The sequence below is a fragment of the Mustela putorius genome, unplaced genomic scaffold, assembly GCF_011764305.1.
Source record: "Mustela putorius furo isolate JIRA1106 unplaced genomic scaffold, ASM1176430v1.1 tig00000580_pilon_pilon_pilon, whole genome shotgun sequence".
NCBI classification, from domain to species: Eukaryota; Metazoa; Chordata; class Mammalia; order Carnivora; family Mustelidae; genus Mustela; species Mustela putorius.
This window is the reverse complement of record NW_025421423.1, coordinates 16,400,972-16,848,701: the sequence shown is the minus strand read 5'-3', so window position 1 is coordinate 16,848,701 and position 447,730 is coordinate 16,400,972. Positions and strand designations below refer to the sequence as shown.

At 48.5% G+C, this 447,730-nt stretch overlaps 3 protein-coding genes and 1 pseudogene across 24 annotated transcripts; 2 read left to right on the top strand and 2 right to left on the bottom strand.

The window, feature by feature from the left end:
* Positions 1-40,957: 40,957 nt before the first annotated feature.
* KIF12 (kinesin family member 12) lies at positions 40,958-48,839 on the top strand. 3 transcript variants are annotated; one of them, XR_006607217.1, is made up of 19 exons: positions 41,437-41,554; positions 41,626-41,691; positions 41,794-41,872; positions 42,057-42,184; positions 42,310-42,385; positions 42,755-42,889; positions 43,056-43,191; positions 44,023-44,114; positions 44,284-44,431; positions 45,111-45,229; positions 45,313-45,417; positions 45,995-46,097; positions 46,181-46,271; positions 46,479-46,565; positions 46,954-47,044; positions 47,115-47,213; positions 47,771-47,871; positions 47,966-48,186; positions 48,410-48,499. XR_006607217.1 is itself a non-coding variant. In XM_013053893.2 (19 exons), the coding sequence occupies exons 1-19, from the start codon at positions 41,529-41,531 to the stop codon at positions 48,547-48,549; spliced, it is 1,941 nt and encodes a 646-aa protein (XP_012909347.1). In that variant the 5' UTR covers positions 41,437-41,528; the 3' UTR covers positions 48,550-48,839. The 3 variants fall into 3 exon arrangements, 2 of the variants coding, with proteins under 2 accessions (XP_044937707.1, XP_012909347.1); XM_013053893.2 differs by having other exon boundaries at positions 47,966-48,084; positions 48,410-48,839; XM_045081772.1 differs by lacking the exons at positions 42,755-42,889; positions 43,056-43,191 and having other exon boundaries at positions 40,958-41,554; positions 47,966-48,084; positions 48,410-48,839.
* Positions 48,840-58,246: 9,407 nt separating this feature from the next.
* Positions 58,247-72,040, top strand: LOC101687101 (alpha-1-microglobulin/bikunin precursor). Its single transcript, XM_004747865.2, has 10 exons — positions 58,247-58,497; positions 59,710-59,852; positions 61,340-61,416; positions 62,221-62,337; positions 62,810-62,911; positions 63,825-63,871; positions 69,277-69,358; positions 70,570-70,737; positions 71,062-71,235; positions 71,921-72,040. Exons 1-10 carry the CDS (start codon positions 58,381-58,383, stop codon positions 71,950-71,952), a joined length of 1,059 nt encoding a protein of 352 aa, XP_004747922.1. The 5' UTR covers positions 58,247-58,380; the 3' UTR covers positions 71,953-72,040.
* Positions 72,041-74,893: 2,853 nt separating this feature from the next.
* ZNF618 (zinc finger protein 618) lies at positions 74,894-282,985 on the bottom strand. Of its 20 annotated transcripts, none has more exons than XM_013053888.2 (17): positions 282,731-282,985; positions 158,876-158,919; positions 140,903-141,162; positions 131,681-131,776; positions 128,336-128,413; positions 127,711-127,749; positions 122,836-122,925; positions 121,875-121,910; positions 121,705-121,782; positions 114,786-114,845; positions 114,157-114,246; positions 102,428-102,667; positions 98,757-98,840; positions 96,778-96,822; positions 95,722-95,799; positions 83,292-83,393; positions 74,894-82,675 (listed from the first exon to the last, which is right to left on the bottom strand). In XM_013053888.2, exons 3-17 carry the CDS (start codon positions 141,069-141,071, stop codon positions 81,159-81,161), a joined length of 2,802 nt encoding a protein of 933 aa, XP_012909342.1. In that variant the 5' UTR covers positions 141,072-141,162; positions 158,876-158,919; positions 282,731-282,985; the 3' UTR covers positions 74,894-81,158. The 20 variants fall into 20 exon arrangements, with proteins under 20 accessions (XP_012909342.1, XP_044937695.1, XP_044937705.1 ...); XM_045081760.1 differs by lacking the exon at positions 282,731-282,985 and adding an exon at positions 277,702-277,732; XM_045081770.1 differs by lacking the exon at positions 282,731-282,985 and adding an exon at positions 257,676-257,828.
* A 10,675-nt stretch (positions 282,986-293,660) lies between these two features.
* Positions 293,661-294,086, bottom strand: LOC123392496 (annotated as a pseudogene).
* Positions 294,087-447,730: the final 153,644 nt, after the last annotated feature.

Genomic DNA, 447,730 nt, shown 5'->3' with positions numbered 1-447,730 from the left:
CCTGGAGGCCCGCGGGGCCGGGTGCTGGGGAACCCGCAGATGACTGGGTGGCGCGTGGACCGCCCCCCACAACTCCCACACCACCGCGTGGAACTGGATTCGTAACCTCCACGCGGACGAGCCCCAGGGGGCGGCAGAAACACCCCAAAATTGCACAGAGGATGTGTATTTGAGCGTTCTGGGTGAGAGGGACCACGGGTTTTCCTCAGGTTTTCGGAAGCCCTGGAAGGTTGAGAATTGCCAGACCAAGTGCAGCTGGCGGTTTTTGAAGCTGCATACCTTGTGCTAGGCGGATCCAGCCCTTAAGGATAGTTTTTTGATACGTTGTTCATCATGGATTTTTTTTTTTTTTTTGGCATTGGTTTTGACATTTGAAAAGTATTGCGTTAAAATATTATGTATCTTGGTTAGTTAGGGGTCTTTTGGCTTCCCCTTGATTCCAAAACTCCACTTCTGAGAGCTGTTTCCGGTACCAAAATCCCAAAAGGGGTTTGCACCCTTTCTCTCCTCCTTCTAGCCAGGTGTAGCACTCTGCTAAGTGTCGCTATTTACAGCAGGTCTGCTGTCAACATTTACAGATGAGAAAGCTGAGATTCTGAAAAATTAAGTCACCCTCCTGAACTCACAAAACTGGTAGGCTGTGGAGGTGGGACTGGAACCCACGTGATCTGATTCCTGTTTACTGCAGCTGAACACAATAATCCAAACCTTAGCCTTCAAGGGGTTCCGAGCAGACCCCTGTCAGCCTCCGCAGCTTCATCGTCTGCCCCAAAGCCCCAATCTCTCCGATGCCTGGACGAGCTCTGGACAAGCTAGGATACTTCAAGGCCTGGTCCAGGCTGCTTTCTCCTGGAGGGTTCCCTCCCCACCCCACCCCACCCCCTTTGCTGCCTGTCCTTCAAGGGCAGCTCAAGCTCTCTCCCACACCCGAGTTGTAGCGCATGTCACATGGTGTTGTCATTGTCACATCCATCTCTGTGTCCCCACACCCAGCACGGAGCCTGGAACACAATAGAGGCTCAAACCATTAATAATTTAAATGAGTTTCTTTAACTCCTCCAGTGTGCAAACCCCTGTACAAAACCGAGGGAAGAGGGTCTGCCACTATGGGAGAGAAGACAAAGAACTTGGCACAGGGTCCTGCTTTCTGGGCACACACTCATTTGTAACATAGACAGAAGGCATGCTCAGTCAGCAGCTTGGGGCAGGAAAGAGAGCCTGCATGGGAGATATCAGACACCTCCATGCAATCACATCAAGATAACACAAGGAGAATGTGATAAATGCTACCAATGAATTGAATTGTCAAGCAAAGCTAAGGGATGGAGAGAAACCAGAGAATGCTCCCAGGAGGAGGTGGCCTTTGGCTCCTGAAGGGTGTGTTAAATGATCATGGAGCCATGGGGGAAGACAATTCAAGTGGAAGAGTCACCAAAAGGCCAGGAGTGTGGGAATGGATTTCAGGCAGGTTTTGAAGGGGGGGAGGGGAGGGGGAGTTGTGGAGTACAGCTCCCCCCTGTACTGTGTGGGTGATGCCCCGTGACTCACTGGCCACGAAGCCATTTCCAGGCAAGGGGATGCATTTCCTCAAAGGTCAGGGAGGGGGTCAGTGCTGAGCACCAAGGCCTTTCCAAATCTCATTTCCAAATCCAAGTATGCAATGTTAATGCCCAGGGACCCCTGTTCCTTGAAGGGCTGCTGCAAAGACCCATGGGAAACCCTGTAAAGCACATAAAGATCAATGGTATCTTCTTCCAAAGCCTCACTCTCTCCATGTGTAAACTAGATGCGTCACACACGGTCACCTGCGTGAGTCCTTGAGCTCGTGAGTGCGAGAGTGTTGTTCAACAGTAATCCAATTTGGTAGATAATTCTTGAGGGCTAACTGTGTTTGGCTAGGTTAGGAGGGAAATGAAACTCATGGTCTTCCCGGGGCTCATGGTCAGCTGGAAAGACAAGTCATGGACACTGATAGGAATTCTTGGGAAGGGATCTTGCTTCTTGTGCTGCTGCGTCACACCCAGTCTTCCCGCCAAGTAGGTTCCTGGCACCACACCAGAGACTGGGGAAACAGTTCTGCTGGAGGTTGGGTCCCAAAGACACGGAGCCATTGCCTATTCTGTGCACAGGAAGGGGCACTCACGAGCCAGCCCGAACTGAGTCATCTCTGTGGGCTAAAAGGCAATGAGATTAGGAACTGGGTGGACAGTGACTGTGAGGCCCAGGTGACATCTCGGACACAAGGTAGAAGAATAAGAATTCCTGGCCTGGTGAGGACCCAGGGGCCACATTGTGGCCCAAGCAGATCAGCCATGGACCCTGCTGTCTGAGATGCATCTGCCTTGAGACAAACTGTTCATCTGAAAAGCCTTACGGGTGGACACGTAATAGGTGCTCAGTAAACGGTCATGAATGAATCACTAGTGAAGTCTTAGCCTGCAGAACAGAGGCTGCAGGGGTGCCTGGGTGGCTCAGTCATTAAGTGTCTGCTTTTGGCTCAGGTCAGGATCTCAAGGTCCTGGGACTGAGCCCTGCATCAGGTTCCCCACTCAGAGGGAAGCCTGCTTCTCCCTCTCCCAACCCCCCATACCTCTGTTCCTTCTCTCGCTGTGTCTCTCTCTGCCAAATAAATAAATAAAATCTGAAAGAAAGAGACAGAGGCTGCACAGTGCCCAGATATTAAACCCCATTAATCTCTCCACCCAGCTTTTTCTGGGAACCCACTGTGCACCCACCCATGCTTCTTGCTCTCCAGTCGGGCTGGTGGAGGAGACCAGCAAGGAGACAGGCAGTAACTGTGGTTCAGAAAGCCTTGCCTCGAGTCATACTTGCTTCTGTGGCCTACAGAACCAGGAGGAGAACTCAGATCCCAATTTCCCCAAGGCTCTGCCCTGCAGGACACACCAGGATGGGGTTTTCTTTCTCATTTGGACCCCGCACAGCACATAGCGTAGGATGTGTGCGCACAATACATGTCGAATAAGAAAATCATGTAGAAGGGTCATTCATTCCCCGGGCACTCGGCCAATCAGGAGATGCTGACATACCTCAAGCACGGAGCAGGACACTGGTCACAGCAACTATGCGTTGTAGCCCTTGAGATGAGCAGATCCCATGGCCGTGTTGACTTCCTGTGCCTGGTACATGGGAGGTATTCCAAAAACGCTACGTGAACGTGGGGATGAATACACGAGAGTAGTTTGCCAGATTACACCTAAGAGATTAGCTTTCCAGCCACCTGTTTTCTCTCCCGCGTCACAACATTGGTCCATCAGCAAATATTTGTAGGGCACGTGCCGTGCGTGACTTTAGGTGTGCAGATGCACTGGTCCTGCTCTGCCTCACTTGGGCCTGTTTTGCCAGCAGCTGGGATAAACCGTTTCACTGGCAGGAACTGAATGAACAGCAGGCTGGAGGGAGAGGCAGCTTCCAATCCTGTCCCCTCCCTCTGCCCCCCAACCCCCAAGGCAATCCCAGGTCGGTCCCTCTCCCCCGAGGAAGTGGCTGGAGCCAATCCTGGGTGTTATCATGACCCGCCTGTCTCCCAGGGCTTGGGCTATGCCTGTGGGGCGACCTCACTCCAGCCCGGTGACTGCCAAGACCCCAAACACCATCATTCCACCAAGAGGAATGAAGGCTGAGGCCAGGGAAGCTCCTGGGCCAACATACCGGAAGGGACATCCTCTGGGCTTGTGATCCCCTGGGCAACTCAGACCATCTCTGGAGCCTTTCTTTCCCAAACTCAGTCTGACTTTATTTCCTCGGGCCTGGGCCTATAGGGGAGGCCAGGGAGATCCCCAGATTCCACTTGGCTGCGCTGATAGTGACCCACATGGGGATTCCCCAAAGAAATTCAAGCCTGGAAGAGCCCCTAGAGCTGCCTAGCCTAAACTCCTCTTTTTACAGGTGGGAAGACGGAGGCTTATAGACAGGATATGCGACTTTCTCGAGGTCGCACAGCATCGGCCCTAAGGTGAGAAGTCAGGCCTCCCACATCGATGTCTAACCATAGAGTCAAACCTATTTCCTCCTTTCATCCATTCAGCCAACCTTGAAAGAATCAGACCCATTTTCCCGAGGTGAGAGCTGTGACGAGTTAAGACCTCTGGACTCTCCCTCAGGATGTTTCTGGAGCCATTGGCTTTACCGAGCAGGCTACGAGTGACAGGCACTGGGTCACCCCCGTAGCTGAGAGTTGGGTCCCAAAGAGAGTTGGGTCATCAGCAAAGTGCTGATGAGTTCAGAGAGCTCCGGGTCTTCACTCCTGTGACATCCTCTCCCTGGAGGGGCGGCCTTCATGGCTTCCCTTTTCTCTCCGCGGCTTCCCCTCCTCCTGCCTGGTACTAGAATGCCAGGTCCCATCAGGACGTATGTATCTGCCTTATATGCACACGTAGTCCACTGGGCCTCCTCAAGGTCACGGTTGTATCTTAACTTTGTAGAATCCCCAGGGGTGTACCCAGTGCTCACCCACAGTAGGCTCTCAGTAAGTGTGGGATGAAGGAGGAGGGGAGAGAGGGAGGGTGTAGAGGCAGAGCTGCGGGCTGGTTGACCCTCCCCCCAGGACACCCCTGTGATGTGGCAGACACTGGTGGTTCGTCCATGCTAGCAGAATTCCATCTTCATCCGCCATCCAAGTAGACTCATCCCTGAGTGAAGACTGTGTCCTCCTAAGCCCCAAGGATTTAGGAGGACACAGTCCACCATGAGAGTCTCCTTCCTCTGGCCAGGGAGGGTTTGGGGTATGTATGTAAGATACAGACCAACCACTGAGACATAAGAGGACTTAGATATGCTTGGGCCTTCTGAGCAAATTTTGCTCACTTTTATAAGTAGACACACTCCGGTGATATACCCCATTTTCCTTTCTTTCTTTCTTTCTTTCTTTTTTTTTTTTTAAAGATTTTATTTATTTATGTGACAGACAGAGATCACAAGTAGGCAGAGAGACAGGCAGAGAGAGTGGGGGAAGCAGGGTCCCCACTGAGCAGAGAGCCCTATGTGGGACTCGATCCCAAGACCCCGAGATCATGACCTGAGCTGAAGGCAGAGGCTTTAACCCACTGAGCCACCCAGGCGCCTCTCCCATTTTTCTTTCTGAGCATTGTGGAGTGAGGATGTGCTGTTGGAGAGGCTGCAGTCATTTTGTCACAATGAGGTGACAATGAGGTCCCCAGCCAATGGACTGAGGATGACAGGAAAGGAACCAGGGCCTTCAAGACATCATTGAGGTGCTCAATCACTTGGGGACCCCTCCTTTCTCCAAAACGAGAGTGTCTCTCATTGGCAAGGCCCTTTTTAGCCTCTGAAAGTGTCCCAGTTGATGTAGCAGAGGAACAGGAATTCTGGTCTGTACCAGACAAACCAGGAGATGGCAATGACAATGACAGTAATAACCCCCTCCCCCCCAGACAGCCCCAAACAACTTCATTGTCTGTTTCCACACAACAGCCCCATGAGACAGGACAGATATCTACATCTCGAGTCTGGAGATGAAGAACCAGATCCCGAAAGGGAAGGGACTTGCCCAAGCTTATCCAGCAGCAAGGGCCGAACAAGGGTTACCATGTGGGGACAGAGTCAGGGGGAGGTCCCTTCACAGGCTAAGAAGTGGCCGCTAGAGCCAGCTGGGGAGGGGAATCCTCCAACCCCACCCCCCACCCTCCAAATAAATTTCAACAAGGTGAAAATTTGTCCAGTCCAACGCCCAGTTCGGTGATGTCTTCAGGCAGCACTCCAGCTATCAGGCACAGTGGAGAGACAACTGTGATGGACAGTCATCATTTCCCCCCACCAGCTAAAATTTGCACTCTAAGAGCCTAGGTGTCTCAATACTTGGTGCCCAGGCCCCGTGATGTGATATATTCCTGCTTATGTGTAGTTCCAGGGAAAGTGGGCTAATGCAACGTCTTTGGGTGCTTGTCCTTGACACAAAGAGAGGACAGAGGAGCAGCACACACAGCACTCCCCCCATCCAAAAACAATAGTTCTGTAAGGAGCTCTTTGCAAGTGTCTCCAAGGAGCATCACTCCAAAGCCCCTTTTATGATGACTATTGAGAACAACAACTCTGAAGTCAGCTAAAGCCTGATGCTATAGCTGAAATCATTCTGAAAGGAACGGTCCCACCCCCTAAGGCATCCTTTCTCCAGACCCAGCGGTCTTATTTCCTCTAACCACTGCTCATCTGGTGCCTATTTATTATCTTCCAACATCGTCTCCACCAAAAGCATTGCAGTTTTTCAGTCTCCTAACTGCTGCCAACAAAACTGAAGGGTTCAGGTTTCATCTGACCAGCACAGAGTTGAGTAGAACTCTCACCTCCCTCCATATATATTCTATGCTCTTGTTAATACAACCTGGGTGCATATTCGCTTTCTTAGCAATTATACCACAATGTTCTCACCAAGCTGATGACTATCAGGAACCTCTAAGATTTTGTCATGTGCCTCCTCTAGGGCAATAAAATTGTTTTCCTACTGAGTGGAGCCCTGGATAAGTATGGTCCATTTTTTAAGCTTATCTGAATTGTTGCTTGTTAGATATGCTTCTTTGTCTTTGATTAAGGACCTGTGACTACAGGACCTTGGCCACTAGTCATACTGATAGCCACAGTGATTCATGGTGTTGCTCTGTGCCCATGGGACTAAGGCATTTCAGTGTGATTTGTACCAAATTGTCAGCATTGTTTATGGATAACCATGAGTCTAACAATTATTCCTGATCATGGTGAGACCCCTAGAAAACTCTGCCATTGGCACTGGCTTCACAGCAAGGAGATGCCTGTGTAACCAACCAGGGATAAGAAAGCCCAGCTGAGTCTCCACTTTGAACTCCCTGGCTTTGAGGTGTTCTGTGGTTGGTCCCTGATCTGAGTGTGGAAGTGAGGCCTGATAATGTCCTTGAAAGAGAGGATGGTGGAGTTCATAGCTGGTGTCTCCAGATCCCTGCTTTGAGGCAGCCTGTGGCCAAGAAGAACATTCTTACCTTAGTGAGTTTGCTACATAACCCTGCAATGAGCTAGCTATTTGGAAGCACATACATTTTGAGTCTCGTGAATGTTCTTGAGCCATCAAACCCTGGTGAACTGCTGGCGTTCATGCAGGACCCTACTGTGGGCACAGACCTTTGCTCAGGGACGAGGGACATGGTGGCAACAGCTCTAGTAGGTCATCAGAGATGGGTAATTGACCACACTTCTGGGGACAGGCCATTTGTTCATGGAGGGCTCTTTTTCCATATTTTCTATAGTTTTTCAATTAGATTTTTATTTGGGGGCCTTGCCTTCCTAGATATCTTGGGATGGTTGTGATTTGATATGAACTTCAAGCCTGCCCAGCTCCGAAAGCTGGCTGCACACTGTGGCCGTGCTGATACCCTGGCATCCGCGTCAGAGGGCTGCCTTGTGTTAGCACTGGTGGGACCTCCTAGACTCTCTTTTCCCTTCTGTGAACTCATCTGTGAACTTAGGAGTGATTAGCATGTGCCTCCGTGGTGATGCCCTTCCTCCCAACCTCATCAGTCCTTACGAGGTGAAGTTAAAGTTAAAGTTAACATCACCTCGTTAAAGTTAAAGTCAGCTAGTCTTGGCTTGGTGCTGTCCCCAAACTCACGGGGTCTCCTGCGACATCGTGTGGCACGAGCCCCTTCCTTCTCTCTTGCTGCCCTTGCTCTGAGAAAATCCCAGTTCAAATCCCCAGCTGTGTGGTTTGGGGTATACTATTTAACCTCTTGTACCCACTTTTCTCTGTCTTTTCCACTGTGAAAACAGCAACATGCTCATCTTTGTGTTGGTACAATAAATACTATTACCCACCTCGTGCTTCTGATCTGAGAATCGAATGAACTTGTGTATGTAAAGCACTTAGGACAGTGTCTGGCACATTGTAAAAGTACAAGAAATGTAAGTTGCATTTATTACTATAATTATCTTTTTTATATTCTCAGAGAGTTTAGGTGCCAATGACTTTGCAATAAAACAGCACTCTGGAAATGAGGAGGTTATGGAACCTTGGCCCCAGGCTTTTCTTTTCCGAGCACAAAAATCGCTCTGAGAATCTTGTTTGCTTTTGATGCTCTCGCGTCCCAGCGAATGCTGTCTCATTCCGGGAAGTCACCCAGAGGCTTGGATCCATGTCCCTGTGCACAGAAGATCAGGGCAAAGGGCATCTCATGATAAACGGGTATGGTATCTCGAGTTGGGAAAGTGAGACCAGGAAATCAGGCAGCAGCCATCCCCAGCGAACATGCAGCAAGTCAGGATCCAAATCTCTTCTCCCAGGGGCACACTGGAGCGGCCCTAGTGGCTCGTGAGAGCAGATGGTTCAATTTTCAGGAAACTTGGTGTGCTGCCATTAAGCCAATAAGAATTAAATTACATAAACTTATAATTAAATAAATTATACTAAAAATAGCAGTAATAAATACTCAAAACTCATCTCTTCCTAGGTCTCCTACTACATTTTATTATTATCCATGCTCTTGAGGTTGTTTATTTCTATTTTAAGTAGATGGTGGAAGTACCGTACGATGGTGTGTTAGAAGCATCTCTCTTCCACTCAGCTTTCATTCCATCACATAAATTGAAATTGACCATGGTGCTTTGCAACAACGTGGATGGAACTAGAGGGCATTATGCGAAGCGAAATAAGTCAATCAGAGAAAGACAATTATCCTATGATCTCACTCCTATGTGGCATTCAAGAAACAAAACAGAGGAGCACAAGGGAGGGGAGGGAGAAATAAAACAAGACAAAATCAGAGAGGGAGACAAATCATAAGAGACTCTAAATCATAGCAAACAAACTGAAGTGGAGTTGGAAGGGAGGAGAATGGGCATGGGGTAAGTAGCTGATGGACATTAAGGAGGGCACTTGAGGGAATGAGCCCTGGGCGTTATATAAGACTGATGAATAATTGAACTCTACCTCTGAAAGTAATAATACACTATATGTTAATTAACTAAATTTTTAAGAAATTGGCCATGGTAGGGATATTTGGCAAATGTTATAAATATCTGGCAAATGTTCTTTTTGCTTAGAAATCCTGTTAGGAAACATTTACTAGCTCACCGCTGCTGTTTCTTGCCTGGTCTAGCAGTAGTAGGACACTGCAGAAGTAGAGACCATGACATTCCATAGATCTCCAATCCCTTCCCAGAACAGAGACCCCGATCCGGCTCAATCTCAGGACCTCCCGTGGTGCGGCAACTTTCTCTGCCGTCTTGAAACTTCCCTCTTCTGCAACATCACACATTCCAACTATACTCAGTTCCTCACAGTTCCTTAAAAACAATGCACTTTCCACCCCCCCCCCATTCCTCCAGTGCTTTGCCAACTGAGTTTCTTATTTGCAGGAACGTTCTTTCTCTTCTTTTCTAGATTCTTAGCCTACAAAATGCAGAAGGTTTCTCCTCTGGGAAACCTCTCTTGAAGGACTCTCACCCCAGTGCAGGCTGGATATAATGATGTGCTGATCATTTGTAACAACCAGCTGTACAGAAATCTGGGGGAAAGCCCTGATTTTAAGTATCTGCCAGTTACCCTGGTATTCCATTGAAATTGTTCAACCTAGGACCTGCAGTCCCGTGGGAGAAGCTGGGAAGAGATGCGTAAGCTTATAAGAGTCCAGTCCAGGATACCACTGGCTAGGTGTAATGCCTGCCTTTTCTGTCCCACACAGCCCGCACACATCTCCCAGAACATAGCGCCAAACTAGCCATATTGGAGCCCGAGGCAAAAGGAATCACTAATATGGATCTTCTCTTCATTGAAAAGTTTGATCTTTTGTTCGTCCATGCTTTTCTGGCATTAATTTTGAGTTTTAAAAAGCATCACAATACAATACTATGTATCTTGATGGCTGAGTTCTTTGGGAATTGCATTAAATTTTGTTCCCATGATGCATACTTCACTCACCTCACCCTGCTTCTGGCCCTGACCTAATAACCCCTATCACACTGCTATCATTACTGTGGACATAGATGTCTCCTCTACCAGACAATGAGCTTTGGGAACAGGAATTCACTTCTCCATTCCTAAAACTTGCATACATCAGATGCTCAGTAACTATTGTCCAGCAAAGCAGTGGATGGATAGATGGAGAGATCCATCTCTTGGTTCCTTTGCCCACAGAATAAGACAAGTGGATGAAAGGCAACTTCTGCTCTTCCCTAGGGGCAGGTTTTGAGTTTTTTTAAGTTTTCATTATTCCCACTCAATAAAGTTTAACCCTGCCCTTGACCTGGTGAGCCAGTCTTTAGGCTAGGCATTTCCACCAGAACCAATCTACAGATGCCTCCAGCCCGGGGCAGCAAGGGAAGGAAGTTGAATCTGGAAAAGCAGAGACTGAACTGGGACCAGGGGTGGGAAGTCACAGTGAGGCAGCTGTCTTAGATCCCAGGAGGGACTTTCTCTTGGTTTTGTCAGCTCTGGAGTTCCCGCCTCTGGATGCACCCCCAGAAGACTGTCATTTGGCCGGGCCAACAGAAGGATGATCCAAGCATAAATACTCCAGGATGACTTCCAGCTCTACAATTTGATGGGTCATCTGCCATCTGAGGGCACCAGGGCTTGTCCCCATGCCTAGTCCCTTCCTTACCCTAAGGACCACTGGAAAAGATATTCCAGACATACCTCCGCATTGGATCCTCAGGCATCTCACTGGGCCCCAGTCGGGGTGGAGATGGGATTTAAATGGTTCTATTTCTGTAAGATCAGCCATGGCCTTCCATTTTTTAAGACCTTCATATGTGCTGAGCCCACTGCAAAGGGCTTCACACACATTAACGCATCGATGACCCACAAACCCCCAGAGGCAGGCATCAGTCTACCCATTTTACAGATACAAAGCAGAGAGGTTGGCAACTTGCCCAAGGAGACACAACTGGTAAGTGATGGCACTGAAATTTTAACCTAGAACCATCTGATTCTAAGAGTCCATGATCTTAACCACATCCAGGCCAAAAAAAAAAGGGGGAGTTTCTAAGATAGACTGCTTTTCGCACTGGTGCTCACGAAAGTTAAAAGGTGGGAAGTAGAGCTGGGAACGGGCAGTTGTAGCCCATTTCATCTTTCTTCTGACCTGGCGTTGTTATGCTTCAGACATGCCCACCCATCCTAGAGGCCCCCAAGGCTCTCTACCCACCACCATATGCCCCCTTTCTTCCAGTCTCCAAAAAGGAGCTGTGTGTTCCCAAAGGAGGATTCTTCAGCTCAAGGACTCATGTATCCACACTTCCACGGGGCAGGAGGGGAGGAAGGGAACTGAACAAGCAGTGAGCATCTCTCATCAGGCTCCATACACACATCATCCATCCTTCCCGCCCCATGTCAAGGGGCAAGTGCTTTCCCATCTTCATCTTTAAAGGCCCATGTTGTCCAATACAGCAGTCACTGGTCACATGTGGCTCTTCGATAAATTTCAGTTCTGTAAAATTAAAGATTTGTATTCAATTCCTCAGTCACACAAGCCAAAGCTCAAGTGGTCGCGGCCACACGCAGCCGGTATCTACTGAATTGGACCGGGAGGATATAGAACATTTCCATCCTCACAGAAAGTTCTATTGGACCGCACTGCATCGAGGGAAATGGGGACTCTGAGAATGACTTCCCGAAGCCACACAGCGAGTTGTAAACAAAACTGGGATGAGACCCATATTTCTTGCTTCCCAAGCCTCTCTGCTCCCAGAGCTTGGAATATATTTGCCACCACCTGGCCCCAGAACAAGGAGGATTGTTTGCCTGGGATGGTAGGTCGGCCTGGGAAACCAAATAAGAGATCAGAAGACTGTGGGTGAATACCAAAGTGGAGAAAAGGAGCCAGCTGTGCTTGAGGATTATTTTTATCCTGCCCAGATATCCTGGGGAGCTGCCCCCTCCCCTTAAAGCTATTTTTATCTCGAGAGCTGGAATCAGAAGGCTGTCTTCCTTGGAGAGATGGAGGGATCCACGGACACATCATAATTCCAGCATCAGGACTTCCCTCTTGCTTGACAGTTTCCCAAGCTGGGCCATACCCCTTCTCTAATGCCATTCTACCAGTTTGGGAGGCCCGCCCAGTAGATGGCAAGGGTAAGCCCCGAATCATAGACACAGATAACCAAGGCCTGGATGGGCACAGTGAGCTGGGATTTTAACTTGAGCAGAGACAGGTTCCCTCCTTTGGAGTGCAGGGTGGATTTCACACAAGGGGCATCTGCTGAGTGATGAGAAAACAGCCCAAATGTGTTGCTGTTCCCCGCACAACACCGCTTGCTAGCTGAGTGGGCAAATTGTTCAGTGTCTTGGAGCATCTCTGGTCCACGATAAAGGAATTATAATCTTTTTCTTGCCTCTTCCACGGTCTTGCTGGGAATCTGGCCAGTGAGAAAGCTTTTGTTAAATTGGACAACATCCAGTGCCCAGGAACAATGATTTATTATCATTATCATCACCAGCTGCAGCAGCAGCAGCAATGAAATTTGTCACCGTGAGCAGCCTCCTTTAAGCCTCAGTTTCCCTACCTTGAAACCTGAGCAGTCTGGCCTGGAGGATGTCCATGGAGCCTTCCTTCTAGCTCCAGCTTGCCATTTCTATGACCCATTCATTCAGTCAACAAGTGTTTATTGAGTTCGAGCAGCCTGACACAGTGGGGAAATGAAGGACTGGCTTCTCCAGAAGGCTCTTTGCCCGGGCCGTGTCAGCCACATACGCAAATTTCCTTGTGTTTTCAAAAGGCAAATTATGGGAAACATGTTATTCACCCTAAAACACTCACCCCATCTTTCAGGGTAAAAAAAAAAATCCCTCCAACCCCACCAAGAACTAAGCTAACAGAGGACAGAAACCCACCCTTGTTCCTCTGGGCAACTTTCCAGAAGCTCACGTCCCTGTTGAGAAAGGGGAAACTGTATGCGGCCGAGTCTCTCTGGGCCTGCTGTAGGCCTTGTAAACAACCTGTATTTGCCCCAGCTCCCTCCATCCTGTGAGCGTAGCCATAGCCAAGGAAAAAAACAGCCCTGTTCTGTGCCTGGCTGTCCCCAGAGTGAGGAAAATTGTCCATAAATATTTTTATCTTCCTGATCACCAAGGGAGCTAAGAGGAAGGCTTTGATTCCCCAAGCCCCTGGGACCACTCCCTTCCTCTAGGGACCCCGTGGTCAAAGCTGACCTGGGTGTCCCATCTCCCACCCCCAAATTATAGGCTGCTGCCCATGCCGCCTGCCCCAAGGAGGTGGTGGGATTAGAAGCGGGACCACACTGGACACCGTGGTCCGCCCCGGGGCTGTCGGAATTGCCTCTCCCAGCCGGCTGGTTTCCTGCCAGGAGCTGGGTGGTCAAGGCGCAGGAAGGCATGGAGGGTGGGGAGAGGGTCCCAGGGCTGGGGCGGAGAGAGCCCCAGGGTTGACATCTGGATCTCGAGTGGCCTTGCTCGTCACAGGGCTCTTACCTAGGAGGCCCCGGGAGAACCGCTGACCTGGGAAGTAGTTTACAGCAAAGTAGATCCTTGGAGGTCAGAGGGCTTTCACGACCCAAAGAAAGAATGGCTAATAGTAGATTTTCAAACTCTCGGAGCCACTGAGAAAAGACATTCAGGGTCAGGAAATACGACCCAAGGGCACCCGCGTGGCTCAGTGGGTTAAAGCCTCTGCCTTTGGCTCAGGTCATGATTCCAGGGTCCTGGGATCGAGCCCCGCATCTGGCTCTCTGCTCAGCGAGGAGCCTGCTTCCCCCCACTTCCTGCCTCTCTGCCTACTTGTGATCTCTTGTCTGTCAAATAAATTAAGAAAAAGGAAATATAACCTAGAACTCCAAAAAGCATCCCACACAGAATCCTCCTTTGTCCTTCCACACTCTAAAACTCCTTGTCTCTCGGAGGAAGAATGGTACCTTTCGGAACTTTCTACAAGGGAACACCATATCAGAGAGTCCATCAGATTCCCTCAGGGTCTAAGGGTCATCCAAGTGCAAGGTTCTATGATTCTGTGGTTCTAGATCACCTGAGCCATAAAATGTTTGTGCCCCTGGCGCCAGACTTCTGATGCCTTTTCATGCCAGGGCCTGAGGCTCCAAAATCCTGGCACTGACTTTCAGCTTCGATGATTCTGTGCTTCTGAGGTTAGGATTTCTGTGATCCTGTAATTCAGTGACCTACTTCAGGACAGACAAGGACCTCACACAAGAAGGCATTCATTCCCAGCGGCGATTACATTCCCAACAGTGATGCCCTGTGGGGCGAGCTGGCCATGCCTCCGTCTGGGAAGGGCAGCGTTCTGTGGCCAGAGCCTCCTGGAGCCCAGCTTGCCTTCTGACCTTTTCCTGATCATGTATGCTCACTTGGATCCCCCTCAATCCCACGTAGACCCACCCAGTTGCTCTCGGTCCATGTCACCAGCTGTGGGCAAGGATGCTGAGGCCAGAGTGCCCGCACCCCACCTCCCCATCAGCACCCACTCCCATAGGTCAAGAGAAAGGGAGGTAGGGAATACATCTGCTCAGGCAATATGATCCCCAGGGACTCAGAAGTGGAGAAACTAGAGAAGGTGGGCTTGTCCCTGGACCCAGTGCTAACTTGATTTGTCCAGCATCAGAGTGGCCATATCTGGGAAGGTTTCTATCAGCTTCAGCCATGGCCTTCCTGCCATGGCCTTCCCATGCTGGAAATCTCATCTGTCGGAGATGTTCATTTAATATGAAGGGCTCCAGAAAGACGTGCTAGCTGGAGACAGAGGAGGGCTCCTTGGCTCCTCTCATTGTCCTACTCATTTATTCTACATGCATGAAAGTTAAATCTCAGTCCACATCTCAGGGCATAAGGAGGAGGAACTTCTTTTATTTTCTTTGAATAACCACGACCCAAGGAAAGAACAAAAGAAGAAAGAAGAAAAATCTAACATCATGTCCACTGTGTCCCCATGCTGGCAGGAAATTCAGTGTTTGTCATTACTGAGGTTCCCTTGCATCCCTGATCCACAGTTCTGGTCATGCAAAGGTCCTGGGGTCCTACGAAGAACATCACATTCTGAGAGGTCTCTCTGTCCTGCTTTCATCTGTGGCCACTCAGGTACTCATTGTCTCAAAGTGCCAGATGTCCCTTTACATCCAATGACCTGGTGTCATGATTTGGGCACATGAAGTTGAGACACCAATGTGTTGGGCGCAGACTTCCTAGAGACATGCCGGAGCATCCCTCCTGGAGCTTGATCGGTATCCCACCCCCCTGAGGACTCACTAATATCAACTTTCAGCTCCTCCTTGCCTTCAGAGGCGCTCGTCTCTTCCCTGCCTCTCTGGGACCCACAGCCTCATCCCCTCTCAAAGCACACACAGAACTTAACATCACGCAGGCCTGGCTTTCAGATCCTTCAAAACTCCAGCGACAAGAACATCTTGAGGGCCAACCGCTTCCTTGAACTGGTGATGAAGGCAGAAGCACATGGGCCACAGTGCCAATTAGTGCCTCATAAGCTCATTGTGTCACACACATTTATTTGCCCGGACCTTGCAGGATTTATTGGAGCAACAGGCTGACGGTTTGCTGACAGAGACGAGTGACACCCTGAAGGAACGGGGTACGGCTTGGGTAAGGTTGTGGGTTAGTGAGGAAGTTCCCTGTGGGAAGTTAGAGCTGCGTGTGGTATGTTGGGAAGGAGGGGGGTTCCGAAAGGAGTTCTTGGGGAGGACTCATTGGTTCAGTGCTCCCTTGGTCTGGGAAATGTCCTGAGAACCCCTGGGGAGAGAAAAGAACCACATCTTATGAGGAAGCATCTGGGAGCTGTGTAAAAATCTCCCAGCTTGGAATCTGGAGCCCTGACCTCCAGTCCTGGATCTGGCGAGACCTTGAACGAGTCTGTCCATCACCCCTCAACCACACCTTGGCTCTCCATCTGAAAATATGGGCATTACTCTTCCCCTCCCATGGGGCTGGGTCCTGAGTAGCTTGTGCTGATGACAGCGTATTTCCAAATGGGGGTCTAGAAGCATCCTTGACCTGGGTCTCCACTGAGCCTCGCCTGCCATCTTGAATACAACTGGCCAAGGGCTGCGATCTAAATGGAATCTGGTCTCAAGGGTGGTAGGGGATGGCGTGAGGCACAAGCCCATTCAAAGCGGCTGGGTCTCAGTATACACACCAGAATATTCCTCGACCCCAGGAAAAAAAGGAAATCCCACCATTTGTGACAACGTGAATGAATCTGGAAGGCATTGTGTTAAGTGAGGGAAAGACAATACTGTATTACCTCACTTATATGTAGAATCCAACCCTCAGAAGAGATTGGTGGTTGCTAGGGGGGAGGGGGGAGGGATGGTGGAAATGGGTGTAGGGGGTCAAAACGGATCACCTTCTAGCTAGAAGATGAGTAAGTTCTGGGAGGTCACGTACAGCGGGGAGACTAGTTAAAATATTCTATTTTATATTTGAAAGTTGAAAGGAGTAAATCTTAAAAGTTATCACACATACACACGCAAATTGTAGCTGTGGGAGGTGGTGAATAGGTATATATACATATAGCAAATCATGACTCTAGACCTTGAACTTACAGAATGTTAGGTGTCAAATGTATCTCTCTAAGGATGGGGAAGAAAAAAGGGACTCAGCTCCTGGCTCCTTCTTCCCCATGGCAAGGCTAGGCGGGACTCCCCCACTCTTTGCACACACACACATACAAACACACACATGCACACACGCATACATGCAACCACACGCACACAGAGCCTGGCCCCCTGGGGGAGAGTGTGCACCGCCCAGCAAGGAGGTCAGCTACAGACACTTCTTCTGCTCTGGAGTCCAGAAGACCAGCGTCAAGGTATCTTGCTCCTCTACAATCACCAGTCCCTGTTCAAGCTCCCAGCAGCCTGGCCATGCGGGGTCTGGCCCAGCTAGGGGCACTGATGGGAAAGGAGAGAGAGAGAGGAAGAGAGACGGAGAGATGGAGGGAGAAAAAGAGAGAGGCAGAATTTGAGAGATTCACGGATGGAAAGGAAACCGGAAGCAAGAGGAGAGGCACAGAGAAGCTAGAGTCATACAGAAGAAGAGAGGAAAACAGACACAGATAGAAAGGGAGCGAGACAGATGGCCCTGGGAGAAAGATGTGCTCTAAGGGGGAGAGAGGGAGAGATCGTAAGAGGAAAGCAAGACATGGGGACAGAGAAACCGAGACACGGGCAGGCAGACTGGAAGGGAAGGGAGAGAGAGGTGGACCAAGGAGAGGCAGGAGGACACAGTCACAGATCATGTGTACGCACACATCCAGGCACACGCATGTTCACAGTCATGCACACCCTGTCACACATATGGCCATGGGCACACTCAGTCACGCACACACACCCATGCACACACACAGCCACCCACACCCAGTCCCACACACACAGTCCCACGCACCAAGGTCAGGCCAGGAAAGAAGCCGGAAGACACAGGGACTGCCTCTCTAGCCAGAAGGGCCCGTCACACTCACCAGACCCCCGATGGCTCCCAGAAGCCCCTCAGAAGTCCCCAGTTCCTGCAGACCCACTATGCCCACTCAACCTCACTGCTGTGGGACTCCCCTTTACCTGCTGTGCAACCATCTCTAAGTCACGAAAGTCTCCTGGCCTGCTCCAGAGAATTGCCCTCAGAGGCCAAGGTCTGACATGTGGGTCTCCAAGGCTGCCGGGCATCCGTGCGGCCGAGCCGCTGAGCCCACCGCCTCCCGCTTCTCCTTCTGTCTCCTGCTGCCCTCACAGCCCCCTCCTCTCCTGGCTTTCTCAGTAAGCCACACACATCTGAAACTCTCTTTCTCAGGCTTTGTTTTTAGGCACCCTAGCCAAAGACACTCAGGTCTCAGCTTCAGCTCTTTCTGAAGATAAGGATAATCACAATCACTCCTGAGGTTTGTTCTGATAAGTAAATGAAAGGTGATGCGTAAATCACCTGATATTTGCCTATTGGGGCCTGCTTTGTGTGAGCCCTTCATAAATGCTTTTCTTTTTTTTTTTAAAGATTTTATTTATTTATTTGAGAGAGAGAACACAAGTGGGTTGAGGGGCAGAGGGGGAAGCAGACTCCGCGCCGGGCAGAGAGCCTGATGTGGGACTCGATTCCAGGATCCTGGGACCATGACCTGAGCTGCAGGCAGACGCTTAACCCACTGAGCCACCCAAACGCCCCTGATAAATGCTTTTTGTTATCACCAGCACCATCCTTGCTGTCACTAACACGGTCATCACCAGCACTGCCACCACAGAGGGGTGTGGGGAAGTGGAACGACAGCCCAAACAGGTCCCTCTGGCTCTGGCGGGTTCCCACCAACTTCCTGGCCCTTTATCCAACTGCCCGTAGGTCTCCCCAGCTGTCCCAGGGACACCACGAATTCAAGCCGCCCAAAACTGAACTGTCGCCTCCCTCACTCCGACTTACTCCCCCACCAGTGCTCCTCTCCCACCTCCTACCCCCACAGAGGAGAAACACTTTGTCATTTACTGATATTTCTGATGACAAGGACAGGGCCTGGAGTAGAGGGGCTACTACTCTGTGCATGTTTGCTGGATGAATGAATGAACGAAGTACGTACATGGGAAACATCGACAAGGAAGAACCTGCCCAAGAACACACCAAACACAGTAAAAAGGAACCCAAACCCAGGCCTCCTCCTCCGCCAGCCCTCCACGGGTAAAGCAGGCAGGAGGAGTGCCTGCGGGCCGGCCTGAGGCAGTGTCTGCCCCATCTCCCGCCCTCTGAGTCTCTTCCTGCCAAATGCCCAGCCTCCCAATGATGGAAATAGTGAGCAGCCCCCGCAGAGGCCCAAGGATGCTCATGGGCTCTCCTAGGAAGCTGGTGGGGGCGCTTCCAGCCACCGCGGCACGGTCTGCTGGGGCACTGAAGGTAGAGGGAGGCTCCCTGCCGAAGGGGAGGCGGCTCCTGCAGTCCCTGGGGCCGACTGCTGCTGGACCTCACCCACCAGGTTCCAGAGCTGGAGGGCTCTGGGTCACTTCCCACCACGCAGGTGGGAAGATGGAGGCCCATGGGCTCTCCAGACGTCACCCCATGGGTTGGCACAGTGCTTGGTCAACCACATGTCCTGAAGTCAGAAACAATAGGAGCTGTAGGAATATTCGCTCAGCCCCTTCTCCACCCATAGCACCGTGCTCTGGCCAAGAGAGACTTTCCTAGGTGGGGAGTTAATGACCCACGATTTTAAATACAGGAGCAAGGAGGCCTAGCCAGGCTGCACGACTCGCTCAAGGTCACACGGATTCGAGTTCAGGCTGCAGCCCCGCAGAGTTCTGGCAGCTCACAGAGTCCCCTGGGATGCCTGCCCTACTCCCTCTGGATCTGGCCCTTGCCCTGGGGGGCCAGCCCCCTCCCACCCCCCGGGCACAGGTACTCAGCTGCCACAGCTCTCACCCACCGGCCCTCAAAGCCCCTTTCATGGGCCTGCTCCACACCCCACTGGGGAGGCCAGACAAAACCGCTAGTGTTGGGATTATTTTTCTATTTCCAGATGGATCTGTTTGCTGGCTCCATCCAGGGCCTCCCATCACTGCGTGGGGGCTGGGGGCCCAGTGCCCGGTTAATATTAGGAGGCAGCAGGAAAAAAAGGCAACCCAGTGCAGCTCCTCACAGAGCTCTGGGCTCATGTACCAGGGCAGCCTCAGAGGAATATTCCTGGGGCATTTAAGGGGGCCTGGCAGTCAGGCAGGCCACGAGGAAAAAAGAATTAAAAAAAAAAAAATTTTTTTTTCAAGGAAGCTCTTAAATGGCTCATTTTGGGCTGTGGACCAGCAAGGAGTCCCAGGTAATCTGCAGGGCTGAACTAGGGACAATATTTTTAAAATTCAACCAGGCAGTCATTCATTTCACCTAGATCTTCTGAGCACCTACTATTGTCAGACTACGCATGGCACCCGGAGGAAACAAAGGTTCCTGACCCAGCCCAGGCTCTAACAGCGAGAAGGGCGTTAGATAGTCACACATGAGAACAGAAACTTACCGTGACAAAGTGCTTTGGAAAAGAAGGCCCAGATACTGATTGGCTCAGGCTTTTTATTTTTTATTTTTTTTTACCACCCAATCTAAACTAACTCCTTTTTCAAAAGAAGAAAAATCGTTCCAGAGAGGGACAGAGACTCTTGGGTACCCGGAAAGGGTACCAGAGCCAGAGCTGTACCCAACCCCCTTTGGCTGGGCCGTGGCCAAAGCCTATGGTTGTTCATGATCTTGGGGCGTTCCACAGAGATCAGGGTATAAGGGAACACAACGATCAAAGCCAAGTGTACAAGAAAGTTATCGCCAAAGCTCATTAAGTCTGTCTGTTAATGGTAACATGACTCATTACTCTTATAAGAAAATCCCAGTCCCATCCCCAACTTGGTCTCCAGCTCCCAGACTGACAATAGACGTGGACCAACCGGTGCATGGCTGGGTGGGATGCTGGCGTGGGGAGACTGAGTAACAGCCCATGGGGTCTGGGTAGCCTCCGGGGAAACTCCCGAGGGAGATGTCAGCCTACGCCCTGAAGGAGGTTGTCCAGGTTCAAAGAGCCAAAGGGTAAAAGCAGCAGGTGGGAAAGGACCCATCCTGGGGCGCGGAGCGCACGGGGGAGGAGGGCACGGAGGAGGAGACAGGGAACAACACAGGCAGAAATCAATGACTCCTTGGCAGAGGCTTGTGGGGAAACTTCTTGGCCCGGTCAGGGGCCTAGATCAGAATCCAGGGCCAAATGAGGTCTACAGATGTTGTCACACTCAGGATCCTGGCAGGAGACGGCACACGCTAACGGGGTCAATTGAGAGAGCATTTATTGCCCCAGGCCAAAAAGACTAAGTAGTTTATAAATAATGATACTACTACTACTACTGATAATAATCAAGAAGATTAGGACCAAACTTTTCAGTGGAAATGTTCTAAGCAAGGCATCCCCAGAGGAGTGGGCAGGATTCGGGGAACCAGCCAGGGCTGGAGAAGTCCTTCGGGCTGGGGACAGGGACAAACCTCTGCCATCCTAGCCTCAAGGGGCTGAGGGAGGGAACAAGTTAGCAGTGTCAGGCAGGGGACAGGGACAAATCTCTGTCATCCCAGCCTCAAGGGGCCGAGGGAGGGAACGAGTTAGCAGCATCAGGCAGGAGCCACAGCCTTTGGAAAGCAACCATTGCCAAAGCGACGGCAGGGCGGGGCAGAAAGGGAGCAAACACCCCACTCTCTCTCCCTTCCTGCCCTCCCACCAGCCGGTGCCTCCCACAGACCAAACTTATTCAGAAGTTAGGGGGCAAGGGAGCCAAGGTGGAACCGTCCAGCCTATAGAGGTCAGCTGCCTGGGGCAAAGGGCAGGACAGGGAAGGGCAGAGAGTAATGGAGGACCCAAGATGGCGGAGAGAGAAATGAGAGTAGGCCTCCGGTTTCTGCCTATGCCCCAGGCGACACCTATGGGCATCTGAGCATGTGACCCCCGAAAAGAGGAGCTCAGATGTGCCTCCCACGGCCCCTCTGACTTCTCTCTTCTCAGAAGAGAAGAGAGTCACTTGTTCAACCTGACTTGAGCCCCAGCTCTGTGTTGGGGCCCTGCTGGGGTCCCGGGGACCCAGGGATTGTCAACACAGACCTGATTTTAACCTCAGGGAGTTTCAAGTCTGATGCGGAGACATGAATTTCTGCATCGAATAAATCTCTGGGAGGCAGGGTTAAGTGCTGGGGTACAGCAACAAGCCTTGATTCTCCTGCCCTCATAGTCCATCCAGTTGGAAGGGACAGAAAACAAACAAGGAAACCCATAAATGTGGAATATGATTTTCTAAATACTGCGAGAAAAACAGAGCAGGTGATGTGGTTTGGAGATGATGAGAAAGATGGGGCCCGTTAAAGCCATTCGCCGCTCTATGAAAAACGGCTAAGACCTTCGTGGCACAGCATGGCGACCATTTCTATGTGCCGGGATCCTGTTAGGAATTTGGGCAGAGCACAGTGGGGAGAGTTTATCTCAGCTCCGTGAGATCTAGGGCCTCAGCTGGGAAGATTTAAACGACCGAGGGCGACCCAAACAGCTGGGGGCTAGAACCATCTAGAAGTATCTCCATTCACGTGCGGGAGGCGAAAGAATGACCCCCTCCCAAAGATGGCCTTGTCCTCATTCCCCCAGAACCTGTCTGTTCTGAAGGCATGGCCTTGCCTGCTAAAAGGGATTTGCAGGTGTGATTAAATTAAGGATTTTTGAAGTGATCCAGGTGGGGCCAATGTCATCACGGGAGTCTTTATAAGGGGAAACGGGAGGAAAGTCAAAGAAAAAGTTATGGCAAAGGAAGCAGGGTCGTAGGAGAGATTAGCAGATGCTACTCGGCTGGCTTTGAAGATGGAAGAAGTTCAAGGAAATGGGGGCATCACCAGCACCAGAAGGAAGGCCAGCCAGCGCCTTGATGTTCGCCCCGTTCGACATCTGTGTCACTGCAGCAAGAGGAAGCTCCTACGACATGGCTTGTGCCTCGGCTGAGGGAACTGGAAAATGGGCTCAGCCCGGAGAGCTGACGGCAGCACTCACACAGGGCCTCACGCTCCATGTGGAGCAGGCTTCCTCACAGCACAGTGGCCTCGGAGCGGCCGCACTCTCCACAGGCCTGCAGGACTCCGAGAAGGGAAAAGGCCCAGGCCCCACGGCCCCTTGAGCCAGCCTCGGAAACCCCACCGTGTTGCTTCCACACTACGCTTTTTGGTCAAGGCAGCCACAGATCTGCCCAGATACGAGGGGGAAGGGGCAGAGATGCCACCTCTTGCTAGGAGGAGGGCCAGGGAATTTGCGGCCATGTTTTAAAAATCACCACAAGACCAGTTTACATAGGGTGGCCCGGGAAGGCCCCTCTGAGGAGATAACATTTGAAGAGAGCCCCGAGGAGGTAAGGAAACAGAGCAAACCCAGGAGCAGAAAGTCCCAAGGAGAGGAAACAGAAGGGCTGAAGCCCAGAGGGGAGCCTGAGGCAGGCAGACACAGTCAGCCCCAGTCTGTGTAACAAGTGGTCAATAGGGGGTCAAGCCCTGGACCCAGACTGAGAAGGTTCCAGAAGGAAGGTGACTGGGCCTGAGATGGCCCGCGATGGAGGATTTGACAACCCTTCTCATGTAATTCCCACCTCCACGGGGGAATGAGGACTGGTCCCTGTGCTTCCCATTCTGGCCCTGCTGGCCTGGGGACCCCCCCATGGGGTCTTGGCAGATCTTGGCAAAGGCCTCTACTTTCTGGGTGTCCAGTGTGCTCTCTTTTCGTGACCCACGGCCTGCCCTTTCCTCACAGACGTCCTTTCGGTGCCTCTACTCAGTCAAGTCTTATGGAGGCCAGGACAAGTACACTTTCTCATGAGGGTAAGGAGAGCCAATGAGGAAAAGAATGGCGGAAGGGGCCCAGCAGGCCACCTTTTGGGGCCCAATCAAAGCTTTCCTCCCTTTGACCCTGCCACTGGGGAAGTGGGAGGAGCCCCAGGGCCTGCCATTCTGGTAGGAACAGGAGAAAACACATCTGGGTGCTAAGATTCCAACACGTGGCACGGGACCTGGCACGTAGAAGATGCTCAGTTAATAACCCCCAAGTCAAGGAAAGAAAGAAGAGTTTCCTCTGTGACTCACACAAAGATGATTAAAAACACAGGCTCTGCTTTCTCCAGCCTTGCTTTCCAATCTTAATTTGTACCTTTCTGAGCCTCAGCTTCCTCATCTGTAAAATGGGGATCATCGAAGCAAGTTCTGGATTAGTGGGAGAGTTAAAGAAGATGGTCTCCAGAGAGACCTGATGAAGAAGAGGAAGCTGATGAAGGTGATGGCCGAGGGCATGTCTAAGCCCCCAGCACGCACCAGGCGCAGCTTTCGAGACCCCTCTAAGAATCCGTGTGTTCTGTCCTCACAGCTCTAGGGAGCAATTCCAGATGAGGCTACGGAGGTACAGAGAGGGTAAGTAACTTGCTGAAGGTCACACAGTTGAAAAGCCGAGTAGCGTGAATTCATACCCTGAATGGCATTCTGCAGAGCCAAACACGCAGGGAGCTCTCGTTAACGGGCCAGCAGTCTGCCTGCTGGGGAACAGCCTTCTCTCCCCCACTGGGCGCTCAGCACCCTCAAGGTTGGGACCGCTGCCTCCTGGATGTCTGCCTCCCAGCTCCCAGCACGGGGCTAGGCCCATAGGTCTGTTGCCTGAGTGGGTGTGGCACCCATACTACTGTCACTCTTCATCCTGTCCTTTACTGGGACAAGAATGCTCTCGGGTCATTGAATCCTGGTGCCACCATTCATGGGCCCTGAGCCTCAGTCTCCCTGCCTGTCAGTGGGGAGAATCAGGCTGCACAATGCGAAGTAGAGCAGTCGCCGAGAGCTCAGGGGTGTTAGCCAGTCTTATCATCCTCCAGCCAGGTTTCCTAATGGTCCCCGGTTCTGCAGGCACCAGGTCACCCTCCCGGGCAAAGAAGAGTTAACCGAGCTCTTTCTAGTGACAGGCAACTTAACTCCCATCTCAGATGCAGAGGTGGACGCCATCGCAGAGGTCAGGCTGGAATGCGAGAGGGGCCCTGGCCCTGGGCCACGTGCTCTCCAGCAAAGTGGCTACCACTTCGCCCAAATTCTTTCTTCTCCTGCCTTCCAGAACAGTGGTCATAGATACTGTGAAACAAGATCGGCCTCCAGTGGGACTGGGCTTGGGAGCATGTTGGGAGCAGGTGGGCTGAAGGGGTGTGATACAACCCCTCTCAGTGTCCATCCCAGACAACACAGAATCTGCTCTTTGACTTCCCCCAGAGGCCCAGAGAGGTTAAGGTCTCAGGCTGGTATCACACAGCTTATCTGGCAGCCAACTGGACTTTCTGAACCTGGAGGTCCCTAATTCTAAAATTCTGTGACATCTCTAAGCCCAGCTCAGCCTGACGTCACTTCCTGGGGGAAGGCGGGCAGCGATGGGGGTTCCTGGAGTTTTTCACATGACTCTCAGACAGGGAGCCCGGCCAGAGCCTCCAGTGTGGGGAGGGAGGGCAGCCATCGGAAAGCAGGATCGAGTACCAGGCCCTGCTCCTTTTGCTCCCTTGGGAGGATCAGTTGCTCAGAGGAGGGGAAGAGGGCTCGGATTCCAGGGATGGAAGGCACTGGAAAGCCATTTCTCTAGTGCAGGGCAAGGGCTCTCCCTTTTGCTCTCTCCACCTTGCTTCTTGCTCTGGCCTTCTCCATCTCGTGGCTTCTGTGTCTCTGTCCCTATCTTTGCCTGCCTGGCTCTGCATCACTCTGTCTCCTTCTGTTTCTTGTTCCTTGTGTCTCTATGTCTTATCTACCTGATTCACCCCCTTTCTTCTCTTTCATCGTCTCTCCATGTGTCTTTCTGCATCCGCCTCTCCTTTGCGCTGACTCTGCATCTCTCTCTGCTGTGCAAGGCCCTGTTTCTCTCTCGTTTCTGTCTCCCTTCCTCTCCCTCCCCTTCTGCCTTCACAGTCTCCCCTCTGCCCTGCCATCCAGCTCAGGTGAGTGGAGGTAACCGACCTGGGGGAGGAGAGTGTCACAGCGGGGTTGGCCCTGGGGAGGGGAGGGCAGGGCAATGGACAAGAGGCTACTGCACCTGTCCAGGCAAGAGTCCACAGAGTCCGAGCCCCATAAGAGCTACAGGGTGAGGAGGACAGGATGACTGTGAGAAAGATGGCAAAGGAAGGGCCACGATAATGTTGTAGGGACTGGGAAAGGGCCAGACCAGGAAAATTTCCAGGAGGGGAGATGAGGAAAGTTATCTCAGCAAGAACAATTGCAAGGGGACTATTTGGGCTGAACTTTGGGCCCCTCCAGTGGAGGTGGAGTGAGGGTGGGCAAGAAGGGGCGGACACTGAGACCCAGAGTTTCAGCTGGGGCCGCCCTGGGGAGAGCCTGGAGTGCCGACCAAGAGCCTGGACTTCATTCAGCCCACAGAGTGTTGGCTTTTTATGTGAATGTGATGAAACACTGGAACTCTCCCCAGACAAATGTATATGCCCATGTAGGTGATAATACTATCTCATTGTACATTTCAGGGCGCTGAGGCTCAGAGAGGTTAAATAACTGACCTGTGATCATCCTGATAGTAACGGACAGAGCCAAGATGGCCAAGTGTGCCCAACTGCAAAACCCCAGGCTTTCTCCTATACGCCATCTCTTTCTCTTCCTGTCACCCAAAATGGCCATCAGACTGGCTGGCCTAGAAGTTCAGGAGACCCAGGAGTCTGTCCCGAAGGTTAGATGTGCAAGCCCACACCTGGCTCCCAGAGGACCCACCAGGGCTCGACAGAAGCAGCGGCTCCCTTTCCATGAGCAGAAGCACCAGAGGGGAGCATGAGATGTCCATGAACCTGGTGTCCATAGTTTTAGCTCTGCCCTTGACCATGGTCTCCTCAGCGCCCCTCCTTGGCTATGCCTCCATCTCCCTCTCTCCACCTGGGGGAGTTGGGCTCAAGGCTCCCAGATGGCCGTGCCAGCCTGAGTGCTTGCGATTCCTTGGCTGAAGGGAGAAGTCTTGGTGCCCTCTAGGCAGAAGCCTTGCCAAGCGAAGGGTTTGGCATGCCATCTTTGCCTGCTCTGTTTGAGGGTGACTGTCTTATTCCAACAAGGAGCCACCCCCAGGGTGGCCCACTCCAAATCCCAGTGACTCACTTACAGAGTGAGGGGCAGGCAGGCGGGAGATGTTTCTGTGGCTCTTGGCATCGGGCTGAGCCCACGGGCCCACGAGCCCACGCCGGGCGGGCACTTGTGTCAACCACTGGCTCCTAAAAATCGCAGGGCTGGGACAAGGTGGGACTGTAGGCAGCCCTCAGAGAGAAAGCTTGGCCTGTGTGCTCTGGGGAGGTGACCCGGGGGGACCCTGGGCCACTGCTCGGGGGCGTTAATGAGAGCTCCATCTGGTGCCATCCTCAACCAGTAGCTGACGCTGACACAGCATTTCGGCGGGGAGAGAGAGCGTGTGTGTGTTCCAAGGCTAGCAAAAGCTCAGTTTTTCCGAGCCGGAAAAATCCGTTCAAAGAAAGGAAAATTAAGGACGAGGAGCCGAAGATAGCCTGATTCATGTTTCCTCAGACTGGGCCTTCAATGGTTCACAGAAGATTATCTCCCTCGATGTGTAACTGGGGAGACCCGGGCTCAAAGAAGGTCGGGCCCCATGGGCCAGAATAGAAATGGGACCTCTCACCTCCCAGCCCAAAGGTCTGACCATTCTGCTGTCCTGCCTCCCTCCGCCAGAAGTCAGCTCTGCCGTTAGCCCCAGTGGTATGTGCACCCCGACTCTCTGACCCGGCTTTAGAGTCAAGGCCTTCCTATCTCTGAGACCACACCATTAAGAGTTATTTTTTACCAGGAGACGCTCCGGACAGGGGACCCACAGCCCTGCCTTCAGTGGGCTTATCACCCTTTCCGGAAGACAGCGCACTTTGGAAGTGGATCTAGGAAAACAATGCTTGCTTGGTATTTACAACGCACTAGGGAGACACAGACCTGTTTGAAGGGCTTTTCGTGGATTAGCTCATTTAATCCTCACAACACCCTATAAAGTACTGTCTGTGACTTATTTTACAAAAGAGGAAACCGAGGCACCCAGAGGTTAAATAACTTACCCTCAGTCACATAGCTAGAGAGTTAGGTAGAGAGGCCGTCTGGTTCTTGAGTCCACACCACAAAGGAGACATGGCATGGCAAGTGTTAGTACCTCCTCGGTGCCAGGAACTGTCTTCAGTATTGGATGGGAAGAATAGACATGGGGCTGCCCTCAAGAAACTTTTCATTCTTCCTTCATTTACTCGTCCATCCATCCATCCGTCCATCCATCCATCCATCTATCCGTCATCCATCATTTGATCAATCAACCATCCATCCATCCAACCTTCTGTCACCCATCCACTCACCCGTGCATCCATCCATCTTCCATCCATCCATTCATCCATCCATCATCTGTGTCTATTTTTACTCACTATTGTCTCCCCCATGCTCAGCACAGTACTCAGCACAAAACAAACCCTGAACCAATATTTGCTGAAAGAGTGAAGAGCTGAACACAGATTTGGACCCTAAGAGCGCTGGGTTCAAATCCATTACCCTCTGCCAGTCTTGGTGCCATGGGTAATGAACACCGCCCCAGTCACCTCACGGGATTCTTGAGAGGCCCCAGTGGTGAGCCGGCACATGCTTTGCAAACAGTTAGAGGCTGTGCAGACACAGTCGCCATCAGGCTGCTGAGCGTCTATGCAGGCGCCGAGGCCTGCCGAGCTGTGTCTCTCTCGGGTCTGGCTGGTGAGACCTGTCAGACACTTCCCCTCAGCCTGCCAAGAAGCCCAAAAAGGAAAGGAAATGGACATTTAATGAGCATCCACAATGTGCCAGGGCCTTCACACACTTTAACTCTCTCTTCTCTTTTCTTGGACAGATCAAAGAAATGGAAGCCCAGAGAGGGCCATCATTTGCCCAAGGTCGCACAGCCAGCGAGGAGCGGAGCCTAGGTTTGAACCCTGGTCTGTGAGCTCCAACGGCTGTGCTTGTGACTATACCCAACACCACCTTCCTTTAAAGGGATGCTGCCAACTTCCTCTTTCCAAATCTCTTCAAGTCCCCACTGTTCAAAGTCACACAGCAAGCTCCTGGCAGAGCCTTTTAAAAAATGTTTCCATCTAGTTTTTGCATTGATTATTTCCTTTCTGCTTTATAGGAATTTTCCCCCTTTTTTTATTTGCAAAGAAAAGCCAATGTCAATGTTCTCCCCACACATGCGTTAACCCTTGTCTGACAGGCAGATTCTGAGCAGCCATCTGGGGAGCGAGCGGAAGGTCAGCCGCTGGCCACAGCTTCCAGCAGGCCCTTTTCACAGACCCTTGCAATAGGTCACACACACGTGTGACCATGCCATCTAACGCCATCTGTGGCAAAGGCCCCTGACCCCCAATTTACCAGCTTCCTATGACCCTCCACAGAGGCCAGACTTCTAAGACCCAAGCAGAAACCACCCTTTGACGCGGAGAGCCCAGGGAACAGTCCTCCTGGAGACCCTTCCCTGTGCCACAGGCTGGGACAGAAAAAGAAATCCCATAGCCGCTGCTCCTCGGCCACCCACTAAGGGCCTGGCACAGCACTGGGCACCTCACCAACATCCTCTTGCTGAGTCTTCTCGATGGGAGGGGCTGGTCTTGATGACCCCATTTTACAATGGAAAGAGAAGGTGTGGCTCTGAGAGTGAAAGCCACCTGCCGGAGGCCACCCAACTGGCCAGGGGCAAACTGGCTCAAGGCAGGACCCTCGCTTCTAAGTCGCTTTCAGTCCAGGGCTAGAAATAAAATGGCGAATGTGACATGGACAGGTCTCCTCGGTGTGGGCGCCGTGCTCAGTCCTGGGGCCCTGCTCCAACAAGAAACCGGTGGCAGCCAGACCCAATTCTGCCGAAGACTTGCTGAGTGACCTTGAGTAGGTCGCCCTCCTTCTCGGGGCACAGAGTGTGCCCTGTGTGAAACGGGTGGGTTGATCACCTCAGGCTCTTGTGCTCTTTCTCATGTTCCCCTGGGTAACAATGTGCAAAGCAGAGCCTAGCAGCTGAGGGGAGGCTGAACTTTGGGGACCACTACTGTGTGCCTCCTCCTGCTGCAGAGACCCCATTACCAGCACCCCAAGGGGCCACATTCCCGGAGGAGTTGGGGTGCGCTGCGACGAACCGGCCCCGCAGCCTCGCTCTGCTCCTGACCCACAGCACCGAGTTGGGGGCCAAACTGAGGCATCGCAAGCCCTGGGCCAGACACCAAGGGAGGAGGGGAGGGCACCTGGCCTTCTGCACTGGTGGCGGGGACTCTCTCTGAGCCCAGCTCCTCCCTGCTGCCCCTCTCTCTGAGCAGCCCCCTGCCCCGCGCCGCGGCGCCCCCCGCCCCGCCCCAGCCCCCTCCCGCAGGCTCCTTCTGGACTCGGCTCCAGCTCCGGCAGGCCGGCCATTTATAAGGCTCCACCTCACCCCTTTAAATTCTATTTTTTCAAACCACATTCTTGAACTTGGCAGATAACGTGGCAGCCCGACAAGAGCCCTATTTACTCGGAGAGCCGTGAATGGGCCCTTTATAACAAGCTTCATTAATATTTCTACCTATTGGCCAGCTCTGCGTTTCCTCCCCCTATACAAACAGATGCTCCACACAGAAAGACTTTTCAAATGCTCTTGTTGACTTTCCCCAAACAGGGAGGGCGGCCTGGCCGGCCAGGGTATGTGAGTGTGTGTGAGTGTGTGTGCAGGGGAGGGGGCGGCCGTGGGTGTGCGCCCGCCCTGCCGGCCGGGTGCAGGAAGGAAAGAGGCCCGCTATTCACGGGCCGGGGCGGGCGGCCCGGGTGAGCTCAGGTATGCCGGGCTTCACAAAGGCACACTGAGCCCAGCCTGCTCCGTGAATTCCAGAGTCCTGGCCCAGGGAGTTGGACGTTCCCTTCTCAGCCCCTGCTGCCTAGCTGGGTGACCCTGGGCAAGTCCTTTATTCACTCTGGGCCTCCCTGGCTTTTTTGCTCATCGGGTCCACACCTCACTGCTCAAAGCATGGCCCATGCACCAGCAGCAGCAGCAGCATTCCCCCGAGAGCTGCTGAGAGGGCAGACCGGATCGACCATCCTCGAGTCTGTGTCTGGAGATTCCAGGGCTGATGCGGGAGCATGAGAAGGTTCCAGAAGCAGCCGACGTGCAGCACGTGACTCCCCCCCCCCCCCCGCTGTCCCAATCCCCCCACCCCGCCCCACTCCCCAACCATCAGAGCCGTCACAGGCCTTGCCTATCCTCGAGCAGGCAAACCAGGGCTGTGTGGCTCTGTGCTTTGTGACCCCAGACGTGGCCCATGGTGGGTGCTCAGGAAAGAAGTGAATAAACAGAAAAGTACATTGTCCGAGTCGGCAGGCTCGTGCTAATGGCAAAAATCCGTCCTCCTCGGCCTATGAGACATTGCGAGGAACAGTCCACTCCGTTGTTCAGAAGGTCACAGGGCTTCGGAAGGGAGCTCTGAATGTCCCAATGGATGGGGTGAGCCCCCTGTCCTCCAGAGACAGGCCAGCAGAAACAGGAGGACATGTGTGGACAGTTGGAGAAGGCTCTGGGTGCCTATGTGAGGGACATGCCGCTGGGCCGAGGAGGAAACTGGAGGGAGCGTGGCGTCATCACTGAGCGTGCTCACAGAGGACATGGAGGCGCCTTGGCAGCAAGGCAGGGCTGAGTTCCAACGCTGACGGTGCAGTGGGGTGCAGGCGCGAGTGCTCTCCTCTCCCTTTCATTTGTTCGTGGGATAAAGCTTTATTCTAGGTGTCAGATCCTCTGCTGGTGCTTAGGACATGATGGTCAATAAAACAGACCTTGCCCTTGACCCCAGAGGGGAGAGACACAATCAAAAAATACATTTCTAGGGACGCCTGGGTGGCTCAGTTGGTTGGACGTCTGCCTTCGGCTCAGATCATGATCCTGGAGTCCCGGGATCGAGTCCCACATTGGACTCCCAGCTCCATGGGGAGTCTGCTTCTCTCTCTGACCCTCTCCTCATTCATGCTCTCTCTCACTGTCTCTCTCTCAAGTAAATAAATAAAATCTTAAAAAAAAAATACATTTCTAAAAAACCACAAAATGCTGGAAAGGAAACAGAAGAGGGTGACAGAGAAAAGGTGTGTGTACGGGGCTGGGGGGAAACCCATTAGAGGAGTCAGAAAAAACATCATTGAAAGGTGACTTTTTGAATTGAAATCTGAAAACAGAGGAGCCAGTCATGTGAGGAGCTGAAGGAAAGGCGCTCCTGGCAGCGGGAACAGCATGTGCAAAGGTCCTGAAGCAGCAAATATTTAATGCTTTGGAAGGTCAGTGTGGCAATAGCATTCCTCGTATGAGAGGGAGAGGGGCCTGTGGGGTGGTAATTTCTACCTTGCAGATGGGGGAGGGGAGGATGGCACAAAGTAGGTGCTCGTAGCATAATGTGTTTGCTCTAACCTGAATTTCAACCTCCTGTGGCTGCTCCAAGTCCCTATCAAGAGAGCTGCCTGCTCTTTCTATCTCTCGGGAGCAGCACGGGTAGTGCCTCACTCAGCCTGGGCCATGGCCCGAACAGGGTCAGCTGAGCTGGAGGGGATTGAATGAGCTGACTGTGTGCATCTTGGCTACCTACATCATACCTTTTTGAGGAGGGGGTGGCCTGCCCTCTCCTGAGACACCCGCCCAGCTTTGGCTAGCCTAGGTGGCTTGGACAGATCCCTGATCCCCTGCCTAGCTCTCAGCAGCCAAAGACCAGACCCTTTTTGGAAGTACGTAGTCCTCTGGCCAGCCCACACCCCACTCCCTGGCCAGCCCTTAAGTACCAGGTTGGAAATAACCAATGTTCTCCACCCCTGGGGGCTGTGGGCTCGCCCACCACAGGGGCCGAGGTGGCTGGGTGGAGTGGGGCAAGAAGCCTGTCCCAGAGAGGCCTTTTGGATTCTTCCAGCTGGGAGGCCCCTTCTCTCAGGCTGTGGCTGGGGAGGGGGGATGCCAAACTGGTTCAAATCCTAGATTTGCCTCTGAGTTCTGAGGAGCCTTTCAAAAGCTATATTAGCAATTTGAGCCTCAATTTTTTTAAATCTATAGAGTTGGGGCACCTGGGTGGCTCAGTCAGTTAATCATCTCACTCTTGGTTTTGGCTCAAGTCATGATCTCACAGTCATGAGATCGAGACCTGCGTCCAGCTCTGCACTTGGGGAAGAACCTGCTTAAGATTCTCTCTCTGCCTCTCCCTCCGTCCCTCCCCTTGTCTGCGCTCTATCTCTCTCTCTCAAATAAATAAATAAAATCTTTTTTTTTTTTAATGGAGTTGATCACCCTCTCTGAGGGTTGTCGGGAGAATTAAATGAACAGTAACTGTAAAGTGTAAAGTGTAAATCACAACGCACATAGAAGAGTTCATGGTTTGGGGGAGCAGGTTCCTGTGGTATTCAAGGTCATGAAAAGACAGTTCTAGTGGCTGGCCCCAGCTCTACCACTGGATAGACCGTAGCACTTCTGAGAGCCTCAGTTTCCCCAACTGTAATCTGGGTCCTTGTCCCTGCCTCCAACGGATCCATTGTTAGGATCCAATTAACTCAAACAACATAATTATTGAGCACCTACTGTGTACATCGCTCATGGCATTATAGACATCTCGCACCGCTTAGGTCTTCTTCCCTTCTTCGACTTCGTGGAATCTTTTCCTGAGGACTCAAGACAAGCCGAGGATATAAAACCAGACAACCAGACAAAGGAGAGGGCGGAGAGTGGTCAGAGGTGGGCTCCATGGTCAGGTAGTCAGTCAAAAACCTGCTTCGGTCTCTTCCTATCCCAAGTTATTTAGCCTTTGCAAACCTCAGATTCTCCATCCATGAAACAGGGAGAATGTGACTACCGCAGAAGTCTATTGTGATGATTAAATGACACTAGTGGATAGCGACAGCTCAGTCCTTGGCCCATTGTGATTTGTAATGCCTGCTGCTATTAGAAGAATCAGCCAATACATACAGCCGTATAATAGTATAAATACCACTAGTAGCCATAGTAGTGATGGTGGGAGTAGAAGTAATAGGAGGAGTCATAGTAGAAGGACTACCAGCAGAAGTACTAGTGGTAGTAGTTAGAGGTCCTAGTACTGGTAGTTGCAGCAGGAGAATCGGTACAATTGTTGCAGTGTGGGTAAGAAGAAGTAATAGTACCAATAGTCGTGGTAGAAGTACCATGGCGTTACTAGCAGTAGAAGTACTAGTTGTACTGGTAAACAGTGATAGCAATAGTAGTAGAAGTACTAGTAGCAGACAAACTGGTAGGACAGTGGTACTAGTATTGCCCAAGAGGGCACATGTGCCAGGGCGAAGTAGGAAAGCTAGGAGAATTCAGGCCCTTTAAATGCTGGGTAGGAGGGGCACGTACCCACTCGTGGAAATGGGAAAGGAGACGGGTCCGCACAGATGGATCTGGCAAGAAGAAATGAAGGAGAGCGAAGCCCGAGAAACGGGTACGAAGCAAATCCTTCTGGTCTTGACAACAACACGACTCTGTCTCTGGGGCAGTCTTGGGGTCACAGAAGTTGCATCCCCTGCCCCCAGCTTCCCCCAGGGAGGCAGGCGCAGTGTTTGCTCCCGGGTATCCCAGAGCCCTGGACCACGCAAGGCTTGGGAACCTTGGGTCCCTTGTCTTCCTCACTTACGTACGGGGACACTGAGGCTCTAGGGGGTTGCGGGGGGGGGGCACTGTTCTCCCTGGGTAACAGAACAGGGATGGTGATGGGCACTTGGGAATGTGTTGGGAAGCTTTGAGGGTTCGGCTTATGTGGGATCCCTGGTCCATCTTCTCAGCTGCCAGAGGGGCGAGTCAGCAGCGGGGCCTGGCACCCGCCCAGGCCTTGGGAACTCAGTGTCCTTTAGGCTGATACAGTGGGTGGGGCTTCCTAGGAAGAGCCTGAAGTAGCACAAGAAGAGGGCAACAGGGCATCCTCAGGCTCTGCTCATCCAGAAGAGTGAGTAAGACAAATTCTTACCCAGGACTGTTGCCCAGACTTCCATGGAAGCTTCTGGCTTCTGGCAGTCTGAAGCATAATTCCACCAGTCTTTCTGGCCTTCAATCCTAGTAAGCAAGAACTTGCTCTTCAACTTGTTCCACCCTCAGTCTTTGGTCTTTTAAAGCCTATCTCAATGCCACCTCCTCCAGGAAGCCTTCCCAGATTCCCTGGACCTTGCTTTCTGGTCAGGATTCACTTGCCTTGCCTGTGCTCCCATGCCATTTGGTTCCAGCTGCTATGAGGGTTTCATTTAACAGGCATGCCCAGAGTGCCTACTCAGGTTCACTGATCAGTCCCTGCCCACAGAGCTTAGGGTTCTCTGAGACAGACAGATGCTGACACAATGGGTGAAGGCCATGAGGTTGGCAGGTCTAGGAGGCTGTACGTCCTCAGAGGACTCCTCGCCATCCAGGAGGGTTTCCGGATAGAGGACGCAGCCTCTGTGTTCATAACCAAATGACACTGTGGCTTGTTAGCACCTAGTTTGTGACCCAGCACATTGTAGGTGCTTTGGGCATGCTTAACTAACATTCAGATTGAATATGCAGTGGCTCACACATTGGAGAGTTCCCTGTCACCTGTGTGGAAGAAACCTGGGAGGAAGGAAAAGTCTGGAAAACTCCTAATGGAGCCCCATAAGCCTTGTGGGTAGGGCCGGTGGGCCGTTCTGCTCTGTTTGGCCTAGGAATTCTCAATGGATTCCAAGATAGAAATGAAAAGAGGGAATCTGAGGACCACAGTGACATGGCTCATTGGGAAGTTTGGTCCCAAGAGAAAGGGTATACTAGAAGAAGCTAACACAAGGTCTTTAAATGCCCATCACAACCTGAGAAATCACTATCAGTATATAGGGTCCAACACACAGGCTAGATGGAATGACTCTGGTCCTCAAGAAAAACTGAAAGCAAAGCTGTCAACCCTGCTATTCATTAGAATAATCTGGGATGGGGGGGGGGGCGCCTGGGTGGCTAAATTGTTAAGTGTCTGTCTTCAGCTCAGGTCATGATCCCAGGGTCCTGGGATCAAACCCCGTGTTGGACACCATGCTCTGCAGGAAGCCTGCTTCTCCCTCTCCCGCTCCCCCTGCTTATGTTCCCTCTCTCACCATCTCTCTCTTTCTGTCAAATAAATAAATAAAATCTTAAAAAAAAAAAAAAAAGTCTGGGGTGTTCTGAAACCACTGACACTCAGGACCCTGCGTGCAAACCAATTAATCAGAATCTCTGGGGGGTGGGGATTCTGACGCCAAGGCTGGAACTCCACTGCCTTAAAGTAGCAGTGGACATTCCCCAGGGAAGAAGGCTGGGCAGTGTGAAAGCCAATATGGGAGCTTGTTTCCACAGAGATGGTGGATCCAAGGCAAGTTGTATACTTTAAAGGTCAACTTCAGTTACGCAAGTTCAGCTTTGAGGAAGAGCTCACAAAAGGAAGCTGCAGAGAGCAGGGGAGAGAACACAGGCTCTGGAGATAGACAGATCCCCACTATACTACTTAGAGCATGTGTTGACCTTGGCAAGTTACTGAACATCCCCAAACCTCAGTTTCATCACCTGTAAAATGGGGACATTTCCAGGGCCAGTCCCAGAGGGTTGCTTTTAATTTGAATTACAAAATGAAGTAGCACAAGTATCTGGTGTTCAATAAATATTAACTCCCAATCCTCTGACCCAGAAGGTTCCAGACACAATGAGGCATTACTGTGCAACAGATGGTACCTAACACCCTTTCCCATTCTTACATATCAACGTTACTGTTTTTAGAATTAAACAGCCAGCTCATAGGTAAGTCGTTCCTGGCTGAAGCTGACTCAGGGCAAGCTGCTTACATTTTTAGGGAGGAGAGCCGAGATTCTGGGAACAGCAGAGTTTCAACAACCCTGGGTCCTTCGATTTCACAACTACCCCCTAGAGGCTCATCTTCACCAAAAGACACAGCGTGGCTTTAGGATGCTTCATCTCCTCTTGCTGGACCCTCATATCTTCATCAGACGTACAGTTATGGGTGTGCCTCTGTGCCAGGCCCCGGGCGGGGCAATGGGATGGGCCCCCTACCCTTACCGAGCTCCTTGTCTAGCGGGAAGCCAGGCATGGCTGCCAATACCCACCATACCCAGCGAGAGAAGCCATGCAAAGTTTCAGAGGAGAGGAGACAGGTGTTTAAGGGCAGAGAGTGGTGGCTGGGGGTCAGGGTGGGGAGCGTTGCCGGTAGTGTTCCTGTGACTCTCTGTACCTCGATCTAAAATCACTGTTCCTGGGGCGCCTAGGTGGCTCAGTGGGTTAAGCCTCTGCCTTCAGCTCAGGTCATGGTCTCAGGGTCCTGGGTCCGAGCCCCACATCAGGCACTCTGCTCAGCAGGGAGCCTGCTTCCCCCATCTCTCTGCCTGCCTCTCTGCCTACTTGTGATATCTGTCTGTCAAATAAATAAATAAAATCTTTAAAAAAATAAATAAAATAAAATCACTGTTCCTCACCCCACCTGTATCGCCCCCCCCCCACCTCGGTTTTCCCATCTGTAGATGGGGCAGAGGACCAGATAGAAGTAAATGCAATAATCCCTTAAGGTTCCTGCTTTGGACAATTTTGTGGAATGAGTCTCATGGCCCACATTCACGTTTTAATTAAAGATTACATCAAGCTCTGTTCGGAAAATTTCACAAGCCTTGGACCCATCTGGCTTTTCCTCCGCTGGGGGGTGGGGTTCACAAGAGGAACAAGGAGAGATGAGTGTCATGTGATAAAAGAACTTGCTTCCTCACCATCTTCTTCCTCATTTCTGTTCCACCTCCATCCTGTGCGAGGCCATCCCTGCAGGGTGTGAGCCCCAGACTGGGCTCAGCCTCCCCCCACCAGGGCCTCAGTCTCTGCACCTGACAGATGGGGACGAGCCGTCCATGAAGTGTGTTGAAACAGAGCGAAGGGCGTTGACACTTGGGTTTCCAGGGGCCAAGTGGAGCTGTACCCCACCCTCTGGGAATTCTAAATTTGTAGCAGATGGTTGGGTCCGAGAGGCCAGCTTGGCTGGGGCTCAGAGAATGTCACCCAGCTTCTGGGCACATCCGAGAGCAGCTTTGTGGCAAGAGCTGATGATCTCCATGATAAATGAGCCCTAAATGAATCCTTACATTAGGAAGTTGAGTGTTTGTGGTTAGCCTTGAAAGGAAGGGAGAGAGGGAGGCTAGGGAAGGATGCAGGGATGCACCCGGCAGCCTCTGCCCACCAGGCTCCCTTCCTCCACTAACATTTGCTGAACTCCTACTGTGTGCAGGGTCTGGTGTTGGCTCAGAGACCACAGGGATGAAGCTGACATAGTCCCTGCTGCAAACCCCCGCCCCCCCCACCACCAAAAAACAAGACACACAATCAGATGTGATCCGTCCCGTAACAGAAGAGAGCCCAGGACGCTGTGGGGACAGGGTGACTCCAGCCCAGTCTTGGGGGTAGGGGGCCCGGGAAAGGCTTTCAACAACACAGCTTGCAGGACAAGCCCACCAGGTCGAAGTGAGCACTCCTGGCAGGGGAAGAGCAGGGGCAAAGGCTTAGGAGAGTCAGGGAAGCCTCGAGAAGCTTTGGATTGGAGTGCAGGAGGCAAGGGTGGAGTGGGGTGGCGGGGAGGGGCGAGAAGAGGGATAGCCAGAGGGGTCAATAGGAGATAGAGTCCGAATGGCCTTAAGTCCCAGCCAAGGTAGCTCAGATTTTATTGTGGCCCCAGGGAGTCAGGGTAGGGCATTGTCCAGAGGGATGTCTAGGGCTCAAGAGGGAACAGGGGTGTGTGGAGGAGAGTCCCTGCTGACTCAGCCCGGCTTTCATTCACTCCCCCAGGGAGTGCTTCTTGAGGGCCTGCTCACCCGTCTCCACAGCACTAGGCTGGCTAAACCCCTCCTCAGGGCACAGGCTAGGAGAAAATGTACGTGAAGAGCCAGGCCTCACTTGACAAAACTCCTTTGTGATGAGCCCTCGGGCCACGGTGGCACGGTGCTCTGCTGCCCTCTAGTGAGGGCTGGAGCTTCACCCCTGCGGCGTCGGCCGGCTTCTACAACAGTTTCTCCGGAGACCTTCCCTCTGCCCCTCCTGGGACCACAGGAGTCTCACTGCCCCCAGGAAATAGAGGACAGGCGGGGGGGGGGGGACACAGAGGGACTCAGCCCCAGCTGTGCACAGGGGCCCAGGGATTGTGTCCTTTAACTTTCTCAAATGAATGGACAGAGATGGTGTGGGCTCCTATCACTATCACGAAGGACACTGTCATGATGATGATGGTACGGGGGCAACGGGGGCGGGGACTGCTATTTCTGCAGCTACAGGTGGTGACGGCAGAATTGGAGTGAAGGAGGTGATGGGATTACAGTGAGGATGATGAGGACAAGGAGGGAGGAAGGGACCGTGGTAGTGGGGAAAGAGGTGGTGGCTGATACCGGTGGATTTCCTTGTCCCCATCTTTGGAGCGGATACTCAATTCTCTTAGGCACACACCTCGGAAGGGGGAGTTCTGGATCACAGGATAGGCACATGTTAACTTTCCAAGATGGAGCCAAATAGTTTTCAGAACACGGTTACCTTTACTCTCCTGCCTGCCATGCGGCGATAGCGGGGCGGGGGTGGGGGGGGTTCCAGGTGCCCCACAAGCCACAGTTAGCAGTGTCTGTTTTGTTCCCTCGTGCAGCTCTCACGTTCATGGAAGCCTAGCACACAAAGAAGGCTTAATAAAAAAAAATCTGCTGAAAGAATTCACAATTTAAAGATAGCAGATGTCCTCACTTGCTGTTAGAGAGCAGAACCAGAATTTTGCTCTTGCCTGCGGACATCCAGCCATGTACATATTCTGACCCAGGTTGCCCAAGTCACAGCCCAACAGCCCGTCCCACCGCATCACACACATACCCCTTGTCTTGGCATTTTTCTCAAAAATCCCTTCCGTGTGGCTCATCTTGGTCCAGTTTGAAGAGGGACAGCAATTTGATTAAACCAGAGCACACAAAGATACAAATGAGTGGTTGTCCTTAACCCTTTTAGGGACATTTGAAGGAGCAGCCTGCTCTCTTGCTGGGTCCACGACAGAAAAACGCAAGCTGCCGTCACAGGCAGCACCTAGGCCCGCAGGCTTTCATAGCTCCGGGTTCTATTGGGATCTGCCGCTCACAGCTGCTTTCCCCTCAGACAGCCTCCCCTGTGTGCTCCTCTTTTCTCCCATTTTTTTCATCTACAAAACAGGAAAAGTAATTTTTGTCCTATCCACCTGAAGGATTAAAAAAAAAAGTAACAGATTAAGGAGCTTCACAGTTGAAAAAAATCTTAGAGATCATCTAGGGACTTTTATTATTGCTCTCAGATGATTCTTTACAACCGATGAATCCCTTTCAATTACATGGTCTCATCGAAAGCTCAGGACAACCAAGTGACATCATTCATTTCTTTTTGGAGGAAAGAAACAGGTTAAGAAAGGGGGAATGAGGGGCGCCTGAGTGGCTCAGTAGGTAAAGCCTCTGCCTTCGGCTTAGGTCATGATCCCAGGGTCTTGGGATCAAGCCCCACGTTGGGCTCTCTGCTCAGCAGGGAGCCTGCTTCCTCCAATCTCTCTCTCTGCCTGCCTCTCTGCCTACTTGTGATCTCTGTCTGTCAAATAAATAAATAAATCTTTAAAAAAAGAAAAAAAAAAAAAAAAGAAATGGGGAATGACTTGCCCAAGCGGCAGGGCTGGGAACGGTGGCTCTTTGCTCTACCTAACTCTCCCTGTAGATCTAGCTTGAAAGCACTATGACCAAAAGGTTAACCAGCTCTTGCTTGTACTCCTCCAGTGCACGGGGAGCTCACTGCCACCCAAGTTAAGCCAGTCCCTAGCTGGGCAGCTCTGATAGTTAGTTGGCTATCATTTGTGGTGGTACAGAGCACATTGCATTGGGAGGGGGAGGGGGGTGATCTTTAAAGGCTTTCATCCTATTGTGTGTCAGGGAGAGGAGAAGTTTACAGAAATATTCAGAGAATATACAGAGGCAGCCAGAATGGCAATAATAATCACAACACCTATTTGATAGTGTCACTTCCGTGTTTGTAACCCATGAATGGCTTCCTGGTTCCCTGAAGAGGGAGTCCAGACTCCTTCGTGAGCTTGGTCCAGTCTCAGTCCCCCTCTACATGTCTCACACATTTCCCCACCCCACCCAGCATTCCTGCAATGTGTTCCCTCTGAGAAGAACCTCCTCACTTCCCAGTTCCTACAGGTCTCTGAACTATGCCCCCCCAAATCCCTGCACACTAGACTGTTTTTACTTGTGTCCCGAACTAAGACTACCTGATTCCATTGCCCTGATGCCCAGCACGGAGACTGTCCCTGAACGGGTGGTTGGCCCACCCCAGCACCTACGCACATAGCTCTGCGGCTCCTCACGGCCAGACCAGGAGAGGGTTAAACAGCAGTCCTGGCCTTAGATCAATCAGCCTTGGCATTGGAAAAGCAGGTGGCCCAATGTTTAACCAGATTCTTTCTGGCCCTTTTGTAAGCTTGGCTCAGGAGCTCAATCCAGCCAGGTCTTCTGAGAGCTGAAACCTGGGCCCCTCTCGCCCCTTTAGGCGCCTCTCCCAGCCCCACTTCCTGGGTCCTAGGGTGCCAAGTAGCTGGAGCTGCCAGGGTGGGGAAGCAGGGGAGGAAGCTTTACAAAGCTGGAGGAGCTGTAGGTGGAGAGCAGGGAGGGCCTGGTCCATGCTCTGCCCAGGCCCGGGTCGAGCCCTTCCCATCCCTGCCCTCCCTATCCCCATCTGTGTACAGAGAAGGCTGGTTTGGGTAGTCCCTCCTGATAGGAAAGGGCAAGAGCAAGGGATCCCCAGACTCCAGAACCCCCTAGCTAGGGGTCCCTTTGCTGGACACTTTTTCCATCAGACGTGGGGGTGGGTAAATCTTTAACTAGCTAGCCCAGGGGAGGCTGGAGCCTTTCCGGATGGATGATTGCCTGAGAAGGGGGAAAGGGGGTGGGGGATGTAAGTTGTGTACAGCAGTCCCGGTGAGGTGGGAAAGGGCGGGTAGTGGAGGGAGAAAGAAAAGAGACTCGGGCGGAGCTAACTTCGCGTGCAAAGCGGGACATGGAGGAACGCGGGTCTCCAGACGGGTAAGCAGAGATTCTGGGAGGTTTCGAGGAGCCTCTGGGCTCAGGGATGGTAACTCCCGTTGCTGCCACAGGGACCCCGCACGGAGCCTGGAGCAGGGGCCAGAGGGGCCAGAAACGCCCATCCAGGTGGTGCTCAGGTAGGTATAGGCTGGCTGGGGAGTGCCGGGCGGGGGGCGCGAGCGAGGACAGGACCGATGGCGACAATGGGATGGACCGTCCGCCTTCCCAACGGACCCCAGGGTGCGTCCCATGAGCGCGGCCGAGTTGCGTCGAGGGGAACAGAGCGCGCTGCACTGCTCGGGGACCCGGACTCTGCAAGTGAGGAACCCTTCCCCCCTCGAGCCCCAACCCCTCCCCCACAAACCTACCTGAAGGCCCCTCCGCCCCTTTCCCGGGGCAACTTTGTCCCAAGCCCCCGCCTCCCCGGGACTTCCCCGTGAGCCCCGCTTTCCCAGGCTCCGCCCCCAGCGTGCCCCGCCCCCTCGGCCACCCCCTCCCCCAGGTGAGCCCCCCGGGCGGCGGCCCGGACGTGGCGTTCCGCTTCGGCGCGGTGCTGGACGGGGCGCGCACGCAGGAGGACGTGTTCCGGGCGTGCGGCGTGCGGCGGCTGGGCGAGCTGGCGCTGCGCGGGTGAGTGAGGCGCCGCCAGGGCCCCCGGTCCCGGCCCCCCGCGACCCGGGACCCCAGCCCACCCCCTCCCCTCCAGCCCCCAGCCCACCGCCGCCCGGGTCCAGCCGCGCCCCTGCCGCCCGCAGCTTCTCCTGCACTGTCTTCACCTTCGGCCAGACCGGCTCCGGGAAGACCTACACCCTGACCGGGCCTCCTCCGCAGGTGGGCCCGGCGCCCAGGGAGCGGGGAGGGAACGGGAGCCGCGAGGCCCTGGGGAGCCGCACGCTTCCAGGGGGAAGGGCCTTCGTGCCGCCCAACCCCATTTGCAGATGGGGAAACTGAGGACTGGAGAGGTGAAGGCGTCTGCCTCATATGGAGCCACTTTTATCCGCTTGACTTAATAGCTCTCAGTTTCTGCATCTGTATGCGGAAGTGACAGTTCTGACCGAGGGTTACTACCCTGTTCCGCGGGAACTTGGCACAGTTCCTGGCGCATAGTAGGGCAGTTCTCTACCAAGGGTAGTTCTGACTGTTGCTTTGTGTTGGGAGGAGTGTGATCCAGCCCCAGGCTCAGCTGTTTTCTGCCCCCAGGGCGAGGGTGTGCCCGTACCCCCCAACCTAACCGGCATCATACAGAGGACCTTCATCTGGCTGTTAGACCGGGTTCAGCACCTGGGCGCGCCTGTTACCCTCCGTGCCTCCTATTTGGAGATCTACAATGAGCAGGTGGGGGACTGAGATGAAGAGAGAGCCCTCAAGGAGAAGGAGGCATTTCTCTCCAAAGAGCAGGGGTGGAGGGACAGAAGCGGCTGGGGGCCTGTTGCTGGTAGAGGCTAGGGGTGGATGGAACGTGGCTCAGGGCCCCTTCCCTCACCCACCACCTTCACCTCAGGTTCGGGACCTTCTGAGTGTGGGATCTCCCCGGCCCCTCCCTGTTCGCTGGAATAAGACCCGTGGCTTCTATGTGGAGCAGCTGCGGGTGGTGGAGTTTGGGAGTCTGGGGGCCCTGATGGACCTTCTCCAAATGGGTGCGTGCTACTTCAGGGGTGCTTTGGGGTGTGGGGACGCCCATTCCTCAGCTGTTCACTGTGCACCCCGAGTCCCTGGCTGGAGCTGTGGATTGAGATGCTCCGTGTGGGAGGAAAGGGCCAGCAAACCAACAATTCAGACACAGCCCAGAAATGTTCGTTCCCCACCCCCACCCCAGGCTTGCAGAGTCTGCTGTCCAAACTCTTGGAATTCTGATGATGGGGCATGATTGGGTAGGGTGGGGTCAGGGTCATGGTTTCTCTTGTCCAAGGCCTCTGTCTTGGTCGGGCCCCATCTTTGCCCCCTGAGGAGGTCTCCCCACCTCAAGGCTCTCCCCTTCCAGTCCTTTCCCCTACATGCAGCAAACCCCATTCCTCTTCCTCTCCAGACCCCCAGGCTCTTCCAGTTTCTTAAAGGTAAATGTCATACCTCTTAGGCTAGTCTGTGACGTCCTTCTGTTCCAGCCCCATTCATTCATCAAGTATTTATGGAGCACTCACTCTGTGGCAGGCACTGGGGACTCTGGGTTCTGGCCCCAAAGTTGTGCCCAGAGCTGAGCTTTCTGTCTTAGTCTTTCTCTTTCTCCACAAGGCAATGGGAGAGATGTTCATAAAACGTGAATTTGATGGACATTCCTCTGCTCAGTATTCCCCATCTTCCTCTCCCATGTCCGTGCTAGAGACAGCCCCGGCAGCCCCTCCTTCCCCTTTCCTGCCTCCGTGCCTTTGCATGGGCTGGCCCCTCTCCCAGGATGTCCTCGCTTCTTTTCCTTTATCGGTGACCACCTGCTCCTCCTACCAGGTCCAGCTCCTGCCATTTTCCGCCTCTAGGTCTTACCCGCCGACGGAGCTCAGCTCACACCCTGAACCAGGCCTCCAGCCGAAGCCATGCCCTGCTCACGCTCTACATCAGCCGCCAAACTGTGAGTGTCCCCACGTGGGGAAGGAGCTGGCCCAGGGTCACCCAGCCAGGGTCTGCCTCTGATATAGCAAGCAACTTGGGCAGGTGCCGGAGGTAATAGTGGAAATCTTTTCGGCTTTGTGACTTTGGTGGGGACGGCCCCTCCCAAGTCTGACCCCTCTGCCTCACAGATGCCTCCAGGGGACCCTGGGGAACCCCCCGTGGCGGGGAAGCTGTGCTTTGTAGACCTGGCTGGCAGTGAGAAGGTGGCAGCCACAGGATCCCGGGGGGAGCTGATGCTTGAGGCGAACAGCATCAACCGCAGCCTGCTGGCCTTGGGTGAGACATGGGGCCAGCTGCATGGACATCCTGTGTCCTTGCCCTGAGCCTGACCCAGAGCTGTCCCAGGTGGGAGAACCAGAGGAGTGGTAGTGGGGGGGTCAAGAGCTGTGACCCACTAGCCACCCGCCTCCTCTTGGCCTTAGCGTGCTATTGACTCGTGCCTCCCCTCTTAGAACTTTACGAGTCTATAAAACTGAGGGTTTATAAAGGTACGTTTTCATTTAAGAAGTAGAAACACTCGAGTGCAGAGGCTGAACGCTCAGACATTCAGCCTGTCCCCATGTGCAGTTGGGAAGACTGAGGCTCCATGAGAGGAAGAAAGTGATCTCCTTTCCACGCCTGCCCTAGGTCACTGGGCCTTGAGGTCCCTTCCTCGGCGATGTGTGTAGGGAGATTTTCAGGGAACTCTTCTTCATTTCCTAAGCCTCTGCCGAGTGCCAGGTTCAGGAGTGGTCAGCCTCTTTGGTTGCACTGGGGATCGGGGTGGACAGGGTCATCTCTACCCTCAGGAGCCCCTGTCTGGTGGCAGAGACTGGTCTGACCAAGTAACTGGATCTCATAGGAGGAGCGATTTTCAAGTCACACAGGTCTGGGTGGAGGTCCCAGCTCTGCACATACCAGCTGGGTGGCCTTGAGGGAGGGCGGTGACCTTGCCGGCCTTGTTGTCCCCACCCAGGTCACTGCATCTCCCTGTTGCTGGACCCACAGCGGAAGCAGAGCCACATCCCCTTCCGGGACAGCAAGCTCACCAAGCTGTTGGCAGACTCGCTGGGGGGACGCGGGGTCACCCTCATGGTACCGCAGAGGAGCTGGCAGGGAGGAATGGCTCCTGAGGGAGGGGGTCCCAGAGAGGAACACTCAGAGGCAGTCCTCCCCAGGTGGCCTGCGTGTCCCCTTCAGCCCAGTGCCTTCCTGAGACACTCAGCACCCTGCGATATGCAAGCCGGGCCCAGCGGGTCACCACTCGGCCACAGGCCCCCAAGGTGAATGGAGGGAGACCCAGGTAGAGGGGAGGGCAGAGGAGATAGTTGAGGATCTGGCAGTAGTTGGAGTCCGAGTTGGTGTTATGGGAAGCCTGGAACTGAGTCAGAGTTGGGATTAGAGTCAGAGTCCTGGTCCTGATTGGGTAGGGTGGGGTCAGGGTTATGGTCAGGGTTAGGGCATGCCTAGGTGTATGGTCTGATTTGGATATGATTCAGGGTGTACCCAGGATCCCAGCTGGTACCATGATGAAATCTGAGTTGTTGAGTTGGGGTCTGACATAGTGTCTCCTTTGGGGTCAGGATCTGGGCCAAGGTTTGAACAGAAGTGAGTTTAAGATTGGACTTGGAGCAGGGTCCAGCTTAGAGCAGGCCCTCCAGGCCTCCAGTGATGGTTGCCTGACCCTTTGATGCCGTTAGCACAAGGTGCCTCCTCCAGGTGGACGTAGCCCCGGGATGCGAGGCTGGCCAGTGAAGCATGGGCTGGGTTTTAGGCTCTCCTCACCCACCCCGGGAAGCCCTTGAGCAGTGCACAACTTGGGCAGCCACAGACAGCAGCTCTGGGCCTCTTTCTCTGCAGTCACCAAAGGCAAAGCATCCCCAGCGTTTGGAGATTGAGATACTGCAGCTGCAGGAGGAGAACCGTTGCCTGCGGTCCCAGCTGGGGCAAAGAGACCCCAAGGGTATGAGTTCCCTGGAGGCAGGGGTAGGGTGAGGTTAGGGTCCAGGGCTCCTCTGGATCCAGCCATCTTCCCCTTCCCTGCAGCCTCCAGGCTCAGTGGGGCTCGGGTGGCCTGGGCCCAGCGGAACCTCTATGGGATGCTCCAGGAGTTCATGCTGGAGAATGAGAGGCTCAGGTAGGGCCTGCCTCAGCCAGGGGGACTCTGCCCCACCCCGTCCCTCTGGGCTGCTCTGCCAAGTGCACTGCTCCCTAGTCTGTGGCTACCCTGCTGTCCCCCTGCTTGCCTCCTGAGGCATGTACTCCACCGCAGAGAGGGGGGCTAGCAGATACCCCCACAGGTAGCTCTGCCTCCTGTCACCTGCCTGGGGCCTGCTCTTCCCAGGAAAGAAAAGAGCCAGCTGCAGAGTAGCCAGGCCCAGGCCCGGGACGAACAGCGCATCCTGGCCCAGCAGGTCCAGGAGCTGGAGCGGTGAGCACGGCTGCCAGCTGGGAGACAGGCCTTGGGACCCAGGGCAGGTGGGAAAGGGTGGCTCAGTGAAATGGTCAAGGGTCTGACCTCTGGACCCAGACCCCCTGGGTTTAAACTTCAGCTCTGCCACCTACTAGCTATGTGATCTTGGGTGAGTCATTTTACCTCTCCCTGCCTGGGCTTCCTCTCATATAAAATGGGGATAATACAGAGCCTTCTTTATAGGGTGGATGTAGAGTTCAGATTGAATGAGCTCATTTGTAAAGCCTTGAGCACGGCACCTGGCTTATAGTTAGTGCTCCCTGAGCGTTTGTTAAAAGGGGGGATGTGGAGGCCAGCCCGGTGTTGGTTCACAGGCTATAGGCACAGACCCCACTGTTCTCTCCAGGCGCCTCCTCAGTGCCTGCTACCATCACCAGCCGCACCCTGGCCTGGCCCCTCCTTGTCCCTGTGTGATGGTGCCAGCTCCCCCGTGCCACGTGAGTCTCTGCTTGGTGGGAGAGGGGAGGAGCAGGACCGGTGCAGAGCTTCTGACATGCCCTCTTGCAGGCCCTGCCTCCCTCCTGCTCCTGCAGCTGCTTCTGCCCCCTGTGCCGAGCACCACTGGCCCACTGGGCCTGTGCACGTGGGGAGCTCCACCTGCCCCAGGTAGGAAAGGGGGAGGCGGGGGGGGGGTTGTTGAGCAAGTGGGGATTGCTGGAGATTTGTATCCAGGGTTCGGCAGCCTGGGAGGCTCCAGAGTTCCAGGGTCCCAGGCTGGATTATGGGGTGAGGGGTCACTTTGGGCCGGTTCGCTTGCCTCCCCCTGCTCCCCATCCTACCTTCTTTCAGGATCTCACGGAGCCACTCACTTACCCATTCGTCCACTCACACGTTACTCATTTAGGTGTTCACTTACGAGTTCACTCACTCGCTCGGTCACTCTCCCCTAAGCTCCAGCTTTGTGGCAGCCCCGGTTCTAGACGCCAAGAATTCCGAAAGAGACCAGGCGTGGTTCCTGCCCTCAGGGAGCTCCTATCTCCAGAGAGGACTTTCCAAGGGCTACCTGCCACCCACAGAAAAAGGGACCAAGAGCAGTGCCTTTATGTCCCCCTGATATGCTTGCTATCCTGAGGGGGCAGGCATGGCAGAGATGGTGGTGGCACCAGGAGGATGGGGCACGTAGAGACAGGCTCACCCAGGGTCGGCTCTGGTCTTTCCTGCAGGTGTTTGGCCCTAAGGCCCCAGGCGGTGTGCCCCTGTCTGCCCAGCCCTCACCCTGGGCACCCCCAGGCAACCCTGGCTCTGCCAAGTGTCCAAGAGAGAGGTGGGCCAGCCCTGGGGCACTGGGACGGGAGAGGAGGGGACCAGGCCTGGGAACCCAAGGCTCATCTCCCACTACCCAACCCACCCCGGCCCAGGAGTCCTAGCGACTGGCCTCAGGCCCGAGTCCTGGCGGAGATGCTGCTGGAAGAGGAGGCGGTACCCTCCGCGCCCCCACTGCCTGTGGGGCCCCTGAACACCTCACCAGTGCTGAGAGGTGAAGAAGAGAGAGCGAGCGGCCCCTCGTGGGTGTATTTTTGGTGATCTTGGGCCGGAACCCACCCTGTCCAGACCTTAGTCTTCCCATCTCTGAGACAGGGTGTGTGTCGAGAGGCGATCTGTAAGATCTGTCCAGTTCCCAAACTTGGAATTCGCTTCCCGGGGCCACCTGTATGTCCAGTTGTGTGCAGGAGCCCGTGGTGTATGTTGAGGGGGAGGGGAGCCCCCTGAGGCTTCCCCAGAGGGTGATGGGACACTCATGGGTCCGGGTGGGGAGGGGCCCAAGGGAGCACAGGCCTTGAGTCTCACTGTGTGTTTCTCAGGTGGTGCTGCAGTTCCAAACCTGGCCCGGAGACTGGAGGCCCTCCGAGACCAGATTGGCAGCTCCCTGCGCCGCGGCCGGAGCCAGCCGCCCCCCAGCGAGGCTGCTGGGAGCCCCAGGCGAGTCCTCCCTCCCTGCTGAGGGCAAAGCAGAAGCCTAAGAGACTACTGCGTGACCTTGGTCTGGGCTCTGTGCTCCCAGGCTTCCGTCTCCCTATCTGTGCAGTGGGGATGGCAGCTGCCGTCCCCCTGTGCACCTGTGCCGCACGGAGGCCAGTTCCTGAGGGCTGCGGCTAGGGGCTTGTGGGCAAGTTTGGGGGAGCAGAGGGAGGGGGACACCCCAGACTGTGAGAAAGGAGAGACTGGATTTGGGAGAAGCCAGGCGGTGGGTGATGAAACAGACAAATGATTAAAGAAAGGTGTCGCTCCGGTTGTGGCGGGTCGTGTTTTGGGGGCGTCAGGCACTTCTGCGCGGAGGCAGCCCAGAGAGGGGGGCTCCCGGGGGACCCCGAGGAGGAGCCAAGGACTCTTGGTAGAGGTGCATGCCCCTTCTGATTGGGAATAATGCAGGTTGCCATCTCCTTTGTATGTGATACCGTTTTAATTGAGTGACCGCTACAGGCAGCGGGGGAGCCGAGGGGAAATCAGCGAGCGTCTCCCTGCAGGAGCATGGGGGAGACCATTCCAGCCAGCCTGTGTGCCCGCTACAGGCATGCTGGTGCTGCAGGGCTTGTGAGGTTTGAGTTCTGATGCCACACACTTGCTGGGGCCTTGGGCAGGCCTTGAACCCTCCCAGACCACTTTCTGGTGTTCAGCCGACTAGACGGGGCGGGAATGGCTCCTTGTCTGTGGAATTCGAGTGAAGGTCAGGAGGTGAAGAATGTCAGGATCCCAGTAGGGTGTAGTGGGTCTACAGTTAGGGGAAATCCAGATGTGACATGAGAAATTGGGGGTGCCAGGACCTCGTTAGAGAAGCAGCCATCAGACTATTCTAACTCTTCCATTTTGGAGTTAGAGGAACCGAGACCTGCAGGGCTCATTCCTGTCTTTGTTCGCTCATTTATTCATTCAACATTCCTGGCATCGACGCCAGCCTGGGTGGTGAACAGGACTGAGAAGGGACACACGGCTTTGCCCAGGAAGCTCACGGAGGCTGGGTGTTGAAAGACGAGATGCGTGGCTGGGCATTCAGGGTGTTCAGCCGCGGAGACTCGGTGGGAGGCCAGTGCCAGGGCGCAGAGCCCAGGACATGGGGGTCATGAGCAGCCGCCACAGGGCGCCGGGCCCAGCAGAGTGGGTTTGGTTAAGTCTGCAGCCTGAACCGTACAACGTGCAGATCTTGCCGCCTTCCGTAACCATGAGTGATCCCGGGCAGACAGCTTCACTGCTCCGAACCTGGGTCCTCTCATCGGCAGGATGGCTGCAGCAGCAGGAGCCCCTCCCTGGACCGTTGTGGGCATTAAATCTACTTGGAGATGGGAAGTAGATTTGGTGTGGCACAAGGCTTTGCTTATTGCAATTCAGCTGAAAGCAACTTTCAGTCAATATGACCATTTGGTGATGATCTGGGTTCAAAAAAAAAGTTGTTTACAAAATCCTATGGAGAGCCCACTTCGGGCCAACATTGAACAAAGCCTAAGAATCCTCACCGTCACCAAACACAGATCAGAGAAAGGGCAGAATAGAGGGAACTCAGTGATAAATGCCATGGAGCAAGATCTCGCAGGGAGGTCCATCTGCCAGGATTCTAATGGGGGGATCAGGAAAGGTCCCATGCAGGTGACGTTCACGCCCAGACCTGAAGGAGGGGAGGCGGGTGAACCTGGTTAATGCTGTCAGGTCACTTTTTTCAACTCTTTTTTTTTTTTTTTTTTTTTTCACTTTTTCACCGTGGTGCCACCTGGTTTCCAGTGGCTTGGCAGGCTTGAGCCTGGGCTCCTCCCCTCCGAAGAGCCCTTCTCTCTCTCTCTCTTATTCTCTCTCTCCCTCTTTCCCTCTCCCTCACTGTATGGGATCCCTGCTTGCTGGGAGGTCCCCAGCCCCCCAGCAGGGAAGGCCCCTGGCACCGAGCGTGAGAGCTTTCCTCAGCTGCCTTGGGAGGGTGGACAGGGACCACCCAGGGCGACCCTGGCTGTTGCTGGTTCATTTTGTGTTTGGATGAGTCCTTCTTCCGCTGGAGCCGGCCACGATTTTCCAGCTTCCTAGTTCCAGCTCAGCAAAACCCCCACTTACTTTCCCAGAGAGAGACTGAAGGAGACCAGTCTCCAGCGCCCCATGTCCTAGGCCTTGTGTCCAAACCTGGGTCAACATCCTTGCTCTGGAGCTGCCTCTGGTCCAGAATCCTAAAACTCTGGAGGAATTCCAGAGGACCCCAGTAATGCATCAAGATTCAAGTTGAGTGGTCCTTACTGAGAGCTCGAGGACTCCAGAGGGCTCTTCTGGAGCCCTGAAGGCTACATGGCTTCCCGAGGATGCTGGACTCTGGGGGCGGTTCTCCAGCCCCATGAAATAGGGTAGTCATTCTCCAGAACTGTCAAGCTTAGAAGGTCTTTGGTATATCAGAATTGGGGGAAGCTCTAGGAAATTCCGGGGCACTGTAGACATTCTTCAGAATCCCAGATCCTTAAGTGATCTCTCAGAAATTTCACGTGCTGTGAAATTGCACATAATAATTGGGAGGGATTTTCTGGACTCTCTAGCTGGGGGGTTGGGGGGATGTTTAGCGGAGCTTGGAAGGCCATCCATGAGTTTGTAGAATGCTGGCAAATCTAGAGATGAATCTAAATGTCTAGCGCCCCAGCTGAATTCTTCAGATCCTTGGGGACCTTCCCTCTTGGCCAGGGCAGGAGCGGGAGTTTGGCTGAAAGTGTTACTGTAGCTCACACACTTAAGGAAGGGCACACCTGTGGGTCCTTATTCTTCCTTTGAGGTCTCCTCTGGGCGATCAACCCCAAGATAGACGCCACTGGTGTAGACAGATGGAGTGTGCAGAACCCACCGCTGAGAACATCTCACTCCAGTCTCTGTCCACTCCGGCCGCACCCATCCCCCGTTACTTTCACCTCCCACACGTGTCCTGCCTCGGGGGTTTTTTCCCCTTTGTCTAATGACCCATTTGTCCCAGTTTATACTCAGTTTTTTTACCCAACAGATCGGTTTCAGCCCCTCTGAGGGACATTTTATGTTCTCTTAGATTCTTCTAACCATTGTGTCTTTATCGAGCTTCCTGATTCCCCTTCCTTTATTTTAATGGTGGGGCAGTGTCCAGGGGGCGTTCTTGCTCTGCAGCAAGGAGCAGCAGCCCTCGGGAGTTGTAAGCAGGTGGTGCTGTGATTAGAGGGCAGGAGCTGCAGGCGCCGGGGCCCTGGTCTCTAAGTCTGGCCTGCAGCAGACTGCCTGTGGGGGCCGCACGAGCCCTGCCCTGGCCAGCCAGCAAGGAAGACCTTGGAAAGCCGGCAGGGGCCTCGTCCACAGGCGCCTTCATGCAGCCCCCAGCTATGATCACACAGACTCTTGCTCATCACCCCTTTACCAGGTCCCTCGTGAAGGCCGGGCCTGCTCTCCTGGTGGTCAGGCTTTGGAACGTTCTGCAGATGCACCCCCTCTCCCAGCCCCCGTCTGTCCGAGCTGCAGCTGTGAGAGCCTGGGCAAGATAGTTAAGCTCTTGGAACCTCAGACTCCTTCTCTGTAAAAGTGGGGTAAGATCGGTTTATCCTGTGAGAAGCTCATTAAGTGCTCACGGAGAATAGGAGATGAGGATTGAAAGCGACTCCACATGCATTGTTGAGGGCGGAGCCTCCCCCCCCCATGCTGCATGAATGCGAATCGGTATTACTGTTTTTATTAGTAACGGACGCTCTCGGCACACACGTGCGATGTTCCTGTCCTTGCAGGAGAGGAATGGGTGTCGCCACCTGCTCCCCGGTCTTTGCACAGGCATGACCTTGTACATCACCGCTCTGCCGGGGAGGAAGGGGAGGAAGTGGCCGTGCGGCACTGCCGGCCCGTACAGAGCGCCAGGAATGAGGCCCCGCTGCTCTGCCAGGGCTCACCGAGAGAGAGTCATTTGTCTGCCTTGAGGAAGGGCCAGGGGGACTTTCCAGAAATTCTGGCTGGCCTCGAGGTTTTGGAAAAGAGCTATTTTAGTCTGTGTGAGGACATTGGGTGATATCAGCTCGGTGAGCCAAGAGTCAGGGCGGGTCCCTGGAGGTCCTGCTGTAATGGACAGATAAGACCAGGCTGCAAAGAGCAGGAAGACGCCTGTGTCCTCTGCCTGGACACAGGCTGGATTTTGGAAGCTTACTCCTTGGGGAAAACCCTTTCTTCATTGGTGCAAAGGGAGACAGAGGGCGGGCCGGGCCGCAAGCTCTGTCCCCTGGGTCTCAAGGACACTCGGCTCCAGAGTGTCGCGCTTCGTGGGCTGCTTCTCCGGGCTGAGCCCGCCTTTCCTGCAAGCAGGAAGCTACACTGACAACATTCAAGGGCACACCTCACTCTGCTCTCTGCAAGAAGCGAGAATGTGACCTGTCCATCATTTCTTTCCTCCATACCCTGTGGCCCCTCTGAATCCCATTTAACAGAGGGAAAAACTCAGATCCAGAAAGGCAAAGTCACTTAGGATCACATAGGCAGGAAGGGGGCACAGCAGTGATTGGAACCCAGATGTGTCTGGGGGCAAAATTCAACCGCATTTTCATCACTCTGCTAAGCTAAGTTTGGGGGTCCTCCTGGCCATGCCACACAGACTAATTCAAAACTGGGGACACAAGGAAATGCCACCACCAAGGAAAGTCTCTTTGCCTTTTGGACTGTCATTGAGCTTTCTGGTCTTCACTGATCATGATTTAAGCATTTGGTGTAGCAATTCCAATTTTCCAGCCTCCCTCAGCTGCATTCTAGTTGGGTGGACCTTCTTGGGGTCTAATATATTCTCCTCCACAGCTCTAAGAAAGTCCCTAGGTGTGTGTTCACTGAGCACCTACTAAGTGCCCGGCATAGTGCTAGGCTCCAGAGAGGAAGAAATGTGGCAGGTCCCATGGCATGGGCACGGAGTCTGCTTTTAGCTGGGGAAGAGAGAAGCAGGCACATGTCAGCCTGATTCCTGCAGGAAGATGACCCACTCCACTGCTCCAGGTGTCTGAAAGAACACAGCCCAAAGTGCCACTTAGGAGGGGACAGGGTCTGGGAGGTCAGCAGAGTGAGAGGCAGGTGTCAGGGAGACAGATCCGAGTTCGAATCATGATTCATTGCCTAGGTGGCCTTTGATACATGTTCGCCCGAGCTCTTAGCCTCAGTTTCCCTATCTGTAAGATAGAGTCACTATTGTAATAAAGTGATGGAGCCTTAACAGGAGGGTTCAGTAAGATGTGCTCGTGGGACACCGGCCTGGGGCCTGGCATGTTGTAGGAACTGAATCCGCCTTTGTCGTCTGGAGCAGTGGCACCCAAGTCTGGCTCACAGAGAGACTCTTCCAGGAAACTGTTTCCAAAAGGGCCCCATCTAAGCATACAGCTCTGTAGCTAGGCGGGGGGTAGGCAAGGTAGAGGCTGAATATTCTGCACTCCCCAGGAGATCTGAAGCAGTCCTGGGGCAGGGAGGGCTGGGTTCTAGCACTGATTCTCCCCCTTCTGTGGGCCTTTGCGCTAGGCCTCTGGCTCCTGGTCAGGGTGGAACCATCTGAGCAAACCTGGGTGGTCTTTCTGGAAGTTCTCTGCTGCCCTCTAGCGGACCTGGGGCGCTCTCGCCTCCCTGCAGCATAATTCCTGCATTTCTGAGCCCTTACCCGGTACCCCGAGCTGTGCTAAGTGCCTGTGAGGACACAGGTCCCCCCAGTGTGTGCACTTGGGCAGCTGCGAGGACGTCCCTCTCTGAGCTCCTATATCCCCTAGACGGGGGAGGTGAGGTCAGGGCAGGAAAAGCCTGCCCTCACGGTCACCCAGCAAATCACAAGGGCTGGGACTCAAGGCTGTAGGTGGCCTAGCTCTTTGGGATGGGTGGGGAAGAAGTAAAGCCTAGAAACAGCTGAGCAGGGAGAGGGTCGCCTCTCCTGATGCTGGTTCTGGAGTCCCGGGTGCCGCCCACCTCCAGTTTCACCATGCGTGGACAGGTCACACTCTGAGTCCGGGGGAGCTGCGCAGAGTCAGGTGTCTAGGACAGGGCCTGGGGCTGGATACCTCCTCATGAGGAAGGAAGGACCCCTCCTATCCCCTTCCACTATGAGCACAGGAAGGCCCGAATCCTGACCGTGCCCTCTGGTCTGAGTCCCACCCCATGGCCTGGATGCCCCTGTTGGTCCTTCCTTCTTCCTGGAGAACCTTGAAGGGGAGTTGCTTTCCGGCCCTTGCTTCTGCTCCCTCTTTGTGGGTCTCCCCCAATTACAAATCTGACCGACCAGTCCCTTCTGAAAACCCACCAGCATTCCCCACACACTTGAGACTCATAGCGACCTTTGGATGGGCATCACAGTCCTACCTGCTGGGCCTCGGCCCCCTCCCCAGCCTCACTCTCCACTTGTCTCCCCCACCCCCAACCCCCAGCCACTGCCTAGTTTCCACTCCGAGGTTTGGATGGTTGGTTGGTTGGCTGGTTGGCTTTTGCTTTCCAGATGGATCATTTTTTTCTCTCCATCTGCCTCCTCTATGGCTCCACTGGTGCCGTCCCTCTGTCCAGAGCACCCTGTGCTCCCTCCATGGGCCCCCTTGCCCTTTTGTCTGGTGAACTAGGTGGGTCTTCCCCTCCCCTGGCCTCTGCTCCCCTGTCACTGCAATGACCATCTGTCTTATTGTCTTCTCCTCCCCACCCTGCCCCCAACGGGGAGTGAGTTCTAGAGTCCTCCATGCACTCCATCATACCTGAAGCACCACGCACAGAGTGTGAGGTTGGTGAATGAATGAGTGAGTGAATGAGTAAGTGTGGGAGAAAGCCTGGGCCCTAGAGACAGGCTGATGTGGCCCCCAGCTCAGCCGGAAGCTGGGTAACCTTGAACGAGTCCTGTTCCCTCCCTCCGCCACCATGTGTTCATCTGAAAACGACCCACCATTCCTGCTGCGCCTCCTGCACCGGTGGGCCCCACCCCCTGCACTTGGACTGGTTCCAGAAGTGACCCCAGAGCCTCCACCCTCCCACCCCGATGGCCAGAGGGGGAAGAGGGGTCAGTATCCCCCGACCACTAATGACCTTGCATCCCACGGTCCAGGGCTGATTTTTAAAAAACAGCTCAAAGTCCAGGTGGGCTTTGGAAGGGTTTGCTCTCTCTGTTTGCTCTGGTTAATCATCTCAGGAGAGCAAACATCTCTGGAGGCAGGTGGAGAGATCAATATCCGGGCATCAGCCCTCCTCCCAGGAGAGGCCATGGGGCTGCCTCCACAGTCCTGCCCAAAAGAGGCCACTGCTTGTCTTCACCCTCATGTGCTGCAGTGTTCCCATGGGGCCAGTGGGGTGAACAACCCTGATGCTGTCGTGTGGCGTCGAGCAAGTGTCACGGGGGGCCTCTATTCCCACTGATTCGCTGGTGGTGTCTCATTCTCCTGCAGCTCGGTTTCTCCCAAGACACCCAGAGCTCATCACCAGGTAGGAGAGTGGACAGTTTACAAAGCACTCTGACCCACTGCTTCACTTGACCTCTTGGCAGACAGAACAAGGTCTGTTATCTTCAGTATAGAAATGAGGAAAGTGGCTTCAGAGCAGGAAAGGCCTCTGCAAAGTTAGTGGAAAAGAAGTCAGGGCTCCTGACTCCCAGCTCTCTGAATGCCTCATAAATCAGACTGCCTTCTTCCTGCCACCGCTAACCAAACTGTAAAAGGACAAGAAATGTTGTGAACTAGAGGGAAGGTCATTGTCCCAGAAATCTAAGCTGGGATGGTAGGTGTGATAAAGCTTGTAACATGGCTTTGAGCTTCCCAGCAGCCAAAGCAAAGAGGAAATGCTGTCAGTAGCCAAGCTCTTGGTGATGGAGCAAAGGAAACACTCACTTAGGAATAGAGACATTTGTTCCTGCTGCTGGGAGAGAGCAAAGGTATTGGGTGGCTCCTACAGAGGGATGTGACACACCATTTGCTGGTGCCACTCGGTGGAAGAGGGGAATTCCTGGATTCTCACATGAATCTGAGTTTTGCATTTGGAGCCCTCTGAAGGGGACATGCACAGCCAGAGCAGGAGGTCTTCTGTGAGTCTGGAATGTTCCATGTCAAGAACAGGGAGGACAGCGGCTCTGACGGCTGGGAAAGAGCTTTACAGGGAGGGCCTGCGGTAGCACTGGCGAGAGTTTGAGCTTTGGAGACAAACCTAAGTTTTTAAAAAATTCTCTTCGAAATTGCTTAATGTACAGTATACAGTTTCCTAAGGCTGCCGTTCACAGAGTATCATAGCTGGGTGGCTTACAACAGAAGTGCGTTCTCTCGCAGTTCTGGAAACTGGAAGTCTGACACCGGACTGTCATGGGGCCCACAGCCTCTCTGAAGTTCCTAGAAAAGAATCCTTGCGTGCCTCTTCCTAGCCCCTGATGAGTACCAGCAGTCCCTGGCGTGCCTGGACTTGCGGCTGGCTCCTACCTCCGTCCCCGTCTTCACGTGGCGGTCTTCCCTGCACGTCACTGTGTCTGTGTGTCTGCGTCTCGCTCCCCTTTCTCTTCCTAAGACACCAGGCGTTGGATGGGGGGCCCACCCTCATGCAGTGTGACTTCATCTTAGTTAGTGGCCTCTGCAGGTGAAGTCACATTAAGGTCCCAGGTGCACACGAATTTAGCGGGAGATAGTATGTTCAACCTGCTGCGAACCCATTCTCCTCTTACCACGTGCCAGACACGGCCCTCGGGCTTTGCAAAGCTTGGTGCCCACGACCTCATGATAGCGCTGTGAACCAGCAACCAGTGTCCCCGTTGACGGGTGAGGAAGCCCAGGCACTGGGAGGACACATCACTTGCCCAAGGCCAGCACGGGGTGTGGTCTAGCTCCGGAGTCCATCTTCTCTGCCGCCACCCAGTGCCGCCTGGCCGGGCAGCTCTGCTTCCCAGCAGGGAGCCCCAGCTCCCTCCCAGAGACTCAAGTACTCTGTCTTTATTTTCTATTTTTCGTTAAGATTTTATTTACTTGAGAGTGTGTGTGTGTGCATGAGTTGGGGGGAGAGGCAGAGGGAGAGGGAGAAGCAGGCTCCCTGCTGAGCAGGGAGCCCCATGTGGGGCTCTATCCCAGGATCCTGGGATCATGACCTGAGCCGAAGGCAGATGTTTAACGACTGAGGCAGCAAGGCCCCTCAAGTCCCCTGTCTTGAAAGGGGAGAAATAGCACCTACTTTCTAGGTTCTTGGAATTCAAGTCTGTGGCATGTGTCCAGTGTTGGTGTAGAGCTGGCACAGAGCAGGTGCTCAGGGAATGGAAGCTGCTGTGGAAATCATCGTCATTACTCCTGCTGTTATTTAGGCTCAGACAGGGAACTCTGGAGATAGGATGCCTGAGTTCTCGTCTGGGCTGTGCCTTTAGACCCTCCCCCCTACCAACCGCTATGGTCTCTGCTCCGTTGTTTCTTCTTTCTGAGCCTCCGTTTTCACCTGCGAGGAAGGGGCCCCATGGGGCTCACGCTGCTGGCTCCTGGAGCAGGAGGTCCAGGCCGCTGACCCGGCAGGAAAGGCAACAGGCTGCTCCTCTCCTCTCTTGGGTCTTGGGGGAGCCGGTCTGGGGCCTGAAGCCCGAGCTGGGCTGCCTCCGGCCTGGGTTGTATTTGGCCGGCGCCTTCTCTGAAACAGCCGCCCTGACCCCTTGGGACCACTGACCCCAGGCAGGACACTGCAAGGGATCGATCAGACCCGGCCTCAGGGCCCTGATTGGTTCAGGCTGAGCAGGGCAAATACCAAGGTCACCTACAAGCTCCTGGCCTCCTCCCCAGCCTCAGTTCACAACTGCCGTGGGCAGAGAGGCCTTGTGTCCTCTGTCCCCAGCCTGAGCCTGCGAGCGACTCTCAAGGCAGAAGAGCCCAGAACCATGTGGAGTCTCAGGGCTGTGTTTCTGCTGCTGACTGCCTGCCTGGCCGTGAGTGCCAGTCCCGTGGTGACACCGCCTGATGACATCCAAGTGCAAGAGAACTTTGACATCTCTCGGGTAAGGCTGGCTTCTCTGGCAGCAATGGCTTTATGGGGGGCAGCGGGGGGCAGGTCTCCTGATCTGGAACTCAGGGCTGGGTCCCTCGGGGCCCTCCTGCTCAGATCATCCGGGGTTTGCTGAAGTTATGATGCTATGCACCTGCCGTTCCGGGGGCCCCTTGTCTGACGATCTCACGATCTCACATGTGAACCTGCCCTCCGGGGCTCAGGGGGCTCCTCACCTTCCACTACAGATTACAGGCCCCCCTCCCCCCAGAAGTCTCCTGTAGCCACCTCACAGTGCTTAACTTCTGTGACTTCCTGCCCCCTGCTCCCCGCCAGCCCTTCAACTCTCGGCTGCTCCCTTCTCCCCATAGCCCGTTACCATCCTGGGTGCTCTGCCCTGCAGGCCTGGCTGTGGACAGAGATCCCGGGTGGCACAGGGCAGAAGTGGGATACTGGGGAGAAAAGAAGCAGGACAGAGATGGGGTTGGTGGGATTAAGAGGGCTGGGCAGGCGGTGTGTGCAGGAACCCCAGGACCACCTTCCAGTTCCTGCTCTATCCCCAATCACTGGGTGACCTTGAACAGGACCTCGCCCACACGGGGCTCAGTCTCCACGTCCGTATAAGGGGCTCTCAGACCCTTCTAGCTGTGGATTTTGTTTATGCTCAGAGACAAGCAGGGGTTGTGGGTGGAGGGGCATTGTTGAGGGGGGTCCTGCGGTGATCTGGGATGGTAAAGGGTTAGAGGCTCACTGACTGGTTCCCCAGGATATGAGGGCTTAGTCACCTCTCTGCTGTGTGGCCAGAAAGGGTAGCAGGATTGTCCTCAGAAAGTTCAAGGAGGGGAGATCCTTTCTAGCACGGAGCTATGGGCTGCCTGCGAGGTACTGAGCTCCCTGTCCCTGGAAGGGTGAAAGACAGTTGAAGGTGACCTTCAACCTTAGGGCTTTGGGCCTCATGCAATGGAGCTGCACAGATCTGTACCTAAGCAGAGTACGGCCCTCCACGGAGCGCGGTGGGACCCCCTCTGCTCCTTCCCCTCCTAGGCTTGCTGTAAGGAGGTCTGTCCTTCCTTGAAACTGCGTGGCCTCTGGTTAGCTCTCTGACATTACAGCTTCTCATTGAGAGGAGGGAGGGAGGGAGGGAGGAATGGGAACAGGCGTCTGGCAAATCATCTTTGCGGCCCGAGGCAAACCCAGATCCTCAGAGCTTGTGGCTGCCTCCTAGATCTACGGGAAGTGGTTTCACGTGGCCATGGGCTCCACCTGCCCATGGCTGAAGAAGTTCATGGACAGGATGTCTATGAGCACGCTGGTGCTGGGCGAGGGGGTGACAGACGCGGAGATCAGCATGACCAGCACACGTTGGCGGTGAGTGAGGGGATGGGGTGGGAGGGACAAGAGGCCAAGGCACACCTGTCACCCCCGCCTAGCTTTGGTCACCACCCTGTCCTGGAGAGTTGAGCTGTCTCCTCCCAGCGGAGACCTTGCCTCTGAGCTCCAGGTCCCTCCAGCAGGACACGCCTTTTGTACTGTCCCATCAGCACCACTGGGCCACGCCCCGATACATGCCTATTTCGGAACCTGCTGTCGATCCTTGGATGTCCCTTAGCTCAGGGCCCGTCCAGGCCCCAGGACCTGACCCTGAAACCTGGGCGGGAGGCAGGTGCTGAGACTCCTCTCTCTGCTGCCACAAGCCATTCAGTCCACCATCAGGCCCTGTCCTTTCTCTTCCTAAATCCCTTCATGCTGTCTGCCTCTCCATTCTGTACCGTCCCTGCCCTGGCCCAGGCCACCTGCCTCTCTTTCCTGGCTCTCTACAGCAGCCTGCCTACACTTCTCCCCACCTCTAATCTCAAATCTTTTACCCAGCAAACAAAAGATCTCTGGAAAACTCAAGTCTGCTTAAACCTTTCCATAGCATCCTGTGGCCCTTGGGAATAAAATTCTGATCACCTCCCAGGCCCCTCCCAGCACTCACCAGCTACTCTGTGACCCACCCAAGTAGACCTTTCTGTTCCTGGAACCTTCTACCGTTTCACCCCTGATGTTCCGTCTACTGGGAAAACCTCTCCCCATCTCCCTGGGCTAATTCCTATAGACCCTCGAAGACTCAGGTTCTATGTCACTTTGTCCAGGAAGCCCTCCCTGACTAACTTCTCCCCCCACCCCCAAGGTTCAGGTTACATGCCTTCCTTTCTGCTCTTGGAGCACCTCAGTCTTCTCCCTACATGGCACATATCGCACTGACTGCATCTGTCTCTGGCCTGCCCCTGGGCCCCACTCAGCTATAAGGTCTGTGAGCAGACAGAGTCCCTCTTGCCCGCCTCTGTATCCTCAGCAGGTAGCACAGGGCCTAGCACATAGATGTAGCTTGATAAATGTTCATAAGGTAATTAGCAGTCATTGTAACAACAGCTGGTATGTTCATAGTGCTTGCTGGAAGCTGTTTAATAGTATCCCGTTGGACCCTCACAACCGCCATGTAAGGAAGGCTTCATGAGCCCCATTTCACAGATGAGGGAACTGGGGCCAGAGGGATGTAGGGTAATAAACACGTCAAAGCACTCACTCATCACCCTCCCCTCCCCTCCCCGTGCTGATGTGCAGATTTGGGGAAGGAAGCTGATGTTTAGTGCTGGCTTTGGCAAGAGGATGGCACGGACGTCCCTTTTTTCTCTGTCCCTCTGTTCCTTTACACGTGAACTGGTCCCCTAGGACTGGTATGAGGCTTAAGACATTTGAGAGTGTTACTTTCCAAATTACAAAAAAAAGTGGAAAGGACCCTGGGGGAGAGTGGGTGTCAGGACCTCGGTCTCTCCCAGTGGTTACCTTTCTTCTGGTTTGTCCACCTCCAGGAGAGGCACCTGTGAGGAGATCTCCGGGGCTTATGAGAAAACCAGCACCAACGGAAAGTTCCTCTACCGTAAACCCAGTAAGTTGAGTAGGAGGGTTCCCCGCGGTTCTGCCCTTGGCGGAAAAGACCTCAGCACGTCTTATGCTCTGTTTCTGCGTCGGCTCTCTGCGTCCCTAAACGCCCCTCCCATGTTTCTGAGATGTTCTCTCGGCTTCCTTCTCCTTTCCTCCCTCGCTCTCTCCTCCTCTCTCGTGCACTCACGGACATCCAGGACGAAAGGGATGTGGCTGCATTCTGAGGATAGCATGAAGGTTTCGTCAGCCCTGACGGTAGGCCTCTGCAGTCAGCTGAGAAGAATTTGCTAAGCATCTACCATGTACAGTGTGCACGGGGCTGAGTGGCAGAGAGAGAGACTTGGACGTGAATTTGTTCATTCGTCCAGCAAATGGTTATCGAATATGCTGTGTTGAATAATCGCATTAGTGGTTGAACATATGAATGTTTGGGTAGATGGATGGTTAGATAAAAAGGTGAGTGAATCAAGCAGCAAGTGATTGGTCCATGAATGTAGATACGGACGGCAGGTAAGTGAGTTAGTCATCGGACAGATCAATTGATAGATTAATGGATGGAGGGAGAAAAGAGGGTAGAAAGGAAGGAAAGAAGGAAAAAGGGAAGGAAATAGATGGATTTATGGTTTGATGTATGGAGAGGATGGATGTATGGAATGACAGTGGATGAATTAATGAATATACAGAGGAGACAGACGGATAGACAGAAGGCTGGATGGATAGATGATGTGTGGGGGAACAGGTGAAGGACCTCAGGCCAGAAGAGCCTTCTGACCGCTGAGCCCTTTGGCTTCTTGCATTGCCCATGCAGAATGGAACATCACCATGGAGTCCTACGTGGTCCACACCAACTATGATGAGTATGCCATCCTTCTGACCAAGAAATTCAGCCACCGCCACGGGCCTACCATCACCGCCAAGCTCTATGGTAATGGCCTGGAGCTAGATAAGCCTGTGGGAGTAGGGGGTGGGAAGGAGGGCCATGATTTAGGGACAGTGGAGTGGGGAGGAGTTGGGAGCTTTGCTTTATCCTTCTGAGAAAACTCCAGCTGTGGGGAAGGTGGAAACATTTACTCTTCCTGGAGGAGGCAGAGCTCAGTCTTCTTCTCAGGTGGAATCCTCTTTTGGTCTTTTAAGATTCTAGGCCTAGAGAATTCCAGAGCTTTCAGGCCCTTAACCAGCGGACAGAGCCATGTGTGGGGATTTGGGGGACATGGGTGGGAGCCCTGGGAGGGACACCTCTTCCTCTTGTGGGAGCCAATCTTTCCATAGTGTTTTGAAGAGATCGCATTGGGCTGATGGTTTTCAACTTCTAAATGAAAATCCCTGTGCACCATAATCTCAGGCCTTGCCAGTCCAGGTACCCGTGGTTCTAGGCGTCTTTTCTGCTTCCACTACAGGGCGACAGCCGCATCTTCGAGAAAGCCTGCTGGAGGAGTTCCGGGAGGTCGCCTTGGGTGTGGGCATCCCCGAGGACTCCATCTTCACAATGGCTGACAAAGGTAAATGCAGCCCCAACCCCCGTCACAGTTCTGCCCCCTCCTCATCCTTCACAGCCCTCCAAGAACGTCTTCCCGTCCCCTGGGTGCTTCCCGAAACCCTCGGAGGTAAGTAGGGTTATAGTTCCCCCAGCACCCATCTTACAGAGGAGGCAGCCCGAGCCCCCGTATTTGCTCCAGGTCACACAGCATATACCCGGGAGAGCAGAGACCGGATCCAGTTCAGAGTCCCCCCTAGTGCCACCTGTTTCAGTAAGGTTATATCCAGAACCCATGGGCACGTCTTAGGAGGCAGTTCAGTGCTGGACAGGATTTCACGTGCAGCTGGAGGACTTCTGGCTACTTGTTTTCCTTATCTAAAATGGGGACTAATAATGCCTCCTTTAGACATCATCGTGAGGAGTCACCGAAATAGCATTTAAATATGGCAGTGCTGTGCCTGGTGTCTGCCAAGGGCTCAGTGGAGGTGAGCCGTTGCCGCTGGTGTCTTGGTGCCCGCGGCAGTGACGGCGCGGCCACCAGCCTGTCGCTTTGCCAGTCATGACCTTCAGCACGCCACGTGTGGGGAACCATTCTTTTTTTTTTTTTTTTTTTTTTTAAAGATTTTATTTATTTATTTGACAGAGAGAAATCACAAGTAGTCGGAGAGGCAGGCAGAGAGAGAGAGAGGGAAAGCAGGCTCCCTGCTGAGCAGAGAGCCCGATGCGGGGCTCGATCCCAGGACCCTGAGATCATGACCTGAGCCGAAGGCAGCGGCTTAACCCACTGAGCCACCCAGGTGCCCCGGGGAACCATTCTTGAAGTGGGAAGATGCCCGAGACCGGCCCCAGCTCGTGCCCGCCTGGCACACACAGTTAGCATGATGAAAGAAACAGAGTGCTCTTCTTACTCACCTCTTTCTCCCATCCTGACCTAGGTGAGTGTGTCCCCGGGGAGCAGGAACCGGAGCCCACTCCGCACACGGTGAGCACCTCTTTTTCCCACTTTGTCCCCACGCGCCTGATTCTGCTGCCCTCACTCAGGTCCTGCAGGGGTGGGTGGGTGGGGTCACTGAGAGAGGTGGAGAGAAGGCAGGGCTAGGCACAGGGCTTTGAAGTCAGACCCCTCCAGGGCTCAACCCTAGATCTACCATCTGGACCAGTTGCAGTTCCATTCCTCTTCTGTGAAATGGGGTAGTTACCCTTACCTTCCATGTGCTAGAATTCAGGGACATGTTGGAAAAGTTCTTAGCGCCGTACCGCCCACAACCAGCAGAATACTCGAGTAGGATAAAGTCAGTTGATCTCTTAAAAAAAAACTATAAACCTGAGAGCAAGCAGATTCTCAACCAGCTCACCTCTCCCTATTCTGCCTTTTGATTTTTGGGGGCTTCCTTACTCTTCTCATTTATTTTCCTGCCTTTACCATATTGATTAAGCTTTCTTCATTTTTTTCTGTGATTATTTGGAAATTATATATCCTAATTTATCCTATTGTTGTGTGTGTGTATATATAGGTATATGGGTGTGTATATTTCTATATGTAGATGTATATTTTTATGTATACATTTTCAAGGCTATGTTTCTAAGCAAATACATATCCTAAAAATATCAGAAACAGGTTTGAAAATTAAAAAAAAAATACCAGAAATTTAAAAATAAAAAAGTGTCCCTATTCCTATATAGAATTAATACTGTTAACCTATTACTTATTTGTGCCTGTATTTTTAAAGAAAAATTACCACTGATTTTATAAAAGTAACATATGCTCATTATAAAGAACTAAAACTAGAAAGTAAAAAAGTTTTAAAACTACATAAAAAAAAAAAGCCACCACCCCAAAACTACCAGCATTCCCATTATCCCAGGAATCGTGACACGCCCACATGTGGAGAGGAGGAGGATGTAAGGAATGTTAGATGGAGAGTTGCACAGATTAGGGCTTCGTGTTACTAAACGGTATTACATCAGAGATGCTGTTTCTAGGTCTTTAAAGCACTTAGTGTCATTTGAATTAAAAAAAAGTGGGTGGGCTTCTCGAACTTTCAAATAAGCGTCTGCCGCCATCTTTCCCAGGCATGGCATAGGAGTTCTGTAGTCTCCACGCTCTCTCCTAGTGAATGTAACCACTCTGCTTCTCCATGCCCGAGTCAGTGATTTCTGTCAATCTCTTCATTAGTGCCCCTTGTTCACCAAGTGGTGTTTTCACGGAGGGTTCTGGGCGTTTTAATCCCTGAATTCGTCCCTGTTTGAGAAAGCCTGCCCCTTTTCTTCACACTGAGTGGTATTTTGCTTGGGCATCAGTCTTGGGTCATGTTGCCATTTCCTCAGAACATTGTTTGCACTGCTACATTGTTCTTGAGCACTAATTATGGCTCTGGTATAGCCTGAGGCCAGTCTGGTATTTCTTCTCCTTGTAAGCAATTTGTTTCTTGTGCCCAGATGCCTGGACAGACTTTATCCTTGAAGATGGCTACATCTTTTTCTTTTCTTTCTCTCTCTGCTTCTTCTCTCTCCTTCCTTTCCTTTCCCTCCTTCCTTTTTTTTTTTTTTTTTTAAATGTAGGCTCTAAGCCCAATGTGGGGCTTGAACTCATGACCCTGAGATCAAGAGTAGCATGTTCTACTGACTGAGCCAACCAGGCGCCCTGCAGTTGGCATTCTAACTAGGATAGGTCATGGTGCTGAGCATTCCATATCGGAGGTTTCTGGGATACACTGTGTTCTCTCCATCCACAGCTTTCCGTCTTTCCATTTTTGGGGACTCTCTTCTACTAGATGGAATTCATCTTCCAGTCCCGTTTTGGGTTTTGCTACCTCGGGAACCCTTGCTCTTTCGTCCTGGAGCATCTTTTTGTCTTTCACACGTGGCAGGCATTCTTATGTTGTTTTTGCCAGCATTCACTGGGATTCTCATCTGTCTCTTGTAGGACAGTCATTCCATGTCACAGCGTCTGTTCTGTTCCTTTGGCGGTTTCTCAGTAGCTCTGAACGTATGTTGTCTTGGTTCTCAACTTGTTTATCTAGGCCCTCCCTGGGTTCTCTCTCTTCATCTTATTCTGTTATTTACCATTTTGTCTTTGAGTCTTATTTTAATAAGTACCTATTTTCGTGAAGTAATTCTGCTGCTTGAGGCCACTGAGGAATGTCCTTTGGCTTGCTGAGTTATATTCTCTCCCAAGTTGGTGTCGTAGGTGGGGTTTCCTAGATCCACACCTGTGGAAGGGAAGGGACAAAGGGAGGATTGAGCAGAAGCAGCAGAGCTGTGATGTGGTCCTGATGCCTCAGCCAGCCCTGGGAGCGTTCTAGAACTGGGAGGGCCCTTTGGAGTTGTCCCATGAGGGCCCCAAGGCGGGGGCCTTACCACCCTTACGTTGCTCAGTCTGGCGAGGAAGCACCACCTCGAGTGAGAGGGGTCCTGCTGGCTGAGGCAGGTTCCAACAGAGCTGATGGATCAGGCTGGAAATGTGACTCCATTCCTAAGGGGACATTTAGGCAGTTCATGACCAGGGCCCACCACAGCCAGGCCCTGTTTCTGGTTCAGGCTAGTTACTCCTTCATTTCAGACATGGGTCTGGATAGTCCCTGTACCATTTCTTTACCTTTTCTTCTTGCTCCTGCCTCATCAGTTTTTGCCTGTCTGTTCTGATATAATTCAGTCCTTGACCCTTTCTTTCCCCACTAAAACTGAGCCGAGTGCCCAAATGTAGTCTAAAGTCTGGGTGTTTTATGTTCCATCTACTTTACTGAAATTCAGGGAAAGGGTCAGAAGGGAGTAGTGGCAGAAGAGCTTTCCTCAGGTGCGCCATCTTGGTTGGAATACCCTTGCTTGCTTTCTCTTTTGAAGAACTTCTTAATGTCCTGTGTGGGGTTCGTTCCCCCTGGTCGGGGCAGTGACGTCCATTTGTCAACACCCCCGGTGCATCAGATCATGTAGCCCCAAAACATTCACCTAGAACGAGTCGGCCGCTGGTCTGTTTTCCCCTTTCCTTCCCAGAAGCCATCTTCACTCCTCCTCTGTCAGAAGAGGAAAAAAGATAGGGTCCCTCAGTTTCCTTCTCTCAGGATTTGGGAGTCTTAGGGAGAAGTATCAGAAATTTGATGACTTGGGAATTAGAGGGCAGAGTTAGGAACTGACCCTCCTCTTCGGCTCCAAAATACTTGATTTCTTTCCTTCATCAACAGTTTTACTTTTTGCTTTAAACTGTGCCCCTTTCCACGACTGAGTGACGCTGATGGACATGTGGAAATCGGTATTCTGAATTCACTTTTTGCTGTTAGGAATTGGAGAAGGCAACTGGAAATGAATTTTCAATTTGACATCTTAATCCAGATCCTGACGGATCTGTATTTCTTTATCAGCATCAAGAATGAAGCCGTATGGGACGCCTGGGTGGCTCAGTTGGTTAAGCAGCTGCCTTCGGCTCAGGTCATGATCCCAGTGTCCTGGGATCGAGTCCCACATCGGGCTCCTTGCTCAGCAGGGAGCCTGCTTCTCCCTCTGCCTCTGCCTGCCATTCTGTCTGCCTGTGCTTGCTCTCTCCCCGCCTCTCTCTCTGATAAATAAATAAAATTAAAAAAAAAAAAAAAAGAATGAAGCCGTAACTAGTGACTCCCCTTGCAGAAAAGAGAAATGGAACACACTTCCACTTCTTCCTTCCAGGCTTCCCACATCCCCGCCTTTGTGGATGTAATCCCAGATTGATGTTTATATTTTCCACCTTTTGAGAATTAAGTTGTATGAGCTTTGTAACAATCATTTAACCTCAACTCCCTATTTGATTGGCTTTAGTTTCTATCATCTTTTCTTTGCTATCACATCACCTGTTTTCCTGCACTTAGATTCCCTTCTCAATCAGTGGGGATTTTTTTTTTTTTTTTTAAGATTCTGAGTAATTTCTACATCTTCGTGGGGCTGAAATTCACAAATTCTACCAACTAAGCCCCCTGCCAGGTGCCCTGGGATATTTCTGGAAGTAGTTTTTTTTTCTGGATAAACACACAGGTGGAAAACTACCGGACCCTCGCATGAGTGAAATGCCTGCCTGTGTTTAGATCACATGGTCAACAGCTTGGATGAGTGCAGCATCCCGGGGTTACCTCTGCCCTCTTACAACCCTCAGAGGCTGCTTTACGGCCTGTCCCTTAATGCTGTTTACTCCAAGGGCCACTGGGCTCTCTACCCTTGTCTCTAGGGAATGTCTAGGTGGGGGCTCTTCACTCATTCTGCCTCATCTGATCCCTACTTATAATTAGCCAACTCAAGTCATCATTCAATGCAGCAAAGTTTTCTTTTGTTATTTCTATACTAACTGCCTCTCCTTCTAGAATTCCTACTATGAATTTATTTCTTAGAATCACTAACCTGCGGTGTAGTATCTCTTCTGGGTTGTTAAATTCATCAGAATCCTTTCCAGGTCCAGTAACTTTCTCCTCCTTTCATTCTGTTCATTTCCATAATGGGCAGCCCTGTGATACCGATGCGCTGTCAGCTTGAGTGTCACCGACGGTTTCAGTTTCCTCCTGGTTCCTGCCTTCGTCCTCTGTGTGGTGGAGCTACTTCTCCGGCTCTGTAGGCCCCTCCCAAGCAGCGGCGTTGTGCACAGTGCATCGTGATTTTTCCCTTTCCCTTCGTGCTCCCCAAGGCACGCCCAAGTGCAACCAGCAGGGGTCCCTAAGCACAGCCTTTACTTGTACCTTAAAAGGGGAAGGGCCGCGGTGAAGGTTAGCACAGGTGTGCTTGTTCAGAGTCCGGATGGACTCTCCCGGACTCTGGTCCGGATGGAGAGGGACCCTGGAAGGCTGCGTGCTGCTGGCTCTCGCGGCCTGGGACCCCGCCGCAGTGGGCTGTGCGCTCCTGGAGGCTCTCGCCAGCATTCGGCATCCTGCCCCGCTCTTCAGCCTCTGGCACCGCAGCTAGAGGTGTTAGGGGCAGTCTCAAGGTCCCTTCTCCATCCTCTCTATGTGGCTTTTCCTTTGCAAGGAGCTAAGGATGATGGTCTGGTCCGCCCTTCCTGCCAATCCGTCCCACCTGTTCGCCGCTGGGTAGCAATGCCCTCAGGTTTCCAGCACAGCAATGCTGCCTTTCCCTGGCAATTCAGATAGACGCCCCCCTACCCATTATTTTATTCCTTTGGACATTTCAGCCAGAATTTGGACACAGGGGTATTGTCACACTTCACAGTTCTGAGTTTCCTTTCAGACTAGAAACCTCTCTTGTGATGCCCGTTCTGGAATGGAGGTTGATGCTTCGGGGAAGACAGTCCGTTAACCAGTGTAGTCACCGTGCTCTGTCTACACCCTGATTCCCCGAGTGTTTATACACTCCAGGGGTACAGGTGAACAGTGGAGGCAAAATCCCCACAACAGCTTGTCTCCCTCTCCCCCGCAGAGAGCCCGGCGGGCTGTGCTGCCCCAGGAGGAAGAAGGATCGGGGACCGGGCAACTGGTAATGGACTTCCACAAGAAGGAAGGTAACGGCCACTCACCTCCCCACTGGCTTCTGTCACACTCCAGAGAGGAAGGGCCCGTGGGGGGCTCACCTTGCCCTCATCACCACAGTCTCTTATTTGTCTGCTGGGCAAGGACTGGAACTAGAAAAGCCGAGTCAGGCCCCCTCAGAACTCGTAGGTCCAGGAGGAGTGAGTGCCGGCCCTGTCTGCAGCACTGTGTGGCCTCCCAGCCTCGGTTTCCCCCTCTCTGTGGCTGGCACAACAGCTGGCCACGCTCTCCATCAGGGCTTTTTTTTTTAAAGATTTTATTTATTTATTTATTTGACAGACAGAGATCACAAGCAGGCAGAGATGCAGGCAGAGAGAGAGAGGAGGAAGCAGGCTCCCCACAGAGCAGAAAGCCCGATGTGGGGCTCGATCCCAGGACCCCGGGATCACGACCCGAGCCGAAGGCAGAGGCTTTAACCTACTGAGCCACCCAGGCGCCCCTCCATCAGGGCTTTTGTGGGAGCACGTTGGAGAAGGACGGGAGCACGCTGTGTGTAGCTGTGTTTGCAACGGACTCCCCACCTTGCCCCCCAAACACTGAGCCCTGCTCCACCCTGTGGGGGTACTGGGGTCACGGAAACAAACCCTCATCTTTTTGGAACTTGTGGTCCAGTAGAGGAAGACAGGCAGGGGGGAAGTCGATGGACTCAAAAGGGAAGGTTAGCTAAAGGGTTGGGGGAGCCCAGGAGGGAGGGGTCAGGGGATCAAGGAGTCCTTCCTGGATGAAAGGAAGCTTCATCCTGCTTTGTCTAGGCATCCAGGTAGGGCTCTCTGCAGGACGGCGCTTCAGGGGCCGGAGCGAGGGGAGCACAGGCACAGGGGCAGGACTTCAGAGAGAAGGTCCAGCTGGCTGGCCAGGGAGCTGGTGGATGAATGCCTCATTGGCTGCTGTTACCGCAGTCTCGGGACGGACTAGACCAACATGGGGGAGCTGGGGTGGGGTCTGGGGGCCGCTGCGGTGCAGAGCGGAATAGGCACGGACTCCGGAGTCCAGCAGACTCATCGTTTTGAATCTCAGGGCTGTGTGACCCCAGGCAAGTCACTTTATCTATCACAGCTCATTTCCTTGTCTTCCTCACAGCGCAGCGGGGAGAACTAGGCGACAGGGCGCCCGGTAAGCATCTGGCCTGGTGACAGGCACACGGAAAGTACTCAGTCCGTGCTACCATTCTGCCCCTCCCCAGACTCCTGCCAGCTGGGCCGTGCGGAAGGCCCTTGCCTGGGGATGGTCACGAGGTTTTTCTATAACGGCTCCTCCATGGCCTGCGAGACCTTCCAGTATGGCGGCTGCCTGGGCAACAAGAACAACTTCGCCTCGGAGAAGGAGTGTCTGCAGACCTGCCGGACCGTGGGTGAGCGTGGGCCCCGCGCCGCAGCGCACGCCGCAGCCCCCGGCCCGTGCTCCCAGCAGGCTACCCGCAAGGTGGATGGGGAGCAGGGTGGGGATGTGCCTGCGGTGGTTTCCCAGGACAGGTTTCCTGAGGTCACAGGAGCCATGGCCTGGGACTGGGGGATACGGGCCGGCCACTGGCTGGCGTGGGCTCCAGGTTCCCGGGGCTGGAGGGGCCCGGTGCTCTCTAGGAGCAGGTACCCTGGTTCGGGCCCTTCGCTGGGGGTCTTGAGGGTCAGCTGAGAGTCAGCGTTGCTCACACTCCGCACCTGCCCCCGCCTCGCAGCGGCCTGCAGTCTCCCCATCGTCCCCGGCCCCTGCCGAGGCTACCACGAGCTCTGGGCATTTGACGCTGCCCAGGGGAAGTGCGTCCCCTTCATCTACGGGGGCTGCCAAGGCAACGGCAACAAGTTCTACTCGGAGAAGGAGTGCAAGGAGTACTGCGGGGTCCCCGGCAATGGTAGGTGGCCCCGTGGTGGGGGGGCCCTGAGGTGCAGGTGGGGGAGCCTTGGGAGGAGGTGGGGATCTGGAGAGGCAGTTCTGGACCCTAGCAGGTGACCAGCCCACGCCCCTCCTCGGGCCTGTCGCCCATCTGTAGAATGGGGCTAAGCCCTGGGCCCTCCCCCAGCTGGGATGCTGCAGCGGGGAGGCACTGGCCAGACCCGGGCACCTGCCTGAGCCGGGTCCCAAATCTGGTGGAGCCACCTCCAGGCTGGCCACGTTGGGCGAGTGCCAGCTTGAGCCTTGGCTTTTACTTTTGTAAAGTGGGACAGAGAACCCACTTGGCCGACCTCACAGCACCTTGTGCACTTTGGACTCGGCTGATGGCAGCTGTGACCAATGCTGAGGGTGAGGCAGTGATGCCAACAGTTGTGGCATTGCGGGGGAAAAGCAACCATCTGACCCCCGTGCCTTAAAGGGCACTTAGAGTCAATGAAAAGAGGCTAAAGCCCAGACTGTTTTGCGGAATGTGCTTTGGAGATACCAAGTCGTTCCGCAAGCGGCGGTTTCTGACCCAAGCTCAGGTCCAAACCAGCCCAAGCTGCCTTCCCTCATTCACGAGGCGTCCCCATCCCCGGACCGTTCCCATCCCTGGACCCCAGGGGCTCCCCACACCTACTCCCTGAGCTTCTCTGTGTCCTCAGGGGACAAGGAGCTGCTGCATTTATTCAACTGACGGGGCCACCGGATGACAGGGAGGCTACGGGCTGCTGCGTGTCCCAGGGGCCGGGTTCAAAATAAAAACCAACCTGTAGAGTCCTGAAGTTCCATGTCGTGACTGTTCATTGTCCTCATGTGTTTAACGAGGTAGCAGGAATGGGGGAGACCAAGCTGGGGGTCGGGGGGCCGGAGTAACCCCATCTTCCCCCAGAAATGAAAAAATCTGTACTGGAAATAGAACAGTCCTTGGTATGTGAAATTGGCTCCACAAATTACGAGACCTTAATCATAGTGCTGTTTACTCCACAGTAGTACAAAATGGGACTGTTTGTTTTATTAAAGCCAGAAAAGAGGAAGAGAGAAAAACCTCTGGGTACTTACTTCTGGGAGAGGCCTAACCGGGTCATCAGCTACCCAGGGTCGAAGAGAGGACTGTGCCCTCATGTGCCCAGGCCCCGGGCTGGTCACAGCCACTGACCCACCCTGCCTGCAGCAGTCTGTGTCCTGGGGCCACCAATACTTACTCCAACGTCCTACCTTGGTCACAGCCCTGTCCCAGCACCAGCTGCCAGGGGATGAAAAGCCTCAGGCGGTTTCCCTACAAGGCTCTCAAGATCCCATCTCCTGGGAGCATCACTCTGGCCCTTTGCCCCATCAGAAGAATGTCACTGACCTTCACATGGTGTCTGGGACTGGCAAGGCACCGGAGCCAGGCCAGAAGCCCTCAGCCTGGCCTGGCTTGTCCTCCCTTGAGAAAGAAAATAGGCAGGCTGTCCATGGTGGTTTGGCCTCAGAACATGACTCCAGGAGCTTCCAACTGGGACACACAGGATTTATAAGCAATTGATTTACAAATCCCTCTTGCTGGGTCCATTTATCCAGAGCGCAGAGAGGTTTTGCAGGATAACCCCCCGGTTTTGTGTCCTCTGAAGTGGCGAGGCAAGCCGGCACACCTCTTCTCTGCAGGGTGACCCGTGTGCTGAGGGCTGGCACCTAATTCAGTCAAGGGCCCCTCTCAGGCCATTAGCCTGTTTGCTTATGACACTCCTAAGGAAGGAGGGAGGGAAGGACGGAGGATGAATCCAGAGGTTAAGCATTTGGGCACTAGAAAGCTTTGCAGCTTCCTTGGCCAGAACAGAGAGCAAGCCCCTGCTTCTCCCTAAAGTCCTAAGCTTGGAGTTTCCCAGTTCCTCCCGAGAGGACTGTCGGGAGGGGACAGTGTGCGGTCATGGCCAGGACTCTCTGGGTAGGAGTGGGTGGGGACACAGGTGACTATTCAGGGAGACGAGACAAGCTCTCCGCCTGAACAAAGGTCACCATGCCCTACGTCCATACTGTGCCTTTCGGATCAGGGCTGGCCACCTATGGTGCTCTGAAGGGGAATATTCAGAAGGGCACTGATGGACAAACGCCTCAAGCACAGACAGCAAGCCTCAGGCGGGAAGCAGCTGCAGTTGGAGACGGAATGCTAGCTTCTAAGGTATTTTTCACAGTTCTGAACTCACCATTTAAAAATGGGTCTTCCATTAAAAAAAAATCTAATGATTCTCCTGAAATACATGCCAGCAGCCGTGGGACAGCAGCCCGCAGGCCACAGGGCAGGGCTGAGGGGAGAAGGTTCCTCTGGCCGGGGGCTCCCCTGCGGTTCCCTAGCTGGCCTGTTGCCTCGTCAGGTCCCAGAGACGGACAGGCGGGGTTGAAGCACGTCTGTGCCCCGGAGTCCGGAGCCCGCGCCACTCACCCCTGCAGGCCCCAGAATCCTTCTGTTGAAGCTGCCCTGAATGAAGACTCAGCTTGGTTTTCAAGGATCCTTACCTGAAATCCTCTCTTCAAGATACTGGTCACATTTGGTACAAAATCAATGTGGCTGCTTTAGTAACAACACGTACCCCTCTTTTTAAAAACCCAGAGGCTGGCCCTTTGGCTGCATGAAGGCTCCAGGCCATGCCCTTGGCCTTCTGGGACTTCGATGTTGGGGCTTGGGGGAGGACTCTTAGAGCTACAGGAGGCTCCTGACTTGTTTCAGACGGCGTGGCAACTCCTCGATGAAACGTCAGTCAACCGCTCTGGGCCATGTCCCCGGAGTACTCGTCACAGGAAACTCCCAAAGGATGGTCCTGAGGACATGGCTCACGCCCTGTGGGAGGGGGTCCAGCTCGGCAGCCTGTTGAGATGCTCCACATGCGACCTGGTGGGATTTGTCCAGCCAATCCATGCAATATCCTCTTCGGGGACTGCACCCCACCGTCTGGTTGAGGCTGGGAGAAAGCACAACAGACTTTCGACAGCAGCACCCCTGCGCCCTTCCGGCCCACTCAGACCGCTGCTCACCTTCTGGGGCCTCCCCTCTCCTTCGACCTGCCCTCAGCTTGACTCGAAGCACGGATGTGCATGCCGGGGGGTGCGAGACTCCGGGTAAGACTGAGCTGAAGTCCACCCAGGCTGGAACCCCAGAGCTCACTGTGGAGGGCACAGATTTTTAACATGTTAAGAGCCACAGATGTCATCAGGAATCTGGCAAAGCCACACCCTTCCCTAGATGGAAGAGGATACAACACAGTCACACAGGTCACCCAAGGTTGCTGAGGACAGGGCCACCAGAGGCAAGAGGCATAGCAGTGGCCACAAGGCAAATGTGGCTGTGTCCTGGAGACACCGGACATGTAGGACACAGATTAAGTTCATCCTCCTTCCATGGGACAAGGGTCCCTAAACAAGGCCCACAGGGGCCCTAGCACTGATCTCACATGGGCTGAGCCGACTCTGGGTCTGGACCTGTCCACTCAGCTGAGGAGACGATATGCCCGACCTCACCTTGTCCCCTCAGCACAGACTCCACCCAACTCTGTCGTGCCCAGTGGTCCTGCCTCTCTCCCGTTTCTATTCCCCCGTGCCGCGATCCTCACTGGATGACATGGCCCAACGCCAAACCCAAGAAATAAGACCACACACCGCCATCGTCCTAAAGGTCGTTTTATTGTAAAACCATAAATACAACACTGACATGAAATCATTTAAGTAACTGATCCTCTCTAACCATTAAAAGGATGTCTTTTTGCCTTGGCATCAACCAACTGGGAAATAATGTTGCAAGAATTCGGGGGATGGGGGGTGAATTCTGGGCTAGGGCTTTTGGCGATTTAAGGAACCAAGTGGAACCTTCCTCTTCTTCCTGGGAATGTCCCACTTTCGGACAAGAACAGACAGGTAAAAACAGCAACATTTAAACAGCTCAGTTTTAAATTTTATTACTCTGTAAAAATCTTTTTTTTTTCCTTTTTTTTTTTTTTTTTTTTTTTCTGTTCCTTTCCTCCATTTGACATCAGAAAAAGTTTTAAACATCACGAAACTGATTTGGCTGTAAATGGAGATACGGTACCAAAACAAAGTGAAACGAAAAAACCCAAAGGACAAACAGAAAACCCTAAATAAACCCTCAAGTTTGGTCTCGGGGGTTTACAGATCACAAGAACTGTCAACTCAACCCCCATGCAACGTGACTCCTTGGAGAGCCGCCGGAGCCACACCGACGACACGGGAGACCGCAAACAACGTCTTTTGTTAATTAACACAGCAAGGGTGACACTAGGTAACTTTTTTTTTTTAAATACAGTACATGGTACACAGGGCCCCAAGAGGGCCCCTGCATGAACCCCTCGTGAAGACTGGAGCCAAGCACTGGCTGTTTATAAAAATATTGTGTTGCTACAAAAGTATAAATTAATGCTACCGGTATTAAGAAATATTAAACACATAAAACTTATAAGGATTAAGAAAAATATTCATTAATACCTGTAGAAAACTCTGGCCTAAAAAAGATATTTTTTTTGTGTTTGTTTTTTTGTAAATTTTTTTTTGTATTTTTTTTTTTAAGATGACTTGAGTTTCTTGCACTCGGAGAGAGACACAGTCAGATGTGCCTATGGTATTGCCTAGAACATCTTCAACTACTGAGAAAGGATGGGGGTTGGAGGGTGCACGCACGTGGTTACTGAGCGGGGCGTGGGCAGGAAGGGGCACCAAGGCTTTCTGAAGATTTACCTGATGTGAAAGAATCACCGACGTGAAGTTTGCAGGGGGAAAAGAAAAAGGATCAGAACACAAATGAAAAATAATTTACGCTTTTTAAAAAATATCTCTGCTTCGGGTGGTTGTACAAAATGATTTCCTGATGCTTGAGATCTGAATGGCCCCGGACGCACTGCCCAGCAGGTCCCCTCTCTCCCGGTTGGTGAGTCCCAGCCGCACACCAGTCCACGAGCTGGCTCACCACCCGAGGAACCCGGCCACCCTGGCTGGGCGGGAGGGAGGGCCCTGGGCAGGGACCGGCTGGCACCTGGGCTGTGGGAGGAGGCTTCCCTCCGGCTGGTCTCGGCCAACTGGACGTCAGGAAGCGCCACAGGGATCCCAGGCCCCTGAGGTTGTGGACAAGGCTGGGCTGTGCCCCTTTAAGGAACTTTGGTTCGAAGAGTCAAGGTGCCCAGTGGGGACGCACAGGTGGGTAGGACCCGTGGGTCCCGATGCTGACACCCGACTGCAGACCTACCCAACCCTTCTCTGGACAGGAGTTGGGTCTCAGAAGCAACACCCGTGGCGGCGGCGGGGACGTGAATACAGTGAACAGTGACCCCGGGATCTTCACCCTCATCAAAGCGGAAGGAGGTGCCTCTTCTCCCAGAAACCACAGGGCCTCCTCCGGGGAAAGGCAGGCCTCTACTGACCACGACCCTCAAACCCAAATGAGAGAGGAAGAAAAACAAAACGGCGACAACAAAATCCTCCAGAAAACCCTGAAGAGGGAACCCAGGAGGGAAACATAAGAGGAAAAACACCGTATCATTGGTTCACCATAACTGGCCTAGCAAACATGAGCCACAGTGAAGAGAGGGGCAGGCCCAGCTGGAGCTGGGGGCTGGGGCAGGGCCGGCAGGGCTGAGCCCGGAGCCCCCGCCTACCGTCTCCAGGGAACAGCCTGGGCCAGACTCCGCCTCGCCGTTCTAACCAGCAGCCTTTCCAGGAGCTCCCCGTCAGGTACATCACAGGAAAATGGGCGTTGCCACCATTCTCAAGGCCAAGGGCAAAGCTATGAACTCACCCCAGCTCAGCCGGGCAGGAGGCGGCTGCTCACCACACCACACCCCGTGTGCCTCCTCTTCCCGTCTTTGCGAGCGCGTCCATCCTGGTGACAACATCCAGGCACCGTCCCCTTCCCGGCTGTTGCTCACGGGACCTTCCTCCGCCATCCGCAACCCAGCTTCACTCCGAACCTTTCTTGGGAATGTCTGGCCCCCGAGAGTGTGCGCCGTATCCCTGATGTCTCTCCAGGTGGCCCCTCGCTGAGGAGTCTAGTCCCAGACCGGGCAGCAGCAGGTGGCCTCAGCCGAGCACAGGGGACCCCCGAAGGCCGAGGCTCAGCTTCACAGTGGAAAACACGCCTTGCCGAGTTCTTCCCTGGTGTTTCTTCAAAGTGCAGGAAATAAAAGAGGAAACTCAAGGGGAGACACTTGCTAGTTTACGAACCAGGTGTAAAAACAAAGTCCTTCCTTGGACCGTCCTCTCCTGACCAGGAAACCTTTGTACCCTTTTCCCATCAAGAGCCAAAGCCTGAACTCAAAGCCCAAGACTGTCGGGGGGCACGTGCTCGGGGATCCGGCAGCAGCTTTGCTCACGAGGCCCTTCCGTTTTGTTTTCCGGTTTCTGACCACTATCTGAGGCCTGGCTGGTGGGCCCAGGCACCGGGAGGGAGAACGGTGTTGGGACCGGAGCATCCGCGCCCGGGCCACTCCGATCGACCACGCAGGAGGCTGCAGTCCTTGGCCTGGGCTTGGTGGTGAAGCCGGTGGACATCAGATGAGCGGAGGACACCCTGCAGGATGGAGGCGTGCTCTCTCTCTGGGATCCACATGTGTCAAAACCAGACCACTTCCGTCTCGGGAATCGCATGGCTTGAGTCAAGTTGTGTCCAAGTTCAGCAGACGACCACACTGAGCTGCCAAAAACATGACTGAGATGGCCCTATTGCCTGGCCTGCCAGCAACCAACGGCCTGTGGTAGGAAGTCCCATAGTGGTCACAGAATGTGGGGAACCGAAGACAAAATCCTTCGCAAGGTCGGTGCCAGGGGAGGAGCAGGGAGACGAACTGGAAGAGTCTACCCTCAATCCTTTGGCTAAACTAGAATTTGGATAAGGTGGATATTGCTGGAAATGAGGGGCCAGTGGCTGGACCTGTGAGATCTTTGGGTTTTCCTAAGCTGTTCACTGCAGCAAGATTCGCACTACGGGAACCACATGCATGAGGCGGGAGACCGAAGGGGCACCTTGATACAGCCATTCCTGTTGGTGACATCTTTTGGGGGAAACCAGCGGCTGCAAGAGACAAAGGACTACCTGCCACCTTGTTACCGAATCCGGATGAGGCAGCCCCAGGAGACAGCTTTCAGAGCGACTAGTAGCATCTCTCCTAAACCTACAGAGCGAGCCAAGCCCAAAGGGTTGAAAGGAAGTGGGAAGTTAGAACAGAACGAGGGTGACACGTATGACTCGACACTTACAGTGTAGCTAACTAGACTTACACAGACTTTCATTCTGGAGGGCAGACAGCCTCGTGTTCTGAAGAGAATGTGGAGTGCTCTGAATGAGTCTCTGGGTTTGGTCTCTGATGGCTCTGCGAGGAAGAGAAATGTCTGGCCCGGTAATGGGGCAACACAGAACAGCTTTACTCTCAGGACGGGATGGTGGGCTCCAGGGCTCTGTTCCCACCAAACACACAAAGCTCTGATCCTCCATGTGTGGTGGGAAGTGCCAAGTCGTGGACCCTTCCGCAGCAGCCTCACAACTACCTTCTGGAACGTCCCCAAAAATCAGATCAAAAAGTTCCCTGCTGCTCCCACACTCTCTCGAGCGACACGAGGTGACTGTCCAGTGCAAATGGAGGCTCTTCTAGTGGTGTGACCCCGGCTGGAAATGTGGGGAAATGCCTAGAACTTCTCCAGGAGAGGCAACGGCACACTGGTTCCTGAGACCACCGCTTGCTGGAGCGAAGGTGTGAACGGCCTGTTGTGATGCATTTCAGTCTGTCCAAGACTTGGAGGGAAAAGCTGGGTTAGTTCTCATGAGGTGACGTGAGCAGGCCTGGCCCCCAGGGACACTGTTCTGGTCTAAGATTGATCCTAAGCCTTCTCGAGTTTTTGGACCAACTTGACTTCCCCATCTGCTCACGGACCTGGGGAGGGACCTGTTGTACAGTGCTTTTTGGAATCGAGGTATCTCACTGCTAAGTAATGCTTTATTACCAGGAAAGGAGGGAGCGGACTTGGTCAACCCTCAAGATGGTGAAACATGCCTTTGCAAAGAGCCCTCTGTGAGGGTGGTCATTCTTAGCCTGAAGCCCTCAGTGTAACCATCTATCCCACTAGCCATGGCCACTGGGGGGCCAGAGGCCACCAGCGCATTACTCGTGGGAGGGCTGGGGCGGGGGTGGAGTGTGGACCCTGACAGAACCACCTCCTGGGAGGGCAAAGGGGCCAAGCTCTTGGCACCTGGACTGAGCGTGTAGAACCTAAACTGCTCACAGAGAGAAAATCCATCTTTCACAGCCTCATGTTAAATGTGGCCTGATGCCACTGTGCCCTCCATACATCAACCGTTTGGCCACCAAGGCACCAAGCTCAACTACTGTCCTGGCAGAAGGGCCGAGGCTCATGGAGGGGGAAGGACCCCCTCCCCCAGGCCTGGGGCAATGGAACCCAGAGGAACCCCATGGGGCCCCAGGGAGGGGGGAGGGGCTGTGGGTCTGAGGTGCTTCGGAGGTGAATGTGGAGGGACTCGGGAGTCCCCGCTGAGCTGGAAGTGTCAGTGACGTGGCGAGTAGTGTAATGCACTCTGGGTACAGAAGTCAGACATTCGTGGTACCAGACACAGCAAACCGGGAGGGCGGGTCTTCCGCGTACATTCACGAGCACGCCTAAGCCACACGCTTCGCTATGGCTTCCCCCGAACCCCACGTCCGTGAAACCTGTGACTCCAGCCCCACTCCTGGTTTCCAAACAGCAACGCCAAGTTCGTGGTCTTGGCCGTTCGAATACATGAACATGGGACGGTAGAGGGAGGGCTAATAAAAACCTTAGGCTACTGAAGGTACCACTGAGATGAGCTAGTTTACAGTGTGATTGGAGGAACAAAAAGGGCAACTGAAAAAAACAAAAAAACAAAACCAAAAAACCTCCAAAACATAAGTTACAGACATTCAGTGCCTCCTAGCAGAGTCTAAAATCAAATTTGAGGGAGGGGGGGGAACAAAAAAAAGGTAAAAACTGCTAAAATGTTAGGGAAAAAAAATTGAGTGGAGACAGTATCTATACTTCTTTAAAAAATGTCTTTTTTTTTTTTCTATCTTATATTAAAAAGCAAAAAGTCAGTTTTATATTCTTAAACTCTCCTTTCCTGATTTGGGGAGATAGATAGGTGTGTTTCTAAGGCGGCTGCCCCGGGACCCACCCCCCAACACGGGGAGGAAGCTCGGCGGCAGCAGCTCAATGCCCTGAAGGTGAACGAGAACACAGTCCAGTGCAGACACTGTCCGTCTGATGCGGTTTGGAGAATCCATGGCAGAGCAGCCGGGGTGGGAGGTGGGTGGGGAAGCGGTGTGGTCAGGAGGGCCGGGGGGAGGGGGAGAGGGGCAGGAGGGAAGCCATGGGGGCAAGGACAGAGAACGTCAAGTCACTTCAGATCGCAGCTGCCTGAACATTTTACGACATCAGCCTTCTACCAGTCTGCACACCTGAACACGGAGTCTTTGCAGCCCCTCACGGAGAAAGGGTGAAGCGCCTTCCCTCTTTCCCACATAGCTTTCCTGACACACCCAGCTTAATGCACAGGCGCCCGCGAGCAGGCGTGTGTGCACGCACCAGGGTTGTGTGTGTGTGTGTGTGTGTGCACGCGTGCACGAGGCTGTGGGGAGGCTGCGCGGGCGAGCACAGCACCCCCCTCCCCCGGGCTGCACACCCGCGGCGCACGTGCTCGGACGCGTGCGCACGCCACATGCACACGCACGCTGAAAAAGCACTTAAGTTTCCAGGGGGGCGTTTATAATGAGGTCCACAGTGTTTAGAACTTAAATTCCTTTTTCTTTGCGACAGTGTTGTGTGTGTGTGTATGTGGTTTTCTTTTTCCTAACGTTTCTCTTCTCTTTCTCTTGTCTTCCTTGTCAGCGTCCCGAAGTCTTAAAGCATGTTGGATTTCAGAAACATGAGTTTGTTCATGTCTTCCGGACTGAGCAGCCGCCTCCTTTTGATCAGAAGTGCTTGCTCACACATATTTACACACCCGCTCCTGGCCCCCACGGCTGGAACCGCGAGCAGCCAGAAGGCCAGTTTGGCGAGTTTCGTGTGCTTTTGGGTCACGCACGACCAGTACTGGAAGAGATCGGGGGTGGCCTGGAAGAGGGGCTCCTGCAGGTAATCGTACACCTCGTTCTTCCCCAGCCGATCGTCCTCCTGAGCCACGGGGTGTTCGCCCGCGGTGGAGCGGGGCTTCTTGGCGGTGGGCTCAAAGTCGGCCTCCTCGGCCCAGGACTCCTTCACCTCGTTGATGAGCTCGCACACCTTGCCGATGATCTCCTCGTGCTGGTAGGGCGGCACAGGCCTCAGCTTCTGCTGCGGGTCCAGGATCATGGCCACCTTGTGTGCCGGGTGCACCTTGAAGTTCTCCTTGAGGGCCTCCAGGAAGAGGTGGCACAGCTTGCTAACGGTGCCTGCGTCGTTAGCCTTGGCCGTGAACAACTTCTCCAGCCGGACATAGGTGGGCAGCACGAGCTGCAGGGTGGGCTGGCTCTCGTTGCTCAGCTCGATGACCGCCTGCTTAACGGGTGTCAGGATGGCCGCCAGGTTGCTGAGCAGGTGCTTGTTGAGGCTCTGGATCAGGTTCATCTTCTTGGCGCGGCTGTAGAACTCGCAGATCTGCTCGTAGCGCTCGTGCACCAGCAGCAGCGAGTCGGTGACTGAGTTCCAGCAGGGCGGCGGCGAGGTCTCCTCCAGTGAGCCGAAGGTCTCCTTGGCCAGGCTCGTGGAGCCCGCCAGGTCCTCGCACACGTTGAGCAGCTCGATGACCTCATGCATGCTGCGGGCCTGCAGCGTCCGCTTGCTCAGCACACTCTGTACCACTGAGTTCAAGGCACAGGCTGAGCAGCGAAGGCACATGCCGGCCTTGGAGAAGGCCGACGCACTCACCCGGCAGTCTGTCACGTACACCGTCCTGATCTCCGACATCACGAACTCTGACAGCACGTTCTGCACCCAGTGGTGCACCAGGTCACCGCTGTCACGGATGTCCGCGCCCTTGACGCCCAGCACGTAGCTCTTGATGTGGTTGCCCTCGGCCTGGTAGGCCGTGAGGATGTAGCACGAGTCGGGGCCGACGCTCTGTGAGTGGCAGGTGACGCCGATGCCCAGGCAGGCGTTGCTGCCCAGGGCGCACGTCACCTTCACCTTCACCTGGTTGTACATGCGCGGCAGGTGCTTTAGCGCCAGTGTGTTGAAGTTGCCCAGGATCTCCGTGACCGAGAAGGCCCCATAGCGGGCACCGCTGTCCACCAGCGTCTGGGCCAGCTTCAGGAACTCCTTCCCGCTCACCACGCTCAGTGCACCCAGGTCGGCGCACATGACCCGCAGCAGGCGCTCTGCAATGTTCTGCCGCTCCTTCTCGGGGATCACGCTGTTGGGTGTCAGGCCACTGGTTATGGCTGGTGGAGGACACAAAGAGAGATGTCATTAAACCTGGCAGGACCCTCTGTCCCTAGTGCTCAAGCACCTAGTATTAGGAACTGTGAGGAGGTTTCACCTTGCACACCGTGAGCCTCAGAGGAGTAACGTTCTGGGATTGACTAGTAATGCCTGCCATGAGCACGGGAAGAGAATACAGTGGGACGTGTGCAACACACTTGCTGCACGCGTCATTCACCTAGCCTCTTGAAGCCAACTAGTCTAACTTCTTCAATATAGGAATTGCCCCTAAGAAAGGAATCTCTAAAACAAATGAGGCCACAGCATCAGCAGGAAAGAGCAGCCTACAGAAGTTGCAGACAGTGGATTCCAGTTGTGACTCTATGACTAAATACATGCGCTCTGACCACAAAAAAGTCACCTCCTCTCCCCAGGCTTCCTTCTGCCTGTGCAGTGAGATCAGAATTTCCACGGGTGAGGTCTCAGGTGTGTAAGAGCTTCAGACGTGGTCTCGCACCATCATGAGAGGCACAGGTGGTGGGATGGGGGAGCAGAGGGCACTGACCAGAGCCAGGGCCAGAGGTGCACAAGGAGGACCTCTGCGAGCCCCCAGGCTCTGGCCTGGGAGAGACCTACTGTTGTTGGCGCTATTCCTCTGGGCCTGGGGTTTCCACTTCTCTTCTACAACAGCAGGCGGCGATCGGGACTGGTTGGAGGCAATGTTGTTCTCGTTGTCCGCTGTGGGCAAAAAGGGGACAGCATGTGACCCTGAGGTGCAAGAGGCCTGCCTACTCACAAGATGAGAATGACAGCAGGGCTGGAGAAGTCCATACAAGACTTCTAGGATGCAGGCCTGGGTCCCAACCCTGGCTCCCGCTCAACCTCCGATGCTTGCAAAGCCTCAATTCTGTCACTTGGAAGAAGGAAGATGAGCACATGGGTGGGACACGTGGGCTGGAAGGACCAAGAAGAGAGAATGCAGGGAGAGACCGGAGCACGGGGCCAGAGTAACTGCCCAGTGGGTAGGAACTGCTGACCCAACTCGACCTGAGAGGCCTCATACCCACACACAACCCCATGTTCTAGCTCAGAAATGGGCGAGGGGGGCCAGGTCCAGCAAGGGACCTAAGGGACCTCACATTCTCTCACTTCTCTCAAGTGTGCTTTCTCATCTTTTCAGTTTATTGACTAAATATTTAATTAAAGGAACAAAACCCAACCAAAGCCCTATAGGATACTAAGTTCTCAACTCCTTTCCCTGTCTGAGGTGGAAAATGACGCCCAGAGACAGGAAAGGATCTGCCCCAGATCACACCAAAAAAACCAAAGGCAGGCCTGGGACAGACATCCAAGGTCCCTGATTCCTAATGCCTGCTCCATCATGTCCCTAACTTCTATTTACTTGTGCATACGCAACTGAATCAAAATGGTACATGTTGGGCGCCCTGGGGGCTCAGTGGATTGAGACTCAGACTCTTGATTTCGGCTCAGGTCATGATCTCAAGATCATGAAACTGAGCCCCGTGTCGGGCTCCATGCTGGGCATGGTGCCTGTTTAAGATTCTCTCCCTCCCCTGCCCTCTGCCCCTCCCCACCCCCAGCCCACATGGTCTCTCTCTTGCTAATAGACAGACAGACAAAATGGCACATGCCTATTTTCCTCCCTTCACTGCCGACTCCTTGCCATTTTTAAAGAATCATTTCTGAGCAGAAACGGTCTAAGTACTGTGCTTGTCATTACAAATGACCACACAGTCTTCTGTTGTAGGATCCCCCATGGGTTTCTGAACCACACACCAAGTACCTAATTTCTGGGCCGTTTCCAATAGGCACCTACTATTTCTGCTATTAACCTGCTTGCCTAATATTCTACTATCATTTCTCTGTGCTTTTATTGTGGTGGTGGGTTTCTTTCCCTGAGACATCATCTTACAGGCAGAATCACAAATGCAAGGAGATGAACAGGCCAATGACACTGGCTCAGGGTTGCCAGCATCTTCCATTATTCTCTGTTCAAGGCTTGAGGCCCTGGAAGCCAAGGCCACAATTTTCATAGCAAGGGAAGAGGCTTCCCCAGTAGCTACATGTTCAGTCCTGCAAGGGTAACGAAGAAACTCCAGGAAAACACAAAACCAAAAACATCCCCCCCAAAACACAACAAAAAAAGAAACTCCAGGATATCCACTCAAAGAAACATATTCTAATCCCTAAAAAAGGTGGCTGCACAGATTGTGATAACAAGAGAAAAGGCATAATGAAATGATCTCATCACAATTTATACATATTATTTATATTTGTATTTTGGACTTGAAAGTCAAATAACAAATAAATCCATGCACCAAAAATAGGCCGGGGGTGGTCGAGTTGGGCAGGGGACCGGGGACTTTCACTTCTACCCATGAAGCATGACCTGCCGCAGGAATGGCTCTTTCAGTTGGAAACAACTGTGAATCACAATTCCGCTGCTTTCGGACAGATAACCCAGGTTCTGATCCCAGAAAGGGGTGAAAAAATGTGGTGAGTAATACCACTGGCCCAGCTGGCCTGAAAGCGGTTCACAGGCGGCAGCATGGGGACGGGAATGGGAACAGAGCCCAGAGGTCTTGCTGATTTGAAGAGGCAGAAGCTGATGTTTAGGAAGGCCCAAGGGAGCTAATATTTACAGGGAAGTACCAGAGAAGAGGGAGTTATGTAAAGAAAGCACATGCTGGAGACCTTCAGTAGGGTTCCCTGAAGTCTGCTCAATACTCATCTGCCCAAGTACAGGGTCAAATTCCACAAGACTGGGTAAAGAATCACTAGAAAGCACCAAGTGGAGGGGACAGGGAGGAAATAATTTGTATTCCCTCAAACAGAAAGGAAAACCACAATGTGTAAGGGATTGGGTAGGGTCCCCTCATTATGGGGTAAAATTAATAACAGATTAAGGGCTGCACTAGACTTGCTCTAATACCTTTTTATTTTCCCCCTTAAGATTTTATTTATTTGAGATAGGGAATGAGTGGCAGGGGGTTGGGGGGAGAGTGTAGAGGGAGAGGGAGAAGCAGCTGCCCTGCTGAGCAGAGAGCCTGAGGCAGGGCCCAATTTCCAGGACCCTGAGATTCTGACCCGAGCCAAAGGCAGAGGCTTAAATGACTGAGCCACCCAGGCGCCCCCTTTGCCATAAGAGTAATCCTCCAAAGTATCAAGGTAGTCCGATGTTACTAACCTGTAAATCAGAACGAAGTTCAATGTTTTTTCAAAATCTAGCACCTAACATTATAAAAATTCCCAATGTCAATTATGCAGTAAAAAATCGATCAGGCATTCCAAATAGTAAGAACATACGACCTATCAACCAGGAGAAAAACCAGTCAATAGAAACAGGGCCACAAAGGACAGAGATGATGGAATTATCCAGTAAGGAGCTTACAGGGGTGTTATAAATACCATAAATGTGCTCAAAGACATGAAGGGAAACATGAACATCATCAGGAGAGAAACGGAAGATGTGAAAAACCCAAAACTAAAACTAACCAGTTCAACTGGAACTTGTAGATATAAAAATAATCTAGGGCAACAACACACCGTATGGGATAAAAGATCAGATGCCACAGAAGAAAAAAAATCGGTGGAGACAGAGCAAGAGAACCACCCAACATGAAAAACGGAAAGGGTAAAAGACTGAAGATAATGTAACGGAGCAGGGACGCTAACAGACAGGCAATTTCATATACGTGTAACTGGGGTCCCAGGAAAAGGGGGTGAAGGTAGGAAAAAATACCTGAAAAAATGGACACAATTTTTCCAAACTAGATTAAAAGTCCAAGTCCAGATTCAAAAAGCTCACTGGACTCGAGGTAGAATAAACATAAAGAAAATACCACCGAGGCACAGCATCATGACAGAATCGTTGAAAACCACTGAAAAGAAACTCGTAGAAGGAGCCAGAGAGGGAAAGAAATTACACACAAACGACAACAGACCCAGAGGCAACGGAACAAAGCATCACAGAAAGGATCAGCCTAAATTTTTTTTTCAATCAACCTAAAATTCTAAATCCAATGACAGTATCTTTCACAAATGAAGATTTCTGAGATTTAAAAATTCCAAAAAAAAAAAAAAATCAGACCTGCACTATAAGAAATATTAAAGGAATTTCTTTGGGTCTTAGCAAAAACAACATCAAATAAGAATCTAAATCTACAAAAGAAATGAAGGGTGCTGGAAACTACACATGTTGGTAAATGTATATATATTAAAAATGTTCCCTCACTTTTGAACTCTTTAAAAGATAAAGGACTACTCAACAGAAAATAGTAACAATGAACTGCAGTAATAATATGTACAGTAAACTGTAGGACAAGAATATCACAAAGAGGGAGATCTGGGTGGTTCAGTCATTGGGCATCTGCCTTTGGCTTAAGTCACGATCTCAGGGTCCTGGGATCAAGAGCCGCATCTAGCTCTCTACCCGGTGGGGAGCCTGCTTCTCCCTCTCCCCCTGCCTGCCACTCCCCATACTTGTGCTCTCTAATAAATAAGTAAGTAAAATCTTTATTTAAAAAAAAAAAAAAAGGAAAAAAGAAAAAAATAATATCACAAAGACCAGGATGGGGAAAGTGAAGATGCTGCTGAAAGTTTCTCACACAATATGGAAGGTTGGCTGATGCCACTTGACTTGACACGAAATATATATTTCAAGCCCAAATAAACTGTAATAAATAAAACAAAGAGCTGGCTTGATGAATCAGTGGAGATAAAAATGGAATCCTAAAAATATCCTCAATCCAAAATGAGGCAGAAATATGAGAGAAAGAGAAACTAAGAAATGAGCTGATTAGGAAACAAGTAGCAAGATGGCAAATTTACACCCAGTACTATTGAAATTACATTAAATATAAATGGTCTCCACATTCCAAATAAAAGCCAGAGACTGTCATACTTAGTAAAAAAAAGTTAAGACTCTACCATATGTTATCTATAAGGAACCTATTTAAATATTAAGACAGGGTAAAAGGCTGAATAAAGGCACACCATACAAATAGTAGAGAAGAAAGCTGGTGATGTTTGCGATAGCATTACAGAAAAATCAGACCTCAGGACAAGAAATATTACCAGGCATAACAAGACACCCTATACCATGACAACAGTCAAAATACCAAGAATAACATAATAATCCTAAACGTGGATATATCCAAACACATGAAGCAAAACCTGAAACAAGAAGTAGACAAATCCATAATGTACGTACCTGGGGATTTCAACTCTCCTCTTGGAGTAACTGTTAGTTAGAAATGAAGGAAAAGGACTGCACATAAATGATCGGACAGTGGATAACATTAAGCAGCCTAATACACATATAACTTGGCTCCCAGAAAAAGGAAGGAGGCAGAAATATAGTGAAAAAACTGCAACTCTTTGAATAATAAACATCACACTTCTAAAATCACAAGGACCAAAAAATATCATAAAGGAAATTAGAAAATGGTTTGAACTTAATATTAAAACATAACCTTTCAGAATTTGTGGGTTCCATCTAAAGCAGGGCATATGTATAGCATTAAATGATTACATTAAAAAAGAATAAAGGGGGGGGGCGTCTGGGTGGCTCAGTGGGTTAAAGCCTCTGCCTTCAGCTCAGGTCATGATCCCGGGGTCCTGGGATGGAGCCCTACATCGGGCTCTCTGCTCAGCAGGGAGCCTGCTTCCTCCTCTCTCTCTGCCTGTCTCTCGGCCTACTTGTGATCTCTGTCAAATGAATAAATAAAATCTTTAAAAAAAAAAAAGAATAAAGGTTTAAAATCAGTATTGTAAGCTTCCGCTACAAGAAAGATCTAAGGAGGAAGAGCAAGTTGATCCTAAAGTAAGAAGAAAGGAAATCCTATAGCTAAAAGCAGAAATGAATAAAACAGAAAATAAATACAATAGAGAAAACTAATGAAACAAAAAAGCTCATTTTTTGTAGAAATGAAGAAAAGTGATAAACCTTTAGACAAAAAGATTTTTTAAAAAAGGATACAAATTATCAGTATCAGGAATGAGAGAAGGGGACATCACTACATATGCTACAGATATTAGAGGGATTAAAAATGATGCAACTCCTTCAGTGAGGCAAACAAACAACCTAAAACATACAAAGAACCGAAGTCCACTCCAGAAGAAACAGATAGCCTAAAGTATCTATTACAAAAATTAAGTTCATATACAGGCACAAAGAAAAATCCCATATGGGTTAACTGGAGAATGTGACCAAATATTTAAGTAGTAATACAAATTCTATGCAAATTATTCCCGAAAACAGATGAGAGAAGAACATCTCTCCTTTTAGGAGACTGGCTTATTCTGATCCAAAATTAGAGAAAACCACTTCAAGAGAAGAAACCACAAACAAATATTCCTCATAAACACACATATAAACATCCTTCACCAAATATTAACAAACTAAATACAGCAATATATTAAAAAGAAAAAAAAAATCATCACTAGGTGGAATTTACCCCAGAAATATAAATTGAGGTTAAAAAAAAAAAAATCCAATCAGTGCAACTCCCTATACTAAGAGAAAATAAGAAGAAAAATGATCTCTATGGCTAGAAATACACATTAAAATGTGAGAAAATTTCAGAGGAGCCTGGTTGCTTAGTCAGGTAGGTGTCCGACTCAGTTTCAGCTAGGGTCATACACGATCTCAGGGTCATGGGATTGACTCTGTGCTCAATGGGGAGTCTGCTTGAGATTCTCTCCCCTGGGCCCACACCCACATTGTCTCTCTCTAAAAATAAGCAAGTCTTCTTAAAAATGTGACAAAATTCAATAGCTACTCTTGACACAAACTCTAAGTCAACTAGGAAGAGAAGGAAACTTCTTGGACCTGATAAAGGAAATCTAAAAACCAACCAACAAATAAAAATCTTAAGTCTTCTGACTTGATAGAAACAAAAAAGATTTTAAGGAAATACTATGAACAATAGTATTCCAACAAACCACAAAATCTGGATGAAATAAATTTTTTTCAAAGATTTTATTTATTTGTTTGACACAGAGAGACACACACAGCGAGAGAGGGAACAGAAGCAGGGGGAGTGGGAGAAGGATAAGCAGGCTTCCCACCAAGCAGGGAAGCCGGATGCTGGGCTCAATCCTGGGACCCTGGGATTGTCATATAACCTGAGGTGAAGGCAGATGCTTAATAACTGAACCACCCAGGTACCCCAAACTCTTAGAAAAACATAAACTACCAAAAACCAATTCCAGAAATAGAAAATCTGAACAGACCTATAGAAGACTGAATTAGTATTCAAAATATTTTCCACAAAAAGAAAGAAAAGCTAAGTCCAGATTCTGAGGAGTTTATTAGTGAATTCTAATGTTAAGGAACTCTTCACAAATTGTTCCCCAAAACAGAGGAGGGAACATTTCACAATCTATTTCACAAGGCGAACATTATTCTGATACCCAATCAGACAAAGAAATTACATGAAAAGAAGCTACAGGCCACTATGTCTTAGGACTATAGACACAAACATCTTCAATAAAACAGAGCAGACCAAACCCAGCTATAACAAGTAGGATTTACTCCAGGAATACAAAGTTGGTTCAATGTACAAATAAAATATATTAATCGAACACAGAACAAAAACCACATGATCATCTCAACAGATGCAGAAAAGACATCTGACAAAATCCAATACTTTTTCATGATGAAAACAATCAGCAAACCAGGTACGGGAGGGACCTTTTTCAACCTGACAAAAGGGCATCTCTGAAAAACCCACTGTTAACATCACATTTAATGGCTAAACACTGAAAACTTTCCCCCTAAGATCAGGAAAAAGACAAGAATATCCAGTCTCACCTCTTTTAATCAACGTGTATTAGTGATTCTAGCCAGGGTAAGGAGGAAAAAATAGTTAGGAATTTCAAAAAATCATCCAGATTGGAATGAAAAAAGTAAAATGATCTCTATTTGCAGGTGACATGGTTTATGGTACATGAATAATCTCATGAAACACACACACACACACGAAAAACTATTAGAACTGATAAGTAAGTTTAGCAAGGTTGCAGGGAACAAGATCAACATATATGAAAGAAATCAATTGTATTTCTTTATACTAACAAATGACCACCCCAAAAATTAAACTAAGAGAACAATTACATTTTATAACAGCATCCAAAAGAATAAAATAGTTAGGAATAAATTTACAAATGAAGTGCAGGATTTAGTACAATGAAAACTAAAAACATGGCTGGAAGAACTCAAAGGCTTCAACAAACGGAAAGATATTCCATGTTCATAGACTAGAAGATTTAATAATGTCAAAATGGCAATTCTCCCCAAATTACTCTAGATTCCACATGATCCCTGTCAAAATCCATGCTGGCTTTTTAACAAAAATTGACAAGCTAAACCTAAAATTCACGTGGAAATCCAAGAGAGGCAAAATAGCCGAGATGTTCTACAAAAAGAACAAAATTAGAGGGCTCAGACTTCCTGATTTCAAAGCTACTGCAAAGCCACATACTAATCAAGACAGTGTAGTACTAGCATGAGGACATACAGATTAATGGAACAAAATTCAAATTTTAGAAATAAACCCTCACATTTATGGACAACTGATTTTTGACAAGGGTGCAAGCAAAATTTAATGGGCAAAAGGATATTTTCAAAAAATGGTGGTAGGACCATGGATATCGCATGCAGAAGACCAAAGTAGGACCCCCTTCGCCCAATAACTCACACAAAATTAATTTGGAATACAGTCATAAATGTAAAAGCTAAAACTCTGGTTTCTTAGGCAAGATGCCAAGAGCACACATGATGAAAGAAAAAACAAATGGACTTGACCAAAATTTTAAACTTCTGTGCTTCAAAAGCCAGCATCAAGAAAGTAAAGAGACAACCCGCACTACAGGAGAAAATAATTACAAACCGTATACCTGTAGAAGTCTTATATCCAGAAGATGTAAAGAACACTTAGAATTTAACAAAAAAAGACCAAAAAAATTTAAAAATGGGCAAAGGATCTGAACAGACATTTCTACCAGGGAGATATTCAAATGGCCAGTAAGCACAAGACAAATGTTCAATGTCATTACTCGTCAGGAATATGTAAATGAAAATCATAATGAAATACCTCTTGGCACACATTGGGATGACTGTAACAAAAAATCAAATCATAGCAAGTACCTTGAACAGGTTGGAGGAATCACACCCCTCACACACTGTTCACAGGAATGGAAAAATGGTAGAAGGCCCTTGCAGAAACAATCTGGCAATTTCCACCTAAACATGAGTTATCATGTAACCCAGAATTTCCACTCCCAGGTGTACACCCAATAGTTAAAAACATATATCCACACAAAAACGCATACTTGATAGTTCACAGCAGGTGTGTTCATAATAGCCCCATACTGGAGAGAATTTAAGTAGCTATCAACTGGTGACAGGATAAACAAATTGTGGCAGGGCCAAACAATGGCGTCCCACTCCATAATAAAAAGCACTGGTTACTGATGACACAGATTCATCTCTAAAGCATGCAAAGTGAGAAAAGCCAGACACAAAAAACTAAATGCCATGTAATTCCATTTATATAAAACTCCAGTAAAAGCAAAACTAGAGCCAAGGGAAGCAGAGAGTGGCTGTCGGGGCTGGGCTTGGAGAGGGGACTAGCCACCAGGAGGCAGGAGGGAACTTCTGGATGGATGTGGTCATGTTACACATCTTGACAGCAATGGTGATCAGATGACCATCACATGTCAAAACGATCACATCGTACTCTTCAAATGGATGAATTCCATGTATGTAAAATTTTATCTTCATAAATCCAGTTTTAAATGAATGAAAAGCAGCCCATCCTGAGAGTAACAAGAGTGGGTAGCTCTGAGTAGTGAGATCATGGCTTCATTTCCTAACTTCCCCACAAGTACCCGATTTCTTTGAAGGAGTAGATATTACATTACATTTATATTACATTAAAAATGGGGAAAACATGTATTCTAGAACAGAAACCAGCAGCCGTTCTGGTTGCCTTTCTCCACCAACATAACAGTTTTGAATCGGGCTCTGCCACGGTTGTGGGCTGGGAGCTGGAGCTAGCTGCTTCAACTTTCTGGGCCTCATTCCACGCCCCCCCAACCAAAATGCTGGCGCAGGGCAAGCTGTAGGCTGATTCCCCTATCCTCTAGGACCTAGAATGGAGAGGACTCAACCCAGCAGTGGAGAATAACATCTAGTATTAGCTGGCTCAATCGACTTTTTTCTCCAGATCCCACTGATACTGCCTCTGATATGGACGAGGTACTTGGTAAATACCCGTGAAAAGGCTTGATTTATAGCTTGAGTAGAAAATAGCGTTTACTCAGTGTGGCTATTCCCTAAGTCCCACAGGTGCACATGCCCGGCCCCATCAGCAAAGGGCTGGATGAGAAGCTGGAGTCAAGGCCATCTCGTGGGGAGGGGCCACTGTAGGAAGCAGCTGTTGGGAAAAGAGGCACCTGTTGCTTTTCAGTATGAGACTATACCACGACCCTCAATATGGGACAGATGTCATTATCAGTCCCCTCACCCAGCCTGTGAGAGTGCTGACTGGCCCACTTCGTGGATGAGAAGCTTGAGGCCCAGATTGCTCAAGTGGCTCCAAGGGAAAGTCTGGGACGGTGCAAGAGCTCATATGATGCTAGATACCTTTTACAAGCTCTGCAACTTTGGGCCAGTGATTCTGTTCTGTGAGCCTCAGTTTCTTCATCTATATAATGGGGATGAGAACGTCAGCTCGTTCAGGAGATCTGATGGCACAGCCTTGTCTGACCCATAGTAACTGCTCACTAAACGTTAGCGATCGCTAGTACGATGACTCCCCAAACATACTCTGGAATGGACACCAGGGGCAAGACAAATTTTCCTACAGCACAGAAAAGAAGTTTATTAGGGGGAATTACCCTGTGCCATTCAGCAGCCTCTTAATGAGATTGGTGTTATTCGAGGCTGATCCCCCTTATCAGCGACACCGTGAACTGCACAGATCATGACGCTTAATTTTTCTCTATGGAGTCAATCCTTTAATCCCGACTCAGCCTGGCTGGGATTCAGGCTGGCTTTGCACTGGATTGCCCGTGAGGCATTCTTTGCCAGCAGTGGACCAGAACAAAGCGGCCCAAAGCTCTCCCTAGAAAACAAGACAGGAGGCCTGGGAGCCGCAAGGCTCCATAGGCACAGCCTTGATTTGCATTTTAATGGCCTCCACCCCACTGCCTGAGCACCCAGACAGACCCTCCCCTAATAGGCCTCAGCTTCCGAAGCTGGCAGGGGGGCAGGTGGAGGGTCTTGGTTTCAGAAGGGAAGTCAGCGGACATTGGACTGTGGGAGTTTCTGGTCCAAGAGGTGTGCCTGTCACTGGTTCCCAGGGGGTCAAGTCTGAATGCCTTCAGCGGGCATGTGAGGCCTTCCATGGGGAGGGATGGTTGACGGCCAAGGCAAGCAAGAGGGGTGAGGCTTGCGAAGCCTCGTGGGAGGACAGCCGGACAGGACAGATCTCCGAGATGGAGAAGGCTCAGACAGGGGGACACGTTTACTGCCCGGGGCACTCGGCCTGGCGGTACACCAGAGCTTGGAGCTCCCATGTCCTGGCTGCCACAGTGGCTCTGCTCTGATTTTAATGAGTTCGTTAGAAATAAGTAATAGCTCCCCCGACTGAAGAGCACATGACTGAGTGCCGAGGGGCCAGCACCCACACTGCACGCCGAAGAAGGGAATGGACGGACACAATGAACGAAGAGGGGACACGCTCACAGAACAGAACAGCCCCCGCCTAAATGAGGGTCCAGTCCTGCTTCCTCTGTGCAGGTCAGGCCAGCCCTAAGAGGGGCACGAGCAGTAACGGTCACCATCACAGACACAGCAGCGACCACTGCTTCTACAGGGCCCAGTGTGTCAAGGACGTTCCTCCCACTTCCAAGCATCCCCCACCTCCACCCCAGGAGGCCTTTTAGAGAGGGGTGGCAAGAATGGCTAGCTGAAGCCCCATTCCCGTTTCTCCCGAAATGTCAGGCTGTCCCTGGACAGAGGCGCTGGGCATGCTCCTCGCCCCTGGAATGTGGGCGCACAGGACCACGTGTCACTCGTGATCCAAAGTGGTATAGGAGGAAGTCTGCTGCCCTCCCGGCTGCCCCGTCTGAGACACGGAGACTGAGGAGCCACGGGGAGGACGGAGCTTCGGTCACCATGGTCAAGGCCAGCTAGCCCGGCCACCTGCGTCAGGCCGTGCTGGGACAGCAGAAGTTAGTGATTACGTGAAACCGCTGCGACTCTGGGGCTTACCCACTATCACACACAGTGGCATCCGCCTGACCAGAACAGAAACTGGACCAGAAGCGGGGTGCTGCTGCGAAAAGACCCTGAAAACGGGAGGTGTGGCTTTGAAAGCAGGATGGTAGAGGGGAGGGCGCTAATACCACATACTTGGAAGGTGGCTGCACAGCTGATGAGAAGGTCACCTAGACAGCATGCCACTAGCCAGGAGCTTGTCCCCGGTGGCTCTCATCATACTCCCTAGACTCATGGTGGGGCCGAGGACTTGCCAGCAACGCCAGCGCCAGGCCCTGTTGCAGACCTATAGACCCCAGCATCAGGGTGGGGGGCCTGGGGCACGCTCCAGTCTGAGGATGGCTGCTGTCATGTCTGGGACACTGTCACAGTGAATGTACCTCTACTCGGAGTCGGGGCTTGGGTCCAGGCTGCCCTGGCAGGATCCCTCTGTCCCGTCTGGCTCCCGCCTCAGCTCCCCGAGATCTCAAACCACACTCCCTTGCCCCCGTGAGGTCCTTCCCAGTCAGCTTCTATGGTTATGCTCGGGGGCCAGAGCCACAACCTTCAGGAAGCTTTCTTCAGCTCGTTCCCCTCTCTAACTGGGCGCCCACCACCATCTCCAGAACAGACCTCCCCTGTAGGGCCCCAGGGCTTCCTGAGGGCAGGTCCCAGGTCCTGTGCCCATTTCCTGAGAAGGCCTGGCCTCCGGGCAAACTCTGGGGGGCACCGGGCAGGAAGAGCACTTGGTACGGCCCAGACCAGGGATTCCCTTACCTGCGTGGGACTGCATATGCTCTAGCAGATTGTTGTAGAACTGGAACTGGATCCCACAGGCGCCGCAGGTGTACGGTTCTGGGGCGGGAGGGGGAGAGACGAGGCAGCTGCATTAGTGGCAGAACGACCCTGGATGCCCGGGAACCTGCTGGGGCTCTGCGCTCGGAGTTCTGGGCCTAGCCTGTCTGCCCCTGTCACTAACTGCTGAGGGAGAGGCTTGGGGGAAGGAGCAGCAACGGAGGGAGGAAGACCTGCAGATAGAGACTGTCTAGCTCAATCACACAGACATTTATTGAGTGCTTACTGTGTGCCAGGCACTGTTCTGGGCACTGGGGAGGGGAATGGGGCAACACTAACGGACCAAGTGCTGCCCTGGGACAGAGACCATGTCCCACATGCCCCACAGCCCATCCTCGGCCCAGAGGAGTGCAGACGTCCCCGCCGAAAAAACAAAGACGTGAGTGTATGAATGAAACGAAAACCAGGTGAAGAGCACAGAGGGCCGTAAAGGGAGCGGGCAGTGATCGGGAGAGCAGGGTAGGAGGTGGAGAAGGCCACAGGAAGGTGAGAGGACACAGGACAGGTGAGGACAGGGAAGACAGTGCGTGCGGGACAGAACCACGTGCGCAGGGGGACCTCCCACCTCTGTGTCCCCAGAACTCAAGTCCATGCCCAGCACAGGGGAAAGTGGAAGGACAAGGAAAGAAGGGGGTCAAAGAGGAGTAAGGAGAGACCTGGATGGGCCTGGAAGTGCTGTCCTGAGGCCGCCCCCATGAGTAGCTACGGGAAGGCCTGGGTTACTGCTAGGGCCGGGGTCGGGGGGTGGGGGGCGGGCGGTGGAAGCAGGATGCCTGTAGTCAGGCTCTGCCTTGTCCCCTGTCTGGACTTCCCCCTCCCGCCTGGGGCTGGCCCCTCCTCCTGCCTCTGCTGGCTGCCAGCTCTGCCAAGGGGTGGTCCAAGGGCAAGGGCTCTGGGGAAGTCCTGAGCAGGTGGCTGGCTGAGTTCACTCCCTGCCCTGCCTTGCCCTCTCCAGCCCCCCATGGGACCGTCACTTACTCTGTAGGAGAGGGAAAGTATTGGAAATCAGGGGACTTGCAGTTTCTGCAAAAGAGAAACAGTTTAGCTAAGTCTCTTCCCGTTCTGGTGCTCTGAGATGATTGTCATTACTTCTGTTCTCAGGAAGCAGTAAGCCACCGGGACTCTCGGAGGAGGAGGAAGAGGATCTGAGAGCCAGGCTCACATTCTGGGCTGCTGCTGGGACACCAGGCAGGGCCAGGTCACCCAGGGCCATGCCTCCAGGACACTCTCAACTCTCAGAGAGTGAGCCCACAGAGTTCGAATGAGGAAATGTCCCTGTGTAGCTGCCACTTAAGGAGAGGGAGCTGGGAGCTGCTTCTAGATCCTGGCACCGGCCAGGGGAGGGCTGTGCTGGGACAGGTTCTGCTTCTTGGCATTGTTAGGTGAGCCTCAAAGGCAAAAGGCAGCAGGCATCCCTTACAGACTGGGGACCTGGGACGATGACCGACCTCTCCTGGGCCTATTTCCTCATCCAGAAAATGAGGTTAATAAGAACACTGACACCCCACCCCTGCCCGGGGCTGTGGTAAGGATGAAAACAGGGGAGACACAGACAGCTCTGAACATAGGCCAGGCACGTAGTAAGCGCTCAATAAATGGTGGCTGCTAGCAGCAGCACGTCATGCTGTCCTCCAGGCAGCAGTGTTGGAGGACTGAGAGGCGGGGGATTCAGCCTGGCTGCTAAGGGGAGATGGTGCTCCCAGTCCTGGCTCTCCTGCTTCCTGTGTGGCCTCGGGCAAGCCACGCCGACGCTTCTGGCACTGTCTTTTGGAGACTGGGTCACATGTCTCAGAAGGTGAGCGGCTTGGGAAAGTCGGCAAGCTCTTTACAGTTTACAGGGCTACACAGACATTCTCAGCCCCCAGCACAGCCCATCTCCCTCGCTTCTCCTCAGGGCACTCCCCACGTCACCTGGTTTAGTTAAAACTACCACTGCCACCACCGCCACCAGAACACCAGCCTGCTGCCACAGGGACATGTGCGCGAACCCCACTTCACAGCGCAGGTGAGGTGAAGAGGCCACCGGCCCCAGGCACCAGCCTGGAGGTAGAGCCGACGGGGTTTACGCTTCGGCTTAAGATCAGAGCTGGAGCTCGCCATACGGGGCAGAAACATCCACATCCAAGTCTGGGCTCCCGGCTGTGTTTCATGACAGCCCCGACTGCCGGCCCCGTCTGTGCCCAGCACGGTGCCAGGCACATGCCAGCCCCTCACCTGCTGAGCTGAACTGCAGCCGCACGGAGGCGGGGAGGTACCCTACCCTAACGTGACCCCAGCACCAGAACCATTTTCCCATCTTGCCCTGGTCGTCACTGTGCAGGCCGGCTTGCTGCGCCTTTCTCAGACAGGGCCCCCCAGCGCCCTGCTAGGCTAGCAGAGCATCCGTCTGGGGAGGAGGGGCATTTGGCTGCTCCAAGGTGCTATAGGAACGCCGCCAGGGGGCACCAAAACACCACCGGGAACCTCGGCCAAAGCTCCTTCGGAGGGCAAGGGCTGACAGAGGCCTTTTGGATGGCCTGCGATTCAAAGTGGGGCCAGAACTCATGGGTCTCTGGCTCTTTGGCTATAGCCCTCTCTGCTGCCCCCTCCTTTGCCTGTCCTGGAAAGAAACTGGCTGCAATGTTTACTCTAAAAACCCAGCAGTAGCTCTCTCACTCCTCCCAGAGCCATCTGTATCTATGCTGTGGGCAATGGGGAGGGGGAGTCCCTCGTCTGGGGGGGGCGGGGGACGAACAGCAGCAGTCCCAGAGATGCCCCCTGAGGCCCAGAGGCAGGTCCCTGGAAGAAAACACCCTTCCCATGTCTGCCTGGCCCCGGCCCCCTCCTAATTCCCTGCCCGCTGCATCCTCCCAGGAACAGCATCGGGGACCATGAAGACCCCAGCCCAGAGCGCCTGCCGCCTCCCCACGTAGGAGTAGTGGACACAGCACAGGATGGTTGTCACAGGGTACACTCACCGCTAGAGTTTTGGGAACTGCTATTTGTCTCTTCAAAGTGGTTTTGTGCTTTGCCTTCTACTCTCCGACTGAAAGCGCTTTCTGCTGGGTGGGGACAGGAGAGAGGGAGAAAACACCGGTGACTAGGTTAGCACAATGAGGGCCAAAAGGAACTGGCTTCGAGGCCAGGGTACCCGGGAACTGCCTGGTCCAGGGTCTGGGAGTGCCCAGGGCTTTATGTGGGGAACCTGCACAGCGAGGGGTGCCGGGACCCCAAAACAGACCTCCAGCTCCTTGGGCTCACCTGATTTGCCTGATACCTCATCAGGCAAAAGATCCCCCCTACAGCGCCGAGGATGGGTCAAGGGGCAGGCACAGGGGGCACACGTGTGTGACCTGAATGCCCACATGAAATCCAGCTGAGTGGGTGGATGGCCAATGGACCCAGGTCTCCCATCTCTGGTTAAAGAGCCACATGTGTGACACTAAGTCATTGGGACCTGCCACCCGCTAATTCCTCAGCCAGAATCTGCTGCCACAGGCTCCACCAAGGAGCAGGGAGGGTGACAGACGGTTTTCTGGCGGTGGCTCCGGCAGAGCAGGAGGGCCAGACAGCAGATTCCAGATCTACAAGCCAAGTGGTTGCTGGGTGGCAGGGAGGGCATCCTGGAGAGATGGTGTGAGCGGGGGCAGCCGCACACCCTGAGAGCCTGAAGACCAGATGAGGTCTGCTCCGAATTCATCCGCGGGAAGGACTGGATCCTTATGGGATTCACGGCATTTCCACCTAGAGGGGGCACCTTCCTGGCGCCGTGTGAAGAGATGGGGTCCGAGCAGGAGCAAACAGACCAGTTTAGCTCCCACCCCTGCCCCCTGTGGAAGGTCCTGAGACAGAGCAATCAGAGCTTGAAGGTAGCTCTGCTTTTCCCAGTTGCTCCCGGCACAATGGGGCTGCAGCCATGCCGGGACATAAACGCTTCTGGGAGCAAGTCTGGCTGGGACAAGCAGCTGACCCAGTCGGGGAAACAACTCACACAGGGATATCAAAGGCTCTGAGAAGCTCCACCAGAAAGAGACCTGCGTGGCTGTGCAGCCTTCCCAGATACATTTAGCCACTGAGGCCCATTTTAAAAATTCCTTCGTACCCCTCAGAAATGGTGATCCCCGGAGCCCACTTTGGGAAATGCCACTGCCACCCAGCCCACCCCACATCAAAAGGACAAGTGCTCAGACCGTGGGGGCTGGGGTTCTGCACGAGGATGGGGCAATGGGAAAAGAAGCCCCAGGAAGCTCCCTCAGGCCCTGCTCCATTGCTTGGGCTCCCAAGCCCAATGACGCCTCCTGACTCCGAGGCTGTTGATGGCATCCCAAGAAGACCCACTCTTCAAAAGCTGTCTGTGAAATGCCTGGGCTGACAGCTACCCATCGGCTCACCTCAAGGTGCCATCTGTAAATCAGCAAAGAACGCCCCTCCATTCTTTGTGTGGGATTGGTGGGGAAGTGGAGGCTCTCATTTACTGAGCACCTACTATGTGGCCAGCACGGTCCGCACACCTGATGCCTGTGGTCTCCCACAGTCCTCCCGACGGTGCTGTGACAGCCACACTGTCATTCCCATTCTACAGGCAGAAAGACAGGCAAGTGGCACTGCCCAGTCCTGGAGGTGGGAGTATGCTTAACCCACCGGCTGTTAGAAAGAGAAGAGTTCGTTGCTGAGACACATGCAGTCTCCTGAAGAGGGTCTGGGGTAGTAGGGACAGGATTCCTTTCTCCATCTTATGTCCTGTACATTCCTTCAACGCTTCCCCCCAACCCCCGCCCGCGGAGGCGTTCCATGCAGCCTGGCCACCATCTCAGTACGACGCAGCACCACAGTGCTGACAGTTAGTCCCCTACTGCTCAGCGGACCATGCAGACCGGGAACAGCTACCCCCGAATCAGCACCCTGGGTCATAAAGCCAGGGGCAGTGCTCCCAGCGGAGTGCTGTGTGCAGACACGCTCGTACCCAAGGAACACGGCCTATGAGCGGGACAGGGGCAAGGACAACTTCCAGATCCGATGGGCAGGGCCCTGCTCACCCCCTGCTGTCCTCTGCCCCAGAACCCCCAGCACAAGCCTTCCAGGTCACATGGAGGCAGCCAGAGGCACGTCCCAGAGTTGGCTGGAAGCTTACTATGGGGCACTGAGGTCTGGGAAACACGAGAGACCACAAGGCCCTTGTAGGCACTTCTCTGCACAAAACGGTCAATGCACAAGCTCCCAGCCACAAGGTCATGAGTAAAAGCCAAGACTTGAAAGCCAGGATCCCTTTATTTAGTTGAGCCAGTATCTACCGTCAACGAGCCCATGATGACCCGTTTGCTTCCAAACAATGTCTGACTGCTGTTGCAAAAACACAACCAACGGCTCTTGGCTTTTCTCAGCACAGGGCCTGAAAAATCATGACCTTCAAGGCTGACGGACTACTTACTCCTCTTCTGAAAAACCTAAGCACAATAAACTCATCCTCAAATATTTTGAAGAATCAAATCTTTGTCCAAAATTGAAACACAGAAAAAAGGCAAGCCCAACCCGCACCTGGCTGTGTGGCGGGTCCAATCTACTCATTCACTAAACTGGATTCTCAGTCTCATCGCTGGTGTAGCTCTCTGCTGGCTCTAGGCCTCCCGAGGGTGAGGAAAGGCCCACAGCCCCAGAAGGACAACGTCGTCACTCTTTCTACACCCCGCACACCCCGGCAGACAGCCCAACGCTCAGCGCACCCAGAAAGGAATGAGGATTCCTGACCGTCGCCACTCAGCAGCTGCCGTGTCTCGTCAAGTCTCCCCGGGCATGGTGGTTGCTGTGTACCCTTCACTGCCGGGTCCCCACCTGCAGCCACAGATGCCGAACACACCGCAGCTGGCGTCCACTGCTTTCTTGCTGGGTTAGGGCCCACGGAGGGGCTTCACGGGCAGGCACCCCCCTTCCCAGGTAGGGGGAGGCTAAGAGAACAGAGCTCTGCTTCATGGGGAGCAACTCTTCTAGAAATGAGGTTTTAGATTTTTTTCAGGAAGACTGGGGGATGCAAACTCATGCCAAGAGGGTCCAGGCAGGTGATGTAAATGGACGAGCAGGGCTGGACGCCAGACAGACAACAGCGTGATCACAATGAGAAATGACGCCTGCCACGTGGCCACTGTGTTAGCGACGCAGGAGGGAGTGGTGAGGACCACGGAATACCGGGCAGCCTGTGCTCTCTTCAAGGTGGCTGCTGTGGCTCAGTCCCCACGCCAGCAGCTACTCTCTGGGGAAGCCGGTGCGGCACTGCCAGACCTGACTTTCCAATGTCAGCAAGAACTCAAATGTCTTATGCAAAATCTCTTAAGTCTCAAAGGCTGGCAGTTAATTTAAAAAGAAGTTTTAACTCCTTAGGCTATGACTTGGGAAAATATAGTACCCGCTTAAAAAAAAAAAAGAATTGCACATACAAACTCTCTGATGTAGGGTAAGAAAACCGAGGCTCAGAGAGGCTAGGTGGCTTGCCACGGTGAGAGCCAGCTAGAGGCACAGCTGGGACCCAGGCCTGTCCCAGAGAGCCACGGGACCTCCACTCGCTCTTGCAAGGAACAGTGACCCCAGGCACAGCTATGGCAGGTGGGAGTGGGGTGGGGAGTGGAGGAAGTGCGAGCATGACAGAGGCCATCGGTACCTGCGGTCGCCTTGCTTGCCGGAGATCCCGAGTTTGGAGTGCGGAACGTCTGGGTTTGGGTGGCTGGAGGGGTGCGGTGTAAGAGGGCGCCACATCGGACCACGGAGGCCGGAGCTTTTTTCCCCGACTGGTTCGTCTGGGTCTTCGCTGCCACGAAGCGTGGAGACGGGGAGACCTCCGGATGCGAACACTCAGAGCCCGTATCTGGATCGTCCGGTGGCTCCCACCCGGGGGCAGTACCTGAGAGGGTCATGCTCTCAGTCCCCGTGGGCCCTCGGAGCTGGCCGACTGAGTTGTCTCTTGGGCCACAGAACCCCATGCTCAAGGGTCAAAACCTCTTCTTGGTCCACAGAGGGCAAAGGTTCTCTGTCTCTCTCTTGGAGCCTAAGAAAGTCCAGGATTCTAGAACCTTCCCCAGCCTCTCCTTGAAGGTAGCCCGATCATCAACTAACACACTGACTAGCTCACTGGGAGGGCTCCCCCATAACCCTAGACCAACCCAGGCTCTCAGTGCCTAAGAACGCTGCCTATGACCTGTTGGAGCATGTGAATTAGTCAACCCAGGCAAAAAAGCATTTTCTAGAACACTGGCTCCGAAGCCTTTTCCTTCCAAGGCAGTCTGGCTCAGAAGGAAGGACAGAAAGCAGACAGCCAGGGACACACCAGGATTGCCTGGTGGTGGGGGGGAAAAGCAGAGGGGCTCCATGGAGCCCCAGGGTTTTAGGGGTAAGGGGTGCTGGAGACTTGCTGCTCTCGGGGACAGCGCGTGAAGTCTACACTGCTGCTTTCACCGAAGTCAGTGCAGTGCAGCAGTCCCCCAGTGGCACTGGGGGAAGTCTGGGTCACCATTTCCCAGACCCCCTGCTTCCCTCCCCTGAGTCCTCTGCAGAAGCCAGAGACGCTGAGAACTGGGGGCTGACACCCAGGTGGTCTCCACCTCTGGCCATCCTAGGCGGGCAGCAGTCTGACTCCTTCATGCCGCCCGGGGCCCTAGGCTGAGCCCTGAACCTGGCCGCACTCCCACGTTCAACACAGAACAGGAGCAGGGAGGCAGTGGTCTTCTAGCTCAACGGCAACTCTCCTCCCCGAAGGCGAGAAGGGGACTAGGCAGCACGGGAAGGGGCTTCGTCAGTGCTGCTGCCCCCAGCCTCTGGTGCCCATCAGTGTCCCCATCCTGGGCATCAGACAATTCACCCACTATTTTCAGAGCCAAAAAATAAAAAGGCACTTCCTGACCCTCTACCTTGGGCCATTCCTGGCAGCCACGAGCAAGCCCTGGCCTAGAGAAGCAGGAAGCAGGGCTTCGTGCGAGGCCACACAGGACCCACTCTTCAGCCCGAGACACTGAGATGAGCTCAGAGTTCTCGGCTGCCCAACGTCCTCTTGGAAGTACCCCCTTCTCCATTCACAGTGGTGGCCAGATGCCAGGAGCTGGAGGACATTCTGTTCACAGCCCTCTTAATTAAGCAAGCCCTCACCCCAGCCCACCCTGGCCCCCAAGAGGAGTTCCCAAGGCCACCATCCACAGAGGATACAGGTGTCCCTCACTGTCTCAATACCCATTCGCTGGACTCGGGCTTTCTAATAACAAACTAGAGGTCTGGGTAGGGAAGGACACTTCCCTATGTTCCCTCCCCTTCTCTCTCTCTCCCTTTCGGAGCCAAGGACCTTAGAGGCCAATCTAAAGGGTGGCTTGTCTCACCATTTCCAAATGTTTTTAGCCACAGAACCAGCTAAATACCACACTCCATGGTGTGTGTCTAGAGCTCTAGCTGAGCTCCCAACTACTTCCCTGAAGCGGAGTTTGGGGACCGAACGTGCAGCAAGATGAACCCACCTTCGGATGCCATGTCCCTGCCCCTTCCGTCTCCATGGTCTTGGCTTCTTTACTTCTCCTCTCTTGACCTTAGCTCCCCCCGACCCATACCCCTTTTGGCACACCCGGCCTCACGGGGATTCTACGAGAGCCCAAGAACACACAAACTCCCAGAAGTCCCGTGAAAGGTACATGGCTCTTCACATGTAAGCAGCTACTACTGGGACTTGGGACAGATAAGGACACCGAGACCCAGAATGTTCGGTCAGTTTGGGTCACATGGCAAGTCTGTGTCAGGATTAAGACAGAAGCTCAAGCTTGTCAAGCTACCTGCACAAGGCCGTGTGGTCCCCTGTGCCATCTACTCACACATCCCAGGAACCTGGGCACAAGGGACAGAGAATTTCTGAGCAATACACTGAGCACATGGCTTTCATTCTCAAGCCCCAGGCTCTACTCTGAAGGATGGTTTCTAGAAGGCCCTCCAGATCAAGTTCTTTTCAGGGTCTGTAATTCCTGATGTCAAAATCCTGGCCTGTGTGACAGCCTCCGCCTCCCTAATATAGGGCAGGGAGCTTGGGGACACCCATGAACCACATGATCCAGGCAATCTTCAGGCACCTGGCCTGGGACCAGCTCACCTCTTGCCTTTTCCGTTCTCTAACACCTTCTCTCTTCCAAGCCTAGCAGCTCCGCATATGTCATTCCTCTGGAACGATGTTCCCTCCAGTTTTCACCTAGGTAACTCGTGCTGGTCTGACACAGTGTCACGAGTGTGTCAGACTGGTACCCTGCCGACACCTCACTCGGTCATGGATCTTTCCAGTCTTTCAGTCGCCCCTCTCCTCCTCCCTTCCCAGAACTGATCACCACCCGTACTGACACACAGTGTGATCTTTCGAATGGGATCTCTTTCCCCATTAGTCTCAATGTTCTGGGAGGGTAGACGCCGCCAGTGAGGCCCAACCATGCACTCAGGACCTAGCACATTCCCTCACACACAGGAAGTGCTCAAGAGGTCTTGTGGGATCAGAGAACCACTGCGTGAATGGCCAAAGACGGGATGCCGGAGAGGAGACGTGAGAACCTGGCCCCTGCGTCACCCTCCCATCAGCCCCCAAGGCATATCTAGGGACAGATAACCTCTCGGACCTCAGAGAGGTATGGGAACCACTCCGCGGTCACAGAGCAGGTAGGGACAGAGCAGGATGAACTTTGCAGACTCCTAACTCCTTTCACTCAACAATCTGCTCCATCTGTGGACCTTCTCACACAGAATGTTATCAGGCTGCAATTCCTACCCAAGTTCTCACTGGGAAAGAAGAGCGAGCTTCAGACAAGACTGGCTGACAGAATACGCATGAGAGGTTTACATCTGGGAGATACTTAAAAATACGAGGGCACTGAGGTCTCTACTTTCTCTAAAGCCAAAAATTCAATAGTAGCGAAATCAATCAATCAATCAATCAGAGAATAAAAGGATTCCAGAAAAATAACCATGGGGTTACCAAGAGCACAGAGAGAGCAGGGGGTCTCCCTGAAACTCTCATGGGGCAGAGGAGGGTGGAGACCCATCCGAGGCAAAGGGGAATAGCGTGCTCAAAGGCTGGGGGTGGGACAGCGGGGGTCGTGGCGCAAGGGGAGTCCCATCTGGGAATGCCGTGTCCTGGGTTTTCATTTTAGTTAGAGAACGGGACAGCTTACTCCTCCGGCCATCCCAGAGTCCCCAGTGTAAGACTAAGCCCTCCTCCAGATGCAGCCGTAAAGCTGGACAAAATACACAGAACAGGGCAGCGCAGGGCTGTGATTCACGAGGGAAGACCTGATGTGTGATCACTCCAGTCTCTACCTGGATATCTTCCTGGACCACGGCACGGGGGTGGAGCCCAAAGAAGGCACTGCTGTTGGGCTCAATGGGGGAGGCAATGGTCAGAGTTCAGGGCTTTTGAGGGAGCTGGAATGAGCAGGACAGAATAACAAAGAGGAGGGAATTTTGAAGGGGGAAAAAAAAGAAAACCTCCAGAAATGTGCAGAGGCAACCCCTTAAAGTCTGAGACTGGACGCCAGAATGATTTGTACAGAAAAAGCCTCTGAAAAGTCTGGCAGGTAACTGCTACTGAGGGCTGTTAGCTGAGCAAGGATTCAGAAGTCTCACAAGACGAAGAGATGTCTGCGTCCCCATCTGCTGGAGAAGATGGACCTTGCTGAACACCTCGAGCATTTAGTCGGGGACCAGAAAGGTCAGGCCATAGAAGGATTACTCTAACCCTAGAATCAGAACAACTGGAAACCCACCCTAACAGTTTAAAAACAAACCACTGAAGTACAAAGCTGATCTGTAAGTTAAGTAACCATTTGCCATAACAAAATTCAATACTTTTCAAAGGAAGATAACAAAATCCAGATGCTCAACAGAACACTGCAATGTGCAGCCCAGAATGAAAAATCACTTGTGAGGCAAAGCAGGAAAATGTGACTAATAACCAAGAGAAAAATACCACTTAACAGACACGACAAGGATGATGGGCTCTGCTGACAAGGGCCTTAAAACAGCTTTCATAGATATGCTCAAAGATTTAAAGGATAATGTGAACTAAATGAAAAAAAAAAAAAAAAAGGCTATAAAAAGTAACCAAATGGAAATTACAGAGATGAAAAATAGGATAGCTGAAATGAAAAATTCACTTGACAGGTTTTTCTAATAAAAAAGATTATGGGGGCGCCTGGGTGGCTCAGTTCGTTGAAGCCTCTGTCTTCAGCTCAGATCATGATCCCAACATCCTGGGATCGAGCCCCACATCGGGCTCTCTGCTCTGCAGAGCCTGCTTCCCCTCCTCTCTCTGCCTGCCTCTCTGCCTACCTGTGATCTCTGTCAAATAAATAAATAAAATCTTTAAAAAGAAAAGAAAAGACTGCATACTAGAGAAGAACAGAACAGCAAACTTGGAAGACAAGGTACTGGAAACCATCCAAATTGAAGCTCGAAGGGAAAACAGGAGCTTCATCACCAAATGGTTTAATACATAAACAAATAAAAAGTCTCAACAGCAGAAAAAAGATTGGGTAATAAGAATATTTACAGAAATACTGACTGAAATTTTCCAAATCTGATGAGAAATATAAACACCACTGAACCACAAAACTCAATGAACTCCAAACAGGAGACACACACAAAAAATTATACATTATAATCAAACTGGTAAAAAACAGTAACACAGAGATTTAAAACCACCCAGACAAAGAAGACACATTAAATATAGAAGAGTAAGAATGATCTTTGACTTCTCATCAGAAACAACATAAACCAGAAGATAAAAGAATGTCATTTTTAAAGAGCCAAAAAAAGAAAAATTTCTCAACCTAGAATTTCATATGCAGAGAAAGTATCCATCAAAAGGACAGATAAAATAAAAACATCTTCAGTTAAGCAAATCTCTCACCAACAGACCTACAATTAAGTGTTAAAGGAAATTCTTCAAAGAATAAGGGAAAATGATAACAGATGGAATTTAGATTCATACGAAGAAAAGAAAAGGAAGTGGTAAATATGTTAGAAAATTTAAAAATTTCTTAGGTAAAAAAATAATTCACTGTTTAAAGCAAAAAGATAACTGTTGGGTTTATAACTTACATACACATAGACATATCAGAAGAGCACAAAGGACAGGAGAGTAGTAAAAGGAAATGCACTGTTATAAGGTTCTGAGATTATTGTGAGGTTTTGAATTCATCATATATTGTAACACTAAAGATGTCTATTATAAACTACAGAATAACTACTAAAGAAAAAGAGGAGGTACAGTTGGAAAGCTAACAGGAAATGTTTAAGTTCTCAGTTAATATTAAAAGACAAGACAAGAAAAAAATGAACGAGATGGGACAAACAGAAAAAACAAGACAAAATATACAAAGTACAAAAAATATGAAATACAAAATCTAACCATATCAATAAATAATATTAAATGTAAATGGATTAAACACTTCATTTAAAGGGCAGGGATTATCAGACTAGAGAAAAGAGTGAGAACCAACTATATGTACACACTTCAAATAGAAAGACACAAAGATTATAAGGAAAAGATCAAAAGAAATATACCACGTAAATACTAAGCCTAAGAAAGCCGTAGTAGCTATATTAATAACAGATAAAGCAGATTTCAGGACAAGAACTATTACCTGTTAAATAAAAAAAAAAAATTAAAAATAAAGAGATAAAGGTATTGAACAATTTTAAAGAGTCATCAAGACATAATGATCCAACGTGTATGCACCTGAAAGCAAAGTTTCAAAGTACATGAGTCAAAAACTGACAGTAATAAAGGGAGAAATAGCATATTCATAATCACGCTTGTATATTTTAACGCCTGTCTCTCAATACTTGATAGAACAAGCACATTTTTAAAAGCCTGGAAAGGAACAGAGATTTGAACATTATTAAGAAACTTCACCCAACTGACACTACACTCAGGAAATACTCTTCCCAGCTCATTCTCAGAGACCATGCAAAAGGGCATAACCACTTGGCAAACAGTTTAATGGTTTCTTAGAAGTTAAATGTCCACCTATCATGTGATCCCACTATTCCATTCCTCTAGCTGTTTACTCAAGATTAATGAAAGCAGCTGCCCATACAAGGACCTAAACACAAATGTTCAGAGCAGCTTTGTACTATAGTGCTCTAAACCAGAACCACCCAAATGTCCATCCACAAGTGAATCAAGCAAACTGGGGGGTGTCTATCCATGCAGTGGAACACTACTACTCATCAGTTAAAGGGAATGAACTGAATGAACTGAATGCAATCATGGATGAATCTTAACACAATCGTGGAGAGTAAAAGAAACCAGACCCCCCCCCCATAAACCCACACAGAAAGGGAACATATTGTAAGATACTACATATAAGGAATATTCTAGAAAATGTAAACTAATACATAGTAACAGAAAGCAGATCAGGGGCGCCTGGGTGGCTCAGTGAGTTAAAGCCTCTGCCTTCAGCTCAGGTCATGATCCCAGGGTCCTGGATCGAGCCCCACATCGGGCTCTCTGCTCAGCAGGGAGCCTGCTTCCTCCTCTCTCTCCTTCTGCTTCTCCGCCTACTTGTGATTTCTCTCTGTCAAATAAATAAATAAAATCTTTAAAAAGAAAGAAAGCAGATCGGTGTTTGCCTGGGGATGGGGAACCTGGTGAGTAAGGGATTATAAAAGAGCACAAAAAGCTTTAGGGTGCTAGATGTGTGTTATCTCAACTACAGTGATAACTTCATATACACTTATCAAACTGTACACTTTAAATATGGGCACATTACTGTAGGACAGTATGCCTCGATACTGTTTTAAAAAAACCTCACCAGAAATATTTATTTTCTTGATTATGACCATCAGTCAACAAACCACTGATATTCATGGGGCACGGCTAATTCTAGGATTGCAGCTCCCTAGCTTTGAGAAGTCAGTTTTGGGAGTGACACCAAAAACCAGGTAAAATCCTGGGGAATTTTAGATAGAAGTGATCAGAAATTGTGTTCTTAAAAGCAAATAACTCTACAAACTGCCCTAGATGCCTTTCCAAGAAAAAGGAGTTTCAAAGAAGAAAGTCACTCTCCTGGCAAAGAGGAAACATCCTAACATTTTAAGTTTCTTCAGTTCATTTCATAGTTGGGACTCTTACTGTTTTAATGTGTTTTAGTAAAGTACAGGCATGGTGATTTATTTAAGACCTATGAGAACAAGGCCCAAGTGGCTCACTCCGTTAAGTATCTGCCTTTGGCTCAGGTCATGATCCCAGGGTCCTGGGATGGAGCCCCACATCAGGCTCTTTGCTCAGCCTACTTCTCCCTCTCCCTCTGCCTGCTGTTCTTCCTGGTTGTGCTGTGTGTCAAATAAACAAAATCTTTAAAACACAAAACAAATTAAGCCATGTAATATACCACATTATCAGAATAAAAGAATCACAGAATCATTTCAATACACGGAGGAAAAAACATAAAACAGTGATTTATGACTTAAAATTTCAGTGAACCAGGAATAAAAGGTCACCTCCTCAACTGATAAAGGGCATTTATAAAAACCTACTTCAGCTACTATAATTCTTAATGATGAAAATGGTTACTCTTCATTGTGAAAAACTGAACCCTATGATTAGAAAAAAGACAGAAATACTTGATTCTTCTATTCAACATTGTACTGGAGGGTCCTAACCAGTATATTGAGATGAAAAAAATATTAAGAATAATACAGACTGGAAAGGAAGAAGTAGAGCTATCTTTATTAGTAGATGACATAAGTATGTACAAGGAAACTCCTAAGAAACTGACCAAAAAGCTATTAGGACTAGTTTACTATTAGTTACCTTAGCAAAGTTTCAGGACACAAAATCAATACACAAAAATAGTGTGTTTGTGTAACAGCAACGAGTAATTGGAAAGCTAAAAATCACAGAGAAAAAACAAAGTACTCGAGATAATTTCAAGAAATATGTACACGATCTCTGCTCTAAAAAATATAAATTATTGCTGAGAGAAAAAGGCCTGACTATATCCAGAGATAAACCATATTCATGGATTGGAATACCCAATATTATTATGACATTCTAGTCTCTCTAAATTGGCCTATGGATTCAGGGTAATCCTAAACAGAATCCCAATTGAATTTTTTATAGAAAATGGAAATTAGGAATTCCCCTAACATTTGTATGGAAGAGCAAAGTTCCTAAAATTGACAAATATTCTTTTAAAAGGACAAAGTTGAAAAACCAAGAGTACCTGAATTTAAGATTTCCTATAAAACTCCAGTAAATAAGACCATATTAGCACAAACATAAACAAACAGATTGACAGAACAGAAATAAACTCATATATACTTAAGCATGCAACTGATTTTCAACAAAGGCTGCAATGTAATGCAATGGGGAAAGGACAACTCTTTTAATAGATGATGAACAACCAGATCTCCATATGGGATAAAATGAATGAACCCCTACCTCTCACCTCTCATAAAAGTTAACTTGAAAAGATCACAGACCTAAATCCAAAGGCTAAAATTATAAAGCTTCTAAAAGATAATTAAGGAGACTGTCTTCACAATCTTGAGATAGCTAAGACATTCTGGGTAGGACCCAGTAAGTACTAACCATAGAAAAAAACTGATAAATTAGACTTTGTTAAAAAAAAAAATCTATCAAAAGATACTGTATGCCACAAAGATAAACTCGAAATGGATAAAAGACCTCAACGTGAGGCAGGAATCTATCAAAATCCTACAGGAAAACATAGGCAGTAACTTCTTCGACATCGGCCACAGCAACTTCTTTCAAGGTACATCCCCAAAGGCAAAGGAAACAAAAGCAAAAATGAACTTTTGGGACTTCACCAAGATCAAAAGCTTCTGCACAGCAAAGGAAACAGTCAACAAAATAAAGAGGCAACCCATGGAATGGGAGAAGATATTTGCAAATGACACTACAGACAACGGTCTGATATCCAAGATCTATAAAGAACTCCTGAAACTCACCACACACAAAACAGATAATCACATCAAAAAATGGGCAGAAGACATGAACAGACACTTCTCCAAAGAACACATACAAATGGCTAACAGACACATGAAAAAATGTTCATCATCACTAGTCACCAGGGAGATTCAAATCAAAACCACACTGAGATGCCACCTTATACCAGTTAAAATGGCCAAAATTAACTAGACAGGAAACGTGTGTTGGAGAGGATGTGGAGAAAGGGGAACCCTCTTACACTGTTGGTGGGAATGCAAGCTGGTGCAGCCACTTTGGAAAACAGTGTGGAGATTCCTTAAGAAACTAAAAACAGAGCTTCCCTATGACCCTGCAATTGCACTACTGGGTATTTACCCCAAAGATACAGATGTAGTGAAAAGAAGGGCCATCTGTACCCCAATGTTTATAGCAGCAATGGCCACGGTTGCCAAACTGTGGAAAGAACGAAGACGCCCTTCAGCAGACGAATGGACAAAGAAGATGTGGTCCATGTATACTATGGAGTACTATGCCTCCATCAGAAAGGATGAATACCCAACTTTTGTAGCAACATGGACGGGACTGGTGGAGATTATGCTGAGTGAAATTAAGTCAAGCAGGGAGAGTCAATTATCATATGGTTTCACTTACTTGTGGAACACAAGGAATAACATGGAGGACATTGGGAGAAGGTGAGAAGTGAGTTGGGGGAAATCAGAGGGGGAGACGAACCATGAGAGACTGTGGACTCTGAGACACAAACTGAGGGTTTTGGAGGGGAGAAGGGTGGGGGGATGGGTGAGCCTGGTGGTGGGTATTAAGGAGGGCACATACTGCATGAGCACTGGGTATGGTGCATAAACAATGAATCTTAGAACACGGAAAAGAAATAAAATTACAAAAAAAAAAAAAAAAGAATAAAGATAATGTATGAGAATCAAAGGGCATGCTGAAGACGGGAAGAAAATATTCACAGTGTATGTGTCTGGTGTAAGACCTGGATCCAGAATATATAAAGAGAGCTCTTACAACTTAATGATACAAACTCCAAACACAAGAAGGACAGAAGACTTTAGACCATTTCTAGAGTAAAATATACAATGGCCCCCATGCAGACGAAATAGTGCTCAATGGTCATCAGTCATCAAGAAAACACAAATTAACACCAAAATGACCATGTCACACTCACGGGAATAGCTAGAAATAAAGAGCTCATTACCTCCAAATGTAAGATGCTACAGCCATTGTGAAAAATAGTTCTTAAGTCTTTACAAAGTTCAACCCTCTCCCCTACGACTGAGCATTTTACTCCCTGGTGTTTATCCAAGAGAAATAAACACACACGCCCTCAAAAAGCCTCCTACAAACATAGCAGCTTCATTCTTAAGAGCCTATAACAGGAAACAACCGAAATGAACAAGCACAGGGCTAAACCAACGGTGGGCATTTTTACAAAACGGAACACTGCTCGGCAGTCAGGCAGAATGAACTGATTTATTCAACACCGTGTACGAGTCTTATAGACATTTCGCTCAGTGAAAGCAGCTAGACACAGGAGAGTACGGTTACACAACTCCAGTTGTAAGGACTTCTGTAGTCAGTGTAGGTTCTTCTAAATACTCTCTTCAGACCCAGGGTCCCCGAGCCCGAGCCCCAGGTACCACCTGAAGCCAAGCCCAGCCCCTAGTTCCGCACAGAACCCAGCGGCGTACAGACCTCCAGATCCAAAGGGCTGTTTCAGCCTCAGCAAACCAATCCTTGGTTAGATCTAGCCGAAATCTCTCATACCCTCCTAGCCCCACATTTCGGGGATCTAAGGATGGAGCCCCCTCTGACACCCAGGAGGGAAGCTGTCAAACAGGAGACTGGAAGGCTAGGATTAGAACTCTTTTCTTCCAGAAGGGTCATGAGAACTCTTTTCTTCCAGACCAAGGGAGAAGGGAGAGACTGAGGGCCAGAGACAGGATGGGGCCTGCCCAAGGTTCTACAACCCTGAGACCCAGCTGATTACAACCCAGGACTTCTGAGACTTGCCTTAGTGTCCCTTCTAGCTTTCTACCACTCCACCAGCAAGGGCAAAGAGGCAGCTGTCTTGCCTCCTTGGCCGTGGCTTAGTGGCATCACGTAGCACCGGCTCTCAGGAACCACGAAATGCAGAGGGGCTCAGAGGTGAAGACAGGACCACTGAAGGAAGCGGTTGAGTGATGCCCACCGTGAGCTGACCAAGGGCGACTCAGGCTTTCGGCTTTCCCAGCCATGCCAGCTACTACAGTTAGGTGGCCCAGGTCAGACCCGGACACCTGGGGATTGCCCCAGGGCCAAGCTCACCTTCGTGGTCACCCTCCCCTGGCAAAGCCTCCACCTTGGGGCCAGCCCACCCCTCCCCCACCACCCCCCAGTCCCCAACCAGAGAAGGTACTCACTGATGGGGGCGTGTAAGGCCACGTGCTCCTGGTAGGGTGTGTAGTACTTGTACTGCTTTCCGCAGAATTCACAGGTGTAATTGCCAGTTTCTGTCCAAGGAGAGGAAAGCGTGGGAATGGGCGCCCGGGTCCCACTGAGAAACAGCATGCTCCCTCCCCTCCAACTCCCCCTCATCCTGGGACCAACTACAATCAGGAGCACGCTGGAGTCAGACCGCCTGGGTTCAAGTCCCAGTAACTCCACGTCAAGTTGTGTGACCTTGGGCAAATCTCTTAACCTCTCTGTGCCTCAGTTTTCCTATCAGTAAATGGGGGGGTAATAATAGGACCACCTTCTAGGATTGCTGTGAGGATTAAATTTATATGTCAAGTGTTTAGAACAGTACCTGGCACACGCTGTTTCTCCAACACTCCACCCCCAGGCCCTGGTGCTCAGGAAATGTGTGGTGACCTTAGCTGACCCCCCAGTGCCAAGCGTGCATTCACCCCCTTCGCAAGTCCTAGCCTCTGCAATGGTCACGCTTGGGTCCCCTCGTCTCCAGGACCTTCCCCACCCCCAAGCACCCCCGCCCCTCCCCAGCAGGAGGGGTCACGTCTTCCTCTCGGGTCCCACCAGACTTTATCTTTACCTCTCTTTTGGCACTGCCTAACTTCTTTCTTCTTAAAAATTTCTGATGTAATATTGTTCACTGGGGGAAAATTATAAAATACTGATAAATACAAATACAAGATTTGAAGAGTAAGAGAAATTTCAATCATCCGTCACCCCCAAACAAAGAGCAGCAGCTACCCCTTGGGAGTGGAGCGTACAACCTTGCCATCCGCCCCAGGCCCCGTCTCTCTACTCCCATCTCATCTGGAGGGTGCTTCTCTCCCTGACATCATCTGTCTGGCTCCGGTGGGCCCTGAATTAGCCAGCCCTGATCCATATCCTCTTTGTAACCTGGTGTATGTAATCGACAACACTTTGTGGACATCTTGCTCAATCAATAAACATCGATCCCTACTGCATTTATTGGCTGTATGCATCCCACTGGACTCTGAAATCTGCTGAGCCAGCCTCCTACACCAGGGGATGTTTGGATTGTTTCAAAATTTCTCCCTTACCACAAAAAAAAAAAAAAAAAAAAAAAAAGCTGTGATCCGCATCCCTGTAGAAATGTCTGCCCAATTTGCTCATTATTTTTCATTATCACTGCAAAATAAGGATTATTGTGCATAATTGCTGCTCATTATTTCCCCAGGATAAATTAAGGGTAGACATTTTTAAGGCTTTTGATAACCACAGCACCAACTACGTATCAAAAGGTTGGGCTAATTTTCATCCTAATCAGAAAGATGGGCCTTATAGAAGGAACTATATGGCGCCGCTGCTTTCATTTTCCATTTGTTTGAGTTCTAAAGAAACTGACCATTTTTCATGTTTCATTAACCGGTATTTTTCCTTTTGTGACTTTCCCATTTGTGTTCACAGTCAAATGTTTCCAAAGGTATATTTACTATTTACTTTTAATTGCCAAGAACCCCACAGATGAAGGGCATCAACGATTTCATTCTACAGGTTACAAGTATTTTTTCTCAATTTTTAAAAATTCTGTGTATGGTTTCTCTCTCACAATATGGACTTAAAATTTTTTCAACAATAACTTTTATAACTGATTCATGAACACTGGACAAGATCTACTATTTGCTGTCCATAGGTTTCAAAGTTGTGAGATCAACTGTATTGTATTCCTCAAACCCGGTAGGATCCAATCTGCCCACCGGCTCCACTGAAGACTGAAGGTTGTGCTCAATCCTTCCACTCTGTCGGGCTTCCACATCTGTTTTGTATATTCAGATGCAATGTTGTCTGATGCATATAAATAAGGCTTAGGAGATCAAAATCGTTACTGCTAACTGTAGCCTTCAGAACACGATACGGTTTGTAAAACGGTGCTTCTCAAAGATGAGGTTCCTGGACCAGCATTAGCATTGTCCGACAATGAGTGAGAAATGCAAATTCTCAAGACTCAATCCAAGACATAATGAAAGAAAAGTTCTAGGACTGGGATCCAGGAATCTGTGTTTTAACAGGCCCTGTAGAAAAATCTGATGCATGGGAAAGTTTAAGAACCCCTGCTCAAGTATTTAATTATACTGTTGTATTAGCTCGCCTGACATTATTTACTAGGTTTTGATCATTTGTAAGAGCCTCCTTTCTCATTGTTTGCATGCGCCTAGAAACATTTCCCTAAATTTTCGTGGGAAAATTCATTTAAAAAAGATACATTGGTAGATGGCCAGCACAAACTGCTGAGAAAAAGGAGTCATGGCTCCAGCCTTCAAGGAGCTTACAGTCTGAAGGAGGAGACCGAAAAATCAAATATGACACAAACTTAAAACTGCAACCCCAATGGGTGTTCTTAAAGAAGACATTTATAGGGCTATGAAAATCCCAAGAGGATTCAATTTAGTTAAGGAAGCAAGAGGGAGCTCCCTGAGAAAGAGATGGGGAATTAATGAGCTAGGTCTCTAATAAACCATTATTTTAAATTAACCTGAGAACCTCTGTCCCCTAATAAAAGAGATGAGGCCATTTGGTTTTCTAGCTATAAATGACTTGGTTTTACTTCTTTTGTGTTTTCTTTCTTTCTTTCTTTCTTTTTTTTTTTTTCATGTTCCACCCTTCCGGGTGTGTTTCCTTAGTTTACAGCTGCTTGATGCATGAAATCTTTTCTCTGCCTTTCCATTATTTGCCGATATTCCATTATTTTCCAATATTCTCCTTTGTTTGTTTTACACAGCATGTAAGATACATCTATTACCGTTAAGCAGAAAATGACATTTTCAAGTCTATTATCATAAAGAAAGGTAGCTTAACTCTGTGCTTCTCCAACTTTGGCAGGTTTAAGAATTATCTAGAAAGGTGGTTACAACACAGATTGCTGGGCTTCACCCCAGAAACTCTGATTCCCAGGGCCGGGGGTGAGTCTAAGAATTTACATTTCTGATAAGCTTCCAGGAGATGGCGCTGCTGCTGCTGCTGGTCTGGGGCCCACACTATGGGAAGGACTGGTTCAACCTTCTCTACCGTATTCTTCCCCTTATTCCTTCCTTCTTGCGTGTTCTTACAAATCGTTTTTAATACTGCAGAATGATCTTTGTCTTCTGCATTCAATTTTGTGTCCAGATTCATAACACTTTAAACTTATGTCTAGGGATGGGTGGCTTAGGTGGTTAAGTGACTGCCTTCGGCTCAGGTCATGATCCTGGAGTGCCGGGATAGTCCACATCCAGCTCCCTGTTCAGCAGTGAGTCTGCTTCTTCCTCTGATCCTACCCCCTCTCTCAAGCCGTCTCTCCCTCCCTCTCTCATTCTCTCTTTCAAATAAATAAAGTTTTAAGGATATACATCTAAAAAAATAAAATAAATAAACTTATGTCTAGTTTATCTGGTTTTAACATTGACCAGAAGTCCTCCTATGCTACGAATTCATTCTTCACAACTGGGGTGTACTTGATGAATTTTTTGAAGATGGGTACATGGGGAAAATTGTCTTTTCAAGCCCTCATTTTTCCCTTTACTCATAAATTACAATCAGTCCAGATATAAAATTCTTAGGATGTAATCTACATTTCCTTTCAAAATGTATTCCAGTATCTTTTGGCATTTAGCGCTGTATGGAAGTCTGAGACAAGTCCCCCTTGGATTCATCTGTTAAAAACTGGTTTTTCTTATACCTAAATGCCTGCATACTTTTTCCTTTATATTTATAGTTTAAAGAAGTCACAAACATCTGTTGAGTTATGGGTCTTTTTATACGGAGGTAGATTATAGACCAATCATCTGTCACCCCCGACACATGGTGAACCCTTACATCAGTATAGTGGGTCTGCCTTCAGCACATTTTTCTTCTGTTGTATCTTTGGAGTATTACTTCTGTCCCACCGGTAAAATTACCTGGAACTGGCTCCCCAGGCTCCGTAGTTAGCTTGTTTTCCCCTTGTTCTCTTGCTCTGTTCAGGTTTCTCCTCCCCGTATTTAATTCCATTTCATTTAATTCCAACAGATCAACTCTGTTCCAACAGATCAACTCTGTTCCAACAGATCAATTCTGGTCTTTACTACATACCATGTAGATTTTAATTTCATTTTCTGTTTCTCTGCAGTCCTTCACCTCACTCTTTTCCCTGCCTCCTCATTTTATCCTTGCTGCTTTGTCACCGGACAACTTCAGGCTCCTCTCTCACAGGGGTCATACTACAGACTGAACCATGGCCCCCCCAAAACCCCCCAAGTCAATTGTTGATGCCCCACTTCCCCACGTGAAGGTGTCTGGACATGGTGGGTAACTGGGCTGAGATGAGGTCACGAGGGTGGGGCCCCCAGGCCTGGATTACTGCCCTTGTCACAAGAGGCCCCGGGGAGCTGGCCTGCATCGGTCTCCACCACGTGAGGGGCACAGACGGACGGGGGCCAACTCCAACTCCAAGTCAGGAAGAAGGTTCGAACCTGACCACGTTGGCACTTCGATCTTGGACTTCCAGCCTCCAGAACTATGAGGAAATAAAGCTGTTTAAGCCATCCAGTCTGGGAAGTTTGTTAGCATAGTCCAAGCAGACTGACAGAAGTCATATTTTCTTATACTCGGTTGCGGTGGTCAAACAGAATTTTCTTCTAGATTTCTGTAGTAAGTCATTTTCAGAGGTATGCTTTCCCTCCGAGTCTCCTAATTTCTGTCTTCTTAGGTGGAATTTGTAGTTTCATGCTTTGGGGTCTTTTTCTTTTCATTTAAAAAGTTTTTCAAGTTACTCTTCCTCGGCCACCTATAAAAATCGAGTAAACTACCGATGACCCAGACTTACTATTTTCAGTAGATGTGAGCAAACTGTTCTTGAGCCTCCCATTATCATGGCAGTAAGTTATCACGGCAGCCCACAGTCCCAGTTTAATTCTCAGATTTGCAGCTGGAGAGCAGGCGGACATGCAGGACCCCTATGGCCAACTGTGTTCTTCTAGAAGGATTCTTCTGCTGTCATGGCTCCAGCAGCACCAAGTACCTTGTTCAGATCACGTGGTGGTGGGAGGTGTGCTTCCCAGCACGCACTGCTTCTGGGGTTTTCCTCTTCCCAAGTCCCTTCATGGGGCTCTGTGCCTCTCATGGCTCTGCTTACTCTACACCTTGTCACTTCTGGGGTTCTGTGACCTTGGCTTTTTGAAACCCAAGACGCAGCATTCTCATCTCATGAAGCAGCTCCTGAGGTGTAACAGGAGAGGTTCACACTAGTCCAGCAATCTTGGTCCCATAATGTCTAGCTGGGGGCGTGTAGGGAGCCAAACCCAGTACCATTTTCTCAGTGCAATTCCCACCTGCGGATGGCGTGTGACCCCTCCTCCCACATCCAACTCGGCTACTGACAGAACAAGCTGCATCTAGTTCCGTTATCTTCCTGGGCAACAGGTACTACTTCTTTAAAGCCTTCCATGCACGTGTTCAGGACCAGACCCACTCCCTTGCAAATGTAACCTCATTCATTCCCCATGACCATCCTGAGAGGGGAGTTTTCTCGTTGTCAGCCCATTCTCGAGTTAAGGAAACTGTGGATTAGGAAGATTATAAAGCATGTAGGACCTCGTGTAGGTTATTAAGTGTAGGGCTGGGGCTCACGGATGGGATGCTCTGAAGCGCCCACCCTTGGCCATTTCTTGACAACATCACTCATCTGTTACACCCAGAATACAAGCCAGGGCGCTGGGCTAGTCCCTTCCTGTGTGTATCCTCCACGGGCCCTACAGAACAGAGAGATGCTCTCGTCCCCAACTTAGAGGAGTCAAAGGACACTCAAAAGGGGGATAAGGAGCTCGTCAGTGGGTGATGCCCGCATTCAAACCCAGGCCTCCTGATTCCAATTCTGTTTTCATAATTATGATGCTACGAACGGCTGGAAGGGCTGTGCTCCCCGGGGAGAATGAGGGGGACAGCTGGGGGGAAGTGCTGAGATGGCAGGTCCCCAATCTCGTTGTCCCCATCCTGTAGCTGTCCACGATCGCCCATCACAGAACAGGGCTCAATACACAGGCGGGTTTTGCCAGTTTTAATTTTTAGCAGTTTTTAGCAGTTTTAGTGTTAAGAGGTATGTTATTTTCTCCCAGAGACAGAGAACAGGCCACGAGCACAGTCAACGCAGGACAAGCGCCGCTCGAACCCTTCACGGATACTGTCCCAGCCCCAGTCCCCCAAGTGCTGAAGAGTTCGAAGAGAGCAATGAATCCCCCTCTACCATGAAGGAGGGAGAAAAAGGACCGGGGAACCCAGTCAACACCTTCGGAGGTGGGGCACGCTCTGCCCCGTGAGGAGCACCTCCAGCTTCACTGGCTTTCCTGCTCCAAAATCTCCTCGTGCATTCATTCATTGTGTGTGTACCTTTTTGCAAGCTGCCTGGAAGCTTTACTGCAATGAGCCAGAGTCCACAAAGGTCTCTTCTTGCTGTTTGGTAACTGAGAGGAGGGGGAATGCGGGTTCCTGAAGGCGACCAGACACCTCTCACTGGCTGACTCCACCTAACCCATTCTTCTAGAAACAGCCAAAAAAGACTTGTAAATCTAACCAAGATTTACCAAATGTAAGTCTGACCAAGTCCCTTCCCCACTTGGGGTAACCCTCTAGCTCATTTCCCTCAGAAGGAAGTCTAGATGCCTTCCTCTGGCGTTCAAGGCTCTCGAAGGCCCCAACTCAGAAACTGACTGGCCTTTCAACTCCCCAGAACAAAAGCTGCTTGCCTACCTTCACCCTGTGATGCAAAAGGGCTCATTCTCCACCCTGGTCCCCAACGCAGAAGCCTCCCCGCTTCCCAAGGCTGGAGAGGGGCCTACCCCACCATCCCCGGCTCCCAAGGCTCCCTGTGAAGCAGGTTATGCTCTAACTGTTGGGCACACTGCCCAACTGTCCCCTTCCTGGGCCGAGGACCCAAGGGCAGGGCCACGACTGCTCCATCCACTGCTATGTCCCCCCCACACTCCACACAGCGCACCGAAAACAGGCGGGTAGCAGGTGTGGCTCCTGCCCTCAAGGGTTTCATGGGATAAGGACAGACTATCCAGGTGGCTCCCTTGGACAGCTACACTTGCCGATGAACCCCTTCACTGGCGGATGATGACAAAAGGAGTTATTTTCCGAGCACCTCTTATGTACCAGGCACTGTGCTAATAGGTGATTTACATTCACGATCTCATTTAATCCCCCAACAAACCTTCGGGGAAATGCAGTCCTCATTGACATGTGAGGAGCCGAGGCTCAGGACGGCTAACAGACCACCAGGGCACCAAGCGTGTGTGACATTCACTGCCCTGACCTTGACCCTGTGCTATTCTGCTGCTCCTCAAAAGCTGAAGTCCTAAGACTGGCCCATTTGACAGGTGGGCAAAGTAAGGTAAAGGAAGCCAGTGGTCACTGGCCAGTAGCACTGCTGCAGGATGAGTGAGGTCACCCCCTTCCAATGGCAAGCCTCATCCCGCCCCCCTCAGCCAGCCCCCACCTAGCCCATCCCCAGAGAGAGGCCCGCATACTTGGCCCGATTTTCTGGAATGGTTCCGGGGGTTCCTCCTTCACCTCATCAGTAGCCACAACGCCTTGTTCGAAGGGGTCTGTGGGAGAACACATAGCCCTTAGCACCCTGGTAACCAGGTCCCCTGAGCCCAGCCAGGGACAGGGAGGTGGGCAGTCACCAACGACTTACCTGCCCGATTCTCGGGGGCCCCTTCCACACTAAACACTGCGCCCAGGCGGTAGGCAGCAGCCGCAGAAGGAAAGAAGGAAACAGGAGCCCTGTTAGTCCCTGTCCACAGCGGCCTCTGCCCAATGCTCCCAGCTTCTCTGGGACCCAGGAGAGGCACCATGGCCAGCATGAAAACCAGGGGCCACAGGAAGGCACAGCTCAACCAGGATGCAGCTTCTGCCTCCATTCCTTGCCCTCCCCATGGGCTGGCTGGGGACCAGCCCAGAGGAAGGCAGGCTCTCTGCCCAGCCAGTTTCTGGATCGCTGGCAGCCACTCAAGGGGCCAGGACAGGAGAAAACGAGGAAGAGACCAGTTAGGAGACAAAGAGGGGATGAGAAGAACAAGCCAGTGGCAATGGGCAGCCGGGCCTGGTTGTCACAGCCCGTGACAGGCCGGGGTGCAGGGCTGGAGAAGGAGCCCCCTCCACTCTTTCCAGGTCCAAGACCCTATTTCTGGGATTGAGATTCTAAAAATAAATTACCTAAATTTATTGTTCTAATTTCTAACTCTATAACCTAAGACACTAAAATACCATCATTCATTTTAAAAAACTGGTTTAATTTCATCAGAGCATATGACTACTCAGTATGAAATTGTAAAATGCATCTATATGAAATTGCTAAAATTCGACAAATTCTGACCTACAAAAATGGCAATTTCACTTGGACTACCCTAATCAGAATATATGGAATATGATGGGGACCTTCTCTCTCCCAGAATCCTCGAGGGTTGGTCACTTCCCTCGTGGTCTTGGCTGCTGCCTGACCTTCCTCTGGGTGGGAGCAGAGAGGGGACACCTGGGGGCTGGGAGGAGCCAGGTGAGCAGCCCTGGCGCTGGGGGGTGGGGGTGGGGAATGGGGGACGGGATGGGCGCTCCTCCTCACATGACTCTCCTCCCTCGGAGCCAGGGGCAAGACTCACCATCCACGGCGTGCAGGTCCCGGTGCTCCTGGAAACAGCTGTAGTACTTGTACTTCTTCCCACAGATGTCACACGTGTACCTGAAATTGTCTGTGGGGGATGGAAAGACACAAGCAGTTACCAGGGCTTCGGTCACATGGGATGGGGATTTGTGGGGGAGGGGGCTAGCTCATCTGCCTTAGGAACCAACATGGGACCAGCCCACACCAGCCCCAACTGGTGCCCCCTGGATAATCACACTCCTGGGAGTGTTAGGGGTTCTTTACACAAGGAGATAGGAGAGCTTGGGAACCACCTTCAACCAAGCCCCCAAACCCACTCTGTGAGAACCAAATGCCTAAGGGCCGGGCCCCATCTCCCTTCTCGAGGTTACATGAGAGTAACTGTCACTGCAGTCACTACTTCCTGGGCACTGCACGTGCAAGGGGTCAGGCCAGGCACTTCTTCTGCCTTTCCTCCATTAGTCCTTGTGACTGAGCAGTAACCCCCTGAACACACATGTAGATGCAGGGTCAGAAGGGACCCAACCCAAGCCCCACAGCCAGGAGGGCCTGTGGTAGGCAGCTTCCCAAGGACCCTGGCCTCTGGGCGTTCACACCCAACGTGATCCCTTCACTCTGAGCCTCAGCTGGGCCTAGTGACTTGCTTCTAATGAAGGGAATGCGACAAAGTGATGGGATGTCGTTTCTGAGATTCACTTACAGAAGACTGTGACTTCCATCTCGTTGCCCAGAGTGTGAGCCAGCTGGGAAAAGTGAGGTCCTCAGCCCCACAGTTTGGGAAAGACCCCGTCTAGTGACAGCCACGGGAGTGCGATAGCATCTCCTTCCCTGGCTGAGCCCTGAGAGGCGCCTCAGCCCTGACCAACACCTCCCCTGCCTCAGGAGACCCACAGCCGAAGGACCCAGAAAAACCACACCTGAGGTCTGACCACATAACCCGAGAAAACCAGCATTTGTTTACATCATTCAGTTCTCGGGAAACTTATACAGCAAGAGGTAACGAACACTGGGCCAGAGTTTGGATGATCCCAGGTCTATCCAAATTCTGAGGCCAGACTCTCTCATGGCATTGCTCTCAGCCCGCACCAGCATGGACCTCCCGTGTGTATTCCTTGGGCAGATCTAGAGATGCCCCATTCAACCCCATCTTCCTGACGAGGCCCTGCCCAGGGGGACGAAATGGCTTGCTCAAGGCTGCAGAGTGGGGTGAGGAATGACCAAGATTCAAATATTCACTTCAATCCATGCCATAGCGAAGTCAGGGCACGTGTCCTTTCTCGGTCCGCACAGGCCACCTTGCGCTCCTGACTGAGGCACCAGCCTTCCTACCCATCTTCTACTCCCCAGCACTCAAACACGGGATTTGATGGGACTACCTCCATCCCGAGGCTGCAGTGCCAGGCAATTGTACAGGAAGGTTTCTAGTCCCTGCTTAGCTGAACTTAGGGGCACAAATGACGTCAGCCTTCTCCTTGCCTCTGCCCTCTCCCTCTTCCACACTATACCTGCAGGCTCTCAACGTCCCGTCAGGTGCCAGGGCCACACAGACTAACTGGTCCAAGAGAGGCACGCAGTGTCAATACACACAGTCCTGAAGGCCTGGGGACCGGGTCCTGCCACCCCCATGCCTACCCGTGAACTAGCTGGGCAGTGGGGGGCGGGGGGAGAAGGCGGGGTTGGAGGAAGAGAGGCCTGGTCCTGCTCTGCCTCACCCACACTGTCAGCAAGTGCTGACCCCACCTCGAGATTCAGCTTCCCTTCTTCTCCCCCTTATCTGAGGGATGGGAGGGTGGTAATGAGCTGACTTCCATGGCCTCTTCCAGGCTGCCCATTCTAGGCTTCAAGCCTGGCTCCAGCTTCAATCCGGCCTAGACCATAACCACCACCTCATGCCCCATGATGTCCCATCTATACCTGAATCCTCTCTCAGCGGTGGATACCAGGGAATACAGCTGAAGAAGTCAAGGCTGTCCAGGGTCTGGCTCCGGACGGGACCCTGCCCCTGAAATGCCTCTCCCCCACTGGCCAGTGCTGGTTGCCCTCCACAGCTGCTGGGAGCACGTGTCTCACCTCTGCTCACAGAGTGCCCCCCACCACCTCCGAGAAAAAGAGAACCCCTAGCTTTCTGCCACCAAGAAGTGCCATCACCCTGCTCCTCCTTCTCAGCGGGAAGTGTTAGGGGTTCTCAGAATCCCACCCCACACCTCCTTCTCAATGTGCATGGGGACCACGTTCCTGGGCCCACCTAAGGCAGGAGTAGATTAGGACAAGAGAGTTATCCCCAGAGGAAGAAAAGCAAAATGATTTTCTGTCAATGAAACCACAACTTCTGAGCCTCCAAGAGAGCTCAGCGTCTCTAGGAACGGCACTGAGCAGCAGTCCGAGGAGATGGGCTCTGGGGTCAGGCTGCCAGACTCCAGCCTGGCTTGGCCACCAAACCAGTGTGACTAATGCTGGACATGCTCCCTAACTGCTGCACCTCGGTCATCTGCAAAATGGATAGGACGGTCCCTTCATCTCCCAGAGTTGGAATAAAGAATGAGCCAGGACAATGCCTCACAAACAACAGATAGTAGGTAGATGGCACCTAATACTGTTCTGGAAAGGGAATCAATGTAACAGCAGCAAGAGAACCGGATGTGGCGTCAACATTTATTTTCTCAGCTAAGAGATGGGTGAGTGGGTATGGGCCTCCCTTTCAGAGTACACAATTTTTCTAATAACTAAATGAAAGACTCTGGACTAGAAGGAGGGAGGCCTGGTTTCTAGGCCCACCTGAACCACTAACAAGTTGCAGGAGTTCTCTCTGGGACTCAATGCCCTCATCTGTGAAATGGGTAGGCTGGATCTGGTATTCTGGACACAATGCTTTTGGCTCCAGGACTCCATGGTCAGGCTCCTGTCATGAGGCCAGTGTGCGAGGACACCAGGCCTTCTGACCAGGCGCTGCTGGCTTGGGTCAGGGTGGGGATGCACGACTGAGAACAAAATAAAGCACAGTGGCCATGGGGAGAAAACTCCCTAGGCAGGAAGGCGAAAGTGATGGAAAGACTAAAAATACCCCCAACGAGAGTCCTCTACATCCTCTGGGAGTCAAGGAAGCCAGATAGAACACAATGGATCATTGAGGGGCTGCCCGAGAGGCCAGGGGCCCAGAATAGCCAAGGAAGAAATGATAAATAGAGAAGATCTTTAAATGTGTGGCTGACCACAGGCAAACCACGGGAGCCGGGTGAGAAGGAAGCTTCTGAAGGAGAAGGAAGCCAGGGGCCAGACTGCGGCAGGGCTCAGGTAAGAGGGGCAGGCCTACACGGCCCCCGGGCCAGGGTCCTCAGGCAGGTGTCGGGCCGGAGCCTCCGAATGTCTAGAACACAGAAGCTGAGCCTCGGCCCCACCTGCCTCTCACATGATACGGGAATCCAAGGAGAGAGTGGCTGGGAAAGGGCCTCAGAAGAAATGCTTTTTGGACCTAGTACAATTAAGGCCTTTCATTGACCCACACACGTCCTCAATCGGCTTTGTTTGGGATATGGGGAGGGGGCGTATTTATTATTTTTAAAGACCTTCTGCAGCAAGAGGAAAAGGGGTTGACAAACCACGGCCTGCCCACCCTCTGTTTTGGTGCAAAGTTTGCTTCTGTATCATCTCTATGTTCAGGGGTACATGGCAGAGCTGAGTGGTGGGGACAGAGATGTCTGGCCTGCAAAGTCTAAAATATTGACTATCTGGTCCCTACAAAAAAGTCTGCTGACCCTGAGACAGAAAGCTGTTCAGCTCCTTTGATTTTCATAAACCAGAAACACCTGTGTCACCAGTGCCCAGAAACCCCTTCCCAAGGCTAGCATGAATCACTTTCCCAATTTTGTACTTCCTGTACAGAGATCTTAGAGGAGGGGCTCTTGTGCTGGGCTCCTTTGGCTAACGGTTCTGTTTGTGTGTAATCCACGTCGCTGGGAGTAGCCGTACATCCTTCCTTTTTGCTGCTTCACGTGAGCACACCACAAGTGATTTGTCCGTTCACCGAACGCTGGGCACTTGGGTGGTTTCCAGTCTGGGGCTGTTACGAACAGTGCTGCTAAGAATAGGCGAGCTCCCGGGCAGCTGGGTGGCTCAGCTGGTTGAGCACCTGCCTTTGACTCAGGTCATGATCCTGGGATCCTGGGATTGAGCCCCACATCAGGCTCCCAGCTCCCTGCTCCATGCTCAGCAGAGTCTGCTTCTCTCTGCCCCTTCCCACTGCTAATGCTTGCACGCTCTTTAATAAAAATCTTAAAAAGAAAATATCCACTTCCCATCTTTTGGTGGACATGTGGCACACAGCTCTGTTGGGGATACACCTGCAAGTGGAAAGTCTGGGTTGTGGAGCTCAGGCTCATTGGGCGGGGAGAAGTTCCACTCCAGCTTACGCCCATCTGGCTTTTCTGAGGCCCATGGGTTTCGATCTGGGGGAGGGCAAGCAGAACCCGGTCCTCAGACGGCAAGGCCTTGTGCAGCCCAGACTGGGGAGGGGGGGCACCCAGAGAGGAGCGCCCATGGGTGCCCATGAGATAAAGACTCGAACTAGCATTTCCCAAACACCAGCACTGAGTTTGCCCGTGAGGGGCCCTGAGGAGTCTACGACAAAGTATGTTCATCTTGGCAGAACTCAAGGCTCGGGAACTCAAGAACTCGGGCCAGAGAACCCATTACTGACAAAACACCTGGTAGCTTCTGCAGGACGCGTGCCACGAACACATTTGGGAAAGGCTGCTCTGAGGTTCCATCCTCCAATGTGAAGACCCTCTGGCCCCAAAGCCTGAACCACAGCCAAGTTGTCTCCCACAGGCCCCTTAGGACAGTCCTGAGGGGGAAAGAACAAGGGGGAAATACTCACTGCCTTGGGAGGCTCCCTCCCCTGAGGTGGCTTCAGTGTCTGCATGAGAGAGAAAATGAGAAGGAAGTGAACAGACTGGACCCCCCGTGAGGCCGGTGCCAAAGAGCATGAGGGACTAGGGGGAAGACAGTGACCCCAGCACAGCGTGCCCACGACACTCTGTGCCTGTTCACAGCCCTTTCCCTGTGCACCGGCCATCAGCCCCGGACCCATTGGCTATCCTCCCTGGCACCATCTGTCCTGTCCCCTCAGCCTCTCATGTTCAGAATGGAGACAGTGCCCCAACCCCACACCCGGGGAAGCCGAGAAGAGCACACGAGAGGACATGGGAGCACCTTCCCTGCAGAGGCCACCTCCTCCAGGCAGCCCTGATGCATCCTGGGAGAAAGAAGACCCACGTGGAGCAGAAGGCTGGTGGCATGTCCTCCCAACCCCCCACCGGCCCTGTGTGCTCTCCCACATAAGGAGGCCTCTTCTCTCCACCTGGGTCTCCATCCTACGGCACACAGCGGGAGAGAACTGGAGCTCGGGGGGGGGGGGGGGGGGGGGGGGCTGCAGTCATCATCAGGCCAGGAAGGGAATGGGGAGGTGTGGCCCCCTTCTCTGCTCCCGGGACACCCCTCACCTCGGTGTGCCCGGACGTGGGTCTGGAAACAGTTGTAATACTTATACTTCTTGCCACAAATTCCACACTCATAGGATCCTGGAAAACAAGAAAGGGAGGGACAGGTCAGTAAGTGCCCAATATGTGCAACTATGAGGTCCCAGGAATGCCCCCAAGGATCACGAACTCCACGACCAGTGGGGCACCACGTCCCGTGGGCTGTATTAGCCCCGACAAGCAAACACACAGCAAGGACCAGCAGACACAGCCCCAGGCCAGAAGTCAGGAGCCCGGGGTCTAGTTCCAAGTTTCTGCCCCAACTCTCTAAGTCGCTTCCCATCTCCGGGCCTTAGTTTCCAAATCTGTGAAATGGAGAAGACAACTCTTTCTTAAACTTATTCCTTGGGAGGAAGAAGGAAATGAACCTTAAAGTGCTCTTTCAAAATAAGGAATAAATTGCCTCCAAGGAAAGAAATCAACACACACTTGAGTAACTTTTACCTCTCCTCCTTGCCGGGATGGTACAGAGATTAAGAGGACAGTCTTTGAACCAGACGATCTGATCCCTGTCCCTGTTTTGCCACTTACCAGCATCATGCCCTAGGTAATTCCCTTAGACACATTAAACCTCAGTCTGCTCATCTGTCCAATGGGGCTATAAGCACCTACCTTACAGAGTGGCCCTATACTCCTCTCAGGACGTGCCCAGCCCTATTAGAGATGTGCCCTACGGGGAGAGAACCCTTCCCCCCCACCGCAATCTACTGAGAAGCTTTCTTGTTCTCTCAGACATACAGAGACGAACAGGGTGTAACTACTTGACTCTGGTCCTCTGCTGGCCCCTTCTCCCAGGAGCTGGGACTGAAATGGCTGAGTTCCCAATAGGCATTTCAGATAGGTCAAGGCAGAGCCTACCCATACAGAGCACACACGGAAGGCCCACAGAAGGGGGTCAGGCAGAGCCCATCGGACCCAGCCCAGCAGGGGCCCTAGGAGAGGAGGCCCAGCTCATCCCTCAAAGACGCCCGCTGCCGCCGGAGGCTGGGCCGCATCCTTCCTAATAGAATGGTCAGGAAGCTTGTACCACACAGAGGCCCTGGCCCCATGCCAGGGTCAGTGCCCTAAAATGGCTGGGGCTAGGGGCCTAGGAATCTGCCTTTTACAAAAAGGTGCCTCCGTGGATTCTGAGCAGACCAGCAACCAGGTTCAGGAACCACTGATTCTAGAATAAGACGGACCCTGGCTGGGCCTCTGTTCCTGACGGGAAAAGTGGATAATGCATGAGCCCAGGGGTTCAGGGAGCGCCCGCATCACCAGCTCTTACTGCCTTTGGCCTCTCCTGGGAGCAGAGGCCTGTATACCAGGCGCAAATTCCAGGTACCAGATTAAGTCTGAGGAGCACCGAGCCTGGCGTCAGAAGGTTCACTCAGCTCTGCCACGGCCCCCAGCGGACAGCAGGCACACCCCTTTTTCCGGTCAGAGCCGCAGCGGCCTCTCCTGTAACCCAGGATGGTGACCCCTACGTCTCACGACCACGATCAGGACTAACAAGACATATCCTGTGAGCCGGCTGTCACACAGGTGGCCTCGCTGCCTTACCCCTGTGGGTCATAGAGGGGACGCTGTCATCCCAACACCAGCGTGGAACTTAGCGGCCTGTTACCCACTGGTTTTATACGTGTTACCCTTGTCTCACAGAGGAAAAAATACAAATACGGGGAGGGCAAAGATGAGACTGGGTATTTGTCTTTAGTCTACTGATCGGCACGCAATGGGGCTCAATAAATCCACGGAGTCCTGCCGTTCTACTCATCTGTCACCGAGTCATAATGACCCCGACTCCCTTCCCGTGCCTCTACCCACTCTTCAGCAGTTTTTGCCAATTCTCCTTCAACCAACTGAGAATTTGTGGAACACCTTCATCGCGCCTGGCACCGAAGCCCCAACCACGAGCAAGTCCATGCGTGATCAGCGCCCTCTGTGACAGGAAAGAGAAACAGTCCACTAGCCAAGAGGACAGGCAGGGTGACAGGGTTACAACAGTGAAGTACTGAACCTGGTGGGCACGGTGCAGGACCCTGATGTGGCCACAGCGAGGGGCCAAGGTCATGGGGGTGAACAAGCAGGAGGCCGAAGTAAAGGGCAGATGGAAGGGAAGGCATCCGGGGAAAGTGGACTCTCGCCCCAGAAGACTTGAGGCCACAACAGGTAAAACTTGGTTCAGATCTGACCTTCTTCCAGATGAAGTCTCTGTGCCCCAGTCCTGTCCCCTCTCTGGCCACAGACCTGGGCCTCAGTTTCACCCCTATCGTCAGTGACCTCAGGACTCTCAAACTGTGTAATAAGTACATGCTGCAGTGGGTCCCCCAACTTGCCCATCTACTTCATCCTGTGGATAACCAGGCCAGGTTCCTCCCAGCTTCACGGGATTTTCCCCTCAACCCACAGAGTGAGCTGAGGATCCTTGAAGCCTTGCTCCTGGATCTCAACCCACACAGAGTAACAGGGGGGTGTAGCCATCAGTCTTGTACCCTCTCCTGGCTCCCCAGGGCAGAGTGGGGGCCCCTTGCCCCATGCACAGAGTCTTAGAATCGCCTCCCAAGGTCCTGCCTGTCTCTCACTCACTCTAAGACCCAGGCTTCAGGTGCTCTGTCTGCAGAGGGGCTGGATGCTCAGGTGGCTGGGGGCTAGGGGCCACGGCCAGGGGAGAGCGCACCAGAGCGGCAGCCCACTGCGGTGGTGACAGCACACCCGCTTCAAATCCAGGCTCACCACCTAAGCAGCCATGGGTCCCAGGCTTCCTCTCTAAGCACAGGAAAATGGTACCCACCTCAAGGGGGCGCTTGTGAGCAGTAATACTGAGCACAGTACAGAGTACAAAGCAGGCACTCAGCACAGCACAGCCGCTGTCATTATCCGCATGTTCCAGAGTTCTTCAGAGCCCAACTTCCAGAACACAGTCCAGGAAAAAGAGACCCATAATGAAGCTAAGCTGGTGGGAGGCACGGTGGTCTTGGGAAGATGGGGCACAGAGGGAACTTGGGAAGATGTCCTACAGGAACCCTGTTTAACCCCAGCCCTTCCAAAACACTTGGCCACAGGACTCCTTTATATAGCCTTGGCTTGTTTCAAAGTTGCTGCCCACAGCAGGCACTGCCAGAATGGTCCTGGTGTTCTAGACTTGCCGATTTCCACAAGCCAGCATCCCTCCAATGGCCAAGTCCTCCAAGCCCCTGGCAGGCTCAGATGTGCTGCCCTCTGGCAGCAACAGGGCAGATGAGTGTGGCCCCACACAGCCCTGTCTGGCCACGCCCCACCCTCACACTGGCCCCGATCAGGTCCTCCTGTCCCTCGGCCCTCACGTACCAGATGTGTATCTCAACGCTTGGTCAAAAATCCAGGTCCCTGAATAGCGGCTTCGCACCGATCCACCGTGGGGGCTGCTTTCGGGCGCTTTTCCATCTGAATTACGTAAGAAATCAGAAAGAGCCCTTGAAGTTGGGGGTGCTGGGAGGTGCGGAAGGAGCCAGGTGAGGGGGTGCCCCACATCTCAGGAAAGCCAGTCACCTGAGCTGCTGGGGCGGGGGGCCTTGGTTTCTCCATCCACACACAGGAGGGCGACCAAAATCATACGGTCTCCTTTTTTACTGGAGAACTTGTTCTGCCCAAGGGGCAGCACACCTGCCCTGGAAGGCTGGGCTATGGCAGAAAGCAGCAGCCACAGGCCCAAATCCCCCTGAAGTTTGATGTTTTCTCTGTATTCTAGCTCGTGACATAAATAAAACAAAAATTATCCACTGTATGGCTATGACATTACTCCCCCAAAGCCTTCCAGCAAAATGACCCTATAGGGAGGCTATGCCCTGCCTGTGCTGTGGCCCCATTGTCGTCCCCCCACCCCCACCCTCGCCACCCACAGTCACTGAGTACCTCAGTGTGGTGCAGGGGGGCGCTAGCGAGCCTTCCTGGGGATGCTCAGCTTGGACAGCCCCAGGCCCCACAACTGACTCCCTGCCAGGCACACTTCCTCACTCTGCTGGGCTCCCCAGCAACCCTTGTCCTTTGTCACCACCACAGTCTAAGTGATAGGTGCTTAATGCACTTCATTTGAGTCTCCCCTGCGTCTCAGCAGAGCTGGCCTCTGAGCCAGACACACAAGCAGAAGCTAGCCAGGGGTGCAGCCCCGTGGCCAGCTCAGCTCACCCTTGTGCACCTAGCAGACAGAATGATTATCATCCCCATTTCTCAGATGAGGTAAGTAAGAGTGGCTCAGGTCAGCGGTGATCCAGCGCCTGTGTGCACATGTGTGCGCGTATGTGTGTGTGTGTGATCGCCACCCCTCTGGGAAAGACCCGAGAAGAGACAGTGCTTTTTAAAATGTGCCATGCACTGGGGGCACCCAGGTCTCGTTCCCATCCTCTATCCTCCCAGAAGTCCTGGACTGCTTGGGACAACTCCATACCCAGTTCACTGATGAGCATGAATGTTCTAGGGGCCAGGCGGTCCAGGGTGGGGGCTACTCAGCTCATGGCTGGCCGGCCTTCCGAGCTACTCTGCTGCCCCCACACCAAGTCATCACTGGATGCCAAGAGAGCTGGGGCTTCCCCCTCAGTCCCAGGGCTCCCCCTAGCACAGCAGGGCAGATGACCCCCCCCTTCGGCCCCTGCTTGCCCCACCGCGTCCAGTCCTACTGCAGGACTCCCAGAGTCCCCCATCCACTCTCACGGCTGCCTGGGGCAGCAGACAGAGCATGCCAGCACATGGCAGCCCAGCCTCTTCTCCCCAACCCCGTCACTAGTGACGCAAGAACCCACAGGCACTGAGTAACAGAACCTGTCTGGCATTTTCCGGAAGCACTTGGCAGACAACCTGGCTTAGCTCCCTCCCTAAGAGTGCGGACCGACCAAGTGAGGTCAGTTGGGACAAGGAGGGGGACTCTAGTTCCTGAGGCCAAGGAGGGAAGAAGTCAGGAAGCTAATGCAGAGAAAGCTGCCCCTGAGGGCCAGGAATGAGGGCAGCAAGCCGCAGCCCTATCATGTGCACCCAGCTAGCTCCAGGCCAGCTCACATACCTTTCTAGATACACAAAATGCAACGAGGCAGAAATCTGGAGCAGGTGAATGAGAGGAAAAACGCAAGAAGGTAGGGGTGTCAAGGAGTCCCGAAACCTCTCTTGGTTCCAGGACCCCGCAGGAACGAGGCCCAGGGCCTGCTGGCGGACAAGGGAGCCAGAGAGGTAAACCATGGACAAGTGGGTTTCCCAAGGCTCTCTGGGCTTGGACTCAGCCCAAGTATCCTTGGGACCAGGGTCTTTCAAGTAGAGTACAAATCACCTGGGGATATGTGAGCACAGGTAGTTTTAAGAGAATCAATACCTTAATCATCAACTTTCAAATATATTCTTCCCTAAAATCAATGTGCTAGGGATGCAGCAGGGGGCGGGGAGGCCCCTCTCAGCGGGCTCTCCTTCCCACGTGTCTCCTCACTGCCACCCTGATACACTACAAGCAAGACGATTCCTCACTCCCCCATCCCACCACGGTGCCCACCATGGGGGCTGCCCATCTCACGGCTCCAAGCAAAGGGGTCTAGGAGGGAACCTAGAATGGGGGCCAAAGCTAATGGCAGGGCACAAGGCCTTCTGGGAATCGGGTGATTTCCAATTCTTTACTCTCAACGAAACGGAAGATGAATCTAATGGAATTACCAGCACAGAGACCCTTAAAAACAGCGTGTGATGACATACCCCATGCGATTTTCAGCACACAACTTGGGAAGAGTTCCAAACATTGAGTGACGCTCAAAACTCCATCCATCCCTGGTTCTTTACCTATGTGATTAAGCTTTCTAAGTACTTACATATACAGAAACAAACAAACAAACAACAACAACAAAAACCAGGAGTTAAATTAATGCTGAATCTTGCCTCATTCAATAATGAGAAAATATTAATTCATAGAAACAGGAGGCAATTGAAAAAGAAATAAAGCCCCATGCATTTCATTAAGAGATGCATTTCCAATAATTTTTTTTTATGTTTACTGTTTATTCCAAATTTGTTTTTAACAAATGGACTAATACTAATACTAACTCGAGCTGGGGGGAAAAAATGTTTCAAAAAAATAGAGTTTTATGATCCTGACAAATTTTTTAGAAATTTCTATTTCAATTTATGTACATCTTGTTGTGGGAGAGGAGTGTAAAACAGTGATCAATAAAAGACTCTCAGGCATAAAAAATATATTACATTAGGATAAAATCCTGTGAGGGAAGTGGACTGGAAATATGAGTTCAAGGAGAGAAAAGGAAAGATGTAAAATTTCTGACTGTTAAAGATGAGCCGGTTCGCATGTTTTTAAAATGGATGATGGCAGATATTAAACAGCAGTGGCTCTGGATTCTCTCCGATACGTTTAAAACAGTGGTTTCACAGTTGCATTTCCAAAAATGACACTTTTTTTTTTTTACACAATACTCCAAAAATTAGATCCTTTGCGATTATTTAAACTTTGGATAAAAATGTGAATGTCAACTCGAAAATATGAAAGCATATAAAATTTCTCAGAATTCTTTTAGGACGGGATGAGCATAAAAAGTTGAAAGCCACCAGCCCGTCAGGTTCTTGGCTGTCCAGATGTGCCAACGTCCTGAGGCTCCTGCAAACACTGCTGGGAGCTGTTTTGCATTTTCTGTCTCTCCGTGTAAAAAACTTTCATACCTGTTACCTCCCTGTGCCCCCAACATGCCTCCTGGAAAGACAGGCAGACGTTCTTACACCCACCAATCTATGAAGACAGCACGGTTCAGAGAGGTTAAGGGTCCCATCTGAGACTCTGCCATGGGGCAGATGCTGGGACTCTTGGATTTACAGCCCAGGGACCCTTTCCCGTGGGGACCCTCCACCCAGGACCCCTTCCCACCCTGAACCACCCGCAGCAGAGCTAAGACGTGCCTGGGAGGGTGGCCAGAACCCCTCCTTCCCACACGGCTGCAGCAAAGGGCTGAGGGCTGGTTCTGGCAGGCTCCGGGGTGAGGCCTGCCAACCACCCACTGAAACAGGAAACTATCAGCTGGCCTGATATGGGGCAGGACCTGGCACCTCCGTTGCCCGCATTTGTCACAGACCCAAATCCACGTGGCCAGGTCTGAATGGCTGCCTGCCCTCCTACTGCTCCTTCCAGAGCTGCAACAGAGCCACTACCCCCTTTCCCTGTGCCGCCTCCCCCGGGCAGTCCTGCGGGCATGGAAACCCCTCTACCCACCGTGCTCAAAGCTCACTGCTTAAAAACACCCGTGCAGTCCTCCATCTGCTCCTTGACTCTGCCTCCTGAACCCCATCCAGTGATTTCCGGGACAGAACTCATGCCCTCCCAGGCCTGTATCTGGTTCCAGAAAGTTCCCACAGTCACACAGGTTCCTGTTACTGAGCTGAATTAACTGGTGATGCCCCTTTACCGGTTGGGGCCAGGCGAAGCACATCCACTCCTTCCCCTCCTACTCAAATGCTTCCAGTCATGACTACCTCTATCCACCCCCTCCACTGGACCCCTAGCACCGGCCCCCACCCCCACTCTGTTTCTCCCCAGGACAAAGAGCCCTTAGCTCTTCCATGGGGCTGGAAATAAGCTGGTTGGCCCACACCCCATATCTGAGGAAGGGCCCCACTGGCTGGATTGCTCCCTCTAGGGGCTCCTGCACCACTGGTCTCTAGGCACCTGCCGTTCTCCCTGGGCTCCCCTGACATGTACGCTCCCCAGAATTAAGGACCAATGTCTCACCATACAGAGACGAGCACCCACTGCTGGGTAGTACCTTCTGACCACTAAGATGGGACGCGAGCATCCTTCTCTCTCAGAACCAGGAAACGCTGCATGGACTGAACGTCCTGGCTCCTCTAAACCCAGCTTGCCCGGTCTTCACCATCTAGGACAAGAACAGCAAGTAGGTTTCCACTTGCTAATTTTCAACCCCAGCTGCCTGGCAGTGCCGTCCGGTGGACTGTGTTGAGGAGGACGCAGAGGCACTCTGCTGCTGTCCCTGGTGACCCGTCAGCGACACCGGCTGCTGAGTGTGGGCGGAGGTGGCAGCAACGGGAGCACCCTGTGTTCAACACTCCTCGTGGGGTTCTCAAAACCTTAAGTGTGGATCCAACCTCCCTCGGGGCTGCTGTGCCGAGATGCGCATGTAGCCAGCCCATCAGGTGTACACAGGCCATCGGTGACCTCACTTCCTTTCACTTCTGGTTTTATCCAACAGAGTCATCGAGTTCAAGATCATCTCAGCACTTCTGGCTCAAAACCCCTGGTTTCCCCCACACTGGCTCCAATGGTAGTGACGTTCTTTCTAAGAGCGAGAGATCGCTTTCTCAGCACAGGAACTTCTGGCAGCCGGGAAACAGCCGTCCCCACTGCAAGCCTGGCAGCCAGCCTCCTGGGCACTGATGCCCCTTGCCTCTCCCAGCCTGAGAAGCTGCCAGATGCCATCGCCCTCAGGTCCAAGTCCCGGCTCCCCCACGGGAAGTGCGCTGGGTGAGGTCTGTGCCACTGGAAACTGTCTGATGGCCGCGACAGGGCCAGCGAGGACCTGCGGATGGGGCAAGGTTCCCGCATAGCACAGCACTGAGTGACCACGAGGGACACTGTTCTAGTCAGTAACTGAGGCCGGCTCTGAGCCCTGAGTGTGGTTGGGGGAGCGGGGCACTCTGGAGGCCCTTGGGTGCACAGAACTTCATGCTTCCCCACCAAGCGGCTGGGGAACATGTTCCTTAACTCCACGCCACCCAGCCTCTGTGGCACAGGTGCATTTAAAGAGATGGCTCTAATCAGTATTCGGCCCCTGGCCAGATCCCCAGAAGTGCTTTCCCTCCTTGTTTTCCTTCCAGGTGGGACAGGGTCGCTGTGAGGTGGATAGTCCCTTCACAAAGTGGAAGAAAATGCCACTGATTCGCTCTGTGGACCACTCCGAACCACTCTTTTCCTTTCTGTTGGCCTCTGTTTGCCCCTTTATAAAATGAGGGGATAAGAGGTGTCAAACCCGTAGCAGACAGAGCCCCAATACCTATTCCCACATCTGTGGCAGACATTAATAATCGATCATGCTTAATCATGCCGCCCCTTTAGAACCTTTAACACAGAACTCCTAATAAACAGCAGCAATTACTCAGACTTGGCCCACAAGATGAAACCTACTTGCCATCTTGAGAACAGCTGAATTTGAAAGGTTCAATTCTTACATCGATTTTTATTTTAATGCTTTTCTTTTCTAGTACTGAGGCCAAGCCAGATTTCTCTGAACCTGACCCTTGACAGAAACTACACCCCCAAGGAGGAAGGTCTGCCCCAACAGATGCAAGATGAGCCTTGATAACCAACAGGGAAGGTCCAGGCCCTGCCTGCCTTCGGGGTTCCAAAACGGTGGCTCCACTCCCCCTTGCCACTGTGGCAGTAGTCCTTTTTCAATAAGGATCTACCAAAAGCAGGTTACTTAGCAATGTCACCACATACCCAAAGTCCCTGGATTCTAGGGAGGCAGCACTAGCAGGGGCTCCGGGGACGGCACAGGTTGTCCTGTTCAGATGAGACCATGGAGGCTCAATTAGAACCCACGTCCTCTGACACCTCACCCAGAGCCAACTGCTTCCCCAGCCCATTTATTCTTTCTCTACACCACCTTGGCGTATTTATTTCTTAGGCTTCAGAAAAATGCAGGAACTATTACTACTCTTCCCCCTTGAAGAGGTACTTGAAAGAGGCCCTCTCTTCCCTGGAAGAGCAATACTAATTCTACTGATAAAAGCTAGTCTTTACCAAGTACAATGCTGAGGGCTTTACAGACCTCACCTCACTGAATCTTCGCACAACCCCACGAACTGGCAGTTCTGAGAACTGAGGCACAGGGAGGTCAAGCAGCCTGCCTGACGTCCCACAGCTGTTACATCAGAGAGCCTGGATGCACTCAGAGACCGAGCTCTGAGCTCATCTCCCTTGCACAAGGCTGTTCTCTTCCATTGCCTCTTTTGATCTGCACACCCGTGAGTGGGCAGGACGGGGAGCCTCACTGAACAGAAGAGGACACTAGGGCACCGCAAAGCCAAGAACCCTGCCACTGAGCGGCCACCGAGCTGGAAACCACCATCTGTGGCCGGCAGCTGGCGCAGGGAAGACTCCCTCTGAACATTCGCTAGCATGGCTGCCCTAGGCCTTCCCCACCGAACCCCGACTGCTGGCTCCGTCCCAAAATTCAGATTCACCTGCTCTTCACTGAGCATCTCCTGGGGAGGAGGCAGAAATAGCTCCTGAGTCCAGTGAGTCTTAAAACACAACCAAGTGAGCAAGGGCACGTCCTGTCTTGAGTCAGTGGCAGATCCCTAGTGGCTAACACTGTCCTTAGACCCAGGGAACGCATACTGATGGAGGAAGGCCAGACACAGGCTCCTGAAAAGGCCCTTCTTCCCCTGGGCTTATTAGCACCGGGCTGTTACTCAAGCTCTTCACCACGTACTGCTGGGTCATCCCAGTTCCGTCACGTGGGAGGACGACATCTCCTGGCCACCTGCGGTTGGGTAGGGCCATGTGACTTATGTAGCCAGTGACAGGGAGGGGACTTGACTCAAAAAAAAAAAGGGTAAAAACCCTCTGGGCTGCAGCAGGTAATAGCCAGTATGAATCCCTCCAGAGCTTGCTTGCTTTCTGTCCCTTGGCCAACAGCATTTCACACAATGGCTGCTTTCAGCCTGGGTCCAGAGCAGAGCCCCAGATGACCTACAACGTACACGCAGTGTGACCAAGGAAGAAACCTTTGTGGTTCTGAGCTACCAAGATCTCGTTACTTTCAGCATCTGTTGTGACTGGGGCATAACCTAGCCCCATCCTGAGAGTTATGACACTGATGTCAGTACTGCCCCCTAGAAGCTGGTACCTTGCTGGACATTGTGGGGTGGAAGCAGCAAACCCCGAGACACAGATCAGACAAGTCCCGATGCACCAACCTCCATGGGCTCCTAGTCTTGTGGCAGAGGTAGGCACAGACAAGGTCCCTCTAATCTCAAACAGATCATGGGGAGTACCCAAGTGAGGGGCAAGGTAGAAACAGAACACGCTGACTAGAAGAAAGTCAAGAAGGCTTCTGGGAGGAAGTGGCACTGGAGCTGGTCTTGAAAGACGGGCTGGATCTGGGCATGCGCACATGGGCAAAGGAACTGCAGGGAGAGGACTGAGTACCAGCGAAGGGCAAGAGATGCCGTGGAAAGGCAGTGTGTGTGCTGGAAGGCAAGGTCTGAAAAGGTCATAAATAAGAAATAGGCATCAGGCTATAGGCAATCTTGATACTACGGCCTTGACCCTACACACAGTCGGGAATCCCAAGTTTATAAGCAGAGAGTGACATGGTCAATGACTTGTTTTTCCCAAGGCCCCCGGCAGCCAGAGTGGAGGTCAAGTGAGGGCAGAGAGACACGAAGGCATGGCTGTCTGCAGGATGCCACATGGCCCAGGTGGGCGGACAGAGAACAGCCAGGAAACGGAGGACGAGGCTGAGTCCTGGCAGTTGGGAAGAAGAGGCAAGAGGACTCGAGTGTGAACTTGGGGACAGAGACAGAGGGGAACCTCTACACGAGGTCCTGCATGCCACACGTGGGACATGAGCCCAGGAGTCTGGAGCAAGTGAGGGAGGGGGAGGGGGCGGCGTGTCGAAGACGGGGAGGACCGTGCGGATGGGAACAGACCCGGCAAGGCCTTGGCGCCAGGCTAAGGCCCGCAGACTTTATTTTACACACCAGGGGTTGCCAACCTGTGCCACGGAAGGACCCGGACCCCCAGATAGGTTCTGTTAGGCAGATTTCAAAAGTCAAATTAGTCGCGAACACCTAAAGCCAAAAGAATTCACATCAGATGTCGCATTTCAGGCCTGTGGCATGTCCACGGAGATCCGGCCACACAGAGCCTGTCTCCCACCTCGTTAGCGCGGCCACGGAGGACAGAGCCGCTCCATGTATGCGCTGGGCCTCACGGGCATCTGAGTCTGTGACCCTGGTAGGGGTGCAGGCAGCCTCTGAGGGGACTCCCCTAGTGGGGGAGCAAGGACTGCTACAAAGCTCGTTTCCACAGAGCTCCTCTGAGCCTGACCCAGTCCAGAAGGGGCAGGGGAAGGTGCTGGTCTGTCACCAATGTGATCCGGCCCGGGGTACCCGCTCCAAGCAGGACAGCAGTGCCGCCTTCAGGAGCCCGCGGTAAAGCCAAGGAAGAAGAAACGCAGGCGGGCGTTTAGGACAACGAGCGATGTGTCTGTGCCAGACCCACGTGGGGAGCATGGGTGCCCCCAACATGAGGGGTTCCCCACACCTATACAAAGTCCAGGCATCTGACCTGAACAAAGTCTTAAAACACAGGCTGGGCTCTGACACGTCAGGTAGAAAGAAAAGCGGTCCAGACCCGGGCTGTACAAGCCAAGGGCAAGTCTAAGGAGACTAGGTCCTTCCCTGAAGGCAGCGGGGAGCCACCAAAGGCTCTCTCAGCCAGGGAGAGGCAGGCCTCTGCTCTTCAGACTCCGACCACCCTGGTCCCAGCCCCGACCCTCTCAGGCAGGCACTCACCAAGCGTCTGCTGGTTGCGGACACCACCGATCACCACGCAGATCTCGGCGGGCACATCACCTGTCCCATCCTTGCCGACCGCCTTCTTCTCCTCCTTGGCCTCCCCCTGCCAGATCACCTCCTGGATGTAGTCATCAGGTAGCTCGGTCTTCACCTTCACCTCCGTCATCGTCCCCTGCTCGGCACTCAGCGAGGCCTCAGCCGGCGCGGGCTCTGGCCCCTCCACCTTGGTGCTCTTCTGGCTGCGCTTCAAGCGCTCCCTGGGCGAGAAGAGAGTCCGCTCAGTGTGGACCCGGAGCCAGCCCCCAGACCCACCTGGGAGCCCACTGGCCCAGGGGCTTGCAAAATGTTTAGCTACGAATCTCACCCTGAAGCACACGAGCCCCACAGCAGCCCCTCGGCGGTCTTCCTGGGAACCCACTGTGCTCGGAGGAACACAGTTTGAAAACCACTGGACTAGTATGGCTCCAATTCCACCCATTTTACAGATAACGGAAGCTGGGCTCTCCTCAAGAGAGCTTAACTCTTTTAACTGGAGTTATGAAAGGCCTACAATGGCCGCTCTGGATGGCTGGGATCAGTTCTTATCAGTGCGCATACACATCAGCTGAGAATATGGGCAAAATGCCGATTCTGGTTCAGCAGGTCTGGGGTTTTGCTTGAGAGTCTGCTTCTCTAACAAGCACACAGCCGAGGCCGGGGCTGCTCACCTTCAGTCAACACTCTGAGCATCAAGGGTTGAAGTGATGTGTGCAAGGTGCCCCGTGCCGTTCCTTCCCCTCCTTGGCAGAAGGGCTAGAGAGTTCATCCACGCTCCCCCGTTCCCGGCAGACAGACAGGCCACTACAAGCCAAAAGCCCCACTCGAACCAACACTCTGGCCTCTAGGTAGATCTTCAAATATGGGAAGACATCCTTCAGGTCATGAGCTCGGTGCAGAGGGGGACAGGACCCTGGTTACTACTGAGCCTCCTTCATGAGGGACCCACCGCGGCCCGGAACAGAGCTGGCACGTGTCCAGCCCCACACACGACACTGGGAGAAAGGCCGTGACAGGGAGCCGGGTCCCTGCCATCTCTCGAGCAGACGGTTCGGTGGGCTGCTATCCTAAGGGCCCCCTTGGCCTTTTGGCAGGGGGTTCATCATCACCACTGCCATCTCTGAGGTATAGGAGCCAAGGTGCGTGAGAAAGGGGAGACCACATCACGGTCCAGGCTGGGGGTGCCGCCCTGCACATCTAGCCCTCTCCATGGACTGCACCTTAAGGCCTAGGCTCGAGCCACGCTCAGGCAAGACCCACTAGCACACCGACTAGAGGTGCCAGGCTGGGAGGGAGGGACGCAGGTTCAGACCCTGGGTCTGCAGTGGGCTTGCTGTGGGACTCTGGACAAGACCTTGCTCTGCTCTAGGCCTCAGCAGCTCCATCCGTCACCAAGTGCTCTGCTCTAGGCCTCAGCGGCTCCATCCGTCACCAAGTGCATGAGTCTGCTCATAATCTTGGTCCCTCCCAGCTCTGAACTTGCTCTTGGGTTGGGGAATGGAAGAAAGAGAGGAGGAGGGTCCCAGCTAACGAGGAGGGAGCCAGGAGAAGGCACTGGGGAGGTGTTAGTTATGGCCTGAATTGTATTCCCCCCACCTCCGGTTCCTATGGTGAATTCTTAAGCCCCACCATGACTCTAACTGGAGACAGGGTCTTTAAGAGATAATTAAGGTTAAATAAGGTCATAAAAAGTAGAACCATAATCTGATGGACCTGTGGCCTTAGAAAAAAGGGAAGAGAGAGCTCTGGGTACCCCCCCCCCCGCCATGGGAGGGCACGGAGAGAAGGTGGCCTCACCAAAAACCCACACTGCGGGTGCCCTGATCTCACACTCCCACCCTCCAGGACCACATGACGATACATTTGTCCAAGCCACTCTGTCTGCGGTCTTCCGTGATGGCAGCCCGAGCAAATACACACGACTCAGATGGGACAGCTGGCGTGAAGCACAACCTGGGGGGAGCCAGCCAGAAGCCAGGGCTGTCCCATCAGCCACCTCCTTGCTGGGGTCACCTAAGCCGGCTGGCCTAACCTTAGAGCCCGAGTTTTTCCATCTGCAAAACGGAGCTAATGGGACTGTCAGTGAGATGTCAGCCAACGAACCGAACACGCACTACAGCAGCTGGCCTGTAACAGCTAACGAGACACGGCCATCATCGCTATTATTAATAATGACAAAGTGTTACGGCATCTTGAGCACTCAGTGGGCCCAACGATGCTTCCTCCTGACGTGTCAGCCACACTAGGGCCACCGGATGCCGTCCGACCGTTTGCCCTTCTCCGCAGCGGGAAACCTGAATCGGGATGGTTCGATCGCCTCTGGGATCACTTCTTTTACTGATTTAATAAATTCTGAAGTTCTTCCTATGGGCTGGGACTATGCTAACATACAGACTTCTTTTCAGCTTGGGAACAACTGCGGAGGAAGCCTTAGGATGATCTGTTTTACAGAAAAAGAAACGGAGGCACTGAAGAGGAGAAATAACATGGTCCAAGTCACACAAGTAGGAAGACGTGGGACCAAAATGGGATGCAGGCATCTTGGTTCTTAGCCTCGGTGCACTGCGGTTAGGGGAGAAACCTGCAGAGGGAAGCCTGCCCACCTGCTCCTGGGGCAGTCCCCATGTCTCCTACTCCTGACCTTCTGCATCCAGAACAGACTCAGAACCAAGGTGTAAGTGGGGGAGCAGGGCAAGGCAGGCCGCCTGCCTTTTCTGGCTGCTGCTTCCTCAGAGGGGGCTATCTTGAGTTAGAGCCCCCGAGCTGAGGACGAGCGCCCCCTTTGAAGGGAGCAAGACAACCCATCCCCCACTTTATAGTTGTCACAGGGCCAAAAAGCCTCAGGCTCAGTGAGGCCCCAGGAGCCACAGGACCAGTGGGTCTGAGAAGTTAACAGGGGAGAGCTATGGCTTCAGGGAAGGAAGATAATCTGCCAGCCAGCCAGCTACAGAAGGTGACATCCTGGGGGCAGGGGGGTCCTCCCCAGCACCGGAGCACCAGAGCAGAGGTGCGCGGATAGCCTGGCAAGAACGGGGCCATGATGGATTCAGATGGAAGATTCTGTGAAGGTGGATGGTTGGTCACACAGCCAATCTCAGAACTGCCGCTCTCAAGCTCTGGGTTCTTGTGCAAATGACTCCAAACTCCCTTCCACACCTCAGTCTTCATACCTCTACAGTGGGGACACAGCACCTGCCCCACAGCGCCGCGATGCAGAGACAAGCCAAGGTTTGCAAGGGACCCGGAACAGGGGACCCGTGGAGACATTTACGCACGTCAACTGTCTCACACGGTGCCAGGGAGGGAAGGATGCAGAGGACACAGGGGAAGGGCCTGCCATGGCACAGACATCACTGCAGGGGCTGTGGAGATTGTAAATCAACAGGGGTTCAGGTCCCATCATGATCGCATCCCGGCTGGTGACCCTGAATGAGCCTATTTCCACATCAGTGAAGTGGGGAGCCCCACATCCACTCAAAAGGTCTTGTGAAGTTCAACCGCAAAAATGTAGATCCAGGACCTCGTCTAGAGGGACTCAGAGCAGAGATGCTCATGACGATGGCGACTGCTAACAGTTACTGAGACTGCTGCTCCCTGACCGAGACCACGCAGACACTAACAAGGCCCTGCTAGTCCTAAGGCTTACAGGGCACGGCGTGGAACATGGGGACCCCGTCAGGGCCCGAATGCCAGCCCACAAGTCTCGGGGGCTTGGCCCTGGCTCGTCCTGACCCTGACTGCACAAAGGGTTAAGCCCCAAGGACAGAGCAAAGGCACTTCCAGAACAGCAAAGAGGCCCCCTAGAGACACAGGTCCCCTGCCTGTGCTCCCGTGACAATTGAGGTCACAAGGAGGGAAGGGAATAGAACAGACTCTCCCCCTTCTTCCCTGCCAACCTTCAGAAGCCGAGCCTGAGGTCTATGAGCACTTGCCCATCCCACCTGAACGGACTCAGTGTCCCCGCCTGCTCTCAAGGACCCCACCAGCATTATGATGTGCTGGTGGGAAGGAGGAGCTGCTAGAATCAGACAAGCTGGGCATCCATACACCCTGTGACCTTGGGCTAGGCTCCCTGAGCCTCAGTTTCCTCATCTGTTAAAGAAGGACCATGATCCCTGACAGCTTGGGGATGGGGAGATGAGCCAGGGAGCCGGGCAGGGTAGATTTCCAGGCATGGCAGCTGCCATTATGCCACTGTCACTAATTCATGGGGACGCCCCCACCTTTGGGAAGCCTTCCCAGCTTGCTCAAGGGGGAGTTAGACCCCCTTTCTGAACACCCACTGGGACCCCACACGAGACTCTTAAACTGGGAGCCACGTGTGCTATCCTGTCGCCCACAGACTCTCCTTTAAATGGGACAACACCCCCTCCCCCGCCCAGCCTTGACGGCACCAAGGACACTGGCAACTTCTCTTTTCCTGGCTTCGTGCTTTAGATTTATAAGCCTAAATGTTGCTTTTCTCGGGTGCTTTGCATTTAATTAGGTGTCCTAATAACAATGGAATCACTGAAGTACTTATATCACTTTGAATTAGTGGTGTAGCATCTTCTAACTTCTTTAAAAAAATTTTTTTTCATATATCATTTTTTAAAATAGAGCTCATTATTTTAATTATATCCATTTAAATGTACAGTGGAGCCCTTGGATATTCTCAGCACGAATCATTAGGTATATTAGTGAAAAAGCACTCAGAATCTATCTCCATGCTGACACTCCATAATCTATTCTATTTGTGTCGCTGTAAAATAGATTTATATATAGATAACTACAAAATAGTTGCTCAAGATATGCTATGAATTTTATATTTAACCTGAGTCACACTTCAACATAAAATCTAAAGTCAGGCACTAAAAAGGATATTTCTCTGTAAGTAGATATCGTCTGTGGCCACTGGTTCCTGCTCACGCCAGAATCCCAAGGGAGAAGCCAGACCCAGTGGTCCCTGCCCAAGGATTTTCCCAAGAGCACTGACCCTTCGTTAAGGCAATGGCTCTCAAAGTGTGTTCCCTGAGGGCCTAGGGGCTCCACAGCGTTGGGTCAAAAGCACTCTCGAGGCCTCAATAAAGAGGGTGGCGATGAGTGGGGCTCCAAGACCCCTGCTCCCTCTTTGATTCATAGCCTAAGGTACGTATACATGGGCTTCTATCTCCCTGTTGTGGGGTAAACAGTGCTCCCCTATTCAAGATATCCCCATGTCCTAATCCCCAGAATCTACTGGAAAAAGGCTCCTTGCAGATGTATTTAATTTCAGGATAAGATGAGAATCATGGTGAATTACCTACGTGGGCCCTAAATGCAATGGTAAGCATCCACATAAGAGACACACGGGGCCTATGACGGGCAGAACAGGGGACAAGGCACAGAAGAGGAGAAGGCAACATGACCACGGAGGCCAAGACTAGAACGACGCGCCCACAAAGCAAGGAATCCAATGGCCACGAGAAGCTGGAAGAGGCAAAGGACTGAGTCTCCCCCAGAGCCTCTGAAACAGCACAAGTTTCTGGTTGAAGCTCCCCTGGTTTATGGCAAACTGTTACAGCAGCCACTGGCCACTACTAGGCGGTGTCAGACTAGCCCTGGAGAACCAGCTCCACCGTGGTGAAGTCTGCAAGCCGCTCCCCTCTGCTTTCTTGTGCCTCCTTCTTACTCACTCCCAGTGCTGCATGTGGCCCCTCCGATGTGCCTGCACAGCCTGCCTGGGAAAGTTTCAGAAGCAAATCTCTTCTTCTGGGTTTTACCAGATGGTTCTTCAAGTGTTTCTTTTTTTTTTTTTTTTAAAGATTTAATTTATTTATTTGACAGACACAGAGATCACAAGTAGGCAGAGAGAAAGAGAGAGAGAGAGAGAGAGAGGAGGAAGCAGGCTCCCTGCTGAGCAGAGAGCCCGACACGGGACTCGATCCCAGGACCCTGGGATCATGACCTGAGCCGAAGGCAGAGGCTTTAACCCACTGAGCCACCAGGCGCCCTCTTCAAGTGTTTCGACCCTCCCCAGAGAGGCATTCACGAGAGCCCTGGAGCCAGATGCAGAAACCGAAGCCCAGCACAGGGCCCGAGCCTATTTGGTTCACTTCCACGTCCCAGGCCGAGCACCAGGCCTGGGGCACAGCAGGACCTCAGTCCACACTGGGAATGAAGGGCATGCCCAAGGTCACACAACTTCCAGAGACCAAGAACAATTTTTCTGACTGCCATCCTAGTGCCGTTCCCACGAAGCCAGACAGCCTAAGACAGTACAACCAAAATAACGCTGCCAGTGGACTTGGGGCCCAAAGACAAATGTCACTTTGGCCACGTTGGAGAAGGCAGGGGATGCCATGTGGCCAGGAGCCAGACAACTCTGTTCTGGGTGTAATTCTCCATCATTGAAGCTCTACCAACTCACAGTAGTTATGCGGGTTCTCCACACGCTGGACGCCACCTTGTTTTTGCCTGACTCAGTTTCCCCATTTGCATGACGAGTGCACTGGAGTCTAAGGCTGTGACAGAAGCCAGACCTCCCCCAGCAGGGTGTGTGCCCCTTCTTGCACAGGCTTGGGACCAGTGCCCCCATCTGTGTCCCAAGGCTCGGCCTGAGGACCACCCCACCACCTGCAAAGGCTCCGCTCACTCACCCCAGTACTTCGGCCCCCTGAAACAATGAGAAGGGTGGGTGCAAAAGCTCTAATCGCAGTGTGTAAATAATGACTCGTTAACTCCCACTAGAATAAAACTTCATTAAAAGATTCTGCTCATTAGGAATGAGGGTAAAGGAGCCTCAAGCTGAGCTTAAATACACTCTCCACAAATGCACAGATGTACAGGTTGTTAACAGAACTCACGCACACCTAAGCCAAGACCTCCGGGGCTGCGTGGACCCCGCTGCGGAGGCTGACCACTGACCCAGTCCACCAAGGCTACCCATGTGCCCACTCCTGATGACCTAAGAGCTGCAAATGACTCTTCGCTACTCACAGGTGTCAGCAGGCCCGTTCTTGGCAAGGCTTCCAAGTCCAGTGAGGTTTCTGCCTCCCCCACTGCACCAGAGCTGCTCTTCCCAAGGCCTCCCATGACCTCCATGCTCCTAGAGCCAATGGTCCCTTCTCGTCCTCGGCCACCTCGTCCTCTGTCGGCAGCCTCGGATGAACCTCCTTCTCCCCCATCAAACTCTGTGTGCCCTTTGGCTCTGTGCTCAGCTGGGGGGCCTCCTACCTCCTACCCTTCTCTGTCCCCTGCTGATTCCTCTTCGCCAATTCTTCACCCTCACACCCTGACATGCCCCAAGGATCCGTTCTAGAACCTATCTTTATCCACACTCACTCCCTAAGTGATCTCATCCAGACTTGGGCTTTTAAATATTAACAATGTGATGATGAATCCCAAATTCCGTCTCCAGCTTGGATCTGCCCCCCAACTCCAGACCTACATACGTAACTGCCGACTGGACACCTCCCCCTGGATGCCCGAGAAGCACCCATATTTAACAGGCGACAAATGAGCTACTGCTATACCCCCTCCCCCAAGTCCAGACAATCCTGACTCCCATCCCAGTGCTCCTTCGGCTATACCCTGCAATCCACGATACCACAATCAAACAACCACACACTTCTCGATTTCAGTTAGGAGCAATTCCAACCCTCCAGCTTTTCGGGCCCAGACTCTAGAACCAACCTGTCTTCCCTCTCCCTCACTCTGTACTAATGATAATGAGTCCACTAGAAAATCCTGCCGCCTCCACCTGCAACATGTGTCCAGAACCTGACGACCCCTTAGCAACCCCCGGTCCCCACTGCCCTCCCCAGCCTCCCGTCTCGTCGTCAACTACACAGCCAGTCTCCTGCATCTACCCCTGCCTGACACCCCAAAGTCAACATTCAACACGGCAGCCAGAGGGACCTAGTTAAAGCAAGCCAGGTCATGTCACCCCTGGGCCTCAAAACCCATTATGGTCCCAGACCTCACCAGAGCAGAGTCCTGACCCCCAGAGCTCCCCGGGACATGCCCCAGGAGCCCACTGCCTTCACCAACACAGCCCCTTGCAGGCCACACCAGTCTCCCTGGTGTGCCCTGAGCACAGGGGCCTGGGGCCTCTGCCCCTGCTCTTTCTCTGCCCTTCCCGGCTGCCCCCATGGTTAGTGCTCGTGCAAACATCCCCAGGCCAGCGGAGACATCCTAGCTGCTTGATCTACACCTGCACACAGCTCACCCCAGTCTTCCCCACCCCGTCTCCCCACTTGACCCGTTCTGTTCACTACTCATCCCGCACTCACCCACCCATCACCTCTTGTCCCCTTTGCCGTCTGTCTCCCCGGCTGGAACGTGAGCTCCAGGAGGACAAGGACTCTCTCTTGTCCGTCCCCTGTCACCTCCCAGTGCGGACAGCTGCACCTGACACAGGAGAAGCCATCAGCAGGTGCCTGTTCCCTGAAGGAGCCACGCAGTGAGTCTTGGAAAGGGTGGAATGAGCATGGCCTTCAGGGTGTCTCTCCCTCGCCCTCCACCCGACTCACAAAGAACGTCGATGGTTTAACCGCGTCAGTTAACGTTCAGAACCGAAGTCGGCGCGGTCCACCCCCGGGCCCTGGGCAACCACATGGCCCAGAGATGTTCAATCGGAGCCCCATTCTGAACAGAGAAGCTTATTCCACAAGGGCTGCGTTCTTATCCTACTCCTCTCCGGCAGGAACTTTCTCAAGTGTAATGCACTCTTCCATCCTCCCTCCTGAAATGCTAAAAGAGGGCAGCCGGACGATGCTCTGATCCCAAGTCTTTTTCTTCTCCCGCTCTGCTGAGATATTACTGACACGTAAAGATATGGAAGGTGCAGGTGCACAGTAATGATCTGTCCTGCAAGGGGGCACCAACTCTCAAGCATGCAGATGGGACAGGATGTTGAGCTCCCAGGGCAGCTGCTGTCTCTGACATCCACCCGGAGCCTGTGGCCTCGTCCCCACGGTTACTGGGAAAACCTCCCTGTGCCTCTAACAGGCTCCAGCTGCGAATCTGCCCTCTGATTCCACGTGGCTGAGAGCCCTTCAGCCGTGAAGACTCTATCCAATATCCGTGTATCCCTGTGTCTGGCCCCTAGCGGACAGCAGCTAACGTCTGCTGAATGACACAGACAGAGAACGACATGTCAGCGTGAAGGTGGAGGTGACTGTGGCAAGGATGCTGTCACGAGGGGAGGAGGACAAGGGCGGCTAGTCTGAGGGGCTCTGAGTGGCTGGGACAGGCTGCGGGCACAGTGCTTCACCCCAAGTCCAGGCACCGCCCCTGTTCCCAATGCCTGATAGATGCTCATTAGAAAACTGAGGATCAGAGACACAGAGTGACTTTTTCAGGGTCACACAGCTTTCCACGGACAGAACGGGATGCACCCAGATCTGCCTGACTCCATCCCCTGGGTGGATGATTCGTTTTCCCTTCTCAAAAGGAGAGATGATTAAAGAAACAAAAACACAGCACTTGTTGAATGAACAAAGTCTGGCTTATCAACAAGAAACTCCCAAGAGGTGGGGAGCATACCCCCTCGTCTCTTCCTGTATCCTCAGCATCCTGATGGAACGGGGCACGTGCCAGATACTTAACACAGTAACAGAGAAATGTAATAGAACTACGGCATGAAGGGTTCCACGTCTGCTACAGAGGAAGTCCCTCGGCTTTATGTTCCCTGTCGACCTCTAAGTCCCCTTGACGCGTTCCAAATTGGCTGCCGTGTGCAGCAGGACACACAGTCTCCTGTTTTTGGTGACAAGGACAGGAACCGTAACAGGGATGAAGGCTGTGGCTTCCACCAGCCTGGAAGGACCAGGAGAGAGAGAGAACCTACAGCGAAACCCCACTTTCCACAAACCCCAGTAACGAGGCCTGCGTCTGTCTGTATTTACTATTCCGCCCGTGTTTCAAATCTTCACACCATCACCCATGCCTTCGTAACCCTCAGAATTATCTGCACTTCCATTTGTCATGTATCCCTGATATATTTTAATAAATAGTCAAGGAGAAAAGATGAGATTAATAGATTACAACTATTAACCTATTAAACAACTCTTAACAGTCTAGAAATTCAAAATAACCTACAATGCATAAATATATCATTAGTTTGAGATAATTCCCAGGCACTTAATTTTCCTTAGTGTATATTGTCAGTCAGCCACGACGCTGGGTAATACTAGTTCAGAAAGGCAGCGTGAAGATTTAAATATTAAGACTGAATTCCCTGGTTAATTTTAACCGAAAAGAGAAAAGGCAGGAGTCTTGAGCAATGCTGTCAAGTCACAAACTCCGACATGTGGCAGGACAGGGCCCTCCGGGTAAAGCTGGGAACTTCTCTTAAGAGAATCAAGGCACAAGGAAGGCTGGCCTGGGCCGTTAGAAAGAATTACCATGAACAGCATGTTAAGGAACACGCCACCTTCGCTGGAAAGGCGGGTAGCAGTGGGGCAGTCTGAAGCCATCAGCAAGGCGCATGGTCCTTTCAACACTCACCCTGTTGAGGGGTTCCCCTCACTCCATGGTGGCAAAGCTGCAGACTCCCGTTTTCTCACCAGGACAGAACTCCCTCACCAGGTAAGGTAGGGAAGGGGAGGCCCCCGAGGGGTTCCTGCCTGTCGTCTTGCACAGATCCTCTGGGCCAGCCACAGGCTCCCATGCAGATCCCAGAGTGCAGCCAAGTCAACCAGGGGAGACTGAGGCAGCCCCCAAGCTAGTCCTCATGCTGGATGATGAAGAAAGATTCTCCTTCTGCCACTAATGCGATTTCCCACTGAGGCTGTGACTTTGCTACTATCCCCTCCAGTCCCCTCTCTGACGCCCGGCACCTCTGACCACTGTCTCTTTGGAATGAAAGATAAAGAACTTCCCGAGAAGACCACGGCGCTCCCACCATCCTGCCCACACTGACCACGAAGGCCCGGAGCTCCCCAGCTGCCGGCCTGCCAACGTGTCCCTGACCTGGTCCAGGTCTTCCCGAGGTGCTGGGGGCTGGGCTCTGCCAAGCTTCCTAAACCACCTACACCCCTTCCTCCTCACACGTAACCCCGAGAAGTTAACACGATCCGCTCAGGGCCGCTTAAGAGATTCGAGGGCAGAGATACACGTAAGGAAGGCAGCCAGCCTGGCCCCCCACACACAGAGAGGCTCCGTCAGTGTTAAGTTCTTTTCTCCTGTCCTTACCAAGCATTCGCCAAACAAAAATGTAGAAAGTCTGGTCAAACTATCAAAAACATCAGCTCTCGGGCCACGGATGGAGTACTCATAAATGAACGCAGCGGGGCAATTTTAGGGTCCCCTGAAAACAGAAGACATGGGGGGCATGGCCACCCTCCTACACCAGCAGTGACAGGAGGGGGATGAGGACACACGCTGCAGCTAAGTTCACCGCAGGATGGGCAGAAGGGAGTGATCAGGAAGGTAGGTCTGGAGCCTACGGAGGTTCTGAAACATCAGACTTTGCGTCGAAAGCTGGAGAAAGCATAAGCCAGGAGAGAAGGATCTCTTTCAGGTGCGGAGCCAGACAGAGGGGGAAGCTGTGGAAATTTCCCAAGTTGTTTTCTCAGATGAAGGGCCTCTGGCATCAACGGCCTCCAGAAGCAGCCAGGCCAGGTCACACTCGTCACCATCATCAACACTGTGCTTCCTCAGGACAAGAAGCCAAGACTTCCAGACACCGAGTGGTTAAGAACAAGGACCCAACAACATTCTCAATCTGCTCCAGAACACAGAAGGGAGACTCCTGCTAGGAGTGTGCACTGAACGGAGGTTTCCTAGGGACCGGTCACCTCCCTCCACTGGACTGCCCCAAGCTTGAGAGCCACAGTGCTATTGGGCAAAAATGATTCACCAGTTTTGATGTACATCAGTTTGCATTTCTGCGGCTGTCTCCGCAGGGCAAACCTAAGGATGTGCCTGAATTTTCCAGAATCCGCCCTATCTGCAGAATCTAGGTCTAACAGTAATAGATCAAGCAGAAAGGAAACTCTGCCCACCAAAAAAGCACTGGCCCCCACAGGGGATGAGTATATGAACCCCAGAGCCAGCCTGCGATTTATGATCTTTGTGGCCCAACTTTGCCCCAAAGTTCGATAAGCTGAGAATTCACATTTCTGGAAATCACATCCGAGCTCTAGTAACAGCAACATATACCTAGAGTCAAGATAAAGATGTGCCCTGGCTAGAATATACCCAGAATTCTTAAATAACTCTGTGCTGCTACCGTACTGGTCACTGACTACCATTGGGCCTACTGCTACTGCCGGCTTTTGTGCAAATCAAATTAATTTGTTTAGGGCTACTTTTATTTTTACTGCTGAAAACTAAAATTCTAAACAAGAAGATGTTCTTTAAAAAAATAATTCTGTAGCTGCACACACGCGGTGATCAGATTAAGAGTCCACCCATGAAAAATCTTAGCTTCAAGGACAAGACTCAGCTAGGCCCAAAGCTATTTTACTACGCGCGTGACCTTGGACAAGGCTATTGCTTGATTCCCTCTGGGGAAGAGGGGTAGTATCACAACTTCCAAGGGCCATTGTGGGGCCCAAGGGGGATCTATGCATGATCCTGCATGACATAGGAACTAGATTGTGGTCAGCCCTCCACCCCGACCCTCGTCCCTGACTCCAGTCCTTTCTACAGTGTCCAGACTCAAGAAGAACTCAATCGCCATCCCACTTCTACCTCCTCCTGGAAGGGAATCCAGCCTGGTGATGATAAAAATAAACATTTTTTGAATGCCTACTATGGGCCAGGCACTGTGAATATTACTATTATTATACTTAATCCTCACTGACAACATTATGAGAGAAGGTCTAATATCATACCCATTTTACAGATGAGGACATTGAGGTCGGGTAAGTAGCCCAATGTCATACAAGCAGGTAGTGGGTAGCCCCAGGACCTGAACCTAGGCAGTCTGGGCTCCTCAACACAGTGCTAATGAGCTATTTGGCCTTTAGTGAGGCTAGAGAAAAGGCAAGGGAGAAATCTGGGAGACGAGCCATGGAGAAGCATACATTTTTTGGATGGACACAATGCTTTGCTGAATCAGATTCCTCAGACCTGAGGAGATAACAGCCTTTCGAAAACTCACTTCCGAGCCAAACTTCTAAGGTCCTGCTTGTCCTGAACCCTTGGCAACACCTCTTCAATCCTGCCCCTTGCACAGTTTATTCACCTCCTGGCAAGTGGTATGATCCTTTTAAAACCAAATTGTACCATGCCCACCTCTGCTCAAAATCCCCAGGGGATCCCCCTATCTCATGCAGGGTAAAGGTCAAGGTCTTGAGGATAGCCTCCAAAGCTCTGTCAGTCACCTCAGCCTCCTTCCTGTAGCTCCAACACAATGTACACACTCCTGCCCCAGGGCCTTTGCACCTGTTGTTCTCTCTGCCTAGATGTGGTTGTCCCAAATGACTGCTCAGCTCAGTCCCTCCTTTCCTTCAGACCCATGTTCAAATGTCACCTTCTGGTGATGCACAAACTCCTTCTGTCACTCCCAATCCCCCACCCTCCCTTCCCCTCCACCCACCTCACAGCATTGTTTATCTTATGACATACCATCCATTTTATGTATTGATTACGTCTCCTTCACTCTTGCTAGAATATGAGCCTCTCCAGATTTCTGTTTTATTCACTGTTGTATTTCCAGCGCCCAGGTCAGATTTGTAGAATGAACCAGTGAGTTTTGGTCTTATCACTTCCCGCACCGCACCCCCAATCTGTATACTAGATCCTGATTGCTAGTTAGGCAACTGGTCCACACAACCACCAAATGAATCCCTTAACCTCTTCTATCCCTGGTTTCTTTTTTTTTTTTTTAAAGATTTTATTTATTTATTTGACAGACAGAGATCACAAGTAGGCAGAGAGGCAGGCAGAGAGAGAGGAGGAAGCAGACTCCCCACAGAGCAGAGAGCCCGATGTGGGGCTCGATCCCAGGACCCTGAGATCATGACCTGAGCCGAAGGCAGCGGCTTAACCCACTGAGCCACCCAGGCGCCCCTATCCCTGGTTTCTTTATCTCCAAAATGAGCCGGTTACTCCAGATTATCTCCAGAGCCCTATCAATTCTGACAGCCTTCAGTGGACCCCCACCCCCAAAAAAAGGGCAGAATTCTTCATTACCACAAGCCTATAGCTACATTTTCTTGATTATAAAGACTGCACTTTCTTAAAACGTTCCCCAGTTAAGCCCCACAGCCCCCACGCCTCTTAGCCTAAGTGGGGCTTGGCTGCTGTTGTGCTCCGTGATTTGCAATCTGCGCACCAAGTCAGCATTAACCTCGAGTGCTGGGATCACTGGTCCTGTAAAACAGACCTCGGCTGGGCTACAGAGAAGTAAACCAAACCACATTTGGTTGTTTTGTAGGATCAGAATCACCACCACTCCTGGTCCCCCTCAATTTAACATGAATTCCTTAGCAGTCCATGCTGTTGGTTTTGGGGCTCAGCCAGAGGCCCTCTGGAGAAGTACCAAAATTAGGTGTTCTGGGCCAAAAGACAGGCGCTGGGAAGAAAGCAGAGCCCGGCGCAACAGCCGAGGGGGCCATGGCACAGCCAGGAATGGACGCCCATGTCAGAGGACCAGGGGTCCTTCAAGGTCATTCCCAGCCAGGGCTCAGTTGACACAGCCTCACACTGACCTCAGGGAGCCTCACCCCTGTGTTTCTCCATCTAAAACGGGGACTAAATACGCCTAACATGCTAGAATGCCAGCATGTCTAAATCCCACCTGGCCAGGCCACGATCAAATTCACAACCGGCCTCAGGTTAGGCCCGCATTCAAGTTCTCCTGACGTGTGATGGGTAATTCGCTTTTCGAACTGGGTGCTGGGTCACAATACAATAACACTGTTTTGGTTTCTCAAAGATGCTCTATGACCTTTAATTATACAATCAATACAAACTCACTCGTGGCGCTCCTTCGAAGTCCCTGCCTTCCTCACAAGTCCCTGGCCCATGGCACAGCCCCGGGTCCCTCACAGACTCTTCTAACATCTTAACTGACCACTTCATCCCGAGAAGGGGGAGGGCGCAGTTGTTAAGCACAGGCACCAGAGAAATCAGACCTGGGTAGGCATCCAGGCTCCATCACACACTTCCCACTGGGGAGCCTGAGGCCCGTACATACACGTCTCTGTGCCTCAGCTTCCTCATCTGTAAAGCGGGACTAATAAGAGTACCTCCTTCACAGGGCTGTTAGAAAGACTGCATAAGTTAACAATGAACTAAATCACTTAGCTCTTACTTACTGACATGTAAGTGCTGACTGAACGGTAGTAGTCATTATTATTAGAAATTTCTTCTTTACGTCTCAAGTCACACACAACCCTAAGATTTGGGCTGGCATTGTGGCAAGAACACAGGGCTCCATCCCTGAGTGTGTGCAAGCTTGAGTAGTCAGGTGGGACAAAGAGATGGCACATGTGCCATGTTCCCCCTCCTCTGACCAGGGCAGGCATCGCTAATCTATCCCTGCACTCTTCTCACTCTGACTGTATAGCCTGTGCCTGGTAAGACTCAGTTCAGAACTTCAGGCAGCTACTACCGCTATGGAGGAACCTGCCTGCTGTCTTCCCACCTGCTGTGGGAGAAATTCTACAATAGAAAGTTAAGGACAAGGTGCATGAAAAGTCATGAGAAACAGATGGAGGTTTGTCTCTGTCCACTTCTCTAGACACTCAAGTACCTGCTGAATGACTGACTATTCAGCTTTAAATCCATTGCAGCAGGGGCCCAGTGAACACGGAGGGTGCAGTGGGAGAAGCTAGCCAGACCCTCACTCAAGCACAGCACTGGTGAGTAAAGAAAGTACCCTGCTTGGGCAGGTTTGAGGCCTGACATGTGACCCTGAACAGGGCCATCCCTCCCCCACGTGTCCAGTAAGAGGGTGGGACCAGACAAACCCCAAGGGCTCATCTAGTCCGGACATTCCAACCCAGGAAACACTTGCACTCGCTCCTAGGCTAGAGACTCCCACTGCCCCCATAGACCACAGCCTCATGCACTGCTCTTCACACAAAACTCCACAACCAGGGGCCCAGGAGAGAGACACAGGCACTGGGCAACTGCTCGCCCCATGCATCCCTGCCAGCATTCACAGGTCCCAACTTGGCAGCCCACCCCTCCTTCCCAGACTGCATCCCAGCCCTATATCACCCCCACTTCTTCCACCTCATTCAGGTAGCCATCCCATTAACTCTGAGCACTGCTAGAGGTTTCTGCCCATGGACGTGACACCCTAAGGGGAGAGGCAGCAAAAATGATACAAACATGTGGCATGAAGAGCGAGCATGAAGAACCCAGGAGGGACACAGGCCACAGGCCCTTCAAGGAGAGGCGCCGGGAAGGTTTCTCGGAGGCCAGGATGGAGTCAAGAAGGAAGATCAGAGAAAGAACATTCCAGGTAAAGGGAACAGCAGCTGCAAACGTTCTCAGGCAATGTCAGCTGAGGGCAGGGGCTGGCAAACCCCAGATTGTGTATTTATGTCTTATCTGTGTTCTTTCACACACACGGGGGGTGCAGAGGTCATCACAGAGACCTATGGCCTTCAAAGCGCAAAATATTTACTATCTAGCCCTTCACAGGTAAAGCTGCTCGACCCCTGGTTTAGAGTGTTACGTACACAGAAGGTCACAGTGGCTAAGACAGACTGAGCAAGGGGGAGACTGATGCACGAGGAGGGTGGAGGGAGCAGGCTGTGCTGGGTGGGGTGGGTTTCGATGACCTGCAGCCGGGTATCTCTGCCTCCACGCTGTGCGCCCCCAATCCATCCTGCAAAGGGTTCCCGGGTGATCTTCCCAAAACACACAGCCAAACAGGTTATTCTTTCTCAAAGACCAATGGCTCCCTGTGGTTTCCCAAAGCACGTTCCAAGGAATACTTGCTCTGCAGCTGAACTTCAGTAAGAGGGTTCCTTGGTTAAGAAAGTTTGAGAAACACGGCATTCTCATCTCGGATGCCCTCAAGCATTCACGTCAGTCCATGAAATACTAAGAAGTCCCTCTGCAAAGAAATCTGTTGACTTTGTTTAACCTACTGTCCTTCAAACTTGCTTGGCCACAAACCTTTTTTCCACCAAAATCTCTCAACATTCTGAAGAACTAGTGTTCATGGGCTACAGGGTGAATTCCCCTGCCTGGCCTCCGTGCTCTGACCCCAACTCCAGTAAGTAATCCCAGAGCCCGTTCCAGAGTTCCAGATCTCGTGTGCGTGGCCTGGAGCGCCCTCTCTGGTCTGTCCTTTGCCTTCCTATTGCCTCTGATGCCCCCAGTAAAGGTCGTCTTGCTGCTCGTGCTCTGCCCTCGCTGAGTGACAGTGGTGGGATCAGCGCTCACATTTACGGAATGCCTGTGCCACCCACCAGGGGCGGACAGCCACTCTGCAGCCCTGTCCAGAGTTCTTCCTGCCTTCTTTGGTAACGACAGCCCAGCTTTCCTTTGGAGGCTACCCCCCGCCCATCTCGTGCCAGTTCCCAGGGTGAGGACACAGCCCCCATGTGGCTCAGCAGAGTATCCCCTCCCCTTGCTGTGGGGTGACTGGTTCAGGCAGAAGAGCACAGGACCCAAGCTGGGCCAATGAATTCCAGACCAGGATAGGTCGGGCGGCTCAGGAGTTCACAACAGAGCAGGCGAGATGGGATTCAAGCCCAGTCCTTCTGCCCACTCTTCTGCTTGTCCTCTAATTTACTGCCAGCCTGAGTGCCCAAAGGCCTATCCGGGATCTAGTCATCCTTGGTGCATCATGGGTGCTCAGCGAGGGTAACAGGAGGGCTGGAAAGTGCTGCCCATAACCACACATCCTCTGGGGAGGTATGTGTACTTCTCAGCCAAGGGAGCTGGCCTGGACCCCCCCATCTCCTTCCAGGGAAGGCAAGGACCAGAGAGGTGGCTGTTGGTTGGGAAATGCGGAGAGGGAGGGGTACAACTGGAGGCAAGGGAAAGAGAGTGTACCTGCTTGCGGTGCTTTTCCTTCCGGCTGCACTGGCTCCGTCAGCCTGCAAAAGAAACCCAAAACACCTCTATCAGCCAAGGGAGGGGAGCCCAGATTGCACCCACTGCCACCCCACCAAGCTCCCCCTCAACACCAGTCTTCAGACTGGTCCAAGGGGAGAGCTGGCCCAAGCCCAGTTCCATTCTTGCAGGCTGGGAAAATCTGCCCCTAGTGGTAAGAGGGAGTCAGGACACCCCCACCCCCTCACACCACACGCCCCCCCCCCAGGCCCCGCCCCCGGAATTTGCTTGGCCCTTTAAATCTAGCAGAGCACCCATTGCCAACACAAACCCAGCAACCACAGGGCCCTGGGGACTCAGTGAAAAGTAAGTAACCAGCTAAATCTGAGATTGAATTGCACCATTTTTATTTTCATCTGGGATTTCCAATAAAACAGTAGCCGCAGATTTATTCCTACCAACCAGAGGGGGAAAATCCTATTATGTTAAAATATTCTGTTCCCCCAACCCTACTAGCAGGGAGAGACAAGAGAGTGCCGGTTCTTAATCTCTTCCACTTGGGGTTGGGGAGGGGGATGAGGAGATGTGGCTGACCCAATGAAAATTTCAGAAATCATACAATTCTGGGTCAGATGGAGAAACTGAGGCCCGGGGCCAGGAGGGAGCTGCCTAAAGTCTCAGGACAGAATGACAAACATCTGGGGTTCCTGACCTCCCTGCCCAGGCCAGTGCTGGGAGGACCTCTGCTGCAGAGGCTGAAGTAGGCCATGGACATGGAAAGAACCCACGGGTTGTAGCCACTTTCTTTGGCTTTGTTAACGCATTTATAATAATAGTAATCGCAGAATAACGCAGGTTCCAAACTCTGGCACACACGTGTTTCCAAATTCAGAATACTTCCAAGTTTAGAAAGGTAAAGTAGCACATGCGCTCTGTATTTTGCAACAACCCCGGCAGGGTCTGGGCAGCCCCCCACCAACCCCAGATTCAAGCACAGTGAAGCTCTTGCAATCAGGCCCTACAGAAGATGAACGAAGACAGAATTAGTCTCTTCCCCTTCAGGTCAAGTCCGACCACCTCACCAGTCATGAAAATTATTTTTGTTTTCGAGTTTTGTGAATTTCAGGATTGCAGATCTAAAATTGCGACAACAGCTACCTTTTGACGCAGGTTTTTGAGAAGTTACAAACTGGCAAAACCAGATGGCAGGCTTCAATTCAAACAGTCAATATGGAGAAATAAAAGAATTTCACCCAAAGAAGGCCAGATTTCAGTGAGTGAAAGCAGCACTTAGTTCCACGCGACCACAGTCAGCGAGAGCTGACAGTCCCCACCGCTCCCTCTTGCCTTATACCCAGCCCTCTGGCCTGGTTCCCTGGGGTATCCGGACTCCCTAACCTCCCCTGGGGTGCCAGTGTATGCACATTTAATGCTTCTTATTCAACCCTCGGAAAGGGTCCCCCAACACACACAAGGAAGCAAGGAGAGTCAAAGAATTTTAAGTCACTCGTCCAACATTCCACAGCTACAAGCCCAGGTCTGGGTTACTCCAGGGCCCAGCTTCCTAAGCTCTGGAGTATTTTCTCTCCCATCAACATTCAGAACAGCCAATTGGAAAATGAGGTAAACCCACAGCCCCCACTGCCCACAGGAGGGAAATGCAAAGATGAAGGACAAATAAGGGGGCAGAAATGTGAGGCCTGGGAGGGAAAAATTAATGGGATGCTGGTGTATTATTTCAGTGGCAGAAACAAGAAAGCGGAAAATGGTTTGCATATCATTTCACTGGGAGCAAAAGAACAGGATCAATTACAGCCTCCTTCCGACATCTTGCATTCCTCAAAACTTCTACGGAAAGTGAACGGGACGACGTTGTTTTAATCTTCATATCGTGAAGAGGCAGAAGTGGTTAAGGGGTGGGTGCAGATTCTGCCCCAGAGAGCTTAAAGAAAATTTTAAAATCCCAAATGATCTCTCATCTTTCCCACTCAACTCTGGGCACGTATTTCTAGCAATTTGCACATATTGTTGCGGGGTTTGGTTTTTTTTTTGGGGGGGGGGTCCTCTTCCTTCCCAGTTTCACCCAGAGTGGACTGCATGCGGACAGGGAACACGGGGCTGGGGAGAAGAAAAGATGCTCCGTCTCTGGCAGAACTAGGCACTGCCACCTATGTTTCCTTTTTATTACGTTTGCGATGCTCTGCACTCTTGCCACCAGTGGCAAGACTGAGTTTTGTTTTCCACCGATTTTTATGAAACAAAGACAAAATGCTAAAAATGTTCAAACCGTTGCCCAAAGAAACCCTTGCACAGAAACTCAGGAGAAGCCACGGGAGAAATTGAGCTGCTGGTGGGAGGAGCCTCACCTGGGCAGGTGTGATGTGCCCCGGGGGTGGGATGGCTCCCGGGGGATCCGGAGAACGATACAGGTGGGCCTGTGCACGGACAACAGGCTCAAGTGAGAGATGTCCACAACAGCATGTGTCCCCATCACAGCTCCCGTCGGTCAGGGCACATGGGCCTGGCTGGGTCCAGGCCCACCGTAGGACCAGGGACAGCCTCTCGGGCCCTCCCTGCCCCTATAGAAGCCCACAGTGCCAAGGGCACCAACCTTCAGTTGCAGGGATCAACCTTCAGTTGAAAAGATCACTGAGAAGCCAGACCAGCTCTGTCCATGTCCTCCCAACTCCTGACCACTTGAATGAAGCTGACCCTCTGACGTGGCCATTTTCCCAGCAATTTCCTATGATTCAACCTAAACCACAAACCCACCTCAACCCAGTGTAACCTGACCCGATTCCCAACTGGAACTCAAATCAAACAGCACAGGATAAAGCATCATACAGTGTTGCGTCTGGAGCCCCCAACAGTCCTGCCGTTTCCTAGCTATGGGGTTCTTGGTAAGCCACCTGCACGCTCAAGACCTCGGTCTACCCGCGTGCAAAATGGCAATAATGCCAATCCCTGGACCGATCTTCTGGGACCGACGAGGTAACTAGTGTGGACTATGCTGACTGCACCACAGATGGGCGTGAGGTGGAGCCGACCTTGCACTGCCCCAGGACTCTCCCCAGCCTGTCCTAGGGTCTGGTCTAAATCCTGGGCTGCAGGAGCAGGTCGGCATCTCACAGGTGCCCACCAGACCCCACAGCTCTGAGGCTTCTTGCAAAGGGCTGGTAGAAACAAAGTCAAATAAAGTGATACAGCCTATGCTAAGCACAGGCCAGCATAGCAACGGCTTAAGCAACAGCAACACGGCAGTGGCTTCCACTGGACCATGGGCTCCTACGGACACAGCTCTGCCTGGTTGTGTCTGTGTCTCACCAGGGGCAGGCTCCTTCCTTTCCCCGGACACAAGGTTCTCGCTGGTAAAAACTAGACGAGAAGCACGAGAGTTAAATCAGATCCTCTCCTGCTGCCTGTGGAAGTGACCCAACCTTAACCAAACCCCACTATGGCAAGTGAAATGGGGCGTGGCACAGTGGGCCCATGAGAAACCCTCCCCCCTCAAGCCTACCACGCAGGAGGAGGGGACAGGCATCCACTTCCCCAGTTCCCCGTAAGGGCATCGGTCTCCCTTTGCCAGCCCCATCCATTCCTCCTCCACCAGTTTCTCTGTAGGACCCGGGCAAAGCTATTTTTGGTTTCATTCGACCCTCCTCTTCCCTCCCAAATGAATGTTAAGTTGTTCTTTTCCATTCTCTTATTAAGGATTTTCTTGGAAAGAAAATATTATTCCAAACCCAGAAATTTTATTTCTGAATTTGTGCAAATGTAAGTTGTAGGACATTAGCTGCATTTCACATTTTGTGCAAATGGCAGAAACAGGCAATTCGTGTGCTACGGGATGGGGGCTGGCCAACGATTTCGATAAAATAAACCCTTTTTTAATTTAAATGCTAATGCACTGAATTAAAATTTAATAACTGAGGAAATTGAAAAGCCGAGCAGGAATATTGGAAATAAATCCAAGCAGAAACAGCTGAAATTAAAAATTCTAGAGAGTGGGAGGATAGCAGCTAAGCTGTCTTATATGATTACATTTTTTTTTTTCAGAATGAAGCAAAAAAAAAAAAAAAAAAAAAATCCTATCTCTCGCTGGCTCTAGGGCAGTAAATCCACAGTGCTGTGATTTATTGCTCAATTTTCCTGAGGGAAAAAGGCTTTCTTTCATGCTGAAATATTTCATAAATTTCAAGCCAGCATAAATTCTTAATTTAAAAGTTATGGAGGTCACATTTAGTGCACTGGTACGGTTCCAAAATCTTAAAGCAATAGCAGCGACCAAAAAAATAAAAAAATTTTTTAAAAAGAAAAAAAAAAAAGGGCAAAAAAAGGGGTAGAATTGGTTCTTTTTTTTTTTCTTTTTTTCATTTTGGTTTTAATTCACGAGTCGAAATTTCATTATTAAAGATCCCTCCTGGATGGATGGAACCCAAGCACATGGGGAACTGGTATGTGTTTGGAAATCTGCTGCAAAAGATGAAGAGATAAAGATTTAATTCAATTATAAAAGAGGCTTTTTTTTTTTTTTTTTAAAGCCACTTGAGGAATTTCTGGTAAAAATTTCCTCCCTTCGCTGCCTGGGAAGGGGTGAGGGTGGGGGAGGGTGGCCAATGTAATTGCTTCTCTTAGATCTCCAATCTTTTGTGCACACTGATATATTCATTTGTTATACAGCTGTTCAGCGGCGGAAAGAATGCTGGGGCGCCCATAATTCTAAGCAAATCAATCAAAAATTAATGATTTGTCATGCTTGCACAATGGAGGAAAACAGCTCCTTGGGTCCTGGCTGCCTGATCTCGAAGAATGAAATGCCTTTCTGCGATAAGAGAACCAAGCCGGAGGCTCAGCGAGGCTGAAGCGCCCCTGTGAATGTGGGTGCGCATGGTCCCCTGAGCTCCCAGAGGATGGAGGAGGGCCACCATCTTGAAGAGAACATCTCCAAGATGGTGCCTTGGCCAGTCAAGGACAGACGGAGCGAAGCACATTTCCCTAGAGGTATACTTAGGATCTGGCCTTCTCCCTCCCCCACTGCAATGCAAAAAGTGCTTCCTTTTGGGACACATCAGTGACTCCCCCAGCTCCCCAGCCAGATTTGACAGGTCTCTGTTCACTATCCCCCCACCACTCTTAACCCACCAACACCAGCACTTTTCACCAACTCTATGGGATGGGGACCACAGTGCCCCGTATGTGCCCCCAGACCATGTGCTCCTCCTGGACAAAGACCACACCCCACACATGGCTGTGACTCTAGCACCCAGCTTGGGGCCCGCACGCGGCCAATCTTCCAGTAAACAGGGTTGACTCCATTAATTATTATTTCTCGGGAAACACAGATAACGAAGTTCCTTATATGCATTATGAACTACTAAAGAGAACAATTGATCTTAGATAATCCATCACTCCTTTATTCATTCAACAAACATTCCCTGAAAAACCTACTGTACTCCGCTTTGGATGAACAGCCTCAAATCCACTGGGGGACAGTTCCAAACCCCTAACATTTACTGCTTCTTGGCTTCTCTCCAAACTCGGAAGGAAAGAGTGAATGTGAACCCACAGGAGAAGCTCCCTGTGTGCTCAAATGCCTTTCAGGTCTTCTATTCTTTCTTAAGACACGTGAATGTTATTTTCGCAAGGATCAAATGCACATTACTCCAAACTATGCCTGTGCAAGTCATACATACATATGTTTGAATATAAAAATACCATCTTATATTACCACCATGTACAACTGATCCTGTAGGAAGATGCTTAGCCTCAGCAGTGAGGGAGGCCAAGGGCACTCACCTGGAGGCCTGCAGGAGGCACTGAACCTGTGGGATGCACCTGCCAGAGCCGCGGACTCCGCCCAGAGGGTCACTCTGTCTCCTCCTCTTCACTGAGGATGGGAAAAGTAGGCCCAAACAACCGGAGCCTCATCTGCAAACCCCTTTCCTTTCCAACAGCCAGTGGATCCCCAAAACTGAACTTGAACTTTCTATCCCACTGAGGCACAAGACTCAAATTAGGGAAAGTCATTCACTCATCCCAAAAGTATTTCATGAGCTGCTTCTACACACGAGACACTGTTCTGGGCAGTTGGGCTATATTCCTGCCCTCAAAGCGATTACATTCAACTTCGGGGAGAGAGCAACATTAGGTAGAATAAATGAGTAAAATATATCCTATGCCCGAGAGTCATCAGTTCTGTGAGAGGAAGACAGAAAGGGAAGGGGGACCGGAGTGCAGGCGCAAGGTAGGAACCACAGGCTTCAATCTTTTTTTTTTTTTTTTTTAAGATTTTATTTATGTATTTGACAGAGAGAGAGAGATCACAAGCAGGCAGAGAGGCAGGCAGAGAGAGAGGAAGGGAAGCAGGCTCCCCACCGAGCAGAGAACCCGATGCGGGGCTCGATCCTAGGACACTGGGATCATGACATGAGCCAAAGGCAGAGGCTTAACCCACTGAGCCACCAGGGTGCCCCAGGCTGCAATTTTAACCAGGTGATCTGAGCAGGTGTCGTTAGGCAAACAATGGAAGGGAAGGGAAGGGAAGGGAGTTGGTGTCTGGGGGGAAGGGAATGGTCAGTGCAAAGACCCAAGGGCACGAGTGTGTGCCTGGTGTGCTCCAGGAACAGGAAGCATTTCAGGACTGAGGAGAAGGGAGGAGGTTAAGGGAGGCCACTGAAGGCCTTTGGCTCGTATCCTTAAAAGTCCATGGAAGGTTTTGGCACACCGACATAATATGACTTCCATTTTTTAAAAGATCCTGGGGCGTCTGGGTGGCTCAGTGGGTTAAAGCCTCTGCCTTCGGCTCAGGTCGTGATCCCGGGGTTCTGGGATCGAGCCCCGCATCCGGCTTTCCGTTCAGTGGGGAGCCTGCTTCCCTTCCTCTCTCTCTGCCTGTCTCTCTGCCTACCTGTGATCTCTGTCTGTCAAATAAATAAAATAAATCTTTTAAATAAATAAAAAAATTTTTTTTAAAAATAAATAAATAAATTTTTAAAAAGCGATCCTTTCTGGCTGCTCTGCAGAGAATGGACCGGGGGCAAGGGTAGAAGTAGGCAGGAGGAGGTCAATTAGGAGGTCACACTCATGGTTGGGACCAAGGGGGTGAGGAAGTGGCTTCTGACTATGCTGGAAGGTAGGACCAACAAGACCTTCTATAAACCAGATCTGGGCTGTGACAGCAGGTAAGAGTGAGGTAAGACTTGAGAAACCTTCGGCCTCCGCACCAAGAAAAAAGGACCTGTATCTTTCTGGCACATGAGAAGATAAAAGTCACTGGGACAGCACGTTCCATGGATCGTCACACCACATCAAATCCTCCCAATAACGCTGCGAAGGAGATGCTGAAGCTTACGCATCCCTCCTCGACCACAAATCAGCCAACCACCCAGAGAGGCCCACTGGCTTGCCCAAGGTCACAAAGAAGTCAGTGGCTTGACCACGGCTCACACATCTTCTCACCCAAGTCAATGGCCATTTCCTCTACACGCTTGGCCCTTGCTGCCTAGAAGACACAGTCAATCCTGGTCCCAAACAATGGAGGTGAACTTGGCCTACAGACCCACCCAGCCCCAACTCGAGCACAGGCCGCCCCTGCTCATCGATGTTCTTGGAAAAGACCTATTAAGGGTGATTCTGCCAAGGCCAAACAATAGCTTTGCACGTTACAAAAAGGATCCCACTTCCAGGAAACTAAATATATTATAAATTCCCTAATTAGACCTTGTTTCTCAGATCACCTTCGGTGATATGTCTCTAGCATGTGGTGCTTCATTTTTAATTCTGTATTTGCTTTCCACCCAAACGTGGTTACTCAAAGCCGCAGGCAGCTCAGGGGTCCCAGAGGAGGGGGTGCGTCTGACCTGGAGTCAGACATGGGTATTTCAGCGGGTCTTCATACCTTGCACAGTAGATGTGTGATTCTGAGAGGAGCCATGGGGGGACCATGCATCTCAAAAATGGTTCCTATCATTCACCCAAACACTACTTGCTAAGTGCCTACTGTGTGCTGGACACCGGAGCTGTTACTAGGAACACAACAGCAGCAAGAACAGTAGGGGAGACGGGCAGTGATTACTTAATTATTTCACGCTATCGATTTATAATTACCAACTGAGATCTGTGCTCTCAAGAGGAAGGCCTAGACTCTGCAAGCATCCTTGACAACAGGATCCAAGGAAGCTGTACGGTGAGGAAGAGTTTCCCCAAGGGAAGGATGCTAGAACAGGGCACATGGAGCTCCTGCTCCACAGAGGGGAAGGCATGGTCTGGATGCAAATGAAGCTATGAGCTGAGTGTCAGGGAGCAAAGAGAAGGGCACCATCTTGCCCAACAGCAAAGCCTGGGCCCCTGAAGCCTGCAGGGCCTCAGCCTTCTCTGAAGGCCTTTTCCTCTGGAGGAAGGGACCAGCCCACTGACAGGCCCAGGCTCTGATCTGACCCCAGATCAGAGCCCAGAGGCCAAGGAGGCCCAGACATACCATCAACTAGCCAAGTTTCCAACTGCAAGGGAAAACACAGGGAAATGACCAGTGTCTTTATTCCTCTTGGTTACAATGCCCCCCTACCCTCCCCAAGTCCCTGCTGTCAGAGATCAAGTGTCAAGACATAAATCAGGCTTCCTAGGGATGGAACCGACACCGTTCGGTCAGTTTCCCAGGCACTGCAGGTGCAGGCAGGACCTTCCCTCTTTGAGGGACAGACTGGAGCAGGACCCTAATGCTGACATCATCACCACCACCATGGTCATCACCATCTCTGTCATACTATCACAGCTGGGGATTACGGAGCACCTGCAAACCAGGCACAGGACTTGGGGCTTTCCCCCAAGGCTCCATGGGCTGTCCTGATGGCTCGTGCACCTCTTGAAGCCACCACTGGCTATAGGCTGGAGGCAGGGAGGCCAGCATGGAAGCCACCATCATGTTCCAGGAAAGAGATGCTCTAGAATGAAGGGCCGCTGGGAGCACCAAGATCACCTAAGATGGCCTGTGAGGAGTACCCGGACGGAGCCGGCATGCAGCAGTCACTCAATAAATGGCAGGTTTCCATTTGTCTGTTTCCAAACAGACAAATAACGGCAGCTGTGGGAAAACTCATCTTAGGCTGTGAGCAAACTGGTCTCCTCTGGGCACCTGGGAGACACAGAAGTGAGAGATGAAGCTACCTCCATACCCAGGGCCTGATTTGGGGCCCTGAGCAGAAGGGTGGCGTCCTGACCTCAGCCAGGAGGGATGGTGCCCTCCTCCAGGCTGCTGTGCAGGACTTGCCGCCCAGACCCCAAGCCTCGCTCTCGTCCCCAGGTGCCTGATGCCGGCACGGCTGGAGCCCAGAGACCACACATGCATCTCCAGGGTCCAGGAGAACTCCTGGGTGTTTCATGTACATAAATTCTATTCTCCCATCTGCACTGGATCACAACCGGTTCTAAGGCTGCATCCAAAATGGTGAAGCTGTTCCTGGGGTCAGGCCCCGCAACGTTATTGGTTTGGGGTGTTTTTTTAAAAAAATTTTATATTAAAAGAATTCTAACGGAGTAACAGCGCAACTATGAGGAGTTCCCTTCCACCTCTCACCCAACTTCAGGCACGGGAGAGACAAGGTCAGAATTGCGTCTACGAAAGGCCTGCTAGAGGGGGGCAACACAAAGCCGTGAAGACCAGTTAAAGGCTGATGCCAGCGTCCCAGGAGGATCAGCTGAGGCTGGACCAGCAGTCAAAACCTTTAGGCCCCAAAAATAAATCGTGAAGGCCACCAATAGCGGCACCAGTCAGGTGGGGTGTTAAGTCCTGCCACCCACGAGGGGGACCTTGGCCTCTCAGTGCACTGACCTCTCAGTGCCTCGGTTCCTTCCTCTGTAAAATGGGAGTGATGCTGGTGCCACCTCACGGGCTGCCGTGCAGATGACATGGGCTCATCAGTCACATGCCTGGGCAGAGCCTTCAGGGACACATGGTGCTGGCCTGTATGGTTCACCCAGCTTGAAGGGCCTCCAACAGAGAAAATACCAGCAACCCCAGAGCAGCCAGCATCTACTGAGCGCCTCCTGTATGCCGGCCCTGGGCTCAGGCACTGGGTATACAGCCCCAGTGAATCTCCTCGATCACCCTGGGTGGGAGGAATGGTCCCCAGTCCTGCAGTCCAGGTCCCAGAAGCTTGCAGAGTGCAGGGACCAGCTGGAAAGAGGCTCGGCCAGGCCTCCAAGCCCAACACTCTGATTCCAAGTTCACGTTCTCAAACCCTATGCCACGCTGTGGCCAAGGCCCAGCAGGGTGACCTTGGCGAGCGATTTTTCCATCTTTAAGAGTGGACACGCTCCTCTGCGTGCATGAATGCTGCTCTGTTTGTTTTCTTTCCAAAAAAGAAACGCGTCTCAGTTCTTTACAGTCACACACTTAATCTCTCAATTTACAAAAGAGCGAGTCATGTGACTGGATTCCACAAAAATTCTCTCTCCAGGTTTATGATTTTACAGAAAACTCCAGGGAAAACCGCCTGGAGCGAGTTAAAACCAGATCAGCCATAAACCATGTCCTGGTACAGCCTCACCAGGCCAAGACTCAGATTACTCATTAAATATGTGATAAATATTCGCTTCAGATCAGCAGGAAGTTGGGGGCGGGAGGGGGGAATTTTTTGCTTCACAAGGGGGAAAAAACCTATAGAGAAAGTTACAAGCTCTAAATTAGTGAAACTAGAATTGGGGGATGGGGTTTGAAAGTCACCCCCCTTAAGTATTTTGAAGTAAGGCAGTAAAGAAAAAGGCTACTCCTCAAGTCTCTTTGAGGAGATCACAGTAAAGGGCCTGGGCCTCCTGTGACACGGCCACAGTGACGCCACTGTGCCCAGACAGGGATCAGCAGCTACATCACCATTCCAGGAGACCCCTTCCTCTGACAGCTGCCACTGACAAATTCTGCCCATTCCCCCTGTCCCCTCTGTCCGCCCACCTGCCAGCGAGGCTGCTGGACAGAGAGCCTCTCAGAAACCTTCCAGCTCTGCCCTCTGCAGTCAGGCAGCCTGGGTTCAAATTCTGCCCAAAAGCAGCTCTGAAACTGGGCTCAAGAAACATCACCCGTCAGCCTCAGTTTCCCCCGATGTAAAAGAGAGGGAAAATTCCCATGGAACACTACTGCTGGGCGGATAAAAAGGTAGAAAGTCCATCCCGTGCTCAGCTAGAGCTAAACAATGCTACATGAGCCACAGATCTGGAGGAGGTCAGCGTCGTTACCCTGATGGTGGGGAGTAAAATTAATACATTAAAAAAAAAACAAAGAAACCCAAACATATTCTGATCCCTCCAGAGGGGTGTACTCGGGACAGTATCTCCCCCCAGACAATCTGGAGTTGGATGGCTGGGGTTCAAGCCTGGACTCCACCACTTCTGAGCCATGTGCCACTGGGGAAGTCACTTACCCCTAAGACTTGGTTTCTTCGTCTGTCAAATGGGGATAATGACAGTACGCAGTGCATAAGGTTGCGTAGGGGTGAATCAGTTAACATTTATAAAGCTCTCAAAACAATGCCTGGTACATAGTAAAAGCTCTATAAGTAGTTACAATTAAAATGAATTATCATTTATTGACCTTTAGCTATATAATTATCTTTCATTCAAATTCAGGCAAGTCCTGTTTTCCTGAGCCTCAGTTTCCCTACCTATCAATTGGAGGATTTTGACCTGATGGGCTCTGAGGACCCTCCTAAGTTCTGAAATTTGCTGATTCCTGTGTTTCTTCTGTCTTTGATCATGCAGTCTCACTGCCCAGACTGTGGTCTACTGAGCCGCTGGGTCCCAGGCCCTGCCCCACAAAGACTTCCCAGACCACAAAGACAACCTCCTGGAGCACCAAGAGCGTGCCTGACCACACCTAGAAACACACCACACTCTGCCTCTTTGTTCCCATCAAACTGCAACATTTCCAGGAGGGTGGTGATCTTCTTCCGGCTTCTCTCTGGATCCATAGCTCCCAGACCTATGCTGCATACAGAAGGGGCTTAATAAAGGTCAGTCAGTTGGTTTAAAACCTAAAGGAACTTGCTGCCAATACTTAGAGAACCATGGTGATTAATGGGGCCTAGAGACTCATCTAGCCCAAGAATGGCAAACAGGTTGTATTTTCAGTGCCAAGTATGATTAGTCACTAGTGGCCCCCTGGGGCAATGTGTCATTGAGAAGGATTCTGGGGCCACATCAGAGCTCAGCCAGAGAGTGCTGTGATTGATTATTGATGTCTGCGGTGAGCGCAGTGAAGCTGGGGATGGCAGCGAGCTTGCTCCCCCTGAACTACTCCAATATCCTCCCTTTAAAGAGAACCCCAGGTCTCCTGGCCCCCGAAGCACCCTCTATCCAGTCACCGCATTCTGAAAGAGGAACTGTGGCCTTTCAAAATTCAGTGTAAGGGACACGAAAGAAGACAGAAGATCAGAGACAAAAGAAATCCACAAGAAACAAAAAAACCTGCATAAACACTGGACTCACTTTGGTCTGGAAACAAGACTAATTACAGAAGGGTGAAGTAGATGCCCTAAGAAAGACTCTATTCTTTTTAAAGAAAGAAAAGTCTGGGACTCTTGCTCAAAGTAGAAATCTTACAAATTCCTATTGCAAAATAACTCCAGGTCAGCCAACCACAATCTCTATAAATATATCACCAGATCAACAGCCCAGGCAAATAGGGGGAGGGGGAGAATGACTGCATGAATTTTTTAAAAGTCAAATAGTCCCTCTTGTAGTTGGACAGGAAGGAGTTCACCCATTTTCCTGTAAAATGAGAGGCCCAGGAAAAAAAAGAAAGGTTTTAATTTCTCACACCCCAATGGGTGCCTACTGAGAAATCTACACGGCCAAATTATTTTGAAATTATTCTACAATTGTTTGCTCTGCAGGAGGAAAAAAATCTGGTATCCTGAATTCATCAGGGCAGCCATGACCTCACAACGGCTCTCATGGGACTATTCAGTGGCAGGGGGCGGTGGGGGGGGGCAGCCAAATGCTCTAATGGGCCTGATCTGGGGCAGGGGTGGGGGCAGTAATGCCCTACAGGGTCTGGACCAGGAAAAGACAAGCCAACCTAGGTACTTAAAACGGAGGCAATTTAATACAGGGATCTGAGGACACAGGTGATGAATGAGCTGAGATCAAATGGGGGACAGGAAGGCAACCAAGGAGCCTGGAAAGAAAGAAAGGGAAGAGATAGTATTACCAGAAGCTGGGGCTGTTCAGCAAGGGCTAATGGGAGTGGATCCAGAGGCTGCTTACACAGAAAACACGGCGAGAGGCAAGAAGGAGTGGGGACAAACACCCTGGGCTCATCCCTTCTTCCCACCTTCCAATCTCCCAGCTGGGCATCCTTCTGGCTCAACTACTAGAAGGCCAGAGGGCAAGGGCACCCAGGAAATGCAGGTCCTTGTCAATCAGAGCACAGCAGGGGAGCAACCGGGACAGAGCTCAGATCAGGACGCTCCAGGAGGACACAACCACGTGGTGGCAGTGTTCGGGGGTTCGCCCCCCGACCCTGCCCGCGTCTAGCTTCCCTGTAGGGGCTGCAACTTCCTGAACTGTGTCCTCTTCCACACCAGCCAGCAGTCATGGCTCAGACCTGACGGGACCCTGGAAGTCTGAGAAATGGACGTCTGGCCACCAGGTCCCAGTCTCCCAACATGTGGGATGTCTGGATGGCCTTCTTGCATACTTTTGCATCCAGCCTTTGCTCAGCATCTATAATGGACAGCAAATTCATAATATGAAGGCTACTTGTTCCCAATCCATCGGTCAGAAGACCCAAGCACCCAGGAGACACTCCAGAAGCATCTCCTGACCAGATCTGGAAGACTACATTCACAGGGAGGCTCTGCGGTACGGAAGTCTGATGCCAGCTAGCAGGCTGAGATGAAAATGCTCCTAGGGCTCCAGAACTTTCCCCCGCTTCAGGACCACTACTCCGGACTTCAGATCCACACTGAAACTTGGTGGCAATCTCTTCTGAACCATATCATAAAAGACAAGAGTGTTCCTGTCCCATGAGGACTCAACCCTACGAACTCAACCCTACAAACCTCTTGGTCCTGGCTGTGGCTACAGGCTTGGTTTCAAACTACACTGTTCAAAGAAAGGGCCCTTCCCCTTCACTGGTGGCTCTATTCCCACCTCCCCCCAGCCACAGGACCAATCTCCCTCCCCTGTTTCCTTAAAGCACTTATTGCCAGGGCCATTCAAATCATATTGATCAACCAGCTGGAACACTCAGTTGTCTTTTTATGACCTGTCTTCCAAGCCGGAGCATACATCTTCTTTGGGTAGAGGCCGTGCCTCTGGATTCCCTAGCGTCCAACGCATGGCCCAGCACATCTACATGCCATCTACATGGCATCCTTCACCAGGAAAATGGCTCAGGTTCCCAGAAGCCCAAGTCTGGGGTAAGGCAGGAATAACATGGTCTCTATCAGCGCCCCACGTTTGTTTAGCGATCGGCAGGATTTTTACACCCATTACTTCATTTAATTCTTTACAAAGCAGGAGTCATGATTTCTATTTCAGAGAAGAGGGAGCAGAGATGAAGGGACTTTGCCCAAAGTCCGTAGCTGCGGAGATTCAAACCCATGACTTCTTCCAAGACAAACAGCAAGTTTCTTCCCCCTCCTAGCTCTCGTCTCCCTTTCCAAGATTCCACATCTTGCTTCTCTTTCCTGAAGTGAATTGATTTAATGAAATCATTAAGTGATAAAAAGAGTTAATAAATGTGGAGACACTTAGAACAGTGCCTGGTACGGACTCAGAGCTGGATGTAATGGCTGCCACTGCCTTCACTGTCGTGGTCACCTCTCCATCCTCATAAAACTCAATTCAAAACGTCAGCCCACCAGAACACCAGCAGTGAGCAAAGCCCACAGCCGAAGCAACGGAATATGGAAAAAGCCCATATTTAATCCAAATGGAGAAATCAGAGAATGTCAAATGACTTAGCAGTTAAGAGAAGATATTTAAAGATAGTGTAGGATTCTCAGACATCTACCCAAAGCACGGAACTCGCCTGTACCAGACAACCACCAACACTTTATTGAAAATTAGGCCAGACTCTCCCTTCCTGACTGACATCAAGGAGAACACCTTCAGCGCACCTACAGTACTTTCTCATCGGCGCACAATCTTCCTAGCCAGAAGGCTTGAGGTACAAAGAGGAAATGAAGGCCCAGGATGGAAGTACCATGGGCAAGGCCACATGTGTCTGAAAACAATCCACAAGCCCCTTTCATGAGTATCAGACTTACTGCTCCCTCGCTGGGTCCAGGGTGGGACTCTGCAAATCATGGCGCCAAATATGTATTTTTGCTGAGCCACAGAAAGATCAACATTCCAGCTTCCAGCTCATGACCGAGCCTAAAGTCTTTGGGCCAATAAAACAAGCCAGCAGCTACCAGCCTCAGCTAAGATAGAAGATGAGAAAGCAACACTGGGTCATGTCAACTCTCCCAAACGGGGTTTTTCTACAAGAATCTCCAATGCAGCTGTGTGGCCTCAACTGCCACATCCACTGCTCCCTTCGTCTAACTGTGACTTGCCACCGTCACAACTGTGTTGCCAACTCTCATCTCCTTTGACCTAGTAATCCACTTCGGGAACAAACTCTAATATTACACAAAAGAAGGAAAGGGATTCTTGCACAAAGATGCCCGCTGCGTTATTTATAAGGAAAACTGGGAAACAATCTCCATGTGCAATGTAAAAAAGTATTCACAAGGCGATCAAAATGGGTGTCCGTGAACAGTGGCAAACTCCGTGCAAAATACTTGGGCATTAAAGTGAAATGACAAGAACAGAATCAAAACTCCCTGAGTAACTCTGTATAAGTAGACTCCCAAAAAGCACTTGCTCTGAATGGCTCAGAAAGTCTTCCTCCTTCCTGATTAGCTTTCTAGCATCACTGCTTTCGAGGGAAAACTCATCATGGTTTAACGCATGCCGCCCATCTGTAAAGGAAGGTACCGGGAAAAGGTGACTTCCTGGGATGCCTTCCTTCTCCGGAATGAAGATGTGTGACTCTGCAAAGACACCCGTTTACAGTCTGTCGTCGAGGATGAGGGCTCTTGAATAGACAGACACGGTGGCTGAACCCAGGTGTATACCCAAGCTCCACCTGGGGGCTGCCCGAGATGACCAGCAGAGTTCAAGCCTAAGACTTTTCTCTAACAAACTCTGCGGGAAGGTCTTCTTAAGCTTCCCGCCTTTTTCAGAGAGTAGACCCAGAGAGTGAGGTTTTTTATATCGTATACAGCTGCACCCACAACTCTATGACTGCTACTGTGTGCAAAGAGATAGTATTACAGGTCAGCAACTCCAGAAGTCTCGTTAAATATGTCTCAACTCCTCCAACAACCTCAATTAACGAGGAATTACTCATCTACTTTACAATGGGAGAAACAGAAAGTCCTGAGAAGTGCAGGGACTTGCTAGGGTAGGGGAGTGGATCCACCAAGCGAGAATGTTCAAGATGATCAGTCCAACCGCACAGCACCGTCTGAAATGTGAATGTAGGTCAGGTATCTTTAGTAAACCATCCTGTTTTATCCTCACCACGTAACTGTGCAGTGAAGAACACTGCCGCCATTTTTCTGGGTCCTTCCAGAGCTCCTCATACTGTTGTGATTTTACAGATAAAGAGACAGGCTCAGAGGGGTGAAGCTGCTTGACCAAAAAAATCCCCCGGCTGGAAAGCCACTGTGTCAGTACTTGAAATCAAGCTTTTCGGGCCCCCGAGTCCACACACTCACCCATCCTGCCACACCTAACTCCACGAAAAGGAAAGAAAATGAGAGAGCTATAAGGAGTCAGACTACATATCACAGTGTAAGGAAACATGTCCAGAGCCGCAGAGGTTGCCCAGAAGTGGTGGGCTCCCATGGGGAGTGTGCCATCCGAGGGTGGACAGCCACTGGTGAGTGGTTATGAGGAAAAGGATGGATGAGCTCCTGGGGAGGGCCAGATGAAAGACACGGTGCTCTCTGCCAGGAGATTCCAGTTCTAGATCCTTCTGGAAGATCCAGCCCTTCCTAACACTCCTTCAGACCAGCCCTAATAACCTCACTTTCTTTGTCCTCCATATTTAAGGGCCACCATCTTAGTGAAACGTTGCGGACCAAATATTTCATTTCCTTTATTCCCCTCTTCCTGGCTTCACAAGTGTAGTAAAAAGTTAATGAATCTATAAATTGCTCACTGGCTTAAAATGAAAAAAAACAGTTAATGGAAATTTTAATGAAAACGCCCCATCCGCATAACTGATGGCAAACCCAGGCCCAGACTGCCTGGCACTGCATGGCCCAAACCAAGGGCCATGGGGGCTTGAAAACATTTCCTGGAAGAAAGTATATCAGAATTGGAAAGGAAGAAGTAAGAGTCTCTATTTGCAGATGACGTGATTTTATATAGAGAAAATCCTGAAGACTCAACCAAAATACTATTAGCTCTGATCAATGAATTCAGTAAAGTTGCAGGATATAAAATTAACACACAAAAACCAGTATCATTTCTGTACACTCACAACAAATGTTCTGAAAAAGAAAGAAATCGATCCCATTTCTAACAGCATCAAAACCAATAAAACACTTAGGAATAAATTTAACTAAGGCAGTGAAAGATCTCTACTCTGAAAAGGACAAGACATTGATGAAAGAAATCCAAAAAGACACAAATAAATGGAAAAGCATCCTGTGTACATGGACTGGAAGAATTAATGTTAAAATGTCAATTTTACTACCAAAAGCATTCTATGGATTCGACGCAACTCCTATCAAGATTCCAAAGGACAGGGGCACCTGGGTGGCTCAATCATGAGGTGTCTGTCTTCGGCTCAGGTCATGATCCCAGGGTCCTGGGATGGAGCTCTCTGCTCAGCAGGAAGCCTGCTTCCTCCTTTCTCTCTGCCTGCCTCTCTGGCTACTTGTGATCTCTGTCCAATAAATAAAATCTTTAAAAAAAAAAAAAAGAAAGAAAGAAAGAAAAAGACTCCAAATGACATTTTTTATAAAAGTATTAAAAACTCTCTCAAATTCTACATGGAACCAAACAGGTAAAGAAATTCTGAGAAAAAAAGAACAAAAGCAGGAGGCATCAACTTCCTAATTTCGAGCTATACTATAAAGCTACAGTCATCAAAACAGTGTATTAATGGCATAAAAACAGACAAATAAACCCATGGAACAGAATTGAGAGCCCAGAAATAAACCCAAGGATGTGTGATCAACTAATATTTGACAAGGGAGCCAAGAATACCAACGACTGGAGAAAAAACAGTCTTTTCAGTAAAAGGCACCAGGATACCGATAAAAATACATGTTTATAAAAAAATAAAAAATTTTTTTAAAAAAGGCACCAGGATAAATGGATATTCACACATTAAATAATGAAACTAGACCTTTATCTTATACCATCCACAAAAATTAACTCAAAAATGGATTAGATTTAAAAGCAAGACTTAAAACCACAAAACTTCTAGAGGAAAACATACACAGGATAGGAATAAAGCCCTTTAATGGTCTTTGTAATGATTTTTTTGGTAGGAATACATAAAACACAAGCAACAAAATAAAAAATAAACAAGAAAGCTTCAAAAAAGCAAAAGAAATCACCAACAAGGTGAAAAGATAACCTACAGAATGGGGGAAAATATCCACAGAATGTGCATTGCACAAGGGGTTAATATCCAAGACATGTAAAGAACTCCTACAACTCAACAGTAAAACGTAAGTAAAAAAATAATAACAATAACCCAGTTTAAAAATGGACGAAAGACCTGAAGAGACATTTCTCCAAAGTAATAGTACAAACGGCTAAGAGGTCCACGAAAAGACTCTCAACATCACTAGTCATCAGGGAAAGGCACATTAAAACCACAGTGAGCCATCACCCCACACTGGTCAGAACAGCCACTATTGAAAAAGACATGAAAGAACAAATGCTGGAAGAGATGGAGAAAAAGGAGCCGCTGTGCACTGTTGATGCGAATATAAATTGGTACAACCCTTATGGAAAACAATATGGTAACTCACTGCAAAATTAAAACTAGAATGACCATATCATCCAGCAGTTCCACTTTCGGCCATATAGCCGAAGGAAATGAAAACACTAACTCAAAAAGGTATCCGCACCCCATGTTCACTGCAGCACTACTGACAACAGCCAAGACACAGAGACAACCTAAGCCCATCGACGGATGAATGGATCAAGAAGTTGTGGTATATGTATGCTGTGGAATCATTGGCCACAAAAAAATGAGGAAATCTTACATTTATGACAACACAGATGGACCCAGAGGATATTATGCTAAGCAGAATAATTTAGAGATTATGCGTGATTTCATTTCTAAGTGGAATGTGGAAGAAAGAAAGGAAGGAAGAAGGAAGGCAGGCAGGCGGGTGAGGCAGAAGGAAAGAAGGGGAAGAGAAGAGAAAGAACCAAACTCCTAGAAAAAGAGATCCTACTCTTGGTTACAAGAGGGGGAGGGGGAGAAGGAACTGGAGGAAGATGGCCAAAACGTCCAAACTTGCGATTATAAGGTAAAGAAATCCTAGGGATGCAATACACAGCATGAGGACTACAGCTAACACCGCTGCCTGGTATAGGAAAGTCAAGAGAATAAATCCTCAGTGTTCCCCCATCAGGAAAGAAAAAATTATTTTCCTTTTTTTCTTTTTCTCCTTACAGTGTCTGAACCCAGCTGAACCAACGGGGGTCATGATTCCACAATATGCGTCAACCAAACTCACACTGGATGTCATAAACTACACAGTGATGTGTGTCCACCGTCTTGCAGTAAAACTGGGGGGAAACGTGGAAGAAGAATAAGGTGGGGTTCCCAAGCTCATGGGCGTCTGAAAGATGAGAAAGTCTCCAGGCTTCAAAGTGGCATCGTGAGCTACACCTACCCTAAAGGAAACGTCAGCAAGTTCCATCAACGAACTGGGAAACCCCGTTTGAGAAAAAGAAAGTGGCATGGGCCCACACATGTTCTAAGGCATGAAGCCAAAAGCTCAGGGCTCCAGTCCCAAGATGGAAGAAAGTCGTGATAACTGAAAAGCCACCACAAGCCGCTGGGATTCTCAAGAGGAGTTCATCGACGTAGGGCTGCCTGAGTTCCCTTCCTCTGAAATGCTACAGTTGACAGGAGAGGGTATTGGGAAAAAGGGCCCCGGGCCATCCAGGCTCATGCACCCTCTTCAAAGTACTGCTTTGATGTGTGTTCTATGTTGGGCACTGTGTGTTCTATGTTGGGCACATTTACCCATTCTGTTTCTGATATGCCCCCTACAACACGGACTGTAACAAATATGACCATCCTCAATTTAAGCTGGTAAGGAAAAGGAGGCTCAGAGACGTCAAGGGACCACCTCAAGGTCACAGAGCAAGTCCATCCTCATCCTCACAGGTAGATTACTCAGGCAGTCTGCACTCATGAAAACTCACCCAGGCTTCCTTCAAAAGCCTCCAGAAACAGACCTTCAGCCTCCATCCAAAGCCCTCCCATCCAACAACAGCCACCTGGAGCCTATTTGGTCTAAGACACAAACCTGACCCTCTGCTTCCCCTCTTCAGACCCTTCACAGACTCCCCTCTTCCCGCCAAGGTAAAAGTCACACTCTTTCCCAACCCCCATTACCTAATGCTCCAGCCACCACAGGGCTTCTGCCCCGCTCTTCCCCTCCATACCCAGTCCCCTCCTGGAATCACTTCCACTGGGAAACTTCTTGACACCCCCAGCTGCCCCCCTCCACCTACCTCCTCCCATTCCTCCATGCAGGGTTGGAGCCCCTGGGATGCACTCTCTGCCCAATTGCCTCGCTGCTCCAACCACCCTCGGGCCTGCCTCCTTCCCCAGGCCATGGGCGGCCCCAACATGCACGGAGGCCTAGTCTCCCAGCACAGGGCCCGACCCAGAGGAGAGACCCAGGAAACCCTGAGAACAGGCAGGGTGGCAGGACACGTCTCCTTGTGGCATCCTTGTCACACAACACTCCAGGACCAGGTCCAACTCTGCCCAGCCTTCCCCAGCCTCCCCGAGGGACGATGGCCTGGACCAGCGGCCCTAACACTTGCCTCTATCACTTTTGATCTCCTGGCCCATTCGTTCTTCCCTCAGCGGCTCTACCCAGATGAACGTGGTTGAGACCAGAGTCACCACGAGGGCCAGGAGCAGCAGAGAAGGCCAGGGAGCCACACCCCGGGAACAGGAGTGCCACAGCTCAGGAGAGTGGGGACAAGCCCACGTTTGTCCTAGGGGTGGTCCTGCCAAGGGCGAAGCGAGGCAGACGCAGGGGCCAGCCCGCCAGCACCCAGGGCCCTCGAAGAACTGCATGGGGACCAGAAATACCTGGAAACTGTAACAGCTGCTTTTAGTTTCCAGAGATTTTTGAAGCCTCTTTCTCTTTGTTTTTCCCCTAAACCAGTTACAATTAGCATTGAGGGATATAATTACGTTGTTAGTCTAATTGCCTGTTTGAAGCAGGATCTACGGGGGTTTAATAGAAGATCTGAGGGGGAGGGCAGATAAAATAAAAAGTCGGGATAATCACAGAAGAGCTGTGTCACGTGACTCCCTTCCCAGGTAGAGACAAGGCCTGAACTGCGTCAGAGGCCAGGGAATTGCCTCCTGCGCCAAGTGCCTCGCCCGACGGGGCGGGGAACCGAGCTACCAGGCGGCGCGACTTCGCTGGAAATTGATTTTGGAGACGCTGACCTAATTAATCAGGAAACGATCTTAGAAAGGCCCTCGGATGTGGAGCCTTTGCACTATTATTGTCAGTGACACACATACACATGGGCGGGCAGGATCTTCCCAGGTGGAGCAGGCGTGGTAGCAGCTGCAGAGCCAGAGTCCGGCCCATCACCAGGGGAGAGTGGCTCTGTACAGGCGGAGACACAACTCAGAGGGAGGGTCCTGGGCACACAACTCAAAAGGAAGCAGCTCTGAGCTCAGGTGGAAGAGGAGCATTCTCCTCCAGGGAATGAGGATGGAGGAGAGGTAGTGAGCACCTTGGCGAGAGAAGCATTCAAGTGGGATGATCTCTTGGTGAGCATGCGGAAGAACCAGCCATGAGGAAGAACCCAATGCCTCAGAGGGGCTCTCCAAACAGCTCCTGCCTCCAGACCACAGAGACAAATGGGGTGTGGAGTGGAACTTTACTCTCCAGACCAGAGGACACCTCCTGCCTTCCAGCACTGACCCCTTGAGCTACGGGACTTCCACCCTGAAGACCCAGCCCTTATATCTCGCGGGCAATGGAAATGTTTCTTCTCTAATGGCTTTTTCCCCAAATACAGGCAGCAATTTGCAGTAACCAAAAGCTACTTCCATATGGGGAAAGCAGAGCTCCATCGGATTAAGTCCAGGAGCAAGGCAATATCATGGGCAGTTACGGCCACCATGTTGACCTTGCTGTTCCCAGGCCTTCTCCTCCACCATCCCATTCAATACAAGTGTGACATCTGATCTGGAGACCGAGGAGCCTGACTTCAAACCCAATCTCTACTACTTCAAAGTTCAGAAAACAGGCAGAGATCAACTGCCCCCAGTCCTTCAGCAGCTCCTCGTGAGGAGAAGGGGGGAAGTGGACCGCCCCCCAATATCCCCCCAGTTCCAAAATATAGAAAAGCAGCATGCTTCCCTACCAGGCTGGGAAGCACAGAGATAATAACTTCATCACACAGGAGTGACCCTGTGTACACACCTTCTGAAGCTGCTGGCCCTGGTACTATCACAATCCCAGGACTCCCATCTGCTCACCCCTGCCTGGCTGGCTCCTAGCACGATGCCTGGCCCACAGCGGACACCAAAACTATGTGGATGGATAAATGTTCCAGACTGGGCACTTAACTGGCCACTACCAGGTGGGTCTGATACAATAACGCATGTCCTTTTAGTCCAATAAGCCTGGGTCTAAAACATCTCAGCAGGGTCAGAAAAGGCAGCCTCCAGATTCCTTCCAGAACCATCCATGCCCCATGGCCACATGCCTCCTCTGATCTTACAATGAACAGCACAGCTGTGAGGCCTGGGCGCCCTCAGCAACTCTCTTAAAGGGTGAGGTGTGAGGATTTGGGCTTCCAGGCAAAGATGGACACTCTTGATGCTGTGGAGTTGGGCAGGGCCGTCTCTGCTTCCCTCCCACGCAGCTCCTTCTGACTAACTTGTGCCTAAAAGCAGAACTGTCCTATTCCGCATCTCAGTGCTGCCTTCGAGAAATGAGTTCTACTGGGTTTTCTGCATTTTCCCCATTCAGGGTTGACAATGGCCATGGAGTGTGCTTGAGGCCCTCAGTACAAAGGGAGCGAAAATTCCACTGCGCCATTTATGAGGCTGCACTGCACATATGACCCAGAGCAGAAAGACTCATTGAAATCCAATAAAGATGAGGGGCGGGGGGAGGCTCCTCTGTTCCTGGAGGCCCACAGGATCTCCTTCCACACAATCTGCTTGGCTCCGCCATCGACTGAGGGGAAAACAAGCTGCCATTCTGACGCTCTTTGTCAAGAGCAACAAGATGGCAACTAAGGGGACTTCCCGGACTCGCCCTTCTCCCCCACATTCCTCGAGGCCTTCAATTCAAAGGCCTCCAAAGACTGAGGCAGCTGTGGTTTTCTTGGGAGGGAGTAGGGGGAGTAAAAGTTTATTTATAATGAAACATAAAAATAGAGCTGAGGCACTTTTTTTCTGGTGGAGACAATAGCTGGCTGTTTTCACGTCCTAAAAGGCCCGGAGAGCACGTACCTGCGCAGAAGCCTCCATGTCAGGGCTGGTTCTGGCCACACAGAGCAGCCAGAGGCACGTAAAGGCCCAACAGCATCACCTCTCACAGCCCTGACCCTGGGCATCAGGACAGAAGCCAGAACTCGCCACTCGGTTTGTCATGTGGCCACGGGTGTTGGAAGGTTCTAGAAGGAGGCTTCGTGTCAAGTCTGTAATGGATTTAATGGATACCTCAAGGAACATGCTATCTAGGAGGGTCACCAGGAACACACCTCGACGCTATGAGTATACTCCAATAATTTGTACCACCTGAGCATTCACTCGGGGTGCAGCTGGTGCCGTCTTGCATCCCCTCACACATCCCAGTAACGCTGTGGTAAGTATTCTATACCTCCACCAACCAAAAGAAGAAACGGAGACTGACGGTGATGAAGTATCTCCTTCAGGCAGAGGAGCCCAGGTTCAAACCCAGCTCTGACTGTCAAATTACCTGAACAATCCCAACCAACCAGTGGAGAAGGAGTCCCTAAAAGGTCCCAGGACAGAGTCTTTGTCAGGAGAGCTAAATGGGGATGAGCCTGCCCCCTCCCTCCTTCCCCAAAGCCACAGTGAGCCCCTCCTCTGACCAGCGCACTCTACCCCCATGATTTGAGGGAAGAGAGCTGTGGAAAATAGTAGGCCTTCACTTGGAAGGAGAGAGAGGAGAGATGCCACCAATAATCCTCAACACAGAACCAAGACTGGAGAACCACAGGTGGCCAGGAGGAGGCGAGCCTCCCCAGATCCCCGCACAACACAATGAACGGGCTGCAGGGAAGAACAGGGTGAGGCCCATCTCTGGAAACAAGCGGCTCCTGGCCATGAATCCTGGGGTGCAAAATGGCGCCTGGGAAGGTTCCCCTGCGCAACCCACCACCGGGCTGGGCTCCCCTTGGGTTCTGTGAATAAAGGTGAGCATAAGGGTGTGAGACGCCCAGACTGCACCCAGCACGTAAGCACCCACTACACCACCCACCTGCACCCCCCACCACACCCCTGCAAGGAGTATTTTCACCCCCCACTCCAGAGAGGAGGAAATGAAGCTCACATATCCTCACTCCTTGGCCTATAATCGGTAGAGATGGAAGAGGCTCCGTCGATGATTAACATCCCCAGCCTGCCCTCACCTCCAGCCTGCCCCCCCACCTCGTGTAAGTAATTACACACTGGGTCAGGTCTACAGTCCCTCCCCGCAGGTCCCGGATCTGCAATCAGGGGAATGAAGGTGGGGCGTCTGGAAGGAGTGAAGGGCTGTCTGCCTCTGTGAACTCACAGGAAATCCCAGGACTCCCTGTTTCCTTGGAAAACAGTTTCTAGACTTGTCACCTATAAATTGCCTGAATCTTTCCTTTTTAGAAGGTTTCCCCTACTTCACTAATTGCTTTCTGCTGCCTTTTGCTCTGTAAATTTAATTAACCTGCTATGTGACCTTGGGTTAGGCAAGCCACCACCCCTCTTCAAACTCAGTTTCCTTCTCTGTAAAATGAGAGCGGGAATCTCTCGGAGCCCTGACAGCTCCACCATCCCAGGATTCCGTGACGGGGCTCGGGCTAGGCACGTGACCTTGACGTTTCTGGCTGCTTTGGCCCGGAGCTTCCCAGAGCGCCTGGACCATCCTGCTCAGAACAGCCCCCCAGCCCTGAGTCAGTGGCTAGCTCTAAGGCCTTGCCTCATCCTAGATGAAAAGACAGGACAGCCTAACTTGGCAAAGTCCCCTCTGTCCCCGATGGACCCCCCCCCACCCCAAAGCTCAAATTTGCCTCTAGCATTTCAGTGGAGCTGCCAGTCCCTGGATGTAGGAGAAACTCCAGATCAGGGGCTGGATCAAGAGCATAAGCGTGAGGCTAAAATTGTAATAATAATAACTGACATTTATATCACGCCTTTCATCCCCAAATCCCAAATTAATTAACTTTTTACGAGACATTTTTAAACTAGTGCCATTTAATAAAATTCTATTAGGAGAAGTCTTTTTTTTTTCCCCCAGCCCTATATTTTTATTAACAGCCACCAAAAATATAATTTACAGCCAACCTAAAGCCAGTCAAGAGAGAGACAGGGAGTGGCTGATTCTGCCAAGGAGAAAGCAGCAGATCTAGCACAGGCTACAGGGGCTGACCCCCTGGCCTTGCTGTTGGGGGTCTGGGCCTCTAGGGTGGGGGTGAGGGGGAGTGAGGGTATGGGGATGGTGGCTCTACAGGACTGAGTCTCAGCCCTGTACCATTCATCATCTTATATTTATTGATCATCTATATTCTGCAGCTACGATGGGAGCTGCCGTGCATAAATTGAGCAAACAAAGCACTCTGGTCTCTGTGCATTCTTGGGGTAGAGAAACATGAGACAGTATCTTAGGGTAACTAGGTAATTGTAATTGTGCTAGGTGCTAGGAGGAGAGAGAGAGAGACGCTACTCTTCCCCCCCTTACCCCCCAATAGCATCAAACAGGAAATATAATCTAGCCTAGGGCTGGGGGTGGGGGGGTACAGGAGACACCTCCCTGAACTACTGATTTTTAACTGATTTAAAAAAAAAAAAGGCTTAGTGTGATCTAGGCAAAATGTGGGGGTAGAGGCAGGCGGCAGGATCCAGGCAACGGGAACAGGATGTGTGAGCGCTCAGAGGCTGGGAAGTGTGTGGCATGTCTGAAGAAGGAAAAGAAGGTCAGTCTGGCAGCGGGGAGGGAAGACGGAAGGGTGGAATGTGGGCTCGGAGAGATGGTCAGGCCGGTGGAACCCCATCCTGAGGAGAACGGAGGGCTGAGTGAGGCTCAGGCAGAGGAAATACACGATCAAATGGGTCCTTTTAAGTAAATGGGTCACACCTGACCTGTAAACTCTTTCGTCTGTAGAATATCACCTTTTTACGTGCACCTGTCTAATACACTTGCCACCAGCCACGTGAGACCGCTGAGCATCTGAGACATGGCTAATCCAAAGAGAGATGTGCTGTGCGTGGAAATGCACACCGGGTTGGAACACATTGTGCGAAATTAAAAAAAAAAAAAGGTATGTTGGATTAACAGGAATTTTTATATTGGCTACATGTTGAAATGATAACACACTGGAGATACCGGGTTTGAAAACTTAACATTAAGTTCACCTGTTTCTTTTTACTGAGGCTCCTAGAAAAGTTCATGTCAGGTAAGTAGCTTGTATTCTACTTCTATTGGACATCTCCATGTTATGTATTTAAGAACAAAGGATTCTAAATAAAATATGTATTCCTCTACTTCGCGGGGAAGAGAAGCATTCATGGCTACTCTGGCCAGGTCAAGTCCAAGAGCATATTCTTCTGGTCCTTGCTCTGCCCTCCAACAAATCAGAAGAGGAAGGTGGAAAGGGTAGGATTTCCACATGAGATCAGAACTGTGCAAACCAGCCCCAACTATCACCATTTCATTCCCCATCCAGATTTAGTTAAGGAGGAAAGAAGGGTGGGAGGTGGGGGGGGTTAAAAGAAGAAAACCCCAAAACCCAAAAGTCTTTTGACTCCCACTCTCTGTATCACAATGAACCGAGGTCAGGAGAAGATAAGGTTCTTATCTTCCCAGAATCACCCAGACTCCTTTTCAGGATTCAGGGCCAAGCTCCCTTTCCTGACATTGACAATGACTGGGACAGTCAAGGCTAGGTTAGGGGGCCTAGGTCCCTCTTCATCCTCTCAACAGGCTTCACAAACAGGTGGCTTGGAATGTTTGTTTTTTGTTTTCTTCCTGGGGGGGGGGGGTTTAGTTCACACTATTTAAAATTTTTTTTCAATCAGTACCGTAATTTGAAACTTATGAAATTTTACATAAACTCCAGATTTAGAATTTCTCTTAAAAAAAAAAAAAAAAAAAAAAAACACAGAAGATCTGGCCACAGTGGGCCTATGTTCTAACATGTTCACAGTCAGCTGTAGCTGGATGGCACCAGCTGCTGTGAGATGGAATACAGGGGCTCCCAGTGCTGCCTCGAACAGAGCCCCACCCCGCCCAGATGCACCTGCATTCTTGCCAGAATCAAGTTGCGGAGCACATCACACGTGCTTTGGAACCTCTGTTCATGCGGTAACTGTTGTCCAGAACACCCTTCCCTCTCAGGTCCACGGTTAGCTCCTTAGCTGACACTGTTCTCCCAAACACTCCGGGTCTCCCAAGGGAGATGCGGAGTCTGCACTTACCAGAGGCTACTGCAATAATTCATGCCCATCCTGATTCCTCCACTGGACACCAAGCCGTTTGAGAGCAAGGATCACATCCAGCTTCACTCCCCTGGCCCAGCAGTGCCAGACGGAAGAGATGCTCAAGAATGTTTGCTTGGCGGGTGCCTGGGTGGCTCAGTGGATTGAGCTTCTGCTTTCGGCTCAGGTCATGGTCTCAGGGTCCTGGGATTGAGCCCTGCATTGGTCTCTCTGCTCAGCAGGGAGCCTGCTTCCCTTCCTCTCTCTCTGCCTGCCTCTCTGCCTACTTGTGATCTCCATCTGTCAAATAAATAAATAAAATATTAAAAAAAAAAAAAAAAGAATGTTTGCTTTGCAAACCACGCCAAGAGTGAAAACATATTGGAAAATCACACCCTACCCTTGCCTCCTCCCCAGCCAGATTTCTTCTAATGTTTCTAGATATGGCTGGGACCATCATCAACCTGGTGGAACCAACCTAAAACATCCCTCTAAATAAATTACACTTTCACCAATTAAGTTAGAGGCCAAAAAAGTCATTAGATGTTGAGAATTATATGGAGTCTGGAGTGACTTTGAACCCATGCAACCACGGTAAATAGCTCTTTCTGTTGAGCAAACAAGAATTTCTTGATTGCCCTTTTTGAAGTTGCCAGAGCCCTGTCTTGTTGCTATTAAAATGAAGTTTCACAATGGCCCTAAACCAGTTCTTCTCGTTTTCTTAAAAGAATGGACTGTAATTCAGCCCCAAATAAAATCTTCCATAAAACAGCAAATGCAAGGGGACCTGCCTGGTGAAGTGAGAAGCACTTCACTGTGTCAGAAAAATGGAGCACCGATTCACTGATGGCTCCACAAGCATTTCCTGAGCAGCTATCACATGTGAGACCCAGCGTGCACGGGTGAGCAGAGCCCAGGAGAGTGGCAAGAGTCACAAAGGAGACATCAGAGGGCATGCCAGATCACACATGAGGACATCTACCTCTTCAGTTACTCCATCCACACCAGCACAGGGATGCAGCCCGTTCTCCTCTTTAGCAAATGAAAGGCTTTTTGAACCCCCGGATCCTGCCTTCAACCAAGTGACATCAACCAGGAAGACAAAATACAATGGAAAAGAAGAGACTTAAGATTAAGATGTGAGAAATGATCTCCTAAGCCCACTCCTCTATGTGAGATTTTAAAAAGGTATAACTGTACCAAAAACTTATGAAGCTCCATCATCTTGAGTAGGGAGAATGAGGCTCTGAGAAGGTCCTATCTTATCTGGCCTGGACATCCCACTCAAGAGCCCATCCCTTCCTCCACCTCTGATACCTTCGAGGGTTATGGAAAGAGAAGCTCCTGTTACTGATGACTTACTCCAAGGCAGACACTGGGCGACACATTCTGCTAACTGTCTACGTCATCTCCCAAACATTTCATGTGGTAGGAGCTGTTTTCATCTGCCTCTTCCAGATGGCTTGGAGAAGGTCGACCAGCTGTCCAGCTGCTTGTGCATCCCAAGCAATCTGGTCACCATGGCCTCAGTGGATACCCAACATTGACCCAACATTCACTCATGTCATCTCTCCAGAGCCAAGAACAGAACACAAATAAAGGCTGGGGTTTTCAGAGCACAAGATCCAAGTGCTAAGGAGGCGAAATGACACAAGACATCTAGACACACCCTGATCCCATTTCCTAGCTCCAAGAACAAAGAGGAATCCTAAATGCTTCCACAGTGGGAAAAACACCGGTAGAGCAACAAGATGGTCTAAAAGCCTTACAGAACCTTACACTTACTCATCTTACTCATCTGCAGGGGCCAGAAGAACGCAAAAGCTACAAGACTCTTGAGAAATTGGGCCCTGAACCTAGAACGCAACAGCAAACCAGCCCATCATTCAAATGTGAGGAACAGCAATGACTTCTTCCCAGATAGGAACATTCTGCTGCCACCCCCCCAGCACCTTTCTGAAAGCATTATGGAAAATGAATCCCAAGAAGACCTCAGAGATTTAAAAGGGAAGAGAAAGAAATCCAACAAAACAGAAAGACATCTACAACAGGGAACACAGAGCTGTGAAGCTCCAGGAGGCTCTTAGGAAATATCCAAAAACAGAATGTGTATTTTCCTAAGCTAGAAATAAAAGTCCCTACCATATTAACCAAGAGCAGCTTATGGAGAGAGGATAAGGAATGTATACGTGCATTTAAGGGCCAAAGAATTGAGGGAGGAGGGGAAAGGGGCTTGAGGGTAATTATAAATACTAATTAATTCCTACCCAAGCTTAAATGTTTGTTAAAAATTTAAGCATAAGAAATGAGAAATAGGGTCTTGACTTCTAAATCAAAAGAAGGGGAGCAAGCAGCAGAAGAAGAATTAAAAAAAACAGAAATAAGGACATCAGCTAACCAAAGAAAACTCTGGAGATCTGACAGTAAGAAGGAAAGAACATGGAAAACCAAAAGCAAAAAAAGGTGGCAGAAAGAAGCTGAAAACTTAAGGGCGCCTGGGTGGCTCAGTGGGTTAAGCATCTGCCTTTGGCTCAGGTCATGAACCCGGGGTCCTGGGATGAGCCCCACATCAGTGAGGAGTCTGCTTCTCCCTCTCCCTCTCTGCACACCCCCACACTTGTGCTCTCACTCTCTCTCAAATTAATTATTTTTTTTAAAAAGGTTGAAACTTAAACAAGCAATTGCAATAAATATGGGTGGTATATAAATTCCCCCATTAAAAACCAGGGTATTACAAATGGGGGTGGCGGGGGGGGCACAGGGTAGGCCAGGAGCTGCAACAAAGCAGACCCACAAAGGCTAAAAGCAGAAGGAAGAAGATGCACAATGATACCAACGAGAAAGATGGGCAGTGGACACATGGGAGCTTTCTGTATTGATATGCAACTCCCCTCCTTGTGAAGTCTTAAATTATTTCAACACAAAGTTTTTATTTTCTTAAGACTGCATTTATTATTATCATTCATTCATTCATTTATGGGGTGGTTTGGGAGGGGGAGAGACAGAAGGAGAGAGAGAACCTCAAGCAGACTCCACGGTGAGCACAGAGCCTGAGGCAGGGCTCGATCCCACAATGACCCTGAGATAGTGACTGGAGCTGAAATCAAGAGTCAGATGCTTCACTCTGAGCCACCCAGGTGCCCCTCAAAACAACAAGTTTTTCAAAAAACAAGGATTCACAAAATGACACCAAGGCATAGGTCAATAAAAAGCAGAAACGGCAACAGACTAAAAAAAAAAAAAAAAAAATTACGAAGGGCAAAAAGTTTAATGGATATAAAATTCAACCCCCAAAAGGATACGCAATAATGACATTTCACATAGCCATAAAATTCATAGGGCAAAAATTGCTAAAAATACAAAGAGAAATGGAAAAAACAATTGGTTAAAACAGGAGATTGCAGCATACTTCCCCCAAAAGGATTTTAAAAAAAGGGGGAGGGGGGCAATAAAGAGTTTGAAAAACACAATCTGACAATTTGATATATTTTTATATGTACTTACAAGACAACACACATCTTTCCAAAAGTCCATGGAACAATCACAAACTGATCACGTGATCGGCCACAAAGAAAACCTCAACAATTTTTTTAAATTAGAAATTACACAGGCCATATTCTCTGACCACAAAGCAATAAAACTAAAAATTAAACAGAAAGAGCCACAAAAAGTTTAACCACTTAGAAATGTAACCCAAAGGTTATTTAGAGTAGTTTTTTTTTTTAAGAAATTAAAACAAACTGCAGGCTGTTTAAAAAATGAACAATGAAAGCACTATATAGCAAATCCCGTGGGATACTTCCAAAGCAGTAACTCAGAAAAGAAAGAAAAAAATCAAAATAAACCAAAAGCAAAAAATGAGGAAAAATAACTAGAAGCTAAAGAAACAGAAAACAAAAGACCAGATAATAAAAGCAAGAGCAAGTCCTTTGAAATTACTAATAAAACAGCCAACCCTACCCCTCCACACCCATGCGTCCAGCCAAGAAAACCAAAAATAAATTTAAAGTATTAAGAAATGAGAAGCTGGCTGTGACTACAGAATTAGAGGGAGAGATAGAGAGAAGGAGAGAGAAAGGAATACTTTATATATTTTAAATTTTCTATTTATCTATTTTTAATGCATACAAAACAAACTCATTCCCAGATAATAAAAATTACCCAAAATTGACTCAAGAAGAGATAGAAAACCTGAAGAGATCACTAATCAGATGAAAAAATTTGACTTACAAAGTTACTGGGACTATTCAAATAACTTTACTGGCAAATTCTATCAAATCCTCAATAAACTGATTACATCTATGTTTTCTAAATTGTTGGGGGGAAGGGAGCATTTCAATTCTCACTACAAAGCCAACATCTTTGTCCTATTAAAACTGGGTAAGAGGCTCCTGGGTGGCTCAGTTGGTTAAGTGTCTTCTGCCTTCAGCTCAGGTCATGATCTCCGGGTCCTGGGATCAAGCCCCACATCGGGCTCCCTGCTCGGCAGTGAGTCTGCTTGTCTCTCCCCGTCTGCTCTTTCTCTCTCTCAAATAAATAAAATCTTTTTAAAAAAATTAAAAATTAAAAATTTTTTAAAAAGGGGGAAGGATAGGGAGGCCTGGGTGGCTCAGTAGGTTAAACGCCTGCCTTTGGCTCCGGCCATGATCCCAGGGTCCTGGGACTGAGTCCCACATCAGGCTTCTCGCTCAGCGAGGATTCTGCTTCTCCCCCTGCCTGCCCTTCACCCTGCTTGTATGTACCCATGCTCGCTCTCTCTCTCTCTCTCTCTCTCTCCCTCCCTCTGACAAATAAATACAATCTTTAAAAAAAAAAAATCTAGATAAGAATCATTTAAAAGATAGAATATTGTAGATAAATTTTATTAAGTACAGATGCAAAATTCCTACATCAATGTTAGCAAATAGGAGATGGCACTAAATTACAAAAGTGATCAGCTCCAAAAATAAACATCAACCTACATCTTCTGGGCAGTGTGACACAAAAGAAAAAAATTATATAATTCACTAGGAATTTTTTAAAACCTCTGTAAAGGGTTCTCTCTCAAAACTCCTCCTCAATCTTAATAGAATGCCAGAGCTACCAACTAAAGTTAGGAATGATCAATAATGCTCAATGTCACTACCCTGTCACTCAAAACTATTCTGGAAATCCTAGTCAATGTAGCCAGAATGGAAAAAAGAAACAAGAATATAATTACTGGAAAGGAAGAGACAAACCTGCTATTCTTTGCAGATAACGATTATCTGCATAAAAAATCCAAGAGAATCAGCTGAAAAACTATTAAAAGAATTTAGCAAAGCAGTCAGAAATAGGCTGAATATTCACATCAATGGCTTTCCTACACACCGACAATAATCAGTTAAAAATATAATGGGAGGAAGAATCCCATTCCCATGAGCTACACACGTCATAAAACACCAAGAAGCAAACCTCACAGTTAAAAGGTATAGTAATTAAGACAGTAAACAGCACAGAATTAAGTAAACTGGCCAATTTAAAACAAAAAGGTGTCCAGAGGCAGACCCACATACACCTGTGCATTCAGACACTGTAAACATGTCACTTCGGATCAGGATGGACTCATTCAGTAGCAGTGCCTTGTGATGTGACGCACTGAGAAGGCCAGAGCATCACTCCTGGGTCTTCCTGCAAAACACTCTTCACCTGTATCTAGTAATAAGGGAACACCAGACAGACCCCAAATGAGGGTCGTTCTCTAAAATAACTGGCCCACACTCCAGAAAAAAGACAAAGGAAAAAAAAAGTGAAGGTCATAAAAGACAAAGACAGAAGAACTAATTCAGATGCAGAGACTAAAAGAAAAAGAACAAGTGAACGCAGCAAGTGATCGGGGTTTTCTCTGCTCAGGAAGGACGTTACTGGGACAGAGACAGGAATTAGGTCTGCAGATGAGCTCACAGTATTCATCAGTGGGAAGCTCCGGCTTCTGACCACTGTGCTCTCGTTATGTAAGCGAATGTCCTTATTTTTAGGAAATACGTTCTGAAGTATCAAGGAGTAAAGGAACAGCATACCTGCGATTTTGTCTCAAATGGTTTCGGAAAGGAATTACAAGAAAGGGCGATTTCTCTGTATCTACAACTAAGAGTGTTGCTGGGGGCAGGAAAGAGAAAGGGAATGTGGAAAATGTTATCATTTGGGGAATCAGGGTGAACGTGATACAGGAATTTCTTTGTACTGTTCTTACAACTTCTCTGTAAGCCTGAAATTATGTCAAAGTCAGTTTTTAAGAAGGAAAATATGAGTTGCAAGGTCCCTCAGGACAGTTGTGGTTTCATCCACATACAGCATTATTAGAAAATGTGTCTTAGAATTATAAACACCAAATTCTGGATTGTTGTTACCTCTGGAGAGGGGGGGAGACTGAGCCTGGAGAAGGGGGTTTCAACCCTCTGTAAAGTTTTATTAAATAAAATCAGATGTGGCAAAAAGGAATAAATACAATTTATAAATAAAGAGTCAGACACCTGGAAAAATACACAAAAATAAATGCCAGATGGATTAAATATCTAAATAGGAAAGAAAAACACTATAAAATACTAAATAAATACAAAAGAATTTTTTTAAGTAACATTAGAAGAGGTATTTCTAAGCATCTTCAGAAAACAGAAAGTAAAACAAGGACAAAAAAATACTAGTTACCAATGCGCCAAGTTCTGTTCCAAGCATTTCATATACATATTCTCTCAACTGACTCTTATTACAACCCAATGATGTAGGTTCTATTACTCCCAGTACACAGATGAGATTCAAAAAGAACCTTTAGTCACGCCCAAGACACCTCCCAGACTCCAAGCTCCACACCCATCCCCATCCTTCTATGCTACTCATGGCAGGAAGTCCCCAGTCCTCTGAAACTGCCACAGAACAGAAAATAACTCAGGAGCAGTCAGATTCTAGAAGGTTCCAGAAGATTCCTGTTTGCTCTTGCAATAACATTCACTACTCCTTTTTTAAAAAAAATCTCCATTTTTGGCACCATAGTAGACACTTATTTATTCCTCATGCCACAGTGAGGGAGCTTTGTACCTCTTTTCAAGCTGAGATAACAGCAGCTCAGCCCCCTGCCAGGGGGTGAGTTACTTGGCAGCTGGGTGTGGCAGAGCTGGGATTTGAACCCAGGGCCTGGTCTCTGACCACGGAGCTGCATCACCTTTCTACCCCTGCTCAGTATGCCAAGCTCCAGAGGCTTCCCCTGGAGAAGGGAGATCCCACTCTGTGATTTCAAATCAACAACTCCCCCCCACTCACCCCCACTCCCGGATGTTGGAAAGAACAGGCCCAACCTGTCTGGGGGGCAGCCGCTGGCCCTCCAGATACCAGTGTGCACAGACAGAGCTCCAAGTAAGCACGAATGGGATCCATTAAGCAAACATTTGTTGAGCAGCTACTATGTGCCAGGTCCTGGGGGCACAGTGGGGAGTGAGAGAAAACTTCATCTCATCCTCAAAGCGCCTGTAGTCCAGAGAACTGAATATCCAGCCACCACCGCTACGGATGAAGCCGAGGAAGATGAACTGGATAGAGGGGAAGAAGGGAGCGAAGGTGGCTGCATGGAGACCCCCCACCCTTTCTTTTTTCAGAAGCAACGGAGGCCCAGAAAAAATTATGTATGCAAACGTCACACAGTCAGGAAGTAGAGCTCACATTCAAGGTTTGCAACGCCAGTCCTGGAGCAGTGCCCCTTCTCTGGGGTAAAACAACACAAGACACAGGGTGCAGCGCTAGGGGTTTCCAGCGCTGGGTCGAGAGTAGGCGGTGTTTCTGGGAGTAACTCTCATCCCGATGCAGCCTCACGGGAGGCTGGCCAGCAGCCACTGGCTTGGCCTCCCCTGGACCTGTCTCTTGATTGGGGGTCTCCCACTTTAGCTCATAAAGCGGCACACTTAACCTTGGCCAGGAGCTCCACTCAGCGAGCTTCCTGCAGGGGCCACAGTGTAGCCTGGAAGGAAGGGTCCATCTGCTTCCACGCGGGCACTGGCCTAAAAGGTCAGAGCGGCAGCCCCGGCCAGTCTCTCCGCCCCAAAACCCACGCCACCACGCCACTTCCAAGCAAAGAGGGGAGCTGCCCATGGCCCCACACCAACCCCAGGGCCTCCAGCTGGACAGCCCGTGCTCCCCATCATCCCTGACCTGCCCACCAACCTGGCAGCCATTCATAAAATCGGGGCCCTGGGTCTGGAGTCAATGCAACCTGTGTTTGCGGAGGGCTCCTGAGCATCACTAGGTCGCCATGAGCCCCGTTCTCCTCCTCCACCGGCCACAGCTCCCTCACACAACCGTGGCCAATGTGTTTACAAAGCATAAAAGGGATACCCCAGGAATCCCCAGCCTTGCCAGGCTCCAGCCAAGGCCAAGCATGTGCTCCAGCCCAAGGTCTCCCTGCCTCCTCGTGTGCCTGGGACAGAGAGAGCTCAGGAATTCATACAATTCAGCTCGCATCACAAGCCAGCTGCCCAAAGACCGCCGCTGAACCAACGGGCCAGAAGGCCCATGACCAAAAGGAGAGATCCCCTTCCTAGTGCCGCTGGGGGGCTGTGTCCTCACACCAGCAATCCCATATGGGGGAACACATCGTCCTTCTCACTTAAGGATGGCTCTGCTCTGGTGAAAAGGACGACCAGTCTTGGGGTGTTTACCATAAACCACACCCCGGGCATAAGCGTGCACCGTGCCTTCTGTCCACCGAATCCCCGCGGTATCCCCGCGGTCAATGGAGGCGGCCAGTGCCATGGTTATGCTCACTTTTCAGACAGCAAAGAGTCACCTGTCCAATGGCAAACACCAAGGGTACAGCGGAACCTGGGGTGGGCTTCCCAGGCCTGTGGGTGTCCTCCCCACTACTAGGCCACCTCCGGAGCCTTTCTCCTCCAGCCTCCTTCGAAAATGAGAGTAGCGCAGAAGCACAAGGCCCAGGCAACCCCTTCCACCAGCCCCCCTGTGGCGTCAGCCGCAGACACCACAGGCTGAAGACTTTGGCCTCCCCCTCACCGTCCCTCCCTCCACCGTGAGGTCTTCACTTTCAGCAACAGGAACAGCTCCTGTGACCGTGGCCACTCAGTTCTTCAATCTCCTTTCTGCCAGTGGCCTTCCTGTCACCCCCCAACCCTGCCACCAGTTCCACCAGCCACTCTCCCCTAGATACCTGGACCCTGACCTCGCCAAGGACCCACCACCCTCACCATCTCAATCGTTTGAGTCCCCAGAACCCTCCACCATGCCTGCTCCAGTGGGATCTCCAACCTAGCACCCCAGCTTCCCTTCCTCTCCCACTCTCCCACCCCCAACCTACCCCAGCTAAGACCAGCCCCCATGGGCATCACTCCCAAGCTCTGCTATCCTTTTACTCCCCCGCAAAACCCCAAGTCAACTCCTTGCCTACCTTGTGCTGGAGGAACGTATGCAACCGCGCAGATTGTCTCGCTTTAAGTTTATGACCACAAACCTCAAGTGGGCCCTTAGCACAACCCAACCATTTCCCTCCTCAATCCGCTCTCCTACATGAGTATTTGAGACTCTTCCCTTTCCCCTCAAACCTCAGACAACCTGCTCTCTGCTGATGGCTACTTTCCCTGAGAAAAGAGAAGTGAAAAGAAGGAACTCACCCTCCCCCCAACATACACACCGACAGGTTACTCCGGCTGTACCAAGGAGTCCCTCTTCCTGCCAGTCACCCTGGATGAAATCTACCCCCACCTGGACCAATGCCCCACGAGGGTGCTGGGCCCCATCCCTTCTTCCCAGCCCCCTGGCAAATCCGCCTTCTCTCCCCTTCAACATCGCTTTCCCTCCTCTGCTGCATCCTTCCATGACAGGAACCGGCGACTGCGCCAGCCCAGGGCCAGGGCCCCGTCCACACCTGTCCATGCTTGAGGTCCCCTCCCGGCCCCCATTCTTTTGATTCCCCTCCACTCCACCCTTGTCCACAAATGGCATGGAAGTACCTCTCCCCTCGGTCACCAGCAACCTAACCTCTTGTTCCCAACCCCACAACTGATCTCTCCTTCCTTCCTCAAACTCCCTCTTCCTGGCTTTGAGGACCCCTTACCTCCTGGTCTCCTCCACCTTGGTCCCATCTCTTGGCTGGGTGTCCTGTCTCTTCCCCAGTCAGGGGCTTGCACTGGGATCCCTCTCACCCACGCGTGCATCCTAGGTGACCGCAGAGAGTCCCAGAGTGAAAGGCCACCATCTACTTGCTGATGATTCACCGACTTCCTGGATTTCAGCCTGGCCTCTGATAGGCCACTTGCTATCTCAGAAGCATCTTACACGCTGCGTGTGGAAAGGTTCCCGTTTCCCACCCACCCCCAGCGACCCTCGTTCCTCCCCAAGCCTCTGCCCCACCGATCTCCAGGGCTCAGCCAGCTTCTGGCCTGCAGTAGCCGCACCTCACGCCACCTTCCCCCGCACTCTCCATCCAACCCAGCAGTAGGTCCCCTGTTGGCAGTGAGGCTGACACTCACCTCACCTCTGTCCCCACCCCCACCCGCACCCCCTCTCCTCCAGCTCCCCCTGCCCTCTCCTCCCAGCCAGCATCAGCTCTCCTCTCCCCTGGAATGCCCAACCAACTTTCATTTTTCTCTTTACAGCAGCCGGGATCCTTTTAAAATTATCAATCAGCTCCTGTCAACACCCCTGTTCAAACCCTGCTAAAATCCTCCTCCCTTCATTTCATGGCGCCCTCCAAGACCCTTCCAGGATCCCGTCTGCCTCATCCCACTCTGCCCTTCACTTCCCCCATCCAGACACCCTGGCCTTTTACTCTTCCCCCAACATTCCAAGTCCATTCCCACCTCAGGGCCTTTGCTCACTGTTCCTTCCGCCTAAAATGCCGTTCCCTCTCCCCACCAAGCCTAAGTCAGGTTTCCTCACATCAGCCTATTTGTCAGTGGCCTTTCCTGATTTCCAATCTCAAAACAGCTCTCCACACCATTCCTTGTCTTTGACCACTAGATCCCAACCCTGTTTCCTTTATCTTCACGGCACTTAACATTACCTAAATTCCGTTACTTATCTAGATGCTCAGTCCCTGTGATGGCAGGGGCCTTCTCGAACTCACTACTGTATTCCCAATGCCCACAACAGTCCCTGGCCCTCAGTAGGCAATCTATAAATCAGTGTCGAAGAAATGAATCCGTAAATGAATGACTCAGTCATTATACCAACCAGCTTTCTATCTCCTAGGGACTGGAACACATCACAGCCCAACAGAAATGTTGTATGAATCCTATATATGACTTTAAATCTTTTAGTAGCCTCATTTTAAAAAGCAAATTTAATTGTATTAATGTATTTTTATTTAATACAACCCACAAAATGTTATTTCAACATCTAAATACTGAGAGAATTATCGGTGACGTATTTCACTCTTTCCTAGCAAGTCTTTGAAATCTGGTGTGTATCTTACACTTACAGGATGTCTCAATTTGGACGAGGCACAGTTCACGGGCTCAACAGCCACCTGTGGTGGGGGGGGCTACTGTAGCAGCCAGCACAGATCCAAAACGTGAATATGATCAGACCGTTCCTGAACCCGAACCGTGCCCTGACACCTCACCACTCTCAAGATACAAAGTCCCAATGATTCCCTCAGGCGTGAAAAGCCCCCACTGGCCTGCGCCGCCAAGCTCTCAACAGCCCTCTGTCCTGAGAACACCCTCAAATCTCTCACTGTGCCAACTGCTCGCCTGCCTCAGAGCCGTCTGCCTCAAAGGCTCCTTTCCTAATTATCTGAAGACCTCCTATACAATCTACAATGCCCCTTCAGCCAGCACACCTTCACTATCACCCCAAGCTTGGGAGCACCTCTGTGCTCCAAAACTGACCATCTCCCCAAAATGGGTGTTCCCCAAGGCCGGGGACCAGCTTGGGTCATCTGTGCTGAGCACACAGCAGTTGCTCTGTAATCACTTGCTGAATTAATGAGTAAAGAAAGCTCCCCTCCCCATCAGGCCATAACCCCTCCCCACTTCTGCTCACTCTCACTCTCAGTGTGTCTCCCTGCCCTTACTCACTAAACAAAGAGAGACCCGGTCCTGTTCCCAATTCTACAACTTTCCCTATTCCTTCTCAAGCCAATCATTTTCCGTGAATTTTATCCCAAGAGAGGAAAATCCCACACTTCCCCCAGGATTCCGATTTGTGGGAAATGATTAACGTGAATTACTTTGAAAAGTTTTTATTTATTTATTCATGAGAGACACACAGAGAGAGGCAGACGGAGAGGGAGAAGCAGGGTCCCCAAGGAGCAGGGAGCCCAATGCAGGGCTCAATCCCAGGACCCGGGGATCAGACCTGAGCCGAAGGCAAACGCTTAAACCGACTGAGCCACCTGTCAGAAGAGAAAGACAAGAGGTCTCACAACGAAGGCAAGGCTCAGAACCTTTTCTCTGCTTGTGGTCACCTTCTGGTCAAGCTCTGATGGGCAGAAACATACAGACCTGTTCTTGCGCCCACTAACTCACTTGACAAACACTAATGAGTATTTCTTCTTTGGGGGCAGAGCACCAGATGCTGGGAAACAGGGTGAAAACTACACCTGAGTTTGTTTTCCTAAAATGGCAATAATTTTTTGTCCATTTAAGGACCAATCTGCTGCTTTTGAACAGGCTTCAAAGAGAACGGACAAGGGGGAAGGGAAAAGACAAGGAAGGTGGAAGAAGGGAAGAGAGGGGAAGAGGAGAGGATACCCTTGAACCTACGGAGTTCACGACCCTAAGATTCGGTGCAGGTCCAAAATCATAAGCATTTTTTAAAAGATTTTATTTACTTATTTGACAGAGAGAGAGGGAGCACAAGGGGGAGCAGCAGGCAGAGGGAGAGAAGCAGGCTCCCCAAGGAGCAAAGAGCCCGATGTGGGGCTCAGATCCCAGGACCCCAAGATCATGACCTGAACCAAAAGCAGACGCTTAACTGACTGAGCCACCCAGGTGCCCTAATTATAAGCATTTTTAAAGGAATTTGCAAACAGCAGAATTGAGATAATGACTTAAGCTTACTGTAGTTTTAAATGTATAAACCTTTTTGAACAAACAAAACATGTGCAATGCTTTTCCTGCCCCTAAATGACTTAAGTGATATCTTATTTAAGAAAATAAACAAAAGATAACCCTAACATATACTTCAGTTCCTCCCCCCTCCTTCCAATTTTGTTTTCCAAAAGGAAGGCAGTTCCCCCAAGTTTTGGCTTCGGAACCTACAGAGAATGGGGAACACTGGGTGTCCTCCAAAAACAAGGCTGAATGAAGGAAACCACTGGTTTATCCCACCCACGCATGGAAGCCCCAGAAGCCAGGCCTGGTATCAGAGGAAATGCTCTTTTTAAAACACACTCATCCTGGGAAGAGAAGTCCAAGATAAACACACTCTGGGTCCCTGGTTATTCATTTGCCCTCACGTGACTGCCATTCCCACCGTTCCTACTAGGAAGCCATTTTATTATTTAACTGCATCAACAAAGACAAAGTTGGCATCTGGAACTACTCCCACAAAACACACTTAATACAAAATCACTCCCTCCTCTCTGGTGAAGCACCCACTAAGAGTGGTGGTATTCTTGGAAGAGCAGAGTGCCCTCCCCACTATACAGCTGAAGAAACTGAGGCCCAGAGAGCACAGCTCTGACCTGAAAGCAAGACGCCTGGCCCCACTTCCTTCACTCATTAATGTCTCCCTCCCACTGTTGAGAGGCACGAGTACCACACACCACAGACTGTGGCCGGCCTGGCCAGACCAACCCAAGCAGGGCCAAGCACAAAGGCGGAAGGCAGCGGGCATTAGGATATGCCCAGAACCTGGCGGGGTCCCCATCTCCTGCAGAACTGAAGGGCACCGTCAGGAGGGAAGAGACCGCCACCCCCACTCCCACCCCCTTGAGGCCTTCTAGTTTCAGCTCTCACATGCAAAGGGCACAGAAGTCACCACCCAGTCCTCACAAGAAAAGAGCTGAACTGAAAATCAACTTTTCTTTCACTGGAGAACTGAGATCACAGAGCAACCCACCTGTGAACATCAGAGAGGCCAACGCAGAGAAACAGAGCTTACCGGGGACTAGGGCAGAGAGGCTGGAGCTCGAGAGCTAGTAAGCTAGTAAAGGGTACAACTTAAACTGTCAGGGCTCAGTTGCTCGAAGTGTGGCAGGGACTAGCTGGAGAGTTCGCCATCCTGGGGTCCCAGGCTTAGGAGAGCCAACACACTTTGTGGAAAACTTAGTAGGTTTGGGCTTCTGTATGGAGGGGGGAGAGGGAAATTAACCAGTTCAAAAGAGCACAGAACTTTCTTTTCTCCAGAACAAAAGCCTGTCCTCAAGAGCCAACACTTTCTCACAGGCTTATCTGAGCTGGGGCAGAAGTAACTGGATACCAGCCCCTGGAGCTTTCCCTGTCTTACATGAAGAGGGGGAAAAGGGAAAGGCTCAGAAATGCTTCCACAAGTCACATCCCAGGGACTCAGGCCCACTGGAAAACCCTGAGATGTCATCCTAAGAATACAGACCCTATTCCTCTCCCCGATATCCTACTCACCACGCCAGAAAGCCTAGAGTCAAACCACAAGAGTGTGTTGCAACTGAGAGCTGCAGAACACAGGTTCTACTTAAGAAGGAGTTCTTAGGGAAACCCAAAGCCAACAGGAAAATGGAGGGGACAAGAGGAAGCTGGGGCCCCCCAACACCTCACAGTAGAAGCCTCACAGCCTCAGTTCCACTACCAACCTCCTGTCTGGCTCTCAACAAAAAATTATCAGGCATGCTAAAAGACAAGGGAAAACACACACACACAGTCTGTAAAGACAAAGCAAGCATCACAACCAGACTCAGGTGTGACAGATTTTGGAATAGGACTTAAAATAACTGTGATTAATATATCAAGGGCCCTAATGGAAAAATCGGACAACATGCCAGAAGAGATGGGTAGCCTACTCGAGAGACGGAAACTTTGGGGGGAGTTAAGGCTTGAAGTCAAATATGCAGCAACAGAAATGAAGAATGCTCCTGATTGGCTCCCAAGCAGACTGACCACAACTGAGGAGAGAATCACCGAGCTGGAAGACAGGGCCACAGAACTACCCAGAAATACAAAGAGATTAAAGAATAAGTGGATACGAACTTCCAGTTTCCACTTGGAAAGAGCCTGGCGGTCATCACACCCATCCTCACAACAAAAACACTGCTGGACCAATCAAAAATCAACAATCTGTGTTAGGTCCCTCAGAACTTAGGTCACAGGGCAAACTCCTGCCCCCAAAAGGGTAAAAGACAGGTGAATGAAGAGAATCACTGTGAGCTGAAGCCGCCCTAGAAGCCAGCAACTCTTTGAGAACACTTGGGGCAGTTGCTTGAGACTAAGCTTGAGAGAATAAAACCCCTGGGTGTCCAATGCTCTCTTAAATTTTACCTCTGGGAGGCTCCACAGCTTCTCAGAGTTTTAGGATGGAAGAAATATCCCTCCCTGGCTCCAGAGGACAGGGAGACAGTAAAAATTCTGAAATGTACCCAGAGTGTACGGTCTCATTCAACAAAGGCCTATCCCCATGGGAAGCTATTTACCAGAGTAGAACCAAAAAGGGGGGCGCCGGGGGGGGGGGGATTCTGAAAAACACTTATGAAGGTCACAACATCGCAGAGGCACAGGCCCAAAAAAGCACTCAGAGCTAATCATCAAATTCCAAAATGCTTCTCTGACACCAATGGCTATAGAAAATGTTAACACAGCCTAACTCCTCGTCAGATAGACAGAAAACCCTGAATGAAAACACTGATTACCTCAGTTCATATCATTAGATGTATCCCCTCTCTGGCTTTCCAATTTCAAAAACACAGAAGGCAAGCAACGTACAGTCTGAAGAAACACAACAGCATCACCACCAGACTCCAGTAGGAAAACATATTCTGGAGTTATCAAGCAAGAAACTTAAAATAACTATGATATGCTAATGGAAAAGGTGGACAAGATGCAAAAACAGACAGTAATGTAAGCAGAGGGACAGAAACTCCACAGTTAGGAAAGGTGTAATAATTATAAAAAGTATAACACACATGCCCAGTGGGAATACCAGAACGAGGAGGGAAGAAAAAAAGGAAAGGAAGAAATATCTGAAGTAATAATGGCTGAGAATGGTCCAGAATTAATGACAGACACCAAACTACAGATCCAGGAAGCTCAGAGAGCACCAAGCAGAGTAACAAAACAAAACAAAACAAAACAAAAACCCACATATATTCAAGCTGCAGAAAAATCAAAGACAAGACACCCTGAAAAAGCCAGAGAGAGGGGAGAAAAGGTTTACCTACAGAAGAACAAAGATATGAATTACAGGGCGCCTGGGTGGCTCAGTGGGTTAAGCCGCTGCCTTCGGCTCAGGTCATGATCTCAGGGTCCTGGGATCGAGTCCCGCATCGGGCTCTCTGCTTAGCGGGGAGCCTGCTTCCTTCTCTCTCTCTCTGCCTGCCTCTCAGTGTACTTGTGATTTCTCTCTGTCAAATAAATAAATGAAATCTTAAAAAAAAAAAAAAGATATGAATTACATTCGATTTCTCTTCAAAAGCCATGCAAAACAGTGGAGCAAAACATTCGAAGTATTTGAAGAAAAGGAAACATACCCGCCTGAAAATCTACATCCTCTCATGTTATCCTTCCAAAATGAATGAGAAATAAATACAAAATCTGAGGTAATTAGTTACCAGCAGAACAGCCCTGCGAGAAATGTTAAAAGTTCTTCAGAAAAGAAGGAAAATTACAGAATTTTCAGAAAGAAGGAAAACTACGTAGGTCGGAAATTCGACGTACAAAAGGAAATAAAGTGTTGGAGATAGAAATCATGAAACTAAAATGAAATCCTCTTTGTTCATCCTTAATCCACTTAATAGGTAACAGGGAATTAAAAATAATAATAGCAACAATATATGGATGATCATAGCTTATAAGCAAGTGAAATGAAGGGCAACAATGTTACAAAGGAAAGTGGGCGACTGACAATACTCTGTTACAATGTACCTGTCTAGTGTGAAGTGGTATAGTGCTACTGAAAATGGGAGTCATGGTAAATGAACATTGCAAAGCCTAGGGCAATCACTAGAAGAAATTTTGAAAGAACTGAGATGCTGGGGTGCCTGGGGGGCTCAGACAGTTAAGTGGCAGCTCTTGATTTGGGCTCAGGTCATGATCTCAGGGTCCTGGGATCGAGCCCCACATCAGGCTCCACGGTCACTGGGGAGTCTGCTTGAGATTCTCTTCCCCTCCCTCACCTCTCTTCCTGCTCACACACACTCTCTAAAATAAATAAGTAAACCTAAAAAAAAAAAAAAAAAAAAAAAAAAAAAAAAAAAGGAAGAGAGATGCTATAAGAGGGGAGAAAACAGAATCATATAAAATGCTCAGAACCAGAAAAGGCAGGAAAAAAAAGTAGCAGACAAAAAAAGAATAAGGGCAGCAAACAGAAAACAGTTCCAAATAGGAAAGATACTAATACAACTGTATCAATAACCACGTTAAATGTGAATGGTCTAAATACACCAATTAAAAGAAAGAGACTGTCAGAGTGGATTAAAGAAAAAGAACAAGATGTAACCAGATACTGGACACATTTTAAAAAATCCACTTTAAATACAAAAACACAGATATATCTGGATTAAAAGAAACATACAGAGAAAAAAAATAAACCATGCTAATACTAAGTAAAAGAAATCTAGAGTAACTGTATTCATTTCAAAGTAGAAATCATAACAAGAAAACCTGTCAGAGATAAAAGAGTGGCGTCTCATTAATGACAGAGGGGCCAATTCTCTAAGACATAACAATCTTTTATGTGCAGGCACCTAACAACACAACATCAAAGTGTGTGAGGCACAAACTGATGAACCGCAAGGAAAAACAGACGAATCCACCATCAATATCCTCTTACCAATAACTGACAGATCCAGCAAGCAGAAAATCAGTAAGGATATAGTTAAACTGAACAGCTCCATCAATCAACTGAATCAAACTGACATTTATAGAGTACTTCATCAAACAACAGCAGAATACACATTCTTCTCAAGCTCACATGGAACATTCAACCAAGATAGATCACATTCTAAGCCATAAAACACACCTTAACAAGCTTTAAAAAAAGAGAGACCATACAAAATATGCTCTCAGATCACAATAGTTTTAACTAGAAATATATAACGGGAAAATTGTGGCTAAATTTCAAACCGTTTGCTGGACGTATCACTAGAGAAATCCAAAATACTTGAAAATTAAACAACACGCTTCTAATAACACAATGATCAAAGCAGATGTCTCATGAGAGACAAAATGTTTTGAACTAAAATAAAATGAAAATAGAACTATCAAAATTGGTGGGAAGCAGTGAATGCAGTGCTTAGAGGGAATTATAACACTGAATGTATATATTAGAAAAACCAGAAATATATAAAATCAATAACCTATATATCCGCCTTAGGGAATGAGAGAAAGAAAAGCAATCAGAAGATAAGAAGTAATAAAAATCTGAGCAGAAATCAATGAAACTGCAAACTGGAAGTCAGTAAGAGGAAATTAATGAAACCAAAACTGGGTGTTTGAAAAGATCAGTAAAACTGATAAACCTCTAGCCAGGCTAACCAAGACAAAAAAAACAAAACACATATTAAAATCAGAAGTAGAGGGGCGCCTGGGTGGCTCAGTGGGTTAAGCCGCTGCCTTTGGCTCAGGTCATGATCTCAGGGTCCTGGGATCGAGTCCCACATCGGGCTCTCTGCTCAGCAGGGAGCCTGCTTCCCTCTCTCTCTCTGCCTGCCTCTCCATCTGCTTGTGATTTCTCTCTGTCAAATAAATAAATAAAATCTTAAAAAAAAAAAATCAGAAGTAGAAAAGAACCCATCACAACTTATCCCGTGGACGCCAACTGCTCCCCCTGCTTGTACTCTTTCTCTGTGTCAAATAAATAAATAAAATACTTAAAAAAAAAAAAAAAAAAAGGATAGGGCGCCTGGGTGGCTCAGTGGGTTAAGCCGCTGCCTTCGGCTCAGGTCATGATCTCAGGGTCCTGGGATCGAGTCCCGCATTGGGCTCTCTGCTCAGCAAGAAGCCTGCCTCCCCTTCTCTCTCTCTCTGCCTGCCTCTATGCCTACTTGTGATCTCTCCCTGTCAAATAAATAAATAAAATCTTTAAAAAAAAAGGGATAATGAAGGAAATGATGAACAACTTATTTGCCTTCAAATTTGGTAACTTAGAGGAAACAGACCAATTTCTTGAAAGATACAATCTCCTAAAACTCACATAAGGAGAAACAGATCATCTAAATATGCCTGTACATCTAAAAGAAACTGAAACAATCATTTAAAACCTTTCAACAATTAAAGCACCTATATAGTTGGTTCCAGCAAATTCTAATGAGCACTTAAGGACAAAATGATACAACCACCTCCAGGAAATAGAAGAAAAGAAAACACTTCCTAACTTGTTACATGAGGCCAGCATTACTCTTCAATACCAAAAACAGATAAAGACGTAAGAGAAAAGGAAAACCACAAACTAACCTCTCTCCTGAACACTGACACATAAATCATCAACAAAATATTAGTAAATCGAATCCCACAATGTATAAAAAGAAGTGTACACCATAACCAAATGGGATTTATTCCAGGCATGCAAGGCTGGCTTAACATTTGAAAATCAATGCATATAATCCATCATATCAACAGGCTGAAAAAGAAAACTCACATTACCACATCAAGATACACATTTGACAAGATCCAATACCCATTCATGATAGAAACTCTCAGGAAAGTAGGAATAAAGGGGAACTTCCTCAACTTGATAAAAGAACGTGTAGCATCCCCCTCTCTCTCTGCCTGCCTCTTTGCCTACTTGCGGTCTCTCTCTGTCAAATAAATAAATAAAAATCTTTAAAAAATGTATTATGAAAAAAAGGTACGCCTGGGTGGCTCAGTGGGTTAAGCCTCTGCCTTCGGCTCAGGTCATGATCCCAGGATCTTGGGATCGAGCCCCACATTGGGCTCTCTGCTCAGCAGGGAGCCTCCTGCTTCCTCCTCCCTCTCTGCCTGCCTCTCTGCCTACTTGTGATCTCTGTCTCCATCAAATAAATAAATAAAATCTTTATTTAAAAATTTAAAAATAGGGCACCTGGGTGGCTCAGTTGGTTAAACGTCTGCCTTCAGCTCAGGTCATGATCCTGGAATCCCAGGATCAAGTCCCATATCAGGTTCCCAGCCCCATGGGGAATCTGCTTCTCCCTCTGACCTTCTCCCCTCTCATGCTCTCTCTCTCAAATAAATAAAATCTTTATTTAAAAAATTAAAAATAAGTATTATTTTAAAAAGAATGTGTACCGAGAAAAACTACAGCTAATATCACACTTAATGGCGAGAAACTGAATGCCTTCCCCAGAATATCGGGAAAAAGGCAAGACTGTCCCCTTCTCACTACTCTTTATCAACACCGTATCAAAGTGCTAGCTAATGCATTAAGACAAGAAAATAAAAGGTGGCTAGACTGGGAAGGGAAAAATAAAACTGAATAAATACGACCATCTATGTAGAAAACCCCAAAGAATCGATAAAGAAGAAAAACTGGAATAAGTGACACTAGAAGGTTGTGGGATACAAAGTTAATATAAAACACCTAACTGAGGGGCGCCTGGGTGGCTCAGTGGGTTGGACCTCTGCCTTCGGCTCAGGTCATGATCTCAGGATCCTGGGATCAAGTCCTGCACTGGGCTCTCTGCTCAGCGGGAAGCCTGCTTCCCCCAACCCCCCACCTCTCTGCCTGCCTCTGCCTACTTGTGATCTTTCTGTCAAATAAATAAATAAAATCTTAAAAAAAAAAAAACACCTAATTGCTTTCATATATGTATCAACAATGAATAACTGGAATTTGAAATTAAAAATAAAATACCACTTATATCAGCACCAAAAAAAAGAAAAAAAAGGGACTATTTTGGTACAAATCTGACAGGATTATTTTGTATAGGCTATATGAAGGAAACTACAAAACCAATGAAAGAAATTAAAGATCTAAATAAGTGAAGGAATATTCCATTTCACGGAAGACTCAATGTTGTCAAAATTTTGATTCTTGCCAACTTGATCTATAAAATCAAGACAATCCCAATCAAAATTCCAGCAAGTTATTTTGTGATTCTCAACAAGCTGGTGCTCAAGTTTATACGGAAAGAAAAAAGACCTAGAGTAGCCAGCACAATACTGAAGAAAAACGAAGTCAATTTACACTACTGACTCTGAAACTTACTATAAAGCTAAGATCAAGACTATGGTGTTTTCAAAAGAGAAGACAAACAGATCAATAGAACAGAACAAAGAGCTCAGAAAAGGACCCATACAAATACAGTCAAGTAATCTTTGGGGAAAAGGAAATTCAACGGGGAAAGGACAGCCTTCAACAAATGGCGCTAGAATTGGGCACCCACTTGCAAAAACCCCTCTCAGGCTTAAACCTGGTTCCCCAGCATACAGCCATCAATCGCCTCAACTTTCTTTGGACAGGATGTGTTAGCTCTCCCAGCAGCTGCCAACTTAACATCCCCTCTTGACCCACCCAGCCTGTTTCACCGCCTGCTGACCTCTTTCACTACTCCTGAGTCCAGTCAAAATTCCATGACAACTTTCACTATCAACTCCTGGCCTTTCCTGAGTCTCACTCCCACGCCAGTATCTTCCCTTCTTTTGGTCTACATACACTGCATCCTGGAGGAACTGTATCTGCTTTTTGGTCTCAGATTCCTCCCTAGCAGGTGCACACAGTAGACACTCAATAAACACTTCCTAAATGAATAAGCTTCTAAGTTATATACATATCCTGTGTCTACTGAGTACTTACATCGAAACATCAATGTATCAAATATCAACACCCAGAGTGACTATCTCCAGGTGGGAAGGTTATGGGTGATCTGGGGGTTTTTATTCCTTTTTTTGCTCATCTGGACTTCCTAACTGTTCAATAGTGAACATGAATTACTTCTGATAATAAAAATAATAATAGAGGCCCAAAAAAAAAAAAAAAGGCAACAAAACACAACATAAGAAAGGTCAGGTCTGTACAAAGGAAACACCAGGAGTGATGATTCACTATATCCAGAAGGCACTTTGGGCTTTGTATAGGCTTTGTCATAAAAATCTTTTATGAGGAGTCGTCCAAAAAAGGATTTGATTTGCAGGGAACTTTTCAGGATGGTGTAAAGTTCAGAAAGTACCATTTCCCCCTACGAGAACGAAGAAACTGTTCCTTCTTCCTTCCTCCTAGCCTCTTCTCATCAAGGGAGGTCACAACATATTCCCAGTTCACGAGTTCTTAGCTCAGTGATTCCTGACCCCAACAACCTCTGGGGGTTTCACTTTCAGATGCGGGGGTTTTGGAACTCCAGAAAAAGAGCCTGTGTTCTCAGTGGCTACAACCAGGAAGGAGGCTTCAGGCAACTGGAGACAGACAGAACACTCCACCCTGACATGCAAAGAAAGGCCACGGCAACTCTCCGGGTCTCTGGGTTCTGAGCAGAACCTATGTGTGTTAACACTAACCTGATCTGATGGGTAAAGAAACAGACCAGAGAGGTGAAGTCCTTTCCCTACAGTCCCCAAGCTATTATGTAGAAGAAATAAGACTCAAGACTCCAGCCTGGTCCGACAGATGCCAAATTTTCACAAGAAGTGAAGCTTTATGTTTAAGTCACTCTTTAAAACACAAAGGCACAGAGTGCCTGATCTGTACCAGGTTCTGTGCCAAGGACGCCAATGAAAAAGCCACCGTCCCTCTGGGTTTGTATGCTGGCAAGGGAAAGCCATCACACAACCCCCAATTACCACACAGCTGACCTCTGCCGGTGCAATGGGCTGCCCAGGTAGAGTCTGTGCTCTTGGCCAGGTGGGACGCAGACATATGGTGAACTAGCCACCAGGCAACCTACAGACAGTTCCGTGGCTAGACCTTACTAATGCCACCACCAACTGTCATTGCTGTGGCTCCTCCTGGGTAACAGGCACTGCGGGTGTGCTGCACATCTCATGTTTTACTCAATCCTCATGACCACCTACAACGGGAGCTCATCTTCCCCCATTTTATGAGCAAGTTGAGACTCTGAAAACTCAGGAGCTACTTCTCTTCCAGTACCTTATAGTAGCTTCTGGTGGCACAGCAGAGAACTCCCCCAGCATGGGCTGCACCCTGAAGGACCTCATGACCCCTCGCCACCCCCCCCACACATGCATGCGCTTGCACACATACATCATGGCTACAGAGCCACCTAGCCTCCAAGGAACCTACACGGATGGCTTCTCTTGAGGTAAAATTCTCAGAGACCATGAGGTGAGCTCTGCATCACCATGGCAACGGACTGAGCGAGGCCTGTAAGAAACATAGGGACACCAAGGGCTCGGAAAGAAGAATCCAAGCATGGGAGCTCTTCTTCCAGCAGAGTCTCCATTCTGGACCCAGGAGCTGCAGAGGACCCAGGGCCCCAATGGCTCCCCACATCCAACCTGGTATCAGGGCTCTGCCCAGTCAAGATGGGACAGGACCCTGGCCACAGGCCCTTAGCACACGCACTGACTCAGATCTCAGTGAGACAGGGCGGCTGGGGTGATGGTAAGGCTCCAGCCCAGCTCTGCCACAGACTGACTTGTATACACTTCACCGGGCCCTTCCTCGCTGCAGCGTTGAACACATGGGCTCCTAGCCAGCTCTGCTCCCTGTCAGCAGAGCCAACGCAGAGCCTCAGTCTTCTGAGCAATAAAATGGAGACGATGAGAGCACCTACTTCATGGAGCTGTCCTCAGAGACATACACATACAGTATAGACAGGGCATGTCTCCTACACATTCCCGGACTTCCACCATGACAGTGCTTAGCCTACTTGCTGAACAAGTTTACCTGTTTGTTCACCTGTAAACCCCACAGGGCAGGAGACCAAGCTCAGCCCTGTGCCTAGAACATCCCCTGGTAGGCAGACAGCATTTGATAAACACTTCTTGGATACATGGATAAATGATGGAAAAGAATGCTAGAACAGGACCCTATTCTGGGCTACTGGTGACGTGGGCCGGGGGATGGGGTTGGATATGCTGAGCGCTAAACTGGGGCATCCCAGGCTGGGCAAAATGCTTGGCTCAGCTCACGGCTACAATCCCAAGCTGAGCAAACAGGCCTCCAGCAGCCACCATCAGAGACTACAGAAGGCCCTTGTCCTTGACAGGTGGTCTTCTAACACCTGTTGGAATCTCCCCACGCCCTTGCCCAAGTACCACATAGTAAGAGCTCAATAAACACAAGTTCACAGTAAGCTCACATAGCTCTCTCCCTTCCCAGTGCCTGTTCCAAGCAAATGCAGTTCCTCCTCCTGTTCCTCCCTCTTCTCCATCAGTCACGTAATCTTTGCTCCTGCCCCCCACGCAGGAGACCCCTGAGAGGTCAGTAGCTCATGTTCAGGTGTCCCCCGCAGCTCCACCCAAGTACCGTGACTTTTTTTTTTTTTTTTTAATGCGTTCACCATTTTCAGGAACCCTCAGCACTATAGAAAGGCTGTTACTCCCCTTTTTCTGTACCTCAGTTTCTTCTTTTGCAAATTGGGACAACCACACTTGCCTAGCCCGCTCTCTAGGACCACCGTGCAGAATCAGCAAGAATGCAGATGCCAATGAACCACTGAATCAAGGAGGTATCAGTGCCCTTAAGTCCCGATTAGTTAAGGATTCCACCTTGAGAAGGTTCCACCTCAAGAAGGGGCCAGTGTCATTCTCGGAGGACACCAGCATCAGCAACCCAGGAGCCAGCCAGGCCTCTATGGACTGTGAAAAGGCTACCTACCACTCGCCAAGTGTGCTCCTGGCACCAGAGTCTGCCAGAACGGATGGCAAGAGAGCCTGGCAGCCGATCTGCCTCTTCAGGGGCATGCACGCACAATTCGACTCATAAATAAAAATCTGATTATCACAGGCTTTTCCAAAGCCTATGTGACGGAGTTTTAATCTTTCATAAAGAAAAATTCATAAAATATTCAAGCGAAGCCTGCATCGGGAGACCAGAAGTGGCTCTCAGCAGCCCCCAGCCACAGACGGACCCACGGGGGCCCCAGGACCTCTGCCATCAACCACTGGAGAGCATCCTGCCCTCCACGGCTGGGGTCCAACCAAGTCGTTATCAGGAAGCGAGGCCGGTTCTGGCAGCTCCAGCTCGTTCTCCTGCCAGCCCGCTCTCCTGGATGCTCTCCACGCTCCCAGCTCTTTCAACTCTAAGAGATCGGGGATGCCCTGGGCTCCTTTTCAGACTGTCCATGCTGCAAACAGGCTGCAAGGGACAAAACGTCCCGGGACTCTCCAATCTCTAAGGTGCACAAGGAGAGGAAACAGGAAAAAGACGCTCCCCTTCTAGAGCTAATTTAGGCTCACCAGGAGACTAGTTCAAGGATAAACTTCAGCCTCCATAAGCTGGCCTAACCAATCTTCCTTTCTAGAATCCATTCACTCACTCACTCATTCACTCATCCGAAAGTATCCGCTGCAACCTTATGATGCACCGGACACTGCGAGCACTGTGACTGTAACGAAATGAGGGACACAGACAGGAACCCCTTCCCCTCCTGCATGAGTGGGGACAGGGACACTGCCAGACGAACCTGGAATATCTCGTCGAGTAGAAGAAAAACGCTCGAAAAGAATGATGGGGACTTGTCAAAAGGACAGAGAGCACTGCACAGAGGGGCTGCCACTATCCAACTCTGGGAAAATCCGAGCAGCACCATCATGGTGATGAATTACAGCCCATAAGACAAATAGCAAGGAGTCTAAACAGACGTAAGTTAAGTGAATAAATGAATAAACAGTGAAGAAAGGAGAGTTCTTTCTAGAGCAGAATTCACATTAGCAACTGTAGAAGGAATGGAAAGAGGAAATCACCATCTAGCAAACACCACAGTAATATCTACTGCAGGCAAGAACCATTCAAGGAGGGGCGCCTGGGTGGCTCAGTGGGTTAAAGCCTCTGCCTTCGGCTCCGGTCGTGATCCCAGGGTCCTGGGATCGAGTCCCGCATCAGGCTCTCTGCTCGGCGGGGAGCCTGCTTCCTCCTCCCTCTCCCTGCGCCTGCCTCTCTCCTCTCTGCCTACTTGTGATCTCTATCTGTCAAATAAAATAAATAAAATCTTTAAAAAAAAAAAAAAAAAAAAGAACCCATTCAAGGAAGCTAATACCAGCGGACAAAAGGTACGAGGAGAAGGAAGAGATCTGCACAGTTGCTGAGTCCCTCCCCACAAAATACTTACTCTTGCAAAGATAAGGGAGTAGACACCACAGAGGCACCACCTTCGCCAAGTGTCCAAAGTTACCATCACGGATGGTTAAGTCTGGTTAAGTCGCAGGAATCCACCGAGGACAGCATCCCTGCTGCTGGGCTCCCACCACCAGAAAGGCTCAGCCCTCATCAGTGATCCAACAAACATCCCCTACACACCCCCCACTGAGGGGCACTCTGCAAAATAACTAGTCTGGACTCTCGAAAGGGGCCAAAGGCATGGAGTTCTAACAATCACCAAGGATCTGTCCCAAACTGAGACCAAGGAGACAATGCAACCAAATGCAAAGTGGGACCTTGGATTGGATCCTGGGCCAGAAAAAAAAGGCCATTAGTGGGACCACTGGCAAAATCTGAATAAGGTCTGTAGATGTGTTCACAGTATTGCATTACTATTAATTTCCTGTATTCATATTAACGTCCTAGTATAATGTGGTCATGATACTACGGTTATATAAGGTGTTAAGTGGAGTCAGGGGGACATGGAAACTCTGTTATTTTTGTAAATTTTTATGTAAGTCTTTCCAAATGAAAACTTGAAAAATCTTTAAGCGCTGCCTTCACAATGTTTACATTCCTGGGAAGGGTGAGAGAAGAAAAAAGAAGTATAATTAGAAAAAAAAAAAAAAGAAGAAGGGGCGCCTGGGTGGCTGCTGCCTTCGGCTCAGGTCATGATCTCAGGGTCCTGGGATCAAGTCCCACATCGGGCTCTCTGCTCAGCAGGGAGCCTGCTTCCTCCTCTCTCTCTCTCTCTCTCTGCCTGCCTCTCTGCCGACTTGTGATCTCTCTCTGTCAAATAAACACATAAAATCTTAAAAAAAGTAAAATATATACTCTTAGATGGTAAAATACAATGGACAAAAAAAGAACAGAAAAGGAAGATGGGATTCCAAAAGGTGTAATTTTAAACAGCATGGTCAGAGAAGACTTGCTGAGAAGGACTATCCAAGTTAGGGAATGAGCAAAGATAACAATGGAGGAATGCATTCTCACAGAACAGCAAGTGCAAAGGCCCTGAGGTTGTAGTACCAGGAGTGACAAAGAACAAGAGGGCCAAAGTAAACCAGCACAGTCTCTCAACTCCAGCCCTGCTTCCAGGGGAGCCAGCCCCCTCATTCTAACCTCTCCATGGCCCCGCCCTCCTGAACAAGCCACCAGATCAGCTCCCTGAAGGTAAGGCAGAGTCACATCTTGGACAAGATGAAGCAGCACATAAACCTGAAATCTTACAGTTCAACCATCCATCCACTACTCCTTAGGAAGTAGGACATGCTGGACAGACTGCATTCCCATTTTTCTAGAATTCCAATGGCCAGCTTGTCCTCCAGAGCTGGAGCAGAGCAACGGCTTCTCTGGTGGAGCACCAGACGAAGGTGCTGGCTTGCATCAAGGGACCGGGTTGTATAGAAGACACACGTGTCACATCACGACAATCATGGTCAGCTGGGCAAGGTGCACTCACTGCGAACAGCAGTTCTCAACTCCTAGTTATCTCACCCTGGGGGCCCCTACCACCTGCACAATTCTTATTCTCCTGCTGAGATGCTGTGATACCCGTTCCTCAAATCATGTCCCTGCTTTAACCCCTCTGCACAGGATGGTTTCCAGGTGACCCTGACCCGTACACTTTACTTCTACAAGACTACACAACCGTGGACATGTCCGAATGGCAAGGAACTGCACACCAAACTCCCCGCTGGGCTTCTCTTCTATGAATTTTCTGCTGGGACCTGCTATCTCCTATCTGCAGCTGAGCTCATCGTTAGTGCCGCGAAGGAACAAGCAGCAGGGAGCGGCGGCAGAAGGACCCAGAAGCACCTAGCCCTGTCTCCATTGTCAGCCTGCTTCGTTTTCTGGACCTGGCTCGTGCCAGTGATTTTTTTTACTGCAGTCCTGTGACACGGTCATATTTTCTGCTACTAAAATTGTCCCTGGGTCATACAATGGAATCAAACTGATCAACGTTTCATGGTGCTGTTACCAAAAAAGCTTTCTGGCATCCCTGTGCCTCCCTCCAACACCACAATACACACACACGTCTGAGAATGGCCTATCTTACACGGGTACAAGAAGACAGCACTACCTCCTAAGGCCGCCATAAAGAGAAATGTGACAGATACCAAGTACCTTCGTTCACTCACTCAACAAATATTTAATAAGCATTTACTATGTCGGGCCCTTGCTGGGAGTTGAGGACACAATGATGAGTAAGAGACACGGACCATGTCCTCATGGGACTTAAAGCCTGGTCCTATTCATTTCTGTGGTTAGCAAATTCTCCACCTGGTTTTTACGGTCCACCACAGGGACACCCAGTATCTGTCTGTCCATCTGTCTAGCCAGCCATCTACATCTCTCTCTGTTCCTCGCCCTTCTCCCCCCCAAATACCCGACATCCCACCACTCCCCAAATAGTCGCTGTTCAAATAGACCACCTGCTATTTTCAGTCTTCCTCAAAAGATATTTTTAAGCATTGTGAAATATCATTTGCATATAAAACCTCTGCTAATTATAATCTTTCTACCTCTTTATTAGCGCCTGGGTTAGCCTCTCCCTTCCCCTCCCTTCTCAATGTTAACCACACCACAAGGTCACACTCCTCCTCCAGCAGGGCTCCCTGACCTCCCCTGAGCCCCATCAGTCCCCCCACCCTTTCCCCAGACACACACGTTGGCATCCCCCAAGGGAAAGGGACACTTTTCCTGAGCTCTCGGGGGCTCCTGCTCCTGCTCCATCTCGTCTCGTCTCTCTGTCAACAGCAGGTCAAGGGCAAGGACCACGCTGACGGTTTCAGAATCCTCTGCCTCCATCCAGCACAGGACAGGCAGGGCAGAAACCCCAGGTGACCCGTGGGCTGGGGCTGCAAAGCAGCCACCATCGCCCTCCTCAATGGCACCGGGGCAGGCGGCCGGCTCTGGCAGGCAGAGCCGCGGTTCTTCTTGGCACCCAATTCCAGCACCTCGCACAGACCCTGGTGTATGTAGTAGGAGCTCCATCGATAAGGGCGGGTTGTTGCTGAAACTGCTCCTCTCTCCAATTTTGCTGAACAAGGCACAGGACTTCCGCTAAGGCCAACGGAGAGGAAATGAGGGATTATACGCTAATTGTGCAACTAAACTAGAATCCTGGGGAGAATTGTTCTTAGAAAGGCAGGGGGGTGTACACACTGCAAGAGATCAGGGCCGTGCAGGTGACTCCCACTCATCACCCAGGCTGGGGGCCCGGGCTGGGAAAGTAAGGAGGCTGCTGGTTGCTGTCACCTGCCGCCGGTGGGAATCTGCCACCACCCACAGGTCCAGGTCGTCACAACAAGTGGAAGATGGGACTTTCTCCGGTGTCGTGTCCAGTGCCTGATCTCTGACGTAGCCAGCCTCTGCTCAAACATTCCTTCCCCCACTCCCCTCAGCCCATCCTGTTTACACTGGTTGTGAACAGAAAAGGTGTTTTCGTAATGAGCACCGTGTCTGTATTCCAAGAGGAGCTTTCAAAAAAAGAATTAAAAACAGAGGACTCCTTACACACCTTCACCACCCCCTCCCCACCCCGAAAGACCTTGTTTGGAAGACCTTGTTTACAAGAGCGTTTCTCTTCGCAAACCCTGCTTTGAAAAGGTCAGCTGCAGTTCACACATTCTGAAACCGGCAGCTCGGAATTACTGGGATTTTGGAGCACTCCCTGAGGCGGCTCCCAAGCCGTACCAGGGGTCCCTTGGATCTCCCCCAACCGGCTCCAAGTTCTACTACTAAAGGGCTTACCAGGGGAGGACCCCCAGGTAGGGTATATGCCCTACCTTGAGGACCTGGCTACAGAGGGCTCCTGGAAGCAAGAGAGGCTCCCGGAATTTGGCAGACCTCCCAGATCCCAGAATGAACTTGGACTTGGGTTGAAGAAACTTCGACTTTGGGGATGTAGTCGCCAACCTTGCTAAGGGACAATTTCCCCGATTTCCTTCCAGACAGGGTGTTCGCATGGCAGAAAGCAACCACGTTAAAGGGCACCACCTCTCCCCCAGGGGCACAGTCCAGCGCTCCCATCTTTTCCCCTTAGCCAGCAGGTCATTAAACAAAAGATGTGCTTAGAGAGGGAAGGAACGGCTGGTGGGGGGAGGGGGGTAAACAAATTAATCTCCCCTCTTTAAGGAGGGACTTTCCCGAGCCTGTAAAGGTCTAGTGGCCACCATGGAGGTCTCAGACGGAGTATGATCTGCTCACAGGTCCGCTGCTAAACTCAAGGCCTCGCTCCCTTCTGCCCCTCGCCCAGTGCGTGGCGCGCCCACCAAGCACGCTGCCTCAGCTGCCTTTCGACGAGAGACAAAGCGAACGAGCGTCCCTTGCAGGACAGCAAGGGACATGCCTAGGAGCCACAGCTGATTAATGACTCAAGCTGCTCTTGAACCCAGACGGGCCTACTGGCTGGGCTGAACTGGAGGCGGTATGGCGTAAGATGGGAACCCCAGCGTCCACGTGCTGAGGAGAGCCATTCCTACTAGCGTCCCCACCTGCTTCTCATCACAAACTAACGCTTACGTACCTCCGGGGACCGGGATCTCTTTCGGGTTTCACACGGCTGGATTGTGGCCAGAGAGAGAGAAGGAGTATGTATGTCTGGTGTTTTCTTTTCCAAGACTGCAATGCTGCGTGCTGCAGAGCTCAGCCCGGGGGTGCCCCTTTGTTTCAAAGACATCTGCAGGGCCGTCTGGGGGCCTCAGTCTGTTCAGTGGCTGCCCTCGGCTCGGGTCATGATCCCAGCGTCCTGGTATCGAGCCCCACATCAGGCTCCCTGCTCCGCTGGGAGCCTGCTTCTCCCTCTGCCTCTCTCTCTCTCTCTCATCTCTCATGAATAAGTAAATGAAATCTTTTTAAAAATAAAGAAAGACATCTGCAGAAGAAAACAGTCAACCACAGGACTATGGGGCCTGGCAGCCCTGAATTTGACGTCACCGGTTACCTGCAGGTAGCCGGCTCTGAGCCCGGGAGCCGTAGTACCCTCCCCTATAAAAGCAGGGGCCATCACACAGCTGCGAGGAGCTGGGTGCACGAAAAGGCACACGGCTATTACGTATCATGGGCTAAGCTCACTCCCATCTCCAGAGCTCGCACCTCCCCTTCGGCTCACCTGTCCTCACAGCTGCCTCAAGAAACTGCCCAAATGAACTTGCTGTGAAGGAAAGGCAGACACCAGTAAGGGCGTCTGCAGAACAGCTGCCCTTGACCAGAAGGGACTAGAGAATCCTAGTAACTCAGGGGCCAAAGGAGTATTCAAGAGCCAGTCCATCATTTAACTGAACAGATGGGGAAACTGAGGCCCAAGGGTACTGCGACCTGCCTCAGCAAAGGCAGCAGATTGGCAGGGGCACCGGACTGCACATCGGTCTCTCCTTTGGGGCCCCCACTCCCCGAGGTGGAGAGGGAACGAGGGGAAAACTCTAGGAAGGCAACGCAGCACCCCCAAACCTTCACCACGTTCCACTGGGTTTTTAATAGACTTTAACAATTTACTGACACCAGCGGAGCTTATGAAGTAGTTTAATTGAATTAATTAGGCAGTCAGGACTTACTCCTGAGTTCCCCCTTTGGCTCGGGGGAGGCTGTGCCAGCCGCCTGCTTAACCCCTTGCATCCTAGAAAGGCTGTCACTCGCTCTCACAACTCACTGCAGACTTCACTGCTTCATTCCTAAAGCGGCTCTCACCCCAGGGCCCACCTGTAAGCCAACCACCGAGCTCACTGGAACAATTAAACAGGGGAGGCCCCCTTGGGTGGGTGAGTGCAGGTCACGGGGGCAGCAAGGGAAGGGGATAGCAGTACCCCAGCGTGGGAACCGTCCACGGACCTGGCCCAGGCCGTGGCTCCCCTGTCCCCCGTCTCCTTATCCTCAACTTCCCTCCCCATAACGGAGAGGCTGGCTGATGTCCCTCCAAGTGTGCCCCGACCTCAGCAGCAGCAGCCGGCCCTGGAAAGGGAGTCAGAATGCAGACTCGGGGCACCACCGCAGCCACTGAATCAGGGCCGGGGGGGGGGTGTGCAGAGAGCTGTGCTCGCCCTCCAGGCACACACTACAGTAGAGAAGCAGTCTGGGTGATCCCTGAGATTCTGGGAGAAGTCGTCTGGGAAACCATCCAAAACAGGAAAACCAATTCACTGTCAAGATCCTCTTCACAGCATTATTTCTAATGAGAGAAACCAAAACTGCGAAATATCCCCTGAACGGGGGTAAACCAGAATACTGGCCTCTTCACGGAACACCACACAGCCAAAACCGCAGGGTTTACAAGACAGCTGGGAAACGCCAATCTCAGAACGTCAAGTTTTTTTTTCTTCCTTTAAGCAGGAGAGAATTCTAGCGATTGCACCTATTGGTTAAGACACACACACAGAATAATTAGAAGGAAAAGGATCAGAATGTCCTAGGGGTGAGCTAGGGATCTACAGGTAGTTTTTCTTCCTTCCTCATACTTTTCTGTATTTTCCAACTTTTCCTATAAAGAGCATTTGCTACTTTAAATAATGAAGTAAAACAAGCTGTTGCACACAAAACAAAGATTCTGTGAGAAGACACTGCTGGGAAGGCAGAAGGTGGCACAGCGACTTGAAATTCGCTCAGCATTTGGCCTGGTCCCTCCCGCCAGCCTGAGCTCTTGGCGGCTGGGACAGCAGTGGCCGTGCGCACGGTGGGTGTGAAGGGAGGGAGGACGGACAGATGGACGGAGAGAGGACAGACAGATGGACCGAGAGAAGTGGGGTCCCCATAAACCACTCTACGAAACGGCATATAATGGTAGTATTTAAGTTAAAACATAATGGTGAGAGAGAAAATAACCCTGAAGAGCCAGACTCGAGGGAAAGGAAAATTCATCTGCGCCCACGAGGATGTCCCGTCCAGCCCGGCACGCACTCCCACTTTCTCCTGTGCACCCCTGGCAAGACACGCTCATCAGGCCGGCAGAAAGCCACTGTTTCCAGAAACGTTGGAATCCCTGAAGCTGGCAATGGGGCGGCGGGTCCGCTCCAGCTGGCTCGTGGTAAGTGGCCACAGCAGGAATCGATAGTTAGAAAGCAGAGAGCAGAAGCCAGGTGAGCAAACACCAGCCGTGGACCGGAAGCTGGTTGGGCAGGACACTACCCCACTCAGCAGCCGTGATGGGGACCCACCCCCCAGCCTCTCTGGTTTGCGGCCTGGAAAGCCATCATCACACCTGTGCCCAGCAGGAAGACGACATGCCGCAAGGCAGCGCTGGGCAATCCTGGGTGGGTCTAGGACTGCCACTTAGTATGGCAGAGACAAGAGGCAGCAGGGGGGCGGTGGTAAGGTCCCCAAGCAAGCCCTTGGCAGAAAAGCACGTTACCAGCTGGAGTGTGACAGCACACAGCACCACGAGGGCACCGAGCAGCTGCCCACGGGGCTATGAGACAGCCAAGTTCACCTAGTCTCGCGAGAAGTCCATGAGCCGCTGAATGGGGGACAAGGGCTGCGGGATCACCCTGAGCCAACTGGGCATTCTCCTTCATCACCCCCACATTTTCTCCATACCTGCTATCAAGGCAGAACTAGGCCCAGGTGGGGGAACAGGGCGCACAGGGCTCCTGGCACCTGACCTCCAAGCAAGAGCCAATAAGCTCTCTACCCCGGGTTGTGGGCACCACCTGCCCAGGACATACCTCAGTGTCCTGTTCACATCACACACAGCAACATGTGAGAGGACCATCACAGCCGACTGGCTCCTTTGCCAAATGCAGGACCTCAAAGTCAGAGACCAGAGTGTCCCTGTGCTGTCACAGAGCAGCCGAGGGGCGGTGCTGCACTTCGAGCCCCACACTCCTTGACTCCTAGCCCAGCTCAGCAGGGGCCAGGCCCACTCTCAGGCGGATAAACGGCAACTGACCCACAGGCTCGCTGGGTACCATGAAATCTTACAGAAGTGGACCAGAAAAGAGAACTAACACTGGATAGTGAGTTCCCCATCCCTAGAGGAGTTCAAGCAGAGCCCAGAGAGATGACCACGTGGCAGGAATGATGCTTAAGAAACTGAAGAACAAAGCCTGCGTTTGGCGGGGAGGAAGAGAATGACTCTGACATTCCCCCCTTAATGGGATTACCTTTTGATTCTTGCCCGAAGAGGCAGGCCAGTGTCTGGTAAGATCCAGGAGAGGAGTCTCAACAAGGTCTTCAAACTTAGTTCGCCGGGGACGCCTGGGTGACTCAGCCGGTTAATCATCTGCCTTCAGCTCAGGTCATGATCCCAGGGTTCTGGGATGGAGTCCCACATCGGGCTTCCTGCTCAGCAGGGAGCCTGCTTCTCCCTCTGCCTGCCATTCCCCCTACTTGTGCTCTTTCTCTCTCTGACAAATAAATAAATAAAATCTCAAACTAGGTTCCCCTCCTCCAGCCTGCCTCTGGGGCAGCCCACGAGTGGCCAGGCAAGTGGGACCCGTTCCTTCAGGACCAACCTCCCTGTCACACAGAGGAGTCCCAGTGCCCAGGCCCACAGACATTCAAGGGCCCACAAAAATACTTTAATTTCTTCTAAAATCAGAATAAAGAAACTGAACTCTGAGGTCAGAGAAAATGTTGAACATATAATATTAATACACTCATCTTTATACCAATGCGGTCATAAGACATAATTTTTAATATTTTTTATGGAGGAAGGAGCCCACAAAGGCAAAAGTGCCTACGGCCCACAAAAGTCATAATGTGGCCCTCCCTCTCCCTGATTAGAAAAATTGCTTTTACCTATTCAATATACTGGGTTCCTATATAAGACTTCATTTATAAAAGAGTTCTTTGCCTAGGAAGATTTTTTTTTTGAAATCTCGTAGCAGGTGAAAATCATGTTTTTTCACTCCAAAGTTTTAGGGTCTTGACTTATCAACAGATGAAATGTGGTGTCCTAGTACTCAAAAGCTTTTCCAAGCCAAAAGGCTCCATTTCTCTGGCACGTCGGCACCTCCCAACTCTCATGACCAACTATGACACATCACTGGCATAACCACTGTTTCTTAGTAAAGACATGTAGGCACACTGTGAGTTAGCCTTTCTTTTCAGGCTATTTCCAAGGTACATCTTGAGACAAGGAAAGTGCCAGATGGCCCCCAAGTTCAAATGGGGACACCCCCTTTACTCTGGAAGGAGCAATTTGAATCTGAAGGAGGGAAATCCTGAAAACTGGATAAACTCATTAAACAGTCCCATCAGGAGAAAGGAGAATCCCTTAAAGAAAGACCTACCAAGGGGGGCGCCTGGGTGGCTCAGTGGTTTGGGCTGCTGCCTTCGGCTCGGGTCATGATCTCAGGGTCCTGGGATGGAGCCCCGCATTGGGCTCCCTGCTCCGCAGGAAGCCTGCTTCCCTCTCTCTCTCTCTCTCTGCCTGCCTCTCGGCCTACTTGTGATCTCTGTCTGTCAAATAAATAAATAAAATCTTTAAAAAAAAAAAAAAAAAAAGAAAAGAAAGACCTACCAAGGAAAACTCAGTTAGTTCAAGGGCGGTCCCCCAAGTGAGGCTCTCAGCAGGCGGCGTGTTGTCAGCACTGCTGGCGCAGCTGGTGGGCTTGAACTCACAACCTGCCCGTCCCCAGACTCCGAACCAGCAGGTCTGATGACGGGGACTGAACCTGCCAGCTGCCCGTTGCCAGAGGTCCTGGACCTCCCTCGGAGGAGTGTTCTCTACTAATGATGAAGATGGGCTTGGGGTGTCCCCCAGCCATGTTGCTGGGCCTTTATTTCTCAGTGCCAATGACTGGGTAAAGCATAACTTTGTGGGGCCTCTTATTCAGTAAGTGGCCTCAGAAGTGGAATGGGCACAGCATTGTGGGTTTCTCTCTTGACATGCAACACACACACACTCTCTCTCTCTCTCTCTCTCTCTCTCTCTCTCTTCTTATGCTCTCCCAGCCTTAAAACTCCCCGAGACTGCTCATCCCCACCTTTGGACTAAAGAACTGGGGCTTGGGCACTAGAAAACCAGAACCCGGTTACTCCCCCCAATCTGCTCCGTCTCAACATGGTCCGGTTCTGGGTGAGTCCATCCCTGTGGAGAGAGTGATGGGCAGGAGGCCTCACCTGCCAGAGATGATAAGAGGAAACAGCTGATGGCCAGAACCTGGGAGGACAGAATGCCACTGTGGAACCAAGGTCAAACAGGAAATATGGGCACTTCACAGGTTGCCTCTTCAGAACCCACAATCTGAGTGGTTTCAATGGGCTATCCCCAGGCCCCAACTCCAGGCAGAGTCTTAAATGACCCACATCTATCCAGTACGAAGCACACACTCTCTTGGCACCAAGACTGGCTCCGGGATGAAACTGTAACCCACGACAGGCCCATGGGAGCCTTTCCTGGGCCTTTTTGGTTGAAATCCTTAGGAAACAGGTGCTCCCTTTCCACTGGGGTCCAAAATCCGCCTGGAGATGCTGCCGCCATTTCTGCCATCACCCAGGGAGGACTTGCATTAAGTCTAAGTCAACACCAGAAAAGAGGAGCAGAGACATGGAGAGCAGTGCCGTTTCTAATAACCTCTTCGAAGTAGCTGGGTCCAGCCCTGAACTCTTCAGGAGGCAGAACAGGAAATGTCCCTTTGGGCTTAAGCAAGTTTGAGATGAGTTTCTGTCTCGTGCAGCCTAAGGGGTCGTGACTAAAATGGATGGTCTGCTATATGAACCGGCAGATTTGGTTTAAAGGCAGAAAGAATCTTCGTTTCGCTGGGAATCAGCTGTGCGATTCTGGGCGAAACACCCCACCTCTCTGTTTCCATTTCATGCCAAGCTCCCACGGGTTGTGGCAGAGAATTAAACTGTATCACAGTGACTACACATAGCACTTGGGACGATGTTATTTAGCATCCGCAGGTGCTAAACAGATGTCAGGAAAGAAAGCAGTAGCCTAACAGAAGATTCTCCCCCAGGCAACCCTGCTTGCTAAGGAAAAAATATTAGTCCTACAGGGCCCAGCCTGAGAATAGCTTGGCAGAGCAAAATGGTCATCAGAGACCCAAGTCAAAAGAGGAACAGCTAGGAGAAGCCCTTTCTTAAGAGCCATAACCCTTGGCCCGTTGCCAACTCTTTACAGCGCTCAAAGTGATTTCCTATCATCATCTACCCCCACAACCCCTGCTTATTAGAATGAGACTCTCAGAAGCACAATGGCACAGCCCTTACAAAGGCCAATTTGACAGTATCGTTAAAATGTAGGATCTCTGACCCCAAGAAGCCTCTTCCAACATGCCATCTTCCAAAAGTACCCTCATAAATGCAAAATAATATTGACGTAAGTGGCTCCTAGTGATGAAAGAGCAAGAGGGACCAGATTTACCCCCGACCTCAAACCACCAAGAAACTGGACAAAACATACAAAATAAGGATCTCCAACCACTGGGCAAGGGGCAGTGGCAAGAGACTCCTGAGAGGAAAAGCAAACAAGGCGGGTCCCACAACTGTCCCAACAGACGACCTGGAGCATGTCTAGGTGGTAGTGCAGGGAGGGGGACCCCAAGCAGACTTCAGGGGACTTCCCTTGAGTTAGGGCACGATTTAGAACTACGGAGGGTGAAGAAGCAGCAATATGGAGGGCAGAGTCAGAGAACACAGAGGTGCCCAGAGACCACACTCAAATTCTTCAGTGGCTTTCTTAGGAATCAGCACATGAGCCTAAGGAAACCACCTGATGCTGGCCAAGAATCACCAGAAACAACCCAGTAGGGCAAATCTCAGAGCTCACACAGAACTAACAGTTCACATTTCCAAGAGCCAAAGAGTTTCCAACAACAGAAACTCTTAACAATGAATGGGGAAAGATAATAACTAATGGCATCGGGCTGAATACTCAGGAGGAAAAGATTAGCTCTAGACCAGGGCCAAACAGTCAGTATTTTAGGCTCTATGGGTCACTGTGGAATGAAAGCAGTCACAGACAAGACATAAGGGAATGAGCATAGCTGTGTTCCAATAAACTTTTCTTTACCAAAACAGGTGGCAGGCCAGACTTGCCCAACGGGCTACACTGTAACAAACCCTGCTCTATTCCACAGACAATCTGTAGATTTAGCTATTCTGCTAGCAGAACAACCCCACCAAGATCTCCACAACCGAATCCCCGGCACCGGTGGGTATGTTAGGATCCAGGCAAATGGAATGAAGCTTGCTAATCAGATGACCTTGAGATGGGGAGATGATCCTGGATTACAGGGTTGGGTGCAGTGTAAGGGTCAGAACCAGAGACGAGAACCAGACAAGAAGAAGACAGAACCAGAGACAAGGCAGGAGGAGAAGGACTGTGCCCAACACTGCTGACTTTGAAGATGGAAAGAGGGAGTCACACCCCAGGGAATTCATATCACCTCTAGAAGCTAGAAAAGGAAACAGATCCTCCCCTAGAGTTTCCAGAAGGAATGCAGCCCCGCCTACACCTTGAGCCCAGTAAAATCCAATCTCCAGAATTATAAGATAATAAATTCACGTTTTTCAGCCATTATGTATGTCATTGTTGTGGCAACAATTAGGAAACAAGGATGACCGCAGTAACAGAATAAAGCACAAAAATATTTAAAGGAATACTAAAACATCCAGCACTGATCAACACAAAATTCACAGTATCTGCCACTCAAAAATTCCTATGTATAAAAGAAGCGGGAAAACACTTTAATAGGAAGAGACCCAGAAATTATATAGATGATAGACTCAAAGGACATTAAAAGAGCTATCATAAATGTACCTAAAGTCAAGAAGGGAGGAAAAACAGGAGCATGTGAGAAAGAGACACAGGCAACATATAAAAGACCCATATCAAACCACCAGAGATGAAAAATACCAATGCCTGGGATGAAGAACAGATTAGATACTGAGAAAGAAAAGACTCATGAACCTGAAGACACAGCAACAGAAACTCTTAATGAAACACAGAGAAAAAAGACAGATGAAAATAAACTGGGCTTCCATGAGCTGTGGGATGACGTCAAAAGGCCTAATATATATATGCAGCTGAAGTTCTGAAGAAAGAGGAGTGAGGGCGAGGAGAAAAGGTTATCTGAAAAATAATGGCCAAAAGTTTCTAATCTGGTGCAAACTATAAACCCACAGAACCCAGAGCTCAATGAATGCCAAGTAGAACAAACACACAAAAAAATACCACTCTCGAGCACATCACAATCAAACCGATTAAAACCAGAGATAAAAAGAACAACTAAAAAGTTGTCAGAAATTTTAAGAAGACATTAACATACAGAGGAACAAAGTAAGAATTACTGCCACCTCCTCACCAAAAACATTAAACCAGAAGACAGCAGAGCAACATCTTTAAAGTCCTGAAAGGGGGCGGGGGGAGGGGGGAGGAAGTACACACCCATCAACCCAGAATTTGAGAGGTAGCAAAAGTATTTGTCAAAAATAAAGAAGTGCAAAACCTAAAGGAATTCAGCACCAGCAGAACACCACAAGTGCTGATTCTCTGACTGTAACACCCAGAAATCTGGCAACACCCAAAATACCCAGAAGGGGACTAGTGACATAAACTAAGGAAGATCATTTTTTTGTTTTTTGTTTTTAAGATTTCCTTTATTTATGTGACAGAATGAAAGAGCACAAGCAGGGGGAAGGGCAGAGGGAGAAAGAGGCTCTCCACTGAGCAGGGAGCCCAACGCGGGGCTGGATCCCAGGACCCTGGAATCATGACCTGAGCTGAAGGCAGATGCTTAACCACTGAACCACCCAGGCGCCACACTACAGCAGATCCTTAAAATGGAACAGGGAACACTGATTAAAAACTGAAGCACGTCTACTGGGGCTAACATGAAATGCACAGCCCTATGACATCCTACTAAGTGAGCAAAGCTAAGCTGTAAAACGGTATGAATGGTTCACACTTGCGCCAGGAAGTGCGTAAGAAAAGACCTAGCACGACACACTCCACTGTCACCAGAGTGCCTATCTACTGGACCGGAGGCTTAGAGGAAGATGGGGAGCAATGCCAAGGGGCTCTCTCCATTTGGTTTTTTATACTACTTACTTCTGGGTCACCTGAATTGTTTTCAAAGACCGGCTATTCATGTGATTTCAAGTTGAAAGTACAAAGAAAAAAAAAAAAACAAAGAAAGAAAGAAAGAAAGAAAAGAAAAGAGGTCCTTAGCTGAGAATTCAAGGCAAGCCCAAGAGACAGTCAACTTCTTGGCTAAGCACTATTTATGATTTACTTAAATTTGGGGCATGAAAACATCTATTCCTTTTGCTTCTTTCAAATATCCTCGATGTCATTCTGTCTCAAATTCCACAGCAGGGTACACATCATAACAAAGGTCTCATGGAGGTCCACCTGGGGGCATGTATAAGGATGCTCGCAGCAGCTTTACTTGGGCTGCGGGACATTGAGGCCTGGTTATCCATCACTGAGAGGTGGGAGGCAAAATCCATCCAGTAACATTATGGAGCTCAAACCCTTAGAGCTGAGGGTCAAAAGTGAGCAAGAGGAAGAGATCTGGACACTATGGCACTGATGGACACTTTTTATACATGTATACAAAACAAGAGCACACGTTTTGCAAGAACACACATACACAAAAAGATGCATGTTGAATATTGGAGACAGCAGAGGAACAGAGCCAGGAGAGGAGATGGGGATAAAAATAAATAACTAAGTAAATCAAGGAGGGACTGCAATGCACCAAAGAGGACCCTGCACCTAAAACTGAGTATGTTAACTTAACCTACTGCACAGAAGATTGGAAGAGAAGGGGTTGGGGACAACAGGTGACATTGTGACCAGGTGCCGGGTGCTTTACGTGTATTAACTCATTTACACTTCACTAGTAACTCTCTCATCAGGTTCTCGGATTTCCAACATATAAAGAGGAAACAGACGGGTTTAGCAATCTGCCCTAGGTCACACAGAGAGGAAGCAGCAGAGGCAAGACTGGAATCCAGAACGGCCGCCTCCAGAGCCTAGGCTGAAGACTAGGCAGCCTCTGACTCGACCTACCCCACTTACGATGAGGTAATGGAAGCTCAGCCTTTTCTCAGAATTCAGGAAATTAGAATTAGAGTCTATATTACACCTTACCAGACCCCCTTTATGGTACACAGGAGCCACCTCGCAGCCAAGAAAACCCAGGCCAACCCCTTCCCGCTGCAGCCACGCTCAGTCCCACTGTCTTCAGACCAGCTGGGAACATGAAGAAACAACACAAAAATATCTGAAGAATGGTATCTGGAACAAAAGACACGAAAAGTTAGAGACCAAGGGAGGTGCAGGAGAGAAGACCAAACCTGCTCCCAAGTCCGCAACCCAGCCATGAAGAGACGACATGATGCCTGGCATGGGGCCCGAGAAGGTGGCATTTGTGAGCAACAAGACCCCATGAGAACCCCGTACCCCGGCTCGGCCTGCCCCTTGGCCGGGATGGGGACTCCGGCCAGGGAACGAGGGACTTTGCTGGGCCTGAGTTTCTCACGTCCCGGAAAAGCCCGTGAAGCCCTGGCACGGGCGCTGATGTATCAGCTAATGTCTCATTCAAGTTGTCAGCATTTTGTTAGAGCCAATTCAGTGGGTAATTAAGGAAAAAGTTGGGACCAGATGGGGAAGCAGATGCTAGCTCAGCCGCGAGTACAGTTCCCTGCGAGTGTCTGGGAAAGCGCTGGGCTGGCCAAGTCCGGGAGAGAAGGGCTGAAGCGACAGACCAGAGAGGAGTAGGAGAAAGGGGAGACCCATTTTAAAGATGCACAAACTGAGGCCCAGAGAGGCCAGGGGACTTGGGGCTGCTGGAAGAATGGCAGATAATGAGAATGCAAAGAAACCCAGAAGACTCGCAAAAGAGGGGGGACTCTACCGTGAGGCAGAACTGGAGACAAGGCAGGACCCCGCCAAGTGGAACAAAGGACCTCCAGAAAGAGGCGAGAGAGTTCTAGCTCGGGTCCCAGCTTCACAACAAGTGCTGAGGATGGGCATCGGAATGCCTGGGTTTGGTTCCGGACTTCCCTAGTCGCCACATGTGGGACTTACTTCACTCAGCCTCAATTTCTCCACCTGTAAAATGGGAGTAACAGTACATGCCTCACAGCTACGTTGTGAGGACTTAGTAACTTAACAAGACTCAGAACAGTGGAAGGCACAGCATCAATGTTCAAATCACAACCCCCACTACAGCTACTGCGGAGCCAATAAAACATGACCACCAGACATCCCTGGGGTGAGCGAGAAATAAACACCAACGTTTCAATGCTAAATGAGAAAGGCAGGATATAAAACTGTAGGCGCCGAGATGATCGCTGTATTACACAAAGGAAAAAAAAGACACCTAGAAAAAAGGCAACAGAGAAATGTGGACCGCCATTATAAAATGGCAAAATGATGGATTTATTTCCCCCTAATTCTCTAGATTTCAAAATTTTAATGTATGAATAACCATTTTTGTAACAGAAAGGAGGGGTTCAATACACGGAGTTTTGAATGTTGGGGAAATGCTGGAGCTTTTCCACTCGGTTCCTCATTTATAACACAAGCAGAACAGAATGAAAACGAAGACCAAAGGCAGTGGTTGGCGAATCTGACAGTGAACCCCAGACCTGCAAACGGGTGAAAGAGGAAAGTCCTATGTGGCAGAGGGTACAGGAACCACCAATGCCTCCTCTCCTCCCACTCCCAGAGACTGACTAAGGGAGTACAGAAATAGAAGGTACTATTTATATAAAAGTCTAGAGCAGGTAAACCAGTCTAATGTGAAGATAATCAGCACAGCCATGGCCTCTGGGGAAGAAGGTGGCAACTGACAGTGAACCCAAGGAAACACTGTGGGTGCTGGAAATGTTCCATGTGGCCCCTGGGGTGTGAGTTACATGCGTCCATTTATCCAAACATTCAGCTATGACTCTCCATTTTACTTATATGAGGTTTTCCTGAAACAGTTGTAATAATGTAGTAACCAGGACTCCTGGGTGGCTCATCGGGTTAATCGTCAAACCCTGGATTTCAGTACTCAGGTCATCGTCTCAAGGTCATGGGATCAAGCGCTGGGTATGTAGTCCGCTTGTCCCTCTCCCTGCTCCTCCCCCCACTCACACTCACACACTCGTGCTCTCTTTCTCTCTCTCAAATAAATAAAATCTTCAAAAAACTACCATCACCAGCACCATCACTGAATGAGCAGAGGAGGTGGAGGTCTAGGCAGTAAGGGAATGGCAACACGTTGATGGCTGCTGAAGCTAGATCACGGGATGTGGTGGGCGCTGTGCAACTGTTCACTCGGCACACTTCTGGAACTTCCCACACTTGTCCTAATAGGAGAACACAGTTATGGTGGCTTCTCAAAAAACTGAACAACGCAATCCACTGTGTGATCCAGCAATGCCACCACGCGGGATAGACCCAGAAGACCCGTTCCAAAGTGGGATCTGGCAGAGATGCTGGTAGACCCAGACTCCAAGAAGCATTATTCGTGACAACGAAGAAGGAGAAGCCGCCCAAGCGTCCACCGATGGATGAACAGATAACAAAACACACAGGTGCATACGGTGGAATGCAATATGGCCTCAGGAAGGAAGGAGATTCCATGTCCTGTGACACAGAAGAGCCCCGAAGACACTCTGCTGAGTGACATAAGCCAGCCAAAGAAAGACAGAGAACAGTATGATTCCACTCGTAGGTGCTACTTCCGGGAGTCAAGTTCACAGAGAGAAAGCAGCACAGCGGTGGCCCGGGGCCGGGGGGAGGAGGAGCTCTTCAGGGCGAGTTTCCCAGATGAACAAGTCTGCACACGGGTAGCAGAGTAATGCACGCGCACTTAACACACTTGAACCGCACATTTGACGGTGATCCATTTTATGCTATATGCTCTATTTTAACATAATTAAAAAAACTTAAAAAGGGGGTGCTTGGGTGGCTCAATGGGTTAGGCCTCTGCCTTCGGCTCGGGTCATGATATCAGGGTCCTGGGATCGACTCCCTCTCCGCTGAGCAGGGAGCCTGCTTCCCGCCACCCGCCTCTGCCTGCTTCTCTGCCTACTTGTGATCTCTGTCTGTCAAATAAATAAATAAGATCTTAAAATAAAATAAAAATTAAAAAGCATTTAAAAAAAAAAAAAAAAGAGGAGGTCCTGAAATCTAGGAGGGGATTTCACACACAGGCCACCCACCGAGGGATTTCTGCTCCAGGGGAGGGAGGGAGGACACATCGAGGGCATCACGCTGAACCCTCTCGCAGCTGCCCTCCCTGAGATGCTAACACAGAACTGGTACGATGAAAACCAAACTTGGCAGGGGACCCCGGGGGGAACGGGACCTACAGGGACTGCCATCTGTGGAACCCCAGACATCCCAGGGGTGGCTTATCTTCTTCCACTTTCTGACTCAACCCTGACCCCATCAAGAAAGACTCTGGGCACAGACCACTGGGCCCTTCACAGTGTGGCCTTACTAAACCAAATCATGGAAACCAGACTCAGAAAACCTACAGTCCCAGCCCCACCCCTCCCCAACCTCAGGGGGCTTCATCGCCCGCCCATCACTTATGATAGGTGGCCCTCCCCTTTCCTCCCAAGACCCGAGGAGGCAGCAGGTACTGGTCCCACTGTAGGGTGTACCCCATTCCATGTCATACCCCTTCCTTATTTAGAAGGAATAAATGTAGTGAAGGGGGGGGGGCGCAAATGGAACAAAACTATGTGACAAAAAAAGGGAACAAGCATCCTCCTACTCAAGATTCGGAGAAGGAACACGTTAAAAACAGTTTTACTCTAGAAAGCTAAAATAAATTTGAGACAAATTCTCCTTTGCGCTCTCAACAAAACTCAAGAAAACAAGAACAGAGTCAAATGAAGAGAAAGCTCAAGGAATTCAGGAGTGAGTGCCAGGAACCAAGTAAAGGCACGGAATCATAACCCGTACCAGGAGTGGTGACAGGCAGAACTGCCAGCGCAGAAAAGAGAGGTAAGTCGTGCAAAGGAGACACCTAAGAAGCACCTTCAAACCTCCAAAGAAAGAAAGAGAGGCTCGGGGCGCCTGGGTGGCTCAGGAGGTTAAGCAGCTGCCTTCTGGCTCAGGTCATGATCCCAGGGTCCTGGGATAGGGCGTCCTGCTCAGCGGGGAGCCTGCTTCTCCCTCTCCCTCTGCCCCTCCACCTGCTTGTGCTCTCTTTCTCAAATAAATAAATGCAATCTTTTTTAAAAAGGGGGGGGGCACAAATCAACACAAGAGATAATACATATATTGCATATATACAGATATATACGGTAACTCCCCATTCTGAAGAGAAATGACCCCAGAGGGACACATGCAATAAAAATGTTCTTATTCTTAAGAGCTTAACCTGTGGGGCGCCTGGGTGACTCAGTGGGTTAAGCGTCTGCCTTCAGCTCAGGCCATGATCTCAGGGTCCTGGGATAGAGCCCCCCAGCGGGCTGTCTGCTCATCAGGGGGCCTGCTTCCCTTCCTCTCTCTCTCTCTCTCTCTCTCTCTCTGCCTGCCTCTCTGCCTACTTGTGATCTCTGTCAAATAAATAAATAAAAATCCTTTTTAAAAAAAGTTTAATCTGTAGACAAAGTACATTCCCTACACCTTAGCAAACTAATGAAAAGGCACTAAAACCTGGACACTGCTTGGAATACCCCTTGAATTTCAAGGGGAAGAAAGAATGCTACGGACATTAAGGAAGGCCGACAGTGGGAGGACGGGGGAATCAGCCATCCCAATAAAATCTCATGTGGCCTCTGCATTACCCAGTATTAACCACCTCAGACTACAGCACATCTACAGGGTACTGAGTGATAAAATACATAACCCAAAAATGCTCTATTCATCCAAGCTGCCATTTACAGGAGAAAGCATCAAAAATACCTTCTTATATAAGTACTTAGAAAAAAGAAAACTATAATTAGATGAAAGAAGTTTAAAAAAACCACATTAGGTATTATAATAAATATAACTGGGGGTAAGCTCCATATTTCATGACAGAGACACTCAGACTCTGAGTTTTTAAATATAAAAAACTACAGGCTATCTGAAAGAAAGACAGTGATTTTTTTTTTTTTTGAAGGGCACAGAAAGGTTAAAAGTGGACAGTAAAATAAAAAGTTAAACGTAGAATTATACCAGCTAAATTCCAAAAACAGAAAACAGAAAGTGCTTTAGAAAAATCACTTACAGGTGAAATCGTGAGATGTTTTACAAAAATTAAGGAAACTACAACTGAAAGCAGGAAGCAAAGAACAGGTCAAGGAGGCCACCCCATAATAAAATGCTGGCAGGCAGGTATCTATTTCTGTTAACTACCCCAGCAATAAAATATATAAAGTAAACTAAAATGAACCAATGGTAAAACCAAAAGAAACATTATATTATTGAAAGACATTAACAGATTCTCAAATTCTTGAAATAATAAATCAAAAAAACAGTATTATTAGGGCTCTATTGGGAACCTAAAAAAATGCGATTAATGTCAATGACATACAGAACTGAGAAATACACATATAGGTAGCAACAATAAACCCCAAAGGGGAAATTGCTTATGCTGCAAGCAAATGAAACGTTTACACAAACTATTATTTTAAAAAAGGAAACCAAAACTTTCTAGGAATCACCAAGAGCAAAACTATTATTGGCAACATTCTCTCACAATAAACTAAAAATAAAAATAAAGACTAATTTTTAAAAAGGGAAACACAAAAATTTAAATTATATTTTTAAATAAATTTTATAGACTAAAGACAACATCCAAACAAAAACTATGGAATATTTAGGAGAGAAAAGAGTTACAACAATTCGCAGTAGGCTTATGGGATGTGACCAAAAATGTACTCAGAGGAAAATTCATTGATTGAACACTTTTACAACTAAACAGAGAAAAATAAAGAGCTAAGGATTCAAATTAAAAAAAAAAAATCTAAAGAAGGCAGAAAGCTCGATTTAACAAACATAATAACAATGTGGAAATGTTTTAAATAGTTAAAATTGACAAATACCTTTAAAGTATTAGGAAATGAATATAAAAATAATAAATAGGCCTGGATATTTGTATTCAACCAAAAAATAAAGAAAAACTCAATTACAAGAAAATCAGACGAGAAAAATACAACCAGAAGACATGTTTTTAAGTTATTTTCTATTTCTAAATAGGGTTCTATATTCTACATAGGGTTCAAATGCTTGATCCGTTTCTAAGAAAATATAAGTGACCAGAACTATTTTCGACAAGAGCAGAAGCCAAAATAAAACTGAAGAAAGGATCATGTGGAAAATCATCATCCCCCAAAACATAACAAGATAGAGAGTTTTAAAGGCGAGTCCTTTTAAACTTTCAAAAGATAGATAATTCCCAAGCAATATAAATCATTCCTGGCAGGGACTACAAATAAACATCTGGCACGCATGCTTCAACTCTCATTTCCTACACTCTTACAAAACACTAAATTGTTTACACATGACAGGACCTCAGAATCCTTCTCAACACAGCAATCTCAGCAGCTACTACCAACAGGTACACAGTTTACAATGTATTTACCCACCTTGTTCCAGATCACTGAAAATGATGGAAAGCCTCCCAATTTATAACCCATTGTACTAGCATAATCCCCACTTTAAAAATGACAAAAACAGCACTCTAAAAATAAAACCACAGGACAATCCTACTAAGGAATATAGACACAGAACACTGCAAAATGGATCTGAGGTGTATTAAAATAATGAAACACCATGAACAAAATGGGTTCCTTCCAGGATGGTTTAATATTAAAAAATCTATTAATACAACTTATCACATCAACAGATCAAAGTAAGAAAACCATATGGCCATCTGGGTACATAATGAAAAGGTATTTGTTTAAAATTCCTCATCCTTTTCACCTCCTCTTATTATTAAATAGTTTTACAGTGGGGGAGGGGATGATTCACACTCCTCTGCAGAAGAATTCAAACACAAAAGAGTGAAAATCACTCCTAAATCATACCACTCACTTCCATCTTGAAAAATAAAAACAAACACTGAGCAACTCAGAAAATGCTTAATGATAAAGAATATGTATCAGAAACCAAAATAAAACTTCATACTTAATCAGAAAATGCTAGAATCCTTCCCACTAAAAGAAGAAATAAGATAATACAAGAATACCTATTACCCCTATTATTCAAACTGCCCAGAAGGCCTAGTCGACATGTAAGAGAAGAACAAAAGAACAATGGCTATAAAAGAAGAAAGGAAATGAGTATTATCTCCATATGTTATCCATCTTTCTAAAAACCCAGAACACTGGAATTAAGAAGACAGTAAGTTATCCACTAACACACAACATAAAAACCAGTAGCTTTCCTATATACTTTAATTAACTAGGCAAAATACACAATAAGGGAAATTATTCCACCTACAGTCAAAAATATCAAATATCAAATGCTCAGGAATGCATTTTAAAACAAGCATCCAGAACTTGGGGTGCCTGGGTGACTCAGTGGGTTAAGCCTCTGCGTTTGGCTCAGGTCATGATCTCACGGTCCTGGGATCAAGCCCCGCATCGTGCTCTCTGCTCAGTGGGGAGCCTGCTTCCTCCTCTCTCTGCCTGCTGCTCTGCCTACTTGTGATCTCTGTCAAATAAATAAATAAAATCTTAAAAAACAAAATAAAATAAAATAAAACAAGTGTCCAGAACTTATCTGGAATACTTTACTGTGGGTCACACATGGGAACATGGGAATGAAGAAACAGACCACCTCACTGGGCAGAAAAACATAATACGGGGAGACTGTCCTTCCTACTCAATTCAATGCATACATTTAATGCAATTGCCATCACAACACCATTTTCACCTTTAAAAATGATTCTGGTGTTCATCTGGTAGAATGTGTGTGAGACTAATGAAAGTTTTGAAAAAAGATTAATGGGGAGAGATGTTTACCAAATATTATAATATTTAAAAAGCGAAATTAAGCAAAACAGGATGGTCCTGGAACGGAAGTTAACACAGAGCTGCATCTGTTGAGTCTTTCTGGGCTATAATCTGTTAAAATCTTTCTGCCTGTAAAGGATTATGTCAGGTCCACCTTCATTCAGTTACCAGAGCTTTAAGATATCTTAATATATGCACTGAGGAAAATATGGACTCAGATGCACTCATCTCTTCATTGCAGGACTAGACAGCCAACTTCTCAATTCTTTATAAACCTTCAAACCACCCAGCCACCCACGAAGCCATCAAGCTCAGGAGTAGCAAATCCGAGTGCAGTCACAACCACCCTGTCTTCCCAGTGGCAGACATCACTAATCAATCTCAGCACCTTGCCCACAATGGCCTATCCATGGAATCAATAAAGGCCATAGCTGGACTTCATAAGGAAATCCCTCCATCATCTCTCAAGTCCAATCCCTTCATTTTATGGGTGAATGAGTTTTTATCCTGTCAATTATTCATGACAATTCTGCAAGGCAGAGCAGAAATAGTTCATTATCTCATATTCTCGACAACAGTATTTCCAAGAGGGAAAAACGTCACCCCAAACTCAGCCCAAGTCTGGTTAGGGGCAGAACCTTCAACACGAGGCCTCCTGCACCCAGCCCTACCGTCCTTCCACCTTCTGTGGCCTATACCCCAAACAGACTCATTTTAAAGACATAGGACTAGTGAGCCTAAAGTTTCCATGTTCTGTTCAAGAGGGGGAAAAAAAAAAGCATTCGGATGGAACTGGCCAGTTTACCCTTACATAGGACTTACTATGTGTTAAGCACTGTGCTACGGCTTTTACTATGAACCCCACTCAGTATCACTATGGCCATTCTGATGCAGAGAGGGGCTGAGTAATTTGCCCGGAGTCAACGTGGCCTGAAAGTGGCAGATGTGGGTTTTGCAACCAGGAAGTCTGGCTACAAAGGGGACATCCTTAGCCACTTGGCTGTACTGCTTCTCAGAGCAGCAATCTAATAATGACTGTTTTTCCTAGGGGCGTCATGCAACACAGTACTCAGAAACAATGCCCCCACCATGCCCCCACCCCTGCCGGGCCTCGAACTGGGCTTTGGTAAAACTACACTGTAAGGAACATCTTCATATATAAAATATCTTTATATTTTAAAATCCTCTCCTATGGCTCAACTCCCAAAGAGAGATTGCTTCTACTAAGATTTGGGAATTTCTATTGATTTGAAAAATACAATAAACTCTTTAAAAAGTGTTGTGGATTTTTGAACTCATTTTGTTATTAAACACGAAAGAGGTTCGTGTTCCATGAAGAAAACTTAGTATATGCAAAAGAGAATAGAAAAAAACCGTAATCCTGTGTTTCTCTAAGATCATCTCCACTAACGGTTTTCTTCCCTGGGACTCCTTGGAACCCCTGAGACATCTAGTTGCTTATGGGAAGCCCACCTCCAAGTTCAGTTCCCCCATCCAGGAGCTCCCCAGGGACCTGCTTTGTGCCCTCACACCTTAAATGGGAAGTTAGAGAGATCAAAGTTCATCCCGAGGATGGGGGAGCCAGGGAGGCAGGCAGGACATTTCCGATCAGTGCCTGACCTGCTGGCAGGAGGGGTAAAGGGTCTCTAAGGTTCCACATGCTGAGGACACCTGGGAGATCCTGGCAGGAGAAACTGGAAGACCCAATGCTGGGTCTTGAAATCAATTTAATGAGTCACAGCCAGCATTTTTTTTTTTTTAAATAAAAGAGAGAATAAAAAAAGTATCAGAATACACCGCAAGTGGTTAAGCGTAAATATCATTGCCTGCTTTTGCTTTACTGAGATTGAGTCCACGTGTGTAAGACGGTGACATAAAATGTATTTCTTAGTCATGAAAGTATGATTTGCCACTGCCCAGCAGGGCACAGGCCCTCCGCAGGTCAGTCCTGTCTGGATACCAGGAGGCAAGGCGGCCACATCTGCAAAAGCACTTTGTGAAAACACTATTCTGACCTGAGGCCAGATTACCAAAGACTCGCTTTCTTCCTCTAACTTCCCCTACCTGCTATCTTTCCCTTCTAAACCCCCCACGTCCCGCACCTCCTCAGCGACGCGAGTTCTGTCTGATTAACTGAACATTCTGGTGGGCCCACATAAAGGATAACCACATTCGGGCAGAATTTTATGACTCACCAGCTCTTTGAAAGAATTAGATGTATAGTAATAAATACTCAATGCTAAAAAAAAATCACTGAAGTTCATCTTTCTTTGATGATTCATACTATTTCATTGGCCCAGAATTCTCTGCTCCCTCCCCTTCCTCCCACAGACCCATCTTTTGACCCTCAAATCCTATCAGTCCTTCAAAACCACACTCAAATACCACTTCCTCCAGAAGTTGCCCCAGATCCTCTTTACCAGGATTCATCTTTCCCTCCACTAAACCTCAGCAACCAGTCTTAGAACAATGGAAAATTTCTACAGCACCTTATATACGGCTGTGAACAGAATCCATATTGATTTATCACCTCGGCACCTATCAAGGATCGTCACCCATAATTAGGACAAATATTTAATGGCTAAATAAATTCAAAAGGTGTTTAAGATCTTGAAAGAGGAAGGATCATCATCCCAAAATGGTTTATCAGCATAAATGCAGAAAAACAAGTTATTAGAGAATTCTGGCTAGTAAAATGAGGTTAAAAATAATTTACCGAAAAATTAATGCTTGTTTAAGTAAATAATTAGCTTACTGAAATAATTAATGAAATTAACAGCTCATCTTGAGAAGGTATGCAATTATAAAAAGTCTTTTCTTTTGGGGCGCCTGGGAGGCTCAGTGGGTTAAGCCTTTGCCTTCAGCTCAGGTCATGTTCCCAGGGTCCTGGGATGGAGCCCCACATCGGCCTCTCTGCTCAGCAGGGAGCCTGCTTCCTCCTCTCTCTCTCTCTGCCTGCCTCTCCATCTACTTTCGATCTCTATCTGTCAAATAAATAAATAAATTTTTTTTTTAAAAAAGTCTTTTCTTTTATGCATACATATTCTAGGTCTCCTCATTGAACATGAACCCCTCTCAAAATAAAGTCAGTGAAACACTTTTTTAAAGAATTTACTGGGGGCACCTGGGTGACTCAGTGGGGTTAAGCCTCTGCCTTCGGCTCAGGTCATGATCTCAGGGTCCTGGAGTCAAGCCCCACATTGTGCTTGCTGTTCTGCAGGGCGCCTGCTTCCCCCTCTCTCTGCCTGCCTCTCTGCCTACTTGTAATCTCTCTCTCACTCTGTCAAATTAAGTAAATAAAATATTTTTTTAAAAAAAGAATTTACTGTATTTCTTTTTCAAAACAACAGAAGTTCTAAGGCCTGATACCAACAATTGGTCCAAAATGGGGAGGATATACGGATATGTGTCAAACTAATTTCTACCCTTGATCTGGTAATCTCTCTTCAGGAATATATCCAAAGGAGACGGCTTATCAGGAGTACCTTATTTATGAAATTGTTCATTACAGTGGAACTTTAAAAGAAAAAATTAGAACCAGCCTAAATGTGCAAAAACAGAGTATGGGTTCAATAAACCCTGTTCATTCTTTTCTGTGAATATCATGCAGCCTTTAAAAATGGCAATTAGGAAGACAAAGTAAAGATGGGGGAAGGGAAAGGCAGGAGGCAAAATTAATACATTATGATTCAAAAAATAAAAATATGCTCATAAAATAAATTGAAGGAAATACACCAAAATTTTAATATGACTATACGAGGGCTGGGATTTATTTAACAAAGTCTTTTCATTTCCTTATTTTCTGATTTCTTTATAATATCATTAGGTTCCTTTAATTATTTAAAAATTAGCTGATTAAAACAAATATTAGCATGTATCTAACTGCAACCAGGGAATAATCCGTTTAGAGATATCTGTTTTGAATAAGCCATGACGACTGCCTCCCACGCACTTTAGCATGTATGAGCACCCTCTGTTCCAGAGCATATATGGTCCCCAAGGAGAGAGATCCGGGCATCTGTGAGAACCAGCGTGTTGTTAAAGAACTCCGAAGACTCAGAAGTCGGACTCAGGCTCCAATCTCAAAGGAACAAGATCACCAATTAGCTACCACCTACAGCAAGTTATTTGACCTCACTGAACTTCGGTTTCTGTATCTACAGTGGCACTGAGGCCAGTCTGACTAAGAAAGAGAGTGCCCCGTGGAAAAAGCCCACCAGAAAGCAGCCCCTTTCTGTGAGTTTCATGTATGTAACACATATGGCACTGTACATGCTAATTACAGGTTACTTCTTAAGATACCATTCTCATGTTCAAGTTTAATCTAGAGGTGACTAAATTGAAACAGTATCATACCTGTACACCCAGGGAACAAAGAGTCCAGAAAGAGACCCAAGTACATGTATATTTAATGTAAGGTAAAGACGGCATTTCAAATCCAAGAGGAAAAGATAAGATTATTCAGTTACTGGTGTTAGAGCAAGTAGTTAGCTCTTTGCGGGGGGAAAAAAAAACAGAGCCTGATCTCTGTACTTCTCCTCTAAAGCAAATATATTCCAGACAGATAAACAATGTAAGTGCAAGAAAACAATCTGTATAAAATAACAGAAGAAATAAGGATGTTTCTTAAAATCTTTTTTTGTTTCCAGGTATTGAATCTTAGAAACAATTACAAGCACTCGCGTACCTCTCACATGGTATACAGACACTCCTCCATGTATGTTCCTAGAAAACAAACTGTTGATCTACGAGATGACATAAATGTTCAACCTTGTTTTTTCCCCACCTTGGCTAATTTTTAAGTGTTCAGTTCAGGAGTGCTAAGCAACTTCACCCGAGGTGTGCGACAGATCTCTAGAACTTTTTCATCTTGCAAAACTGAAACTCTATACCCACTGAACGACAACTCCCCATTTCCCCCTTCCCCTGGCAACCACCATTCTACTTTCTGTTTCTATGAGTTCTGACTACTTTCGATGTCTCATGTGAGTGGAATCATACAGTACTGGTCTTCTCGTGATTGGCTGACTTAGCACAGTGTCTTCAAGATTTATCCATATTTTATCATGTGACAGGATTTCCTTTTTTAAGGCTGAATAATATTCCATTTTATATACACACCACATTTTGTTTATCCATTCATCCACCAATGAAAATACAGTTACTTCCACCTCTTGACTACTGTAAATAACACTGCAATGAACACGGGTGTATAATTATCTCTTTGAGATCCTGCTTTGAATTTTTTTGGATAGATACCCGAAGCAGGATTGCCAGATCGTATGATAATTCTATTTTTAATTTTCTGAGAAACCACCATACTGTTTTCCATAGCAGCTGCAACCATAGTACCCAGGGTTCCAAATTTTCCACACCAACACTACTTTCTGGGGTTTTTTTTCTTTTTATAGTGAGTATCCTAATGGGTGTGATGTGATAGCTCATTGCAGTGTTAAACTGCATTTCTCAAATGATCAGTGATGTTGAGTATATTTCCATATGCTTGTTGGCCATATGTATATGTTCCCTGGGAAAACGTTCAAGTCCTCTGCCCATTTTTTAAAAATCAGGTTATTTGGTTTTTTGTTGTTGAATTTTAGAGGATTCTTTATATATTCCAAAAACTAACCATTTATCAGATGATTTGCAAATATTTTCTTCCACTCTGTAGACTGCCTTCTTGCTATAAATTCTTAATGTGTGACACCAAAAAAAAAAAAAAACCACATAGAATCCAAAACACAAAAATGAAAGTATTTTAAAATTTAATGCTTTAGGAGCACCTGGGTGGCTGAGTCGGTTGAGTGTCTACCTTAGGCTCAGGTCATGATCCCAGGGTCCTGGGATGGAGCCCCACATCAGGCTCTCTGTTCAGCAAAGAGCCTGCTGCTCCCCCTGCTTGTACAGGCCCGTGCATGCATGCTCTCTCTCTCTCTGCCAAATTAATTTTTTTTTTAAGTAAACATTTTATTCAACCACTTCTAAACAGCACTTTAAAAACAAAAAAAGTCTAGGATAAGAAATAGTTGGAATCTGAATAGCAAAGAGTCAGTATCTCTAAAATCCAAAGAGTTCTCAAAAAAAAAAAAAAAAAAAAAAAGGAAGAGGTAAACACCCCAAGAGAAAAACAGGCAAAACGCTTGAACAGGCAATTCACAAAAGAAGAAATGAAAGTGGCTAATACAAGTATACCAGGCAATGTTCACCCTCATTGGTTTGCCCATCACGACCTCAATGATCAAGAACAGTGGCAATACAAGGTGATGGCCACAATGTGTAACATAAGCACTTCCAATCTCTTAGCAGCAAGGTCAACTGCTATCACCAGCAGGATATGAATATGCTAGGATTCAGAAATCGGCCTTTTAGAGAGACTGATGATAAAGAGATCACCACACAAGCAAGAAACCCCCACGTGTAAAAAATATTAGAAATAACCAAAATCCAATAGGGCACTGAGTACGGGGACATATATACAGTAGAAATACAATGTAGTCAATAAAATAATAATGAGGATCTCTATTTACTGATGCAGAAAGAGATCCAGGAGTTTAAAAAGAAAAAAGAAAGCAGACGCGGAACAGCATGTAGAATATAATCCCATTTGAATAAAACTGTAATCATATATATTTAAATATGCAGAGAGATGACTTAAATAATGTTCATCAAATGTGAACAGTGGTTGTCTCTGGGTGGTAGGATTTGGGGTGATTTTTTTGAAGAACATCGTTATTTTTTTCTGTGCTGCTTTAACGTTCTTATAATGAATGTATTATTTTTATAATCGGGGTGCGGGGGACCTGTTTTCACTTGGAAGGAAAATGAAAGTGAGATTTGGCTCTTTGACAGCAATCTCACACTTAAAAATCAGAATGGAGACAATGTGGGACAGTGCAAACTGCTAAGTCCTGAGTTCGAATCCCGCCTCGGACACTAATTACCTGAATGACCCCGGGCAAGTTATTTAGCTTTGCTGTGCCCTGGTTTCCTCACCTATAAAACAGACATGATGAAAACTCTATGTCATGGAGTTATTTGGGGGATAAAAAACATTGAAGAAGTTCTCAATAATTATTAGCTTCATTCTCCTCTCTGAGCTCATCACTGAAAGCACCCTAGTTCTATCTGGCCCATATTAGGTACTCAAAACGTGTCCAGTGAGTTGAATGGGGCAGATGGATGGATGAACAGGTAATCGTAAGAACAACACACATCTGAGGGCACAAAGATTATATGGGTGAACGGGGCAGGGGGGGTAGAAAAGGTTGGGGAAGTAAATAGCTAGAGAGATGGACTGATGCGTAGATAGACGGGTATGGCAGCTTGATGACCATATCAAGATGCGTCCCCTCCTGGGGCACCTGGTGGCTCAGTGGGTTAAGCCTCTGCCTTCAGCTCAGATCATGATCCCAAGGCCCTGGGATCGAGCCCCACGTCAGGCTCTCTGCTCAGCAGGAAGCCTGCTTCTCCCTCTCTCTCTGCCTGCCTTTCTGACTACTTGTGATCTCTCTCTATCAAATAAATAAATAAAATCTTAAAAAAAAAATGCGTCCCCTCGTACATGTTGAAAGCGATGTTGCCACAACTCCACAGAGAGGCGGGGCTTATGTCTCTCCTCTTGAAATGGGGCATATCTCTGTAATGGGCTCAACCTGTAGATTGAGGTCAAAGTTATGTTACATGACTTCTGACACTAAATCATAAAAAGAGACACTGGATCTGCTTGGCTCTATCTCTCCTGGGACATGTGCCTTGGGAGACTCAAGTAACCATACAGAAGTCAGGTCTTGTATGAAGCCTCCATCCTGGAAGACCCCATGAGACAGATGGATGGATGGGTGGATCCCCAAAGAACTCCAAGTGTTCAAGTCTTTCAAACCCTAGCACCAGACAGGAGAGTGAAGACTTTAAGATGACCGTGGCCACTGAATGACCAGGATCACAGAGACCCTACATCAGGCCAACCAACTGAGCTACTACCAAATTCCTGACCCACAGAAACCATGACAGACAATAAGCAGTAGTGTATTAAAGCCACTAAGTTTGGCGGTAAGTTATCTAATAAAGATGGTAAGAGGAGTCTAAGGCTGAATGCCTGACCTCTCTATGGGGAGCCCTGGAAATCAGCAACATCTTGTGCTCAATTTCAGGTCTGGTACACTTTGTCTGTTCCAACAGCCTCCTGCTTACCCTCCTATTCCGCTACTTAGACTTCCAAAAGCCAGCCCTCTGAGCTCTGACTTGGATTAACTGCCCTCCTGCCCCTGAACAAACTAACAGAACACGCTTTCAAAGCAACCAGTCCAAGCCCTCACTGCCTAAGAAGGGAAACTGAGGCTCAAAGAGAGAAAGAAATTACCCCAGACTCTGGCTGAGTGAGAAGCAGGGCTCAGACTACAGACTGTGGTTCCTACCCTGAAGCCCCGAGTTATTTCTCCTCCAACAGCCTGTGGGCTCGACGTAACCCCGAGTTTGAGTCCTGCCTCCACTGCTTACTGCCAGTGACGGGAGTCCCATCAGGGCAGCCAGCATCACCGCAGGCCCTGGCTAGGACGTGCCAGGGCTCTTGGCTCCAAGCATACCTTACATCTGTCTGGGCATAAATTTGCATTCTGAATCCAGGAGGCCCCAGTTCCAAGTATGTCAAATGTAATTAATTACAGCAAACCTTCTGCAACTGTTTTCAAACGCAGTATTAAAGGCTCTGTGCGCATGAAACACACAAGCCACTGGCCCACGGAGGAGCACAGGGAGCTTGGGAATGCGGGCCTGGGAGGCCCAGATCTGGGCCCCACGGAATGGGGAGGGCAAGTTCCCAGAGACACCGGGGTCCCGTTCAGCCCCACAGCAAAGGGGAGGACATCCGAGGGAGCTGGATTCAAATCCTAGCCGATCACCAATGCCACAACTTGGACAAATAACTTCACCTTCCTTAACTATAAGGGTGAATGGTAAGACTCTGCAGCTCAAAGGGCTATCGTGAGCCTTGTCTCTGGCAGTCATCTGAATTTGAGGCCAACCACCCTTACCAGCTGTGTACCCTTTCACCTCTGATTCTCAAGTCCCTCATATTATAAATAAATAACCTTACTCTCCAGGGCTATTGTATTAACTGAGATAATAGATGTTAAATGATGAGTCCAGCACCTGGCATCTAAGAACCACTTAGCAAATGCACAATGATTACTGTACTTCAAGGCAGAAAAATTCTATTTAGCAAAAATCAAGTGAGATAAGTAAGAATGCTCAACTTCAGCCTTTCAACAGAAACAGATCCTGAGCAAAACAAGTTTGTAAGGTTGAATTCCCAACACGAGGCTCAAACTCCTTTCGGAACACTAAGAGCAAGAGAACTAGGCTACAAAGTTTGAGAGACCTGTCTTCAAGTCTAGCTTTGTCGTTCACTGCCCTCTCTGCCCACCCCCACGCTAGACCCCGGAGATCCAACTGGGTCTAGCTGAGACCACCCAGACCAGGCTGGAGATCAGGGGAGCTAGATGACCTTCCCCATTCCGCCAGCTCTGTCCTCTAGAGCGGTGTGCCTTCTGGGTCTTCCAGGAGCTTTACTTTCCGAATCTGTACATGGAGCAGACATGACTTAGGGAGACAATGGCCTGTGGCCACTCAGGACCCTAAATAAACAGCCCCTAATGTGACCCGGGTTTCTATACCCAAACCAGCCCTGAACTGCACTCTGATTCATAAACCCCAGATAAACCCCAAAGACTAAATAGACTGGAATTTTTTGGCAAGTGGAGAGATTGCCAGGGGTAATCTTTTAGATTTGTTTTTGCTTGTCTTGTTAGATGTACTTTCTTCCAAAGTGTTTAATTAATGTTTAGAGGAGTGGGTAAACAAAGTGGACAACAGTTTTTCTTCCTAAATTACCAACCTCTTTCTCTCTCTCTCTCTTTCTCCTAAGTTCTGTCCATTTAACCACCTACTTGTACTGATTGATGCCTACACCACTGTATCAGCCTTCTTCTCAATCCCAAACTCTGAATCTGGCATTCTTCACCAGGGACCTGATGAAGCAAGATGCTATGAGAAAGCCACTCTCCCTCTCTGGGGGGAGCACATTTTTAGAATAGCATTGTCCAGGAGAAATGTAATACAAGCCACAAAAGTAATTCCAAACTTTCGAGTAGCCACGTTATTAAAAAAAAAAAAAAAAAGAATGAAATTTATTTTAATAATTATTTTAACCCAATATATAAAAGGCTATTATTTTAACTTACAATCCATTTTTTTTAATTTCTTTTTTTTTTCCAGGTTTTATTTATTTATTTGACAGAGATCACAAGTAGGCAGAAAGGCCGGCAGAGAGAGAGGCAGAAGAAGGCTCCCTGCGGAGCAGAGAGCTCGATGTGGATGGAGCTCGATCCCAGGACCCTGAGATCATGACCTGAGCCAAAGGCAAAGGCTTAACCCACTGAGCCACCCAGATGCCCCTAACTTATAATCAATATTTTAAAAATTATTACTGAAGTCTTTTACAATCTTTTCTTTCTCTAACGACGCCTTCAAAGTCCGGTGTGGATTTTACATTTCTCAGCGAGCCCCATGTCAACAGCTCAACAGCCAAAGGTGGCAGTGGTTACCAATACACACTGGAACACACAGGCACAATCTCTCTACAAACCTTTTAGCTCTAAACTGCCCAGATCCAAAAAGATGACTAGCCTCACTACAAATTCCCCTTCTAGCAGGTAGCCCCGCCACCCAAAGTTACCCTTCCCTGGGGCCTACTTCCAGGCCAGTTTCAGTTTTCTTTCAGTTCAGTTTCACTTTCTGCTTTTCCAGCATACATTCTAAAAAACACCCACATAAACAAGCTTAAATTTTTAATTATTTTTCCTAGCTGATGAAAAAAAAAAAAAAAAAGCTTCAGCATCCAAAAAATGTCTCTATTCTCTCTGGGTAATCTTAGTGCCCACCTAGGTCCACTGAGTTCCCAAATGTCTGAACCCAAAATAAAGCAAAACGCCAACTCTCTGCAAAATTTCACCTGATAAAAATTCCCATCCTTAATTCACTACAAAAACACTGGGGCTGGTGGGAATTTGGCAGAGTGATAGAATCGCTAGCCCCTGGGGCATGCTGTCTTGGACAATAACATACCCAGGGAACTAGCCAGAACAACTCCGACTTTGAATGTTACCAGCAAACTGCCAGCCAAGGGCTTGCCCAGGGCCACTCCCCCACCTCCTCCACTTTGCAGGACTCATTTCCACCCACAGGGGTTTGGTCCCCCCCTGGATCCTGAGCCTCCCCCAGAGCAAGGGCTCACCCCTGGGAATCGAAGATTCCATCCCTGATACAGAGCTCCCTTCACTAGAAAGCGGTTTTTTTCCCCGTCTTCTATACTGACTGGGGCGCCAAGCATCACCTGACTCCATTTATTCTCTTTAGCGTATATATGAAGCCTCCTTCTGCTGTGTCAGCCAAAATATTTATATCACTTTCCTGTGAACTCAATACTGTCTTCACCTCAGCCTCCCTCCTTCCCTTTTTAAGGAAAGAAAGGAGTTGTCGCCAACATGTTTCTCTAGTTCTTTGCTGTTTATGAAGCACTTCTGAGTCCATTAACTCACATGATGCCTGCAGGAAACCATGAGGGATATACAAGTGGACTGTACTCCCACTTAGCGGATAAACAAACAGAGGCTCATTGCCCAGTGGCTCCTGGGGCTGGGCAGGTCCCGTATGTGACTGAAATGTGGGAACTGGCTGGAACAGGAAAGGGCATACCCTGTCCAATGCCTACAGATCCCAAACTTTTTAAACCATGGGCTGGCAGGTAAAATGAAACAAGCTTAGGGACCAACTTACCTCATGGAATCTGTGATTCCAAGTTTATATAATCTCCCAACAAGGCAGTTACAATTAGTGAACTAATGCTAGTTAGAAAATTCCATGTGTAAAAAAGTTAACACCTATGTAGGGCTGTCGATCTAAAAAGCATTTTCAGGGGTGCCCCTGGGTGGCTCAGTGGGTTAAGCCTCTGCCTTCGGCTCAGGTCATTATCTCAGGGTCCTGGGATCGTGCCCCACATTGGGCTCTCTGACTGGCGGGTAGCCTGTTTCCCTCTCTCTCTCTGCCTGCCTCTCTGCCTACTTATGATGTCCCACTGTCAAATAAATAAATAAAATCTTTTTCAAAAAATAAATAAAGGGGCTCCTTGGTGGCTCAGTGGGTTGAGCCACTGCCTTCGGCTCGGGTCATGATCTTGGGGTCCTGGGATAGAGCCCCGCATCAGGCTCTCTGCTCAGCAGGGAGCCTGCTTCCTCCTCTCTCTCTCTCTGCCTGCCTCTATGCCTACTTGTGATCTCTGTCAAATAAATAAATAAAATCTTTTAAAATAAATAAATAAATAAATTTTTAAGAAGCATTTTAAAAATAAATAAATGAATAAATAGGGGCACCCGGATGGCTCAGTCGATTAAGCGTCTGCCTTCAGGTTAGGTCAGGGTGCCAGGCTCCTGGAACTGAGTCCTGCATCAGGCTCCCTGCACTGGCGGGGGATGGGGGGGGAGGGTCTGCTTCTCACTCTGCCTCTCACCCAGCTCTCATGCTCTCTCTCTCAAATAAATAAAGTCCTTTTTAAAAAATAAATGAATAAATAAGCATTTTCAAATACCTCCCCTCATTTGATTCTTGTGGAGGATGATTTCTGTCCCATTTCCCAGATGCAGAAATCAGGACTCTCAGGGGCTGAAAAATTCGTCTGTAATCTTCAAAGCGTACAAACAGCCAATGTGCTGCAAACCCAGGTTATGGCCCAGGAACCCGAGTGCCCACCTTGCCCCTCTACCATGCTATTCTCTACTACACGAGTGAGTGAGGGACACTGCCCAACAGAGTGGCCCAGCCACCAGCATCTCCCCCTCTGAAATCTGATCACTCCGGGATCAGGCAAAGAAACAGGTCACCTAGCCCTGCTTTGATGACAACCCCAAGGGTATCTAATTATAACAGGGAAGGAAGGGAGGAGTCAGAATCCTCTCACTATTTCTCAAGACCAAATTAACTTTAATTTCTTTTGACACAGCGCATGTGCAAATAATAGGAAAAGCACTGGATGACGAGTTAGGAGATCTGAGGCTTGAAGTTTACCTCTACCTGGTCACTGAGGTTTGGGGCAAGGAACTCCACCTCCTGTCCTGGGGCAGGGGGACACACTAGATCAGGAATGACAAATTGGCTTCATGTCCCATGCTAAACTCAACTGACTGGTTGCACCATACTAAGAAGGACTCTGAGGGCACCGGCCAGACTCAATGGAAAAGTGCCAAGATCGATTAGCCATGTCTGACACAGGCTTGTAAATGGGGGGCAGCGGTATGTATACATTACTTACTTACCATCCCTGGTATAGGGATGATGTATAAAAAAAATGCAATGCAAGTGAAAAGCACTTTGCCCTTTACAAAACTTTCTTCTCACTATCCCTCACAACTTTTTACAAGAACCCAGTGCTGAGGGTATCATCCATTCCCACCCTCCTCATCATCCCCACTTTACTCGTAAGGAAATCCAAGGGCAGGGAAATGAAGAACTCTGATAAAGACCACAAAATGATTAAGCAGCAGAGCCGAGAGGGAAGCCAAGCCTTATCCCATCAACTTCAACTGGTTCATTCTACCCTTGAAAATGTCAAACTGGTATTCCACCATCCGTAGGACACTAAACCTCCCTCCCACCGACTTCTTACACCTTCTAGAGAAGGGGCACAGTCAAGTTATGAAACCCACCCAAAGACATGGAAGGAAAGGGGTACTAATTTAAAGTTCCAGATGCTTGTTCCCAAAGACAAGTCCTGCCTTCACTGCACAAGTGGAGAAGCCACACCGAGAGCTAAGTGAGGTAAACACGAGCAGGACTTGGAAGTCCCTCACATCACAGTCCACCCCACCAGGAACAGGACACTCTACCTCAATTCCAAGATGCCTTCAAATGCTAAACATACCATGGGTTTTATAACATCCTTTGGTGGAGAAGAAAAGAAGAGGGAATGTACTAACAGGAAACTTCTATTGTAAAACACACCCCAACTTCAGAAATAGGAGTATGTGAGGAACATGACCATCGAGGAAATAATACGGTCTCCCTCAGACTGGGATCCTGTGCTCACTGGCTGGACTGGGCCGGAAGTATTAAAAGGGACAGTGTTTTATAAAACTTACAGAAAAAAAATTAAGCAAAAAACCAGAATGTTCTCAATTTTCTCCCATAGATTTTCCTCGAATCTCTGGCTTCTGCACACCATAATCCAACCAAAGATGGTGTCTGACTGAACATCGAATCACACACAGATAAGGTGTGGCGGGTTCTCTGCAGAGAGCCCCCTGATGCCCCTGTTCCAGGACCCATGACCAAGACAACCAGTTCCCAGAGCAAACACAGGGGCCTACCCAGCCCCTTGTACCTCAAGGTTTTCCCCCATTTCCACCTCTTTAGAAACGCTGAGACCATTCACCATTCCTGCCGATCAGCCATCTGGATAATGACCCTACCAGGCCCTTCATCCAATTTAAAGAAATCGTTTATACAAGAGGAGTGAAGAGGGTAGGCAACTCTTCTAAAACTCCCCAAGATGTGTACAGTCAAAGCATGTTACCGCCATCCAAGGAGTTCCCTCTGATTGATTACACCAGCTCTAAAAAAAAAAAAAAGTGCTTAGGGCTCCCTCATAAAACAGTGCTTTTGACCGAATGGCCAAACCCAAATTGGTCACCTACTCTTCACTAGACTCAAATCTGACTGAACTGAGCTATTTCCAAAAATCAAATTAAGTCATCAAATATTTATCGAGCTGCCGCTCTGTGCCAGACCCTAGAATGAATAACCCATGCTCTCTACCCTCAAGGAACTCACAATTCAGCTGGAGAGAGAGAACGGCAATCAAGCTACTCTCATCTGTGGGCCCACAGTGTTTGGGAAGTACTTCGGGGTGGGCATGGATGAAGTCTATGGGGGGGGGGGGTCGGGGGCTGCACAGAACAGGACCTGCAGGGGGTCTTGGGATGGGGTGGGGGGAGTGTCCGGGGAGGAATAAAGGGAAGGGCCCTAGAGACAGGAGGCCCAGAGGGAACAGAACCTCAAAGGCACACAGTTCACCCGGGATGAAGATTTATCCCTTTTAAAGACTGTGCCACAGGCTTTGAAACAAATCCAGGAATATTCAGAGGACCTAGAGCATCCCTGGAATGAAAGCATTAAGCACACTTTGACAAGAAGGATGCGTAGGTCTAGGAGATGTCTCATCCTCGTCTGTTTCAGATCAACAAATAAAAAAGTGGACAGTTTCTATTGTTACCTAACTCCATCCTATTGAAGATAAGCTCCCAGGTTTCCAGAACTACCAAAACTGTGGTCCCTGCGACTCGATCTCCCCCAACAGAGACCCATAGGACACTGGGTCAAGAGGTAGCCAACAGGCCTCAATCGCCTTCTAAGAACCACCTTCCAAGGACTGGCTGGGCCTTTCCCCAGGTGCTGCTTTGTTTAATTGTAAATCAACCCATCAAGGTTGGAATTATTTACCTCCCTTTTTCCAGATAAAGAAGCTGTGGCTCCAAAACCAGGAGTGTCCTTCCAAAGTAACGCCAATGTTAACCATGCCATGGGGTTGGATTCCAAACTCTGATCTGTCTGACCTCAAATTCCGCTTTCCATTACACCAATTGGGCGGAGGTCAGAAATAGTCTACACCTCTGACCTAAGGCCCTGAGGCCTATTGGGGCAGGGGATTCTAAGGGGATCCCATGTTCAGTTCAGACATGGATCCCACTGACAGACCATCTTTCCCTCAATGTCCTCCCTCCTCTCAGATCCCAGCCCTGGCCCCTCCCACCTGCTGTCTTCTGGCATTATCAACGTTCTTCAGGCCATACTTTATTTAAAACCCACCTCTTGCACCTGCACTTCTCAACCTCAAGGGCACGCACGCTGAGACACATCCTCCTGGGGTTTCTGGCCATCATTTGTCATGTTTAACTAAAGCATCTGGCCTGATCCTGGCAGAAGACTGAAAGAAGGGGTGTGGACCACTTCAGCCAGAAGACGCTGAACGATGGAACTCTTCACCACTACAGGCTGAACCACCACAGAGCATCTAGGGCTCAGGAAGGAAGTCCCACCAACAAAACCAAGAACTTTGAAAGATGTGTCACTTAACCTACCGAGGCCACCCGTAACAACAACTAGACGGAACGCTGGTCTCTCCCTGTGCTGTCCAAGACGGAAGCCACGAGCCACATGTGGCTACCAAGCACATGAAATGTGGCTAGTCAGAAAAGACTTAATAGCTCCCAAAGAAAAAAATATAAAATATCACGTTAGCAATTCTTTGTAAGGATGAGACACTGCAAGAATGGTATGGTGTGGATATATTGTGTTAAATAAATTATATTATTAAAATTAATTCCAGGGCGCCTGGGTAGCTCAGTGGGTTAAAGCCTCTGCCTTCCACTCAGGTCATGATCTCAGGGTCCTGGGATCGAGTCCCACATCAGGATCTCTGTTCAGCAAGGAGCCTGCTTCCTCCTTTCTCTCTGCCTGCCTCTCTGCCTACTTGTGATCTTTCTCTGTCAAGTAACTAAATAAAATCTTAAAAAAAAAAAATTTTTTTTTTAATTAATTCCACCTGTTTCTTCTTACCTTCTTCAGGTGTCACCAGAAAGCTTAACATTATGTGTGTGGCTCACATCTGTGACTCAAATTCTATTTCTACCGGGCACTGCCACTCTGAGACATGGAACAGATGAGGAGACAAAGAGAAACTCGGGAGTTTTCTGGAAGCGCATACACCAAAATACAGACACTCGCAGAGTCCGACTCAAATTTAAATACAGCTCAAACACAAAGGCTGGAACTCCTGAAAAACTCCTACGGCAATGTGAAGTAAAGTGAGGAAGACAAAGTTAAGTGCGGCTGCTCGTTCTCCCACCGAGACAGGCATTCCAGGCTTCTTAGAAAATCTCCTTTCTGGCGGCCTTCACCTCCACACCTGTCTTGCCAGGGTTCTCCAAGGCCAACAAGCTGGGGTTCGTGCCCAACTACCATGCAGCTGAGACTTCTTCCCAGGGGGCCCGAAAGGCAGGCTCAGCCGGGGGGAAAAACCTTGTAGCGCAGGACACCTACTCCACAGGGTTCACGTCAAAATCAACTGGGATAATAAGTGAGAAAAGAAGAGACAAAGTGGGAAAGTGCAGGGTATTTGCAGCACATCAAGGTGGGTCATCAGTCCAGTATCTTGCCAACTCCTTATAGCATGGTTCACGGTAGGTATGTCATGCACATGGACTGGCAAATGGAAATAAAGCGCAAGTTTCATGAGACGACACTTACCTTTCAGAAGTGCTATGCCTCCGCTATTTTCGTGTCCTCCTATGTTCTAGTCCATGCTTTTTTCTTTTTCTATGCTGACCACGAGCCACTAAATTGATTTTACAGTGGTCACAATTTGCAACCTAGCCCTGGGTATGGCGAATAAGAAGTGTAGTCCTTGCTCTGTGATACACATTGCCCACCACCGCCCCCCACCTCGCCCCCAGAATCCGAGCTTCCAGATGTGACCTCAGAATCCTCCTCAACACAATGTCTACGTAGCTACAGCCAATCACTTGAAGTCAGAATCAGAGATGAAACCTATTTATTAATATCCTGACCCAAAGCTCTCAAAAACTGAGGCTCGAAAGAGTGATTTGCCCAAGGTCATACAGCAAGACCTTGGGTAAACTAGGACTCCTGTGGACCCACAAAGCTACTTCACTTAAATCACCAGGGAGGAGACACAACTGACCCCAAACCTAACAAGAGCATGGAAAAAATTTAAATTTTCACCACAACCACGAAGAGTCAGCTTATACATCTAGTAAAACATGGCAGGGGAAGTTCTTATCAACCCACCAAGGAGAAGACAGGAGGATTCTGAGGTCAGAGGTAGCAGCATGCCAAGAGCTGAGTCAAAGGTTGGGTTAGGGGGGAACTGTATGCAACAATGGAGGAGTTTTTCAGACTCTGTTTCTCAAATGAAACAAACCATTGGCTGTTTATTTTCTAGAACCAGGGAGAGGTCAGCCTTATGCTGACCAGCCATCTTTGTTGCCTTTCTTCTGCAAAGCAAGAACCCTTGTTCAAGTTCACCTCTGTGCAGGGCTGAAAGCATAAGCAAACCCTTTTACCTAGCTTGGTCCAAAGTCAAGCTATAAAGCAGGCCCTTGAAATTTCAAACCTTATTAGAAAAAAAAAAAAAAACCCTCCTTAGGCAGAAAAGCAAAACATTAAGTAATAAGAGTCTCTACTGTGAAACAGTATAAATGATCTTTCACCAAAATAACTCAGCCCATCATCAAATTACCACCCCTCAAGTCCAATTTGCCAGATTTTTTGCCCAATATTATAAGAGAGTTTGGTGAACAGACATAGGCTAATAAAAATGAGCTCATATATCCATTTCTGGTCACACTTCCATCTAAAATAGGAGGTGAGAGAGGCCAAGGCCTAGGTCGGATCTCAGTCCTGGGAGACGCCAATAGAAACAAAAGAGAACTGACCCCGCCCCCAACAGTACCATCATGCACCTCTATTTCCTTTACAACAAACATGATCAGAATAACCAATTTTTTTTTTAATGAAAGGAAAAAAACAAGTCTACAAAACAGAAATGATTTTCAATTCCTCGCAAGGGGTTCCCTTGAAACCACAGACAACACAACAAAATTTCAGCAGAATGGAATTGAAGGAATCTGAGTTGTGTGTCAGGAGACCCAGGACACACAAAGGGACGTGCTGCAATATTTTTAATTCCTTGCACCAGAAATAACCTGTTATCTACAACCCTGACTTTTTCTCGCATGCCCAGTAGGGGTGCCCACCTCCCCTTCCCCAACCCAGGGGAGAGCTCCCCTCCATCACCTGCTAACTCAGACCTGTCTCATGAGGCCTCCCAAGCCCTTGGAAATTACGAATTCTTTGACCGTCCTAGGCATTGGCCTAAATAATTCAACAGAAAAAAAATTTTTTTTAATTATGTTACTTTAAAAAAAAAAAAAAACGAAAAAAAAAAAAAAACACCTCATTCCAAATATGTCAGAATGTGGCCAGTCAGCCCTGAAGGATTTCGTTACTAAAAAAATAAAATCTCCCAAATGCAATGGTGATGATGGGAAATGTTGAACCTCTGCCATGGTCAAATATATTTCACAGAATTCGCATCCCCTCAGAAATCTGAATCCCCACAAAACAAGGGTGGGAATCCATGAACTGGGACCACCATTTTTCCCAAGACCAGCTGGTAGCTAGCGAAAGGGACAGAGGGTTTCCCATCCTAGCCCTGTGTGACCTACCATTAACCCCCACACAAGGTCCCACCAAGATCCCACCCTCTCAATACTAACAGTACTCACCCCCTCCTCTGAACAGAAAAATTAAAACTTTTTGGGGGGGTGGGTGTTTCAAAATCTCCATCAAGTTCAACCATAAACTAATTCATCACAAATAACCCTTCAGCTCTGGGTGGGTTATCTTATTTTCCTCTGTCAAATTTCAATTCAGTCAATATTTGTCCTCTAAAAATAAATTTTTTTTGTTTTCACCTTCATTTGATTTCATTTTAATCCCAAGAAACTACGTCAAATACTGTCTGCATTTGTGCTTTCATGTTCCAAAGGCAAGTACCTTTGGGTTTGGCTTTGTGTCTATTTTAATTTTTTTCCTTTAAAAAAATTAAATTTTGATGCTACAATCAGCCGAATTGGTGTTTTACCCCATTTTTTCAGCAAACTTAAGTGTTCTACTAGAGAAGATGGATAAGAATCAGAATTTTCATCTCCTCTCTGTCCTCCCTTCTTTTATCTTTCCTTCTTAAGTCAGTAAAATTTGTGTTTTTTCAATATCACAGACCCCCCCAAAATGATCAAAGCGAATGGATTTTCTTTTCCCCTATGAAAGTAATCAAATTTGTGAAAAATACCAAATGCTAATGAACTACCAACCCCACATCACAATCAAAGAGGCCTAAAACCAATCTGGATTTTTTTTAAAATAATAAATTTTTCAAATTGGAAGAGTAAGCAAGCACAGAAAAGGGAAAATTCTCTCCTACCAAGGATTCTTCAACCCTTGTCTTTATCAACTGATTCAGTTGCATGTCATAAAAAATGAGCTTCTGTGAATCCACTGTTAGTTTTTTCATAATAATGTTAATTATGCATATCTTATTTTAATGGCGGTCTCTCCTACAAATCTGTGGGCTACTCAATTTGTATAATGTAATGAATTTACATTTTTTTCATTGAATATTGCTCAAAAAAGGTTCCTGACATTTTATGGATAAAACAACAACAAAAAAAGAAATGCCTAGACCTTTCAGGAAACAAAATCAGAAAACAGTCTTAATTATCTCATCAAAACAAAAAAACGAAAAAAACAAAAAAAAAACAACACAAAACCCAACAAATGCAGGGGAAAAACACAGAATTTCACTCTAACTTTTTCAGTTTCTGTTTTTCTTTAGAACCTTGGGATTTAAATGCAGTAAAATGTATGTGCAAAATTAGAAGAAAAAAAAACTACAATTTTTGGGTGTGTCCAAAGCCAACATTTTAGGATCTATTTTCTCTTTTAAATCCTTCCCTCTTGAAAACAGAAAAACTTTAAATATTGCCAAATGGTTAAATTAGTCTTTTCTGCCCGCTGGGCTAAACAAGTTCCAAATTACAATGAAGTACAATTTCTAATTGCTTCATAAAGCCAATTCTCCAGTTTTCTCTAAACTCACAATTTCCCTTCTTTCCTCATTCCAATTAGTTTTTTTTGTCAAACTAAATGAGTTAGGAAGCCAAACTGACTTCAGTTTTAGGAGGCTTTCTGCTTTTTCCCCCTCAAAAACTGAATTCATTCAAATTCCAGCTTAATTTTCATTTACATATTATCTGGATTTGGCTTCAGAAATAAAAATTGTCTCCATGCTCCCAGAAAGATCAAAGTGAAAATTTTCACCCCAAAAAAGAAAAAAAAAGAATCCTTTCCCCCTCCACTGCCTTACAGTGCAAACTTTTGAAAAAATAAGAAATAAAAAATATTTCTTTTCAATTTTAATTTCTTTTTTTATTTACAAAATAGTATCCTCTAGGTGGCGTCGTTTTAATGGGAAAAAACTACCGTTTGAAGAAAAATTAGAAAAAAAAATTGAGAAAGGGAAATATGGCCTAAAAAAAAAAAAGATTGTTGCAAAGATGGGGGGGCCAGAGGGGAAAGATCCCCCGGGGGGTCATCAAGAACCCCGAGCGCAGAGGGGGTCAGGGGGAAATTGCAAATTTGGGGGGGAGGGGGGGAGAGCTGGAAGGGGTTGCATTTTTGCAAAATGTGAATTGTCCAAACTGAAATGGCTGCTCTGTTCTCTCGCCGCTTTGTTTTCTGGGCTCCGGTCCGAGCCCGGGGCTAGAGGGGACGCTGGGTGGGGGCCCGAAGAGACCCCCGCGTCACCCCCAGCCTCCTCACGCCCCGCGGCGCCCGGGGGGGGGCTCCCCAGACCCCGACCCCTGGGTTTGCGCCCACAAAAAGCCCGCAAACGTGCCCAGGCACTTTGCATTTTGCAAATCTTGCAATGAAGTGGCGCAGCGCCCCGGGCCCCAGCCCCCCGGGGTCCCCCGCGCGGTGCATGCCCCCGGCCCCCCGTCGTACCTGCGGAGCCGCCGCGCCGCCCGGCTGGTTCATGGGTCCGTGCGGGAGGAGGCGGCCCCGGCGCGTCCTGCTCCTCCCGGGCCGGGCTGCTGGTGCGCGCACAATGCCGCTGCCGCCGCCGCCGCCGCTGCCGCCGCCGCCGCCGCCGCCGCTCCCTCCTCCGCCCGCCCCGCTCAGGCCGGGGGGGCGGGGGCGCTGGGGGCGCGCGGGGGGGGGCACCCGGCCCTCGCCCCCACCCCCGGCCCGCACCGGCCGCCGCCGCCGCAGCCGCCGCCGAGCCGCCCCTCGGGGGGCCGCCGCCGCCCCCCGGCGCCCTGCCCGCCCCCGGGCCGGCCTCGCCGCGCGGCCCGCGAGCTCCGGGCCTCGGCCTCGGCCTCCAAGCCGCCGGCCTCCGCGCCGCACACAAAGCCGGCCGGCCCCCGGGCGCGCAGCTCCGGTCCGCCCGCCAGCCCCCGGGCCGCGGCGCCGCCGCCCCCCAAACTTTCCCGCGCCGCGCCCTGCCCTCCCCGCGCCCCCCGCGCCCGCCCCCCGCCGCCCCTCTGCCCGCCCCCAGCTCGCCAGCCCCTAGCAAAGGTCATGTTCGCAGTGGAAAAAAAGTTTGGGGAGCCGCCTCTTGGCGGAACACAAGGGGTTAATGGGAACTCTTCTGCTCCCCCCACCCACCCCCCCAAAAATCAGATTGGTTTTTTAAATAAAGTTTGAAGAGCTGGCCTTATGGAGGAATTGCGAGGCTCAGTGGGGATGTTCCTCTTGCCCCTGCCTGCCCCCTCCTCCAAAAAAAAAAAAAAAAAAAAAAACTCTAATGTCATTTAAAAATAAAAGTTTGAAGAACCAGCCCTGGGTCAGACAAGAGGGCTTAAGGGGACTCTTTTTAACCCCCCCAGTCAGATGGATTTAAAAAATAAATATTTGAGGAGCTGCTTTTATGTGAAATGCGGGATGAAGAGAGTATTTCTGTCTACCTTTGTCAACATAAAGAACAGATCTATATTAAAAACAAAAGTTTAAAGAACTGGCCCTGGGTGAGACTCTAGGGGTTAAAGGTTAAGGGGAGCTAGTCCCCCTCCCATATCCCCCAATTAATTTGATATTAAATAGAAGGAAAATTTGAGAAACTCTATGTGAAATAAATTGTGAACAAGAATATTTTTACCCAACTCTAAGTATCAGATTTTTTTTTTTTAATTGAAGGAACTCCCTCCTTATGACTTAGGAAGGTCTAACCAGGATTTTTTTTTCCCTGTCCTCACCTCCCCCCAAAATCTAATATATATAATTTTTTTTTAATTAAAAGTGTGATGGATCTTGCTAGCCAGTAACAACACAAGAAGGATTACTGGACCCATCCTATATCTCCTACAGATGACTGATTTTTTCTAGAACAAAAATGTGAAGAACTGCCCATATATGAGATGAGAGAAATCCTTCTTTACCCCTCCTAAGAGAAAAATGTAAGGGTACTTTAAAAAAAAATAAACCCACTAGAAATTAAGAATAGACAGGTATCTGCTCCCACTTTTAAAAATTTTTTTTTATTTTTTTCTAATGTTCCAAGAGTTGAATTGATAGGAGATAGGAAGAGGGTTTTTTTTTTTCCCCAGAAATTTTTTCACTGCACCCCTCAGAAAAATTATTATTTTTTAAATGTCAGGAAACTAAGGAACAATATGGGAAAATAATCTCTCTTCCTGGAGAAGGAAAATATGGGACTGGAAACGTACAAAAAAAGGCAGAGAGAATCAAGAGACGCAACTCTTCCCCAGACCAAACACACAAATAAAGTTAAGAGGAGCCTTCCAACGATTCCCTCCTCCGTAAAAGGCTGGAGTCATTAGAAATAAAAAGTGGCCATTTCCCCCTCCCAGGCAGCCTGGCAAGTGCGTCCCTGGCAGAGATCTGGCAGCCTCCGCCAAGACTGCTGTCAGGCAGGCACTAAGGGGAGCAGGTCAGCCTGTGGAGTCTGGCAGAATTGGGCTCCCACGAGCCCCCCACATATATGATGGCCAGGCAACATGCCTGTTCGCCCCTCATCCGCCATGTGGCTGAGGCCTTGTTACCCAGAGAGAGGTTCCAGGTTTGATGTCTTTCTGGCTCCATCCCTGTGTGAAGGTTTCTGTGCACCTGCCTCCGGGCTAAGACCTCTTCTCTCCCCAGTAGAGCTAAGCCTATCTTCAGGCACCAAAGTTGAAAGAAACTGGACCGGAATGACACTGAGTCTGGGTTCCTAGGGGCTCAAAACTGTAAGATACCAAAGTAAAAAAGAAAGAACCCCTGCCCTATCCATGTGGAAAACACGACCGGGTAAGTATTCACTGAGCTCGTACGGTGTGCCAGGCATGTTGTGTCTAGTAAGGCAGACACACCAGAAAGAAAAGGATTGCTTGCAGCCGCCCCCTTCAAACTTCAGGAGCTCTCGGGGAGGGCCTGTTCAAACACACAAATTTACTGGGCCCAGGCCCAGAGTTTCTGATACAGACAGGAGTAGGAACTGAGAGTTTGCATTTCTGACAAGTTCCCAGGTGATGCTGATGCTGTTGGTCTAAGGTCCACACCGTTTAAACCATTGCAAAACGGTGCCAACAGCCAAATCACAGGTCCAGAAGAAAGAGGAAGGGCTCAAACCAGGGGAGGGGGAGATGCGGGGCGGGGGGGCGGTTGTCAGCAAAGACTCCATGAGAAACACCATCCAGCCGGAAGGGTGAGGAGAATCAGAGGGCAGCCTCTCTCAAGATCAAGGATCCTTAAATCCTTGGATAGGTTTGGGGATCCATACCTAAGCAATTTTATGTCTTAAGAAAATTCATGTCTATAGGTGCATTTAGGGAGAGAAAAGCTCTGCCTTTCACCAGTTTCTCAAAAGGGTCAGTGACCCCAACCTAGAATGATCGGCAACCTAGAACAATTTCCAGGGAGAGGTGCCTGGAAAATCATCATGGGTCTTTCTCAACCTTCTCTTTCTGGAATCACTGCAAGTCGCTTCTGCAACCCTATTACCCACAGGCCACAGGTACTGGGCTTCCTCTCCCATTAGCACACTCCGACCGAGAGCCCACGGTACATTCAACACCAACTAGAAAGGCATGTCTCAGCAAGAGTCCCAGGTCTGGAGGGTCTGTCCCTTTTTCACTCTGTCCCTGCTGCACCATGAAGGGTATGCAAAGAACACAAAGACTGAGCCTATTACCTTCCTGACAAAATCCAGTTTCTAAATGAACACCCTTATTTCCCAGCCAATAGCGGAAGCCACCCAGCCACCCAGAGCTATGATCTATCCCTACTCTGGAGGTAAACAAAGGGTAGATTCACTACAATCAGGGGTCTAGGAAGATGGACGGACAGGGAGAGGAGCATGTAGTGAGATCCCAGTGGGCAAAACCCAACCCGTTCAGTGATGGAACAGGCGCTGTAATATCAGAGAAGGAATGGAATGGCTGTGGGTCACACTTACTGAAAAACAGACACATACCTGAGGTGGCCGCTTAGTCCAGTGGGACTCCAAAGGCTTACCCATCCGCTAAGGGTCCATCATTCAACTACAACCATGTGTTCATCAGTTTCTGAAAACTTCTGCCCCTGTCCAAGTCTAGTCTACTGCCTTCTGAATCAACATGCCACACTAACACCTACATACCATCATTATTAAGAGCCCAGACTGTGGAGTCAACGGCCTGATTTCTGAGCCTGGCTCTGGCCTTCCCATACCACCTGATCTGAAGAGACAACGCAGCCTCCCCTTGCCTTCAGTGCCCCGTCCTTCAAGTGGCCCTCAGTAGTACCTGCCTCACAGGGGCCCGCTGAGGATGCAATGAGAGAAGAGAAGTAAAGCTTTGAGAAGAACGCACCCCATACACATCCTCCACTGGAATCACAGAAACGTGTTTCTCACCTACCACTGAGTGACTCACTCCGTGGTGGTCCCGGGCTCCTGGCTTAACCTCTAAACCTTCGTTTCCATCTTTACAAAGTGGCGGTCCCAAAACTTACCAGTCTGATCAACACTCTTTTAGTTGTAACCAGTAGAAACAAAATCATGCTAAACTTAAAAAGGGGGGTGCGGGTGTTTTGTGACGTTGGGAGGTAGATCACCGTACCCACGGGCAGGAAATGAAATGAAGCTTCAAGAGGATTTGGAGCCAGAAACTAGAAAGTTATCAGGAATGGGGCTTGCCTTCTCTCTCCCTCTAGGCCACAGCTTTCTTTCCCTCTCTCTCTTTTTTTTCTTTTTTTATATTATTCCCTAAATGTATCTTTCTGTAGGGAGAGAGGAAGAAGTCTCTGCACTGAGTCTCCCAACTGAGCAGGGAGCCTGATGACGTGGGGCTCGATCCTTGGACTCTGGGATCATGATCTGAGCGGAAGGCAGATGCTTAACCGACTGAGCCACCGAGGCACCCCTCAGGGCCACAGGTTTCTTGACATCGCAACCCTACATCATTTTCTCTGTCTCTTTCTCCCTCCCAACCTCCCTTCTTCCCTGCCTGTCTCCAGATGCATACTCTCTGCGTCTCTGAGCACACAGTCAAAATGGCTGCCCCATAGTCCTCTAGGTGCCAACAGGTGCTGACCAAGTATCTCTGTGCTTCAGTCTCAGGGCAGAGGATGCGATTGGCCTGACTTGGCTAGACACCACCAGGAGCCAATCACCCATGACGGAAGGGAGCAGGATCACATAATCCCCATAAACTTCCAAGACCAGTCCCTGAGGGAAGGGGTGTGGTGGGTGGGCAGATCCCTTGAACACTGAGCCTCTTAGAAGATTGTGAGGATTTGCTGAGATCAGAAGTGTAATGGTGCCCAGCTCAGGGCCTGACACGCGGACACACTCAAAAGGTATGCTTCCTCCTGCTGGAGTCTGGAGACATTTGAGATAACCAGGGGTTGAGGATAGCGAGATGTTTGACAGGTGTCAAGCTTTTGTCACAGGCTGCTGAGGAAAAATAGAGACAGGAATTGTCCCCAGAAGTCACTCTTGGGTCCCAAACAGAACCTGAGGTTTGGCTAAAATTTTGTGGGTACAGTTTGGTGGAAAAGATCATTTTAGGGTGAAACAGTAGGTTCTCAAGAGTGTGAAACAGAAGGAAGGCAGGGAATTCACAAAATGGTGTCCCCTTCCCCAAGCTGAGCTTCTTTTTTTAAGCCCAAGCAATGAAGGAAGTACTCTTTTGTAACAGCCCAGCCAGGGAGACTTGGGCTCCCCGAGTCTCTACTCGATGGAAGAAAACCACACAATCCAATCTTATAAAATCTCTTAGCAATTTATCAAACAAGATGGCAGCATTTTCTTACTTGACCCACTACTTCTCTGGAGTGGGCAGAGAAGGCACAATCACCCCCATTTTAAAAAAGATGAGGAATTTGAGGCTCAAGTCCTTGTCCAAATCAGCCAGTGGCACCCAGGTCTGATTCGTGCTCCCCCTCTTGTACCCCCACTGCCCTCTGTGGAACTTTCTGATGAATGGAATCAAAATCAACAGATTCTGTAAATCATCTGGCTTTGGCCCTAGAATTTTCTGCTTTTCCTTCCTCTCATGCCTCTCCCTCCCCTCCCTTAGCTTGGGAAGATGTGGTAGCAATTTACTTCCTCAAGAGAGATCCTTGCAGGGGCGCCTGGGTGGCTCAGTGGGTTAAGCCGCTGCCTTCGGCTCAGGTCATGATCTCAGGGTCCTGGGATCGAGTCCCGCATCGGGCTCTCTGCTCAGCAGGGAGCCTGCTTCCTCCTCTCTCTCTCTCTCTGCCTGCGTCTCTGCCTACTTGTGATCGCTCTCTGTCAAATAAATAAATAAAATCTTAAAAAAAAAAAAAAAAAAAGAGAGATCCTTGCAAATCATGAAGAAGTCTCTGGGGAGGAAGGTGTCTGAGCCCTTGGCAGTAGCTCAGGGTGGTAAGTCCAGGATGAAAAACCAGAAAGGAGGACCCAGCACAGAAGACCAGGGAATCGAAAGAGAAAGATCAAGCTGATAGCCCAGACCAAAAGTCAGAATCAGGGCCAACTGTGAGTGGTCCAACTCTGGATTCAAGACCAAAAGCTCATATGCAACTACAGTGTCCACAGTGCTTCATAAGCCTGTTCCATGGAGCCTGCCATCCCATGAAACCTAAAGATAGTCTAGCATCCAAGGGAAGATCTCGCCCTGTCTCTGCAGTTACTCCTATATAGGAATCCCCACCCTATAGTCACCAGATTGTAATCTAAGCCACCATAAAAGCCTCAGTTTCTTCATCTGTAAAATGGGCACAATACGGCACAATAAGGCACCTCACATAGAACGTATTAAAGGATTATTGTTCTAGTCCTGGCCCATTTTCATTTTAACATATATAAGGAAATGCAGGCACTGGGCAGGCGGGACAGTGGAGTTACCCTCATGTGGGCAGGGTCATCCAGCCAAGAAAGGAACAAGGTCATCTTTGGAGGCACCTCCCCCAAGTCCAGGAGGTAAGCCCCTGGAGATGGCATCAATCCTGATTTTAGTTTGCTGGATTTCAGAAGTGGAGAAAGACCCAGGCCAAGCTGGTAGAAGCTGGCTCATCTCTTCTCCTAATGCCAGTTGGAGGACCCCAAGGAGGCTTTCATCTGTCCTTTCTGCTGAGCAGGGATTAGCTGACACTGTGGTATGATGTGGGGTCAGGCTCTGGATTCAGACCGCACCAGGCTCAAATCCCAGCTCGGCTCCTCTCCAGCCACATGAGCCTTAGCGTCTTACCTTCCCATCTCTGAGCCTCAGTTTCTCTAACTGCTAAATGGGAGTAACAACCGATACACCCATGTTTTCTAGGAAGATTAAACAATGAACGCCAGCACACAGTAGGTATTCTAGATGTTGGTGATGATGACTAATGACGATAAGCTCTCCATGGCTTTTATCTGCACAACTGTCCCGAAGGTGGGACGTGTTTGAAATGACAGCTCAGCCATGACGCCGTTCAACTATGCTCCTTGGGTCTCTCCATTAACAGATGAGGACAGTGAGGCACAGAAGGTCAACGGAATGTACTTTCGCCAGTAAACGGACACACGGACCTGATGTGCCTCCTGATGCGAGGCACCAAGAAGAACCAACAGTGCTTACATCGAATTCCTGCCAAAAATGCATAACCCAAATCTAATCAGGAGGAAACATCAGATAAACGCAGATTGAGGGGCATTCTACAAAACAACTGGCCTGTATTTCTCAATAATGTCAATGTTATGACAGACACAGAAAGGCTGAGGAACTGTTTCAAATTAAGGGAGACTAAAGAAATATGACAACGAAAGGCAAAGAGTGATCTGGCATTGGACCCTCGAGCAGAGTGAAAAAAAACTGTTCTAAAGGACACTGTGGGGACAACTGGTAAAACCTGAAAATGGTAGGCTATTAGATAATAGTATTTGTGTCAAATTTCTGAATTAATAAATGGCCTATGGTTGTATAATACTTCTTATACATTTATTTATTTAACGCAAGAAAATGTTCTTGCCCTGAGAAAGTACACACTTCTTTCAGTTAGGCATCTGCCTTCGGCTCGGGTCAGGATCTCAGGGTCCTGAGACTGAATTCTGCATCACGTTCCCTGCTCAGTGGGAAGTTGAAGTCTGCTTCTCCCTCTCCCTCTCCCTCTGCCCCTCCCCCCTTCTTATGTTTTTTCTTCGCTCTCTCTCTGTCTCAAATAAATAAATAAAATATATATTTTTTAAAAAAGATGTGATGTCTGCTCCTCTCAAATGGTTCAAGAAAACAAATTTTATGTCTACCCATCTATCCATCTATCTGTGTATGCCCGTATATGCTATATATCAGTCTATGAGATAAAGCATTAATATATGACTGCGTATTAATAATTAACGAACTTGGGTAAAGACAATGCAGGAGTTCTTTGTCCTATCCTTGCAACTGTTCCATAGAACTTTGAAGCTATTTCAATAAAAAATTAAGAAAAGTCATATATCTGAAATATGTGAAAAAGCCAGAAGCCTACCCTGAAATTACTTTCATCAGAATGAACTCTTTTTTCATTGTATGTTTGACAACAAAATTTCACTCATTGATCACTGCTTGGTCCACATCAAAACCTGCTGATTATTTTTTTCTAACAACATGAGTTTTCTTTTGTGACCACTATTCTTACCACATCCAATTGTCGCAGGCAAATTTTGTGATCTAAATTTTGTCAAGCAGATTTAGGGTGTCCCATCAATTTTTAGTCAATAACATTTACTGTGTGCAGAATCAATCTTTGTCAGTGCCTTCCCCCCGTTGCTTATTTCTGCTAAGTAAAAATGTTTCCAATTTTTGTGATTTTCAGTGTTATCAAAAACATTTAATTCTTCAAACAGGTTTGTGTTTTTTTTTTCTTTCTAAAATTAATTTTACCATGTGTGGTTTAGTGGGATTCTCAACCCTGACTGGGCATCTCAATCACCAGCAGGGCTTGGGAACAAGACAGGTTTCCCAGGCTCTAACCACAGCAACCCCAAGATTCTGAATCAATATGTCTGGGGTGGGACCAAGATATCTGTACTTTTTTTTTTAAGATTTTATTTATTTATTTGACAGAGAGAGAGAGAGATCACAAGTAGGCAGAGAGACAGGCAGAGAGAGGGGGAAGCAGGCTGCCTGCTGAGCAGAGAGCACAATGTGGGGCTTGATCCCAGGACCCTGAGATCATAACCCGAGCCAAAGGCAGAGGCTTACTTAACCCACTGAGCCACCCAGGTGCCCCCCGGATATCTGTATTTTTAACTGACCCCCCAAATCCCAAATTTTTAGCAGTCACTGGCCCATCACTTGGTGTGGTGCCCCACTTGCCTTGTGAGATCGGGAGTAAAATAATTAAACTCTCTGGGCCTGCCTCTGGCCGTGCTATCCTCATGGCAACAACCCACTTCCCTAACTTGACTATGAGGTTCGTGGGGGAGAGGCAACAAGCTGATGGTTTCTGAATGGCCTGCCCAGCCCATTACTTGTTAGGCTAGGCAGAGAAAATATTAACTGCATTATCGCAGGCTCAACCCAACGCTGAATATCAACATCAAGAGAAGGAACTTCTTTTTCTTATTGTGGTAAATGTATATCCCATGAAATTTACCATTTGAACCAGGTGCCAGGGTACAGCTCAGGGACGTTAAGTGCCTTCACACGGCTGAGCGACCAGCACCACTGCTCATCTCCAGAATGCTAACTCCCTTTCCCCTCTCTCCCAGCCCCACCCGCCGGGCGCCATAACCTCTATTCTACTTTCTCTGTGAACTGGACAACGTGAGTTACTTCATGTCAGTGGCATATAATGTTTGTCCTTTTGTGTCTGGCTCACTTCACTTGGTGTGATCTTCATTCATGATACAGCATGTGTCAGAATTGCATTCCATTTTTTTCTTTAAAGATTATATTTATTTATTAGGACACGAGAGAGAGAGAGAAAGTAGGAACAGGGGGACCAGCAGAGGGAGAGGAAAAAGCAGACTCCCCACTGAGCAAGAAGCCAGAAGGGAGGCTCAACCCCAGGATCCTAGGATCGTGACCTGAGCCGAAGGCAGATATTTAACCAACTGAGCCACCCAGGCACCCCAGAATGATATTCCTTTTTCCAGTTCAATAATATTCCCCTGTATGGATGTACCACTTTAACTTATCCATTTTTGCCTTTCGGTGGACATCTGGGTAGCTTCTACCTTTTGGTGATTGTGAATAATGCTGCCATGAACCTGGGTGTCCCCAGATCTGTTCAAGTCCTTGCTTTCATGTCTTCTGGATAGCTACTCAGAAGTGGAATCATTATATGGCAATTCTATGTTAATTTTTTTGAGGAACTGCCTTAATATTTTCTCAAGCAGCTGAAGAAAAAACATTTTGTAAAACTGCTTTAATAAAGGTAGAACAGGGGGGCCTGGGTGGCTCAGTCAGTTAAGTAAGTATCTGACTTGTGATTTCAGCTCAGGTCGTGATCTCAGGGTCAGAGGACCAACCTTGGGCTCTGCGCTGGGTGTGGAGCCTACTTAAGATTCTCTCTCTCTCTCTCTCTCTCTCTGCCCTTCCCCCCACTCCACTCACATTCTCTCTCTCTAAAAAATAAAAAAATAGTAAAATAATAAAGGGAGAACAATGATTAATCCTTTCTGACACTTATCCCAAGTCTACTGAAAAACAAAATTCATACATCTATCTTTAGTAACCTTGGAGCATCACGGGATGCTGATTCCCGTTTCGTTACATCTTAGACTGCTTACTTTGAAAGCCTCACCTCTGCACATCTCTCTGCATTTACCCTTTGTCATGTGACTCTGCAGTTCTTCTCACCCAAAAGGTGAAGTCTCTTTCCTCACCCCTTGAGTCTGGATGTTGACTGTTGGACCTGCTCTGGCCAACAGGATGTTAACAAATTTCATGTAAGCAGAGGCCTTAAAAGTGTTTGTGTGCCTGAGTATGTGTGTCTGCCTTCAACCATGAGAAGGTAGCTCAGGCTAGCCCTCTGCAAGAATAGGAGAGGATGGTCACCCCAGCTGACCACCTGGTGTGTGAGTCCTGAACCAGCAGTGAGCCACTCCCTGCACCCCCACCTCCCATCCAGAGTGTGAGAGAGTGCAGAGGAAATCAGCAGAATCATCCAGAGGAAAACCCCAACCTGCAGACTCATGAGTGAAATAGATGCACACGGTTTTATAACACTGAGTTTCAGGGCGGTTTGTTACACAGTAGTACTGTGGCAACAGATAACTGGTACATCTCCCCTCTGCCCTTGTCAACTGCTATGCTTCCCACATTGTCAAAGGGTGAGGAGACGACTGAGTTCACCAACTTCACAGAGCCTGCATGAGAGGCAAATGCCAGAATTGGAAGGTCTAGCATCAAAAGGCTGACTTCTCTTCCCTCTTGAAGTTTACCCCCCCCCCCAGGGCACCTGGGTGGTTCAGTGGGTTAAGCCTCTGCCTTCAGCTCAGGTCATGATCTCGGGGTCCTGGTATCAAGCCCCACATTGGGCTCTCTGATCGGTGGGGAGCCTTCTTCCCCCTCTCTCTCTGCCTGCCTCTCTGCCTACTTGTGATCGCTCTGTCAAATAAATAAATAAAAATCTTAAAAAAAAAAGGTTACCCTCCTCTAGTTTATTGGGAAAGAAAGATATGGACAGCAGTTGTTCTCCATTGCCCCTCATTCTAGTGATGGGATCTCAGTGTTCCTTGGAGAACAAGACATCTGCTCTGCTTAGTCTATGTAATCTGGGTGGAACTGCTCTATTCACCCCTGAGTACCATCAACAAATGCCTCAGGCCTATCCAATCAATGTATGCCATCCCCTTGCCCCCAATATGACTCATGAATGGTCACAGGGCAGACCAAGCTCACGAGATTCAGTTTCAAGAATATAAATGCAAAGTTTCCTTTTCCACTGAGATTACTGAGATATAGTTGAAGTCTAGAGGAGCCAGGGACTACCACGTAGAAAAAGCTTGCCTAACTTGCTAACAAAGAGAAAAGCAAAGCCCAGGGATGAGAAGAAACAGAGCCCTGATGACACAGTTAAACCCCTAGATCCAGCCATACCTGAAGCTGTGGTCCTTTGAATTTTTGGTTATGTGAGTCAATAACATTCTTGTTCTGTTTTGTTAATTTGAGTAAGGACTCTGTCCCTTGTAACTGAAAAAAATTTTTTTTCATTTCTCCTGGGTCACCTCCCTGACTGCATTTTTCCCAATCACCACAGGCTCCTCTATAGTGCTCTTAGCCCCACTGTTGTGAAGAACCACTGTGCTTGTCACCGCCGGTCACCACCTGGGACTCCAGGAAAAGTCTACCTCGTAGAGGGATATTTCTTCCAAAAAGGCTCCTTTGCCCTGACCAGCTCTGATTTATGCCTGTTGTCCCAGCATGATTACTAATAGCACTCCCTTGCACTGTTGATAGTGTCATCGTTTGGATAACAAATTATACAGTTCCTTTTAGCAAGCCACACTTCTTCTCATTGTGTCATCCCTTTACTCTCCACTGCCCCCCACATCAAGCTGGACAGGGGTTTCAGACTTTACCAAAAGGTTGAAATAATAGCACAGCAGGTACAGCAGAATCCAAAGATGGCTACAACAGTATCTCCCATCTCACATGTTCTGCTGCAACATGACCTTGCCTCTGCCCCTCAAGAGCTAGACTGATTCGCTTCCCTTTGGATTTGGGCTTGTGACTGCTTCCTCTATGAGATCGCCGTGGAAATGATGTTGAGTTACTGAAACATGGAAGGCAAAGTAGCTTCCATTTTATTCACAAGAACGCTCATCCTTGGAGCTGGGAGCCATCATGGCGGTAGTCCAACGTCCTTGGGCTGCCATGTTGTCAAGAAGCTAAGCCATACCAAGAGGCCATGTATAGCCTCTCCAGTAGACAGCATGACAGAGAGACTAGACTCAAAGATGGTACCCACCTCTTAGTATTCATACCCTTGCATCATCCCTTCCCCTTGAGTGAGAGTGAGACTTGCTCCTAATCAACAGAATACTGCCAAGGGGATGGGTTTATGGAGACGATTTTGCGACAGAAGACTATAACCTCTGTGTGGCTGGCAGGCTCTCCATATTGCGGGCTTCGAGGAAGGGAGATCCACATGGCAAGGGATGGAGGACAGCCTCCAGTCAACAGCCACTTAGTGACCTGACCCTCAGTCCAATAACCCAAAAAATACCGGGTCCTACCAACAACCTTGTGAGTGAACTTGGAAGTGGATTCTTCCCCAGGTGAGCCTTCACAGAGATGCCAGCCCTTCCTGGCAGCCTCATGAGAGACAAAAAAGCAGACTCCAGACCCACAAAAGTTGTGAGGTAATGTGTGTATGCTCCGTGCACCCTAATTTTTATTACAATAATTTGGAATGGGGGCACCCGGGTGGCTCAGTAGGTTAAGGCCTCTGCTTTCGGCTCGGGTCATGTGGGGTCCTGGGATCGAGCCCCACATCGGGCTCTCTGCTCAGCGGGGAGCCTGCTTCCTCCTCCTCTCTCTCGGCCTGCCTCTCTGCCTACTTGTGATCTCTGTCTGTCAAATAAATAAATAAATAAAATCTTTTAAAAAACAACAAAACAAAACAAAAAAAACCTCTGCCTTCGGCTCAGGTCATGATCCCAGGGTCCTGGGATCAAGCCCCGAGTTGGGCTCTCTGCTCCGCAGGGAGCCTGCTTCCTCTCCTCTCTCTCTCTGCCCGCCTCTCTGCCTACTTGTGATCTCTCTATCTCTGTCAAATAAACAAAATCTTAAAAAAAAAAAAAATAATAATAATTTGGAATGGAAATCCTTCCTGGCCTCTTAAACAATGGATAACATCATTCCTGCCTCCTTTCCTGAAATCTCACATCAGGCACTGCCCCAAACCCTAGTAAGATGAACTGATCTGGGGGCGCCTGGGTGGCTCAGTCAGTTAATCGTTTGCCTTTGGCTCAGGTCATGGTCTTGGGTTCTTGAGAACGAGCCCCGCACTGGGCTTCCTGTTGAGCAGGGAGCCTGCTTCTCTCTCTCCTGCTCCCCCTGATTGTGCTTTCTCTCTCTCTCTCTCAATAAATAAATAAAATCTTAAAAAAAAAAAAAAGTTGAACTGAGCTGAAGGTACTTGGACAATAGAGTCAATTTTTCAAAGGAAACCATTTTTTTCCAGATTTTTTGAGAGCTGTTGAGTATGCATTCAGTTCTTTAGAAGCCATTATTTGACTATATGAAATGAGAAACAGCCTTCCATGATCCAAATGTATCCTTCCTACCAAAAGACAAATGTAATCCCCAGAAGTCCCTCAGGACTCACTAGCCTGTGGGTATAAATGAGGTCACACTTTATTTATTTATTTAACAAATACTTTCCTACAGCTTGTAATGAGCTATTCTAAGCACATTTAAACCATCAGTCCTTGCAACAACTTGGTGAGGTAGGTACTATCTATTATCCACTCTGTTTTATGAGTAAACCGAGGCACAAAGAGGTTAAAGAAACTTGCCAAGGAATCCAGAGCTCCTAAGGGCATCTGGGTTTTGGACCCAGGAGTCTGACCCCAAGAGCCTATGCTTGTAGTTACTTTGCTCTCCTGATTCTCCCTGATTTGGATTCCCCACCTGCATTGCGGAAGCATTTGAAACTCCATGGTAGGGTTCCCTCCTTCCCCTAATTATCACGCTTTTTTCGAGTCCTTGGGGGTGTCACATGGGGGCTCAGCATTCCTGTGGCTACTGTTCCTGGAGGGCAAGTTTATTCTAGTTTATTCTACCAGAGATTCTACCAGAGATCCATTACCGCAGTACCCCGTTACAGATAGCCAGAAACTCGATGGCTTCAAATAATAAGCAAGAACTCAGCTCACAATGTTGGTCAATAGAAAGGTTCTTCTGATCTTGGTTGGGTGCGTTCACATGGCTGGGGGGTGGCTAGCTCATAGCCAATCTGTGTTGGCCGTGGCTGGGACAACTTGGGCCACCTGACTCTGGTCCACACATTTCTAACCCGCCAGCAGGCTAGCCCGGGGAACATTCATTTGGCAACACCAGAAGAGAAAAGCAGATAAACTCAACTGTGCAAGCACTTTTCTAGCTTCTGTTCCAAGCCCCCTGTGAGCATCCCATTGGCCAAAGCAAGTCATGCAGCTGGGTCCAGAGTTCAAGCGCGTACGGGGCTTGGACACCCCAAAGGCAAAGACCTGGGTCATTATTGCAACCAATGTGTTTCACTTAGCCTCAATTTGCTTTTTTCTCAAAAAAATGTCAGAATAAAATTAAATTTCAAAGTGAAAAACCATTTAGATAAAAGTGCCCAAGACTGCACAAATTATATGCTCTGAGAGCTGGAAAAGAAGGGAACCAAACCAGGGCCAACATGCACAAATGGTCTCTTGATGAAAGGAAAGCAGCAGCGTTCCTCTGTATCAATAGGAAATGAAACCGAGAATTCAGAACTCGGCCAGGGAGGCCCCCATTCTGGAGGCAAAGTGGCCACCAGCGGGGTACACATTGTGCAGGCCTGGTGTCCGAGTAATAATGTTAGTACAAAAGTCCCGTCGGCGCGGGCCTATGCAAAATCCACTCAGTCACTTCTTAGCATATCCATGTCTTACTTTGTTTCTCAGGCAGAAAGCTCAAATATTGGCTTGCCTGAGTGAAAATTGGCCCGGAGGCCACCCTGATTTTTTCAAGAGAGTATAAATGAATATATACTTTACTCCCATTCCTGGAAAGCAGGAGCTGTCATTTTCTGGGCTCACACACCCTACACACAGCGCGGTTATAATTCTTTCTCGGAGAGATGGAGGAGAACTGCTAGACAGCCAGACCCAATTCCAGGGTCCCTTTCTTCTATAGCAGGAGTTCACCAGAAATAGCCTCCTCTCTGAGGTGGCAAAGGTCAAGCCCTGGGGAAAAAGAGCAACGGATGTTTTTTTGGAAATATCTGAGAAGACTCAGCGGAAGCTAAAACTTAGCAAGAAGAACAGAGCAAAAGGGCCTGGAACAGTCTGCTTTTCCTTACGGAGACAACAGGACCCGGACAATGGCCTTCCAGTGGGAGAGAAATCGACGCCCATCAAGCAGGTCCCCCTTCCCAGACTGTCAGAGATGTGGGAACCTCCACACTCCTCGGACCCCTTCTTGGATATGTTGTTTGCAGTACATGGCGTGTTTTTCACACATTACTTCAGTGAATCGTAAGGAGCTATACACAACCTCATTTTCCAGAAGAGGAAATGTAGGCACAATGCTTCCCTAAGTTGCCCAAGTCACACGGAACATTGGGGTTTAGACATTCTGACTCCAGAACCAGTGCTCGTGGATATGACCCTATGAAAGTGAAAGACCCCTCCCCTAGAAAGACCCCTCCCTTAGTAGACAGATAGGATAACTAACCGCTTGTTTGCTTTTCTGTGAACCGCTGGCTTTTAGGCGTAAATTAGGTTATTAATTGCTTATTAATCGCTCTTTTGCCCTTCTGTAACCGCTTGGCTTATAGAAATAATAGAGACGCCATGATGGCATTCCTACCTTCCCCCTTCTTGTTCCCCTTTCCCCGCCTCTCTCCCGCACGCGGGCCCCCAGAACCAATCAGCTTGATCCCCCTTCCCGCCTCTCTCTTCTTCGCGCGCGCGGGTCCCCAAAGCCAATCAGCAAACTCCACGTATGCCTTTTTCAAAAGTTCTAACTGTCAACCAATCAGTTGCGCCCCACCCAAAACTTGTTTGTACCTGTCTATAAAAACCCGGCACTACCCAAGCCGGGTGTGCTCAGCTAGCAGGAGCTGCTGACCACCCGCAGGCGCAACAATAAAGAACCTCTTGCTGATTGCATCCAGTGGCAGTGTTGGATTCTTGGGTAAGGGGATCCGCGGGTCTTTCAAAAGCCCCCATTCGGGGTGCGCTTCAGATGCCATCCAGCCTTGTGCCTTCAAATTAGGAGGGACATGCACTGGGGACACAATTTCCAAGTAGTTGACACAGAGTTTTATGAAAACGCATGTCTAGATTCTCAACTGCCCTATGTTCTGTTTCCTACCACTGACCTGCTTGAGAACTGTGCTGAGGAAATACCAACCTGGTTCTCCTCCATCTTCCCTTTCGCGGCTGCCCTTCTGCCATTAGACAAAACAAAAGGGCACCCTTTACCCATCCAAATTTTCTGGTGGGGCACTGCCCTGGGAGGACCACTCTGGGTTGGGGGCTGGGAGGGAAGATTGCAAAAATCGGGGAACAGAAGTTCTCTTAACCAAGACTCCACAATCCTCCTCCCATCCGTCTCATTACAAGACAAAATTCGGTTACTATTTCCTTTCTGTGTTTAGCAATTACAGAAATTTTGATCAGCGGCATCCTAAAATTAATTCAGAAACACACTTATCAATCCATAGTAACTTAGGACTCCCGGAAACAGAAACATTTTAAAATTTCTACCTACAGACACATTTTTAAGGATTTTTTTTTTAAGTTATTTATTTGAGAGAGAGAGAGAGAGAGAGCACAAGCAGGGGGAGCAGAGGTAGAGGCAGAGGGAGAAGCAGGCTCCCCACTGAGCAGGGAGCTGGATGTGGGGCTCCATTCCAGGACCCTGGGATCATGACCTGAGACAAAGGCAGACACTAACCCACTGAGCCACCCACGGGCCCCAAACATATTTCTGATTTAGATACAATACCAAGATGATCCATATGAGACTTAGAAGCAGAAAAATACATTACATTCCCGTAAAATTCTGTAGGGAAGTGGAACAGAACAAGTGATTTAAAGGAGAAAAGGGAGCATCACAAAATTTCTAGCTGTTAAAAGTTTGTTTGTCTTGGGGCACCTGGGTGGCTCAGTTGGGGAAGCATCTGCCTTTAGTCCTGATCCCAATCTCCTGGAGTCAGCTTCTCCCTCTCCCTCTGCTGCTCCCCCTGCTGTTCTCTCTCTCTCTTTCTCTGCCAAATAAATAAATAACATCTTTAAAAAAAAAAAAAAGTTTATTTTTTAAATGGATGACGTTGGGTAGAAAATCACTATGATGCTTGAATGTCACTGGATGTATTTTTTAAAATGATGTGCCAGTTTTATTTTTAAATGCTAATATGTATAATATGCAGGACTTGGCATCCTTTACAACTCTTTAAAACAAGGAGGACAAATTTTTTATCTACATGATTATGTGCTTTTTTCCAGAACTCTTCCGGAAGTACTGGAGCAAACAGAAACAAACAATCGAAACAAATTTCCCCACCCCACAAAGTCCTTTCATTTTACCCAGCCTCTTCTTTTACAGATGAGGCATTTGCAATCCAAAGAGTAAAAAGGATTTACCCAAGGTCACAGGGCAGAACAGTACCTGAGCTTGGACCAAGAGAAAAGCTTCAGGACTCCCAATACCGCCCAGTTTACCTTATCAATGCTGATTTCCTGTGTCGTTTTACAGCCCCAGCAGGTCCCGGCATTTGAAAGCCAAGAAAGGCTGGCAAGTTAATCACTTGTCTATTTATGGAGGTGAGGGCAGGGTCAAGGGAAAGCCACAGGGCCTGGCCAAGTAGCAATGACTAGCAAAGGTGCAGAGCCATTTCCACCCTTGGGCTGAAGGGTCAAAGAGAAAGACAGTTTACCTGGACTCTGTGGGCCTGTAACTGGAGGAGAAGACTACCTAGGCCAGGAACTTGTCTTAAGTAAAGGAAAAGGATCTCCTAGCAGGGACAGAGCTGGGGGAATCAATGCAATGATCTCCATCTCCTCCATTGGTCCAATCTCGAAGAAGCCAGAGGGCAAGGGAGCTGGCTGACACATTCCTTAGAGGTCAACCTGCAGGGCCCAGAACAAAACGGAGGAGGGCGGAGAATATCCACCATGCTTAACCATTTTGAACTTGACATTTGTATTTAAACCAAAAGATTGGGTTTTTCAGTCAAGGTAAGCTGGGCCACAGTAAAGAGCTCTGGCCTCAGAAGAATCCCAAAGCCTATGTTTGTGAGGCAGGAGGAATTTTAGGGGTGTTTAGAAGGATTTTTATTTTTCATTTTGTAACTGTGATACACACAGATAGCTACTTACTTTAATACTATAATTTTTTTGGCATCTCCTTTCATTGCAAACTGATCTTTAGTTCTCTAACAATTGCCTTGTTAAATCCCCATTCATGGATGCTTTCACAGATTGCTACAGGCTCCAACTCAAACCCAGGAGTTGAGGGAGAGTCTCTGAGAAAAGTAATGTAAATGGACATTTTAAACAGAACTATATTATTAAAGATAACAATATAAATTATTAGTAGTCATCTATTAAAGACAGATTAATCCTTCTATAATTAGATTGAAAGAATGCATGCAATTGCCAGTATTCAAAATGCTATAAATTTAAATCACCTTTCTAGGCAACCTGTGGTTTTTGGCTAGAAAGAGCAGCGCCACCTAGGGGCAGGGAGCGCCAATCACCTAATGCCCTTTGACCTGTGCTTTTTCAATGAAGGAGTAAGGCCATCAAAGGGGGTGTGGTGGAGTCAAAGGCTGATAAGGGAAGTAGAGTGGGTAGTGAGGAGGGTTACCCTTACCCCAATCCTCCCCCAGACGCAGACTGTTGGGTAATGTACAAAGAAGACCCAGGTTCTAGTTCAGGTAGTTGTTGACTCATGATTTACCTTTGGTCACTATCCTTCTCTGAATCCAAGTTTTCTCGCTTGTAAATACTCATCTCCAATGGGATGCCTGGGTGGCTCAATGAGTTAAGCCTCCAATGGGATGCCTGGATGGCTAAGCCTCTACCTTTGGCTCAGATCATGATCTCAGGGTCCTGGGATCAAGCCCCGCATCAGGCTCTCTGCTCAGCGGAAAGCCTGCTTCTCCCTCTCTCTCTGCCTGCTGCTCTACCTACTTGTGATCTCTCCCTCTCTGTCAAATAAATGAATAAAATTTTTTTAAAATCTTAAGATTCATCTCCAATATTTCTTATGTGTCAATTGTCTTAGCTCTAAATCTGGAATGATAAAAACAAACTTTTTACAGGCTTGTCTTGGGCACCAAATACAGTTAATACTTGTGGGAGAAAAAAAAAACTCGGGTGCTAAACCAGCATAATGGAGGTCACATGCTGTGGTACAGAAAACACATGTTCAGGATCAGTTAACTACTATAAACTATAGCCTCAAATTTAGACATTTGGCTATGGCCACATAAGGAGATGAAGAAATATAAGTATTTGTGGAAATAATATCAGAAAACTCCAAATTTGAGGAAAATTTTAATTTAGACATCCTGGAGACAAAAAGTACCCCCCGATAGAATAAATACAAAAGACCCACACCTAGACACATCAGAGTCAGACTGGAGAAAGACAAAGACAAAGGGAACATCTTGAAAGCAGAGAGAAAAATGACTCAGCACATACAAGAAAACATCAATACTTTCAATTACCAACTTTCCACATGAAATAATGGAGACTAGAAGGACATATTAAAAGTACTGGGAAGAAAAAAAACCCTATCAACCAAGAATCCTATATTAAGTAAAACTACCCTTGAAAAGTGAAAGCTAAATAAAGACATTCTCAGATTAAAAGAAAAAATGGCTGAGAGAATTCATGGCAATTGGAGTGCCTTACCAGATACTATAAAAAATCCGTCCGGCCCAAAGGAATTGACGCCAGATGGTAATTTGAATCTACAAGAAGAAATTAAAACTATCAGAAATGAAAAATATGTAATAAGAGTTAAAAGAAGAGTATTAATTTGAAAATCTATTTTATTCTCTTAATGTTTCAAAAAGACATAAAATTATACAATTTTATAAAACAATTGTATAAATTGTATAAATTTATTATATAAAGTATAACACTACTATTATATATATAACATATATATATAACATTTATATAAAAAACAATAATAGCATAGGGGGAAAAGGAGAAATGGAGCAAGGTTTCTATATTTTGCCAAAATTAAGTTCATATTAATTTTATGTACACTATGATAAGTTGACATGCATATTATATTCCTAAAGCAACCAATAAAAAGATAACTAAAAAAATATACAGGAGTTAAAATAGCACACAGAAATATTTAATACAGGATATGAACTACAGGAGAAACAGAAAAACAAATAAGAGATCCATAGAAAACAAATTACAAAATGGCAAATGTAAATAGTCCAATCACTTCAATTAAAAGGAAGAGATTGGGGGCACCTGGGTGGCTCAGTTGGTTGAGCCTCTAACTCTCAATTTTTGACTCAGGCCGTGACCTCAGAGTCGTGGGATCAAGCCCTGAGTGGGGCTCTGCACTCAGCATGGAGTCTGCTTGGGATTCTCCATCTCCTTCTCCCTCTGCCCCTCCCCCAGCTCATGCTCTCTAAATTAATTAATTACTCTTTTAAAAGAAAGAGATCATTAGCTCATGATCCAAGCACATGCCCTCTATACGAGACATACAGATGCATAAGGCATGCACGTAGTAACCAGGAGAGAACTGGAGGGGCTATATTAATACCATAAAAGCAGACTTTAGGATAAGAAATATTACCAGGGCCAAAAAAGGACATTTCATGGCAATACAGGAAAATGTAACAGTTATATATGTACCTTGTAACACACCTCATAATACATGAAACAATACTCACAGAATTGAAAGGAAAAACAGACAGTTTAGCAACAATAGTTGGAGAATTCCAGACCATGCAAGTTCCAGACCATGCAAGTCCCAACCCATGCATTTGGGAACATTTACCCCAACCCTAGCTCCTAACCACCATGACCCGCCCCCCCACCAAACCAGTCTCCTTCCTTGCCCCTCTGAGGTTCTTTTATGTCTGCTTGGCAAGTTTCCCCAGTCTCTCCAGAAAGCCTCCAGGTGTGAGTAATAAACCTTTTGCTACCCTTGTTGGTGCCTGTGTAGCATCATCTGATTTGAATGCAATAATCCTCAACGAAATACTAGAAAAGAGAGGCGCGTGGGTGGCTCAGGCATTAAGTGTCTGCCTTTGGTTCAGGTTATAATCCCAGGGTCCTGGGATCAAGCCCTGCATTGCACTCCCTGCTCGGCGGGAAGCCTGCTTCTCCCTCTCCCACTTCCCCTGCTTGTGTTCCCTCTCTCACTGTGTCTCTCTCTCTCTGTCAAAAAAATAAATAAAATCTTAAAAAAAAAAAAAAACCAAAAAACTAGCAAAGTGAATTCAGCAGCACTATAAAAGTATTAAACACCATGACTAAATGAGTTTTATTTCAGAAATGCAAGGTTGGTTCAACACACAGATGTCAATCAATACGATGCATCTTATTAATAGAATAAAAACAAAACAAGCACAAAACCATCTCAATAGACATAGAAAAATCACTTGACAAAAATCTAACAACAGTCCACGATAAAATGCAACAAACTAGGGAAAAAGAGGCATCTGCAAAAATATCCACTGTTAACATCTTACTTAATGGTAAAAGACTTAATGCTTTATCCTTTTTTTTTTTAAAGATTTTATTTATTTATTTGACAGACAGAGGTCACAAGTAGGCAGAGAGACAAGGAAGCAGGCTCCCTGTTGAGCACAGAGCCCCATGTGGGGCTCAATCCCAAGATCCTGGGATCATAACCTGAGCTGAAGGCAGAGGCTTTAACCCACTGAGCCACCCAGGTGCCCCTTATCCTTTTTTGTTTGTTTGTTTTTAAGACTTTTTTTTATTTGACAGAGACAGAGCAAGAGAGAGAACACAAGCAAGGGGAGTGAGAGAGGGAGAAGCAAGCTCTCTGCTGAACAGGGAGCCCGACGCTGAGCTCAATCCCAGGACCCTGGGATCACGACACTTAAAGACTGAATGCTTTATCCTTAAGATCAGGAACAAGGGAAGGATATCTGCTTCCTCCCACCACTTTAGAATGGTACAGGAAGTTTCTGCCAAGTGCCATAAGGCAAAAACAACAAACAAAACCAACAGCAACGGAGAAATTGAAAAGGAAAAATGTAAAATCACAGATCACACGATCCTTTATGTGCCCAATGCCAAGGAGTTCACAAAAGAGATGTGACAGCTAAGATACAAATGGAGAAAGGTCACAGGATACAAGTTCAATGTGCAAATATTAATTATATTTCTATATACTAGCAATAAACCATCCAATTAAGTGATTCTATTCATAATGAAAAAGAATAAAATACTTAGGAATAAATAAATAATAATAAATAAATAATAAAAGGAGTGTTAGACATGGAGACTACAAACCATAAAACATTTCTGAGGGAGGGGGCGCCTGGGTGGCTTAGTGGATTAAGGTCTCTGCCTTTGGCTCAGGTCATGATCCCAGGGTCTTGGGATCGAGCCCCACATCGGGCTCTCCGCTCCACGGGGAGCCTGCTTCCTCCTCTCTCTCTGCCTGCCTCTCTGCCTACTTGTGATCTCTGTCAAATAAATAGAATATTTAAAAAAAACTTTCTGAGGGGAATTCAAGAAGAACTAAAATTGGGAAATATCCAATGCTCACGGATTGGGAAACTCAAAATTGTCATCAATTCTCCCCAAACTGATCTATAAGTCTGTTCTCTTTTTAAGGATCTTGCTGAAGCCCTTTCCTCATCTGCAAAATGGACACGATAATCCCTTCCTCATGATATGGTTGGGAGGACTATGTAAGATAATGTATGTCAAGTGATTTGTATAGTATGCAGCAAAGAACAAGAGGAGATACAAGGAGATGCATATTAAATGGGAGGAGGAAGACGGGGATATCCAGATGGCACTTCTGATGGAGGTGAGCTATTGTCAGGACTCGTCTGCATTTCTGTTTCAATTTTGGTCACAACTTTATCACAACTTTCGCTTTTGCGAAATTTTGTCAGACTATTTTCAATTCCCATTTCATGGAGCCCATAGTAATCTGTGCAACCAAGTTGAAGCTATACCAGTTGGCTCATGTCTGAGACAAAGATAGTATCCCAGGCCACTTTGGGGCTGACATCCAAGGAAACTTGCTTACTGAGGGGCTGGGCACTGAATTCTTTTGCGGGAATGTTCATTTGTTCAACAGCATCTACTGATCACCTATTATGTGCCAGAGAATGCAAACACAGCCGCGCAGAAGACATTTCCCATCACAGAGCTCACAGTCTAGAGAGAGAAAAATATCAATATAAAATATAAATATAAAGATACTCTTATGTAAAAAGAAAAAATGTAAAAGCAAACATAGCAAAGTGTGATAAGTGTCATGGAGAAACACAAAGCAGGGTGAAGATAGAGAGAAATTCGGGGTGCTGTGTTAGCCAGCAGGTGGACCAGGAAGGTCCTCTGAGGAGACAATTCATCAGAGACCAGGCAGAAGGGAGGAAACCAATTACCTTCACGGCTATTTTCATTTGTAAAAGGTAGTATTCCAGGGCGCCTGGGTGGCTCAGTGGGTTGAGCCACTGCCTTCGGCTCAGGTCATGATCTCAGGGTCCTGGGATCGAGTCCCGCGTCGGGCTCTCTGCTCGGCAGGGAGCCTGCTTCCTCCTCTCTCTCTCTGCCTGCCTCTCTGCCTACTTGTGATCTCTCTCTGTCAAATAAATAAATAAAATCTTAAAAAAAAAAAAAAAAAGGAAGTATTCCAGGTACCCTATGACCCGGCAATTCCACTACTGGGTATTTATTTACCCCAAAGATATGGATGTAATGAGAAGAAGGGGTTGGGGCACCTGGGTGGCTCAGTGGGTTAAGCCTCTGCCTTCGGCTCAGGTCATGATCTCAGGGTCCTGGGATGGAGCCCATTGTCGGGCTTTCTGCTCAGCAGGGAGCCTCTTCCCCCTCTCTCTCTGCCTCCCTCTCTGCCTACTTGTGATCTCATTCTCTGTCAAATAAATAAATAAAATCTTAAAAGAAAAGAAGGTCACATGCACCCCAGTGTTCATAGCAGCAATGTCCACAATAGCCAAACTGTGGAAGGAGCTGAGATGCCCTTCAACAGACAAATGGATAGAGAAGATGTGATCCATATACACAAAGGAATATTACTTAGCCATCAGAAAGGATGAACATGCAACTTTTTCATCAACATGGACGGGACTGGAGGAGATTATGCTGAGTGAAATAAGTCAAGCAGAGAAAGGCAATTATTATATGGTTTCACTTATTTGTGGAACATAAGGAATAGCATGGAGGAAAAGGAAGGGAAATATCAAGGCAGAGATATCAGAGAGGGAGATGAACCATGAAAGACTTATGGACTCTGGGAATCAGACTGAGGGTTTCAGAAGGCAGGAGTCTGGGAGATGGGTGAGTCCTGTGATGGGTATTAAGGAAGGTACGTACTATAGGGAGCACTGGGTCTTCTACACAAACAATGAATCATGGAACTACAGCAAAAAAACTCATGATGTACCATACAGTGACTAACATAATTTTTTTTAAAAAGGTGGTATTCCATGATCAAATAAATTTGGAGAATGCAAATTCAGCGTTCGTTGACAGTTCCCTTCCTGAGCCTTTTTCGGGGGGTTTTATGGTGCCTACTGGCCACAAACGTCTCCAGGAGGGAAATACAGTTTGCACACCTCCCCACGTTTCTGAGCATGGCCACCTCCATCCCAGAGTCTCTTGCAGAACCACTGTTCCTCAGGGCAGAGAAATGCTGGGCTGGGAACCTCAGAGGATGGGAAACAGGGATCCTTACCAGCTGGTGGTGTGGTTTCGCTGGAAGCAGGCGCTGGCATTCTAACACCCCAGCCTTCTGCGCTCTGGGTTCAGAAGCCACACGAGGGTGATGGCCGTGTTCCAGCCAAGAGGCATCTGTTTCCTGAAGAGAAGGGGAGCCTGCCTCTGCCAGCTCTTCGAGTGTGCCTGTGCAGGGTGTAGCAGCGAGAGGCAGCCGAGCTGAAGTTAGCAAATGTAAAACATGCAGCCTTAGAGACCAGCCCAGCTTCACCACCCCCTGATGGCGCAAAGACAGCTGTGTGGGCCAAACACAAGGCGAGGGAAAGAGGGGAATCCCCTCGTCTCGGAACTTCCTTTTTTTTTTTTTTTAAGACTCGCCTTTTCTTCCGAGAAAACATGTGGCCTGGGCGGAAGGAGGGACTTGGGAGTCTCGATGGCCACAGCAGGCTCCCTGGGTGACCTTCACCAAGTCACATTTCCTCTGGGCCTCAGTAGCCTTGTCGGTGGAACAAGAGGTCTCAAGGCTCCCCATGACCCAAGTCTATGGGGAATGGCAGGTAGTGGGGCAGGGGGTTTCTCAGGCAGTTCTTCAGTCTGACCAGAGTTGACACATCTAATAAATGTAATTAACCACAAGGCTAATAAGAGCAACAAGGGAAACCCCACTTCGGAGCTCAAGTCTGTGATCTTCGTATACATTATTTCACATAAAATAGAAACTGTTCTGTGAGGTATCCACTGTTATGAGCTCCAAGTTTACAGGTGAGGAAGCAGGCTCAGAGAGGGAAAGTCAGTTGCCCAAGGTCACACAGCATTTAAGTGGGTGAATTGTTATTTCATCCCCAAATCCTATGCTCTTGGAGCACTCGGTCCTAAGCCTTGGCTCACCCATCTTGCTGAGGAAGCCAGGTGGAAGGAGTAGGAGGAAGGCTGCCAGCTCTTTCTCAATCCATGCCAAAACCTCAGTCCCTCTGGCTTCTCACTAGTCACGGACACGGTTTTTGCCAGCTGTTGGTGGGCACTACTTAGGCAGAAAAAGCAGATTAGGTTAGGATGTCCCAGGCACAGAGATGAGCCTCGTTCCTTTGTGAATACTTGTTGAATGAGCGAGTGGTAATGGGAACAGGAGGCAAAATGAGATTTTATCCCAAATTTTCACAGGTTAGTAAGGGGTTTACTGCACCTGGCCAAGTGCGAGGGCCTCAGCTACAAACCAGGTATCTGCCTGGGCTAGTGGAAGGCCAAGTCTGACGGAAGAAGATTCAGGTCCAGAAGCAGTTAATACTGCGGGTGATGAATCGCTTGGCTGTGTTCCGGGCAGGGGGTCGGTGAGGATGGAAGCTGCGAGCGGTAAACTGGGCATGGCCACGTTCGCCCTTCTCAGGGACATGGTGGGACCTAAAGAGGAGTGGTGGTCAGTTGTCAGCAAAACAGACAATGGGGGCGTCTGGGTGGCTCAGTGGGTTAAGCCTCTGCCTTCGGCTCAGGTCATGGTCTCAGGGTCCTGAAACCAAGCCCTGCATCTGGCTCTCTGCTCAGCAGGGAGCCTGCCTTCCCCCACCCCCCGCCTGCTTCTCTGCCTACTTGTAATTTCTGTCAAATAAATAAAATCTTAAGAACAAAACAAACAAACAAACACCAGAAAATGGAACCAGAGAGGCCGGTGGGGGGGGGTGGGCAGCGTGGAGCCCATGCGCTCAGGAACCCATGTCTGATCCCCTTGCAGAGGGAATGGAAGCCTAGATCCGTGAGAGGAGGGCAACTCAACACACAGATCGTTCCTGACTGGGGCTTTCGAGGGAGCTTTTTCTCCAGCCCGAGAAAGACGCACATGGGCTGCAGCTCCCCAGACACCCAGACAGCCTGGCAGTCTTCTCGCATCGTCTATTGATACCGTTTATAATGGCCACGATGCAGTCTCCCAGAGCCTGGGCCAGCCCTTCGTGAGCCATCCCCTGGATTTCCCTCCACGTGGAGCTGACAGAACATGGGTTTCTGAAGTATTAAAGACCGAACTTAGTTGGGTGGCAGCCTAAGCATGATTTAAAAGAAATATTATTGGCAAAAGTCCTCCATGTCTAGTGTTAAAAAAATCAGCAAAAACGGCAAAAAAGTAAAAATCATTTTAAGCCTCCCATTAAAGCTCCTGAATCTTAGTATTTTATTGTACAGCCTGACAAATACTTTCTACACTTATAGACAATACAGATATGTAAGCAGCAAGCTTTTAAAAACAATGAAGTGGGGCGCGTGGATGGCTCAGTGGGTTAAAGCCTCTGCCTTCGGCTCAGGTCATGATCTCAGGGTCCTGGGATGGAGCCCCACATGGGGCTCTCTGCTCAGCGGGAAGCCTGCTTCCCCCTCTCTCTCTGCCTGCCTCTCTGCCTGCTTGTGATCTCTTTCTGTCAAATAAATAAATAAAATCTTAAAAAAAAATAAAAACAATGAAGTAAGATTCTATGTGCTGCCTGGTTTGGTCCATTTACAGCTGTGTCATGAACCTGTCTCTAGGTCAATAAATATGTGTTTTAACATTTTAATGATAGTATAATATTTCATTACATGGATATGCCATCCCCTTATGGTATGGTACATATGAGACAATATATGGTATATCAGAATATGCCAAACTTTTATTAAATGGAATATATATATGTGCCAATATACATATATATCAAATATATATATATGTATATATACACACACCAAACCTTTATTATGGATCATTTAGGTTGTTTCTGATATTTTCATTGACAGAGATAATATTGTAAAGAGCTTCTTGAACATTCCTTGTTATGAACCTTACTGAATATTTTTTAAATGGAATTGCCCCATCAGAATTATGAACATTTTAAGAATTCACCGAAATAGGAGCACCTGGGTGGCTCAGTGGGTTGGGCCTCTGCCTTCAGCTCAAGTCATGGTCTCAGAGTCCTGGGATCGAGCCCTGCATTGGGCTCTCTGCTTGGCGGGAAGCCTGCTTCCCCCCCATCTCTCTGCTTACTTGTGATCTCTGTCAAATAAATAAATAAAATCTTAAAAAAAAAAGAATTCACCAAAATAACTTCCAAATTCACCTCTACTCTATCCTAAACCATCGTTCTGGCTTAAATTTTCTCTTCTCCAGGGCGCCTGGGTGGCTTCAGTGGGTTAAAGCCTCTGCCTTCTGCTCAGGTCATGATTCCAGGGTCCTGGGTTTAAGCCCCATATCGGGCTCTCTGCTCAGCAGGGAGCCTGTTTCCCCCTCTCTCTCTGCCTGCCTCTCTGCCTACTTGTGATCTCTGTCAAATAAATAAATAAAATCTTAAAAAAAATTTTTTTCCCTCTTGTCCACACATTACCCGGTGGATAGCATGACTAATTTGAACTCTTGACCAGTGTGCAAGATGAAAACTGACACCTCCTTCTTATGTCAGTCTTTGATAAATCGAGTTGAGAATCTTTTCCTGTGCTTTCTGGCCACTCCTGTTTATTCGTAAATCTGCCTATAGCTGTCCACGTTTCTACTGGAATGTTCAAGTTTTCCCTATTGATCTTTGGGTCTTTATTTTGACTCTATTCGTTTTTTTTTAAAGATTTTATTTATTTATTTGACAGACAGAGATCACAAGTAGGCAGAGCACCAGGCAGAGAGAGAGGGAGAAACAGGCTCCCCACTGAGCGGAGAGCAGGATGCGGGGCTTAATCCCTGGACCTTGAGATCATGACCTGAGCCAAAGGCAGAGGCTTTAACCCACTGAGCCACCCAGGCGCCCCTCTATTCACTTTTTTAATGCAATTTTTAAATTACTGTGTGGCCAAGTCTTTTTTTTCCCTATGCTTTGAAGAGCTTTTTCTATTTCAAGATTATATAAATATTTCTCTGCATTTTTGCCTAATTGCTCTATCTCCTTGATATTTAAATCTTTGATGCTCCTGGGATTCATTTTGGTGTATGATATGACTTAGGCATCTTTTTTTTCCTCCAAAATGACTAGCCAGTTGTACCACCATTTATCAAATAACCCTCTTTTTCCTTTGAATTTGAGATATCCCCTATGGTACATCCTAAATTGGTACATACCCGAGGTGTTCTGGGGACTTTCTATTGTTTCAATAATGGACCTATTTATTCTAGTCTCAGAACTACGTTATTTTCATACAGCAATTTTTAAAAAAAGATTTCATTTATTTATTGGACAGATAGAGTGAAAGAGCACAAGCAAGGGGAGCAGCAGAGGGAGAGGGAAAACAGGTTTCTTGATGCGGGACTCGATCCCAGGACCCTGAGATCATGACCTGAGCCCAAGGCAGAGGCTTAACTGACTGAGCCACCCAGGCGCCCCGATACTGCAGATTTTTAATACACAGTCACCTTTAATCAAACAGACCCAACACTCACACACTGTTCTTCTCCTTGAGATTTTGTTTTGCTCTTCTTGCCTATTTTTTAAAAATCAAATTTAGTTCTCCATAAACACTTTAAAATAATTTTATCAAGTTCAAGATTAATAGCATTATTTTGACAGAGCTATGTTAAATACACAGATTAACTTGGGGAGCATTAACAATATTGAACCCTCTCATTTAGGATAATGATACAGCTTCTGTCATATCCTCAATCTAGTTCTAGTCTTCATATATGTTCTGCATATATTTATAAAGTTTGAATGGTCTTTGCTATAAAGGAAAAGTATATATAGGGGTATATCAATATAAATGTTGATTCACACACAAACACACAGACACAATCCCATTTTTATTTAGCAATAGATTTTTCTTAGCAAATGCGCGACGTACTCTGAATTTTTTGTTTTATTTTCTTGTCTTTCCCATGTCAGTACATCAACACCAAAGAGTGATGATTCTAACTCTCCATCTGAAATATTTATAAGTCTCAGCAGAGCTGATATTCCATACCTGGTAGTTATTGGTCTGATCTACCCATCTTTAAATTTGGAAATACTTCCCTACCAATTGGTAAGGAACGTATCCCTAACAGCAAGGTACAGAAAGCCAGTTAATGCTAGAGATTCCAATGTAACTCCATTAATTCAAGCCAATGGCTGCAGCATTGACAAGCCATGGGCAGTGGGCCTCCCATCAGAGTGACATCTGAGCCATTCATGTCGCCTTCCATGCCAGTCTGGCCAGTTTCATGGAAGGCAGCAAGGCTTCCTGGCACATTCTCTGAGAAGCACTCCGTACTTTAGAAGTGATTCTCAACCTGTGGGTTGGTGACCTCTGGAGGTCTCTGAGACCCCTTTAGGAATCTCTGAGGACAAAAACGAATGATACCAATGTATCATTTGCCTTTTCTGCTCTTTTCCCCATGAGGGTGAGTGGAGTTTTCCAGAGGCGACGTGATGTGTGATATCACAACAGATTGAACCCAGAAGCAGACCTCAGCATCCAGCTGAATTCTATTAAGCCTTACATTAAGGAGATTTGCAAAAATCTAAAACAATGGTGGTACCCTCTCACTATTTTTTTTTTCTTTTTGGAAAACAATTATTTTCATAAACTATTTTATGATAACCTTCACCAGGTTACTACTGTTATTTTTAACCAAATAAATAAAAAAAAGAAAAGTTCTCAGTTGTAAATTTTTTTTAAAGATTTTATTTATTTATTTGACAGACAGAGATCACAAGTAGGTGGAGAGGCAGGCAGAGAGAGGGGGAAGCAGGCTCCCTGCTGAGCAGAGAACCCGATGCGGGGCTTGACCACTGAGACCATGACCTGAGCTGAAAGCAGAGGCTTAACCCACTGAGCGACCCAGGCACCCCTTGGTTGTAAATTCTAATAGCATAAACATCTGATAGATACCACCCACATAAACAAAAGACCTAAGGTTGCCCTAATTTTTAACTCTGTAAAAGGATCATGAGACCAAAAGTTTGAGAACCACTTTTTTGGGAGAATTCATAATTTATTATTATGCCCAAATTATGTAATTGCCCCTCCTCTAAATATTTCAAATCTTACATTCCTCTTACAGTTAGTGTGCTATAATTCTTTGTATAACTTATCATGTTGCAGCGTTCTGATGTTTATAAACTGAAGAATAAGACATTAAAAAAGAAACCCAGAGTGAAGATATCGTAGAGTCTGGATAAGTTTCTTCATGTTCTCTTAGAATATTATAAACATGAATCTTCTGACTGTGGAAGACCAAAGAAGAAATGTTAATCATGAACCATTCCAGCAACAACTTCTTATACTAAATGGAAACCAAAACTCGGGGCATCTTTTGGTACCGCGTAAGAAACAAAGGAAAATAAAATGAAGAAGTCATATAAACGGCATGAAAACAATGCAGTTACTCCAATAAAAATAACCTGAGTGACTATAGTTAGCATGTAAATGTTGCTCAGATGACCAGCGTGCAAACGTACAGAACTAAACGTTGGAAGTGTGATATACTTTCACCAAATGGCAATTATGTTCTGTTAAAACTCATGGTTTAAATAAAGAAAAGTTTTTCTCCTTGATGAGGAAATTTGTAAGAATGTTATAAATCAGTTTTGCATAAAAAACATGGCCTATAGCAAAAACTTCTGAAAAATGTATCACAATATTGATAAAGCACATGAAAAGCATCTAGAAAATACCATCCATGTGGTTAAAACTAATTGAACATTGTCAAATATAAAATATTAAATAGAACTTTTAAAAAGAGCAATATCAATATGGGTTTACCATAACACTCTAAATTTATGAACTTGTTTGTTGCAAAATATTTATCTGCCGGTATGAGAAAACAAGTTTTTGGAAAATGTATAAATCAAGGCAGTAAAATTTCAATCATTATTGATGAAGCTTCAACTGTTTCATATAAACTAGTTTTAATAATTTACTTAAAATGTGAAATTCAAGACTTTGAAGATAATTTAATGGCTTTTGTTGATCTCACGAAGCAGGAAGGAACAACATCTGAAATAATTTATCAAAATTTATTGTTGACACATGAGAAAAATGGTTTCAATGAAAAATATTTTCATGAAAACCTTATTGGGTTTTATACAAACTGCCTATGAATAGCAAGGGACACAGCCTGCAGTTACAGCCAAAATTTAGGACAATTTCTGAATGTTTTAATTTGGCACTGTCCAAGTCACTGAATTCAATTATCCTTGAATGATGCAATAAAATACATAAAGTAAGTAAGTAATTATAAATGTTTTCTTAATTTATTACCGTACATCATGTAATGTCAGGAAAAATTTAGAATCCGTCTGAGGATTCGGGTATTGAGACCATGAAAGTTAGAATGGTTGGCCAGAATGCTAGGATTACAAAAGCGATTTGAAATTCATTTCAAGTTGATCAACTGAACAAAAATTATGACGCGAAGCTAATGGTTAACAATTCCTCTTTTTTAAAAAGAGATTTTAGGGACGCTTGGGTGGCTCAGTCAGTTAGGCTGCTGCCTTCGGCTCAGGTCACAACCCCAGGGTCCTGGAATGGAGTCCTGCACTGAGTTCCACATCCAGCTCCTTGCTTGGCAGGGAGCCTGCTTCTCTCTCTGCCTCTGCCTGCCACTCTGCCTGCTTGTGCGCACCCTCTCTCTCTATTTCTGACTGACAAATAAATAAATAAATAAAATTAAAAGAGATTTTGCTTTGAGCTAATTCATTCATTAAAATATCAATGATGTGTTTAGCTTAATAGAAAGTTTTATGAAATATAGGGGATAATTAATGCCCCCAGATTAAAACTTAATTTAAATATATAAAATCAAAGAAAAATGGAGATTTTATAGAAATAGAGTATAGTCTTTTAAACAAGGTAAAGGATTAATTCAAAGAGAAAATATATTAAATTGATAAATTATCAGAAATGTGTTTATTGTTTAACAAGTAATATTTTAACTTCATTTACCTTATTTTATTTTTCTTTAATAGATTGTGTCCTTTAATTTACTAAATTATTAATGTTGCTTTGGCCATTATTTGACCAAAAATAGTGTTTATGAAGCCCATGGATTAAAAATAAATGAAGATTAATAAATGATTTTTATAACTAAGTGCAGCATTATAGAAAACAAGTTTGTGGCTTATTTAATAATAGAAGTTAAATATATAAAATCCCAAATATTCTATAGGCAAAATAATTCAGCAGAAGCTGAGATGAGTCACAACTGTGTACAGTATTTTGGACCTTAAGAGACATGCTTTTAGGAGCACCCTGGTGGCTCAGTCGGTTAAGCACCTGCCCTTGGCTCATTTCATGATCCAGGGTCCTGGAATCAAGCCCTGCATCAGGCTCCCTGCTTAGCAAGGAGTCTACTTCTCACTCTCCCTCTGCTCCCTACCCCTGCTTGTGGTTTCTCTCACAAATAAATAAAATCTTTAAAAAAAAAAAAAAAAGACATGCTTTTAACCAAGTCAGTCACTGACTGCCAATTAATGGTAAATTGTGTAAAGAATTTGGTCCAATTCATGTGTCAGATTGTAGCTCAGAGAGAGCATCATTTAATTAAAAGGTTGTGTTTTACAACATTGCACCAATAGTTTCTAAAATTCAGCAAATGGTTTGGAAATTATTACAATTGTCTATCTTTTATTTTATTTTATTTTATTTGACAGATAGAGATCACAAGTAGGCAGAGAGGCAGGCAGAAAGAGAGAAGGAAGCAGGCTCCCCACTGAACAGAGAGCCCGATGCGGGGCTTGATCCCAGGACCCTGAGCTGAAGGCAGAGGCGTTAACCCACTGAGCCACCCAAGCGCCCCGACAATTGTCTATCTGATTAAAAAAATATTTACTTATACCCTCTATTAATTGGCAATTTTATATCTTAGTTTCCTTAGAAAGTGAAAGGGACTAAATTTTGATGTTTTTAATGAATGTGTTGGTTTATGTTACTATCTCATTGTTAAATATCTTATTTTATTTTATTTATTTTTTAAAATGTTTTATTTATTTATTTGACAGAGAGCACAAGTAGGCAGAGAGACAGACAGAGAGAGAGGAGGAAGCAGGCTCCCTGCCAAACAGAGAGCCTGATGAGGGACTCAATCCCAGGACCCTGGGACCATAACCTGAGCTGAAAGTACAGGCTTAACCCACTGAGCCACCCAGGCACCCTCATTGTTAAATATTTTGAATATCGCCCATGCTTCTGGTACAGTTTATTATCTAATCATGTTAGGAACACTTATATAATGAAGTCAAGTAACATTGATGATAGAGGACCTTGTCTTCTTTCTGATTTTAATTACAATGTTTCTAGTGCTTTGCCATTAAACATAATGCCAACATTTGATTTGATATAGGTTTAAAAAATAATTGTATAAGTATGATCTCGGATACATAAAGAGTTTAATATGGTTTTCCATCTTTGACATTAATATGATTAGTTATAATAATGACTTTTAATATCAAATTGACCTAGTCTCATAATGAGCCTATTTGGTGGTGATATTATTTTTTTAAGGTACATCTGGATCCAATTGTGCTTTTATTTTTTTTTAAGAAATTTTATATCCATAACCCGAAGCATGACTGGTTATTTGTTTTCTTTTCTACGTATGTGTATATTTTATCAGACTTGAGTTTGAAAGATCTACTGATGAAGCAAGATAGATTTAATGCCTTTTTGGTACAATTCTCTGACAACCATCTTGAATTCAGATGTGATTTGTAGTCTATGCACATTTTCTATTTCTTTTTGTATCCATTTTGGGGATACATAGTCTCATAAAATAATCTAGTTCATTCACATTTTAATTTTTGAAGCACAGAGCACTTGCTAATTTCTATGTAATATGCGCTTATAAATAACATTTTTCCTTCTAGACCTTTGATTCAAACTGCCTTATTATTCCCAATATTGTAAATTTTTGTATTGAGATAAAATTCACATATCATAAAATTCACCCTTTTTAAAATGAACCATTCACTGATTTTTAATATAGTCACAGCGTTTACAAGAATTGCTACTATGTAATTCCAGAATATTTTCATCACTGCAAAAAGAGATCTGACACCCACTAAACTGTCACTCACCATTGTCCCCTCCCCCTCAGCCCTTGGCAGCACTGATACACTTGGATTTGTCTAATCTGGACATTCGGTACAAATGGGATCACACAATATGTGGCCTTTCATGTCTGGCTTCTTTCATTCAGTGTAATATTTTCAAGATTCATCCACATCGTAAAATGTATTAGTATTTTATTCCTTTTCATGACTGAATAATATTCACCCTTGACGAGGGTTTGGGTTGTTTCCATTTTCTGGCCATTATGTATAATGCTGAACATTCATGTACAGTTTTTTTGTGTGAACGCATGTTTTCAATTCTTTTGGGCATACACTTAGAGGTGGAATTGCTGGGTTGTATGGGAACTCTATGTTTATCCTTTTGAGTAACTACCAAACTGGTTTTCAAAACAGCTTTATCATTATACATCACTTCCAGAAATGTATGAGAGTTCCAACTTCTCCACATCCTTGTTAACACTTTTTATTGTCTATTTAGGGTCATCCTGGTGGGTATGGAGCAGTAGCTCATTGTAGTTTTTATTTATAATTCCCTAAAACATGTATTCTTTGGAGAAATGCCAATTCACATCCTTTGCCTATTTGGTTATCTTCATTTGAGTTATCTGTCTTTTCATTATTATTATTATTATTATTATTATTATTTTAGTAATCTCTATACCCAGTGTGGGGCCTGAACTTACAACCAGAGACCAAAAGTTGCATGCTCCACCATGTGAACCAACTAGGTACCCTTCCTTTTTATTGTTAAGTTGTATAAGTTCTTTATATATTCTGATACAAGGCCATTATCAGATACATGATTATCATATGATTTATAAATATGTTCTTCCATCTTGTGGGTTGCCTTTTCAATTTCTCGATAGTGTCTTTCAAAACATAAAAGTTGAAGAAATTTTTGGAATATGAAAATTGATTAACCTGTTTTCTAATTAACTAACCTGTTTTCACCATCAAAACTTATGATCTTGGTCTTTCTTTCTTGCCTTTGTTCAAGGCCAAGAGAAACGCTGGCTACATTGACAACGTTAAAGTGAACTCTAGGAACGTCACCTACAGCACAACCTTTGTGATCAAATCCAGCAACCAGAACTTCATCATTTTCCTCACTAAAATTCAAACAACCATCATTGAGTACAAAGGCTGTGATTTTTTTTGCCACTCTTGGTTAGCTGGACCCTGACACATTTCCTGATGGCAGAATCTGTTTGGCTCTACCCCTATTTTTTTCCAGCACAATTCCCTTTGTATGGGAAGTGTCTTCAAAAGGGTTGGTCTTCAGGGCTATGCCCAAATTGGCTTTCTTGTACTGTTTATAATGATACTTTGATCTCATCGGTGGCCACAGAGCTTCCTGGCGGTACAAATACCTTGACACTTGCCCATCCTGCTGGAGCCATGGGCCTGAGCAAAAGATGAACTTAAATTTTGATAAAATTTATTGATTTTTTCCCCCTTTGGTTGCTTGAGATTTAGATGTTCTATCTAAGAAAATAATGCTTAATTAAAAATCACAGCTATTGAAACTTAGTTTTCTTTTTTTTTCTTTTTTTTTTTTTAAAGATTTTATTTATTTATTTGACAGAGAGAGATCACAAGTAGGCAGAGAGACAGGCAGAGAGAGAGAGGAGGAGGAAGCGGGCTTCCTGCTGAGCAGAGAGCCCGATGCGGGACTCGATCCCAGGACCCTGAGATCATGACCTGAGCCGAAGGCAGCGGCTTAACCCACTGAGCCACCCAGGTGCCCGAAACTTAGTTTTCTTCTAAGAGTTTTCTAATTTTAGTCTCTGTTTTACCTGTGATCCACTTTGTGAAGTAGATCTATATGGTACGAAGTAGGGCTCCAACTTTATTCTTATGGATGTAGACAGCCACTTATTCCTGGATAATTTATTGAAAAGACTATTTGTTCCTCATTGACGTTTCTTAGCACCCTGTGGGAAACCAGTTGACTATAGGTGTATGGGTTTATTCTGGACTCTCAATTCTATACCACTGATCTATATGTCTCTCCTGATGCCACTACCATGATGTCTTGATTACTGCAGCTTTGTCCTCAGTTTTAAAATTGGAAAGTAGGAGGCTTCCAACTTTGTTTTTCCTTTTCAAGGTTGTTTTGGCTATTCTTAGTCCCTTGTATTTTTATGTGAATTTTAGGATCAGCTCGAGAATTTCTGAAGGAAAAGAAAAAGGTAGCTGAAATCTTTTTTTTTTTTTTAAAGATTTTATTTATTTATTTGACAGAGAGAGAGATCACAAGTAGGGAGAGAGAGGAGCCCGATGCGGGGCTCGATCCCAGGACCCTGGGATCAGGGCCTGAGCCAAAGGCAGAGGCTTTAACCCACTGAGCCACCCAGGTGCCCCACCTGTAATTGTTTTTGACAAACACCTCTAGGGAAGAGATTTCTTGCGTGGGGCAAGGACAGTCCTGAACATGGACTTTTCCAAGCACTCACCTGATGGGGCAGATCATGAAAAGTGAGTGGGAATAGGCTTTAAAGTAGGTATAGTACTGCTCTGCTCCATCTTTAGCCATCAGGCTACTGGTTTTTACCCCAAAGGTAGTCTGTTAGTTTTCAAAACTAATGCAGAGCTGGAGAATCGAAGATCAGATTAAAGCAATTAAAATGCCACACAGTTTTCTGTTCTTACTGGGATTCAGCTGTTTTTCTCGAACAAACACTTCCCACATAACTGCAAGCCTTTGGTAAATTTCCAGAGTTCTGAAAAAATTGGTTCTGACCACTTTTGCCAGTTCTCTCATTATTTTTATGAAGGAGCGAATTTCTGGATGTCCTTGCCTTGACATTTTCATTGACATCACCCAAATAATGTTAATTTAGCTTTTCTTTCTTATCTCTCTCTAACCCTTGATTAGTTTTGCCAGAACTTTGTCTTATTGTTACTATTTTTTAAAACCAAATGTAGGCTTTCTTAATTCTTGGTTTCCTTTTTTTCCAATTCATCAAATTTAACCTTGTTAATTCTTTTCTCTTTCTTTAGGAAAATCCATTAAATTTCCCTTCTTTACTTCCTGAAACATTTAGTTCATTTATTTTGATTCTTCTTTGTTTCATAGTAAATAACATTAAAAGTTATGAATTATTCTCTGAGCATTACCTTAGCATCTCATAAGTTTGATACAGTGTTATCATAATTATTTTCCAGCCTGTAGTTGCAATGTTATTTTGTTTTTGACTTAAGCTTTATTTATGAGGGCATTTTTAATTTTCCAAGTGATGTTTATTTATTATTTTGCAATCCATTTCTTATTTTATTGCATTACAGTATATGAATGTATCAGTGAAATCCTACTTCTATAGGATTAATTTTTTTTTCTTGGTAACCTATGAGATCATCAATTTAAAAACTGTTCTGAGAATAATGTGTGCATAGAATATTCTATTCATTTTTCTCTCTCTCATCTGTCATAATTAAATATAATATTCAGTTCCTCTATTTCCTTCTTTGATCCATCAAAGACTGAGAATTGTTTCTTTTAAATCAATTTTATTGATTTAAACAAAAACTAATTTGTGTATAAATTACATACATTAAAATGTATTCATTTTAAGTGTACCTTTTGATTAGTGTGACCCATGCTCCAGTCAGGATAGAGAACATTTCCATCATTCCAAAAAGCTTCCTTGTGGCCTTTCCAATTCATCCTCTTCCCTCTCCCTTCAAAGTTGGTCCTAGACTGAAACTCTTCCATTTCTTGTTACCAGAAATTAGATTTGTCTCTTCAGGATTTCATATAAGAGGTCAAATAGAGATTATACTCTTTTGTGTCTGATTTCTTTGGTTGGTGTAATATTTTGAGATTTCTTCAAGTAGTTGCCAGTATCACTAGTTCATTTCTTTTTGTTGCTGAGTTGTACTTCATTGTATGGATATACCACAATTTGTTTATCCACTCACCAGTTATTGGGAATTTGGATTTTTGCCAGTTTGGGTTATTACAAATAAAGATGCTATAAATGTCTGTGTACAAGTCTTCATGTGACACATGAGTTCATTTCTCTGGGTTGTATTTTTTTTTGAAGATTTTATCCATTTATTTGACACAGATAGTGAGATAGGGAACAGAAGCAGGGAGAGTGGGAGAGGGAGAAGCAGGTTTCCCACTGAGCAGAGAGCCCAGTGTGGGACTCCATGTGGGGCTCCATCCCAGGACCCTGGGATCATGACCTGAGCCAAAGGCAGAAGCTTAACAACTGAGCCACCCAGGAGCTCCTCTCTGGGTTGTATTTTAAGTGAAGAGTTAACTGTATAAGAAACTGCTAAACTTGTTTCCATAGTGGCTATGCATTTTACATTCTCATCAGCAACATGGGAGTTTCAGTGGTTTCACATTCTCACTGATAATCAGTGTTTAAAATTTGGGCCATTAAAATGAATGTGTAGGGGCTCTCTGCTCAGCAGAGAGCCTGCTTCTCCCTCTCCCACTCCCCCTGCTTGTGTTCCCTCTCTTGCTGTGTCTCTGTCAAATAAATAAATACAATCTTAAAAAAAAAACCTTAAAAAAATGAATGCATAGTGATATCTCACTGTGGTTTTGATTTCCATTTCCCAGATGATTGATGATGTTTGTACACTGACACTTTAAACATCTTTTGTGAAATCATGTTTCAATCTTTGCTCATTTTAAAAGTTGGGTTTTTTCCCTTTTATACATGAGTTGTGAGAATTCTGTATTCTTTTTTCTTTTTTTTAAATTTTAAGTAGGCTCCACACCCCACATGTGACTTGAACTCATGACCTGAGATTAAGAGTTGCATACTCTACCAGCTGCTCCAATCAGGTGCTCCACTTTGTATATTCTTTTTAAAAATATTTTAATTTTAATTTTTATTTTATTTATTTTTTAAGATATTTTATTTACTTATTTGACAGCCAGAGATCACAAGTAGGCAGAGAGGCAGGCAGAGAGAGAGGGGGAAGCAGGCTCCCTGGTGAGCAGAGAGCCTGATGCAGGGCTCGATCCCAGGACCTTGAGATCATGACCTGAGCAGAAGGCGGAAGCTTTAACCCACTGAGCCACCCAGTTGCCCCGCTTTTTTAAAAATATTTTTTATTTTTAAAATAAAGATTTGTAAAAAATTATTTGAGAGAGATACAGAGACAGAGACAGAGAGAGCACAAGCAAGGGGAGAGGCAGAGTGAGAGGGAGAAGCAGATTCCCAGCTCAGCTGGGAGCCCAACATGGGGCTCCATCCCAGGACCTAGAGATCATGAACTTAACCGAAGGCAGATGCTTAACCCGCTGAGCCACCCAGGCTCAGTACTTTATGTACACTTTATATATTCTTTTTCTTTTTCTTTTCTAAGATTTTATTTATTTATTTGACAGACAGAGATCACAAGTAGGCAGAGAGGCAGGCAGAGAGAGGAGGAAGCCCTATGCAGGGCTCGATGCCAGGACCCTGGGATCATGACCTGAGCTGAAGGCAGAGGCTTAACCCACTGAGAGACCCAGGTGCCCCTACTTTATATATTCTTGATACAGGTTTTTTGTCTGATAGAGGTCTTGATTACCACAGCTATATGTCTTAAAATTTGATAGATTGATTCCTTCCACTTCCTTTTTCAAAATTGTTTCAGCTATTCTAGTTTCTTTGCCTGTTCAGATACATTTTTTAAAAGTCCTGTGTATATCTAGAAAATCTTATTGGGATTTTGATAGAAATTTCAAAATTTCATATCAGTTTGGGGGAGAATTGATATTATGTTGGGTCTTTCAAAACATGAACATAATATGTTTCTCCATATATTTAGATCTTCTTTTTTTTTTTTTTTTTAAGATTTTATTTATTTATCAGAGAGAGAGAGAGGGGAGAGAGGACGCTGGGATCATGACCTGAGCCGAAGGCAGCTGCTTAACCAACTGAGCCACCCAGGCGTCCCTAGATCTTCTTTCTTTCATCAGCGTTTTATAGTTTTCAGGATATAAGTCTTCTATATGTTTTGTTAGATTTACACCTAAGTATTTAATTTTGTTTTGAGCAATTGTAAGTGGCATTGTATTTTACATTTTGGTGTCCACGTGTTTACTGCTAATATTTAGAAACACAATTGACAGAGACACTCGCTTAAGTATTTGACTCTTGGTTTCAGCTCAAATTGTGATCTCAAGGTTGTGAGTTTGAGCCCCTCATCAGGCTCTGGGATCGGCGTGGAATCTGCTGGAGCTTTTCTCTTCCTCTCCCTCTGCCCCTCCTGCTTGTGTTCGCTCTGTCGCAAACAAATAAATAAATATTTAAGAAAAAAGAAATGCACTTGATTAGCATTTTTTTTTTTTAACCATAGAACCTGTGACCTCACTAAGCTCACTAATTAATTCCAGGATTTTTCTAGAGATTCCTTGGGATTTTCTACATAACCACTTTTGTCCTCTGTAACCAGGGACATTTTAATTTCCTTCTTTCTGATTGGCATCCTTTTTATTTTTTTCTTGTCTTCTCGCACTGACTAGACCTTCCAGCACTAAGTTGAATAAGATTGACATAGCAGACATCCTTCCCTTCTTCCCAGACTTAGGCAAAAAGCATTTATCGTTTCACCATCAAGTATAATGTTAGGGCGCCTGGGTGGCTCAGTGGCTTAAGCCGCTGCCTTCGGCTCAGGTCATGATCTCAGGGTCCTGGGATCGAGTCCCGCATCGGGCTCTCTGCTCCGCGGGGAGCCTGCTTCCTCTTCTCTCTCTGCCTGCCTCTCTGCCTACTTGTGATCTCTCTCTCAAATAAATAAAAATAAAAAAATCTTTAAAAAAAAAGTATAATGTTAGCAGATTTTCTTTGTAGATGTGCTCTATCAATCTGAGGAAATTCTCCTATTCCTATTTTTCTGAAAGTTTTAGTCATGGATGGGTGTCAAATTTTGTCAACTGCTTTTTCAATGTCACTTGATACGATCACATGATTTTTTTTGTTTAGTTGATCACATTGACTTTAAAATATTGCAGCAGCCTTGCATTTTTGATTAATACATTGCTAAATTCTATTTAAGAAATTGTTTGCCTAGAGCGCCTGGGTGGCTCATTGGGTTAAGACCCTGCCTTCAGCTCAGGTCATGATCCCAGGGTCCTGGCATTGAGCCTCGCTCAGCAGGGAGCCTGCTTCCCCCTCTCTCTCTGCCTGCCTCTCTGCCTACTTGTGATCTCTGTCAAATAAATAAATAAAATATTTAAAAAAAAGATATTTATTAAAAAATATTGATGAGGGATATTAGTCTCTAGTTTTCTTTCTTTCTTTCCCCCCCTTTTCTTTGGGTACTTCTTTGTCTGGTTTTAGTAGAAGAGTAAAACTATCTTCATAAAAGGCATTTGAACTGTCACCTTCCTTTCTACTTTTTGGAAGAGATTCTGTTAAATTTATGTTAAATGTTTATATGTTTGCTAGAATTCTCCCGTGAAACCCTATGGGCTTCATGATTTTTGGGGGAGGAATTCTGATTTTATTTTATTTTATTTTATTTATTTTTAAGATATTTATTTATTTGTCAGAGAGAAAGGACAAGCAGAGGGAACAGCAGAGATCATTACCTGAGCCAAAGGCAGATGCTTAACCCACTGAGCCACACAGGTGTCTTGTGAGGAATTTTTAAATTACAAATTTAATTTCTTATCATGTATAGGTGTATTCAAATTATCTATTTAATATTGGGTTGTGGTAGTTTGTATGTTTCAGAGTTTAGTCCATCCCATCTATATTTTCAAATTTATATATGTAGAGTTGTCTTTAGTATTCCCTTAAAACTCTTTTGATTTCCGCAGTCCATAGTGATTCCTCTAAACATGTCATGTTACTAAACATGACTTCTCTCTCTTTTTTGTTAGTATTGCTAGATATTTCTCAACTATATTGATCTTTTCAAAGACTGAGCTCTTTGTTCATTTATTATCTCTATTGTTTTTCATTTTAAAATTTTATTCATTTGTATTCTTATATTTATTATTTCCTTCATTCTTTTTTTTTTTTTAAGATTTATTTATCTATTTATTTGACAGAGAGAGAGAGAGATCACAAGTAGGCGGAGAGGCAGGCAGCAGAGAGCCTGATGTGGGGCTCGATCCCAGGACCCTGAGATGATGACCTGAACCGAAGGCAGAGGCTTTAACCCACTGAGCCACCCAGGTGCCCCTATTTCCTTCATTTTTGCTTTGGGTTTTCCCCCCTCTTTTGCTAGATTCTTGATGAGGGAGCTCAGATGATTGATTTAGGACCTTTCTCCCTCTCTTTCTTACCTTTTTCTCCACACCCAACGTGGAGCCCAATGTGGGCTTGAACTCATGACCTTGATATCAAGACCTGAACTGAGACTGAGTCAGATGCTTAACTGACTGAGCCACCCAGGTATTCTCCTTTCCTGTTTACTAATGTAAATGCATTTACTGTTCAAAGTTTTCCTCTCAGGACTTCCCTAGCCTTGTCTCACAAATTTTGATATATTGTATTTTTTACTTTCATTCACTTCAATGTGTTTTTTTAAAAAATTTCCTTTACAACTTCCTTTTGGACCCATGGATTATTCAGAAGTCACTCAGTGTTTTTAGTTTCCAAGATTTTGGAGATTTCCCTGTTATCGCTCTGTTATAGACTTCTAGTTTGATTCCATGTGGTTGGAGAACACACTATCATTGCAATTCTTTTAAATATGTTGATATTTCTTTTATGGCTAAAAATGTGGTCTTTCCTGCTATTTGTCCAGTAGTATTTTGTCACACTTGAAGAGAATGTGTGTTCCTCTCTTATTGGGTAGAATGTCCTATAAATACTGTCCTATTAAATACTGTTGGTGGGTGGTGGTATTAAGTTCTACATATTTGTTAATTTTCTGTCTAGCCATTCTCCCAATTATTGAGAGAGGAGTGTGGAAGTCTCCAAATGTAACTGTGGGTTTTTCTATTTCATCTTTAAGTTCTACCAGTTTTCGCTTCACATTTTGCAGCTTTGTATTTTGGTGCATACAGATTAAGGCTTATTGTGTCTTCTTTGTGGATTAATTTTTTATCATTATATATGTCTTTGTCTTAATAACTTTCATTCCTCTAAAGCTTCCTTTACTTGATATTAATATAGCTATTCATGGTTTATTTTGATTAGCATGATAGAGCTTTTCATATCTTTTTCCTTTCAACTTGTCTATATCACTAGATTTAAAAAGGTTTTCTTATAGTTTGTTCTTGTCTTTTAATCTATTGTCAATATCTATCTCTTAATTGGTATATTTAGACTGTTTACATGTAATGGGATTATGGATATATCAAGGCTTAAGTTTCCCATTTTATTTTTCCATTTTCTGCTTGTTCTGTCTTTCATACCTGTTTCCTATTTCCCATCATCTCTGAGTTTCTTGAACATTTTTAGAAATCCATCTTGGGTTATCATGTTATCTATAGTGTATTTTACCTTTGTACAGATTTTTGGTGGCTGGTGTATTAGATGTCTATAGATATTATACATATAATACATATCATATATATGTATATATCTATATCTATATATAGATATAGATATCTTATCACAATGTACTTACTTCCCTTTATGTCCTTTTATCCTCCCCTATTTATATTAATCATCATCAAATATATTTCCTCTACATGAAATTCAAGGCATATCAAACAGTGCTATAATTTTTCTTCAACCATCAAACATAATTTAGGAGATTCAACAGAAGTAGAGTCTCGTGTATTTACCCATATTTTTGTCTACTGTGTTCTTTATTCCTTCCAGATGTTCCAAGATTCCTTTGTTTATTGTTTCCTTTCTGCTTAGAGAAATTTCTTTAGCCTTTCTTTTAGGGTAAATTCTCTAGTAACAAATTTTCTTAGTTTGCCTTCATCTGAGTATGTCTTGATTTATATCCTTCATTCCTGAAGGATGTTTTCTCTGGATATAGGTAGGTCCTGAGTTGATAATTCTTTTCTTTGAACACTTGAAAAATACTGTGTCACTTCCTCTGGACTCTGTGCTTTCTGATCATAACCCCTTTGTCATCCTAATTGTTTTCCCTAGATAAAGTGTCTTCTAGGGCTTTCAAGTTGTTTTTTGTTTATTTGTTTCTTTTGTTTTTAGTTTTTTGAAATTTGACTATGAAACTCTTGGTGTGGATTTCTTTGGGTTTTGTTTAGGGGTCACTAAACAAATCTGCTATTAATCCCAACTGCAGTATGTTTTATCTAAATTATTGTAATTTTATCTCTACAATGTTGATTTGGATCATTTTTTATATCTACTGTGTCTGCAATGAACTTACTCTACCTTTTATAGCTTCTTGAATGTATGAAACACAGTTATAAAACTGTTTTAGGGTTCTTGTTTATTCATCTATATCATTTCTGGGTCAGTTTCAATTGACTGATTTTTCTCTTCTTTGTTGCTTGTATTTTTAGATTTCTTCAGATTATTAGTAATTTTTTAAAAGTTTTATTTATTTATGTTTTTTAGTAATCTCTATACCTAATATGGGGCTCAGACTCACCACCCCAGGGGAATCTCAGGCTCTTCCAAATGAATTAGCCAGAAGCCCCCATAATTGGTATTTTTTTTTTTTTTTAAATCTCAGACTTGCCTGAATTCAGTTGCCTCATGTATTCTGTTCAGTTTTCTAGATGTTTATGGCATCAGGCTTGGTCTGATTCTATTTACTCCATCATGACCAGAAATGAAAGTGTGGGTAGTATTTGTAAAGCTTCTCATTGTGAATGTCTGTTTTGTATATCACAACGTCATGTTATTTAGTGCCTAAAGTTCCTGACATCATGAGAATTTTACTTTTATCAAAGCAACTTAGTCCTATCTTATTTAAAGATTTTATTTATTTATTTGACAGACAGAGATCACAAGTAGGCAGAGAGGCAGGCAGAGAGAGAGAGAGAGGAGAGAGAGAGAGAGAGAGAAGCAGGCTTCCTGCGGAGCAGGGAGCCCGATGCGGGGCTCGATCCCAGGACCCTGAGATCATGACCCGAGCCGAAGTCAGCAGCCCAAACCACTGAGCCACCCAGGCGCCCCAGTCCTATCTTATTTAAAATTTTGGTTTGAATTTAACATTTTTTCCTTTTTAAAAAAATTTAAATGCAATTAACCAACTTTAGTTTCAGATGTAGTCTTCAATAATTTTTCAGTTGTGTATAACACCCAAAGCTCATCATATCACGTGCCCTCCTTAATGCCCATCACCCAATTAATTACCCATCCTCCCACTGATCTTCCCTCTAGCAACGCTCAGTTAGTTTCCTAGAGTTAAGAATTTAATTTTTTTTTAAATAGAAAGTATGTATACTTTATTTCACTATTTAAAAAAAATTTTATTTGTTTAAGAAAGAGAGAGAGACCACAAAAGGAGAGTAAGAGGGAGAAGCAGACTCTCCACTGAGCAGAGAGCCCTATGTGGGACTGGGACTTGATCCCAAGATCATGACTGGAATGGAAGGCAGATGCTTACCCAACTGAGCCACCCAGATGTCCAATAATTTAACTTTTGATAATAATATTGTCTCTGTCTTTTGCAGACTAACAGTTGCCTTATTTTTTTTACCCATTCTTTTACTTTAAACATTATATTTTGAGTTTGCTTTTAGAATATGATGATCTTTGTCTTTTTCCTTTTTTTTTTTAAGATTTTATTTATTTATTTATTTGACAGGCAGAGATCACAAGTAGGCAGAGAGGCAGGCAGAGAGAGAGGTGGAAGCAGGTTCCCTGCTGAGCAGAGAGTCCCGATGCAGGGTTTGATCCCAAGACCATGGGACCATGACCTGCTGGCGGAAGGCAGAGTCTGCAACCCATTGAGCCACCCAGGTGTCCCGATCAAAGTTGTCTTTTGATGGAGAAGTTCTGAACTGTTGATCTATTTATTGTGATGACTAATATATTCTTAATTCTGTCATTGTCTTTTACGTTTCTTCTTATTTTCTTTCTGTCTTTGGTTATAGTTTCATATTTTTCATTTTCTCATTTTCTCCTCCTTCAGAAGTTACATGTATTCTCTTATTTTTATTTGGTTGATCCTATTTTTAAAATTTTTGACCCCTTTCCTGCTTGTTTGACATTTGGAATTCTCACTAGGCTGTGTCTAGATATATACTCCTTTAATTAATTTTACCTGCTTTTGGTGGCTGCTTTTCTTTCAAACTCATCACCACTTACAGATTTACTCTGATGTTTTTGCCCATCTTCCTTCATTTCACTATGCTCTCAGAATTCTAGGAGGTTTTCTTTTTTTCACAGCCAATTTAAATTATTAATTCAGTTTTCTTCAATGTTTAATATGCTCTTCATTGCCCCTGCTACATTTAAAAATTCTGTAATCATGGTTTTTCATCTTTTTTTTTTAAAGATTTTTATTTATTTATTTGACAGACAGATCACAAGCAGGCAGAGAAGCAGACAGAGAAGTAGGCAGAGAGAGAGGAGGAAGCAGGCTCTCCCGGCACCCCCCAGGAGAACCTGATGCGGGGCTTGATCCCAGGACCCTGGGACCACGACCTGAGCCAAAGGCAGAGGCTCTAACCCACTGAGCCACCCATGCACCCCTCATGGTTTTTCATCTTAAGTAAAATCGTCTATCTCCAATGACTACCTGTTCATAAAAACATTTTCTAATCTCATGGAAAATATACGTTTTATACGAAAAAAATTTCCTTCTGTTTCTTGGAGTCTGCTTTATAGGGGAACATTTGTTCAGATTCTATATCTGATTTAATTCCAGGTGGAAGTAACAATTTGATGCATGTCCTTGTTTTACTTATGCTTCGGAGACGGGTCTCCAGATGGGTTTGCAGAGGAAGTTTGTTGGAGGAGCCCATTCAGTTCTTTTGATCTTAGACATGGAGAAAGAGAAATTTTACGTTTCTGAAGGTCTAGGTGGCTAGTCTGGGCATTTGAGGTACCACATGCTGTAAGTCGTAACTATTTGTAGGCAATCATTTGGTAGGGAAGCGCCTTTCTCTGTGGAACATGTCCTTTCACCCTCCCTGGATATGGGCATGGGCAGACCCATGGGTGACCCAATGGGAGGCCATTCTTGGGATTGAGATTACCTCTCCTCACTGCCTCTTGGCTCACCCTCAATGCTAATCCCTGATTCTAGGCATCTGGATGAATTCTTAGGTCCCCATGCCAGTGGGGATAGGAAAAGGATTCTACTAAAGGGCCCTATGGATCAGGGATATTCAGGGTTCAAGCAAACATATCTTGCTTTTAATATTTGAGTTCGTTGAGGGGGGCACTGGTTCTTCTCGAACTACTCTATCTATCTCGACGTAGTGTACCACATTTTAGTGTACCTCAGGGGAAAATGGGGCAAATTCAGCAGCCAAGTGCCCTGAGTATGGGCCTGGAGCAGTTCCTAAAATCTTTTGATTTGCCACTTTTGACTGTCATGTGGTCCTCCATAGCCACGATTTGCTTAGAGTTTTAGGATTTTCAAGCTTGCTCGTCTTTGTTTCTTAGATGGCTCTTTTTTTTTTTTTTTTGTCCCATCCCTCCATTCATCCATCCATCCATCGAGCCATCCATCTCATATTTACTGATCAGTTACTATGTGCCCAGTACTGTTCTGGATGCGTAAGATCCAGTGGTGGAAGAAGACAGAGTGGATCTTGCATTCTAGAGAAGCATTGTATTACATGATGTGGGAACTTTTATCTCCCTCAATCTAAGCTCATTTATATCACATTACATTAAAATATTTTTGTTTTCTAGGAATAATACAGATGTTTTGAGTGCTCTGTGAGTCTGATAGGATTTGGGAGGTAGGAAGCTCAAATCATGATTATAAAGTAAAGTATCACTTGCTTATATGAAAGAAGAAAGAGGAAAAACAGAGAAAGGGAAGGTAAGGAACTAACAGTTCATCATAGGAGTTCCTAGGGTTCTACTTCTTTCAGATAGCTCATGTGCACCATTAGATGAAATAGAAGGTCCTGGATTTGAGTGGCAACCCCATTTGTCTCTACCATCCCTCCCTTTCTCATATTCTACTCTACTATGATGTCCTCTCCATCCTTGGTATAAAGCTTTTCACGTATTACATAAAGGGCAATTAAAAAAATAAATGTATCATTCACCATCATTTATGTAATAAAAATGATACATTTTCATTTAACTTTTTAATTTAACATATCAGAATCATTTTTAAATTTTCATCGTTTTCATTTTAATGGCCATATATTATTCCATTATGTTGACTTCTCAAATTGTTTAGCTGTCCCCTGTCTTTTCTTGTACTCTTTATAGGGTTCTCCTTTGGCACTGCCACTATTCTTAAATGGTGTGATGAAAGTCTTTGAGAAGCTTTGTTCCTGAAATTTATTTCATGAGTATGAATTCCCAGAAGAAGGACAGTTAGGTCAAAAAGTATTGATGTTGTGGGGCTCTCATTAGGTATTTTAAATTACTTTTCAAAAGGGACCAGCAGTGTGGCAATTTTCCTGAAACCTCATCAACATTAGTTTGCTTTTTAAAAATCAGTTTCATACCAATTTGATAATTTAGTAGACACAACTGGAGCATATTTTATGCCTATTGATCATTTGTCTTTGTGTTTACTTTATCTTCTTTTCAGTGAATTGTTTGGTCATGTCATCTGCTCACTGATTTGCCTTTGGGGTATTCTTACATATTTTAATGTATTCTGTCTAGATGAGGTATTCTTAATCTTGGGGTCACAGAGAGCCTTAGAAAGTCCACCAGTCCCATACCAGTATACTGACCATTTAGGTGCATCTGTGTCTATGTATGTGTAGGTCTTTATGTGTCAGTGTGAATGCGTATGTGTTCCTGGAGGTCTTTGTATGTATGTGTTTGTATGCATGTCTACGTATATATGTGAAAAGCTACTAAGTTTCTTGAGATTGTCAAAAACATCAAATTTTTAATCTGAAAAGGTCTGTCTCTTTAGATTCTCAAAAATACCAAATTTTAAAAAAATAGTTAAAAACTCATTTGATAGCAGTCTTCTCCTTAATATATTCCTTTTCTTTTCCTTTTAGTTTACGTTTGCATTCAGTTAGCATTGTGATATTGCTTACTCTATCATTTTTTCCTCTTTGAATCTCTAATTTTTTCCTCTTTGAATCTCTAATCTTCTATCTTGACCCATTATTATTTCTTAGATAGAGTAAATTTACCATTGTATATTTCAGTGCGTCATATATATATATATATATATATATATATATATATATATATATAAAAAAGATTTTATTTATTTATTTGGCAGAGAGAGAGATCACAAGTAGGCAGAGAGGCAGGCAGAGAAAGAGGAGGAAGCAGGCTCCCCGCTGAGCAGAGAGCCAGATGTGGGGCTCGATCCCAGGACCCTGAGATCATGATCTGAGCCGAAGGCAGAGGCTTAACCCACTGAGCCACCCAGGCGCCCCTGGGGCTTCTACATTGATTGATCCATTTTAAATCTGGAATTTATTTTTAGGTATACATGTAAACTAAGTTCCCTGCTTGTCTACTGTCCAACTGCTTCATTCCATGGTGTTTCCTTTCCCTATCATTTTGTGACATCCTTTTTATATGCTAAATTCTCTTTCTTTTGTCATAGCCTGCATTTGGACCTTTGGCTTTATCAAGTTAATAGATATACTTTGCTCAAGTACTACTTTATTTCAGGTATTATTTATTAGTGACTTACATATTTTATAAGATTTTATTTATTTATTTTAGAGGAGGGAGGGGCAAAGGGAAAGGGAGAGAAGGGATCTTTTTTTTTTTTTTTTTTTTTTTAAGATTTTATTTGTCTGAGAGAGAGAGAGGGAAAGAGACAGAGAGAGAGCATGAGCAGCAAGGAGGGATAGAGAGAGGAGGAAGCAGGCTTCCTGCTGAGCAAGGAGCCAGACACAGGGCTTTATCTCTGGGATCATGACCTGAGCTGAAGACAGACACTTAACACACTGAGCCACCCAGGTGCCCCAGAGAGAAAGAATCTTAAGTAGGCTCCACAATCAGCACGGAGCCTGACCCATGGCTCAACTTCATGACCTGAGATCATGACCTGAGCTGAAATCAAGGGCCGGATGCTCAACCAACTGAGCCACACAGGTGCCCCTCAAAATTATTTTTAAATGCAAGTTATCAAATTCTGTAAGAAATCCTTTTGTACTATTCTGAGATTATCTTGAATCACTAAATCAGAAAATTAGAGTATTTATACTTTTTGTTGAGAAACATGAAATTTTTGTATTACTCAGATTTTCTACTATGCTTTCCAAGAAAATTTTCCAATTTTTTGTGTCTCATGTTTATGTCTGGATATTTAATTCATTATGTTTGATTATGAATTGGATCTCATTCTTTGTTTCCTGTCTTGTCTTTGTATTTAGTTAAGAAAGTTATTGATTTTTAAAATACTTATCATGTATCCAGAGCTAGCCAGTTATTGAATTTTTGTATTACTGCTAATGGTGGTTTAGATGAGAATATCAGATTTTAAAGGCTATAATTATGTCATCTGCAAATGAAGCTTTCTATCTTTCTAACAACTATTCTTAAGGTTTCTTTTTCATGTCTTATTACATCAGCCAGATTTATCAATATGATATTAAATAATAATGGGGATAGAGAGCTTATTTATTTTATTCCCTTTTCTAATAGGAAAATCTCTAATATTTTTCCATTAAAAAGGATGCTGGCTTGGTTTTAAACAGATCCTTGTCATGTTAAGGAAGTGTCATTCTATTCCTATTTTTAAGAACGTTTTGACATCTATTGAAATGCATTTTTTGGCATCCATTAGGATGAGCATATGGTTCGTATTATTTAATCTATTGATCTGATGTGTTGTATTAATAGATACCCTTGTGCTGAACTTTCTTTGCGTTGCTGGAGAAACCCTTTGCGGTTATGGTGTTTTAGTCCCTTAATGTGCTGCTGAACACTATTTGCTGGGACTGTACTCTCAAATGATATCGGATCCTGTTTCCTTTAAAAAAAATTCCGTATCACGGCCTAAAATCAGGACTGCATTTGCCTTGCAAAATGAAACAGCAGTTTTTTAGAAACATTTTTTCTATGTTAAAGAATAATTTATGTAACATGGAAATGCATTCTCCTATAAAATTTGGATAGATTTCTCTAGAGACTTTAGGGTTGGTACAAATGTCCTGTTCAGGGGTGGAGTGGGTCATTCTTTAATAAATTTCTCATTCTCTTAGAGTTTTCCTTGTTTGCTGATCTAACTTACATTTCTTGTTATAGCCATTGGATTATTTTATATTTTTGTCACCTATTGTCTGTTTGATAATTTAAAATAAATTTTTAAAAGAAATATGTACAATGTCACCCCTTGAAATTTTTAATCTGTTAGATCTGTCACTGTAATCCCTTGCTCATTTCTGATTTCATTGGGGCCTTTTATCTTGATTATCTTGTGCTAGTGGCTGGTCTATTTTATTACCTCTTTCAAATAATCAGCTTTAGGTTTTATTCACTGCTTCTCTCCTTCTTCTGTTTCTTAATTTGTTTATTCTTACTGTTATCTTTCTTTCCTGTGTACTATTGTCCTTCCAGTTCGTATTTGGTGGAGGTGGGGCAGGGAATTCTGTTTTCCAAGATCTAAAGCAGTAAGCTTAGGGCCTTTTTTTTTTTTTTTTAAATTTACAAAGCATTTAAATTGGAATTTGCCCCTAGTCCTAACCAAGTTGCTTCTCATGATCTTAACACGTCACGTTTTGGACCCCTGTCTGTCAGTCCAATGCATAATGTGGTATGAACTTAAAGCAGGCTGTGGTGTCATGGCGGGGGCGGGGGCAGGTAAGGGTTGGTGGTGATATGTGACTCAAACCCCAAATACGAATGCTTGTTGAGATTCTTTTATGTCTCCCTGAGTCCCTTCCTCATCTTGGGCTCCATGGGTGGCTGACTGTTTGTGTTCCTGTGTTTATAAAAAGAGAATCCTTTTCCAAAAAGAGAGTGATGCCGTGTAGGACACCTACTTATTAATAAAAACAGTTCCCAGGGTGCCTGGGTGGCTCAGATCCTGATCTCAAAGTCCTGGGCTCCTTGCTCAGTGGGGAGCCTGCTTCTCTCTCTGCCTGCTGTTCCCCCTGCTTGTGCTCTCTCTCTCTCTCTCTGACAAATAAATAAATAAAATCTTAAAAAAAAAAAAAAACAGTTTCCAACACCTGCACGTGTCCTTAACTGGGGGTGTACAGTTAGAATTCAGGAGGTTTGTAAATTTGAATGGGGGAAAACTATGTTTATTTTTCTTTGCTTTCACTGATTTTGTAACAGAAATACAGCATTTTGTCCCATTTGAATGTAGGCAACAAAACACAGTCACATTAGCAGGTTTTCACAGATGGTTTTCTATCACAATACAGTTGCGGGAGACACCTCGAAATATCAGTTAGGGTCATCCTTATTTCAGAATCATGTTAGCTATTAGACCTGTCGCGAGAACTGGTTATTTAATGCATTAACAAGGCAACCTATCTATTACTATTTTCCATATTTGTTCTTTTAATATGTTGAAAATGATATTTCAATATAATTGATTGTCTTTGCCATCTTAGATTTTCATCAAAAAATCATATTCACTTACGTATATATACATTCTTTCCATTTAAAAACATTATTCTGAGAGGGGATCCATGAGCTCCCCCAGACTGTCAAAGACATCAATGGCCCCCCCAAAATGGTCAAGAACTCTGCTCTGATGCCTGGTTGTGACAGGGTCTTCCTGACCTCAGTGGGATTTCAGGAGGATTCAAAGAACATTGTCAACTTTTTGAAAAGATATACCACCCAAAAGGGGAGGAGAAGGGAGTTCTTCCAAAATCTGACTTTAAAATATTGCCACTTTCATTCTTTCTTTCAAAATGAAGTGTCTGCGAGGTGCCCAGTAGAGCCAGAGTCCTTTCCCTCCTAGTGCGGGCAGGACAGCAGGCATACACAGGAATCACCTGTTCCCACCTCTGCCCCCAACCTTCCTGCTTAAGGCAGATACCTAATAACAGGGGTGACTTTTGCTTCGAATCTCTCCTTCCGTTTTAGAGGCAGGCTGTGTCTCCTCAGTTCCGTATCCTCTGCACCCTGAGCTGGGGGTGGTGCGGGGTAGGCAGTAAAGACATGGCGGTTCTGGGTCAGGAAATGGATCTAATCGATCTGCTTTCTGTCCTGTGGTTTCATAGGAAAGCCCTACCATTTGTGCCGACCTTTACAAAACTCAATCACTTACGCCATTTCGCTTGACCAACCCATTTTACAGATGAGGAAATGAAGTTTCCGAGATATTAGGTGGACTATACAAAGGGACAGCACTCATTGGTAACAATGAGTCTCTTGGTGACAGTAACTCTTACCAGCTGAAGAGTTAAACTCAGCTCTTCTGACTCCCAGTTAACGGCTTTGTGTGCTTTGCTGCAACACTTTCTGTAAATTTTAATTTTCTCTACTCATATGTGTAACGCAATGATTATGGGAATTTTTCTTCATTTTCAATATTACTCTATTCGTGTTTTAAATGGGATGCCCAAATATGCTTGAGGCTTTTCTAGGTAATGGAGATGACGCCCACCAATCTTCTGCTTTAATCCGATATGTCTCCCCTGAGCTCCAGGGAAAATCTACAGATCTGGAAAATTCTCCCTTTGATCCATCTTTGTTCATAGTCACAACCCTTCCCACTGGAACTTTTCTTTAGTGGAAAGAAAAAATAACATCACTCTTCAGGCATTTGTTCAAAAATTTTAGTTGAACACCTACTATGCACAAGACGCTCCACCTGTAATGACATATTCACTGTAGAAAAGTGTAGAAACACAGAAGACAGCCCGGATGTCCACCAGCATTAGAACGGGTATGTGAATTGTAATACAGACACAACGTTTACCACTGCCTAGCATAAAAATGCACTAACTGTAGCCACACGCAAAACAAGGACACATTTTAGAGACCTAATCTTGATTTAATGACGGCATACCCACAAAATACACACGGTATGATTCCATTTTTATGAATTTCAAAAATAGGAAAAAAACTGATTATTCTTTTGGGACGTCTGCTCCAGGAGTAGAACTATGAAAAATAAAAACAGAGAAACAAACAGCTGCCTGTCAAAAAGCAGGAATGGGGGCGCCTGGGTGGCTCAGTGGATTAAGCCTCAGCCTTCAGCTCAAGTCATGATCCCAGGGCCCTGGGATGGAGCCCCGCATGGGGCTCCCTGCTCAGCAGAGAGCCTGCTTCTTCCTCTCCCTCTGCCTGCCGCTCTGCCTACTTGTGCTATCTCTTTCAAATAAATGAATAAAATCTTAAAAAAAAAAAAAAGGCAGAAATGTTTTGTCCAGCATTGAGAGGCGTAAGGGGTGACAATGAAGGTGGCCCACTTTACAATTATTTCACCTTATTTGTATGTGTGCCTAATTTCACTAAAAAAGGGGGGGGGTGTTAAAATTTCAGTTGAGAAGGAAAAATAAAATAAAGGCCTTCCCCCACCCCCCAAAAAAAAAGAGGAGGAGGAAGGTGAGAAACGAAGGAGGAGGCAGCGGAGGGGGCGGGGAGGAAGAAGGAGGAGGAAATTCACGAGATTCTACCCCTCCCCCACCCCCCAACATTTTGGGTGTATTCTCCCTGCCAGTTTCCCCTGAGCCTATACTGTTTTCCCTAACAAAAGTGAGATCACACTGTAATAAAATTTTGATTTCTCATTTTGTTCTCTCATCAAAGATTCTGACCCTCCCTTCCCCCAGGCGCCCTACGACAGGCATAGCGCACTGGGCGGGCGCTAGATGGTGGAGCCGCCCTTCATCAAAGCAAGCGAAAGGACCCGCGCCGGACTTCCAAGTCGCTGAACTTGCTGCCGAACGACCGCCTGTGAGCGTGGGATGGGAGCCTAGGCCCCCAACATTACACCTTACAAAGCAACGCCCTTGGACCCTGTCCTGCTTTACAGATGGAGGGACAGAGGACCAGAGTGAAGTGACTCGCCCAAGGGCACGGAGCAAGCAGGTCGGGGGCACACCTGGCACCCCCTCCCCCCACTCGCTGAGCGCACCCTCCCCCCACTCCCGCGCCCGCATCTCCAGGGCGTCAGGTTGCCTCCCGGGAGCCTGAGCTGTGCAGCCACCCCTCCGGGGAGGGAGCAGGCATGGCTCCGGGCTCAGGCTCCCGGGCCGCTGCCTGCCGGGGCTCCGGGAGCAGCTGATTGCATCATCACTCACGCCTTGTCAGGTCTTATTGCTCCAACATCCCCTAAATGACAAAGTTGGATTCATTAAGTGTAAATTCAATCAAACTTGAGAGTGAGAGAGAAAATAAAAGTGACTCGGAAGAAGAGAAATGGAAGCGCTGGTAAGCGGTTGTTACTTTTGTGGGGAGAAAGGGTGGATGGCCCTGTGTTCCAGGCAGGCAGGGAGGTGTCAGGGTGGGGCTCGAACAGGTGCAAGCTCCCCCCTTCCCCCCACCCCCGCCCGCGAGCAGCGTCACCTCCCTGACCCTCCACCTTCTCATCTGTAGGTGGGGTACCTTCAGCCCAGCGAGACCGCATCCAGGCTAAAATGGCCTTGCGCGGGCTAGGGGACTTACATCATGGAAGGTAAGCGGTTCCCAGGTCCTCCCGCTGCTGAGGAAGCCAATAGCTTCACGTGGAAATGAGGGGGTGCCTGGGCAGCCTGGGGCAAAGGGCAGCAGCTACTGGATTGCAGAATACGGAGCTGGAATCCCCGTCGGATGGAAGATGAAACCCCTTTTATATCAGGCATTTGGGGTAGTAGACCCACGCACGTGTGTTTGTGGATACAAAATTGGAACAATTAATGTTAGCTGTACTATGACAGATTTATGCTAGTATTTTAAAAATTCCTTTCCTCCAAACACCCACCCACGAAAGAGATTTCATGATCTACTGAGGATGGTATTGGCCAAGGTCACCTAGCGAGCTCCAGGTGAACGGGGCTGGAGCCGGATCGCCGCAGTCAGTCCGGGGTGCCTTCCAGCACCTCTCCCTGCCCGGAATCCAGGCTGGGCTGGGTGAGTACTCATCCGAGGGAGCATCGGCTAGGAAGCAGTGGGAGGTGGCAAGTAGGGAAGTTGGACGGGACTGGAAATCGCCCAGACTCGAGCTATACATTTCGTGGCAAAGCACACAGCATTTGTACCCACTAGGAATCTGATCAATAGGGGCTGAAGGACAGATGATATTCAGAGAACACCTAGGCCTGGGGTATGATCCCGGTTCTGCCATTTCTGCACTTCTACCATATGGGCTTCGCTTTCCCCTTTCCGGACGTGTGTATGGGGTGGGGGTGTGGGGAGGTTCCATACGCTTGGAAAGCAAGGGTTAATAGGAAGTTCCTTCAGGCATCCCACGGGCCGCTTTGAAGCACTGCCACCTACCGGTAGCTCCCTCTCATTACACCCCTGAGGGCTCTACCTTGCAAGAGTAGCTCCTGAAAATGTTTGGTCTTTTCCAAAACCAACCCATGTCACGCATGTTCTCTGAATCCTCAGAGCAACCCTGTGAGAAAAGCTGGTATCCTTATATTTACCTTACAGAGGAATTTGGGGGTCAGAGAGGTTAAGTGACTCTCCCAAATACACACAGGATTTGCATAGGGATGCCCTGATTTCCCAGTTAAGTGCTTCTGCTGCCCATACTGGGTAAGGACCCCCAGGATGGTGGTGCAGGGGTGCAGATTTCTGACTGATCAGAGGGGAGGGGAGGACAGAACAGCTTATTTGGGCAATGAGTGCCAGGAAACCCTGGCTAGCCTGTCTTGCTTTGTGCACTCCAAGAACTGAGACAGAGGAGTGCTTCCAAAGCAGTATCATCTGGCTTCATTCTGTTTGAGGTGGTTTGGGATATGACAACTTCCAGGTTAATTTGGTCCATGTAGACAGATGAACTGTCCAGCTGTCCAATAAAATGGGGACACCAATAGAACTTTATCTCATGAGCTGGAGTATGAATAAAAGGGGCTAGTGTATATAAAGCGTTAGAGAGTAACTGCATGGTGACAGGCACTTAATAAATATTAAATATTTTTATAAGACTTGAGAGGAGGAGTTTCAGTTACGCTGACCTGGATTAAAATCCCAACTTTCTTACTCACTTTGCAACCTTGGGCAGTCCTCCCCATCTGGGGGCCTTCCCCATCTGGACCACCCTGCTAGGCTGTCCTCTGACTCCCGTGACCACTGGGTGGTGGCCATGTGACAGTCGAAGCCCACACTCAAGGTCAGCTGGGGGGCGGGTTTCCCTGGTGTGCAGGAGGGGTGGGCGGGTTGGGACACATCTGCTCCCTTGGCTAGAATTACGCTCTTCTATTTTTCCCCCTTGGAACTATTTTATGCAGCAAGGTCAAATGAGCAGGACTACAAATCAATTTAAACAAAAGCGCTGAGGCAGGTACCCTTGAACTCCAGTGACTTAAAATAGCCTCATCGTCATCCTTAGCCAAACCCCCAGTACCTGAGTTCACTTAGCCTGTCATCGCCAACTAATAAACCATCCCCCTCATGGAAACCGACCAGAATGAAACCTTTGAATCAAAGTGGATGTGAGGCCTGCTTGGATTAATGGAGCTGCGTTGGCCTCCCCCTATGTCCCCGGGATTGCTAGCGAGGTTGATGCATTCTTAGGGAAATGAATATCTTATTCATTAATATCAGGGAAGACCAGCCCAGCCATCTCAATAACTATCCTGGCTGTTCTGTGAGTAGCCAAGCATAGCTTGGCCTCTTTCATGGAAAGCCTCAAAGTTCTACCTTAGGAGCTGGGGTGGAATTGTTTAAAGAGGGGTGGGGGTGGGGAATGTTTTTGGGAAAGGAAAAAAAATGGACACTTCTTTCTTATTGTGGGCCTAGCCCCAGGCTCCAAGCTTTAGCTACAAGGAGTCATTTCTTCTCCACGATTACCTTGTATGGCGGATGTTTTGATACCAGCTTTTAAAATAACAGCTTTATTGAGGGCTAATTCACATACCATCTGTACTAGTCAGGGGTCTCCAGAGAAACAGAACCAATAAGATATATAGATATAAATATATATATCTATACATCTATCTATATATACACATATAACATACATATAAATGTATATTTCTAAGAGAAATATAAAAAAAAGGAGGTTTATTATAAGGAATTGGCTCCTGTGACGGTGGAGGCTAAGTCCTACAATCTGTTAGTGTAAGCTGCAGAGCCCAGAGAGCCAGCGATCGGTTCCAGTCCCATTCCGAAGGCCTGAGAACCAGGAGCACCAATGGTGTTAAGTCCCGGTTCAAGGACAGCAAGAGATGGATGTCTCAGCTCAAGTGGTCAGGTGGAGAGAGAGAGAAAATTCAGCCTTCTGCTTTTTTGTTCTATTCAGACCCTCCGTGGGTGGGATGATGCCCGTCCACATTGGGAAGGGGGGGTCTGCCTACCCCAGTCCACACACTCAAATGCTAATCCCTTCCAGAAACACCCTCATGGATACACCAGAATCATGTTTCTTTCTTTCTTTCTTTCTTTCTTTTTTTTTAAAGATTTTATTTATTTATTTGACACAGAGAGATCACAAGTAGGCAGAGAGTCAGGCAGAGAGAGAGAGAGAAGCAGGCTCGCGGCTGAGCAAAGAGCCTGATGCGGGGCTTGATCCCAGGACACTGAGATCATGACCTGAGCCAAAAGCAGTGGCTTAATCCACTGAGCCACCCAGGTGTCCCAAGAATCACATTTCTTATTACCTGGGCACCATGTGTCCTAGTCGCATGGGCACCTACAATTAACCATCCCACCATCAAGTCACCTTTCTGAAGCAGACAGGTCAGGGGCTTTAGTACAGTTACTGAGTTGTACAGCCCTCCATGTCTATATTCAGAACCTTTCAGCACCCCACAAAGAAATCCCACACCCTGGGGTGCCTGGCTGGCTCAGTTGGTTGGGCGTCAACCTTCAGCTCAGGTCATGATTGCAGGGTCCTGGGATGGACCCCCGTGTCAGACTCCCCACTCAGTGGAGAACCTGCTTCTCCCTCTCCCGCTCCCCCTGCTTATGCCAGCGTGCGCACTTGGGGGCTCTCTAATAGATAAAATAAAATAAAAAGAGAAAAAAAGAAATCCCACACCCATTGCCCCTCCCCTCAGCCCCTGGCCCACTAACCCACTCTCCGTTCACATGGAGCTATCAAATCCAGACAGTTAATATAAAGGGAATAACATTGTATGTGGCCATGAGCGATGGATTTCCTTCACTAAGCGTGATATTTTCAAAGTTCACCCATGTGGTATTGTGGGTCAGTACTTCATTCCTTTCTGTGGGTGAATAATATTCAATTGCATGGACATAACACACCTCACTTATCCATCTTTCAGGGACGGACATTTGCTCAGTGTCCACTTCCTGCCTATTATGACTAATACTGCTATAAACATTTACACATACATTTTTGTGTGGACCTCTGCTGTCAGTTCTCTTGACATTGGGAGTAGAAGTGCTCAGGGTGCGAGTTCAGGGTCATGCGGTCACTCTGTGTTTCAGTTTTGGAGAAATGCCACACTGTCTCCCCAAGGAGCCATGCCATCACCACCAGCCACGTGGGAAAGCTCCTTTTCCTTCAGACCTTCAACTAGCAACTTGCTTGCTAGTGCCCATCCTTTTTATTGTAGGGACCCTAGAGGACACGAAATCAGATCTCACTGTGCTTTTGATTTGCATTTCTCTAATGACTAATAATGTCGTTAAGCATCTCACTACATGCTCATTGGCCATTGGCATGTCCTCTTTTGGAGGATGTGTGCATTTGAGAAATGTGTATTTCAAGCCTTTTGATATCTGATTAAAAAATCCAATTTTAATTGGGTTATTTCTCTTTTTATTGTTGAACCGTAAGATTTCTTTATATATTCCCTTATCAGATACGTGATTTGCACATAGCTCATTCTCTCTGTTAACTTTCTTGATGCTGTCCTTTGAAGTACAAAAGTTTTTAATTTTGATGAAATCCAACTTATTTTCCTTTTGTCACTGATGTTTTTGATGCCGTATCTAAGAAATCATTGCCTAATCCAAGGTCATGAAGACTTACATTTATGTTTTCTTCGAAGAGCTTTAGAGTTTTAGCTCATACATTTAGATCTATGATCCGTTTTCAGTTGTTTTTGGGAAAATGTGGGAGGTAGGGGGTCCAACTTCATTTTTTCACATGTGGATAGCCAGTTGTCCCAACGCCATTTATCCAAAGACTCTGCTTGCTCCATTTCTTGTCTCAGCACCTCTGTTGAAAAATTAGTTGGCCATAGAGGTATGAATTTATTTTGCACTCTCACTTCTGTGCTATTAATTTGTATGTTTTTCCTTATGCCAGGACCACACCGTCTTGATTACTATAGCTTTGTAGAACGTTTGGACAGGGGGAAGTTGTAGTTGAAGCTGTGAGCTCTCTGATTTTTTTCTTTTTCCAGATTGTTTTGGCTATTCTGAGTTCCTTGCATCTCTATATGAGTTTTTGGGTTGGCCTGTTAATTTTTGAAGACAAGTCCTTGGAGTTTTGCTGAGATTCCATCAATTATGTAGCTCAATTGATGAATATTACCATCTTATCAATATTAAGTCTTCCATGAACACAGGATATCTACATTCGTTTAGGTCTTCTTGAATTTCTTTCAAAGATGTTTTGCAGTTTTTAGGGTATAGGTCTTGTACTTCTTTTGTTAAATGTATTTTTAAGTATTTTATTCTTTTTTAAAAAAGGTTTTATTTATCTATTTGTCAGAGAGAGAGCGCAAGCAGGGGGAGCAGCAGGCAGAGGGAGAAGCAGGTTCCCTGCAAGAAGCCCCATTTAGGACTTGATCTGAGGACCTGGGATTGTGACCAGAGCAGAAGGCAGACACTTAACCGACTAAGCCACCCAAGCGTCCTTATTTTATTCTTTTTGAAGCTATTATAAGTGAAATTATTTTCCTGATTTTCTTTTTGGATTGTTTTTTGCTAGTATACGGAAATAGAGTTGATTTTTATATATTAATCTTGTACATTAATCCTACAACATTGCTATGGACACTGTTTTACAGATGAGAAAACAGAAGACCAGATGGCATGAGTGACTGATTTAAGATGACATGTTTTTTTTTTTTAACTTCCCAATCTCGTTTTCTTTACGAAACCACTTTTCGTGGTTGCATGGAAATCCTGCTCAGTCTGTCTACTGTCAGGCTCATTCTAGCTCACCCTAGGGCTGGGCTATGGCCATCTTTTCCCATCACTGGAGAAACCCTGCTGGGGAATGAAGTCACTATAGAGGAAATCACAACTAAGAGTTGGGGTGAAACAGAGTCTTGTCATCATCATTGAGCACCTGGATCCAGCCATACCTAAAGCCAGAGCCTTTAGGTTTTTAGATACATTAACTAATTATTTTTTTTAGCTTAAGATAATTTCAGTTGGGTTTTTGTCTCATGTCATATTCTTTTGGTGAAATGAATCCTGACTTACACAGCTAGTAAAGGGCAGAGTATGGGTTTGACACCAGGCTTATATGACTCCAAAGCTGTACTCACTCCACTGCCTCTGTATTGCCTCTTCCAGACACTGAAACTGGTTGGGTGAAGATTTGAGTGGCTTCCAGGGAGAAGTGGAGCTTGCAGTAGATTAGCAACAGGGAGACTGGAGTTCAAGACCCCACCCCTGAGACATGCACGTGTGAGGAAAGGCTCAGGAAACCAGGCACCAGGACAGCTGGGGTCAAAGGCAGACCCCAAATCTGCCCACCTGTGGGGTCTTGGCCAGCCTCAGTCTCTCTGAGGTACAGTTTCTTGGGATCAGCCTTTTTCTGGTTGTTTATCAGGCCTATCTTGGGTACAAAGGCCCCAGAAGAAATTAGGACGGCTCCTGAAATGCCCCTGCCTATCACCTTATGAAATTCCCAGGGGAGCTCTGGGGGGCCCAAAGGGCAGGTGATCTTGACCATTGTATAGATGGGGAAACTGAGGCTAGACAGGGTTTGGTGACTTATTTAGAGACTCTCATCTCCTAAAAGACTGAGTAGGGCCTGGGTCTCATGTCTTTGTGTCTAATATTCTCACAGTAAACCAGGGGAGGCAGGAGTGCCTCCTTGGGATTTGCCTGGGGCCTGAGATTTCCCATAATCCAATTAATAAATTGTCCAAGATGGAGGGCCAGCTCCCAATTAGTCCTCCTCCCTCCCTGGTGCCTCTCTGAGCTTTGTGGGTAGCAACTCCCTGGAAAGAGGAGAGGGGCCCCCACCCTGCAAGCTCCCTCCTTGGGAATGAGGGGTCTAGAAATTAGCTGATTCTTGATAAGCCCTAATTATAAATTAGGTCTTATTATCTGTGGCTCCTGAAACTACGCTGGGTGAATTAAAACTCTAGGAAAAGGAATATTTCAATTAACCATATGAACTCAGGTAATTGCCTACCGAGGAAAAGCCCTTACGAACAAGTCCTAGAGCAGTTAGGAGGACATCAGAAGGGGAAGGCCGGAGCCCAGGCGTGCGTGGTCTGCGCCCGCCAGAAGAGAGGGGTGGGCCCCTCGGAGGCAGACATTTTCTAGGGACGCGTCCTGGAAATGGCAGGACCTGCAGGTGCCTCATGACCAGCGCCCGGGGCTTGGGATCAGAGGACCAGGCTAGTGGTCCTCTCTCTGCCAACTGTTGCTCTGGAGATGCTGTGCCTCCATTTTCTCACCTGCAAACGGGCAGGTCCCAGCCAGTGAGGACCACGGGAGGGGTCTGTCGGCTAGAGAGTGTAGCGCGTTCTCCAGGCATGACGGTGTGGGTGCCGTGAGATGCCATCAAAGGAGAAGAGAGAACGAGGGAGAAGGGACTGCAGGATTCTCACTGACTTCTGAAGGCAGGACGGGGTGATCTGACAAGGGCCCCTGCCTCTGTGGACCTTCATTCATTTGTTTGTGTCACCGAGGTTTCAGCCACGCTCCGCATGTGCCAGGAGGGCACCAAGCTCGGTAGCTCGGGGCACGGAGGGTGGAGGAGTCAAGTGTGTAGGGAGAGAGACGGGAAGGCAACCAGGCCAGGCGCTCAAGAACAGGGTCTGCCGGCAGCCGCCCTCCGCCAGGATATATTGGATGAGGGACCCTGACACCCACGATGACCCTGGGGCCCCTTGAACAGAACGAAGATCAGCATGAAGTCACCTGAGATTTTTTTCCCCAAACAAAGCCCTACTTTCCCTTCCGGTTTATACACACACAGCCAGGGAGCCACGGAGAGTCCTAAACTTTCTTTGGGGAGTTCCAGAAATCCCTGAAGGAGTTCCACGCCCCCTACCCCCTACATCGGCTCAAATCTGACTCCTGAGGTCTACAGGGAGAGGGAGATGCCAGTCCTGTGACAAGGTCACTCCTTGTCGTAGACACAGAAGGGACTTAATCCCCAGAGTCCTCCCCCACGCTCCTGACCACTTTCTTTAAGAAGGCACATCAGAGAAGAGACAAGTCTGAAGTTTAGAATTATGTTCGAGAAGATTCAGCATGAAGTGTATGCAGTGACTCAGAAGAGCCCGTCACATCACCAGGCCTGCAGCGATGAGTGACCAGAAAAGATCAGTGACCAGAATGGATGAGTCATCTGAGAGGAGCGCAATTGGTGGTAAATTTGGTGATAAATTCCCCTTATGACCTTCCTTGTCACTCTTGCTAAAAGAGGTTCCCATGCGGGTCCCATACACAAATCTCTGTACCTTAAAAATACGAATCCCTGCTCCAGTGTTGGAATCCCTTTTATAGCTCAGCAGTTTATAAGCTAGGCTTGAATACCACCAGCAAAGGGGGACTCACTACCTCAAAAAGTAGTTCAGTCCATTACCAGACGGTTGTCATCATAAAGTCCCTCTTTATGATGGACTGAAACCTCACTCTTGCTGCGTCGGTGGGGAAGGAGACAGGGCCAGGATTCTTGCTGGATGAAGTTAGGAAAGAAGTGAAGGAAACCTCCTTCCTCTTATTTGCTGGTGCAACCAAACATTTAATTACAAAAGCTTCTCTAAGGCAATAGATGTTAAAAATTAAGATGAATACACTCATTTTGGCCAATGGCACACACTGCTATTATTCTGAAAGTCCCAATTCATTACTGTATATTGTAACGGAACATTAACACTCGCATAACGACCTCAAGACCTGTCTTGCATGCACAATCAGTAGGCCCTGCCCCGTCTCCGTTATACCCAGGAAAGAAAGGAAGAAAACCCAGATGCCCTCAGAAAATTGCCTTTCCAATGGAAACACGAACAGACCTTTAATTACAAGAGCTCACCATGCGCAGGCTGACGCCACAGCTCAATCCCTGGGCCCAGCCCAAGGGTGTGGGGGCAGGGGAGGGAGGCAGGGGAGAAGCTGGGGGTTCTCTAGATCTCCTGATCCACCTGAACACCCTTCAGCGGCCATGTCTCTCCACCCACCAGGGGCTGCCTCAGTCTCCCTGCCCAGAGCGCCTGGGAGAGCTGGCTGAAAGTCAGGCAGACACCTAGGGACTGTTCTCCATGGACTCCACCCTTTGCCCCAGGAACATCCGGGTACCTTGGAGGCAAAGAGCAGCTCTCAAGTGGACCTTATCCTCCTCCACTTGAAAACTTTTAATGTCTCCCATCACCCTTGGGATAAAATTCCAAATCCTGATAAAGGCCCAGCGGTGGTGTGGTTGAGTCCCAGACTAGCTCTCTGGCCCCTTCCTACCACTCCGGTCTATCTTCTCTCTCTCTCTAAACTCTTCCCTGACTCAGGGCTCTTGCACATGCTGTTCCGTCCACACTGTTCCTCTCACTTCCGGACTGGTGAATTCTCCCTCCTTGGTCAGGTCTCAGCTTGAATGTTCCCCCTCAAAGGGAGAGCCAGAGTAATAGGGACATACATGACTGAGCCATGTTTCTCTCCAACCTGTTCTAAATCAAGGCCTGTTCATCGCATCAAATCAGCCATGTGGCTCGAGAGCCAAGTCTTCTCAAACAGGAATTTTCTTAAAAGCACAGAAATAGAACCTCATGCCCATCCTAATTTGTTAACATGATGAACTTGCGGACAGCCAAGAGAGGAGGTCCTCCTTCATCCCTGACCCGCGGCGCTGTGGCCAGCACAGGGACCTCTGGTCCCAGACAGGTTTTTAAAAATTTTTTTAAAGATTTTACTTATTTATTTGAGAGAGAGAGAGTGAGAGAAAGCACAAGAGGGGAGAGGGTCTGAGGAAGAAGCAGGCTCCCCGCTGAGTGGGGAGCCCAATGCAGGACTCGATCCTGGGACTCCAGGATCATGACCTGAGCCCGAAGACAGATGCTTAACTGTCACCTAGGCGCCCCCAGACAGCTTATTTTGTTTTAGGTGGGACAACGTTCTGCAACAGAAATGAGTATTTTAGCATAGTATTTCCATTTGCCGCTTGATCTTTCCCTCATTGCCGTCACCCAGGCTGGTACTGTGTGGGGTGTGACCCGTCAGTCAGTAATGACGTCAGTATCATAGGTGGCAGCAGAAGTGGTGGCTAGAAAACCCCCAAAATGTGTGCGACATGAACCAGTGGGTCCTGGGCTTCACATCCCAGGGGGAGCCTTAGAGGGCTGGATCCCCAGAACCCAGAGGGGGTCCCAGAGAGCAGGCCGGGCCTTAAATTTCTCCTCGACACCCCTGCACCCAGGCAGATATGCCAAAGATGGCCCCAAAGAAGTAGCCCCTCAAGGGCCCCCGTAGAGGGGACATGGAAGTAACTCGGTGGCCCCTGGCATGGGGCCACGGCTGAAGATGGGGCACACTTGTCTCTGTCCTGGCAGGTGTCCCTAACACCTTAACACTACATAAGGGCCTTGAACTTAGAAACAGGCTCAGAAAAAGAGGGTGTAGGGGACTGGCAGGGGTTCAAGGGAGGAATACAAAAGAGTCCGTGATACAAAAATATTAATATATATGTATTTGCTACCACATTCACTACCATATTATGATATGCATTTTATTTTATTTATTTATTTTTTACGATTTTATTTATTTATTTGACAAAGAGACACAGCCAGAGAGGGAACACAGGCAGGGGGAGTGGGAGAGGGAGAGGGAAAAGCAGGCTTCCCGCTGAGCAGGGGGTCCAGTGCAGGGCTTGATCCCAGGACCCTGGATCATGACCTGAGCCAAAGACAGACAGTTAAGGACTAAGCCACCCAGGGGCCCCTATGCTATCCATTTTCAATCCGGGGAAATGAAGGTCTGCAAGGATACGGATGCCAGCTGCCGTGTACTGGCCGGGTGCCACGGACGAGGTACTACGTAATGATCATGGGCCCGGGGTCTGCCTCTGTCCACCATAGGATTCCCCCGCCTGGCACAGTGGCCGGCATCAAATTCGTGTTGGATATGTAATAATTAAATACACAATTGAATTTCCCGTGTGCATAATTCCTGCCATCTGATTTAATTCTCCTGGGACCTCCGTGAATTCGGTGTAATCATCATCCCTCATTTTGTAGACGAGGAAACAGCACGGAAAGCTGGGACAACTTGCCCCAAGTCCCCCGGCTACGAGAAGCAAGCCTAGGATTCAGAGCTTAATTTTCCTCTGTGTGACGCCTGCTTTCAAGAAGGTGCTATGGGGGCGCCTGGGTGGCTCAGTGGGTTGAGCCGCTGCCTTCGGCTCAGGTCATGATCTCAAGGTCCTGGGATCGAGTCCCGCATCGGGCTCTCTGCTCAGCGGGGAGCCTGCTTCCCTTTCTCTCTCTGCCTGCCTCTCCGTCTACTTGTGATTTCTCTCTGTCAAATAAATAAATAAAATCTTTAAAAATAAAAAACAAAAAAGAAGGTGCTATGGACGTGTTGGGCTCAGCACAAACACCACGTCCTCTGAGAAGCCTTCTTTGATTCTCGCCCTGATCACATGTGTCATGGCCCCCTCTTTGGATCTCCTAAGGCTGACACCGCCTTGCCATCCTTCATGCCTGTGTCCAGGGTAGTCTCTCCAAGGCTGATCTGTTTATCTCTGCCCCTGAGTGCTCTGCAAAAGTTTGCTGGATGATGGATGAACCTAGAGACTCTAGCAATGGGCCAGAGCTCTGGTCTGGGGTTGGGGGGTGGTGGGGCGGGCAGGAAGTGGGCACTCATGACCTAGCTTCACTCCAGCAAAGGTGAATTGAAATCTGGCCCACAAGGGAAAGGTCAGGGGGCACTAAGCTCCCAAGCTCACCTTAAGATGCTTTCAAAAATCAGGCTGTGGTGCTTGGTCATACCTTTCAGGCTTGGCTCTTCCTGACACATCAAAGCTGAGGTCCAAACTGGCTCCCTTGCCTAACACTCCGTTTACTTGCTGTTCCCAGTAATATACTACTCCACCCATGACTTTCTGAAACAACGAAAATGTAAAATTAAAGGGCCCGGCTACGAGGAGAAAGATGAATGATCAGGACTGATAAATTTGATTTAGTATCCATTTCTAAGTAAATGGGGGAGTGTCGATGTTACTCAGAACACCCTGAACACAGATTCTTCTTTCCCAAGATTTCTGGGAACAGAAGGTCAAACAGCCCCCACCAACCCTTCATTGATTTAAAGGTTTTCCAATTTGTAAACAAATATATTTAGAAAAAGACCCCCAGTGGGAGAATGAAGTCAAATTCCTTTCGTCAAGGAAACTTGTCACACATATTTTTCCCTGATTCTCCAAAGCCAGACTCTTAACCTTGGTTATCAAGATGGAGTAGCTATAAAAAAACATGAATGTTAATCCTGAAAAATCCCAACTTCACCATCCTTGGGGAAGTTGGATTTGCCAGAACCACTTTGCCCCTTGTGTCACAGTTGTCACTATACATGCATTCTTTAGCCTTCTCTCTAGACTGTCAGCCCCTTGAGGGAAGAGTCCATTAAACATTGGCATCCTTTGTCTTTCGTGATGCCTGAGTCCCATACGCAGCAGTGGCGAGCTAGTGGCCCCTGGCGGAGCACAGTGGGTGCCGGGGTTAAATGGGAGAGTCTACCCCCACCTCTGCCCCACACCTGGCAGAGGAAGGTTAGCTTGTATCTGGTGATGGGGAAAGTCAGGGTGACCAGTCATCCTGGCTTGCTGGGGACTGAGAGTTTCCCAGGATGGATAGTCATGGCTGATCCGAGTCCTGTGGCTAACTTGTCAGGAATGGTGCTGGGTAATTCACATGGATTGTGCCACTTAAGATCCCACAAGAGTGCTGTGAGCTGGCTGTGATGGTCTCATTTTACAGAGGCAACAATGAAAGCGCCGTCTTAAGGCTTCAGCCATTGGCTCCTTACCACTTAGAATACCGATCTTTAAACAAAGACATGAATTATTTGTTGTTTCGTGGCACTGGGCTAGGTTGAACGCCTCTCTTCCTGAGGATCCTTCACTCCTCTCTGCACCCACACCCTTGCCATGTGACTTGGGTTTGGCCTTGTGACTTGCTTTGCCCAACAGCATGTGGGCAGAAGTCTCCTATCCTCTCCCAGCCCCAGGAGAAGAGCAGATCCTGGCCAACCTGCTGATCCTAGGAGCCGGGAGATACACGGAGCAGAACTGCCTCACCGAGTCGCACGCTCGCAGTGAGAAGAGGTGCCCAGAGAAGCCCAGCTTAGATCAGCCAGACCCCTGCTGACCAGCAAGATGGGTAAGAGCTAAAGAAGAATTCTTTCTAAGCGCCTGAGTTTGGAGGTTTGTTATGCAGCTCTAGCTAACTGATATATCCACCATCTTGCCGTAATGGTGGGGATGAGCAGATAACCAAAGGTATCTGATGAGCTAAGCTTATGCATTAAGTCTGGCTAAGTGTTCCAGATTGCTGGGTTTTTAAATTCAGGACTGTTGCTATTCCTTTCGGGGATATTTCTAAAGGTTTAGAAGGGAAGTGGAAGGAGGATGCTCACTGTGTGCCCAGGGCGGTGCTCAGTGTTTTCAAATGTTTCTTGCTTCAGTCAAGGGGCGTGGGTTTGCTGCCGGCCCTGAGTGAGCCCATCCCTTTCCGAGTCTTGTCGGTGTCACCATGGCTAGCTAGCGTTTGGCACTGGCTGTGAGCACTGCCAGGGAACACAGAGCAGTTGTGTGTCAGGTGGGTTTTGCACAAAGGTTCTAGAACCAGACCTGGGTTTCTGTCCACCTGCCTGCTTTGTGTGCTGTGTGAGCTTGGACAAGCTGCTTCACCTCTCTGATCTCAGCTGTCCCCTCTGTAAGAGAGTCACTGTGAACTCTGGATGCGGTAACCTAATGAGGGGCCTGGCACAGGGAGGCCCTCAATGAGGGACGTTTGTTATTACTAACACGGTACAACTGGTTAGTCTCCTGAAATCAGTCATCTCGAAATAGCAATCAGTTACTTTCAACAGAGTAAATATTTTTCTCCTTCTGCATCATTTCAAGCGTTCCCTCCTTAATTTTACAGTTGCACTTACAAAAGAGTTATTTACAGTGCAAAGGGACAGGACGGGCTGCCTCCTGGAAGCAGCTTCACAAATTCCCTCTGCTTCCTGTTAAGATATTAGCGCCCAGTAATTGTCGTTCTATATAAATGTGGAGCCTCGGCTGCAAACGCGCGCCCTGTAGTAATTGTGAGTTGTCTTGACGCTAATTACATAGGGGAGCCTGTTTAATTGCCAGTTAAATTGACTGTGTGTGTTTTCTCTAATCTGTGTTTCCGGGCAAGTTGGATGACATCAGCTCCTTGTTGGACTAAGCCTGAATTTGGAAGACCCGGAGAGGACGCTGCGGGGAGGAAAAGTGAGGTCGGTGGAGGGTGGGTGGGGAACGGCAGCCAAAGACCACGGGACTGTGTGTGGTTCATGGGAGCCAGCCTGGGTCTCCTGGGATTGAGGAAAGGAAGCCGATCTGGAGGAAAATTGAGTTTGGGTCGCACAGGGCAGGACACACCTCCGCTGAGCCCACCCGACAGCACCCAGATGGGCCAGAGCGTCGCTGGCCCCCTCCAGGCCTCTGCTGATGCTGGTCCTTCTGCCTGGAGGAAGGGTCCCAGTCCTGGGTCCCCCCACCCTTCTGACTCCACATCTGTAGTGTCGTTTAATGCCACCTTTTCCATGAAGCCTTTCTTGATTTCCCAGATGGGAGAAAGGATCCTTCCTTTCTGGTCCAAATCCCCAGAACTTCTTTGTCTTCTCCTGAGTTCTGTGCCCACTTTCCTCCTTATATTTGAACTAACTGAGAACCAGAATATGAGCTCCCTGAAGATGGGTCATGCCTCTTACAGAGTGAGTGCCTAAGCAACCAGAGGCAGGAATCAGGAGAGAAGGGGGGGACCGGAAGAGGTGGGGGGGGGAGGAGAAGGAGGGGCAGGGGGAGGAGGGAGAGGTGGCGAAGGAAGAAAGAAAAATTGAGGAGTAAGAATAGCAACTAATACTTTGTGGTGTGTGTGTGTTCGTGCACCAAGCACGGTCCTCAGTACTCCGTCCTTGTGAATTTCATTAATCTGCCCCACAATCCTGACGTAGGCTCCCTTATCATACCCATTTCACAGATGAGGGAACGGAGGACTTTGAGAAGCAAGGCAACTTGGTAACAGAGCTTAAGTGGTGGATCCAGGGCTACCTGGGAGCTTTCAACTCCAAGGCTGAGATATCTTGAAAGAAGGAAGGGAGGCCAGGAGGGGGGAGGGGGAGGGAGGAGAGCTGAATTCCATAGCACGAGTTCTCCTGATGTTTAAAAACCTCTCCAGCCTTCCACACACGCTTTCTCCTTAGCTCAAAAGCTAAATTAGAGTGGATTGCACTCTCCTCACTTTAGTAATTTAGATAAAAGTAAAATTTTGTCTGAGAGCAGAAGCAATTATAGCGCGGGTTTTGTGATTAACTTGATTAACACTGTTTCACTCTAAAAATGATCCCCCCTCCCTTTGCTGGCGTACTGTAATCAGAGCCCCGTCTTTCAACTGTGCTACAGCTGCTCTCTCTCCCCCCCACTCCCCAAAAAGGATTTTGACATAAATACTTATTAGGGAGAACTCTAGGCTCTGGCTGGAACCGTGGAGCAAGGAGGAGGGAACCATCTCTCTCCACATTAGCATCTGTAGCCGGTTAAAAGGCTGGCGCCCCGCTACCCCCAGTTACTGACAAAGATCCCAATTATGCGCCAATGAAATATACATACGTGATACAGGAGGGCTTATACATTTTTAATTTTTTTTTTTTTCAAAGAGAAAACGTTCAGAGCAAACTCTAATTAGAGATTTCGGGGCTTTAAGAGGAAAATGATATGTGGTTTCAAGAAAGATTATTTGGGGTTATCGGTGGGCAATTGTGAATCCTTCCACTCCCAGGGCTCTGCTCCTGAGAAAGAGACTGGAGCCGACTGGGGGACTGGGCGGTTATGGAAACGCTGAGCTCTTTGAGATGTGAATCCCAGGTGGGTTTGGGGTTTGGGAGCCTCGCCTCCTCCCCTGGGATGCTCCTCTGGGCTCCCACCACCCACACTCTCCTCCGTTCTCAGAGAGCTCAGGTCCCTTGCCCAAGACCACAGAGTGCTCAGAGTGGAGTCTTTGAACCCACGCACGCTGACTGCAGAGCCCCAGCTTACTCTCCTGGCTGTGCAGACATTTGGAGAATCAGAATGTTACGGCTCAGAGGGACTGTGGAGAGGAGTGACCACTCCATTCAGCAGCAGAGGAAACTGAGGCCCCAGAAAGGGAAAGGACTCATGTCTGGCCACAGAGCCTAGAGTCTGAGGTAGGCTGGATGCCTGGCTCTGGCCAGCCTTCCTCTGTTCCGACCTGTATGAACTGGATTTTGTCCATAGCCCCCTCCCCAAATTCATATGTTGAGGACTGTATTTGGAGATCGGGTCTTTAAGGAGGTGATTAGGTTAAACGAGGTCATGAGCGTGGGACTCTAATCCTATAGGACCAGTGTCCCTATAAGAGGAAGAGCCCCTGAAAGTGTGCTCATGCAGAGAAAAGGGCATGTGAGGACAGAGCGAGAAGGTAGCCACCTGCAAGCCAAAAACCAGCCCCGCTGACACCTGGAGCTTGGACTTCCGGTCTCCAGAATGGCGAGGAAGGAAATTTCTGTCGTGGCAGCTCCCATCTGTGACATCTGCCTGGCAGCCCCACTCAGACAGTGTCTAAGGCTTGCCTGCTCTAGCGTCCGCGCTTGCCCCGGGTGGGAACAAACGCAGGAGGGGGCTCCTTTTCCTGGAATCCACAGGCTTTTCCTAGAGATGTGTTTGCCATTGCTGGCTTCTGGACCGGCTCTAAAACCTTTTTGGACCCTCTGAGACCAGTGTGGACAGAAGTCCCCCATGTCACAACTTACCCCTGTCCCTGTCTCTGAGGTTTATCTAGAGCTGAGTTTCTGCATATTCATGTCATGGATGGGCTCAGAGTTTTCAGTCCATCTCAATCTCTCATGTATGTTTTCCATGCAGGCGGTCACATCTGGACACCTAGAGCCTTCTCTCTGTCTTTCTCACCCCGTGCACCGCAGTGGTGTCCCCCCCGCCGGGGGAGGCAAAGCAGAAGGGACATTGGGATGTATCATAGAGAGGAGATCTGAGGGTCCACTGGGTTCAAATCCCAGCTCAGCCCCCTCCTCAGCTTGGTGGCCTCCAGCAGGTTCACGGACGTCTCTGGGCCTCAGTTTCCCCATCTAAAACACGAGGATGTTTTAGATTACATGTCTCTAATTGTACAGACCTCCGAGGACCAAAGTTCAATCAGGTTATTCGTTCAAGGCACACAGACTGAGGCACGGAGTCGACCGTCCACGTAGCACAGTAACTGTCCCTACGGGCATGCCTAGACTGAACTGGTCCTTCTGCAGGGTAAAGCTGGTAACACAGCTGTGGTTTCATATCTTCCAACCTAATATCTACCGAGCGCTCAGTAGCTAGTAGATGCTGTACTTGACAGACACAGCCTGGGTAAGTGTGTGCGGAGGGGGATGCCCAGAGAGGGCCTCAGCTAGTGGAGAGCAGAGCAGGGATTCAAACCCAGGCCTCCTGGTCCTCAGCCTCCCGGACACGCAGACATCCCCTGGCAGCCTGAGCCCCATCTCTGAGCCCCGGGTCCAGCTGTCTCCCCTGTGCCTCTCTCCTCCCTCCCAGAGGGAGGCAGCCAGCCAGCCTGTGGGCTGAGAGGCGGGGCTGGCAGAGTTCATCCTCTTCCTCTCCATACCACCGTGGTGAGGGGCCCCCAGGGGTCCATCTCCACCACCAGGACCCTCCGGCCTCATCGGCCTCCTCCCATCCAGCCCTCAGTTGGCCTCCTGATTTCCCATCCTGTGCCACCAGCCTCCTTCCTGCCTTTCCTGGGGCGGGCTCAGGCCTGGCACCACTCCAGGACGGCTTAATCAGAATAAATCCTGAGAAAGCACATGTATTATTTATTCCAGCAAAGGTTAAATAATTTGATGAATTTCTCAGGACGCTGCTGGAATGCTGATGGCCTCTTGGAAAAAAAAAAAAAAAACAACAAACCTTACACACACACAAACAACAACAAGAAAAAAACCCAACACATTTCCTTACACACACACACATACATACACGCGCGCACACACACACACACACACACACACACACATATGTGGCAGCTATGGTCACTTGCCCCACGTTGGCTCACGCAGGACATCGGTTGGGCAGCTTGGTGACACCAGCACTGGGGCCCAGGAGAGGACACAGATTTTCCTTCATGGTGACTGGAGATGACAGCTCCGCCCCCCGGCCCCTCTGGCAGGATGCATTATCTGGAACCATGCCTTTGATTCTGCAAACAGCTAAGGAAAGCCTATTAATTCACCCACCCCAATGATGGCCTTTCCTGAAATATATTTGTTTATGGAGTTCCTGGCCTTTGAGGCTCTGGGGCCGTTGAGATCAAGGAAGGGACTTTCGGGGAGACAGGAGAGCATGGGGAGAGCCCCTGCCTGGGGACCATGGGTGACCAGGCTCGTCTTGCTCACGGTGGCCTCTACGGCCAGTTGGCTCACCTAAGCCAAGTGGGGAGGCCAGACTCAGAGGCAAGTTGAAGCCGGTAACAGGTATCCCCTGTTCTCATTCCTTTCCTCCCCTTCTCTGCCCCCTGATCCTTCTCCTGGCTCCCAGAGTGGCTAACAGCCACTTACCACTTACATGTGCCAAGCAGGGGGCTGAGTGTTTTATGTCCATCGTGTCCTGAAATCCTCCCAACAGCCCTGGTGAGCTGGGCACTTGCATTTAAATCTCCATTCAAGAGATAAATAGTCCCGGAGAGGTTCAGTGAGTTGCCAAAGGGCACAGAACCATCAGGGAGAGCCAGGCTTCTCACTACCTCTCTGGGCACCAGGCCTGCACTCTCCGCAGGGGGAAGGAGCGTGGGCTCTGGAGGCAGATGACCGAGGGGCAGAGCCTGTTTCCACACGGAGGTGTGGGGGCCATGTGATGCGGCAGAAAATCCTCAACACCCTGTCCCTGTAAAATGGAGATGCTCCCCCTCCCTGCCTCCTGGGGTTGGAGAGAGGATTGTGTGGGTTCACGTCATGAACGATGCTGAGAGCTGTGCCTGGCACAGATGCAGAGCAGAGCGCCACTGACTGTCCTTGTCTTTGCTCTGCTGCTGTAACCAGAAACCACACCCCATGAATTTGACACGTGCTTCTTGGTCACCTGGATTCATCCAGTCCTGAATTCCCAGACCCCTTTTTACAGACAAGGAAAAAGAAGAGCCGGAGAGGTCTGGTGGAGGTTTGCCCAGTTTCAGAGGACCTGCAGGGAGGCAGTGGACATGGGGAATGGAGGGTGTGCAGTCCTTAGGCCGCACAGACCTGGACAAGAGTCAGGCTCTGGCCAGTTTGTGGCAGGAGCAGGGGAGCCTAAATCCTAGCTCTCTGACCTTCCATTTCTCTTCAGGGGAAAATACAACCTTTGTCATAGAGTGTTTCCTTCTGTGGACTGGCAGTAGGCTAAACACCACACAGGTGTTTCAGACTTGACCTTGTCCCATGGGGATGTCCCGCCATCCCTGGTGTGTGGTACTCAGCAGATCGCGGCCGCCACTACCCTCCCGCTGAATTCTCCTCCTAGCCCACCCAAGTCTGCTGCCCTAAAACACAGAGCCCTCCCTCTGCCTCTTGCCTTCTTTGGGCCCTTAACCTCCTCATCCCATCCCCACCAATGCCCCCCCGACCACTCCCCCAAACTAAAATTTGTTCTAATTTCCTACTCCAGAGGCGCCTGGGTGGCTCAGTTGGTTAAGCGACTGCCTTCGGCTCAGGCCATGATCCTGGAGTCCCAGGATCGAGTCCCACATTGGGCTCCCTGCTCAGCAGGGAGTCTGCTTCTCCCTCTGATCCTCTCCCCTCTCATGATCTCTCTCTCTCCCATTCTCTCCCTCACATAAATAAATAAAATCTTTAATTTCCCACTCCACTGTTGCCCTTGAACTTTTCTTCTGCTTGTTCAGCCTTTTGGACCTGACCGTGGAGACTGCACTTTGGTCTGGAGCTTGCTGTCCTCAGGGACACTGCCTTCTGTCCCACTTAGTTTAGTGCTCTGTTCCTTGGCAGAGGACAGATGTGTCTTCCTTTGGTTTTTCCTGGGTGGGATGGGGGCCTGGTCCACAGACAGTCTATGAAGCTGCTGAGCTTCTGAGGATAGAGGGTAGAGGCTTCACAAGCCTCCCCCAGACTGAGTGTTCCTCTGAGGCCAGCATGGGGTTCACCTCTCTGTTTCTGGCAGCCCTTCAAGGGACCCAGCACACAGTAGGTGCCCAGAAAATGTTTGCCAAGCCCCAAGCTAAGCCTGGACCCAGGGCCCCCAGCATGGCTCCCATAGCTGTTAATCTTTCCAAACAACATCCTGCCCTGAACACAGAGGATGTAATTTATTGAATTAGAGCCTACATTGGAGTCATTTCAGAATGCGGTTCTTCAGTGTATTTGTGTTAGTTGCAAATACTTCTGAGAGCCACCTTGTAGGGTGGAACTGAATATTAATCCACTGGTCATGCGGTCAGAGCTGCAGCTCTCTGAGAAGCATCCAGATTATAGGATGCCTGTAGAGGCTTCTTCTCCAATATCTCAATCATCTGAAAGGTGAGAAGAAGTAGTGGAAAAGCTACCAAGATGGATGTGGAACAGTTACCAGAACAGCATTGATCCATGGGCATTGCTTCAAACTCTGGGTGAATAACATGTATACCCAGCTTTCCACTCATCCATCCATACCTCCAACCACCCATCCATTCATCCACCCACCTACCCACGCATCCACCCACTAACCCATCCATCCATCCATCCATCATCCATCATCCATCCACCCATCCATCCATTCATCCACCCACCCACTGACCCATCCACCCACACATCCATCCATCCACTCATCCATCCACCTACACACTCCCATCCACCCACTCATCCATCCATCCATCCATCCATTCATCCATCCACCACCCATTCATCCAACCACTCATCCATCCATCCATCCATCCACCCATCTACCCACCAACACATCCACTCACTTATCCACCTATCCACTCATCCATCCCCCCACTTATCCATCTATCCATCCATCCACCCACCCCCATCCACCCACTCACCCATCCACCCACCCATTAATCCACCTACCCATGCACCCATCCACCCATTGATCCATCTAACCATCTATCCAGCCATCCAGCCACACACAAGGTGGATGAGGGGTTAGCCATCATCCCTCCTTGCCACAGTGCATTGGCTTTAATGCTTCAAAAGGATTATAAGACCCTTATATTAGTCAGGTTGGACTGCCTTAACAACATTCCACAGATTCAGTGGCTTAAACAACAGACACATGTTTTTGCACAGTTCTGGGGGCTGGAAGTGTGAGATCAGGGTCCCCATATGGTTGAGCTCTGTTCTCTCTCCCTGGCTTACAGACAGCCCCCTTCTCTGTGTGCTCACATGGCCTTTCCTCAGTGCATGGTCATGAAGAGAGAGCTCTCTTTCCCTTCTTCTATAAGGCCACCAATCCCATTCGGTGAGGACCTCACCCTTATGGCCTCATTTAACCTTAATTGCCTCCTGCAAACCTTATCTCCAAGTTCAGTCACATTGGGGATTAGGGCTCCAACTTGAATTTGGGGGAACACAATTCAAACCAATGCAACCCTCAAGGACAGGAATATCTTACTGAGCTCTCTCCTCCCACACTCACAGCTTAGCAGGATACAAATGAAAGAATATCAGCTAGTCTACTCTTTGGCCTTGACCAATTCTCTCCACAAGACCATGGGAAGTAAGAAGTGCAGGCTGGAATATTTGGCATCAAGCAGATGTGAATTTAATTCCAGGTTCTGTCTCTCAGCTGGATAAATTAGAGCATTTAATCTCACATTAAATCTAGAAACTAGGCATCTAGTTTCTCCATCTGCAAAATGGGCCTAATTATACTACCTATTTCATAAGATGAGGTCCCTTATGTTAAGCACACAGCATAGCTTCTGAAGTAGGCATTTAACAACTTGCAAAGTTGACTATTAGGAAGGGGCCCAGGCCCAGAAAAGAGCATTTCGTAAAGGTGAGAGGCAGCCAAATATAGTGATTAAGGGAGAGAGCTCTAGAGCCAGAAAGCCGGAGTTTAAATCCTAGCTTTGCCTCTTCTTGTTGAATGACCTGTGGCCTGTGCCTCAGTTTCCTTGTCTGGAAATATAGAGGCACTAACAGCAGTTTATCTCATGAGAATGGTAGGACTTAATACCTCCAAGTTCTTAAGACAGTAAAAACTAAAAATATTGGCTATGATGATCTGAGATCCAAGGAACTGTGGCTAATCTCCAGGGGGCAACATTGCTTCCCCTCAGATGCACTCTGTTAATTCGCAATAATTTTTATTAACTTATACCCCTTGCTGGTGTGAGACATGGGGTGCTCCCCGAGGCATGTCCCCATGTCTTCCCTCCCCTTGCACCTCACCCAGGCGAGCTCTGCCTGGGCCAGGAGCACAGGCCCTGGGGCAGATTCCCTAACAGCCCTGGAGCCCACTAGATCCAGTGGGCCAGGCCCCAGTGGAAAGATATGATTGGAGAGACGACATGCTGTTCCCCCTTTTTAATTACCGCTTCCTTAATTGAGTCACAAGTGGTGTTTGTGTTGCCATCAAACCCACGAGGACCTTGTTGTTTATGTGAATGACTCTCAGTGGAGTGACAGCTCTGAAATGTGAGATGTTCTGTTTGTACCAGTTTTAACAAAGTGGCGGGTGTCGGCTACACATTTCCTTCTTAACAAATGGCCTGGGAGCTCATAACAGGGGCTGGTCCTCCCTTTGCAAAGGATGACATGAAACAGAACAGAACCTGGTGTCACAGGACCTCGGAGCCAGGGGACATTGGCGCCATGGAACCTTAGAGCCTTTGAGCCCTAGAAGGTCTCCCACCTGCTGCTAGATGCTCCTAGAGATGGTGAGCTTTGTATCTTCTAAGGCAGCTCCTTTCCTGCTGAGCCCCCTGGTTGTTGGGAAATCTCCTCGCTCACTGAGCTCCTCTTGCATTGCACTGACGCGGAGTCCTCTGAAAAAGTCCTCTCTGAGGGACAGATTGAAGGGGGCCAGGACACATGGAGACTCAGATTTAAGTCAGCAGCTACATACCAAGATTTACTAGGGGCTGTGCTTATGGCGGCAGCTACAGAGAGGACAAAATGTGGTTCCACCAGGACTCTCTGTCCTTTTGAAATCCCCACACCAGTGGACAAGGGCCACACCCACGGAACAATAGTGGTGGTACTTGAGAGAATTAAGAGCAGGGTCTGGCAGCATGTATTCTACACGTAACCAGGGAAGGAAATCAGGGAAGGCTTCCTGAAGGAGGAGGGAACATGGTATGAACTAGGCCATGAGGGATGAGCACAGTGAGGAAGGATAGGGAGGAGGAGGAGCAAAGGGAACAGCAAGGTCTCTAATCCTCAGTGTGTGGAATGCAGACACATCCCATGCACTGTCCCCTCACACGCCCCCTGAGACCCTGGCCAGCCACCAGCCCAGGAGGAGGCTGTGTCTGCGGAGCTTCCCACTTATTTATTTATTTTTTCGGTTTATGAAAAGATAATTCAGGAGACATTATTTCAATCAGACCCCTACGCAGTTGAGGAATGCTAATGCTTCCTCTATTAAAAAGGTGTGGAATAATTAGGATGCTGATGAAGACTGGGGGCGAACTCTGGAGAAATCCATTACCCAGTGCTCAAGGCTTTTCCCGTCCCCTCCGTATCCCCGAGTGACAAATTAACACGAAACAGAACAACGGCTGCTAACACTTAGGGCACGTTTAGCTCGGATTGGAAGCTAGGATTTTCAGAAAATGAAGATTCTCATGGCTCAACCTTGGAACAATTTGGGATCGCAGAAAGGAGCCAGAAGAGGGTGAACAGTGTAGAGACCAAGGGCCAACGTGGGGAGGTACAGACACTCGAGGACATGGGACCAGCACTGGGATTCGGGAAAGAGGTCTGGGTTTTGATCTTGTGGACTTGCAGTGTGACCTTGAGGTACCACAACCTTCTATTTGGGGACAGTGAAAGAGAGAGCCTCATTGGACGGAAGAAACAGGGAAGACTTCAAAAAACATAAAAATAATAGTAATTAACATCCACGGAACACTTTTTATGAGCCAGGCACTGTTCAAAAGTTTTACTTGTTTGAATTCATGTAACGCTCCCTACAATCTGCTGGAAGTAAGTACTGGTATTATCCCCATTTTAAAGATGAAGAAATTGAGGCATAGAGCACATCAGTGACCTGGGAGGTGGCAGAAGAGAAATGGCAACTCAGACATAACCGTGAGCAGTGTCATAGCCAGAACTGCGACTTCCCAGGATAGGGAGTGTGGCACAGCCCATGAAAGGCCTTCCAAACCAGGTGTTACGGGCTGAGTGAGTCCACCTAAAAGATGTTGAAGTCCTAACACCCCTACCTGTACATGGGACCACCATTGGAAATAAGGTGTTTGAAGACGATCCGGTTAGGGGCGCCTGGATGGCTCAGTGGGTTAAGCCTCTGCCTTCGACTCAGGTCATGATCTCAGGGTCCTGGTATCAAGCCCCGCATCAGGCTCTCTGCTCAATGGGGAGCCTCCTTCCCCCTTTCTCTCTGCCTGCCTCCCTGCCTACTTGTGATCTCTCTCTCTTGTGTCAAATTAATAAATAAAATCTTTAAGAAAAAAAAAAGAAAAGATGATCCGGTTAAGAAGTTGTGAGAGCCGGCCCTCCTTCGGTATGGCCGGTGCTCTCGTGAAAAGGGAAAATGTGACCACAGAGATAGACACACACAGACAGCAAGGTGAAGACACAGGGGAGAATGCCATCGACCAGCCAAGGATGGCCCAAGGCTCCAGGAAGCTAGGAGAAATGACAAAACATGCCCCCTCCTCACCCTCAGAAGGAACCAACTCTGCCAGCACTTTGATCTTGGGTGGACTTCCCAGGGACCTGGGTGATGGAGAGCTACTGCAGATCTCGGAGCCAGGGAATCACATACAATCGGCACTTGAAAAAGATGACTCTAGTGGCATGGAGACCTGTCTGGAAGGGCGGAAAGGGGGGAGGCAGGAGAAGAGCTACCACGATCTTGTGTGAGATGGTGTGAGAGTCAGCTGGGGGCTGCGTGGGGACCGTGGGGGTGGTGGCAGGAATCGTGGCATCGTCAACAGGAAAGGGATAGTGCCCCCTTGCAGGTCTGCGGTAATAATGATGTTAAATAACTGTATTCACTAAATCAACTACGCGCTTTCATCGCTTCATCCCCAGGGAAGATTGAAATGCTCTGAGTTAATATCTAAAAGAAGAAAAAAATAGAATTCAGGGATCAAACAACTTTTTTGATGAGGGAAGTGTTATTTCTACCAAGCTAAGACATCAAAGCCTGTGAATGGCGCTTTTTAGGTAATATTAAAGTGGGCTCTAAATAATGTTCGACTATTTCTCTGCTTTTCCCCGGGGATCACAGATAGTCAATCCTAGAGGAAGAACACCAGTGATGCCCCAAGCCACCCTGCTCGCCAGGAGGACCAGTGGGTTTCCCTGGAATGCAACCGTTGCAATAAGTTGCATTTAGCAGCCCAAGCATTAAAACTCATTGCTCTAGGCATAACATGCATTTCTGTAGATTACATTGGCTAACAGCCCGACAAATAATTGAATTATGTTCTGACAGTTCTATCCACTTGGATGGTTCTTGCATTAGGAAATATATCTGCATTATGACAAAGTCACCTATCGAGTGAGTTTCTGAAAAGCAAATTTCATTTCCTCATTATTAAATGGCAAAATAACTTTCCAATCTACTTGTAACAGTGAGTTTCTGCTGGGTAACAAACCATCCCAAGGCCTAGTGGCTCATAACAACCACCATTTTCTGATTGTTCATGAATCTGTGGGCCAACCAGACAATTCCGCAGTCAGCTGGTGGGTTGGCTGTCAGTTGGTGGGTCTGGAATGGGTATTGGCTAGAGGGAGGAGCCACCTGTCTTCGCCCATCCAGTAAACTAGGCTAGACTCCCCCACACGACCCTAGTTTCAGAGTTCCCAAGTATATTTTGCAAGTCTCTGCTGGGCCAATATTGGCGAAAGCCCCATTAGTGGAAGCAAATCACATAACCACACCCAGTTCCCACCCGGAGACAGACATTCTGCCTCTAGAAGGGAGGAGAGGTAATATCACTTTGCAGGTGGGTATGCTACAAGGATGGGTGAAGTCTGGGCCAATCTTGCAATCTACTATCCTCTTTCTCCTTGTAAAAATAAAGGAGGCTAGTATATTTTAACTTAACTCTGTGCCAGCATGGTTCTGTATAAGTTAGATCTCATTTAAGCAGAGAAGTTATGTAACTTAAGATCACACACCTAGTCATCCCTGGAGTCAAGATTCAACCTCAGGACTGCTTAGATCTTATGCTATTCATTTCTGTCTCCCAATGGTCGAGTTGAATTTATCATTTTTGGGTTCTTAGAGCACATTATTCAACTCTTCATTATATTTTAGTTTCTGTTCGATTTTCTTTTTTTTTCTTCTTTTTTTTTAAAGATTTTTTATTTATTTATTTGACAGAGAGAGATCACAAGTAGGCAGAGAGGCAGGCAGAGAGAGAGAGAGAGAGAGAGAGAGGAGGAAGCAGGCTCCCTGCTGAGCAGAGAGCCCGATGCGGGACTCGATCCCAGAATCCTGAGATCATGACCTGAGCCGAAGGCAGCGGCTTAACCCACTGAGCCACCCAGGCGCCCTCTGTTCGATTGTCTTTACTGTTAGTCATCCAGTCTCCACTTGCCTACCTCCAGGGACAGGAAACTCACTACCTATCCGGTCAACCTACTTTGAGTTAAGAGCCCAATCTATTACAAGTGTCTTTAAAATCAAAATGAGATGCTAAAAACCCTGGGTGGGAATGAGGGGAGTTGACAAAGTTCTGCTGTAAGTTTTCTTTTCTGCTTTTGTATCTACAGTTTATCTTTCTGAGCTGCCTGGTTTTGTAATTGTGGTTATCTTTTGTTCTACATTATTTGGAAAATGCAATTTGCATTGAAAGAACCGACACAGGAAACTTTTGATTAACTAGGTGAGGATTTTTTTTCCTTAAAGAAAAGAAAGATAAGAAAACAAATGTTTAAAAAAGGCTTATTTATAAAACAGGAACAATGATCATCGCCTGCCTGGAACTCCTAGGGCCATTCACTTGTGGTCGTCTCTGACAGTACACATTCTGTCTGGGAAGGCCAGGGCTGCGTGCGGGGGAGGATGTTCGTGGAATCAGTCATTCGTTCATTCATTTATTCATCCAGCATGAATAGAGGTTACTATACTCAGGACACTTTACTGGGTAAACTAGAAAGTATACGGATTATACACAGCCCTTACTCAAGGCTTTCCAGAGCCTAGAAGGGGAGTAAGGCAGATGGATCTGGCCTGAGGAAAAATGTGCCAGGGGCTTCTTAAGGGTACCAAGAGCAGCAGGGGCTCAGATGAGGATGGGATTACATTGCACCGGATCATTGTGGGTCTCTCCCCTTCATTTGAAGGCAGGAAACTGCTCATTATACCCTGCATCAAATTATTAAACCAGACCCTTGAGGGCTACCCTTCTCTAAAAGCCCCTACAACAACAACAACAACAACAACACACACACACACACATACACAATGTGAAATCTCAAAAGTCAAGGCTGTTCCTATGCAAATGCAAAATTCAAAAGGACCCAGAGATGAGCAGCCCTGTGGTCAGCCTCCAGTGGGTGGAAGGAGCGGTTCTGGGTGGTGGTGAGGTTGGGAGAAATCAGTCCCAGAGCTGGGGCACTCCTTGGGCTGCTTCAGCTTCCCCCCTGCAGATGGTGTCAGATGTTCTCTCAATAAAAATTACCACTGGGCAAACACAAATAAACTTAACGGATTTAACTGACAGAGTTAAACAAGCAGAAGATAGGATTTCTCTTAATGAGAATAAACTACTTGCATATGAAAAAGATTTAAAACTGAGGCTCCAAAAACTCACCAGAAACTTGGAACAGATTCACAGAGCTGGACGGGGAGATGGAGGGGAGCCCTCCAGGCGGGAAAACTCCGTCTGGAAAGCGGGTGCTGCTGAAGGACAAGGCCACGCAGCAAGAGGCAGTGGGAAAGGCACGGGCGGTGGGACATGGGCCTGTAATGGGCTCCGGCTTCCAGCCACTGACCGGCAGACCAGGAGATACCAGTAAAGGGTTTCAGCAGGAGGGGGTTAAATGAAGTCTGTGCCTTTGAAAGATCACTCTGCTCCCCTGCATGGAGGGGGGAGAGGCGAAGAAACGGGTCAGGAGGGGGTTGTCAGGCTGGGAGATGATCCAATATCAGGTTTAAGAGTAACATCAGAACCTGGCCACTGCCACTGCCTAGCTGGTGAACTTGGCCCTTACCTTATCACAGCGCTTTAGAGAACAACACCTCCCTAGCAGGGTCTGTATAAGGATTCTAGGAGGTAAGACTCACGTACTATTTTATTTTAACAAATATCTCCTGAGAACCTGCCTCGGGCCAGGTACTGCTCACAGCACTGAGGGTCCAGTAGTGAACAAGATGGATACAACCAGCTTTGGACACCTGGGTAGCTCAGTCCAGTAAGCGTCTGCCTTTGACTCTGGTCATGATGCCAGGGTCCTGAGATCGAGTCCTGCATCCGGCTCCTTGCTCAGCCGGGAACCTGCTTCTCCCTCTGCCTCTCTCCCTGCTTGTGCCCCTCCCCCACTCTGACAAATAAATGAATAAAATCTTTAAGAGTCTCATGCTCTACTGACTGAGCTAGCCAGGAGCTTGAATAAAATCAGAAAGAAAGAAAGAAAGAAGGAAGGAAGGAAGGAAGGAAGGAAGGAAGGAAAGAAAGAAAGAAAGAAAGAAAGAAAGAAAGAAAGAAAGAAATGGGGCATCTGGGTGGCTCAGCGGGTTAAAGCCTCTGCCTTCGGCTCAGGTCATGATCCCGGGATCCTGGGATCCAGCCCCGCATTGGGATCTCTGCTCACGGGGAGCCTGCTTTCCTGCCCCCCTCCACCCAACTCTCTGCCTGCCTCTCTGCCTACTTGTGATCTCTGTCTGTCAAATAAATAAATAAAATCTTAAAAATAAATAAATAAATAATAAAAAAAAGAAAGATCGATACAGCTCTGCTCTTGGACAGTTATGTTCTCATGGACCTTCGACTCTAATGCAATCATTTGAACTTTTTGTTTGCCATGAACAGAAACCCAACTTGCTCCTGGAATGGACTGGTTCCGATGGCTCAGAGCATCGGGAGTAGCCCACTGAAGCCGATGAAGGGCTGAAGGGACCAGGGTCTTGGCATCTGGAACTGAGGACTGGGTTCTGAAACACCAACTGTCCCTCTGCAAGTGAATCTTGTCTCTGCCTTTCCGCATGTCGGCTTCTTTCTCTCCTGGCCGGAGACGCCATCCTGCTGGGGTGGGGACCTGGCCACCCGAAGCCCCAGCTTCCCAAGCCCAAAAGAGAAAGTGCTTCTGTCTCTCAGCACCTGCATGGCCATCCCAGAGAAGGTCCCTCTAGACCCTTCTTGGGTCACCTCCCCCCACCCCCAGAACTAATTAGTTATTGTCGCCAGGACGATAAAGAAGCACGATTGGCCAGTGGGGGTTTCCTGCGTACCGCCATCAGTGGTTCCACCAGAAACACATGGAGACGAGAAGGAATGTTCCCCCGATAGAAGGGAAGCAAGGGGACCAAACAGTAGATGTCCTCCCATGAAGTACATTCCCCAGGGTACGTGTGATAAGGGGTGGCCTGAAGTGGCGATCGTCCTTAGAAAGCACTGGGAGAAAACTCAGGTTGTCTTTATGTTTTGCTAATGGAAAAACTAAGGGCCCAGAGAAGGAAAGGGGATGGAATCGTCTTTGGAAAGTCCAGTCTGGGATCTCAGATGCTTCTCTTTAACCAGCTGAGTCACCTGTGGAGAGGGGCCACCTACTGGACCTCTGGATCTCAAGCCCAGAGGGGGCCGCTGAGAGCCACCCGGGGGGTGCTCACGTGGCCGCCATAGGATTAAGTAAGAGGGCGAGAACAGCACACAAATACAGGGCAGAAACTGAGTCCTGGCAGCTGCAGCCGAGTCTGGTCCACAGATGTTTTGCTTGGCTCATCCAATGTTTGCAAAGAGTTGAGCCAACATTTAATAATTGGAAGATTTTACACTAAAAATGCAGATTTCTGGCTCCTCTTGAAAAAAAGTCAAGAGATCTGACAGCAGCAGATCTGAATTCCCACGTGGCAGCCATCAGCCGAAACCGAGTCGTGACTGTCCCTTTAGACAGGCCCGGTGCCCGCTGCCGCTGCCCCCCACTGTCCCCACCACTCCCTCTTGTCTATGTCACTGAGGCCAAGACATAGGCACAGTTTTTCACTGTGCTTGCACTGTTGTTTTTCCCTAGTGGAGAAATGTATCTCTTTCAGAATGCAAAATCAAATAGAATTGGGGGGGGAGTGTGTCACACGATGTTTCTTATACCCAGTGCACTTCTATTCCTGGCCCTTCTAGGCATTTCAGCTTGCGAATATTGTTGTATGGGATTATTACTTTTATTAGGTTATTATTTCCCAACCAAGAGAACAACAGGCAGGCATGGCAGTAACCTTTCTAGAAATAACAATAGCAAGCAATTTCTCAGCATTCAGATGCCAGACACCATTTTAAGCCCTTTACATACAGTATTTCAGTGAATCCGCAAAACAACCCTATAACATAGGTGCTGTTATTCTTCTCGTTTATAAATGGGGAAACTGAGGCATAGAGAGGTTAAGGAACTCGTCCAAGGTTAGCGTTGTAGGGATTTGAACCCACATCACCGGGTCCCAGAGTCCAGACTCTCAACCAGAAATTCTATCAAGACTGCTGATGGGGACACGTGGGTGGCTCAGGTGGTTAAACGCCCGACTTGGTTTCGGCTCAGGTTATGATCTCAGGGTCATGGGATTGAGCCCCGCATCAGGATCCACACTGAGCATGGAGCCTGCTTGAGACTCGCTCTGCCTCTGCCCCCCCCCCCACTAGTGCATGCTTTCTTTCTCTCTCTAAAATAAATCTTAAAAAAAAAAGATTGCTGATGAATGTAGGTGTGGGCGGACAAAGACTGTGTGTTCTTGCATCTGTATACAAGTGTAAGTCATAATGCTGTAGATTGTACAGGTCGGCCCACAGGATGGCTGCATGGAAAGGACCAAAATATCATGGAGTTGAGAGCCGAATTCCACTCAGGAAAGCAGACTCTGCCTGGATCTCAGGCGTGAGTCCACTGCTCACTTGGGCAATCTCCCCATCAGCGTGGGCTTCAAAGGTTGCATCTCTATCATCAGGTGAAGGGTTTGGATTAAATGATGTCTAAATAGTCTCTTGGCTCTACCGTTCTGTGCTTCTCTTCCTTTCTCTCCTCTCTTTCCAACTGTTACCCAGAGATGAACCGTGGCCAAGTCGGAGCCATGTGTCAGCTTGGAAAAGGCAGGGAAGCTCTGTCCAAGCTGGTGTCTCCATTCAGGCTGTGCCAGCGACAGAGTGTGCCATTCACTCCGGGGGAGCCTGCCACTGCAGATTCTTAGCAGCTGGAGCCCGCGACAGCCTGCCAAACTTCCAGCTGGCTTGCCAGCGTCTCCCCTGGGATTCCTTGGAAAACTGGAAGATATGTTCCTTAGCTACTTGGCTTCTGGTGGCAGGGAATTTTCCAGATTTTGAAAGAGTGATGGTCTGGCAGCCTGGAGACCTGAAACCCACTTCTGGCCCTTGTGGGGTGCCCTGAGGACCTGTTGCGGCTCTCATTCCTCGTGTGACTCACCCCCTTTGGCCCTGTTTCCTCACCTCCCTTGCTTTAGCGATCTCAGCGGGCTATACAGGAAGAAGGGATAATTGACCTTATTTGCACAGAAGTCGATTTCCCCTTCAACTGGCTGGGACCCTGGACTGCAGAGAGACCTCTGAGAAAGGGTCACTCTGAGGGGATGGAGCACTGGGCCCCCTGCTAGAGCTTGTCGGGGAGACAGCAGTGAGAAACACTGGATTCCTGCCACTTCTGTCAGAGAGGGCAAAGTGGCCCCCACCCCCAAGATAGCCACCCTCCACTCACTAGCACCTGTGTGCATGTTCTGTTATAATGGCAAAAGGGACTTTTAAAGCAGGGAGATGGTCCCGGGTTATTCAGGTGGGCTAGTCCAGCCACAGGAGGGCTTACAAACTGAGAACTCTCTCTGGCTGGGCTTGGAGAGAAGCAGCAGCAGCAGAGAGAGAGAGAGAGATGAGAGAGAGATGGCGGGGAGGGGGGTGCTGCTGGAGGGAATGACATGGAAAGTAGCCACAAGGAATGCAGGCAGCCTCTGGCAGCAAAGACCCAGCCCCAGTGGGCAGTCAGCAGAGGGAACGGGGACTCAGTCCTACAACCACAAGGAACTGAATTCTGCCAACAACCCGAATAGGCTTAGAAGTATAATCTGCCCTGGAGCTTCCTGGTAAGAGCCCAGCCCCTCCCCCACCAGGTGAGCCCTTCAGCAGAACACCCTGCTGGCCCACAGAGCTGTGAGATAATGAATGGCCGTGCTTTTCAGCCACTCAGTTTGTGGAATTTGTTACGAAGCACTAGAAGGTGGATACAGACCTCTTGTTGAGGCCATCAGTTGAGACCAGTGGGAGAGAAAATGGCAGCACACGGCTTCGTGAGGTTCTGACTGGGTCGGGAAGTGGGCTCAGAAAGGGGCAGCAATGGCCGCCGGCTTAATGGAGCGTACTCCTCAGGCAGCAGAGCTGGAAGCTATGGTCAGATTGGGAGACAAAAGAGCAAGGGAAGCTCCCTCAGAGGGGAGGATTTTGCCCAGTCCCCAGAAAATACCCACGTCGGTGCCATGGAGAGCCTCTGGGGGCTTGAATGACCCTGCTGAGCAGACAGAGAGGGTTGTATCATGGGAGAGCAATCTTTAGATGCCAGAAGCATCCTTGGGTTCGTGAACGTTCCAGGGAATCAATACCCCTCTTCGATGAACATGATAAATGATTGCACTAATAGTTCACATTTTCCCTCTATTATGTATTTCCTTCATGTCTGAAAGGCCATAGAATCAAAATCAGAAATGGAAATGACCAAAAACAGAGGATGTTTGGAGGATGAAATTCTTCTGTGTAGTCACAAAATGATGATAAGTTGGGGCCCTCCACCAGTTCCTCCTTTGTTGCATTTTTATCCCACAAAGTCTAGGCTGAAAGGGCTTTAAAGGAACAGGAAGGCTACAGACTTCTCTGCTGACTCAGTATAGGCCAACAAGTATTTAGTTTACACCAGCTGTATGCTCCTTGCTCTGCAAGGAAAGAAGTGGGATAATGATGACTTGAAAATCATGGTGGAGTGGGGGTTTGTGCTTGAACAGGGGACTCTCACTGACCTGGTCTCATCATGACCAGTTTTGTCTTAAAGTAGATTAGTGAAGATGGAAACAGCGCTGTACTTCCTAGCATTCATACATTCACACGTCCTGTTCCTGTCCCCAGGCTTCTGCTTCCCTACTCAAACCTTCTGCTCCAGTTGGAATCCCATCTGTTGGGACTGGTGGTCTACAGTTTTTAAAAGCCTCAACATAGTACTCGCCCTTGGACTCTGCAATTTACCTTCTAGGAATTGATCTTTTCTTTTTTTAATGAAGATTTTTATTTACTTATTTATTACAGAGAGAGAAAGCACAAGCAGGGGAAGCAGCAGGCAGAGGCAGAGGGAGAAGCAGACTCCCCCTGAGCAGGGAGCTTGACATACGGCTGGACCCCAGGATCACAACCTGAACCAAAGGCAGACGCTTCATTGACTGAGCCACCCATGCGCCCCTAGGAAACGATCTTTTAGAAAGAATGCTGGATATGCGCAATGATGTCTGTCCAAAGTTACTCATCACAGATTGAAAACCACCTAGATAGCCACTGATAGAAAACTGGTTACACAAATTATCATGTATCCATAACACAGAATATCCATGTGGCCCTTCAAAATAGTGTAGATGCATGTTTATTGTTATGGAAACAGAGTCATCTTGCAATGCCAGAAGAATCCAGTCTCCAGAATAAAACAGCACTATCAGTTTTCCAAGACCTAATGGTGATTTACCCACAGTGGAGAACCTCTCCAGGACAGTAAATCAGAAATCTCTTCTCCATAAAGAAACATCCATAAATATGTTCCAGTTCAGAATATCAAATGGGTCTCTGGACACCAAGAACCTGAAATTTTCAGTTTTCTCAGAATTTCAAAGATACCTGATACCCAGCCACAGTTTTCAAGTATCCTGTCTCCAAAATATAAAGGAAGGGCTATATGCTGAGTCTGCAAAGCCAAGCCACGGGCCAGGAGCACAACCAGAGGTGATGCCAAGAACTGGGAAGGAGAGAGCCTCCTTCCCTCTGGCTTTGGAGTTTATCAATGAGAAGAAGAGAAAGGCAAGAAGTGTCGGGATCTCTGGCAGAGGAAAAGCCACAAACGAATAAGTCCCCAGACTAAGTGCATCTTTGGGGAAGACAATAGACTCAATTAAGAACCAGACTCATAAAAGTACGCAAATTTCCCAAACAAAACATAATTGAGGGGAGAGATGAGACCTGATCCCATAAATAACCCACCGTAATTAGAACATATCAACCGTTCCTATTAAAGAAACATCAGGCAGTCAGTATTGGAAGTCTGGGAAAATTGAGTTCTTAATTAAATCCTCATCAGAATTACTAGTCCCCATATCTTCCACATCCCATCTCCCCAAGTCTCAAGTGTAGGTGCAGCAGGAAGTGGCTTGGTTCCGTGTAATCACATGAAATGAATTCTTCCCCCTTCAGTCCTAACAAGGACCAACACAGAGGCACTGGGTCCTAAATCTTGAAATACTACACTTTAGAGAAATCTGCCTGAATCTCAGTATTCCCAGAAAGGACCCATGCATGCAGTCATCTTTGGGGGAAAAATTTTTTTTTGTCTTCTCTTAATTATACTCCTCTTACTCAACACCCTGCTTTGGTTCCTTAATGTCTATGGAGTATAGTAGGAATTCCTAGAACTGGAAATTCCAAAGACTGCCTCTCTCTCCCTCGATCCCTTAACATGGCTCATTCTTCATTGGCCCCCCCTTTTTTTCTGATCGTGTCTCCTTAGCCTGGAGTGTTTTTTCATTCTCTGCCATCGAAATCTCACTAAGATTCCACTGACCTTGACATATCAAGGTCACCTGCCATGTGCACTGTTCAGCCCCTCTGAGCAGCATCTGGTCTGGGTCCTTCTCGAAAGATTACTTATGTCTGTGACTCTCTTCCCTCTTGGTTTTCTTCTGTTTCTCTCTTGAGCCTTCTTTTATGCTCCTCCTCCCCTCGCCCAATCTAAAGAGCTGTGGTTCCCTGGGTTCTCTCCGTCACTGCCTCAGTGATGTCTCCCACACCCAGTTTCTATGTCTACGACTCCCCAGCCCAACAGGTAGGAGTGGGAGTCCTGGGTGGGAGGTGTGCTCAGTTCTCTGAGGACCTTCTCAGTTGGACCTTCTCAGTTGACAGATCAAGGAAACATGGCTGTTTCCTAATGCATGTAATACACGTATCTATAACTTTTTCAGTACATAACCATCTGTATCTATGTTAAGCTGACCATGAGTTAATACTGATCTTGTCTTTATTGTATTGTTCTAGACTTGACTTAGGAATCAAGTTCAATGTGGAAAGGAGCAGGTGTCAGGCATCATTTGCCTTGCAGATTTGAGCAGAGATGAGATAGGTCTAGAGCAGCTTCAGGGCGTGGCGGAGGTGGCCTTCTGCTGGGAACAGAGCTAGCATGTTTCTGAATCCAGTGTGCTTCCTGTGGTGACAGGAGCAGCAGCTCCCTTGGTGGCCCAGTTCTGCCACGTGGCTCTAGAAGCTGTTTCTCCCCACCTGTGCTAGGCTTCATTTCTCCATTAACTGTGCAACAAAGCTCTTTCTGTTTACAACTGGCTACAAAGGATTTGATTCTCTGCAGTGGAACCGTGACAAACGCACTTTGGGAAGCATGGAAAGGAGAGATTCAATGCCCTTTACTGTAGATAAAATCAAGTCTTTTTTAGGTCTAAGAGAACATGGAGAAGGTGCAGTTACTGAATGATGTCATCAATATAACAAACATACTTGAAGGACTGGTTGAAACACTGAAACGATTTAATCTGGCCAGCGGGGTGGGGGGGGGTGGGGAGGTGGGGGGGTTGGGAGGGGCTTTTCCTTACCTATTAAATGGGAATGCTAATGCTGGCTTCATATGGTTATTTTAAGTATTAGATGAAAATGAATGCTTAGTCTCACATCAGAGAGGGTGCTCAAACTTTCAGGAATTAAAACTTATTTACCTTACATTTGGGTATACTCTTAGGTGTTAATAATTTGGCCATTTTATTCATTTTTGGTTGCTTTATTTTTAATGGTCCTGAATAAGATTTCTGGATGGTTAAAAAAAAAAAAACCTGGTGAAATTTTTTCAGTATTACTTAAAATTATTTTTTAATCAAGGACAACGTCAACTAGAAAAAAACAAAAAACAAAAAATGAGGGTATTTGTGAAAGTGGGATCAATTCCACAGCGGCAAAATCTTAAGCAGGAGAGCGCTAATCAAAGCCACTGCAATATGAGGTCAGCAACAGCTACTGTTTCAGCCACGAACGGTATTTTGCCTAGAAGTGTTTTCCACTCAAGTTTTTGAGTGTGTTGGTGAGGCTTTTTTTTTTTTTAAAGCAACTTTTGCCAAAAATAGCATCATTTGATTCATCATCTTTTTTGACAAATATATAATGGAACAGGAAGTAACTTTGAAAGCCCTCTTAACTACACTGCTACACATTTGTTTAAGCTGTGGTGGGGGAGGGGAGCTAGATTGAAGAAACTACTGAGAGAATACTGGGTCCACCCACAGGATCTGAGGAGGCCCAGAGGGCGGGCAGCTCAGAGCAGCGCCCCAGGTCAGAGGGCGTCCACGAAGACATTACCAACATGGCGGGCCAACATGGCGGCCGTGCAGACTCTGTGGCTTGTACAACTGACCCCAGTGACATAGGATCCATGCGCTGCTGTCCCTGTGCTGCGAGACACTGGGTATCGCTCTGGTGGCCGCTGCCATTTGCCACATGGAATTTCTGCCACGTCTCTAATTCTTTATATTGCTGCTTTCTAACTCAAAGTCCGGGGTTATGCAGGTGAATCTCAGAAGCTGGGCAGCATACCTCAGCCCTAGCCGCAAGGGAGGCTGGGAAAGAGAGTTTGTGTCAGTCATCTTCTTCCAGCAAGAGGTGGCCTCTGTCTCCTAAAGATGGAAACCCTCCAACTATGTAAAACAGGATGGGGAGTGCAGTTAGGGCCCCGAAGTGAGGGTGAAGAGTTAGTACTAAGCACTCCGGATTCTAAAGAGCCGGGAACAACTGGGGCGCAGCACCCCAGTTGGGATCTATTTGAGACTTGGCCGAGTAGGCTCTGCCCCGCCCACACCTAAGCAGACATGGAAGCTGGAGGGAGAGGCAATTAGTGAACTATCTAGGAAGGACAGTGTGTTTCCTATCTCTGCCCACCACCTGGGGGAGAACAGGGTGCCACTCTTTCCTCCCTAAGGCAGGTGATGTGGAAAGGCTTCAAGAAATTCACTCCTAGGGCGCCTGGGTGGCTCAGTGGGTTAAGCCGCTGCCTTGGCTCATGTCATGATCTCAGGGTCCAGGGATCGAGTCCCACATCAGGCTCTCTGCTCAGCAGGGAGCCTGTTTACCCCTCTCTCTCTCTCTGCCTGCCTCTCTGCCTACTTGTGATCTCTGTCAAATAAATAAATAAAATCTTAAAAAAAAAAAAAAAGAAAGAAATTCACTCCTAGAGATTGAGGGTGTAAGCAAAAAAAGACAAGTACCTCATGCCCCCAGCTGGTATTTTCTCAGCAGAAGACTTGTTCATCTGCCCTTTGGTCCTATTTGAGCAGGAAGAGGAGAACAGAAGGTAGGGTGGAGAGAGAGCGAGCAAAATTTCTAGACCAGGTAGATGCTGGCCAGGGTCTTGCCATCTTTCCAGGACCCCAGTCAAAAGATCTGCCTGATGCCAAGGGACCCTGGCAGATGCAGGAGGTTGTGGGTTGGGGGTGGGGGAGCTGAGGGAGCCAAAGGGATCGCCCTGGGGCTGGATCTAAAGCATCTGGGGTGCTGTGTGCACCTGCTGCCCGGAAAGGCACTGACCTTCAGCAGGGCTAGCTGGAGAAGCTGGAACAGCCAACTGAGACAGGACCAAGCCAAAATAACTAAGTGAAAAGAGCGTTCGTCCATCTCCCATTCTCCTCTTAGCCCACAGCACCACAGGCATGAGGTCTAAGAAGGAGGAGTAGGAGGAAGTCTCCACCTTTCTCCTCCACGCTCTGATGCTGGAGCACGAGAAGGAGGCAGCAGACTCCGTGGCCCACTTAGGGTTCATGGGCCACAGGTCTGGCTGCTGGCAGGTGGCAGAAAGTGAGCTTGGACATGGGCTGACTTCTGATGGCCACAAGGGCCCCAAAAGCCAGTGGCACTTTCTGAAAGGCCAGTAAGGGATTTGCCAAGGGGTGGGGGACTCCTCATGGGGGGAAATAAACTTGCTGCCCATCCAAGGTACTCTAGACACCAGTTACAGACCGGAACAGCTTCAGATACTGGAAGACAAAGTGAATGAAAACTGCTTCCTACAGTCTTAGTTTGTCCTACAGACAGACTTCAAAATAAAGGGAGAGGGGATAAAGCCCTTGGAAATGTGGTTCGCAGATATTTAATTTCTATAAATATCCAGCAGATTTTTTTTCGGGGGCTGGTCCCTCTCAGACAACTGCAATGCAAACCAAATAATCTACTGCCCGAGACAAGTCTGAGAACTAGATGAGAAAGTTGATGATGGGGAAGAATATAATCGAAAATGACGGCATTCGTGGACTTAGAGACCCTCCCAGGTCCTCAGCACCAGTGGGAGTTTCTCAGTGGAAGCGTGCTCTGCTGAGCATTGCACTGAGATAGAAGAAAAAAGGGCCAAGGAAGCGAGTGATCTGTCCTCTCAACAGGATGAGGCTGTCATTGAGAATTTTCTTTTTTTTTTTTAAAAAGGGTATTTGTTTAAGTAATTGCTACACCCAGTGTGGGGCTTGAACTCATGACCCTGGGATCAAGATCTACTCCCTCTACTGCCTGAGCCAGCCAGGTGTTCCTGAGAATCTTCTAAGGTCATCTTGAGAACCCTGATTGTACCATGCACCTTTCTACTACTTTCTGAGACTCTTCCCTTGCAAATCACTGATGGGGCTTACAAAAGTAAAATTAAAAATCACTGAATTCACATATTCATCCGAGTGAGGTTTCTTAAAATACTGTAACTAAGAGAAGAAAGCTGGTCTGGAGTCTAACCTGCTGGGATGTCATCACACTTCCGGGCAGCCCCTTTCCCTGGCAATGCCAGACTCAGGCTGTGGAGGGCACTGCTCCCATGCTTGGGTTTTAAAGTTGTCCAGGCTTGACTAGGAGTCCTACTTTGCCACTTTCTACCCAGATGACTTTGGGTGCAAGTTACAGAAGAGGCAGCAAGTTCTTGGCATGATAACTGGCAAACAAGTGTCTATTAACCAGTGTCTATTAGTCTCTGTTTTTTGTTTTGTTTTGTTTTTAAGATTTATTTATTTGAGAGAGAGAGGGCACACATGCAAGCAGGGGTTGGGGGAGGGGCAGAGGGAGAGGGAGAAGCAGACTCTCCGCTGGCGGGACCCTGAGATCAAGATGTGAGCCAAAGGCAGATGCTTGACTGTTTAACCTTAAGGGGCTCAACCACCCAGGTGTCCCAGCAGTCACTGTTGTTATGGAAAGTGACACCCCCATTTACCTGTGAGCCTGCAAGGGTCTTTGTGGTTGATTTTTGGTTTTTCCCCAGCTGGGAGCCATTTTAAGCACTTCCATTTTATAAACACAAAATAGTATAGAGTGAGGTGCAAATCGCATTAATTTTTAGCCTCAAGTACAAAACTCAAGATGCATTTCTAGTTCACCATGACCGCTGTGGGCATTGCCCCCCTGCTCCTGTGAGGGAGGCAGCTGTGTGGGTCAAGTTCTTGCTCCCTTTCCTCAGCCATCAAGGAGATTTGAGAGACCAGTCTGCAGGGCGCACTTAGAGTTCTTCGGATGACCTGTTACCATCGCCTCCATTCAGAGACAAGGAACAAGAGGCACTGAAAGGTCAAGATCATCCGGCTGCAAACCCTTTTGATCCATCCCAAGGCACTTTCCGTGGTGCAGTGCCTCTCCCTCTGTTTTGCCACCCCTGCCAGGGCCTGTTCCAAAATTTGTAAGGTCAGAGGTGATCCTTCGGTCAAAATTTACCAAATGCTTCCCCTTGCATATCTGGGATGTTAAACCTCAGCTCCCCCCTTCTCTTGAACATTCATTTCTTTCCTGCAAATAAGCAAAACACAGTCTTTTCCTTGAAATTCTGCATGTTCAGCCGGATATTTTTGGGCATTGAGGTGGATTGTAATGCAAATGCCCTTGATTTTCCTGGGACTCTCTTTCTCTTGTGAATTTCAGTGAGTGATAGGCCCCCTTGAAATAAACGCGCTTTTGATAGATGAAAATTCCCTTTTCCCTTGTGAAATGTGCTTGGCAGCAGATACTTCCTTTTGGTGGAATTTGCTTAATAACACGGTGCCACGCAGGGCTCAGCTGAGCAGACCTGTAAGAGGAAGGGGTGTTAGAGAGGAGAAGGGAGTTGGGGTAAATTGGAAGGGGAGGTGAATCATGAGAGACTATGGACTCTGAAAAACAATCTGAGGGGTCTGAAGTGGCGGGGGTGTGGGAGGTTGGGGTACCAGGTGGTGGGTATTATAGAGGGCACGGATTGCATGGAGCACTGGGTGTGGTGAAAAAATAATGAATACTGTTTTTCTGAAAATAAATAAATTGAAAAATTTAAAAAAAAAAAAAGAGGAAGTGAGGACCCAGGGTTGGGACCTGGAGACGGCCCCTGGGAAGAGGGTCTGGAGCTAGAAACTGAGTTCTCCCCATCAACCAAGAGCCAGGAACTGGGGTCCCCTGGAGGTGATTTAAAGGGGTACAAAGCACAAGCTTAGGATCAAGGTCAAAAAAGCGCGGAGAGGGATACAGATGAGTAGAACCTGGGAGAGGGAGCTACCAGGGCAGTTTTATTCTGCCCTCTGTGTGGAAGCCACAACTACCATAAGGGTCCCAACATCTTGCCCCGAGTGTGATTATCTGTCAGGGTCCTTGCTGGAGAGCAACCTGTGGCAATCTCCACTGCAGTCCTTGGGGGTATAAGCAGCACTGTGTGGTCGCCTTCAGCTCCCCAGTGGAACTTCTTTCAGATTTGTCAATGCCTTCCTGCATCACGGGCATCTCACAGGGTCATCATAGTCAAGGGACTTGGCGACACTAGCTCAGAGAGGAAAAGGCCGAGTGGAGAATGTAGGGAAGCAGCTTTTAGCTCATTATAAGGAAGAATTCTCCCCTGGTCAGAGCAAGCCAGGCTGTCAAGGAGAGAGGAGCTGCCCGTCACCAGAGGTGTGCAACTTCGAGCAGGGCTCCTGTGCAGAGCTGGGGTTGCACAAGCTCACCAGTGAGGTCCTCTCTGCATCACGTCTTGCCTGCCCACGTCATACCCCCGTGCAACACTCTTCCGTAGCTCCCTGTGGCACTCGAGGGCATGATCTGGTTCCTGCCACCACCTCCAATTCTCTCTGTGACCTGGGCTCAGCCTGCTCTTCTAGATCATCTCACCACAATGCCAGCTCGCCAGGTTCCATCTTGAGGCCCCGGAAATCACCTCAGGTGCTCCATTCCCTCCTGTGTCTGGGCCGTGAGTCCTTTGCCTGTGACACTCACCTGCCTCTGTCTTTTACCTGGTTAACTCCTTTTCCTCCTTCAAGACCCTCCTCCTGGAAGCCACCTTCCCTCTGCCCTAAGAATGGATTCCGCATCTCCTCTGGGCGGCACCTGTCTCTCCCATTTCATAACACTTCACACCCTTCTCTGGAAGGGACTCAGACCCTGGGAGCTACCAGCAGGCAGGGAAATGTCTGACTGTTCATCTTTGAATCCCCAGGACCCAGCACCTAGTGAATGCTCAGTGCAAGCCTACTGACTTTGAAATGGTTCAGTGTCCACAATCTCTGTCCCCTCAGCCCTTCTGGTCAGACCTTGGGCTGCCTGGTGGAGCACAGATATTTGGTCTTGATGGCTGACTTTGAAACACTGGGGCCTGAAGTTTAATTAAATATTTTTAATTTTTAAAAATTAAAAAATTTCCCCCACATTCATCCTAGGAGTATGAAGATTTTTTAGAAGGTTAATTGAGGCAAAAAGAGAGAACATCTGTCTCTTACTCCCAGAGAGAAGACAGCACGCCCTCCACAGAGGCAAGTTGCTAATGAACAGAATGCTTAGCTTGGAGAGACCAGGACTCTAATTCTGGCTCTTCCATTAAACTGCTGTGTGACCTTGGACTAACGGCCTACTCTCTCTGGGCATCACTCATTTGACAAATATTTACTGTAGTCCTACCATGTTCCCAGCACTTTGAAAGTTACGAGGTAGGGAGACGTAATCGAACATATTCCCAATCCTTGCCCTCTGGGGATTTACGATCTAGTGGAGAGACAGAAAATATATCAGCAAATGACCAAAAAATAAGTATCTAAACATAAGTTGTGATAGGAGCTACAAAGGAACTGAATAATGTAGAGTAACAGAATAATGGAGGTAAGGATGGAAAAAATCTTAGATGCTGAAGAGATAATATTTAAGTCTTAAGATATTAAGGATACAAAAAAAGCCAGTGATGGAATGTTCCTAACAGATGGGTAATGGCAGGTGCAATGGTCCTGAGGCATACAAAATTAAGAAAGACAGGAGGGGCACCTGGGAGAGTTAGTTGGTGGAGCATTTGGCTCTTGGTTTCAGCTCAGGTCATGATCTCAGGGCCTGAGATCAAGCCCTGAGTCAGGCTCCACACTGGGCCTGGAGTCTGCTTAGGATTCTCTCTCTCTCTCTGCCCCACCGGGGACTGTTGAGGGAGAATCACCTCATGTACGAAATGAGTATGGTGAGGTCTGCAGTAGCTACCTCTCAGGACCTTAACAAGGGCAGATGTTGCGTCAGAATTTTCCCAGTACCAAACACATAACAGTTGCTCAACCAATATCAGTTGAATAAACAAATGAATGATCTCATGCTTCCTTTGCAAGAATGAAAATATTTGAATTGGCAATTATCAACCAATTAGGACCACTCATGACATTCATCAATAATTTTCGAAGCTTGCATTTGGCCTTCAGGATTCCCAAGGATAAGAACAGTTGCTGGAATTCCAATTTGTCTATACATTCTCCTAAAAACTTTGCAGAACAAAAAAGAAGAGCAGATAAAATTACTCTTCGCCCATGTCCATGGCATAACCACGAGTCAGAAAATACAGGAAGCTTCAGTCTATTTGTAAGTGGGAAAACCAACATCTGTGCCCAGTAGAGTTGAATATGAGTCCACAACAGAGTATAATTCCAGGCACAGTCTGCATGGAATAGAGAGCAGGGCAGCCAGGTCCGAGACTGATAGAACCCAGATGATCTTACTCCCAGAAATAGAAGTATTTCTCCATCCTGAGTAAGGAAGCACTGCTAAGAATGGGTCTGAGTCCTAGCACATTAAATATTAGCAATGGAAAGTCAAAAGGAGAGATCCATGAAGTGCGGCATCCGGAAGTGGCAGCCTTAAGTGACTGCTTCCAGGAAGAGGAAAGATTCTTGGAAAGGAGAGTATAACTTGGTAGTGAAAAGGAAGGAAAAAATAACCCAAGATACTCAAGCAAGATACTATCGAAGAATCAGTCTAAGTCAGATTAAAAAGACCCGATTTATTAAAGATTTATTAAAGAGTCTGCCTTTATCTGTAGCCACAAAGGAAGGGAAACTTCAAACCCAGAATCCAACAAGACACTCAAACTCCTCCATCCTCTCTTTATGCTTACCTGGTAGGAAGGTCCAACCTAAAGAAATAACAATAAACATTTTTTTAAAACCCACAGAATCCACACTAAGTTTAAAAGGAAATTAGAAAATGAGAATCAGAACTTTTAAGCCAATATACACACACACACAAACAAATACATGACCCGGAAGAAAACTGTAACACAACACTCCAGCAGGAGCTAAATATAATTCAACAAGAAATTCTAGATAGTAAAGATCAACATTTTTAAATCAGGTTCAAAACTAGGAAAAGGAATTGTATAAATAACAGGAAGACAGAAAATGAAAACTGGCTAAACTCAGGAGATACATGGAAAGAAGAGTTAAAATCACAGAGAAACGATGTATCCAGGAAAAAAACAGATGCAACCAAGTGGATGGAAATGAGGAGAGACAAGAAAATAAAACCAAAGGAAAGAGTTATAAGGATCCAAGAGAAAGTGATAGAGAACATAAAAAAAGAGCAATATGTGTAAAACTGGGGTTTTTGGACTAAAAAAAGAAAACAATGAACAGAACTCTCCATTAAAACTCTTAACTCAAGAAAACTTCCTGAAATAAAATACGACATAAATTTATATATCAAAAAGCCTCCCTGTTTGCCTGGGGAAATTGATCCAGAACAGTGGACACCAAGTCCTATCTTAATGAAAATATTAGATGTTCAAGTAAAAGAAAATGTCTTCTGAGCTTTCAGACATAGAGAGCAAGGAAAAAAATAATCTTGTCATGGAATTTCTCAATAAGAACATATAAAACTTGTCATCAAAAGAGTAACACATTCAAGAAACTCAAGTATATAAAATCATGGAAAGAAGGAATTTTATATCCAGTCATCGGTTCTTCACTATTAAGAAGAAGAAAAATAGTTCTGCATATGCAAAAATTCACACAATCTTGTATTCATGAGTCTTTCCTGAGGAATCTACCAGAGGAAGAGCTTCATCCAACCCAGAGATGATGAGAGAAACACTGGTCAAAAGACTGATTTCGGTCATTGGATTATTCAACCACAGATCTGTGACTAAAACTTAGATTTCCACAAGTGTGGGAGAGCAGTATGCAAACATCATCTGTTCTGAGGACGATGAAATTATATAACTAAAAGGGGAAAGGAGAGAGGAAAAGCAAAGTGGAATTAGTTCATTATTACTGCATAGCGAATGAATACCATTTAAAGTTAATACCCAAATAGTAGAAAGCACAAGGAAAGAGAAGGGGAGTCAGGGCACTAAATGAAGGCATTAGTGTGGACAAAACCACTAAAATAAAACCACAATCCTTTCTAAACACCAAAAGACACATAAACACGAAAAACAGAAACGTTTAAGTAAAGAAAATAGAGTCCATACCAAAAGCTACATAATAAATGTAACATAAAATAAGACAGAACTGAGTCTAAACAAAAATCCTATCAGTAAATGTAGATGGGCTTGACTCATTGTATTACTCAGGTTTCTCCAGAGAAACTGACTTAATAGCATATACGTAGATATATAGAAAAAGATTATAAGGGATAGGCTCATATGATCTTAGAGGCTGAGGAGTCCTGTGACAATCTGTCATCTGCAGGGTGGGGGTCCAGGAAAGTCAGTGCTATAGTTTCAGTCTGAACCCCACATCCTGAGAACCAAGGGAGCCAATTTTTATTTTATTTTATTTTATTTATTTGACAGAGAGAGACACAGCGAGAGAGGGGAACACAAGCAGGGGGAGTGGGAGAAGGAGAAGCAGGCCTCCCACGGAGCAGGAAGCCTAATGCAGGGCTCGATCCCAGGACCCCGGGATCATGACCGGAGCCGAAGGCAGACACTTAGTGACTGAGCCACCCAGGTGCCCTGGGAGTCCATATTTTAAGTCCCAGTCTAGGCTCAAAGGCCCAAGAATTGGAGCTTTGATGTCTGAAGGCAGGAGAGGATGGATGTCTCAGTTTAAACAGAGAGAGAATTTGCCCTTTGTCCAACATTTTGTTCTCTTTAGGCCCTTAATGCATCAGATGCTGCCTCTCTGCACTGGGGAGGGCAGCTCCTTTATTAGTATTTGAGTCAGTAGTCTACTGACTCAAATACTAATCTCTTCTGGAAACACCTGCACAGGCACATCTAGAAATAATGTTTTACCAGCTCACTGGGCATCCTTTAGCTCAGCCGACAAGTGAAATTAATGATTGATTACAAGTATTTCTATCTTCATCTGTTCAGGTTGCTATAACCTGAATTCCAGAGACCGGGTGCCTTTTAAACGACAGATATTTATTTCTCACAGTTCTAGAGGCTGGGAAGTCCAAGATCAATGCACCAGCAGATTCAGTGTCTGCTAAGGCTTTCCTGGTTCATAGATGGCCATCTTCTCATTATATCCTCACACGGCTGAAAAGGCAAGGAAACTCTCAGGGGTTTCCTTTATAAAGACACTGATCCCATTCACAAGAGCTCCACCCAAATCATCTTCCAAAGCCCCCCCCCCAATGACATCACATCTGGAATTAAGTTTCAACATGTGGATTTTGAGGGAACACAAGCATTCAGTCTGTAGTACTTACCTACTAGAGGAAAAAGGTGTTCAGATCAGCTTACAAACAGACTTGAAAGTAAGTGGCTCAAGAAAGCTAAACATAAAGGATTGGGGAAAAAAAAAAAAAGGAGTGCCAGGCAAAAAGAAAACAGGTACTCCGATCTAAAAACAAGCTAAATAAAATTCAGGCCAAAGAAATTAAGGGAGACAAAGCAGAACACTTGATAATGTTACAGGCTGCAATTCAAAATAAAGATGTAACTGTCATGCATATCACTGCACCAAATAACACACAGCAATCTCCATAAAGCAGACATTGTAGGGGATGCAGAGCGAAAGGCACAGAAGCCACTAATGAAGAGAGATTTTAGCACATCACTCTCACTCCAAGAAAGATGAAGTGGACAAAAGACAAAGATGGATAGAACTCCTAAACAACATTAATCAATAAGGTAGATCTGATGTATAGCTATCCAAATGTATACCCTGATTAATAACAGAGAATATGCCTTCTTGTCAAGTTCACATGAAACTTTCACAAAAGAGAACAATACATTAGGTCACAATGGAGACCTTAGTAAGTTCCATAAAAAATAAAATCACACAAATATAAAAAATTGAATAAAAAAAAAGATAAATAGGTAGACAACTAAGCCATGAGAAATATGTAGAAAGAACAAATACACAAAATAAGGTTACAATACGAAGGGAGAAATAGCTATAGAAACAGAAGAAATTCTTTTTTTTTTTTTTTAAGATTTTATGTATTTATTTGACAGACAAGAGATCACAGGTAGGCAGAGAGGCAGGCAGAGAGAGAGAGGGGGAAGCAAGCTCCCTGCTGAGCAGAGAGCCCAATGCAGGACTCGATCCCAGGACCCTGGCTGGGATCATGACCTGAGCCAAAGGCAGAGGCTTTAACCCACTGAGCCACCCAGGCGCCCCAGAAGAAATTCTTAAGATCTTTTTGTAGGATTCTATGCAAAGACATTTTAAAGCCTAGATGAAAAAGACAATTTTCTAGGAAAAATGCCATTTACCAAAATTGACACAAATGAGGGTAGCTTCAATTTTCACAATAGAGAGAAAGTTATGAAAGAGGCAACTCCGTAAAATTTCCAGGCCTGGATGTTGTCTACTGTTGCTTTGAAAATCAGATAATCTCAATGCCCTTTAAACTGTTCAAAATAACAGAAAAAAGAATGCAAACTTCTGATTTTTTTGCATAAAGTGAAAATAATATTGATATATAAACCTGACAAATATTATGCAAAAAGATATCTGCAAACCAACCCCAACCTTATCAATGGCCATACAAAAATCCTAAATAGAATTTTGTTAACAGATCCAACAGCACATTTAAAACAGTATATATGACTACTTTTTATTACAACAATTCAAGGATGGTTCAATATTAGGAAATAAACACAATTCTAAATATTAATAATTCTAATAATAAAAATAATGTGATCATCCCCATAGATGTTCTTCTCAGGTAAGACAACTTACTCCATCCAAAGGTAATAAAAACAGGCTATCATAGTAAAAATACTAGCATTTTTCTTTTTTCTGGAAAACGACAACTTGAACTTAAATTTCATATGGAAACAAGTAAGAGCATCCAGAAAAACACCAAAACCTTAGAGTAATGGCAAGAGGAATTGGTTTTCTTAGATGTGAAAACATGTAGGAAAGCCTCTGAAATTAAAATAACATGGTATTGGGGTGCCTGAGTGGCTCAGGTTAAGCCTCTGCCTTCAGCTCAGGTCATGATCTCAGGATCCTGGGATCGAGTCACGCATCAGGCGCTCTGCTCAGTGGGGAGTCTGCTTCTCCCTCTCTTTCTGCCTACCTCTCTGCCTACTTGTGATCTCCGTCTGTCAAATAAATAAATAAAATCTTAAAAAACAAAACATGGTATTGACACATAATGTGAAAGATACATTGATGGAATGGGATTAAAAGACCAGAAATAGACAAATGGAAAGCTGATGCAATTAAAGAAGGAATCTCATCCTTGGAGAAATAGGGAGTAAATGATATAACACAACTGGACAGTCACCTGGAAACACACAAAACTGGATTCTCACATCATCCCTAGATGAATTCACGGGTGAATGGAGAAGTACATGGAGGGATAAATATGTGGTTGGGCACATGCAGTAAAACAGGAGTGGTAGAATCCAGGAGCTATGTATTGGGTGTTCACTGGAAAAATCTTTCCAATTTTCCAGAGGCTTAAAATTTTCATAATATATGTTAGGAGAAAATGAGGGAGTTTTTGTTTTAAGAGTTTATTTATTTATTTGACAGACAGAGATCACAAGTAGGCAGAGAGGCAGGCAGAGAGAGAGGAGAAAGCAGGCTCCCCACTGAGCACAAAGCCCGATGTGGGACTCGATCTCAGGACCCTGGGATCATGACCTGAGCTGAAGGCAGAGGCTTTAACCCACTGAACCACCAGGTGCCCCTGTTTTTGTTTTTGTTTTTGTTTTTAAGGCACAGGAGTTGGCTTGAAGGGGCTCCCATTTGCCAAATTAGGACAATCCAATCCAAGCATCAAAACCAACAATGAAAGTACGTGTTCTAACAGAAGGCATGAATTTAAACATCCATGAATGCTTAGTGAATATGGAGAGAGAGAGAAAGACTCAGATGCCAACACTGAATGTGACACTTGAATTCCTTACTTGAAACTTGGTATTAAAAGTGAGAGAATTCAGCTCTACTTGATCATTTTAGGAAGATCTCTAGTCTATGCCAGCTCGTTCATGGAAAATGAAAGGCGTAGATGAAAAAGTTACGTTATCCTGGAAGAAAACTTCAAAATGTGGCCCCTTCTACGAGAGAGAGGCCATGGATTTCCAAAAGTCAGGAAAGGTCTGTGCACGAGAGACAGTTTAAATTAAAAGAGACAGAAGTGGGGCACCTGGGTGGCTCAGTGGGCTAAGCCTCTGCCTTCAGCTCAGGTCACGATCTCAGGGTCCTGGGATCGAGCCCCACATCGGGCTCCCCCTCCCCCCTCTGTCTGCCTCTCTGCCTACTCGTGATCTCTGTCAAATAAATCAATCAAAAATCTTTAAAAAAAAAGATAAAAGAGACAGAAGAGCTGTGACAGTCAAATACAGTGTATGGATTTTGAGGGCTTCTTGGTTAAGGGCAAACTATAAGAGATATTTTGGGGACAAGTGGGGAATTGTACTGAGGACTAGATACTGGATTACAGTATAAAATTAGTGTTGATGTTCTTGGGTACAGAATGGCATTTGGTTATAGATTTCTTATTTTTATTTTTTTTCTAAAGATCTTATTTTTAGATATATATGAGGGATAAAGAATCATTGTGTCTTCTACCTCCTTCAAGTGCTGTAGCCCCCCCCAAAAGGCCGATGTTTATCTAGATCTAGACAGATAAATAGATACGCAGTAATGGATAGATGGGTGTACAGATAGAGCCAGGTCGACAAAGTATACACAGCCAGATGTTAACAACTACTGAATCTGTGCAGTTAAATACACAAATATTGCCTAAAATTCAGATTTCATGGTTACTGAAGTCCTACTATGTGCTCGGCACTCCTGTATAAATATATTTGTACTTAATCCTCCTTAATGCCCTATTAGGTAGGTATTTCTCTAATTTTTTTTTAAATATTTTATTTATTTATTTGACAGAGAGAGACAGCAAGAGAGGGAACACAAGCGGGGGGAGCTGGAGAGGGAGAAGCAGGCTTCCCATCAAACAGGGAGCCCAATGCCGGCTTGGCTGGGATCATGACCTGAGCTGAAGGCAGATCCTTAATGACAGAGTCACCCAGGTGCCCCAGCATTTCCCTATTTTATGAATAAATCAGTGGAACTACCAATTCTTCATGAGTGTCACAAAGTGTAGTAGCTCAAACCCACATCTGTCTGACCTCAAGCCTAATGTTTGCTAAGTTGTAGCCTTATCTACAAAGGAATGAGGCCATGTTAGGAAGGCAAAAGCTTAAACACAACTCAAGAGAATAATATAGAAAATATTAAATTAAAATACTAAAAACCACTCCAAGTATTCTTCTAAGTATTCCCAACAGAGGGCATGGAGTGAGCAGAGGCAAGAGGCCTGGAAATGGGGTATGCTCTAGAATAACAGTTGTTCCCAGCTTTGGGAGTGTGTTGGAAGAGAGAAGCTGAGTTAGAAACGGTAGTTGGGCCAAGTCATGGCAGGTCTTGAACGCCATGCAGAGAATCATGGGCTTTCTTTGGTTGGCAATAGGGAGCCATGGAAGGTGTGTACACAGGCAAAGGATGTGGCCGGATAGTGACGTGTTCACTGCTTTCTTCCTCCCCAGGGGAAGAACATACTAAAACAAACACAAACAAACAAAACCTAAGAAGGAACTGGAACAAATTTCTGATGTTTTATGTATGAACTGAGCATTGGTCAAGTGAAGAAGAAAAAAAAAACCACCTTAACAAGATTAAAAATTGATGTACGAAGAACCACTCAGTGGCTTGTAATAGCCCTTAGTAGAGAGGGAAAAATGAAAAGCTATTTCATAAAAGATTGAAACTCCAGGGTACTCAAGGTTTAAGTGCAGGCAGAAAGCTCTCTTGGCACCATGGCTCTTAAATAAATGGAGTGTTTCTAGGATGGGAAGGCTTCATGGGGAGTAGACATTTTCTGTGCTGGTTGGGGCCCTGGCCACTGTCCCAGGGTGTCCGGAGCCACCAAGCCTGGGGAGGACCGTCCTAACACTCTCACCACATCACTGGGCCAAAGGCCAAGGTTGGAGAGTCCTTCAGGCTTGGAAAGGCTACAAAGGTTCCAGCACCCTCCATCTGATTCTTTGAATCTACCATCATCATCCCCATCAAGGGATTACCTGCATTTTCTTCTCAGACAAACAAGCAAACAAAGCATTTATTGTTTTATTATTCATTCATTTCCGATGACAAAACTAACACATGTTCACTGGTAATTTGGAAAATATAAAAAGGTACAAAGAAGAATATAAAAGTCACTTATCACTCTAGCATCCAGAGATAGCTAGTTTTATACATTTAACAAAATGTAATGCTATTGAATATGCTATTTTGTAATGTGTTTTCCTCACCTAATAAAATATTATAAAATTTTATTCATGTAAACAAATGATCTTCTATGATACCATTTAAAATCACAGTTTTATGGGTGGATCAGTCAGTTAAGTGTCCAACTCTTGATTTTAGCTCAGGTGATGATATCAGGGGTCATGAGGTTGAACCCTACATCGGGCTCTGCAATGGGCATGGAGCCTGCTTAAGATTCTCTCTCTCCTTCTCCCTCTGCCCTACCGCTCCTCCACTCCACCCCCGTTTACTCACTCTCTTACTCTCCAAAAAAAAAAAAAAAGGAGGGTGGTTCATTTGGTCAAGCATCCAGCTCTTAGTTTCAGCTCAGGTCCTGATCTCAGGGTCATGAGATCGAGCCCTGCATCATGCTCTGCATTCAGCATGGATTCTGCTTGAGATTCTCTTTCCCTATCCCTCAGCCCCTCTGGTCATGCTTCTCTAAAATAAATGAATCAATCTTAAAAAAAAAAAAAAAGAAGAAGAAGAAAGAAAGGAAAAAAAGAAAATCACAATTTTACTAATCCCCCTTTTGTTGAACATTCAATTTGTTTCCAATTTTTTTTTTAAATTAGAGGTTACCTTTGAACAATATGGAGGTTAGAGACATCAACCCACCATGCAGTTGAAAATCCGAGTATAATTTCTAATTCCCCCAAGACATAACTACTAATAACCTACTATGCTTTTTTAAAATATTTTATTTATTTATTTGACAGAGACACAGAGAGGGGGAACATAAGCAGCGGGGAGCAGTAGAGGGAGAAGCAGGCTTCTTATCAAGCAGGGAGCCTGATGTGGGCCTCGATCCCAGGACCCTGGGATCATGACCTGAGCCAAAGGCAGCCACTTAACGACTGAGCCACTCAACGACTGAGTAATAGCCTACTGTTGACCAGAAGTCTTCCTGATAACATTGGCAGTCAAATAATTCATTTTTTGTATGTTCTATGTATTATATATTGTATTCTCATGATAAACTAAGGTAGGAAAAAAGGAAAAGTTATTAACATAATCATAAGGAAGAGAAAATACATTCATACTATTATACTGTATTTATCAAACAAAATTCACATATAAGTGGACCCACAGTTCAGACTCATGTTGTTCAAGAGCCAACTGTATACACAGTACTACAACAGACACCCTTGAACTCAAATCTTTTTGTGCATTCTGGTTAATCCATAGAAAAATAACATTTCAAGATGGAAAAGCCCATGGTTTTCCCTCTCTGTGAGGCATGGTGTCTTGTAACTCCCCGTCTATTAAATCAATGGCCTTGTGGCTTCACGAAGGAAGCCTGGGGTACCACCCACAGTGTAGATCAAGGACGTGATGGCCCAACTTCACATCAAACTAGAGTTTTGAGGCAAGATAGTAGCCTTGAAAGACAGGCTTTGTTGAAAAAGATTAAAGTCTTTACATTCTAAATGTTCCTTTACTATCAGGAACAGAGCCCAGAGGTGTCAGATTACTGAATTTTTTCATAGTCGTATCATAGAAGATGATGAGTACCCATGCGGTAAGTTCCCATCAGAGGGAGAGGGGAAAGGGAGGAAAGAAGTGGAGAGAGAAGGAATTATATGGACTATGGATGAGAGACTCAAGAGTCCTGGCTCCATTTAGCCTACAGGATGAACTACAGAATCTGGAGATGAAATAGTCCTGGGGCGAAAATGCACAGGATGTAGTACTAGGTAGAGCCATTGGAGTGGGGACTTGGTTAATAGGGGAAATGGCTGAACTTCCGGGAAACAACCATGAAGCATTTCCAGAACACTGTCCTTGTAATGAAGTGCCTTGGCTTTCCTGTTCATGAAGTCACTGTCCTTAGCTCTCTTCTTCTTCTTTTTTTTTTTTTTAAGATTTTATTTATTTATTTGACAGAGAGAGATCACAAGTAGGCAGAGAGCCAGGGAGAGAGAGAGGAAGGGGAAGCAGGCTCCCTGCTAAGCAAAGAGCTCGATGCGGGACTCGATTCCAGAACCCTAAGATCATGACCTGAGCCGAAGGCAGTGGCTTAACCCACTGAGCCACCCAGGCGCCCAGCTGTCTTCTTTTTGAGATTTAACTGGCACGTAACACTGTGTAAATTTAAGGTGTGTATATATTGATTTGACACATCTGTACTGCAACAAGATTGCCACTGTAATGTTAGCTAACACCTCTCCAGTTACCGGTTACACATTTCCGGTGACTCTGGTAATTATCTTTCTTTTAGTCCTTAGCTGTTAAGGTGCTCGGTTGGATGTAATTCGGGGTCTGAATTCTCAACACTGGAAATGCATTCTCCGCTTACCAGTGGGGAGAAACACTGGAACACTGGAAATGAGAACACTGGAAATGCATTCTCCGCTGGGTGCATTCCTTGCTACTGGACACGACCACGGAAAACAGGGGAGAGAAGCAGCTTTCTCTTGAGCAGTGATGAGAAACTCACTGCCCCCCAGAGAAATGGACTTCATCTTTTATTTATTTATTTATTTATTTACTTGACAGACAGAGATCACAAGTAGGCAGAGAGGCAGGCAGAGAGAGAGGAAGGAAAGCAGGCTCCTGCTGAACAGAGAGCCCGATGCGGGGCTTGATCCCAGAACCCCGGGATCATGACCCGAGCCGAAAGCAGAGGCCTAACCCACTGAGCCACCCAGGCGCCCCGGACTTCATCTTTGTTTATAACAAAATGTTCTTGCTTAACGTTAATGGGCTTTCCATCATTGCCCTATCCTTGGGTTCCAGATAAAGTTTCACAAATATAGTTTATCTCATATGTCAGCTCCATTCAATTTGGTGGGGGAGAGTTTAAGACACTGTGTTGAGAAGGCTTCTGAGGTTTGGTCTGGCTCTCTAGGAAAATGTCTGTGATCTATTAGTGTTGTTTGTCACAGACTTGAGACGGGTGTGGTGGCATTGGGGCCAGTTACCTGCAGTCCCTGCTCCATAGAAAGCCACATAAAATAAAAATAATCTGGCGTCACATAACAGTCCTGCAGTTATGAAAAACTGGGCTTACTTTCCTCCTGCCTTCTGTTGTCCAGGTTCAACACCCCCGGATTTTCCCTTGCCCCCTCAGTGACACAGTCTCCAGACTCCTTGCTAGCACTGGACTGTTTATTCCCACCCCCACCCCCCAACCCCGCCTGAAATGGGGCACACAGAAACAAACAGAATCGAGCTATAATACAGAGACTTCACACATTCACTGAGCATTTTTGAGAACCCACCATGTTCCAGATCCTCTCGTCGGCACAGTGTGAACAGAGACTGGTGCCCTGACCTGTTCCTACGCTGCAAGAGCTGACCACCTGTCATCCTACTTGGGTCCTGAGACCCAAGTAGGATCAACACCCAGAATGACCATCTGCTGACACCCCTAAGGTCTTCGCATGCCTGTTACTGTGGTGCTCCGTCCCCCTGACTGGGGACATCTACTCTGGGCTTGGAATTCGGGACAGGGCATGCCTTCTGTCTCCATCATTTCCATCCGACTCAGTCTGACCCATCTCTCCTGGCCGTTGAGGTTTCTCTGACTCAGCATTGCCACTCCTCATGTGCGTTCTCAGGCCAGTCCTCATGGACACAGAGGGGCCCAAGGGGGCCCCAATTTCCAACAAGATGGAAAAAGCAAAGCGAGCCCCACCACCAGGGGACCCTCGCTGCAGAGCGAACGCTCCGTCATCCTTGGCCAACTGTCCCACGCGCTGGGTTCCTCCCTCAGTGTCCGGCAAAGTTGGGAACCCACAAGCATGGGATACATTCTGCGTTCATCAAAGAGTTTTTGCACATCTGCTGTGTGCCAGGCGCACGTGTGAGAGTGCAAAGATCCTAGCCCTTGCGGAGCTTATGTTCCAGTGGGGGTGGCGGGGTGGAGAGACAGACAAGACACCTAGTGAAGCATACAGTGTGTCAGAAGGCAATAAGGAAGCAGGGAAAGAAAATACAGTTTGGAAACCGGCACGATGGTAAATGGACTGCAGCATGCAACATGGCAGTCGGGTGGCCACTATCGAGAAGGTGACACCAGAGCAAAGGCCTGAAAGAGGGGAGGGGGTGAGTCACACGGATATGTGGGTGAAAGACAGAGGAAAACAGCAAAGTCAAGGTGGCTGAAGCGAAGCAAGTGTCACAGAGGCGGCCGGAAGGTGAGGTCATAGAGGTGTGTGTGGTCCACGTGAAGATCTCGTTTCTTCCTGGGGTGAGATGGGCAGCCATTCTGGGAGTGCTGGGATCTGCCCGTACGTGTATAAGGGGCAAAGTCCTAAGAGGAGACTGAGTCAGGGAGACCGGAAATGGAGCCCAGAGACAGACTTGAGGGGTCCAAGGTCACACAGAACATAAGGGGACAAAAGCAGCAAGAGGACCAGTTCTCCCCAGTGCTGCTGCTCAGGGCTCTTCACCCCACCCCCCCATGGCACCAGGTGCCCCCCGGCCGATAGCCAACAGTCCGGGGGTCAGAGGATCCTCCAGCCAGTCCCCAAAGCCCGAGTGAGGCTTTCATGAAGACATGGCGAGAGCAGCTCTGTGATTACAGCCTTAATTTTGCTCTGATTCAACACAGCTCTCCCCTCCGGCATGATTAGTCAGGTACCATTACCATTTTGTAATGAGATTAATGAGAGAATTCATTCAGAAGTCATTATCTTACCTAATAATGACCTTACTGATTGCTGTATCTCCTTCAACTAGGTTACTGATTTTGATGAAAATATAATAAATATAGCTTGCAGCACCTGGAAATTTGTTCTCTGCTTGGAATAGTTCTGAGGTGAAGACTTATTTTTAAGAATTTCTTGAAAGTGATTAAATATTTTGGTTCTCCTGAGGCGGTATTTCTGTGTTTTCACAGATGACATTTTTGAAATGTATGAAATATTTGATGATAAAATATTTAATAAGCCTGGCGTTCATATTTTTCAGACATCTGTTTCTACTTTGAGACTGTCTGAATGTGATTTTACATGAAATTTCTATTTGCATGTTGTGTTGGTTTAAGAAAAGGGCTGTGCAATGCATGACATATGCGTCTCATAAAATAATGAATGCCCGCGCCTCGCGGTCCAGAAGATATTGTACAAGCAGCATTGTGGTCTGCATATTAAAATGCATCTAAGCAAATCATTAAATAAAAACAGAACCATTTCTGGGGGGGGTAATAATGCAACTCAACTCTGATTAATTGAAAACCCACTAGGTACAAAGGTATTCTAGAGAATAAGGGATTAATTTGACGTAAATTTTGTCCTCAAGATTCAGGTTGAGTAAAGGTTTCCTGAGCTCCTACACAGAGCCTACTGTGTTTAGATGTGTCATTTCTTTTATGAGATAAAGTGGCATAAGGATATAGATTCCTGGACTCAAATACAAGGGTTTTGAAGGGCTGCTTTAGTTCTTGGTCCTCATGTCACCTTGGGCAAGTCACTTATCTTCCCAGGGCCTCAGTTTCAAGATCTGTAAAATGGGGTTAGTAACAAACTCCTTGTTTATTGTAAGGACGAATAACAGAAGGAGAAAACAGATTCTAAGGGGTTAAAAGACTTTCTCAAAATCACAAGTCTAGCTGGTAGTGAAGCTGGGAGTCCCAGCTCCTCTGACTTCAAGCTTCCAGGCCATTCCATTGCGACATCCTATCTCTTATCCCTGAAGTTCAACCTTGCCGTGAAAACAAAACAAACTTCAATTTTGGGACCTGGTGAGAGCTCTTATGCGATTTTCATAAATCTAAATAGTTATTGTATGATACCCACTCCACTCCCTGTTCATCTTAATCCATGTGTCACCTGTAAAGATGGATGCATAATTTGGAAGCTTGATTGATATGGATTTTGCCTTATGACTTTCCTTGAAGTTAATGGGAGCCATGCGGTCCCAGATCCATGAATCACCCCAGCTGGAAATGCTCCATTAGAAGGGAAAAGAACAAAAGATCAGAATGCTGGGGAAATAGTCAAACTCAGGGTGATAAAACTTGGCATTTGGAAGGATGGTAGGGTGCAGTGAGCACTGGAGCTGGAGTCAGATCTGGCCCCAACTGTGCCACCATTCTTGCTGTAGAATCCTGAGTGCAAGTCATTTCTCTTTCTCGAGGCTTGGGTTCCTCTGCTTCCCAACAAGATTGAGGAATTATAACATCACCGACTGTGATCGAGGGCCTCATGTACTTACCTCATTTGATCTCCATAAGGACCTTCTGAAGCATTATTAGCCACATTTTGCAGACGATGAATCAGAAGCACAGAGAGGTTAAGCAACTTGCCCAAAGCCGCCCAGCTCGAAAGCAGCAGGGGCAGGATTTGAATATAGGTGAGCAGACTCTGGTGCCCTGGCCCATAGCCTCTCCTGATACTGTCTTACAGATATTGAAGTGTGTGGGGACACCTGTGTGGCCTGCTATTACCATTACCTGCCATCCACCGTATCTTGATTCAGGTTCTTAACCAAAAGGGGAGCTCCAAGAAAATGAAAAGAACTGACTTTGTGCAACAGTGAAAGACAAGTCACGGAACAAGAGTAGCATAACACAAGCATCAACATGTGGCTTCCTGGTTGTCCAGCTAGGGAAAGAGAATGGACAAGATGAGCAAAGTCTAGGAGAATGGCCCTGCAGGAAAAATTTATGAAAACAAGAGCCAAAGCTCACAGAGATATAGATCCACCTTCATCCTTGAGTTTACCTGCTGATACCCTCCTATGCAAAACCCAATGGGAAAGCTTCAGGACGGCACAAGCAGGTGATGTCTTGCTATTCAAAACCTGCTGTCGACTAACAGTGACATCACTCAGGACTGGTTGGAAATGCAGACTCTCAGGCTGCAGTCCCAAACCCACTGCATCAGAGTCTGCATTTTCACGAGACACCCAGGTGATTCCTTTGCACACTGCAGCTGGAGAAGCCGTGCTCTAAAACCCCAGGTTGGCAGTTGGGGGATCACATTGTCAATCAGAGGTAGAAACTGTGACCCAGGAAGCAGGCTCTGTTTGAGGGATGCCTAGTTTATGTTTTCTCAAAAGCAACGGACACAAAGTCATGGAAATTAAGCCACTGAGAGTAGACACACACGTCGGGCTGAGGCTTGGGTAAGCTCCGGGGTTTTTATCAGTGTAGTAAGTCTGAGCGCAGTCGTCCAGTAGGAATCAGACTGAGTGGGGTCTCATCTAAACCCTGACATTGCTGCCCTGTGTAACTTCGGAAAAAGCCAGATTATGGAGTGGACAGCTGGACAAGCACCCAGGGCACAAATCCATGAGGGGAGTTAACAGATCACTAGACTAAAAGGGGGAGATAGTGCAGGGTTCCACTTCCATCAAAGCTTCCACACAGCGCCCTCCAGTGGAAAATAAAGATAAAGCGTTCTGCCCAAGTGCAGGCATCTTCAGGGGACAGGTCACGGTGGCCGCTATTCCGTAAAGCTCTGTTCCATGGAGCTGGACTGTTTCCTGGGAACCAGTGGCTTGTTTCATTCTCTCAGTATAAAACCCTTTAAGATACCCGTCAGAAAGCTGTACAGATCAGCAAATTACAAAAGGAGACAGAGACGTGTAAGAACCACTGGATGGTGGGAACGTTTGGCAGGTATTTCTCAGAACTTTGGTACCACTTCTGCCAACGGAGGGAAATTAGCAAGTGAATTTCTTTTTCTGCACAGTTTCTGCACAGTGTCTCCTTGTCCTCTTGAAACAGATGCTAGACAACTATTTAAGGACAGTCGTTGGAAAGTTGACCAACTAAACCACCGGCCTGAACCAGTTATGGACCTTAAACTCTCTGTGCCCCATCCTGTCCCTCCCTCTTCATGCGGAGTAGGAGGCTCAAGGGAAAAACGTGGATTTCAAGTAGACAAAGTGCCTCACACCTTCAAATCCAGCGCAGGACCCTCCCCAGGGAAGAAGAGTGGAGAATGTCCCCGGGCAGCATCACTAGCTGCTGTTCCCTCAGTGAACTGTCCTGGTAAAGAAACCCCGGCTGAACGCGAGACGGGGCCAACACAGGGACAAATGTGAGCCAAAGCAGCCCAGCCTTTAGACCCAACTGCCACGAGTCTCTCAATAAATAGCCGGAAAGCTGGGCAGGGAAGGGGGAGATATTTTACTCACTGCCTCCCTCAGAGTGCTTACAAGCTACTGGAGCCAGCGACAGAAAGCCAGAGTTTAGAACTAGACAGGGACTTGGTTGCAAAATTCTCTGCCGCCTAATGTCGAGGGGAGCCTCGCAAGTTGGGGGGCTGCTCACAGTGCTGGCTTCCTGGTCTGTGATGTGGCAAAACGGTGCCTCTCGTTAGGGATTGCTTTGGGGAAAACTTCATTCCTCTCACCTCTGATTTCCACAGGGATGGAACACCCGGGGAGCAAGCTCTGGCCTTTTGCCCCGCACCTTCCCCTTCCGCCCCACAGAGGAAGACGGGGCTGCTGGATGTGGAGCAACAGCCTTCAGACCACGCTCCTTAGGGGCTGGAGCTAATTCATTAAAAGGCTATGAGACTGGGGTGTGTTTTCTTGCGTGGCCCCCCTGCTCTCCACTAGCGCAAGGCCAGAATGTTGAGTATGTGGGTGACTCTGAAGTCCAGTCTTCCTCCCGGGGGGCTGTTCCAGATGAAGAGGGGAAAAGTGGAGGGCGGTAAGCCCTTTGACCACAGATAGGAAGCCGTGCTGTCCAGTTTATCAATAAAAAGCTCACATTGCTCTCCATTCAATGGTCTCCTGGATCCGATTTCCTTTTGGTCCTCATTTTAGAAGGGAAAGTGTTTTATTGAACCCCTAAAAACCCACTAAGGGCATCATGGGGAGAAAACGAGATACCTATATGAAGTATCTGCTTCTAATAGGCATCAGTAACAGATTAGTGTAGTCATTCTGGCCCAGTTAGTAGCCCACAAAGGAGGCTTTTTATTTACACCTGAGGAAGATTAACATTATCATATGGGATTCCATGAGGAGGTCAAGCATATAAATTGAGCCTTGAGAGATGAGAGATGTCAGGGCATTTAGACACAAGACTTACAGGAGTAAAGCTATGGATGTTTTGTTTCCTTAACATGTTTGCCATCTGTCTGTCTTTGATGTCACCCTCTCCCTTACTGGACTTCTTCATGGTCAAGTCCATCTTCCCCCACTCTGGCTGGCCTTCTGTTCTCCCTGCCATCATCCACAGCCAGCCATTCTCCCATATTCCCCTTCCGCCCATAGTGATAGAGGCTTCCCTGCCTCCCTTGCAGCTGGCTGAGACCATGGGAGTCAGTTCTGGCTAATGGGATGCCAACAAAAGCAACGTATGCAACTTCTCGGTGGTGCCCTTGAAATGGGAAGACCCGCCCTTCCTGTTCACCGCCATTTTGGAGGGCTCATCCCAGCTCTTCCTTCTGTTCTTCCTCCAGCCCCCTCACCCTCCAGAACAGTGCCAGTGAGCCATCTTGGACAGTGAGGACAAAGGATGTGTCTTCAAGATGTAGAAAAATCTAAAAGGAATCTCTACTACAACTTTTTAAATCAGAGCCTCTGTGCCAATGAAATCTTCCAGGTGTAAAACCTGCTAACTACTATCTGATGTAAGCTACTATTATTTGGTGGGTTCCTATACTGCTAAAATGGTCCTGTCCCTTATCAGCTGCCTATCACTGGTATATGTGGAAAGGCCTGTGGGAGGCAGGAAGAGCAGGGATGCGTCTCCAGGTAGAGGGCATAGCACAGACACAAGCATGGAAGCTGGAAGAATTCTCAGACCTGCAAGTACCTGGGTGTGGCTGGGGGGGTCAAGAAACCTCCACTGAGGGTCTCCTTCTAGCCAGGACAGAATGGCCCACCTGCCCCAGGAGACACATCCCACTGTCTTCTCCAAGATCCACCGCTTCACAAGAGAGAACCTACAGGCCAAAGAGGAGCTTTGATTTCAGCTGCTTGTTAAGAAGAGGTTTCTCCGGAACTCCAGAACTAAATATCTACCCTCCTCTACATCTCAACGCCAAAATAAATGAATTTCTGGACCCTTCAGAGCTATATCTCTAGCTGATGGATTATCGTTAATTTCATTTCTAGATCACTGAGTTGATCCATAAAAAGCCAATGGGAAATTTTCAAACAAAGCCATGATTCATTGTTCCCTCGTTGTTGGGCCTCCCACAACATGAGATGTTTGTTCTTCAACCTTCAGCTGTCACCGGGTGCACGCGATCCTCAGGTGTTCCTTCATTTCTGGAATCCCCTCAGTGCCTAGGACAATAAGTTGCACCCCACAGAAATTCCATAAAACTTGGTCAAATTGGATCAGGCTAATCTATGCCTTAAGCTTCTAGTTAGTGAGGTTTTATCCAACTGGGCATTACAGTTTTTCATCCAAGTTCATGTATATATGCCTACAAATATTATAATTGGATGGAATCATGGTTTTTCTGGGAATTACTTCTACCCTCTGCAGAGCCACTTCTTCCCCCTCATAAAACATGCTTGACAGAAGACAAGGAAAAGTTGCTTGTTATGGTGATTGGTGCCTTATTTCTGTGTTTTCCCAGAAACCAAAATCAAGATAGATGCTTGGTGTATTTATATGATTTTGAAAGGAACAACAGTAGTTTTGTCAAAGAAGCCAGACTTGGGAGTACCGTCCCCAGTGTGTGGGCATGCCTTAGATATGTACAGTCATTTTTAATCATTTTAGGCTAATTTCCTCATCTATCAGGGTGAAGAGTCAATAGATACTGTCTCGGGTTGAAAAATAGTTTAAAATTTTAAATGATGGCAGACCTGTCACAATGTCAAGTCCAGAAGACATTGTTCATTATGCCTTGTCTACCCCAGACACCTCTTAGCCCCCTCACTCCAAACCCACGGCAACAATAAATAGAGAGAGAAAACTAAAAAGACACAGTCCAGCTCAAACACAAGAAGCGTGTCCATAGTTGAGATATGAAAAGTGGGAGAGGGGGCTGTAATATGAACCTCCAGGGCTCTGGGCTGGGAAGTGAGCCAAGGGAGAGGAAATCTGGCTCCTAGGTTGGGGGCAGGTGACAAACAGCCTCCAGCCGGGAATGAGGCACTGGAGCCACAGCAAGGGTTTGAGTGGATACCCGCCCCTCTCGAAAGGGAAACTGCTGAAGTCCTTGGACAGCTTCCCGGGGTTACATCTCCTATGAAAGTACAAGCTTAGGGAGACAGAGGAAGGACAGAACCTTACATCAGGACATCAGTCAAGCTGCTGACTCAGTAAGATCTGTCATATGCCCAGACTGAGGTCTGTGCTAGAGCCCTGGGCTGCGAATGCAACAGCTCATTCTGAACTAAAGGTCCCAAGGAGTTGGGTCGAGAGCGCCCCATGCCTGCCAGGCGGGGAGGAATGCAGGGAGAGAAAAAGAGAACTCCTACTTAAGATGAGCCTGGAAACCAGAATTCAAAAGCCAGATGAACACATAGTATCAGTGAAAACAGCCGAGGAAGGACTTCCAAAAATTCTCTTTCATAAAAATGAGAAAACTTAAAAAAAAAAAATTCAGAAGCAACTTTTTCAGAACTCTGGAAGTGACTCAAAGGCTCGTGGCCAGCTGAGGCACATTTCTTCAAGAAAAACAGCTAAATGTTGGTAAGCTCAGCAAGTGTCGCGGCATTTTAATTTGCCCTATTCCTGTCTCCTGTTACCCAGCTCCAGTGGTAGCCCTGAAAATCAGCAGCCCAACATCACAATAAAAGCCAACACTCTGATGGCCACCGGAGAACAGAGCCAAAGCTCCTTCACATTCCAGAGACTTGTCGTTATCTGACCTATTTCATGGTGACCTGAAAGACCCCACCTGAATGGCTGTCTTGGAGTGCCTGGGTTATGGCTCAGTCAGTTAAACATCTGCCTTTGGCTCAGGTCATGATCCTGAGGTCCTGGGATGGATCCCCGAGGCAGGATTTCTGCTCAGCAGGGAGCCTGCTTCTCCCTCTCCCTCTGTCCCTCCCCCCACTCATGCTCGCTCTCTCTTTCTGAAATAAATAAAATCTTTTAAAAAAATGTGTGTGTGTGTGTGTGTGTGTGTGTGTGTTAAAGTCTGTCTTTACATGACCCAACTCATAGCTTACACAGCTTACACTAGCCACCAACCTAAATTTCTCTACCCCACTGTGCCATCATTCCAGAGGGAGGGCAAAATACAGATGTTTTCCCCAGATGTACCATTGACTATCCACTGACCTTCGCATCAAGAAGAGGTGTGAGACTGAAGAGAAGAGGAGAATGCAGAGAAAATGATAAACATATGAGCTGATCAAATATGGTAGCTAATTTAATTACTGATGGCATAATAATCATTATGCCATTTCCTGTATCTGGACAGAAGTGAAACTGAAGACCCAGACTGTGGTCACGAGAAAGATTGGTTAACAAATATAGGAAAAAGTATGCCAGCATCCTCAACGTGCCTCACAGAGGAGTAGACATACTGAGTAAGTGCAGATTGTGTTAGAGTAATTAAGCCTTGAACACATTCATTTTAAGATAGCCACCAAAGGAATACAAATAAAATTAAAGCTTCCTAATTCGTCAGGAGAAAAAGGAGGAAGTTATACAGAAAACTTTATTAGTTCAACAGAAGGCGGGAAAGAAAAAAAAGAAAGAAACAAAGGAAAATAATCAAAATGTTTAAAGATGGAAATAAGTCCAAAACCCAGGAATGGAATAAGTATAACCAGGGTAAATTGACCTTAACACCAGAGACTATCAGATTTCACAGAAAGACAATAACAATGGTTTTGACCACGTAAAGTGTTTCAAACTTTTTCATACCTTTCATCTCTTAACTTCATTATTTAAAATTTATTTATTTGTCAGAGAGAGCGCGAGCGAGCAAGCGTGTGCTGGAACTCGATCTCATGACCCTGGGATCATGACCTGAGCTGACGGCAGATGTTTAACCCACTGAGCCACCCAGGTGTCCCACATCCCTTAACTTTAGACAAATCTTCAGCAACCAATACTGCTTTTCCATAGAAATGTTTATTTGAAGTCTTGTTCTGTTTCTTTCTCTGTTGTTAAATTTAAGCATAATTAAATTCAATGATTTCAACTTTAAACGAGCATGGACAGTATAAAGTTCTCCTAAGATTGTTTATTTCTTTCTCTTCTTTCTCCCCCACACACTCCCTCCCTCCTTTCTTTCTGGGCATATTCACAGGCAGAGGCTGAAATGGCCAGATGTCACCATCTGTTGCCCGGCCTTGTGGGAAGCCGTGACGTTTGCACTGGGCTAATCTTGAAGTAAGAACCGAACGTACTTTGGGTCTATCATTAAGAATTCCACTCATGCCAGGGACACCTGGGTGGCTCAGTTGGTTAAGCATCTGTCTTCCATTCAGGTCACGATCCCAGGGTCCCAGGGCTCCCTGCTCAGCGGAGAGCCTGCTTCTCCCTCTCCCTCTGCGGCTCCCCCTGCTCACGCTCTCTTTCTCGGTTAAATAAATAAATAAAATATTTTTTTAAAAAGAAAAGAATTCCATTCATTCCAAAGGATTTGTGAGCTGAGTAGATGTTGCTGGCGATTTGGTAGGAGAAACAGAGACAGTGCTCCCTGCACACAACAGCACAAACAGTTCAAGGAATCCCCTCCATCAGACAGAGAGCCCCAGCCAAGTCCTCCTACGGTACCACAGTCAACTCAGAAGGACCACTGTTTCCCTGGACCCTTCCCTTCCTTCTCCATCATCCCAGCCTGCGGCTCTAGCTTCCTGTCCCCTGTACTCCTGAGCCCCTTTTCCTTTCTCGTGAAGGGTGGTCCAACTTTGCTCCAGCCAGCCTCTTACTCCCCATACCCATCACCCCACTTAGCCACGTTACTAAGGACGATCTCCCTCCCTCTCGGGTATCAGGATGCCTTCTCATTAGAAAGTCATAAGGGCTATGAATACAGATTAGCTTCTTTCCTTTCACATAAGAATTGGCCCAAGTGATCATCCAATGGACGCCAAGCTGTGGAGAGCGCCTACATCCATCCGCCGATAAGTGGATAGAGAAGATGTGGTATAGGGATACATAAAGGAATACCACTCAGCCACCAAAAAGAACGCAATCTTGCCATTGGCAACGACACGCATGGAGCTAGAGAGGACCGTCAGTCCGAGAAAGACAAACGCCACGTGATCTCACTCACAGGTGGAATTCAAGAAACTAAACAGATGAACATATGGGAAGGGGGAAGAGGAAAACAGGAGAGAGGGAAACAAGCCGTAAGTGACTTACTGAGCGAGAACAAACTGAGGGTTGTTGGAGGCAGGTGCGTGGTGGGGGGGGGGTGCGCCAGGTGGGGGATGGGCATTAAGGAGGACACGTCATCATGAGCGCTGGGTGTTGGATGTAAGTAAGGAATCACCGGATTCAACTCCTGAAGCCAATGTCGCACTCTCTGCTAACTACCTACAATTTAAATTAAAAATAAATAAATAAATATATAAAATAAAAACCTCTTAAAAAAAAAAAAAGAAGTGGCTGAAGTGAACATAAAACTTAAAAGTTCATCTCTGGCATTTTCAGTGGGAAAAAAAAAAAAAAAACTGTGGAAAAAAAACCCCAATCAAGGTACTTAGATGTCTTCTTTCAGACAAATGGGTGGGTGGGTGGGGCACAATAGCCTTAAAGAGAATTTGGCATAAAAAATTCTACCACCGTCCTACAACATTATTGTTACTATTGTTGTTACTATGTTGCAATTCCCCTTAAATTTCCTCAGGTTTTTAATTCAATTCACCTCTGGTCAGTTCCCTAAAAAGAATTTACCTACAATGTGACCTTGAGCTAAATCCACTGAGCATCTTGTTCTTTCTTGCCATCTTTTTAGCATCTTAGACTGATTAAATCATCAGCATTCCATAAATGATACTTGCATCCTTTAGGACATCCATCCATGTCTTGCTTGACCCCGTAACTCTGGTGATGGAATTCTCACGAAGGAGCAAGCGAGAGGAGGTTTGACAGTTGATTGTACTTAGTGTCTTGGGTACCACTGAGAAGTGTGTTAGAAATATTAAATTTTGAAGAAAGGATCTTTAACAAACAGCCTAACAAGTCCTTAAATTATTCAAAAGTAGATTAAAAAGGAACGAATTCCGCACACAAGAATAAAAACAATCCCATAATCAAGGATGGCACAAACGTTTAAAACACCTCTTCAAAAACAGGAAATTATCCAAAGGACCCTTAGACAGTGGATAACAAATACTTAACATGTCAAAAAATGATAAAATGAAAAAGAGGATGATAATGGAACAGACACAAAACACCTAAAGGCAGAGGAGTGAACATTCGGGGAACTGGTTATTAGACGTATCGATGATGGGGCTAAGTGGTTTTCGGAGATTCGGTCTGTTACCGTTTCAAACTAGTCACAATCTGAATATTCATTTCATATTCTATTTCCTCCTTGTTTCACATGATAACTAAAGCATTTTCTTCTTTGTCGCCATTCTTTATAAAATTAATTGCTATTTCAATGACATTTTTTCTGATTATAAAGGTAATATGTGCTCATTATAGAAAAGCCGAAAAATATGTAAAAGCGTAAAGGAGAAAACAAAAATCGACTCTAATCCCCATCATCAGGAAATAACCATTGCTTCATTTTAATGAACACCATCCTGGTCTTTGTCGCATTGGGGAGGGCGCCGTCCGCCTGTCCTCACTATTTTTAATGTCAGTTTGTGATTCCGTCGTCAACTGTTCTGTAATTCTCTCACTTACTTCCAGTTTGTGGCTCATTTTTTCACTTCTGCCTTTTGTCTCTATAGATAACACTACAACTTTCTGCTTTTGTTGAATTTTTCCCCCCCCGGGGGGGGGCAGGAATATTACCAAGTGTTAGATTATAGGATCAAAGGTTCCTATTATGTAAAATGTCAACACCCCTCCACTCCTGGATTGCTCAAAAGAAAAGATTGAGGTTCAAAGAGGAAAAGGACTGAACTGTGAGTAGCCCAGGCCCAGGTCTCCCAACTGCCCGTGGTTTTGAACCCCTCCGCCATTTAGGATGGAGACACATTTGAGATACGGAGACTGCATTGTTGTTGGAGGGCATACTCTTTGTTATTCTTCTCCCATTAAATTAAAGAGACTATAAAAGTTTTCTAATAACCAAATCCTTCAAAATGAACCGTTTGAAGGCTCTGAAGTCTCACCCTGGGGCAAGACATTTACTAGACTAAAATAAATCTCTACAAAGCCTTTATAGGAGCCTTAAAACCCGATTCTGCAACAAAATGCTTGTTTTTATTATAAATTGAGTTTTTATTATCAGCACGAATGCAAACCGTGCTGCCACCACAGTAAACAAGCATATGAGCTGTCATAAATATTCACACACCTTTGGCGGAAGCAATTGTTACCTGGAGCAAGGGATCTGGCCGCGTTCTGATGGGCACTCCCGGGGAAACGGAAGATTGCAAATGTGAGGCCACTTCCCGCTCCCCCCACTGGAAAGGGCAGAGGGGGACAAAGATGGCAGCAAGCACCTGGGTGGCTGCTCTGTGGGAAACACCAAAGGCCTGGATGGAGGGGTCCTGTGTGTGCAGGGTCCCCAGATGCTGCGCAGCATGAGATGGGCCACCGGACACCGCGACCAACCCACCCCATTCTGCTTTGTTTCCATTGCCATAGAATTCACCGTTCTAAAGCATATCATTCGATAGCTTGTAGTATAATCACCATGTTGTGCAACCAACACCTCTGTCTACTTCCAAAACATTTTCGCCACCCAGAGGGAAACCCTGCTGTCTCTAAGCAGTCACTCACTCCTTATGCTCCTGTCTTCCCCTTCCCCTGCCCTTGGCATCCACTTATCTGCTCCCTGGCCCTACAGGCTTGCCTATGGGGGCCATTTCCTATCCATGGAATCATCCACTGTGTGGTCTTCTGTGTCTGCCTTCATTCACTGGGCATCACGGCTCCAAGGTTCATCCATGCGGGAGCAGGTGGCAGAACCCAACTCTTCTTCAGGGCTGAGTAATATTCCATTGTGTGGCTCTACCACATTTTGTTTATCCATCTGCCAGCTGGTGGACATTAGGGTTGATTTCACCTTGTGGCCATTGGGCATAGCACTGCAGTGAGTGAACATACATACACATTTTGCATCACTGCCTTTTCCGATTCTTTTGGGTCTATTCCCAGGAGGGCACCTGAGGGGTCCCAGGGAGTTCTGTGTTCAGCTTTTTGAGGAACTACTAAACTATTTTCCACAGGAGCTGTACCATCTGACATTTTAACCGGCTGTGGACAGGGTTCCATTTTCTCTACATGCCCGCCCACACTTGTCACATTCCATTGTTATTATAATTCCTGCTAGGTCAAGGGTAAGGCCGGCTCTCCTGGTGGTTTTGTATTTCCTTCAAAACTAATGATGTTGAGCATCTTTCCGGGTGCTTGTCGGTCACTTGTAGACCTTCTAGGGGGAGATGTCTCTTCAAGTCCTTTGCCCATTTTTTAATCGGGTCTCTTTGTTCTTGGGTTTTAAGGGTCTCTGATACACTTTCCTTATCAGATATAGGATTTGTAAGTATTCTCTCCCATTCCACATGTTGTTTTCCACCTTCCTGCTAGTGTCCTCTGACACATGAAAGCTTTTAATTTTGATGAAGGTCCAACTTCCCTATTTTTTTCTTTTGTTGCACCTATTTTTGATGTGCTAGCTAAGAGTCATCACCAAATCCATAAATTGTGGACACTTATACCTAAGCCGTCTTCTAAGAGTGGGAGAGCTTTAGCTTTTACCTTTAGGTCTTTGATCTCTTTAAAGTCAATTTTTGTATATGGCATGGGAAAGTTGATTCTTTCACATTTGGCAACTATTGGTCCCAGCACCTTTTGCTGAAGAGACTCTTTTTTCCTTCTGTGCATGTTCTTGGCATTCTTGTCAAAATCAACTTACCACAGATGTGTTGGTTTATTTCTGGACTCTCAGTTCTGGTCCATTGATTTATATATGCATCTTTTGGCCAGCAACACAGATTCCTAGAGCTTTGAAATTAGCTTTGAAATTGGGAAATAGGAGTTCTCTGACTTTTTTCAAAACCCTTTCTGCAATTGTATATGAATTTGAGGATCAACATTCCCAGTTTTGCAAAAAAAGGGCCAGTGGGAATTTGATAGGGATTGCACTGAATCAGTAGATCATTTTAAGAAGCGCTGACACGTTAACACTATTAAATCTTCCAATCCGTGAACAAGGGACGTCTTTTCATTTATTTGGATCTTTTACATTTTCTCTCAGCAACGTCTTATAGTCTCCAGTGTACAAGTTTTGCATCTCTTTGGTTAAATTTACTTCTAAATATTTTATTCCTCTTGATGATATTTTAAATGGAATTGTTTTCTTAATTCTCTTTTTAGTTTATTCACTGCTAGCATATAGAAATGCAACTGATTTTTGCATGTTAGTCTTTTATCTTACAATGTTGCTGAATTCATTTATTAGCAGTAATAATTTTTTGTTGATTCTTTAAAATTTTTCTCTAAGATCATGTCGTCTGTGGACAGAAGTAATTGTACTTCTTCCTTTCCGATCTGGATGTCCCTTAATTCATTTACGAAATTGCCTCGATGGCCCTCACCATTAACTGTTGAATGTAAGTGGCAAGTGTGGGCATTCTTCTCCTGTTCCTGATACAGGGGAAAGGCTTTCTGTCCTCTCCCTCTAAGTGTGATGCTTATCACAAATGCTCTTGGTCATGATGAGGACATTCCCTTCTTTCCCCAGTCTGTTGCATGTTTTTTATCAGGAACACCCTAGTTCTCATTCACTCATTTCACAACACCTACAAGCTGTCGCAGTATCCTGTGTTTAGTGCTGGGAAGTGACAGCCGCGGTGCCTTCCCATACCCCACTCACACTGACATGGCGATGATGAACACATAGACAGACAATTATACTACAGACTGTAGGTACCTAAACAACAGAAAAATAGAAAGGCATCTATCCCTGTCTGAGTGAGAGCAGGAGCTTCTTGGTTTGGGTCCCTTGAAAGCAGAGCCTGAAGCAAGGACTTGGGAGCAAGGAGTTTATTTGGGTGGCAATCCCAGGACACAACAGTGAAGGCACGGGAGTATTAGACAAAGGAAAGCCACTGAGAGTGTGGAAGTGGGGCGGGTACACTTGGGGGTAACCAGGGCTCAATTCAAGGGGATGCTCTGAGAAGCTGTTCGGAAAATGGCTCAGCATTATTCTTCCAAAGGGTGGGAGAGGGGGCCAAAAAAATCAGAGAGCCCCTGCAGGCCCTTGAGGTGGAAGCCTAGCCTGGTGGCAGGGGTGATGTCCTCAGGAAGTACCCGCCAGGAGTTACAGTTGCAGGTGTAGGGGGCAAAGGGGTGCAGGGTGCAACAAGGTGGCATGAAGTCTAACAGCATTTCCTATAAGGAGTCAGGAACCAGATTTGCCAGCTGCTCAGAGGGGCGGCCCCATAGCAGGGGGCCGAAGCAGAGGAAGTCACGGCACCCCCCCCCAATTTTTGGTCTTGGCTGTAAGATTTCCAGGGTTGCTGCTCATGAGGACAGAGACTCCAGAAGGAGAAGACCAACATGATAAAGTCCGCGTGGGACAAGCAGATGTGGAGGCACCTGGGGGAAGCTCCAAGGGGGAGGGAGGTCCCCACAAGACAGCTTCAGCCTCATCTCACCGCCCTGCAGAGCCCAGCGGGTGTGCTTTCCTTCTCAGCGAGGACGCAAGAAATCTTTGCGGATTGAATCAAGGAGCCGCTGGCGACTGGCCCTCAAAGCTATCTTGCTCACTTTGTTCTGTTCCCTTGGTTTCTTTCTTCCCCTCTCCTGTTTACCTGGCCCATTCCATTAAGGGCCACCTGCTCCAGAAGCCGCCCTCTGCGGTCAGTCTGCAGACCTCCGGGCAGGAACCACAGGAGCCCTGGGGCAGGGTGGGTGACACACACGCGGCTGCCTCATCGGGGGCAGCGGTCGGGGTGCAGAAGGGATTTATGGGCTCCCCTAGCCTAGATGTAGCGATGAGGGAAGGCTTCCAGAGCAAGGCCCAGGCTCTAAGGAAACCTCTTCGGAAAAGGCCAGACACGCTCCGCTCGGCTGATTGGGGAACGCGGAGCCCTCTGGCTGGGACCGTTTCCTGTCTGCCCGCCCAAGCATAAGCCTCGGTGATGGCAGCCACGAAGCCAACAGGCCCTGCCAAGGCGGCTGGAATGGAGCAGGCACTCGCCTGTGATGTGGGTCAGTGTGTCAGACACAGAAGACGGGAGGGAGCCCAGAAGGATGAAGCAGGCATCCCTGCTCTTGGGGCTCAGGGACAAGCCTGGGGGGCGGGGGGGGGCGGGGCAGGCAGGAAAGGCAGCGCAGAGGCCCTGCCAGCTTCCCAGGCCTAACGCATGCCTGCTGGGCCAGCTGGCTCCCTTTCCCCAGGGTACCCCGTACACTTGGCACTGAAGTCCCACATCCCTGCCTTTGCTTCTGCACAGCTACCACCGTGATGCGTTTCCCCCTTCTCTCTGCCATCCTCAAGTCAAGGAGATGTTCATTCCTTAGCGGTCACTTCCTTTGATTCAGGGCCACATGCCCAGGGGAGCCCTCCCTGCTTCTTCCTGCCTCTCCCAACCTCCCGTCCTGGGGGGCACCTGTCGTCCTTCATCTGAGGCAGCCGGTTGGGAATAGAGACTAAAAGTCGAGACTCTGGGTCCGGCATTTAAGATCCGCTCACGGCTCAGCAAATGACCTACCCTCTCTGCGCCCGGGCTTTCTCACCCTCTCACCGGTTAGCTAGTGTTAATAGTAGTTTCTACACCACTGGCCGTTGGGGGTGGAAGCGGGCAATGCCTTGTGAAGTGCTAGCACAGGGCCTGGCAAGTGAAAGGCTTAGCAGCCACTGTCACTAGGGAAGTCTGCATTTCCTGGACTTTTCTCTGATGCGTGTGTGTGTGCATGTGTGTGTGTTTGCACGCACGTGTGGCAGAGCTCCTCTCTCCAACAGTGGGTTCCTCCAGGAAATGCAATGCTCTATGCTTCCAATGCAGTTTATAAATAAAATAATCCTGCGTGTTGCCTTTGATGAAGGTCAAGTGATAGCAATCAGAGAGAAGTGGACGCCTGAGAGGCGCTCACTCCCCAGCCGGCCTGAGGGAGAGCAGGGCTTGCGGACCTCTCGGCCCACCCCATCGTGTGCCCCGCGGACCCAAGCCAGGGAGTCTCAGGAGGCTTACCAGCTTGTCCTCTCCCTTTGCTTCCGTTAGATTAATCAGCATGCATCAGCAAGCTCCGGAGGGCAAGGACTGGGTCCTGCCCACCCCGCAGCGCCCCCTGCAGGGGCTGGAAGGAAGCCGGCGAGCGGTTAACACCGCGCGCCAGGGACCATCCCGAGCATTTCAGGTACGTGCTCTCTAATGCTCACAGGGGTCCCTTGACATGATATGATCCCCTCCACTTGAGAGATGAGCCATCTGAGCTCGTGAGGTTAAACAGCCAGCCTAACATCATCATGGCACCGTTTGCTCATAGGTACTTGCCAGGCGAGCGCTGGGCTCCTCCAGCCGTCCTTTTGACCGGCCCATTGCCCCGTCCTAACAGTAGCGGGGAAACCCCTAAAAACACGTTTAGAAGGCGCTCCTTTGGACTCAGATCTTGGGCCCGCAGAGGAATTCCCGTAGGGTACCAGGTGGCCCAGGGGAAAGGACTCACTGCAGATACCTTACATGTGGAGCCAGGGAGACGCAGCTGCTGCTGCACGGGGCACCCCAGCCAGCTACTCTGCGCAGAGAGGTGAGCCTTTCCCCACCTGAGGCCGACAGAGGGAAGGCAAAAAGTATTGCAATGAGGCTATAGAGACTGTCCCCTCATTTCCAAACCCCTATTGTTTTCCTCTTTCTTAGATGCTATGTCCCTTATCCCTTCACCCCCTAATCCAACCAGGGAGCGTGTATAACCTCCCTCCCCCCGCACGTGATAATCTCTGTCACAGATAAACTCATGGGGCTGAGAGATGAAGACCTTGGACTAACTGAGAGCCTATCAGGCTTGGATTTGAATCCACCCGCCAGCCCTGTGAACTTTAACAAGTTATCCTACTGGTCTGAGCCTCAGTTTCTTCATCTGTAAAATGGGGATAATGGAGCCCATTTACACGGTTCTCGGAGGGATAAAAATGAGATACTGTCTGCAGAGGCGGTGTCGGTGCATCGCTCAATCTCCTCCTTCCAGTTGGGGGCGCTCATGTCCTGGGGCCACAAGCCGATTGGGGGCTGGTGGTTCTCTGGCTCAGATTCTTTCTGGGAATATGTCCCTCCACCGGATAGGGGGTGGGATGGCGGCAGGTAGCCAGTGACTGGCCTACGCAGGAGATGAAGGCACAGTTGGACCAAGAGTCAGCCCAGCCTCAGAGCTGCCAGAGGGAGGGGCTGAGGCCTCTGTGGCACTGAGGCTCAGCTTGTCTGTCTGCTGCTTGCTATTTTCCTCACTCCCCCAAGGCTCTGTTTCTGAGAGCAATCCCCACAAACCATCCGTGCGCAGCGCTCCTGCTCGGAATCTGCTTCCCAGTGTGATGGTTAATCTTACATGTCAACGTGCCACAGCACCCACGTAGTCGGTCAAACAGTCTGGACACATACATTAGGGTATGTTTTAGATGAGATTAATATTTAAGTTGGTAGACTGTGAGTAAAGCAAATGACCCTCCCTTATGGGGGTGGGCCTCATAAAATCAGTTGAAGGCTTTAAGAGAAAACAGGCTGAGATTCCAGGAAAAGGGTATTCTGTGCCCAGACTGTCTTCAGACTTGAACTATAGCATTAGCTCTTCCTTGGGGCTTGTGGCCTCTGACCTGATCTGTAGATTTTGGACATGCCAGCCCCCATAACCTGGTGAGACAATTCCTTAAAATAAATCTGTCTACAACTCTATCTCTATATCACGCATGCACGTGTGCAGACACACACATCCTACTGGTTCTGTTTCCCCGAAGAACCCCCACGAATGCACCCTGGAGCCCACCCTGAGATGTACAGAGTGCCTGTGGGAAGCACTCCCCACAGTTATATCAATTCACTGAAGAGTTGGTGCTGGTGGTGGGGGGGGCTCTGTATCTCTGTGGGACTCTGTCTTCTCATCTGTAAGTGGGAACCCCATCTTCACCATCTCTATCAGCTCCAGCACGGTGTGGAGCCACGCAGCTGCTGCTTGCTAGTCTGAAATGGGACCCTTGAGTAAGACCCAAGATCCTTAACTCAGGCTCCCTGCAGTGAGATGAACTTTGGGGGAAGACTTTCTAGCTCGAGACTCTAACTCATGCTTCCCCTTTGATTTCCTCTCTGGTACTGTATTTTGACATTAGCCTATGTTGAATAAAAATGGTTTATGACAAATTAAAATTTTTCTCCCAGCGAGTACAGTGTGGCGAGCAGCCGCCTTCCCGCCTGGGTAACATCTGATCACCATCATTGGGTTTTGGTGTCTACAATAGTTTCCTATAAATAGATGTTAAAAAAGACATACCCTAAGTCTTACTCTGCAGTTATGATTATGAACATCTGTTCATGTTTACAGAAGACCCAGATTAAGTTAGAAAATGTCAGAGCAAAGAATGTACAAGAAAACACCCACACCCTTCAGCTTTTGCTTTCATCCACAAATGTGTTGGAGATACTCAGAGCACAGCACTCCTCCGGGGGTGAGTTCACCATTGTCAAAGCACGAAACCCACATGCCAAAGGGGCCCGTTACAGCAGCGGTCCTCAACACAGAATCTTTCCAGGAGAAGAAGGCTCCCGTTGAAAGGCTGGACCTTCCCCAGGACTCCACTGTACCTGGGTGCACTGATCTCCCCTAGGAGCACATCCCAAGGTCTTCAACCTCCCCAAGCAAAAGAGGCCAGGCTCTGGGGGGAGCGCCAGTGCCCCAGAAATGGCTGAGCTGCCTTGGGGTTTGGAAGAAAATTGTAGCCTCTGTCAAATTATGTCATCTGGTGGGGGGCAGCTCTGACGTATGTGAATAATATTTTGAGTCTAATCTTGAAATGCTTGATCAGCTTCTGGCCGAGGTCTCCCTTTCTATTTATTGATTTTATTAATTTTTTATTTCGTCAAGAGGAGAGGAAAGCTGACTCTCAGAACAATTTGGCCCGAAAGCTAGTTTTCCTGGTGCTTGAACTGTGAACAAGGTACGCCTTTGCAGGTCCCCCGGGAGTTTCTGTATGTGTCAAAAAATGAGCCCCTTCTCATGAAGATGTTTCAATTGTAGGACCAGGCATGCAACCTGCGCAGGGCATTTCCTTATCTGTGTTAATCTCTTTTATCTCGTGGTTACGCCCCTTTCTCATTTTGTTTGTGTGCTTTCTTCCTTTGATTAGGTTTGCCAGACGTTGTATACTTTATCGTTCTTTTTAAAAGAGCTAGCTCTCGGGGGTTTGTTTATCCATTCCAATGCCCTTTTGTTGTTGCTCTCTCATTTTTTTAAACTTTCATCTTTATTATTCTATTATTCTTACCATTTTCCTTGGTGTTTCTGTTCCTTTTCTAGTAAGCAAATCTGGCTGCTTTTCTCTTTTTGATAATAACATTGTTTAAAGTTGTCAATTCCCCTGTAAATGTCCTGTGAATATCTGCATCCTGCAAAATCTTCTGTTCATTGTTTTGATTGGTCTAGATCTGGTTTTATAGACCTCCGAGATATTGTCGAGAAAAATCATGATAAACAACAGAACAATCAAACAAAAAAGAAAAAAAACCTGAAATCACCAGAAATCTCATTTCCTAGAAAGATATGTTGGTATTTTAGTACCCACTTTTTAGGTTAGGTTTTTTTTTTTTTTTTAAATCTTTACAAAATGGCGTCACACTTACCACCATTTTGCAATATGCTTAATTTATTGAAGTAATAAAATCAGAACATCTTTCTTTATCCTTACACTAGGTTTACACTATCGATTTTTTTTTAAATATTTTATTTATTTGACAGAGATCACAAGTAGGCAGAGAGGTAGGCAGAGAGAGAGAGAGAGAGGAGGAAGCAGGCTCCCCACGGAGCAGAGAGCCCAATGCGGGGCTCGATCCCAGGACCCTGGGATCATGACCTGAGCCGAAGGCAGAGGCTTTAACCCACTGAGCCACCCAGGCGCCCCTACACTATCGATTTTAATAGCAGTCAAAGATTCATTCCCTGGGGCAGATATTCCATAATTTACATCCCCAATGGCCTATTATTAGACATTTAGACTGTTTTCACTTATTTCATCATCCTAAAAGACACACGGGCTGCACTGCATATTTTTGTTGTGGATATTTACAGACCTCTGTGATTATTTCCTCTGGATCACGGAGTAGCAAAAAACCCGTGGGCTCAAGGGGCAAGTATGGCTTAAACTTTTTCATGCTTCGTCATTCATTTTTCCCTAGAACAGCTGTGTGGTTCATTTTGGACTGCTGGTGGGGGAAGAAATGGTGATTTTAATCTGAATTTATTTTATTATTCAATCTTATTATTAGCAAATTATGAATTTTTTTAAACATTTATTGGCCCCTTGTCTTTTTTGGATTGCCTTTTTTCCTATCCCTGACTCTTTTCCTTTTATTCTAATTAATCTGCAGAGACTTTTTGCTCTTTGTCATGTTTATTACAAATATTCTGGTCATTGTATTGCTACACATTCAAATTCATTTTAGGTATTCCTGCCCTGTGGAATTTTAAAAAGTTCCACTCAGTTGAATATATCAAACTTTTTCCTTTCACGGTTTTCATCTTTGCACCTGTTTCAAGAGCTCTTACACAGTGAAGATCATATTATTACTCCTTTGTTATGATTTACTTGTTTACATTTAAATGTTATAAGCACATGAGATTTATTTTAGTGAGTGATACAGAAGCGGATTTTACTTTTTCCCCGGTAGCCAGTTGGTCTTGGTCATGCCCCATCCTTTCCCCTGTGGAAATGCCCTTATTATAGATATATAAAAAAAATCTACACAGATATACACAAAATCACACCCTTACATCTTTCGGTTTTTGCAACATTGTCCCTTATTCACAGAGCCAGCTGCAGGTCACCGTAGGGGCAGAAAGGGCTAGCCCTGGCCCCATTTTGCCAACACTAGAGCCTGGCCCCCTCACAAACGCACAGACCTGGGCAAGTCACTTAAACTCTGCACTTTGGTTTCCTCAAGAGTGGTTGTGAGGATTAAGGGAGAGGCTACAGACAGGGTTCCAGGCTTGGTACCTGGCACTTTTCCAGGATTCGAGAATGTGGATATGACTGCTGTTGACAGAGACCAGTGGAACCCAGAGGTCAGCTGAATACCCTCTCACCCCTCCTGGGAAACTTGTCTCCATCCCCCAGAGTGGGTGGGAAGAGGGAGCTGTGAAAACCCAGAGCCCACTCAAGATTCCAGCACGTTCTGGAGCGTCCCTGCAGATCTTGACCACTCACCCCAGTTGTGAAGGTCTGTCCCTGCTTAGAGCTCCACTGCCACCCCATTAGATCTCCCGCCCACAGCACTGATGACCACAGACTCCCCTAAGTCCAGGAAGTGAGGGGTACAGAGGAGGCACTTAGAAAGGTGGGCAGGAGGGGGCAGGAGCCACCCCCCCCCCCAGCTTGGACTGCGGGTCTGGCTCCCACCTACCCCTCCATGCGTGTCCCTTGCCTTCTTCACTGCCCTCTCCTCATACCCTCCCCTCCCCCCACTTTTTTCCTGACTCCCAGAATCAAAACCACAAATACCTCTCATGCCTCCAACATTGCAGTGACCCCATCTCTGAACAACCCCCCCAACAGTTCCTGCCAAGCCTACACCCATGAGCTCTCCTCCCCAAGTGGACCTCACAGGGCGTGTGCCCAAGCAAGGCCAAGCGTGTGCCTTCCCTAAGAGACATGCTGCTAAGATGCTGGAGTGGCCTTCTTGTTCTATTTCTACTACTGCTGCTGCTAATAATCGTGATCACACCCCCAGGCATTCCGCACTCGCTGTAAGCCAGGCGCACACCCTGCGTCACGTCTTTCAAACGTCATAACAATTTTACGAGGCAGCCATTCGGCGCAAATGTTATGTGAGGAACGTGATCGGGGTTCAGAGAACACGAGACTAACGGGGCCACAGGGACTTGTCCATGGGTGCTCTGCGCGTGCACACGCCTGACTCCAGAACCTGGGCTCTCACTTAGAGCCTGCGCACCTGCCTTCTTAAGGCTCTTGATACATAATTCTAACTTGTCCATCTGGAAGTTTCCACTGTCCAACGTGCATGATAGAAAGATCCTTCTGGCTACAGTCAAGAGGGTTGGGGGATTGCCTTGCTCGCCATCATGCCCAAGACTCTGTACATGGCATGGATTCGGGCAGCATATTTTAAACAGCAATTTTTATCTTCTGCCCTGAGTTTGCATCTCTGTAAAACAGGGTCTGGGGGCTCTGCTTTCATACCACTACACCTAGATGGTGACATAAAAGCTAGATTCACATCCCGAGTAACAGCCACAGGGGAAAGTTAGGCAGGTAGCCTATATCTACTTTATAACTGGAGGGACAGGGAGGTACAGAGAGGTTAGGTGACCAGGAAGGTCTGCGCAGCAGGTCTCTGGCGGAGCTGGGATAAAATTCCAGACCTCTCAGCACCGGGACTGGTGACACCTCCCTGAGCCGCACCGCTTCCTGCTACCTGGTCTCTTAGCCCCTTGGGGACCCCCAAGCTCTGCTTCCAAGGACAGCTCCCATGTCTTCTTTCTGCCCAGGCTGCTGATCTTGCTTCCTTTGGTTACACGGAGTCTCTCGGTCCAGGCCTCTGTTTTAGGGGGCTGAACTGCCAACCCTTACATGGTCAGGATCTGGGCTGGTCCCTAGATCTTCAAGACCACCAGGAGAGGGAAATTAACATTCCTTGTGTTGGGGCTGTACCCCCAACAAGCATCGCTGCCCACAGCCATTGCTGGGAAATAGAGCTGGGGGCTCCTTTGTGCAGGGCCAGCTCTGATTGGTCCAGGAGCCACTTGGCCCACAGAGGGCCCACTCATAGACTGGCCTCCTATTATACGGTGAACCCTGGGGTTCCCTGCACATATCAATGCATGCATGCACGTAGTCTCCCATTTTTCCTGTGGACATTCCACATGCCCCTCAGAAGCCATTACAACTACCCCTCCTCCAGGAAGTCCTCCCTGATCTCCCTACACTCAGTTCTCTCTCCGTCTTCATCCCACAGTTTCCTCCGTTACCCAGAGTGGTGGGTCATCTTTGTCTTTGACTGGCTCCCTTGCAACAACAGGGCAGGACGTGGGCTATATTCATGTCTGAGAACCCAACCCCTGGAGCTCTGCAGTTTACCCACTACCCTCAAGTCCACTGTCTCTCTGTCTCTAACACTGCCCAAGAGCAAGCAGGGCAGAGACCCATCCCATTTCACAAACACGGAAGTAAGCCTGCAGGAGGAGTGGTGTCAGCCAGGCCCCAGACCACACTGGCCTTATTAAAAAGTTTTGTTTCCTTGGGGCGCCTGGGTGGCTCAGTGGGTTAAGCCGCTGCCTTCGGCTCAGGTCATGATCTCAGGGTCCTGGGATCAAGTCCCGCGTCGGGCTCTCTGCTCGGCAGGGAGCCTGCTTCCTTCTCTCTCTCTCTCTGCCTGCCTCTCAGTGTACTTGTAATTTCTCTCTGTCAAATAAATAAATAAAATCTTTAAAAAAAAAAAAAAAAAAAAAAAAAAGTTTTGTTTCCTGGACTTGACTTTGCAATGCAGATTTCATGCAAACGCTGGGCAGTGAGTGACTCCAAATAAATATTTACAGGTTTGTCAAGTGTTGCAATGAGCCCGCAGATCCCTGCATAAAGAGACCTCATGAACACCAATGAAGTCACACTTCCCGCACCCAGAGTCCCTGCCTGCCGGCGCCAGGCCTGTCCCTCCCAGGGTGAGTTCCCGCTGAATATATTCACACGCAACAGGCCAGAGCCATCAGCTCTGGGCATTTGGATGCCCCAAGTCACCACTAAGCCAGCTGAGGGAGAAGAGTGAGGGATGGTCCTGGGTCTTGGAATAAGCTCGTGGCAGGCACTTTCTCACTTGCTAGGGAGACCTGGAATTGGGGCTCTGAGCAGGTTGCAACTGGGCCCCTCCCATGGTCTTCTGCTCTCTCTGTGAGTCAGTCATGAGGGTGAGTCATGCAGTAAAAATTCTCAAATCTCTATCCCCAACACTACAAATGTTTCCTTCTTGCTCCTAAAAATCTGCTGTGGTCCCAGTAAAGAGACTCTGTGTGTCCTACAGCCTGCTTTGATCTCCCGGCTCCCTGTCCATCCTGTTCCGTGAGGTCCCCTCCCAAATCGCTGTGGAAGAGGAGAGAAGCCAGGGAACTCAGGGAACTGCTCTGGATTACGGTGGCCTGAAACTGCCACACGGCGCTCCCCCCAATGCTGCGTACACCAGAAAGAGTTATGTGGTCCTGACACCGGTGGGAGAGCTGGGGAGTTTCCTGTGCCAAGGGAAAAGGGTATCTGGACATTTATAATGTCCATTATGTGCTTTCCAGGGACCCAAACATTGTGGGTCTTTCCATTTCCCCTCCATTCTTAAGGATACTCATTTGAGGGGGCCCCTGGGTGGCTCAGTCGATTAAGCATTTGCCTTCAGCTCAGGTCATGATCCTGGATTGGATCCCGGGTCCAGGATTGGATCCCGGTGTTGGGCTCCCTGCTCGGCAGGCAGCCTGCTTCTCCCTCTGCCCCTCTGCCCCTCTGCCCCTCTGCCCCTCTCATGTGCGCACTCCCCCTCTCTCTAATAAATAAATAAAATCTTTTTTAAAATATTCTCATTTAGGGACATGCAGTAGTCAGCTAAGGCTGCATAACAAAGCATCCCAAAGCATAGTGGTTTATGATGATAAGCATTTACTTCTCCTGTTCACAAGTCTGCAGAATGACTACCATGGCTGTGCCCCAGGTTCTAGGCTGGCCTGGCTTGGCTGCAGGCACTGAGTTGGACTCAATCTGTTCCTTGGATCAGAACCTGCTCTGGATATATTCTTATCCCGGTGGATCAGAGGAACACAAAAGGCCAGACCACGCAGCACATTTAAAGCCTCTGCACTCATCACATCTGCTAAGAGTCCATTGGCCAAACCCAAAGTCAGAGGTGGGGAAGTGTCCCCCATGAAACCGTGGCCAGCAGAAGGATTTATAATTCTCTTAAGGGGAAAAGCAAAGATTTGGGAACAATGATCCAATTACCATGGGAGCTCTTTGGGGAAACCATTGTGGCTTGAATCCCAGCTCTATCCTGACCTACCCTCTCTAGCCCTCTGTGCCTCAGCAGCCTCTTCTATCCATGGGGCTAAGACCTTTCTCTTAGATTTCCAGTGTGACACAATCATCACAAATAATAGTAGTGTGCCCAGCCTGTGTCAATTACCAGGGGAAATGTTTGTCCACCAATAGCTCTTCAGCCCTTGAGGGCACCCTTCCTTCCCCCCATCACTCACACATTTGTGCAGATTAGTGTGTGGGACCTGGGAGCTCAGGGATCCACCGGAGCAGAGGGAAGGGTGCTGAAATGAAAGCAAGAAAAGATCTGAAGTTCAAAGTCACCAACTTCACAGATCCCATGACTGCTGCCCTAATGGATTTGGAAGGGCTGAAGGTTCAAGAGAGTGGTACTGCCAGATGGGTCCCTTCTCACTCTTGCTCAGGCATTCTTTCTTTCAACAAATGTTGACTGAATGCCAGCACTTCACTAGGCTCTAAGGGTGGGGAAACTGAGGCACCAAGAGATTTCCACCGCTCCTGTTCTTACGAAATGTACAGTGTATATGAGTCAGGATTCTCCAGAGAAACAGAAGTAGTAGGAGATATAAATATGGAGAGACAGAGCAAGAGATTTATCATAAGGAATTAGCTCAAGTGATTATATGGAAACCAAGAAGTCCCAAGATCTGGAGTCAGCATGCTGGAGACCCATGAGATCCAATGGTATAAGTTCTATTGCCAAGCCAGCAAGTTCAAGATCTAAGAAAAATCATTGTTTTAGTTCAAGACCAAAAGCAAAAAAGGGAGGAAAAGAGCCCATGTCCCAGCTCAATCAGTCAGGCATGAAGAGTTCCCTTCTACTCAAGCAGGGTCAGTCTTCTTGTTCTATTCATCCCTTCAACAGATTAGATGAGGCCCACCCACATTAGGAGAGCAATCTGCTCTGTTCAGTCTACCAATTCAGATGTTATTCTCATCCAGAAACACCCTCAAAAATACACCAGAATAATGTTGACCAAATATCTGGGCTCCCCCTGACCCGTCAGGTTGACACATAAAATGAACCATACACAGCCTAACAAGGAAGAGAGAAACTGAAAGGGTGAATACAAGTGGGACAAGGATAAGAGAGAAGAATCAGGCTCTGTGAGAACTCACAGCCAAGGGTGCTTGCCTGGCATGAGAATACATTGTGCTCGAATGATGGAAGGAGAAACAGAGGTACCCAGTGGGGTTCCCGGTGTCCATGAGCAGGTGAAGGGGGACATTTTCAGAGCTGGAGAACTTTCTCTCAGCCCATGAATTATGCAGGCCATCAAGCTCTCCATGGTGCTTAGAGGGGAAGGCAGTAATATTAAGATTTCCCACCAAAATAAAAATTCTTACACGTAGAAAAATTTGACTTAATGTGGCTGATCTGTGAGAGGGTTGTCGAGATTCAACAGTAATATTTGTCACCTCAAGGAAGGGTCCTGAGAGTAAGGTTTTGCTAGTCCTTGACTTTTTTTTTTTTTTTTTTTAAGATTACCAGGTTTCTCTCAACTTTTTTAAAAAAATTAATTCATATCATCCTCACAACAATTCTCCAAAAGGGGGATTATTATTTCTAATCCTTCTTTTCAGAGAAGACCCCAAGGGGTTAAATGAGTGACTTAGCTTCTCCCAGCCAGGCAGCCAGGCCTCAGGGTTTATGTACCAACACCAGACCAATGTGTCACCTGGTTTTGTCTACCCAGAATTTCAGTGTCTATTTCTCAACAGCCGGATGACCTGTGTCCTCCCGAGAATCCCCTCCTGGGGGACCTTCTGAACCAGACTGGGTTAATGGTGAATCTGAGACAATCCACATTCATTCGCTACCCATTCCCTTCTGTGAACATCCCACTGCTGAACACAAACAAGTGGGAGGGAGATACCTGCCTTCGAAGACCCCCCAGATTCCTGACATCCCATACCTCCACCTTCCTTCCTTGGCTAAAGGACTCAAGGCCTCTTTAACTGGAGAGTCATGCCATTAGGCAAGTCTAACCAGCTGCCGTAAGACGACCCCAAATCACAGGCTTGGCCGTGGCTCTGAGCACCTGCTAGAACAGTTTTTCTGGAACAAGAATGGGCTTGAGGTCCTCTTGGTTAAAGGCAAAGCAATATTTGCTCTTGATTTTGAAAAAAGGAGGGGATCCAATCGGCTTGTCCCAACTGTGCCTGGCAGAGGTTAGGAGAAGGTGACTTTTCCATTAAAAGCCCAGCTCATGTTTTATGTATTTCTAAAGAGCCACAATTTGAACTTAATTCCTCCTCCCTTTAAGAAAAGAACCCCCAAAGTTAGTATTTAAAATGTCACATGCAGACAACGGCCTCCGTGGGTCACAGAGGGCGGGACAATTTATAGTGGCAAGTAATAAAATTGACGCCAAATGACTTCAAGACCCCGAGAGTTGCCAGAGAGGTTGGGAAGAGAACACTTGAAACCAAACCATGAATAAATCTTAGGAAAGCTGAGAGCACAGAGCTTTCAAGAAAGGAAGCTGGTAAATAGGCTGAGTTTTAACTTTGATTCCATGTTATGGGGGTTAGCAAAAAGCGGTGACCCCTAGGCTGGCAAAGAATTGTGGAGGGTCACTGTGGGCCCCTCACCAAGGTCACCTCACCTGGAGCACAGTGTCCTTGTTGGCCAACAAGACCACTGAGACCCGGGGCCACAGAGCCAGCGACAGGCAAGGCTGACGTGTGAGCCTGAGTCTGCCTACATTCATGTACATGAGGGACTTGGCACAGGGCTGGGCGCTCGGGAACTGCAAGATCCAACAAGATCTATAAGATCCAACAAGATCTATAAGATCCACAAGAGCCAAGAAGATCCACAAGATCCACAAGAACCATAACATGCAGTTGTGACTATTATTATATTTATTATCATGGTTTTTACATAGGCTTCAAAGCCTAATGCCATAAGCTTTCAAGCCTCGTGGGTCATGGTGTGATCCCTTAAAAAAAAAAAAAAAAAAAAAAAAAGCTCTTCCAAAAGTGACTTCAACGCTTCAAGAAACTCCCATGGTGTGTTGCCACAAGTGGAACAAATGGAACATGGCATAAGCTGTGAACCATCACTGCACCCCCCATGCCTGCCCCCAAACACCGCAGGGGGTCACAGCTTTCGAGTGACCCTCATCTTGCAATTGTTCTGTTTACCAATAGGTGACACGTCCCCAGGTGGGTACCCAGAGTGGTCGCCTCAGGCTGCAGGTTGAGAACTCGGGCAGCCCTGGGGCCAGGAAAGACGCCCCAGGCCGTGATGGATTTTGTGCAGCTTATCGTCACTCCCCATAACCAAACCTAATTATTACCATCCTTCAAATTAATTCCCTCTGAGACGGCGCAATTTGGTCATGAAGCTTGAGCGTGGCTCTGAACCGACTCTGTGCCCCCGCACACATCGGGGCAAGGAGGGCAGGGCCGCTCCATTTTTGCTATGTTCTTTTCTGTTCTGTTTAAGCATCTATATCCCCAAAGCAACTCTTTTGCAGTTTCTGGCGGCACAAAATCTCCGCTTCAGCCTTGCTCGGCCCACCCTGCCCCTCCCCAGCCTTTCACGGTCCCCGCGGAATCCCCGTGTTCCCCGCGGAATCTCCGTCCTCCCTCGGAGCCCGCTGCTCCCTACCTGGGCTGCGTGTGTGAACCACCCAGGGAGGTTTTGAAAACTCCTGAGGCCCGAGCAGAGCTCTGGCCCAATGAAACCAGCGCTCTGGGGGCAGGGCCCGGGCATCTGGGGTTTTGAAGCTCTGCAGGTGACCCCAGTGTGAGACTGGCAGGAAACGAGATTCTAAACCAACCCTTAATGCTTCCGCTCCGCACGCGACCTCTAATTTCACCTGTTCCCACCCTAACGTACACACACCCCGTAATTATTTTTCTTTATGATAAAAATGGTACTTCTATTTGTTCATTTTGGAGGAGGTAATAGAGGCAACCGTGTAAGAGGGAAAAAGAGTATGGGAAAAAGCTTTCCTCCCACCCGTTTACCACCCCTTTACGCCAGCCACCGAGGTCCTGCCCCAGAAGGAAAGGTCCCCCTCCTCTGCTCTCTGAGGGCACCGGGACTAATGGAATGGCAGAATCTTTGGGTCACAGAGGTTTGGGTTTGAGTCCTGCTTCTGCCACTGATTTCCCATAGGACCTCAGCTCTCCGATCCTGTTTTGTCCATATAGGGGAGGCAACAACCCCTGCCTCTGGAAGATGGGAAGGAAGGAGGCGTTTGGGGTCTCCGTTGCAGCTTAGCAAATGATCCCAGCATAAGAAAACCAAGCGTTCTCTTGGCCAGGAATTCAGACCTGGGGGATCCTGGTCCCCAAGGTGTCCCCAGGGGTCATTTTCCTGGCTGGTGGCTAGGCTAGACTAAGAAGATCCAAGACAGGTCCCCTCACATGACCGACACATTGGGTCCCCTTGACCCCTGGGGACCAGCTCAGGCTTCCCCACAGCATGGCATCTGGGGGTAGGACACGGACGGCCCTCACCAAGGTGCTGTTCATCTCCCCAAGCCAACTATCAAAACTCATCCGATCCACCCAGATTCAAGGGGAGGAGAAAGCCACACCAAGTCTCAACAGGAAAGTTATGGTCACATCACAAAAGAGCACGGGGGCTGGGATATTGTTGCAGTATCTTTGGAAACACGATGGACGTCAGGAGGAGCGAACGCAGACCTCCGGCACGAGGCAGGTGCCCCACAAACTGTCGTTCCCATTTTTCTTTACACACAATTCTTCAACTGTTTACACCATTCGTTGTTTAGATACATCCTTTCTGTTCCATCCCCAGTGCCGGGCCAAGAGCCCATGAACGTTTCTATGACATCTCAGAGGGGGCCGTGAGGTCACCATTCACCCCGACTTGGCATTTCCTGAAATGCCAAGTCACAAGTGTCCCCCCTCCATGCGCCGTCGCCTCAATCTCTTACCTGCCGGCCGTGCTGGTCTGCTGTGCCCACCACCTGACCCACTCACCACTCTTCTCATCCCCGTGTCTTCCTGCCCAGATTCTCCACGTTCGCCACCAGGAAACGACTTAAAGTCAGCTTGTGCCCGAAGACTCCTAAGCAGGAACACAGAGCACATCCATGTTTGAGCATGGGTGATGGGGTGGACTCTCCGCCAGGCGCTGGGTAAGGACGAGATTGAGATGAGATTTGGCGATCAGGCCCAGCCAGGTCTCCAGTGCCCTGTCAAGGGGTTGGAGCTTCATTCTCCAGGCAAAATGGGAACCCCATGGGCATTTCTGGGAGAGGAGAGACATAACTAGACAAACAGGCATCCAGGCAGCATCAGATGCATAGAGGGCAAAGACGTGAGGTTTCACCGCGCACCATCTTGGTAGTCCGAGCTATGAAACCTGGACATTCAGAGCAAGGCTATCCACTCCAAAACCCCCTCCCCGTAGACAGGGAGACTGTGGCCTGGGAGGGGAAGGGGACTGCCCATGGTGGGGACCTCGGGCCTTTGGCTGTGCAGCTGGATTCCAGAGGATATGTCTGCAAGGCGTGTGTCTGACATTGAGAAATGTCTTCACAGCGTAGGGGGTAATGATTGATAGGTCTGATGAATGCATCCCCATTATTATTGAAATTTATACACAGTCTACCAATCGAAGACTCTCTCTATGCATGCATCTCATTTCGCATTCACAGCTGTTGTTTTTCAGCTGGGAACCTGGGAGTCTGGCCCCTGGATTGACAAAGCTGCAATCTGGGGGCACTTTCCAGAAAGCAAATTCTGGACCTAAAGGCCCTATTTGGAAAATGCTCTCTACCATTGATTCACAAGGGGCCCCAGGCAAGGTGGCTACTGAACACGAACCATATTCTAGGAAGACAAAGGTCATACACAAGAATATCCAGCCCAGACCCTTGCATAGCCAAGAAGGTTCTAGTTCCCTTCCACAACTCATTCAGTCATTCATTAACAGATATTTTGAATACCTACTATTTGCCAGGTGCTACCGTAGGTGCTAAGGATACAGGAAAGTCACCATGTGAGTTATTGTGATGGGAGCAGACAGACTACAAAGAACACAAATCAACAGAGCAAAATAAAAATAAATACAGCTCACGAGAGGAGCCATGAAGGAAAGGAACGGAGTGTTGTGAGAGGCGTGCACTGTGAAAAGCAATTTGATGTGGGGGTGTCACTGCATAAACACTCCTAAGCTGAGCCTTTGTATGCCACTCAGTAGAGCTGACCCAAGATCACAAAGGGACAAGTGACATCTGGAGCCAGACATGGCACAGAGACAGACACCAGCACTGACCGATCTGCACACTCACCCAGGTTTTTGTCTCCACAAACTCAGAGGTTCTCTGCTCAGGGTTCTAATTATACTACGTTCTAGGACCTGAGACACACTGCTGAGCCCTTTGGAACCTCAGGGTCCTCACCTGTATGATGGCAGTAATGATGGAACCGCCCACATAGGGTCGTTGTTGTGAGGATTAGAATATTTAGGACACATAAAGGCCTACAACAGTGTCTGCTGCCCAGTCTTAGCTACTGTTCCTTCCCACATCTTTGGATGGGGCCATCACTGGCTTTGAGGGTCTTATGCGTGGAGTTGGTGGAGAGAAAATGGTGCCAGGTGGAGGCCTGTCTCTGGTTGGGATGCCCTAGAAGCACACCCTGAGGCAAGGAGTGGCACATAAGTAGTTTACTGGGGAGGTAAAGGGGAGATGGCTAGGAAGTGCGGAAGTGAGCGAGGAAGGCCACCAGGGAAGGGTGTGTTCTCACGTCCCTGTGCACTGTGGGTAACTGGTGCTTAGTCCCCGAGGAGAACTCCAGAGCCAGTGACGTCCACAGCCTTGAATTTATCCCACAACAGGGCAAGGGAGTTGGGGTATTGATACACCAGCTCTTCCTCATTGACCATGGTAGCAGGAGTGTTGGCATGAGGAAGAGAGAGCATGAATTTTCAGCAAGCTTATCGCCCATCCTGGCAGGCAGAGTTGGCCGTGGCAGCCTCAGAAAACCCTCTGAGAAGCCGTGGAGGTCTCAGAAGTCGGGATATGTGCACCACAGTGGCCCAGATATGAAAATGTGGATGGGCTCCAAGGCTCCAACAGGGCCCAGTACAGAGGAGCAGCATGAGGAGACACACAGTCGGGCACAGTGGACAGCAGGTCTTTACCCTCCAGGGGCTGAAGAAGAGTCATGAGAGCTATGATGTCATGCTGATCCCTGGACAGAGGGGCCTTGAATGCCAGGCTAAGGAATTGGGACTCCATTCTGTGGGCAGCAGGCAGTCCTTTGAGAAAGGGAGTGATGCAGAGCTGTACCATAGATAAGAAACAACAAAATCACTGAGGTCGTGGGTCTACCCCACCCCCACCTGTTCTCAGAAGCTGCTGGCTCTGCTCCTCTATGCTCCACCCACAGCCCAGAAAGATGGGCCAGCCGGGAAGCTTCCTAAAGACACAAACTCTAGGGATGGCTTAGAAGGAAGATTCTGCCAAACCACTTGGGTGGGGGAAGATGTCCTCCCTGCCCCCGCCAGAGATAGTCTCAAGTAAGAACAAGTTCAATCACCACCTCCAAGGATAGTCATGGGACTGAAGAGTCAGCTATGCAAGCTTGGCCCAGAGCTGGACTCCCGGACACAACAGTCCAAGGGCTTCCAGCAGATCCTCCTTCGCCCCTCACCCTGGCCACCCATCCTTCCTCTGAACAAATGTCCATTACTGGAGACTGTTGTCTGGAAGATGGTTATACCACTAGTGTTCTCAAGACATGGAGGTCACAGGCTGACCCTGGCATTGCCAGAAGGGGACTGGGGGAGGAATAGAGCTGCGGTCCCTTTGAGCATCCACAGACACTGCGCCAGGCATGTGCACTGAGCAAGGCCCCCACTTAATTCTCTCCATCAACTAGCAGGAAAGATGGTCTCACCTCCATTATCCAGAGCTAACAATGTAGGCTACAAGAGGCTACTCAGAAGTTTGTCTTAGCGAAGAGCAGAACTGGGATTATAACCTGCCGGGCTTCGAATACTCTGGATTAAGGAGTCCAGATTTATGAAAGCCTTGTGGCCAGGAGCAAAAGGGTGAGTCCAGCAGGGTGGGAATCCCTGCAGAGCGCGCCTTGCTGTGTGAGGGACTGGAGGTGAAGGAGGGGAGGAAAATGTGCCTGGAAGTTCCCCAAGTCCTAAATGTTTACATCACCCCAGTGTATAGACAAGACCTGAAGTTGGGAGAAATGAAACAAGGGACAAACAGCTGGGAAGGAAGGTCTGTGTGTGAACCAGCCGGCCGGCCGCAGCAGCACCTGGGAGAAAAGGCAAAATGCCGACACTGTTATTAAAAGAGACATTTTGCTGACATGAGTAACTCAGAGCCGGGGCAGAGTGGTAGATGGGGAGGCCAGGCGGACGAGGAGCTCGGAAAACCGGGGCACTGCTCCCGAGCTCCCAGAGGCAGCGAGAGGGATCTTTGCCCCATTCCGGGTGTCTGTGAATGCACATATGTGCGTGCACATGTCTGTGCATGTGCCTGGGGGGGGGTGGAGTGTGTGTGCTCACGCACATATATATGCCTGTGAGTGTATGTCTGCATGCGTGCGTGACTATGAGCTCGCACTAATCTGTTGGGAAGCATGCATGCATGTGTGGGAGTGTGTGTGACCTGAAAACTTGGGTTCTTGCCCTGAGCATTCAAGGTCTGAGCCCCCAAAGAAATGGAGCAGAAGCTGAGGGTAGGGTTCCCTTCTCTTGCCGGTGGAATGGGAACTGATTTCCTTCCCTTGTCTTCCCTGCTGTGATTCCTGGTCTCACCTCATTCCTGCCTCCCCCCACCCCCACACCCTTGTTCCAGAACTTTCTTCCACTCTAGGGGGTCATCCTCCCCTGCTCAGGACCTTCTCCTGGTGCTCCCACTCTTCACACCTCCTTCTCCATGACCAACCCCCATCCTCCACCCAAACTTCACGTTCCTCCCTTCCACTCATACCACTGGTCTCGGCTGACACATCACCTCCTCCTGGAAGCCTTCACTGTCCATAGTTGTGTTTCTTTCTACTTTTTTTTTTTTTAAGGCAGCTCTATTGATGTAGTCATATATACACAATCCGCTCATTTAAAGTGTATGATTCAATGGGCTCAACGTATTCACAAGGTGTGCTACAATCTAATTTTAAGACATTTTCACGTATTGCATGGAGCACTGGGTGTGGGGCATGAACAATGAATTTGGAAACACTGAAAAAAAAAATTGAAAAAAAGACATTTTCGTCTTGCCAAAAGAAATCCCTTAACCATTAAAGATCACTCGCATTTCCTCTTCCCCCAACCACACACCTACTTCCTGTTTCTATGGATTTGCCTCTTCTATAGATTTGCCATTCTATGGATTTGCCTATTGCCGATTCGGTGGAATCATACAGTACATGGTCTTTGGTGACCAGCTTCTTTCACTTAGCCTGATGTTTTCAAAGTTCACCCATGTTGTGAGACGTATCAATACTTTATGCCTTTTTATTGCCAAACAGCATTTGGCTTGAGGTATGGACGTACCACACTGTATTTAGCCACTCATCAGTTGAAGGACACTTGGGCTGCCTCCATCACTCGTTGGCAGTAGAAATAAAGCTGCTATGAATGTGTGTGGGTAAGTTTTTCTATGAATGTAGGTTTCCGGTTCTCTTGGGAATGCATGTAAGCGTGGAGCTGCTGAGTCAAACGGGGACTCTCGGTTTAACTTTCTGAGAAACTGCCAAACTCTTCTCCATGGTGGCTGCGACGTCTTACGTTCCCACCAGCAATCAGGTGAGTGAAACCTGTCCATGTCCTTGTGTCACTCGGGAGGGTGTGACTTTGACCTGAGACATCCTACTGGGTGCAAACTGGAATCCCAGCGTGGTTCTGATTTGCATCCTCTGCTAACAAGTGATGTTGGTCCTGTCTACGTGTGCTGGTTGCTGTTTGTAAATCTTCTCTGGAGAAACATCTGTTCAGATTCTTTGCCCATTTTTTTTCAACTGTCCTTTTCTGTTGTTGCTTCGGAAGCATGAAAGCGTGTCTTACGTCCCTCCGCAATACTACGCCCTTATCAGACATGGGATTTGCAGACAATTTCTCCCATTCTGCGGGTTGTCTTTCCACTTTGTTGATGGTGGCCTTTGAAGCACAGGATTTTTTTCAGCTTGATATTACCCAAATTTACCCATTTCTCTCTCGTTGCTTGCGCGTTTGGTGTCATTTCTAGGAAAACCACTACCTAACCCATGGTCGTGAAAATTTACTCCTATGATTTCTTCCAAAAGGTGTGTAGTTTCAGTTCTGAAATGGAGGTCAATGGTCAATTTTGAGCCTTCAGCAGATACTTACTGAGTAGCTACTATGTGCCAGCTACCAATCTAGGGCTGGGGACACCTCAGTGCATCAGGGAACAAAGCACACAATTTCCTGTCCTGAGGAGCTGCCATCCAGAAGAGGAAACAGATATCAGCCATGATAGCCTGAGCTGGGACTGAGGCCTGAGTAAAGAAACCACACGGCATATTCGGAAGGCGGGCGGTTCCATGAGCCAGGAGACCTGAAGCAGGCGTTCTGGCCTTCGGTAGGAGGGGAGATGGTGGGGGCTGGCCATGAGGGCTTTCCTAATTCTTCCTAATTCTTCCTTCCTAATTCTTTTTTTTTTTTTTTTTTTTTTTTTTTTTTTTTTTTTTTTTTTTTTAAAGATTTTATTTATTTATTTGAGAGAGAGACAGTGAGAGAGAACATGAGCGAGGAGAAGGTCAGAGAGAGAAGCAGACTCCCCGCAGAGCTGGGAGCCCGATGCGGGACTCGATCCCAGGACTCCGGGATCATGACCTGAGCCGAAGGCAGTCGTCCAACCAACTGAGCCACCCAGGCGTCCCTCTTCCTTCCTAATTCTTCCTAATTCTTGTTTACAAATGGCAAACTGAGGCCCAAGGAGGGGAGGCAAGGTGTCCAGTTCTGCCCGGGGAGGCAGCAACAGCACCCAAAAGGACTGCTCCTACCCCTCCCCGGCAGTTGGGAGGCAGACGGTTGCTGGGAGTACACGGTGCCTTTTTTACAGAGCAAGATTTGGGTCTCTATCCTAGCATGACGGGAGGAAGTAGCAGGAAATGCTGTGATCGTACCTAAACAGGGTCCTGCATTAAGGACTAAACCCCTCTCAGATTCGATAATCCACGCAGGTGATTTTTATGGGCAATCCCTTCACAGGGAATGGTTCTGCTTTAAGACTGGCTATTCTGCGTTCAGTTCTGATAAGATAGTATCTCAGTTAATCCATTTCTCTGTTGGGCTCTGCTGAAACTTCTCCCCTAATCTTCATTATCTCCTACCAGGGGCTTTGGTTAGGACTTGAGTGGACCAGATTCACCCCAAGGGCCTCCACACAGCTCTAAGAAGTGGAGATAAAATTCAGCCCTCTGCTGTCTGGGGCCAGGCGGATTGTCACTTACCTGAATTGTTATTAGCGGGACTCTAGGGTTCCCAGGCCATAGAAAAATCCCGCAGCCTGACACATTTTCCCTCTGGGGTGGGGAGCCCTGTTGGCCATGGGAAAGAACAAAAATCCAACTATTAGTCTGTCATGGGGGCTCTGGACCAAGACTCAGGCATTTTGGAATTTTAACAGTGATTAGAATGGTCTGCATTGGAGACCATCTTGTAGGTCGCCTCTGATCCTGTCCCCAGGGAGAGGGAGAAGCAGCCTACCATGGTTGGGGGTGGGGCTCTCCCTGCTGGTGGAGACAGCACTCCACCAGGAATCAGGACACCTGGGTCCTGTGTCATTGGCTAAGTCACACCCCCTCTCTCCATCTTGGTTTCTCTAGACAAGACGTCTGCAGATCTAGCTTAACGTTTGTGCAAGGATCCCGGTGACTAACCCAGCTTCTGAACTCAGACATGGTGACAGCTTGGGGCTCTAGGGTGCCTCTGCGGGGGGTGCAGAGAAGAGATTTACTTCCTAGCTGAGATCATTTCTGTATGTCTAGATCTGCCAAGCCCACCCCAGCTGCCGCTAGCCCCATGTGGCTTTTTGAAATTAAAGGGATTTAAATTAAGTGAAATTTAAAATACAGGATTTCATTAGCTCTCATTGGAGAGCTCGATGGCCACATAGAGCAACAATGGCGCCGGACAGTTGATTCAATTCCACTCTGCTTTCCAGATAAGCTTTCTCATCCACACACGATGGGTATTCACTTCGCCTCTTGTCAAAGAAAAGGTCCTATTTCCTTCTCTATGGGAAGACTGGCCTGAGAAGCCAATAATTTACCACAAGTTACTTCAGTGGGCACAAGGGCAACCGGACAGAGCCAGGCACTTGGATTCTCCAGATGCAGAGACCGAGGTTGGGGAGGGAACAGGATGTGGGCCAGCCCTAGCCCCCCAACATTGGAGCCCCCAGGGACCTTCAAGGTAGGTGCCTCCCAGGTAGCTGGTCCTGGGCTCTGGAAGGATGCTTTCAGTCTGGGAAAGGACAAAACAAGAGGAAAAGCAGGCTTTTGTGGTGATGCAAATGAAAATTTCCAATTTGCTAGTCAAAAGCATGTCCCTGTTTAGAGATAAGAGTAAATTTGAGTCTTTGTTATGAGTGATTAATTCATTACAATGCAGAGTTTCCTTGCAGTATCCAGCCCCACTGCTCGGTTTAGGAAGCTAGCGCACCTGATGGGAGAAGCTGGCCGGTCCCCAAACTGCGTGTGTGTCCCTGTCGCAGTGTCTGGGGCTGTCTCATTAGGTCAGAAAAATGAGGGAAGCGTTCTATGAAGCAGCCTTCTCACCAGTATCTTAACACAAAGCACTGGACAGGGTGGGTGCCGGGAGACCCGGGGCCTGAGCCTTTCAATTTAATTTAATAAGAATTTATTGTTGTTCAGAAACTTGCGAGCCAGGGGAGCAAAATGGGTTTCAGCTTTCCTGCCGGCTGTGATTGATGAATAGTTACCGCCTCCAGTCCCAGCTCAAGAAGGCTTCTGAGGACACCAAGAGGCTAGGTGGGCAAGAACACACTGACGGATTGATTACTCATGTCTGCTGGGGCCCCAGCCTGAGCAGTGGCCTCCTCCCTGGAAAGCGGAAAGCCAGGTAAGTACGAATGAGGATATAAATAGTAACCCTAGGAATGACAATAGAACCTCCCTGGTCAGGTCATTGGGAATATCAGGTAAGATTACAGATGGGAAAGTGCTTTGTGACTGGACAGATGGCTTCATGATATCTGGCCTCTTTTTCTTTTTTTTATAACGATTTTCTTTTATTTATTTACTTATTTATTTATTTGACAGAGAGAGAGATCACAAGTAGGCAGAGAGGCAGGCAGAGAGAGAGGGAGGAAGCAGGCTCCCCGCTGAGCAGAGAGCCGATGCAGGGCTCAATCCCAGGACCTGAAGATCATGACCCGAGCTGAAGGCAGAGGCTTAACCCACTGAGCCATCCAGGCGCCCTGATATCTGGCCTCTTATTAATACTTTGTGAATCGTGGTTTCCCTGTTCACGGTACTTAATCCTTTGCACTTAGAGCGATGCCAGGCCTTACAAGCCTGGGACACCGAGATGTAGAAGGAGACCCCGGACCAATTCACACACACACATTCATTCCTGTATTCAGCATCTTCTGATCCCTTCACCGCTTTGGGACCCATTTTGAAGGGTCCTTTCAGATCGAGGTCCCAGCACCAGGAAAGTGGGAGCTCAGAGCTCCCAGAGCAACAGACCTCTGGACTTGATCTTCAGGAAAGGGAGAAGATTTGGTTTCCACCCAGGCTCATGGCCCCTCAGAGCCTCTGGTGCTGGTGAAAAGCTACCCTGCCAGGACCACTGAGGGAAGATGCCAAGCTCCTATCCATCGGTGGCTGAGGGCTCCTGCCTGGCTTTTCTGGCCACCCCAGCGTGCAGGCCATGTCTGCCCCTGCAGCCAGAGAAAGCAGTGGGGCAGAGTTGCAGGTGTTGGGTTAGGAAGCCTAGGGTATGCGTGCTTGGGTGTTGTGAGTGGTGAGAGGCCATGGGCGGGGGAAACCCACGACATCTTCTCCCTTCCTAAGCAGCACAGATGATCAATCAGTTGCAGGGTTTAAAGACTGTCTGATCAGCCATCTCATTACCCAACAGGAGGAAATGAAGTTCAGGGAAGGTAGGAGACAGCACAAATTTAAATAGCAGGCCAATGGCTATGGGAAGACCCAAATAATAATCGGTTCCCCTGTTGTGGGTGCCAGGCGCAATGGGAGAGGCTTTTCGTACTTAGCTCTAAGCCTTGTCATTCTCCCACGAAGTAGGGGTTATGGTGCCATTCTACTGTTAAGAAAACTGGACTCTGAGAAGTGATTTACCCAAGGACACCAAGCATAAGCAGCTGAGAGAGAATTTAAACCCAGAATTTGGGGCGCCTGGGTGGCTCAGAGGGTTAAGGCCTCTGCCTTCAGCTCAGGTCATGATCTCAGGGTCCTGAGATCGAGCCCCGCATCAGGCTCTCCGCTCAGCAGGGAGCCTGCTTCCCTTCCTCTCTCTCTGCCTGCTTCTCTGCCTACTTGTGATCTCTGTCTGTCAAATGAATAAATAAAATCTTAAAAAAAATAAATAAATAAATAAAAATAAACCCAGAATTTAAAACCAGGTCTTTACCCTGGGATCTTCTCACCGCTCTGCTGAGCCAGCAGGAGTTTCCAAGGCTAGTTCAGAGCCCAGAGCTCTGACCACTGTCCCAGGCAGCCAACGCAAGGGGCATCCCCTAGGTCAAGGGGCTCAAAGTGAAGTTGTTTTAACCACCCTCAAGAGCTCAGAGCTAGCCAACCCCTCAGGGCATCCCTGGCTTCTGTTGTCAGCCGTGCCTCATCCTCAGGGGAATGGCCTGGAAAGAAGGCCAGAGTGAATCGGAAGCCAAGACCAAAAGGAGAGCAAAATAGGGAATCTCAAGGAGCTTGACCTCACCAAGGAGCTACAAAAGGAATCAGTTACCCATTGGCAGATGGGAAGGTGCTGAGGACAGGAAAGGGTTAATGGGCACTTCATGTACCTGTCAATCTTCTAAACACTTGAAATGTATGAACACCTTAATTCTCAAATTAAGTGGTACACGGTGGGTACCACTAACACCAATCTCCACTTCACCTAGAAGGAAATGGAGGCATTGAAAACCAGCGTGCCTACCCCCAGGTCTACGGGCCCTGGGATTAGAATCCAGGCGGCTTGATTCCACATCTGTCATTTTAACCACTCCAGGCACCAAAAGACCACAATATGAGTTCCCTTCCCAATACAGAACTCCCTAATCCGTGCTCCCGAAGCGGTTTTGGCAAGCACTCATGATTCTCAGGGTTAAGTACTATCACGGTCTCCAGTTTTCTAAAGAGGACACAGATCAGAGAAGGGCCAAGGTCAGCAGGAAGTCAGGGGGAGAGCCAAGTGCCCACGCCCCCGCCCCCTGCCCAGTCGCGCGCTCTCTGGCTGCGGGGGCCCCCCCACCCCGAACGCGGAGGGGCGTCGCGGTGGGAGAGGGGAGCTGGCGCGAGCTGCGCGGGGGGGGGGGGCGGGGTAGGGGGGCAGCTCCGAGCTGCCTCGGCTCCGAGCTGCCCCCACCCGGCTCGCAGGGCGCAGCGCCGCCCAGGCCCTGACTAGGCCATTGCACCCCGAGCGGAGCCCGCACGGCACCGCGCAGCCTGCGGACGTCCCCAGTGGCACCTGCCCGAGGCGGCGAGCGCCCTCGGGGAGCGTTCCTAAGGGAGCCCGGGGCCGGAGGGATAATTGTAGAGGGTCCCTCGGGGCCAGCGATGCTGGCGGGGGTTGGAGAGTAGGGAAGAGGCCGCAGGGAGGAGGGCGAAGGCGCAGGGAGGAGGGGAAAGGGAGGAGGGAAGCCTGGAGGACCCGGCACAGAATTACTGCCAGCAGGAAAGCGCGACGCCCCGTTTCTCACGCTACTTAACCACCCCGCCCCCAACACACACAACGAGGAAGAAACCCCCAGACCAGGAAGCAAGGGAAGGGGGAGATAGAAAAGCACCAGAAAGTACTCCCAAGAGGCCTCCTGGTCCAGTCCTACCCTGCTCAGAAGGAGCAACTGAGACGCGCAGGAGGAGGGGCCCAGGGTCAGCCGCAGGCCCTGGCTCCCTCTCCTCCCCATCCCTAGCAGCGGCAGAGGTGCCCAGACCAGACGGTTATCCCAGTCTCAGAGGCCTGTCTTCCCACTACCCTCAAGGAGTATCCTTTTCAACTCCTGCCCCAGTCCCTGTAGGAGGGGTTGGCTTTGGAAAGCCTCTGTCTCAGCTCACCTCCCCAGCCCTGCTAGCAGTGGGACCGGTTGGAGAGGAAAAGGAAGGAGCCTGAGCTGGCCGGGGGCCCTGGGGAGGTGCTCCCCACCCCCCCGCAGGGAGACCTGGCTCCCAGCCTCAGCGCCCCCAAGTTCCCCAGCCCTCTCACCTCTGCTGGGGACCATCAGCACCACCACAACGGCTTCAGGAGAGCCCACGGTCCCAGAAGAGTCTGCAGGATCTAGTCCTGCCTCGACTTTCCTCCTTTCTTCCTCACCGCCAGGCTCCAGACACAACCCTCCTTCCAGTCCCCTAACTTCCTGGTTGCTATCTCCTTGCCTTCTGACCCCTTGAGTCTGCACCTGCTGTACCCTCCACCTGGAATGCCTTCCACAGTGATTGCAAATTAAAGTTGTCTGAGGAAGCCCTCCCTGCTATGGGCAGAGGAGGGCTTGGGCAGGTCTGGGGGGGTGGGGGGTGGGTTTCACGGTGGGGCCTGTCCAATCAGGCCCAGGACCCTTCGAGGCTGGAAGGTTCCACAGAATCAGAGCCACCTGTGTTCTCTTAAGCAACCCAGTTCCAGGCCCAAGGGCTGGGGCTTTTCTGTGGACTCTTGTGCAGAGGTGGGGAGGGAGACAGGAGATGGTACGGAAATCTGCACATCTTTGGGCCATTGTCTTCAAGGCAAGGGTTTTTCTTTTGAGTTTAGTACGATGTGTTATTAATGCAAGAATTCCACATTTCCTACAAATTGCAAAAACCTGAACCGCCAAAAAGGAAGGGAAGAAACTTGCCACACCCTCAGCACCTAGAGATGAAGAGCACTCAAGTTTTGGTGTGGAGCCTTCCAGAGTATTCTATGCATACATGTGTGTATGGCGGGTGTGACTTTTACTCCAGAAACTCCAGGTGCAAGTATCACAGACCCTTGTTTTTCTAGAATGAAAACCAAAGCTTTCTCCAGGCCCCGTCTCATGCTGTGGGATCTGCAGCCCCGAGCTTCCTTCTCTGTGTCTCCACAGCCAGTCCAGCCCACTCAGCAACCAGAGTCCTGCACACTCCTCTGTTCAAGCCCCGTGGTTGGCTCCCTGTTGCGGAGGGGGGGGGGGGGGGGGACACTGGCCCTGCCCCCAGCCTCCCCCACATTGCCCACCAGCCCTGTTCCTGCTACTCTGCCCAGAGAGCCTCCCTTCAAACACCTCCACACACCCTTCCCTCCGCCTGAAACGTTCTTCCCTTTTCTTAAGATTTTATTTATTTATTTGACAGAGATCACAAGTAGGCAGAGAGGCAGGTAGAGCGAGAGGGGGAAGCAGGCTCCCTGCTGAGCAGAGAGCCCGATGTGGGGCTCGATCCTAGGACCCTGGGATCATGACCTGAGCCGAAGGCAGAGGCTTTAACCCACTGAGCCACCCAGGCGCCCCATTCTTCCCTTTTCTTCCCTTGCCCTGGTTCAGGTCACCCCCTTGTTCAGATCTTCGTGAAGCTGCTTTCCTTCCAGAAAGCCTCCCCAATGGCAGCCCCCACCAGAGCAGCTCGTTGCCCCCCAGCCCCTCCACCCTGCCCGCACCCCACTCTGCCATTTCATACGTGCCACGTGTCGTGTCTGTCACTTTTGTAGGTCACAGATGAGGACAGGGACCGCCTCTCACTGCTCCATCCTCAGGGCCCAGCAGGGTCAGGGCACAGAGAGCAGGCCAGCCGTCTGGGCTGAAAGAAGAAGCCAGCCAGTGGCACACGCGTGAGTGTGCGGGTTCCCACACATCACACCCTTAATGAAATGTCCCTCGCTCCTCTCTGCTTCTCACCCCCGTGGTCCTCCCCTAGACTAAAGCTTGCACCATGTTCCGGATCCATCCTCTCTCCCTGTCCACCTCTCCCTTCCCAGTCAGAGCCCCTGTCCTCCCTCGAGGCAACAGCCTCCCACTGGTCCCTGTTCCTCTCTTAGCCTCCACCCCCGCCCCTCCCCATACAGATTATTCTCCGTGCAGATGAAAAGAGCAGCCAGGGGTCCTTTTAAAATATGTCATTCAGGGGCGCCTGGGTGGCTCAGTGGGTTAAAGCTCCTGCCTTTGGCTCAGGTCAGCGTCCCAGGGTCCTGGGGTCGAGCCCTGTGTGGGACTCTCTGCTCAGCAGGGAGCCTGCTCCCCCCCCACCCCCCACCCGCTCTCTGTCTGCCTCTCTGCCTACTTGTAATCTCTGCCTGTCAAACAAATAAATAAAATCTTTAAAAATATATATATCATTCAGATTCCGCCGCGACCCCACTTAAATCTCCCCTCGTGGGCTTCCTGCTATGCTTGGAGTGAGATCCGACCACCTTCTGGTGGCTTCTGCAGCCTTGCAGGGTCTTCACCAACCCCTTCTCTGGCCTTCTCTCTCCCACCCCATGCCACCTCAGGGCCCTGCTTCCGCCACGCTGGCCTTCGGGCCTTCTCGGGCCTTCTCCAAACGTGATCAACGGTTCCCCTGGAGCCGTGGCCCCTGCCCCCCCACCCAGCCTGGTGCATCGCTCCCCAGACCTCCACAGGCCTCAGCTCGAATGTCACCTCCAGCGAGAGGCCGATCTGGCCGTGGGTCACCCTGTTTCATTGTCTTCACAGCCCATGTCATTTACCGACATCTTTGATGGGACTGTCTCTTGGCTGCCCCACACCCCCGTGCCAGGGACCCCTCCCCAGGCTGGGGCTTAGTAGGCGCTGCTCAGTGCCTATTTGTCAAAATAACTGGAAGGACCTGCGTGTGCCTGTGCCTCTTGTACATCTGTTTGGAATTGCAGTGTAGACCCAGATGTGTTATTTTCCCTTGTTAATTACTGCAGAGTAATTATAGTGAGAAGTGTAAGTACAGAATGCATTAATGGGGGAAAACATAAAAGATTTCACGCACGGGCTCACTGAGCACCGGAACCGGAGAGGAGCCTCCCTGTAGCCTGCCAGAATTCTCACTAGGGTCATTTCCCCCCGGGTCTGGAGCCTGAGCCCTAACCGGCCCTGTTTTCCTCCCCTTCTCTGGAAAGTCACTCCCAAGTCTGTCTGTGCCTCCTTAGAGATGGGGGTGTGTCTGGGAGAGCCCGGGCTTTTCTGGGGTGAAGCTCCAGCTTGTGTGTGTCCCCAAAGAACTGAGATGGGGGGTGATATTGGGCAAAGGAGTTCGCTTCTCTGAGCCTCAGTGTTTCCATCTGTAAAACAGGGATAATGATAGCTCCGTCCCAGGACTGTTGTGGGTTCTAAAAGAGAGACATATGCAAAAGGCTTCTAAGGGGCTTCACAGGTTTCACGCTGGCTCCCTTCTGTCCCTCCTCAGGGTCAGAGAGAACACATGCTCTCTACTTTCCCACCTCAGGCCCCTGGGACTCTCTTCTTCAGGAGAAATGGTGCCTTGCTTTTCCCTCCCCTATGAAACACCAGGCTGACTTTGACAAGGTTGGCTTTTAAAAATGCTTTTAAAAATGATTGTTGCAGGACCCAGAGTTTGGAAAAGGGGATGTGAGCGCCGTATCTTCCTGAAGGAACTCCCAGATGTGTAGCCAGCTGTGCAGCTTCCAGCAGTCTGTTTATGTCTCTGCTCACCCCAGACACACACACACAGACACACGCTCGCTCGCTCACTCACGTCCAGGCAGAGAGAGAACCACAAACGCCCCCAGGAGTGGAAATCGCGGAGAGGATGAGATCTGTGAGGCCGCAGTAACAAGGGAAAGAGAAAGAGGCGAATGTCAAAAGTAAAATGCGGGAGAAGCCGGGTCACTGCTGAGATTTCCAGAAGCTGCTCTTTGCCCATTTACAGCGGGGAGGTAGATCTCGGGCTTGAGTTTTGTGTCCTGATGACCCTGAGTCGCCCCCTTGTGGGCATCAGCGGTAGCAGCGGGCTTTCCAGCCTGTCCTGCCAGGTGGAGTACTGCGTTCTTTCCTTCTTAAAAAGTACTTTAATTCAGTGCCACAGTTCTCACAAATATGCTACCCCCACAGAAATACTGTTCTCCAGAGCACTGAACAATGAAGATCCAATCTCATTATTGATCCTACCTTTAAAAAAATAAACATTTATTTTGCTTTTTTAAAAATTCATTATAGGGGCTCATGGGTGGCTCGCTTGCAGAAGCGTCTGCCTTCAGCTCAGTTCATCATCTCCGGGTCCTAAGGACAAGCCCCTTGTGGGGCTCCCCGGTCAGCGGGAAGCCTGTTTCTCCTTCTCCCTCTGCCCCTCCCCTGGTTCATATTCTTCTCTCTCAAATTAATAAAATCGTTTAAAAAAATTAAAATATAAAAATCATTATATAAAATTTTCAAAATATTGAAAAGCACAAAGAAAAAGATAAAACTCAAGAGTAAACTTTTCTAACTACAACACAGCCAGGAGGGGAAAGGAATGAGTTTACAGTCCTGGTTCACCAGGGGTTCACTGAGAAAGCATTTCAGCTAAACATTTTGCTGCTTCCAGCTCATTTCCCACCTCGTGAAGGAGGATGGGCAACTCAGTTCTGTTAAACTCAGTTAAACTGTCTTTCACTGAGGTGCGTTCCCCAAACCCACTTTCCTCTTTCCCACGGAGACCCCTGTGCTTTTGGCTCAGTAGAGAAATGAGCTCTGGAGTGTTGGGCTCATTCATTCATTCCACACTGTTTACTGACCATCTATTTTGGGCAACATTGTTTATGGACCATCTATTTTGGGCCGGATCCCTGGCTCCTAGAGATACAGACAACATGGTCCCTGACACTCTGAACTCATGGTCTGAACTGGACACAGATAATCCCGTGATGGGGTGGCAGGGAGGAACAAGGTACTGGCCAATCCTGGCTCCACCAGCCCCAGCTGGTGACCACAGCTCCTTTCTGAACCTCAGTTCCCACATTGGTAAAGTCATAATAGCGCCTACCTCATTAAATTATGGTGCAGACTGAACCGAGATAAAGACACAGAGAAGTCACCTGGGAAATGCTACTTCTCTTCTCTTCATCTATACCGTTGTCATTCATTCTTTAGGCTGCCGAGAAAAAACTTGACCACAACCCCGGATGCCTGCTGGACTTTTGGAGAAATCACAACATTTTATCTGTAGTTGGTGTTGGAAAGGATCCTCAGTATCATTCAGCTAAGCCCCCTTATTTCAGAGAAGAGGACGCGAGGGCCCAGAGAAGGGAGGGGAGACCAAGGTGACAGCAGATCTGGAGATGTGCTTGGTCCTTCGAATCGCAGCCTCCGGAGGGAGGACCCCATTCTCAACCCAGAGCTCCACTACGTGCTGGCTTTGGCAAATCTGGTCAACTCTCCTGCCCCTGTACCTTCATCCGTAAAATGGGCATAACCACCACCTTCGTCCCAGGGCTTATGGGAGAACTAGATTAACTGACTCCTAATCCAGTGCTCCGTCTTCTACTCCTCGGACTTACATAGCTCTGAATTTAAGGAAAGCAATGTTTCATCCTGACTCTGCACATCTTGCATTCAGAATTCATGGGTCAGGACTTAGCTCAAAATCTTCCCGAAATGTAAAGGCCTCTTGAGTGGGAGCCTTGGGCAGGAGGAAGCAAACTATTCTAGACAGCCTAGGGGTGTATTATGATCACACAGTTAAGATCAAAGTAGAACCACCTCCTACCCCCCACCCCAGATGACCTCACTCAATCCATGTCACGTGGCTGGCTCATGATTTAAGAAAAATAGGCAGCACCTTGGTCACTGATAGTCCATTGCCTCTCTGGGCATGCCCAAGAAAAATTATACTGGTTTCACGTCAGAAACAAAATGCCAACAACTGCATCAAAACATCAGATTAAGTAAAAATAAACACAAGCCAACATTAGAATAAGTTAGCATCTGGCTGAACCATTGGTAACGGTGGTCAGCCCTCAGCGTTTCCTCTTTTCTTTCAAAAATAGCTACGTGCCCAGAAGCCTTTCAAGGGTCACCCAACTAGAAAAGAAATCCCTGGAGATTGGTTGCAAATTCCAGTTTATCCATTTCTCCTTCTATATCACAATGGAAAATCACCAAGGCCGCATGGAGATCTGTAATGATTTTCTGTACACTCGTGTAAACAAAAGAACATACAATTTTCCTTTTCTTCCCAGTAGAGTGTTTTATTTCTTGTTTTCCTAGTTTGGGGAAAATGTTAAGATCGTTGAGGGGGGTTGTTGAAATGTCTTGAAACCAAACACACAATATTAAAAAAATATTTGGAGAAGAAAGCAGCCGGTTGAAGGGGCTGTTATTTGTTGTGAGGTCAGTTGTTTTATTTCATTATGAGGTTTTAGTGTTTTCGAGAAGCAAGTGCAAGAGGGAAGGAGTGGTAGGTGGAAGGTTCCAGGAAGGGAAGGATGCCGGGCTCTGGTGGAGGCCAGGTGCACCCATTTCAGGTGGGTAAGGCAGTTTATATTTTTAAATGCGTAGTTGATAGACCATTTTCAAGGAGAGTAATTGCCCACAACCTGGGCCCCCTGTGAGACGGGGCAGGCCGTGTGTGGAAAGATTTAGCTTTCAGCTAAAACTAAGGTCTCTCTTCGGCGCTGCCATAATGGGCAGGTGACCCTGTGTGAGTGGTTTTACCCCCACGAGCCTCAGTTTCCTTGTCAGCAAAGTGTGATGTTTAGTGTCACAATAATGTCAGAGAAGCACCTAGAACAGGGCCCGAGACATGAGTTAATGCTGTTCCCCTTCACTCTGTTGCTCTCAGATAAAATAGCGTCTTACTCACTGCTCCGAACCGTCTGGGGTCCTCAGAGTTGGAACCCTTGTTCCTACTTTCTGTTCCATGATGACAGTTGTCTTTTTTTTTTTTTTTTTAAAGAATTTATTTATTTGACAGAGTGAGAGAAGGAGAGAGAGCACAAGTAGGGGGAGCAGCAGAGGGAGAGGAGGAAGCAGGCTCCCTGCTGAGCAGGGAGCCCGATGCGGGGCTCCATCCCAGGACCCTGAGATCATGACCTGAGCCGAAGGCAGAGGCTTAACCCACTGAGCCACCCAGGTGCCCCTACAGTTGTCTTCTTAGTTAAGAGTGTTGGTGTTTGGCGGGGGTGCCTGGATGGCTCAGTCACTGTACCTCAAGCTCTTGATTTCGGCTGGGGTCATGATCTCGGGATTGTGGGTCAAGCCCTGAGTCGGGCTCTGCACTCCTCAAGGAGTCGGTTTGAGGATTCTCTCTCCCTCTGCCCCAACCCCCACTTGCGAGCTATAAATAAATAAAATAAAATAAAGAGCAGGGGTGTTTTGGAAGGGAAGGGAGGCCTGGGCTCTAGTCCCAACTCCAAGTGATGCCCTCACTGGGTGACATCAGTAAGTGATTTTATGTCTGTGCACCAAGATCCCCCCTTGTGCTCACCCACTGCCCTGGTCACTGCATGAACAACATACTGGACACGGAAAGAACTTACCACATTCTGTCCACTCAGCACGGTCCCCATACTTCAGGGAACAGGTTGGGGGCCATCAGAGCACCCAAGGACGTCCACGGAAGACAGTCTGATCAAGAAAGCGGGCAGCTTCCCCAAGCCTCAAGCTGTGGTCCGTACTTTTGTAAGGTGGCCTTCCGCTCATGGTCTCACTTGTCTTCCCATGTCCCAGTTTGCCTCTTTCCCCCAGGGACAGGTCCAGCTGCTCACATCAGCAGGGCTGAGCTCGGGGAGAGGTCATGGAATGTGAGTGATGTGGTCAGAGGTGTGACGTCTGTGCATGAATCCGGCCCAGGAGGCCCAGGAGAGAGCATGGGAGCTCCCAGCTCCCTTGATCTCAAGCATCTGAGTTCATTACAGGCTCCCAAATCTTGGTGCTCTGAAACCAGGTTTGCAAGAAAGAAAGACAAGAAAGGAAGGAAGGAAGGAAGGAAGGAAGGAGGAAGGAAATTCAAGATCAAGAGGAAAGACTGTGGAAAAGCTTTGTGCAGCCTGCTCTGCCGGGTGACCTTGAATATGACCTCAGCTTCCCCATCTGCACAACAGGAGGTTGAACAGAATCGTAGTTTCTCAAAGTCTACTTCAAAGAGCATCAGTTCTTATTCTGGAGGTCCAGTAACTTTGGGGAAATACTGCATGTCTTACTGGCTTTGAGTGATGCCTGTTCATATGTTAAAGGCTCTGGGAAATCCTGAAGAAAACTTTTCAACCTTCTTAGTAGACTACAGAAGCCCCAAGCAGGGTTTTTGTGTGTGTGTGTGGGGGGGGTGGTTTGGGATGAGTTCCCAGGCCCTAAAACACTGGCACACAATACGTGCTCTTCCCAAACTTCTTCGCTCTCAGAATCTTATTTTATTTCTTAGCAAGCCCCCTACACCCCTGGAAGGTGGCCCTCCTAGGACACACTGACTGGAGCCTAAGACAGTGACTGGGCCCTGCTGAGACCCGCCAAGCCTGGCTCGGATCAGGACTTCTGAGCTGCCCCAGAGATTCATGAGTGGGCCCGTGGTGGTCACTTCCAGCCACTTCATTTTGGGGTGACTTGTTGCATAGCACTAAGTTGATAACTAATAGGGAGATACAATCAAAACTCTGCTGGTGAGCTTCCTTCTTTCCTTTTTTTTTTTTTTTTTTTTTTTTTAAGATTTTATTTATTTATTTGACAGAGAGTGATCACAGATAGGTAGAGAGATAGCCAGAGAGGGGAGGAAGCAAGCTCCCTGCTGAGGACCCTGAGATCAAGACCTGAGCCAAAAGCAGAGGCTCAACCCACTGAGCCACCCAGGCGCCCCTCCTTCCTTCCTTCTTTTCCATCTTTGTTTTTTTTCCCCCCATGGGTGTGGGTTAGGGATTTCCAGCCACCTTGTGGCTACAAGGCAGCACGTGGGGGACAATGGGGCCCAGTAGGAGCCATGCTGTGCCTTCTCCCCTGCCCCCGGACTGCCCACCTCTGAGCGTTCTGTGAGACAAATGACACCTTTTCCTTATTCCAACCTGAGACAGAGTTTGAATTATTGGTTAGCCACACGCATTCCCACGACAGCGAATGAAGAAATTACCTTGCTCGCTTCAGCTAGATTGAGTTGGATTTCTGATCTTTGCCAAAACTACCTTCTACTGTGTTCCTGTTCATGGAATCCTTTTTGGGTTTTGTAGCTTTATAAACATAGTTCTTAGAAAATGGCAGGTTTATAAAATGCAATTTTACATGACTACTTCTCATGACCGTTCAGGCCACAGACAAAAGGACCCCCCCACAGTTTGGGGCCCTGGGGAGACAATGCTGGGATGTTTGCTGTAGGGTGCCTGCACACTCTGGAATCTTCTCAGGGAGCGAAAGTACGTGTGGTATCCCAGAGGCTGTCGGTACTGTCCGGAGGCAACTCTGGGTCTCCTGTTTTTCCTGCCCAAGGTGGGGCCTCCTTGGGACCAGTGTCTTGTCCTGCTCTGCAGAGCGGAGAAGCAAAACACTTCCCACAATGGCTGGGCTCTGCGAATCCCCTACTGTTTCTTCCAAAAGGCCACGTGACTGTTGGGTTTATTTTAATCATCTGCTTTTTAGTTCCTCGCTGGGAAATTTTCTCTGTATGCCCCAGAGTAGGAGCTGAGAAAACGTCTGTCAGGTGAACGGAGGAACAGAGGAGTTGAGAGGGACTGTGCCCTCCCCTCCTCCCACTCTCCCTGTCCCTCCTCTCCCTGGCCTCGCCCTCCACCTGCTCCCTCTCTAACTCCTCCCCCTCTCTCTTCCCCGCCCCCTCTTTTCCCTCCCTTCTCCCTCTCTCTCCACCCCCTTCCCTCCCCCCTCCCTCGACCCCTTCCTCCCCTGCCCTGTCTCCCCTCACTGTTCTGTGACACTCTCCTTCTCCATCATTGTCATCATCGCCCCCCTCTCAGGAACACTGAGAAACAGGAGGGGCGCCAGCCCCACGGCTAGGTGAGGTGATTACCCCACGCTCCTGAGAGCCGCTAGGACTCACTCACCAAACAGAGATGCGTCAGACCCCGCCCTATGCTCAGACGCTAGCAAAACCTGAGGTGTGGGGTGCGTGGAGTAGGAGCAGGACACAGCTCCTGCCTCAGAGGAGCCCCCAGTCTGGCAGGAGCATAGGTGTGGACAGATGGTGACAGCCCGGCGCGAGATCCTCAGTGGAGCACACAGGACTGTGGCCGTCCAAGACAGCGACACCAGACTCCGACACCAGTCAGGGTACGGGGCAGTGGGGGAGCCCAGAATAAATCAGGAGTACTTGCTTCTTCTGGGTTAAGTCGGACTTCATGACAAAGAAGCCCGGCCAAGAGAAAGAGAGAGAGACCGTCTGCAGAGATGCCCGTCCAGCTTACAGCCCAGTGATGCTGACGGGCTGGAAAGCCCGTGCAAGGAGGGGCGCAGGCGCAGAGGGTGGCTCCGGGCTGAGCGCAGACAGGCTGGCATTCCTGCTAACAGCCTTTAAAGACAGACCTTCTTATACCTACAGGGCCATCCCAGGAAGGGATGCTGATGGGCCCACTTTTGTCCATCTGCTCATCCCTGAGTCAGGGGAGGAAGTAGTGGTTTTCAGACTTGGATACCCTCTAGAACCACTCGGAGCATTCTTAAAAATCCCGATGCTCAAGCCATACCCCAGACCAATCAAACCCTAACATCTGGGCATGCCCTACCTGAATGACATCAAGCAAGGAAGGGACAGCGCCCTGAAAACAAGGATCATGGGGACTAGGGAAGGAAAGCTGGGTGGACCAGATGCCCCCCACCACAAGGCCGGTTGGGGAGGAAGGAGCTGAGGAACCCAACAGGACTGGCAGCCCATGGGCAGAGTAGGGACTGGCCTACATTTCCCATCCTGCTGGGAGGGCACCTGGCCTTCTCTTCCTGCCCTGGAGGATGGCTGGGCTTCAGCGTGGAGCCCTGGAAGTGTAGGGAGTAAGCGCAGGCCCAAACCTGTGGCAGCAGTGCCAGGCTGCCCCTCTCCTGGCCTCAGTTTCCCTGCCACCACTGAGGCTCATTCAGCACCAACAACCTATGACTCTTGCTTTGTCTAGCTGGGCCCAGCCCCTCCAGGTTGGATCTGCTTCCCAGTATTTAGAAGGGCACGTGCACAACTCCCCCCCTCTCCCCCCGCACTAGTCCAGACAGTGACCTCGCAGACAAATGGATAGGGACGATTCTTAAGGACAGGAGCAAAATAACCTAGCAAATGTTTTGGGGGAAAAAAATTCAAATTCCGTGTCACTGGAAAGTAATATTTATGCCCATCATTAACCAAACAGCAGTGACAGGTCAGGGCACACAGGTTTCCTTTAATAGGGGTTGAAAAGGGATGAAACCTGTGAGCTGGCAGACCTCGGAGAGGGCGTGCAGGGTCTGGCCCTGCAGGCTTTTGTCTTGGGCTCCCCTCTATGAACTGCACTGGCATTTTGGGGAGTCCTAGGTGGGAGGGGGTACTCTTGGTCTGGCCTTTTATCACCTTGCTAGGCTGAGAGAACAGATCCTTTTGCTGATGGGGAACCGCTGAGGGGGTTGGGAACCGTCGGCCCAGCTGGCCGAGCTGACACTATTTGTTATTTAAATTAACCGTCAGGCCTCTCCATTTCCTCCACCTGAAGGGACACCCCCTTGCCCACGGTGCCTGTGGTCGTAATTAGCCAGAGGGAAACTGGGCATGAGAAGCCTGTGTTGTTGGAGCATTTGTCTTGTTTCTAGCTAACAGGACCTAACAAGGTCATCGTGGCGTAGAAATCAAGAAACACAAATGGTGCTTCAAGGGAAATTGCAGAGAAAACAAATCGCCATGGAGATGAGTTTGTGTATATAAGAACAGGAGGGCTTCAAGCGAGAGATCTCCCCGCCCCGCCTGTCTACGCAGAATCACCAATCCTATCTTCCAGCCTGGCACCGCAGGCTTTCTTTTTCATCTTAATAAAGTCTCGGCATTCGGATCAAGATCCAGATTTAGGGGCGCCTGCCTGGCTCACTCAGTAGAGCGTGCAGCTCTTGATGTTAAGGTCCTGAGTTGAGCCCCAGATTGGGTGGAGAGATTACTTTAAAAAAAAAATAGAAGATCCAGAATTAGGGGCGCCTGGGTGGCTCAGTCAGTGAAGCACCTGACTTCAGCTCAGGTCATGATCTCAGTGGTCCTGGGATCAAGCCCCACATCGGGCTCCTGGCTCTGCGGGCAGTTTACTTCTCTCTCTCCCTCTGCCGCTCCCCCTGCTTGTGCTCTCTTCACTCTCTGTCAAATAGATAAGTGAAATCTTAAAAAAAAAAAAAAAAGGGAAAAGGAAAGACACAGAATTAGGTGGCTGACCCTTGCTCCTTTATGGGATCTCTTGTTTGTGGACAACGGGCTATGGCTTTGCAGATTCACTCTGGAAAGCCACAGACCTCATGCCATCCCCACAGGGGACGAATGCCTCAAAAGATGACTTTTTCATTCTTTGGGGGATGTTATTCCTTCCAAGAACTCCTGGTGTCTCCCGTGGATGCGATGTCCTCTACAATGAGGCAAGCCCTTTGGTTCCCCTCATTGATTATTCATCAACTGGTTGATGCCTTCGCTCCACATCGGTCCAAGAGGGCTGTCAGCGAGGTAGGGCTGGTGGTGGGTGTGGGGAATCCCACAAGAAGCCAGGCAGGCTTGGTTCTTTCGTCGGGTTGGGGGGGAGTGCACTGACTTTCGAGGGGGAGACTCCGAATGAACAAGGACTCACGACCGGGAATGAAAGGGAAGTGCACGGACAGGACTGGGGAGGATGGAAGGGGGTGGTCAGGATGCCCAAGCCCCCCCCCCCGCCAGGGGAAAGTGATACATGGGAAGGCTCCCTGGTGTGCTCCCTGAAATATGGGAGACGTGGTGGGAGAATAAGCAGGGGCTGCTGCTTGTCGGGTCTTGCAGGCACGAGCTCTTGGGCTGCAGCCCGAAAACAACAGGAGATGATGAACGAATTTTGGGGAAGAGATTCCGCCAGTCTTGCTCTTTCCAGCCACCCCTTTGATTCTGGGATAAGTGGCCTGTAGGCAGTAGAACCAGGGAGGACACTGCGTCTTTTTGGATATTGCTATGTCAGTTTAGCGACTTTTGAGTAGGATAAAGGAGATGGCTTGCAAAACATCAGCTGGAAAAACGGAGAAGTGTTATACATATTAAGGAATTCTTGCGTGACATCCAGCTTGGGTCAAAAGGACATGGATAAGTCAGGAGGACACTGGGTGTAACAAACAACCCCAGCATGTCAACGGCAAAAACACAACAAAGGCTTAATTTTGCTCATTCAGATGTCTGGCTGGGGTGTTTCGGGTTATAAAACTTTCCCGGGTGTGTCTCCTCCAAGAGGTGATTCAGGGACCTGATCTTCTCAACTGGATCCCCTTGCAACCCACCAGCAGGAAGGGTAAGAAGATAGGAAATCAGGAGGGGAGGCTTTTGTTGATCAGGCCTGGGAATGAAATATACCACTTCCACCCACATTCCATGGGCCAGAACCCAATAGCTTGGCAGCATCTAACTTGAAGGAAATGTAGACAAACTGTGACCCAGGAGGAAAGGGAAATCATTGGAAGGAAATCCAGCCCACATCTGCTACTGAGGAGCCACTCCTGGGAAACTGAGAGCCCCCCCACCCTCGGGGAGGAAAAGTCCTTTGCAAACGGTCACCCAACATGTGGGTGACAGGAAGGAGACCAGAATCCTAAAACCTTGAGTCTGAGGTCATACCACTTTTCCCTTCGTTGCAGTCAACACATTATCAAGGTAGGGTAGTGCCAAACACATTCTAAAGTATAAGGTAACAAACAGGAAATCCATCTGGCAGCTTTTCTTAGGGCCTGCTGCTGGCGATCGGTAGAAAGAAGACAAGTGAGAGATTTCCCACCTTCCAGCAGCTCACGGTTTCCCAAGAGGAGTGGAGCGTGTGCCAGGGGCCCTCGGAGGAGGAGAGAAACGGCTCCCAGTTCCTTGAAGGAGGCAAGCTCATACTCGGACAGGGAAGGCTTATTATTGCTTCTGTTTTCCTCTTTTCACTTTTATTGGCCGTGGGTGCAGAGAGCAGGTCGAGGAAAATCTCCTCAGCTCCGGGCAGGATCTCACTGCAGAGGACCCTTTCCATGGGATATTTTGTTTTTGTTTTAGTTTTTTCTTCCTTCATCCCTGCTTCCTGTTCCCTTCTCTTCCCCTCCCCCCATAGGCATCCCCACTAATGTAGCTGATACATGTTCTCAAATGTGCCTGCGTCCTTATAAAACATGTCATGCTGTTCTGTGTTTGTATATGCTTCTAATTAACATGACTAATTCTGCGCTATTGCTCTCCGTCTGGTTCTTTTCTCCTCCCTCCCCAACCTGCTCAACACCAAGGTGCCTTCCGTGATGTGTGATAGTTGCCTCTGTGTACAACATTCTGTGGCAAGAATACGCTGCATTTTTCTCCTCCATTTCCCCAGGGATGGGCAGACACCCGGGTGGCCTCCAAGTCCCCGGCTTCCAAATGCTGCTGCATGGTTTTCCATGGACAGCCCGGAGTGGTCCCGACCAGGTTAATACTTAAATCGCCTTAACTGCGGGCTGATGGCTTTCCAAAAGCCAGGGCCCCACAGCCCCAATGGCACCTTTGCGTGAACTGGCAAAGGCACCCCCTCCTGGCTAGCAGGCCGGTGCTGATTTGTGTGAATGGGGGCGTTGGCGGGTCTCCCCTTCCTCCTGGCATCACCAGCCCTAGGCCAGGGGCTCGACCTCCGGGAGAGTCTGGCTTTCAGGATGCCCTTGGCCCCTCCAACTGCGGCCACTGTGTGGCGTCCTCAGCATTCCCAGGAACAGCCCTCAATGGCAGGGCCCTGGCAAGCCTTCGTCTCTTGTCCCCACATCCTTGGTGTCACCTGAGTGCCTCCATTCCAAGGTGGGCGAGGGGGCTTGGCTTCGTGAGGACTTTTCACTTGTGTATCTCGGATGCCAGTGTGCGGACACATCTCTTCATGGGCTGTTGGCCGTTTGACTGTTGGCCGTTGGCTTCTGCTTCTGGGAGCTCCCTGGTCTTATGCTTCCGGATCTGCCTGACCCCTCGTCTCTGCTCTCCAGTGCAGGACACAAATCCCTAATTCTGATAGAGTCCAACCTAGTCATGTTTGACCCCATGATTTGTGCCTTTTTGGTCTTGGTGGGGAAGGCTTTTCCAGCACCGCCTCCCAATCAGAAATCTAAGATCCCCCAATTTTCTTCTATTCCCTGTAGGGTATTAACTTTATGTCTTTAACCCGTTTGCTGTTCATGGGGGCAGGGCAGGTCAGCTCTAGTTGTCTTCCCAGAGCAGGCCAGCTCTCCACACACTAAGGATCTGTCCTTCTCCCACCATGCCCCTCCTTCCCGTCCATGCCGATCAAGTCTGTCCCACTGTCTAGGGACTTTTCTGGATCCTTTATCACCGCAGCTCCAAAGTTTGCCTCAACAGCAAGCAGAAACAGGGAAGGAGCTCCCCCGTGGACTGGAGCACACAAGACCCAAAACATTCTGCCCGCCCTCTTCACATCACCTGCTCCTGACCCTTCACCTCTTGAGCGAAATGTCACCTCCTCAGAGAAGTGGTCCAGCCCCCCGCCCCCAATGCAAGGAGCCCCATCTCTCCGTACCACGGACCTTACTCATGTCCACATGTAACACGTGACTTTGTCATGTGAAAGGAGCTTACTTACTTACAGTCTGATTCCCTCACCAGTCAGCAAACTCTTCAAGGACAGAAGCTCGGTCGTTAGTACATGGTACCCGCACACCAGGCCCACAGCTGGAGTTCTTATTTAGTGAGTGCTTAAGCTCTATGCTAAGTACTCCTCCTGTACCCATTTATTCACCCCCTCCCCATCACCGCCAACCCTATCAATAGGTACTGCTATGACCTCCATTTTATAGACAGAGGATCTAGGGCCCAGAGAGGTTCAGTGACTTGCCCAAGACCACACAGCTGCACAGTAGAGAAGTTTGGTTTTGAACTTGGACAATCTGGCTCTTGAGTTATCGTTCACATCCGTGGGTAGCCCACCTCTCCATACACCGCAGAGACAGTGAATGGGTGGAGGAATTAATAAATGCAGGGGAGAGAGGGAAATTATTACAACAGTATTAGCAAACACACTTGGGCACAGCTTCTTTTTCCAAGTTATTATGCTCCTAATGAGAGTTGTTTTTCCTCTAAGATGATGATTTTCATAAATTATGGAAAATTCTTTGGCCATTGCTTTTTATGTTATGGCCTGGGGTGGAGCACGGGGGAGGGGGGGTGATGAATGACTTTTTAAATTCCTTCACATTGAATTCTCTAAGACACGACCGCATGTAGAATCTATAATTAATTATTATTCACACTTAATATAGTTAGATAATGTGAACACATACTTTCCATTAATTTATGTGGCTGACTCCTCATCATTTTCCCATAGGTATAGCTCACTGATTTCTCAAGTTATTAAAAATTAAAATTTATATTAGGCCTGGTGTCCCTATACCTATTTTTAGTCTAAAGTCACAGGCTAGCAACTACTTCCTTTGGACAATTTTACACTAAAATGGGTAGATGCATTTATTCTTTGACTTGTTCATTCCTCAAATGTTAATTCTAGATGGCTCTGGCAGTCCTGGGCTATGTGCCTGGGGTTCTCTGTTCCCAGTAAGCATGACAAGAAACTAGCTACTAAGCGCTATCAAGAGAGCTAGGCATTGAGGGTGCCTGGGCTTGCCTAGGGTTGGGGACAGGAGGACATAATGTCTAAGCCGGCCTGTGGAGAGGAGTTTGACAGACAGAAGAGAGAGAGAAAAGGCTGCTGGGGGACAGAAGCAGCATATGCAAAATATGAGAAGCAAGAAAAGCAGTTCCCGGGGATAGGGGTGTGGGTGGCAAACAAGAGGTGGTGGGAGTGAGTGCTGAAGAGGGGTGAGGGCCAGGGTCATCACAAGCAGAGTATTGGGGGGGGGAGGAGGGTGGTACTTTCCAGAAGCCTTAGCATGGGAGACAGATCATCACAGGGTCTTAAGCTCATTCACCTATTTTTTAAATTTTAATTTTAATTAATTTATTACTATTATTATTCTTAAAGATTTTATTTATTTATTTGACAGACAGAGATCACAAGTAGGCAGAGAACCAGGCAGAGAGAGAGGGGGAAGCAGGCTCCCTGCTGAGCAGAGGCTCCATCCCAGGACTCTGAGATCATGACCTGAGCCGAAGGCAGAGGCTCAACCCACTGAGCCACCAAGGCGCCCCTTTATTTTTTAATATTATTTTTTAAGTAAGGTCTACGCCCGATGTGGGGCTCTGACTCACGACCCCAAGATGAAGAGTCACACGCTACACCGACTGAGCCCATTGGGGGTCCCTCATTCACACATTTTGAAGATAAAGAAATGAAGGAAATGTTTGTAAAGTTTATTTTCTTTTAAATAATCTCTGCACCCAATGTGGAGCTCAAACTCACATCCCTGAGATCAAGAGTCGCTCATTCTTCTGACTGAGCCAGCCAGGCGCCCCTGAAGCCCACCCGTTTAAAAACAGAAACAGGAACTTTTTGGATCAACTAAACTCCTCCCTGCCCAGACATCTGGCACTAATACGGTCCATATGGCAGGGGCATTTACATCCCAGTTCCTGGACACACACGTAGAGGGGACTTGCAGGCAGGTGCGACTTTGGGAAAAGACGCCCCATACCCTTCCCATTGCCCAAGCCACCAGGCAGCTCTGCAGGCTGAACCTTTCAGAGCAGAGAAACACAGGTGCTGTACTGGTTACAACACAACTGGAGCCACCCCTCATTTGCATATTCTGCATAACTTTGCATAGAGCATTGACAAGTCTCCTAGCCTGTCAAAGAAAACTAATTAGAGCAGAATCCTGCCCTGGTATCCAGACTTCACATCTAAGGGGAGGGGGCGACTTTGTCCCCCTAACTGCTCACTGGAGCACAGCTATGCGGGCCAATTTAGGACACTGGAGCGAGAAGCTGGGCTCAAATCCTCACTCTGCTACTTACTATTTGGGTAACTTTGGTCAAACCACTTCACCCTCTGAAAAGTCAATAATTGGTGGCCACCAGTCTGAAACACACAAAGGAGTGGGCAGAGTCCTATGTGTGAGTGTGTCCATCACGCCTGCCACAATGTCCAACACATATTCAACACTCAACACATATTTAAAAACGTGGGTCCCATCCAGGTGCCGCAAGATTTTCCACTAATATTCATCGCCAAACATCCACCGATCACACCTCCGGGCTGATTCCTTTTTACCTCTTCGAACACAAAAACTATCCCTAAGACAGAAGGGAAATCCCAGGTCCCCAGAAAATGACCTTCCACTGACAAGGTCACGGTATCAGAACCTTTGTACTAATAACCAAATCCAGCCCAGCGAGAACACCGAAGCCCAGATGAGGGAAGTGAAAATCAGGGGCTAGAGCCCAGATTTCCCGACTTCCTGCTGGAGTTCCTGCAACTGTCCCACATGCACCTGCATTTAGGACATTTTTTTTTTCCCCTCGTCTGACTGTCCTCAGGATTCCAGCCCTGTAGGGATGAATCTGGCTGGAGTTTCCAAAGATCAATGCTGCTTCCAATACTCTCTCCCTGCGGCAAGCTCACGACATATTTTTTCACAAGTAATAATTAGCGACAGAAATATCTGACCTACTTACCACTCCACAAATACACACATTTGGCGGCTTCCACATCAGCTCCGAGGCCGTCAGGAGGAGCCTGTTTGGGAATAGCTTTTTTTAACCTGGTTAAATGACAATTCCACAGCGGGCAGTTCGGGATGCTAATTTCTGCCCACCTTAACATGTGAGGCCGGCTCTGCCCCCTGCACTCCACCTCCTCCCCATCCAGCCGGCATTCAGACCCTAAAGCTGGTGATTATTTTTACATTCTGTTCCCACGAGCAAAGGACTGAGTTTCTGTCTTTGGGAAGACAGATTATGCATAAGTCTTTTCAGATTTCTAAAGCAATTTAGGCAATATGGTTTTTTTTTTCTTTTTAATACTAAACAAAAAAGGGTAGTTTTGTAAATGTCCAGTTATCTGAGGTTGGTTCTGCCCTTGCATTTTCTAACCACAGACTTTTGAGGCTTCGGGAGGAGCCTTCTACCGGTTATCACTGTTCGCATGTACCACAACCACAAGTCCTCTCTTTCTCCTTTGCCCACAAATGCTTTCCTGGATTCTACCGTGTTCTTAATAAAATTGCACTAATAGGATGTGTGGGCTTGGGACAGGCCAAGGGCAGAGCTGAAGGATTTGGTTCAGAAGACCAGGCTACTCTAGAGCCGCCTTGCTGGAGAAGGTGGGCCCTTCTGACCGTCCATCCCAGGAGCCCAGCACATGGGATCGTCAGGACTGGGTCTCCAAGGGACGTCTGTATAGTGCTGCCTTCTGGTGGAGGCCTGGCTCAGGGAGGTTTGCCCGCAGTGAGTGAGTGCCCACTGCTGGACCCTGGAGATCTGCCCCTCAGAGTCCAGTGCAAGAAGGAAGGCCAGAGTGTCTAGAACTCAGCTGGATCCAGGAGGCACGGAGGGAATGAATGGATGAAAGAACGCAGCGTGAGGCCGGGCTGGGGGACGTTGTCTAATCAGGGACAGTGGAGACGGGTTCCTGGAAGAGATGCATCTGAGCCCGATCTTCGTCTCTTCCAGGGTAGAGATAGGGTGGGAAGGGCAAGGCCACTGAGCCCAAAGGAGGATCTTGTGCGAGGGCACAGAGGTCTGCGGAGAGTGTGGCGCACTGAAGAAGGCGCACCAAGTCCAAGGGCAGTGTGGGGAACTATGGCTGGAGAAGAGGGCATGAAGGCATCGAGGGAACTCTGGGAAGCATATTAAGGGACTCAGTCCCTCATCGAGGGCAATGGGGGAGGGGAGAAGTTGCTTCAAGAAGGGAGTCAGTTGGGGGCGCCTGGGTGGCTCAGTCGTTAAGCTTCTGCCTTCGGCTCAGGTCATGATCTCAGGGTGCTGGGACTGAGCCCCATATCAGGCTCCCTGCTCAGCTGGGAGCCTACTTCTCTCTTTCCCTCTGCCACTCCCCCTGCTTGTGTTCGCTCTCTTTCTTTGTGTCAAATAAATAATACAATCCTTTAAAACAATAAAAAAAGAAGGGAGTCAGATGAATCAGCTTGGGTTTTTATTTTTGAGACCATTTTTAAGTAATCTCTACACCCAACGTGGGGCTCAAATTTACAACCCCAAGATCAAGAGCCGCATTTCCTACAGACTGAGGCAGCCAGGAGCCCCTCAGCTTGGATTTTTAAAAGAACATTTCATAAGTAAAAAGAGCCATCTGGAAGAGAAAAAACAGGAAGACACTTCACACTCTGCCCCCCCCCCCATTCCCTGACCCAGGGCCTGTGCCAACCAGGACATGAGGAGCTGTCCTCTATAACCTTCAAAAATTGAAGAGTAAAGCGCTGGCAAGAAGGCAGCTGTTCTGAGACTTGGAGTCCTGTGCAGGGCAACAGAGGGAGGCATGAGAAAATGTCCACGGCAGTGCCCTCAGCAGGGACAATTCTGCCAACCAGATTCACTCAGAGTGACAGAGGAGCAGGTGATGGGGATGACAGGCAAGTCACAAAGACACTGTGTGAAAATCTGCCAGAAACGGGGAGCTGGACTGAAACATTCACTTGCCCTCCTGCTGGAGGACCGGAGGAGCAGATCCCCGGCCCTGCAAAGAGAGGGGAGATCTGCTGAGCAGCCTCACTCGAGGAGGAGTACGGAGGGCAAAACCAACACGGAGGTCACAGACAATGCAACTGCGGGGTGCTGGCTGGCTCCTTCCGTTAAGCGTCTGGCTCGTGGCTTTAGCTCAGGTCATGAGTACGTCAGGCTCCACGTTCAGCGAGGAGTCTGCTTCAGATTCTATCTCCCTCTCCCTCTGCCCCTCCTGCTCATGCTCTCTCTCTCAAATAAATTAATTAAAAAAAAAAAAAAAGAAAAGAAAAAGTGACTATACTTTCTCAGGGGGCCATGTCCAGTTGTTGAGCAAACCTTCAAAAATGACCTGCCAAAGGTCATTTCCGGCCTCCTCATGGAGCCCGAGAAAGCAGGGAGCTGCTGAAAAGTGCCCAAATGAGATGCAAAAAGGGGGGTGCGTGAGGTGGCGGGGAGAGGGATGACATGAGGGCAGGACCCAAGCCGCACTTAAACTAACCAGCAGCACAGCTGCCGCAGATCACGGAACGGGTGGTTTGGAGGAAGAGCACAGAAGAAGACAAATAAAAATCACAGTTGATAACATGATCGCTTCAGAAAAACGGGGAAGAAGAGACAAGCAATGAATTTTAAAAAAATGATGTTCACCAAGGAGAACCCACAAATGAAATGAACTATCATTAAAGAGGCGACATAAAGAACCTCTTCGGAGCCGTGGAAACAGCCACGTGTACAGATCAAAAGGACCCAGGACATTCCACGTAATGTCATGGCAACATTTTCAAAGCAGAAGAAAAGGGAAAAGTCCAAAAGAAGCATCCAGGTAGAAAAAACAGCTGTATACCCCGGGGAGGAGATAGAGAACAAACAGAATTTCTGCAATTCTAAATGCCGCTGAGATAGGAGATCATGCTTACACAGACAGGGTTGCACAGAAGACAACCCTGCCTTTAAGATCTGTTCCGAGGTGCTGCAGGACACGTAGCTGCTGCTCTTTGACAAGTGGCATCCCTTACAGACGTCCCCCTCCGTGCGCACAAAGTCATTCCCCCGGCGGCAGATGCCTGGGTGCCTCTCACTTCCCATTCATCCTGAACGGCGCTGCTCTGCTCGAGGACTTCTCCAGGTTATAAAGTCAAGGAGTGTGTTTGTTCCAGATGGTTCTCCAGAACAGCCATACTATTTGTGTTTGTGTCTACAGCTGCCCTCCCGGACCCCCTCTCCCCCCGCAACTGGTGGTGCAGCATGGCTGTTTCCCACATTTAATACCATCCAACTTGTTACTTTGCTAATCTGCAGCTGAGGTGGTTTTTAAAATATATATATATATTTTTAAATCTATTTATTTATTTGAGAGAGGGAGTGAGTGAGAGAGAGAAGGCACAGGGTGGGGGAGCAGAGACAGAGGGAGAAACAGACCCCCTATTAAGCAAGGAGTCTGATACCGGACTTGATCCCAAGACCCCGGGATCACGACCTGAGCCGAAGGCAGATGCTTAACTGACTGAGCCACCCAGGTGCCCCCGGTGGTGGTGTTTTAATGTGTATTTCTTGAACATCACTTGAGCCCAAATACTTACTACACTTACTTGCAAGCAATCCAATTTCTTGGATTGTCTGGTCACCTCTTTGGGTAAAGATTTAAGTGGCCTCAACTTAACCACAACTTCCATTTGGCTGAAGTGCTGGCCCGTAGCCTCTGTCTGCCGCTTTCCGTACATCCTACCTCGTGTGGAGAGGCCAGCAGTCGGCGGGGCTGACAAAACTGGAGTCCCAGGCAGCCAGGTTAACAGGACCATGGGTGACAGGAACACCCAGGGCATGGTGGTCCCTGGGCTCAAACATGACAATCACACAGTAGTTCCAAAGGACCTCGCCCTCAGTCACGGTGGTTCAGTCTTCAATCATGGTCAAGTGGGATCAGTGCTTCCCGGGCGGGCGGATACGTGCAGCCTAAGGGATCGCAGGCAGCTTTTTTTGTTTACTTGTACTTTCAAACCTGTCTGTTCCAAACCCATGTTACTTGTGTAATTCTTTTTTTTTTTTTTAAGATTTTTTAAATTTATTTTTTTGACAGAAAGAGATCACAAGTAGGCAGAAAGGCAGGCAGAGAGAGAGGGAAGCAGGCTCCCCGTCCAGCAGAGAGCCCCGATGCGGGGCTCGAACACAGGACCCTGAGATCATGACCTGAGCTGAAGGCAGAGGCTTAACTCACTGAGCCACCCAGGTGCCCTACTTATGTAATTCTTGAGAATTAAGCCAATTAAAAGATCCAGTTCAGGGTACCCATCACAGGGTCCAGCCTCCTCGTCCTTGTCTCGTGTTCGGGGGACTCACACGCTCCCACTCCTTCTTCCTCATGTCCTCATCCCTACCCACATGACTGTGCAGGGCTCTGTGAACATGCTTACTCCCGGCCTCCCCAGCAATAATGGAGCCCCCATCCCTCCCACCCTCCCCCCACACCCCGCAGGCAGGAAATCCGTCTGCTGTCATTTGTGGTCCTATCCCAGCACCTGGGAAGAGGAACTCGCACAAAATGCATGTTCAAGTAACATTTAAAAATATTAACTCCTGGGGCTGCCTGGGTGGCTCAGTGGGTTAAAGCCTCTGCCTTCGGCTGAGGTCATGATCTCGGGGCCCTGGGATCGAGTCCTGCATCAGGCTCTCTGCTAGACAGGGAGCCTGCTTCCTCCTCCCTCTCTCTCTCTGCCTGCCTCTCTGCCTACTTGTGATCTCTCTCTGTCGGATAAATAAAATCTTAAAAAAAAAATTAACTCCTGGTCAGATATCAGAGGAGATCCCCTTGGTCCTTGCCAGACCTTTAAGAAGCCTAAATGCTTCCCTTTATAAGGCTGTGAGAGAAAGACTGAGAACTCTAAGAGGGAGACACCAGGTGAAAGGGTTTTTCCACCGAGTTCCTTCTGCGATCCACTCAAAACAGCATCAGACCGGCATCCCAGGTCCTCAGGCCCCCATTACTGAGGTTTCTTTCCTGGTTTTAAAAGGTTTAGCTGCGGAGATGGCCCTTCCCCCTGCTACAGATTAGGGGGCCAAGAAAGCGGGGTGAAAGCTCAGCCCTGGCCCGACTCCCCCCTACACTGAGGAACAAAGGGACAACCCCCCCCCAGTCTTACATGGAGGTGACAACACACCCACTCATAACTTTTGCCTTTGGGGGGCATTTAGAGAGAAGGATTCCCTTTGTCTCCTAATAAAAATAATAGCAGGCAAGCAATAACTTAGAGCCAGATTAAAAGACTGTGGGGAGGGGCGCCTGGGTGGCCCAGTGGGTTAAGCCGCTGCCTTCGGCTCAGGTCATGATCTCAGGGTCCTGGGATCGAGTCCAGCATCGGGCTCTCTGCTCAGCAGGGAGCCTGCTTCCTTCTCTCTCTCTCTCTCTGCCTGCCTCTCAGTGTACTTGTAATTTCTCTCTGTCAAATAAATAAATAAAATCTTAAAAAAAAAAAAAAAAAAGACTGTGGGGAAAAAGTCTCATGCTTTTCTCTCCTGGTTAAAACTTTGATCTCTTGGGATGTGTAGGGCCCATGGCCCCTGGTTAGAGCTTATCAAGCCATCTTCTCCTCCTGCCGCCAGCCTTCTCTCCTGCTCTCCCCCACATTCCTCCTTCCTTCTCCCTCACTCCTCGACTCATTGAACACCTGCCGGTGCCTGGGGCCACATGAGGTCCCCAGATACTGAGCTGAGCACAATAAAATCTTCCCCAAAGGGCTCACAGAGAAGGGGGGGGAGGTGGCTGTGAAGGCCTGAACGTAAGAGGGGACAAGGGGTTAGGGGGTATTGGGAAGAGTGGGACCCTCACCCTGTTCCAGGCCCCATGAATCACCCCACAGCATTGGGCAAAACCAAGCATTCCTGGGTGGGCAAGGCTCCAGGGTGGCTGAGAGTTTCCCAGAACCGGAACCAGGCAACGACCTCACCTCCTACATGCTGCCATCTGGGAAGTGGCCACAAGGTGGCAGCAGAGGATCGCTGGGGTCATCTGACCAGGCCCAGAGTCTGTGGCACCTGTGCCAGGCCCCAGGGCAATGAAGTCCTGGCCCTACAAGAAGAGGGGGTCAGAGCCAAGGTCTCAGAAGTGCCTGTGCGTGCGCACACATGCATATATGTATGGACGTCTGGGTATACACTGTTTGTGTGCAGAGGTGTGGGCCTAGGTATATGAGTTGTATGCACACGAATGCATCCATGTCCATGCATGTGATGTCATGTGCATAGGAGTTGATGTGTACGCGCAGGCATGTGTGTATGCATGTGTAGGCATGTGTGTATGTCTCTGTGTGCATATACATGTGCACCCATACCTGGTCACGCACGTGTGTATGTGTGTGTGTGTGTGTGTGTGTTTTGTAAAGATTTTATTTATTTATTTGACAGAGATCACAAGTAGGCAGAGAAGCAGGCAGAGAGAGAGAGGAGGAAGCAGGCTCCCTGCTGAGCAGAGAGCCTGATGCGGGACTCGATCCCAGGACCCTGGGATCATGACCCGAGCCGAAGGCAGAGACTTAACCCACTGAGCCACCCAGGCGCCCCGTGTGTGTGTTTTAACAAAGAAGTCTGCTCAGCTGGCAAGAATCCCCCCAACCTTAATATCTACTAAGTTCCTGGCCTGCCTTTAGCAAGAACCCCGTTAGGTCGGTTTAGCAAGCCCTTCCCTACCCTTCCTCCTCTTAGTCATTTCCTACCCACCGACACCTGCTCTGCTCCTCGCTATAAATATTCCGATTCCAAGTTAAGCCCAGCCTCTCTCCTACTGCCATAGTCTTAAACTCTTTACTACACTGTAGCAAGTGTCCGAGAAACTGTTCTTTAACAAGGCAAGGGCAGACTGGAGTGACTGAGGGAAAATTGGAGGGAAGGACGCAGTGGGTGGAGGGGGGCAGACTATGTGATTTCAAAACTCACTTGAAGTGAGTTTCAGCCTCAGAGTTTCAGCCTCAGAGTCCCGTGGCTGTCCCTGCCCCCTCACCTGGATGCCTGCAACAGCCCTGGCTCCCTGGCTCAGGTCTCACTTCCCACCACCCACTCCTCCACTCTGCAGCCCAAGGCGCTTCCAAAGCCCTGACCTGACCTTGTCCTTCCCCTGAGGGCCCCCAGCCCACAGGCCACCCAGCTCCTCAGCCTGCTGGGGAAGCCCTGAACCTCAGAGCCTGTAATGAGTTTTATTTTTCATCCTCCAGCAGCCGCACACCTCATTCCCTCTGCTTCTGCCCTTCCCACAGAATTCTGCATCTGAATCCTACTCATTTCTCTAGGACCACCCCTTAACTCCTCTGAGAAGCCCTCCCTGGTTCTCTGTACCTGAGCCCCTCATCTCTCTCCTTAGCAGGGTTGGTTTTCCCCAACAGGTGGACCCATCAGCTTCCTTGAGGACAGGGGCCATCCCTCGGCACTCCCTCCTCCGAGTCTCTCCAAGCCATGGGACAGGCTGCTATTCAGCCATCTTAGATGGTTTGGAGACAGGGGACCTGCTAGGACAGGCTCTCTTGATCCCTCTTGGCTAGGGAAGGAGAGGACGTGGCCCTGGGTTTGTGGTCACCATCACTGAAGCCTGGGACGTCAAAACTTCTACAGTTCATGCAGTGCAGTGCTCGGGAGTCAGGTTCTGGGGCCAAAACACCTGGGTTCATGTCATGGTTCCACCATTTTGCAGCTAAGTGACCTTGGGCAAGTTACCTGGCCTCTCTGTGCTCTGCTTCCCCCTCTGCAAGGCGGGATAACAACAGGGTTGTTGTCAGGATAAAACAAGCTAACACACATGTAAGGGACACTGAGTTCGGCACCTGGCACGGAGCTGGGCCCTACAGAGCTACCAGCTTTGATCATCACAACCTGACTCAAATCAAGTGGCATCTGTGTGACCTTGGACGAGTCAGTTAATGCCTGCGCCATCAATGTGCTGGTCTCTCTCTCTCTCTCACGCACACACACACATTCCATGTGTTCATGGCGTTTACTGTCTTCCCTCTTCCTGGCAGACCTGAATGGATGCCCTATCGGGGTAGAAAGTTCACTAGTGAAGCACCAGTTCTTAGCAAACTTCTTGGCAGATAACAGGTATTCGATGAATATTTTCCAAGTAAATGAGCAGATATGGGCTTTCTTCATTGATTGAATGGGCAATAATAACCCCCGTCTCACAGGGCTGCTCTCAGCAGTAACAACACAGGAAAAGCACCTGTTGATGCCACCGTCTCCTCCAGGGAGCAGGAGCGCCAGGAGCCGTTATCCTAGGAGTCGACACCAGGGGGCAGCATAGACCAAGTCGCTTAGGCCACACCTAGCCCCTGTCCAGGGGAGCTGAAAGAGGGACTTCCTGAGAGAAGGGGAGGTGAGGGGGAAGCTGGACACCCCCCCCCCCATGCCCAGGCTGTCAGGGACCCTCTCACAAGTTTGTTCACGCACATTACTCCTTCCTTCAGCAAGCCTTGACTGGGTCACAGAAAGGTGGACGCCCACAGCTTAGAGAGGAGACAGTCTGCACAAGCAGTAATTAAAGTAATGACTTTAATTAAAGTAATTAAAACCAACAATGTGTGCTCTGAAGGCAGCATGCTGGATGCTTCGAACACAATGACCCTGTGTTTCAGGCCAAGGTGTGCCGTAAAAGAGTTAAGCAGGTAAATAGCAAAGGGCTCTCAGGCAAGGATACCCTGTGCAAAGGCCCTGGGGCAGGAAAAAGCAGAGCTCTTTAATCTTCAGTGCAGAGAAAGGAAGAAACTCCCTGAGGTCTCACAATGAGAGGCAGAGCCAGGGCTGGAGTCCAGGCCTTCTGGCTCCCAGTCCAGGGCTCCTTCCCTCACCCCTGGTTTCCCTTCCAACAAGCTTCATCTTTGATGCCGCAGCAACAGCTGCACTGGAGGCAGAGGAATTTTGACCCTGATTCTGCCCAGCCCAACTTCCCTAGTACAGGAGCTGATAAGAGATCTTCATTCTGATGTCTGGACTAAGACAATGACCAAACTCCTGCAGCAGATGGCTGATAAGAGCCTATATTTGGGGAAAGGAGCAGCCCTCTCTGTGATCATGGGTCAGTGGCCCTCGGCCAGGGCAAGGGAACGGCTGGGGGCTAGCAGAGCTGAGCTCAGAGCCTCCTAGAGGGGTGAGGGCATCACCTCAGGGTCAGAGATGCTTGGGAAGTGCCAGCTAGGACTGACTCTCCTCTAGATTAGCATTCCTGGGAGACCTGGCCAGGGACAAGGCAACCCCGCCTTATTGGTTGGTATAGATGGGTTGTACTGGAAACAAAACAATTCCTAAACCCAACAGGCTTAAAGCCACAAAGATGTATTCCCCCCTCATACAGAGCCCACTTTCGGAGCAGGCAGGACCTCATGTCAACGCCACACAGTCCCCCTTGCATGTAAACATGGGAAGAGAGCTAGGGAAGTGGAGCATCTGTGGTTAAATGCCTCCACCTGGTGGGCACAGCAAGGCATAATGGCCATGCCCAGTGTCAAGGTCCTGGTCCTGGGGAATCATCCCACAGACCAGAAGAAGAGACCTAGGCCTCAAAGCATTGATGTCCAGCCACCGGCAGCGGGATGGATGGTCAGAGGTGCCTGGGAAGCCAGAGCTGGGGTCAGCCCTCACTTAGGGGAACATTCCAGAACAACCTGCCGTGGGCAGTCCTGTCATTTATTGAACACTGACTGTCATCCCAGTGCCCCAGGGGCATCCTGATATTTAATCCCCACAACCACGCTTTTGGTGAGTACCAATGTTCTCTCCCATTTTACAGATGAGGAAGTCAAGTTACAGAACTCTTTAAGCAACTTGGCCAAGTGTAGGATGCCAGAGTGAAATGTCACAGCCAGGCCTCCAGCCTACAAAAGGATTCTGTAGGAAACAGTTTCTCTAACAAGTGAGACTCTGAATAGAAGATGGGGGGAGAGGGTATATAAGACATTATTTCTGGGGGTGCCTGGGTGGCTCAGTGGGTTAAGCCTCTGCCTTCGGCTCAGGTCATGATCTCAGGGTCCTGGGATCGAGCCCCGAATCGGGCTCTCTGCTCAGCGGGGAGCCTGCTTCCCTCTCTCTCTCTGCCTGACTACTTGTGATCTTTCTCTCTGTCAAATAAATAAATAAAAATCTTTAAAAAAAAAAAAAGACATTTTTTTTCTGTCGCAGGATATAAGTCTTAAGTTTTATCTTTTCTCTCGGAGAGATTTCAGTAAGGATTTATGGCCTTTTCAGTGCCTTTTTACATTCTGAAAATGTTCTAACCCATTGGATGGTTGAGACAATACCCCCTTCACTGCGCAGAGCTCTGTGTGCGTGTATATCTGTCTCTGTCTCTCCCTCTCCACACACATACACACTTCACTTTTGCCAAACCACCCAAAAGGAAGGTGGGACAACATGATACTTCATCCCCAAACAGCTCAGGGTGCATCTCCCCAGAAGGAGGCCACTCCCCTCCACCGTCCCATGCCAGCGCCACACCAACGATAAGCAGCATCAATGAGGCAACACCACCCAACATCGCCCAAAGTCCCTGCTCACGTTTCCCTGGTGGCCTCCCACATGTGCTTTGTGGCTGTTTTTCCTAGTCCGTGATCCAGTCAAGCGTCGTGTGTGGCCCTGGGCCCTGATGTCCCTCCCACTCTGTTCCTCATACTAGACCCTTTGAAGAACCCAGGCCAGACGTCCTGCACTGTCCCACGGGATTCCCATGCTAGCCTCGGGCCAAGCGTCTCCAGCAAGAGCAGTAGCTCAGCCAGGCCAAGGTCCAGCCTGATGGCCTGTCTAGGTGGTCACTGCCGGACCTCCCAGCACCAAAGCACACTGCCCTCTGTAGTTCAGAAGTCATCTTTGGATGTATCCTGTTGGTATCCTGTTAACACATCTCACCCTGTGGCCCTCGCCCGCACTGATGATTCTCGCCTCAGTCCCTTATCGTGCAGGTTATTCTAATTCTTCAGAAACACCGAGAAGACTAGGTTTCTTGGGGATGGAGCACAACCTGGGCCAGTGCTCTCCAGGTCCCACTGATGACAGGTGCAGGGAGAGTGGGCAGGTGCAGTGGGGCAGGGGAGGCTGGCAGCAGCCCAAGCACTATCACTAAATGGCTGTGGGTCTAAGGGTGACCTTGAAACAGCAATATCAGCCTGCCTCGGAGATGACTGGAAACCAGGTTCATTCATGAGTCGGAATCTGCAGCCAGCAAGTTCCCCCGGGGATCTGATGTGCCTGGAACTGTCTGAGCAGGGACTCAGCCTGCCCAGGGGAGACCATGGGTCTGGCTTTGTCAGTTGCCCATGATGGTGGTCATGACCACCGCCTCTAAGGATGGGAAATGAGCTCAGACGTTTCACCAAGATTTCTGAACGGCAAGTTTGTGACGAGTAAGAAGAACAGAGTTTGCCAAAGGAGGGCTCTGGGAGGTGGGGAAGGAGCCTCAATCAGAAATTTTATTTTCTTGGGGACCACATAAACTTTCTCCCTAAAATTCCTCTCCTACAGAAAGAGAGTGGGACAGGCACCACGGGGGGCGGTGGGGACTGGGAGGGAGCAGAGCAGGGCTGGGCGGGGCAGAAGCTGCCCTCGGCTTGGGGCCTCTCCAGCCTGGTGTTTTACCTGCAGTCCGTATGCCATGCAGTCCTTTCTGTTTTAGAACGTATCCATAGGTTCAGAAATGTCTTGAGTTGTCATCAGAAGAGAAGAAGCCTCCTATGCATCCGCCCCATGTCCCCAATCCCATGGCACAGCCTCAGAACCCAGCGGCGGGTAGAGTCTGTGAAGCCGGCATGCTGAAGTCAAGGGCACACCTGCCGGACCACAGCCGCGGGAGGGCCGGGGAGACTCAGCATTGTCCGGAGTCCCAGCTCAGGATGATCTCCCTGCATGGTCCTCACCTGTGTCCAGTGCTTGACTTTGCAAAGGTCTCACTTCCCACCACCCTCCCAGAAGGTTTTATACAAGCCCTATGGGCCCTGCAGGGGTTATGTACATCCCCATCCTACAGATGAGAAAACTAAGACCAAGAGAAGCAGAACCCACCCAATATGACGTAGCAAGTCACGGGCAGACGCCATCTGGCACAGACTCAGGTGTTCTCGTTCCCAGACCAACAAATCTTCCACTGGCCTGTCCCAGAGCTCTCGTCCCTTCCCCCACAGGGTCCAGGCAAAGGGCTCACAGACTCCCCTCCTGTTACCAGGGGCAGAAAGAGGCCTGTTCCCTCCTGCCTGCTGCAGGGCGGTCCCAGCCTCGGGCGCGGAGGCTCTTGGGTAGTGGAGCCAGGTGAGGGGGCTGCTGGGAGATCTGTCAGCTCTCGGAGCAAGGCAGCGGCAGACGGCCCATTTCCAGGAGGTATCTGGACTAGGTGTTAGGTAAGGGTACTTTCTTTTTTTCTTTTTTTAAAAAATTATTTTAGAAACATTTTTAATGATTTTTAAATTTGTATATTTGACACACACAGAGAAAGATATCACAAGTAGGCAGAAAGGCAGGCAGGGTAGGGGAGCAGGCTCCCTGCTGAGCAGAGAGCCCGATGCAGGGCTCGATCCCAGGACCCTGAGATCATGACCTGAGCTGAAGGCAGAGGCTTTAACCCACTGAGCCACCCAGGTGCCCCGAAGGGTACTTTCTCACAATCTGAGCTACCCTGCCCCATGAAATAGTAAGCTTCCCGTCTGGGAGCAGTCCAAGCACAGGCTGGCTGGCCTCGTTCTCCCACCTGGATGCCGAAAAGGGTCTAAGGCCAAGCACCATGTCGAACCTCTGAAGCCCCTTCCATTAGGAAGGTGAAGCAAGCCTCAGTGCTTTGATCCTTGCTGTCATTTTCAGCTCCCCCATGAGGGGTGATGGAGGGCCTCAGAACCGAAGGCCATACATGCATGTCCCCACATGATAGAGACAGCAGTGGTCTTCTGGGGAGGAGAGGACCACAGAGCTAGAAATCCAGAGACCTCCTTCCAGTCCTGTAACTTTGTGGATGTCGTGTGTCATTGAGCCAGTCACTGAACCTCTGTGAACTGTCAATTCCCTTCCAGGGAGGGATAATATCGCTCTTCCTATCTCAGAGGACTGGCTTTGGAAACACTCAAGAAATGGACAAGCAACCAGATTCTCAAAAAGACTCTCTGCTGTCTAGAAGACCTTAGAATACTATTACCCCATTTTTCAGATGCAAAAATCAAGGCCCAGAGAAAAGCAGCAGCTTGCCAAGGTCGCAAAGCATGTCAGAGACAAACTCAGGACTTGAACCCAGGGTTCCCGGTTGCAGTGTGGAGCGATTCCCCTCACAAGACCCCACGAGCAGGGTCACCGAAGAAAGCGAGGCTCTCCTCTCCCCTGGGGATGAGTCCCTTTGTCAGTAAATGGTTTAGGAGCCCACTGTGGCCTTGCAGCAGGAGTTAACCTAACTGAACAGGTAGACGCTGGCTAGCTTTCCCCTTCTTAGAATGGCAGGGTGTCTCTTCTGAGGCCCACACTCAGGCCAGACAAGAGAGATGTCCACCAGTACCTTGCCACATGAAACCTGGGGACCACAGTCATCACCACAATCTGTGTAATGTGTCTCAGTTCACAAAGTGCTGGGTGACCTTGGGCAAGTTCCTGCCATCCGTCAGTTTTCTCCATCTGTAAGTTGAACCAGAGGTTGGGGTCAATCTCTAAGTCCCTTTGGCTCAGAACCAGCTCTGGTGTATACAGCAAAAATGAAGATTTAATTTCTTTCTTAAACCGGACAGATTAAAATATTTGGCTCTGAGGCAGCTTTGTTCTCTATTCAGCCCCTCTTGGCTCTAAAAACCAAGCATCCTCCCAGGCCTGAGGCCCCCTCTGGCTCCTCCTGCTCCGCCTCCTCCCTGCACCAGGCCAGATGCGGCCCCAGGCACATCTGCTTCCACTCAGTCCTCAGCCCAAGGCTCTGCCAAGGACTTGGCCCAGGGCCTCCCTGGGTCTCAGGGGCCTGGAGAGACGGCTGAGACCCAATGACGGGAGAGACAAAGACCCGACAGGGCAGCACTTGCAATTCTCACAAGGCCTTCCCCACTACCCCCAAAACCAGCAGCCAGGCCTGCCCTCGGCTCAGACCCAGGCAGACAGCCGGGGCAGCTGCTAAGTGACCCGGGGGCAGCTCATGGGGACAAGGAGATGCTAAGATAGGCCTCGAGTGGTTTATTCAGACACTGACCGTCAGGGCCAAGGTGCAGGGAAGGCGGGCAGGACCCAGAGGTCTGGTCCAGGCCCGGGGTGCCAGAGGGAGGACTGAGGGCAACCTGAGCCTGGTGGTGGATGAGGGCATTGGCTACAGTGTTAAATGGACCTGAATTCAAATCTCTGAGATCTCAGATCTCAAATCTAAGACCTCAGGCACACCCCTCACCCTCTCTGTTTCCTCAACTGTAAAACAGGATGGTGATGTCACCAAGTCATATAGCCACAGTCAGCCCTGAATAAGCCAAGATATACAAAATATCTTACACATAGTACAAGCCAAGTGAGTCGCAGTTGCTATTATTACTGCTCATACTAGTTTTGACATTGACATTGCAGAGGACGAAGGTCCCGGTTCAACATCGCGCTTCTAACACGCTGCTTCAAATGGTGAGTTAGGGAGGCTCGCCCCTTAGGCTGCAATACAGCAGGGCAGAGCAGGAGGGCCCACAGGGACTCAGTGGGTAAAATCAGAGCTGGGAGGCAGAGGCCGGCCGGTTCCACTGATGTGCCCCCACCCGGCGGCCTCAGCCCACCAATCCCACATGGGTTCAGGACCCGCAGGCTCTGATCTTTCAGCTCTGAAACTCCAGAGGTCCTCCCTCACAGGGCGGACTTTAAGCTATTTTAAGAGCAAAGGACAGTGGAGCAGAGCTTGTGAATCCCCTGGGGCAGAATGGCCTGACCCGTGGGGCAGTGCATTGTGACTTCCAGCGGGAGTGTGGCCGCAAGCTCTGTGAACATCATCCCTAATGGCAAGGGCAGCCTTGGGGCTCGGGCCAAGTGTGGGAGCTACCTTCTGTAGGACCCCCTGCCCCCAGCCTTCTTTCTGGCATGTGGCAGCTCAGGGAAGGGGACTGACCTCCCAGAAGCACAGTGTAACATGTTCTCCTTTCTCCAAGAATGCGGTCCTGATGGGTCATTAGTTGGTGCACAAATATTTTGAGCAGTTTCTATGTGCCAAGCCCTGGGCTGAGCCTGGAGGCACAAAGGGCACACAGCCGTGGTTCCTGCCTCCCGCCAAGCCCTGCAACACCATTCACACACACACACACACACACACACACACACACACACACGAGGATTACATGTTGTGCTGGGAGCTGTTGAAGGAAGCAGACCAGGGCTGCCCCAAAAAGAACTGGGGAAGGACTGTTGCCGCCCCCCCCCCCCGCCCCAGGATGGTCAGGAGAAGGTATCCAAGGAAAAGGCAGAGTACTAGACAGAAAGAAGGGGCAGGGATGAAGATGCCCCCATTTTGCTCCTTTCTTTGCCCTGAAACCTTATGGCTCTTTTCACTCAAGAGACAGAGTCTATTTCCCCACCCTTGAATCTGGGTGTGGCCACAGACTTGCTTTAGCCATAGGCCATTAGGAGTCCTGACCAGAGCAGAGGCTTGAAAACATGCCTGCAGGAGCCTACCTTCCTTTGGGCTTCGGCCTTCAGCCCTAGCAAGCCTGCTGGAGAGGTAGGAGAGGCATGTGGAGGAGAGCCGAGGTGTTTCAGCCACCCAGCCAATGCCAGCCTCAACCAGCCCACAGTCCTTGGATCACCAAGGATCCAAGTGTGTGAGGGAGTCCAACCAAGATCAGCAGAGCTGCTGATCCACAGCACACCAGACCCCCTGCTCACCCAAGATGCACGAGTGAGACTGACCAAGATCAACCAAGTCCCACCCAGACCAGTAGCACCAGTTGGCTCACCCACTGGCTCCTACAAAATCATGAATGGTGGTTGTTTTAAGACACTAGGTTTGGGGGTGGTTTGTTACTCAGCAATAGTTAACTGATACAAGGAAAAGCATTCCTGACAGCAGGAACAGCCTTTGCAAAGGCTCAGAGGCAAGAGAGAGCTTTGTGGGCTAAGAGAAGTGGAAAAGAACAGCATGGTGGGAATGCAGTGAGAAACCAGGAGGGAGAGAGAAAATGAGATCCAGGAGATGGACAGGTCTGGGTCACATGGGGCTCTGAAGGCTACAGGAGGTGCTTGCAATATTTTTATAAGCAGAGTGGGAGCCAGTGGAAGGTTTTAAGAACATGGGGGAGCAGGGGCAGGGCAGTTATCTGATGCATTTCCTATAAAAACTCCCTCTGGCCATCCTGGGGCAAAGAATTGGAAGGAGCATTTGTGGAAGCAGAGGGCCATTTACATAAACATTTGTCAAAACATATATTTAAATGGATACGTTTTATTGCAGGTAAGCTATAATTCAACAAATCTTTTTAAAAGCATTTTTTTAAAAAGATTTATTTACTTATTTATCTGAGAGAGAGAGAACATGAGAGAGGTCAGTGGGAGAAGCAGACTCCCCGCTGAGCAGGGAGCCCAACGCAGGACTCGATTCCAGGACTCCAGGGTCATGACCTGAGCCGAAGGCAGTCATTCAACCAACTGAGCCACCCAGCTGCCCCTAAAAGCATTCTTTAAACAAAACATTTGTGGAAGGCAGGGAGAACAGAAGAATCAGCAGCATTTACCAATCATAACTCCAACATTTATTGAGGACCTATGATGCCAAGGTCCTGTGGGAGGAACTTTGGGGGAAAGGCAGACAGACCATGCTTTCAGGGAGCTTCCAAAATTGTGACCAGCGAGGTTTGTGTCATAGAGGTTAAGTGGGATCCTGTCATATATGAAAGTTGGTTCTACAGTCAGCATGTAAAAACACTGGGCATCATTAAAATCATTGTTGAAAATCCTTTACAGAGGTACCACGTTGAAGAACAACACTCTAGAACCTCTCTCAAGACATGGACACAGCCAGCTTCCCTCCAGCAGGGATCTGACTGCAGTTTAACTGATTGAATGCAAGATGAGATAACTGGCTTGCCGGGCCTTTGTTGCACACGTTTTCAAACACTAGAT

Coding starts and splice junctions, on each gene's coding strand:
- ZNF618 (XM_045081770.1), bottom strand. CDS start 257,708: ATGAACCAGCCGGGCGGCGCGGCGGCTCCGCAG. Junction 96,823..98,756: donor CAGTTCCCAAAACTCTAGCG/GTGAGTGTACCC, acceptor TCTCTTTTGCAG/AAACTGCAAGTCCCCTGATT. Junction 83,394..95,721: donor GCATATGCAGTCCCACGCAG/GTAAGGGAATCC, acceptor TTTTGCCCACAG/CGGACAACGAGAACAACATT.
- LOC101687101 (XM_004747865.2), top strand. CDS start 58,381: ATGTGGAGTCTCAGGGCTGTGTTTCTGCTGCTGACTGCCTGCCTGGCC. Junction 58,498..59,709: donor AGAACTTTGACATCTCTCGG/GTAAGGCTGGCT, acceptor GCTGCCTCCTAG/ATCTACGGGAAGTGGTTTCA. Junction 63,872..69,276: donor CGGAGCCCACTCCGCACACG/GTGAGCACCTCT, acceptor TCTCCCCCGCAG/AGAGCCCGGCGGGCTGTGCT.
- KIF12 (XM_013053893.2), top strand. CDS start 41,529: ATGGAGGAACGCGGGTCTCCAGACGG. Junction 44,115..44,283: donor TCTACATCAGCCGCCAAACT/GTGAGTGTCCCC, acceptor TCTGCCTCACAG/ATGCCTCCAGGGGACCCTGG. Junction 46,272..46,478: donor CTGGAGAATGAGAGGCTCAG/GTAGGGCCTGCC, acceptor TGCTCTTCCCAG/GAAAGAAAAGAGCCAGCTGC.